The following is a 576716-nucleotide window of genomic DNA, read 5'->3' as shown; positions in this document are numbered from 1 at the left end:
TGCTGATTTTGCATTTCGTCTGGTCTCTCCATCTACAATCTGCAATTCGAAGGTATTTTAGGGAAACTGCGTTCTTGACCGCACCTCGTGGAGTGAATACTGGTACTGCAAGAGCGCTATTCATGGCAGATACCCCTCTTGCCAGTTCATCAGCTTTTTCGTTGCCTTCTATGTTCCGGTGTCCCGGCACCCAAATTAAGGTTACTCTATGGTTTTCACTCAAGTTGGTGAGGCTATTCCTACTTTGCTCCACCACTTTAGAGGTTGTTATAGTCGCGTCCAGCGCCTGGATTGCGGCTTGGCTATCCGAAAGAATAGCGATATTGCCCTTAAAAGAGAAATCTGCGATTAGTAACCTACAGGCTTCCCCAATTGCTAGTACTTCCGCTTGGAAGACGCTGCTGGTATTAGGGAGACGCACAGATTTTTCAATTCCAAGTCTATGAGAATATATACCAGCTCCAACACCACAATCCATTTTACTGCCATCTGTATAGACTGTGGTATCGAAGTTGTTTAGAGAGAATCCCTTATTCCATTCTTTTTTAGATGGAAAGAGTGTGGCAAAATTCCTATTGAACGTTACCATCGGGACGATGTAGTCAGTCCTCACCGAGGTTAACTGAGTTTGTCGCGATAATAGACTAGCGTGACCATAAGTTTTTCCTTTCCAGCGACCCGCCTCATTTAACCTAAATGCACTCATGGTTGCCGTCTTCTTTATATGTAGGTCTATTGGAATAACGTGTGTCAGTGCACTGAGAGCCTCTCTAGGACATGATCTGATTGCACCGACCGTTATTGCACAGGCTGATCTTTGTATTCTGCCGAGTAGTTTGGTATTGTACTCTCTCCCTAGAGCTTTCCACCAAACTACCGAACCATACGATAAAATGGGTCGTATAACCGCCTTATACAGCCATAATGTATGCTTAGGTTGAAGACCCCATCTTCTTCCAAGCATACGCTTACAGGCATATAAAGCAATTTCTGCTTTCCTTACCCGTTCTTCGACGTTTAACTTCCAGCTAAGTTTGGAGTCCAAAATTACCCCTAAGTACTTTGCGCTGGTTGATAAAGACAGAGTTTGTCCGTTGATATTTGGTAGGGTAAAAGTTGGTACCTTATATCTGGTGGTAAAAAGCATAAGTTCTGTTTTACGCGGGTTTAAACTTAGCCCACATCCTGTGGCCCAAGAGTTAAGCTCGCCTAACGCCCTTTGGATGATCCCACTGATCGTATTTGGACACAGTCCTGACACCATTAACACCACATCATCAGCGTACGCCACCACTTTTACCCCACCTCCGTCAAGTTTTATTAGGATTTTGCTAATCACACATAGCCAAAGAAGTGGAGATAATACTCCCCCTTGTCGAGTGCCTCCGTGGACCTTCTTGGTTATGTTGATATTACCCATATTAGCTTTGATGATCCTGGTTTCTAGCATGGAGATGATCCAGTTACTGATGCAACTGTCCACTTCCAGGTCTATCAACGCCCGTTGGATGGCATCTGTGCTAACATTGTTAAAGGCGCCTTCGATATCCAAGAATGCCGCCATGGTATAATGTTTGCTCTCTAGAGAGCCCTCTATTGTTCCGATTACCTCGTGAAGCGCTGTCTCCGTAGATTTGCCTTTAAGGTATGCGTGTTGTGCAGTTGATAAACCCGAGCTCGCCAAAGAGCTTCTGAGGTGCGTATCCAAAAGTCTTTCAAAAGTTTTTAACAGGAAAGACGAAAGACTGATTGGCCTGAAGTCCTTCGCTGATTCATGTCCTATTTTATCATGAAGTAGAGAAAAAAAAAAAAATTATCCTCCCTCGCCAACAAAACAAAAAGTCGCACGAGGCAAATATTGCAAATGCAATCAATGAAAAATATTGCGCAAACGCCCTTAGAGTTTTTATTTCCGGACTGAAAAAACCATAATGGATATTCTGTTCGCATCAAAACCTAGTGATTTGCCGTCTGCTTTGGCAATCGCCCAGGAAGTTGATGCAAATCACGAACGTTACATTTTCGCAGCAAGTTTCGCAAATAGGTCAATTGACGTAGTAAAGAAAACATATGGCAACCAAAGAAACTATAAGGACGCCAATCAAGCCGCATATAATAGGGAAAATTTAGACAAACAAAAAAACCCTCACTTTTTCAGGCACGGGAACCAACCTGGTAATAGGTTCCGTTAGGGAAATGTAATTGAACAAAATCGAACCCAAGGTTTTTATCTAAACGGAAACTTGGTTCGCTGACTAAAAGGAACCAATGGATGTAGATCCTTCCTCATCCTGTCTAAGGCAACCAACTAACTATACCGGTAATATAAATGGCCCATTCCAAAAACGGCAAGCTTTATCAGATGGTAGAACAGGACCCAAAATCTAAAGGGTAAGCAATTTCGATCAAAGCAACGATGACGAATCGTATAAGGAAATCGCCAGCGCAACTGTTGGAGACATTGAAGACATTGAAAAAGAGTTAAATTTTTTAGGGGAAAGACCCTCCTGCCCTGGATTTGTAAAACATTAGGTGCTTCCAAAAACTACATCAGGCCTCTAGAGGGCAAGGAATTCCAAGTAAAATCCATTCATGGATTCAAGAATATAACAAACAAATGCAAGATGCACTTATTTGGGGTGGTAATTTTTTATTTTGCCAAATCTAACCTCGTTCGATGGTATAGTAGGGCTTGATTTGTAAAATAAGGTTCATGCAAATATAAACTTAAAAAAGGATATTATTGAATTTGACACTAGTAGAGAAATAATTCATTTTCTGAAGGGTGAGGATGTTAGCCATCTTCGACTTCAGACTGAGTCTGTGCCACTGGGCATACAGAAAAATTGTAATACTATGATTAAACAAGTTTCGGCCGTTTTTGCCGACCCAAGTGAAAAACTGCCATATAACACTAACGTGGTGTCAACCATCCGCACTAGAGATAACGAACCGTCCTATGCGAAATTTTACCCATACCCATTGGGTGTGGCTGACTTCGTGGCAGCAGAAATAAAAGATCTTCTCCGAAATGGCATTATACGACCTTCGCGATGGGTTATTGACTTCAGGTAAATACGAGTTTTGTCGTCTTCCCTTTGTCCTACAAAATGCTCCAGGAATTTTCCAAAGAGCTATTGATGATGTCCTTAGGGAACATATTGGTAAATATTCCTTCGTTTACATTGACGACGGGATAATTTTCTCACATGACACAGAAGACCATTTGACACATGCAGAAGCTGTTTTAATGAGCTTACTGGAAGCCAACATGAGGATTTCCGTAAAAAAATCGAAATTTTTAAAGACCGAACTCGAGTACCCTGGCTTTATTATATCAAATGGTTGAATAAAAACATGTTCAGAGAAAATTGAAACCATTCAAAGCTTTCCCGCGCAACCCGAACCCGAAAATAAAGAGATGGAAAGCTTTTATAGAGGGTTATAATGCAAAACTGCACTACAAACCAGGAAAAGATAATTTGGTGGCACATGCCCTGTCACGACAATTCATAAACTGCCTAGATCCTGAGCCTGAATTAAATACCGCCACTATCCACAGCGAGGAGTCGCTTACCTTTACAATAGAAACCGTGTCAAAACCAGTGAATGTGTATAGAAATGAATTAATTTTAGAAACTCGAAACTATCCGTCCAAGAAGACATTTGTCATTTTCGGAAACAAATTACGGCTTCACCTTATATCTCCTGACAACGAAACTTTGTTTCAAATGTTATTAAAGGCAGTAAAGACGGATGTGGTTAATGGCCTCTATTGTGAGCTACCTTTGTTGGCTCAGATTCAGGATCAACTAGTGAAAATGTTTCCTCATACCACATTTCGTCACACATCAAAGTTCGTAACTGATATATATGATACTAACGAACAAATGGAGATAATTACACAAGAGCATGACAGAGCTCACCGCGCTTCACAGGAAAATGTGAAGCAGATACTGAATGATCATTTCCAAGAATGGAGAAAAAGGCTGAGGAAATAGCGTCAAATTGCAGAATTTGCGTAAAAGCTAAATACGATAGGTACATCCCATAGGAGAAACATCAATACCGAGTTTTCTCGGCGAAATACACTCACATTGACATTTTTTCCACCAATGCTACCCTACAAGACAGTGCTGAGCACTTTTTGACAAAAAGTACAAGTATTTTATTAGTCTCTAATACCCTACAAGACAGCTGACTATCATATAAGCACTCATATTATCATCATCACTATCCTCATCCAACTACACATTTTTGTTCTAGCCATGGGAAAGTTCTGATAGTTTCCCCTTGTCGGTGTGATATTCTATCTCTCTTTTACCAATAGCAATTTCTTATAACTGAAAAATATATCTACTCTGCTCTAAACTACTCACTTTCGTCATCAAAAAGTAATCAGTACAAACTCCTCAATAACTCCTAATTTTCGTTAAAAAGTAATCAGGCTGAGGAGTTTCGTTAAATTGTTTTAATTAAAAATTATAAAATTTATATTTTTTATTGAGATTCGAACTCACGAATTTTCAATATTTTTTTTTACATTAAAAAACTTGTACACACCAATTCGGTTGTATGTATTAGAGACTAATAAAATACTTGTAAATGTGCTGGAATTTTTGTCAAAAGTGCTCAGCACTGTCTTGTAGGGTACATGCTCATTATCAGAATAGCATATACAACCCTACAAGACATAGTTTGAAAATATAATTTAACAAATCAATCCACTCTCTACTAATGATATGTCAAAGTCTTTCATTCAAATATTTCTAAAAGTACACTATTTAAAACTCTAACTCTTATGGCTTAGTTGTGTTATTATGCTTATTATTTGCTTTATCTTTTTAATTGTTTTAAAATAAATTAAGTTTGTATGTACATGCTTATAATACACATTTTTGTTTTGTAATTATCTATATTTGTAATACTAATAACAGAACATTGATAAATTACTAAAATAATGTAAATGCATCTATACTTTCATAAAGTATATATATATATATAATTGGCGCGTACACCCTTTTTGGGTATTTGGCCGAGCTCCATCTCCTATTTGTGGTGTGTGTCTTGATGTTGCCCCACAAATGGAGGGACCTACTGTTTCAAGCCGACTCCGAACGGCAGATATTTTTATGAGGAGCTTTTCAATGGCAGAAACACACTCGGAGGTTTGCCATTGCCTGCCGAGGGGCGACCGCTATTAGAAAAATGTTTTTCTTAATTTTGGTGTTTCACCGAGGTTCGAACCAACGTTCTCTCTGTGATTTCCAAATGGTAATCACGCACCAACACATTCGGCTACCGCGGCCGAATTTTCATAATGGCTTATTTTATTTTTAAAAATACAAAGCTTCTTACTGACTATTGACTTAGTGCTAATATGAACAACATACAGGGTTGCCAATATTCGACGGACGCATCTGGCAACCCTGTATCTTTTGACAGAGACGTCAGATCGCTTAATGACATAATATACAGGGTTGGAAGCGTCAGCCCAAGCAGATTTTTACCATGGAACAGTACACGCCACGCGAGCGCTCCCAAATTGTTGCAATTTACATTCAACAAAAGAAGTCAATTGTGAAAACTCAACGTGCGTATAAAAAATTAAATAATTTGATAAGTGCGCCTTCTAAGAACACCATTAATCCTAGAACACACACCCGGGTGCAAATGTATCCACTTCAACTTTGAAGTGTTGTAACTTTTGAACCGCTATACCGCTAACTTCGGATCTAGGAAGATTATTTAGTTTTGAGTTCAAATTCAAAATTTGAACCAGATCGGACCATTGGTTCAGGAGCTACAGCCTTCCAAACACATTACATACGTAAACACACACCCGGGATACGTTTGTACCCTAAGAGTAAAAATCCTCATAATCATCAAAAAAAAAACATTTTTTATATAATTTTTTTATTTGAAAAATTAAAAATATTCATTTCACACATTATATTATTGACTTTTATTATAAAAATGCATCTTATATCTAAGGAAAATCATGGCAAATAGAGCAATTTGTTGATGTGACCGAATGTTCAAGACACATTGGCTTCTTACATTTGGCGTACAGCTTTCTGGTTTTTCTACGGCGTTTTTCCTCTTGTGCGTAACATAAATAGCAAGATCCGGACCCAGGTTTTGGCGTGCGCGCTGCGGCAGATGTTGATGCTGCTGTTGACACCATTGATTCCAGCGGTCGGTTGAAATATGCTTCAATAGCAATTTTAGTCGAAAAATTTCGCGTCACTTGACGATTTATGGCTCTGGCTTCAATAATGGGCATACACAATGCTTCAGCCAAGCTGCGCAGGATCTGCTTACGCTTGTTGTTTGTTCTCCAAGGCAACATAGGGTTATTCAAATCGTAGACAATGTAGGCTGCAAGAGCTGTAATGTCCAACATGTTGAAGAACATCGCTAGTGGCCATCGTTTTGTTTGTCTTTGTGTTGGATATTCCGCAAACATTTGGTCCATTCGATCAACACCACCTTTGGTACGATTATAATATTCAATTATTTCAGGTTTCCCACTGTCAGCTATTTCAGCATCATTATGCATGGTCGAAAGCAAAATTACTGCTTTATTTTTTTTGGGAACATAAGAGCACATTGTCACATTATTTTTGAAGCCAAATGTCGTTGAACCAATTGTCCTGTTTTTGTTCTGCTTCATTTCTTGAGGAATATATGATTTGTTTTTGCGCAAAGTTCCAACGATCGTGAGTTTCCAGGTGAGAAGCAGTTCTGCAACTGGCATGGTCGCAAAAAAATTGTCCATTGTAATGTTTCGGCCACTTCCTTGGTATTTGGCAGACAAATCCTTCACCACTCGTTTGCCTTGGTTCGTTTCCTTACCAGTTTCTGCTTGGCCAGTATATATTTGTCCATGCAGTGGATATGCATTTGTGGCATCGCAAATCCACCAAACCTTGACACCATATTTAGCAGGTTTTGACGGTATGTACTGCGTAAACCGTGTGCGTCCACGGTAAGGAAATAATTGTTCATCAATCGTCAAGCATGAGCTGGGCTTGTAATGTGCAGCAAGATTATTGTTCATCATCGTCCACAACTCACTGATCGGTGCTGCTTTATCAGTTAGTAAGCATGTTGCACGAGTGTTTTTATCGTCAAATCTTAGGAACCGCAATATCGAACAGAAACGGTTGACTCCCATTGTGGCGCGATATAAAGGATAGTTTTTGACGCTCCATAAATCTTGAACATGTTCTCCATTGCTATGGTTCGCACCAGTCATAATAAGTATGCCAAAAAATGCATACAGCTCTGTTATTGACACAGGCGTCCATGACTTAGGAGTTGTGTTTGGATACGTATTGTTGTAAGCATTATAAGTTTCTTTTGCTAACTTATTTGTGTGGCGCAGCCATTTCAACGCTCATGAAACATTTGAATGTTTGCTCTATTGACAACATTTCAGTGCATCTAGCTGGTCCAGAACGTTCTCTTATAATATTTTGTCTGAGTACCTGACGACTTACATTTGGTTCTTTCATCCACTCAGTACCATCACGTGCAACAAATTTTTCGCCACTAGCAGGTAATTCATTATTTTCTTCTACTTCTACTTCTTCTTCTTCATCATCCTCATAGTCCGCATAATCAGGTAATACTTCCGCGGCACTTTGCGAAACTTTCAATGTCATTGAATTGAATTTCTTCTTCATCTTCTGAGTCAAAGTCATAGGGAGCGTCATCGTCACAAATTTCATCAAATAAAGATTGTATATATAATTCTCGCTGTTCCTCAGTTAGCCTGCATAATAAAAAAAATTAGTATATGTTTACATTGTTGCTTATTTTACATTTTTTACCTTCTATATGCTGCACTTGATAAATATTCGTTTCTTCTTGAAGTCATTTCGTATCCAGTTATTTATAGTTTCAGCTATATTTATTTTCACTTAAATTTTCACTTCTTACACTTTTGAGCACCAAAACAATAATGAAAATATCAACAGGCAGCATTTATAACAACACCTCGTGTGAAAACAACCCTTGCAGCTGCATATCAAATACAAAAACCAGTTATACCAGTGTATTTGCTACCTACGTATCCATACCTTGCGCGACCTTTTTGCACATATCTTTTGAACCAGGTAGAATATTTCAATGAAATAAAAACCAAAATGTGTATTCGTTGTTACTCTACAAGTATATTATTATAAATTATATTATTTTGTTTTGCATTTATCAGGACAACAGCAAAAACAAAAATCCACTGTTGCATGTCCTGACTTTATTTGCCCATATCGCTGGAACCAGTAGGAATATTCGAATGAAACAAAAGACAAAATACTTGTTATATACTAAAATATACATTTAAAAAAAAAAAAAAAACAATAGAAATCGGTTGAATAAGCATTAAAAAAACCGCAAAATAAGGTCCCGGGTACAAACGTATCCCGGGTGTGTGTTTACATGGTATTTTCTGGGTGTGTGCTCTAGGGTTAAACGTTTGTACGAAAGGTTTTCGACTGGTGATGCTTTTTCTAATCCAAAGAGGCCAAATCAAAACCGACCAAGGCGTCGCCAAGGACATCCCAAAATCGCCGTTCTCAGCAGTTGGGCATTGCTCGGGCCACTTTACAACGAATTATCCGCATTGATTAGATTGATTGTTAGAATTCTCTGTGGAAAAACGCAATGGAAAAATACAATCACGACCGTTTCGTATAAAGAACTTTATTGGAGTGCCTTGAGTCACAGTAAGCCTTAATACAAGAAGAAGAAGTAAAGAAGTGAAAACAAGGTTGATATTTTTTCGTACTTTTACAAACTATACATGGTTGAATTGCAACTTGGCTCCAACAATCTCCGCCACAATTCGAAAATGTTACATTTCCAAAATAAACTTCAAATACCAAAGGAAAAATATTAAATTCATTCATACATACATGTGTCGAGAAACTCAATTGAAACTCATATTTAACAGTTCACAACAGTTAATATGCTTCTCTTTAGTCAAAGGTTTTGTTAGTATATCCGCTGCCTTCTCCGACGAGGGTACATACTCCAGTGCAATATCGTCCTTCAAGTATTGTTCACGCACATAGTGAAAACGTATGTCAAAGTGTTCACTACGTTTGTGTGTCGTCGGATTGGTGACCAGAAATTGTGCTCCCTGGTTATCGCACAGGATCGTTGTCGGTCCAGACACCAGCTTGCCAAAACCCAATTCGTGAAGTAAGCTTCGATGAAAAGCGATCTCTTTTGCCCCTTGGAACATGGCAATATACTCCGCCTCCATCGAGCTCAGAGCGACCACTTGCTGTTTTTTGGACTCCCAGGCGACAGCTCCGCCAGCCAATAATAATACAGAGCCACTGTATGGTTTGCGGTTTGTACCGTCGGAACCCCAGTCTGCATATGTAAAATATATCAAATTTTCCTGATGAGGAGAAAATGTGATCATACCTTTTGGACACCCTTTCAAGTATCTCAGCACATGCTTTGCGGCACCAAAATGTTCCTGATGCGCATGAGAGCTAAACTGTGCCAACTTAGCTATGATGTGCGCAATGTCAGGCCGCGATATGGCAGCCAGATACATGAGTTCTCCAATGAGTGATTGGTACTCATTGCAAATCGCCTTCGTACATTCGCCCTCACATTTATTTAGCACCGTTCCGCTAGCCATCGGTGTCGATGACGCCTTGCAGCTTGTTATATTCCACTTCTCTAATAAGTGTTCTACGTACTTCGCTTGGTGGATGGAAATCGCTTCACGTGCACTCTCCCTTTCGATTTGCATCCCCAGATAAAAAGATGCAGGTCCTCGATTAACTGCTTCGACGTGTTGATTTAATTCCGTTATGATTTTCCGCATGTACTTCTCCGATGAGCACGCCAACAGCATATCATCAACGTACAGGCCAATTAAATTTATGTTGCTTCCGGCTCTCTTGATGTAAACACAGGTATCAGCATTACAACGTAAGAATCCCATTGTTAGCAAGATGTCGGTAACCTTTTTATTCCACTCTCTACCCGCTTGTTTTAGGCCGTAGAGTGATTTTTTGATTCTACAAACCAAGTCACTGTTTCGTTTTTTCCCAAACATAGGCGATTGTTTCATGTAGATTTCGTCAGTTAATTCACCGTTCAAATATGCAGCGGCAATGTTAACGTGATTCACCAATAGCTTGTATTTTGCTGCTAACGCCAATAATATGCGAACTGTCGAATGCCACACCACAGGTGCATATGTATCCGTGAAGTCAACATTTACCTTTTGTGCACACCCATTGGCGACCAGCCGCGCTTTGTAGCGTTCGACGACTCCCTCCTCATTCCTCTTCACAGCAAACACCCATTTGCAGCCTATCACGTTTTTATTTGATGGTTTCTCCACAAGCTCCCATGTGTTATTCTTCATCAACGTGTCATATTCAAATTCCATTGCTTTTCGCCAATGTACAGCCTCACTTGATTTCAGCGCCTCAGTTAATGTTGCTGGATTTTCGATGATAGCATGTAACATATGAGTTGAAGACTGGATTTTGGAAACAATCCTTCGACTGCGTAGGACTATTTCCTTTTCATTTACATCTTCAGCATCTTCGAAGTCTAAATCACTCTCCTCGCCTGTAGAGGATTCCCCGACATCCTCTGCAGATTCTTCAAGGATGATCTCAGCCGGTTTAAATTCCGTGGTTGCAGAGTTAGGTGACGATTCTCGGACAATTGTATTTATTCCTGGCAAAATCACTTCGAATACCGAACAGTTGTCGTCGTTTTGCTTTTCAGCCACTTTCCACGATTCATCTTTATTCTCGAAGAAAATCACATCTCTAGCAATATTTATTGGCTTTTTTTCGCGATGTAAAGTCGATATCCCTTAGTAAATTCTGCGTAACGAACGAATGTGTGTTTCACTCCCTTTGGAGCAAATTAAGGACATTTAGGTCCCTTTTGTAGAACAACAGCATCGCACCCAAAAGTCCGAAAATGCGCCACAGCTGGTTTTCTGTGTGTCCATTTTTCGAACGGAGTAACATTTCCCAAAATTTTAGTAGGTGACCGATTCCTGATGTATGCCGCTGTGTTTATAGCTTCAGTCCAAACACTTTGTGGTAAATTTGAGTTTTCTAGCAAGCAACGCGCCATTTCCACTAACATTCTGTTCGCCCGCTCCGCGATTCCGTTTTGTTGAGGTGAATAACTCACTGTCGTTTGGTGAATAATACCTCTTTCATTTAAAAATTTTTTGAAAAATGAGTTCACGTACTCACGGCCGTTATCGCTACGCATCACTTTAATTCTTTTCCCGGTTTGTTTTTCAACACGCGCCATATACTCTTTGAAAGCGTCAAATGCATCTCACTTCTTACGTAGAAGTTTCACTTCTAAATAGCGTGTACAGTCATCAATAAAAGTTATAAAATACCGACTTCCGCTCTGTGATGCCACTTTCATAGGCCCACAAATATCTGTGTGTATTAATTCCAGCGCACTTTTCGTCGAAATATTATTCTTTGTACAGTACGGTTTACCGCTTATTTTACATGTCGCGCAAGTTGAGCACTTAAAATCCGTCGGCATTTTTAAGTTAAGACCCCGTACCATGTATCGATTTGCCAATTTTGTCAACAAAATCTTTCTCATTTGCTATTGCGTTTACGTTTTCCGTTTCTTTTGTTTCTAAAGTATTTTCATAAAATGTTCCGCGATTTTCTTTTGCTGCGAAAATTACTTCATCGTGTTTTGATACCACGTTCGCGTAATTCTTCGAAAATTTTATGTCGTATCCTTTTTTCAGAATTTTCGCGACTGATATGAAATTAGAATGTAGATTCGGTACAAATAAAACGTTTTTTAGTTCGCGTTTATTCACATTAATCTTTACATTTCCGATTCCACTTGCGTTAACTGTTTGCCCTGATGCCAGCAATATATTTTCTTTGCATTCTCTCATTGACACAAAAAACTTCTTGTCTCTAACCATGTGGCTTGTCGCACCAGAATCCAAAATCCAATTGCTTTTTATATTTGTTGTTGTATCACTCACGTTAAACACGACGTGCGTGGAATTGCACTCGGCTTTCTGTTTTCTACATTGCGCGCGAATATGTCCACGTTTACCGCACGCATAGCATTTTATCATTTTCTTTTTGTTCTGTCTTTGTGTGTTTGTATATTCATTTTGCCTTTCATTCCACGAAGTCACCGCCAAAACCGTTTCATCTTCATTTGTCTTTTCACTTTGCCGCCGTTCTTCGTCTAGAATTTTCGCGATTAACTGTTTTAGCGTAGGCAACGAGTCACGCCTTTCGACTGCAACAACAAAACTTTCCATGTCTTGAGGAAGACTGCAAAGAAGAATAATTGAGAGCAAATCATCCGACAATTATATGTCTATTTCCTTGAGCTCTTCAATTATTTCGCAAAACCGATTAAGTTGGCTTGAGAACTTTTCGTTTTTGTCGAATTTGAACTGCATCAAACTTTTAAAAAGCATCACTTTTTTCGCAGGACCATGAGCTTTATATAGTGTCTGTAGTATGTCCCAAGCGACTTTTGCAGTCACACAGTTTTTTATATGCACCAGTTCGGACGGTTTAACACTGAGCAAGATGGTGGCTAATGCTTTTTGGTCAGCCGCCTGCCACAGCACCTTTTTGCTCTCTTGATCCGGACACGATTCTGAAATTGCACTCCACTGATCTAACGTTACGAGCAGACTTTTTAATTGAATTGTCCAAATGGCGTAATTTTCGCCGTTAAATTTTTCAATTTGACCAACTTTGACCGACATTTCGAATCACTTTTTTTTTTGTTTTTTTTTAAATAAATTTATTTCTCTTTAAACCGAACACACGTGTGCGACAAAAGGCCCATAACCTTTGTTAGAATTCTCTGTGGAAAAACGCAATGGAAAAAAAATCACGACCGTTTCGTATAAAGAACTTTATTGGAGTGCCTTGAGTCACAGTAAGCCTTAATACAAGAAGAAGAAGTAAAGAAGTTAATACAAGGTTGATATTTTTTCGTACTTTTATAAACTATACATGGTTGAATTGCAACTTGGCTCCAACAATTTGCATTTATTTCTGTATAAGATTCAATTGACGCAAAGATTGTTGCCTGCGGACAAGCCGTCGGGTCCGTCGAGCATGGGCAACCCTGTATTAACAGAATAACAAATAAAATTAGCTAAAACTAAAACACAACTTGACTAAAAAGAATACGATTATAATATCGAATTTATTTTTAGTAATTGTATGAATTGTAATGAAGCATATCCCAACCTAGAACGAACAAACGCGGTAAACAGTAATTTAATCGTGTAAGCCTGATGTCCTTTTTGTGGCAGCTGTATGGAGGATGAGGTGGTATCATCTCACCACCTGCTGCTTAGCTGCCCCGCTCTCGCGGCACTAAGATTTAAGCATCTTGGTTCTCATTTCTTTCCTATGCCTGGTGACATAATAGACCTTGATATCAAAAATCTGATGAACTTCGTCAGCAGCATAAAGATACTAACGCAGCCGCAAATAAGTCACCGTTCGTAATCCACAAAAACGTCCTCCAGACTCTCAAACAGTGAGGCTCCCAGGCATTTTAAACGCGTTTTTAAGAATGCCGGTCAAACGTACAGAAGTTGTTCTAAAGTTTCCTCAACATTCTCTCTGCATTTGTCCGTGCTAGCAATCCCTATTTTGGAGGATGTGCGGCCGACATATTATGACCTGTCAGCATACCTATACTACCTCAGTCCTCTCGTGAGAGCGTAAGCACGAATTGAGTCAGTTCTTTGCACTTTGTTCTACGCATGACTTTTGCTTTTTTGCATGTCAAATTAGTTCACCTAGCTTCCACTCGCTTTTCCATGTAGTCGTCCATCTCGTTGTGTACTGTATTTAGCGGGTTTTGTATGTCATTCTCTTGTTCAAATGGTAATCTATTAGCACTTTTGGCTATCTCATCTACTATTTCGTTTCCCATAATGCCTTTTTCTACAAGTGAATACTCCAGCAGCCATTAACTTCGCCGCGGATTTTGCTGCCAGATTTTCCGGCATAAGGTCAATAGGTGGTATGCTGAATATCATTTCCAGCGCCGCCGTTGAAGTGGTCTTCATAGCTCCTGTTATGCACAGAGCAGCGAGTCGCTGAATCCGTGGCATTAAGTATGACAGTTTTCTTGTCGCAGTTCACCATACTAAGGCCCCTTACAGCAATATCGATCTAACTACTACCGTGTAACACCAATGCATCAGTGAATGCGATAGACACCAGTAACGCCCAGCATTCTTTTACATGCGTACAACGCATTACTTGCCTTTTTCACTCTTTCCTCAACACTGTGCTTCCATATCAATTTACTGTCTAGTATTACTCCGAGGTACCTCGCATGATCTTTGAGAAGTAGTTCCTTGTTGCCTTGGATAATTCGTTCGGCGCAATTTTGTCTGTAATATACGCGTCTAGAATCGTCTATAACGTTTTCAGGAGAAATGAAGCCTGACCAGGGCCTGTATTCCATCGAGTAAAGAGATTTACTTTTTCCTGCTTTTGGAATAAACACAACTCTCGTTTCTCTCCACAATACAGAAGATTCCATCCAGTCCTGACGATTTAAATGGTTCGAAACTTTGTAAAGCCCACCCTATCTTGTTAGTCATAATTACGTTAGCCGGATGTCGGGCACAATATCTCTTCTAGGTTCGAGATCTATAGTGTCCGCGCATTCTGGAAAATGTGTGCTGACTAGGTTTTCTAGAGAATCTTAACAACTGTCAGCCCACTTCGCGTTAATTTTTCGTATTGTTCTTTACATAAACGGATTCTTGGATAGCAGTTTGCTAAGCCTATCCACTTCGTTAGTGCCCTTCATTTCACTACAAAAGTCTTTCCAGGATTCTCTCTTGGCTCTACGTATTTCTTTCTTGTATACTTTTAGTAGATCCCTATACTCCATTCAACAGAACTCATTGTCAGCAGCTTTGGTTAACTTATAGAATTCATGCACTCTATGCCTTTGTTCTCCTAATTCCTTGTTCCACCAAGGAGGCCACATCTTGCTTCTATTACGTGTTGGGGGCAGGATCTTTAATAGTCTTTAACGAGCGCAGTTGCAAACAGTTCAACCCATTTCTCAAGTGCAACGTGTGACCTGTATTTCCGGGGTATCATCGGTGTTTTTGATAGTATATCCCTATATAGGTCCCAGTTCGTCATCTTAGGATTTCGAAAGGATATATTTTTATTTTTTAAGCGGAATATAACCTGAAATATTATGTATCTGTGATCAGAGAATGAAGGTTTACTCAACACCTCCCATTCATGCACCATAATATGCTTGCTTGTGTAGAGTGTTAAATCAAGTACATTCCTCGAGGTTGGTCCAACATGGTCCCCCCAATTATTTGTACACTACTCTGAAGAATATAGTTACATAATGACTCCCCTCGGCCGTTTATGTCCGCACCACCCCAAACCGTGTGATGTAGTTTTGCGTCAGTTCCTACCACCAGCTGTTTCTACCAGCTTGCGAAGCTCAATCTGCGATGTTTCTTTCTCGTGTGGCACACAGAAAGACCCAAAGAGAAACGTCTCATCTTTGCAGCCCTCCAGCGCCACCACTGTCAGATCATCTGAAGAGAGATTGCGATTAATATAAGAATATATATTTTTTTTACGATTATCGGTGTCCTTACCTTTTTCTTTGCAAACGGGTTGTAGGTGTTGCAGTTATGTGATTTTAGACCTGAGACTCAGTTGCCCGATGCTACCCATGGATCCTGGACTAGAGCCACATCGTAGCCGACTCCCTCTATGTTGGGCAGGAGCTCACCTGAGGTGTTCTTACTCTTGTGGAGATTTATCTGAAGAACCTTCAGAGTCTGATTTTAGTACCTTCTCGGAGTTGGATACTTCTTCCAGCTTACCTTTCTTCCCTTCCTGTATATTGAGGGAAACTTCCAAGATCTCTTCTATACCGAGATCCATTTCCACCTCCCCCGCAGCGAGCGCGTTGTGGTTGTGGTCTGTCGGGCTGTGTTTTTTGAGGGGAAGGTGAACGCTACCCCCACGCCATTCTCCTGAATCGTACGTAAAGCACGTCTTTTGCTGACTTATTGATCTGGAGAATGTAGTCCTGGCCTCCATCAGCAGTTGCTGGTTTTGTTACGCTCAACACTTTGCAGTAGTCTGTCGGCACGTCCGTGTTTTGTCTTTGTAATAGACGCAGTGCATTCTCCGGTTTTACCACGCACGGAATGAAAACCTTTGCCTTCGTTATTTAGGGGCTGCAGCTGAGGTCAACAATTTCAGGTGATGTCCCCTCCCACAGGCCTTGAAGTGTTTTTATTGCTTCCTTTTGGCTCCGCTGAACCATCCTGCTCCGTCAAATGCTGGCATGAGTGCGTTCGGCTCTACGTCCATTTTCGTAAATAGGGTTTACAGTAGCTTCATTTCCACGACCTTCCATCGTTCCTGCGACATTCACCCCAGCTTGTCACTACGGTCAGTGAGTGCCACTATAAGATGTTTTTTGGCAATTTCACTGTCCGCGGCCGCTGCTTTCGTTCGTCGTAGGTCTTTCGTTTTTCGGTTTAGCCATCTCGTGCTTGTGCTTCTGCTTTTTCGATGGCAGTGAAGCCTCGCGATCCGCAGAATGCTGTCTCTTGATGACTAGTTCTACTTAAATTCTGTTCTCATACTTCGGATTGCAGGCTGGTGGTTTTGCTGCATAGGAGGCCCGGCCAGTTTTTATCTCCTATCTGGTCCAAGCCAACCTTTCCTCCTCTTGCTTCGTCAGGTCAGACTTCCTGCCAAATCGGTCACAAACTTTGACCGCGGTATTGTACCAAGCTTTGGCCGTCAGCTTCTCCCTATCGGGCTTGATCCTTGGCCTGTTCTTCCATTAGACCCAGCCGGAGGACGCAGGAGAGACTCTTTCTCAGCTGTATTTGTGGCCCCGACACTTTCGTGGTCCGAGTCTTCGTGGACACGGCACCTCCGCGATGAACAGCGTTAAGATCAGCCTAGAGCCTGAGCACATCCTCTGGGTTCCTTGGTTGGTGGGTTTAAGTCGTTATTCGTCCAGAATCCAACTAGCGCTTCCGCACCATTTTGTTGCGACATCCTCGTTACCAACTTGTTTAACGGTTATTTACAGCATGACTATATCCAGTCTGTGGGGTTCAGGAACCTTATTAGGTTGTTGACATCTAAGCCAGACAGTTGTTCGGAAGATTGTTTTCTTTTTCTCCGGTTGTTGACAACTGTGACAGTATGTGTTGTGAGCGATGCCCATTTTGGCTGCTTGTTCTCCGACAGACCAAAAGCCAGTTATAACTGCCTGTAGTCTCCAAGCGTCCCGTCGTTTCAAGTTTATCTGTGTTGACTATTGCTTAAGGTTGTAGATGGGCCATAACGTTCTGCTAATTTTGCATTTCGTCTGGCCTCTCCATCTACAATATGCGATTTGGAGGTAGTTTAGGGAACACCTAATGTGTGAATACCGATTCTGCCAGATCGTTATTTATGTCAGATTCCCCTCTTGCCAGTTCTTTTGTTGCCTTCAATGTTTTGGGGCCAACATTAAGGTAACTTTATGGTTTTTACTCAAGGTGGTAAGGCTATTCCTACTTTTTTCCGCCAGTTTTGAGGTTATTGTAGCTGAATCCAGTGCCTGGATGGCAGCTTGGCTATCCCAAAGAATAGCGATATTGCTCTTACAAGATAAATCTGCAACTAGTAACCTACAAGCTTCCCCAATGGCCAGTACTTCCGCCTGAAAGACACTGCAGGCATTAGGAAGACGTACAGATTTTTCAATTTTAAGTCTATGAGAATCCTTTATTTGATTCCACCCGTGATGGAATGAGAGTGGCAAAATTTCTATTGAATTCTATCGTCGGGATGATATAATCAGTCCTCTTCAAGGTATACTGGATTTGACGCAGTAATAGACTGTCATCGCCATACGGTTTTTCTTTCCAGCGACTTTATTTAACCTAAATGCAGCCATGGTTGCCATCTTCTTGATATGTAGATCTAATGTGTATCAGTGTGTTAAGAGCCTCCCTCGGACATGCTCTGACTGGGCCGACTAATATTGCACAGGCTGATCTTTGTATTCTGCCAAGAAATTTGATATTGTATTCTCTCTCTAGAGCTTTCCACTGAACCATACGATAAAATTGGTCGTATAATCACCTTATACAACCAAACTTGGGTTGAACATCCCTTCTTCTTCCTGGCATACGTTTACAGGCATATAAAATGATTTCTGCCTTCTTTACCATGATGATCCAATTGCTGATACAATTTTCACCCCTAAGTCTTTTAAGGTGCGTTGGATAACATCAGTGCTAACGTTATTAAAGGCGCCTTATTAAGGTTTCTTATTGAGGTAAACATTTTTAAGCATAGGTATAATAGGTGCCTGGTAAATGAAAAGCATGTGCTAATATCATTTATAAATTAGTAGGTGAGTAGTAGCAGTGTTCTGAGACCACTACCTTGAGGTACCCCAGAAGTGGCAAAGATGGGGGCAATTGTAACAAGACTCCTTCCACTTAGATAAAATTTTAACCTTAAAGGGAAATCCGAGTTGAAGCTAAGAGACCCCAGTTTACACAAAAGAGTTCTATGTGACACAGAGTCAAAGACCTTAGAGAAATCAGTGCAGATGCAATCAACTTGAAGTCCACACGAAAATGATTCAATGCAATACTCACTGAAAACTGCCAGGTTGGAAACAGTAGACCTACCTGTTACGAAACCATGCTGGTTGGAAGAAATTAGACATTTCGTAGCAAAATATAATTTTTCTTTAATAATAGTTTCGAATAATTTGGAAGTGGTGGACGGCTTTGAAATTGGTCTATAGTTACGCACATCATATTTATGACTACCTTTAAGGATTGGAGTAACTGTTGTCACTTTCCAATCATCAATAAATATTCTGGCTGCAAGTGATTTATTAAAAACAATTTTTAGCAGAGTTGCTATGATGGGGCACTTTTTAAAGAGAAGTACCGAAAAGCCGTCAGCATCAGTCTGGGATGAGGCCTTCAAAGTCAAAATTCCATCTAATATGCGTAGGGAGATCAAAATTATCAAAAATAAGGGATGGAAACTGAGCAAATTGGGAAAAAATTTATTTCTCTACTTTATTATCCAGACGAACAGATTTTACGGAGTGCCAAACGGCTTCTCAATACGAATAATATAATTACGATAAAATTTTATTTAGACAATTAAATTTCTTTTAAACACTGATATTTAATAAAAAAATTATCGTTATTAGTTTTTATTTTTTTGTCAAATTTCTTACTGAGATTCAGAATTTTTTACTCAAACTATTGTATAAAACCGATAAAAGCGATTTCGAAGGCTCCTCAACCACAGACCGAATGCATGATGACAAGCGTAACCAGAATATAAATGGCCGTTTTAAGAGGGTCGTCTTATGTGGCGGTTATCTTTTCAGTTTTTTTCAGACAATTTTTAAATTATTAGAAATTAGTTTTCATAGAATTTTTGAAACTATATTTGGAATATAGAAATGCCTTTTTAAAATACACAGAACTATTTCTTTTTTTAAGTTTTAAGAGCGTCGTCTTATGTGGCGATTATCTTTTCAGTTTTTTCAGACAATTTTTAAATTATTAGAAAATGGTTTTCATGGAATTTTTGAAACTATACTTGGAATATAGAAATGCCTTTTAAAATACACGGAACTATTCTGAGACTACCAGAAGAATGTGTGAACTTTTTCTTAGAATTCAAGAATTCGTTCTTAACTTTTAAGAACTTATTCTTAGAATATAAGACCTTAAGTATTCTGTATGAATCCATTCTAAAGATATGAACTTATTTTTTGAAAAAAAATATTTATAAAACATTCTAATTTATTATTTTAATTCACACATCCTATAAAGTCATTAATAAAAATAATGTTTATGATTAAGTACATTTGGTTTTAAAAATAATACTGAACAGGACCTTTCATTAACATAGAAATATATCTGCTTACTTATAAACTGTTAAGTTCACACAATAGTATTTTTTTTTATTCCTTTATTATTCCACTTGGGAACATAGGGCTTCAACAAAACATTTTTTTATATTCAAAATTGTATTTACAATTAACTATAAAATAAAATAAGCTTATAGCTATGGCTACTGTGGCCTTAAACATTTAAATCTTATTCTATTAATCGCAGTTCCCTTTATGACATCCCACGTTTGGTTAACTGTTTCTAGTTCACGAAGGTGAGGACGCATCCAAGTATTTCATAGACCGGGTCGTCTGTTCCTTGTGGGTTCCATTCCAATGCTGTTCTGCTAATGCTTTCCCCGTCCTTTCTGAGGGTGTGCCCGATCCATCGCCATTTACGACCACTTATCACCTTTTGGACTGGATCTTGCTCGGTGATCTGCCACAAGTCGGTATTTTGGATAGTGTTCGGCCAAAAACTTTACATATTATCCGAAAGGATTAATTTGTGAAGCTTTCTAGTTTCTGTGTAATGCTTCTCGACACCAGCCACGTAATAGTGTGGATTTTACGGATGAGTTGAATACTCTTGTTTTAGTTTTCTGCGTTTCTGTTTTCCAAATTGGCTGTAACCGTCCGAAGGCTGACCTAACTTTACGGAGACGGTTTTCTGCGTCTTCTTCAGGTCCACCATTAGTTGAAATTATTGCGTGATGACAGAAACTTTCAACATACTGCACCGCCTCTCCCTCTAGTGTAATGGCTTTTAAATAAATCTTTGACGTATTAGAATACCTGTTAAAAAAATTAAAAAAATAAATTTCGATCAACTTCCAAAAATGGATTAAAAATTCAGGCAGTATGTGCTGTTCTATTTCTTTCAAACTATAATATCATATATAAATATGGTTTAGATTCCTGCAGGTATAGGTACCTTTTTAAAGACTTTACCAGTGCAATCAATGCGACTTAAAATCTTTGCAGTCGAATTCATTGAAAAAGGCTGCAGAATTGGGGACACTAAACCTTATTGTTATTCATGACTGGTATAAATAGGATTGTTGATTTACTTTAAGTCTTTTAAATCTCATTCAAAGTGAAAAATTGTTCTAAAATCAAATCCCTACACTGGTCGTATCGCAAATAAACACTTTTTTTAACTAATTTTTCTTAATACAAAGTATAAGTATGGACTTATGTATATGGTATATATATGTATGCTCAGTGGATAATATATTTCGATATTTTATAAAACGTTTTAAGAAAATTGTTGGTGCCATTTGATTAACGAATCGTTAGTTTTAAATGACACTTTGGCTATTTAAAAAACAAAAATTGTGAGTTTTCAGTTTCCACACCACCATTGCCTATATTAGTATTTAGTGCGTGGTTGCCCAGTAGATTTATATCACCCATTGCAGGTGTATAATAAAAATAAGCACCATCAGTATAAAATACATAAATAAGCAAAAAATTAAAAAATTGATATGGTAACGTTGTATTTCTTTTATTATTGAAAACTTATAACGTTGTGTTTCTTTTTCGTAAAATATATCTCTCGTATTTTTAATTGTAATGAAAACGCAGCCAACGCTGTCCACACTGTAAATACAGATATGCTAGCAACAACCACGATGTAGCGACCAGCCAACGCTGTCTACACTACAAAGGTAGTTATTGGCAAGCACCTAAGCTCTGCTCACCGCCGATTACCAAACGGAATGTGTTCTTTCCAAACGCGCAGGCTTTTTATAGGCAAAATCAATCCTATTAGAAACTTCAGATTTAGAGTTTGAAAAAAGACATCTAGTAGTCATTACAATTTTAGGGCATTGGAAAATTCAAATGTACACTTTGAAAAAGACATCTAGTGGTCATTACAATTTTAGGGCATTGCCATATAAGAAAACTTTAAATTAAATCTTAACAATTTGAAGGTATTGCCATATAGAAATAAATACTTACATTAAAAAATTATTAAATATAAGTATGCTACAATATTTAAATGAAATTATCCAAAAATGATATACAAAAATATTATATGTAATAATGATGAAGTAAGGAACACGTAAAAGTATAAATAAATACATAAAGTATTGCGATTTTAATATAACACAAGAACTGGGTAACAAAAAAAAATATTGAAATAAGGAACACAATAACTTAAAGTAGAAATTCAATTCCCTTACGTATTTATGCTTTTCAACCATAAAATATTTACGTTTAAAAAAAAAAAGACATAAACCAAGGCTGCAAATGGTGCGCAAATTATGCTGTTTCTTTTTTTAAAATACCTCAATTTTATTTTAAGCAATTTAACAATTTCACAATTTTCTAACAACGCAGCAGTATTATTTGAGTTACACGCAAGAGCTACACATACAAGAGCTAAGTTTGAGCGATTTACTACTAGCCTATCAATTTTATTTAAAGAAACACTCACTTTAAATAACGTACAATGAAATTACGCACTTTCGCACATTTGTATTCACCGTATTCGTAAACAAACCATGGTATAAGCATTGGCTTATAGGCTGTGTTGATTTTTATCATATACCAGTAACACAAGCTAAATTCTGTTAAACATTTCCCAAGTGACGTGCAGCCAAAGTTTCCCCATTGAGCAAGTGATAGGATAGAGGCACAATCACTCAATTTTTGGCAAACGGGCATATTGATGCGGTCGGTCGGCGGAAAAGAAGAGGAAGCGCGAACCATTGTAACAAGTTCGAGGCGCGAGAAACGATGTCTTTGCTCGTATATACAAAAAGAAATCGACCCGAAGTAAATGCGAATGCATCGATTTGTCTTTGCCTAAGTACTGAGCAAGCGTACGGTAAACGTCTGTATGTATACATATATATTCATGCATACATTTCTATATACGCACTAATGTATTATATTTCTTTCTCTAAAATGGAATAGATATGGTTTAGGACTGAAAAGATATGGTTTTCATATTATTTATTTCTTTATTCTTTATTCAAGCGCTTTGGCATAAACAATATTTTTTGTTTTTCTATTTGTTTTTGAGTAAATATATAATGCTGTTGGCTTCCCAACACGTGAACAGCCAACGTATAATTGACCATGGGTGAATACTGGTTCTTCTAAATTCATCCCGCATATTTCTAAAGTTTGCCCTTGTGATTTATTGATAGTTATTGCAAATGCTAAACGAATGGGCAGTTGCAAACGCTTGAATTCAAATGGCAATTCAGGTGGAATCATTGGAATTCTCGGTATTAGAACGTCTTCATTCTTGAATTTGCCAATTAAAATAGTTGCTTCGATAACATTATTCATCAATCGTTTGACTACAAGTCTAGTTCCGTTACATAGCAGCTTTGTTCAAATTAATGTCCCTTGGTCGATTTGATCTGGACCGTGCCATTCGTTGCCGATTTGTTTCATTTTCTTCTTGTCGTTCTTCTGATGTCGCGTTATTCCGAGCATTTCTCATGCGCCTATTATTATTTGTCGAGCGACTAATATGAATACGCGATTGTCTTGGCATTTGTACTGTAATAAACATTATTGTAATTATGGTATTCTGAAATTTTGTGGATTTTTTTTTTGTTTTTCTTTTTTATTTTGCTTTTTTATCATTTGATTCACTCATGGTGCAACGTAGTTTATCGCAAATGAACCGAAAAAATAAATCCACTAAATTTGATGAAAACTTACATTAATTAATTCCAATTTACCACGTGAAAATTCCTAAATGTATAAGAAAAATATAAGCACGTGAGCGATTGTCAATTGAAAAAAAAAAATAAATTTCTTTTTTCTTTTTGACGATTGTTTCTTAGTTATTCATTTGCGTTGATTTGAAATTTAAAAAAAATTTTCTTTTTTCAAGATCATCAAGTGTTAACAATGTGTGTAAGTTTGGTTTAATTCGGTGCAAAGACACGGCGGGTCCACGTTTTGGCATATATTTCGAGACCCTAGTCATCAATAGGTATGAAAATTACCCCGTATTAAAGCACTTATCAACAGCTTTCATTTGATGCCCATATTGTACATACACAACCAAAGGTTACCCGGGTCCACGTTTTGACCTATATCTCGAGACCCCAGTCACGGAGCGGCATGAAAAATACTCTGTACTAAAGCATTCACCAACAGCTTCAATTTGATATCCATATTGTACAAACATATTCTAGGGTCCACGTTTTGGCATATATTTCCAGACCCTAGTCATCAATAGGTATGAAAATTACCCCGTATTAAAGCTCTTATCAACAGCTTTCATTTGATATCCATATTGTACAAACACATTCTAGGCTCCCCGTTTTGGTCTCTATCTCGAGACCCTAGTCACGGAGCGGCATGAAAAATACTCTGAACTAAAGCATTCACCAACAACTTTCATCTGATATCCATATTGTACAAACACATTCTAGGCTCCACGTTTTGGTCTCTATCTCGAGACCCGAGTCACGGAGCAGCATGAAAAATACTCTGCACTAAAGCATTCACCAACAGCTTCCATTTGATATCCATATTGTACAAACACATTCTAGGCTCCACGTTTTGGTCTCTATCTCGACACCCTAGTAACGGAGCGGCATGAAAAATACTCTGTACTAAAGCATTCACCAACAGCTTCCATTTGATATCCATATTGTACAAACACATTCTAGGCTCCACGTCTTGGTCTCTATCTCGAGACCCTAGTCACGGAGCGGCATGAAAAATACTCTGTACTAAAGCATTCACCAACAGCTTCCATTTGATATCCATATTGTACAAACACATTCTAGGCTCCACGTCTTGGTCTCTATCTCGAGACCCTAGTCACGGAGCGGCATGAAAAATACTCTGAACTAAAGCATTCACCAACAGCTTCCATCTGGTACCCATATTGTACATACACATCCGAAGGTTAGCCGGGTCCACGTTTTGACCTATATCTCGAGCCCTATCTACCAATAGGCATCCAAACTATACGTAAACCATCTTCAATACCTACTTAACAATGTGTGTAAGTTTGGTTTAATTCGGTGCAAAGACACGGCCGGTTAGCGAACACACACAAAAAGTTTACTTTATTTTATATATAAGACTAGCAAACCCGGCCCCCTTCGCTGGGCATACTAAAATCGAATAGATATGGTTTAGAGCAGAAAATATATGGTTTTCATATTATTTATTTCTTTATTCTTTATTCAAGCGCTTTGGCATAAACAATATTTTTTGTTTTTCTATTTGTTTTTGAGTAAATATAAAATATAAATTGAAAATCAGGAAAAAAGAAGATTGTTTTTAAATTTCAAATCAACGCATATGAATAAACAATCGTCTTTTTTCCTGATCATCCATGAATTTTTCGTTTCAATTTATATGTTTTATTAAGCATTGGAGCTTTTTTAACCATTATCCATTTATATTTTTCAAAAAAAAAAACGAAAAAAATTGTTTTTTCCACGAACACATAATTTCATTCGGATTTCACATTAAATTCTCAAATTTCGTAAGAAATTATTCACTGTTCCAAAATCCACTCCAAAAAAATTCACAAACAATTTTTACATGTTGCACTTACGTTTTTTCCTTATGGCATCCAAATCAGAAAGAAATATTGACACATTGTAACTAACACTGTCAAGTTGACAGTTCAGTTCCGCCCCAAGCGTTAAAAAAGTAAACGACATTATGGCTGGCTCAAAAGAACGCTGTACCCGTTGCCACTGCTCCGAATTACAACCAAACTTTACGAAACACATTTTCAATACTTACTTAACAATGTGCATAAGTTTGGTTTAATTCGGTGCAAAGACACGGCGGGTCCACGTTTTGGCATATATTTCCAGACCCTAGTCATCAATAGGTATGAAAACTACCCCGTATTAAAGCACTTATCAACAGCTTTCATTTGATACCCATATTGTACATACGCAACCAAAGGTTACCCGGGTCCACGTTTTGACCTATATCTCGAGACCCTAGTCATCAAGAGGTATGAAAATTACCCCGTATTAAAGCACTTATCAACAGCTTTCATTTGATATCCATATTGTACAAACACATTCTAGGGTCCACGATTTGGTCTCTATCTCGAGACCCTAGTCACGGAGCGGATGGAAATACTCTGAACTAAAGCATTCACCAACAGCTTCCATTTGATACCCATATTGTACATACACATCCGAAGGTTACCCGGGTCCACGTGTTGACCTATATTTCGAGACCCTATCTACCAATAGGTATCCAAACTATACGGAAACCATCTTCAATACCTCCTTAACATTTTATATATAAGATAAATTCAATTAAAAAAAAATTATTTAAATATTTATGTCGCAATAAAGTAAATAATTTTATACCTACCATACTTTACCATTAAATGTTCTATGCTCCACGTAGGAGTTAGAGGATCTTATACATATTTATGTATATTAAGAGATAAAATATGTGACTTATACACATTTGTATATACACATACATTTGAATTTATATAAGTTAACACAAAATATGTTGAAAACTCTTAATACATATATTTTGGCACATATGAATTCAGTTTATATTCATATTTGTTTCCCAATATTTAGTTTACACGCGCGGTCATGAAAACTATGTTGTCAGCGAATATCGTTGACAAGTATGTTGACAACCATTCGCTGCCCAAATTCTCAGACAAAAGTAGCACGAAATTTGAAAACGCCTTTCCGTTAAGAATCATATAACACCCCACTGGACTGGCCTGCAATTTCTAAATGTCTTACTTTACACTACGCTGACAGGCGAGATGTTTCCACGTTAGAGTATCAAATGATAGGACTCATACAGGGCAACTCAATTGTTCAAGAATTTTATCAAGCGGTATATTCACATTGATATCTGATATTAAATAAACTTGGCGGCTTAGATGCCGGCAATGAAGCGCTCAATTTATTGACTCAAACCTATAGAGGCAAGGCCCTAGACACCTTCGTAAGGGGACTCAATGGCGATTTACCAAGATTGTTAGGCATAAGAGAACCAGTTGATCTGCCTCAGGCCCTCCATTTATGCCTTAAGTTGGAAAATCAAAAATTCCGTACTAATCGTGCACAAAATTACAATAATCAACCAGCGAAAACACCAAAATCAGCAGTGCCGATGGATATTGACCAGAATATCTGGTCACGGCAAATAAGTTATGCTAACAGACCACACCAGCAACAATTTCTAGGCAAAAGAACCCCGAACCCACCTTCAAATCAGAAAGTTAACCCTGCTAAAGCACAACGTACCTATCACATAAATAAGGAAATGGCGGATAATTCAGAGCCCGACCATTACGAAAGTTAAGTTCAAAATTGTGAACAAGAGTTTAGCCAATATCATGATCAGGAAACGGGAAATTTTTATTACGAATATTCTCAAACTGAAGAGGACAACGAAATTGATTCCTAGCTAAACGATATTCATTTTTTAGAATGACGAGCTCTTCGCTTCCCTACTTTGAATGTAGAGCGAAGAGCGGAGGCATCCTCAGAATCCTTATTGACACCGGTTTCAGCAAAAACTACGTTCAACCCAATCTAGTTAAGAAAATTATCCCTAACAAAACTTCATTCTTTGCAAAATCGGTGGCAGGTGATGTAAAAATCACATCGCATACGTATGTGAACCTTTTTAACCTTAGCGAGAATCTAAAATTTTTCCTAATGCCTATCCTTAAATCATTTCATGGCATTTTAGGTAGTTTAAAAGCCTTAGACGCTGTCATTTACACGAATAAAAATTATATGGTCGTTCGTAACAACAATAAAATTCGACTTAAACAGCTCATTAGTCAAAGTGTAAACTCAATAAAAATTCAGGGCAATCAATTGAATATTAAACAGAGGAAAATGGTGGACTCATTAGTGGGAAATTTCCCCACGCTTTTCTCAGAACCGGACGAGAAATTACCTTACACTACTAAAGTAGTTGGGGAAATTCGTACATCATCTGATTCCTCTGTTTACACTTAATTCTACCCTTATCCGACTGCGTTGAAACAAGAAGTTGAAAGCCAGGTGAACAAATTACTAAATGACGGAATCCTACGTCCATCAAGATCGCCATACAATTCCCCAGTATGGATAGTCGATAAAAAATCTGACTCTCACGGTAATAAACAGTTTAGAAAGGTAATAGATTACAGAAAACTATGTTAATTCTGTTACAATTTCGGGTAGATACCCTATCCCTGAGATTTCCGACGTTCTAGCGAAAGTAGGAAATAGCAAATTTTTTTCTGTTCGAAATCTTAAAAGTGGATTTCATCAAATTCCGCTTAGAAACTCTGACATAGAAAAAACGGCATTTTGAATTAATAACGGAAAATACGAATTCAAGCGCTTACCGTTTGGATTAAAAAATGCGCCTTCGATTTTTCAACGTGCACTGGAAGACATTCACCGCGACTACTTGGAGAACATGTTACGTATATATCGATGACATAGTCATATATAGCAAATCTGAGGAATACCATATTCGGGATATTCACAACGTATTCAGAACACTGGAGGATGCAAATATGAAAGTCCAATTGGACAAATGGCATTTTTTCAAGCAAGAGGTTGAATTCCTTGGGTTTATAATTTCAGAAGCTGGTATAAAAACTTTCCACAACCTAGAACAGTCAAGGAGCTCCTATTCTTTTTGGGTCTTTCAGGCTATTATCGTAGGATTATAAGGGACTATGCTAAAATGGAAAAATCTTTAACAGCGCTCTTAAGAGGAGAAGAAGGTCGGATGTCAAAAAGGCAGTCGTCGAAAATTCGTGTATAATTCAATTCAGAGGCAACTGAAGTATATACAAAAATTAAAAATTCTTTAATCTCAAAGAACATATATTACTACTTTGCTACCTAAATTATACGGAGCACTTTGAGCTGACAACCGATGCGTCAGATTATGCTATGGGAGCTGTGCTCTCGCAAGGCGGTAAACCTATTACATATTATATATTTCAAGGACTTTGAAGAAGGCTGAAAAACACTACGCAGCAAATGAGAAAGAAATGCTCGCTACCATCTGGGCCCTCAACTTACTTTTGAACTTCTTATATGGTGCAGCAAAGATATACACGGATCACCACCCTCTAACTTACGATCTCAGCAATAAAAATAATAACTGCAAGATGAAGCGATGGGAGGCAATATTGGAGGCGTACGACTACGAACTTTTCTATGAGCCAGGAAAAAGCAATGTAGTAGCCAATGCCCTCTCCAGAATGCCAGAGGTATCACAAATCAACACGATGACTGAGATGACCCATAGTGACGATAGCTCATCGTACAATCTTATTTACAGCGTTGAAACACCTGTAAATGCATTCAAGAATCAAATTATTTTTGATCCAGATTTAACCACTGTGTATAATTTTGAAATTGTTTTCCCTACTATTCACAGACATACAATCCTTTTGACAGATTATACTCCCGAACAGCTAATTTCTATTCTGAAAAAATACCCCAATCCATCTGTTATAAAGTGTATTAAGACTTCAGAATCGTTAATGGGAAAAGTTCAAGAAATTTATCCTCTCCATTTTGTTAAAATCCGAGTAAGATTCACAAGCCTTCAAGTGGAGGATGTGAAAGATGAACGTCAACAGGATGAGATAATTATAGTTACACATAAGAGCATTTCTACGTGCCAAAGAAAACAAAATAAAATTCTTGAAAAATTTTGCTTCCCTAGTGTGAATAACAAGATTAATAGAATTGTTAAACAATGTGTGGTATGTAAGGAGAATAAATATGATAGGCATCCATCGAAACCTGTTCTCAAAAAAACACCAATATCGACGTACTCTGAAGAAATTCTTCATGTGGACGTTTACACAACCGAGAACCAACTTGTTCTTACAGCCCATTAAGTCAAGAGCCGTCTAGGACGAGAACTTATTTTCCAATTCGGTTTTCCGAAATGTATCGTTTTCGATAACGCAAAATCATTTAATTAAGCTTCAATAATCTTTATGTTACAGGACCAACTAGGAATACAAATCTGCAAAGCTCCTCGTTATACGAGCACGGTCAATGGACAAGTCGAACGTTTTCATTCCACCTTAACAGAGATTATGCGTTGTCTTAAAACCGAACGAACTTACACTACTTTTATAGAATTGTTAGATAGAGCAATTTATGAAGACAACTATTCAATACATAGCACAACGCGTCAAAGACCAGTTGTAGTATTTTTCGGACGGAGAATAAGTACCAGAGAACGTTAATGTACACCTAATTCTCTTTTTACACGAATTTTTTTTACACGAATTTGATTTAACACGAGTTAAAAAGAGAAAAAAATTTTTTTTTTACACGAATTGTTTTGTTTTAACACGATTTTCAATATTTTATGAATTTTTCTTGAATCTCATAGAGCAAATCGGATTCACTGTTTGGGATTTTTGTTTTAGCATATCGGTTTAGGTTATTTGTTTAGGATCTTAGAATATCAGCATGTAATCGCATCTATACAGGATGAGCGGCTTTGGGCTGTTATCGTATACAGCTGTTGCTATAAAAATATGTGTAAGTTAACACCACCCATACCACACACTACTTACCAATAATGTAAACATTTAACCATAATTTAAGACCACACACAAATTACCAATAATGTAAACATTTAACCATAATTTAAGACCACACACAAATCCATAATTTAAGACCACACACAAATTTCCAATAAATAATAGAAGCACTTATGTATTAATAGCGAAAGTGTCAAATATGTCATTGACACTTTGCTAATGAAGGAAGCGGCCGTCACCTAACACTTATGGTCCGCTTTCCATAGAATTAAGATAAACATAGAATCCTAAGCCTCACACATGTTTAAGCTAGGGTTATGAATGTAGTAGTAAGAAAATATGTTATAAATAAGAAGGAATGAATAAAGAGAGGGAGACTTATTATTGAAACACCAAGCAAGATGGTTTAATTTTTAAAAACCTTCCGCGCTCCGTGCGAAAGTTAAGTGGCGAACCTGCCAGGAGATTTTTAAAGTCTCCTATGGTAACATGTAAAAAGAGACAAAAATCTCTAGTTACCAAAACAAAATTAACAAACAAGTATCCTCTTAATAGGAGAAAAGTGAAAACAAAATCTGAGAAATTATAAGTTTCGGGAACATTTAAAAAAGAGACAAAAATCTCTAGTTACCAAAACAAAATTAACAAACAAGTATCCTCTTAATAGGAGAAAAGTGAAAACAAAATCTGAAAAATTATAAGTTTCGGGAACATTTAAAAAAGAGACAAAAAATCTCTAGTTGCTAAAACAAAAATAACAAACAAGTATCCTGTGAATAGGATAACAGTTAAATAAACTGAAGAAAAATTGTGGAACGATAACAAAATTATAATCAACAACGGCAAGAAGGCATCATACATATATAGGACAACTTCTGGTGATATGAAGAGCAGAAGGAAAGAACAATAATTAATCGTTGGAATAACATCAAAAAATTATAATCAACAAAGGCAAGAAGGCATCATACATATAAAGGACAACTTCTGATGACACAAAGAGCAAGGATCCTGAATTCGGTAGCGGTAACTACATTAAGTTTTAAAACTTTATATATTATTATTAATGGGAAATAGTCCTTCTAGCTTAGGTTATAAGAGATTGAATTATTGTGAAAAGTGTAGGGATAACCACAGTGCAACAAAGTGCCCAAGAAAAATATATGTAAACAAAAAATAAGCTGGATAACTTAATAAATAGATTCTCTAAGATGTCAGTAGCAAATAACAACAACAATTCAGTTAATATGGATGTAGTGTCTAGGCTGATAGCGGCCAACACCGCTTCATTGCATAGCGAACTGGAGCAAGTTAGGCGCCAGCTCCAGAATTTGGGTTCTTCCAACAACGTGATTGAATATTCAGTCGAAAGTATTGACTCAACCATACAGTGTGAGGAAAATTTAGACGTAATTAAGTCCCTTCCTGAATTTAAAGGAAAAATTACTAATTATGTTAGTTGGCGTGAAGCCGCTAATAACTCCATGTCATTATATATTAGAGGGAGTAAAAAATACTTTGCCGCATTGACAATCTTGCGAAATAAAATAACGCAGGATGCTAACGATATCTTGACAAACCATGGCACTGTCCTGAATTTCGACGCCATTTTGAGTCGATTGGACTTTGCATATGCAGATAAGAGACCTTGCCATATAATAGAGCAAGAGATGAGTGTCCTGAGACAAGGTTCTAGGACTTTAGTAGAGTTCTATAATGAAGTTAATAAGAAGTTGACGTTGTTAATCAACAAAATAATAATGACCCATGACACTGGTTCTGCCATAACCAAAGAACTAAATAAGAAAAATAGGGAAGCAGCTCTAAGGATTTTCATAACTGGGCTTAACCACCCATTGGATCAAATTTTGTTCACATTGGCACCAAAAGATCTTCCAAATGCTCTTGCAAAAGCGCAAGAGCTTTATTCAAATCAGATGCGAGCACAATTTGCTCTTCAATTTTCAAAAAATTACCAAGCAATTGGTTCACGAAGTCCTCCACAGGGAAATCGAAGGACTCAAAATTTTCAAAATAATTTAAGGTATCCAACAAGGATAACCCCAATAAATGAGTCAAGGCAAAATCATCCAGAACCAATGGACGTAGATGAGTCGATGCAATTATTAAATAGACGTAGGATTGGGCTTTCAAACCAACCGCGAGTAGGAAATAGGGGTAATTTCCAACCTAATTACCAACAAAATAGCATACCCAAAAGGGCCAACGCAAATACTCAAGTCAGCACTCAGCCTCAGCAAAAGATGCAAAGGATAAATAACATAAATGAAAACCATTTTTTAGAATAAATCCTGATTTGCCCTATATCATTAAATCAGATAAAAAAACTGGGCAAATCTTTAGAATATTGATAGATACGGGGGCAACAAGTTCTTATATACGGGCGGGAATATACAACAACAAAAATGTTTTAGCTATTAAGAAGAGGGTAAGGACCATTAATGGTTCGACCATCATAGAGTATTTTCATAATATCAACTTGTGTGGGATTCAGGAGCGATTTTACGAGATTGATAATTTAGAGAGCGATCTCTTAATTGGAGTCAGTTTTTTAGATAAAATCGGGGCCAGGATTGATATCCCGGGTCGAATGTTGGTTTATGGAAATGATCAAAAAGAAAGAATACATTTTCTAAATGATTTAAATAATTTAAACCCCTTGGGACAAAATAGTCTTAAGGCGCCTGCCGATGATAATACCAGCCTATTAAAAGGAAAAAAATGAAATTAAAAATATTAAAAAAGATTTAAACTATTCAAACCCCTTGAGACAGGAAAGTCTTAAGGCGCCCGCCGATGGGAATACCGGCAACAAAGATAATAAATGCTTATGGAAAGCTGTTTCGGTAAATAAGACACCGGAAAACAATAAAATAAAAACAAAAAAAAGAAGGGAAAAAGGTAAAAGAAAATCAGAAAAATTAACTCCTGAAGAATTATCCAAGTACCAGGTAACTACTGGAAAATTAGTGCAGAATGAAAATAGTATAAATAACATATTAACTGAAGGCTCTTGTCAGTTTTTAAGGGTCGGAAAAAAATCTAGTGACGAGAAAGAAATAATAAAAGATTTGCAAAATGAAGCAAGTAATGAAATTTTGACAATACATGGGGATGTCAACTTAAATTTGCCTTTTCGTACAGATATAAAAGCAGAAATACGAACAACTGAGGAAAGACCAATTTGGTCTAAGCAATATCCTTACCCAATGTCGGTAAATAATTTTGTTAATGATGAAATTCAAAATTTGTTGCAAAAGGGAATAATTAGGGAAAGTAAAAGCCCATACAACTCTCCAGTATGGGTGGTTCCAAAGAAAGGGACAAATGACGATGGAAGTCCGAAGTTACGATTGGTAATCGACTTCAAAAAAATTAATGAGAAAACAATATCGGATAGGTACCCGATGCCAAACCCCGAAATTATACTTACGAATTTGGGAAAGTCAAAATACTTTTCCACAATTGATTTAGAGTCTGGATTTTACCAGATATTAATGAAGGAAGGCGATATAGAGAAGACAGCATTCTCAGTGAATAATGGAAAGTATGAGTTTTTACGAATGCCGTTTGGATTGAAGAATGCGCCAAGCATTTTTCAGCGAGCTATGGATAACGTATTAAGGAAATATATAGGGAAGTTTTGTCACGTTTATGTTGACGACGTAATAATTTTTTCAAAAAGTTTGGAGGAACATAAAAGGCATTTGAGTTTAGTAATTGAAGTATTAAGGGGGGCAAATATGAAAATATCGTCTGAAAAATCAAAATTTTATCAAGAGGAAGTAGAATTTCTAGGATATGTGGTAGCCAAGAATATTATTAAAACAGACCCAAAAAAGGTCGAAGCCATACAGAATTACCCGATACCAGGAACATTACGTCAATTGCGAGGATTTTTGGGATTGACGGGATATTATAGGAAATTCATAGAAAATTATGCAGTTGTATCAAAACCATTGACTGTGTATTTGCAAGGGGAAAATGGAAGGATTTCCCAACATTTATCAAAAAAGAAGATGATTAATCTGGATCAAGAGGGAATAGCTGCTTGTGAAAGATTAAAGAATTTATTGTCTCAACAGGTGCAATTAACGCAACCTGATTATAATAAAAAGTTTGTTTTGACCACAGATGCGTCAAATGTAGCTTTGGGTGCTGTGTTATCACAGGAAGGAAAACCCATTGTATTTATTTCAAAAACATTGAATTCCACGGAAAAGAATTATGCAACCAATGAAAAGGAGTTATATGCCATAGTCTGGGCATTGAAAACTTTGAGGAATTATCTTACGGTGTGAGTGATCTAGAAATTCACACTGACCATCAACCTTTGTCATTTGCGGTTTCTGAAAGAAACCCGAATATTAAAATAAAAAGATGGAGATCCTTTATTGAGGAATTTTCACCGAAAATAATTTATAAACCAGGGGCAACAAATGTTGTTGCTGACGCATTGTCAAGACAGATACTGAATAATTTAACAAGTTCTGAGGAATCGGATCAATCAATTGATTCGGTAACAAATACTCAACACTCTGCGGAAAGCAGTGATGAATATCAGATTCATGAAACAAAAAAGCCACTGAACCACTTTAAACAGCAGATTCTAATAAATGGTGGAGCAAGAATAACCATCTTAGAGACCATTTCTAATTTTAATAACAAACGATTTTTAATTGAGTATGACATACCGCAAAATATAGTTAGTGTTTTGAAGGAATATATGAATCCAAAGGTGGTTACGGGAATATACTGCACGCCTGAGGTGATTTATGAAATAAAAAATGTGTTAAGAGAAGCATTTCCAACAGTGAAATTTTTATATACTAAATTGTTCGCTAATGATGTCACTAATAGGGAGGATCAGGGAGCAATTATTGAACAAACACATAATAGGGCACACCGAAATTATAGGGAAAACTTAGCTCAGATCAGACAAGAATATTATTGGCCATTAATGGTTAGACAGTTTAAACAATACGCAAAAAATTGCAACATATGCAATAATAATAAATATGAAAGGCATCCGAAATTAATTCCTATAGGTGAAGCACCTATACCAGAAAAAGAAGGAGAACAACTCCATATAGACATCTTTTTCGCTCAAAAATTAAAATTTATTACGTGTTTGGATTCTTAGTCGAAGTATCTAGTTATTAAATATATTGAGGATAAAACAAATTTAGAAGATAAAATTTTAGAACTTTTACAAACGTTTCCAGATGTTAAAAGTATAGTTATAGATAACGAACCAGGTTTTAGTACGATACAGTTTAAGTCTTTAATGGAAAGGTTCAACATACAGATTTACTACTGTGCACCACGTCACAGTACTAGCAACGGACAAATAGAGAGGGTAAATGAAAAAAATGAGCTAATAAAAATTGTAAAGGATGGTGCTATAATTGCATCAGGCACTCATACAGTAAATAATCATACAATAGATGGAGTTTATTTGATAACATTTCAGGATAATGTAACAATTGATAGTAAAAAATACGAAAATCCAACAGGAAAAATCTTAAACCATTTAAAAGACGGAAAATTTAAACCATTTTTTGTAAAAGAATACATTGAAACAAAAAATATTGATCTGAAATTGGACAATGTTAATATACTTACTCCAATGAAACAGGAAATAAAAAGAAACCCCATTTGGTGGTCATTTACGGCTTTGGTATTAATAACAATAACAACATATTTCGTCTATAAATTGATTATTTATATTAATTTTCAAATTCAATTGAAAAAATCAAAAGAAAAAGAAAAAATATTATTGAAGTTGTCAAATCAAATCAACCACTTAACAGCTTTATATTCGAAGACGAAACGCTTCGACTTAGAAGGGGGGGAGTTAACACCACCCATACCACACACTACTTACCAATAATGTAAACATTTAACCATAATTTAAGACCACACACTACTTACCAATAATGTAAATATTTAACCATAATTTAAGACCACACACAAATTACCAATAATGTAAACATTTAACCATAATTTAAGACCACACACAAATTCCCAATAAATAATAGAAGCACTTATGTATTGATAGCGAAAGTGTCAAATATGTCATTGACACTTTGCTAATGAAGGAAGCGGCCGTCACCTAACACTTATGGTCCGCTTTCCATAGAATTAAGATAAACATAGAATCCTAAGCCTCACACATATTTAAGCTAGGGTTATGAATGTAGTAGTAAGAAAATATGTTATAAATAAGAAGGAATGAATAAAGAGAGGGAGACTTATTATTGAAACACCAAGCAAGATGGTTTAATTTTTAAAAACCTTCCGCGCTCCGTGCGAAAGTTAAGTTGTATATGAGTGGGATTCCCCGAATTATGCATAGAGTAAAGACGTAATGTACTTTTTACGCAATTTAGTTTGGTTTTGAGAGTTGAAAAGAAAAGACGCTTAGTTGTTGTGAGTATTTAAAACATTATAAGTAAAATAAAGTTAGTGCTCGTATAGATTTATTAACTCAATAACAGGTAAGCTTTAAATAATTTTGAAATCTTTGCATTATTAATATGAAAAATATTTTGGTAGCCTTAACACAATGTCACATAATTCAGCTGTAATAAAAGCCAAGAGGAAGGCGATCAGTTTAGATACTAAAATTAAAATTTTAGATTAACTTACAACAGGACAAGGAGCAACGGCTGTAGGAAAGCATTTTGGTATTCATGAAGCTACCATAAGAACGATCAAGAAAAATGAAACTGCGATTAGAAAATCGGTATGTTCTGGAACGAAAATAAGTGCTAAATCATCGTCATACATAAGAGATGTTGTCAAAGAGAAGATGGAAAAAGCTTTGGTAATGTGGATTGAAGATAAATCACAAAAAAGAATACCAGTAGATGGCATTGCTATCATGCAAACTGCATTAAGAATTTATAAACGTATTAAAGAAGTTGAGCCAGGCACTTCATCTCAGTCAAAACAACCCGAATTTTCTGCAAGTACAGGTTTTCTTAAACGACATGCTCTCCATAATGTAAAAATTAAGGGAGAAACTGCGTCTGCAGATGAATTGGCTGCCAAAAAATTTCCTGAAAAACTTAGAAAAATTATTGAAGATGGACGATACACCCCAGATCAAGTTTGGAATGTAGATGAAAGTGGCCTCTTTTGGAAAAAAATGCCGAGCAGAACTTATGTTGCAAAATCGCAGAAAACTGCCGGTGGTTTAAAAGTAGCAAAGGGCCGTGTAACATTGTTGTTTTGTTCCAATGCTTCAGGAGAACGTATGTTAAAACCACTGCTAGTAAATCGTGCTTTAAGACCACGCTCGATGAAAAGTGTAGATTTCAATAAACTGCCAATTCACTGGACCGCAAACAAAAAGGCATGGATGACCAGTGCAATCTTTACAGAATGGTTCCAGAAATACTTCATTTCAGAAGTTAGACTCTACATGAATGCAAAATGTCTAGAATTTAAAGTTCTTTTAATTCTAGACAATGCACCTTGCCATCCGCTCTTGGAGCACCCAAATGTGCAATTTTGCTATCTTCCGCCTAACACCACATCCTTAATACAACCGCTAGACCAAGGGATCATTGCTACTTTTAAAAAGTACTACATAAAACGTTCATTCTAATACGTGGTAGACAAACTAGACCATAATGAGGATTTAACAGTCATTGATATGTGGAAAAAATTTTCTATTATGGACTGCATTAATCAAGTTGGGTTAGCGTTAGCTGACTTAAAGCCATCAACCTTGAACTCATGTTGGAAAAATATTTGGCCAGAATGTGTCCAAAGATCCTGATCCTGTCATCCATAATAACGCTGTTTTTACTGACATCACAACGCTGGCACATACAATTGGTGGAGATGGATTCGATGATCTATCATTTGCCGATATAGAGGAATTATTAGCTGATAAAAGCTTGAGCGAAAATGAAATTATAGGCCTCACCCTTGAGACTCATCAAGACAGAGAACATAGCGATAATGACGAAGAAGATCCTCCCATTTTAAATGCAACTCTAATTAAAGAAGGTCTTGATCTTGCCAGAAAATTAGGTAATCATTTTCAACAACATGATCCTGATGAGGAACGAGCTGCAAAATTTCAATTTACAGGGAAATTTATAAAGGTTTATCACGAAATCAAACACAATCTTTAATGACTGATTTCCTTCTAAAAACTACTGAATTATCAACACAGGAGCCTAGAGATGATAATCCAGAAACAATTTCACAAGATGATGAACAAAATAATTCTAGTGATGGCAGTGATTTTCTAGTCTTACGCAAACGTATGCGTTTATTGTCAGAAAGTGACAATGCATAAAAGTTTTTTATGTTTATATTATTTTTACTTGTTTTATATTAATGAATTTCAGATATTATTTTCTTTTTTCAAAGTATAATTTATTTCTTATAATATATTTAAAGAATTAAAATGTGTAAACACGAAATAAATTCTTTAGTGAACTCTAAAAAGAATTTTTTAGTATTGTTTTCACCTAATTCTCTTTTTACACGAATTTTTTTGGAACGTATCTATCGTGTAAAAAGAGAATTAGGTGTATAGAGAAGTCTCACGGGCTACGAATAGTGTGAACTGTCAAAAATGAAGTGAAAACGCAAAGCCTTTTTCTCCTCGCTCAACTCGACAGCGGGAACTTCTTAACAGAGCTGATTACAGTGAATTATGTACAAGTACATTGGCTCTGTTCAGTTTTTGGTTTCTGTATTAAATCAAATTGACGAATGCGAAGAATTTGCTTGTGCATTTTTATGTTCCCTTGATAAACTAAAATTTATTCAATTTATATTTTCAAACAAACTTAAATAATTGATGAATGAATGAATGATTTGTGTATTTTTTACATATATTTGTTGATTTAATTTAAAAAGAAGAATTTAAACCAAATACATTATAATATAAAACGACCTTACATTTAGGTGTGTGTGCGTTTTAGTAAATTGATGAACATTTTTAGTAATTTTTCGAGTCGAATTTTAGACAAGAATTCATAGAGCCTACAAGTGTTTTGGTATATTGATATGTATGTATGTATATCAATATATACATATATTATATTAGTTATGTTTGTCCAAAAGTTCAATTGCATCTTCAATTCCTACAGTGTTACATATTTATGTGCCTACGCACTGCAGCAACCATGACCTGTCTCACGACGCATCGCCTTATCATATTTACATTTGAATATGCATTTATTTGTTCCTTTGGCAAACGAAATTTTTTCAATTTACCTTTTATTACAGGGAATAATATATGTATGCATTTTATAGATAGTATATTATAAAACTTTGAAATTTAAAATAAATAAAAGAAAACTTCAAAAAAACGTATTTGCATATAAATTATATGGGACAACTAAGTTCTATTGCATCTTTAATAAATATAGTGTTGCACGCATATGTATGTATGCACTGAAGCAACATGACCTACCTCACCAGCATCGCCTTATCATAATATTTCATGCAATAATTAGGGAGTATATATCCGAATGATCGAGTTCCTGCCTTACAAATGTTAAAACAATTCTCTTCTGCATATGCATCTACACACATATTTGCATGTGCGTATGCACACTTGATGCCCTAGCCTATGTATGTTTTGTATTTTGAACTTCCAGCAAAGCAATGCTTATTAGTATACACGTACAAATGCATGTACATACAACCGCAAACACGGGCCACTCACTTTATTCCTGTAAGCGCGTATGTCGTCCAAAGCTAAGATTCTATGCCTAGCGACTGCAAGAACAAAATGTATTAATGCGCGCAGCCGTAGCGGCCGTCATTCTAGTTGCCATGGTACTGAACAATCTAAAATAGTCGTGGCGGCGCCGAACAGTTTCAACTATTGTACAGTACAACAAACACCCATCATCAAAAAATTCATTGATAAATTCGAGCTCATAGTTCTAAGAGCAAAGTAATTTCATTCATAGAACGAGCCGCCCATATGTAAATTTTCGCTACAATTCGAAAATAGTCAATATTGGAATATTTCGCGTAGAATTATTTGCCAATATTTGGTAAATATTGAATTTTTGTCAGGGAAATATTTAGTATAATGTCTATTGCTTTGAAAAAAAAGGTTAAAAGTCGCCGATAGAGGGGTGTATCTCCATCTTAAAACTGAAAACCGCACCCGCCGGAGGCTTATAGTTTTTAAGTAATTTAATGTTAAATTTCTGTAATTTAGCAAAAAGTTGGTGCTGCCGTACACCTGAAATAAAAACGAAGTTCGTGTGCACAGATGTTCCGTAGAGGGTTGATTGTAAAATTGCTGTATTTTTTGCTGTAATTTAAAATTGAGAAATATTTTTGTAAATTTGTAGAATTTTTGCATAGAATTTTTTTTTGCATGGATGGCCTTTGCCCGCGCTTCAAAAAAATAACCCTCATCAGCCCAACTCCGGCTACGCAGTCCACAGTATTTTTGCGTGGAACTCCTTTCCGTGTTAAAACTATTGAACCCAAAATTAAAGCGTCATATGCGTGTGTGTAAAAAGGAGGCACAATAACCCCCATCTCCATCATTAACACTAAACTGAAATACTTCATTTTTGTTTATATTTTTGTTTTGATTTGCAGGCATCCGGCAACACCATACTGTTGTCACTCCAATCTTCTTCTTAGTAGCGTTTAAAATTGTAAAGTGATTGTAATGGCAAAAGCATTTGCATTTAATTTTAATGAAAATAATTCGAATATAAGGATAAAAATAAGTAAAAGCACGCGTGTGAGTGTATATTTCGTGAATTTTAGTAAAGTGTAAAAAAATAAATAGTGTAATGTGCCAAACTATAGTGAAGTTCCGGAGGGCATTTTGAAGGCAAATAATCACGAAATTATTATTTCTCGAATAATTTGGAGTTATAAAGAGTGTTCCTCACTTACATCTCCACCAAGTTTCATTAATAAAGACATTTTAGTTTGCCAAAAATTGCCCAATAGACATTATTGCGAACATACACGCGCGGTCATGAAAACTATGTTGTCAGCGAATATCGTTGACAAGTATGTTGACAACCATTCGCTGCCCAAATTCTCAGACAAAAGTAACACGAAATTTGAAAACGCATTTCCGTTCATAAAACTGCAGCGTCTGACTTAAAATGCGAAAGCATTAACTGCAATGCTTTCGTAAAATTCCATGGAAATCAGAATAGACAATTTATGGCCCGGGTGGTTGATAAGTTTAACGTATTTTTTAAGATTAAGTTACTATGTTCTTGAATTTTAAAGAACGGGACTTTCGATAACGGAAAGCATTTTTATTTTGTTCAAACACTGTCCGCGATTTTTTTCGAGAAAAGTTCGCTTTAGATATATTTTTTAAAGATCTTTGTCCAGAAAGATCTAACTCATATAAAGGTTTATAAAATATATGCCTTTTAATTATTATTTTCTTAATGAAATTTGCCGTCCCCGATATTCAAAATATTGTATTGCATTCTAAAATATTCTTTAATACAACAAAAACTACTTTATTCATAAACGCAAGCGCATATGTATTTCTCAAAGCAAGGCCCGATCATTCATAAAACAAGCCCGCCACATCTTCCCTCACGCGCCTGAGCTGTCCATAACCCTATTTTCTTGAGGAAATCAAAAATATTTGGTGAACCCTAAATTTTTTTCGTATATACATATGTACATATGTATGCACATCCATATGTATGCAAATATAGGCTTCTTCTTTTCGCCAAGAGTTAGCAAGTTGCGAATAGATATGTCGGCAACGCGGGAACAGAGCTGCCTTAAATAATATGTGTTGGTAAGGCATTGCGATATACCAGTCTAATGGTCTATAGCCATACTATCTAGCGGTAAATCTTACTCTTTAATTTTGTTGTTGCTTTCGCATGCAAATATTTCGTCAAGTTAATCGAGCATAGAGATAGCAAGCGGGGAAATGGCAAATAGATGAGGCATTATGTCTTTTAAATGCGCAACAGAATGGCGACAGTCGTAGCGAATGGTGACTGTTTTAGCTGCTGTGTGTCAAGTTCGCGCATAACCATACACTAATGCTGCAAACAAAAGTCGTCGTTAGCTTAAAACAAGTTTACGTCTTTCGAAATTTCGTACTACTGGAAATTTCAAATCCTCGTTTTTGTTCACTTATAGAAGATAAGAGCTTAATTAAGACACCTACATACGTAGGGGATTACTCAATTAACAAAAACTGTACGAAATAAGTAAGTTAGACTCTTTATTTTTAACCCTAGAATCGTAAGATAGTTCTACCCTACGTTAATGCTAATATACGTAAATTTTAGGTACAACACAAAAATTTTAAATAAATGTTCAACAAAAACTTGTATATCTTCTGTTTTGATTTTATTTATTAAAAATACAAAGTTTTATGTTTCTTAAAGTGAATTATAAAACAATTTATGCGAAATTCTGCTTACATTCCTGGCATATTTTTATTTGGTGCTCACCGCATAAGGCCGCTTCATCGCATATCGAGAAATAGGTATGTAATTAGTTGTCATCCGTTTTTTGGAATTGTGACAAAATTTGCAGTATGTCCGTTTGCCTTTTGATGAAGAAGCTGCGCTCACTGTTCCAGTTTCCTTTATATTGAGTATATTAAGGATACTGTTCTTCAGTTCTCTAGGAAGGTTTGGTATATTATCAAGTCTCTCTTGTTGCCACGGTCCTGTTAATTGTTCGTGTAGTTTTAACATATACTTTGTTCTATTTAATGGTTTCAATCCCTTTTCCATTACGTTATGAGTGTAGATAACTTAAGAGTTCACTGAGGCTATATTTAAAATGTTATAAAATATGCAAAGTGGCCAACGCCTGGTTTTCCTGTTGCATGAAATATTTTGGGCCATTTGATCAAAAGTATCTACGGCACCTTTAGTGGAATTGTAGGAGTGTATAATTTCTGGCTTTGATATAACTTCGTTCAAAGCGCCAGTAATGTGCATTGTGGATAGTAACATCACGTTCTTGTTTTGCTTAGGCTTGTAAGACACCATTGTCATTTCCTTATCAAACGCAAAACATTGATGATCCATTTGGGCGAGATTTTGTTTCCAATAACTCTGTCGGTATTTCTGCTTTATTTTTGCGTAAGGTTAGCCAGTAATTTTTGTGCTAAGGGAATACTGGTAAACCAGTTATCCATTGTAACGTTTCGATGACTTCCATGCAATGGTTTGGTCAAATTTTCAACGAAGTAATTGGCTAATGGAGCACCATTGGTTTCAGTGGATTTACCAAGATAAGGACTTGCATTTATTACATATTTTGTCGCTACATCACATAGCATTACCATCTTTATACCATATTTGTTTGGCTTGTTTGGCATATACATGCGGAATGGGCACCTTCCCCGGAAACCTACAAGTTGTTCATCAATTGTAACATATGATCCTATCTTGTAAGACTTTGTGCAGTTGTAAATGAAGATGTCCCATATCATTGATATTGGAGCAAAAACCGTTTCTTTCATGCGTTCTTCTCTTGCCAAGTTGGTTTGTACCTGTCGGCTGAGTAATTGGGGTCAAACAGTACATCCGTGGTGAGATGATTATTTTTTTAAGTTGCGGAGAGAAATATAAGTCCAAGCAAGGCCTTCAGTTCACAAAGATTTGTATCTGAAACAGTGCAGTCTTTGATCTTATACTTTTCTCGTAGTTGTGCAATTTTTTCGTTCGTCCTCAAAGCACTTGGTTTAGTATTTCGTCGTTAAAAAATAAGCCAAACGCATCGATGGGTTCGATAGCATCCTTGGCTCCTGGATATGGACCTAGTTTATGTTTTATTTTAATAACAGTGTTTAAAAAACATCCGCTTTTAATAATATTTACCTGGTCGAATATAAACAGCATTCATAGCCATTGCTCTTCCGCTACTACGATACACTGGATTGCTACTCCAAACATGGAATGGTCATGGTCCCAAAAGTGGACTAGAACTGGATACATCTTCAATGTCAATTGGTTGTAGCTGCACAGTTGATGCTGACTTTTGTTTTTTTGCCGGGGGACCTTTTTTTTCAGATGCCATATTTTGAGCGTACTCCACGGCTTTCATCAGTTCCTCTTCAAAAGTATTTTCCTGGAATTCAGGAGAATAGTCTGGATCCTCCAAACTATCATCACTGTCAAAATCAACTTCCCCTTCAAGGTTGTCCTCAGTAAAGCTTACATCGCTGTCAATACTGTCCAGGAGGGTTTCTATTTCTGCATCCGCAAGGCAACGACTTAAGTTTTCCATTATTTTCTTTCATTTCTCCTGAAAACCGCACGGAACATAAATTTCATTTACAAATATTTATACGCTAATAACAAGACCACGTAAAACTTACGTACAAAAATGTATACGTTAATGCTAAGACCACGTAAAATTTACGTGCACACTTTTTTTTAAAGAACGATGAAAGCTAAACGCGAAGTAACAACTGATTTCTGATTCACTTGTTAATGCAACAATAAAATAAAGGAAGCATTGCCAAGAGGTCGTAGCGATAGCGCCGAACGGTAAAGTGTAACTGACTTTTTTTTGCGACATACACGTAAAATTTACGTATATTACGATTCTAGGGTTAAACTAATGCTGCTTGTTTTGCTGTAGTGTATCTATGTTTACATACACATTTTTCTGTGCCCCCGGCGCAGAACTTGTTTGACTGCATCGTACAATGTCTTCTGCGCGGGCACAAATAAATAATTTTTTTGTCCGAAATATATACACCCGTAGTTGGATTGTTGAAATGCTTCGGAAGAAAAGCGTTTCCTTACTAAGGAAAATTTTTTAATCAAAGTTCATTCATTTTAGCCCACTGTTTATATTGAGCGTTAACTCTTTGTGTTTACCAGCAACGTCATCACTAATGATATAACCAGGGAGTCGAACCAACACGTTTAGTCCATTGAACTTGTTCAACGGCCCAGAAACAGTCGCCCTTATCGGGAAGTTCGCCTGGAAAAAATTTCGCCCAAAATATTTTTGTTCGGGCGAAATTTTTTCGCCTATCGCAAATTTCACCCGAACAAAATTTCACTTCGAATCAGCTGATATACTCTGTTGTGAATTGATTGCGAACAAATTATTTACTTTCTATTGTGCTAATTTCGTAACCAAGCGTATATTTCCTTAAAATAAAGTAAAAATATACTTCAAAATTTTCTAGAAATATGAATAGTATTGCGCTTAGGTTATTATTGAGCGAGCGTGAGGAAAATTTGAACGTGAAAGTGCTCAGGAGGCGATTAAGGGACAATTCCAACCCTTTGGAGCTAAGTAATTCAATGTGATATAACAAAAACTGCTAATGGGAATTTGCAATACTAACTTAATTTCTTATTTTTTAGGTTTCGGCAATATTGCAGGCTAAACAAGCCGGCATTTAAGTACTTGCTAGATGTCCTTACTAACTCCTTGCCATCATTGAAGCAGAAATTCGGAACTCCACCTATTGTAAAATTGAGCGCATGTTTGCGATTTTTCGCAGAAGGAGGATATCAAAAAGGCGTTGGGAAGGACCATGAAGTGGGCCTAGCTCAATCTTCTTTCAGTGAAGTATTGACAGAAGTGCTGAGTATTTTCGAGCTACTACTTTGGATAAGTTGGCCCACTTTAGTTGAACAACGCCAAATAGCACACGATTTTTTTTACAAAATACGCAATGCCAGGAGTTATAGGATGTGTTGACGGAACACACATTAACATAATATCCCCTTCAAAAAAAATTCATCAATTTTACAACAGAAAAGGCAAATGCAGTTTGAACGTTATGCTCGTAAGTACTATATTCGTAATTAAAGTTAAAGTAAGAAATAAATATGTATACATAAATGGCTTTTCAGGTATGCGATAGTAATCTGAAGATTCGTTTTATAGATGCGACACATCCTGGTGCTTGCCACGATGCCTTTATATGGAACTTAAGCAGCTTATGACATGAAATGATGGGAAAATATTTGCAAACCCACAACAGAGTTTGGTTACTAGGTAACAGATTAAAACCAATGAAGAGCATATACAGGGTGGCTGATGAATTTTGCTACATTAAGAAACTCAAATAACTTTTTTTTAGTGTATGGAATTCATTTTTTTTCAAGTTGAAGGTCATTAAATTTTATTAAATGTAGCTTAACTAGTTTTAAAAATAATTGAATTTAATTGCCCCCCATGCTCGTTGACACAAGTGCGGCATCTTAGTAAAAAGCTGTTCATTGCTGCTTTGAGAGTTGCGACAGGAATAACCGCAATTGTTGCCCGAATGGATTGTTTTAGTTCATCCAAATTTGTTGGCTTTGTTTTATAAACTTCTTGTTTACATAAACCCCACAAGAAAAAGTCAGGTGCAGTAAGGTCAGGTGACCTGGGGGGCCAACGAAATTCGGAGTTTCTTGAAATCAGTTTATTGGGAAATTTTCGTCGCAACTCTGTCATAACAGTCTGGGCTATGTGAGACGTTGCCCCATCTTGTTGAAACCACACAGAGTTGAAAGGAATTCTCTTTCGGCGTAGTTCTGGATAGAAAAATTCTTTCAGCATTTTCAAATAACGGTCTCCAGTAACCGTAACGGTGTGACCATTTTCTTCAAAAAAATAAGGCCCGACAATACAGCGTGAAGAAACCGCACACCACACTGTCACGCGAAGAGGATGCAATTCCGTCTCGTGGAGTATCTGTGGGTTTTAAGTACTCCATATTCGACAATTTTGTTTGTTCACATTGCCGTTTAAATCGAAATGGGCCTCATCAGACATGAAAAGGCAGTTTAACATGTTTTGGTCTTCTTCCACCATTTGCAGGATCTTCTGGCAAAATTCCAAGCGAATCGGCAAGTCTGCTGCATTCAGTTTGTTAACCATTTGAATTTTGTAGGGAAATAAGTCTAAATCTTTGTGCATTATTGTTTGCAAAGACTGTCGGCTGACACCAAGTTGAGCAGATAAGCTTCTTGTTGAAACCCTTGGATTGCTTTGTATAGCTGCAGCTACAGCAGCGATCGTTTCCTCCGTCCGAACTGGTGGGTTTCGATGATAAGGCCTTCTTGTGACTGTTCCTTGCTCAGCAAAATTATTCACCAATCTCATTATGGTCCATCTGCTCGGGGGATCGCCGCTAAACATCCGCCTGTACTCTCTCTGTACCAAAACTACGAACTCCAGTGCGTGATAGTGGCGGACTATCCAAATTCTTGTTTGTCCCAGTTATCCATTTTAATAAATTTTAAAGATCAATCTGCAAATTAAAACAAAAATGGAACAGATAACTTAAAAAGAAAAAAGTTATTCAATTTTTTTTGGTAGCGGCTTTCATTAGTCACCCTGTATAATTTCAAACTTTTCAGGAGACACTGGGTACCCGCTAGAGCTGTGGCTACTTACTCCATATAGAACACCAGAAAATAATTGAGCTCAGACCAAATTTAATGAAGTACACATACGTTGTCGAAATATAATCGAAAGAACAAATGGTGTTCTAAAAACCGATGGAGGTGTCTGTTAAGCGCTAGAGAGTTGTATTTACTATGCTCCTGTTAAGGCAGTAAAAATAATTAACGTTTGCGCTGTGTTGCATAATATTTGCATTCATTACGAAAGTGATCTACATTTTTCTAACTCATCTGTTAATGGAGAATTCAGTGAGATTTCCATGGCAGATAATCAACAAATTGTCGAAGTCAACAGTAACTATCTGGCAGAAGGTCAGCGCATTCGTACAGATATTGCAAACACTTTTATTATATTACATTAAATATTTTGGCAGATATGAAAAATTAGTTGTGCCAATATTTTAGTTCGCCACTGTATTTAAAATAATAAAACTCAGTCTTACTTAAATTAGTTTTAGTCTTTGGATTGGCGATTCCGCAAAATTTCTATTTTTAGTTCCTTTAATTCTAACGTCCTTCGATTAGTTGCAGTTAGGTTTTCGATTTCTATTTTACGCAACTTTTCCAATTCTAAATTAGGTCTTTCCATTTCATTTAGTTTTTTTTCCATTTGATCGGATAAGCGTTCTAATGTAAGATATATATTTTTTGTACCGTATTGCATTTCTTTATTGTGCGTCTTCATCTCTTCCAAAGTTTCGCCTACTTTAGTGCATAGTTCTTGTTGTGTTTCCAGCTCTTTTATGACCAATTCACTACTTGTTTGCTTTTTGGGCTTCGTTGCCCTGTTTGGCTGCTTGCTGCTCTTTGGTGAATATTTGCTTTCATGCTGAGGAACAGGAGGTTCACTAACCCACGCGCTACTACCAGGAACTTCTTCATCCAAAACAACAATTTCTGACAAGTCTTCCGTATTAGGATTGACCCTTGCTTTTTTTGCAGGCAAACTACTGCGTTCTATTGGGTCCGCCTCCTGTTCCTCTTTCATGCATTGTGTTGTGTGAAGCCTTTTTGCATACGTAGCGTTTTTGGTCAGTCCATACCTGGTTAATAGATAGCTTGTGAACATAATCAGGCTTTATAAACATAACTTTTTACCTTTTTCCACTCAAACTCAGTCTTAACAGGCGGGCCTACGCTATTTAACGCCAAAGTAAGCTGCTTCCGGAATTCGGCCACCTTCTGGTGATTTTCTTTCACAAACCCTCTTGCAATATCTGGGTTTTGCAGCATTTCATCCAACAGCCTCTCAGATTGCGATTTATTTATTGATTTACTCCTAAAAATAAGAGTACATTTATTTAAAAAATGTCTATTGCTTAAAAGAAAAAAATACTTACATTTGAATTCTTTCGTGTTCGCCTGCAAAACAAAAGTGAATGAATTTCTGTTTCCCGCTTGTTCATTTCGCCCGAATAAAGAGTTGCCAATAAGGCGAAATATTTTTCGAACATGAAAAATACCATGCCGATAAGGCGAACAAAAAAGGTGAAATTTTTCGGCTTTCGCAGAAGCACTAGGAGGAAGAAGTCTAATAATTGAATCCTATGTTCTCTACACTCACCAGTAAACAAGCTAGTTGTAGATAAAACAAATTTATCAATTATCAGTATCTTAATTCAAAGTTATTCTGGTTTAGATTTAAACAAATTTCATACTTTTCACCATTTCGCACTTTTGTCCTTATAAATAGATAAATAGGTATGTATGTATGTACGTGCATACGAGATATCGTCATTCTTATGGGAACGTAGAAAAACAAACGCACATACAAAAAGGCATACTCTATTCCATTCGGCAATATTTCTCTATCCCTAATCCCTACATATGTACGTACATATAAGTCGGCATACATATGTATACGTAGATATTAGGGGTGGGATTATTTTCGAATAATATTCGAATAAACATTATTCGAATAAAACGAATAATACTATTCGTTTCAAATAATTCGAATAGTAATACCTTACTATTCGAATACCTCACTATTCGAATAGTTTACTATTCGAATACCTCACTATTCGAATACCTCACTATTCGAATACCTTACTATTCGAATACCTTACTATTCGAATACCTTACTATTCGAATACCTCACTATTCGAATACCTTACTATTCGAATACCTCACTATATATTCATTTATATCAGGGAGAAAATGCTTTTAAAAATATAAAAATTACATTGGCCCTTCTCCTGGTGCTAATCAGTTTTTCTCGATTTTTGAACATTGTGATTTTTTGATTTGACCGCTTCATGTTTCAATTAGCTAATATGATAAGATTTCTTTGGTATTGTTCTTGACAAAACATCGACAGGTATACATACTTATATGTATGTGCATAACTAAATGTGCATAAAAACATCAGAGCGTTTCTAAAAAAATATTTGGTTTTCCCTCGTAACAATTCTTGTGTTTAGACGCCTTAATATTAATATTCGGGTGGCCCGCACTGCACTTTTCAATTTCCCATATAAATTGTGTGGAGAAATATGATTTCACATTTTCTATGTCCGCATCGGTTTTAACATTCTCGGTAACGGATCGAAATAATGGTTGTCTCTCAAACGATAAATATGGAGCCTTAAAATCTTCTTTTGCTTAATCTACAGAAGTTATTCAAGGCCAATAATAGGATAGAATTATATACTTATTTATGTACACATGCAGATTGCTTTGAAATTGGTTTGATGCGCAAATGCATGTGTGTATGTATCTATGTATGTATGTAATTTCAAAAAATTACGCTATAGAAGAAATTAAATAAAAATATCACTTACTTTTTGTTGCTAATGTGTGTACAACAGATACATGACAACAACAACAGATACATACATGACATATGTATGTATATGTACATGTACCTACCCTGCTGAGTGGTCAATAGTAGGTAGATATTTCTTTGTATATTTAGTTATAAGACACTATTTGTGATAAATAATTATCATAGTAAATGGTTTTTGAAGTATTTATGTACGTATGCTTTTGCTAACGCTCTTCCTTTTAAAGTAAACAATTTTTTTTAATTCGATAATAAAATATATATTATTTATTTCTCTTAAAAAGAAGTCTGAAATAGATTACGTATTTCAGTGTCACATGAAGTTTATTGCCTGAAATGTCCATATACATACATATATAATTCTCATCGCCAGTTACCTAAGCGTATGCATGGTCGTAGGACTGTCTGCACTCGTTTATCGGGCTTAGGTCAGTCAGTAGCAGGTAGAGTATATGGGTATATGTATGTGCATATAATAGTACTGCGAAAAGCAAAAAACCTAAAAGAAAATAATTTCATCCCTCAAGCAAGAGTAGTCCACTAATCTAAGTAAATATTTACCAAAATATGAAACAAAAACAAAGCGCCGACACAATAAGAAGTAGGTAATATTTTCATTTAACACGTTCCCTGTACGCTTAGCCACATATGGTTCAGTAAACGTGCGCCTGATAAGCACTGATACGTTCCATGTGTTTCATGAACGTGCAGAAGCAAAAATGTCCCTCTACGCTAATGTACCATATGTGTTTCAAATAGAAATACCCTACATCCGTTTTTTTTAATTATTATTATTACTAAAGCTATCCTATGACTACCAAAAAACAAATTATTCAAAAAACCCTTTTGGACTTGTCGGTCAATTTTGCATTTTTGTATTGCGGCAGGGAACGTGTTAATATAAGCCTTTGCGTGGTTTTTGAATTTGCATACATAGGTACATGCACTTGTACAGAAACCGATTAGTAGTCCGCTAATCTAAGTAAATATTTACCAAAAATATTCGAATAGTGAAGTATTCGAATAGTAAGGTATTCGAATAGTGAGGTATTCGAATAGTAAGGTATTCGAATAGTGAGGTATTCGAATAGTAAGGTATTCGAATAGTGAGGTATTCGAATAGTAAGGTATTCGAATAGTGAAGTATTCGAATAGTAAGGTATTCGAATAGTGAAGTATTCGAATAGTAAGGTATTCGAATAGTAAGGTATTCGAATAGTAAGGTATTCGAATAGTAAGGTATTCGAATAGTGAAGTATTCGAATAGCATTATTCGAATAAACGAATAAAAAATTCGAATAAATATTATTCGAATTACGAATACCTCTCGAATAAAAGATTTTATTATTCGAATAATTTTTATTCGAATAGTCCCACCCCTACTAGATATGTACCGGCACGCACTCGCTACAGCAAAAATATCACCATTCGCCAAATTCGGAACAATTCTATATTGCGATGTTAGCAATATATGTATGTATGTATATGTACATATGTACGTACATATGTATATGTATGTGATCTAAATAAATGCGTATGTATATTTTAATAAATAATTTGAGAAAATAAAAGCAACGCTTATATTTTTATGAAGATTTTAAAAAAGAATTTTCAAAAAAATAAATTAAAATTAGAACCGAATGTACATACATACACATACATTTGTATGTCGGCCCCAAAATTTTAACCTAGTTTAACCTAAATTTTAACAAGCATCTAGGGAGTTTACAAAAGCAATCATTGAGTTTTACTCTTACTTACTTACTTGAGTTTTACTCTTACTCCTTGCATGGCTGGCTGCTACAGAGAACGTTAATGTACATATAGAAAAGTCTCAAACGTATGGAATTTTGAAGGGTACTCGTTTTGCGCGCGTGGTTCCCCACAGACATATGTTTCACCAAAAGTTAACAGAAATATACTCAACTGGTGAAATTAAACAGCAGTTGAGTAAAATTCGTTTGTATGTAGGAAGAAATAATGTTAACGCTATAGGCTAGCTACAGGCACTTTATCATAAAAAACAAATATGTTAAGTTCATCTCTGTTAAAACTATGTTGAATTCCCTTCAACCAAATCCAATCCTTAATAGAGAATATATTCACTACCAAGCACACAAGAAGATGGCATATACAAATTCAAATATGTGAATTTATATACATGGCGGCCGCCGTAGCAGAATGGGTTGGTGCGTGTTTACCATTCAGAATTCACAAAGAGAACGTAGGTTCGAATCTCGGTGAAACACCAAAATTAAGAAAAACATTTTTCTAATAGCGGGCGCCTCTCGGCAGGCAATGGCAAACCTCCGAGTGTATTTCTGCCATGAAAAAGCTCCTCATAAAAAAAATCTGCCGTTCGGAGTCGGCTTAAAACTGTAGGTCCCTCCATTTGTGGAACAACATCAAGACACACACCACAAATAGGAGGAGGAGCTCGGCCAAACACCCAAAAAAGGTGTACGCGCCAATTATATATACATACATATCCAAATACGTGCTAAGGGCGACCACTTGCGCGATATCATATTCAAAAAGTGATGTAAACGAATCTCCTTGAACTAAATTAAATGTTTTTCACAATGAAACACAAAAAAATGTTTCTTTTTCCATATTTTTTTAATAATCACATGGGTCAGTTTAATATGGCCAACCCTGTATATACATATGTACATATGCGGGCCCTTGACCAACAAGCAGCTACGGTTGTCGAGCATTTAGAAGACATACTTACTTACATATATTGATGCATACCTATGTATGTACGGAGCCGCGGCCACTCGACTTGACAAAAATTCAAATATTAGCAAATATGTATTTTCTTATAGTATTGACTATTTTGATTTGATTTCTTGAATCTTAGAAGTAAATTTTTGTCAACGTTGAGAAAAATTGGCATATGGGTGGCTCGTTTTATAAATGAAAGTATTTTGCTCATAGAAATATGAGCTCGAACTTATCAATGAATTTTTGTTTGTTGTGGTGTACAATAGTTGAAACTGTTCATCGCCGCCGCGACTATTTTAGAGAGTTCAGCACCATGGCCGTTACGGCTGCGCATCTTAATGCATTTTGTTCTTGTAGTCGATAGGCACAGAATTTTAGCTTTGGGCGACATATGTATGTACATTTAGAGGAATTAAGTGAGAGCACTGTGTGTGCGGTTGTATGTACATGCATATGTGTATATTAAGAAGCGTTGTTTTGCGAGTAAATTAGTTTGAGGTCACTCTTCTTCAAATCTCTTGGATTCCTTGATGAATCTTAGGAGATCCGCAAGCGGAAGAATATGAACTTTATCCATACTCAGTATATCGCAACCCAATATCCTAAGTCTGATTCTGGAAAACGCCGGACAGCTACAGGGAAAATGCTCTGCAGTGTCGTCATCCTAAAGACAGGACAGGTATTTCGGTCTGTCTACGACACCCATGGTCGCCATATGTTGACCACAAACGTTGTGCCCTGTGATTACACCCACCAGTACTCTCAGGTCCTTTCTGTTGAGTTTTAGGAGAGGTCGCTATTTTCCTGTTTGATTCTTTCACAAAGCATTTGGCTACTCTGCACGAGTTCAACCCAGACCAACGTCCTCTACGGGTAGACATCATGAAGTCGTCAATCCATAGTTGAATCTATGCGGAATTGACACCTAGAAAGGGTTCAGGGTCTAGTGGCATACTTTCAGAGCCTTCATTAACCACATGACAGCCCATGTTCACCCAAATAAGACTAACTTTGTTGTGTTTTGCAACACTGTTTAGCTTTGTCTGACATTCACCGACTAACTTCGAAAAGCAGCGTGGGTTAGCAAGGGATTTCAGTGCAGTTTGACTCTCACTACAAATTCAAATACTGCCACCCCACCACTTTTTTCTAATTATCCAGTACGCCACATTCAAGATGACATAGACTTCCGTAAGGAATACCGTGGACATCTCTCCTGTAACATAGGAGTACTTAGTGTCTTCGTCTAAGTACCATCCAGATCCGCTACCATCACTGGTTTTGGATCCGTCGGTGTAGAAAGTCTGCTGATATCTCGTTGATAGGTTCTCTTGAGTTATCCATTGATCTCTATCTGGGATCAAAACATCATATTTCCTACTGCAGCTAACGACAGACACCCGATTGCCCACTGGCATCGAGCACAGTGTGCACCGCTCCGACAACTGGTGGTATATCTGACAATGGCAAATGTTTCCTTCATTTCCCCAGACTCCGTTTAACTTGAGCCTGTACGGCGCCTTCTTCGCTCCCTTTCGAATTTGAAGGCCTAGAGGTTGCAAGTTCATAAATGCATTAAGGGCATCACCAGATGTCGTACGCATGGCACCAGTGATACCCAAGCACACACTTCTCTGTAGCCTGTGTAGGGGTTTTACTCTGGAATTAACCATTGTAGCCTTCCACGATACTACAGAGGTCTATGTAATAATGGGTCTAATCAGGGTGATGTACAACCAGTGTACTATCGCCGGCCTTAAACCCCATGTCTTGCCAAAGGTTCTCTTACGCTGCCAGACAACTTTTAGTCTTCGAGAGACCTTCTGCTCGACGTGCTTCTTCCAGGTAAGCGTACCATCTAGGATTAACCTCAGAACACAGTTGCAGTGTTACCCCTTTCAATGTGGGTAGTAACATGCCTTCCATATTGCGTTTCGTAAAGAAAAGCACTAAGGTACTTTGTGTAGGATTCACCAAAAGACCAAACAATTCGCACCAACACTCAATATTATTTAGGGCTACCTGCATTTTATTGCATATAGCTTTCAGTGGTCGTCCTGAGATTAATACGCACACATCGTCTGCGTAGGTTTGGATGTGTCCAATTTCCTGCAGATCGTTAAGAAGAGAGTCCACAACAAAGCACCAAAGTAGGGCAAGAGTACACCGCCTTGTGGACAACCCTTCTTAACCTCAACCTTGACTCCTTCATCGCTTCCTCTATCCATGGTAAGCAGTATTTTGAATAGCATAGACTGAATCTATTTGACCATGATTTCTTCTACTCCATAGAGTCAAAGGTAGCACCAAAAATTAAAATTAGTAAAAATTTGCATCAAATTTGTGTAAAGTTTTAAATTTAATAAATCTAAAATGTGAGGTCATTTTACCATGTATTTTGTTTCTGTTGTAATCTTCTTTTTAAATAAAAGCAAAAAACAATAAAGTTACTTTGATTTTACATTTTAGTGCTTATAATTCAAAAATAGGTATCTTTGAATGTACATGTAAGTTTTTTGAAAATATAAAATTAATAAAATTTCCTTTTGTCAGAGGAAGGTAGAAGTAATCTCATTCACAAGCCGTGCAAAATGCCGTCGGCCATTTGTCAAATTGCTTTCCTACAGAAACCAAAAACTGTGCAGAGCCAATATAATAAAGAGAGAATTCACTGTAATCAGCTCTGTTAAAAGTTTCATCAGACCACGGCCGCGGTTAGACTTCATTTCTGACAATTCACACTATTCGTAGCTCGTGAGGCTTCTCTATACATTAACGTTCTCTGGCTGCTACATCATAGCAGAGAATGTTAATGCAATGAGAAGGTGCAAATGTTACTGTAAGCTTTTTTTAGTACAATTGAGATCTGAAAGATTTGTAATAAGGTCATTTAGCACACCGAGTTTATAGACATCTCACTGACTTTTGCCCACACAAAAATTAGAAACACCACACATCTTTCACCTCAACACACAACACATTTCTCACCTCGACATTAAACCAATTAAATTTGTACTATTTTCGTATTTTTGAAATAATAACCGAATACGTAAAATTTATTACATAATTTTTTTTTTTCAATTACATTAAAAAAAAAAAACGATTTTAAAAAATAAAATTTATAAAAAAAAGTTTGCACCGGGAATTGAACTCGAGTCTAACATGTGGCGAGGAAAAATAGGCGGTGCGTTTATTTCTTCGACTGCTTATTTTTTTACCATTTTGTTACTTTTGAAATGATAAGCGGATACATAAAATTTATTACAAATTTTTTTACGATTACATTAAAAAAAAAAAATTTAAAAACGAAAAAAAAAAAAATTTGGACCGAGAATTGATGGCGAATCACGTGGGGAGGATAAATACGCAGAGCGTTTATTTCTGCGCCTGCGTTGTGAACAAAAGGTTTTGTGCATGTGCGCGACGCGAATAAATTTTAATAAAGTTCTGAAAGTAATTCATGAAGTTTTTCATTACATACATTCAAAAATTAACGTATACTTTATATGTAAATAAATGATGGTATATGATAATATACATAAGTACATAATATGTATGTACATGTCAATAGGAGGTATTTGCATTCAGAAAAAAAGAATGGTTTAAGATAAATCAACACTTATTTTATATTGTATGTCAATTTATAGTTTATGTATTCGACAGCATTTACATACATATGTAGGTATGTACATTTGTATATGAAAAACAATAATGCACAAGCGCAAGAACATCATCTTCCTTTCATACATATGTACATATGCATGTATGCCCAAATAACCTTGACTTATGTATGTACACATGTCACAGCACATCACATTCTTACAAGACAAATACACATACGCACTAGCGAGTTTCTTCCTAACAAGTGCAAAAACAATTCTGCTGTATGTATGTATTATGTCCTAGCATATATACATACATATGTATATACCTACTTGCCTTCTAAACTTCCTACAAAATAATTGTATTCATATGTTACTACATCCATGCACGTTCATACATTCATGCATATGTATATGCGCGAGCACAGCGCTCCCTTCTTGCTTCCGTGTACTTTTGTCTTTCACCAGTCGATATTCCTAATATTGTATTTACAAAAACACGATATGTACTTTGATAGACGCAAAAGCAACAGCAAGCGCAACGCCATGGCCGCTTTGCCACCGCACATTCTAAAATGTTCTAGAACACAACAAAAACACATACCTCACATGCGCATGTCGCCCAAAGCTAAAATCTAAGCCTAGCGACTACAAAAACAAAATACATTCGTAGACGCAGTCGCAGCGGCCATGATTCTATCAGCGACGGCGCTGAACAATTTAGAACAAAACAAAAAGTTCATTCATAAGTTAGAGCTCATATTTCAATTTCATTCATAAAACGAGCCGCCCATATGCCAATTTTCGCGACCATTCGAAAATAGTCAATATTGGAATATTTCGCGTGGAATTATTTGCCAATATTTGATAAATCTTAAATTTTTGTCATGTCGAGTGGCCGCGGCTCCGTATGTATGTATGCACCCTTATATGTATGTAAATATGTCTTCTAACTGTGCGACAGTCGCGAGTTAATGCGACTTCCAGCGAATCACACATTGCTGTCCGCAAAGCCGCAAGTATGTACCTTATGATCAGAAAGTACCGGGAATGTTTAAATTAAACAAAACAGAGTTAAATTTAAGGCAAATTTATATTATCTTCTTCAAAATATGACCCGTCTGAAGCAACACACATGTGCCAACGTTTAACCCAGTCCTCCAAACACCCCCGGCAGGCCGATTTGTATTCTCTTTGATCAGTGCGATGGCGCGTTATCATCATGCAAAATCTGAGAACTGTTTGCTCACATTTCCGGCGGTTTGCAACACACAGCATCTCTCTAAGGTTTCAAAACGGATAAATAATATTCTCTATTGACTGTCTGGCCCGATGGAAGGTACTCATGGTGGACTATGCCTTGGCAATCGAAGGAAGCAGTCAACATCACCTTCCCGGTTCTTTTTGCTCATAGGGTATACATATCCCATGTGTCAAGTGTGCGCAGAAGCTTGTGTTCTGGGTTTTGTTAGAATGGTGGTGGTTTGTGCATATATTTAAACACATATGTGAGTATGCGCGTTAGGCTTCCTGGATGGATATTAGAATATTTTCTCATCAATATGTGTATGTAAGTAGTTCAGATTTGACTGAAGAAATTAAATATAGGAATGCATATTCATATGATTGACTTTATGGCTGTTTTACATATAAATCAATTCAAATGAATAATGTTATATAGAAAATAAATTTCTAAATAACTGGTATTAGAAAAACCTGAATACACTATTTTAAATCAATTTCAATTAAACCAAATATAAAAAATGAAATAAAAATATCGAATAAAAAACCGTGCACAGGATTTGAACCTGAGTCAAATATGAGACGATGTACTGCATATACGACACGTCTTTCACGATTGCGCTAATCTACAATTATTAATGATCTTTTCTAAATCACTCATTTATTCGATTCGCAGTTTTATATGTACATATTCTGCGTTAGTTGAAAGTTTGTATGCGTAATTATATGAATATGCATCTGTGTATGCGCGTTTGGCTTTCTGGACGGATATTAGAATGATATTTTCTCATCAATATAATTTGGATTTGATGAAATAGATTATAGACATATGTACATATTTTCTGTTTTGATTGATTTATATAAAAATCAGGTCATATCCAGTATGAACTATTTTATACCGAAAAGAAATTTCCATTTATAAAATACAAAAAACAGTATTTTAAAGAAATTTTAATTAAAATAAACTCAAAAATTTTACCAAACTTTCCTGGTTTGAATTGTAAAAAAAAAAATGTGCAAGAAAAAAAATATGACTTCAGGATTTGAACCTGAATTATATACGTGCCAAAAAACAAAACGAATAATTCCGCCGACTTTAGCTTCTGCACCACAAACTAACTGCCGCGCGGCTTTCTTAATCGCAATTTTATTCGCTTCGATTTCCTTAGTAGTGTGCCGAAAAATCTTATGAACGTCCTCAATAGTATGGTAAACGCAGAAAATATCTGAATTCTTGGCCTAGCGTGGTAAGTAAATATAGAAACCCTCCACTCGCGTCACTCGCGTGGTAAATATCTGCAATTCCGACCTCTTCAGGAAAGTTGAATTTGAAATGACCTTATTATGAATCTATAAATTAGAACTCGAAAAAAGCTCATTTAACATTTGTTCCTTCTCATTGCATTAACATTCTCTGATCATAGATCTATGTGCTACATGGTGCAGAGAACGTAAATTCATAGAAAAGGCTCAAGAACGAATAAGCAGTATAAATGTCAAATGTTACCAAAACGCGGGTAAGAAATTTGTATTATTACACCACGGCCTTGGAAAAGTTAAAAGCAGAGAGTTAACATAGCGGACCGTAGTCAACAGAATTAAGCGTTTGCATTGAAATGTAAAATGCCATGATTTGGTGTTAGGCAAAAGAATATAACATGCTTATTTGCCGTCGGCATTTTGCTTGCGCAAATGGATTATTTCTTGTGAGATGAATAAATTAAGTCTAAGTATATGCATGCATGAATGTGAAACTTGAAGTATCTAATTAACTAAATTGTATTGAATGTTGGTGTATTATCATAATTATTTAAATATCATAACATAAAAAATAAATTTCTAAACCATTCATTTACATCAAGGGTTATTATTCAACAATATGTTGTACTTTTTAAATTATTATATACATATGTATGTATATTCATATACCTACTAGAAAGTGTTGAATACATATAAAATCTACTATCCATATTTATGTGGGCAGAAGAAAATCTTGACCTGCCTCATAACACAGCTCATATGCACCTACATATAAAAATTCAAGAGCAAATAGACAAATATATGCAAACATATTTCTAATATATGTATGCATATGTTGGGATAATGTATGAACGTAGTTCTATTCTAAGCAAAACAATGCCAATTTAGCCAAGTCTTGATGATTCTTACTGATTCGCTGGCGATTCTCTCTATTTCGTGGATATGTTTTGCCACCATTACCACCGCGATGTCATCCGTGAATCCATTGATTTTAGTTCTAGGGGGCATATCCTGTCTTAAAACAACGTCACACAATACGTTTCATAGCAGTGGACCCAGAACTGATCCTTGAGGACCCCCTGCTGTCACGATATATTCCTCAACGCCTTTGTCGCTTCTAAGCCACAGGTTACGGTCCGTGAAATAGCTCTCAATTATTGTAGTAATATAAATTATTCGACTCTATTTTTGCGAGGGTTTCTAGTATACGCTGCCAGCTATCTGTATTAAAAGCCTTTCTAACGTGCTTTGTTACCACAGCGCAGTACTCTTTTTCCCGCCGCGCCATCTCTTGCCTTCAATGGTTTCAGTTGCCGAATCTACCACGCAATTGATAGCATCCACTGTTGAGCGGGATTTCCTGCAGCCAAACTGGTAAGTGTATAGAATACCTTTATCTTCAGGGAAAGATGATAATCTGTCGCAAATAATACTCTCGAGAATTTTTCCCGTTGTATCTAGTAGACATATTGGTCGGTAAGATTCTGGTTCGCCAGGCTTTTTGTTGCCCTTGGATAAAAGTACAAGTGTTTGCTCCTTCCACCTCTTCGGGAAAGTGCCTTCATTAAGGCAGGTTTGGAATACTGCTAGAAATACGTCTGGAAGTTTGAAAATCGCTGATTTCAGGGCTCTGTTTGATATAATATACCATCTGGTCCTGGAGCTTTCTTAGACTTTATTTTATTACATGCCGCTTGGCGTTCTTATTCGGTGACACGTTGGATGTCACCTGCTTCGTGTTGTGTGCAGGATGGCAAAATGTTTTCAGATCTTTGAAGAAAAAGAGTAGTAACAATTTTGCGCAGTCCTACTGGGCTAGTAATTTGGGGTGTGTGTACGTTTTTCGCTTTGGCTAATACCACCCGATACGCGGTGCCCCAGGGGTTGATATCAACATCATCACAAAGTTTCTTGAAACTTTCTTGCTTGCTAGCTTTAATGGCTTTTTTGGCGCCTGCCTGGCTGATCTAAGATTTTGAACGTTTTCAATAAAATCAGGTCTCCATCTATTGCGCTGCATCTTGCGTCTAGCGTGGAGGCATTGAGATCCTAGTGATTTGATGTTTTCGTTCTACCAGTAGCATGGACATATGGGTTGGCACGTTATTCGCCTCGGCATGGGGGCATCGCAAGCTTCTGTTAGTCCTTCTACTAGGAGCTTCGTCACATTCTCGGCAGAACCAGCAGGGAGTGAAGTTGCTCAATCTTGTATTTAGGGACTTCGCTATCAAGTTTCTCGTCCTTCCACTTCTAACCTATCAGTTTAGGTGTAATTTTAAGCCTTCTTTCAGTAACGATCATTATGATAGCTTGATGGCCACTGCGGGTGTAGCCCTCGCTCACCCTCCATTTGATCTTTTGAGCAAGAGAATCATTTGCCAGGGTAATATGTATGACTGACCCCATTCCCATCTTACGGTAGGTGTAAGTTGACCCGCTGTTTAGAACAGTAATATGAGTAGAGCGAATGCTTCAAGAAGCATATCTCGTCTTTCATTTGTGCGCCGGCTGCCCAGGCGTTGAAATCACCATATGATTATAGGCGATTTCTCACAAGCTTCCTCTACAATGCTTTGAAGAACTCCAATGTATTCAGACTGGGTCTTGCGGAGCAACTGACGAAATTGATTCCATTTATTTTGGATCGCACGACCCCTTCACCAGTACTATGATTCCCTTGTAAAGCGAGCCCTCCGCAAAGCCAGATGGCCGCGCAGTTTTTGCTATCAAAACCCATGTGCTGTGGTTCTCACATCTGTAGGGCTCACTTTTAATGGGAATATCTGCTCTAATTTCTTTAACTCTTTGTGATAATAGGTCTTGGGTGGCCTCACTATGGTTAAGATTTATCTGAACAATTCTCATTTACTTTATTTGTTAGAGCTCTCCTGAGTACAGGGCACCTATAGCTCCCGGTAATATGGTTGATGTCCTCCCTTCTGTCGGTCTCTCAGAACACACACACACAATCCTTGGCGAAGTGACCGCCAAGACCACATTTCCTGCACTGCTAAGATCTATCGAATGCACGACGAGTTTTTTAAACGAGTTTTCTGTTTCCAGATCTTGTTTCTGCGCTAATCTGTTAGCGAGTGAGCCAGCACCCGTAATCCTCTGTGGCTCTCCGACTCGGCAAGTCCGACCCATGGAAGATCTTGCCGGTGAATGAGCCAACCGTGAGCTTTTCCTGAAGGGATGTATGTCCTCCGAGGCAAGCATATTTTGTTTTTTTTTTTAATGTTTTGTTCATTAGTTTCGTTTTTTCTTGTGTCGAATTGTTTCATGTTTTATTTTTTATGTCGCCACTCGGAGCCGTTATCTTTACTCGTATGCGTAATTACCTATTTGATCCCATGGTTATCTATGTAAACATGCGAGCGTTGACAAAATCTCTTATGAAGAATTATGTTCAGAGCCAGATCGGTATTAGTCAGGATTTAAATCAACTGAGCCTACGCGGCCAACTTAATAGCAACGAAGAGAGAGCGTTTTCTGCGTCCTGCCATGGTTCTAACGAGACGGGGGCAAACTTGGTATTAGTCTGAAAGCCACTTCTGCAGATTGTCACACCTGCATACTCAGGTAACACAATACCAATCCCACCAGCTCAAAGCGAACATATCAAAAGTGGGTTTCCAGTATACCATTAAGTTAAAACCTTACTGGGCTCCGTTACTGTTAAAATAGAATTGTGGCAGCTTTGGCTATTAATTGAATCTATTATGGTGTCTTTATTAATAATACATATGTATCTCATTTAGGTAACAGTTTTGTCAATTACTACTTCTTCCACTTTTCCTACTGGGTTGTCGTGCAAGATTCCTACTGGGTAACATTTAATCGTATGTACGTATGTAGGTGTGGGTGTACAAAGCAATAAAAAGGATACAATTTTCTATTGGGTTCTTCTTCTGTTTAAGAGCGAGCATAGCGATTTAAACATATCATAACGCTATCAGCCTGCTCAGGTTGAGAATGGTATTTTTACCTACAACAATTTCACGACTTAAGCGGTGTACATGCTTCGCTATGTACGTTTATGAACACGTTCAAGTATTAGGAGTAACAACCTGGTAATACTAAACCTAACGTGAAGAATTTAAATAGTAAACCCAACAAACTCAACATTGACTACTCAGTAATAAGGTCATAACGTTAGGTTAAGTTAGATTAGCCTGGTTGGCAACAAACCACGCATAGACCTTTTGGTCCCTAGCGATACCAGATGTAGACCGACCTCTATGAATACCTAAAGTAGACATCATGTAGGATGTCAGCGCTTTTGGCGACTCTAAGCAGCGCTGGGAGATCCGCTTTTGAGACGTCCTCCACACCCTGAAACAATGGGGCTCCCAGGCATTTTAAACGCGTTTTTGGTAATTCCGGACAAACACACAGAAGGTGTTCTAAAGTTTCCTCAACATCCTCTCTGCATTTCCTGCATTTGTCCGTGTTAGCAATGCCTATCTTGTACGCATGTGCAGCCAATAGATTATGACCTGTTAGCATACCTATGATAGTTCTGCGATCCTTTCGCGACATCGTAAGTACGAATTGAGTCAGTTTTTTGTCTTTGTGACTTTTGCTGTTTTGCATGTGGTTAGATTAGTCCACCTAGCTTCCACTCGCCTTTTCATGTAGTCGTCCATTTCATTGTATATTGTATTTAGCGGTTTTGGTATGTCGTTCCCTTGTTCAAATAGTAGTCTAACAGCGCTTTTTGCTATCTCATCTACTATTTCGTTCCCCATAATGCCTTTGTGACCTGGCACCCAATAGATATGCAGCCTACTGTTTGCGGCTAGCCTTTCTATGGCCTCCCTGCTCCGTCGAACATTTTTGGACTTAATACAAAATGAGCTTATTGCTTTTATTGCTGCTTGACTGTCCACGTATATATTAATTGTAGAGTTCTTTCTTTCTTTTGGGTAGGCTAGCTCCGCGGCTTTCCCCACAGCAAAAACTTCCGCTTGGAAAATACTGCTGTGGTCTGGCAGCTTGATAGGCTGTCTTATCCTTAGTTTTGAGCAGTAAATACCCGCACCCACTCCATCTGAAGTTTTAGAGCCGTCTGTATAGATGTGAAAAGTTCTATGGCCAGGCTTCGTGCCTTTCGTGCAATCCCTCCTCTTCAATTGTAGTGCGAAACCTTCTCTCCCAACTAAAGTACGGAGTCATGTAGTCTGTGCAACCTGAGCTCCACTTTCCTATTGAGTTGTGACCGAAGGTTCTGTAGGTGAATACTCTAGCAGCCACCAACCTCCTCGCGGATTTCGCTGCTAGGTTTTTTGCCATAAGATCAATAGGTGGCATGCTAAGTATCATTTCCAGCGCCGCCGTTGGAGTGGTTTTCATCGCTCCTGTTATGCACAGAGCAGCGAGTCGTTGAATCCTTTCCAGTGGCATTAAGTATGTCAGTTTTTTTGTCGCAGTCCACCATACTAAGGCCCCATACAGCAATATTGGTCTAACTACCGCCGTGTAGCACCAATGCATCAGAAACGGTGATAGACCCCAAGTAACGCCCAGCATTCTTTTACATGCGTACAACGCATTACTTGCCTTTTTTACCCTTTCTTCAACATTTTGCTTCCACAGCAATTTACTATCTAGTGTTACTCCGAGGTACCTCGCATAATCTTTGAGAAGTAGTTCGTTTTTGCATAGCTTCGGGGGGTTCCACGTCGGGACCTTGTACTTCTTGGTAAAAACTACCATGTCCGTTTTTCCGGCGTTTATATCGTTTTTAACCATGGTACCACAACGTCATAACGTTAAGACGAACAATATTTTTTGTACTTACCACAACAACAGTAACTGAAGTGGTATTCAGGCAGACGTTATAAATGTATAATGTAATACTCTACTATGCTACTTTGGCTACTTTTCCTACCGGGGTGACGTGCACGATTCCTACTGGATAACTCGGATAACAGTTCGTCGTTGTATATTAACATATTTATGTGGGTGTACAAGGCGAACAAATTATAAAATAATACAAGCTCTCTTTGGTTCTCATATTGTTTGGGAGCGAGCATATAATAATTCTACCAAGAATGATAGAAACAAGATTGCGCCCCTCAGAGAGTGCGTGACGTCACTTTTGGCAAGTTGTGCAGTGTTGCCAACCATTTGCTCTTCGCAATAAATTTGGTCCTTTTTTGTATATCAAAGCGAAAATTTTTAAGTTGGTGTTTGTTTCTTAATTTTAATTTAAAGCTAAAAAAACCCGAAACTAAAAGTTAAAAAAACACAACTTTATTATTAAACAAAAGAATGTTAAAAAAGGTCACTCTAAGAAGGTTTTAGTGTTAATGAAAATGTGTTGGTTCTTATAAAATTTGATATTTTGAAAGTGTAAATTAAATTTTTTTGCTTCTTTCAAGGTTATGCAGAATATTAAATGCCCCTCTCTCAACTCTTCTTAACATTGAAAACCTTTTTACACATTTTAAAAAGCGTTTGAATTTACTGAATGCGAATTAAAAATATAGAGGTGTAATCGTTTCTTGTCCTAAATCCTTAGTGGGACGTAGGGCGACATTTTTACAAAAAGAGTACATAACCTAAAATATAGCAAATATGTAAGTCGTTCTCTTAACAAAAAACTCAGAAATTAAATTGTACATAACTACAACACATTTATTTAAAAAAACGCACATTTTAAAGAGAATTTGCCACGCATCGAAGTTCTTTAAGTAATTCAAAAAAAATTTGGTTTTTTTTTTCTTTAAATGGGCATTTTAGTGCGTTTTTATTTTCAAAGCTAGGCAAAACTGCAATAGCGAGAGAGAGATTTGACTGCTGAAAGCAGAACAACACCAACAACAACTGCCATCGCGGGCAATGCTATCAGATGTTAAAAAAAGTATACAACTGAGTGAATTATTGAACTAATTTAAAAAAAATGTACATTTTACAAAATTATAAACATTACTTTTAATTAGAACAGGCTAGAAAAATGTCATGATGAAAGAACTAAGACTCGGAGACTAAATAACAAATAAAACATCCTAAATCAAGTTACGAAAATGTTATTTGTCTGGCCATACTGGTGCTAAAACGACGTAACTCATTGCCAAGTTCGCTGAGAACAAAGAAACGGTACCACGAGAGGCGCCATCTCATTATTCTTTCTATCATGCTAATTCTAAGATATGTATATGGACGCGATCAAGGAGGAACTGCCTAAACCTAAACGTGGGAAATTGACAATACAAACACAACACTGACTACGCAGTAACATCAATAGTAACATTGACCGCGCAATAAGAACAAAAATGATGTTGAGGCAAACAATAGCAAATATACATACCTTATTGTAAACACGTATTTTTGCAAGACAAGAATTTAAACAAAAATCGATTTTTCGCTAGTTTGTGGAACAATTTTCGTTGCAGGCTTGCTCACATTTTCGTGGCTTTACCACATCCTTGTCCAACAGCTATTTTTCGTTTTTCTGATTTAGATTTAAGGAGGCTATTCAGCCACTATTTCGTTTTCGTTTTTTTACCACAAATCCTCACAGACATTTCTTTGTCTTTGAGGACATGGGGCAAATTTTTCGCGAGTTTGCCTCATTTATAATCTCAAAATGAGCAAGCCAAAGACAGCAATTCCAAGACTCTCTCCAAGTAGGAGACGATGGAATTGAAATCATTAAAACGCCAGCGAACTGTTGCTGAAAACAGCACAGTACGCATAAAGACGGGTCTCCTGAAAAAAATGTCATTAGAAACAATTGAATTAGAAATTCGATAGCGATAAGCTTATGAAGTATGAGTTGAAAATTGAAGAAATTGACGAGGAAGACATAGCCAGTGGGGAGTTAGTGGACGAAATAGTGGAAACCAAGTCCGTCATAAAATCTATTTTGGCGAGAAATAAATCGTGAGTCGTCGACGTTGGATAGTCTCAAACAAATTTATGGTAAAACATTCTGCCAAAAAAGTACCAGGAGTTGTTCAATAAATCGGAAAGTAATTGTCTAATCATTAAAATTTATTTTGTCGCCTTCAACCTAGGTTCCATTCGAAGCAACGATGCCAACCATTAGCCCCTATCGAGTAAAAGCGGCGTCCGCGGAGTGGCAATTTAAGTTTTGGGAATAGGAAAAAGTCACAGGGGGCTAAGTCCGGTGAATACGGTTATTGTTCGATGATATTTGCCAAATTTTCGGTCAAAAAAGTGTTCACAATATGAGCTTTGTGAGACGGTGCGTTAGCGTGGTGAAAGATCCATCAGTTTTCTTTTCAGAAATTGGGCCGTTTCCTTCGCACATTCTCTTTCAAACGTCGCATAACTTCCAGATAATATTTTTTACTTACCATAGAACCATTTGGAATGAATTCCGAGTGCACAACACCATGATAATCAAAGAAAACGAGTAAGATGACTTTAACTTTTGACCGACTTTGACGTGGGTTTTTGGGTTTCGGCTCTTGTGGATAGCGCCATTCAGTCGCCTGTTGACTGGTTTGCATGTCAAACTCATATACCTGCGTATCGTAACCTCTTGTGAATCGCTAGATAAACGTTGGATCCGAATTCACTTGCTCAAGAATATCTTCAGTCACCTTCTTCCGATGAATTTTATGAAAGACATTTAACTCTCTTGGAAGGAGTCGAGCAGCCACGCGCCTCTTGCCTAATTGATGGTATAAAATGTTGAAAATGGATTCGTGAGACACGCTAAGGTCACGTGATATCTCCCTCAAACTTAAATGATGGTTTTCCAGCACCATTTCCTTGATTTTCTCGACATTTTCATTCGTTGAAGGCGTTGATGGTCGACCGGATCGGGCCAAATCTTTCAAGACTTCTCGGCCCTCTGCAAAAGCCTCATACCACTCCTAGACCCGTGTTATTGATAAAGCATACTCGCCATAGACTTTCTGCACCATTTTCAAGATTCGACACACGAAATCCCGATCGAAACAAAAACTGTAAGACAAATTTTTTGCTCGATATTTTTATTCATAGTGAAATTTGCAGAGTACACCTGCGGTTGACTGATATTAGCTAATTGCCAGATCACGCTCAAACTCTGCGCCACTATAGAGGATAGTTGAATAAACATTCCAGTAAAAAAAGTTACACATATGTGTAACCCGCGCTTTGTAAATGAACAATTCTCAATATTTTTTTGACAGAATGTTCATGCCTAATATTTTTCGATATAATTTCGAAACTTTTTGAGCCATCTGCACTTTCTTTGCGCACAATGATTGAAACAGTGTCGGGTGTTTACGACTCGATGCTGTTACTCGGTCGAAATGGGAAGGGGGAAGAAAAGTTGGATTATGATAAGCTGCCATTATGGTGGGAGTATGAGGCAGCATTAAATAAGCGCTACTAGCATCTACCCGCCCATGAAGCCTCAACGTCGAGGCTAAAGCCGTCCATCAGTCACATCATACAGGAACCCCACCTGCATGCGGACTGACAAAATTTGCCTTAGTGCCTTCCCCTGATTGGCTAAATACCCTTATGCAAGTTTTTAATTCGAAAGTCGAATTTTGTTTTTTAAAAAGGGTCGGAGCTAATGCACCGCTTTATTGGACTCCAGATTAAGACTAAAAGTTTATTTTCACAATTCTATTAATTATAATAAGTTTTACAATATTAATGCAAGTATTGCATTTTTAATCTTTGGATAAATTTACAATCTTAATGCAAGTATTGCATTTTTTATTCTTTGGAAAAATTTACAATCTTAATGCAAGTATTGCATTTTTTATTCTTTGGAAAGAATTGCCCAATTAGTGCCAGCAGGTCATTGTTCTGTTATTTGCATTTCCGGCACGCTTAAGAAATAAATTGCTTACCTAATGTCTACGACTTGTTTGTGTTATTAAATTAACAATTAAGTTAAAGTAGCAAAAGCAAAGGAAAAAGAGAAAATAAATGTAGCGCGTGTTAACTCCTCCGCATTTAAAAACGAACGTCCTCGTGCGTCTGAGTAGGATAATCTTCAGGATGTGGTTCGGGTTGTTGGAAATTTTTAACTGTTACCTCTTGTAATGGGGCCCTTTTGAAAAATTCGGAGACGTGTTTGGCCCCTCGCTTTGGGCCTTTCGTTGAAGTTAGTTTTAGTACCCCGATTGCCATTAGAGTTAAAGTTATACCAGATATCCCAAAATTAACTATTGATGTTGTTAATCCTTTATTTTTTAAAGTCTCGATATAGTTTATGTTTTTTAGGTGAAGTTCTTTCATCATTTCCAGGCTTAGTAATTCTTCTTCGTCCGTAAGTGTTGCATTTGGTTGTAGAACTGCAGGAAGGGGTTTTCCGCTAGAGATTTCTTTAGACAGAAATGTTTGGTTGTTTATTATAATGGTGGAGTTATGGTACTGGATTGCAAATGATCCAGTTAAGTTAATCTTCTCTTTGTCGATGTGAACGGTGTCGTTAAATCGATTTAAAAGTATTATTCCTGGGAGGACTTCTAGGACAGTGGGAATGTGTTGGTTGTTAATCGTAATGCAGCTAGGCGATCGGCTTTTGAGTAGATGAGGAATGCATGTGGAGTTACTGATGTCTACAATATTTTCCTTTGTACAAATTTTAATTTCATTATGTTCTTTACAGTTGCTTTTCTTTCCAAAGATTTTATTTTGACATCTTATAATTTTTTCAAATGGTATTTTATATAATCTATTACCTTTCTTTATTGCTTTTATTAATAGGGATTCACATAAATTGTTGTCAGTTATTGGGATTTCAATTAAGTACACAATCTTAGAATTACTAGAGGCTATCTTAACGTTACTGAATTCAAATGCCTCTTCTATATTAGTGAAGGGAATATTTTTTTTCGCAATAATTTCTTTTATTAGTTTCATTTCAACGTTAGAAAATATATATGAATTTACAATGCCAACTTTGGCCCAATGTATTGCATAATTGATATTTATGATTTCATCTTTTATTAATTGTAGCTTAAATTTAATGTTTACAGCCATATCATGCTGAACATCTTCCTTATCTTTTAATATTTTATATGACACTTCCGTTATATTATTTATTCTTCCGCTCATTGCTCTATTTATTATTAATTGGTTATTGTTATTTTCAAGTAAATTGTTTATATGATTTTCTAACATAACGAGATCTTCGTGATCCGGGCTCCCTGTGAGCCATTTCCAGGCGGTACCAATTGCGTTTATGGATCTCTTGTTTACCTTTGGCTTTAATCTACTTAGGAAACTTTGTATTTCGGACATTTCATGGAGCAAGAAGGGGAGTAAGGAATTGTCGGAAGTTATTTGGTGTCTTATCGTGGAGTTGAGTTCGTTCAAAAGTTTGGTATTCGTCTGTGTCTATTGTATGTATAATTTTGTAAGTGCCATTTTGGATTTTGGTCCATCCTGTATTAAAGGTTGCAAGTTGTGAATTTGTATAATCGAGGATACGGAACTCGCCTGTGGCGAGTGGTATTATTAATCTGAAAGCAATAGATGCGTTAAGTTCTAATATTACTCTTGTGTACGGTTCGGTCTTTTTCTGTTATAACTACACTAGATTTGTCTTCCTTTACTATTTCCTTTTTGTATCTGTTAGTAAGTTTTGAGCCTCGTCTTTTATTTATTCGCACGTAAATAATGTCACCTGGCAAATATGTTTTCATTGGGGTCCTCTTCCGATTGTGCACTTCTAAGTCTTTTGCTTGTTTTTTCCTAAGTGCTTCGATATTTTCCTGCCGTGCCTTCTCGTACTGGTCAGGATTTGTAGAGACCCTGCGTCCAAAAAATATTTCTATCGGTTTCTTCCCTGTTGTCGAGTGGACTGTGCAATTGTACTCGTATACCGATCTATCCAAAATTTCTAGGAATGTTCTATGGATTCGTTCTGCCTTTAGGCAGCGCGCAATTTCTGAGAGGGTTGAGTGGAATCGTTCCACCTGCCCGTTTACTGTGCTTGTGTAAGGAGGTGTCTTGTAGATTTCTATTCCAAGTTGATCCTCCAACATAAAACATAAGGAGGCTGAGTTTAATGCTTTTTCTTTGTCTACTACTATCATTTTTGGTACGCCGAATGCAAAAATTATCTGTCTCAGAGGTTCCCTAATATCTTCCGAAGCTCTGCTTTTTATTACTCTAGCTTGGGCATATTTGGAAAATTTGTCGACTGCAGTAAGAACTAGATTTTTCTCTGTGTTATAAATGTCAATATGCACTATTTCACCGGGATATTTCGGAATGGGAGTTTCAAGCAGCTGTGGCTTATTTGGATGCCGGTCATATTTATTCTCCTTGCGAATTTTGCATTGTCTGACTAGAATTTCTATTTTAGCACTCATTTTTGGAAAGTAAAATTTTTGTAATAGTTGGATTTTATTTTCCTGAGCATTCCTATGAGCGCGTCTGTGTTCTTCTAGCATTTCTATTTCCTGTCTGGCTTCGTCTGTAAGGTCCTCGACTTTGGTTTGGGTAAAACGTATTCTGAATTTAGAAAAATGAAGAGGGTATAATCGTTGGATTCTTCCCATGGTTGGCTCTGAGGTAAAAGAATTGAAATTAGATTTTGTTCATCGTAATCTTGTTGATTAAAAATGGGTCTATGGTATGTGGGAAAGGGTATTTTGAATTGGTAACTATTTTCGTCGCCATTTAGGAGCCAAATTTGGTTCTTGAAAGCATTTATAGGTCCTTCTACTGCTGGGATAAGATTGTGCGCCGAACTTTCGTCACTATGTTGCGTTCCTGTCAATGAATTGATTTGTGATACTTGTGGCGGTCTTGAGAGTGCGTCGGCCACAATATTGGTTTTTCCTGGTTTGTAGATTAGCTCGTAGTCATACTCTTCTAATCTAGCCTTCCACCTTTTCATCTTACTGTTGTGGTTTCTGTTGCTTAGGGCGAAAGTCAGTGGCTGATGGTCCGTAACGATTTTAACCTTCGCGGAACCGTAAAGGTAGTTTCTCAACGAATTCAGCGCCCATACTATCGCTAGCATTTCTCTTTCATTTGCTGCGTAATGCTCTTCGGCTTTAGAAAGAGTTCTCGAGATGAAAGTTATTGGCTTGTCGTTTTGCGATAGTACGGCTCCAATTGCGTAATTGGAGGCATCTGTTGTTAACACAAATTCTTTAGAGTAGTCGGGGTATGCAAGCATTATGTCTTTACCAATGAGTGATCGTTTAAGTTTCTCGAAGGAATCTAAGGCGTCTTTGTTCAAGGTTACCATGACTTTCTTTGATTGATTCTTGGACACTCGTCCGCCTTCCCCCCTTAAGAGGACTGTAAGGGGTTTCGCGAGCTTCGCGTAGTCTTTGATGAAGCGGCGATAATACCCTGAAAGTCCTAAAAATGATCGGAGTTCTTTTAGAGTTTTAGGTATTGGAAACTTTGCTATTGCGTCGGTTTTTTGTGGATTTGTTTTGAGGCCTTTTTCGGATATTATAAAACCTAAAAATTCCACTTCTGTTTTTAGGAATTGACATTTGTCAAGTTGTACTTTTAAATTTGCTTTTTCTAACGTATCGAAGATTTGTTGGATGATATTAAAGTGGGTTTCCTGGTCTTTACTAAATATTATGATGTCGTCGATGTAGACGTTACATCTCTTTCCTATATGGTTCCTTAGGATGTCGTCAAGAGCTCTTTGAAAAATTGAAGGAGCGTTCTTGAGACCGAAAGGTAGCCGGGTAAATTCGTATTTACCGTGATTTACCGAAAAAGCTGTCTTCTCTATATCCGATTCCCTTAGAGGAATCTGGTGGAAGCCGCTCTTTAAATCGAGTACTGAGAAGTATTTATTTCTTCCTAGGTGTGCTAGTACTCCATTTATTTCGGGTATAGGATATCTGTCCGATATAGTTACTAGGTTCAATTTTCGATAGTCAATTACCATGCGAAATTTCTTCTCTCCTGAAGTGTCTGGTTTTTTTGGTACTATCCATACAGGTGAATTGTATGGAGACCTTGAAGGTCTTATTATACCATTTTGTAGCAAGTCTTTGATTTGTTTCTCTACTTCCACTTTCAGTGACATAGGGTACGGATAAAATTTGGTGTATATTGGTGTGTCCGTGGACGTCCTTATGCTTCCTTGTACTTTCGTAGTGTATGTCAGTCTTTCTTCGGGTTCGGTAAAAAGTTTGGGAAAATTCTTCGCAATTGCGTTAAGTGTGGTCTTCTGTCTGTCATTTAGGTGGTCAGTCTGTATGTCTATTGTGTTAATTGATTGTATGGTTTGCTGTTTTATTTTAATCCTGACTCTATCTTGTATTGTCATATAATTGTATTTTGTGTGGATTACTGCCGAAAGTTGCTTGAGGCTGTCATTGCCTAAGATGCCGTGGAATGACTTTAAGGAGGGTAATAGAAAAAATTTAATTTTTAGATCGGGTATTCCGAATAAACTAACGTTGGTGTGGTGCGTAATTTTTATTTTTCCAGCTATAGTGTTAGCAAAAAAGGGTTTGGTCATTTGGGAGGGAATTGGGTACAATAGAGGGTTGCATATAATTGTTGTTTGAGCCCGTATCGATCAATATTTTTAAAATTCCTCCTTCCTTCGTTTTACATTCAAAATATGGAAGTGAGGAGTTTGCTAATCTAAAAAATGGATGTCCGAAAAATCCTCTGCAGCATTGTCGTCTGTACCGTACTGTTCGAGAGTTTCTTGCACGTTGTAATTGTCTTGTCTAATTTCGTCGTGTTGGTTTGCATATTCCAAATCTTGTCCGTATGCAACACTGTTGCATTGTTCCGCTTCTATGTTAAAGTTTCGTTGTCTTTTTTCCATATCTTGCTGGGGATGTGGTGGTCTTTTCCCGTGAAATGCTAGGTTTTGTGGTGGCCTATTAATGTAATTGACACTTCTCGTCTGCATGCTCTGGTCGATGTCCATTGGTTCAGGTCTTGGCATAGGCTTTGGTGCAAAAGGTCTAGGTGGTGGCAGGTGTCGAGGTTGAGAATTGAAGTTTTGTTGTTGTGGGAAAAAATTCTGGGGTCTTTGCCAGTGCCCTTGTTGTTGAGGTGGGATATAGGAGGGTGGGAGTGTTTGTCTTTGCATTGGTTGATTCCAATGGGCAAGGTGTGGGTAAAACGGTTTCGGTGCGGCGTGGGGCTGTGGGGGGAAATTCCTTCGTAGATTTACAGGTGGTTTCCTACTGACGATATTTGCTCGGTAGGTTTGATTCTCCAATTTGAGGCATAATTGCAGAGCCTCTGGAAGGTCTGCTGGTTCTCTTATCCCTAGGAGTCTCGGAAGGTCACCATTGAGACCTCTAACGAAGGTATCCAACGCTTTGTTTCTATACGTGGGTTTGAATAAACCTTCTGATAATATTCGTGTATGGTTAGATTTCCCTGAGTCAGTGAGGCCATTTGGTACTCTAAAGTACCTAGGTCTCGTTTGTCGCCGTAATGCGTTGTGAGACAACGTGAAATCGCGGTCCAATTTAAGGGTGTGCTGTAGGATTCCAGCACAATGTCTGCTTGGCCTGTAATTTTGTTTCGTATGGTGTTTAAGATACCAAAGTATTTATGTGAGCCTCGCATTGGCTCGTACAGTTGTAGAACTCTATCGACACTTTTCTTCCAGGATCCGAATTCACCTGGGTCCCCTGCAAATTCTCGCAGAGAACGCACAACATCAGGAATTTTGTGGAGTTCACTGATTCCTTGGGGTCCTATGTTAACAGGTTCGTCTACCTCTATAACGTTCCTAACTGCTAACCTGTCGTCTAATATTCTTTTGACCTTTTCTGTTATTTGCCTAACTATGCCCCTATTTTCTTCGTTTTGGAGATTTGCACCCGGAGGGATTTGACCTAGAACCGGTGGTCTTATCAGATTGCTTGGATTACTCATCTTCGCAATTGGACACGATTATTTACGCCTTATAATTTAAATAACGGAAATGTCAAAATTAACTTGCATTTAGGTTTTGTCTTGATCCAGAATTGGATTTCTTTATCTTATTCCTAACTTTCAAATTATTTTTATTACACTTTATTTTTTGTCGATTAAATATTTTTTATAGTTCTTGGTTTGAACCTTACAAATTAGAACACGCTTTTCGTACCTATGCGAAAAATTAGTTAAAATATATTGGAATACACAATGGATCACTTCTTATTTAATATCTCTAGTTATTAATTTTATTATTTTAATTGAATTTAATGCACTTAGTTAATACGCTGACTTACTGTAGGAGTAGCATTGAACTACTCTTCCCTCGCTGGCTGCACGGATGAATTCCTTTTTGGTCGGCTAGACCTACTGCGGCTCCTGCTGCAACACTTCGATGCGAGGTGGTCTCCGGACGGACACTAGAGAGCCTGAGTCTTCTGGGAATCCTGTATGACCAGTCGGAAAATAGGATTGGTGCCGTTGGGAAGTCAACTTTAATTTCTTTCTTTCACAGACACTTTTAAACACTTTACACTTTTTCACGACTGGTCCCTGCTCGGGCGCCAGTTTTTAATTCCAAAGTCGAATTTTGTTTTTTAAAAAGGGTCGGAGCTAATGCACCGCTTTATTGGACTCCAGATTAAGACTAAAAGTTTATTTTCACAATTCTATTAATTATAATAAGTTTTACAATATTAATGCAAGTATTGCATTTTTATTCTTTGGATAAATTTACATTCTTAATGCAAGTATTGCATTTTTTATTCTTTGGAAAAATTTACAATCTTAATGCAAGTATTGCATTTTTTATTCTTTGGAAAGAATTGCCCAATTAGTGCCTGCAGGTCATTGTTCTGTTATTTGCATTTCCGGCACGCTTAAGAAATAAATTGCTTACCTAATGTCTACGACTTGTTTGTGTTATTAAATTAACAATTAAGTTAAAGTAGCAAAAGCAAAGGAAAAAGAGAAAATAAATGTAGCGCGTGTTAACTTGCATAAATCGTTTGCGAAAGGGGCGCTCAGTGAATCGGTGTCGTGTTTACAACCCTTCGCATCGTATGTTCCGCCGATCGCAAACTTCGCGAGCTGAGGTAATCGTTCATGGTCCAACACCCAAAGGCACAGATGTACGCAGCGGTCGAAGGATTCGCCTTCGCTTTTACACGACCCAGAGTGCCGCACTTTGCCGAGGTATGGGAGGCGGCAGTGAAGTCCGCCAAGCATCTTCTCCTGCACGCAATCGGCAATGCGCTGCTTACTGCCGAAGAACTGCAGACGCTGCTCCCCGAGGTCGGGGCGATACTCAACTCCTGACCGCTGGTACCACTGAGACAGGATCCCAACGATGGAGAGGTCCAGGGCATCTGTTAATTGGGTGCCCCCTTCGAGCGCTGCCACCAACAAAGACGAAAGCGCGAATACGTGTTATTATTAAATTACAGGCAAGTTGTTATTTCGCGCACTCCCCGAACAAAACAGTGTCAAACAAACATACATATATATTTGAATAGTTTAGTTTAATTTATTCAAATATAAAAATAAATACAATATAATAACAGGCTTGGAGTTCATTCACATGAAAAAACATTTTTAACAGAAATAGGCTTTGCGTTCTAAAGAAAAAAAATATATGTATCGCAAAACTATCTCGGACTTTAAAAAACTATATAAACTAAAAATGAAGTAGTAAGAATACGAAAAAATAGCAAATTCATAAAAATTAGTTAATGAGTTATTAGTTAGTTGCATTATATCGTCCCCTTAGTATAATAATAGCCTATGTGCTCATAGGCTATTATTTTTTTATTGAATTTTTGGATTCTCCATCGTCGATTTTATATGTGGTCAAAATTTTGTCAAATTCTAGTTCCACAAAGTGGGTCAAAACGTCAGTCAAAAAATAATAAATATTTACAGACATAACGAGATTTGAGTGAGAGCTACTTTCGACAAAAAGTTTGAAATTCATTTTCTCAAAACATCAAAAAATGTATAGGCTATTTTAATACTAAGGGGACGATATGGTTTTTGTAGTAGTATGAACTGTATTTGTGTATAAAATTTATTAAAATAAAAACAATAAATAAATAAAAAGTCAAAACTTATCAATATGTGGCAAAAAAAAGCTTTGGTTTGTCAAAGATTTAATTCCATTTTTATAAGGAATGATTTTCTTGTAGAGCAATAATGGCAATGTGGTCAAGAAATCGGCTTCTAAAAGGAAGCAAGGTGGAAACTTTTTGATCTGATGTGCATGATGAAATAATTGTTTTTGATGACGCTGATAGTGTCCTAGACTTGTCAATATATGGTATACACTTTCTTTTGACGTGGACTGTATATGCAAACAAAGTTCGCGAACTACACTCTGGGGTAAATTTCATCCAATCATTTTTTTAGATCTACTTAAATTCAGTGTGTACGAACTACTGAGGACCTACTGTATGAATTCGAACAGCAAAATTAGCGTTGCTAAAACACAATTAACGGTATATTTCCAGATGATGATATAAACAAACCACAATCCACCAAACATTTTGTGGAGTGACTCACATCTCAGTTTGTCTACCGAAGGGTGAGGTGCTGACTGGCTTTGATTGCTGGGCTTCGATAGCTGTCAAAAAAGAATAGAATAATACTAAAATATATGTATGAAATGAGAATAAATGGCAACTTTGCTTGAGGCGCTTGAAATGCGACGAAGTTCCAAATAGCTCAATGTAGAACGATTCAGCTTTTTACTTTTTTTTACGCATTATTTGGAGCCATATATAAAGTAGTTCGAACGATTAACTATTTTGCAGTAAGTATTCCAAAAACATTATCTATTATTCTACGCGTACGAGAAAGCCTTTTATTAAAATATTCCTGTTCTGACTATATAGCTTTGTCGTAGAAAGAAGTAACGGGGGAATGGGAGCCAATTCTCCTAGCAATGGACAATCTGCCAGAATATTGGTTCTCATACGCCCCAATAACAACGCAGGTAAATGTGTAGTTGGCGTTACATATTGCCATGAGCACAATACTGTAATTGCCTTTATAATTGTAAAACATATATCCTGAATTCGAAGGGCATGTTATGTTGATGTGCTTTCCATCCATGGCGCCGACTCAGGTGGGAATATTCCACATTAGTAGAAATTCATTAGTAATATGAACGTATCCCACCCGTTTCGGTTGGTGCCGTCACATGGAGTTCTGGCTGCGAATTCCATATAGCCACACACGTTTCAAGAGTTATTTTTTTGAATGTAGTTAAAGTTTTTTAAAGAATCCTGCAGGAATTTGTGCAACACGTTGTACAACAAAAAGGGCATTTGTAGTGATTTCTGGAATTACTCATTGGGCACGGACCTTCAGATTTTACCCCGTAGTTTGCCGTTAAGAAGGGATTTTCAATGAACTTCCTCTTGCGTATAATATACAAAAATGGCACAGCCTACGTTTGTAACTGCTAGATGCCAGGATTTGATTTCAACCTATCAAATTCAAAACTTGGGTCGTCAGTCAAGAACCGGACTGAGAGCCATACTGTAATGTTCAGAAAAACTACAAGAGGCTTACTCGGTAATCAAAAAGAGCTTCTTATAGGAAATTCAGCAGCGGTATTGAATATATGAGGGACACGGCGAAATTGGTTGGGATCCTGAAAAGGGACCTAAACGCAAAGCTGGGATCACTTTGGAAATCTGATGGCTCTTTCACGGAGAGGCAAAGTGAGACACTCAGCTTGCTGATGGAATCTCACTTTCCAGGTAATTAGATAAAAGTCGGCAGGCAACAACCCTTATTGAAAGAGGCTGTTGTCAGAGCTGAGGCAGAGGCCGCGATTTGATTTCCCATTGAATCTTTCGGCTGCTATAACTCGCCCGGACCAGATGGCATATATCCTGTCATGCTGAAGAAAGGTATAGAGTCCGTACATGCAGCCTTGAAAAAAATCTTCACTGCATTCCTGGCACTGGCCTATAGACCACGCTCATGGAGGATGGTGAGGTCGCCTTCATCCCTAAGGTTGGAAGAGATGACCACACCAGCCCCAAAAGCTATAGACCCGTAAGCATGACTCCTTTCATGCTGAAAAGTCTTGAACGACTAGTGGAATTGCGCATACGTCAGAAGTCGCTGAAGGTTCACCGTCTTTCTCCATTTCAGCATGTCTATCAAAGGGGAAAATCCTGCGAGTCGGCACTGCAAAAGCTTGTTGCAAGGGTAGAGCTAGATATCGACAGGAGGGACTACGCTATAGGCATCTTTTTGGACATAGAGGGGGCGTTTGAAAATGCCACTTTCGAAAGTTTGTGCAGCTCTGCCAGTAGACACGGTGTAGACCGGGTGCTAATGAATTGGATTCGTTCAATGCTAGCCTAAAGAATCGTCGGAGTAGGATCTGCTAGGGTCATCCGAAGTTAGTAGAGGCTGGCCCCAAGGCGATGTACTGCCTCCATTGCTCTGGTGCATGGTGATCGCACCTCTACTCAACACCTTAACTGATGTGGGAGTCCACACACAAGTATATGCGGCCAACATTGCCCGTTTGGTAGCAGGCCCTCTGCTTAGAACATCTGTAGAAAAGTGCAGAAAACACTGGATATGATGGATGTCTTTCGGAAAACGTGGGGTCTTTCTCCTAGCAAGATCTTATGGATCTACACGGCTATGATAACACCTATTACCACCAATGCATCAGTGGTATGGATGAGTAGACTCTCTCTCGTGGGAGTCAGGAGACCTTATCGAGACTATAACGCACTGTGGCCATCTGTTTCACCGGAGCTTTTCCGACTATTTCAGGCTTGGCATTAGATGCTGTGGTTGATCTACCACCACTTGATATTTTCATCCATGGAGAGGCCTTGAAGGCGATCTGCAGGCTGAAACACAATTGGAGTTGGTACGGCCCCTGTCCGGCATCGGACCACAGAGTAGGCATGGAGTTTGATACAAAGAACCTCGCCATACCTCTTGACTCCATGCCATCAAGAGTCGCACTTGAAAAGAAATACAGTATAGTACTGCCAGATACTCAATTGTGGTCAAACTGTGGAAATGAGCCAGGCAAACACCGTTCTCGCATTTTTCACGGATGGCTCCAGGACCGAGCATGGTTCCGGCTCTGGTGTTCACGTGGAATCCAGTGGGACAAAACTATACTTTGCTCTTGGAATGCACGCATCTGTGTTTCAATCGGAAATGCATGAACTTTGTTGTCGAAAACTGATGGAGAGTCTGTATGTGTCTCCTGCGACAGCCAAGCTGCGCTTATAGCCTTAAAGAGCCCCCCAACCACTTCAAGGGTAGTCGGCTCCTGTAAATCCAGGTTAAACTATGTCGGTAGGCATAATAGTCTGATGCTTATATGGGCCCCGGGACACGTGGGTAACGAAATCTCTGATTTCTTAGGTAGGATGGGTTCTGAGGCCAACTTCCTTGGCCCGGAGCCCGTTCTACCACTCCCTTCTGCATCCATCAAAGCCACGGTTAGCAAACAGATTACTCTAACCCACATGTGAGCCTGGCAGGCTGAGAGAGGCTTCAGATGGACAAAACGGATGTTACCTGTCGTTTCCGACCGACTATCGCCGATCCTCCTAAGCCTCCATGAATGAACAAACATAAGGAAGGGGAATTACTTGTTTGTGAAGAGAAAGAGCAATAGAAACTTCCAAACACAAAGAATTATATACATATACACATTCTTCCCCCAGCGTCATCCGTATAAAAAGGCAAAAATATGCAAACACAGCATATTCGGGAGGCGCAACCATGTATTCCATCATCCTTGCATGCACATATATTAACTTGACAAAAAGGGTAAAACACCGACCATAAGTGGTCAACAGAAAAAACAAAAATTTAAAAGTAATGTGTTTGCCAAATAATATTAAAGGCTGGTTAACTAATAATTTATTAAATGAATTGTTAACATATATATTAGTTTACTAACTTTAAGCCGCAGCTCCGCTCGCGTAGGAGTAGTTTTGAGGAATTTAGGATATGTATATAAAATAAAAGAATTACAATCCGTTGCTATGCCTCGTTGAATAAAATCAAAACAACCAATTAGAAAAATATCAAGCAAATTATTTTTATTAATTTTCTATCTCAAACCGTTTTTGAACTTTGCATTTGGGTCATAGTTGAACAGCTTATGCGGATTATGAAGTCTAGAGTGTGCTATAAATAATAGAAAATAGGAAAAACTAAAATTTTTTAGATTAAATTTAAGCAAATACTCGATTATTAGTGACCAATGAGAGTGATGGCGCGGCCTGGGGGCTGTGGGACGGGAGTTCCATCATAAAAACATGCCTATAACCTTCATTGGGTGAAAATATGAATGTATAAAATTTTTTACGTCATTTGGTATTGTCGTTTCGTAGTGATGCGCGGACAACGTACAGACATTATAGTATAGATAGTATAGATTACATGACTGGTTTTAGCAAAATTTAGACTCCATAGTGATAAAGATCCAGTTGTACGATCACAAAGCAATTTCCAAAAAGCGAAGTATTGCTGACAGAGTACCAGTAACGATGGAAAAAGGACCAAGTAACGAAACGATAATAAGATGCGAAACTCTTTCATTGTGTGTGAGAGTGCGCCCAGGAGCTCGTTTCAATATCCAGCAGTATTGCCACTCCCTGGGCTAATGAATAGCTGATAGTCGAAATGGCGGCTGCCAGAAGTACACTCATGGACAAAAGTTTTCACACAACTACTAATATTTCATTCGACAAGCTGTATCTTGATATAAACTTCAAACAACTTTACTTCATGAATAAAAAATGGACAAAAATCACAGAATTCTTTATATTTTTAAGGATCAAAATTATTCAATTTATATATTTAGTAGGTATTCCTTTTTGCCTGACGACTTCATTAAGTCTATTAAGGATAGAGTTAGCATTGGACTCACATTGGACTCAGAGTAATCTCACCGTGTCAACATTTCAATTGTTTTTGTTCCATTTAGTACACAATAGCAGAAAATCGCCGAACACGCAAAACACACGTCTTATTTACGCCTCTCACAAACAAACTAAATATGCTATATTGCTAAAACCGTGAACATATCTTCGAGATGAGTGTGCCAACGTAAAAAATAATAATAATCGAAAGTCGAATGTACGTAGCCCGCCAAATTTGAAACCTTCACCTTATTTTTAACACACTTTTATTAGCTCGGGTTGTATCTATGTACGTAACGGAATTTTTGAGCTTAATTTTCACTGGCTTCTAAAAATGTGATCGACTTGGAATTTTGCACACCTATCAAGGACCGATGACAATTCAATAATTTGATAAAAGTTTTCCATTATCCTTATTAGGATTGCCAGGATTAATATTTTTTTTTTTACCTGTGGGCAAAAAGTAAGGTGAATTTGGTTGTAAAATTAAAAATCTTTATTTGTTCTTGTAAATCAATTTCATCCCCTTCAAAATAATCCCCTCTCGATGAAATACACTTATGCCAACGATTTTTCCAATCCCCGAAACATGCCAAATAGTCCATTTCCGGTATAGCCATCAGCACCTTCTTCGATTCAGCTTTTATCTCCTCAATCGACTCGAAACGCGTTCCCCGGAGTGGTCTCTAGAGCTTTGGGAATAGCCAGAAGTCACACGGAGCCAAATCAGGCGAATACGGTGGTTGCGGAACGTTATGCGTGGAATTTTTGGCGAAATGATCACGAAGAACGAGTGCAGTGTGAGACGGTGCATTACGATGAAAAAACCAAGAGTTGTTGGCCCATAATTCTGGTCTTTTTAGATGAATTGCTTCACGTAAACGAAGCATAACGCTCAAATAATATTCCTTATTAACAGTTTGGCCAGGTGGAAGGAATTCATAGTGCACCACACCACGAAATTCGAAAAAAACTGTCGTCATGACCTTTATTTTTGAACTTTACTTTGACGTGCTCTTTTCGGTCTGGCCTCGCCTTTAGCACGATATTCGCTTGATTGGTCGGTTGTTTCAGGGTCGAAAGCATAAATCCAAGTCTCATCTCCCGTAATGAGGCATTTGAGCTTGTCCTGATAGTCTGAAAGCATTGTTTCACACACATCAACGCGACGAATTTTTTCCAAGAAATTGAGAGTTTTCGGTACCAAATGAGATTTGACTTTTCGTAGACCCAAATGGTCTTTCAAAATGGTTTTCACAGATCCTTCTGAAATTCCGATCATATCAGTAAGGTCTTTAACAGTCAACCGACGATTTTTTAGCACTAAATCCTTCACTTCACTGTTGACGTCGATGGTCCTCCGGAGCGCTCCAAGTCATCAACACGTTCTCGACCCTCTTTGAAGTCTTTGTACCACTTATAAACATTTTGCGACATGGTCGAATCACCAAACGCCTTCTGCAACGTGCTAAACGTTTCCGCAACCGAAATTTCATTCCGCAAACAAAATTTGATGGCACTTCTCTGCACATTGTAAAAGTCGAAAAATGCACTCTTGGTCGTTTGGCATAGATAACTAGATGTGAAACTTATTCATTTTGAGCGAGAGCGCGCCCATGAGGACGTTTCAAAACTTGGCAGCACTCACACATTATGGGATTTTGAACAGCTGTTAAGCGAAATATATAAATATTCTATGGTATCCAAAGCTCGTTATATCCTTTTCGACTTCTACTTTTAATTAGTCTTATGTACATAATGTAATTTTATTGAAAACTGTGTGTTGGTTTATGTAAATTTGTATATACGTAAATATTCTATGGTTGAAAAGCGTAGGTAAGGGGACTGAATTTGTGTTTGATATATTTTACAAAAATTAAAGGTAATCTGCTTTAACTTATTCTGTTCGTTGTTTGATAATTTGTTTTTGTTACCCAATTTCTGTGTTATATTAAAAAATCGCAATAAGTCATGTTTTTAATTATAACTTATGTTTTTCGCGTTCATTACTTTATTATTATTAAATTACTTATGTATATCAGTTTTAAATAATTTAATTTACATATAAATTTTGAAATTTTTGGCTTATTTATGTACATATTTCATACGGTGTTTACGAGTGATATAAGGCTATTGGGCAACCGCACACTAAATACTAACCTCAATGGTGGTGTGGAAACTAAAAATTCCAGACCTTTGGCTCAAAAATACCCAATTCATGTTTCTACCGGTGTGGCAATATCGGAAAATGTTATAAAAAATGCACATTTTTCAGCGCTCTCACGAGAAAAAGAGTTTCACATCTAGTCATCTATGTCGTTTGGTAAACACAAGCCTAAATATATTACTGATAATGACATTCACATGAAAGTTGTCCCAGATGTTATTAACAGTGCTGCCAACTCATGAAAAAAATAACTAGAGCGAAATTTTAATCCCGCGAACTTTGGAAAATAAATGCATCTTACTTTTTGCCCACAGTAGTAGATCTTCTGTAGAAGAGTAAGAAAGACAGAGCTAACGCGCGGTCTGCGCATGCCTGCACTCTCCGAGTTACTCTTACTGATTTCGGGAGTCTACGACTTACTCTTTCGAATTCGAACTTGCTCGGGCACGCGGCTCTGCAGTACGAATAGAAGGCTAAAACGTTTTCAGGGTAGTTGCATTCTCACTTTGTATAGTCTTTACACATGCTTAGATACTACAAGTCTCATACACACAAATTTACTCTATTCAATGTTCATATAAGATGAAATAATTTTCATATAAGATGTAATTTTGTTAATTACAATAAAATAATCAAAACATAAATTTTGAAATTATTTTACGGAACAAAATTTTGGTAAATAAAGAAGGAATTTATCATTACCATAATTTCATTTATAAATAACATTTTATCGATTAAAGTACAATTCACAACAAAAATGAACTAAAAAAACCAAACTGGAACTTTGCATCTCGTTTTGATTGTGTCAATATAATCCACGGTCTCCTTTTTCTGTGCTGAGAGTATCTATTCTGTGTCAAGGCCAATGCTGGCCTTTCTTTGGACATATAGTCGGTAAAGAAGAAATTAAATAAAACACAATTAAATCGGACTATAAATCATTGACTAAATGAAAACAATAATTTTCATTCAGAAAAACAAGGCTCGACCTTCAATCAATGATCTATATGGGAAAAAGTATGTAACATATTGATTATGTCAGTATATTTTGTTGTTACCTCTCCGTTTCAGGAGTGGGGTAGCCGTTTCTCATGCTCCCTCCACGAAACAAGTGCTTCATCCCGATTACTGCTTTATCACGGCCGATAACTGCATAGCTTTAGACTCACAGTCGATAAGAAAGGAAAGAAAAATTGTTAAAAAAAAAACTAAAAAAGATGCCTTTTTCCTAATCGAACTAAAAAGTAGAAAATAAAAAATAGTTTAAAAAAACTTAAAAACACGCTTTTATTGCCAATCGTAGAAAGCATGCATTTTGCTTCACTTTCATAACCTTCTGTACATAGGTAGTTGCCAATAGAATGATTGTAATATTTACTATATCAAGCATCCCACGCTTTTAACTCTAATTTGAATTATTCTATTTGTATCTTAATTTTTGTTACAGTTCTGTTCTGAGGTAGTTGACTATGACTGATCGTTCGATTTGCTATTACTTCATTATAGGTCTCTTTGTCATTAAAATTTATTTTCTACTTTTTAGTTCGATTGGCAATAAAAGCGTGTTTTTTAGTTTTTTAAACTATTTTTTTTAACACACCTCGCATGTGAATACATTTTACATGCACCTAATTTTACTCAAAATGTCTGTAAATTTTTATATACGTACGTAAATATTTTATGGTTGAAAAGCGTACGTAAGGGGATTTAATTTGAGCTTGAGATATTTTGCAAACATATTTTTGTTAACTATAGTTAAGTTATAAAAAATTTAATTTAATTTATAAATAATTATTCTGTTCGTTGTTTCAACATTTTATTTATTTTTACCCACTTCTTGTGTTATATTAAAAATCGCAATATTTTATGTATTTATTTATATTTATGTTTTTCGTGCTCCTTACTTTATTAAAACCTTCGCCACAGTACTTTCTTCGAAAGAGGAATGGGATAAAGGGCTTATTGTTAGATGGCTCAAAGCTAGGCACCAGAGTAGGTGGAAGGACTTACTCCGACAAACTCGGAGTTAGCCAATCATTTCGCCTACCTGATCATTGCAGTGTATTTCTGGCGGAAGTCACTGCCATAAAAGAGGGACTTACGGTAATAAAAACGAGAGTATTATGCACAAATGAAATCATCATATACTCGGACAGTCAAAGCAGCAATTAAAACGGTATAATATAAACCAAACTTATTTGGGTGCCAGGCCACAGGAATAAAGCAGGGAACTGCAGATGAACTTACTCGAATCGGTACGACTCTTGAGATCCAAGTGGATAAGACGCTAATACCTATGCCTAGATCCACTTTTAGATATAGAAACCATCAACAAGGTAAGTACAGGTTGGCAAAACATCACAACATGCGAACTAAGCAGACAGACATGGCCGAAATGGAACAGCGGTCGATCAAAGAGATTGTTAAGATTTAACAGAGAAGTTATAAGAAACATGATAGGGGTCTTAACTGGTCATTGTTTAATAGGTAGCTACGCTAGAAGGACTCCCATACTATGATTTCTGTAGAAGCTGTCTTAACACAGAAGAAAAGGAAACTGTCAGACACCTTTTATGTGAGTCTGAAAGCTTAGCTATAGAGAGGCTCCGCACTCTTGGTACGGCCTTTTTAACTGATGTAACGGACATAGCGCATCTAAATCTAACGAAGCTTTGCTCGTTTTTTATTAAAGCTATCGGATGGTTTAAAAAAGAATCCATAGGGTACGGATAAGTTCCAGTGGTATCACAATGGATATACGAAAGGTCTAAGTGTGCCATTGCGACTGCCACCCTACCTACCTACTTTATTATTATTTTATTTATTATATTATATTTTATTATTATATAATATTTTATTATTATATTATTTTTGTATTTCAATTTTGAATAATTTCATTTAAATATCAATTTTTGAATTTTTCGCTTATTTATGTATTTTATACTGATTGTGCTTATTTTTATTATATGTAAGTGTATACGGGTGATGTAAATCTACTGGGCAACCGCGCACTAAATACTAATATGGGCAATGGTGGTGTGGAAACTGAAAACTCACTTTTTTTTTTAACCCATTCAATGTTTCTTCCGGTGTGGCATTATTTCCGAAGGTTACAAAACAAGCACATTTTACAGCGCTCTCTCAAGAAAAAGAGTTTACCATGTAGTCCTCGAAGGGGAATTGAGTACCTTAGGTGGCGCCTTTACTTACTTTACTTTATTTTTCGCGATTTTAACAAGTCTAACGTCAGCAATATAAAACAAACACTGGAATAACATTTTTAGAAAATTGGTAATATTGTTATTTGTGAGATTTAAACTAAACAAACTAATGAAAACAAAGTGCCGCATGTTAAATTCTGAAAGCAAAAATTAATATAAGGCCTCCCAATGCATTTTTTTTGCGTTTTTATGCGGAAGACGACGTGGCAATAAAGTGTATGAGTCGTCAAAAATGATGTCTAGCCCCCGCCGTGGTGTGGTGAAACTTTTAACAGAGCTGATTACAGTGAATTCTTTCTTCAGTATATAGGCGCTCCACAGTTTTTGACTTCTGTAGGAAATCAAATTGACGAATGGCCGACGGCATTTTGCAAGGCATTTCAATGAGTTTATTTCTGTGTTCCCTTTATAAACGAAATTTGATGCAATTTATATATTCAAACAAACTTAAATGTACAATCAAAGATAACATATATCGGAATCATAAGCGCTAATATTTAAGATCAAAGTAACTTTAATGTTCGTTGATTTAATTTAAAAAGAAGAATTTAAACAAAATACATTGTAAAACGATCTCACATTTTGGTGCGTGCGTTTTAGTAAATTTAAAACCTTATACCAAATTAGTAAAAAAAAAATCTTAAAACTCACACAACTCTATTAATTTTAATTCAATTACAGTCAAATATAGCTCATTCGCCGCAAAATGAAATTTACTATAACAGTAGTGTACTAAAAAAAATCCTCAACATCGGATAATATCGTAAAAATTATGTCAAAGTTGAAAAAATAGAGAAAAAATAAAAAAAATCCAAATACTTCCGTCTACAGTCTCGTCAGTTGTCAATACACTGTCAAAAAGGCTTGTTTTTGTTCTTTCGAACTAAAAAAACAAATTCGAAATCGGATGGTAATTGGCGAAGTTAGGAGTGATTCTTCACATCAACCTACTGAAAAACGGTTTTATGGCCATAAAACGAAATTTTGGGGGTGTATTGGAAATTTCTCCTATACCATTTTGTTTAGTTTTTCTATACCTACAAGTTGTGTTAGGTCTCCATAAAAGTATATTTAATTTTTTTTTTTTTGTCACACAGTGCTATCAGAGAACAAAAAATAATTGTTTCGAAATTTTCTTTAGTATCGAAATGTCCAGGACAGAACTTTTATATAAGCTACTTGTTGCTGGTTTTTGCATCTTCCTGTACACGCATGCGCGCACTTGACGAACAGCAGCTGCGGCTGTCGAGCATTTATAGTCCAGTCAAAAGAGACGAAAAAAATAGCCAACTTCGTAATTTTAGGAGTATGCGAGTTTATGGTTTTATTATGTAAAACCCATCACTGTGAACTTAAATTTGAGTTTTCGGGGTCGGGGGTTGTGTCCCGCGGCCGCCATCTTGGAAATAAGGGTGCAACTGGTTTTTTGCGATTATCTCGTGAATTTCGAAAGTTACGAAAATTTTGTAAAATACTTTTTTGTAGATAATAATATTATCTACAACTTTCATTCAAAACGTTTTATTGTAAAATTAATAATAAAAAAGTAATAAACAAAATTACGCGAAAAATTAAGGGATGCATTGTTTTAAAGCGTAATAACTTTTTTTTTATTGATTTTATGGAAAATATACATCAGAGCATTTTTATAGAGCATTCTTTTGTGAACATTTTTGTCTAAAAGTTTTTTCCGCTATCTTTATTTAGTCGTATGATTTTGAGCTGCTAAGCGGAGCAACCAATACATTAGCGAAGCGCGTACATGATTACACAGGCCGACAAAATTTAACCAACATTCAGACCCAGAAACCAGACTATATATTTCCAAAGGTTTATGATGCGCTAAATCCAAATCTGGCCTCAGAATTTCTCTATCAGCTCTGGTTTTTGAGATATCCTAACCTAAAAGTGCAAAAAACACCATTTTTGCCCATATTTGAGGTTATGTAGCCTTGCAGATGTTTTCTTTCACCAAAATTAAAAGATGGCATCTTTAAATACAATTCTTCTTTTTTCAAATGGCGTTTTGTTTGCTCAAATACCATTTTTTTTCGCAGAGATATCGCATTTTGAAATTTTCATGTTTCCTACACCTGAAAATCGATTTAGATAACATAGACATGATATAGTCGCTTACTAATTTTCTTGAATTGAGTCTTATTTTCCTTAAAATTTTGTCTCACACCATAAGTGTCCTGACTCACCACATCCCTACACTATCTAACCTTTGGGTACCGAGTCACACACAGCCCTAACCCCTAGAAACCACCCCTATCATACCGCGAGCAGGCTTTCCCACAAACTCCAAATTTACATACTATTAATCCATATATTTCAGGCCCTCAAACCCAAGAAAATTAGTAAGCGACTATATCATTTCTATGTTATCTTAATCGATTTTCAGGTGTAGGAAACATGAACATTTCAAAATGCGATATCTCTGCGAAAAAAAAAGATATTTGAGCAAACAAAACGCCATTTGAAGAAAGAAGGATTGTATTTAAAGATGCCATCCTTTAATTTTGGTGAAAGAAAACATCTGCAAGGCTACATAACCTCAAATATGGGCAAAAATGGTGTTTTTTGCACTTTTAGGTTAGGATATCTCAAAAACCAGAGCTGATAGAGAAATTCTGAGGCCAGATTTGGATTTAGCGCATCATAAACCTTTGGAAATATATAGTCTGGTTTCTGGGTCTGAATGTTGGTTAAATTTTGTCGGCCTGTGTAATCATGTACGCGCTTCGCTAATGTATTGGTTGCTCCGCTTAGCAGCTCAAAATCATACGACTAAATAAAGATAGCGGAAAAAACTTTTAGACAAAAATGTTTACAAAAGAATGCTCTATAAAAATGCTCTGATGTATATTTTCCATAAAATCAATAAAAAAAAAGTTATTACGCTTTAAAACAATGCATCTCTTAATTTTTCGCGTAATTTTGTTTATAACTGTTTTATTATTAATTTTACAATAAAACGTTTTGAATGAAAGTTGTAGATAATATTATTATCTACAAAAAAGTATTTTACAAAATTTTCGTAACTTTCGAAATTCACGAGATAATCGCAAAAAACCAGTTGCACCTTTATTTCCAAGATGGCGGCCGCGGGACACAACCCCCGACCCCGAAAACTCAAACTTAAGTTCACAGTGATGGGCTTTACATAATAAAACCATAAACTCGCATACTCCTAAAATTACGAAGTTAAATCCTCTTTTGACTGGACTATTAGTAGACATACGGATCCGCGACCATTCAAAAAATTCACGATTCACCAAATATTGGCAAATATTTCTGTAAGAAATATTCCAGTATTGACTATTTTGATTTGATTTCTTCAACCTTAGATGTAAATTTTTGTCATAGTTGAGAAAAATGGGTTGTTCGTTTTATGAACGAAAGTACTTTGCTCTTAGAACTATGAGCTCGAATTAATCAATGAATTTTTTTATGATGAGTTTTTGTTGTACTGTACAATAGTTGAAACTGTTCAGCGCCTTGGCAACTACGGCTGCGCTTATTAATGTATTTTATTCTTGTAGTCGCTGGGCATAGAATTTTAGCTTTGGGCGACATATGTACGCATTTAGAGGAATAAAGTGAGTGCCTTATGTGTGCGGTTGTATGTACATATATGAATATGTGTACATAATATGTATATAATATGTGTATATAATATAAGCATTGTTTTGCTGGAAGTTCAGAATAAAAGTATGTACATATGTTCATAAACTAGGGCATCAAGTGTGCATACGCACATACAAATATGTATGTATATGCAAAAGATAATATTTTTACCATATGTTAGGCAGAAATTCGTACATTAGAGTATTTTCTCCTTAATTAGTGCATGAAGATATAATAAGACGACGTGACGTGAGTTAGGTCATGGTTGCTGCAGTTCATATGTATGTACATAAGAAGATGCAATTGAACTTTTGCACAAATATAGGTATTATTACACAGTGCGACATCAAAAATCAAACCGCACCGGACCTTTTTTTTCTGAAAATATACCTATTCAATAGCAAAACCCTCGCTGGGTTTTAAAAAGTTAGCTCGATTTTTTTTTTTATTGCGTTTTGAAGTTTTCTATTTTCATGAGATTTTGGAGTTTTACCTGTACGCTAAATTTGACTTATAAATCGACCTTTGTTTGATTTAATCCATTTATTTTGTCATAACTTGATGCAGAAATTTCGTACATGCACAAATAAACTTATTTTGAGAAGAACCTATATCTCAATACGCAATTTTGAATACCAAAATTTCGAAAAATTGTATGTTTTTATCATTTTTTACTGTAATTATGAAAATAATTAAAATTTCTCACTATTTCTTCTAGCAAAAATGTTGCAAAATATACTAAAAAAGTCATTTATAAGATAAAAACATAAAACTGAACTTTAAGTTAGTTATTTTCTAAAAAAATAAATTTTTAACAAGATTTTTCTTCATAAAAATAATTTTTTTATACTCTGCTTTAAATTTTTTTTAAATATCTAAAAACTCTGTATGTAAAAATATTAAATAGATAAGTAAAAAGAATATAGACTTGAATTCTTATAATTTTTTTTTTTTATTAAAATAAAGAATTTTTACGTACTAAAACTTTAGAGACGAGCTCTTTTCGACAATGATTGAATTTCAACATCATCATTATCAGAGTAATCAGATTCATCAGTAAAGAATTCCATGCCTGCCTCTTCTTCTTCTACCTCATATTCTTTTTCCTCCTTGAAGTGATATAGTGCACGTTTTAAGGCAAGACCAGTACAACACAAAACTGTGTTTAGAAAATTCAAAACACCCTCAAATTTCTTATTTATAGTTAAAAAACCGATGTATGTTTTTTTTGATGAAGTAAAAATACATAACTAACCCACGATTGACGTTCAAAAGAAATTTTCAATAACAAGCTCTGATTTGTGCAATTTTTCCACGTTTTTTTCGAGGTAATACTATTTTTTGGCCACTATTCTCCAACGAGCACCACAAATACCTTCTGCTCAAATATGAACGAGACGTTATCAATAAAACGGTCCGCGGATGACATATGGCAAAAATAAATTTTTTGTGTTTTGGTAGGACTGTTATAAGCTTACATGGCAAATTTCAGCGTGATATGTCACATAGTTTGTTTCCTGTGCTACTGTAAACAAGTCAAGCTCGAGTGTGTTCTTCAAAAAGTTAATAAAAAAAAGTTGACGCCGGGAATTGATATCGAGTCTAACATGTGGCGAGGAAAAATAGGCGGTGCGGTTTTTCTTTGACTGCTTATTTTTGTACCATTTTGTTACTTTTGAAATGATGAGCGGATACATAAAATTTATTACACATTTTTTTACGATTACATTAAAAGAAAAAAACACATTTAAAAGACAGAAAAACAAGAAAAAAATTTGGCGCCGAGAATTGATGCCGAGTCACATGGGGAGGATAAATACGCAGTGCATTTATTTCTGCGCCTGCGTTGTGAGCCAAGGTTTTGTGCATGCGCGCGTTGCGAATTAATTTTAATAAACTTCTGAAAGTAATTCATGAAGTTTTTCATTACATACATACAGAAATGAACGTATACTTTATATGTTATTAAATGATGGTATATAACAATATACATAATATTATATGTATGTACATGTCAATAGGAGGTACAGTAGATTCTGTTTTTACGAGGTTTTGAAATAGTGCGGTTTTTTTTTAATTAAAAAATGCATGTCGACCTATGGGGAATTGTACATATAAGCAAGATTCTAAACCAGCTAAGCAAAAACTCATCACATATTATATCAAAAATGCTAACCCTACAAGTATGGAACCGCCTGCATCACCATCCATATCAGACGTGTACATTTCCTCAAGTAACGGAAGTGATTTTACGCCAAATCCTAAACGAATGCGCAACATGCGGGTATTGTCTGATTATATTACTGACGATGTAAATTTATTTTTCGATTCTGACGTTTCTTAAATAAAGATATAATTTTCAAAAATACAATTTTTTGTTTATGCGATTTTATTTATTGTAATTATTTCAGATTCATGCGGTCTATGGAACGTATCTATAGTTATAATATGGGACTAGTACCCTTTTTTTATGCGATTTTATTACATTATTTCAAATTTATGCGGTTCTTAGCACTTTTGAAACGTATCTATAGTTTTACTGGTAGCTGGTAGCTTTTTTATGCTGTTTCTTGCGGAACGTATGTACCGCATAAAAACAGAATCTACAACTAAAGAGGTTGTCTGTAAAGTCGGCTTGTTGTTGTTGTTGTTGTTGTTGTTGAGGTGGTTGAGCATTTCTGAGCTGAATATGCTCCTAATTAGTGACCAGCACCGTTTTACTACCACTGTCTCGTGTGATGATGAGGTTTTTGTTTTTTTGTTTTTTTTTTTTTTGTTTTTTTGCAAGTCAGATCCATTTAGTGAGGTCCAAGTAAAGCAGCAAATCCTTTATCTCGATGTCTGAGATCTCCTTAATTTGCTGTAGGAAAGGCTTACCGAAGGATCGGAGTCGTGCCCTGGCTAGTCCCGGACATTCACATAAATAGTGGAAAAGACTTTCCTTCGCCCCTTCCGCTTGACAGCTTCTACAGATAGGATTGAAGGGTAGATTGAGTCTAGCTGCATGATCCCCTACTTTCCAATGTCCTGTAAGGGTTGCAGTGATGCGTGAAATGTTTGGCCGAGAACATCCTAGCAGGTCATTCGTCCTTTGGATTTTGTATGACGGCCATGTGTTTTTTGTTGTAATACATGTAGGTATTTGCTTCCATTTTCTTTCGGCTAAAGCATGATAGTGTGAATGGATGGTTTTAGTGTGTTCAGTGGGGTGGAGACTGCCACCGCCTCTGCTATGTCTAGTGTCGAGCCCTTTCTTGCTAGCTCATCCGCTATCTCATTGCCCCGTATGTTCCTATGACCGGGAACCCATATCAGGGTAATTTCAAGCCAATGGCTGAGCAGTTTCAGCTCCTCTCTACACTGTAGGACCAGTTTGGATGAAATGTAGTTGGAGTCTAAGGCCTTAATAGCTGCTTGACTGTCTGAGAAGATAGCTATTCTTGCACCAACTTCCTTGTAGAGTTCTAGGGATTTGCATGCTTCTCTGATCGCTAAGAGTTCTGCCTGGAACACGGTGGCATAATCAGGAAGACGAATTGATTGAGATAGTTTGAGTGGCTCCGAATGGAAGCCAGCTCCCACACCACAGTTCATCTTAGAACCATCGGTATAAATTTCGATGCCGTATCTTCAAATCACCTCTCCTTTGCTCCACTCGGCTCTCGGTGGAAAACGTACCGTAAAGCCTTTCTTGAAGTTTAGGTCGGGGATTGTGTAGTCTGATCCGTTTTTGAGCAGCGGGGGTCCCTGTGGGAGGATCTTACTGTGACCGTACGACCTTGTTGTCCAGCTTCCTATGTCTCTGAGTCTCACCGCGCTGCAAGTAGCTATTGTTTTAATGTGTAAATCTAATGGCAATAGATGTGTTAGTACATTTAGCGCTTCAGTAGGACTGGTGCTAAGCGCTCCTGTAGTTAAGATGCACGCTGTTCTTTGTATCTTGTTCAGCTTAGTTTTGTTGTATTTCCTTTCTGTTGCAGGCCACCAAACCAGTGCCGCATATGTTAGTATTGGCCTTACAATGGCTGTGTAGGACCAGTTGGATAATTTTGGTTGGAAACCCCATTTTTTCCCCAACATTCTCTTACACGTGTAAAGTGCTATATTTGCTTTCTTTACCCTGTACTCTACGTTGGACTTCCAGCTGAGTTTGGGGTCCAGGATAACCCCTAGGTATTTTGCCTGTTTGGTGAGGCTGACGCCGTTTAGTTTTGGGAGATTAAAGTTTGGCACCTTGGTTTTCTTGGTGAATAGCATCAGTTCAGTTTTTCTCGGGTTTACACTTAAACCACAGTCCGTGGCCCAATTGCTGAGTAATACCAGAGCTCCTTCCATAATCTTACTGATTGTGGTTGGAAACATTCCTGAAACCATAAGCACTATGTCGTCCGCGTACGCCACCACTTTAATTCCCTTTCGGTTAAATTTGGTGAGGATGTTGTTGGCGACTAGTAACCACAGCAGAGGGGATAAGACCCCTCCCTGAGGGGTTCCCCTGTTGACAGAGCGTTTTATCGTGCTGCTGCCTACCTCACCAATGATTATTCTAGTTTTGAGCATGTTCTCTATCCATTCGTTGAGACCTATGTCTATGCCTAGCATGTTAAGAGCCTCAATTATAGATCTTGTCGTAACATTGTTGAAGGCCCCCTCTATGTCGAGAAAAGCGACTAGTGAATATTGCTTGTATTCTATGCTCCTCTCAATCGCACTTACAACCTCATGAAGAGCTGTCTCTGTGGACTTTCCTTTGAGATAGGCATGTTGAGATGGTGAGATCGTTGAGTCTGTAATCTTTTCCCTGAGATGTACATCCAACAATCGATCGAGAGTTTTGAGGATGAAGGAGGATAGGCTGATGGGTCTGAAATCTTTCGCTGTATCATGACCGCGTCTACCAGCTTTAGGGATAAAGATTACCTTAACCCTCCTCCAGCTTTTTGGTATGTGCCCCAGCATAAGGCTTTTCCTGAAAAAGACCTCCAGCAAGGGAATCGTCGTTTTCCGAGTGTTCCACAGCATGGCTGGGAATATCCCGTCTGGGCCGGCTGCCTTATATGGTAAAGTCGGCTTACTGCCGATAGTTTAACGTGACAAAATTTTAACTTTATTTGTTTGATAGATATTTTGTATGGACATAGAGAAAGAGGTAAATGGAATCGCAATGGAATAGGTCAAGTTACATTTACACAAACGTGAAAAGTGACGAAACATTTATCAAATTCATGAAAGATATGTTCAATTTCGATTGTGCATCAGACGTTAATAAATCAACAACACTAAGAGGCACTATCATCGATTTGACTTTTTCCAGACACATTACACTCGAAACACCCCTTTCATTTCGTACTTTTCCTGTGTCCTATTCTCAACAGAGAAATGGTTCATTACAATGCACACAGGAAGAAGGCATATGCAAATACAAATATGTGAATTTATATACATATGCGCATATACGTTCATACATATGCTTACTCACGTAGGAGAGAGCCAAATGTCGAACGTTGCCGATTGTGCTCTTTGTCGTTCGTTCCGCGCTCTCGCTTGCAGTTCAAGCAAGGTAACAACGCATGAGCAAGATAACGACGATTGAGCAAGATAACGACGATTGAGCAAGATAACGACGAATGAGCAAGATAACTACGATTGAGCAAGATAACGACACATTTTTTCGTGCGTTATCACGTCAAAAAACGGTTTAAGATAAATCAACACTAATTTTATATTGTATGCCAATTTATAGTTTATGTATTCGACAGCATTTACACACATATGTATGTATGTACATTTGTATATGAAAAACAATAATGCACAAACGCAAGAACATCATCTTCCTTTCATACATATGTACATATGCATGTATGCCCAAATAACCTTGACTTATGTATGTACACATGTCACACCACATCACATTCTTCCAAGAAATCAAATACACATACGCACTAGTGAACGAGTTTCTTCCTAACAAGTGCAAAAACAATTCTGCTCTATGTATGTATATATGCCCACTTTATGTCCTAGCATATATACATAAATATATACCTACTTGCCTTCTAAACTTCCTACAAAATAATTGTATTCATATGTTACTACATCCATGCACGTTCATACATTCATGCATATATGCGCGAGCACAGCGCTCCCTTCTTGCTTCCGTGTACTTTTGTCTTTCACCAGTCGATATTCCTAATATTGTACTATTGTATATTGTACAAAAACACAGTACTTTGATAGACGCAAAAGCAACAGCAAGCGCAACGCGATGACCGCTTTGCCACCACACATTCTAAAATGTTCTAGAACACAACAAAAACACATACCTCACATGCGCATGTCGCAGTCGCAGCGGCCATGAATCTATCAGCGCCGGTGCTGAACAATTTAGAACAAAAACGAAAAGTTCATTCATAAGTTCGAGCTCATATTTCAATTTCATTCATAAAACGAGCCGCCCATATGCCAATTTTCGCGACCATTTGAAACTAGTCAATATTGGAATATTTCGCGTGGAATTATTTGCCAATATTTGATAATTCTTGAATTTTTGTTATGTCGAGGGGCCACGGCTCCGTATGTATTTATGCAAATTAAAGTTATAACGCGGGTGAGCGTTAAAAAAATAAAACAACACGATTGCTTTGAAAGTCAAACTTGAAGTGCATCTTTTATTCTTACGTTATTTCTTTTATACCAAATCTTTGCTTACTCTATACTTAACAAATAATTGTTTGTGTTTACAATAAATCTTTCACTACTGGATGAGCTTATTTCATCATCCTCTAATTTGTGCTTATGCTAGCTTTAAAAGTACTTGACAAATAATTGTTTATGTTTATAAATTTGTGTTCTTCGAATTCTCTTTTATGACTTCAATTGTCTCAAAATGTTTTCCACGGAGCGGCAACTTAAGCTTGGGAAACAGGAAAAAGTCACATCGAGCCATATCAGGCGAATACGGTGCTTGCGGAACGATATTAACATTATTTTTGTTCAAATAATCGCGAACAAGACGTGATGTGTGAGCTGGTGCATTATCCTGATGCAAGAACCATGACTTGTTGTCCCACAATTCCTTCCTTTTAAGACGAATGTTCTCGCGCAAACGCTTTAAAACGTCAAAATAATATTCAGCGTTAACCGATCGGCCTTGCGGAAGGAACTCCGAGTGCACCACACCTTCGTAATCGAAAAAAACAGTTAGCATAACCTTAATTTTTGAGCGACTTTGGCGTGGTTTTTTGCCATGTAAGCTTATAACAGTCCTACCAAAAAAAAAATTTATTTTTGCCATATGTCATCCGCGGACCGTTTTATTGATAACGTCTCGTTCATATTTGAGTAGAAACTACATGAGTACGTTTGCATTGTATACATTTGGATTCTCAATAATTGTTTTGTTTTGTTCTCTTTACTAATAAATATGTATGTATTCATGAACATAGTTCCTACGGGTGCTGCGAATTTTTTTCAAAATTTTGTTGTGATGGCATTAATTGGTATGAATTGACAATTGACTTGAAATTTGTCAATTCACTTAAAACAACGGTAACAGTGCAAATTAGAAAGAGTTTTGGACAGACGCAAAATAGAATTTATTTTAAGAAAAAAGTACATTCATATTTAATTTTAAAATATGCCAAGAGGACGACCAAGAAGAGTTCGTAGAAGAGTTAATACTTTAAGTGGAGGGATAGAGCAGGTAATTAAGTGATAAATGGTTGAAACGTCATATGAGGGCATATATGTTAAAGCTGTTTTTATTGATGGACCTGGTGGCTCTGGAAAAACATTTCTATATAAAACTCTTACTCACTATATTCGTGGTATTGGAGAAACAGTGATTACCGTAGCTTGGACAGGTATAGTTTTAATTTTGTTGCCAGGCGGGCGAACTGCTCACAGCGTTTTTAAATTTCCCATACCGTTGACTGAATCGTCAGTTTCTTTGATAAAACCAAGCACTAAAGCTGGTCAGGCATTAAAGGCAGCAAAAGCTATTATAATATTTGGGATGAAGCTTTCATGGTACTTGGCAGAGCTCTGTTGTGTTTAGATCGTCTATTGCGCGATATTCCCCAAATCGAGATGCCTTTTGGTGGGAAAATTATTATTGTGGGTGGAGACTTTAGGCAAGTTTTGCCTGTGGTACCGAGAAGTACGCGAACTGGCATAGTTGGTAATTGTTTAAAGCGTTGCGCTTTGTGGAAATTTTTTAAATCATTTAAGCTCACAATCAATATGCGTAGTCAAGAACTCGACTATTGTAATGTTCTTTTGCGCATAGGACACGGCGAAGGGCAAGACAATGCATCAAGAGTAAAAATTCCTGATCAAATTCTTTTAAAAAACGGAAACCTCATTGACTGGGCTTTCCAACCAAATAATGGAATAATAGAAATCGATAATTTAAAGGCCGAGCCATATTATGTCCAAAAAATTATCAATGTGCCATCATAAACTCGTGTATAGTCGATATGCTACCTGATCAAGAGCGCACATATCTCAGGGCTGATACGATTGTTTCACAAGATCAGGTAAGATTCCCTGTGGAATTTTTACACTCCCTCAATTTTAGCGTAACTCCGCCGCATAAGCTTCAATTGAAAATTGGAACAGTGATAATATTGATTCGCAATTTAAGCCCAGCAGAAGGATTGGTGAATGGCAAACGACTTATCATAAAACAAATGCATCCGAATTGTTTGCGCGCGGAAGTGTTATGCGGAGAGGCTCAGGGAAGGCGATTTCTATTGCCTCGTATAAATTTGCAGCCGAGCGAAACCACACTTCCTTTTACGTTGAAGCGCCGCCAATTTCCCATTATAATAGCCTTCGCCATAACAATAAATAAGGCCCAGGGGCAAACATTATAAAGGAGGATTGCATTGCTCACGGCCAACTTTATGTTGCGTTAACCCGGGTTAGATCCTGGGAAAATATACGAGTTCAAATGGGCAATAACGAAAACTTGACGTTGAATGTAGTTTATAATGAAGTAATTTAAAAAAACAAATTACTGATTTAACTGAAAAAAATTTTAAAAATGTTATATATTATACATAAGTTCTTACATATTATATATGAATAAAAATATAACTTTTAATAGATAGAAGTGTCACATATGCTGTTTCCGTGGAAAAAAAGCCCACCCGATTTTCGGGGGTTACATACTAGTGTTTAAATAAAACAAAACAGACTTAAATTTCAGGCAAATATATATTATCTCCTTCAAAATATGACCCGTCTGAAGCAACATTATTGTTTGAATGGTGTTTGAGGCGCGTATTTAATCCAGGTTCAAGTCCTGAATAGTCATACGTTTTTCCTTGCATCTTTCCTTTTTTACAATTCAAACTAGGAAAGTTTGGTAAAATTTTTGAGTTTATTTTAATTATAATTGCTTTAAAATAGTGTTTTAGGTTTTTTTGTATTTGATATATTATTTAGAAATTTCTTATTGATTTTAGAAATTTCTTATTATTATTAAATAGTTAATACTCGATATGACCTGATTTTTATATAAATCAATCAAAACGGAAATATGTACATATAAATATGCATATACGTATTTAATCTCTTTAATCAAATCTGAGCTATATTGATGAGAAAATATCATTCTAATATCCGTCCAGAAAGCCAAACACGAATACATACATATGTATGTATATAAATATGCATACAAATTTTCAACGGACGCAAAATGTATGCATATAAAACAGCGAATCGAATAAATGACCGATTTAGGAAAGCAAATTAACAATTATAGATTAGCCAAAGTATGAAAGACATGTCATAGGCGTGCTACGAGTACATCGATCCGGATTTCACTCCGGTTCAAGTCCTGTACACACTTTCATTTGTTCGATATTTTTATTTATTATAATTTTTTGTATTTGGTTTAATTACAACAGTATATTCAGGTTTTTCTAATACCTGTTGTTTAAAAATTTATTTTCTATATAAAATTATTCATACTTCTTTTGAACTGATTTATATGTAAAACATCCATAAAGGCAATGCATATGAATATGCATTCATATATAATATTTAATCTCTTCAGTCAAATCTGAACTGCTTACATACACATATTGATTAAAAAATATTCTAATATCAGTCACCGACTAATACTAAGTTTCCACCGCAGCCGGAGTTTGGGTTCTCTGCCGCTATCGTGTTCTTAGCGCAAACACCAAACAAAACACCTGTCAAATCCCATACAAAATTAAAACACAACTCCATACCTAAACCCACTTTTCAAAGCGTGTTTTGTTGGGTTTGCGTCTAATCAAAGCGTGTTTTGTTGGGTTTGCGTCTAATTTAATTATTAAGTGGTGGCAATGTTGCTCATTTTCCTCATTTATTATTGCATTCTTATCAAAACATGGCAACAATGATTGCAATTTGTCAATATGACATTTGATTGACGCACCGGCTATCCATTGGGTGAATCTTGCTCAAACGACTGTTATATATATCAAACAACAGGTAAAAAACCGAGTGTTAAGCGAATAGAGGCTACTGGTGATGCGCCAATTCCGCAATATGGACCGGGAATAGTTTTTCACGAACATTATTTATATACGGTTGGGGGAACAACTGGCTATGATTACTCTTGTGATGTGCGTCGCTTAAATTTGCGCACACGAGTGTGGGAATGCGTATATATCTGTCGTCCAGATATACGCGAAGATCCAGAGGGTCGTTATCGTCACAAAGTTGTCTACGATGGGCAATACATATATGTGCTGGGTGGTGGTACATCGAATTTAGTGTATGATTTACAACGCATCCCTGCATTTAATTTAATTACAAACCGATGGGCACAGCACACGAAATCGAATGGTGAGGTCGAAGTATTCATTACGGGAGGCTTGCAGGTGCGTAATAATTAAATTTAGTATTATTAAATTATATTTGAAGTTGGATATCCCTTTTCCATTTGCAGGCCGATCAAGTATATTTTTCAGATATATGGAGATTAAATTTTACTACTAAGCAATGGACACTTATAAAAACAGCCTCTCTACCAAAAGCTTTGTACTTCCATGCCGCAGCGCACAGTCAAAATGGTTGTATGTACATATTCGGTGGTATTGAATATAATGAAAAACGTATACGACGGTGCAATGACCTTTATAAAATGTGGATGACCATACCATTATTAAGTGAAATTTGCTGGGAGGCAGTGTTACATTACAGACCAAATCTCAAATTGAATGGCCACTCACAGCTGCTTAAAATGGGCATACCATTGCGCTTTGCACAGAGATTGTGGCATTCTTCAAAAGCCAAATGATTATACAATAAATGAAGAGATATATGGTATGGTATGTCATGTAACGAGCAATAAGAAGCGACAATTTTTATGTTTCATTCTAGACATAAAAACATAATTATTGTTTGCTAACCATTTAGGAATGACATAGTTTCATATGGAAGAAATGGAACCAAAAGAATAAACATAATAAAATAAGACATTAATAATGAGTAAAAATAAAAAAAGCTAATTAATATGAAAATAAGAGTAATTATTTTTATACGCTACATATGTGTACGAGCAGTTGTGGCGATTTTTTTTACAATATGGTTCATACACTCAATGGATGCTCAGATCACGAATTCTAGAAAGTTGTATCATAAGAGTGGAAGCAGGATCAAGTGGCCAATCGGGCAACCAGATGAACACCAAATTTAAAAGGATAATAGTCTGCCGTCTGATTTAAAGTTCGTATCCATGAGTCTATGCATAATTAAATTCGCTTTTTCCAGATTAACGATATAAACAAATTATTTTCAATAAAGAAAAGATACCAAGTTTTTAAATCAAGGCGGCAGTAATGTGCTAAATAGAGATTGACCTCGAATGCCTGCAGTTTTTTTCTGCATACAGAGCAATTGCCACGCGCTTTTTTAGTGAAATCGGGTTTCGATAGTTCGTTTTTCTTTTGGCTATTTTTTCAAGTTTGCTGCACAATTTTTCAAAGCAGGATCTTTCCATTCGGAAATTATCTTTGAAAAACTTGTCCCCATTACTCTGGCAATTTTTATAATTCTTATTTCACAATGTCAACAAAAGACAGTTCAAACACAGTTTCTCCCAAACTTTCGGTGGAAACAGTTGACAGTTCTCCCAAACACAACTCCTGCAAACACGGTGTTTGCTTTTGGTGGAAACGTAATATAACTCTCTTGCCGTACGGTTGTGCGTATCGAGTGATTACCTAAGTTGAGTAAACTCCGCGAGCATTTGTGCTATTTCCACGTGCTTTTTGATAATTCCATCCTTTTACATTCTTATTGTTATTCAAATTACCTGGTTTGTAAAATATTTAAAAGAATATCACTAAGTGCCTTATATGGGTAAAAGCCCCACGATTCCTTAGGGGAATCGATTTAGCATACTTACCGACGGTATGCTAATTTCCCCGAAGGCAAAACGTAAAAAGGTGAATAAAGAAGCATCTTTTCCACTACTATCAGACGTGACTGAAAATCATAATTGCAATGATCCAAAATTCATTATCATTAAATCTACCGATGTGTCCAACTCTTTATCAAAATACAGCGTTTTTTCTAAAAAGAAGGCTATTGATGCATTAGTACCGAATACTTATCAGTAAGCTTACTACGCGATGGCAGCCTGCTGATTCTAACAAAATCTCTCAAAGTTGCTGAGAAATTTATAAAATGCAAAAACTTTGGCGGCCTATGTCCCGTATCTGTTACTCTTCACGAAGCTCTTAACACTTGTAAAGGTACAATTTTCGACAAGAATTTGGCAAATACGGACGAAAAAGAAATTCTGGAGGCTTTAAATTCACAAGGAGTTGTGGGTATATTCAAATTTACTAAAACTATTAATAATGTTAAAGTTCCTACAGGCAGAATAGTTCTGTCGTTCAACTTGTACAAAGTTCCTCTCACTATTGACGTAGCATGGTACTCAGTGAGAGTTGAGGAATACTTTCCTACTCCCATGAGATGCCGCTCATGACAACTACTAGGTCACACCATAAAAAGATGCAATAATAACACCACATGTGAAATTTGTAACTTTCCACCCCATTCCACACTGCCATGTCAACGCACAATGTGTGCTAACTGTTTTGGGCCTCACCCCGCCTCTGCTAGAGACTGTCCTAAATACTTACAAGAGAAAGAGGTATTAAAAATAAAGACGCAGAACAAATGCAGTTATGCTGAAGCAAGACGCTTATACAAACAACAAAACCCCATCAACCTAAGCCAAATGCAATCTTACTCGACAGTTCTAAACTCAACACAAGTTTCTCACCACAATATCGCTCACAACTCCATGGATCGTACCTCTTCAAACGGCACTGCAGTCGCCACTCAACCACTCAAGACCACTAACCAATCCGACACATCTACGAACACGTCTCTTTCAAGCTCTCATTCAATCTCTCAACACTCATTGGATCATACTCATACTCCTTCAATAGCCATCACAACATCGATATCTCAATCTCAATATCTCTCAGCTAACTCAAACGATCAAAACAACATCCACTCAACAGCAAATATCTGCTCTACCTCTCTAATTCATTCTGCAACCACACCAACTATCAGTACCATGGACTGTATTCAAAACAATAACAACTACGAAACTAATGCTTCAACAACTCACTCCAATCAATTTTCTCTTCACCACTCAAATCCTCTTACTACACCCTACAATTCCCACAACACCGCAAACACTGAATCCACAACTTATTCCAACACAATCCCTCAATCTCTACTAACAACAATATCCGAAATGCACAACACTACTACACCTTGGGAGCTTGAAGAACCAGAGCTATAGGTTATTTTCTCTTGAAAATAACACTAATAGCAAGCATAAAAAGGTATAATATTGATGGTTAACATTCTTCAGTGGAATATTAAAGGTTACCAAAATAATTACCTGGAACTAGAAACTCGAATCAAAGGTCGCAAGCCACATATAATTTGTTTACAAGAAACACATTTTAAACCCAGTTACTCACCATATTGACCCAAACAATATTCGCCGTATTTTCATAACTTCTCTAACATTAACTATTCTAAACAAGGCTGTGGAATTTTAATCGTAGGGGCACTATAATTGAAAATTTTATTCTTACTTCCAACTTGTGTGTCCTCAACAATAATAGCCCAACACACTTCTCCACCCACAAATCATTCACACATGTTGACCTGACCATTTGTTCACCACAACTAGTCCCCATTGCATCCTGGCACACGCGTGAGGACCTGCATAACAGTGACCATTTTCCGATAGCTTGCTCTTTTTCCATCTGTACCCCAAATACCCCCAGCATTAAAATTATTTCTAGGTACATCACTACCAAAGCTAACTGAGAGAAATAATATATATATAATAATATATTAAATGACAAGCATTTTCCTTACTTCGACAACACCAACCTTAATAAAGAAGCAGCTACAATTCATAAGGCTATAAGGATAGCAGCGAACCTAGCAATTCCTTGGAGTCATCCTCGTAAAGCCTCAAGAAATGTGCCCTGGTGGTCGCCAGAACTAGGTAAACTACGACTTGAGAAAATGGTAGCCTGGAGGGATTATCAAAGGTGCCTTACTCTCGATTCATTGATAATTTACAAAAAGCTAAACGCCCGTTTTAACAGGGAGAAAGAAAGGCTGAGTCCAAAAGCTTCGAAGAATTTACAAAAACACTAAGCCCTAGGTACCCTACTCGATATATGTGAAAGGGGATACAAACTCTTACTGGGGCATATCAGCCTCATTTTATTAATTCAATAACTGTAGATAACACTGCAATCACAAATCCACACTCCATTTCATTCGAATATGCACAGAAAATTTCAAAATCTTCGTAAACATCCAACTTTCCGCCCCAGTTCATAGCCTCTTCCACCAATATCCCTTACATGCGTGCAACTGGCAACCGATGCCACGGACCACCTTGCTCTTTCCCTTCAAAATAATATCAGCATTGATGAAATAGATTCTGCTTTAAAACTATGTAAAGGTAAGACCCCAGGCTTTGATCAAATAAATTACGATATGTTACGCCATATACCCATGTCCGTTAAACATAGACTACTCCAACTCTACAACTCAATTCTTAATCTTGGTATAATTCCCCAGAGTTTTAAGACAGCCATAGTAGTACCTATATTAAAACCACAGAAAAATGCATCGGTTATCGAAAGTTATCGGCCCATTTCCCTAATACCATGCATGAGCAAAATAATGGAGAAAATTATATCAAAAAGATTAATATGGTTTTTAAAGACCAAAAATCATCTATCATCATTCCAAGTTGGATTCAAACCCGGTTCCAGCACATTGGATGCCTTACTTTTTCTTGACCACCAATTATCTTCAAATTTCTCCAAAAAAAAAACACTCATCTGTACTTGCAATCGACTTTGCTAATGCTTTTGACAAAATGGGATGTCACATAGTTCTCAAAAAGCTTCAAGGCTGGAAAGTTGGACCCAAAATCTTCAATTACATAAAATCTTTTCTGAGCAATCGCAAATTTCGTTGCAAGGCAAAAAACAGCTTTTCTCCCATTTTTTCTCTTCACAATGGAATCCCTCAGGGATCTCCGCTCTCTGTGACTCTTTTCTTAATAGCTTTTGACGAAGTTAGCAAAATTATGAGCCTACAACCAAACATTAAGCATTGTCTATATGCTGACGACTTATTTTTAATATGCAATAATAAGAAAATAGCTGATATTGAAACTTCATTTTGTACAACTTTAAGCACTTTGGACGAATGGTCAAAACATTCGGGTGCTCTCATTTCATTTGAGAAATGCAAGCACCTGCATGTCTGCAGGAAACACAATTGTAATCAGCTTAACATTCAATATAACAATCACACCATAACCAATGTTAAGTTTATGAAAATACTAGGTGTTATTTTTGATAATAAACATAGTTTTAAGCATCATTGTATTAAATTAAGAAGTGATCTAGCTACCAGATTGAATATTGTAAAATATTTGTCATCCAAAAAAAGTTGTATACATACAAACACACTACTTACCGCAACTAAACTAATTATACAATCAAAAATTGACTATGGTCTGCAAATATATGGAAAATGTAGTAAGTCTACCATTAATAATATCAAAGCACCATTTCATGCTGCGGTTCGGAGAAGTTTACGTGCTTTTAGGACAACACCTACTATAAATATGCTAAAGGAAGGTGGTTTGTAATCACTTGAAGATCGCACGAAATATCTCAGAAGTCGCATAATATACAAATTATTCTGCGATTCCACTCATATTCTTCACCAAGAAATTCTCTGAAACGAAGTGGTTGGAATTTCCTTTTCACTGATGGCACCAAGCAAGTCAATGGCATCGCATTTGCTGTTACAAATGAAGCTGGGCAAACCCTTTCTCACGGACTACTACCACAGGACGCCAATATCTTTGAATCTGAATTACATGGCATAATTTCAGCATTAAATCTTGTAAAGATTAGACAAACGATTTTAATATGCACTGATAGCCAATCAGTGTTCAAGGCTGCAAGAAACATTTGAATGGATGTAGGCCCAATATATCACATGCAACAATTGTTAATTAAGAAAGCGTCAAACACAAAACTAATGTGGATACCTGGACATTCGGGCATACTCGGCAACCATCATGCTGACTATGCCGCAAATCTTGCCTTAAAATAATGTTTGCACTTTTATAACCCATTTAGTACAACATCAATTAAAACCATATACTCCAGAGCTTTACATTCTCAGCTGGGAGCCAATTGGTATATCCACCAGCATGAATACAAAGAAGTAAATCCACACGGTTCCGCTACCATACTGCCAACTTCGACTACTACTTGGATGAACCGATGCTTTGTACGTTTAAGGCTAGGACATACTCTTTTAACACACCAATACCATTTAACAAAGAGTCCACCGCCAATGTGTAACTTTTGCAACGCGAACCGCTTAACCGTACGCCACATTCTCCTACATTGTCCACCTATCTCCGCCTTACGCACCACAACACTGGATAACGCAGATCCAATCAACATTCTCTCCATCTCTTCTGAAGCAAATATAATAAAAATGTCAAATTTTCTTAAAGCTATAAACATATTTCAACTTATTTAGTCTTATATAATCTTTATTTAATTACATTTACTATCACTTGACTAAGCCGATAGCCCTGGTAGCTAGAGCTTTTATCTTAGATTAATCTATAATTTTAATTATATTTTAATAAATAATAATAATACTATTGTAATATTCTAATATGCACCCAGAAAGCCAAACGCGCATACACGCATGTGTGTACATATATTATATAAAACTTATAACACACCGTCGTCGTTGAAAGTTTTTCTCTTTTATACCATTTCTTATGCTTACTTATTACATAGTTATAAATTTACGTTTACACAAACAGACATAATTTTTGCTGATAATATACTAAAATAATTGTGAACATTATTTTTGTGTTTTGCTTATTATTTTCCTTACTGTTCTACTTAGGTACTAAAATTGCTGACAATGCAATAAGTTGAAATTGAATATACTAAAATAATTGTGAACATTATTTTTGTGTTTTGTTTATTATTTTCCTTACTGTTCTACTTAGGTACTAAAATTGCTGGCAATGCAATAAGTTGAAATTGAAATTTTGCTTTAGCTTATTATTGTTTTCATGTTATTTTGCGTATGCACTAATTTGCAAGTGCAAGTAACTTCAATTGCTCAACAACGGTTTCACATAACGTCTGCACGACTTCCGCTTAAAGTTAGTACGACGGAATGTGAAGCAGTTGTTGTTGTTGGATTTTTAGGAACTGTTTACTGTGTTTACTGAGTTTAGTTTCTGCTAACTGTGCTAACTTAAATGTATACAAACCTTCATCGAACGCAAAATGTATGCCTATAAAAAACAACAACTGTGACCCTATGAGCAAAAAGAACCGGGAAGGTTTTTTTTCTTTTTTTTTTTGAGTCCATTGTACTACACTTGGATTCCCTTTTAATTTTCTTTAAATCTGCTCGATCTCCGAAGAAATCTGAGTAGATCTTGTGGTGCCAAGGAGCCAAGATGGTCACTTCTTAACACATAAGTGCCAAAGACCTCAACCCTGAAGTGGTCCGCCGTCTCATCCTCCTCTTCACAAGCTGGGCAGAGTACACTGTCTGAGATGCCCAACCTTTCCATGTGCTTCGCCCACAGAAAGTGGCCCGTCATCAGTCCAACCAGCCGTCTGCACTCCCCTCTGCTTAATGACAGAAGGGTTTGCGACAGTCGATCGGACATGACAGGTAACATCAGTTTAGTCCATCTGCAGCCTCTCTCAGCCTGCCAAGCTCGCTTGTGGGTGGTAGTTACCCATTTTCTGACCGTGGCTGTGATGGCCGCAGAAGGGAGTGGCAAACTCTTAGCTAAGGAGTCAGAGGTCTCGTTACCCGCGATACCCACGTGTCCCGGGACCCATGTTAGCAGCAGGCTATTATGTCTACCGACATAGTTCAGCCTGGATTCACAGGACTTCGCTACCCCTGATGTGGTTGGAGGGCTGTCTAAGGCCATAAGCGCAGCTTGGCTGTCGCTGCAGACACATATAGATCTGCCCCTCCATCGTTTTTCCACAACAAAGTTCATCGCTTCTTGAACTGCATACACCTCCGCTTGAAACACAGATGCATGCATTCCAAGAGCAAAGTGCAGTTTTGTCCCGCTGGATTCCACGTAGACCCCAGAGCCGGAGCCATGCTCGGTCCTGGAGCCATCCGCAAAAATGCGAAAACAGTGTTTGCCGGGCTCATTTTCTGAGTCTCCCCACAACTGAGCCTCTGGTAGCACTACACTGTATCTCTTTTCAAGTACGACTCTTGATGGCATGGAGTCAAGGGACATGGAGAGAATCGTTGGATCGATGTCCATGCCTTCTCTGTGTTCCAATGCCGGACAAGGGCCGTATCAGTTCCCACTGTGTTTCAGTCTGCAGATGACCTTCAAGGCCTCTCCTTGGATGAAAGCATCAAGTGGTGGTAAACCAATCAGAGAATCTAGTGCCGGGCCTGAAGTAGTCGGAAAAGCTCCGGTGCAACAGATGGCCACATTGCGTTGCAGTCTCGATAAGGTCCTCCTGACTCCCACTAGAGAGAGTCTACTCATCCAGACCACTGATGCATAGGTGATAATGGGTCTTATCATAGCCGCGTAGATCCATAGGACCTTGCTAGGAGAGAGACCCCACGTTTTCCCAAAGACACCTTTGCACTGCCAGAAAGCTGTCAGTGCTTTGGATGCTTTTGTTTCAACGTGTGATTTCCATAGGAGCTTACTATCGAGGATTACTCCAAGATATTTAATTTTCTTGGATAGTTGGGTTGTGACTCCTTTTAGCTTTGGCAGAATGAGTCCATCAAGCTTCCTCCTTCTGGTAAAGAGGACAATACCAGTCTTGGCAGGATTTGCCGATAGCCCATTCGCACAGCACCAAGTGTCAATCCGATCCAGAGTTTTCTGCGCTTTCCTGCAGATGTTCGCCTGTTACCAAACAAGCAACATCGTCCGCATATGCTTGTGCGTAGACTCCCGAATCGTTTAAGGTGGTGAGTAGAGAATCGATTACCATGCACCAGAGCAATGGAGACAGCACACTGTCTTGGGGGCAGCCAGCTCTACCCTAGCAACATGGTTTTGCAGTGCCGACTCGCAGGATTTTCCACTCTGATAGGCATGCTGAAATAGAGACAGAGGGTGAGCCTTCAGCGACTTCTGACGTATGCGCAGTTCCACCAGTCGTTCGAGACTTTTCAGCATGAAAGAGGTCATGCTGATGGGTCTAAAGCTTTTGGGGCTGGTGTAGGTGATGTTGACTGTTTTCTTCGATTGCCAAGGCATAGTTCACCATGAGTACCTGCCATCAGGCCAGACAGTCAATAACGAATATTATTTATCCGTTTTGAAGCCTTTGAGAGATGCTGTATGTTGCAAACGGCCGGAAATGTGAGCAAACAATTTTTGGATTTTGCATGATGATAACGCGCCATCGCACCGATCAAAGAGATCAAAGAGAATACGAAGAAGGAGCTGAAGGCCATGTCGGCCTACCGGGGATGTTTGGAGGACTGGGTCAAACGTTGGCACATGTGTGTTGCTTCAGACGGGTCATAGTTTGACGGACATAATATAAATTTGCCTGTAATTTAACTCTGTTTGGTTTTATTTAAACATTCCCGGTACTTTTTGATCATAGGGTACATATATGCGGCTTTGCGGACAGAAATATGTGATTCGCTGGAATTGTTCAAGGAATCTAAGTCGCATTAACTCGCGACTGTCGAACAGTTAGAAGACATATTTACATACATATAAGGGTGCATACATACATACGGAGCCGTGGCCACTCGACATAACAAAAATTCAAGAATTATCAAATATTGGCAAATAATTCCACGCGAAATATTCCAATATTGACTAGTTTCAAATGGTCGCGAAAATTGGCATATGGGCGGCTCGTTTTATGAATGAAATTGAAATATGAGCTCGAACTTATGAATGAACTTTTTGTTTTTGCTCTAAATTGTCGCCGTCGCGGATAGATTCATGGCCGCTGCGACTGCGTCTACGAATGTATTTTATTTTTGTAGTCGCTAGGCTTACATTTTAGCTTTGAGCGACATGCGCATGTGAGGTATGTGTTTTTGTTGTGTTCTAGAACATTTTATATTAGAATGTGTGGTGGCAAAGCGGTCATCGCGTTGCGCTTGCTGTTGCTTTTGCGTCTATCAAAGTACTGTGTTTTTGTACAATATACAATAGTACAATATTAGGAATATCGACTGGTGAAAGACAAAAGTACACGGAAGCAAGAAGGGAGCGCTGTGCTCGCGCATATATGCATGAATGTATGAACGTGCATGGATGTAGTAACATATGAATACAATTATTTTGTAGGAAGTTTAGAAGGCAAGTAGGTATATATGTATGTATATATGCTAGGACATAAAGTGGGCATATATATATTACATACATAGAGCAGAATTGTTTTTGCACTTGTTAGGAAGAAACTCGTTCACTAGTGCGTATGTGTATTTGATTTCTTGAAAGAAGTCAAGTCAAGGTTATTTGGGAATGCATGCATATGTACATATGTATGAAAGGAAGATGATTTTCTTGCGTTTGTTCATCATTGTTTTTCATATACAAATGTACATACATACATATGTGTGTAAATGCTGTCGAATACATAAACTATAAATTGACATACAATATACAATTAGTGTTGATTTATCTTAAACCGTTTTTTTGACGTGATAACGCACGAAAAAATGTATCGTTATGTTGCTCAATCGTCGTTATCTTGCTCATTCGTCGTTATCTTGCTCATGCGTTGTTACCTTGCTTGAACTGCAAGCGAGAGCGCGGAACGAACGACAAAGAGCACAATCGGTCCGCGCATTCGGCAACGTTCGACATCTGGCTCTCTCCTACGTGAGTGAGCATATGTATGAATGTATATGCGCATGTGTATATAAATTCACATATTTGTATTTGCATATGCCTTCTTCCTGTGTGCATGGTAATGAACCATTTCTCTGTTGAGAATAGGACACAGGAAAAGTAGGAAATTAAAGGGGGTGTTTCGAGTGTAATGTGTCTAGAAAAAGTCAAATCGATGATGGTGCCTCTTAGTGTTGTTGATTTATTAACGTCTGATGCACAATCGAAATTGAACATATCTTTCATGAATTTGATAAATGTTTCGTCATTTTTCACGTTTGTGTAAATGTAACTTGACCTATTCCATTGCGATTCCATTTACCTCTTTCTCTATGTCCATACAAAATATCTATAAAACAAATAAAGTTAAGATTTTGTCACGTTAAACTATCGTGAGTAAACCGACTTTATAGACAACCTCTTTATTTTCTGAATGCAAATACCTCCTATTGACATGTACATACATATTATGTATATTGTTATATACCATCAGTTATGTACATTAGGGTGTCCCAAAAAAATTGAAGTGTTTTTTTTTTAACGCACACCCTCTTATTTTGTTCGAATGGTCTCAAAACATCTAAAAATAAAGTTTCGTCTATTTAGAATCACGGCAACCCGTGCCGAGTTGCGCGGAAACCTAACGGTACTTGTAACGTACGGCGCGCGCGAACTGTCGGATTGATTGCGTGTAATTACTTGTTTGTTTTATTAGTAATCGCGGGATTTTCGTGTAGTCAACATTTCGGTGGAGTTACGAAGTTCCAAAAAGGAGATATTTTTAATAGGGGACGTAAAACATCAAATTACCGGTTCTAAACTTCCCTCTAACGGGCAAGTACTGGCAGTTTTGTTCTATAATATTCGTGAAGTGAACTTGAGTGTCAATGAAAGTGCAAATCTCACAATTCGTGAGTGTATTATTTATTGGGAAAAGGCACGTGTACCGACCAGATCAATATCTCACTGTGTTAAGAAACTAGTTAACTTATACCAAGTTTGGAGAGAATTGCAAAAAAATGCGAAAAAAACTCAAGAAGTGTTTGAACAGCGTCAACAGGAGTTTGTTTCAAACTTAAACAATTTGTTTGACATCGCACATGCCAATGCTCTTCAATCGATTAAAATAAATGAAGATAAGATCTTCTTGCAGCGCCAAAGAGAACCAGGTCGGCCCGGTCACTTATCCGGAGTGGACAAAAAACTAACAAAAAAAGAGGAAAGGACGCGCCTTAGAATCATCGAGGAGGAAAAGCGACGTGCTAAAAATTTTTCATCCTTTGCACCATCAACATCATCTTGCGAACCACCACTAGAAAAGTCATCTTCTGACTCTGAAATAATAGAATTAGAAGAAAATAGGCCCAGCGCAAGAGAAGCCTCCTCTCAGCCCGATAAAACTTCTATGCGGAAAAATATTATCACTCTATTGAGGCTCTGGGTCACAATACGGATGAATTCCCTATAAGCAAGTCCTCCATCCATAGAGTTCGTACGGAAATGCGAAAAGAACGGGCTGAAGCTATACAAATTGATTTTCAAAACAAGGTCCCGGACACGGTAACTGTCCACTGGGACGGAAAACTGTTGCCAGCTCTAGATTCACGTAAAAGTAAAGAAGAACGCCTACCGGTAGTTATTACGTACGATAATAAAGAACAAATTATTGCTGTTCCTAAATTGGATAGCTCGACAGGAAGAGGACAGGCAGACGCAGTTTGGGATGCTATTACGAACTGGAACCTTGAAGACAAAGCGCAGATTCTCTGTTGTGATACTACTGCTTCTAACATAGGCCGCATAAATGAAGCATGTGTGCTTCTCGAACAAAAACTGGGTAGAGAAGTGCTCATTTTTGCTTGCCGTCATCACGTTTACGAATTAGTACTTAAAGGCGTGTTTGAAGCGAAAATCAGTCAAATAACTACAAGCCCAGACATCCCATTATTCAAGAAATTCCGAGAAAACTGGAAAAATATCGATCCTGAGAAAAAACAAAGCTGTACAGAAAAGCTATCTTGTTTTAATGTTTCGGAAATTGACAAGCTGCTAGAATTCTACAAAAATGAATTAACCAAAGAAATCGTTAGAGATGACTATCGCGAATTAATTGAGCTTTCAATTATATTTCTTGGCGGAGATTCAGAAAAGAAATATAAGATTCGGCCTCCAGGTGCTATGCACCAGGCTCGATGGATGGCGAGAGCCATTTATTCATTAAAAATATCGTTACTTAGCTCTCAATTCAGAATTTCAAACAAGGATAAGGCAGCTCTGTTGGACGTATGTCTGTTCATCGTGACATCCTGGCTCCAATGTATTTTAGCAGTAAAGGCGCCGTATCAGGATTTGTGTTTTTTGAAGGCCATGAAAAATTACGAAACAATAGACAAAAGCATTTCAAAAGCAGCTTTGCAGAAGTTTTGCCAGCATTTGTGGTATTTGACAGATGAAGTATCTATTCTGGCTTTATTTGATCATGATGTCGATCTAGAAACTAAAGTAAGAATGATTGCTAACTTAACTAGAGAAAACCCAACAGCCCACAATAAACGCTACATTGCATCCAAAGAAGAACTCTGTGGCCCACTTTTTGGTACGTTAATTAAGGTTTGATTTTGTTCTATGACTAAGTTTGCTAATAGGTATAATTGATAACTGATCTATCTGTTTTAATTTCAGAGAGAAACATTGATGACTTCGTCTCTGTCAAAAGCAAGTTCCTGTTTAATCGACTCCAGATTGCCGACAGTTTTCTGAACAAGTGCCCCTCTTCGTGGTCAAATGATGATTCGTTTCTACAGGCTAAAAAGAAGCTGCTAGGACTGAAAGCAGTTAATGATACGGCAGAAAGAGCGGTTAAGTTAATGCAAGACTTCCATGGTTTGATCACTGTTCAAGAGGAGCAAAAGCAATTTTTATTACGTTGCGTACAAGAACACCGACAGGTATATCCCGACTGTAAAAAGCAAACTTTGAAAAGAAAATTCTATGTTTTATAACAAAAAGAAAATAAATACGAAATATGTGTTTTATATTTATTTATTTAATTAATCTAAAAATTCAATTAAATCTTTCTCTATTGTGAGCCTATAGCTTTCATACTAACTTTTAAACTCAAAGTTTGACATCAAGTCGGCACGGGTTAATGACATCCGATCTCAATAATATTTTATATTAAAGTTTTTAGAGTCAAATGGAAAAAAATAAAGGGTGTGCGTATTGAAATTCCGAAAAAAAAAATTCCCCCTTGTAGCCTGGGACACCCTAATGTCCATATAAAGTATACGTTCATTTATGTATGTATGTAATGAAAAACTTCATGAATTATTTTCAGAAGTTTATTAAAATTAATTCGCAACGCGCGCATGCACAAAACCTTGGCTCACAACGCAGGCGCAGAAATAAACGCACTGCGTATTTATCCTCCCCATTTGACTCGGCATCAATTCTCGGCGCCAAATTTTTTTCTTGTTTTTTCGTCTTTTAAATATGTTTTTTTTTCTTTTAATGTAATCGTAAAAAAATGTGTAATAAATTTTATGTATCCGCTCATCATTTCAAAAGTAACAAAATGGTAAAGAAATAAGCAGTCAAAGAAATAACCGCACCGCCTATTTTTCCTCGCCACATGTTAGACTCGATATCAATTCCCGGCATCAACTTTTTTTTTATTAACTTTTTTTTTTGAATTAGTTTTTTTAATGTAATTGAAAAAAAAATTATGTAATAAATTTTACATATTCCCTTATTATTTCAAAAATACGAAAATAGTAAAAATTTAATTGGTTTAATGTCGGGGCGAGAAATGTGTTGTGTGTTGAGGTGAAAGATGTGTGATGTTTTCAATTTTTGTGTGGGCAAAACTCAGTGTGGGTTCTATAAAATCGATGTTCTAAAATCCCTTACTACAAATCTTTCAAATCTCAATTGTACTAAAAAAAGTTAACATCAACATTTGCGCTTTCACATTCCATTAACATTCTCTGGTAGAGCCGTTTGCAATTTGCTGGTAAGCATGTACAATTTAATGAGTGTGAAAAATCATCACTCTTGAATGATCAAGACCTATTAAAACTTAGCATAAGTGCATCTAACCTAACCTAACCTTACCTAAGTATATTAAGTAAACATAAATCAGAATTTTTTAACAGTATTTTAAGTTCAAATTAGCCACTCTTGAAACGGGCACAGGTATGAGTAAATATACTTATCATAACGGAGAACAGCGTTAAATTTGCAAATATGAAAGTATTGAACAAAACTTTCAGTTTACTGGTTTTTGTGTTTTACAAAAAAAATCCGTTACTTCGACACATTTTGATCGATTTTTGAAATTAAATGCTTTTTACATTAGGAATAGACACAGCTATAAGACTTTCTACTAATAAATAAACCTTTCATTTCAATATTATCGACAACATCTCGTTAAACTCGCAAAGATTGGAAAAATTGACTACAATTTAAGTTTTGTGTTGAAAAATCAGTGGTTTTTTTTTACTTAGCGTGAAAAATAGAAGACATACGTCAGAAGAAGTAACATTTATCTCAACAAAACTGTTTCAAGTTTGGAAATCGGATAAAATGTAGACGAGCTACGAATTTCTAGTGCCGGAAAACACCCAAAATCGGTTTTTTAACGATAAATAAAAAATTTGAGGGTGTTAAAAATTTTTTGAACACGGTTCCGCGTCGTTCCCATCTAGATCTACAATGGTCATCATGTCACTTCAAAAGTTCTGATTCACTGTAGCACCGTGTTATCGAGTGCTTGAAATGGTAAATGGTTCGAAGTTTTTGAGAGAAAATAAAGAAAACTTCGAATTATCAAATGTTTTTATTAAACTGCTAATGTTTTACGTATTCATAACGCGAATTAATTAATCCTTGAAAAGAACTAATTTATACGGGTTTGCTTCGAAGCACATAACTGCTGCTCAGACTTTTTACTAATTTTTTTTAAGGAGCAAAAGTGCCTGATATGCTGTTTCATCAGTAAAAAAAAAAATTAAAAATAGTAAAATTTTTCTCTTTTGTCGTTTCATGTTTCCTTGAACTGTTAAAAGCCAATTGTTAAAAAGTTCTGTTGTCATCCAAATTTTTTTGTTAGCACAGTAATCAGTAGGAAACGATTTCCCTCCATTAAAACATCGCGGTTTCATTGCTTATCCTATTATTATACTAAGAGCTTAAGTTTTTCCGATCCATTCATATTTACTGCAAATAGAATTGTCAACCTCTCTTTACTATGTTTTCCCCCAGGACACTTTTCATATTTAAAAGTAAGCGTCTTGTCCGGTAAGCATTTGAAAAAAAGGCCAGTTTCGTCAGTATTGAAAATGTCCCCAGCATCATAGTTTTCAATCAGTGCCTTCAATTTACCATGCGAATCTAAGCAAACAGCATTATTAATAGTTCCACTTTGTCTACAAACTTTTTAAACATGACTCCATTCCTATTTTTGAAATTTGTAAGCAACCCACTTGCCGCAGAGTATTGTATGTTTAGAGTAGACGCGAACTCTTTTCCTTTTTCCTTTAACTAAGTTCTGCTTTTTGTCCTCTACACTGTCAAAGCAAATGACCTGGCTTTCTTCCAGACGAGGAAATTCACCTTTAGTTGTTCTTTTCCGTGCTCCAGCAGTTTGAGCAGCAGTAACTTTCTCCTTGTTCTTTATTATGGTTGAGAGAGTACTAAGAGAAATCTTAAATCTTTTTCAATTAATTTCTCATTCAGCAATCGTCAAGCATTTATACTTTTTAGGTCTCATATTTAATACAAATTTTTAATCTGTACATCAACGAAGCGATTCGTGCGGTAAAGGTATTTTCTGGGGAGTCCCAAAATACAAAGTTCTTACTAACACTCCAAGAAACTTTGCAAATTTGAATTGGCGGGTGTTTGAATTGGTCTAAGTGGCATCGTTGTCTCTTTGTGCGATGAAGCTGCCAAACCTTACCTAACTTACCGCGTCGTAGCAATAATTTTTTCGTTCGAATTACAGAGTGCATAAAAATGTATGGGCATAATTCGAGATATAAAGAGATTTTGAAGGGGACTCGTGATAACTTTGAATTAATGAGAGGTTCGAAATATTGTAGATTTGATTTAAGGAGAGTCTACTGTACATATATATTTTTGGATGATTTGCCCTTTCTAAATCACTACCCATGTGTATCCCCATCTTAAAACTGAACTCTCCGGAGGCTTATAGTTTTTAAGTAATTTAATGTTAAAGTTGTGTAGTTTAGCGAAAAGTTTGTGTCGCCATACACCTGAAATTATATAAGATTTGTAGGGGGTTGGAAAAGTCCAAGCGCTCAGTCAGTAGACCATTGTACTACTCCCGGATAGAAATCAGTAGAAAGAATAGAGATAGGAAAGATGGAAGGTGGATGGTAAAAACGGATAGATTAGTTTGAGGTCACTCTTCTATAAATCTCTTGGATTCATTGATGAATTTTAAGAGATCCGGAAGAGGAAGAGTATGAACTTTGTCCATACTCAGTGTATCGCAACCTAATATCCTAAGTCTGATTCTGACAAATGCAGGACAGCTCCAGAGAAAATGCTCTGCAGTGTCGTCATTCTCAAGACAGGATAGGCATATCGGGCTGTCCACGACCCCCATGGTAGCCATATGCTGACCACAGACGTTGTGCCCTGTGATTACACCCACCAGTACTCTCAGTACCTTCCTGCTGAGTTTTAGGAAGAAGGTCGCTATTTTCCTGTTTGGTTCTTTCACACAGCACTTGGCTACTCTGCACGAGTTCAGCTCAGACCAATGACCTCTGTGAGTAGACCTCATGAATTCGTCAATCCATACTTGAGTCGATGCGGAATTGACACCTAGAATACCGTGGCCATCTGTCCTGTGGCATAGGAGTACTTAGTGTCTTCGTCTAAGTACCATCCAGATCCGCTTCCATCGCTGGTTTTGGGTCCGTCGGTGTAGAAAGTGTGCTGGTATCCCGTTAATAGGTTCTCTGGACTTAACCATTGATCTCTATCTGGAATCAAAACATCATACTTCCTACCGAAGCTAACGACAGGCACCCGATTGTCCACCGGCATCAAGAACAGTGTGCACCGCTCCGACGACTGGTTTTATATCTGACAGTGGCCAGTGCTTACTTCATTTCCCCAGACTCCGTTTAACTTGAGCCTATACGGCGCCTTCATTGCTTCCTTTCGAATTTGAAGATCTAGAGGTTGCATGTTCAGAATGGCATTAAGGGCATTACCAGATGTTGTGCTCATGGCACCTGTGATACCCAAGGACACACTTTTCTTTAGCCTGTTTAGGGGTTTTACTCTGGAATTACCCATTGTGCCTTTCCACCATACTACAGGGGCGTATGTAATAAAGGGTCTAATCAGAGTGACGTACAGCCAGTGTACTATCGCCGGTCTTAGACCCCATGTCTTACCAAAGGTTCTCTTACATTGCCAGAAGACTTTTAGTCTTCGAGAGACCTTCTGCTCGACGTGCTTCCTCCAGGTAAGTTTACTATCTAGGATTACTCCTAGATATTTAACCTCAGAACACAGTTGCAGTGCTACCCCTTTCAATGTGGGTAGTAACATGCCTTCCATATTGCGTTTCCTAGTGAAAAGCACTAAGGTACTTTGTGTAGGATTCACCGAAAGACCATGCAATTCGCACCAATACTCAATCTTATTTAGAGCTACCTGCATTTTATTGCATACAACTTCAAGTGATCGTCCTGAGATTAATACGCACACATCGTCTGCGTAGGCTTGGATGTGTCCAATTTCCTGCAGATCATTAAGAAGAGAGTCCACCACGAAGCACCAGAGAAGGGGACAGAGTACACCGCCTTGTGGGCAACCCTTCTTAATCTCAACCCTGACTCCTTCATCGCTTTCTCTATCCATGGTAAGTAGTCTTTTGGATAGAATAGAGTGGATCCATCTGACAATAATTTCTTCAACTCCATTACTTCTGATAGAAGAGCACTTAGAGTCAAAGGTAGCATTGTCGAAAGCTCCTTCAATGTCCACAAGCACGCCAAAAGTGTACTCTCTTGTTTCCAGCCCTTTTTCGATTATGCTAACGTACTCGTGCAGAGCCAATTCACAAGATTTCCCACTTTGATAAGCATGTTGTCTGGTGTTGAAACGGTTTCGACTTAGAACCCTCGTCCTAATGTGCTTCTCCACCAAACGTTCCAGACCCTTAAGCAAAAACGATGTCAGACTTATAGATCCGAAACTTTTTGGTAAAGCGGACAAATACAACTTTCACCAAACGCCACAGTTCTGGAACATAAGTGTGCGCAAGACATGCGGTAAAGATTCTTTTCAAATAGTTGTTCTCCGCCTCGCTTGAGCATGATTGGGTAAAAGCCATCGGGTCCTGGCGACTTAAAGTTTTCGAATGACGAGAAGGCGAAGCTTATCGTTTCCTCGTTAACTTTACTGGATGCAATAAGCCTATCACGTCTGCTGGTAATTATATTGACATGATCAGATTGATCCATAGAGCTTTGACCAACAACATTCCTGGAGCCAGTGAAATGTGTTGAAAAAGGAACATCGTACACTTCTGATTTTCAGTCCGGTCTCCTGGAGGGCTTTGCATAACCTCGCTGAACTCTTCCGTTCCTCCAGTTCACTGCAGTAGGTTCTATAAGAGTCCAATTTAGATGATCTAATTTTCTTTTTATATTCCTTCCTCAGCTTTCGGTATGCAGTCCGTCTTCTTCCAACTGAGTTTTAAGAGCTATGTTAAGAAGTTTCCTGGAAGTTTTCCGGAGTTTCGAGAGTTCGGCGTTCCACCAAGGGACTGTCTTACCCTCTCTTCTCCTACGTTCCGGGCACACCTCGTTATAACACTCGATCCAAGTTCGCCCCAATGAATTTGTGGCTTCTTCAATCGCAGTTATTGTCCGGAGTTTGGGAACATCACGGATTTCCTCTTTAGTGAGATCCTCATATCGTGACCAATCCGCTTTTCGAGGATTCCGGCCTGCTGGGGTCGAGATTGTCTCGGCCGCAAGCCTGAACTCTATATAGCGGTGGTCCGACAGGGAATCTTTATCGAGTACTTTCCCACCAGTGATATGATCTGATATTTTATCGTTAGATAATGTCATATCAATCACTTCCTGCGTTCTGCTGGTCACAAAAGTCGGACTGATGCCAACGTTCTGTATGACCAAGCGAGATGACAGAATGAAGTCCATGAGTTTATGCCCCCTGAAGTTACATTTTGTGCTACCTCAGAGTGGGTTCTGTGAATTTGCGTCACATCCCACAATTAGACCTAAACCCATGGATTCAGCATATCTTACAACTTCCGTAAACTCCCTCGTAGGGGGTGGGAGAATGGAGTCGCAAGGAAAATAGGCCGAGACGACAATTGTCTCTACTTCTTTCCCCTCTAATCGATACTTTATTTGAACTGCAACTAAGTCTTGACAACAGAATTGTCTTAACAAAGTGCAATCAACCGCTTTCGGCATAATTATACACGTACGCGGATGGATCTCTCCCTCTTTATGAAGGATAGACCCCCACTTTATATCTCCCAAGCCCCGTATTTGTCCTTTAGCCACCCACGGTTCTTGAATTAATATTATGTGAGGATTTGTGTGCAGTTTCGCTTGACTACGGCATAAAAGAGCCGTAGCCGATATGCTATGCTGCAAGTTAATTTGCGTAAATGAAATGTTTGATATCATAAGGACAGCCATAGTTCCAACCTTACGCTTTTCCTATATCTGAGTCGAGGACAGTAACTAGTATCCGTCCCAGATTCAAATATAGGCGCATTCCATACCTCAACCGTATGACCTTCAACGATTCTGAAACCACACCAAGAACCAAATGGGAACAGCTTCCATATTTAGGATCCGTCCCCGCTTTGGTGTAGTGGTATGATCTCCAGGGCTTCGTATCAAGTACCTCGTTCAGAGCATGGAGCCTAGAGATGATCGCATGCGGCTCCTTTGGAGGCCCAGGAATCAGCATGCTCACCCTCACCAGTTTTTGAATTTTGTTCGTTTGCCGAATGACAAACTTACATCCTTCAAACGCTGGCATCGCAGCCACTGTTTTGATCAGCCATTCGAGCGATTGAGTGTTTGAGCATTGCACCTTGAAGATACCTTGCTCAACCCTCATTCGCTCGAATCTAGGTACGTCTTTCGACTTCCCTATCGTCTCCCAGACTTGACTGTCGACAAAATCCAATTGGTTTTGGGACAATTGGATATGTCCATCGCCACAGATCTCCACCATCATGAAGCTGGCTGCTTGCGCAGCATAGTTACCTCCAACGGACAATAGTGGATCACTAGGCGGACCCGGTTTTGCGCTCGCTACTGCACTCTTAGCCCCCGCGGCACTCGTTCCACTGGATTCGTTGGTACTACTAAATTGATTGCTGCAAGAGGCTCCTCCTGCAGTCACTACAACCTGTTGTCTAAGGTCGCTTACTACGGATTCCGGTTTATTACCCTTCCTCCTTTTCTTCTTCCTCGTGCCAACTGGTGCGTTCACCGTCGCTTCATCTGTCAAGGTGGTCAGATCAGATGGGTCATCATCAGATCTGTTCCTCTTGCCAGATTCGGCTACAGGAGTGGACGAAGACAGATGAGCCGCAACTCTGGCTCTAGTGGCAGTTGGCATAGCTACGTTAGCCACAGTCATACCTACTGTTTCTCTTGCCTTCTTCGCGTTCCTCTGCCTTTGCCGCTTCTTCTGTCTATTAGACAGATTTTCCCCTGAAGCTGGCATTTGTTCAGTGGCCAATGGTGCGCTGGTACTTTCTGAGCGTGAACTCTGATTAACCATAGCCCCAACAGTCAGCGAAACTGGTGCTAGGACAGGAACCAATTTGGTTTTCTCAGTCGTGGTAATATGACAGGCAGGGGTTACCTGCGTCATAACCACGTCTGCGTCCTCCAAATTGCCTCCCGAATCAGACGCTTTCTTTGTAGCCATTAGTGCAGTGGTACTTTTCGGACTTGCATCCAAATTAACCACATTACTCCGTCCGTAGAGGAAAGCGTCAGAGCCTTGAGACGTAAATAAGCTAGCGCAGCCTCCCCAGGATCATCTAAAGGTTTTGCAGGGGTCACCTGCTTTCGCTGGTTCCACTAAGCCGAACTCATTTTCGCCCAGTAACAGGCTCTCTTTAGAGCTACGTATAGAGCCTGACGAGGATGCACCGTCCAATAGGTGTCCATCCTAAACCATTAGCTTGCTTCCTCCAGGGCCCTGATTTTCAGCCCTGGTCGTCTTGGTGGTGAATGAGTCTTGGGCCTGCACATCCGATGCCCAAGCCGCTGGAGATCCAGCGGGATGATTGCCACAAGTGTGGGTACCCCGTGCAGTGTAGTTCTTGTTCCAACTCATTAACATTTTTTTTTTTTGCCCTATTAATACCCTTCAAGGGAGCCACTTTTGAAGAGGAACCGTTATCGATAGATACGTAGTGTTCTGTTTTAACTCATTAATCACTCTATTTGTCATCGGACAGCAAGGGATCTTACTGAGTTCAGTAGCAGAGTTACCTCGCGCTGGATGTGATTATTCATCACGCACTAACGGTCTTGGCTTAGTAGAGGCTATGGGGTTGGAATAATCCTCTGTATTACGCATATCTACGCCCTGTGTCGTCCTCATAGTAGTTATAGTCAGTCCTAAGAAAGACTCATACAGTGAGAATAAAACACTTAACCCCCGTTAAGTGAAATAAAAGCGAAGTTCGTATGCAAAGATGTTCAGTGGAGGGTTGATTGTAAATCTGCAGTATTTTTTGCTGTAATTTAAAATTGGGAAACATATTTGAAAATAATAGAGCGGATCCAAATACTGGCCCTAGAGCAGAAAATACGGAATAAGCGAAAACAGCGTTAAAAGCAAGACCCCGCTGAAGCCAAAATAAAAGCTGCTCGTAAAACAAGAGCGGAATAAAACTAGTTGAGCTAGATAAAAGGGGGCAGATCAAGCCCACCTTCTGCAAAACACTTAAAACCCCTTTAAAGGGATCGCCTGTTAATAGATACCTTAAATTGAAAACTACGGTAGAGATACGATACTCAGTTTCTCCTACTGCAAATGAGGAAGCGGTAGAGGCTCTAAAGACGCCCCTCATCACAACCACGGAAGAGATGGGCGTAAACTTGTCAGCACTAAACAGCAGGGAACAGGAACAGTAAAGATAGGGAAGCTCCTCTAAGACTTCACAGGCAGCGACCACCAATATACAATATTTCGTTCGGAGTAGAACATAAGGGCTCCTCAGAGAAGCCAGTAATCCCTAGAGAGCGCGTCCCCAGGTGATGGATATGGGAATACCTCCCAGCTATGGGGCGTACAGCGTAAATATCTCCCACGAACCAAAAAGGTTGAAGACATAAACTTCGTTAAAAAAAACTCCCGCACAAGCCTATTGGGTGCGTTTGGCAGCCGGGGGACTAAATAAGGCTGTCTTTTAACGCAGCTCTCTTGATACAAGGCCACCTCAGGTTATAACGGTGGCCTTGCCATGGTATGGGGCGCTGCGATGATCAACCGAATATATATATATATATATATATATATATAGCCCTCCTCACATTTGTGGTGTGCGTCTTGATGTTGTCTCACAAATGGGGGGACTTACAGTTTCAAGCCGACTCCGAATGGCAGATATTTTTATGAGAATCTTTTTCATGGCAGAAATACACTCGGAGGGTTGCCATTGCCTGCCGAGGGGCGACCGCTATTAGAAAAATGTTTTTTTCAATTTTGGTGTTTCACCGAGATTCGAACCTACGTTCTCTCTGTGAATTCCAAATGGTATTACGCACCAACCCATTCGGTTACGGCGGCTGCATACTTACGATATGGCGACACGCATGCATAAAACAAATAACACAAATTCGGATGACGGAAAAAAAGCTGCAAAACTAACGGATAAAGCGATGGGAAAACATACGGACGCATTGACATCACAGACTCATATACAAACGAACACGCGGACGAAACCACAGGACAAGCAAACAGACAGGGACAGACGTACTAAACAAATAGACTGACAATTGTCTCGAATCTGGAAAACGAGCCAGATGAGGTCGATTGTGCCAATGTACTACTGACGGGCATGCAGCTTGATGACACCGAGTCCGAAAAGTGAAATGAATAAACATAGGATTAAAGGTATTCTAAATTAATCTGCATCACTCTCAGACTGCAACGGATAACTTAATCGTTCTCCTGGCGAACTAGGACGTGGGCATTACCTTAATTCAGAGCCCTGGGTGCGGAGAACCAAGGAGAAGGGATTCACTGGAAAAAAATCTCTACTTTAAACGGATTCAATGTAGTGAAATATATTTTTAATCCCATTATACAGTTCACAGAATGTGACGGCTGTGGAGATGGAAATCACTGACGTCAGAATAATTTTTCTTCATAATTGGCGCAAGAACCGCTTACCCGACTTTGACCGAGTTTAACAAAGCGTTGTTTCTTTCTCGTGATAACCGGTGCCATTTGGACACACAAAGTGAAGCCCAGTCCTTCTCCACCTGATCTTTCCAAGGTACAGGAGGCCTTTCCCTTCCTCTGCTACCACCAGCTGGTACCGCATCGAGTACTTTCAGAGCCGGAGCCTTTGTATCCTTTCCGACGATCCTTATAGGCGATATTTAGAAGCCTAATTCCGCGGTAATTGGCACAGATTGCAGGATCGCCCTTCTTATGGATTGGGCAGAGCACACTTAAATTCCTATCGACAGGCATGCTTTCATCCGACCAAATTTATAATAGAAGCTTATCAGCTCCTCGCCGCCATGTTTGAATAGGTCAGCCGGCAGTCCGTCAGCGTCTGCGGCTTTGTTGTTCTTTAGCCTCGTTATCGCTATTCTCACCTCATCATGGTCCGGTAGCGGAACGACAATGCCGTCGTCAACGATTGTGGTATTGGGATCTTCACATTCTCTTTGGCATACACAGCTGTCACTATTTAACAGGTTCGAGAAGTGTTGCCTCCATAATTTAAGTATGCTCCGGATGTCAGTCACCAGATCGCCTTGTTTGATCTTTTAGGAAAACGCCCCGGTCTTAAAACCTTCTGTAGCCGCTGAACTTTCTGGTAGAATTTTTTGGCGTTGTTCCTATTGGCCAGCATCTCAAGCTCCTCGCACTCACGTGTTTCGGCCTCTCGTTTCTGCTGCCGTATAATACGTCTCTCTTCCTTTCTGATCTCGTGGTAGCGATCCCAAATGGCTCGCGATGCCCCCGATCGCAGCGTGGTTCTATAGGCAGCATCTTTTCTTTCTGCGGCAGCATGACATTCCTCGTCATACCAACTGTTTTTTCGGGAGGAGTGGAGGAGTGAGCACTTAAAACTAGAAGTATTAGGCGGAGCCAATACGATGCACAGCATCTTGCAGATGCAATAATTACGAAGGAGAAAGTTGCATAGGTAATCAAATCCATCTCACCTTTCAAATCTCCGGGCCTTGTTGGGAACATTCGAAAGATGTTACAGGGAACCCTGGACTGCGTCCTACCATGGCTGGTGGAAAGTTAAAAGGCGTGTTTAAGCTTAGGACATATTCCAGATAGTTGGAATCTGGTCAAGGTCGCCTTCATACCAAAATTAGGTAGAAGGGGAAATGAATGAGTAAAGAACTTTAGACTAACTAGTCTTTCGTCTTTTCTGTTAAAAACTTTTGAAAGATGTTTGGGTAGAAGTATATCAATCGCACAACATGCGTACCTTAAAGGCAAATCTACGGAGATAGCGCTTCATGAGGTAATTCGAACTACCGAGAACAAACAGTATACCATGGCGGCATTCTTGGATATATAAGGCGCCTTTAACAATGGTAGTAATGATGACATCCTACGGGTGTGGAAAAACATAGGGGTGGACAATTGTATCAGCAATTAGATCATCTCTATGGTGGAAACCAGGATCGTCAAAGCTTGTATAGGTAATATCAACATAACTAAGATGGTACAAAGAGGCATTCCACTGGGAGGAGTATTATCTCCACTTCTTCGGTTATGTGTTATTAGCAAATCTTAATAAAACTTAATAGAGGTGGGACTAAAATGGTGGCGTACGCTGATGATGTGGTGTTAATAGCATTAGGTTTGTGTCCTCATAAAGGGTTTTCCAATAAGATGTGTTATTTTGATATTCAAAGTAAAATGCTGTTTTTGAATATAAATGATGGGATGATTGTGGACTCCAAGTTTAGTTGAAAATTAAACGTTGAAGAACGGGTAAGGAAAATAAAAATTGCTTTATATGCCTGTAAAAGAATGCTAGGAAGAAGGTGGGGTTTTCAACCTAAGTGTACATTATGGTTATATAAGGCGATTATACGACCAATTCTATCATAAGAATCGGTAGACTGATGGAAAGCTCCAGGGAGAGATTATAATACCCAACTACTTGGTAGAATACAGGGATCAGTCAGTGCAATAATGACCGGTGCAATCAGATCATGCCCTAGGAGGCTCCTTATGCACTGTCTCACGTTATTCCGATAGGTCTACATATAAAGAAGATGGCAACCTTGAGTGCAATTAGGTTAAACGCAGCGTGCCACTGGAAAGAAAAAACGGATGGGACAAACTAGGTATACCTCGGAGAAGACTGACTAGATTGTCCCGACGGTAACATTCAATAGAAATTTTTCCACTCTCTTTTCATCTCAGGAGGAATGAAGGAAGGGATTCTCACTAAAAATCTTCGAAACTATGGTCTATACAGATGGCTGTGAAATGGATGGTGTTGGAGCAGGTATATATTACCATAGACCTAAAATTGAAAATACTGTACATCTTCTTATTGGTGAAACATGTAGGTTACTAATCGCAGATTTCTCTTTTATGGACAATATCGCTTTCGGATAGCCAAGTTGCAATCAAGACAACAACCTATAAACTTAAAATTGAAAACACTGTATGTCTTCTAATTGGGGAAAATTGTAGGTTACTAATCGCAGATTTCTCTTTTAAGGACAATATCGCTTTCGGATAGCCAAGTTGCAATCAAGACAACAACCTATAAACTGGTGGAACGAAGCAGGGATAGCCTTGCCACCTTGAGCCACGTTACCTTAATTTAGGTCCCAGGGCATCGGAACGTTGAAGTTAACAAAGGAGCAGATGAACTGGCAAGTGGAGGATCTGCCATGAATAACGTTTTAGCAGAATCGGTATTCACACCACTGAATGCAATCGAGAATACAATTTCCTGAAAGTACCTCCGAATCGCGGATTGTAGATGGACCAAACGACATGCAAAATTAGCAAAACGTTATGGCCCACCTGCCACACCAAGCATTCGTCGACATTCACAAACATGAAACGACGAGACGTCTGGATACTAACGACAGTCATAACTGGCTTGTGGTCTGTCGGAGAACAAGCAGCCGAAATGGGCACCCCTAACAACACATACTGTCACGGTTGTAAACAATCTGAGAGAAAAAAAACAATTTTCCACTTCCTCTGTGAATGCCTTTCCTTATGGAAGGAGAGAATGTTAATCCTGGGCAAACTCCTATTCGAGGGTCTCGAACAACTATCTGGCGCAAGCTTCTACAACCTTGTAAGAATCTTGAACCGCACAGACTGGATATAGTCGTGATGTAAGTAACCTTTAAACAAGATGGTAACGACGATAAGGCAACAAAATGGTGCGGAAGCGCTAGTTGGATTCTGGATGAATCACCACTTTAATCAACCAACTAGAGCATAAGGGTACACTCGAAGCGAATATAATGAAAAGTGGTATCTGGAAGTGGAATGTATCATAGCTTAATCACGAAGTGCTAATAGCCACCGTACATTCACATTCCCACGGAGACACAACCCTTAAAAGCGCTATACAAGTGGTGGGAGCAGAAATGCTTCGCATCAAACAAGCTTATATTAAAGGGATGTGACTTTGAGAAAGAAAAAAGGACGTGGGAAAAAGCCGAATTGAGATGTGACTATCTTCGCCTTAGACAGAAATACACCAGAGCCAGACGAACCGAGCAAGCCACTGTGGACGCAGAAGCATACAAGAGTAGAATGAGGCAGTTAAAAGCAAATAGCAAGAAGGAAAAATGGAAGGAACTCCAGCCAGATCTAAATTGGGGCTCTTGGGGACTTGGATACAAGATTGTTGTGAAGAAACAAGTCACGAATTCAGAGAAAGCATTGAGTGTCAAATAAACGTGACAAAGAGCCTGCATATTCATGAGTGAGGAATTTCAGTCAGGTGCGAGCAAGTTCAAAAACAGAAAGACACCAGGACCGGATGGAGTACCGCAGAAGTTCTTAACGAGATCGCAAAAATGCGACCACAAGTCTTACTAGACATGTACACCGACTGTCTGAGGGATTGAATTTTCCAAGAAATCTGGAAAATTCAGCAGCTCGTGCTAGTAAGCAAGGAGAAAGGCAACCCGATCCTCTCACCAGCATATCGGTTATTATGCATGCTCCACAGAACGCACACTCCTTGAAAGATTGATCAAACCTCTACTGGCCGCAGTCATAGATAACGTTGGAGGACTATGAGTAAGACATCACGGCTTTAGACGCGGAAAGTCAACTATAGGAGCAATTGAAACTGTCATAAACGGCGAAGGAGCAACGCAACAAGACAGTGTACAATCCAGAAGTATACTCCTCTTTGCCACCTTAGATGTAAGAAACGCTTTCAATAGCGTAAGGTGGGTGGACATTTGGCCGCCATAGAGCTAAAGTTCAAAATTCCTGTATACCTACAGCGCATAATGAGGAATTACTTACAAGATCGCAAATTTGTCTATCAAACCCCGACTTGTGGAACATTAGCTATGACGACATGTTCTATATACAATAGAAATGGCCAATAGTACCTTTCTCATCGGATACCCAGTCGATGTCGCAGCAGTCATTACATCACGAAACCTTGAAGAAGCTCTTAAAAAACTTGCTCAAGTTATGATACGGGCACAAACATGACTAGATTCTACCCCGTGAGAAGTTAGCATGCAAACTTGCTCAGTTAGAAGTTAGCATGCGAACTTGCTCAAAAAAGGCTCTTAAGTGCCGAGGCATACGACTGGACGCAAGACTAACCTTCTGGGCCCAAAAAAATACCCAGCCGAGAAAGCCGCTAAGATGGCATCATTACTCAATAAATTGATGGCGAACATAGGGGGTTCAGCCCCCCGAAACGCGAAATAATGATGGCTACCACGCTCTCCGTTCTCTTATACGGAGCGGAACTGTGGCCAAATGCGCCAAAGGTAAATCACCGATGGAAGCTCTTAGCAGGAACTTCGGTGAAGGCAATTTTTATACAACCCAAATGCTTTCGGGCTACGGGTGTTTCTAGAAATACCTGTTCAAAATAGGGGAAAAGCAAACACCCGCATACATATACGAAGACGCCGCCGAAGATGACGCTAAACATATATTCTTCCCATGCATGCGTTGGGAACAAGAACGCTAGAGAATGCAGCCGGTTACATACCCACTGTAATCGACAAGATGCTATTCAGCGAGAAAACGTGGAAGATCATCAGTGATTTCCCGGAAAAAACTCTTTGGTTAAAAGGCCACTCTGAAGTAATGCGAAAGCGGTTCCTGGGTGGGCGACGGTTTCAAACGAGGGCGAGTTGTTAGACCGACAGCTATGATGATACACTCGGCATTTTAAATCCCCCCATCCATATAACAAAAAAAAAAACAAAGTTTTTGATCAGTTATTATTTCGAACAAACACTATTATTTGAGTCGCGCAGTAGCATACAGGTACTCTACGCTTTAAGAAGCGGCAGTGTGCTTAAAATAAGCTTACATCTTCGATAGTTTGTACTTGTAAAAATTTCTAATGTATTCCTTTTTGTTATCTCACAGTAGATGCTTATTTAATTAATATACTACTGTGGGCAAGAAGTAAGGTGAATTTTGTTGTAAAATGAAAAATCTTTATTTGTTCTTGTAAATCAATTTCATCGCCTTCAAAATAATCCCCTCTCGATGAAATACACTTATGTCAACGATTTTTCCAAACCCCGAAACATGCCAAATAGTCCATTTCCGGTATAGCCATCAGCACCTTCTTCGATTTAGATTTATCTCCTCAGTTTTGGGAATAGCCAGAAGTCACACGAAGCCAAATCAAGCGAGTACGGTGGTTGCGGAACGATATGCGTGCAGTGTGAGACGGTGCATTATCGTGATGCAAAAACCAAGAGTTGTTGGCCCATAATTCTGGTCTTTTTAGACGAATTGCTTCACGTAAACGAAGCATAACGCTCAAATAATATTCCTTATTAACAGTTTGGCCAGGTGGAAGGAATTCCTAGTGCACCACACCACGAAAATCGAAAAAAACTGTCATCATGACCTTTATTTTTGAACCTTACTTTGACGTGCTCCTTTCGGTCTGGCCTCGCCTTTAGCACGATATTCGCTTGATTGGTCGGTTGTTTCAGGGTCGTAAGCATAAATCCAAGTCTCATCTAACGTAATGATGTATTTGAGCTTGTCCTGATAGTCTGAAAGCATTGTTTCACACACATCAACGCGACGACTTTTTTCCAAGAAATTGAGAGTTTTCGGTACCAAACGAGATTTGACTTTTCGTAGGCCCAAATGGTCCTTCAAAATGGTTTTCACAGATCCTTCTGAAATTCCGATCATATCAGTAAGGTCTTTAACAGTCAACCGACGATTTTTGAGCACTAACTCCTTCACTTTATTGGCGTGTTGGTCATCTGTTGACGTCGATGGTCGTCCGGAGCGCTCCAAGTCATCAACACGTTCTCGACCCTCTTTTAAGTCTTTGTACCACTTATAAACATTTTTCTGCGACATGGTCGAATCGCCAAATGCCTTCTGCAACGTGCTAAACGTTTCCGCAGCCAAAATTTCATTCCGCAAATAAAATTTGATGGCACTTCTCTGCTCTATCAAATCAGACATTGTAAAAATCGAAAAATGCACTCTAAAAAGTGTACGAACTAAGTAATCAACCGGTGAGGTTTGAATTTGACTTTGAAACAAGAGTGTGGGTTTTTCCTTCCAAGTTAGTGTATCCATGTTTACATACATTTATACATTTATGTTTGTATACATTTTGCGTATGACAACAAATTTGAACTCGTGAGCATTTTTAGTGAATTTTGGTATTTTTCTATGTGCCCTGCACGGCACTTGCTTCGCTGCATCTCACAGTGTATTCTATTATAAGTGGGCAAAAATCAAAGATTTTCATATCACAATTATAGACTATTTGATATTGTTGGAATGTTTCAGATACATTTTTTTAATCTGCTTCATAATATTAATTTAATCGAAAATATAAAAGCTATGAAAAAAGAAATTCGGTTTTCGGGTTTAGCGTACTCTAGTCCACTTAGGAACACACTTTTAGCAAAATCCATCAATTTCCCTATTTTGTTCACTTTTTATATGGAGTTGTAGCAGTGGGTTATTTATTCTTTCTTTTTACTCTCTATACGAGCAAAGCCATCGTTGCTCGCCTCTATAGCGGTTTGATATGCATATCTTCTTCATTTCATTCTTCTTACTTTACAAAAAAGAGACGCATAACATATTTGAGTGGTGTCAGTCTGGCAATGAGTGTACTTTTTTGTATTTTATGTTGAGAAATGGAATAAAACAAAACATGTGCAAACTGGTTTTCCATTTTTACAAAATAGATATTATGAAATTTATAACACTTTACAAAACAAACCGTATCTGCATCAAATAAGTTGTGAGTGACAGTATGTTTTTATTGTTAAGCGGTCAGAAACGATTCGCGAACAAAACATTTGCAACAGCCGAAATGGTATGCGCTTTAAACATTTGAATGGCCCGACATTTACAGACTTTAGCGTGTGGAATAAACTTACTCCTTGCGAGCAAAATATAAAGTTTATTAAACGAAAAATTAAAAAAAAAAATGACGTTAAATCAGTCTAGCAGTGGCCTTAATACCCTAAAATTGTTAAATAGGCTGAGGGATTAGAAGAATCTCATTTTTAAAATTCTCTTTTGATTTTAGGATAATGCCACTACAAATATTCGAATGAAAACATAGCTGGCAAAACACCAAAAAAGGCGGTTCACTTCTTCTTAGCATCATAAGCCTTGGTGAACCATTGCTTCTTTCATAACCTGGCACCATCAGTCTCCATCTAAGGCTACCTCCTCCCTCCGCCTCACGTTTAGCTTTTCAATGTCAACTGCCACGTCTTCGAGCCATCTCTTTCTGGGGCGTCCTCTTCATCGGCCTCCAACGGGGCGTAATTCAACTGCCTTTCAAGTTGTTCTCTCCTTGGGTATTCTAACACGTGTCCGAGCCATCTTATCTTCTGATTAGTAATTATGATTATGTCTAATTCGATAGGTACCGTCTTGCAGCCCATATATTTTTCGCGATATTTTTCTTTCAAATACCATTAGCTGATTAATGTCAGTAGTTTTGGCGTCCGTAGTTCACAACCATAGGTAAGCACTAAGTTCTCTACATCCGATAAATCTTATGCTATAAGGTCTGCGATGAGGGGCTTCTCTTTGTATTTTATCGTATGAGATAATTTCCTTGTCATCAGTGTCCGCACGTCGAGAGAGATGGTAACATCGAACACCATCCGCGACAACGTGTCCATTGTACATACATATAGGCCGAGGAACACACTTGCTACAGAAAAAATGTCACGTTTACCCAAATTCGTGACAATTTCAAATTGCGAAGCTAGCAAATTTCGAGCCTTCGCCAGTAATTTCTTAAAGTTTAGATTTCGAAGTTTTGCAAGCCACTCATTTCCAGGTTAGGTTAGGATATCTCAAAATCCTGGCGTGATAGAGCAATTTGAACCCCGGATTCGGATTCTACGCAAAAAATTACTTCGAAAATGACCCTACACTTTCCTAGAACAAAACGTTGTTGACCTGTGAAATGGAAGATTTAATTCTTAATCGAACAACATTACATTCGATGAGGAGAGATTATCGTCGCAGACAAGCTCAAAAGATTATTAATGGATTCAATGTAATGGTTTTACTGAATATGTTTATAAGATTTTGGATTCTTGAAGTCTCTTTTTACTTGTTTGTAGATTCCCGACGTTTTTGTCCTTCACTGGGATGGAAAGCTGCTTGCAGAAATCCGAGGCACAGAAAAGAAAGATAGATTGTCTCTCGTTGTCACAGGCGAAAATATGGAAAAACTGCTGGGGATACCAAAAATTGAAAGTTCAACGGGAGATGCAATAGCTGCAGAAATACATAATTTTTTGTGCAAGTGGAAGCTCGATGATTTAGTGGAAATTGTATCATTTGATACAACAGCTGCTAATACGGGAGTTAATAATGGAGCAGCGCTCTTGCTTGAAAAAAGGTTGGGCCGAAATCCAATTTTCTTTCCCTGTCGTCACCATGTTAGTGAGTTGCTAGTCAAAGCAGTGTTCGAACTAAATTTTGGCAAATCATCAGCACCGGAAGTTCCCTTATTCAATCGTTTCTCTAACAGCTGGAAAAACATTAATTCTAAGTCATTCAAAAGTGGAATATCGGAAAATGAAGTTCGGAAAGTCTTTAAAATAGCTGAAGTGGAAATATTTAAGAATTTTTGTCTAACTGCATTAAATAGTCACCACACTCGTGCCGATTATAAAGAATTACTACAACTATCAATGCTCTTTGTTGGGGAAGATGTACCAAATTTTTCACAAGTACGGTCACCCGGTGCAACATCACACGATAGGTTTATGTCGAAGTGCCTATATTGATACAAAATGTTTCTGTTTCGCGAGCACTTCGTGTTAACGACTTCAGAGATAAAGAGTCTAAGAAGCGTTTGTATTTTTTTAATCTACATCTACGTTCCATATTGGTTTCGTTGTGTGGATCCAATAGCTGCTCCACAAAATGACCTTAAGCTCATTCAAGATGTTATTGTATAAGAATGTATCCAATGCCTTTTTACATAAAATTAAAAATCATTTATGGTATTTGTCGGAAGAGGCGGTTGGCCTTTCATTTTTTGATGATCAAATTCCTTCACATATTAAGCGAAAAATGGTGGAAGCAATTACTAGCGATAACCAGAAGGAAGATGCTGTTCCAAAGAGAGTTGTTGCAACAATGTCAAAAATAACGCTTTACGGCAGCAAGAATATAAATGATTTTATTCCATCAAGAACTAAAACATTCTTCACCCGCTTAGGAATTGAAACAAGTTTTTGGAATCAGACATGGCAAGAAAGTGAAGACTATATAGCGGGAAAACGAATTTGTCAGCATTTGTCTGTAGTTAATGACGCTGCAGAGAGAGCATTGAAATTGATCACAGACTACAACAGATCGCTCACTTATAATGAAGAAGACAAACAGTACTTACTGCAAGTTGTTGAGCACTACAGGCAATTGTATCCGTCTTACACCAAAACATCTCTCATTAAATAGACAATCTAATTCTTTAATTAAAATTTTATTAAATTAAAATAAATTATATAAATAAAGTTAAATTATATATATATTAAGTATATACATAATAAATTAAATTAAATTATATAAATTGGAAACAAAAAAAATTTTTGTAATATAAAAATTGTGATTTTTTGAAATTGTCCATACTTTGGGATCAAATGGGCACGATTAGGCTTCATGGGATCGGGTTAAAAAATTACACCGTTTTTCATCACTCCTAACCTCATGTTTTAAGACCCGAAAAATTATGGATTTCCACAAAAAAAAAGTTATGGCCAGTCTAATGTACATGTGCTTAATAACGATCGCAATTTCTAGACCTGGCAGCTCGTATCTTCTGGCGAGTTCTGCTGTTCTAGCAGCTTTCTTAACGCCTTCTGTGCGACGTAGTCACCTGCCGTCTTCGTCTAATTCATCTAACGGTAGACCCAGAAAGCGTGCTCCCACTCGCTACTTGCTGTCGCCATTAAGGCTAATTCATATGCATTATTGTTTGGGCATATCGTTCGCTATTGTTGTCAGTTGGTTCACGAAACTTGGCCATTGCAACAATATATCTATAATATAGATAATATATATAACAAAATTTGCATTAGCAATAACCTCCTCGTTCCGGGTCCAGAACCGAATGCATGTTCGATTCAAATGCTTCCATAACTAATTGCATCCCTCAAAGAACAAATGGTGTATGAGGAAGTTTATTGGCTCCACGTTCAACCACGCCCCATACGTTGTAATCCAGGGGATTAAGGTCTAGGGAGTTGAGCGGCCATAAGTTCGGCGTTGTGTCATAATGCAATTTTTCAGCCATCAAATCTGGTGCCGCCATCGCTTTGTGTGTAGTAGCAGAGTCTTGCTGATAGATTTATGGGCTGTTATTCCATATACTATCAATCCGTTTCACTGCAGTTTCTAAAACCTCGATATATTCACTCGAAATCCTGGAGTAAAGCAGTGTGGTGGCATGATATGTCCCTTGTTGCTCCCAACACCTAAAACCATAACTGGAAACTTTGTGTACCTCTGCAAGATTGGTACATAGACATTTGTCATTCCTGCGTAAGGTCTTGGTGAAAATTTATTTCGTTAGAAAAAATCATAACATCTCAGTTACTTCAGGGTGTTTAATTTTGTTTAGGAGGTGTTTTCGGGTAATCCGTTTATTGGCTGTTCTCGTGATTATCCCGACATAAACTGTCATCTGCGCACAACGTAGGATTTATACCGAAGATCTTCATGAACAAGTCAACGGATAAGACCCTCAGCCACATTAAGTTCCCTCGCAAGGGCCCTCCCTCATTTTGAAGAATCCTCGTCAATGATCCCTTGCACTAGTTTAATAAAATCTTCAGATCGGACAGTAACAGAACGTTCTTCGTGTTTTTTCTGTTGCAATAGATTATGTATCGCCGCCTGATGCTTCCAATTCACGGTGAACCTTGTGAACGAATGAGCGTACTCAAGTAAATTAGAAATTCTAAATCTGTGTCGTGTGTTGTAAATAGGGAAGTTATAGTCGCATATATGCATGTCCTTACCGTAAGGTTATTAAAAAATATCACTTAATGTTTACATTAGGATAATGTTAAAAACTCATATCTGTGACTCACATGAATGCAAATATACATTCCAAGTGTTAACAATGTATATACCGGCCGCCGTAGCCGAATGGGTTGGTGCGTGAGTACCATTCGGAATTCACAGTGAGAACGTAGATTCAAATCTCGGTGAAACACCAAAATTAAAAAAAAAACATGTTTCTAATAGCGGTCACCCTCGGCAGGCAATGGCAAACCTCCGAGTGTATTTCTGCCAAGAAAATGCTCCTCATAAATATATAATATATGCCGTTCGGAGTCGGCTTGAAACTGTAGGCCCCTCCATTTGTTGAACAACATCAAGACGCACACCACAAATAGGAGGAGGAGCTCCGCCAAGCACCCACAAAGGGTGTACGAGCCAATTATAAATATATATTATATAACTATATACATGCATATTAGCTATTTAGTCACACACGTAGCCAATTGTAAAGAGAGGTGTGCTCAGATGGATTGGGTTGCTCCGCAGTTCTAAAGGGTGATTTTTTAAGAGCTATAGGAAAGGTTGTTCAAAAAAACACACGTAAAATTCAGAAAAATGCATACAATTTTTATTTAAATCGATAGTACAGTCCATATAATTTAATGTTTAATTTCATGCAAATGTTGACCGCGACTGCGCTTCAAATGGTCCATCCGCTTAGTTCAATTTTGTCATACTCTTTCCAATGTTTCGCCCGGTATCTCACATATAAATGCTTTAATGTTGTCTTCCAATGCGTTAATTCAAGCTGGCTTGTCTGAATAGACATGGGCCTTAACATAGCCACACAAAAAATAACCTAAGGGCGCTATATCCCACGATCTGGGTGACTAATTGACAGGTCCCGAACGTGAAATAAAATGTGCGCCGAACTCGCCTCTCAACAAGTCCATTGTTACGCGTGCTGTGTGGCATGTGGCACCGTCTTGCTGAAACCACATGTCATGCAAGTCAAGCTATTGCATTTTGGACAAAAAAAGTTGGATATCATATCACGGTAGCGCTCACCATTCACAGTTACGTTACGATTCGCAGCATCTTTGAAGAAGTACGGTCCAATGATACCTGCAGCCCATAAACCGCACCATACTGTGACCTTTTCTGTTTCCATTGGTAGCTCTAGCAATTCTTCTGGCTCCAAAATCGACAATTCTGCTTATTTAGGTACCCATTGATCCAAAAATGAGCCTCGTCGCTCAACACAATTTTTCGATAAAAAAGTTGATCTTCGGGCAAGTTTCCAAGAGCCCATTCACCAAAAATTCTGCGTCTTGTCTTTCGGCTTCAATTCTTGCACCAGCTGTATTTTGAAAGGCTTCACACCTACATCCTTTCGCAAAATTTCCCACGTTGTTGAGTAACAGAGGCCCAATTGCTGCGAACGGCGACGAATTGATAATTGATGGTCATCATATACACTGGCCGGTAAAGCTGCGGTATTTTCTTCAGTTCGCACTCTACGTAAGCGTGTTGGTGGTTTGATGTCCAATAATGTAAATTTTGTTCTAAATTTAGTCACAATAGCTCGAAAAGCCGCTTCAGTGGGTCGATTAAGCTGACCATAAAATGGAAGAAGCGCGCGATAAACTTTCTTAACAGAACACGCATTTTTATAATAAAATTCAATGATTCGCAAGCGTTGTTCGTTTGTAAGACGATTCATGGTTAAATTATAGACCAAACTGAAGATGTTTAACAGAGAAACACAACACGAAACGTGCGTTAGCTGTTTAAACCAACTGTTTAAAAAGATAATAGCTGAAAAATCACCCGTTATATGGCTTGCCACTTACGTTGCTGGCCCATGAAGCCTCGTCTTTAGTTTTAGGCAGCTCGGTGTAGGTTAAGTTGCAAGAATGGAAGGGGGAGCGTTCGAGATGAGTTATCGATAGCCAGATCACCTTGCCATTTCAGCTTAAACAAGAGTTCGTCCTTTGCTGAGCTCCTTTATCTCAGGTTGCAGTTTTATCCTTTTTAAAATTTCCGCGTAGGAAAGTTCGCCAACTTTCCTGAGAACTATTGCATTTGATTGTGCTTAGTTTTGGTATTACGCTTATCATCTTACGCAAGGCAAGCGTCTTTGCCTTGCCAATTCTAAATGAATACACTTTCACTTTTGTTGCGCTCACAATTAGGAGATGTGCGGATTATCTTTGAGGGTTTTTGGGAAGGAAAATTTCTCAGACAATTGCGTTTGTGTACTTTTATTCGAGCACACTGTGGGTGGCTTTGCTATGCTGTGCATGGCTAGTGGTATCAGATGTTGCTTATCTATTGCACTCACCAAGTTTCTCATAGCCATGCTGCTATGCCTCTGCAATATGCTATTTATTTTTCGCGATTTTTACAACCAGATGATATCAGCACTGCTAATATGCAACTAGGAGAAGAGAAGTTATTTGTTTGTTAATATTCGGTGAATGGTTTGGTAAACAAACTAATAAAAATGAAGAGCCGCGTTTTAAAATGTGAAAGTGTGAATTTTTAAATACCTCCAAATACAGTTTCTTGTCATTTATTCCCCGATGACGTCGTGGCAAGAAAGTGTTTGTGTGTATAATTTATTTTTTTCGGCAATTTTCATTACTTTTGCTTGCTCTTCCCTTTTACAAGCAACTTTTTTCTCTTCCTTTTGTTTGTATAGTATATCTGTAGCGCTGACATCACGGCGAATTTGGACGGCGCAATCTTGCATTCTATTATACTTGCCCCTGCACCTCCATCAAGCTGATAAGCTCTTCTATCGTCTCTCTCATGTAGTTACGTAGCGCCTCCTCACTCTACCATTGCTCTGCCTGGAGTTGCAAACAATTGATGCTGCTTGTTGGAACGCTCTTGCTCGAGAGAGAGTAGTAATTTCTCAAGTAATTATTTCTTGACCATTCCTGAAACGGTTGACCACATCGCTCTATTTTGGTAATCTATCTACTGGGAGTTTTATTAGGCATGTTGCTGAATAGTCTGAGTAACATTGCAAGTGAAAGATGTTTCTTTATTTGCTCTTCGTCAAAAAGTCACATGTATGTTGTTTTTGCTTTTTGGGCACAAGTGTCAAAATAATTATTTCCAAGGCGACAAAAGAATCTTTTTTTTCCGGACAGACTAGCAAGTACAGCACTCAAGCATAATTACGTCCATTGTACTGCACTAGGGTTCCCTTTTCAATTTTATTTAAATCTACTCGATCTCCGAAGAAGTCTGAGCTTAGTGACAGGAGGTACTGCAAGAGTCGGTCGGACGTGACAGGTAACATCTTTTGGTTCATTCTGCAAGCATCGAACAAATCCAATTCACTAGCATTCGGTCTACGCCGTGCCGACTAACAGAGCTGCACATACTATCAAAAGTAGCATTATCAAACGCCCCTTCTACTCGTATGTCCATGCTGTCGATGTCTAGCTCTACTCTAGAAACAAGCATTGCAGTGCCGACTCGCAGGATTTTCGACATTTATAGGCATGCTGAAATGGTGAAAGAGGGTGAACCTTGCTATGCACAATTACACTAGTTCAACCTTAGGGATAAAGGCAACCCTCACCATCCTCCATGAGCGTGGTATATAGGCCAGTGCCAGGCATGCAGTGAAGATTTTCTTCAAGGCTGCAGGTACGGACTCTATACCTTTCTTCAGCATGACAGGATATATGCCATCTGGTCCGGCCGACTTGTAGCAGCCGAAAGATTTAATGGGAAATCAAATCGCGGCCTCATTCACCACAGATCTGGCCACGTACCAGTCATGCAAAGAGGTGTAGCAGCTCTGACAACAGCCTCTTTCAATAAGGGCTGTTGCCGGCCGACGTTTATCTAATTACCTGGAAAGTGAGATTCCATCAGCAAGCTGAATGTCTCACTTTGCCTCTCAGTGAAGGAACCATCAGATTTCCAAAGTGATCCTATCTTTGCGGTTAGGTCCCTTTTCAGGATCCTAACCAATTTCGCCGTGTCCCTCAGAAATTCAATACCGCTGCTGCATTCCCTATAAGAAGCTCTTTTCGATTCCCGAGTAAGCCTCTTGTAGTTTTTCTGAACATTACGGTATCGCTTCCAGTCCTCAGCAGGATTGGTCTTGAAGGACCGGTTTAGAAGTTTTCTCGACTCACGCCTCAACACCTGGAGCTCTGGATTCCACCAAGAAACAGGACTCTGGTCAAGGAGAGGTGGAATTGGACAGGCTAACTCAACATATTCAGCTGAGGCAATGTTGAGTTTCTCAACAGCCGCTTCAATGCTCTGTTCTGTCCGAGTCGTAAGGTAAATAAGCAGACGCAATCTTAATCTTGGACCATCCGCGCCTACCCCTATAACACACCTCAGCCGCTACCAAGTCTTGGCAACACAATTACTCAAGACCCGTCACAGTGATATGGGATGATATTATAATACCGGTCCTACATCTACTCGAAGGATGACAGGAGCGTATAATAACGTGACCCCTTTCAACGCGCAAAGCCTAAGTATCCAAGGCCCTTGCACTGTTGTTATGTGGGGTAATGTGTGTAGCTCTGCAAGCCTTCTACTTAGTAGTGCGGTAGCGGCTTTAGAATTCTGCAAGGCAAGGAGTTCCACCTGGCTCTCTCTTGCGACGCCTACAATAAATTTTGGGCGAGTACCGACACTAATGGAAGAGTTGAGTCATTATTGGACTTTATTTTAGAAAATAAACTTAGTGTCTTGAATTTAGGCTCAGGGCCGACCTTTGAAACAAAAACAAGGTCAGAAGTTTTAGATTTAATCCTGGTCTCTGACCTTTTTTCTACCCATGTTAAAATATGTCGAGTTTTGAGAGAAAAATCTTGCTCTGACTATCGGTTCATAGAATTTTTCATTGATCATAAGCATACGAGCTTCAGAAAATCCGAAAAACCGACTGGAGAGTATACAACAACAAATTAAGAGCTTTTTTACCAAAAATACCCTTGCAAGATCCCACCACAAACGGGGAACTAGACAGATTGGTAAATCAGGTACCGAAAGCTATGAATAGTTCAATAGAAGTTGAGTGTCCGGTTGTACACCACAGAGGAAAGGCAAAACCACCTTGGTGAACAAAACAAATAACCTCGCCACGGAAATCCAATAGGACTCTATTCAATTTGGACAAGACCACGAGAAGGTCCGAAGACTGTTTAGCCTACAAAGCTGACTTAAAAATCTTCAAAAAACAGTTAGAACTGTTGTAAGGGAATTCAGGAAACTACAAAAGCGTCTAGATTAAGAACATTTTTTGCAAAATCGCCATGTAGCCTAGGATATTTCAAGAGTCCGGGAAATACATTGCCCACGTCAAGTAAAAAATCTTTAGATCTCCTACTAGACGCACACATCCCAGGCAACAAGCCGGTAGAGCATAATGACTCTGCTAAGAATAGGCGGCAACCAAATCTAATAAATAAAATGATTTCAAATGAAAAAATTAAATGGGCTATTAGCACTTTTCGTCCATAAAATCGCCGGGACTATAGCATTTATCCTACAGAGCTACATCAATCATAGGCTGTAATCTCTCCGTTCATTACTGTCATTGTTAGAAGCTGTTTGAATAGGGGCTTAGGGGCTACATTTCGCTTAATTGGGTCCTCACACACTAATCCTAAGGACTTTAGACCTATCAGTCTTACGTCTTTCTTCCTAAAAATTCTAGGAAGGATTGTCGATGAGTATCTACGGGGCGCCATACTAATCATCAACTTCTCCCTGGCACAACACGCCTACATAAAAGTCAAATCTACAGAAACTACTAAACACTCGTTTGTCGGGTTAGTTAGAAAAGATCCTGGTGGAAAAATGGTTTGGTTGATTTTGTAGACATTGAAGGAGCCTTAAACAACATAAGCGCCATAACGGGTGCTCTAGTAGATTTTGGAGTCAAATTTAATGACTGTCTCCCCGCTAAGTTTCAATGGTGTGGGATTCCTTTGCAAGATAATGATAAATACCTATATTAGAACTCATATTAAACAGGAAACTTACATGGAAATCTAATGTTGAGTATAGGATTCCAAAGACTAACGTTGCATTTCACACATGCAAAAAAGCGGTCGGAATCAAATGGGGATTAACACCTCGTATCATACACTGGCTCTCACTTCGGTAGTTGGACTTATTTTACTATACGGAGTACTTGTGTGGTGGTCATCAACTCAAAACGTAAGTTATAAGAAACTATTGAGCAAGGTCGAAAGAATTGCATTTTTATGCATCACCGATGCATTAAGGACCCCCAATAAAGCACTCAAGATGCTAGTCAGTCTGCTCTAAATCTGGTAAGAAAACACGTGGCCGCGGCTTCAGCGCTTCGACTTAACAGTATGGCCCTGTGGAAGACTCTGCGGTTCGGAAACGCTTCTATACTACATACTATGAGTAGTTATAACCAAGAAATCGACTACTCTTTCCCGCCTTCAACAGGCGCTTCAAGACTAACATCCCGTCAAGGGACAAACAAAACAAAGGCAAACTCTAAGACCGTGGAGAAGAGGAGAAATAAATTTCTACATGGATGAATCCAAGCTAGAAAATAAAGTAGGCTATGAAGTTTTTCCAAAAGAATTAGGAAATCAATTATCGGTCCGACTTCCGGAGTACTGTAGTGTATCAGGCAGAAGTCATAGCCATACAGGAGGTAACTGTGTACTTTAACACACGCCGTAACAAAAACTACGATAAATACCTTCTCGCAGAGCCAGACGGCCATCAAATCAATGGAGGCAGTTACACTAAGATCAAAGGTTGCTCAAGAATGCCTGGCAGATCTAACTGATATTAGCACTGTCTTCAAAGGCAGCTTTATATGAGTTCCGGAACATAGCGATATTAAGGGAAATTGCAGGGCCGATAAGCTAGCCAGAAAGGGTACTAATCTTCCACTTCTGGCAAATAGAGGCAACATTGGAATCCCTATGGCAACTTGCAAATTTAGGATACAAAATAATATTCTGCTGGCCTCCTTGGCCGCAGATAGATAAGAGAATATCAGGAGAGTTGCTTAACTTCTCAAGAGAGAAAATCTCGAAGATCGAGGCTTGTGTCACCGGTCATTGGCTGTTGGGTAGGCACTCTTCTAGGCTAGGAATATTTTCGCATTAATACTGCAGAAGTTGTAGAGACGAGGAAGAGGAAGAAAGAGTAGAACACTTTCTTTGTAATTGTCCAGCCTTAGCTAGAAGTAGAGCAATATTGCTGGGAAAATACCATTTCGACTCTCTTACGGAACTGTCCGGTGTTGAGATAAAACCTATCCTACGCTTCATAAGAGAGTCTAACTATTTCCCTGAATTATAATAGTAAGGCTCCCCTGTTACACAGTGGTACCTCAGCGGACCTACATGGTCTAAGTGAGTTTGGTTATTCCTTGCCGACTGCCACATAAAACTAAGCTTACCTATTCGACAGCATAGGCTGCTGTTAGACAAATTAAATCTGTCAAAAAATTAGTTGTTATGTGAATAATTTTGTCCGTGTGTGTATGTATATATTTATATATAACTGGTGCGTACACCCTGTTTGGGTGTTTGGCCGAGCTTCTCCTCCTATTTGTGGTATGCGTCTTGATGTTGTTCCATCAATGGAGGGACCTACAGTTTCAAGCCGACTCCGAATGGCATAAATAAGACAAGTGTCTTGCGTGCTCGGCGCTTGTCCGCTATCGACTCTTGGATCTCCTGAATTTTTTCATGAGGACGATTGGGCTTTGGTTTCGATGTCATAACGATATACCCATGATTCGTCACCAGTTATGACATTTTTAAGCAAATCTGGACGTCATCGTTGACGTCATTCAACAATGTCCGGTCAGGCGATATCGAGCTCGAAATATACATATAACTCTCCATCACCTGCTGCCCGGCAGCATATCAACTTGCTTATATATAAACAGATAGACAATTCGACTGTGATAATAATGAGTACCTGCAGACGCTCACCTGCACGAAGAATTGCTGGTCTAATTAATAGCGGAACATGGCGGCATATATAATACTACCCCTTGCATCAGACCATTTGATCTTTATCGACTTTGATAAACCTGCCGACTGTATTTACGCACAGAAATTAAAAATTTTGCGATTTAGCTATATAGCTTGAATACAAATCATTTGTCGCTATTTACTTTCCTGTATTCTGTTTTGCACTTTTATAATACACATTTCTCCGAAATAGTGAAGTACAACATATCAGTTCCTCCGCCAATGGCAATTACTGCTTTATACATACGAGTATAAAACTATACATACCCGCACTCACATAAATATAGAAGGTCTTCAAAAAGTGACGCCTAGATGCCAGTAGTGAATAATTACCGGATAGGAATTTTTTTGTCATATTTGGCATTTGTCAAGTAGAGATATGTACAATTTCAACCACGAATATTTACACGGTATAATAACGTGATAGAAAACAAACGGATGCAGGTGAATGCCCAAATAAAGGCCATTTTTAATCTGCCGCCAGTGACCTACAAAGAACGGTTAACAGATCTTTAACAAATTTAACCAATCTCGGAATAGCGTCTATCTGGGACCGAATCCTAACATAAATCTGTAGATCAACTTTCTGAAAAAGGGAAAACATGTAAAATATGATACTCGAAACACATAAAAACCCATCAAGGTCACTCCAATAGTATATGAAGATTTGCCAGTATATACATATATGCATGTACTTACACACGTATGTAAAATTATGTATACTTATACACTTATACATAGATACATATAGGTACCGTTGACTTGTATATTCTTACTTGACGATTTTTATTATTTCTTTTGTACAATAACTATAAAAAATTTAGGTCCGTATCTATATTTTACAATTTACTAGTTAATGTATCCCTCTCTTTCCTCTGCTTTACCTATTGCTGTACGTGCACTCGTTTTTTGAACACTTCATATCATGCCGCCCTAAAAATATTTATATCAAATAATAATGAAAAAAAAATTATACAAATAATAAAACGCCTAACTTGAAAAAAGGATCGCGAGTTTGTTGAGCTTGAAATACCATACAATGGTCAACAGAAACGTACTGGTTCTCCGTCGCCCTTGGCTAGTCCTGCCCATTCAACAAACAGCGCCGTCGGATTAATGCAATCATGTTGCGGTCGTTGCTGTCCACAACGCTACCAGGTACAGTATGAAACTTTCTTATTAATCTCTTTTTGTTCGGCTATGTTTTATGCTTATACTTACATATATATTGCTTGTATCTGGCGGTCCATTAACCCCATTTATTTGAAGTTTAGCGCCATATATTTTTTTCTTGCAGCGATATTAACGCCTATTATGTTAACAAAGGGATGCCTTGTGGCAGGAGTAAATTCGACCCGCTGCTGGAGTATGTATCCGATTTCTTGTAGCATTATACATACTCTAGAGAAGCCAAGTTACCCACTAATGTAGAGCTGCAGTCGCTGGATGACGACGACTGCGGGCCCACTTTCTCACCCTGACCAGTCGCCGATACTGGGGTATCCCTCCCCTGCATCGTAAAGCACTTGCTTGTACTTGCCATGACGGCACGATAGCCGTTAACCCAGGGCTCCGCCAGATTGCTCTGTTGCCCACCGTCACCTCGTGGAGGTGCCCTGGTCGCAAGTACAAGCAAAATAATAGATTCATATGCCAAGGTTTCTTCAGTAGTAAAACTATCCATGAACTAGCCTATTTAATCAAAATGTTGGGGGTGTACGGGCAAAACAAACCCCGGATTCGGATTCAGTGCGTCAAAATACACTGAAATCAGGTATAATACACTCATAAGAAAAGTTTTTAAAATTGACAAACGTCTATAAATGCGATTTTCAGCGATTTTTCATGGGGTTTCACGGTTTTTCGCTATTTACCTAAAATTTTGGGGGTGTACGGGCAAAACGGACACCGAATTCGGATTCAGCGCGTCAAAATACATAGGGATATATGGGTCTAGTCAAAAGTACTCCCCACTTTTTTTTTTTGTGTGCCGTTGTAATTGAAGAAACCAAAAATACCGAAATATTCCTACCAAAATAATTTCTATGAAGAAAAACCTCTCAAGGCAGTATTGATAGCTGATTGTCAATTTTGCAGGTAATCTGCAGACTAATTTGATAAGATTTATGGGTAGATTTATAGGTTATTAATGCATATGTCAACGTATTATTACTTGATTCCGACGAACGTACTGCAGATAACGTTAATGTATAGAGAATTCTCACGTGCTACGAATAGTGTGAATTGTCAAAAATGAAGCGAAACCGCGAAGACTTTTTCACCTCGCCCAACTCGACAGAGGGGAAGTTCTTAACAGAGCTGATTACAGTGAATTCTGTATAAGGACATTGGCGCTCTGAACAGTTTTTAGCTCCTATATAAAATCAAATTGCCGACGGCATTTAATTTACATTTTATTGTTTCTTTGGCAAACGAATTTTTTTTTAATTTACATTTTATTGCAAGGAATAATATATGTATGCATATTCTAGATAGTATAAAACTTGGAAATTCAAAATAAATAAAAGACAAATTTAAAGAAACGTATTTGCATACATGGGAAAAAAATATAGTGTTGCACGCATATTTATGCACTGAAACAACCATGATCTACCTCACGAGCATCGCCTTATCATATTTCGTGCAATAATTGGGGAGTAACTATGCGAATGATCGAATTGCTACCTAAAAAATGCTGAAACAGTTATCTTTTGCATATGCATTTACATATTTCTATGTGCGTATGCACACTTGATGCCCTAGCATATGAACGTACATATTTGCATTCTAAACTTCCAGCAAAACAATGCTTATCTATAATATAAAAATAAGACGGGGTTTCCTTCCTGACGCTATAACTCTAGAACGCACGAACCGATTTCCACGGTTTTGCATTCGTAGGAAAGGTCAGTTAATTTCATGTGACATTTATTATGCGCACGTTCTTTCAAACGCTAACTTAAAACCGGTATATAAAGCTATTCATTTCCTAACAGTTCAATTGGAAACTATCAAATCAATCACGCGTAGTGTGCAAATTTTTATTCAACTTCAACAGCAGGCATTTGTCCTTAAGGTTACCACCTTGAACTGTGAAATGTGTAAATTATGTGGATCGTGCATTTGAGATTAAATTCACCAGTCTGTTCATAGTCCAAAATGCCGAGAGGACGACGTGCGAACACCGACCGCCGCACAAGACATGCAAGCCAGCAACAAGTGTATTCACTGAACTTAAGCGAAGACAGACAAAATATAATAAGTGAAAATGCCCGATTGAGACAACGCGTGAGCACACGAAGATCATTGGCATCATACAATCGGTTGGCCTTCCAATATGATTCCACTGCGAACTACAGTGATGATGACAATTTAGATATTATACCAATGACGACTGTATGCCGATATTGCTATGCGTTAAAGTTCAAAAGAGAAACGGCTGGATTGTGCTGCGCAAAAGGAAAAGTCAAACTGGATCCATTACACCACCGCAGCCACTGAAACCATTGTTCGATGGAACTGATCCCGATTCCAACCATTTTCCTCAACGCATCCTTGAATACAATAACTGCTTTCGCATGACTTCCTTTGGGGCTCATATCATTCGAGAAGGCGGCTTCATGCCGACTTGCAAGGTAAAAGATACAACACACACAACCAATCACACACACCAATCAATCACACCAAGAATCAATTGCAACGCATAACAACTACACATATACCACACACTACAACATCACACGATCAGAAGTCACACCGTATTCTTCAAAAATAAATAAATAAATTATTCTATCTTAATTGTTTGCCATCACAGATACAACGACAAATATATCACTTGCATGGTTCAATGGTGCCAACACCAGATGAACCGCATCAATTTCTGCAAATATATTTCATTTCGTCGACGGTGGATAAGCTGAATGTGCGGTGCAATATACAGGGAACACAACAGTTAATGCGACGAATTATTGAACAGTTGCAAGCATTTTTTCACCCTAATAACCTTTTCTTCTTCTTAATTGGCGCGATAACCACTTACGCGATTTTGGCCGAGTTTAACAAAGCGCGCCAGTCGTTTCGTTCTCGTGCTAACCAATTGGACACACCAAGTGAAGACATCGCATATTCGCCGTTGCCAACGTGCAAGGTCCAAAGTCTTACGCAGAATCTTTCTCTCAAACACTCCAAGCGTCGCTTCATCGGATGTTGTCATCGTCAACGCTTCTGCGCCATACGTTAGGACGGGCATGATGAGAGTCTTGTAGAGTGTTACTTTTGTTCGTCGAGAGAGGACTTTACGACTCAATTGCCTACTTAGTCCAAAGTAGCACTTGTTGGCAAGAGAGATTCTATGTTGGACTTCCAGGCTGACATTGTTATAGGTGTTAATGCTGGCTCCTAGGTATACGAAGTCTTTTACAACCTCGAAATTATAACTGTCAACAGTGACGTGGGTGCCGATATGCGAGTGCGCCGACTGTTCGTTTGATGACTGGAGGTACTTCGTTTTGTCCTCGTTGACCACCAGACCAATTCGTTTTGCCTCTTTATCCAGTTTGCAGAAGGCAGAACTAACAGCGCGGTTGTTAAGACCGATGATATCGATATCATCGGGATACGCCAACAATTGTACGCTCTAATAGAATATTATGCCTGAGCGATTAAGTTCTGCGGCTCGCACGCTGCTCTCCAACATCAGATTAAAGAAGTCACATGACAGCGAGTCACCCTGTCTGAAACCTCGTTTGGTATCAAACGGCTCGGAGAGGTCCTTCTCAATTCTGACGGCGCTGCTGTTGTTGAGCAATGCCATCTTGCATAGCCGTATTAGTTTTGTGGGGATTCCAAATTCAGACATCGCGGCATACAAGTAACTCCTTTCTGTACTGTCGAATGCAGCTTTGAAATCGACGAAAAGATGGTGTGTGTCGATTCTCCTTTCGTGGGTCTTTTCCAAGATTCGGCGTATTGTAAATATTTGGTCGATGTTAGACTTTCCAGGTCTAAAGCCACACTGATAAGGACCAATCAGCTCGTTGACGGTGGGCTTCAGCCCTTCACACAATACGCTCGCTAGAACCTTGTAGGCGATGTTTATAAGACTAATCCCGCGGTAATTGGCACAGATTGCAGGATCGCCCTTCTTATGGATTGAGCAGAGCGCACTTAAATTCCAATGGGCTTTCATCCGACCATATTTTGCAAAGAAGCTGATTCATGCACCTTACCAGCTCCTCGCTGCCATGTTTGAATAGCTCTGCCGGCAGTCCGTCGACGCCCGCGGCGTTGTTGTTCTTTAGCCGTGTTTTTGCTATTCTCACCTCGTAATGGTCGGGTATCGGAATGACAATTCCGTCGTCAACGATTGAGGTCACATTCTCTGCGCAGCTGTGGGACGATGGTTCCATGTGTAGAAGCTCACGCAAGTGGGGAAAGTTTCTGATCGCCATTCACTTGGGAGTGGCCAGGACGATTCTTGTGCATATGGTTCAAGCAGCTCACATCGTCCGGGATTAGTCCACGTATCCTCTGGGTAGCTTCCGAACACCCGTTCGGGAGTGAGCTAACGTGAAAAGGCGAAGTATTCCAGTAAAGCTGGTTGTGCGCTGGGTTTGGGACCCGCCACCTCCCCTATGAAAAGACTTACAAAGCCTCGGATGATAACTACTTTTACTGATGACGACCCCTGCAAACGAAATAAGGAATATGGTCTGAGGGCATGTACCTGGAATGTCCGGTCCCTTAATGGGGAAGGTGCCTCTGCCCGGTTGGTTGATGTCCTCGTGAGAGTAAAGGCTGACATCACTGTCATCCAAGAGATGCGATGGACGGGGCAAGGTAAGAAAAACATAGGACCTTGCGACGTCTACTACAGCTGCCATGTAAAGGAGCGCAAATTCGGTGTGGGATTTGTTGTGGGTGGACGAGCGTCTCGCAATAATCCGCATCAAAACGCGCTTTTTTAACATCTCGCTAATTTGCGCCCACGCCTCGACGGAAGAGAAGGACGATGCGACCAAAGATTCCTTCTGTGAGCGCTTAGAACGTTCCTATGAGCGCTGCCCCCGCCACGACATAAAAATCGTGCTTGGCGACTTCAACGCCAGGGTGGGCAAGGAGCCTGCACAACGAAACATTCGGTAACGGACAGAGGCTGATCGACTTCGCCGGGGCCCGAAACATGGTAGTCTACAGCACCAGGTTCCAGCATAAAAAGATACACCAAGCGACCTGGCTGTCTCCTGATCGAAAAACGCTAGAGCAGATCGATCATGTTGTGATAGATGGAAGACAAGCTTCTAGTGTATTGGATGTACGTACGATCCGAGGATCCAACATCGACTCTTATCACTTCCTTGTTGCAGCCAAACTGCGCACACGCCTCTGTGCAGCAAAAAACGTACATCTAACTACGCAAAAAATGTTCGACATCGAAAAGCTGCAATCACAACAGACAGCCTGAAGATTCGCCACTCGACTCACACTCCTGCTCCCAGAAAGCACTGCCCAGCAAACCGGCATGCACGAGCAGTTGAGCAACATTTCTCGCTCCCTACGTACCGCCGCCGAAGAAGAAATCGGATACCGGCGAGCCCGAAAAAACAGTTGGTACGACGAGGAATGTCATGCTGCCGCAGAAAGAAAGGATGCCGCCTATAGAGCCACGCTGCGATCGGGCGCAACGCGAGCCATGTGGTATCGCTATAGAGAGCTAAAAAAGGAAGAGAGACGTATTATCCGAAAGAAGAAACGAGAGGCCGAAATACGTGAGTGTGATGAGCTTGAGATGCTGGCCAACAGGAACAACGCCCGAAAATTCTACCAGAAAGTTCGGCGACTTACAGAAGGTTTTAAGACCGGAGCGTTTTCCTGTAAGAACAAAGACGGCGAACTGGTGACTGACGTACAGAGCAATCTTAAATTATGGATGGAACACTTCTCGAACCTGTTAAACAGTGACAACTGACAAAACAGCATTGGAACGAATGCCAAAAAAAGATTTAGAAAATCATTGTTTTTCACATGGGTAGCTATACGTTGCGTGTTCACGAGTTGGGAAACCATCCGTTTTGTTTGTGTTAACGTTAGAACAAAGAACAAAAAATGTGGTTTACTAAAGGGCACTTAAATGAAACGGATAATTCGAGGAAACGTATAACGCTTCGATTCGGTATTTACTTTGGATTCACTTTCATTTTTTATCCTTTTTTTCAAATATAAAAGAAAAAAAATATTTTTTCTTCACCTTTTAATCCCCAAACGAAATGTTACAAAAAACGAAGTCATCGGGAGGCGAAACGGCCTGTGCGCCAAATGTAAGAAGCCAATGTGTCTTGAACATTCGGTCACATCAACAAATTTTTTATAATTTTTATAATAAAAGTCAATAATATAATGTGTGAAATGAATATTTTTAATTTTTCAAATAAAAAAATAATATAAAAATGTTTTTTTTTTATTATTATGAGGATTTTTACTATTGGGGTACAAACGTATCCCGGGTGTGTGTTTACGTATGTAATGTGCTTGGAAGGCTGTAGCTCCTGAACCAATGGTCCGATCTGGTTCAAATTTTGAATTTGAACTCAAAACTAAATAATCTTCCTAGATCCGAAGTTAGCGGTATAGCGGTTCAAAAGTTACAACACTTCAAAGTTGAAGTGGATGCATTTGTACCCGGGTGTGTGTTCTAGGGTTAAAAAGGGCACTTGTTGTCTTGTTCAACTTGGAGGACCGAGAGGTTTTGCAAAATATTTAATCGTTCCAAACTGTGAAGGAAGGATTACCACAAGCAACGAAGTAAACGTGCATTTTCTTAAGAGCAATGCACAAGATGCAGCAAATGTATGTGTATTTAATGGAGATATTCAAATGAAAATAATGTTTGGTCAAATTATGTCAATTTTGTCAAAGCCAAGAGTGGATGATAAGGTAATTTACAAATTCCCACAGGCAATACCTGTTTTAGGAAGTAAAGTTTTTGAAAATGATTTTCATCTAAAATCCTGAGATTTTTTCATTGTAATTTTTTCTTTTTTTCTTTTCACAATTTTAAAGACTGGCATACCTGTTACTTAAAATAGAATTCAGAGTATTAATATGATAAATACTACAAAGATCTCATTACTTTAAAAAAGTTGTTATATTATTATATATATTATTATTATTATTATAGTATTATAAATAATATCGTTCATACTTCGTTCATATATAAAATAAACTAATTGAATAAATATAAGTCTATTATTTTAATTCACTAAGTACCATGACGAAATCAGCCTCTGGTATAAACAATATAACCGTTGAATTCACAGACGAATAAAAATTATCCTTTTTATTGTATAATTTCTAACTATGAAGCCTGAATTGAGGCCATTTGAAACGCTATTTGTTTATAATGATTTATAAACAAAGTATGACTTAAAAAAATATTCCCATTACAAAATCCTTCTAACTTTTCTTGTAAAATCGATTGACGTTCATAGTTTTGAAAAAATTGTAATTTTTTCATAATTTGTTTAAACAATTACTGTTAAACAATTAAAAATTGAAATATACAATATTAGGGTAAGTCTTATTTAATTATCCTACAAATCCAACAGCTTACTTTTGTAAAGAATAGTTGGTCAATAGCTATATATCATAGTACACACTAGCGTTTACAATTAATTGTTAAAAAAAAAATTATAAACATTTAGTCTGTCCCATTAAGCATTTTGATTTTCTTGACCCGTAACCTTGAAGATAACGTTTTGATTTTTATTTAATTGTAAAAAAATACAAATAATAATATGAACCGAATTCTGCGCTACGCGGAGAATCACCCATATGTATAGGGTGGGCCATGTAAAATTTGCTTTTTGAATCGGCTATAAAAAAAACTAATCAATATTTTTTCAAACTTTTTTTTTATTTTGAAGATTGACCATTGTCATTTATGAATGAAAAATATATTAATATTGTTCAAATGACTGCCACGACTGGCTTTACAGTAGGCCATTCGATTAACCCAATTTTTAAGCACATTTTCGATTGCTTGGGCTCCAATTTCATGAATGACAACTTCGACTTCGTGTTTTAAAGCATCAATCGTCTCTGGATGGTTCGCATAGCATTTGTCCATAACGGCTCCCCACAAAAAATAATCCAACGGGCTTAAATCACAGCTCCGAGGAGGCCAATTGATATCGGAATTCAAAAACGGTAACCAAAAGTTCGAGTGTAACTTTGGCAGTGTGACAGGTTGCACCGTCCTGTTGAAACCAAATGTCGTCCATGTCATCCTCTTCAATTTTTGGAAACAAAAACTCATTGAGCATGTCACGGTAACGCTCGCCATTTACTGTAACCGCGGAAGAAGAAGAAGACTCACCACTTTGGAAATAGGTTTTCAATATTTCCCAATTTTGTTCAATCGTATAGCGTCCCATTTCGTAAATGTCAAACCTTTAAGTAAATTATGAACACATTTGACATGTCATTTGTGTTACCATTCTCAAAAAAATAGGTGGTTCATAAAGCAAACCCTATATGGCCCACCCTGTATATACAAACTAGCAAACCCGACGAACTCCGTTTCGCCTCCCGATGACTTCGTTTTTTGTAACATTTCGTTTGGGGATTAAAAGGTGAAGAAAAAAAATGTTACAAAAAACGAAGTCATCGAGAATGGTAACAAATTTGAACCAGATCGGACCATTGGTTCAGGAGCTACAGCCTTCCAAACACATTACATACGTAAACACACACCCGGGATACGTTTGTACCCCAATAGTAAAAATCCTCATAATAATAAAAAAAAAAACATTTTTATATTATTTTTTTATTTGAAAAATTAAAAATATTCATTTCACACATTATATTATTGACTTTTATTATAAAAATTATAAAAAATTTGTTGATGTGACCGAATGTTCAAGACACATTGGCTTCTTACATTTGGCGCACAGCTTTCTGGCGTTTCCTCTACGGCGTTTTTCCTCTTGTGCGTAACATAAATAGCAAGATCCGGACACAGGTTTTGGCGTGCGCGCTGCGGCAGATGTTGATGCTGCTGTTGACACCATTGATTCCAGCGGTCGGTTGAAATATGCTTCAATAGCAATTTTAGTCAAAAAATTTCGCGTCACTTGACGATTTATGGCTCTAGCTTCAATAATGGGTATACACAATGCTTCAGCCAAGCTGCGCAGGATCTGCTTACGCTTGTTGTTTCTTCTCCAAGGCAACATAGGGTTATTCAAATCGTAGACAATGTAGGCTGCAAGAGCTGTAATGTCCAACATGTTGAAGAACATCGCTAGTGGCCATCGTTTTGTTTGTCTTTGTGTTGGATATTCCGCAAACATTTGGTCCATTCGATCAACACCACCTTTGGTACGATTATAATATTCAATTATTTCAGGTTTCCCACTGTCAGCTATTTCAGCATCATTATGGATGGTCGAAAGCAAAATAACTGCTTTATTTTTTTTGGGAACATAAGAGCACATTGTCACATTATTTTTAAAGCCAAATGTCGTTGAACCAATTGTCCTGTTTTTGTTCTGCTTCATTTCTTGAGGAATATATGATTTGTTTTTGCGCAAAGTTCCAACGATCGTGAGTTTCCAGGTGAGAAGCAGTTCTGCAACTGGCAAGGTCGTAAAAAAATTGTCCATTGTAATGTTTCGGCCACTTCCTTGGTATTTGGCAGACAAATCCTTCACCACTCGTTCGCCTTGGTTCGTTTCCCTACCAGTATATATTTGTCCATGCAGTGGATATGCATTTGTGGCATCGCAAATCCACCAAACATGACACCATATTTAGCAGGTTTTGACGGTATGTACTGCGTAAACCGTGTGCGTCCACGGTAAGGAAATAATTGTTCATCAATCGTCAAGCATGAGCTGGGCTTGTAATGTGCAGCACGATTATTGTTCATCATCGTCCACAACTCACTGATCGGTGCTGCTTTATCAGTTAGTAAGCGTGTTGCACGAGTGTTTTTATCGTCAAATCTTAGGAACCGCAATATCGAACAGAAACGGTTGACTCCCATTGTGGCGCGATATAAAGGATAGTTTTTGACGCTCCATAAATCTCGAACATGTTCTCCATTGCTATGGTTCGCACCAGTCATAATAAGTATGCCAAAAAATGCATACAGCTCTGTTATTGACACAGGCGTCCATGACTTAGGAGTTGTGTTTGGATGCGCATTGTTGTAAGCATTATAAGTTTCTTTTGCTAACTTATTTGTGTGGCGCAGCCATTTCAACGTTCATGAAACATTTGAATGTTTGCTCTATTGACAACATTTCAGTGCATCTAGCTGGTCCAGAACGTTCTCTTATAATATTTTGTTTGAGTACCTGACGACTTACATTTGGTTCTTTCATCCACTCAGTACCATCACGCGCAACAAATTTTTCGCCACTAGCAGGTAATTCATTATTTTCTTCTACTTCTACTTCTTCTTCTTCATCGTCTTCTTCATCATCCTCATAGTGCGCATAATCAGGTAATAACGGGTGATCAATCATGAGGTGCTTTTTTCAATAGTTAAAAAAAAACAAAAATGTAAATTATGTTCAAAACCTTTATTTATCATTTGAAAGGACATTCTTTGACATTTACTTTTTGAATATGACTTCATTCAAATGTTGGCCGCAACTACGCTTAAGGTGGTCCATTCTGAAGGTCCAATTTTCAATCACTCGTTCGAGCATTTCGACTGGTATGTCGTGAATAACACGCGTAATGTTGGCTTCCAGAGCTTCAATCGTAGCTGGTTTATCAGCATAGAACTTGGACTTCTCGAATCCCCAAAGAAAAAAGTCCAAAGGTGTGATATCACAAGATCTTGGTGGCCAACTCACAGGTCGTAACGTGAAATCAGCTGCTCTCCGAAATGACTTCTCAATAAAGTCATTGTTTCACGAGCTGTATGGCAAGTGGCTCCGTCTTGTTGAAACCAAATGTCGTAGAGATCATTAGATTCAATTTCAGGTAGCAAAAAGTCCGATATCATGGTACGGTAGCGAGCACCATTCACAGTTACGTTGCGGCCATCATCATTTTTGAAAAAATATGGACCGATGATTCCACCAGCCCATAAACCACACCAGACCGTTGTTTTCTCTGGGTGTAAAGGTAGATCTTGAACCTGTTCTGGTTTCTCTTCATCCCAAATACGGCAATTTTGTTTATTGACGTAACCATTGAGCCAGAAATGCGCCTCATCGCTGAACAAAATTTTGCTCGAAAACAGCGGATCTTCTTCAATCTTTCAAGAGCCCAATCAGCGAAACGGTGACGTGCAGGAAGATCATTTGGCTTTAGTTCTTGTACGAGCTGTATTTTGTATGCTTTTAAATGAAGATCCTTCCGTAAAATTGACCAAGTTGTTCCATACGACAGTCCAAGTTGCTGAGAACGGTGCCGAATCGATTCATCGCGGTTTTCACGTACACTCTCTGCTACTGCCGCTATATTCTCAATGCTTCTTGCTGGACGTGGTCTATTCGGTCGAGAATTATCCACCAATGAATATTCGGATTCAAATTTGTTGATGGTATGTCGAATAGTGTTTAAGGCAGGCCGATTATGTTGACCATAATGCGGTCTAAGCGCACGAAAAACATTTGTCACAGAACGCTGATTTTCATAATACAGTTGAACAATTTGTAGACGTTGTTGCGGTGTGAGTCTTTCCATGATGAAATACCAAACGCTGTTCAACAAATCCACGATGACAGTTTGCCACAATTCGCGCGCGATCTGTAAAAAAACGCAAATGAAAAAAACTCCTCTTAATTGATCACCCTTTACTTCTGCGGCACTTTGCGAAACTTCAGCATCGTCATCAGCAATTTCAATGTCATTGAATTGAATTTCTTCTTCATCTTCTGAGTCAAGGTCATAGGGAGCGTCATCGTCACAAATTTCATCAAATAAAGATTGTTTATATGATTCTCGCTGTTCCTCAGTTAACCTGCATAATAAAAAAAATTAGTATATGTTTACATTGTTGCTTATTTTACATTTTTTACCTTCTATATGCTGCACTTGATAAATATTCGTTTCTTCTTGAAGTCATTTCGTATCCAGTTATTTATAGTTTCAGTTATATTTACAGGGTGGCTGATGAAAGCCGCTACTAAAAAAAATTGAATAACTTTTTTCTTTTTAAGTTATCTGTTCCATTTTTGTTTTAATTTGCAGATTGATCTTTAAAATTTATTAAAATGGATAACTGGGACACGCAAACAAGAATTTGGATAGTCCGCCGCTATCACGCACTGGAGTCCGTAGTTTTGGTACAGAGAGAGTACAGGCGGATGTTTGGCGGCGATCCCCCGAGCAGATGGACCATAATGAGACTGGTGAATAATTTTGCTGAGCAAGGAACAGTTGCAAGAAGGCCTTATCATCGAAACCCACCAGTTCGGACGGAGGAAACGATCGCTGCTGTAGCTGCAGCTATACAAAGCAATCCAAGGGTTTCAACAAGAAGCTTATCTGCTCAACTTGGTGTCAGCCGACAGTCTTTGCAAACAATAATGCACAAAGATTTAGACTTATTTCCCTACAAAATTCAAATGGTTAATAAACTGAATGCAGCAGACTTGCCGATTCGCTTGGAATTTTGCCAGAAGATCCTGCAAATGGTGGAAGAAGACCAAAACATGTTAAACTGCCTTTTCATGTCTGATGAGGCCCATTTCGATTTAAACGGCAATGTGAACAAACAAAATTGTCGAATATGGAGTACTTCTAACCCACAAATACTCCACGAGACGGAATTGCATCCTCTTCGCGTGACAGTGTGGTGTGCGGTTTCTTCACGCTGTATTGTCGGGCCTTATTTTTTTGAAGAAAATGGTCACACCGTTACGGTTACTGGAGACCGTTATTTGAAAATGCTGAAAGAATTTTTCTATCCAGAACTACTCCTAAAGAGAATTCCTTTCAACTCTGTGTGGTTTCAACAAGATGAGGCAACGTCTCACATAGCCCAGACTGTTATGACAGAGTTGCGACGAAACTGATTTCAAGAAACTCCGAATTTCGTTGGCCCCCCAGGTCGCCTGACCTTACTGCACCTGACTTTTTCTTGTGGGGTTTATGTAAACAAAAAGTTTATATAACAAAGCCAACAAATTTGGATGAACTAAAACAATCCATTCGGGCAACAATTGCGGCTATTCCTGTCGCAACTCTCAAAGCAGCAATGAACAGCTTTTTACTAAGATGCCGCACTTGTGTCAACGAGCATGGGGGACATTTAAATTCAATTATTTTTAAAACTAGCTAAACTACATTTAATAAAATTTAATGACCTTCAACTTGAAAAAAAAATAAATGAATTCCATGCACTAAAAAAAAGTTATTTGAGTTTCTTAATGTAGCAAAATTCATCAGCCACCCTGTATTTTCACTTATATTCTCACTTCTTACACTTTTGAGCACCAAAACAATAATGAAAATATCAACAGGCAGCATTTACAACAACACCTCGTGTGAAAACAACCCTTGCAGCTGCATATAAAATACAAAAACCAGTTATACTAGTGTATTTGCTACCTACGTACCCATACCTTGCGCGATCTTTTTGCACATATCTTTTGAACCAGGTAGAATATTTCAATGAAATAAAAACCAAAATGTGTATTCGTTGTTACTCTACAAGTATATTATTATAAATTATATTATTTTGTTTTGCATTTATCAGGACAACAACAAAAACAAAAATCCACTGTTGCATGTCCTGCATTTATTTGCCCATATCGCTGGAACCAGTAGGAATATTCGAATGAAACAAAAGACGAAATACTTGTTATATACTAAAATATACATTTCAAAAAAAAAAATCATAGAAATCGGTTGAATAAGCATTAAAAAAACCGCAAAATAAGGTCCCGGGTACAAACGTATCCCGGGTGTGTGCTTACGTGGTATTTTCTGGGTGTGTGTTCTAGTTTTAATGCATGTTCGATTGATTGCTTTTAATGGCTCAGTAGGTCTTTCTTCGTCACCGCAACACACATCTTCATAAGGAACTCTTTTTAATGATCTGCGGCTTGAGGCAGAAGAAGAATTCTGATTTTTTAAATATTTTATAATGTCTGCATTTGTTTTCGACCTCCGTTTTTTTTGCGCTGCTCTTCTTCTACGCAACCTCTCTTCCTCTTTGTTTTTCAAATCAATCAAGTTATTTACTTTCACCATTGTTTATACAATCACATTCTGCAAACAAATTTAAAACATCACCAATAGAACTTTGTGAATCAATAGAATCAAATTAAAGCAGTAAAATAATTTATCAAACTAAACTAAAAATGCAATAAATTTGTTTTGCAAATTTATAATACACTTTATGTAAATTTAAGTGGTTATTTACGCGGTAATTTACGAAAATTTATGCCGTAATCTGTCCATCTATCCAAAGCTCAAATTCTATGCCTAGCGACTACAAAAACAAAATAATTCATATGCCCAGCCGAAACGACCATGATTCCAGTTGCTATGGCACTGAACAGTTTCAAATATTGTACAGCACAACGAAACCCAATTCACTGATAAGCTCGAGCTCATATTTCTATGAGCAAAGTACTTTCATTCATAAGACGAGTAGCCCATATGCCACTCCTTCTCAACGATGACAAAAAATTACTTCTAAGATTGAAGAAATCAAATCATAACAGTCAATACTGAAATATTTCTTACAGAAATATTTTCCAATATTTGTTAAATCGTGAATTTTTGGCATGTCGTGACTCCGTATATATGTCTGCACCCATATATGTACTTGTATGTAAATATGGCTTCTAAATGCTAGACAGCCGTAGCTGTGCCTATGCTGAATGCTGTGCCTATGAATGGGCGCTGGATTTCTTGAGAGGTTTTATCATAAATTTTTTTGCTGGGGCAAGAGCACATACATACACTCAGCATATATAAATGCGCATATGTATGTATATAAATTCGCATATGTAAATTTGCAGATGCCATCTTCCTGTGTGCTTGGTAATGAATCTATTCTCTATTAAGGATTTCATTTGGTTGAAGGGAATTCAACAAAGTTTTACAGAGCACCAGACAGACAGACACAATATATGTATATAATATTGGATGATTGGAAGATATTTCCATATGTAGAAGTCCAGAAAGTGGAGAAAGTTACCGATCGCCATTCACTTGGGAGGAGCCAGGACGATTTTTCCGCATATGGTTGAAGCAGCTCACAACTCCCGGGATTAGCCCAAGTATCCTCTGGGTAGCATCCGAACACCCGTTCGGGAGTGAGCTAATGTGAGAAGGCGAAACATTCCACGATAGCTGGTTGTGCGCTGGGTTTGGGACCCGCCACTTAAGAAAATACACCAAGCAACGTGGCTGTCTCCTGATCGGAAAACGCGAAACCAAATCGACCATGTTGTGATATATGGAAGATACGCTACGATCCGAGGACCCAGCATCGACTCGGATCATTACCTTGTTGCAGCCAAACTGCGCACACGCCTCTGTGCTGCGAAAAGCGTACATCTAATTACGCAAAGAATGATCGACATCGAAAAGCTGCAATCACAACAGACAGAGAGAACTGCCCAACAAACCGGCATGCACGAGCAATGGGTAATATTTCTGGTTCTTTACGTACCGCCGCCGAAGAAAAAATCAGATTCCGGCGAGCCCGAAAAAACAGTTGGTATGACGAGGAATGCCATGCTGCCGCAGAAAGAAAATATGCTGCCTATTGAGCCACGCTGCGAGTGGGCGCATCGCGAGCCATGTGGGATCGCTACCAAGAGATCAGAAAGGAAGAGAGCCGTATTATCCGGCAGAAGAAACGAGAGGCCGAAACACGTGAGTGCGAGGAGCTCCAGGTGCTGGCCAATAGGAACAACCCCCGAAAATTTTACCAGAAAGTTCGGCGGCTTACAGAAGGTTTCAAGACCGGAGCGTTTTCCTGTAAGAACAAAGATGGCGATCTGGTGACTGACATCCAGGGAATTCTTAAATTATGGAAAGAACACTTCTCGAATCTATTAAATAATGGCAGCTGCGCACGTCACAGAGAATGTGAAGGCCCCGACATCCCAATTATTGACGACGGGATTGTCGTTTCACTACCCGACCATGACGGGGTGAGAATAGTGATAACGTGTCTAAAGAACAATAAAGCCGCGGGCGCCGACGGACTGCCGAGCTATTCAAACATGGCGGCGAGGAGCTGGTAAGGTGCATGCATCAGCTTCTATGCAAAATTGGTCGGATGAAAGCATGCCTGCCGATTGGAATTTAAGTGTGCTCTGCCCAATCCATAAGAAGGGTTCTAGCGAGCGTATTGTGTGAAGGGCTGAAGCCCACCGTCAACGAGCTGATTGGTCCTTATCAGTGTGGCTTTAGACCTGGAAAGTCTAACATCGACCAAATATTTACAATACGCCGAATCTTGGAAAAGACCCACGAAAGGAGAATCGACACACACCATCTTTTCGTTGATTTCAAAGCTGCATTCGACAGTACAGAAAGGAGTTACTTGTATGCCGCGATGTCTGAATTTGGAATTCCCACAAAACTAATACAGCTATGCAAGATGGCATTGCTCAGCAACAGCAGCGCCGTCAGAATTGAGAAGGACCTCTCCGAGCCGTTTGATACCAAACGAGGTTTCAGACAGGGTGACTCGCTGTCATGTGACTTCTTTAATCTGATGTTGGAGAGCATCGTGCGAGCCGCAGAACTTAATCGCTCAGGCATAATATTCTATTAGAGCGTACAATTGTTGGCGTATCCCGATGATATTGACATCATCCACCTTAACAACCGCGCTGTTAGTTCTGCCTTCTCCAAACTGGATAAAAAGGCAAAGCAAATGGGTCTGGTGGTGAACGAGAACAAAACGAAGTACCTCCAGTCATCAAACGAACAGTCGGCGCACTCGCATATCGGCGCCCACGTCACTGTTGACAGTTATGATTTCGAAGTTGTAAAGGACTTCGTATACCTAGGAGCCAGCATTAACGCCTATAACAATGTCAGCCTGGGAATCCAACGTAGAATCTCTCTTGCTGCGCTATGTCTATGTCGTCGTAAAGCTCATACAGCTCATCGATCCATCGTCTGCGATATTCGCCGTTGCCAAAGTGCAAAGGTCCAAAGTCTTACGCAGAATCTTTCTCTCAAACATTCCAAGCGTCGCTTCATCGGATGGTGTCATCGTCAACGCTTCTGCACCATACGTTAGGACGGGCATGATGAGAGTCTTGTAGAGTGTTACTTTTGTTCGTCGAGAGAGGACTTTACTACTGAATTACCTAATATACATAGTCCAAAGTAGCACTTTTAGAGTTTCTCCGTTGGATTTCAAGGCTCGGCTTTAGCTAAAAAGTTTTGTATGTATATGCACATAGAAAAGTGTGAGCTGTTAATGTGGTTTGTTTGCTTGTTGTTTATTTTTTGCATTTAGGGTATGAGCAATGCAACAACGAAAGTTGAAACTTTATGTATATATGTATATGTACATAATTGGCGCTTACACTCTTTATTGGGTGTTTGACCGAGTTCCTCTCCCTTTTGTGTGCGTCTTGATATTTACCCATGCTTAATTACATGGACATGCAACGAATATAAAAATCTCCAAACGCAGTGGTGAGTTTTACGGAGATGGTTCGAAATTTTCGTAGTATGTTCTGTTAGTATAACAGATAGTATAAGTCGCGGTAATACCGAGTCCCGAAAAAAACCAAAAAGGTAATGGAAAACAGTGGATCTATTACTCCAGGTGGAATCCACACAAGTGGCAATGCACCCGCTTCGGCGGCAGGGGCATGGATTCTGGAGGCCCCAACCATTACCCAAGTCTCTCAGCTCTATGAGCTAGAGCGCATCCTGGGGGGGCGGGAGTTGCTATCGCAATATCCTCTCCTTCAGAGCCTGAGAAACGTTTCCCTGTTTCGGAGGGCCTGAGTTGTGAGATCTCTTCGGTGGCTGCACGATCTCCCAAAGAAGCCGGGAAATCGAAGAGCGTGGCAAGGAGCGAAAGACGAAAGCGGCGGGCAAGGCTCATGCGGGAGAAATCCTCATGTGGCTCTGCCGGCCCTTCTGCGTCTGTGTCTTCCAAAAGACCTAGGTCAGCGGAAGTGACACCCAGGGAAGCTACCGAATCCTCGGTGGGCACGGGCGCTCTCAACAGTGGAGGATCAGGAGCTGGACCTTCGCCCAAGCACATCCAAGGGTGCGGCCAAGCCATCCTATAGCGAGAAGGCTGCTGGCCCACGACCTGTGGCTGTAATTGGAAAGCTGGGGCCTCACCATCAGCTGACGAATGCAGAAATCAAATACTGCAAAAGTCAACTGATGCGTCAGGTTATTGCCTCCGGTCCTGAAGCCAACGCGAAGGGCTATGAGCCAAAGGACGGCACCATAAAGGTGACGTGGGCGTCTCTGGCCAACTTCGAGAGGACCAGGACCGTGGTCAAGAACGTGCCCCCCATGGGGACCACTCGCTTCGCAGTCTACAGCGAGGAGAGTGTACCCCTCAGGAAGGCCACCTGCTGGATTCCGGATCCAGACCTGTCTACGGCAGATGTCCTATCCTCTCGTACATCAAGAGCAAAAACCGGGAAGGAAAGGAAGGGCTGCTTTTGTGGTGCAAGTGGATGAGGCCAGTGTTGATGTCATGGGCTCACGGTACGGGAACCGTCTGAGTCTCTTCTTTGGGACGGTCAGCTTCCATGTCTTTGCCAAATGATTGGTTCGGACGATTCCTGTAGCTACCGCCCCTTGACGGTGACGCAGATTAACTTGCAGCATTCCAAAGCCGCTACTGCACTACTAAGTAGAAAGCTTTCCCAGCTGCACACATTACCCCACATTACAGCAGTGCAAGAGCCCTGGGTCTTTAGGGGCCGTTTCTGTGGCTTAAGTGCGCCGAAAGGGGCCACGTTATTATATGACAGGAGTTCGAGTAGATTTAGAACCGGTCTTATAGTATCATCCCATCTCACTGTGACGGGTCTTGAGCAATTCTGTTGCCAAGACCTGGTATCGGCTGAGGTGTGTTACAGAGGTAGACGCGGATGGTCGAAGTTTGTGATTACATCTGCTTATTTTCCTTACGATGCTCTGGAAAGGCCACCACCCGGGAAGGCCACTAGTCTCGTGAGGTTCTGTGAGCGGCGCAGTCTGGGCCTCATCCTATGTTGCGATGCTAATGCCCAGCATACAATCTGGGGCAGCAGCAAGTGCAATGGACGGGGCTCTCGACTATTCGAATGTATCACGTCCTCTTGCCTAGACATACATAACAAGGACTCACAGCCAACGTTTGTAACAGCTAGAAGGCAGGAGGTGATTAATCTAACCCTATCAAACTCAAAACTTGGGTGGTCAATCAAGAACTGGAGAGTCCTTGCCGAAGATTCGTCCTCGGACCACAGGTACATTGAGTTTCAGTGTGGCGAGGAGGTACAAATGCCATTGCCCTCTAGAAACCCCAGAAAACCAGACTGGCAGAAGTTTAGGGAGGCGTTGCGGGACCTTGACGTTGCGCCACCAAGACTTCGAAAAGAACAGGCCATTGAGGCGGCTGTTGAGAAACTCAACGCTGCCCTAACCGAATGTTTTGAGTCAGCCTGTCCAATTCGAACTCTCCCTAACCGAACTCCCGTTCCTTGGAGGAATCGAGAACTCCAGATGTTGAGGCATGAGTTGAGAAAACTTCTAAGCCGGGCCCTCAAGACTAACCTTGCAGAGAACTGGGAGCGATACCGTGATGTTCAGAAGACCTACAAGAGGCTTATTCGGGAATCGAAAAGAGCCTCATATAGGGAATTCTGCAATCTGGGGTCACTTAGGAAATCTAATGGCTCCTTCACGGAGCGGCAAAGTGAGACACTCTGCTTGCTGATGGAATCTCACATTCCTGGTAATCAGATAAGCGTCAGCCGGCAACAGCCCTTATTGATAGAGGCAGGTGTCAGAGCTGTTAGACCTTCTCGGCATGACTGGTTCGTTGCCAGATCTGTGGTGAATGAGGCCGCCATTCGATTTGCCATTAAATCTTTTGGCGGCTACAAGTCGCCCGGACCAGATGGCATATATCCTGTCATGCTGAAGGAAGGTGCAGAGTCCGTGACAGCAGCCCTGAAGAAAATCTTCTCGGTATGCCTGGCACTGGCTTACATACCACGCTCTTGGAGGATGGTGAGGGTCCCTTTCATCCCAAAGGTTGGAAAAGATGACTACACCAGCCCCAAAAGCTTTAAACCCATCAGCATGACCTCTTTCATGCTGAAAAGTCTCGAACGACTGGTGGAATTTCGCATACGTCAGAAGTCGCTGAAGGCTCACCTTCTGTCTCCATTTCAGCATTATTATCAGAGTGGAAAATCCTGCGAGTCGGCACTGCAAAACCTCGTTACTAGGGTAGAGCTGGCCATCGACAGGAGGGACTACGTTATGGGCGTCTTTTTAGACATAGAGGGGGCGTTTGATAATGCCACTTTTGACAGTATGTGTAATTCTGCTAGTAGGCACGGCGTAGACCGGGTGCTAGTAAATTAGATTCGTTCGATGCTGGCCCAAAGAATCGTTTCGGTGCGAGCAGAGGAAGATCTGCTGGTGTCATCTGGGGTTAATAGAGGCTGCCCCCAAGGCGGTGTGCTATCTCCATTGCTCTGGTGCATGGTAATCGATCCTCTACTCACTACCTTAAACGATTCGGGAGTCACGCACAAGCATATGCAGACGATGTTGCTTGTTTGGTAACAGGCCCTTCGCTTATGAACATCTGCAGGAAAGTGCAGAAAACTCTGGATCGGATTGACACTTGGTGCTGTGCGAACGGGCTGTCGGCAAATCCCGCCAAGACTGGTATTGTCCTCTTTACCAGAAGGAGGAAGCTTGATGGACTCATTCTGCCAAAGCTAAAAGCAGTCACAATCCAGCTATCCAAGGAAATTAAATATCTTGGAGTAATCCTCGATAGTGAGCTCCTATGGAAATCACACGTTGAAACAAAGACATCCAAAGCACTGACAGCTTTCTGGCAGTGCAAAGGTGTCTTTGGGAAAACGTGGAGTCTCTCTCTTAGCAAGGTCCTATTGATCTACACGGCTATGATAAGACCCATTATCAGCTATGCATCAGTGGTATGGATGAGTAGACTCTCTCTAGTGGGAGTCAGGAGGACCTTATCGAGACTACAACGCAATGTGGCCATCTGTTGCACCGGAGCTTTTCCGACTACTTCAGGCCCGGCAATAGATGCTCTGATTGGTTTACCACCACTTGATGCTTTCATCCAAGGAGAGGCCTTGAAGGTCATCTGCAGACTGAAACACAATGGGAACTGGTACGGCCTTTGTCCGGCATTGGAACACAGAGAAGGCATGGACATCGATCCAACGATTCTCTCCATGCCCCTTGACTCCATGTCATCAAGAGTCGTACTTGAAAAGAGATACAGTGTAGTGCTACCAGAGGCTCAGTTGTGGGAAGACTCAGAAAATGAGCCCGGCAAACACTGTTTTCGCATCTTTGCGGATGGCTCCAGGACCGAGCATGGCTCCGGCTCTGGGGTCTACGTGGAATCTAGCGGTACAAAAATGCACTTTGCTCTTGGAATGCATGCATCGATGAACTTTGTTGTGGAAAAACGATGGAGAGGCAGATCTATATGTGTCTGCAGCGACAGCCAAGCTGCGCTTATGGCCTTAGACAGCCCTCCAACCACGTCAAGGGTAGTTAAGTCCTGTGAATCCAGGCTGAACTATGTCGGTAGACATAATAGCCTGCTGCTAACATGGGTCCCGGGACACGTGGGTATCGCGGGTAACGAGACCTCTGACTCCTTAGCTAAGAGTTTGCCACTCCCTTCTGCGGCCATCACAGCCACGGTCAGAAAATGGGTAACTACCACCCACAAGCGAGCTTGGCAGGCTGAGAGAGGCTGCAGATGGACTAAACTGATGTTACCTGTCATGTCCGATCGACTGTCGCAAACCCTTCTGTCATTAAGCAGAGGGGAGTGCAGACGGCTGGTTGGACTGATGACGGGCCACTTTCTGTGGGCGAAGCACATGGAAAGGTTGGGCATCTCAGACAGTGTTCTCTGCCCAGCTTGTGAAGAGGAGGATGAGACGGCGGACCACTTCCTGTGAGTCTGCCCCGCCTTCGCTCGCATCAGGTTTGAGGTCTTTGGCACTGATGTGTTAAGAAGCGACCATCTTGGCTCCTTGGCACCACAAGATCTACTCAGATTTCTTCGGAAATCGGGTAGATTTAAAGAAAATTAAAAGGGGATCCAAGTGTAGTACAATGGACTTAGTTAATGTCTGAGTGCTGCACTTGCTAGTTGTCCCGACAAAAAAAAAAATTACCAGGCCCAGACGAAGTTTTAAAAAAAATTTTGACATGAATCGATATGAAAAAGAGAAAAATAGGCATTTGTCTTTGCTCAAATAGTAATAAATGTATAGTATATATATGTTCAACTACTTCTATAAAATCTGATAATAGCTAATGACATAGATCGATTAGATGTACAGAGAAAACAAATTATATACAAATAAAGCATGAGAACATTGATGAGTTATTACAAAGCATATTATAATACATTAATTTCAATCAATGATTCATCATATCCAAAACTGTGACTTAAGCGTGTACTGTGTCATAAATTAATAAACACAAGCAAAGTTATATCAGACTGCAACAAAAGTTGGAACCCCCCCTAAATCTGAGGGTCTGCGCACGGGCCTGAGTATTACAAAAAGGTTTGCGCTACACTGATTTGATTAATCAAGCAATTTCAGACTATTCAAATAGACCAATTCAAATCCTTAAAAATGTGTTCGTGTTCATGCGGTCCGGATTAATGGAATCATTACAGTTGAATTCTTCCATCTCAATTTAGAATCGTTTTTAGCAACCGTGATATTCATGAAACAGTTTAGAGCGTTAACAGTTGACATTTGCCAGTACATAGGTATATCGTGAGTAACGCTGAACGCTCCCGCATAAAGTAAATGATGATTTTTTGAAGCAATCATCTTCACTGATGAGGTGCATTTCAAACTTGGCGGCTATGTCAACAAATGGAGTTGTCGCATTAGGCAGCATTCGTTATTGCGATGAAAAACCTACTCTTCTGTCTTCAAATAGTGAACGGAGTAATGAACTTCGTTAAACGAAATTTGCTAATGCCTATAACCTGATTACAATCCCTGACTATAACCAAATGTCACATAAAATTTCGTCAAAAATGCCAATGTCATGTTACTGTAATTTATGATTACCAATAACTTCCATGTCTACACTCATATGACCATTTAACACATTGGAACTTTTTAAAATAATTACTGCATTTGTTTTTCAAATTCTCACATATACTGACAAAATGGAACACCTTGTATAAAATTTAATAGAAATAACTCCTTCATTTTACTTTCATAAAATATTTAAAAAAAATTTGGTTCATAGCTTTTTGCATCGAGGAAAAAACTAGAACATAACTACATACATTGTTTTATAACCGAAATATTCCCACTATGTATGATATTTTTTTTATTTCAGGCTTGTGGAAAGTATATGCCGGCCTCGGACAATGCTCAAATTAATCAAAACAATCAGCCAATGGACGGAACGTACCTGGTGGAAGCTTCCTTTTAAGCGTAACATGCTTATATATATTTATAAAATGTATTTATTAAATGATAAAGTATTAAACATTATGAACATGGAGTTTATAAATTACATATAAAAATAAAATGCAAATTGCCACTTAAAAAATTTATATAATAAACGGTCTATGACTGACATTTTTCTAATACCGTTTGCCCCTCGGCAGGCAATGACAAACCTCCGAGTGTATTTCTGCCATGAAAAAGCTCCTCATAAAAAATATTTGCCGTTCGGAGTCGGCTTGAAACTGTAGGTCCCTCCATTTGTGGAGCTACAGCAAGACGCACACCACAAATAGGAGGAGGAGCTCGGCCAAACATCCAAAAAGGGTGTACGCGCCAATTATATATATATTGTATATATATTAAATATACAAACATGACTGTACTTATATATTGACCAGTTTACTGTCAATCCGTTCTGGGTATTGAATCGTGTCTCCTATGTATCCTTTTAGTGCTGTTTTTTCCTGTTGGTGTCCTTTTAGGGTTGGTAGTTATAAAAAAACTTAAAACTTTATAGCAACGTTAGCGCTCTTTTCAGAATTTAAGAGGGCAATGCAGGAATGTCTTTGTTTGGAATACACACTCTATAAAAACTCATTTAGTTTGTGTAATAAGATTTTTTATAACGTTTTTATCTCTTCCTAGCACTTGATAGCACACGTGACGAATGGTCCATAAAATAAAGTCCAGGAAAATTATAACATCTTGGAAGATGAGTAGATGAGATGAGTAATTTCACGGCATATTTTTTAAATATGATTTGGTGTTTATCTGAAATTTGTAAAGTATTTTTTCAAAGCCCATTCACAATATCGCAGTTTTTATTCTTCAACTCGAGGCACGATTATATTTACAAGTATTGTATATAAGTTTGTATGTGTTGTTATTTTACATGTAATTTACTATTCATACTAGTTCTATTTTACATACATATATAACTAAATAATAAAAAAATGGCGAAAATTAATAAGTAAAATTATTTTTGCTGAATGAATGACAAATGTAAAAAATTCTTCTTTCTGATTGGTGCGATAATCGCTTAAGCGATCTTAACCGAGTTTAACAATGCTATTTCCTCATCGTACTAATTGGCGATATTTTGATACACAAAAGGAAGTCAAGTCCTTGTCCACTTGGTCATTCTAATGCAAAGGAAGCCTTCCTATTCTTTTGTAACCGCAAGCATTAATTGCATCGCTACCACGAGCGCTTCCATCCATTCGGATGACATGACCTAATCAGCGGAGTTGCTGGGTCTTTTTTCACTGCAAGATATCTATCATAAAGCTCACACAGTTCATTGTGAGGCGAATTCGTACAACATGTTATCGATAGAGCAACAGATTTTCTTTTCTTGCGATTTGGTCAGTTCTGTTTTGCAAAAACATGCGAAATACACGTTAATAAACAATGTTACGCTACACTGCTCCAGACTGCGGAATATTGCTGACTATTTATTTGGCCTGTGTTGCCTGCGAAATTTAACTTTTTTCAGTTTCTAGAATGGCTGTACTTGTTTCTTGTAGTTTTTTATGCGCTGAAAACGAATCTGACCTTCAAAATGCTCCATCACGTCAGGATTTTTGGTAAATGAAGCCTAAAAGGTCAAAAAATGGCCATTTTAGCCATTTTTGATAATTTTTTTTGGGATAGAAAATTGTTTTTTTCAATTTTCAACGAAAAGGTCGCATAGTACAACTCTTTAGCTTTAAACCCCATTTTTTAAAATTATTGTACGATTTTTTAAAAAAAAGTTATGACATTTTGAAATTAACAGTTTCAGTTACGCCAATAGACGTTATACCCAACGTATATGACAATAACCCAAAACACTCATCTTATCTCGTGTAAGAATGGCTTATTTACTACTGTAAGCAGTTCACCTCAATCACCGGATCTGAACCCAATTGAGCATGTCTGGGAGCTCTTAGAAAGGAGAATCAGAAAGCACAAAATAACATCAAAGGCATCATTAAAGACAGCTTTACGTGTTGAGTGGGAGAAAATTACAGATAATGAAATAAAAAGTATGCATCGACGTTTGGAAGCAGTTATTAAAGCCAAAGGCGGCCCAATAAAGTACTGAATACTCGTTGTTTCTATTATTTTTTAGATAAAATATTCTTTATATGGCTATATACGAATAATATTTTTGCATTTCGTTATTGACTTAAGTTCTCTAACACCAGAAATGAATTTTGAAGTTTTTGTTCCTTTAATGTTGAATAAAAATGTTATTTTTTTACGAATATATTAAAACTTTATTCTTTTGTATAAATCGTACTAAGTATCAGGTTTATCTGTTTATAATCTGTGAGTTTACGAATAAATTGTGTGACCAATGTGCATGTAAATGGGTTTGTTGCTTGAGTGCCATCTTGAATCCTTGAATGAATTCTCATTGGCTCATTGTTTCAGCGTCTGCGATATTCACCGTTGTCGAGACGCAAAGGCCCAGAAGCCTTCCGTATAATCATTCTCTTGAGTACTCCAAGTTTTTGCGCCATATAACAGCACAGACGATCATCGTCGAGAGAGGAATTTACTACTCATTTGCCTACTTAACTAGTGGCACTTGTTGAGTGCTTGTTTGATGACAGCAGCTACTTCGTTTTGTCCTCGTTCACAACCGTACCCATTCGATTTGCTTCTTTGCCCTGCCTTTGCCTTTGCTTAGAAAAGACAGAATTTACGGCGCAGTTGTTAAGAGCGATGAAATCAATATCATCGGCATACGCCAGCATGTGAACAGTTTAGATATGGAAATGTAGGCTAATCACATTAGCAGGACATACATGTATTTTATTTACATTTGCTCTCTAGTGCTTCTCGCCTTGCATTAGAATGTAGACATTCACAAGACAGTGATTATAGAAATTGTTGCGTTGGAGACAGCAGCCATAGTGTTGGAAAAATTAAATGGAAGACTTTTCTTATTGGGTGTAGCTGTATACCAATGCAAATTCATATAAAGTGATCTTACTAGAATAACTTATTTGATTTTTTCTTTTTCCATTGATTGTTTTATATTTTGTTTACATTCGGATTGAAATTCGTGAAAAGTAATCAGCCGATCTTGACACTCAAAACAATAAATTGCAAAAACAAAATGCATGTGTGCAAATTTGGCTATTGAACTATTGTATATACTTATACTACTTGTATGAATTCGCCTTTCTAATTAAGAAAAAGAACTTAGCAGAAGTAGAAGATAAAATTAGATTGTTTCTAGCTTCATTGTTAATATTATAAGATAAGTGCTTGGCGGCCGCCGTAGGCGAATGGGTTGGTGCGTGACTACCATTCGGAATTCACAGACAGAACGTAGGTTCGAATCTCGGTGAAACACCAAAATTAAGAAAAAAAAATTTTCTAATAGCGGTCGCCCCTCAGCAGCAATGGCAAACCTCCGAGTGTATTTCTGCCATGAAGAAACTCCTCATAAAAATATCTCCCGTTTGGAGTCGGCTTGAAACTGTAGGTCCCTCCATTTGTGGAACAACATCAAGACGCACACCACAAATAGGAGGAGGAGCTCGGCCAAACAACCAAAGAGGGTTTTCGCGCCAGCCTGTGTTTCAAACATATTGGCGAATCGAAACATAAGCGAATCGAGGTACTTCGCGAACCGACTGGCAACAATAACGATCGAATGAGGTACCAAAACAAAAACATGAATTCGCCTTGATGCCGACAGCAGATCGCGAGACAGAACTCACCAGATGATGCGAGCTGCCAGATCTAGAAATAACTATAATAATAATATAATAACTATCGTAATTAAGGGGTCCCGGTGGTCTACAGCTCGAGAATTTAGGGTGTTTTCAGGAACTTTTTTACAATAAAAAAATGAAAAACGATATTTAAATTTTTAGGCTTTTTAATAACTTCTTTTACATGCAAGAATGAAAAAAAATTTTTTATTTTTAATTTTAATAATTTAAAAAATGGCGCTGAAGTTGACCCTCCCGAAAAATTGGACCTGGACGGTGTTGTCCATTTGAAGAAATTTATCTGAAACACAAAAACCAAATAAATTATTAATAAGTATGAATGTAGATACGTCCCGTACTAGAAAAAAAAGAGGTTGTCTGTAAAGTCGGTTTACTGACGATAGTTTAACGTGACAACGTCATAAAAAAATATTGATGGAATGGTTGCAATTTTCAAAACAAAGTTTTAATTTTATTTGTTTGATAGATATTTTGTATGGATATAGAGGAGGAGGTAAATGGAATTGCAATGGGATAGGTCAAGTTACATTTACACAAACGTGAAAAATGACGAAACATTTATCAAATTCATGAAAGATATCTTCAATTTCGATTGTGCATCAGACGTTAATAAGTCAACAACACTAAGAGGCACCATCACTGATTTGCCTTTTTCAAGACACTTTACACTCGAAACACTGCCTTTCATTTCCTACTTTTTCTATCATCGTCCTATTCTCAACAGAGAAATGGTTCATTACCATGCACATAGGAAGAAGGCATATGCAAATACAAGTACGTGAATTTATATACAAATGCGCATATACATACATATACATACAGCCAGCATTATACCCGGAGTGACCATCTCGCGATAATCTGCGAAATAAAGAAACATGACGAATCAAAGGTGCCATATACATACGACGCGAGATACAGGGTCGACTTAATGGAGGCTGAAGTAATCGAAGTCATGCTGGCAGATGTAACACTCACTGGTGATGCAACTGAGAAGGCTACACAAACTATGAAGCACCTAACAAAAGCATGCTACGCAGCCATGTCTAAAACAAGGCCTAACAGGCATAACAGTGAACCCGTTTACTGGTGGACAGCGGAGATTGCGGAATTGCGTAGCGAGTGCAACAGACCAAGGCGAGTTTATCAACGTTCTAGGAGCACGCACAGTTTCCAAGGGAACCAGCTTCAGTATAAGCAAAAAAGGAAGGCCCTGAAAAAGGAAGTTAAAGGGAGTAAACGACAATGTTTCCTCCAACTATGTGACGAAGTCGATAATAACCCTTGGGGACTCGGGTATAGGCTAGTCATGAAAAAACTGAAAGTTTTCAAGCCACTCCCAACAACGTGCCCGGCCACACTGCGTAATGTAGTTGAAACATTGTTCCCAGCACAAGATGCTCTCCGAGCCTATGATTTGGGGAAATGTTGTGAGGGGGACCAAAATATGCAGTTGACAGACAAAGATGAGCTCCTGATGATCACTAAACGGATCAAAAGCAATAAAGCTCCTGGCCCAGACGGAGTCCCCAACGAGGCACTAAAAGTGGCAATTCGAAGCCATACCGACATTTTTGTAGATCTCTACAATACATGTCTAACAGAAGGCACATTTCCAACTCAGTGGAAGTTACAGAAACTGGTGCTGATTCCAAAAGGATCTAAACCAGCGGAAGATCCTACCGGCTACCGCCCCCTTTGCATGCTCGACACCGCAGGTAAAATTCTATAACGGTTGATCGCTAATCGTCTGGAGGCTGCCATTGATGACGCAGGCGGTCTATCATTCTCGCAATTCGGATTCCGCAAGGCTCGCTCAACCACAGATGCTGTAGTTGCGGTTAAAAGCATTGCGCAGAAGGCAATCGAAGGAACTCGGTGGTTATACGGTAGCAAGGAATACTGCCTAATGGCAACGCTAGACGTAAAGAATGCCTTCAATACCGCGAACTGGAACCAGATTTTGATGGCGCTTGATTGCTTCCAGGTTCCAACGTATATACGAAAGATTATACTCAGTTATTTCACTGACAGAACCCTTCGCTATAATACCGATGCGGGTGTCAGGGAATATAAAATAACTGGCGGAGTTCCACAAGGCTCAGTCCTAGGCCCCTTGCTGTGGAATATTATGTATGACGGAGTCTTACGTCTCAGTTTACCCCCAGGGTCCAAAATTATAGGGTTTGCTGACGATATCGCTGTTGTGGTCGTAGCTAAAGTACTATAGCAAGCAGAAGCAACCTGCAACCAGGCTGTCGGCGTGGTAAAAGAAGGGCTGCGCAAGAATGGTCTAACTCTTGCGGATCATAAGACGGAAGCAGTGCTCATTAGCAGCAGGAAGAAGGTGGAGTCGGCAAATATAATGGTGGGCGAAAATACCATAAGATCGAAACCGTTCATTAAATACCTGGGCGTATTAATCGACCATAGGCTTAACTGCAGAGATCACCTATCATACGCAAGCAGCAAAGCGGCAGAGGCAGTAACAGCACTGACGCGCATAATGATGAACACTAGAGGCCCTAGGCAAAACCGTAGGAGACTACTTAATACCGTGGTCTCATCGATTTTGCTGTATGCAGCTCCAGCATGGGCGGAAGCAGCTAATTGCAGCAATTATGTGAGTTGTATGAAATCAGTGTATCGACTGAGTGCCCTCAGAGTGTGCTGCGCGTTTCGAACGGTATCAGAAGACACCATTATGGTTATTGCAGGACTACTCCCAATAAATTTAATGGCAAAAGAGTACGCTGAAGTTTACCAAAACAAAGCTACTTCAGAACGATAGACAATACGCAAGGAAGCAAGAGAGCGTAGCTTGCGTTCATGGCAGGGAAGTTGGAGTTCGTCCTTGAACGGACGCTGGACGTACCGTCTGATTCCCTTAATAGCCAAATGGGTTAACCGTAAGCAGGGACACTTAGACTATTATCTGACCCAAATACTGACGGGACATGGGTGTTTTAAATCATATCTATATAGGTTTAAGCACGAAGACGACCCGTACTGTTCTCATTGCTGTAGAAGACGCAGAACATGTTTTCTTTGTCTGTCCACGATTTGTGTTCGAAAGCGAGGAATTAAGCACTAGAGTGGGGAAGCCAATTTCGGCTGATAACCTAGTCGATGTTAGAGGCAGAAGAACATTGGTCCGCTGTATGTAATATGGCAAAAATAGTAATCTCCAAACTGCGTCGCGCTGAACAACAGCGCAGATCTTCATGAAGAGGCAATAGGCCGTTCCCCTTCCCGTCAAGTGATACTTGACGGTTGACGTCGCTGAACAACACAGCGCAAATTTTCAAGAATTGGCAATAGGCCGCTCCCCCTCCCGCGAAGTCATGCCTAACGGTTGTCCCGCGGAGGGAGGGAAACGGAGCTGGGGTGGGTTTTTAGTGGGTGAGTCGAAAGGCAAGTCCCACACTTTTCGGCTTTCAATGCTTTGTGCCACCTCCATAAAAAAATAAAAAAAATAAAAAAAAAATACATATACATACATATATATGTTCACTCAAGTAGGACAGAGCCAGATGTCGAACGTTGCCGAACGCGGGGGCCGATTGTGCTCTTTGTCATTCGTTCCGCGCTCTCGCTTGCAGTTCAAGCACATTAGCTTACATTTGCTTGCGTACGGAATAGATTCGTATATTTGATATGTCCATATGACTTGTATGCATCTTTACATATAGATTTGTTCTTTTTGAAAATTGCGCGAAATTGTATATGTATATGCATGTTTATATACATATATTAGTACACAACATATCTTATAAGGTATATGGTAAATATTACCATACATTTTTTCCTTCATATATAATAAAAAAATTAATAATAATAACATTAAAACAACAGGTATTATTAACAAACTTGGTTTTATTTTAAATTCTTTAAGTAAATCAAATTAATAATAATCAATAAGAAGACATATGCAAATACAAATACGTGAATTTATATATGTACATATGCGCATATACATACATATATACGCTCACTTAAGTATTAGAGAGCAAGATGTCGAACGTTGCCGTTCGTTTGCTTTGTTTGCTTTGTCGTTCGTTTCGCGCTTTCGCTTGCAGTTCATTCAAGGTAACGACAATGAGCAAGGTAACGGCGAATGAGCAAGGTAACGACAAATGAGCAAAGTAACGTCAAAAGAGCAAGGTAACGACACATTTTTTCGTGCGTGCAACCAGCTAAATCGAATTATAAGACGTTATCACGTCAAAAAGAATATTAACAAAATAGCGCAGTTTTTGATTTAACACTTTAAAAATCGTTTTTTTTTTAGTTTTTTAATAAAAAATACGAAATAATTGAAATAATATTTGTTTGTTGATGTTTAATGTTGTGAACAATATATTAAAATTTCAGACGATTCGGTTGAATTGTTAGTTTTTGGAAGCACCAGGCAAAAAAAAGTCGTTTCGATATAAATAAGTTTAAAGTTTGAGGTACGAGTACAGGAGCGCGCAGACCGCTCTCTACCTAGTTAATGGGCTGTAGAAACTATAATATTGGGAACTTCCGAATGAAATTTTCACAGTACATTCTTAAGATGCTATACTTTCGAATTATCAAAAAAACAAAAAATCGATTTTTTGAAATTTCTAAACCACCGGGTCCCCTTAAGCACATGTTTATAAGCAGAGGTGCATGCGAATAGTATTTTCAGTCTTGAGGTGAGCGTGTACACGTAAAGTAAAGAGTTGAAATTAAATGGAGCAAGTTGTGTTGTCATTACTTTGTGACTTTTATTTAACAATCCACTGATCGAGCTCGGAGGAATTATTGTGAGAGATTTTAACGTAACAATATGTATGTATGTATCTATTTTGGAATGAATTACGATATTAAAACAAGATGCTTTTGCTTTTTTCTCCATTTATTACATACAAATAAATAAGAGCATACTTAGAGCGTACCTTAAACAAATTATGTTTACAATCTAAGTGTTATATGAAATATTTTGGCATGCGCCAAATTTATAAACACATTCGGGAGTGAAAACGTAATTGGTTCTGTACAAACATCAAAATAATTTATGTAAGTAAACGTTACGCACGTATGTATGTACATTAACCAAGTCAGTTCACATAAGTATTATACATATTATAATTTTATTTTCTAATTTAGAGTCCTGATAGATGTAATTTCATGCAGTTACATTATTATTATTGCTTCGTTTCGAGGATACCAAATACAAAATATTTTCATACATTTTTTTTTCGAATAAGACAGTTTAAAAAATGTTTTTTAACATCGTTAATCGTTTTGATTTTTTTTTTAGTCAGGGACACAACATTTTTTTGTTCGGAGCAGTGCTAGTTCATATTATCACCAAGACATATTTTCGTATGCGTAATTATATTATATAAATTCATATACGACAAAATGCATAATTTTTATATGCTTTAGGCATAAGCAACGAAAATTAAAAATGTCAATACTATTGTTTAAATGGTTTCGATATAAAGAGAAAGAGAGCGATTTATGTAACTGTTCAGTTACCTATGCCTAGCGAGAGTCTCTATTAAAAAAATACTTATTTGAACTAACTTTTCGGTTTATATTTTAATAAAATGTTATTTTTTTACGAATATATTAAAACTTTATTCTTTTGTATAAATCGTACTAAGTATCAGGTTTATCTGTTTATAATCTGTGAGTTTACGAATAAATTGTGTGACCAATGTGCATGTAAATGGGTTTGTTGCTTGAGTGCCATCTTGAATCCTTGAATGAATTCTCATTGGCTCATTGTTTCAGCGTCTGCGATATTCACCGTTGTCGAGACGCAAAGGCCCAGAAGCCTTCCGTATAATCATTCTCTTGAGTACTCCAAGTTTTTGCGCCATATAACAGCACAGACGATCATCGTCGAGAGAGGAATTTACTACTCATTTGCCTACTTAACTAGTGGCACTTGTTGAGTGCTTGTTTGATGACAGCAGCTACTTCGTTTTGTCCTCGTTCACAACCGTACCCATTCGATTTGCTTCTTTGCCCTGCCTTTGCCTTTGCTTAGAAAAGACAGAATTTACGGCGCAGTTGTTAAGAGCGATGAAATCAATATCATCGGCATACGCCAGCATGTGAACAGTTTAGATATGGAAATGTAGGCTAATCACATTAGCAGGACATACATGTATTTTATTTACATTTGCTCTCTAGTGCTTCTCGCCTTGCATTAGAATGTAGACATTCACAAGACAGTGATTATAGAAATTGTTGCGTTGGAGACAGCAGCCATAGTGTTGGAAAAATTAAATGGAAGACTTTTCTTATTGGGTGTAGCTGTATACCAATGCAAATTCATATAAAGTGATCTTACTAGAATAACTTATTTGATTTTTTCTTTTTCCATTGATTGTTTTATATTTTGTTTACATTCGGATTGAAATTCGTGAAAAGTAATCAGCCGATCTTGACACTCAAAACAATAAATTGCAAAAACAAAATGCATGTGTGCAAATTTGGCTATTGAACTATTGTATATACTTATACTACTTGTATGAATTCGCCTTTCTAATTAAGAAAAAGAACTTAGCAGAAGTAGAAGATAAAATTAGATTGTTTCTAGCTTCATTGTTAATATTATAAGATAAGTGCTTGGCGGCCGCCGTAGGCGAATGGGTTGGTGCGTGACTACCATTCGGAATTCACAGACAGAACGTAGGTTCGAATCTCGGTGAAACACCAAAATTAAGAAAAAAAAATTTTCTAATAGCGGTCGCCCCTCAGCAGCAATGGCAAACCTCCGAGTGTATTTCTGCCATGAAGAAACTCCTCATAAAAATATCTCCCGTTTGGAGTCGGCTTGAAACTGTAGGTCCCTCCATTTGTGGAACAACATCAAGACGCACACCACAAATAGGAGGAGGAGCTCGGCCAAACAACCAAAGAGGGTTTTCGCGCCAGCCTGTGTTTCAAACATATTGGCGAATCGAAACATAAGCGAATCGAGGTACTTCGCGAACCGACTGGCAACAATAACGATCGAATGAGGTACCAAAACAAAAACATGAATTCGCCTTGATGCCGACAGCAGATCGCGAGACAGAACTCACCAGATGATGCGAGCTGCCAGATCTAGAAATAACTATAATAATAATATAATAACTATCGTAATTAAGGGGTCCCGGTGGTCTACAGCTCGAGAATTTAGGGTGTTTTCAGGAACTTTTTTACAATAAAAAAATGAAAAACGATATTTAAATTTTTAGGCTTTTTAATAACTTCTTTTACATGCAAGAATGAAAAAAAATTTTTTATTTTTAATTTTAATAATTTAAAAAATGGCGCTGAAGTTGACCCTCCCGAAAAATTGGACCTGGACGGTGTTGTCCATTTGAAGAAATTTATCTGAAACACAAAAACCAAATAAATTATTAATAAGTATGAATGTAGATACGTCCCGTACTAGAAAAAAAAGAGGTTGTCTGTAAAGTCGGTTTACTGACGATAGTTTAACGTGACAACGTCATAAAAAAATATTGATGGAATGGTTGCAATTTTCAAAACAAAGTTTTAATTTTATTTGTTTGATAGATATTTTGTATGGATATAGAGGAGGAGGTAAATGGAATTGCAATGGGATAGGTCAAGTTACATTTACACAAACGTGAAAAATGACGAAACATTTATCAAATTCATGAAAGATATCTTCAATTTCGATTGTGCATCAGACGTTAATAAGTCAACAACACTAAGAGGCACCATCACTGATTTGCCTTTTTCAAGACACTTTACACTCGAAACACTGCCTTTCATTTCCTACTTTTTCTATCATCGTCCTATTCTCAACAGAGAAATGGTTCATTACCATGCACATAGGAAGAAGGCATATGCAAATACAAGTACGTGAATTTATATACAAATGCGCATATACATACATATACATACAGCCAGCATTATACCCGGAGTGACCATCTCGCGATAATCTGCGAAATAAAGAAACATGACGAATCAAAGGTGCCATATACATACGACGCGAGATACAGGGTCGACTTAATGGAGGCTGAAGTAATCGAAGTCATGCTGGCAGATGTAACACTCACTGGTGATGCAACTGAGAAGGCTACACAAACTATGAAGCACCTAACAAAAGCATGCTACGCAGCCATGTCTAAAACAAGGCCTAACAGGCATAACAGTGAACCCGTTTACTGGTGGACAGCGGAGATTGCGGAATTGCGTAGCGAGTGCAACAGACCAAGGCGAGTTTATCAACGTTCTAGGAGCACGCACAGTTTCCAAGGGAACCAGCTTCAGTATAAGCAAAAAAGGAAGGCCCTGAAAAAGGAAGTTAAAGGGAGTAAACGACAATGTTTCCTCCAACTATGTGACGAAGTCGATAATAACCCTTGGGGACTCGGGTATAGGCTAGTCATGAAAAAACTGAAAGTTTTCAAGCCACTCCCAACAACGTGCCCGGCCACACTGCGTAATGTAGTTGAAACATTGTTCCCAGCACAAGATGCTCTCCGAGCCTATGATTTGGGGAAATGTTGTGAGGGGGACCAAAATATGCAGTTGACAGACAAAGATGAGCTCCTGATGATCACTAAACGGATCAAAAGCAATAAAGCTCCTGGCCCAGACGGAGTCCCCAACGAGGCACTAAAAGTGGCAATTCGAAGCCATACCGACATTTTTGTAGATCTCTACAATACATGTCTAAAAGAAGGCACATTTCCAACTCAGTGGAAGTTACAGAAACTGGTGCTGATTCCAAAAGGATCTAAACCAGCGGAAGATCCTACCGGCTACCGCCCCCTTTGCATGCTCGACACCGCAGGTAAAATTCTATAACGGTTGATCGCTAATCGTCTGGAGGCTGCCATTGATGACGCAGGCGGTCTATCATTCTCGCAATTCGGATTCCGCAAGGCTCGCTCAACCACAGATGCTGTAGTTGCGGTTAAAAGCATTGCGCAGAAGGCAATCGAAGGAACTCGGTGGTTATACGGTAGCAAGGAATACTGCCTAATGGCAACGCTAGACGTAAAGAATGCCTTCAATACCGCGAACTGGAACCAGATTTTGATGGCGCTTGATTGCTTCCAGGTTCCAACGTATATACGAAAGATTATACTCAGTTATTTCACTGACAGAACCCTTCGCTATAATACCGATGCGGGTGTCAGGGAATATAAAATAACTGGCGGAGTTCCACAAGGCTCAGTCCTAGGCCCCTTGCTGTGGAATATTATGTATGACGGAGTCTTACGTCTCAGTTTACCCCCAGGGTCCAAAATTATAGGGTTTGCTGACGATATCGCTGTTGTGGTCGTAGCTAAAGTACTATAGCAAGCAGAAGCAACCTGCAACCAGGCTGTCGGCGTGGTAAAAGAAGGGCTGCGCAAGAATGGTCTAACTCTTGCGGATCATAAGACGGAAGCAGTGCTCATTAGCAGCAGGAAGAAGGTGGAGTCGGCAAATATAATGGTGGGCGAAAATACCATAAGATCGAAACCGTTCATTAAATACCTGGGCGTATTAATCGACCATAGGCTTAACTGCAGAGATCACCTATCATACGCAAGCAGCAAAGCGGCAGAGGCAGTAACAGCACTGACGCGCATAATGATGAACACTAGAGGCCCTAGGCAAAACCGTAGGAGACTACTTAATACCGTGGTCTCATCGATTTTGCTGTATGCAGCTCCAGCATGGGCGGAAGCAGCTAATTGCAGCAATTATGTGAGTTGTATGAAATCAGTGTATCGACTGAGTGCCCTCAGAGTGTGCTGCGCGTTTCGAACGGTATCAGAAGACACCATTATGGTTATTGCAGGACTACTCCCAATAAATTTAATGGCAAAAGAGTACGCTGAAGTTTACCAAAACAAAGCTACTTCAGAACGATAGACAATACGCAAGGAAGCAAGAGAGCGTAGCTTGCGTTCATGGCAGGGAAGTTGGAGTTCGTCCTTGAACGGACGCTGGACGTACCGTCTGATTCCCTTAATAGCCAAATGGGTTAACCGTAAGCAGGGACACTTAGACTATTATCTGACCCAAATACTGACGGGACATGGGTGTTTTCAATCATATCTATATAGGTTTAAGCACGAAGACGACCCGTACTGTTCTCATTGCTGTAGAAGACGCAGAACATGTTTTCTTTGTCTGTCCACGATTTGTGTTCGAAAGCGAGGAATTAAGCACTAGAGTGGGGAAGCCAATTTCGGCTGATAACCTAGTCGATGTTAGAGGCAGAAGAACATTGGTCCGCTGTATGTAATATGGCAAAAATAGTAATCTCCAAACTGCGTCGCGCTGAACAACAGCGCAGATCTTCATGAAGAGGCAATAGGCCGTTCCCCTTCCCGTCAAGTGATACTTGACGGTTGACGTCGCTGAACAACACAGCGCAAATTTTCAAGAATTGGCAATAGGCCGCTCCCCCTCCCGCGAAGTCATGCCTAACGGTTGTCCCGCGGAGGGAGGGAAACGGAGCTGGGGTGGGTTTTTAGTGGGTGAGTCGAAAGGCAAGTCCCACACTTTTCGGCTTTCAATGCTTTGTGCCACCTCCATAAAAAAATAAAAAAAATAAAAAAAAAATACATATACATACATATATATGTTCACTCAAGTAGGACAGAGCCAGATGTCGAACGTTGCCGAACGCGGGGGCCGATTGTGCTCTTTGTCATTCGTTCCGCGCTCTCGCTTGCAGTTCAAGCACATTAGCTTACATTTGCTTGCGTACGGAATAGATTCGTATATTTGATATGTCCATATGACTTGTATGCATCTTTACATATAGATTTGTTCTTTTTGAAAATTGCGCGAAATTGTATATGTATATGCATGTTTATATACATATATTAGTACACAACATATCTTATAAGGTATATGGTAAATATTACCATACATTTTTTCCTTCATATATAATAAAAAAATTAATAATAATAACATTAAAACAACAGGTATTATTAACAAACTTGGTTTTATTTTAAATTCTTTAAGTAAATCAAATTAATAATAATCAATAAGAAGACATATGCAAATACAAATACGTGAATTTATATATGTACATATGCGCATATACATACATATATACGCTCACTTAAGTATTAGAGAGCAAGATGTCGAACGTTGCCGTTCGTTTGCTTTGTTTGCTTTGTCGTTCGTTTCGCGCTTTCGCTTGCAGTTCATTCAAGGTAACGACAATGAGCAAGGTAACGGCGAATGAGCAAGGTAACGACAAATGAGCAAAGTAACGTGAAAAGAGCAAGGTAACGACACACTTTTTCGTGCGTGCAACCAGCTAAATCGAATTATAAGACGTTATCACGTCAAAAAGAATATTAACAAAATAGCGCAGTTTTTGATTTAACACTTTAAAAATCGTTTTTTTTTTAGTTTTTTAATAAAAAATACGAAATAATTGAAATAATATTTGTTTGTTGATGTTTAATGTTGTGAACAATATATTAAAATTTCAGACGATTCGGTTGAATTGTTAGTTTTTGGAAGCACCAGGCAAAAAAAAGTCGTTTCGATATAAATAAGTTTAAAGTTTGAGGTACGAGTACAGGAGCGCGCAGACCGCTCTCTACCTAGTTAATGGGCTGTAGAAACTATAATATTGGGAACTTCCGAATGAAATTTTCACAGTACATTCTTAAGATGCTATACTTTCGAATTATCAAAAAAACAAAAAATCGATTTTTTGAAATTTCTAAACCACCGGGTCCCCTTAAGCACATGTTTATAAGCAGAGGTGCATGCGAATAGTATTTTCAGTCTTGAGGTGAGCGTGTACACGTAAAGTAAAGAGTTGAAATTAAATGGAGCAAGTTGTGTTGTCATTACTTTGTGACTTTTATTTAACAATCCACTGATCGAGCTCGGAGGAATTATTGTGAGAGATTTTAACGTAACAATATGTATGTATGTATCTATTTTGGAATGAATTACGATATTAAAACAAGATGCTTTTGCTTTTTTCTCCATTTATTACATACAAATAAATAAGAGCATACTTAGAGCGTACCTTAAACAAATTATGTTTACAATCTAAGTGTTATATGAAATATTTTGGCATGCGCCAAATTTATAAACACATTCGGGAGTGAAAACGTAATTGGTTCTGTACAAACATCAAAATAATTTATGTAAGTAAACGTTACGCACGTATGTATGTACATTAACCAAGTCAGTTCACATAAGTATTATACATATTATAATTTTATTTTCTAATTTAGAGTCCTGATAGATGTAATTTCATGCAGTTACATTATTATTATTGCTTCGTTTCGAGGATACCAAATACAAAATATTTTCATACATTTTTTTTTCGAATAAGACAGTTTAAAAAATGTTTTTTAACATCGTTAATCGTTTTGATTTTTTTTTTAGTCAGGGACACAACATTTTTTTGTTCGGAGCAGTGCTAGTTCATATTATCACCAAGACATATTTTCGTATGCGTAATTATATTATATAAATTCATATACGACAAAATGCATAATTTTTATATGCTTTAGGCATAAGCAACGAAAATTAAAAATGTCAATACTATTGTTTAAATGGTTTCGATATAAAGAGAAAGAGAGCGATTTATGTAACTGTTCAGTTACCTATGCCTAGCGAGAGTCTCTATTAAAAAAATACTTATTTGAACTAACTTTTCGGTTTATATTTTAGATTTCGTTTTTGTTTCCTATTTCTATTAGCATAATGACTTATGCTACATGTATATATTCTATTGTTTATTCAGTCGACATTTATGGAGAAAGCACTCAATGTCTCACTCTTTTTGCCAATGGCTTTTGCTTGATATTGGCCCACGTCATCCATTGAGCAATTGACTATAACAAATGTGTAGCTATTTCCGTCTTTGGTGAAGGTATATTTTGTACTGCTGGTATTAATTGGCTTTCCATCTTTTAACCATGTAAGTTGCAATGGTTCTTCTTGCGTTTCACAGGAAAATTGGCAGCTTTCCCCTGCTTGAATGGTTACTGAGTTTGGGAATTTTATAAATATGGGCTGTTTCGGCTCTTCACCAGGTACAATTACGTTTATAGTGCAAGTACTGAAGGATTCACCAACATCGTTAAAGGCCTCACAAGTATAAGTGCCACCATCTTCTGGGAATATCTCAGCGATTTGTAACTTATAAATATTAGCTTCGTTGGTATACTGGAAGTCTTTGCTTGGTTTGATCTCCTTGTTGTTGTGCAGCCAAACTACGTCAAAGTGTTCAGCGCCTATGATACGGCATGCAAGAGTTACCATTTCACCGTCTTTAACAAATCGTGATTCCAAGTGACTAACAATTTTCGGAGGTTTTGAGCTATTCGTCTGTCGTTTACAGGCATTTTTATCCAGAGCTATAGGAAATATAACAAGAACAAAAAAGAAAAAGAGTAATGTAATGTCCAAAAAGTTTTTTAAAGGAATTAATGTAAACATTTATATAGTTAAAGAAGAGAAATATTTATTCTGATAGACATGTGATGATCAATGTTGCGATATTCAACAGTCGGGAGAAACCTAGCTAGCTAATGCGATCTTAGAATCTATAAGTAAGGCTAGCTTGGCTGATTGACACTGACTTCACATAGGCCTCGGAATTTATCATTGGTGTTGTCAAGAGATTGCACGGGCGCGTTAACTTAAGATGTTTATCTTTACGCATTCGATAAATTTCTTACCCTCTGGTCCGCATATGCCTTAATAAGGGCAACATCGTAGAAAGCCAAGATAGCTATATATATTGCGATCTACAGGAATCGCGGTATCATATTTCTTCCGCATGCGCAATCTACTTAAATAGTCTGCTTTATTAAGACTTAGATTCAAATATTTTAGAAATGAGTTTGGTACATAACGTTTTTTTTATAAATGATAATAAAAAAAAAAATGTATTACTTTTAAATTGTAAATCGCTTACATTCGATTGTTGTTACGATTCGATGTTTTCCTGTAAGACCAAAGACCAAAGACATCCAGATATATATATATATAATCGCTTACATTCGATTGTTGTTACGATTCGATGTTTTCCTGTAAGACCAAAGACCAAAGACATCCAGAGCGTGCTTCAATTATGGACTTATTATACTTCTCGACCTTGTTAAACAGTGACAATTCCGCATGTCAGAGAGAATGTGAACATTCCAATAACGAAATCGTTGACGACGGAACTGCCGTTCTGCAACCCCACCATGAAGAGGTGAGAAAAGCGATAACGCAGCTAAAAAACAACAAAGCCGCGGAAGCCGACGGACTACCGGCTGAGCTATTCAAACATGGCGGTTAGGAGGTGGTAAGGTGCACGCATCAGCTCCTATGCAAAGCATGCCTGTCGAATGGAAACTAAATGTGCTATGCTCAATCCATAAGAAGGGTGATCCAGTAGTCTGTGCCAAGTCCAGCGATATTAGTCTTCTAAATATCGACTATACGGTTTTAGTGATCGTATTGTGTTAAAGGCACAATACGCCAGGTCTTGGAAAAGGCCAATCAAAGGAGAATGGACACACACCATCTTTTTGTCGATTTCAAAGCTGAATTGACGGCACGAAATGGAGTTACCTATATGCCGCGCGGATCCCCGCAAAACTAATACGGCTGTGAAAAATTACGCTGTTTAAAACCAGCGGCGCCTTCAGAATTGGGAAGGACCTCTCCGAACAAAAACAAGGTTTTAGACAAGGTGACTCGTTGTCGTGGGACTTAATTGCTCAGGCACAATTTTTTATTAAAGCATACAATTTTTGTCGTATGTCGAGGATATTAATATTATCGGCCTTATCAACCGCGTTGTTAGTTCTGCCTTTTCCAAAGTGGATAAAGAAGCAAAGACAAATTGGCCTGGTGGTGAACGAGAACTAAAGGAAATATCTCGTGTCATCAAACAAACACTTGGTGCACTCGCATATCGGCATCCACTTCACTGTTCACAGTTATGATTTCGAGGTTATGAGAGACTTCGTTTAATTGAGTAGTAAAGTCCTCTCTCGACGGACAAAACTAACACTCTACAAGACTCTCATTATGCCCGTCCTAACGTATGGTACAGAACCTTGGACGATGACAATGTCCGATAAGGCGTCAGTTGGAGCGTTTGGGAGAAAAATTTGCGGGTGATTTTTGAACCTTTGCACGTTGGTGACGGCGAATATTGCAGTTGATGAATGAGCTGTATGAGCCTTACAACGACATAGATATAGTACAGCGAATAAAGATCCAGCAGCTGCGTTAGCTGAGTCATGTCGTCCGAATGAATAACAACTCTTCGGACCTGAAGAATTCGATGCGGTACTAGCTGGTGGTAGCAGAGGAAGACGAAGACCTCCTCTGCGTTGGAAAAATCAGGTAGAGAAGAACTTGGCTTCACTTGGTGTGTCCAACTGATGCCGGTTAGCATGAGAAAGAAACGATTGGCACGTACATAAAAATGGGCGTACACTGATCAAGTGACTTTGAAAAGCCTTAAGCGTGCACAAATTGAAAGATAAAACTTTAACGTGCAAATGCAGAATAAGAAATACTTGAGCTTTATATCTGGCAATACTCACGTTTCACCGTCAATTTGCATTTAGTTTCCACGGCGCTTATGGAATTAGTAGCAGTGCAGGTGAATATACCTTCATCTTCTGGAAAAACTTCATGAATAGTTAGGGTTGCAACGCCATTTTTGTATTTTAAATTCATTATATCTGAGGATGATATAAGTTTGCCGTTCTTCGACCATGTTATCTGTGGTTCCGGATCTCCCTTAACATTACAAGTTAAGATTAACTTGTCACCGTCGTTAATAGAGACATCCTGAAGCGTCTTCGTAAACTCAGGCTTACACATCAGCGCATCGTCTGGAGGCACTAAGAACAATTGTTCATTGAATTTTAACACAAAATGCTCAATATTTCATGAATCATATTAAAAAGGCTTACATATTAATTCCTTGGTAGCACTTCGAGATCTTGACGGACTACCCGGCGTGTGCAAACTATTGCTGTTATACTTCTTTTTACTGCTACTGTTATTGACACTGGTAGTGTTGTGGCTTAAATTGTGAATGTTAGTCTGAAATTTACGAAATTTAAGGGTATGAGAAAAATATGTTGCTAATTGCTACAATACAATTTTTACTTTAATAGAGAATGAACTTATGAATAAATCAGAGACTGGAGATGTTGGTCCTTTTGATTAAATAATGACATTCTACTGTTGTTTTCCAAAATATTCTCCATGACGAACAATACTCTTTTGCATTCGTTGGAAACAATTTTCCATGCACTTAGTCCAGTCGTATTTCCAGAGCTTTTTTTAATTGTATGCGATCCAACTGTTTTTACCAAAGTTTGGTTTTGGACGGCCTTCACGGAATTCGATAGTGAATGGACAGCGATCAGGAGAAAATGCATTGTACCTGTTTTTGTACGAATCTAAAATAGTACTTGCTTGCGGTGTAACGACTCCATCTCATCGATGCAATATTGTTTTTTAATGCCAAAATAATGTTTTTTTAAATTGTTAAAGTAATCGAACGAAAATGTTCAGGGTTTAATTCCATTTTTTTATCAAGATTGATTTTAAAACGACCTTATGGTAAAATATGTAAAACTTTCCAAAGGAAACATTAGATGGCGCATGACAATACTAGAGGTGCCCATTGCCAGAAATGTAAACAGTAACCCAGTAAGTAGATAGACATCAACTTCAGAATAATAGGTTTTGTTGACAGTGCTAGGCTTTTTCTTCTTTATAAAAAGTTCAAGTAAGCATGTACTTTATATGAGAGAAAAGGTGTCACCGAATCTTTTTTTTTTTTCAAAAATCAACGGTATTTTGAATTCAATTGAAACTTGACCTTTGTTATGCTAAAAAAAACCGCATACCCAGAAAAATTCTAAAAACTATGATGAAAAATTTGAAAGTAATGATTGCATTTTGAGTTATGTTGCATAAAGTTTAAAACTATCCCTTATATGGTTTTTGTTGTATATGGTATTTTATATAAAAATAGTGGTGTGGTTACAATTTTGCGACCGGACGTATATTCAAAGAAATAGTGGGGATACGAATTATTAGTAATTATGGCAAGTATAGTATAAATAAAATCTAGTTTTAAATTAACATTATACCTGACTTGTGGAGGAGTGACTTGAGTTTTGTTGCGCTGTTGACGATGAACTGTTGTACTGATTTGAAGAGGAGCTGGACGTGAATCGACGTACAGTATTGATTGGTGGCGGTGCAAGTTTCAACGGGTGTTCGATATACTTACGATCTATTTAAGTAAAAAATGAAAGATATTAAATAAAGATATTAAACCAAACATTGATCAAATTCTGCTATCATCAATGAACATCATAAATTAAATTTGTATTCAAGTTTTAGGATTATTGTTAAAACATATATGTATATTATATTATTATATTAAGTTGGGTTTATAACTGATTGATTGGCATGCAGTTCTGAGAAAATTATTTACTACATAACTAAATTACTGGTACATTCTTAATTAATTTCCAATTTCACAATTTCTTGAGATTTAGTAAACGGAAAACTCTGGTAAAACAATTAAAAAATTCATTTATGTGAATATTATCAAAAACTATGATTAACTGTTCAATTTTTGTATAGGAAAACATTTAAGAAAGAAAATAGGTATATAGCGGTTTGATTAAAGATTAAATGGACTTGAGACATTTAATACTTAATTTCGGGAAATATTAATATAATACAGGAATATTTACCTTCGGTATGAAATTCTGAGTTATCTTATTTTCGAAGAATTTAAATGAATCAAAAGTCTTTGGAAAGGGTAGCCGGATTTCTGAGCTTTGTAAGTGTATTAACTGATTCGGTATGTTCTTTTAGTATGTATTTAGAATGTTTAAACAAAACAGGATAACCAGTTTCAATGCAATATATTATATTATATTAACGATAAGAACCATAGAGGACTAAACATAAAAATTAAAATATTCAACAAACGTCTATTGAAACGAAACAAATTATATATGAGTTAAGAATTCAATATTTTACCTCCAGAATATAGAAAATTGTGAGCAAGTTCAGCTTGCTCAGGTGTTACCCATTCTCCTATGAAAAAATGCCATTTAATATTTTTGAGGAAACAAATTTTAATATTTTAAGTAAAAATATTAATGCATTTATATTATAAATAATTGCCATACTTATATATATGTAAATAGATGTCATATAAAATTGTGTTAGTTCAAGTACATATGTGCAATAAGTGGCACATGAGTGGTACAGTACTTCAAATAAATATTCGTACAGGCTTCAGTTCCCTAAATATACTTATGTTAAGAGGTTGGAACCTATACCAAAATGGAATAACGATACGTATTACGTCTCTACTTAGTCTTACCATAAATTCTGTGACAAATTTTACAATGCATACAGCGAGAAGAAATTCGCAGAAAAAGTTTCTATATTTTTGCTTTTCTTCGTATGTATTGTCTACTCATAAATTTTACTCAGTTTCATAGCAAATTTCGTTTGTTAACAATGGAGTGAGGAGCTAAGGAAAATCACATTGCAGTAATTGCATTACAGAGTGTGATAAAGGTCTAAGTGAGATTTACGAATACCTGAAAAAACTTAATATTTCCAGAAAGTTTGTTTACCGCACGATCAATCGTTTTCCCCAAACGTCTGAAGTGACAAAAAGAAAAATAAGTGGTGGTCCTCGCGTGGCTCGAGCCAGTGCAGCCATAAAAGCCATTCGAGAAAAAATTCGCATGAGTCCCCTTAGAAAGTAGAAAATCATATCCGGGGAAATGAATGTACCGATCAGATCCATGTCAAGACTAATTAGATATGATCTACACATAAAAGCCTTCCATCGCTCATCTCGTCATCTTTTGACAACGCCCTAGAAGAAAATTAGACTCGACAGCCGTGGTTAACGGCTATGAAAATATTCTTTTCACAAATGAGAAAATATTCATTGTTGAAGAAGTTTTTAATAAAAAAACGACAAAATAATGCTAAAATTTTTAAAGACGCGAAAAAGCTTGTTTCAAGGGTTCAGCGTGGCCACTATTCGGACTTTCTAATGGCTTGGTGGTGAGTGTCTTATAAGGGTGTTATATCTCTTCAATTTTGCGAAAAAGGGGTTAAGACCGAGGCAAAAGTGTACCAAGAGGATGTCTTAGAAGGCGTGGTGAAGCAGTTGAGCGGTACTCTCTTCAGTGGAGAACGTTGGATCTCCCAGCAAGATTCCCCTCCAACCCATAAGGAAAAGGCTAGATAACAGTGGCTAAAAAACAATATTCTTGGGTTCATAGCCACAGAAGATTCGCCGTCTTGAAGTCCAGATCTGAATCCATTGGTGTACAGTATCACACTATCTTTGGTTCGAGCAGCGACGTACAATATCCATGGAAACCGTGCGTGTTGCAATAGCGGAACGGCCCAATCGTTTGAAGGCTTGGGTAAAAGCAAATGTTGACCATTTCGATTGAAAACTTAATTTTTTTAATATTTACATGATTAAAGAAAAAAAAGCATTAAAAAGTATTATAAAATTTATATCTATAACGGACTTAGCTTTTAACAGAACTTATGGCCGGGCTAAGTATACGACAAATTACTTTTAAGAGAACTTTGTGCATGGCAAAAATAAGAATTAATATGCTAGCAAAATGGTCCGATTTTGCTTAAAATTGATCGGTAACAATAGTACCAAGCTCTTCTGGTTTATATTTTCGGAGAAGTGGCAGGAATTGTAAGAATTATCAGCGGTAAGTGACGATTGCACTTATAAAGGGTATTCCAAAAGATACGCCTAGCTTTTGTTTTAAAATAAAACACAAAAACTATTACTTACTATACTACTTTTACTCGAAGTACTGTTCTTATAATTATATTTGAAAAATTCCATCATTTAAATGGCCCCCATAAACACGTATACTGGTATAATTGTTGAGAACGTCGAGATATCAATGTTTTAGGTTGTTCAGCAACACCTTGCGCTACAGCAGCAATATTGTCAATAGAACGCTCAGTTTTTGGTCTAGCAGTCCTTTTCTATCCTCTACAAAACCAGTTGAAGATTTTTCACCAACCTTTTAACTGCCGCCTCATTCGGGCGATCATTTCCACCAAAAAAATTTAGAATTTTGCGATATGTTGTTCTTAAAGATTGACCATTTTCATAAAAAGTTTCAATAATTTTAATACGTTGTTCTATCGTGTAAATATCCATGGTTAAAATTGTACATCTCTCTACTTGACAAATGTCAAAGATGACAAAAAATAGCTACTGTCTAGGAATTACTCACCACTGACTTCTAGGCGTCACTTTTGAAAGACCCTTTACTAGTAAATTTCCTTTCTTAATGCCTTATTCTGAATTAAAATGGAATATCCAGTTTGGGACAGTTTTCTATTCAACGTATTTGATCTATTTATTTATATGAGACTTCTCGTATTGTTATTTTATTTTTCTAAAGAAAATTATAATATACATATCGCTCACTTATTGTAATAGGGTCTTAATTCAAAAAACCCGTAAGTAAATAATAAAAAATAAAAAAATAAATAGGTAAATAAATAAAGCAATTGCGCGTCGGTTCATTTCAGATTTCAAATTTTTTTTATTGAAATAATTTCCTCATAATATTCTCTCTCTCTCTTCTGCTCTCAGCAATTTGTATTTATTTATTGCTATTAGGTATTACATTGCATTCGGTTTGCCCGCATATTTCTAAAAACAATGAATACTCACCTTCCACAATTACTACACATTCGGTTTCGTCGGTACCGTGACAGTTGGTCGCCTTACAAGTGTATTTACCAGAGTCTGAGGGTTTGCAATCAACTATTTCCATTGTTACTACTCCGTCCGATGTTGACATTGAATATTCGTATTTGCTTAGTTCTCGACCATCTTTATACCATTTTACAGTTGGTACGGGCTTACCACTGAGACAACATAGAAGCTTACATGTGTCTCGAGCTTGCATGACACGTGGCCGTAAGAGGAATGTATAGCTGGGTGCCGATTCAGATTCCTCCTGCCAGAATGTATAGGGTAGAGGATCACGTCGGCGCACCGGTGTCGTTTCACTACGATAACGTGGCTGTTCTTTCGGTAGCGGGTGCACGTTCAAGAAAACAACCTCCTCACGAGACCCATAGTGGTTTTCTGCCCGAATTATATATTCGCCTCTGTCATCGAGCTTGACACGATTAATAATGAAGTAGTAATCATCACCGCCATAACGTTTCATAAATTTGACGCTTTGCCGCAATTCTACATTATTGTGAGACCATGTTAAGGTTGGAGTAGCACCAGCTATACAGCGGCAGTAGAACTTTACACTTTGGCCTTCATAGCAAAATTGTGACGATGGTCGTATGACGAAACGTGGTGCGGCTTGTCGACGATCAAATGAAGTTTCATGAACTTTATATTTTTCCATAAGCAATTTGCTCAATGAGGAATACTCAGATAAGCGTCCCATAGGGAGCAAGTACTTGTTGAAATCTTCATATTTCATCCGAAGCTTATCTCGGTATGCAAGGTAGCGATCGCGTGCAATTTTTTGTGAGCGATCGCTATGATCACCTGTAAGCCAAGGATGCAAAAGACATTCATGTGCCGTCATACGTTTTTCCTTATTGGCGATAAGTAGCTTCCTAATAAAATCTCTAGCTTCATCCGATATATGACAGAAGGCGGCTTCATCAAAGTCCCACTCGCAGGCTTTGACATTTTTCAGGGTTTGGATATCATTATCGCCAGCGAAAGGTGACAACCCACTCAAACTAAAACATAAAAATAAAAATTTAATGTTTCTGTTTTGAAATAAAAAACTAACAAAAAATACTAACAGTACATATGCAAGAACACCAGTGGCCCACATATCTGTATAGAAGCCAACCGGTTCACGATTTACAATCTCAGGTGCGGCGAATTCGGCTGTGCCAGTTGTTATTTTAACTACTTCATTTGGATCCAAACGGGTGGCTAAACCAAAGTCAATAAGTTTGACATTCGTACTGGTACGAGTTTGGCACATGATATTCTCTGGTTTTATGTCTAGATGAATAATATTCTTTTCGTGCATATGTCGAACTCCTTCGCAGATCTGGCGCATATAATTGATTACTTCTGCTTCAGTCATATAGTAGCCCTCAGTGGTTATGCGCTCGAATAATTCTCCACCAGATAAGCTGAAAAATAATTTGGAAACATTCAATGATAAATATATGACACACTTACATACATATGCGAACAATAAAAAGCAGATAACAATTTTGCCGAAAGTTTAAGGATAACAAATAAGATACTATAAAAATATATAAGAAGTTCAAATTTGGTATGAATTAGCTTTTTAATTACTTTTCGGATTCTAAAAAACTTGTGCTAGTTTTCTTAATTTAATGTGACTGTTTAGGGTTTTATGTAGAAACCTTTGTCTATTGATGAGGCTTTTAAAATACATCTTCTATCCTTAATCTTTCAGTATGTATAACGGCATGAAAAATTTCTCCCTTATTGTTTGATAACACTTGTGAGCTTCAACAGATATTAAGTTCATAAAGTAATATACATACAATTTTGAAATACTCACAATTCTAATATAAGTACCATCTCATCATCGTCTTCAAATGCATCATGAAGATTAATTAACTTTTGGTGATGTAATTGGTTCATCACGTCAATTTCACGTCTTATCAGATCCTTTTCAATGGTGTGTGATACAGGAATGAATTTTGCAGCAAATATGTTTCCGGTGCTGCGTTCGCGACACCGATGTACAACTCCGAACGCGCCAGCACCAATTTCTTCCAAAATGTCATATTTATCATAAACGCTGTCATGTGAAATTTCAACGGGTTGCGGAACAAATTTAGAGTATATGTCAAAAACATACGAATCATAGTCTTTAATTAGTCCATCAGCCTTGCCCCGAACTTTTCTGCCCTGCTCGTCGATCTCCCACCTCCTTTCAGCCGGCTTTTTCTTCATAATGTCTCTTGTTTTAATAAGTGTGCTAATTTCTGATGGATTTGAACGGCCATACACATTATCGGCATATATACGAAATTCGTATTCTTTTCCTGGAGTTAAACTAGTAACAGCCATGGCTGTGAGACGGGTATTACCAACACGAATCCATGACGACATTGGATGCTCGCGCTTTTCTACCAGATAGCTTGTTATTTCACTGCCACCATCCCAAACCGGAGCTTTCCAACTTAGCGATAATGATTCGTTACTAATATTCTCAATTAGTGGGAATCGTGGCGGATCAGGGCGATCGCTGATCTGGATTCTAATCGTAGCTGTGTCGGATCCAAGGTCATTATCAGCAGTTATAACGTAAGGCCCAGAGTCTAGTTTCGAGCCATCGCGAATGATTAGCATTGCATGGCGCTCCTTAACTTCAACGGTATAATGTCCACCTGATTCAATAGTTTCACCTTCCCGTATCCATGTAATTCTAGGCTTTCTATAGCCGGTGAATGGTATTTTTATAACCACGTTTTCACCCTTATCGAAGTAAGCAGTGTCACGGAAGCGTGGAGGAACATTCAATTTGGGAGCAGCTACATCGAGAAATAGAAAAGGAAAGCAATATTAATATAATTTTAACTAAATCTACTAGTAATAACGGTAACAGTAATAATAATAACAAGCAATGACCCCAGCAGCCGATGTGTTTATTCAAATTTATAATAGTGGAACGCATAGTTATCCCACTTCACTTTTCGGAGAAAGAGAATTGCGTAATGTAAAGGTTGGGCGTAACGAAGAAAACACGTTTTTATGTTCAAAATTAGCTTTATTCATCAACGTAATTTCCATAAAGAACAGCGTAATCATTCCAGCGCCGCTCTAACATTTCAATACCACTATTGTAGAACGATAATATCTCTCTTTTGTCTCTCCGTTACAGCGAAAACTCTTCATACGAGTGAAATTTCTTACCGGCGAGCATTTTTTAGGTCTGCGAACAGACAGTAGTCAATGGTCGCGAAATCTGGCGAATACGGTGGATTGCTTTCACATCCATTCGAAGTTCAATTCATGTAGTTTTGCCATAGTTTTGATTGACCTTTGACACGGTGCGTTGTCTTGAAAGTGAGCAAACGCGGCACCCTCTTTGAACAGAGCTTTTTCATAGTCAAATGCTCACGCAATATAAAGCCAACACGTTCTTTTGATATCTTTATGATGTCAGCTAACTCACGCAACTTCAAATTGTGTTATGTTTTCTGGTGTTAGCAAATGATGTGGTGCGTATACTGCGTTGTGCATCATCGGTGTCTGTCAGCAATCCATCGTTTTATTGACAGAGCGGAGTCCACATAATACTTTCCAAGCTATTGCTTTGCCTGAACGGTATTTTGTCCTATCAAGATGCAGTGTAATATTAAAACACGAAATTCTTTTTGATGCATTGTTTTTAAAATAACACTCTTAGCACAATAACTCACGAACTAATGAATAAAATATCATGAAATTTTAAGGTTTAGTACTAACTGAAAAAGAGGTGAATGTAATTAAACTAATGCCATCTACGTGTTAGGCCCGAAACTTTTCCACCCGTGCACAACCACGATTAAACTCGAAAACCCTTCGATAACATCTTGAAATGAAGGAGCGGATTCATTAACACTTTTACCATTACTTCTGTTGTTAATAATTTTGCCAAAATACATAATCTTATCGATCGGTACTCGGTTTTTCCATTGTAAAAAATACAGAGTGAATTGACATATCGAAATTAGTACACATATCGAAAAAGGGTACACATTTTGATTCCTCAAATGGATAATGGTGTTACTTTAAATATTTTTCAACCAACCTGTAAATCTCTGTATGTTTCTAAATAATATATGTATGTAAATAATTTTGTTTTGAAATGGCAATGTTGAAAAACTGATTATATTATAATAATTGAAATGTAAGTAAATCAGAGATGGCAATCATTATGAGTTAAAGGTATTATTAAGGTATTATTTTATGGTTCTTAGTTTTAATTCAAGTTGGTGATTTCTTCCATTTTTGTTCCAGATTCATAATACTAATTTATATCCATTAAATCTTGAGTAATCAAACTTATATAATTACTGTCAAAATTCTTTTCCAGATTTAAGAAGTGGTATTCTAATTTATGGTCGGACCCCGATAGTGTTTTCTTTTCACGAAAAAATTTCATCTCATAATATAGCAGCATTACAAAAATATTGTATATTATATTTCATATGAGAAAAGAACAAGAGAAGTTCAATTCTTCCACAAAATATATACTGAATATATCAAAATTTAACGATTTATTTCCATTTTTAACTAACAATTAATGTTTTCGCTCAATTATTTTGACGAACACGGATAGTAAATCAGCTGGGCAATGGTTACAATAATACCAGATAAAAAAAACGCTAAGAGTTTCTTGAGGGTGCTGCCACACCGGCAAACAACATGTCAAATATTATTTATTCAGTTTCTGTCGAAATAAATTTTTGCTTCCTAATATTGCCATTATCACTGTCTTTAAGTTACAATACATTTTTTAACAAGAATTAAATGTGTTTCCGAATCAAAAGCGGTACATTTGGAATGGAGCTAGTTTTCACATATTTAACGTTCATCGGCCCCCTGATTCGGGATTCTTGTCTGCCAACAAAACGAGCAAAATCAAATTTAAGTAAATACTTTATGAAGCTTCAGCGTTTGATATATATACAATCGAAAATAAAAAGATATGTTAAATCACTATTTAAAAAGGACTTACTTAATATTGCCAGTGCAGCTCGTGTTGACTTAGCGCCCGCCTTATTGACAGCTCGACAGACGTATTCATCTGCGTCTTCACCAAAGACATCGTTGATATTCAAAAAATAGTTATCACCTTCAGCATACATGTGGTAGCGCGCACCATTGGTGATTTCTCGAGCTCCTTTGTACCATGAAATAATTGGACGTGGTAAGCCACTAATTGTGCATGTAAATTGTGCATTGTGATATTGTATGCATGTGGCATCACCCAGAGGTTTAATAATAATTGGTGGCGTAGCGGCTTGTGGATCAATTACTTTGACTGCTGTGGAATTTATAGATTCTTTCGATAATCCAGCTTCATTTTGTGCAAAAATACGGAATTCGTATTGTCTGCCTTCAATTAGATTCGAACAGTTTATTTGGTTGGTAAGACAAATGGTAACGTTGACACGTTGCCATGTGCTACTACCAACTTCGCGCTTGTCAATCCAATAACCTTGAATATGAGCGCCACCATCAGATTCCGGTTTTTCCCATTCCAAATGGACAAAGTCGCCGCCAATTTCAGTAACGGAGGGTTTGCCAGGGGGGGATGGTGGATCTATTGGCGCCTTTGCCCGAATTGGATTCAAGCCTTCTAATGGCGGTCCCATGCCATTGTCATTAACTGCCATTACTCGGAATATATATTCCTGGTTTTCAATAAGACCTTGAACATTAAAGGATAAATCTTTGCAGAAGCTGGATACTGTAATCCAATGAGGTGAAGTAACATCTTTTCGTTCCACAACATAATGTGTTACGCGCAGACCGCCGTCATACGTAGGAGGGCGCCAAGCTAACATACAAGAATGCTTCTTTATATGAGATATACCCATTGGGCCTGTAGGCGCCGATGGTAGTCCAGTAATACGAGCATCAAATTGTCCTGTTGCAGAACCAGATTCATTTTCAAACTTAATTTGGTAAAGCCCAGAATCATTTTTTACAATGTTTCTAATGAATATTGCCACGTAATCATCAAATACAGTGGATTTGAAATGCTGCTCATCTTTTTCAGAAAGTAGCTCATTGTTTCTAGTGACAGTAACTTTCATTGGTTGATCACCAGTATAATAAATCTTAATTTTAGTGTTGTCACCTTCTGCCATAAATAGTTCATTAGGACAGCGAGTGATGACTGGAGGTGAACCGATCTTCAAATGTCCAGTTGTGTGTACAAATCCAAGGGAATTGAATGCTTCGCAGGTGTAGTCACCATCATCGCCAGATTGGACATTGGCAATATGTAGACGGAACACACCATCTTTACTATCACTGACAAATCGTCCGCCGCCCATTTGTATTTCCTTTCCATTACGTAGCCACCTAGCGTTTGGTAATGGCTTACCCGTGGCCTTACATTCCAAAATGAAATCCTTGCCACATGGTGCACTACGATCTTGTAAACGTGTCACCCATTCCGGTTTTTCACCCCCAATCACTTCACATACCTTTATTGGCATAGTGCAAGAGCTTGGATCGGATCGGCCTGCGGCATTCACTGCGAAAATACGGAATTCATAGTCTCCCATTTCGATCAAACTAAGTACAGTATATTCAGTATCCATGACATTGTAGTCATTGCATTTCACCCAAACTGCTCCGCCAACATCACGACGTTCAATAATATATCCTGTGATACGCGAGCCGCCATCGCTCGTTGGTTTTTCCCATTTAAGGTCAACATAGCTTTTGCCAACCTTCGTAACTTGAGGTGTGCCCGGTGATGACGGCACTGTAAATTTGCCCTTCAACTTGAATTTGGTTGACGGTGGTGACGGTTTACTGAAACCAGCAGCATTCTTGGCCTTTATACGGAATTCATATTCACATCCGTTTGTAAGATTATATAGCTGATATTTGGTATCTTTGATTAAGTATTCGTAAGTATTCCACGATGAGTCATTTACAATGTCACGATATTCAATTTGATAGCCTTGGATTCGTGAACCTCCATCACTAGAAGGACGGGCCCACATAAGTGTTACGTTGCCGGAATCCCAATCTATAACTTTTGGTTGTCCAGGTGCATCTGGCACTGTGAATTGGTATTTAGCGACAACTGGATCAGTTAGCTCGAGTGGATGCGATAGCCCATATTGATTTTCCGCACGTACACGGAAGTGGTATTTGCGATTAGGTTCTAGCCCCATGACATCATAATGGGTATTACGTATAAAGCTGCTAATTTTTGTCCAGGTACCGCTGTTATCTAGTTTTTCGATCACATAGTTGGTTATTGGCGATCCACCGTCATCTAATGGCGTTTTCCAGGACAATGTACAAGTGTCTGGAGTAATATCGAAAACTGATAAAGGTCCTTGGGGAGGACTAGGCCTATCAACCACTGTGACGTGACAAGAAGCAGTATCAGAGCCTTTATTATTAGTCAAAATAACAGTATAACAACCAGTTTCAACCCGTTTAGCAGATTTATTGCAGTAAATAGAATTATAGTCATTCGTATCAAACCTAATACGGTCATCTTGTATCATTTCTTGGCCATTTATGGTCCATGTAGGTATAGCCTGAGGGTTTGCGGTGTATGGCACTGTTATGCGGAACTCTTCTCCGGCAATAACTGTCATGTCCCTTATAGATAGGTCTGATGTAATCTTTGGCGGATGTGGTGGGCGCTGACAATAGATGGGATCACTAGAAGCACTATAAGGTGATTGTCCAGCTGCATTAACAGCCGCGACTCTGAATTCATATTCACCATTTTCAATTAGATTCGGTATTCTACAAATCAAATCTGGACAATGAGTGTGTATAGCTTTAGTCCATTTCTCTTCGTTTATTAAACGTTTTTCAATAGCATATCCGGTAATTGGTGAACCGCCATCATGCCTTGGTTTAGCCCAAGTAATTGTAATACTATCTTCACTTGAGTCAATGCCTTGAGGAATGCCAGGTGCGTTTGGCACATCGAATGGATGACGAGCTTGAATGGGCTGAGATGTTGTAGCCGGTTCAGAGTAACCATATTTATTCTCTGCATAAACTCGGAGGTCGTAGTCCCTACCGAGAGTCATGTTGCGTATACGAACAAATGGTACAGTACAATAGCTGTTTACTTTCGTCCATGTGTTGGACGATTTCTCTTTTCTTTCAATAACGTAATTTGTAATGGGAGAACCGCCATCATCTTTAGGTGAGGCCCAATATAAAGTTAACGCATCACCGGCGAATTCATCTGCATAAAGATTTATGGGCGGTTTCGGACGATCTAATACTTTTACATTTATTGTGGCTGTATCAAATCCAGAGGGGTTTTTCAATTGCAGCCTATATTGACCCGAATCAGTACGTTTCGAGTTTTTGACTACAAATGAAGCAGCATCATCGGTCAAATGTTGGAATATACGGCGTCCATCATCTTCTATATGTAGATCATTCGAGTACCAATGCGCGTTAGGCTTAGGGAAACCGACATATGGCACGTGTATACAAAAGTCGTCTCCAGCACGACAAACAATATCTCGAACACCACCAAGATCCATACGGGGCTTATTCGGTTGCTCTTCAATAATAACTGGCTGTGAAGGTTTCGATGGATCGGAACATCCCACATCGTTTTCGGCAAATACACGGAATGAATATTCCTTGCTTTCTTCTAGATTAGGTACATGATAAACTGTATCAGTTATTGGAAGTTCATTAACCGGCATCCACTTCTTTGAGTCTTTTGGACGTATTTCCAAATAGTATCCTTTTATTTTCGACTTACCATCAAACCTCGGTGGCCTCCATGAAAGAGTAACCCCATTCTTAGTTATACGATCGGGTTTTGGTGGTTCTGGAACTTCAGGTTTGTAGCGTTGAAGTTGCGCGGTCACTGGTTCAGATGGTTTCGATGGTTTCCCAGGACCAGCTTCATTTACAGCAGTTACGCGGAACTCATAGCGGTTTCCTTCTCGCAAGTCCTGTACGGTGTAGTTCGTATTTGGTGTGGGATAATTGTTGCACTTAATCCATTCGCCACCACGTTCTCGTCGTTCAACAATATAACCAGTGATTGGCTTACCGCCACAAGACTCTGGTGGATGCCATTCCAAACTTGCAGAACTTGGAGAATAAGCTGTAACTTGCGGTTGGCTGGGTGCATCCGGAGGATCGAAAGGAGATTTCGTTACGACCGGTTTACCTTCTAACGGCTCGGAAACACCATATATGTTTTCAGCCATGACGCGGAACACATACTTTTTGCCTTCAACGAGATTTTTAACGATGTAGTTGGTCTTTGGACAATAACCAGCAACTGGACGCCAATTATCCACTCCGAATTCACTGAATTCAATAATATAACCAGTGATATCACTGCCACCGTTATCTTTTGGTAGATTCCATTCAAGCCTTATATGGTCAGGAGCGATTTCTATGTAACTGAGAGGTCCTTGTGGTGGGCTTGGTTTGTCGACGACTATGATTTCAATATCTGCAGAATCCTTACCGAATTCATTCGAAGCAATTACTGTGTATATACCAGCATCCTCCCTAACTGAATCATCAATTCGGAATATTGTATGTTCAGAGTTAGAATTACACGAAATTTTGTTCGTTTCGGGAATTCTGAGGTTACCGCGCTTCCACTCAATGGTTGGTGTCGGTGCTCCTGATATTGGTATGTTAAGATTGATTGGTTCACCAGCTCTGACTTTAATCTTTCGACCTACAAGGCCATCCAGATGCAATTTGGGTTTCTCCCGCATTGGGCGTGCGCTGAACGTATTTGATGGTTCCGATGGTTTTCCGCTACCTGCGGCATTCACAGCGGATACACGGTATTGATACTGATGATCTGGGCTTACACGTTCGTCAGTATATTCGGTGCTGGGTACAGGCCCAGCATTGATGCGAACCCAACGCCCAGTTAACACATCGCGACGTTCAATATCATAACCTAAAACCGGCGAACCACCATTGCTAATTGGCGGTTTCCATTTAAATGTGATATGAGTTTTGTCGCTGTCAGTAAGCTCTGGCTTGCTGGTCATTCCAGGTACTGTGTATTGGTTTTTGGCAATAACAGGTTCCTCACTTCTTAGTGGATCTGAGCGCCCTTGCAAGTTTTCAGCCATAACACGGAACTCATATTTAGTACCTTCAAGTAGGCGAGGTACAACAGCATGATTATATTTTGCATTGACATAGGTCACAGCTGGTACCCATCCTCCGCCATGAGTAAGGTCTCGCTTTTCAATGACATATGCTGATACTTCAGAACCACCATTATCATTAGGCGGTTTCCATGAAACAGTTACGGAATTAGCTGTAACCTCCTCATATTCCATTGGACCAATGGGTGGGCCTGGTCGATCCAAAACTACCAGTTGGAAACTTCCTTCGTCAATACCTGAATCATTCCGTATTAAAAGATGATATGTACCTGAGTTACTACGTTGGCAATTAACGATATGCACAACAGTGTGGTGCCCAATAGATGTAATGGTTGATCGCTCATTGGATGTTAAAGGAATATTATTGTGGTTCCAAATAACTTCCGGTACAGGTTCGCCAGTAAAGTCAATATTTATATGGAATATAAGACCTGCTTTTATTCTAATATCTTGAAGGGGAGTTATAATCTTAGGTGCAAGATAACGAGCCTTTGCCGTCACAAGATCGGATGGTTCTGATGGTTCAGATTGTCCAGCCTTATTAACAGCAATTACTCGGAATTCATATTCTTGTCCTTCAACCAATCCAGGTACAGTGACTTGGGTCTGATTTGGTGGAACATGTTGTGTGTTGACCCAATATGGACTACCCTTTTCTTTCTTTTGAATTATATATTCAGTGAGTGGTGCACCACCATCTGAATTCGGTGGTGTCCATTGTAGATCCACATGATCACGATCCCAGTCTGTGACTTGTGGTTGACCTGGTGCAACCGGTTCATCGAATTCATTCTTGGCAATAATGCTCGATGGCAATTCCAAAGGTTCTGACTCACCAATAGCATTCACTGCTCTTACACGGAATAAATACTCTTTTCGGTGCACTAATCGTGCTACGTCATGTACTGGGTGAGTACTCATACCAGCATCTGACCAAGTTCCACGTGTAAGATCCATTTTCTCGATAACATAATGTAAAATTGGTGATCCTCCATCATCTTTAGGAACTCCCCAAGAAAGGTGACATCCTTCCTTTGTAATATTTGTAGCAGTTAGAGGAGCAATAGGTGGGCTGGGGCGATCTAAAACCATGGCATGGGCAGAGGCTTCAAAGAACCCATGCTCATTTTTCAATAACAAAGTATAACGCCCTTCGTCAGCACGTAGAGCTGAGGGTATTTCAAATGTCAATTCATTTTGGAAGAGGTTCATATCAAGACGAGAGTTTGGCTGTATTTCAACGCCATTAAATGACCATTTCACGGTTGGCCTTGGCGAAGCTTCGATTGGTAATGACCAGCCTAGGCGTTTTCCTGCATGTACAGTTATATCTCCTAAAAGTAATTTGTCGAAATATGGAGCCAAGAATCGTGGTTTACATGTGACTAGTGGTGATGGATCAGAGGGATCACTGAGACCCGCTTTGTTTACTGCATATACTCGGAACTCGTATTCACCACTTTCGGTTAAGTCTTGTATTAACGCTGTTGTTTCACCAGAGAGTACGTCGGCTGCCTTTTCCCATTGTCCGAATTTAGGGCGTTTTTCAACAATATATGACATTACCGCTGATCCACCATCACGTTTTGGAGCAGACCATTTAAGTTCGACGAAGTTTTTACCCCAGTCCACTGGCTGTGGTTGTCCTGGCTTATCAGGCCGTGAGAACGGATCTTTAGCGAGAATTGGCTGTGTGGTCGCCAGTGGCAAGGACTCACCTTGTTTATTTACAGCACGTACACGGAAATTATAATCATGGCCTTCAATCAAATTATCAGCTCGAATTTGCAAATCTGTACTTTCACCCACTGGTATCCATCGCATTGCTCCAATATCCATTTTTTCGCAAACATAGTGAGTTATTTCGGAACCGCCATCGTCCTTAGGTGGTCGCCATCTTAGCGTTAAAGAACTCTTTGTTACATCTTGCGGCCGCAATGGACCTTCTGGTTGTGATGGAACATCCAATACGGTTACCTTTACTGTGGCTCGGTCTCTGCCATTCATGTTATGTGCGTTTAGTGTGTATACGCCTGTATCGACACGCTTTGCATCAATTACACGAAGCTTAGTGCGACAGTCTTCATTGGTAATCTTCACTCGATCAGTATTGATAATCATGTTACCTTCGTGAAACCATTCCTTGCTTGGCACTGGTTCACCAATCACTGGCACATTAAACTCAAACGTTTGCCCAGCACGAACTTTGATGTCCAACATATAGTTTCGATCAATTTTCGGAGGTAAATTCTTACTGCGGGCGAGGTGTGGCGCAGTTGGCTCACTGGGCTCACCTTTTCCTGCTTTGTTAATAGCTCGAATACGGAATTCATATTTTATACCCTCAGTCAAATTTGGCACGTGACCTATACAAACATCATCTATCACTTCAGCGCATTCTTCCCAATCAGGTGAATATTTATCTCGTTTTTCAATCACATAACCTGTTATTGGTGAGCCACCATCCTTTTCTGGTCTTGTCCACTCTAAATCGACAAAGTCTTTATCGAAGTCTTTAATAAATGGTGTACCCGGGTTCGATGGCTCGTCGAAAGGATTCTTCGCTTCGGTAGCGTGTGGTGTTGTAAGGGGGTCAGAAACTCCTTGTCGGTTTCTGGCCCTGACACGGAACTTATATTTATGGCCCGGTGTCAAACCCTGCACATTGAACTTAGTTTCTGGTCCATCGGTTTCCCCTGCAGGTACCCAACGACCACTGATTTCGTCAAGTTTTTCAATAACATAAGAATCAATTGGTTGACCTCCATTATCATCAGGTGGACTCCAGTTGAGAGTACAGCCTTTAGCATGAACATTATCAACGTTTAGTGGACCGTTAGGAGGATATGGCTTGTCGATTACGATAACCTTAACATCAGCAGAATCTTCTCCATTTGCATTTTCTGCATGCACGGTGTACGTGCCGGAGTCAGCACGTGTTGCATTGGAAACTTTGAGTTTAGTATTATAGTCAATGTGTGTTACTTTAACATTATCCTTTGAACTTATTTCTCGTTTTTTAAACAACCATTTAGTTTTTGGAGCTGGTTCTCCAGAAACTTTTACATCGAATGAGAATGGTTGACCAGCTTTAATGCGTACTTCGATAAGATCTGTACGATCAATAAGAGGCGCCTTGTTTCTGGGCTTAGCAATTATTGGCGGTGTGACATCAGATGGTTCTCCTATCCCACCTGCGTTAACTGCGGATACGCGAAATTCGTACGCTTGGCCTTCAATTAAGTCAATAACTGTTGCTTTACATTGATCAGCCGGCACATCAAGGGCCTTTTCCCACTGCCCGTATTTATCCTTCTTTTCAACGATATAGCCTGTAATTGGAGATCCACCGTCACTTAATGGTGGAGTCCAGGCTAAATCAATGTGATCTTTATTCCAATCAGCTGCGTGTAGATTTTCCGGCTTACCTGGTTCGTCAAAGGGATTTTTGGCTATAATAGACTCATCTCCAACCAAAGGCGCTGATTCACCTTCAGCATTTACAGCTGAAACACGGAATTTGTATTCCCCACCTGGCTTTAATCCACTGACTTCTACTTGTGGCTCATTTGATCGACAAACAGGTATCCAGCAACCGGTCTCTGGATCAAGTTTGTCAATCTGGAAATATTCAATGGGTGTACCGCCATCATCAAGTGGACGCTTCCATTTCAGATGACAACCTTCTTTGTTTACATCAGATATTTGTAATGGGCCTTTTGGTGGGCTCGGTTTATCTCTTATTACAACATTTATTAAAACACTGTCTTTGCCAGAGCTGTTTGTAGCTGTTACTACATATTCACCGGAATAGCCCCGTGCTGTCGGTCTGACGACAAGTTTTGTGAAGTAATCTGGACTTTCAATAGTGACTATATCGCTTGATTGGAGAGGACCGTTGTTGAAACGCCAATCCACCTTGGGCGCCGGCTCACCAGTAATCACTGCGTCAAATTTGAGTGGTATACCCGCAGATATGGTTACGTCACGTAAATTACGACGATCAATTTTTGGTGCAAGGAAACGTGGTTTGGCAATAAACGATTTACTTGCATCGGATGCTTCTGACGGACCTGCTTTATTTACGGCCATAACTCTGAATTGATACTCGTTTCCTTCAACTAAACCATTAATTGTTGCTGTAGGCTTAGGATCATTTGTTTCAAAAGCTTTTTCCCACAATGGACTGTATTTATCTTTCATCTCGATGATGTATCCAGTTATTGGAGAGCCTCCATCACTAACGGGTTCTTGCCAAACCAGTTCAATTTTATTGGCAGTCCAATCCTTAGGCTCAGGCGCTCCAGGCTTAGATGGTGTTACTAAAATATTATTAGAAATTGAATAGGTTTGATGAACTTCGTGAGAAAATATTAGCACTTTAATACAAACCGAAAGGATCCTTGGCAACAATAGTGCCAAAAGTTTCAAGTGGTTCAGATTCCCCTTCTTTATTCAAAGCTTTCACACGGAATTTATACTCATGTCCAGGAGTCAAACTATCAACCACAAATTCCGGTCCGTCACATTTACCCGCAGGCAACCAGATACCAGAATCCGGATCGAACTTTTCTACCAAATATCCTTCGATTGGTTCACCACCATCATCTTTGGGCTTTTTCCACTTTAGTTTGCAACCCTCCTTATGTATATCTGAAACTTCGAGTGGACCTTCAGGCTTACCAGGTTTGGCTGTAGTAAAATAAAAAGCATTGTATAAATTGCGTAAATTTGTGTTAACAATCAAATTACCTATAATATTGATTTGGAATTCAACTTGATCTTGACCAAATCTATTTGTTGCAACAATTTTATATAAACCAGTATCTTTGCGTTGGGGACTGCTGTTGATATATTTTGTGTTGTAAGGTACATTTTCAATCCTTCGAAATGAGGATGCTTGTATGGACTTCCCGCTTTGAGACCACGTCACATCGGGAGCAGGTTCTCCGAAAACCTGAATGTCCAGGAATAATGGTTCGCTAGCTTTCATATTATAGGTGTGAATATGACGACGGTCAATTTTTGGTGCCACTATGGAAATAATGAATGAATAAATGGTCAAACACAATGCGAAAATTGTAGAATTACGTACATTTTCTTGGTTTGGTGATAACAGACTTGCTGGCATCGGAGGGCTCACCAGGTCCAGCTGAGTTTATAGCCTTGACGCGGAATTCATATTCGCAATTTTCATCAAGGTTTGGCACAGTGCCTTTACATTCACCAATACCTGGGCCTGCTGGTGTTTCCGCAGCCTTCATCCAGCGCTCAGTACCCTTTTCACGTTTTTCAATAATATAACCTGTAACTGGTGCACCTCCATCGTTTATTGGTGCTTTCCATACCAATTCTACATGGTCTTTATCCCAGTCAACAGCTTCTGGTGTACCTGGTTTTCCAGGCTCATCAAATGGATTTTTGGCTACGACCGCATGTTCCCCATCTAGTGGTGCTGATTCACCCTCTATATTTACTGCTAAGACTCGAAATTTGTATTCATGACCCTGTTCTAAATTATTTAGTTCGGCGAAGGGTTCCTTAACCCGTGCTGAAGGCAACCAACGACCAGTTTCTAAATCCATTTTTTCCAGTACATAATACTCAATAGGCAATCCACCATCATCTAAAGGTGGATTCCATTTTAATTTGCAACCTTCTTTGTGTACATCCGAGACACGCAAGGGTCCTTCTGGTTTATCTGGCTTATCTAAGACAGTGATTTCAAATGTGGCTTCATCATGACCTGAATCATTCTCGGCTTTAATTGTGTACTTGCCAGTATTTTTACGCTTTGCAATTGGAATTGAAAACTTAGTTCGATATGATTCAAAATCAATATTAACATCATCTGATTGATCTTCAATGCGAGCTTTATTGTGGAACCATTGTTTAGCTGCTGGGGGCTCACCTGATACTTTAATATCAAGACGAATGTGTTGTCCGGCCTTAATAATAATATCCTTAATATTTGCTCTATCAATTTTTGGAGGTGCAAAGCGATCTTTTGCAGTCATTTGATCGGATGGATCTGAGGGTTTGCTTTGGCCCGCTTTATTAACTGCTTTTATTCTGAATTGGTACTTTGTACCTTTGATAAGGTCGTTAACTCGCGCTTTGCAATCAGGTGTGCTAGTTTCCAAAACCTTCTGCCATTTTCCGGTGTTATTATCTTTCTTTTCAACAACATACCCGGTGATAGGTGCCCCACCGTCATCTTCTGGTGGACGCCAGCTCAAGTCAGCAAAATTAGCAGACCAATCAGTAATTTGTGGCTTTCCTGGCGCATTAGCAGCATCATACGGATTTTTAGCTGTAGTCGGGGTATCCGTAACTAACGGTTCAGAATCGCCTTCTGCATTCACAGCTTTTATACGGAACAAATATTGTTTTCCCTCAACCAATCCCGTTACATATGCTTCTGGGGTTTTAGATGTACATACGGGAACCCAACGACCAGTCTCAGTATCCATGCGTTCAACTACATAGTGTTCGATGGGTTCACCGCCATCATCATCTGGTTTGTCCCATTTCAAGTGCACAGATTCAGCAGTTACATCGGATACGGCAAGGGGTCCCTTTGGCTTGCCCGGCTTGCAGATAACATCTAATTCGACTTCGACAGTATCAATACCTGAATCATTTTTGGCTGTCACAACGTAGACTCCTTTATCTGTTCGCTTTACTTTCGGCAAAATAAATGTAGTTCTATAGTCTTCATTTTCAATTTTGATTCGATCGGTTGTTTTGAGAACTACTTCATTGTAAGTCCAAGTTATTTTTGCGGGTGGTTCGGCTTTTACTGGTGCTTCCATATGTAGCATTTGTCCACTACGCAATACCTTTTTTCGTAAGTCTTTACGATCAATATGTGGCTTAAGGAAACGTGGTTTGGCAACAACTGAACTGGAAACGTCGCTGGGTTCACTTGGCCCTGCCTTGTTTATGGCGACGATTCGGAATTCATACTCATGTCCTTCTTCAACGCTTGTAACAGTACCTTTTGTATGATCACCAGGTACGGTAGCGGCATCAATCCATGCTCGTCCAGATTTGTCACGCATTTGAATGACGTACTTTTGAATGGTAGCACCACCGTCATTCTTTGGTGGGTCCCAAGCCAAATCGATAAAGTCTTTATCCCAGTTAGTTGGTTCTGGGCGACCTGGTTTGTCAGGTTCATCGAATGGATTTTTAGCAATAATTGCTTTCTCGGTTTCTAAAGGCTCCGATTCGCCTTCCTTGTTAATCGCTTTCACGCGGAATTTATAAAGTTTTCCTTCTTGCAAACCAATTACTTTTGCCCCTGGTTCAGTGCTCTTTCCACAAGGTAACCATTGGCCAGTGTGAGGATCCAATTTCTCAATTTCATAATAGTCTATAGGAGCTCCACCGTCATCTACTGGCTTTTCCCATTTCAATTTACAGCCATGTTTTGTGATATCGTGAACTTCAAGTGGTCCTTTTGGTATACCCGGTTTACCCAGAACAGTAACATCTAGCTCTGCAGCATCTTCGCCAACTTCATTGGTGGCTTTAATCACATACTTGCCGCTTTGTGGCCGTTTAGCACGCATTACAAAAAATTTGGTATTGTAATCATTGTAGTCAACTTTAATACCTTCTTTGTCTGATTCTAATGGTTGATCCTTAAAGAACCACTCAATTTTCGGAACTGGTTCACCTTTAACACTAATATCAAGGCTTATAGATAGACCAACTTTTACTGCAACTGGTTTCAGGTTTGTTCGGTCAATATGTGGTTTTACTGAAAAAAATAGTGTTATTTTTTGCAAGTCTGCTTAAAAATTAATAACATATATGACTTACAAAAACGTGGCTTAGCTGTGTGCCAATTTGTCTGCTCAGATGGCTCCGAAGAACCTGCTTTATTTACAGCACGTACACGGAATTTATATTGTTGTCCTTCTTCCAATTTTTTTACTGTACCTTTACATATCGGACCGTCAACTTCGGAGACTTTAACGAACTCCCCAGTATCTTTATCCATCATTTCAATAATATAGCCAGTAATTGGTGCACCGCCATCACGAATCGGAGGTTCCCATTTAAGTTTCACATGGTGTTCGTCCCAGTCTTCCAACTCTGGTAAACCAGGAGGTGCTGATACGTCAAAGGGATTTTTCGCTACTATAGCTTGTTCAGTGTCTAAAGATTCTGATTCGCCTTCTTCGTTGACAGCTTTAACGCGGAAGAGATAGCGATGATTGGGCTCAAGTCCTTTAATTTCTAGTTCAAGTTTTTCAGGATCAACGGATCCAGCGGGTACCCAACGACCGACAGCAGTGTCTATCTTTTCAATTACGTATCCAGTAAGAGGTACACCGCCATCATCTCTCGGCTTTTTCCACTTCAACTTGCAGCCTTCTTTATGTATGTCAAATGTTTTTAAGGGCCCCTCAGGCTTAGCTGGCTTATCTAGTACTATAACTTCAACTTCAGCTTCATCTATACCATTTATATTTTCTGCTTTTATTTTATAAATTCCGGTTTGCGAACGCATTATATCCAAAATTGTCAATTTCGTATTATAATCCTCATTTTCTAAACGCACTTTGTTATCGCTGGAGAGTTCCTTCTCCTTGAATGCCCAAGTTAGATTTGGCGCAGGTTCACCTCTCACGTCCACATCAAATTTAACATTTTGACCTGCCCTAACTTTTACGGGCTTCAGCTTATCACGATTAATATGTGGTTTCACTGAGAATCATCAAAAGTTCATTAGTAAATGGCAAATAAATTATTTCGCATTTGAAACATAACAGATTCCAACGAAAAAGCTTTGCTTAGCAAATAGATATTTATTTTCATACATATTTAAATATTATATATATACTATATATGTTAAAATTTAGATACATTTTCGTGTGAAAAAAATCCTTAAAAGAAATATGTTGAAATAAAACAGAAAAGAAGTTAGTAATTTAATAAGCAATTAGCAATTTAGTAGCGAATGGTTCGGGACAAATTAAGCGGATATTATGTTCCTTACAGTTTCTCGGTTTAGCTATATGAGGTTCCGTAGCTGCGCTAGGCTCACTAGGTCCAGCTTTATTGATGGCGCGAACACGGAACTGGTAAATGTTACCTTCGATCAGACCATCAATAGCAGCTTCGGGATTAGGTGTCTGCGAAAGCAAAAGTCAGTTTTGTTTTTCATTTCATTATATTATATATTTAATTTATGTATTTCTGATACTTACATCTGTGGTTAACAGCCCATCCCATACCGGAGAGTATTTGTCCTTTTTCTCAATTACATAACCAACAATTGGCGCACCTCCATTATCTTTGGGAGGCTCCCATTTCAATTTAACCATATGCTCATTAAAATCATCAATCTTTGGCAAACCCGGTTTACCGGCAACGGTATATGGATCTTTAGCTATAATACTACCATCAGTTTCAAGTGGTTCTGATTCACCCTCCTCATTGATGGCTTTAACCCGAAATTGATATTCATGGCCTTCTTGTAGGCCTCTGATATCGATTTCAGTATCATTGCCAGGGGTGCGTCCAACTGGTACCCAACGCCCTTGCTTCTTATCAAACTTCTCTACTTGATAGGCTGTAATTGGCTTGCCACCATCATCTTCTGGTTTCTTCCATTTGAGTTTGCAACTATCTTTCATAATGTCTTTAACTTCAAGTGGTCCCTTTGGCTTAGCTGGTTGTCCCAAGACGTTGACCTCCACTTCAGCTTCATCTTCACCATGTTCATTAACCGCACGTATTTTGTAAGTACCCGTATGCTTACGTATAGTGTCAATTATGGAAATTTTAGTGTTATGTGGGATATTTTTAATTTCATAATTCGAAGGTAACTCTTCTGACTTCAATTCCTTATCATTTTGGTACCATGTAATAGTCGGTGGTGGCTCACCTCGTATATTGACATCATACTTGATTGGCTTACCGGCACGTATTAAAAGTGGTTTTAGATTAGTACGATCGATTCTCGGTTTGACTAACAAAAAAAGAGATCAAGCAATGAGACGAAGGAGCAAGTAAGTGGAGAGCACACCAAAAAGAAAATAAAAAATAAAAACTCTGGCTATTTTTGGTAGCACAAGTCAAAAAATAAAATCATTCCTTATGTTTTTGACAAAAACTTCCCAACTCAAATAATGTATTTCATAAGGGTAGTTACGTCTTTGAGGTAGTTACGATATTAAGTACTTACGTTTCTTATATTTGGCGACTTGAATTTTACTGGGATCAGATGGTGGCGATAGGCCTGCCTTGTTTATAGCAATAACACGGAATTGATATTCTCCGTACTCCTGTAATCCAGCTAAGCAGGCATCTAACTGATTGCCAGGCACTTCAACCACTTTCTCCCAATCAGGTTTGTTTTTATCTTTTTTCTCAATAATGTATTTTTCAATGGCTGCACCACCATCATTGTTAGGTGGTGTCCACTTAATTGAAATGCTCTGGTTGTCGTAGTCGGTAATTTCTGGAGTACCTGGCTTATTTGGCTCATCGTATGGATCCTTAGCAACCACGCCAATCAATGTAGTTAGCGGTTCGGACTCACCTTCATCATTTATCGCGCATACACGGAACATATAATCAGATCCTGGATTTAAGCCAGTCACATCAAAACTGGGCGGCTCCTTTTCACCTGGAGAGCGTCCAACGCGCACCCACTTGCCAGTGGCTATATCCATTTTTTCAACAACATATTCTTTAATAGGTACACCACCATCATCTTCTGGTTTTTTCCACTGTAATTTACACCCATTCGCAGTTACATCGCTAACCACTAACGGTCCCTTTGGCGAGGTAGGTATACCGATTACAATCAGCTCAACGGTTTCTTTATCAACGCCGTTGCGATTTTCAGCTTTTAATGTATACATACCGCTGTCTTTGCGTATTACATTCGAGATGATAAAGTCGGTATGATAGTCGACATTCTCAATTTTTATACGATCGCCAGTGGATAGTGGTATATCATCGCGCCAACTCCAATGTAATGTTGGAACTGGTTCACCAATGACATCCACTGACCATTTGTGGGTACGACCAGTCTTGATAGTGACCCGCTTAAATGTTGAACGGTCGATTTGTGGTTGCACTGAGAATTATGTGTGTGTCAAAATATGGGAAGGTGTTAGAACGGATATTGTGATATTAAAAGATAAGATAATAAAATTATGAAAATTAGACAGATATCGACTGAATATCTTCTTGTCAACACATCAATCATGATAAGAGTTTCATTATAAGGCTAATAGATGTAACTGGCTTAATAGATGCGATCTTACCATCTTTTACGATGAATATTATATTATATAATATATTCAAATATATCCGAAACCCAAGCCAAAGAAACATGTAGGGCACAATGATGTGTTGGCAAAAGTAATCAAAGAGAACAGACAAAGTGTTTGTATATTAAAATTAGAATAGAGCATTAGTACGCAGAATAATGTATAATGTAATGTACAAATAAACTCAAGTAAACATATGAAAAAATGGAGGTTTAGGTTTGATGAGTAAATTCAGTTCGGATAGTGTGAGTACAGTAGAGTTGCACAAACAATGCATATTATTATCGATATATTTCTTTCATCATTCATTCAATCATTAATAATTTTATATAAAGCATAAAGAAAATATGCATCAAAATTTTTGCTTAGCTTTTTTATTTCTGAATCAAAAGGAAAGAAATTAAGTTCAATAGATTAAGTGTTAGCTTGCCGCAGTTGGTTGAGCGTAATTTATATTTCGTTATATCTTATCAGTACCAATATACTGATGCATAATATATTGAATACTCTTGCTGTACTTCAGCTATAAGCAAATGATGGTATAAAAATGTTGTAAGCTAAGCTTTTTAGTCGATATCATAAAAAATTTGCACGAACAATTTTTGTGTTAAAACAATCAACTTACGATTTTTATGTTTACACAAATGATTGTCAGTAGGTTCAGATGGTTCTGAGGGACCAGCTTTATTTACAGCACGTACTCTGAATTGGTATACCATTTTCTCTTTGAGGCCATCTACATAGCACTCAGGTGTGGGAGTTTGAGTTTTCGCTATTTCGCTCCATGTTGGTGAAAATTTGTCTTTTACCTCCACGATGTAGTGCAACAGCGGTCGACCCCCATCAGACGGTGGCCGCTTCCATTTAAGCGATACGCTCTTGTTGTCGTAGTCAGCAATTTCAGGCTTACCGGGTGGACTTGGTGGATCATATGGGTTTTTGGCAACAATGGGCTCGGTGGTCTCCAAAGGTTCTGATTCTCCCTCCTTGTTCATAGCTTTGACGCGGAATTTATATTTCTTGTTTGGTGTAAGGCCCTTGAAGTTGAAAGATGTTTCGTCTGGACTAACTTCCCCAGCTGGAATCCAGCGACCTGTCTCATCATCCATTCTCTCCAATGCATAACCAGTGATTTCACAGCCCCCGTCATCTTGTGGACGTTTCCATTTCATTTTGATATGATCAGCACGTACTTCTTCGGGTTCCATTGGACCACCCGGTGCTAATGGTTTATCTAGTACAGTTACTTGAGCTTCGGATTCAATTGTACCAGAACTGTTGGACAAAATAATTTTGTAAAGATTTGTATCCTTGCGAACTGCCTTTTTAATGGTTATACATGAGTTACGTTCCATTTGATCAAGGAATATACGTTGATTGTCGAAAAGCAAATCTTCTGAGCCTTTGCACCATTTAGTTGCCGGTTCTGGTTCACCGTCGTATTTGATGTCAAAACGCACAGTTTGACCCTTTTTAACTGTTATGTTCTTTAGGCCGCTGCCAACAATAAATGGCTTCACAAAGCGGCATTTAGCAATTATAGCCTTCGTTTTGTCACTGGGTTCACCTGGACCAGCCTTGTTAACAGCACGGACTCGGAATTCATACTGTTGTCCCTCTTTTAATCCGTATACTGTACCTGCACGCATATTGCCGGGAACTTCCTTACCTGCTATCCAATCATTGGAGAATTTCTCTTTATATTCAATTATGTAAGCAGATATAGGATCGCCACCATCTTCATCAGGTGCATCCCATTTCAGATCAGCATGATCTGTATCCCAATCAGTAAGATCAACATTCTTCGGTTTTCCTGGCTCATCCCATGGATCTTTGGCTAATACAATGTTTTTGAAAGAAGCAGGATCGGAAGGACCAATCTTATTCACAGCACGCATACGGAATCTGTACTGTTTTTTTGGCGTAAGGTCTTCAATCTTCTTAAGGAGTTGTGCTTGTGGCGTAACCTCAGCGACAATCTCCCAGCTTTGCTTTTTGCTCAAGTCCTGCCGCTCGACTATATACTTAATGATTGGCGAACCACCATCGTCATCGGGCTTATCGAAAGTCACTTTACAAGATGTCTGGAAAACCTCCACAACATCGACATTTCGTGGTGGCTGTGGAACGTCTTGGAATATAACATTTACCATCTTCACATCTTCACCTTGGCCATTGCAGAGTTTAATTTCATATGGTCCGGAAAGCTCACGTGCTGGTTTCTTAATTTTAAATGTGATTTTGTCTTCAGTTACACCTACTTCAACTTCCTTAACAGGCAAAGGTTTGCCATCCTTAATTAGCTTCGCTTCTATGGGAGTTTGCCTTGTACCGCTGACTAAAGTGAATAAAATAAAGAAACAAGAATGCGAAACAATATTTGAAATATGTATATTAAGTAGGCACAACTGATGTCAAAAATCAAGAAAATTTATGCTTCTAAACAAAGAATAAAAGTCTTTATAAATTAGTTTAAAGCTTAGTCCAAAATTACCTTTGTATGGCACTTCAAGTAAAACAGGTGCACTAATTGGACTAGCGAACTCATCCGGACAGTCAATGTTTGGTCGGCTTTCACCTTTTCGTACGGTTAGTTTACACGTGGATGATAACTTGCCAGATTCACATGTTATTTCACCCACATCGGTAAGTTCAAGATTATTGAAAATCAACTGGTGCTTTCCACCGCCAAGATTCTTAATTTCAATGCGTTCATTAGGCTCAATGAGGTTACCGTTAATTTTCCATTCACAAGGTGCCGTTTGATCTTGCAGTTCAATGTCGAGTACAAGTTTTTCGCGTTCTACTGCATCGGTGTCTTTAAGCTTCTTATTGAAACGATTTTGATCTATATATACATATATAAATATTTTAAAATTACATAAAAAATAACAAGAATAAACAAAATAAATTTAAATGTTCCATAGTTCATCATATTTGCTCTCTTGAATTATCACTTGCTATACTTTATCAACGAAATCATTTCTGATATAAGTACATACTATATATATAAGATGTATTATTATGTATTATGTATTAAAATGAATGTTTCTTGTCTGAAATCATAACGTCTGGTCGAACTGTGCATTGCCTATTTGTCCCCGAATGATACATATTCATGAAGCCTATGAGTACAAATGTATGTACCGATGTATGTTCGAATATCCGGGCATGAAACCCCAAGCGATAGGAGCAATTTTTTTAATAGCGGTTGCTCCTTGGCAGGCATAGACAAATCTTAGAATGTATTTCTGCAATGAAAAGAGCTCCTCATAAAAACATTTTCTGTATGAAGGCGGCATAGAAATGTAGGTCTCTCCATTTGTGGAACAACTTCAAGACGCACACCACAAATTGGAGAAAGAGCTCTGCCAATCCACCATGTATAAATTAAATGAAAAATTTTATCGAATTCAAAAAAATATTGCCTATTTAAAAATTACTGCTTTGAAGATATCTCAAAAATTTGAGAGCTTAAATAAAAAAAAACGTGTGTCACGAAGAGACAGATCCGAAGTGAAGCTTCTTAGATATATGATATAATGAAAAAGTATTGTTTGGAAGGGACGTAGGTAATACAATCACTGACAACTAAAAAATGAAAACAGATAAGATCCATTTTCCTCGACACGCGAAGACACAGAACTTATCTTATCCTTCCGAAGTCATTATATTATCGTTGTTAATAATTATTATAACAAAATCAGTTCGACTTCTGAAGCAATCCTCGGTCACTCTGGTCGATTATATTATACAATCTAAACGATTTTTTCTTACTTACAATTGATTATAATTTCTGCTTCAGTTTTGTCAGCATTCGTAGTACATCTAAAATTGCCAGCATCACTGACTTTACAATCTTTTATTATGAGTTTGCGCTTGCGGCCATCTTTAACGATTTGTATGCGCTTATCTCCTTCAATTTCTTCATCTCCCCGCCACCATTGCACTTCACCAGTAGCATCGTCTATTTCACATGCCAGCGTAATGTTGTCTTTTTCAATGCATTGTAGGGATTTCAGTACTTTCACAAATTTATATGGGTATTCTACAATTTTTACTGCTGACTCAGTCTTATCTGGCTGCTTATCCAGTTGACACCGGTATTGACCTGTGTCTTCAAGGACAGATTCTTTGATTATAAGCTTAAGATTTCCGTTAATATCTTTTGATATTAAGTAACGAGGATCATCAGTCTCGATTTTCTTATTATCTTTGTACCAAGTGACATTGGCCATACTGCTACTAACAGAGCATTCCAGCGTTGTTTCGTGCTTCGTAAATCCTTCGATTTTCTTCTTAAGCGGCTTGGTAAATGTATAACTGGGATCAGCTTCTTCGACATTTAAAAATGCCGTACTGGACACACCGCCTATTTCAATAGTATACTTGCCGCCATCCTCAACTTTGGGATTCATGACAATCAACTGGTAGGTGTCATTTTCATTTTTAAATTTGTATTTGCTGCCAGTGAAAAGTTCCTTTTTGTTGGGTAGTAAATTTTAGTGAGGTATTGGTCAATACATCAAGGAGAATTGATTTCAAAAACAATAATTAAATTAAGGCCATAAAAGAATTCTAATTTTGAAGAGTATACCAAACAAAATCGATTTATTTCCATTTTCAGTAAAATTCCTCATAATTAGACATTCATCGTCGCAGTGTTTTTGTTCCCGGGCTCGAAATCTCGGGCAAAAAATAATTTTTAAATTGATCAGAAACTGGTGTTTATTTAATATGTTGTACGAGTCTATGAATATATGCAAATATACATATTAATATTACATATGTACATATATAAAGGATTTTGTACAATAATACTTTGATTGAAAGAATTTTTTAATAGTCGACGGCTTTAAAATAGATGGTTCAAGTTTAAAATGTTCATGTTCCAAATGATTCCCGATATTTTGGATGTGTTGAGCAACAAAACATGCTGGGGATGTTCTTGAATTTCGTCGGTTTATGAGATACTTTGTAGGGTATCCGGTTATTGGGGAAAATTAATGAAAAATCTGTCGTAATGAGGAATTTTACTGAATATGTATTTATAAAACGAAATAATTAATTGCACCGCAAATTTTATTATTTATTTGCATTGCATTGAACCGAAATAGTTTTTTGGTTCTTATTCCATCGAACCCAAGTGCTTTGGGTATAATAAATTTGATCCGAGCTAAATAAAACTCAAAAACAAGATACCGGTTTTTGAAAAATTTCTAGATACTTATTCGATGGCTAATGCACATAAAAATAATTGTATTTACTTACATCCTTGCGCAACATCCATTTTGGCTTACAATTCGGTTTGCTGAAACGTGCTTCGAAAACGACTTTCTTGTCTTTACCTTCCTTGGCAAACTGATCGATTAGCGGGCTCAGGAAGGATTCCTGCTTCTGTTTTTATTTTTCATATTATTATATTTGTTAAGTATTTTATATTAAATATTGTTGTTAAAATTAACATCATTGTTGTTTCCGTTTCCATTTATTATCGTTGAAATTGCATGAGTTTTAATTCATTTCGTATATATTTTTAAATATTTGTTGATTGCGTCGTGTTTTTGTTTTTGATTGTCGAAATAAAGGTTTGCGTTGTCAAAAATGGGAAAAGAAATAATATTGTAAAATTATTTTTTCAATTGTCATACATCTTATTTTTTTGTTTATTTTTATTTTGGGTTGTGCGGTAACTCCAAAATTCAGCGCTCAAAAATTAGCAAAATGAATACCAGCGCGCGATTTCCAACTGACTTCATCGTGTGTTCCGTGTATGTACATCAATTGAAAATACATACGTACTTATTCTGCCCTTGAGTAAGTACAAGCAGAATACATATATGTAGTTTAAAAAATACATGTATGTACGTACATATGCACATGTATCTGCCACAAAATCTTAGTCATTAATAACGACATACCAGTTTTTGATATGATTTACCAAATAGTCACCATTTTTAATGATGTGAAGCAGGAAACACTTAGTGAAAAATTGTAAATTCATGCCGTTGAAATTTTATTATTATATAATACATTTCAAAAAAATGGACGTAGAAGCAAAAAAAAATATTATATTAATATCTCTTAAGCCGAACATCTCGAAAATAGTTTAGTCTTGGACACCAATTAATCAAAAATTACCTAAATATTAATGTCCTGAAGTATTTAAGACGACTTTCATTTGGACGACAACTTTGTTTATTTACAGTTTCGTTTTAAGTTGTGATGCATTTGTATGCATATATGTAAAAATAAAATGCCCACATTTTCGGTCCATGTCTTAAAAAATAATTATTTTAATATTTTGTGGCACATACATATATGTATGTAGTTATGTTCATCATAGGTAAAAAAAAATTGCCAACAAGATTACGTGAAAGTCCATTAGTAATTGAGCATTTGGTTGAAAAAAGCTAAAGCTAATATTTAAGCATAAAGTAAAGCAAACACATAACTTACGACTTACAAATAGACATATAAAACAAAATTCGGAGTTGTAACGTAACGCTAGTGACTAACGTTTGTTTCCCGATATATGTATAGCACACAAAATTCCAAAAAAGACGCTACTTTGACTGCCAAGTGTATAAAAATGTTTTACGAACTTTTAGTAAGGCTTATAGAAACTGATTAAAATGTAAAAGATGCAATATATGTGTGTATATGCAATATTAATACGCAATGTAGGTGTAAAAATATAGTGATCAAAAAATAAAAAATATATACACAATAATATCATTGCATATATGCCTCACTTTTTTTAATAATGATTTTGCAAGAAAACTCTAGGCCTGCAGTTACATACTCGAATATAGTATAGAAATTTAATAAGCTGGAGCAATTGTATTTTTAAAATATATTACATTAAATAAAACCGTAATGGGTGGCCCATTCAGCGTTTGGAATTTGAACTATTGATATTTTTAACTTTGACAACTAAAATGGCATGCGTGTTATATACAAAAAATTTTGTTAAATAGCCTGCTTTTGTCTGAACAGTGAAAATGGTGATGTCAATTGGCAACCTAGAAGTTGCGATTTGACCCTATTCCTCAATTTTTTAAGGCGTATTGTGAAGTACAAATGTTTCGACATCTTTCAGTCACAATTCAAAAGTAAAAATATGAAATCGAAGTTTCCAGCCGCGGAAGCCCTTCAAATTAAATTATGTTCGATATTTAAAGGCAAATTTAAATCCTTCCAGTAAAATAAAATTCATTGAAAAATATGAATGCATTCCAAGCGCTATGTGGACCACACTGCAGTTACATACACTCACATATTTACACACACTTTTGTATAATGTATAGGTAAGCATATGCATACATATATAGTGCATATGTAGGTGAATTAAATTAAAAAGTGTAACTGTTTTGGCTCATAACTGCAAAGAGCTTAAACCATTCAAAAATGTGTTAAAACACTTTTTATTACAGTGTTTTTATTTCAAAATATTAAATAAACTTCGCATTTCTATTATTACCATCTGCAGTCACATTCTTGGCTCATAAGCATGCCAGATTTATTTAAAAGTGGGTAGATACATATGACGTGTACCCTGCATACCCTGCAGCAAATCAGACCATCCACAGACTAGCGCTGACCTCACAATATTAGCTGTCTTAAATCCCCAGCAAATTCTTTCAACTGTGTACTTCTATGTAACAATGATATTAGTTGCGATAATAGCAGCAAATGCTTACAACTAAATGCTTCCAACGTTTTGCAACACAATTTTGACTCAATAGTGACCCTTTTTAAGTGCAAATGGCCCTTCACATTTATGGATTATATATGTAAGTATGATATTTGGTTTAGCTGACCCAATAACTTTAATATATATTGAATAAGAAACAACATCCATATACATATAGTAAATTTATTGTGGAAGTAGCCAACTCGGGTTACTAGAAGACGAATTTTATACTATTACTTTTTGCCTTAGGACTTATAGACACGTACTTTATCGGTAATAAAACCAACGGTCATATAATTTTTTATCCTTTCACAACATATGGACATTTTTAACACGCATAAGTAGCTAGGTTTACTAAATTACTAACTTAAATCATGGTGCAAATATTAATCAGTTGTGACCAATCAAAAATTTATTTTATTTATATTGGTTTTCACTTGCATGTTTTTGAATATTAATTACCAAACGAAGTCATTTTCTTGTCATAAACGTTTTTTGAGTAATAAATAATCAACTTGCTTTGCGCCGCATCTAAATCTTGGAAAATTGTCCCAACTTTACTGCAGGGTATATGTATATAAGTACAAGCAAAAACCTGCAAAGGTTTCGAAAAAACTTCAAAAATGATTATCACAACATCCACAAACAGACACCAACAATTTTTTGTATTAAAATGTTTGTTTTTCAAAAACATGTAGGCTTTTTCTTTACAGACTTTTTTCAAAATAGTAAAAGCAATTCAAAATTTTCCCATCTACGAGCGATCAGTAAAAGTTCTGAAAAATCGACATTCAAGAGAGTAAAAGAAAGTGAAAAAGAGATAGTGTGAGGTGCAGAAAATTTTCGAAAAAGTACCATAAATATATTACTGATCGAAAAATATGGGCATATGCATTCAAATTCATATTGTCCTTAAAAACGCAGTATATACGCATTAAAAAGTAAAGAGCTTTGTTTAATCACAAGTAGATATTATAAGTAGGTACACACATACATATATATGGAGTAGTGAAAAGTTTCGTTTTCTTTTTATTACAATTAATATATTATTAATGTTATTAATGTTTTTGTGTTTTTGGAAATGTGAGATAGAGAAAGTTCAAGTAGACAACATCGAGCGCTAAAGAAAACTCATTTTGAGTGCCAACTGCGTGGCGAGGAATGTAAAAAAGTTGTATAGTAGTCAAATGGAGCTGGGCTGATGCCAGTAGTCGAACCTCTTCGCGACGAAATGGATGTAATGTTGGCCAATCGGGTATCAATTCAGCTAAGGATGGTCTACGTGTTGGTGTTGTCGCCTGTATGTACACATTTTTTATTATAGAAAATAGAACATATACAAAATTTTAGTTGTAGGTAACATTTTTTTAGCATTGATTTATATAAGTATATGTATTCTACCATATGTTGGTCTACATTAACGTACTTTATAAGAGTATGGAACAAAGTTTTACTCTACACACATATAATTCCACACACATGCCATGTAGTTATTCATTGCATACATATTACTAGTAAGTGATGGTGTGTGGGCTTATTAAAAGTTTTGTGTAATAAGTGTAAAAAGATTTTGATTATTACAAGGATATTTGGGAAAGCAGTTAGAAACATATCCTAGCGATATTTTTGTTTCAGCACCACTTAAGTAAGCCAATATGTAGTACCTCAGTGTACTTTAAATTGTTCACTCAAACATATCTTGATGTAAGTGTTGATCAGAAACATTTATAAGTTTCATTTGTGACGCAGTGCAATAAGGTTCGCGTGATTCTTCTTTGGGTGTAAAGATTCCAAACGGACTCCGTTATATATTTAACAATTAAAATTAAGAATGTGTATCTACATATTTGCGATTGTGAAAAATAAATAATACAATTGTGTAACTCTTGCTACTAATAAATTGAAAGGTGCAAAGGTTAGCTGCCTAAAACCTTGGTTTGATCCGAAGATTGTAAGAATACAGTTCTTGGGATGAGTACTCCCGGAAACGCCAAGCGCATTAATAAAATATGAATGCATTGCTTTCTGTTTGCGTAATTAGGAAAACATAGTCGGCTTGGATTAGAATTTGATTAGATTAAAATAGGCCTCTTCTTTTCGCCTAGTTTTACCGAGTGGCGAATAGATGAAGCAATTGGCATAAATAAACATATCTTGACAACGCTGGAATAGAGCTGCTTAAAATTACATGTGTTTGTAAAATAATGAGTTGCACCAGTTTTATGAGGTATAACTATACTAGAGGCGGATCTTGCTCGACCACTTTTTTGTTGCTTTCGCATCCAAATTTTTCTTGAAGTTAGTCGAGCAGAGAGATAGCGAACAGAGAAGTGGCAAATAGAAGAGGTCTTATAACAGGAACTAATTTTGTATTTCCTTTTTAAGTTCGTCCGTCTCTTATTTCGTTACATACACATAATATACCTACATATTTAGGATATAAAAGTTTATTGTAACAATCTACACGTTTTATTGTGCTTTTATTTATTATTAAGTATAAGTTTTAATATATATTTCGTAAACGTTAAAAAGGCAATTGTTACACATACCGACTGATTACATCGACCGACACATGTTTGCACACATAAGCAAGAACTGTATATTCTGAAAGTAGGTCAAAATAAGAATACCCCTGTCTGACCGTTTTTTTAGACCAATTCGCTTGCGTTTTTAAACGATTTTAAATTGATTTTAGTTAATATTACCCAAACGATTTAAAAACAAAAAATGTTTAAAAATTTTCCCATCCACGAGCGATCAGTAAAAATCCTAAAAGTCAACATTTAAGAGAGTGAAAGAAAGTACAAGAGATTGAGTGAGGAGTACAAAATTTTCGAAAAAGTGGCACAAAAAATATTACTTATCGAGAAACATATGCATTCAAGTTCATATTATCTTTAAAAATTCTGAAAAGTTCAATGTATAGGCATTAAAAAGTAAAGAGCTTTGAATAATCATAAGTAGGTATTATGTGTAGGTAGGTACACATATACTGAACAGTGTCTTTTTGTTTGATTACATTAAGACTATTATTAATGTTATTAATATTTTTGTGTTTTTTGGAAATGTGAGAGAGAGAAAGTTCAAGTAGACAACATCGAATGCTAAAGAATACTCATTTTGAGTGCCAATTTCTTGGCAAGGAATGTAAAAAAGTTGCATAGTAGTCATATGGAGATAGGGCTGATGTCAGTAGTCGAACCTCCTTGCGACGAATTGGACGTAATGTTGGCCAATTGGATATCAATTTAGCTAAGGGTGGTCTACGTTTTGGTGTAGTTGCCTATATGTACATATTTTTTGTTATGGAAAATAGAACACATTCAAAATTTTAGTTGTAGGTAACATTTTATTAGCATTGATTTATATAAGTATATGTATTCTACCATATGTTGGTCTACATTAACGTACTTTATAAGAGTATGGAACAAAGTTTTACTCTACACACATATAATTCCACACACATGCCATGTAGTTATTCATTGCATACATATTACTAGTAAGTGACGGTGTATGGGCTTATGAAATGTTTTGTTTAATAAGTGTAAAAAGATTATGATTCTTACAAGGATATTTGGGAAAGGAGTTAGAAACATTACCTAACGATATTTGTTTCAGCACCACTTAAGTAAGCCAATATGTAGTACCTCAGTGTACTTTAAATTGTTCACTCAAACATATCATGATGTAAGCATCGATCAGAAATATTTATAAGTTTCATTTGTGATGCAGTGCAATAAGGTTCGCGTGATTCTTCTTTGAGTGTTAAGATTCCGAACGGACTCCTTTATATATATGTAGGTGTACTCATATGTTACATATCACTATTTGACAATTAAAATGAAGTCAACTGTGTATCTATTTGCGATTGTAAAAAATAAATAATAGTACTGTGTAGTTCTTGCAACTAATAATTTGAAAGCTGCAAAGGTTAGCTGCCTAAAAACTTGGTTTGATCCGAAGATTGTAAAAATACAGTTCTTGGGATGAGTACTCCCGGAAACGCCAAGCGCATTAATAAAATATGAATGCATTGCTTTCTGTTTGCGTAATTAGGAAAACATAGTCGGCTTGGATTAGAATTTGATTAGATTAAAATAGGCCTCTTCTTTTCGCCTAGTTTTACCGAGTGGCGAATAGATGAAGCAATTGGCATAAATAAACATATCTTGGCAACGCTGGAATAGAGCGGCCTAAAATTACATCTGTATATAAAATAATGAGTTATACCAATTTTATGAGGCATAACTATACTCGCTATCGGCGGATCTTCGTCAAGTTAGTCGAGCAGAGAGATAGCGAACAGAGAAGTGGCAAATAGAAGAGGTCTTATAACAGGAATTAATTTTGTATTTCCTTTTTAAGTTCGTCCGTCTCTTATTTCGTTACATATACATAATGTACCTACATATTTAGGATATAACAGTTTATTGTAACAATCTACACGTTTTATTGTGCTTTTATTTATTATTAAGTATAAGTTTTAATATATTATATATTTCGTAAACGTTAAAAAGGCAATTGTTACACACACCGACTGATTACATCGACCGACACATGTTTGCACACATAAGCAAGAACTGTATATTCTGAAAGTAGGTCTAAATAAAAGTACCCCTGTCTGACCGTTTTTTTAGACCAATTCGCTTGCGTTTTTAAACGATTTTAAATTGATTTTAGTTAATATTACCCAAACGATTAAAAAACAAAAAATAATTCAAAATCTTCCCATCCACGAGCGATCAGTAAAAATCCTAAAAATCAACATTTAAGAGAGTGAAAGAAAGTACAAGAGATTGAGTGAGGAGTACAAAATTTTCGAAAAAGTGGCACAAAAAATATTACTTATCGAGAAACATATGCATTCAAGTTCATATTATCTTTAAAAATGCTGAAAAGTTCAATGTATAGGCATTAAAAAGTAAAGAGCTTTGTTTAATCATGAGTAGGTATTATGTATAAGTAAGTACACATATACTGAACAGTGTCTTTTTGTTTGATTACATTAAGACTATTATTAATATTATTAATATTTTTGTGTTTTTTGGAAATGTGAGAGAGAGAAAGTTCAAGTAGACAACATCGAATGCTAAAGAATACTCATTTTGAGTGCCAATTTCTTGGCAAGGAATGTAAAAAAGTTGCATAGTAGTCATATGGAGATAGGGCTGATGTCAGTAGTCGAACCTCCTTGCGACGAATTGGACGTAATGTTGGCCAATCGGGTATCAATTCAGCTAGGGGTGGTCTACGTTTTGGTGTTGTTGCCTGTATGTACATATTTTTTGTTATGGAAAATAGAACATAGCAAAATTTTAGTTGTAGGTAACATTTTATTAGCATTGGTTTATATATGTATGTATTCTATGTTGGTCTACATTAACGTAATTTATAAGAGTTTTACTCTACATACATATAACTCCACATACATTCCATGTAGTTATTGACTGCAAAAATCTTACTAGTAAGTGACGGTGTATGGGCTTATGAAATGTTTTGTGTAATAAGTGCAAAAGATGATTATTCAATGCTTTGCATTTTTAATATTCTGTTTTATGGTGTTATATAGCACTACATATCCTTTGTACCTATGGGTTGCAACTGACGATTTAGAAGTTAGCTTAAAATTTAGAGGATAATAAACAGTTTGTATATACTACTGTTTTCATGTGACACTGCATTGCTTCCGTTTTAATATTTGTATGTATGTACAGATTACTTAAGTTGTTCACTCAAACATGCCCTGATGTAAGTATTGATCAGGAACATTTATAAGTTTTATTCGTGACGCAGTATAATAAGATTCGCGGGATTTTCATAGAAGTTAATAAACAGTTTGTGGGAATAAAAGCTTTTAATTTTTTGGATATGCTTACAAATCACTATTTTATATTTAAAAAGAAGTAAAATGTGTAGATATTTGCGATTGTAAGAAATAAATATTATTATGCAATTTTTCCAACTAATAAATTGGATTTGAAAAGTTGCAAGGGTTATCGTCCAAAATACTTGGTTAGATACGAAGCATGTAAGAATATATGTAGTACTCGGGGTCCGTGGCCCTGGAAATGCCAAGTGCGTTAATGAAATATATTTGCATAATTATAAAAACATAATCGCCTTGGGCTAGAATTTGGTTAGATTAAAATAAAGGTAAGTAATTTTTTATTTCTTATTTAAAGTTCGTCCGTCTATAGTTTTCTTACATAGACCTAATTGACTTATTTGGGGCACATAAATTTATTGGAAATAAATACAAGTTGTATTGTGGTTTTATTGATTATTAAGCATAAGTTTTAATAAATATTTCGCAAATGTTATAATGGCAATTGCTAAACAAATTACAAAAAATTTAAATATTTTGGCACACATGAGTGAGAGCTACATATTCTGAAAATAGGGCTAAAAAAAGATATCTGGCCGTGTCTGGCAGTTTTTAGACTAATCGGTTTGCGTTTTTTAGACGCAAAATTGCTCTAATTATTTTTACCTATACGATTTTTTTAGCAACACTTTTTTTCTGATTCAAAAATTTAAATATTCCAATGTGAATTGCTTACTGAATCCAAATATAGTAAAACAAATTTAGTAGACTTGTTTTATAATATAATAAAAAAAACTTTGTTTCATTAAAGGACTTATTTTTTCCTGGAATATTGCCAATATCATAAACAGAAAAGAGAGATGATTCATGATTTTTTATGGCCGGAATTGGTTGGTATTGATTTGGACAACGTTTATTTTAAACAAAACGGCGCTACGTCCCACACAAGCAACGAAACCATTGATCTTTTACGGGAAAAGTTTCCGGGCCGTGTTATCTCTCGAAGAGGTGATCACAATTGGCCACCGAGATCTTGTGATTTAACACCTTGTGGCTTTTTTCTTTGGGGTCACGTGGAAGACAAAGTCTACGCCAACAGCCCAGGGTCGATTCAAGACCTCAAAGATGGAATTTGTGAGGCTATCGAGGACATGGGGCAGCCACTTTGCAATTCGGTTATGGAAAATTTCATGAAAAGAATATTGTCCTGTAAGCGTGGCCGTGGAGGTCGTTTGCCTGATGTTATTTTCCACTATTAACGGCATACCTTCCTCTTCTTAATGAAATAAACATCCGATCATTCATATTAAAAAATTGCATTTTTCTTTGAATATCTAATGGCACCTCTTATTAAAAAACCCTATATATACCAATCATAAAACCAAGCAGTAGGTGTTATACTATATAATTGGCGCTTACACCTTTTTAGGTGTTTGGCCGAATTCCTCCTCCTATTTGAGATATACGTCTTGATGTTGTTCCATAAATGGAAAGACATACATTTCTACCGCCATTGCCTGCTGAGGGGCGACCGGTATTAGAATATAACTTTTTATCATATGGTGTTTCATGCAGCGATTCGAACCTACTTCCGAATGGTAGTCACGCATCAACCCATTCAGCTACGGTGGCGGCGAATCGCAATTAGTATTCGAAAAGTTGGTACTATAAATAAATTGTCACAGAAAATAATTATGCGATGCACATATGCCACTAAAAATTCATTTTCCGTATAACCATTTGAAGTACTCCCTTTTAATCGTGCTGATCGTGACTGTTGGTCACTTTGCTCTAATCCTGAATCTTTCAATTAACAAAATAAGTGCCAAAAATTTATTACAAAAAGAGAATTGTTTTACACTACTTAGAAAATATTGGGTATGGGAATAAGTTTCCGTCCGTTCTTAACCAAAGTTACTAATTATTTAAACAACTAAATAATACCTGACATTATGGGAAGTATGTGCCATTGGAAGCTACAACTTTACTCCATCTTTTAGGCAGCATACGGATTCCTCTGACTAAATATTCGGGTTCGTTTGACTTTATCCATTAATTGAGCCAGTTTGCGATGCTTTCGTAAGAAATGAACCGCTCTCCAATAAGGGCTGACTGCATTGATCGGAACAGATGGTACTCCGAAGGTGCAATGTCTGGGAAATACGGCGGGTGAGACAAAATTTCCCAATTCAGTCCCTCTAAATATTTCTGGACCGATTTGGCAACGAGTAGCCTGGCGTTGTCACACAGCAAAATCAGTTTGTCATGATTACAATCCCATTCCGGCCGCTTTTATTTGAAAGCTCCATTCAAACGCATTAACTGCAGTCGGTAACGATCGCCAGTGATGGTTTCAGATGGTTTAAGGAGTTCATAATAGAGTATCCCACCAGATGCACAACATGGGCTTTGAAGCATGAGTATTTTTTTCGCTGTGGATGGACCTGATTCACCTGGCAGGCTCCAACATTTTCGACGCTTAGGGTTATGATAAAAGGTCCTTTTTTTATCGCCACTGCCAATACAATGCAGAAAACCTTTTCGTTTCTGCCGTTCAAGAAGCATCTCACTCGTCACCAAATGTCTCTCGATATCCCTCTCCTTCAATTGATGTGGCACGCAGTTACCTGCTTTCTGGATCAATCCCATCGCGTGCAAACGTTTAGCGACGGTTGTTCTCTCAACATCCAACTCTTTTGGCATATCATCGAGCGTTCGACATTCGTTTTCATCCAATAATTGTTGTAGTTGGATATCTTCGAATTTTTTCGGTGCTCCTTCGCAATCTTTATCACTCACGTCGAAATTGCCACTTTGGAAGCGTCGAAACCACTCTTTACCAGTTATATTTGATGGAGCGTGATTACCGGATATATTGATGAATAAACGACACGTTGAACGTAGACATTATTGTCGTCAGATAAAAAAGGATCTTTACGCTTCAAACGATTGTCAGATACTGGGAACGAGACCTATATATATATATATATATTATATATATAATTTGAGCGTACACCCTTTCTGGGTGTTTGGCCGAGCCCCTCCTCCTATTTGTGGTGTGCGTCTTGATGTTGTTCCACAAATGGAGGGGCCTACAGTTTCAAGCCGATTCCGCACGGCAAATATTTTTTATGAGGAGCTTTTTCATGGCAGAAATACACTCGGAGGTTTGCCATTGCCTGCCGAGGGGCGACCGCTATTAGAAAAATGTTTTTATTAATTTTGGTTTCACCGAGATTCGAACCAACGTTCTATCTGTGAATTCCGAATGGTAATCACGCACCAACCCATTCGGCTACGGAAACCTCACATATACACCTTCAACCAGTGTTGCCAGTCTATTACAATTTTAATAGATCTATTACATTTGTTCTCAGTTTATTACGCTATTACACTTCATATGAAATTTATTACAATTTCCAATTCTAAGATGAAACAGGAAAAAATTTGTTCATGTTTTAAATTACAATTTCAGCCAAATTTTGAAAAAAATGTTTTATAAAAGACGTATTGGGAAACCTACTTTATCCATCGCTGCTTATGTAAGTCCCATTGTTAACGAGAGAGGGCGAGCAGCAGCCATAAAAGTAAACATGATGTATACTAAAAGGACATATGTCTGGAGATATTTTTGTTTCATTCGCCCTTTTGACAATAATTTCTCCGCTACTGCACATCGTCAATTTTGAATATGTATAACAACACGATACAACACGTTGCAACTTGCAACGTGCGCATTGGCCATAAAGGCTTAAAATATTAAACCCGCTAATGTTGGAAGAATATATGTTAATTAGTGATATCCTGTGTTACTGACTGTGTTATGACATTTATTTGACTCTGCCTTTCTGAATGAGCTTTACTGCTTTGTTAGAAGTTTATTCAGTTCGAGAATTGTCACTGTGATGAGCATGTCAGTGTGATAGTGAGTGTTTTGTTTTCGTTTTAGTCAATTAAATCCTATTGATACATCAGTATGGAAAGGTGAGTGTTTCTGAACATTTTCTCACGTGGAATAATTGCGGATTATTTTTTCAATGGACCATGAACAAGAATTTAATATAAAAGAATATCTACATGTATGTATAAGAAGGAATCCGTATTTTGTTTTGCAGATTTATTATTAAACGAATCTTAGACTTCTGTTAGGTGTTTGGCCGAGCTCCTTTTCCTATTTGTGGTGTGCGTCTTGATGTTGGAGCTTTTTCATGGCTGAAATACACTCGGAGGTTTGCCATTGCCCACCGAGGGGCGACCGCTATTAGAAAAATGTTTTTTTTTTATATTTTTATTTATTTTTTTTTAATTTTGCTTAGACTCCTATTACGGAGTACAGCAATCTATTACTTTTTTGATCATCGCTTTAGTACGCTGCTGCGATTGGTTCTGGCAACACTGCCTTCAACTCACCAATATATTACTAGAGCGAACACAAAAATAGTATCAGCAGCGACACCCCTATTACGAGGGCAGAAACTTATTCCCATGCCCAATAAAAAAAATTATAATATTAAATAAGATGAATTTTGCGTCTCAAAAACGTGAATGAATGATGAATTTTTTAGCCCTGCATTCAGAATATTATAGGTGGTGAAAATATGTGCAAACAAAATTTTAATTTTGTCGGATGGTGTTATATGTTTATCTTAAAGAGTTCTATACCTAAATGTTTAAGAATCATTGAAAATTACTGCAAATTTTACACCAAGCATTAATAGATATTAAGAATTTTGCAAGAATTTGGTTGTAGTATTTTCTTTACGGTTAATAAGTTTTATTGGTAAAATTATGTGATAATGGCAGTTTATCTTACATTATTTCGATAAAATTCCACTTCAGTTGAATTTGGAAATCAAAATTTAATTTACATTGGATTCGAACTTTTATACAAATACTAATATTTAAATTCATAAAATTTTTTATGAAAACACATTAGTATTATTTGATACACTGAAACGTGTTGTACATGTTAGTCTAAAGCAAATATTTTAGTAAATTGGTACAATTAATTTGCAGTCGTCGTATATATGTTGAACATTTTCTTACCCTCTCAACTTTTTTGAGTGTTGGCAATGGTTTTTCAGTTTGTTTTAATTCTCCCCAATTGGGGTCTTCTTCTTCTTTGTCCCATTTTTGATAACGACGTTTTTTGAGCATAGCACGAAAATCCATGCCACTTGAATCCGAAACATACAATTGCATTTCGGCTGAGTCTTCGCCATGTATATTTGAAACAACCACTTTATACTTGCCCTCATCATTGGGCTTACATTTACGCATACAGAGAGTAATAGAATTTGTCTGTCCATCAGTAAGGAATTTAAATCGACCACCCTCGATTATTTCGCTGACGCCTTTATAAAATCTAAATGTTGGCGCTGGGTTGCCTTCAACACCAACAGTCATATAAGCTGTAGAGTCTGGACAGTGTTACATGTAAGGGGGAAAACATATGTATAAATATATGGTACAAATATGTGTGGGCATACATTGGAAAACATTTATAGACATGGAATACGTACAACATATATACATACATACATACGCTTGTAAGACTTATGACGAACTCAAAAATTATTCCTAACCAAATTCTCAATGGAATGTCTAGGCTAGGTACTTAAATGGAATTTTTCATAAGTTGAAGGACTTACTGGACGTCCACTCGCCGATTATCCGAAGAAGTTTTAAGGTTCTAGGGGAAGATTTGGTTGGAAACAAAAATCGGCACACTTTGACTAGGAAAACAGTACAATGGACGGTTCGAACATAGTCGGAGTACATAGTCCTGTTGTCGGAGTAGTAGTAGTAATGACAGAAATATCATAGTAAAGGTTGTGAGAAAACTCTGAATTCATTTTACCCATTTATGCCTGTGACCTTTAAAATATTGTCGAGAAGTCAGTGAAATATTATATGGATTCAATCAGTTTTTCGTGACTTAATACATTTTTGGACCACAGATTAGTCAAAAAACAATGAAACAGAACCACAGGCACGCTAGGGGTTTGATATTATCCGATTATTACCCGATCCGTTTTCCAGTTTTTCAGAAAAAATTAAATTGCTTTTTAAAAACTTGTAACTAAATGAATGCCATTAAATTTCTAGATACTAATAATATGGATCTTTGACCATTTGAATGCCATTTTTTGGAACATTTTCAATAACGAACTAGATTAGAGCACCAATAAATAGAAAAACTTAAAACCTTATAAATTAATCCATACTGATCTGTGCTTAAAGCGAAAAATCAAAGGAGAAAAACTTATACACAGGCATATAACAATTATGAAAGTTCGCATATACGTGTGTATGTACGTATTTATTAATCAGTTTTATTTTAGAATTAAAATTTCTGTAAATAAGTGCAATTATATACATACTTAAATAGTTTATGTTAGAAAACGCTCTACGCACCTTCGACCACGGAATATGATTCCTGTACATCAATAATTTGCGGTGGTCCACCATCGCCGATTTCACGCAATGGCGTAGAAGGTTTATTTATCAAATCTTCCAGATCCTGTACACTTGGGCGACGTACATCAATTGACGTTCTCCGACGCTGTTATTTTCATGGAAACATCACAAATACATATAGAACGGAGCAGGTACACACATATGTATTTAGGAGGCAGAACGGGGTGAATTAAAAAAATAATGAAATTAATGTAAATAATGTAAATAAATAAATACATATGCGCTTACAAAAATAGAATTGTTATATTATATTGAAACAAATGCAAATAAAAGTTATGACGAACAATGCATTACAACTTCATTCTACCGAGGAACCAAAACAATGTTTCTACACTACAAATTAACTATCAAACCCGGCTTTTTTTGTAAATAAATATATATGGAAAAGCATATATGAATGCGGGTGCTTAAAATGAATAAAATTATTTTTCATAAACGTATGCATGTGTATACAGAAAGTAAGTCAATACCAACGAAAGCAATGATAAAAATCACATAATCGTTAAATAAATGTAATAACAAATTAGGCACATTATATGTGTATATACAACATATAAATAGGAGTATATATATAACACACATAAATATTGTATATTGTTAATATATGAAGTAAGTTAGTTTAGGCTTACATATCATTGAAATATAATACAAAGCTAAAATGTGCTAGAATTTACTAAATTTACATAAAATGCTTTCTTATCATAAATAATCGAAAAAGAAATTTAAAGTAAAATGAAAAATATATTTTAAAATTTTGCCACAAATATTTGAATACCCGGATTCCCGAATACTTTTGAGCAGAAGTCTTTCCTTTTTGAATTGTTATTCAGTACATGCATTTCTTAATTCTAATGTTTCTACTATTCATGAAAAGTTTTTTATGCTTAATATTTTAACTTTTCATTAAATATAGTTGTTTGTTGCTGTCGGAATACCTAAAAATGACAATCTGGTATTAATTATTAAATTACTTACATATGTATATTATATAATATATATACAATATCATAAACAAATTTTGAAAAAGAAAATTTATTTATCAAGTGTATAATATCAAGTGTACCGAAAAAACTTAGAAAATAGTTAAATTTACGCCCGTCAAGCTAAAGAATTTCGGAAATAATAAGAGTTTGTAAAAATTGTCTGTTTATTTCCAAAAAGTGCGTTGCAGGTTAACTTTCACTTAGTAAATGACATTAAATTCGATTTTGCAAAAAAATTCATGTAATTATAAAACATAACGTAGAAAAAACATATATGTATGTATGTAATCCGAGCCAATATTTCACATGGTAACACTTCTTACAAAAATTAAAACTTGTTACTGAACCTTTAGCAACTTTCCAAATTGATTTGCTTTCCTTTAATTACAGTCAAAATATCACTTAACTTGCAGTGCCTGGCGGCACTTTTAGAGTTCGGTGCAAAATATTCAGAACAATACCACTAAAATTTATGGAATAGTCGTACATCAGAAGACAGCTTTGGTTTTGTGTCCATCCAAAATATTTTTCTTAGGTTTTTTCGTATTTTATAAAAGTCCTTTACCTCTAAAAAATATACACGGCTATACATATACTCGTACCAGAGAACGCAATTTTATAGAGAAGGTTTAGCCCGTTCCTCATTTTGGGCTCTAACAAAACACGGGTAAGAATTCAACTCAGAAATTACTTCACCACAAGTTAACAGAAGGAAATTAATTAATATGGCTGCCGGAGAGAAATGAAAGGATTTGCCTGCGTACAGAATAGATTTGTTCATTTGATATGTACATATGATTTGTATACATGTTTACATATTAGATTTGTTCTTTTTGGTTTTTTGATGAAAATTGCGCGAAATTGTATGTATGCATGTTTATACAATATATAGTATATTATATATATATATATAATTGGCGCGTACACCTTTTTTGGGTGTTTGGCCGAGCTCCTCCTCCTATTTGTAGTGTGCGTCTTGATGTTGTTCCACAAATGGAGGGACCTAGAGTTTTAAGCCGACTCCAAACGGCAGATATTTTTTATGAGGAGCTTTTTCATGGCAGACATACACTCGGAGGTTTGCCATTGTCTGCCGAGGGGCGACCACTATTACAAAAATGTTTTTCTTAATTGGTGTTTCACCGAGATTCGAACCTACGTTCTCTCTGTGAATTTCGAATGGTAATCACGCACCAACCCATTCGGCTACGGCGGTCGACAATATATGTACCTATATTAGCACAGGACAAATACAAGTCCCAATACAATATATATTAGCATAGGACAAATGTACATACATTAAGGTTTAAATTCTTCAAGCATATCAAATTAATAGTCCTCATAGAGAAATGATTCAGGCACACAGGAAGATGCAAATACAAACATGGGAATTTATATTTATATGCGCATATATATCGAGAATGATAGAAACAAGATTGCGCCCATCAGAGAGTGCGTGACGTCACTTTTGCCAAGCTGTGCAGTGTTGCCAACCATTTGCTCTTCACAATAAATTTAGTGCTTTTTTCTACCCAAAATGCGAAAAATTTTAAGTTTGGTGTTTGTTTCTAATTTAAAGCTACCGAAATTGTAAGTTGAAAAAAGGTATTATTAAACAAAAATAAATATGTTAAAAAAGGTCACTCTGAGATATTAGAGTGTATTCATAGTAAAAATAAGCAACAAAATACCAGACAATACTGAAGAAACAACAACGACATTTTTACAAAAACAGTGCTTTATCTTGTTACATAACCTCAAATATAGCAAATAAGTCATTCCCTTAACAAAAGAGTTTATTTTAAATTGTACATAACCATAACACATTTATTAAAAAAAAACGATCATTTTAAAGACAATTTCTCACGCATACAAGTTATTTAAGTAATTCAATAAAACTTTGGTAATTTATTTTCTTTAAATGGGCATTTTAGTGCGTTTTTATATCCAAAGCTAGGCAACACTGCAGTGGCGAGGGAGAGATTTGACTGCTGAAAGGAGAAGAACACCAACAATAACCGCAATCGGGAGCAATGCGACCAGATGTTAAAAAAATAAAAGCTACATAAAACTGAGCGAATTATTGAACTAATTTAAAAAAAATGTAAATTATACAAAATTTTAAAGCAGAGTCTGAGTTTTTGTAGTTTATTCTTTGAATACTTACAAGTAACTGACAATGAGTTCAAAAAATGGAATGTAATATAATAAGTGGAATGTGGAATGTAGAACAATTCAAGGATGTATCAAAAAGTATTAGTATGCAAATATATATATATAATACTAAAGACTACGTTGGTAGTGAAAACTACTTCGTTGCGCCAACACCTCCCCTCGAAGTAGTAAGACTATTCGTCATTCCTAGTGCTGTTGAACATTTACAATGTTTAACGCTGCTTAAACTTTTTGTTAGGACGTCTGCTGGCATGTCTTCAGTCGGCGTGTACATAAGCGCGATCTTTCCGCTGTGATAACATTCTTTGACGAAATGATGACACACGTCGATATGTTTCGTACGAGAGCTGTAGCCCAAGCCCTGAATGAGCTTTTGCGCGCTTTGGCTATCGTTGAACAATGTTACCTTTTCATATGATATGCCTAAGTCTTTTAAAGTGCCTAGAAGATACATAGCTTTTTTCGTCGCTTCTGTCATAGCCACGTATTCAGCTTCAGTACTGGAAAGTGCAACGGTACGTTGTTTACGCGCCTCCCAGCTCACTGATGCGCCCGCCAATACGAACACGTATCCGCTATATGAACGCCTATCTATCAAATTCGCACCCCAGTCTGCATCGACCACGCCGTAAAGTGTTTTATTGTTCTTTGTGTAAAGAAGACCATCATAGTCTCTGGTACCTTTTAAATATCGTAGAATTCGCTTTGCAGATGCTCAGTGTTGCACGTTGTAGTTTGTATTAAATTGGCTCATATAATTTACTGCAAAAGCTATGTCTGGTCTTGTTGTAACTGCTAAGTATATGAGGGCGCCTATTAACCTTTGATAGGGATACTTTGCCATAGCTTCTTCATCGACTTTGGTTGGTTTTTCAATTTTAAAATTTATCTCCAAGGGCGTTTTTGCTGGTTTACATTCGGACATTTTGAAGCGATGTAATATTGTTTGAATATAAGCTTGTTGCGTCAAAAGTACTTGGTGTGATTCCATTTTTTGGTGGAATTCAATGCCCAGACAACATTTTACCAGGCCAATATCTTTCATCTCAAAAGATTCGCTTAATGCCTTTTTTATACTTGTGAGCCACATATTGTCGTTTGACGCTAATAACAAGTCATCAACATATATAGTAATAATTAATATTTGTTTACCTTTTTGTTTAGTAAAAAGACATGTATCTTGCGTCGAAGCCTTCAAACCCAGCTGCTTTAATTTAGCTGTAAAACGATTATACCACATTAAGCCGGACTGTCGAAGTCCATATAAAGCTTTCTTCAATAAACATACAGGATTCTGCTTCTGCAACACTGATAATCATTTGTCAGGAGTCTTTTCGACGTTTTTACTATGCTTTGTCACACCCTGAGAACCCACTGGTTTACCTGATTTTACTTTGTTTAAAACTTCAGCTAGCATTTCGGGAACTTCCATATACACAGCTTCCTCAAGCTCTCCATTGAGATATGCAGTGACCACGTCCATTTGGTGAATTTCAAAATCCATTTCAGGTGCTAGCGCTGCAAGTAAACGTATTGACGTATAGCGCGCGACCGGTGAGTAGGTGTTGTGAAAATCCTCTCCTTGACGTTGAGCGTAACCCTTGGCTACGAGTCGCGCTTTTTTTTACCATTTTTACCAAACGGCTTCCGACTACTTTGCATTGGTTGGGTTTCTCGACGATGTCCCAAGTCCCGTTTGAAATTAATGCCAAATATTCATCCTCAATAACCTTTTCCCATTCTACTGCATCACCGCTAATATTCGCTTCGGACCAACTTAAAGAAGTTTCATCTATGCTAACCCACACCGATTCGAATTTCTACTTTATCGTCTTCATGGTCAATGTCAAAATTATTTTCTACAGATATGCCTTTAGATTGTTGGTAAATCTTTTTCGGTCTTCCCCGCAAACCTGTCTTTATATTTTTCGGACGACCTTTACCGCGATTAGTATTCGTTTCAATAAATTCGTTGTTGCATGGTTCCACTTCACTCGTTGCGTCGTCACTGTCTTGTGGTGGTACCGATATTTTATTCGGATTAGCTTCAATCTCGATAGTGTCACTTTCTAATTCAAATATTTCTTCATATTCGTTTTTAAACCCGGGTGCGTCTATAAATTTCACATCACGACTAATTATTATGTTTCTTTTGTCTTTTGACCATAAACGGTAAGCTTTAGATTCTGATGAATAACCCAGAAATACATATTGTTCAGATCAAGACTCGAATTTAATTTTTGACTTTTGTTTATTTAACACATAAGCTTTTGAACCAAACACTTTGAAGTGAGTCAAAGTGCTTCTGCTAGGAACGAAGAAGGAACACCAGCTTGCTTCATTAGGCACCTAGTCATCCCTACAAGTGTTCTATTCTTGCGTTCAGCTACTCCGTTTTGCTGTGGAGTGTGCGGTGTCGTTAAACGTCGTTTTATCCCGTGCTTTTGTAAATATAAGTCGAACTCTCGATTGCAATATTCGCGCCCGTTATCGGATTGTAGCGCCTTTACTTTTTTGCCTGTAAATGTCTCTGCCGCATTTTTGAAATTTTTAAAAGCTTCTAGCACATCGGATTTTTGTTTAGTAAAGAAAATTTCACACCAGCGCGATTTATCGTCAATAAATGTTACAAAATAGTTTTTACCACCATTCGAGGTACACTGAATTGGACCACACACGTCACTGTGCACTATTTCAAGTATTTCTTCAGTACGATTGCGGGTACTTTTCGGAAAAGTCGTACGTGTTTGCTTTTCACTCGTACAAGCCAATAACTTATCTTTCGTATTTATTTTCAGTCCATGCACATCACCGTTTTTTGCCATTTCCTTTAAGTCACGTTCACTCAGACGGCCCATTCGACAGTGCCATAGATCTATTTCACTTTTGGTTTGAAATATAAATGCACTCTTTTTAAGATTTTTCATAAAGTATAAATTGCCACTTCGTTCTACAGTGAACAAGACGTTTTCGTTTTCATCAATAACAATTGCATTGCTTTTGCGAAAATGTACTTCATACCCCTTATTTGTCATTTTCGATACCTATAGCAAATTAGTGCGCAAATCTGATGCATAGAGTACGTCTTTTAAGGTTATATTCCTTTCGCAACCTTTTTCGTTTACTTTTACTTGTACGTCACCAGCACCAGTAATATTTGTATAGTTTTTGATAGCTAAATTTAACACTTGATTTAGTTCTACCATCTCAACAAAATTGTTTTTGTCAGCACTCATATGGGAAGTACACCCACTGTCCAAACACCAGCTGTCATTTCCATTTGGACACAAAAAAACAGTTTCTGTTGCTCTTAAGGAGGAGTTTGTCTCTTTTTTTGTTGGCTCTTTGATTGTTTTGATTTTTTGAACGACACTCTTTTGCATAATGTCCGCTTTTGCCACACTTGTAACAACAAAAATTTCGTTTAGTTTCTGCGTGTTTTCCGCCGTTACACCGATCGTTATTATTTCTGTTCTTGTCATACACATTTGTTCTTTGCTTATTTTTTACGTATAAAGCATCACTCTCGCTTCGCTCATTTTTTGCTTTTCGTGATTCCCACTCTTCTAATATTTTTACACGCAACACTTCGGGCTTTGGCAAGAATGTTTCATATGAGTCCGGTAAACTGTACAATAGCAAAATTGCAAGTGATTCATCACCGATTTCAACGACAATCTCTTTCAGTTTCGCGACCGCATCAAAAAAGTCATTTAGATGGTTTCTTATCAATTCACCCTCTTTCATACGTGAGAGCGCAACTCTTTTCAACAATGTCGCCTTTCGATCGGGGCCTTTCGACTCGAACGTCGTTTGTAATTTTTGCCACATTTTCTGTGAACTTGTACATTCAGAAATTAGATTTAATTCTGTTGAACCCATTGCTGATGATGTCGGCGCATGCTTTTTCGTTATGTGTTTTCCACAAAGCTGCGGCTGCTCTGTCAGCCGGACACTCATTATTCCCGTTCACATATGCCCATAAATCGTTTTTAATTAAAACCGCACGCATATGCAGCTTCCAAGTGTCGTAATTATCCGCATTCAGCGGTTCGATACGAACGACTCCCGCCATGCTCGCAATTTTCCCGAAATTTCTTTTCGAAATTTTTACTACGCGTGTTGCCGGAAAACTTTTCGTTTTCTTTTTATTTCTCGCCGCAGAAAATCAAGCTTATTTTAGTTTGAACTGTTATATAATAGGACTATGAATAAGTTCGTGCGGTTTTTTTTCGAAATTTGAAACTTTATTGACGTAAAATGGTTACAAATTTAATATTCAAAGTATTGTCCATCGCTTACTACTACTTTTTCCCATCTTTCTGGCAATTCACGGATTCCCTTTGTGAAAAATTCGGTCGGTTTTGCCGCAATCCACGAATCGATCCATTTTTTGACTTCATCGTAATTACGGAAGTGCTGGTCAGCCAGGCCATGTTGCATCGATCGGAAGAGATAGTAATCGGATGGCGCAAGGTCTGGACTATACGGCGGGTGGGGTAGGACATCCCATTTGAGCGTTTCTAAGTATGTTTTGACCACTTGTGCAACATGTGGCCGAGCATTGTCATGTTGCAAAATAACTTTGTCGTGTCTATCGGCGTATTGCGGCCGTTTTTCTCGCAGTGCTCGGCTCAAACGCATCAATTGTCGTCGGTAGACATCCCCCGTAATCGTTTCATTCGGTTTCAGTAGCTCATAATACACAACACCCAGCTGGTCCCACCAGATACACAGCATAACCTTCAGGCCATGAATATTCTGCGCCGACGTCGATGTTGAAGCATGGCCAGGGTATCCATACGTTGCCCGACGTTTTGGATTGTCGTAATGGACCCACTTTTCATCGCCAGTCACAATTCGATGCAAAAAACCCTTTCTTTTGTGCCGTTGAAGCAGTTGTTCGCATGCCATAAAACGGCGTTCAACGTCTCTTGGCTTCAATTCATACGGCACCCAATGGCCTACCTTTCGGATCATTCCCATGGCTTTTAAACGTTTGGAAATGGTTGATTGATCAACTCCCAAAGTTTTTGCAACCTCTTCTTGCGTTTGAGCCGGATCTTGATCGAGCAATTCCTCCAATTCGGTATCCATGAACTTTGGCGGCGCACCCTCGCGTTCTTCGTCTTCCAAGCCAAAATCACCACTTTTAAAGCGTGCAAACCACTTCTGGCACGTTCGCTCAGCTAGAGCATGCTCACCATAAACTTCCACCAAGATACGATGACTTTCGGCTGCTTTTTTCTTCATATTAAAATAATGAAGAAGAATTCCCCGCAAAAACACATTATTTGGCACGAAATTCGACATTTTCAAGTGTGGTAAAAATATTGTTGTTTACGCTTCAAATAAAAAACTTATACTGACGTTTGTGCCTTACGACAGTAGCTCTCCAATGAATGTTTGGAAATGTGGATCGATGGAATAATAATCAAGTTACGCCATCTGTTGTAAAACCGCACGAACTTATTCTTTACGATGGGTCTGGGCCCATAACCTTGTAAAGCAGAGTTTGAGTTTTTGTAGGTTATTCTTTGAATGCTTACAAGTAACTGACAATGAGTTCAAAAAATGGAATGTAATATAATAAGTGGAATGTGGAATGTAGAACAATTCAAGGATGTATCAAAAAGTATTAGTATGCAAATATATATATATAATACTAAAGACTACGTTGGTAGTGAAAACTACTTCGTTGCGCCGACACCAAATTATAAACATTGCATTAGAACAGGCTAGAAAAATGCCATGGAGAAAGAACTAAAACTCCGAGACTAAATAACAAACAAAAAAATGCTAAATAAAATTGCGAAAATGGTAATCTGGCCATACTGGTGTTGAAACGACGTAACTCATTGTCAAATTCGATGAGAGCAAAGTGACGGTACCACGATAGGCGCCATCTGATTATTCTTTCCCTCATGCATATATATATACTGTGTGTATGTATGTGCACTTCCCACCGAAAAAAATATTACGATTTCTAACAACTTCTCTTCAAATACTCAAATTTCAGAGTAAGTTTCTATCCTTGCAGATATACGCATATGTTTTTGTGCATTTTTTATCAATTGAATAACCAGAGAACGTTAATGTATAGAGAAGTCTCAATGACAGGAACGTATGGAATTTTGAGGAGTACTCGTTTTGCGAAGACTAATGACCACAGATACATTTTTCACCAAAAGTTAACAGTATGGGACTGAATTATGTAAATTTAGCAGCAGTCGATAAGAATTTGTTGGTGATTGGAAGCAAAGAATGTTAGGTAGCTTTTTAATATGTCCTACATATTTATTTAAATTTTTCATCCAAAATTATATACATATACAGGTATTATGTCTGTCTGTCTATAGAAAACCCCTCATTGCCAGGCACACAAGAAGATGGCATACGCAAATTTAAATACATATGTATGTGAATTTATATACATATACGCACATACAATATATGATGTGTGTATGTACTATATGTGGACCTCCCACAGCAAAAAAGTATTGCGGTAAAACTTCTCAAGAAAACCAGTGCACATTCATAGGCACAGCATTGTATGTACAGTAACCTTCAAATATGTACAGTAACCTTAAAATGCTGACATTTCAGAGTAAGTTTCTAACTTTGCAGCTAGATACATATGGCTTTGTGTGCTTTTTATCAATTGAAGAACTACATACGTACTATACTAGTTAACTATTTACCTACTATCAGAGAACATAAAATAATTGTTTCGAAATTTTCTCTCAGTATTGAAATGCCCAATACAGGACTTTTTTATAAGCTACTAATGTTGTTTTCTGCAACTTACTGTATGCTCATGCGCGCACTTGACGCACAGCAGCTGCGGTTGTCGAGCATGTAGAAAGTCATATTTACATACATATATTGACTTGACAAAAAATTAAGATTTACCAAATATTGGCAAATAATCCTACGCGAAATATTCCAATATTGACTATTTTCGAATGACAATGAAAGTACTTTGCTCGTAAAAATATGAGCTCGAACTTATCAATGAATTTGTTTTTGTTGCACTTTGCAATATTTGAAACTGTTCAGCGCCGCCACGGGTAAATAATCATGGCCGCTACTGCTGCGCCTATGAATACATTTTGTTCTTGTAGTCGCTAGGCTTAAAATTTTAGTTTTGGAAACATATCGCACTTGTTACGTTAAAGCGTAACAACTCAAAAAGAAAAGGAAAAGAGTAACCACTCAAAAATTTGTTATTTTAGCGCAACTACTAAACAAATAAGAATGAAACAACCGTTATATTGTTTTTAATGATATTTTCGTGCAATTACATATTTTTCCCCTTGTAATACCTATATTATTAATATTTACGGAAACAGTTTTTCGTCTCTACTGAAAATGTTCAGATTTTGAGTTGTTACGCTTTAACGTAACAAGTGCGATATGTACGCATGTAGAGGCATAAAGTGAGTGTGTGCTGTTATATTGTATGTACATACATATGTATACATGAATATGCATTGTTTTGCTTAGTATAGAAACATCTACATACGTACATACGTTGTCCCAACATACATACAACCCCTGCCGGTTAGGGGTTAGTATTTGCCCGCGGTAAGGGATGCCTGTCGTAGGAGGCGACTAAAATCCACAACTCAGTCTACATATTACTATTATTACTAAATGGAGACAAAAAAAAACCACAAACACAAATACAAACATAAAACTTACAACAGCAAGCGCTAATAATAGCGAAAAAAAGTACCAGCAACAGCGGATATGAGAAGGATAGTGAAATCATATTAGCAGAGAATGCTGGGAAAGGGAAAGATCCCTTCAAGAGAAGCCACAAAATGGCAAGATCGCCGACTCGCCCAACTACACCCATTATATCCGATGGCTGTTCCGTCAAGAATGTGCGATGCTTTTAAAGGAAGCATCCTCACCCCATGCACGCCCATAGACAAAGATATCGGTACTGCATCCAAGGATAAGGAGCCTAAAGATAATGATGCATATGGGAATTTGAGAAGTAAAATTGCCGAACTAATTGACATGATGGAGACATTGAAAGACCTGGCAATTAAAATACAGCAGCTACACAAAGAGGCGTTAATTAATAAGGACGCTGAAGCACCAATAGTGGTAATGCAGGCCACGAAAGGAGTGCAGACAGATGGCATGCCTCGTACCAAGCAGGGAAAAAATGCCAAAAATGTGAAAGCTCAGCAACCTGCATTGGGCAAGGACGGTAGCAGAGTAAGTAGACAGCATAGTTCTATAACTAGCAAAGCAACAGAAGCTGAAAGGACAGCAAGCGAACGGCACACGGAGAGTCATGCTGTGATAAATGACTGGCGACTTTTGGAACGCAAAAACACAGTCAAGAGTCCGCGCAAGCTAGCACAAGGACGTCCCGACGCGCTAATCAATTTCAAAACCGGAGAGAAGGCATATGCTGATATCCTAAAATCAATTAAAGGCAAGCCTGAGCTGAAAGAGCTGTGGGAAAGCGTCAACAAACTCAGAAGAACGGCGAAAGGGGAACTTCTGATTCAGCTGATAAATGGTGCTAGTAACCAAACCGAAAAATTTAGAGAGCAGGTAGAAAATATGCTGACTGATTCGGCGAGTTTGAAAAGCCTGCGTGAACAAACCGCTATCGAATGAAGAGATCTGGAAGAAACGGCTACCAAAGATGAGGTCATACAAGCAGTGAAGGAACAATTCCCAGAAATTCATGTATTAACAGATACCACAGTTAAGTCCATGCGGGTACTTCGAGATAACACGCAAGTAGCGACTCAAGTACTGCCTACCAAGCATGCAAGGAAATTGCTACAAGTAGGTAAACTAAAGGTGGGATGGGTACGATGCCGAATATGGGAAAAGGCAACGCTAACGCGATCTTATCGGTGTCTGGAATTTGATCATGTTGCGAAATCATGCCAAAACACAGCCAGAGGTAAAATGTGCTTAAGATGCGGAACTAAAGGACATATCGCGAAAACATGCACTGCAAATCCAAGCTGCTCTGTGTGTGAAATCAAGGGGCTTAGCGAAACAGAGCACATTCTTTCAAATGTTGGATATATAAGAAAACGATTAACAAGATGATTAAGTGTCTGCGAGTCTAAGAGCGAACCGTACCGCATCAAATCAGATAGCAACCGGGGGGCATCTGATGCAAACGGCAACGCAGCCATAATGAACTGCGGCAACTACTTCTTTGAGATTCAGTCCCAGAAATATAACGGATTCGTAATCGCCAAAATAAAGGGCATTTTCTTTTGTAGCTGCTATATTTCCCCTACTGAATGGGGCTGCTCGGTAACAACACAAAGGGGAGCAGCACTACTGGAGGCCTTTGGTAGTCTAGACCTAGTGCTACTAAATCGGGGCAATAAGAGTACCTTCGACAATGGCAGAGGCAGATCTACCATAGACCTTACCTTTGCTAGTCCAACAATAGCTAGAACAGCACGATGGGATGTGTCTGAGAAGGATACATATAGTGACCATAAGATGATCCTGTTCGAATGGAGCCCTACACAACGATTTCAAATGCGAAAACACGTCGAAAGAGTACAAAAACGAAGTTGGAAAACCAGCAACTTAGACGAAGAAATGCTCTTGTACTTTCTAGAGAAAATAGAGGAAGCTAGAGGCACAGCAAACCAGCAAGCCAACTTATAATACGCCAACCATCAGTTACGAGCGATGCTGCAATGACTCGTATATGCCAAGGAAACGGGAAAGCACTCGATTATTGCTAGAACGACGACATCGCGCTTTTGAGAAGCGAATGCCTCAAATTGCGGAGAAGGCATCAGCGCAAAAGAAATAGGCCAGAGGGGGAACAGCTGTGGGCAGAATACAAAGCCAAACACCTAGCAAGCCAAGGTGTACTCTCTATCAGAAGGGTTTTCACTGATAACGAAGGCGAAGTGCCCGAAGTAGACCTCAACGAACTAGAACTGGCCTGCAAACTAATTAAATTGCAAAAAGCAGCGGACATTCGTGGAATCCCTAACACCGTAGTGAAAAAAGCACTGTAAGTTAGACCAGAAGTTTTTCGAATCATGTACACAACATGCATTAAAAACGCAGTTTTCCTGCAAAATGGAAACAACAGCGACTATTGCGAATATTGCGTAGTAGTGACTCTGGACGTTAAAAATGCGTTCAAAATGGCCAAATGGGACCAAATACTGATGCCACTTTTGAGTATGAATGTGCGGAATGATCTGATATGATACAAACGTGGGTCCCAAAAGCTATAAGGTAACTGGAGGAGTTCGCCAAGGCTCTGTTCTAAGCCCGGCACTGTGGAATATCATGTATGATGGAGTGCTACGCGTTGAACAGCATGAACAAGCCAGCATTGTTGGGTACGCAGATGACCTAGCTGTGGTAGTTGTAGGGAAAACGCTAAAATAGGTCTCTCTCATCAATAAAATTAAGCAATGGTTACAATCGTCTGGGCTAAAACTAGCAGACCATAAGACCGAACTGGTTCTCAGAAGTTCTAGGCGAAAGGTGAAAACATTCAATTACGGTTGGTGGTCACAATATAACATCAACAGATACCATAAAATGTTTAGGGGAAATGATCGACAGAAGGCTCAATTTTAAAAAGCATATGGAATACGCAAGCTCCAAAGCTGCAAAATCCTGCGCGGCTTTATCGCGACTAATGCCCAATGTGGGTGGACCAAGGCAACAAATGAAGGCATTGTTAGCAAGCATCTGCAACTCGATCCTGTTTTACGCTGTGGAAGTGTGGGGCGACGCAGTGAAATATCCCAGCTATTTTAGACAGGCTAAACGGGTGTGCAGATTATGCAAGCTCAGAATCATTAGACGTTATAGGACCATATCTGCCGAAGCAGCAGGGGTAATAGCAGGCAGAATCCCCATTGATATAAAGGTAAAATGCATGAAACAAAAAGACCAGCATGCAGAAAACGCGTGGGTATCTGGTGACAAAGCCTCACTGAGGGACACCCTACAGAGGATCGATGATACCGCTCTGCAAAACTGGCAGACCAAATGGAACGATAGTGGGAAGGGAAGAACCACTTTCACTATGATCCCCGACATACAGAAATGGATCCGGAGAACATATGGAAACGTTATCGTCATGCTGACACAGTTTTTAACTGGGCATGGCTGTTTCAGGCAGTATTTGTACAAATACAATCACACAGACTCCCCATTCTGCCTATACTGCCAAGAACAACATGAAACGCCTGAGCATGCCCTGTTGGAGTGCTCTAGATTTGATGGGGAACGAAGCATGTGCCGCTCAAATATCGGCGAGAGCATGACAGCTGCTAGCCTAGTACAATGTATGCTGGAATCCGAAGAAACGTGGAACTATGGTTGTAACGTAGCCTCAACAATTATGCGAAGGCTGAGAGATGATGATAATGAACGCAGACAAATGAGTGAATAAACACATCCTGCCCCCTCGAAGGAATATCTTAACTGGTAATACCGAGGGGAAAAGCAGAACAGCAAGGCGATGGGGTGGCTTAGTCCGCAGGCACTACGAAACTCAGTTCAAAAGAGCCGGGGAATATCGCATGTGAATCGGGCATACGTATGACAAAACAAAAAACATACATATGTATGTATGTACATATATGTAAACGCATATGGCTTAGATGAGTTTTTTTGCATATGTATATTATGTTTGTCTATTTGCTCTTTAATTCTTTATATGTAGATATGCATATGAGCTGTGTTATGAGGCAGGTCAAGGTTTTTTTCTGCCCACATAAATATGGATTGTAGATGTTATATGTATTCAACACTTTGTAGTATATGAATATACATAATAAATAATTTAAAAATTACAACATATTGTTGAATACTAACCCTTGATGTAAATGATTAGTTTACAAAGTTGATTTTTTATGTGGATATTTTGAAATAATGTGGATGATACCCTTAATATCAATACAATTTAGTTAATTAGATACTTAAAATTTCACATTCATGCATGCATATACTTTGAATTAATTTATTCATCTCACAAGAAATATTTCATTTGCGCATGCAAAGTGGCGACGGCAAATAAGCATGAAAGAAAAATGCAAAAGTCTGCTGTTATTTTAATTTGCCTAACATTAAATCATGGCATTCTATATTTCAATGAAAACGCTATATTAATTCTGTAGACTACCCTCCCCTATGTTAACTTTTCCAAGCCCTTGGTGAAATAATAAAAATTTTTTAACCGCGTTTTGTTAGCATTTGACATTTAACCTGCCCATTCGTTCCTGAGCCTCCGCTATGAATTTACGTTCTCTTCATATATGTATGTATAATACTATAATACTATGCACGGCTGCATGCACTTGCCAAAGCAAAAATATTACGATTCCCTAAAATATCTCAAGAAATCCAGCGCACTAGACATTGCATTGTGCCAAAAATTATGAATTATGAAGCGTCAACAAAATTGTTTCATAATTTACAACTTTTAAGGTCTTTAAACCACTTTTTAGGTCTTTTCTATGAAGTAGTACATTATTATTCGATATGTGGTTTTTAATGTTTAAGAGGAAAAGTATGTAGTACATTTTACAAATAAAAAATACATATTGACTGAATAATATGAGTTTAACAATTTGCAGCGTTGGTCTCTGTTGTTATGAACAGCGCTGCACATCTCGCAGAAGCTTCAATATAGCGGAATATTTGGCACATTGGGCTTCATCCGAAGGCTGAATATGTACACTCTGATTTCAGTGTACGTTTCTAATTTTGGAGATATATGCATATATTTTTGTCATCGTTGAGAAAAATTGGCATATGGGCGGCTCAATTTATGAATGAAAGTGTTTTGCCCATAGAAATATGAGCTCGACCTTATCAATGAATTTGTTTTTGTTGTGCTGTACAAGTGTTTTGTGCGTGCGGTTATAAGTACATGCATATGTGTATACTTATAAGCATTGTTTTGCTGGAAGTTCAGAATTCAAATATGCACGTTCATAGGCTAGGGCATCAAGTGTGCATTCGCACATGCAAATATGTATGTATGTACATGCATATACAAAAGATAATTGTTTTAGCATTTGTTTGGCAGGAATTCGATTACTCGGGTATTTACGCCCTAATTATTGTATGTAAATATGATAAGGCGATTCCTCGAGAGGTAGGTCATGGTTGCTTCAATGCATACATATGCGTGCAACACTATATTTATTAAAGATACAATTGAACTTAGTTGTCCCAGATGCAAATACGTTTCCTTGAATTTTTCTTTTAGAAGATGTATACATATATATTAAACCCTGTAATAAAATTTAAATTGAAAAGAATTTCGTTTGTCAAAGGAACAAATAAATGCATGTTCAAATGCCGTCGGCAATTTGATTTCATACAGAAACTAAAACCTGTGCAGGGCTACTGTAATCGGCTCTGCTAAGAAGGGGAAGCCCCGCTGTCGCGTTAGGTGAGGTGAAAAAGTCTTCGCAGTTAAAGTTCATTTTCGATAATTCACACTATTCGTAGCTCGTGAGACTTCTACATATGATTAACGTTCTCTGGTAATGCCTAAAGCAGTGTTGAGTTTAAAAGACGAAGTTAATGTCATTGAAATTCATAAAAATGTAAGACTTAGTGTACACGAGTTGGGAAAGAAATGTAAGATCAGCAAAACTCAACCTGCTGCATCACCGAAAACAAAGACCAAGTTTTACGTTTGTGGAACACTCATGTCAAATCGGAGAGAAAAAGGATATTAATAAATTGTGCTACATATGATTTGTGAAGGCACGAAATACAGTAATTTCTGTGTCAAGCACACTTATAAGGAGCAAACCTACAGAAATTTCAGTGCGACTCAATTACAATGATTTTAGTTCATTGTCCATTAAGATGATGTCAAAAGTTTTACCGAAAAGGTACTATATTTGATTGAAGGATATGATTCGCTAAACATTTATAATGCAGATGAAACTGGCTTGTAAAGCATTTGCATTAAGAGGTGAAAAATTCACAGGTGGAAAAATTACTAAGGATAGGCTCACGCTTTTACACTGTGTCAATATGGCTGGAAAAAGAGAACGCCTTTTTGTTATTGGGAAGTCGCAACATAAATTTGGAACAGCAATTTACCCGTTACGTGGCGATCAAACAAAAGGGCTTGCATGACGTCTGATTTGATGACATATTTTCTCGTGCAGTTCGATAGAAAAATGTAACTTTAAGAGAGGAGCGTCGTTCTATTTCTAGATAATGCGGTTTGCCATTCTGGCGATCTAAAATTGAAAAATTTTAAAGTTGTTTTTCTTCCAGCAAACTCAACAGCATTTTGTCAGCCCCTTGACTAAGGCGTTATAAAAAACTTTAAGTTCATGTATAAATCGTTATTTTTAAAACAATTTTGTTCCGGATAGAAGAGACAAATTCTGCTATGGAGTTGTCAAAATCAATCAATTTATTAGATGCTGTTTATTTCATACACAAAGCGTGGGAGCAAGTGGGTCTACATACAATACAAATTTGTCCCAAAGCAAAAGCTGGGTTTTGGAAAATAGATATGCCCAATAACGATAGCGGTTGGGCCGCAAAAGATGAGTTTCCGCTATCAGCACTTGCTCAGTTCTCCAACGTTATTAATCGAGTTCAGAGCGAAATCCAAGATGACATAGAAGACTATCTTAATTTAGATATATGTATATAAATATCAATACTGAAGTGTTAACTGTTTCCCAAGAAAATGAGATTGACAACATTCCTATGAAGAGACTTATTTAGCTATAAAGAATTTAAAATTTTTTCTCTAAGCCACAACGACCTTAAAGGTATTAAACTGCTTACGGATCTTCAAATGCATCTTCAAGATATTGAAATTAAAAGAAAAACTCGCCAAGCTAAGATTATTACCTTTTTTAAATCAATTTGAGTATCTTGTATAATATTTTTTTTTTTTAATTTTATGAACTCTTTTTATATTTTTCTCGTAAGCGGACATTTTTCACAAGCGGACAAATTTGTCAGTCCATTGGATTCCCACTTAAGAGGGAGTACACTGTACATATAACTTGTCCCTGAAATAAAAGCTTTTTTAATTCACTTCATATAACTGCATGTTTTTTTATGCTATTGGATGGGCAACTAAGTAATTGCGGATTTCACTCATAGATGGATTCAGTTGAATTTTTAGGTTTGCAGACGTAGTACAAATGTAAAACATATTTTGTTATTTGATAGTTGGTAATTCAGATGTCAATCAGTAAAAATAAATGTTTTGATCGGTTGCGTAGTTTTCGTTTGGCGATCGTTGCAAAATGGAAAATGAAAAGAAATTTTTTCGTCATATTTTGCTCATAAAAGCTCATAAAAAGTTATGTGCTGGTGACGAAACCTTAAAAGAACGGCTGTGTCAAAATTGGTTTGCCAAATTTCGTTCTGATGATTTTTCACTCAAAGATGAAAAACGCACTGGTCGTCCAATCAAGTTCATGACGCTATAATCAAAGCAATAATCGATTCAGATCGTCACAGTATAACACGTGAGATTGCAGAGAAGCTTCATGTATCACACACATGCATTGAAAATCACTTATGGTAAAAAAACTTGGCTATGTTCAAAAACTTGATTCATGGGTTCCTCACGAACTGAAAGAAACGCATTCAACGCAACGCATTAACAGCTGCGATTTGCTAAAGAACCGGTTAACCAGCTAAAGGTGAACCAACTCAAACAACATCAAAAGCTGATATTCATCAAAAGAAGGTTTTGTTATCAGTTTGGTGGGATTACAAACTAATTGTCTACGTTGAACTCTTACCGCCCAACCGAACAATCAATTCTGATGTATACATTGAACAACTAACGAAATTAAACAATACAGTTGAAGAAAAGCGTCCCGAATTGACAAATCGAAAAATTATTGTATCCTATGATGACAATGCAAGGCCACACACATTTTTGGCCACTCGGCAAAAATTATTGGAGCTTGGTTGGGATGTTTTGCAACACCCACAATATAGTCGTGACCTTGCACTATCTGATTACTTATTGTTTCGATCTTTACAAAACTCCTTGAATGGTGAAAATTTCAATAATGATGATGATGTCAAATAGTACCTGATTCAATTTTTTGCTAATAAAAATTAGAAGTTTTATGATGCTGCCTGAAAGATCGCAAAAGGTCATTGATCAAAATGGGCAATACATTACCGAATAAAGTTATTAAGTTCCATAAAAAAATTGTCTTTGATTTTCTAAAAAAAAAACCGGAATTGCTTAGTTGCCAACCCAATATTACAAACGGCCATTCTGGCAAACTAGCGATTAAAAACAAAATGAACAGAACGGATCATAAATTGAACCAGATGCAAAAAAAAAAGTGCAACAATATGTGTGTGAATGTAGATACAATCAACCCCTCATGCTCGAATCTTTTCATTTCCATGCAGTTCTCGAATTATTATTATTGCTATTTAATTGGAATATTCATTTCATCATTATTTACAAATATATTTATGTTTTATGGAGAGTTGTTTATTAAAATTTAAATTATACTTCCATCGGCAGTTTTCTGTAAGCAATTTTTATACATAATTTATTTACAAATCTATTTTATTTACTATCATACACACAATAAACTTAATAAAATGCTGCTATAAAACTAAATGCCTTTTAACTATTATGTAACTTGAAAAACGTTTGAAAAAATATAGATAGAACAATTCTTTTAACCTGTTTCATATCACCAACTTCTCCAGGACGTTGATTTTTTTTCTATGGATAAATAGTGTAAAAATTTAATAAGTTATTCTGCATAAAATAATCGAACATATTATTTCATCATGTTTATTTTTGCTTTTTACTCATTGGTTCTCATTGTGGAAGCACAGCAATCTTCATTTTAAGAAACGTAAAACCACATATGTATGTATATACCTTTCTTTGGGTTTTCGAATTCAAATATATCCACTACTACGTATACTGTAGGCAAAAAGTAAGGTGAATTTGGTTGTAAAATGAAAAATCTTTATTTATTCTTATAAATCAATTCTTCAAATTCTTATATCTTGTAAATCAATTTCATCGCCTTCAAAATAATCCCCTCTCGATGAAATACACTTATGCCAACGATTTTTCTAATCCCCGAAACATGCCAAATAGTCCATTTCCGGTATAGCCATCAGTACCTTCTTCGATTCAGCTTTTATCTCCTCAATCGACACGAAACGCGTTCCCCGGAGTGGTCTCTTGAGTTTTGGGAATAGCCAGAAGTCACACGAAGCCAAATCAGGCGAATACGGTGGTTGCGGAACGATATGCGTGGAATTTTTGGCGAAATGGTCACGAAGAACGAGTGCAGTGTGAGACGGTGCATTATGATGTAAAAACCAAGAGTTGTTGGCCCATAATTCTGGTCTTTTTAGACGAATTGCTTCACGTAAACGACGCATAACGCTCAAATAATATTTCTTATTAACAGTTTGGCCAGGTGGAAGGAATTCCTAGTGCACCACACCACGAAAATCGAAAAAAACTGTCATCATGACCTTTATTTTTGAACCTTATTGTGACGTGCTCTTTTCGGTCTGGCCTCGCCTTTAGCACGATATTCGCTTGATTGGTCGGTTGTTTCAATCACTTTTTTCCAAGAAATTGAGAGTTTTCGGTACCAAACGAGATTTGACTTTTCGTAGGCCCAAATGGTCTTTCAAAATGGTTTTCACAGATCCTTCTGATATTCCGATCATATCAGTAAGGTCTTTAACAGTCAACCGACGATTTTTGAGCACTAACTCTTTCACTTTATTGACGTGTTGGTCATCTGTTGACGTCGATGGTCGTCCGGAGCGCTCTAAGTCATCAACACGTTCTCGACCCTCTTTGAAGTCTTTGTACCACTTATAAACATTTTTCTGCGACATGGTCGAATCACCAAATGCTTTCTGCAACGTGCTAAACGTTTCCGCAGCCAAAATTTCATTCCTCAAATAAAATTTGATGGCACTTCTCTGCTCAATCAAATCAGACATTGTAAAAATCGAAAAATGCACTCTTGGTCGTTTGGTAAACACAAGCGTAAATATATTACTGATAATGACATTCACATGAAAGTTGGCCCAGATGTTATTAACAGTGCTTCCAACTCATGAAAAAAATAACTGGAGCGAAATTTTAGTCTCGCGAAGTTTGACAAATAAATTCAACTTACTTTTTGCCTACATAAAATATTTTGATGTAAATATTTCCCGGGTAAATATAATCAATTTGCAGATGCGGGCACTCTATCAAAATACACTTTATAATTAGTATGATATCGAAGTAAAGGGTTCGTTCGTAAACGCAGTATAATAGTTGCACCGCACAAATGACGAAAGTTAAGAGTCCGTTAAAAAATGTGTAGTTGTGCTTAAAAGCTATTTAATACAACCTGTTGGCAATACTTCGGTAAATTACTGCACTATACATATGTATGTATTACTTTTGCAAAACTGCAACCACCGCTACCGTATGTACCGTATTAATATGACAAGAACAATAATCTCTTCGCAAGATAATAAAAACGAGGAATAACAACATTTCGACTAAGCTTATGGTACAAGGCATTTCATTAATATTCCTGAAATGTCGTTTGTACCGCTACCAATGAGTGATGCTACCAATGAGGTTGTTGAAAATGGCGCTTGCTCTCGGAAATATTAAATAAATTTTCGCAGTACGATCGCAATAGCAAAGCTATACATATGTGCATATGTAAGTATGTACAAAGTTAATTATGCAGTAGCAACCACAAGTGGCAAAACTGCAGCAGAGTTCCACAGAAATACTGTTTTTATGAACAAACCCAGACATGTAAGTACTAATAAGTTAAGCAGGTGTAGTGAATAAATCCGTGTACTTATAGGCATATGTATGCATGTGCATATATGTAAATATGTATATACATAGTACATAAATGTGCATTTGTCCTAACTTAGCTTGCAAACTGTGAAACATCATATCATACAAACATAATGCGTTACTATGGACCAGAAAATGAAGAGCTCCGATCGTTATTTGAAAGTGTAAGGCCCTATAAACAGGATGTATAGGAAAATGTACGTATGTACATACATATGTATGTATGCATATACATATATGAATTTACAAATGCCTGTTTTTTCTTTAAGTTAAGAGTGTCTGTTTGTTGTGTTTGTGTATAGTTGTGAATATATACATATGTATGTATATGAATGTGAGTAGGTATACATATATGAATGTAAGTACATATGTATGTATGAATGTGAGTTATGTAACATGTATACAAGCCCATTGTCCGATATACATATCACCCTTCATCTGATCAACAGTTCAGACGAAGTCTGTTCTGTAGATGGGAGTTTGCAACACTTTATAAACTTTGATGACAAGTTTTTGTCTCTACAGACCATACCTATGTTCATACATTCGTATGTATGTATGTAAATGTCCATTCTATAAATGACCATAACAGCAGTACGCATCGCTCTCGACAATGCGTTTGTTGGGTTGTGTACTGTTATATGTGTGTAAGTGGTTATGTATAAGGTACTTAAACTCATTGTGAATTTGTGTTTCTGAGCGCAAAGCCAAATTAATAAAGATTTAATACTGTACTCTACTAAAAACAAACCCATAACTGTTTAAATGTTGAAGCATTTAAAAAATTCTACTGCGGCGAACTCTGGGTGCGCATGCATTTTTATATTTGATAAATACTTGTCTGTTGGTATTGTTTTTTGTATCAGAAAAAAACAAATTGTTCGCATACTGTAACTATTTATATATGCTCACCTGTCCATCACCAACCTCGCCTGGCCTCAACAACTGTAATTAGTTTATGTGTAAAAACACAAAATTATAATTAAAGCATTCATAGGTACACTTATACATATGTATGTATGTATGTCATGTGTGTTAAGATTTTATTTAAACTTGCTTCACATGCAAGTTTCCGGAATGTTGTACAGTATGTTCAAATATATTTACTATACATAACGATAAAACGTGCACCACCACACACCTGTAGCTGAGTTCCGGTGGCACATAATTCAGTACCGGATAAAAAATTTGCATATAAAGCAACTATAAAATCTAGTGATCCGTTCATACGTACATATGTACACACATATATAATAGAGAGATGGTCACTAATAACGTCATCCAATATACATATGTACATATGAGTGTGGGATGTACACATTATGTAATATAAATTTGAATCCTTTTTCTACCTACATTAAAAAAATCAGTAACCTCCATAGCATTTGATTTCGATGCAGAAACGGAATCACGTTTTGGTTGAAAATGTGGTTAAAAATTTTTAATAGATACCACATAAATGTGGTATTGTTTTTGTTTTTATATTTTATTATTCAAAAAGACTTCTTTAGTTAAACTTCAAAGTTGAAAGTAATGGGTAGGGATATCAACAGAAGAGAACATTCTGGGGGTCAAAGAGGAAGTTCAGGGGCGAATTCCACAAAGTAAAGTTTACTATAGTAACTGATTTTTTTTTTGATTCCTTGGTTGGAATGTCAAAGTGAACTGCTTCTGTGTCATTGTCCTATCTATTTGTTTACATTACGAATGAAATTTTGATATTCAAACAACCCAATTGCAAAAACAATATATAGGGTGAACGATATGAAGTGTTACCAACTTCACACTGCTTGTATCTGTAAAACAGCTCATGACATCAACGTCAAAATTGTTCTAATGACAGTTCAATATATTGTTTATAAGCAATCAAAAGCATTTGCGTCTCAGTTTTGTTGATTTTTTTTCTGTGATGTAGTTCAAACGTAATAGTGTGATTGCGTTATATTTGGCTGGAAAATCACAACCAGCCATTGTTCGTGAGCTCAGTCGCACTATAAAACGTTACAATGATACTGGTAGCATTGCAAAACGGCATTCGACGCATATTGAAAAATGAGCTCAAGGTTAAGGTTTACAAGTTCCAAAAAGCACACGATCTTTCACACCACCAAAACAAAATTCGGTGCGAAAGAGCAAAGGCGTTGTTGCGCTTGCACGAACGTGGCGAATTTCCTAACATTGTGTTTTCTGATGAAAAAAATTTCCCAATTGAGCAGTTCATAAATACTCAAAACGATCGTGTTTACTTGACCGAACGCTCATACGAGAATTTCAGCCTACGTATGGCCCCTCGAAATAATTTCCCATCGTTTGGGCCCAGTGACCGCTGATGGACGCTCTCCAATCGTTTTTATCGAGTCTGGTGTCAAAGTGAGTACGACTTGTTACCGGTAAAATATTCTAGAAGGTGGCTTAGGGCCGTGGACACACAAACATTTCGGTCATAGACCATGGAAGTTCCAACAGGACTAGGCACCGTATCATAAAGCTCGTGTGAACCAAGAATGGTTAAAAAATCATGTTCCACACTTCATTTCGTCCACACAATGGCTTTCGAATTCGCCACACGCAAATCCGATGGACTATTCCATCTGGTCTATTTTGGAGAGCAAGGTGAGGACTAAAAAATATGCCAGTATGGATGCACTGAAAAAAGCGATTATACGAGAATGGGCCAAAATACCTCAAGATCACATTCGTGCAGCATGCAACTCATTTTTTTACCGTTTGAAGGCTATAGTCAAGGCAAAAGGTGGTCATATCGAGCTGAAGTGAATATATGTTAAAATTATAGTCATTTTTGAACAATTTTGTCTTTGAAATGAATAAAAACTAATTTCACAGAAGTTATGGTGTTTTGAATAGGTAACACTTCATATCGTTCACCCTGTACATGTAAATGGTTGATAGTTATATTTATAGTTCCTCTAGTGAAATCATCTTCAAGATAACGACATCAGTGCGAATATTTTTGGTAGTGCTTTATCAATTGGGAAAATAAGAGAAAACGGCGGAGTACGATAAATTCGTTCGATAATGCCTTGCCTAAATAATAATAAAATGAAAACGAATGCTCAACTATTACGTCAGTTCAAAACCTGATTATTCAAATTCCCTGAGAGCGGTATGGCGATTTGCGGATGTCGCCACTTTCTGCAAGAATGATAGATTATCAGGTTTTGCTCGAGGCGAATTGAATACCTAAGGTGGTTCCTTCCGAAAACCGTTAGAAGAGAAATTACTTGTTTGTAAAACCTCCTCAGTGAATGGTGTGGAAAAATTGTGGTTTGTGACATTGAAACTAAAAAAACTAATGAAAACGAAGTGCGGTGTGTTAAATTTTGAAAGCAGGTGACAAGCGTATGTGGTGACATGAATTTAGAAAATTTAAATATTTTTCCTAAAATAGTTAAAAATAATCTTTTGATTGATTGAAAATCATTAGTATAAGTTATATTTGGTTAATTTGAATTTTAGTTAAAGAAATACAAGGATATCAAAAGAGAGAAACCAACGTTATCGCAGCGGACCTGCATGCATGTATTTTCGGTAAGAAATGTATATTTCTGTCACGGTTAAGAGAATACAGAAGATGGTGAATTTCGCGAATCGTTATCCCCCCTCAAAGTGAATTGGAGAGAACCATCTGATTGCTGGCGTAATAATTTGATATCATTTCCATTTCATTATTGTATTACTTTTAGTTTTTATTGTTATTCACGAACGAATGTATCTTTTAGAGACTTCTATTTAGAGATTCCTTAATCACTACATGCCATCTCCACTTCTATTACCACTTTGGCAGTCTTCATAGATATAGAGGGTGCTTTTGATAACGTTAAGGCGGAGTTAATTGTCACTGCGTTATAAAGACTAGAGGTGGAAAGACCTATCTGTATCTAGATCTCGTGACTGCTTGGCTGCAGGGAAATTATTGCGGTGACAGGAGGGTCTAAAGCTACTAGATTCGTTCTGGGGGGAAGCCGCAGGGTGGTGCCCTTATGTCTCTCCTTTGACTAGTTGCTATTGATGAGGTTTTGACAATGTTAAATAAGGGTGGTGTTAAGGTAGTAGCAATCGCCGATGACGGTGTCCTAAAGTCATCGGGACCGTTCCCCTAGTCATGGCTGAGATTTTGGCTGTACTCAGTCAATGGCCTCCGCGTTAACTCTGACAAAACGGTGCTGGTGCTATTTACCAGAAAATAGAGACCTCCACACTTTAGACTTCTCAAATTAAACAGCCACGTTCTCCCGCTTTCATCGGAAGTTAGGTATCTTGGAGTGATACTTGATTCCAAACTCCGTTGGAAGCTACAAATTGAAAATCGAGTAAAGATTCAAGCCACTGGCCGTTCTTTGGATGTACAACGTAGTGTTTCTGCCAATTTTAACTTATGGATGCTGGTTTGGTGGGAAGCCCTTCGGAAGGGCTATAATATCACTAAACTGGGATGGGTTAAAGGAAGTTGGCCTCTGAAGACAATCTCTCGAGAGACATGGTAGCATTTTTGAGCTGTTAACACCATATTTAACTCCACTTCGGATATATATATTTATTCGCAAATTTTTCAGGGCAATTTTTTCAAGTAGGCAGGATTTGAATGAAGGAAAAATCTGCCCCGAAGCTGGTACCTCTGTCTTCACTGACGGCTCCAAGATGGAATCGGAAGTTGGAGCAGGGGTTTTCTCCAAATCAGTGAATTTATCTATTTCCCTTAAAAATGCCGAAAACTGATAGTGATTTTCATCTTGAAGTCTTTGTGATCCTGCAAGCATGCAAAATACTTAAGCAACTAGGGAGCGAAGGAGGCATTAACATTTTTTCCTATATTCAAGCCGCGATCAAGGCTCTGACGATGCCATGGTAACATGGTCACTAGCCAACTCTTGTAAGGAGGAGATCAAATCTCTTGAACGTGCAGGAAACATTTCTCTGATCTGGGTTCCAGGACATAGGAACATAGAAGGAAGTGAATTTACAGATGGGCTTGCTAGCAAGGGAGTTGGATTGGTCTCAGAGACCTCCTACCCTTTCATCGACATCCCCCTGACTGTTGTTAAAGGGGGAATTGCACAACTTATTTCTAAGAAAGCGCAGAAAAGATGGAGCTCCATTTCTTCATGTGCTATTTCAAAAATCCTGAAGCCCCAATACAATAGACGGAGGACTCATAAGGTCCTAGAGACTCCACGCCATTCAATTTCCAAACTTGCCAAGGATTTGAAGATTAGTCATAAAACGTTTTAGAACCGTTTGGGTCAGGATAATTATAGCTATGTTAATTTAAGCGTCAATATAAAGTAAAAAAACGTACAGAGCTTGTTATTTCACCAAAAATATTAAAAATAAATAAAAACTTTATTACAGCTAAATGATATACTATATTTATTGAAATGAGTCAAAGGGATTTAAATAGGAACATAAAAATTGTATGTGAGGAAATACAAACACAATGCCAATGCCGTAGGATTTTTTTTCCTTTTGCACGTTGATAGCGGCAAGCGGCTTCATTGGCTTTGTTAAACTCGCGGTAATCGCGCCAATCAAGGAGAACTATGTATGTATGTGCACGTATATACATACATATACTCCTACTAAATCTTCAGCGAAGCTTACTTTGCCGTCGAATATAAGTTACATATAAGAAATATACGGATTTAGAAAACTGTATTTTCCAATCGCCGCTGTTGCTTTGCATGTGGAATTTTTATTCAGCTCAGGACCATGTGTCACTTAAACGTCATGAAGCTATGTTAATTTATGATGATAGATCTGTATATACTTACATATATACATATATAATATATATATGATGAAATATAAAAGAGGGAAACCCTGATGATAACTGTTACGCATAATAATATAATAATAATTTTATAATATAATAAAAAGCTAAATTTCGTAGTACTGAGAATACATACATATGTTTTAGATATAATATGGCAAAACCATTATATAAATTAACCCATGGAGCGTTTCATTTTATTTTATGTTATTTGTTTATTAAATTATCGTACATATTTTATTATATTTTCTTTCAATCTGTATTATCTTCGTTTATTTTTCATATAATTCTTTTGGTTTTTGTATATAAATTATTTTTAAATAGTAACGAAATATTTTATTATGACAACTTATATTCAAGATACATACGTTTATTCCGTTTATTGCTTATATTCGTACATACAGTATTGTGTAAAACCTGAACAACTTTAATATGGGATACATAGTATGTATAAGTAGATCTCCATTATATTTTCTTTTTTTTTTCAATTTACGCATGCTGAAAATTGAGGTATCCGGACGAAACTTTTTGAAGTAAATGTGATCAAGTTTTTAAACGTAAAATATACCAGGAAGTGCTAGTACGTTTACTACAAATTTTTGGAAAAAGTCGAGACACCAGCTGGTTTCTAGTATATCCGTCAATATTTGAAAAATATGCGCATTATCCCATTGTAATTTTTGTCCATTTCTTCTATAATATGGCCCATGTCATACTTTTTGAAGTTATGGTATGTTTTCGGATTCAACATAAGAGTAAGTCTCACATATATGTATATGTTCAATTGGTTAAGGTATGTCGATTTGGGAGTTGTTCGCAACAGATTTTCTACATTATAGGTATACCATAACAACCATACCTTCGCATTATGCTCTTCATGTTTTGGGTCGTTGTCTCGCTGGAACCAAAATTACTCTCCCAGCCCTAATCTCTGCCTACTTTGCAGCTTTCATACTTACCTTTTAAAATCTGTATATAGCCCAATCCGTATAACCCATCTCCATTGTAGAATGTGTGAATGTAAATAAATGAAACTGTGTGAATGTGAATAAATGAATCTCGTAAGAATCATCAAGTTTGCATGGCGTGCAATTCAAAAAAGTAAAAAAAATGGAAAGTTGTTGCACATTTTTCTAATGTCAGCTTGTTCCTATGTAAACTTGTTTACTACAGATATTTCAATTTCAGCTTTTATTTGTACAAGGTTGTTCATTAAGTTTTGCGGTTCGATAAGAGAGGTCAGGGATGGAATTCATAAATAGGAATCTCGTTGGAACAAGAGTTTTGATGCTCCGGGAGACTATACTGAATATAAAAGTGCAGTTCAAACCATAGAATTGGGTTTTTCTTATCGAACTGTAAAACTTATTGAACAATCTAGTAATCACATAAATAAAGTAAAGGTTTGAATATGATATTTCAATTCATAAGAAATTGACGAGTACATTTGCAATTCAGTTTAAATTTGCTGAATTTTCTGCTATGTGTGCATTCTTAATACTAGATGAATATTATGAGCGAAAAGGCAATCAAAATACACTAATTAATAGCTGTATTCCTTTGCACCCGTCCTAAAAAAACAAAAGGAAGTTTAGCGAACTATGTACGTAAAAAGCAACAACTCAGAATGTCCTACTAGAGTTGATATAACCGGTATTGACTATTTATTGATAGGAAAAAGTTGCTCAGGTTATATTGCAATTGCAATACTATATGTATGTACATACCTATATATGCATATTTATGTTTATTTGGAATAAAACGAATAACTTCTCCCTTATGTTTCATTTGCATACTTACAAATAAAATATACATATTTCAAGTACTAAGTAAACTCACTGTTTAGTATATGTACGTATGTATAATTTTACATATATACAATTGTATTTTTTCTTTGGTTGTGTTATGTATTTTATGAACTTGTATATAACTTCTGTCCAAATTATTATACAACATACTCAATGTCAATGCACAGATGTATAAAATAAAAGGAAAAAATATATTTTATACCAATACTTATTACAATAGTTAGTGGAGTCGTGAATATATGCTTGATGCTTACCCTATTATCCGCCACTTCACCGGGTCGCAGTTTCTTCTAAAGAACAGATGAAGATTGTGGCCCGAATTTTCATATGCGATATGTTTCACGTAATATGTGGTGGTGTTGGTGGCAGGTTGAGGTAAATTTTGTGTATTAAGTGTGACGAATGTATGGCAACGTGTTTTGGTAGGCGATAAGTATATTGTTTTGTAATTGTTTCATGATGTTGCAAATATTTGAGGAAGTAATGGTGATTTTAGGTGTTGTTGGATTCGAGTAAACAAATAAAAGCAAAAGATGTGGTTGTTGAGTATCATAACAGAAATTACACTTGCATTTAAATCGGTAAAATAAACTCATACCTTATAAGTGTGGTGGTATAAAATATTGGGCGTGAACAAAATTCAATATAAATACGGGTAACGGGATATAACAACTAAAAGCACTCATACATAGTAAACATAGCAAAAAATTTATAAACATAACAAAAATTGATAAGCGTTCTGCCATAATTTGAAGGAAACCAGAACTTTTATGTTTCCATAAAATGTCCTTCTTTTACTTTTGATCCAATATATTACAATTATTTTAATCGTACTAAATGTAGACATACACTATATATTGGTATATCTCCTATAACTTAGTTATATATTTACTACAAGTATTTTGGTTTCTGTAAAAAAACAAAAAGTATAAGCCGTGTTTCTATATCTTTACTGCTTCAAATGTGAGTGATCAGATAGTTTCGAAATAAAAGTCATAAAATCGACTCATACACTAAAAAGACAGCTAACTCTTGGAGTTATCAAAAACATTTAAGCTCATTGCCGTAAACAAAAATTGTATCTGCCAAATTTTTTCGCGTGTAAATATTGGTATCAAACTTGTAAGATTACGTACCTCATCATTTATTATAAGTGATGGGCGACGTCCCATTTCAGGTGGCACCAGTGATCCTCGACGACTAGCAGGTTCAGGTGCAAGTGACGGTCGTTTTTCTCTTACGACTTCAATCTTGGGTGGTTCTCCCGGTGCAGGTGGCTGTATTTTTGGCACCTTTGGCTTTTCATCCTTTAAAATGAAAATTTTAATATTATATGATTTAATAGTAATTGGGAATACTATATAAAGTTACGTACAATATAACAGAGCATTAAGGGTATGAGTAAAAGTAATGATAGGAAGAAAATTAACATTTTTGCTTGACTACAACTATTTTTCTTCAAAGCTACAGAACCTTTTCCTTATAAAAACAAAAATTGTCCTTATAAAAACAAACTTGTCATTATACGTGTAAACATTAAATTTTACTTACGGTTGACCGTTTTAACTATTTACGCAAATTTTATTACTATTTAGAAAGCAAGAGGATTTTAAATTATTTACTCAGTGGAAACTTTTTCTTATGTAAAGTTATTATGCTTTTAAAGAAATACAGCTCAACAATAATTTTCAAGATTATAAATCATTTCTTGCAGTTCATCTACCATACATACATCTTCAGATAACATAACTAAATCATGATACCACCTCCTAAGCTGCCAAGTAAATCATTCAGATAAATCAATAAGAGTAACGGCAACATCAAACAAGCCTGCCTCACTCGTAACAATTTATTCAATTTTTCCGGCATTTCCTCGCCTGTCCAGATCACAGAGTCTGTATTTTTATAAAAAATTTCGATGAAAAGATATCTTGGGACTGTGTCAAAAGCTGCTTTGAAGTCTACAAAAAGTGCATAAGGTTTTGTTTTTTGTTTAAATTTAACATAAATGATTGAGGTCAAGTTGTAAATGTTGTCCGCCGTGTAGTAATTTTTCCGAAAACCTGCTGGGCATTTTGTGATTAATCTTCTACTCTAAACAATTTGTGAGTCGCTCGTTTAGTATGCCTGTCATGATTGTAATGCAGTTCTGTTTTTCATGTTTACCTTTGTGGTTCGAAACTTAGTCATTATTACTTTTCTTAAAGATTGTGAATATGACACTAGTTTTAAAAGCAGCATCTGCGTGCCCATCATTATATTATATATTTTAGTGTAGACTTTAGACGACTCATCGATAAATTCTGTATCTACATTAATAAAGAATTTGTATGTGGTCCTATCGAAGCCTGGAACTTTTCCCGATTTTGTTTTCTGAAGCATTTGGATGATTTCTGTCGAATAGATCGACTTAACCAAGCTATCATCCGATATTGGTATTGATGCATAATATATAATTAAATATTTATCAATGCATCTGGTGTCTGAGTTTAGTCTCGTCCAGACTAGGCCCCGCCACTCTGCGCTATCTTTCATATCATTTATTCTTTGCTCTAGATCTTCATAATATTCCTTATTGCTCGTTTCACATTTTTCTTTGTATATTTTGTTTGCATTAAGATATTTTTCTTTGAGTTCTGCATTAGTTGTTTTGTGAAATTTCCTTAATAGTTTTTTAGAAGTTTGCTTTCGCACTGCTGTTGAATTTGTAATCTTCGCCAAGTTTGATCTCATCGTTCGCTTTCTTTTTGTTCAATTCATTTATAAGACATCGATTATACAATTCTACTGGTGAACTATCCCAACTACAGGTAAATTCTGATGCTGTCTAACAGAATTGTCCGATTTCGGTCGTAGTGTAAAAGTAAAACAAAGAAATGGCAAACCTCCGAGTGTATTTCTGTCATGAAGAAGCTTCTCATACAATATTTATGTCGCTCGGAGTCGACTTAAAACTGTAGGTCCTTCCATTTGTGGAACAACAACAAGACGAACGCCACAAATTGTAGGAGGAGCTCGGAGCTAGATATATTCATATATATATATATATTAGCGTGGCAGTTATTTGACCTGTTTCTTTAAATACAATATTTTTTCGCGGGCTACCCTCCAGCTTGGTTCTATTCTATATAAAAATGACCTCTCTGCCAATCGGATAGGGGAAAGGTGTGCCCCCGAGCCTTTCAATATGCAAAATTTACCCCAAAATGACAAAAAAATTTAATTTCATTAAACGTGTGTTTTTTATTTTACATGAGTATATATACAGCGTAAATAAGTAGTAAAAGAATTTAATTGGTAAAGTATATTAAATTATACATATATATATTGAAGAAGGAAATTATTATCCATACAGTATTATCCATATGACGCTTACTTCATTCATAAAAAAAAAATAAAAAAAAGAAATAACTCATTGAAGAAAATAAAATAAAAATGAATTAAAAATCTTTATTTTTAGATTTAGTTTGTTTATTGCTGTCTGGGAACTGCTGTCGATAGTCACTTACAACTTGGAGCACGTACTGCATTTGTCGCTCGTTTTTTGTATATAACTTATTAAAATCCTCTACTAGTTTAGCACCTCTCTCCGCCGTATCATTTGTTACTTTAAGTTTATTAACTACTTTTAAAGCTTGGACGAAATCTTCATGTTTGTGCCATCGGGCAGGATCTGTGCATAGGAATTCGTCATTTATGTTAAATCTTGTTTTGTTTTGTTGGAGACAAATTGTTCAAGTCCTTGGTTTAATAATTCAGGAACTTGGCTTGTTTCCACGGTTATTCTTTTAATACTTTTTTCACATTCAGCATCAGTTTCACGATTCAACGCCTTTAACATTTTAATTTTTGATTCTGCCGTCACATTTGGGTCAAAGAAGGCCAAGGCGATGGATTCAGGTGATAAATACCACAAATGATTTTTGATTTTTTGTAAAGCCACACGAGAGATGTCTACGTGAACTGTCCGGTATTTATAAATTTTGGAAAGAACACTGAAATCCAAAAATGGTGCTTTGGCTGCAGAAGGTGCACAAAACCACGCTTCGATATATATACTGATAAGGAAAATGCAAATATCACAAATTGCATTTTCCTCACGTGATAATTTAAATTCATCGCGAAACATGAATATCTTAAAGCAATAAATAGCCTTAGCCATCCACCTTGCATGATGGGTAGCTCCTGGAGCACGGAAGGATACTCCACGAGATGGTATTTCGCCAAGAAAAATAGTAGCCAATTGTAAAAATTCTCGATAATCCTCTCTCGGTTGTTGTTCTTGCAACGTGCTTCGTATAAAATCAAGAACTCGGGAAACATCGACCGGATCCAAATGTTTTCTGATCTTCTTATTCACGATTCCGGTTTTAAAATTATTTACATTTATTTTAGGCCAATCAGTTTCTCCATCTTCTCCTCGAAAACGGCTTTTAAAATGATTTCGTATATGTGATGGCGGCAAGGCAAATATAAGAGATCTTTTTCTAGAAAGCTTTCAATCAAAACACACGCACCATTAAAAGCGCCCGTATTAGAGGCAGTAGTGTCAAAAACCAATGCTTTTACGTAGTCCTGAAGGCCGCATTCCCGCAAACAGCTGTTGCCTGTTCTTTTCCACTTCCTGATTGCAATGCAGGTACACCAAGAAGTTGATCAGCACCGCAATTTGAAAAAATAACAGGAAGTCGGTCTACTGTCTCTTTACCTGTTAGTGATAGCAGTAATTTACTATCCCAATGTGTCGTAGCGGCAGGCGATTCCTTATCCTTAAAGATATTTTTGATTTCGGTAGCTTTCTTTTCGCGGAGTTTCTCACGAGAATTGTTAATAGACCACCTGTTGATCGCAAAAATCTCCACATCTTGACCAAGGGCTTCAAGTGTAGCTATAAGAATATGAACTGCATTCTTGTCACTGATCTTGCACTTATCCAAAGCAGCAGCAAGCTTAGGAGTTATTATTTTTTGTCGTCCTCTTTTTTGTTTTACTGGTACAGACAAATGTTTTGAGCATTGCGGAATTTCCTCTGAAGCACGCGCTTCTAAATCTTCTCCGCTGCTTGAACTCGACGTCATCAGTATATCAGATTGAGCTAGAAATAATATTAACAATATAAGTACGATTTAGTTCGATATACATAAATATTCATGTTAAATAGGTAGTTGGAGAAGATGAAGATAAATACTTACTCAATTGAAGAACTTCATTATTGCTTCGTTCTTTTCTCTCAGAAACTCGAGCCTCTTTCGCACTTAGCTGGTAATCAATTCCATACATAAACCCCGGGCGTCCTTTCATCCGCTGATTGTTTAAGAACTGCTTATCTTCTTCATTGGATATGATATTCAATGCATTGGCGTGTGCAATATCGAAGAGATCCTCGAGTTTTTCAACGAAATCTTTTTATTTTTTCTTATGATCCATCGACGTTCTTGCAGCATGCTTTTGAAGTTGCCGCAACTGCTGATAGAGACCTTCTAACTTTGGTATACTGTTCTTTAGTTCTTGCTTCGGAATTCGGGCTTTCTCCCAATATATCATCACTTCCCGCGCAGCTAGTGAAGCACTGCCTCGTATTGTTAACTCACACACCCGTAAATTGAAAAAAAAAAAACTTGTAACGTTTGTTTTACAGATCGAAGTTTGTTTCCAAAAATTTCATTTGAATAATACCCGAGCAGATAAACTTTTTCTCGTAATAGAGGTCGCGACATTGTACTACCGAATGTCTTCACTTCAAATGATGTACGCAACTAATGATTTTTTTTAAAAACTTTAATACAAAACTTTTTTAGCCATAAAAATTTGAATTACCGATGCTATTTCAGAAACGAAATGCTCGTCTACTTTATTTGATACTAGTACTAGTTTTACTAGATGATGATATTGATATTATCCAGGACACGATGTGTACGTTAGTCAAAACGCGAACCCAATTTTTTATGCGCGGAAATCTGTTTGAAGGAATTTATTTTCATTTCGAATTTCAAAATGTGATCAGTTGATAAGTTATCTCACATATTTTAACTTCCGTTTTGTTTTTGTAATTCAGAAATTGAAGAAAAATGGAACATTTTTGACAGAGTTGTCAAAAAGCAAGGGTCGAACGACTTGGTAGATTCTGCATTGAATATATATTTTTTTAAGCGTAATAATTTGAATTATCATTGTAGTGTGATAAACTAAGTGTTCGGCTTCTTTACTTTACTTACTAGTAGTTATGCCACGAATTTTCGGGTTTTTTAAACTTTGAAGGCCCGGAGGCACACTTTCCACTTACCATATTTACTCCAAACTTTTTTTCCACCATTTTTATATATAAAGGAACCAATCTGGGGGGTAGCACCAATAAAAAAATAATCTTGCAAAATAACTGCCACCCTAATATACATATATATATATTATATATATATATAGATAGGTATGTATGTGAGTGTTTGTTTCTAATAAAATAAATATTTCAAAGGAGGTAACATAATCAAGGAAGTCATTAAATAAAGTTTTATTACTTTGACCATGAACGTGATATGTCAAAAGTTTTAATTCATAGTTATTTTAGGGTGTACTTTCTATTCGTATGTCACTGTTGCTTTTCACATTTAAATTATAAGTTGATATCTTAATTAACCAAACCAATTACCAAATTAACAATAAATAGTTTGTACATGAAATTATTTATTTAGTTATATGAAGAAATTCCGCTCTTAATCAGAGCATAGGGCGAAAACAAACTCAGACCGACGTTACCGTAATTTCTTAGTTTTTTGTTTTAATAACCTTTTCTAAAAGAAAATTTCGATTCAAATTACTTTTTGCAAAGTCGCTACCAAAATTTGATGCTAGTATTTTTTCAGCAGGTTGATTTTTACATGTAAGAGATATGACGATATAAAGGCCGTCCACTGGTTGCCAATACAGATACTATCACCTTTGACAACGATTTTATGGAGCAAATTTAAAGATGGTAAATCCTTGTTTAATTGTAACAGTGCCATTTTGTTTTCCTCTTTCTCTAAGCTTAGATCCTTTTCGATGAAAATATTGGTGTCCTTTAGCGTTTTCGAGTTTTACAAATTTTCAGTTGCCATATATGCTGTTTCCACTTCTGCTACTATGATAACCTTTTCGATTCGTTCAGCATCCCGGATAACACCATGTTGCAAATTCATATGCTGCTTACACATTTTTTGAATTATTTCTGTGGGTATTGGATCTTTCCCTAAACCTTTTAAAACTATTTCGTTTCTGTGGTGTGGCACACGACTCTTTGAGCTCATCTGTATATTTTTTGGAAGCTAGGTGCTCAAGTTTATCACTAACATTAGTCTCAGTAGTCTATGTATAGCAATCATTATATCCTTGAATATTATGTGCGGAACATTATGCGCGACGTCTGGTGATAGCTCAGAGTTTCTTCTCTTACTACTCTGTGCTGCAATGCTGTTTGCCTCGGGAGTGCGATTCAAAGGCATGTTGGCAACCGCTGCGCGAGCGCCACGCGTTATCGATATTAGGCTTCTTCTTTTCGCCAAGCGTTAGCAAGTGGCGAATAGATCGATACAGTGAGGTGCAAAAATGGAACATAAATAACATAAGTTACGTTCAGTACCATATCTACGCAAACAAGCTTGTTTATTTGAATCCAATTGTACATGTATTATATAATTAGTGTGTAAGCTTTCAAATGAGCCCATAACGGTTAAAATCTAACAACAACAACTACTCATTGGAAGAGCTGAAAATAAAAACACAAATGTTCCAATTATGCACCGCTTATTTATTTATAAAAAAAAGTACAAAAAACAAATTATTTTAATATTTCGTCCAAAGCCCTTCAATTTTTTTAATGCCTTTATACGGTTTGGCATACTTTCTGTATATTTAGCCACAGTTTGTGGCGAAATGGAGTACCACACATCCTGGACTCGCTCCCAGACCTCATTCATCCCTTTTGGCGGGTTTTTATAGTGTACGAGCTTTTGTTTTACGAGAATCCACAAATTCTCAATGGGGTTCATGTGCGGGCTTTGTGCTGGCCACTGCATAACCGAAAATTTTTGGGACTTCAGCCAGTTTATTTTTTCTATTGAATAAATATATATATAGTTTTATGTCATTCTATTTATTGTGTTTTATTACGACCGATATCCTGTCAACGTTTCCAATTATATATATGTGAAATGAATGGGTACGTAATCATTAATCCTTATTTTATTTACATTGAAAAATAGTGCGATATTACATCTACATCTACGGTTAATATATATTTCATTATATGGACGAGGGGGTCGTTTAAAATTTCCTAAGCTTGAAGGGGGTCGCTATATAAAAAAGTTTAAGAAGCCCTGGAATAGATGAAGCAAGTGGTATAAATAAACATAAGTTAGCGACGCGGGAATAGAACTGCGTATGTAAGGCTGAGTATTTAAAACCAGTCAGGGTTCTCCAATTTTGGTCATTTAATATATGTATATATTACTTAAGTATGTATCTTTCTAATTTCCTTCAGTTCAGGGTATTTTCCTAAGAAGTGATACATGTGTTCTTCTTCGTTTAAGCTGTATAGGGTTAAAATTTTCACCGCGTTACCATAGGCTATTGCATTTAGTTTTAGCAAACGACATCTTGCTTTATATATTGTTGAGATGTCAGCTAGCCGCGTATCTTCTTTAAAATATGATCCTCCTTTTGCATAATCTAAGTATTTAAAATTCGCGCCGTGCTTGCTTTTTCTTTAGCTATGTTTAAATTTTGTTATTTCATTTTTGATAAAAGCTGGATACAGCCATCTTGCCAGTCCATAGCCGTTGTATTTTCTTCAAGCTTAAAGCCGAACTTCATACCTAAGTTGTTAAGTTGTTTGTGCCAAAAGACGTTTTTTCGTAAAATGTATTGTGTTAATTTGTGCAGGAGGCTACTGCTGATGTATTCATAAGTAGTTTTCCAAAAGTATTTTATGCGTCGTTCTAGGGAATATAAGTACCTATCTTTCACATTAGCTTCTAGCGTTCTTGCGTAATTCGGGGTTAAGTCAGGTAATTTGAAAATTCTTTTAATAAAATGACGCTGAAGTTTATTTACTTCTTCAAATAGCGTATCACCCCAGATTTGAGGTGTGTATGTTTGTATGTTTCTATACACAACTTGAAACAGCTCCATTTTGCTTTGTATGAAATGTTTGGTTTAGCTAAGAAATTGCTCCATGCTCCAATGCTAGCTTTTTCTGAATTATTTGTAGTTTGCACTTGCTTAACAAACGCCATTTTGACTGTGAGAATGACACCAAGATATTTATATTCTGCCACCATTTTTATTTCTTTGCCTTTGTACCACAATTTTTTCAGCCTTGGCTAGTTGACTACCTTTCCTAATGACTATCACCTCAGATTTCATTGAATTTACTTCCATCTTCCATAATAAATCAATTTAATCATAGATTAAAATACTTCCGGTTCTCATATTCAAAATATATCTTCTATCAGGTTTGTTATTTTGTTTGGTATTCCCATCTGTCGGAGTTTATAAATTAATGTTTTCCTGGGCACTCTGTCGAAGGCCACTTCGAAATCCACGATGTATGCATAAATGTACTATAGCTGCAAGATTGCATACATATGTCATCCAGTTTCTATTTTTGTTGTAAGTCTTGCATTAATCAATCCCATTAATACTTTTTCGATACAGTTCATAAAGGATATGCCGCGATAAGCACTTGCTATGTTTCCATTTACTTTTTAAAGATTGAGAAATTTATTATTTTATATATGTAATGATTCGTCGATTTTTTCGGTCTCGAAGATGATGTTGTATACTTTCGTTATGAAATTCCAAAGATTTTGTTCCTTTATTATTTAGTACGTCCTCTTTTGAGACCCTTTTGCTGACATCTGCTTTGAAAGTGGTTGTGTGCATATCTTCGATCTCTTGTTGTGTATTTAAAATTCTGACATTTAAGTCGGCAGACCAACTGCAATTTTCTCTGGATATTCCTTGAAATATTCCTTCACTACCTCTGTTTCTTAATAACAAGCTGCTCCTCTTATATACAAGGGAATAAAAGTAATGTTATTTATCACATCTACTCTAATCTTCTGAAAATTTCGAATCATTTGCAGTTATAATACTTTTATTTTGTTTTTTATTTTGTTAACTATTTTGCTATGATAGACTCGTAAGTTTTTGAATTTTCTTACTAAGTAATACATTATAATCTGTGTTTACATTTTGAAGCGTGTCTTCATACAACATTTTTATAGTTCTATTTACATCTCCCTGGCCGCATACTAGCTGGTTTTCATTGTTCCACCTCAACCATTTGTTCATAATTTTCATCTTATCATCTCAATGCTTATTCGGTGCTTAGTGGTAGTCCCTATAATCTCCTTTTTCAGATTTCTCTAGGCTAAGATCTCTTTGATTGTGGTGCCCGCCAATTTACTTAAATTTTAGAAAAAATTTCAATATCCTGTTCAGACATCATTTCTGCCAGCTCTGTAATTTTTCCACCTCGCTCGAAAATTTTTTTGTTGACTTTATCCTTGATGAGTTATTAATCTACAGGGTGGCGCACGAATCGTGCTACAAAAACAAAACGTAATAACTTTTTTTCTGTGTGAGTAATCGGCTTTTTTTTTTATTTTGGAGATTAGTATTTAGATTTACAAAAAATGGAGGCTTGGGATACCGAAAAGAGGATTTGGATAGTGCAGCGGTACCATGCTTTGCAGTCCATCATTTCCGTCCAAAGGGAATTTAGGCGGGAGTTTGGCGGCACTCCCCCGAGCAGATGGACCATTATGAGGCTGGTGAACATGTTTGCTGAATCTGGAAGCATCGCACGCAGACGGTACCATCGAGATCCCCATGTTCGGGTCGAAGCCACAATCGCGGCTGTAGCATCGTCAATTCAGGCAAATCCAAGAGTTTCGACTCGTAACTTGTCGGCGCAAATTGGAGTTAGCAGACGGTCATTGCAGCGGATAGTTCATGATGACTTAAACTTGTTTCCGTACAAAGTTCAAATCACAAGCAAATTAAACCCTCTGGATTTGCCTATTCGCCTGGAATTTTGCCAAAAAATTATTGAAATGGCCGAAGAAGACAACAACTTCATAAATTGCTTGTTTATGTCTGATGAGGCCCATTTTGATCTAAACGGCAATGTAAACAAGCAAAATTGCCGTATATGGAGTCAATCAAATCCGCAAATACTCCATGAGATGGAACTGCACCCAGAACGAGTCACAGTGTGGTGCGCAGTTTCATCAAGGTGCATTGTCGGGCCATACTTCTTCGAAGAAAACGGTGTAACAGCGACTGTAAATGGGGACCGTTATTTAAACATGTTGAAGGAGTTTTTTTATCCAGAACTGCGGCGAAGACGTATCCCTTTTAACAGCATTTGGTTCCAGCAAGATGGAGCAACTGCACATATAGCCAGACCGGTTATGGAGGAGCTCCAACGAAAATTTAGAAATAAATTGATATCCAGAAATTCCACTTTCCGCTGGCCCCCAAGGTCACCTGACCTCACTGCACCAGATTTTTTTTTATGGGGTTATCTCAAACAAGAGGTGTATAAAGCAAAACCAAGTAATTTGACTGAATTGAAGCAGTCCATCACATCAATAATTGAGGCGATCCCGACTTCAACCCTTCAGTGCGCAATGAACAATTTTCTCATCAGGTGTCGCATATGCGTGAATGAGCATGGAGGTCATTTACGTTCTATTATTTTCAAAACTAATTAGTTACATAAAATAAAATTGAATTATCTATACAATAAAAAAACAAAAAGTTAAATACATTGATTAGAAAAAAGTTATTACGTTTTGTTTTTGTAGCACGATTCGTGCGCCACCCTGTATGATATTTCTTCCTAGGTTGATGTATTTGCATTTAAATTTATTTAATTTATATCAGTAGTACAGAGTAAGACTTAAGTATTTTCATAGTACTCCAACATTAGTGTATACAACTATCATAGAACGATTTTAACACGAAAGTTTCTTAATCATCCAATATATTTACTTATACTGAGTTTTCCAATAACAGGTGTTATTTTGAATAGTCCGCTATTTCGGTAGACGTCACTTTTGAAGCTGTCATTTTTTGATATTTTACAAGTAGAATATACGTCATTAATAAGAATGGAACGATACACGCTTAAACAACGCATTGAAATTCTTAAAATTCAGTTCAAAATTCAGACGGTTCGTAAAACTCGAACATCTTTGGGTCATCGTGAAGCACCATTGCGGTCTGACAATACAGAAATTGGTGAAAAAATTCGAGCTATTGGGACAAGTTAGTGATGTGAAGAATAAAACCCGTGCACGTCGCTCAAGAACAGCCGAAAATATTTCTGTTGTAGCCAAAAGTGTTGAAGAAAACCCAGGTTTGTCCATTCCTCGTCGTTCTTTGGGATTAGGCATTCCACAAATGTCATTACACCGTATTTTGCATAAAGATTTGGGTCTTAAGGCTTATACAGTCCAGTTAACACAAGAACACAAGCCGGCCGATCATCAACAACGTCGTGTCTGTGCTAATTGGGTAGTTGAAATGCATGAAAATGATCCGGAATTCCATCGAAAAATCATCTTGAGTCATGAGGCCCATTTCCGCCTCGGTGGCTTCGTCAACAAGCAAAAGTGTCGGATCTGGGGCTCAGAAAATCCAAGAGTTATTGTTGAAAAGCTCCCCTATCCTGAACGTGTGACTGTTTAGTGTGGTTTATGGTCCGACGGAGTCATTGGACCTTACGTTTTCCAAAATGAAGCTGGAGCAACAGTTACTGTGCCATTCACCGCTATCGAGATATGATTAACAATTTTTTATGGCCAGAATTGGATTGTATTGCTTTGAACAACGTTTATTTTCAACAAGACGGCGCTACGTGCCACACAAGCAACAAAGCCATTGATCTTTTACGGGCATGGCGTGTTTCTACTTGCCAAATATGAAAAAATGACAGCTTCAAAAGTGACATCTACCGCAATAGCGGGCTATTCAAAATAACACCTGTTATTGGAAAACCCTTTATTTTCATCGTTTGATCTTTTTCCTTCAATGGGGTCAGCTTTTCTTTTATCCAGAATACAGAGAACGTTACTATATAGAGAAGTCTCAATGACAGGAACGTATGGAATTTTAATGGGTACTCGTCTCGTGAAGACTAATCACCACAGACACATTTTTCACCAATAGTTAACAATAGGGGACTGAGTTATGTAAATTTAGAAGCAGTCGATAAGAATTTGTTGGTGATTAGAAGCAAAGAGTTTTAGGTAACCTTTTGATATGACGTATAATTTGAATTTTTTCCAAATCATCCAAAATTATATACACAATTTTGTCTGCCTAAGGTGCTCTGTTGAATTCCCTTCAAGTAAATCAAAATCCTCTATAGAAAACGCTTCATTATCAGGTACACAGGCAGATGGCATATGCAAATTTAAATATGTGAATTTATATACATATGTATGTACATATGCGCATATATATATAACTATGTATAGCTGTGTGTTTGTATGGGCACTTGCCACACCAAAAAATATTACGGTAAAACTTCTCAAGAAAACCAGCGCACATTCATAGGCACAGCATTGTATGTACAGTAACCTTCAAATATGTACAGTAACCTTAAAATGCTGACATTTCAGAGTAAGTTTCTAACTTTGCAGCTAGACACATATGGCTTTGTGTGCTTTTTATCAATTGAAGAACTACATACGTACTATACTAATTAACTATTTACCTACTATCAGAGAACATAAAATAATTGTTTCGAAATTTTCTCTCAGTATTGAAATGTCCTCATTATAAGCTACTAATGTTGTTTTCTGCAACTTACTGTATGCTCATGCGCGCACTTGACGCACAGCAACTGCGGTTGTCGAGCATATAGAAAGACATATTTACATACATGTATTGATGCATACATATGTACGGAGCCGCGGGCACTCGACTTGACAAAAATTCATGATTTACCAAATATTGGCAAATAATTCTACGCGAAATATTCCATTATTGACTATTTTCGAATAGTCGTCGGGGATTTCTTCAATCTTAGTTGAAGAATTTTGTCATTGCTGAGAAAAAAATTAAAGTACTTTGCTCGTAGAAATATGAGTTCGAACTCATTTATGAATTTGTTTTTGTTGTGCTTTATAATATTTAGAATTGTTCAGCGCCGCCGCGACTAAAGTAATCATGGTTGCTACGGGTGCGCCTATGAATATGTTTTGTTCTTGTAGTCGCTAGGCTTAGAATTTTAGGTTTGGTGTCATACGCATGTAGAGGCACAAAGTAAGTGTGTGCGGTTATATGTATATGCATACATACATACATACATATATACGTGTATGCATTGTTTTGCTCAGAATAGAAACATCTACGTACATACATTGTCCCAACATATGTATGTATTCATATGTGCATACATTACATATGGATAAGTCGGTCCTCATTTACGCCTGCAAAACGTGGAACTTGTTGCAAAAAGATGCATAAGCACTTCAAAGCTTTGTAAACTGCTGCTTGATCAAAATCATGCACGTATTCTGCCCAAATACACTTGCAAACACCATGCCCTGGCAAGTCACAAAGCAAAAAATGATTGAAATTGAAATCACTAAACGTAAGTGGAACTGACTTGGCCATGTTTGTCTATTTACTCTTGAATTTTTTATATGTAGGTATGCATATGAGCTGTGTTATGATGCAGGTTAAGATTTTTTGCCCACATAATATGGATGGTAGATGTTGTATTTATTCAACACTTTGTAGTATATGAATATACATAATAATTTTAAAAGTACAACATATTGTTGAATACTATCGCTTGACGTTAATGAATGATTTACAAAGATAATTAACCCAGCAAGAAGAGTCCCGGTCACGTAACCTAGAGACGTTATCGCCACGCGAGACCGGTAAACGGTTACCGAACATTGCTCATTACAATCACTTTGTTAAGAGAGTTGGGAAAATCGTGCGAAAAATTTTGTGTACGTGTGATTTTCTATCCCCTTCTTACACATGGATTCGTTTCAGTGCCAGTTACATATAAAAGTAGCGACAAACAAAATAACTTTTAGCGCACCGCCGACGGCATAGCGCGATAGCCGAGCGCCTAGCAATGTGGCCTTCCGACCCAAAATCCTGGGTTGGAATCCCAAAAAAATTTTTTTTTTATGTATATTTATTTTATTTTGTTTTAGTTTAATGGTATTTCTGGTGTGCGTCTTGATGTTGATCCACGAATGGAGGGACCTACAGTTTCAAGCCGACTCCGAACAGCAGATATTTTATGAGGAGCTTTTTCATGGCAGAAATACACTCGGAGGTTTGCCATTGTCTGCCGAAGGGCGACCGCTATTAGTAAAATATTTTTCTTAATTTTGGTGTTTTCACCGGTAATCAAGCACCAACCCATTCGCCTACGGCGTTTGTTTATATTTACTGATGCAAAAATGAGAAAAAATATATGAATAAAGTTTGCTTACTGCTTACACATTTTCCAAAGGTGACGGAGAACCAAAAAAAAAAAAATAGATTTTCAAACAAATACGAGTTCATATGTGCTTGTAACATACAAAAAAGTGTAATTGTGTTACAGTTTAGGTCACGCAGGTTTTGCTGGGTACATCCTTGCACGTTCATACATACATGCATATATGCGCGAGCACAACGCTCCCTTCTTGCTTCCCGGTACTTTCGTCTCCCTCAGACGGTATTCCGAATATTGTACTTACAAAAAAAAAATAACTTGATAGACACAAACGCAGCAGCAAGCGCAACGCGATGGCCGCTCTGCCACCACGCATTTTAAAAACTTCTAGAACACAACAAACACGCAGCGCTCTCACTTCATGCTCCAACATGCGCCTAAAGCTGAAATTTAAGCCTAGCGACCACAAAAACAAAATACATTCGTAGACGCATTCGCAGCACCCATGATTGTTTTTGTCGCGACGGCGCTGAACATATTTCTAAGAGGAAAGTACTTTCATTCATAAAACGAGCTGCCCATATGCCAATTTTCTCGACCATTCGAAAATAGTAAGTAAAATAGTAGTAAGGAAATTTAGCACACCGAGTTTATAGACACCTCACTGACTTTTTCCCACACAAAAATTAGAAACACCACACATCTTTCACCTCAACACACAACACATTTCTCACCTCGACATTAAACCAATTAAATTTTTACTATTTTCGTATTTTTGTATTAATAATAAGCGAATACGTAAAATTTATTACATAATTTGTTTTTCAATTACATTAAAACAAAAAAAAACGAATTAAAAAAAAATAATAATAAAAAAACGTTTGCGCCGGGAATTGAAATCGAGACTAACATGTTGCGAGGAAAAATAGGCGGCGCGTTTATTTCTTCGACTGCTTATTTTTTTACCATTTTGTTACTTTTAATATGATAAGCGGATACATAAAATTTATTACAAATTTTTTTACGATTACAATAAAAAAATAAAAAAATGTAAAAACGAAAAAAAAATTTGCGCCGAAAATTGATGGCGAGTCACGTTGGGAGGATAAATACGCAGATCGTTTATTTCTCCGCCTGCGTTGTGAACAAAAGGTTTGTGATGTCTACGTAGATATTATATGTACATATGCGCGCGACGCGAATGCGTTTTAATAAATTCTGAAAGTAATTCATGAAGTTTTTCATTACATACATTCATAAATGAACGTATACTCTATATGTACATAATGGTATATTACAATATACATTATATGTATGTACATATGTACATGTCAAAAGGAAGTATTTGCATTCAGAAAAAAAGAACGGTTTAAGATAAATCAACACTTATTTTATATTGTATGTCAATTAGTAGTTTATGTATTCGACAGCATTTACATACATATGTACATACGTATGTACATTTGTATATGAAAAATAATAATGCACAAGCGCAAGAAGATCATCTTCCTTTCATACATATGTACATATGCATGCATGTCCAATAACCTTGACTTATGTATGTACACATGTCACAGCACATCACATTCTTACAAGAAATCAAATACACATACGCACTAGTGAACGAGTTTCTTCCTAACAAGTGCAAAAACAGTTCTGCTCTATGTATGTATATATACCCACTTTATGTCCTAGCATATATACATACATATATACCTACTTGCCTTCTAAACTTCCTACAAAATAATTGTATTCATATGTTACTACATCCATGCACGTTCATACATTCATGCATATATGCGCGAGCACAGCGCTCCCTTCTTGCTTCCGTGTACTTTTGTCTTTCACCAGTCGATATTCCTAATATTGTACTTACAAAAACCCAATACTTTGATAGACGCAAATGCAACAGCAAGCGCAACGCGATGGCCACTTTGCCACCACACATTATAAAATGTTCTAGAACACAACAAAAACACATACATACCTCACATGCGCATGTCGCCCAAAGCTAAAATCTAAGCCTAGCGACTACAAAAACAAAATACATTCGTAGACGCAGTCGCAGCACCCATGATTCTATCAGCGACGGCGCTGAACAATTTAGAACAAAAACAAAAAGTTCATTCATAAGTTCGAGCTCATATTTCAATTTCATTCATAAAACGAGGCGCCCATATGCCAAATTTCGCGACCATTCGAAAATAGTCAATATTGGAATATTTCGCGGAGAATTATTTGCCAATATTTGATAAATCTTGAATTTTTGTCATGTCGAGTGGCCGCGGCTCCGTATGTATGTATGCACCCTTATATGTATGTAAATATGTCTTCTAACTGTTCGACAGTCGCGAGTTAATGCGACTTATAGCCCCTGCTGACGCTCAAGCATGCATGTCCAGCAGGCTGATATGTGTGCGTGTCGGGTGTCACTCGTACTTGCGTCAAGCACCCGACACGCACATATATAAGCTGCAGAACATCCATGCTTGAGCGTCACCAGGAGCTATTAGATTCCTTGAACAATTCCAGCGAATCACACATTTCTGTCCGCAAAGCCGCATATATGTACCCTATGATCAAAAACTACCGGGAATGTTTAAATTATACAAAACTGAGTTAAATTTAAGGCAAATTTATATTATCTCTTTCAAAATATGACCCGTCTGAAGCAACACACATGTGCCTACGTTTAACCCAGTCCTCCAAACAGCCCCGGTAGGCCGGCATGGCCTTCAGCTCCTTCGTCGTATTCTGTTTGATCTCTTTGATCGGTGCGATGGCGCGTTATCATCGCGCAAAATCCAAGAATTGTTTGCGCACATTTCCGGCCGTTTACAACATACAGCATCTCTCAAAGGCTTCAAAACGGATAAATAATATTCTTTATTGACTGTCTGGCCCGATGGAAGTTACTCATGGTGAACTATACCTTGGCAATCGAAGAAAACAGTCAGTATCACCTTCCCGGTTCTTTTTGCTCATAGGGTATACATATCCCATCTTTTCACTGACGGACAAGAAGACGGTCGCAGTTGTTGTTTTTTATATGCATACATTTTGCGTTCGTTGAAGGCTTGTATATATGTATTTATATATATTTATATACATATGCGTGTATGCGCGTTTGGCTTTCTGGATGCATCCATGGATATTAGAACATTTTCTCATCAATATGTGTATGTAAGTAGTTCAGATTTGACTAAAGAGATTAAATATAGGAATGCATATTCATATGATTGCCTTTATGGCTGTTTTACATATAAATCAATTCAAAAGAAGTATGAATAATGTTATATAGAAAATAAATTTCTAAATAACAGGTATTAGAAAAACCTGAATACACTATTTTAAATCAATTCTAATTAAACCAAATACAAAAAATTAAATAAAAATATCGAGCAAAGAAAACTATCTAAGGGACTTGAACCTGAGCCAAATATAGGACGATGTACTGCATACACGACACATCTTTCACGATTGCGCTAAACTACAATTACTAATGAACTTTTCTAAATCAGTCATTTATTCGATTCGCAGTTTTATATGCACATATTCTGCATTAGTTGAAAGTTTGTATGCGTAATTATATGCATATGTATGTGTGTATGCGCGTTTGGCTTTCTGGACGGATTTTAGAATGATATTTTCTCATCAATATAATTTGGATTTGATGAAAGAGATTAAAGGCATATGTACATATTTTCTGTTTTGATTGATTTATATAAAAATCAGGTCATATCCAGTATGAACTATTTTATACCGAAAAGAAATTTCCATTTATGAAATACAAAAAAAACAGTATTTTAAAGAAATTTTAATTAAAATAAACTCAAAAATTTTACCCAACTTTCGTGGTTTGAATTGTAAAAAAAAAATGTGCAAGGAAAATAATATGACTTCAGGACTTGAACCTGAATTAAATATGTGCCAAAAAACAAAACGAATAATTCCGTCGACTTTAGCTTCTGCACCACAAATGAACTGCGCGCGGCTTTCTTAATCGCAAATTTATTCGCTTCGCTGTAGGCATGAAATAAGTCGATTCCCTTAGTAGTGTGGCGAAAAATCTTATGAAATCCCTTAGTAGTGTGGTAAACGCAGAAAAAATCTGAATTCCTGTCCTAGCGTGGTAAGTAAATATAGAAACCCTCCACTCGCGTCACTCGCGTGGTAAATATCTGCAATCCCCCACTAGTGAGGAAGGTTGAATTTGAAGATCCCTCAGTATGAATCTACAAATTAGTACTCGAAAAAAGCTCATTTAACATTTGCACCTTCTCATTGCATTAACATTCTCTGGTATTAGTGTACGACTTTACGTTGTATGTTGGTGAAGGTAGTTGTGCTGCCTATGGATTGGGCCTATCTTCGGATATAGGTCTATATTTGGCAAAATGTCTTCCTAAGGACAAACATTTTAAGCATTGTTTGGATAATTGGTTCACGTCAGTAAGCATATTTACAACAGGAACTGTACGTAAAAACCGCATAAGCAATTGTCAGCTACTTCCAGATGCTGAGTTAAAAAAGCGTGCAAGAGGATCTTTTGATAAGAAATGTGAAATCAACAATAATATTGTATGCGTCAAGTGGTTTGACAATAAGCCAGTTCAACTTAAATCCTCGTGTGAAAGCATTGAACCTGTTGGTATATGCAAACGTTGGAATCCAAATGAAAAAGCTTATATTGATGTTGCAAGACCTGCGATTGTTGCTTCTTACAATAAGAGTATGCGAGGAGTAGATTGGCTGACATGGCTAAGAAGTGGTAGATATGTATTGTGGTATTGGTGCCTCGGAACAGACGTTACAAATGCATGGCTATTGTATAGAAAGCATTTAAACTTGATAAACCCGAGGCAAAAGCATATTTCTCTAATAAAATTTCAACTAGAAATTGCTCATGAGTTGCTTACTGCCACTAATTCGCTCGGAAAAAGAAAAAGCCGACCATGTTGAAAGGGCTAGCTCGATAGTATCCCTGGGCTCTTCATCAAGCAGTGTGTCTTCCCAACAGTCGAAAAATTACAGGTTCCAACCGAATCCTTCAGTCTCACAGCGTTACGATAAAATGGAACATTGGGTAGTCTTTAGTGAAAAGGGACGTTGCAGGTTGAGCAAGGCAGGAACCCCAATGTCTAAATGCCTTAAATGCAAAAGTCCATCTTTGCAGTAATAACAATAATTTTGCAAAATTTATAAAAATCATTAAAAGTTGTTCGAAAAAAAAAATGTGTTTATTTTGTATACCACCATTGCCCAAAGTTGCTGACAAGGACGTGTACATTTAGGATAAAACTGAAGAAAGGTTTAAATTAGTCTTACGAAATAAGCGCTACTCTATAGACCAAGAAGATATTAAAAAAGAATTAAACGAAAAAGCCAGTAAGTACTTCACATTACTAATATTATACAATATATAGATATATATTTAATCAACAAACAAGAGTAGATATTGTACAAATTAAGACCTTATTTCAAGAGTCTTCTAAGTAACTTCTTAAAAGTAAACTTAGAGAAAGAGAAATCAAAGACTAAGGAAGAAGAATAAGTATCAAATTGTGCTAGAGTCCTTCTAAAAGGAGCATTCATTCCATAAACAGTTTAAGCAATACTCACAAAAAACTATTCATTACAACGGAAAACTCGTGAGGGAACATTAAAATTAATTTCATTGAGCCCTCACAAATATCGAACACAAAACACATTGGCAAGAGAACACGCCTAGCCTCTAAGGACATTCGATTTATTAATAAGCATGGAGATCAATAAAATGGAATGGTATCAACGAATTTCATTGAGTGCAAAGCAATACACACAAAAGCTCTGTGAACAGACTTTAATCTAGTAATATAGACTGCATGAAACGGTCTCTAAACGAATACCGCGTATTCTAACCTGGACCGAACTTAGGACGAGTACAACAGTTTGAGAGTATATGGATCAGAAAACGAAGAACTATTCCGACGATGAAAAGGCTAACATTGCGAACGATTTAGAAAGAATAAAGTTTATATGGGTGGTGAAGTTGAGCTTGGAGTCCAAATAAACACCCAGGTCCCTTAATTCACTAATTGACTTTAGCGGCGAGTTCAATATGTACGAGTAGTAAGCTGTTGGAACAACTTTAAACATATATATATATAATTGGCGCTTATACCCTTTTTGGGTGTTTGGCCGAGCACCTCCTTCTATTTGTGGTGTGCGTCTTGATTTTCTTACACAAATGTTACCTTTTTCTTCATTTAGGTGTTTCACCGAGATTCGAACCTACGTTCTCTCTGAATTCCGAATGGTCGTCACGCACCAACCCATTCGGCTACGGCGACCGACAATATACGGTAATATAAAAAAACAACGAAAAAACCACTACCATTATTTTTCATCGAACTACAAGCAAGTGATAACAACAAAGACATTTACTATATAAACAAACTAATGAACTGCATAGTCCTCTTTGAGGCACCTCATCATAAGCGCACCATTGCAGAGTGCACGAAATGCCAAAAATATAGCCACACAAAAAATTATTGTACAATAGATCCAGTATGCATGAAATGCGCTGGTAGATATATCTCAATAGAATACAAAAAACACATAAAGGAAATTAAACATTAATTGACAAAAAAATTGACAAAGCATTGATTGAAACACACTTCACTGACAAAAGTCTCCTAAAATTTCCTAAATATAAATTGTATATGACAAACCATCCTGATGGAAGAGCCCATAAAGATACTGCTATAATTATTAAATTAAGTATAACATGCATAGAACAACTCCAGTATTCTACGCCTTATCTTAAATCCACGATAGTACAAGTCTATGACAAAATTTTTTGATAACAAAAAGGGGCGTATTCTCATTAACGCAATTAAAAAATGGCAGATTTATAAGTAGCGGAGAACCTACCTATTGACCAACTGACGCAAAGGAAATTCCAGGCTTGATAGATTTCTGCATAACCAAAAACATAAATATAAATCATAAATGACGAAGTAAAGAAAATCGACAACCAAAACAACGCCCATTATGATCTTACAAAAATAGAAAGAACGAATGCACACGAAATATAGCTTGCATCAAAAAAGGAATAAAGCATAAAACAGCACCCGGATATGACATGTTAACAGGAAAAGCATTAGCGGAGCTACCAACCAAGGCATATATATTTTTGCGAAACGTTTTAGTGCAATGTTTCGCTTACAATATTTTCCGAAAATCTGGAAAGTGGTAGAGATTATTGCATTGCAAAAATCGGGTAAATATCCAACTATCGTATCCTCATATATAAGTTTACAACCGACAATATCTGGAGAAAAAACGCATAATACCCGATCATAAATGTGGATTTAGAAAAAAAAACATTGGACTATCCAACAGATCCATAGAATTACAAATAAAATCCAATCAGACCTTGAAAACAATCGTTACTGTGCGGCAGTATTTTTGGACTACTACTATATGTTTTGTATACATGTATACATACCACCTCTTTACGAAACTAATTCAACAATTGCTAGGTTCGCAAATGATACAATACTATTGGCATCAAACAAAAACTTAACTATCGCTACTGAAAAACTGCAGCGATATACAAACGCAGTTAAGGGGTTATATACCTTGTGGTCCGGTGAAATTAGAGAAAGTTGGGTTTTTTTTAAAGATATGTAGCAATAATTTTATTGTATAAAAGTTTTTATTATTGGATATTACAATGTTTAAAGAAAAAAAAAGGCTTTGTTTGTGTAAAAATATTTAAAAATGGCGGAGTTATGGCGTTTTCCCCCAAGACCCTTTTTTTGGAAGAGGCTTGCGGTGGACGCGATTCAAGTCCACCAAGTCAACTGAAATCAAAAAATCGAAAAGTTTTCATTAGTATAGGGTTATATCTTCTTAGTGAACGATCAATATATTAAATATTTTGATTTTTGTGAAAATAGGAATATGTTTTTAAAAAACTCCACTTCTACAGTCCTAAAATTGGCATTAAAAAATTCATATCTGCAAAATAAAAATTTATACATAAAAAGTTGATCGTTCACTAAGAGGCGACATCAATAGGCGACATCAATTACGAACAATTTAAAAAAAAAATTATAAAAATCGGTTGAATACTTTTTTTGCAATCGCGTCCACCGCAAAAGCATTTTTGGAAAAACACGTTTTTGAGATAATCGCGTTTAAAGTTTCAAGCGCCGCATGAGGCCGTACGCTCAGGACGTGACGACGCACAATTTAAAACGCTGTAACTTTCGATCTATTGCTCAGATCTCTATGAAATTTTTGGAAAATGTTCTCAAGGGATTGTACTTTACGATAAAGAAATAAAATTTATTTTGATTTTTTTGAAAAACACAAGGTATATAACCCCTTAAGCAATCATTAGATAACTGATGCCTAAAAATAAATGAAGACAAAACCGTACAGGTTATATTTACTACCAAAACAAAATTTACTGTAGTTCCAATAAAAATAAATGGCAAAGCAATTAAAATAAAACCAACTACACGAAAAATAATGATATCCACAAGACTTTTAAAGTAGCAACAGAAGACCAAGAAATCAAAAAGATAACAACAAGGCTCTTTGAAAAAATACACAAACACAATAATGCAGAAATCAAAAAACTTCTTGAAAAGGGGGAAAACACAAGAATACGTCTAAAAGAACTCGACGAAGCGACTTAAGCAATGTATTTATATAAATTCTGACCAAATTGTTAACCAACAAACTTAATGTCAATAGACAGGTGTATAAAATAAATGGGAAAAAATAATGAAATAAAAAATTTTAAATTTTACAGGGATATTCTTTAACATATTGGCTTGCATGTACCGCAAATTTTACATTAATTATTACTAAAAATATTGTTTTGATCTATTTGTTTACAAAAATAGGTAAGTGCAAAGCGGAAGGACTTATTTTACATTTAATGAAAAAATTGTGTCTGATTGATTTCAATTGATTACAAGAGGCTGTACATTCCACGGCGCAAATTTAAGTAGCCACGTTTGAGCAGCTGATTTTTTGCATATTCATTTAAGTATGAATATTAATATGTAACTTATTTTAACATAATAAATACTCTCAGTTTTTCGCAAAAAATGATTGAAGAACTCGTTATCTCGAGTAGCTGCCCCCCTTGACTACATATAGCTGTGATTGCCCTAGAAGTAATGGACCCGGTAACAGGGGATATCCCGCAGTGTAAATCCATATATCTCACTATCTACATACATATACATGTGTATGTATTTATAAATAATTCCTCCTACTTTCGGCGTGCGCCTTAATGTTTTTGGACAAATGGAGAGATATATAGTTTTATGCCACCTCCGAATGGCAGAGGGTTTTTTGGTGTGGAGTTTTTTTTTGGCAGAAATACCCTCGAAGGTTTGCTATTGCCAGTCGAGAGTTGACCACTATTTGCTAACTTAGACCTCTTTTTCTATTATTTGGTATTTCATCTATGAGGTTTCAAGCCCGGGCACTGCCGAATGGTAGTCACGCACTACTTATTCGGCTACGGCGGTCGTCCATATTATGTATGCATCCATTGTATGTACACATATGTAGTTACATGCAACTGTGGTGTGCCTATTTATGTTAAACGATGCACTTGAACTCAATAATTTCTGAAAAATGCATATTTACGATTATGAAATTTGATACGAACCGTTGCTGGTGTTATTTTTATCGTGGCCATTTTATCAGAGTGTTAAGGTTTATGTGTGCTTGAGTAAAAATAACTTTTCACAAGTTAAGAATTCTTATCAGCATTTATTCTAATTTATTTTGTATTATTATTTAATGAATTTAATTTACGGTTAGAGTGATAATAGTTGTTATATTTAATATAAAATGTTCTCCACTTGTTAAATTGTCTTTTATATGAATTAACGATATTACTATTCACATGGACGAAAAATATACTTAGGCGTTATTGCCATTTAGTAAATATTTTTTCTCAAATCTAGTCCTTTATCACTGTTAAACAAATTAATGCTACTTTATGAAATCGTCTGATGTGGCCGGCAACATAATGAAAACTGACACATAAGGCCAACGCGAAGACTTCAGAAAAATATTTGTTAATAATGAAAGGTGCGATGAAAAGCACTTGCGCCTACGGTTGCTCAGAATAAATTATAATAACAGAATGGACACGCGCAGATTCAAAACATATTTATCTACATGCATACATATGTATGTAAACAGATATGTATGTACATACATATACGCACAAACATGTGCATGCACCTGAGTTTATATTTTTAAAAACATAACAAATATTTTGAAAATTTTAAAATGCTCATAATTTTTCACATTTGAGGAAAATGTTTGTCAATAAAGTAAAAAAATTTAAATTGCTACGTTAGCTACAACGCCGCTGTCTTTTGTTTTGATTGGAATGAAATGTCGCAGAGAATATCTCAGGCAAAAGGAAAGTATAATCATAAAAATAGCAATTCATAGTTATAACTAACAAGAAAATGCTGAAGATTTAAGCGTTTTGGCCAAAATAAGCCCTAAGGCCATAGAATATGTGTAAATGCATACATTTGTATGTATATTATTAAACATATATAAATAGTGCATAAATGAATATAAAAAGAATATATGTATATGTACATATGTATGTACTAAATTTGTATACATATGTATTCATACACGTGTGCTATACGGACAAAAACATGTATTTGCATGCACACATGCATATATACATATATATATGAATGTACAGTACTATCTCGATAATCCGGACACCCTTAATGTTAGGGGTCGTCCGGATTATGGGGGTGCCCGGATTATAGATGATTTTTTTTTTTTCAACTAAACGTTGTTTTTTTGAAATGAACATAACGCAATTAAATTTTTTTTTTCAACTAAACGTTGTTTTTTTGAAATGAACATAACGCAATTCAGATATATGTACGTACATAAATAGTTTTATTAAATACAGTACAATCATACTTACATAATAATATGTACATCTGTACATAATCAAACATTTTTTTTAATGTACTATGTATGTACTATTTCAAAAAAATTATTAATATTGGTCTGCTGCGAGTTCGCCAGCAACATTTTATCTGCAGTTTTATTTGCAGTCTTAAAACTAAAATATCCATAGCCGAAGCGTCAATTTGTTCTGCCCATTGTATAGCCTTGGAAAAAATATTTTTTGCTTCACCGCTACTTATAGTATTTACCGCTTCAACTATGGTTCAATCAGAATCAGCTTCTTCTATATTATTATTTTCCTAATAATAATGTCCACTCAATTCAGTTTGTCACTAAAGAATAAACACAACGCGTGATTTATGCTGTTGCATTTCGTATACATATACCATATTGTTGTTAAAGTACCGCTATTTTACGAAAAACTCACAAAGCAAACTAAAAACTAAAATACATATGTATGTACATATTGCGAAGCAAATTTGAAAAATGTCCGGATTATAGAGTAAAAAATGTTAAACCGTCCGAATTTAGCAGTTGTCCGGATTATAGATGTGACCGGACTACCGCGTGTCCGGATTATAGAGATAGTACTGTATATTAATGGATAGCAAAGAAATTAACGAAATATTCCATGAAAAATCTATTGGCCAAAAAGTGTTCGATTGCTTCCTTTCAATCAGAATAATTAAATGTTTTTGAATGATGTACTTACGTATGTACAGGGTGGGCCAAATAAGACCTACTAATGTTAAGCACAAATAACTTTTTTATTTTTTGACATATTTATTACATAGTTATAATTGAATTGTTGGAAATTTATTATGGAACCCTACAGTACAACACAACGCGTTAAAATGATCGAGTTTTTCGTTTTACACAATTAGCCCCACAAATTGATTGTTTAAATAATGTTTTGATGTCGGATGAAGCGCATTTCCATCTAAATGGTTACATGTGTCAACAAACAAAATCTGTAGATTGTTGGGGCTCTGAAAATCCAAGGGCAACACACCAACATCAGTTGCACCCATCTAAATGTACTGTTTGGTGCGGTGTTATGGTCACTAGAGTTATCGGTCCATATTTCTTTCAAAATGAGGATGAAACGTCAGAATCGATTTCAGGAGCTTCTTACAGAACATTGATTGAAAATTTTTTGCGGCCAATGGCGGACCAGTATCCTAATTTGTGGTTTCAACAAGATGGAGCAACTGCGCATACTGTTAGGCAAACTATGGACATGTTGCGTGAAGTTTTTGGCGAACGTCTGATTTCCAAAAATTCAGATTTCCCTTGGCCACCTCGTTCGCCAGATTTGACTGCGCTCGACTTCTTTTTATTGGGATATTTAAAAGACAAAGTGTATCTTAATAAACCAGAGACTATTAGACAGCTGAAACAAAATACTCGAGACGAAATACTGAGCATTCAACCAGAAACATTATGTGGTGTAATGGAAAACGAGGTAAAAAGAGCCAATCTTTGTATCGAGAAAACTGGTGGACATTTGCCTGATGTAATATTTCATACATAATTTCCATAAAATATATTCAATGTATGAAAACAAATGAGCAAAATAAATGATTATTGCAAAAGTTATTTGTGTTTAACATTAGTAGGTCTTATTTGGCCCACCCTGTACAAGCACATGGGGTGCATACATATGTATATACATATGTGACATCCTAATAGATTTGTATTAGATGCTAAATGTTTAACGAAATTTTTTCCTATGCAAACCATGCATGATTCTATTATTACAGGCTTGCGCACTTGTGGCATTCGACATTTTGACACTTCCTTACAAAAGGTTGAATTTAAGAAGGTGAAGAGAGTGGAAAAAAGTAAAACCTTTTTACGAATGGAAGCAAAAAATTACTTTTTTGACTGAAATGCGAACAGCTTAAAAATAAATTTTAAATAATATTTCATTCCAACTAACATATTTTATAGACAATATAAATATACATATTTTATATATATCCATATTTATGTGTATAAATAAATCTATGGTACAAATAGAAGTTATTCGTGGAAATTGCCAAGTCTGATATAAAAACAAAAAATTTTTCACTTATATGGATAATCTTGGAATGAATTTTTTGTTATTGTGTTTTGCTAAGCCTCCGCTGGATATTTCATTCACCCATGTGAAGGTAGGCTCATTGGAAACAAGTTCCGTCAATCCCAACTTTCTGATATTGAAGACTGCAATGTTATCGATGTTTTTAAATTGTATCGATCTCGGATTGCCTTAATTCTCTATCATGTCCTGACTTAAACGGTATGCCAGGATGTATTCCATGTCCTGGATGCACCGATACAAACTCTTGAGCGAGCTGTTGCTCGTAAGCATACCATTTTGGAAATAAATTTTTTTTCCTCCACTTCTACTCAGTTAGCAACTCAATGTCTTACTAAGGGAGCCGATTTGTCAAGAAGGAACGAGCAAGCTGCTTACTGAGCAAACCTTTTATTATTGAATTATGAGCAAACTCTAAAGAAACGTTTTATCTAATTCACTGGTATAACAGGGGCCTGTTTCTCGAAACTACAAATTACTTGTTACTGGCTCCAAATGCTAGTTTCACAAGCAGTACTAAATTTTGTTGCACGAAAGTTCCCACAAGGCTTAGCATACCAATATGTGAAATATTGTAGGCTAACGTTTACAAACAAAGTGACATTTAGAATATAAGCAATACAAAATTAGTTACAATTTTTTTTTTGTCGAAAGAGGAACAGAAATTATGTTTTTTAAAGCAAGTTCTCCAAAAAATAGGATACTCAGTGTGAGCATTTTTACAAATATATCAACGGCAATTCTTAACTCAAAACGCGAAATGTCCTAAAACCTGCACAAAAATGGTGTGTTGGTTGAAAGTTCTGAAAAAAATTTAATGTATACAGCTTAAATTCCTTAGGATCATAATTATCTATTTTCAATACAAATGTATTTATGTATATACAAAATTTATTTTGGACCAATGAACTGTTTTCAATGAAAAAAATTTATTAAATAAAAATTCAAAATAGGTAATTCAACAATAATATAACGATGTTAAAATAGGTACTACATATGTGCTCCCGTACCTGCCTTCATTATTATAAGTTAAAACATTACTATATAAGTCAAACCCGTGCCATATATTTTGAATCGCCATTACGTGGTGCTACCGGATGGCAATCAAGGCAGATACAAGGTGTCGATGTTTGAATTTCGATATGTATATATCTTTCATCATATAGTTATTTTAATAATTTTGCCTTAATTTAACTGTGTGTATTAAATATTCTGAGAATCATTCAAATAATGATAAAAAGTACAAAGCTGATTTTTGGAATATATTATTTCGCTATAATGAATTTTATCAATACATAGAATCTGACTATACAGAATTCTAACAACCTGAATTTTGAATAGAAAATATTTCATCCCAAAATGTTGTCCCAAATGTTGCACTCACTCACAATTGCATCACTGATGATGGCGAAATTATATAATTTCCCAACCATTCCGTGAAGGGTTCCAATCATGGGTGCGTCGTTTTGACTGCTTCTACGTTCCGAGATATTCCGGTCTGACATACTGTACAGGCTTCGTGTAGGGCCAATAGCATAAAGTAAGCTTTCAGCCACGTAAAAATCCCCCCAATGAAAACACCAACAAATCCTCGAATGAGAACTTCCTATACTGATAACGACCCCTGTAATGAACTAAGGACAACGATTTGAGGGCATGCACCGGGAATGTCCGGTCCCGGGGCAAGGGACCTTTGGACTAAGTAGGCAATTGAGTAGTAAAGTCCTCTCTCGACGAACAAAACTAACACTCTACAAGACTCTCATCATGCCCGTCCTAACGTATGGCGCAGAAGCGTGGACGATGACAACATCCGATGAAGCGACGCTTGGAGTGTTTGAGAGAAAGATTCTGCGCAAGATTTTTGGACCTTTGCACGTTGGCAACGCCGAATATCGCAGACGATGGAACGATGAGCTGTATTAGCCTTACGACGACATAGACATAGCGCAGCGAATAAAGATCCAGCGGCTACGTTGGCTGGGTCATGTCGTCCGAATGGATACAAACGCTCCGGCACTGAAAGTATTCGATGCGGTACCAGCTGGTGGTAGTAGAGGAAGAGGAAGGCCTCCTCTGCCTTGGAAAGATCAGATGGAGAAGGACTTGGCTTCACTTGGTGTGTCCAATTGGCGCCGGTTAGCACGAGAAAGAAAGGACTGGCGCGCTTTGTTAAACTCGGCCAAAATCGCGTAAGCGGTTATCGCGCCAATTAAGAAGAAGAAGTACAATTGTTGGCGTATGCCGATGTTATTTACATCATCGCCCTTAACAACCGCACTATTCTGCCTTTTCCAAACTGGATAGACAGACGAAACGAAGTACCTCCTGTCATTAAACAAACAGTCGGCGTACTCGCGTATCGGCACCTAAGTCACGTGTAAAAGACTTCGTTTATTTAGGAGCCAGCATAGAATTTCTCTTGCCAACAAGTGCTACTTTGGGCTAAGTAGGCAATTGAATATTGAAGTCCTCTTTCGACGAACAAAACTAACATTCTAAAAGGCTCTCATCATGCCTATCCTAACGAATAGCGCAGAAGCATGTACGATGAGAAGATTCGATGAAGCGTTGATTGGAGTGTTTGAGAGAAATATTCTGCGGAAGATTCTTGAGCCTTTGCACGTTGGAGACGGCGAATATCGTAAACGATGGAACGATGAGCTGTATGAGCTTAACGATCATGTCGTCCGAATGGATACCAACGTTCCAGCTCTGAAAGTATTCGATGCGGTACGAGTTTTTCGTAGCAGAGGAAGAGGAAGACATCTTCTCTGTTGGAAAGATCAGGTGGAGAAAGACTTGGCTTCACTTGGTGGGTCCAACTGATGGCCGTTAGCACGCTTTGTTAAACTGGACCAAAATCGTGTAAGCGGTTATCGCGGCAATTAAGAAGGATAGGGCGGATCGATTACCCATGAGCCAATACGTATTTCTGAGTTTAATATCGAGTTCTCTTGTTTTCTTCTTTGAATGAGCATTCCAACTTAGTTTGGTGTCAAGAGTCATACCCAGGTATTTAGTTGTGTTATGATACGGGACTTGCAATCCATTTATATATAGGCTTTTGTTTCATTTAATTTTATGCGCCACTCATAGATAACTGTCCACTCATAAATTCTGTTTAAATGCGGTGTCGGCTACAAACGTTGCTGTCACGCAGTTCTGATGGGTAGGCAAATCGCATATGAAAATTATGTAAATGATAGGCTCAAAAACGCTAACCGGTGGGACACCAGTTTTAATTTCTTTTAGCTCAGAATTCGAATGAAGCGATCGGATAAATATGATTTTAAAATATTGTAATATTGAATTGGTAATAACTCTTTTATTTTATTGTCACGGTGGCCATACCTTATTGAAAGCCTTGGATACATCTAGGAAGTCAGCGAAGAACACTTTTTTTCTTTTCCAAAGCATTTGTTAAACTTGAGTTAGCATGTGGACTTCATCCATTGTTAAATGTTTTGGGCGAAAGTCAAATTGATACATTGGTATCAGATTCCTCTGATCAATAACTTTGTTAAGGGGGGGGGTAACGTTTTTAAATTTTTTTTTGTGCATTTTTTTTTTATTTGGTTTTTTAAATGAAGAACCTTTCAAGAATATTCTGTGAAAATTTTAGATGAATCGGAGCAAAACTTACAAAGATACAGCCATGTAAGTGTTGCTACCTACCTGGCTCAACCGCGCGCCATTTGTACTTTAAAGCGTTGTTCCCACAACTTACGTTTTCAAAGTCGGTGCCCCTCATAACTTTGAAACTAATGCACCGATCCTTTTGAAATTTTGAACACTTTTTCTGTAGATGTTTTACAAGGTAATGCCGAAGAGTTTTTTTCGAATTTGTTGATACTTTTGTTTTTACGGTAACTAATTCACCGATTTTGTACGCGAAAATCGTGTTTTTGACTTTAACGTGTTCCCAAAAATCGAAAAAATTTTAATTTCAAAAAACCCTCTCGGCGTTACCCGGAGAAAACGATTATCTAACGAAATAACTTTGGTTTTTTGATTTCAGATGATTTAACACCGAGTTATGAGGGGCACCGCAAAACTACTTTTTTTTGAGATGCGTCCGAATAATTTCTGCCATTGCTGTATTTTTAAATATTTTTGGATGAAAATTTCACAAAATATACTTCAGATGCTATAGTTTTATGTAGTAAAAGATTTGACGAATAAATTTTAACTGTGTCATCAAAAAAAAAATCATAAAAATGTGCCGATATGACGATACATTGTGCGCTGGCTTTCCTGGCTTGTTCAACATGATCACCTCGGCAGTTTTCCAGCATATGGAAATGAGCTTCAATTGGAATGCAGCATTCATAATTTCTGTTAATTTAGTTAGAGTAGTTGGTGGGAGCTGTTTTAGGACTTCCCTAGTGATAATCTGAAAGCCAGGCGACTTTTTGAATTTAAATCTTTTTATTTCATCACATAATTCAGAATTCATTACTGGGTGAATTTCGCCGTGACGCTTGTGATAACATGGGCCCATTTCAGCCACTCTTGATACGTCGTACGGCTTGAAGATATTTTCAAGGTATTCAGAGAAGGTATTAGCATTCTCTGTATTGGTTTTTGCCCATGTGGTATGTGATTTTATTATTGGTGGCTATTTTGTAGCTGATTATGAATATCTATTCGTGAACTTCCGAAGTGAGTAATCGGTGTTGAGTTCATTTGTGAGTCCTTTTAAGTAGTCCTTTTAAGAGAGCTGTTTTAAAATTCTTTATCTTTTAAGAGAGTTCTTTTGTTATTTTATTCAAAGAACTTTTCTCAGGTTGACAACTGGATAGCTGGCATCGTTGACGTGCTTTGAGCTTTTTTATAACCATTCCTTTTAGTTTCCTAGTGTACTTATGTCTCGCTGAAATAGTTCTTAGTGCCCCACGCTGCGCGTAATATGTTGTTTAAGAAGCTTAATACTTCATCGTCAAGAGCCTCATAACTATTTATTTCTGATCTATGTGTATCATCTTTTAGTAGTCCCACTTGATGTATTTATTCGTTAGTGTAAATTGATGTTACTTGGTAGTTACACTTTTATGTTTGTTAGGTATATCGGAGAATAACAGGAGCTTAAATCTAGTCCGCTTTCTTCTTCTTCTCCTTCTTAGCATGACAGTCCTTGGTGAACCGTTGCTTCGTTCACAACCTGTCACCACCCGTCTCTATCTAAAGCAACTTCCTTCCACCGCCGCACGTTCAACTTCCCCTTCGCGACATTTCTCTCTGGGGCGTCCTCTTCTTCGGCCTCCAATAGGGCATAATTCAACTGCCTTTCGAGTTGTTCTCTCCTTGGGCGTTCTAAGCGCGCGCCCAAGCCATCTTGTCCTCTGTGATTTTATAAATCTAGTCACAGATTCGTGTTTTGCTAAAAGTTCCAGCTCGTGATTATATCAGGTCAGTCCATAAGTTCGTGCGTTTTGTAAAAGTGGTTTTAAAATTAATAAAAAAGATGTTTAAAGTATTTATTAATCAATAATGTATTTTCCATTATTTACAATGTCTTCCCAACGTTTAGGTAAATTTTTAATACCCCGCTCAAAAAATGGTTTGTCCTTGGAGCCAAAATACGCTTCAATATCCCTTTTTATAGCTTCTTATTAAGAGTAGTTCTTCTTACTAATATGGGATTAAAGTCCACGGAAAAGGTGATAATCACAAGGTGCAATATCCGAAGAGTATGGTGGATGCGGCATTAACTCAAATCCGAACTCGTTCAGCTTGCCTAATGTTTGCTTTGCGGTATGAGGTCTTGCTTTGTCGGGGTGAAACAAAACTTTGCGTCTATTCACTAAAGACGCTCGATTTTTGTTAAGTGATAGACAGGAGAAATAGACAGGAGAATCTTCTTGGGGTGAAGGCCATCTCTAGGGGTCGGTTCTGGTGTTTCATATTTATCTGGTGATTCATCTACCATTGGCGTTCGCGTACAGGATTATTGTAAAGGGCCTATTTTTCATCACCAGTAACGATACGGTTAAAAAACTTTCATTTTCAAGCCACTGCAGCAGCTGATAACATATTCACACTCTGCTGAAGATTGGCGACGGAAAGTCTATCCGAAACCCATTTTCCCAGCTTTGAAACCTTTCCCAACTGAACCAGATGCCTGTGAACTGTTCCATGCGATGAATATAACCTCTTAGCTATCATATCGACTGTCAAATTTGGGTCAGCTTCCACGAGTTCAAGCAAAGCAAGGCGTTGGAGTTAAAGACTTCAGGACGACCAGCGCGGCGGGCATCCTCCACGTCACAGTTACCACTTCGGAATTTTAAAAACCACTTTTGCGCAGTCCTTACCCTCACGTTATCCTTGTGAACAGTGTTTATTCCTGCAGCAGCAGTTCTTGCATTTTTACCACTTTTATAAAAAAAATACAAAATATGCCTCTTATACGTGTTCGAAGATTCCATTTTATTTTTTAACCACACGTGCTTCTATCCGCGATTAAAATCACTTGTTGAATGCCAAATATATCAAAGAAAATATAAATAGTTCCGTTATATACCGCGAATAATTTTTTGTATGCAAAAATCGTTCAAAAGTGAAATTATGGGTCAAATACGCACGAAATTATAGACTGACCTGATACCTTATTCAATAAGTACCGTCCTGCAGTCTTATAGGTCCATAAATTTTCCGTAAAATTTTTTTTCGAAGACCATTAGCTGATTAATGTCAGTGGTTTTTAGCGTCCATAGTTCGTAACCATAGGTAAGCAGAGGGCGGATAAATTCTTGTCTTAAACCGGAGCTGGACCGTACCATAAATTTCGTTTTTTCTGTATTAACGGTAGTTCGTACTTTTCTGTAATTCACTCCTCCTCGTACGAACTCTGTAATTCACTCCTGCTTTTCGCCATGATAAGTATTACATCTGCATATGCACAAAGCTGGGACGGCTTGTTGTATAAAGTCCCATTTGAATTTAGTTCGTTAATTGCTGCGTGAAAGATCAGATTGAATATCAATATTGATAAAGCGTGATACGATGGGAAATGATTCAGAACACTCGCCTTACACAATGACTTTCGCCGTAGTATTTGTAAGCGTCATAAAAGAAAGCTCAATTGGTTTTAGCCGAATGCCTATAGACTGCAGCATAAATTTAATATGCCTTCAGTCTTTGCTGTCAAATGCTTGTTTAAAGTCCACAAATAAGCAGTAGTCATATTCGTATAACTTCTCGAAATTTTGTGTCGCTATGAAACCTTGATGTATTGTAGACCAGTTGGCTCTGAAACCTGCTTGGTATATGTCCAGATTTTGTTCGGAATATTCGCTTATATTACTTTTTCATAAACCTCACAGAAATAAGTATATGTGCAAGGGTATTTTCAAATGAAAAACTATAAAGAAGCAGCAGAAAGGTTCAACCAATAATTTTAATATATATTTAAAAATAGGAACAAAAAATTAAACAACAAAAATTTAACTTGACTAAACTTATTAAATTAACTTATTAAAATAAAAAGGAAATAAATAAAAAGAAATTAAAATAACTTCATATGAAATAAGTATATGTGCATTGACCTTTCTTTACATCTTTTTTCAACGTTTCTAAAACTTTCGGTTTTCTAATAATTAATATTATATGTTTTTCATTTTGAGAAAGGGCATCATTTATACGCTTAGGCTTAGAGTCTGTCATGTTTTGAAGAGTGGAATAGCCTATCTTATCCCACTCTTCCACTAAAGCACCTTTCAGGTCTTTGATTGTCTCAAACTATCGACCATTTTTGCCCAGAGGTCTTCAATTGGTTTAAAATCGGGACTTAGTACTGGCGGAATAAAAAAAATTGGAGATTTTCCACCATGTCCGAAAGCGGCCCAAATCATCAAAGACCAGCCACCGTTGTTTCGCTTATGGCGCGTTTGCCGTGGTTATCTAAGGTCCCGCCAATATTTCTGGCAACCATCTGGACCATCTAAGTTGAACTTTTTTTCGTCCGGAAATTAAACGTTTCGGAATTCGTTAGTACAAAATTTATATTTCCGACAATTGCTAAACGAGCCTTAATGTAGCGTGCCAATAGTCTTGGTACCGGCTCCCGCAAACAATATTTAAGTGTTCCGTCCTCGACCAAAATTTGATGTATTCGTCTTTCGGTGACCTTAAGACTTAAATGGTGTTTGATTTTCTTGCAAGACATTTCTTTTTGAGCAGCCAGACGACGAATTTCTCATTTGCATGTGCTGTCGATGTTAGTTGATCTGCCGCTTCGGTTGAGTTGACCATATGTTTCTGGATTTTTAAGAAAGTTGCTGATGGTATTTCTATGCCGATTTACTCTAGTAGCGATTTCCATAAATACCTTTGCCATTTTCGCTTAGCCCTTTAATCAGACCACGCTCTTCAGCGGATAAATGCCCTCCACGTGGCATTCTACAGATTAACCCATGCATAATTGAATTATTCTTTCTTCAAAAGAAGTAATCTATTTTACTTACATTTTTCCTTATGATATCAATGCAAATAACACACAATTTTTTGATAACTTGCTCTCAGTGCTTGCCAAATTAATACTGATCTCTGATTGCACATATACTTATTTCATATGAAAACCAAATCTCGCAACACACATTTTACTCAAAAACAACCGATTTTAGCTACCGGGCATTTAGCTCAATTGAAGTTTGAGGTGTCCTCTTGTTTTGGAAAAAGTTAAAAAAATACACTTTTTGAAATATTGAATTTCGAAAAAAATTCGCACTTCTTGTTTTTTTGCAAAATAAAAAATTTTCAACTATTTTGTTGGTATTGTTTGTACATGAAGTCGCTCGTGCAAGTAATTACGATCATTTTGAACCCAGAATCATTAAAATCCGTTCATTTTTTACTAAATTACGAGGAATTAAAAAAAAATTTTCTTGTAAATATAATTAAAAAAAATGATTTTGTGCCGAAAACCAATATTGCCGATAAATCTTGAAAAAAACATTTTTTCGGGCAAATACGTGTCTCATTATTTTGACCAGAGACCAACATACTTGAACTACATCGAAATCGAAGAACATGTCCCGAATAACCCGGTTGAATTGAAATGGAAAGCATCTATTCCCTTTTACGATTTTAGCTACTTATTTTCGATTGTTTCATTGCCTCAATCGTGACTACGGAGTGCAGAATAGTTTTTATGTCGTATTTTGATTTCCACTTTAGTTTATTGAATACGTTTGTGGTCTTTAACTCTTGTTCATGCAGATCTGCGACTATTCCCTTTGCATTGTTTGAGTGATGCGAGCAATCGCGGTAATAACGCAGACACACTAAATTTGGCGAAGTCCTCAACCATCTGTGTGATTCTTCTGCCAGAAAAATGTGACACAGAGATGGCGCTTCAGGCAGTAAGAAGGCGTTGCTCCTAAGCAACGACAAGTGGGCATTCCCACTACTTAGGACTGGTAGCGGTAGGCTAATCACCTATCCTGTAAGAAAGTAAATAGATTAATGAAACCAACGCAAGTCTGAGTCTTGTCGGGGCTTTATGCTCCCGAGTGGAGTAAACAAGAAAAAAAAACACAAAATGCCCTACAGGTTCAGGAGATGATTCCGTCTTCCTTTTCGTACTGGGAATATTTTTCAATATCCAATACCCATCGCGGGCAAGCTCATCTTCATCTGTTTCGTAAGCTACATTTATATCGTTATTTGTAAGAACTATTTTAATCGATTTCAGATTTTGATTTTCTGCTATGAGTAAAGCTATTTAATTTTTTAATTCCATACAAAATTTTTCCATATCAGGCAGTTTGCGATTCGTTTCCGGACCGTCTCCAGGACATAGTCAGGGCAAAAGATGGTCATATGGAGTAAAAGTAAATTGATTCTTGTGTTGTTTTCACACATTTTTTACTCTGAATTGAGTAAAAGTAATTTTTAAATTAACTTTATGGCCTTTTTAATTAGTTACACTTCGAGTATCGGACCTTGTATTTACTTACAATAAGTAGTTTCTTTTTCGTGCTAACCGGCGCGAATTGGACCCACGTAAAACAAAGCCAAGCAAAAGGACAGCCAAGTCCTTCTCCACCTGATCTTTCCAAAGCAGAGGAGGCCTTTCTCTTCCTCTGCTACCACCAGCTCGTAACGCATGGAATACTTTGAGAGCCGGAGTGTTTGTATCCATTCGGACGATATTCTTTTTTCGCTGCACTATATCTGTGTTGTTGTAGAGCTAATAAACTCATTGTTCTATCGCCTACGTTGCTCGCCTTGGCCAACGTGCAAAGGTTCAAATTTCTTCCGCAGAACATTTCTCTCACAACTCACGAATGCATTTTTGAAATCGACGAAAAGATGGCGTATGCCGATTCTCCTTTCATAGGTTTTTTCCAAGGCTTGGTGTATTGTGAATATCTGGTCGATAGTGGATTTTTTAGGTCTAAAGCCACACTGATAAGGTCCAACCAGTTGATTGATGGTGGGCTTCAGCCTTTCGCCCAATACGCGCCCTAGAGGCTTATACGGGATATTTTGAAGAGTAGTCCCGCAAATCTCGGTAATTGGCACAGATTGCAGAATCCCCCTGCTTGTGAATTCGGTAGGGTACACTTGAATTCCATACACAATACCATATTTTGCATAGGAGTTGATGCATGCGCCTTACCAGTTCCTCGCCGCCATGTTTTAATAGCTCAGCCGGCAGTCCCTTCGCCTCCGCGGTTTTGTTTTTCTTTAGCCGTATTGTCGCTATTCTCAACTCCGCATGGACAATCCTGTCGTATGGGAAAGTTCTCATTCTCTGCAGTTGTCACTATATAGCAGAGAAGTGTTCCCTCCATAATTCAAGCACGTTCTAGATGTAAGTCACCATGCCGCCGTGTTTGTTCTTGCAGGAAAACGCCCCGTTCTGGAAAACTTCGATAAGCCGCCAAACTTTCTGATAGCATTTGCGGTCGTTTTTCCTGTTGGCATCTCAATCTCCTCGCTCTCATGTATTTCGGCCTCTCATTTCTTTATTCTGATAATACGTCTTTCTCCCTTTTTTCAGCTCCCGGTAGCGATCATACATAGCTCGCGTATCGCCCGATCGCAGCGTGGCCTTACAGGCAGCATCCTTTCTGTGCGGGGCATCATGACGTATTTTGGCTGCAACAAGATAATGATCCGAGTCGACGTTGGGCCCTCAGATCGTACGTACGCCTAAAACATTAATAGCGTGTCTTCCATCTATCGGAACATGATTGATTTCGTTTCGGGTTTTCCGATCAAGAGAGAGCCACGTAGCTTGGTATATTTTTTATGTTGATATCTGATGTTGCAGACTACCATGTTTCGAGCCGCGGTGGATTCGATGCCTCTGTCCATTACCGGATGTTTCGTTGCGCAGGCTGAATTTTTCGACTGTGGGATCAAAAATTCCCTCCTTGATCACCTGGCAATGATGTCGCGAAGGATGATTTTTATGTCATAGCAGGGCAGTGCTCATAGGACCGTTCCAGGCGCCCATAGCAAGAATCTTTGGCCACGTTTTCTTTCTCTTTCATCGGGGCGTGTGCGCAAATGAGAGAGATATTGAAAAATATCGGACTTCACCGGAGTGAACGACAGTACTTGGCGACGGAGTTTACCCCGATCCTTTATATGGTATCTGTGGTACACATTGCAAAATCTAATGCTCTTCTTGCCCTGCAGCGTCCATTGCATTTTTTGAATGACAGTGATGTCAGCCTTTGCTCTTACGAGGACATCAACTAGCCAGGCAGAGACACCTTCCCTATTGAGGGACCGGACGTTCCAGGTGCATGCCCTCAAATCATAATCCATAGTTCGTTTGCGGGTGTACATCACTAGAGTAAGCAGTTCTAATCCGAGGCTTTGTTTTGTTTTGAGAACGACTTTTGCTTGGCGGGTCTCGAATGCCGGATTTTGAGGTCCTGTGCATGCCGGATGCTCGTGAGCCACAAACAGGATACTTGGGCGAAGTCCGGAAGTTGTGAGCTGTTTGCAGAAAACGCGTCCTGGCCACTCCCAAGTGAATGGCAATCAGGGGTTTTCCCCACTTGCGTGGACTTCTACACAAGGAAAAATCCTCCGGTTATTATGTTTAAATAAACATATACTTTTATCATAGTCGGGAGTTCTGTAAAACTATCTTACATAGTAGAGAGAATACATAATATCCAGAGATTAGTTATAACAATAACATAGAAATTCCGGCCGCTATTTGTCAGCTTGCTGTGTAGATTGAAAATTCAAGAGTATAAAGATATATACTTATACCTATAATCTCAATACTAAATGTGCTTTATAATGAAAGATCGCAGAAGTTGTCAAACGCGCTTTTTTTTCAATGCTTATAATCAGGGTTTGCATTAACTACTTCGTAGCAGCAATATTACGGTAACCTTGCTAATGCTACTACTTTGAACTTGAACAGATGAGTAGTGGGGCACGTAGCGCACAAGTTAAAAAAAAATTGTGTACTCTCTGTAGGCGGAGTAGTAGCAGAAAACTTAGAATCGGCCGAAGCGAGTTAAGGAATGATTTCATTCAAAAATATTATAATAAATAAAAATAGTTAAGTAAATTCTAAGGGCTGCAGGGCTGAACAAATCCAAACATATGTATTTTAAGAATAACAAAAGATAAACATATGTATTTTAAGCACAACGAAAGATAAACATATGTTAAGAATAACAAAAGATAAACATGTTTTTCCCGAACAGCAAACAAAGAAACTAATATACAAGTCGTGCACCTAATACTAAGTTTCCACCGCAGCCGGAGTTTGGGTTCTCTGCCGCTATCGTGTTCTTAGCGCAAACACCAAACAAAACACCTGTCAAATCCCATACAAAATTAAAACACAACTCCATACCTAAACCCACTTTTCAAAGCGTGTTTTGTTGGGTTTGCGTCTAATATAATTATTAAGTGGTGGCAATGTTGCTCATTTTCCTCATTTATTATTGCATTCTTATCGAAACATGGCAACAATGATTGCAATTTGTCAATATGACATTTGATTGACGCACCGGCTATCCATTTGGTGAATCTTGCTCAAACGACTGTTATATATATCAAACAACAGGTAAAAAACCGAGTGTTAAGCGAATAGAGGCTACTGGTGATGCGCCAATTCCGCAATATGGACCGGGAATAGTTTTTCACGAACATTATTTATATACGGTTGGGGGAACAACTGGCTATGATTACTCTTGTGATGTGCATCGCTTAAATTTGCGCACACGAGTGTGGGAATGCGTATATATCTGTCGTCCAGATATACGCGAAGATCCAGAGGGTCGTTATCGTCACAAAGTTGTCTACGATGGGCAATACATATATGTGCTGGGTGGTGGTACATCGAATTTAGTGTATGATTTACAACGCATCCTTGCATTTAATTTAATTACAAACCGATGGGAATATTTCGTCACATTACCCGATCGAACATCACAAACAAATCTAACAATCGAACGACAAAATTCCGGATATCCAAACCCACGAAAGTGCTTTTCCTACGTACAGCACACGAAATCGAATGGTGAGGTCGAAACATTCATTACGGGAGGCTTGCAGGTGCGTAATAATTAAATTTAGTATTATTAAATTATATTTGAAGTTGGATATCCCTTTTCCATTTGCAGGCCGATCAAGTATATTTTTCAGATATATGGAGATTAAATTTTACTACTAAGCAATGGACACTTATAAAAACAGCCTCTCTACCAAAAGCTTTGTACTTCTATGCCGCAGCGCACAGTCAAAATGGTTGTATGTACATATTCGGTGGTATTGAATATGATGAAAAACGTATACGACGGTGCAATGACCTTTATAAAATGTGGATGACCATACCATTATTAAGTGAAATTTGCTGGGAGGCAGTGTTACATTACAGACCAAATCTCAAATTGAATGGCCACTCACAGCTGCTTAAAATGGGCATACCATTGCGCTTTGCACAGAGATTGTGGCATTCTTCAAAAGCCAAATGATTATACAATAAATGAAGAGATATATGGTATGGTTACATGACATAACGAGCAATAAGAAGCGACAATTTTTATGTTTCATTCTAGACATAAAAGCATAATTATTGTTTGCTAACCATTTAGGAATGACATAGTTTCATATGGAAGAAATGGAACCAAAAGAATAAACATAATAAAATAAGACATTAATAATGAGTAAAAATAAAAAAAGCTAATTAATATGAAAATAAGAGTAATTATTTTTATACGCTACATATGTGTACGAGCAGTTGTGGCGATTTTTTTTACAATATGGTTCATACACTCAATGGATGCTCAGATCACGAATTCTAGAAAGTTGTATCATAAGAGTGGAAGCAGGATCAAGTGGCCAATCGGGCAACCAGATGAACACCAAATTTAAAAGGATAATAGTCTGCCGTCTGATTTAAAGTTCGTATCCATGAGTCTATGCATAATTAAATTCGCTTTTTCCAGATTAACGATATAAACAAATTATTTTCAATAAAGAAAAGATACCAAGTTTTTAAATCAAGGCGGCAGTAATGTGCTAAATAGAGATTGACCTCGAATGCCTGCAGTTTTTTTCTGCATACAGAGCAATTGCCACGCGCTTTTTTAGTGAAATCGGGTTTCGATAGTTCGTTTTTCTTTTGGCTATTTTTTCAAGTTTGCTGCACAATTTTTCAAAGCAGGATCTTTCCATTCGGAAATTATCTTTGAAAAACTTGTCCCCATTACTCTGGCAATTTTTATAATTCTTATTTCACAATGTCAACAAAAGACAGTTCAAACACAGTTTCTCCCAAACTTTCGGTGGAAACAGTTGACAGTTCTCCCAAACACAACTCCTGCAAACACGGTGTTTGCTTTTGGTGGAAACGTAATATAAGACAGTAAGAGTAGTATAAGTATAAATACGACTGTCAAATATGTTGGCAGTCAGTCCAGTATTAACATAGTCTAAAGAACTGACCTAAAATTAAACTCAAAAAAAAAATAAATTTTTACATTTTTCCAAAGACAAGCAAGTCCTTAACTATCTTCCAAGTCTTCAACTGGCGATCCTACCAGGAGTATCATATACATGGATGCTCCAGTGAGCGGACCAAAAAAATAGTCATGCTTGTCGCTGCAAGGACATACGTACATAATCCTTCATAATAAAGGACAAAATCGTATGTAAAAAAATTAAAGGCTGTAAGGAAAAGAAGTGAAAATACAGTGAACAAAGAAATAAAAAACAAAAATAGAAAAACTATTCGTGTTTCTTCCATTAAAAAAATAAAAACAGTGATATAATTCTGATGGAAAGGAGCAGATGGTAAAATCTTTGGAAATGCTAATCTTCTTTCAGTCTCGCGCATTTTCGAAAGCATTCTCCGAGACATAATGACATGGTCCTCAACCACAGTACATCAATTTCTTTCGAAAAATCTAGAACTTTGCACATTTGCAAAAAATCTAGTTGCTCTGGGCTGTCTACACAATTTTTTGGCCATTCTATAATGCCAGTAAAAGAAATAAAAATTCTAGGTGTAATTATAAATTCTAAGTATAAGTTTAAAAAGCATTGTAAATACATAAAAGATTGTAATATGACACGGTTAAACATAATTAAGTACCTATCTTCTAAGAAATCTTTTGTACATCCGTCGTCACTTGTTGATGCATACAGAGCACTCATTCTATGAAAAATCGATTACATCCTTCCTATATACGGAAACGCAGATAAACGCTTAATTAGCCAAATATCATCGCCTTATCACTCTGCGATACGCAAGAGCATTAGAGCGTTCCCAACTATACCACTTCGAAACTTGTTTGCAGAAACAGGTTTGCCAACAATTCCTGATCGGATCGAAGACAGTACTCATAAGCTTTCACCCAAACTACTTTTCACCTACAATGTTAATCTTATTAAAGATTTCTGAAATGCATCTTCAAGAAAAAGGCATCCTAAAATTACGTCGGTTGTAGCCGAATGTCTGAACTTGCAAAGAAGACTTTAACTGCCGTGTACCATTTGCCACCGCACAGTTGAAACGCAACCTCCATGGACGATACGTAATATTCCATTTGCTATCAACACGCTGCAACGACCAAAAGAACGTACAGCGAAGGAGATTTACAAAGCACTGTCCGAAAAAGAAAAGTACTCAAAACAGGAATGGAAGTTTATACAAACCTCAACATTTCTTGATGTCACAAAGGAAAACGGGGACACGATCAAACGTGGTTTTTTGCACCCAATATGCTCTGCTTTTACAGCAGAAACAGTGGCATTGTTAGAAGCCTCCATTTATGCCAAACAAATTAAAGGCAAAATAATTATATGCACAAACAGTCAATCATGCATCAATGCCATCGGTTGTCCAACACACGATCAAACTCATATAAATACAATAAGAAATATAATCATAAGCTATCCAAACAAAATTAAGCTAATGTGGATTCCAGAACATTCGTGGATTATCGGCAATGAAAACGTTGATGCCGCGGCAAGAAGCGTTTCTAATCTACCGTCAATGCTTCATAAATGCTACTCTAAAAGTGACATCGTTCTAGAGATTACAAAACAACGGCGTATTTATCTGTTAGATAACTGGAAAAACTACCCCCGCCACTACGCTTTCTTAAATCAATCTAGATCAAAGATATCACTTCCTTCCGACCTTCCATTAAAAGTTCTCAAACCGTACTCGCGCCTACGTCTAGACCACACTATTCTCATACATGCACACTTCCTCCAACGTACGCCGCCAGCCGATTGCACCTTTTGTGACGAAACCGCAACCTCACATCACATTCTACAATCTTGCCGAAATCTACACACCTCCAGACAACAATTCTTTGGATCCTCTCACGCACTTGATATTCTTAAAGAGCTATCTGCAAGTAATATACTGACTGTCTACAAATTTCTAAAAGCCAACGACTTGTTAAGACGGATCTAAAATTTTAGCTTACATTTACCTCTGCTTATTTTATTTAGTTATAAGCATTTAAATAATTACTTAACGTTAGACCTTATTTAAAGTAACGGGTGATCAATTAAGAGGGGTTTTTTTCATTTGCGTTTTTTTTACAGCGTTTGGCATTTCATCATGGAAAGACTCACACCGCAACAACGTCTACAAATTGTTCAACTGTATTATGAAAATCAGCGTTCTGTGACAAATGTTTTTCGTGCGCTTAGACCGCATTATGGTCAACATAATCGGCCTGCCTTAAACACTATTCGACATACCATCAACAAATTTGAATCCGAATATTCATTGGTGGATAATTCTCGACCGAATAGACCACGTCCAGCAAGAAGCATTGAGAATATAGCGGCAGTAGCAGAGAGTGTACGTGAAAACCGCGATGAATCGATTCGGCACCGTTCTCAGCAACTTGGACTGTCGTATGGAACAACTTGGTCAATTTTACGGAAGGATCTTCATTTAAAAGCATACAAAATACAGCTCGTACAAGAACTAAAGCCAAATGACCTTCCTGCACGTCACCGTTTTGCTGATTGGGCTCTTGAAAAGATTGAAGAAGATCCGCTGTTTTCGAGCAAAATTTTGTTCAGCGATGAGGCGCATTTCTGGCTCAATGGTTACGTCAATAAGCAAAATTGCCGTATTTGGGATGAAGAGCAACCAGAACAGGTTCAAGAGCTACCTTTACACCCAGAGAAAACAATGGTCTGGTGTGGTTTATGCGCTGGTGGAATCAGCGGTCCATATTTTTTCAAAAATGATGATGGCCGCAACGTAACTGTGAATGGTGCTCGCTACCGTACCATGATATCGGACTTTTTGCTACCTGAAATTGAATCTAATGATCTCTACGACATTTGGTTTCAACAAGACGGAGCCACTGGCCATACAGCTCGTGAAACAATGACTTTATTGAGAAGTCATTTCGGAGAGCAGCTGATTTCACGTTTAGGACTTGTGAGTTGGCCACCAAGATCTTGTGATATCACACCTTTGGACTTTTTTCTTTGGGGATTCGAGAAGTCCAAGGTCTATGCTGATAAACCAGCTACGATTGAAGCTCTGGAAGCCAACATTACGCGTGTTATTCACGACATACCAGTCGAAATGCTCGAACGAGTGATTGAAAATTGGACCTTCAGAATGGACCACCTTAAGCGTAGTTGCGGCCAACATTTGAATGAAGTCATATTCAAAAAGTAAATGTCAAAGAATGTCCTTTCAAATGATAAATAAAGGTTTTGAACATAATTTACATTTTTGTTTTTTTTTTTTAACTATTGAAAAAAGCACCTCATGATTGATCACCCGTTACATTTACATTTTTTGTTATCAGACAGCCTAACTTGTTATTATACAAATTTAATAATAATAATAATAATTCAACATCAGCAACCGAGGAGCTATTTGTAGCTATAAAGGAATTGAACACCACAACCCATACCGTCACAGAAAAAAACCAAAGGATATACATTTTATCCTAATAACATACAGCAAGGAAGACATAGTAAAAAAATTAAAAGACGCATCGGAGAAAACATTACAACGTCTAAACCAGGGAATTTTCAAACAAGGAGACCAGATATTGATGTTAAGAACTAACATCAGTCGTTACAAAAAGTACGTAGTGCAGGAAGATCGTGGGGACACGATTTTGACTAAGGAGGGAAAAGTTATTCACAAAGACAACGTAAAAAATCACACAGTCACAGGAGACGACAATGAATTACCTAATATTACTAGCCATGGTCATCATAATCGCAATTCAAGCAGAAGGAGACACCAAAATAACAACCATAACTAACAGGAAATATATTCTAACTAGAACCGACGATGCATATTTATTTGACGAATTCACATTTTTATTCTACGTAACAAATAGACAAAAAATTACTACATCATACGAACAAATATTTAATAAGAACTAAAAATCCTTTGTTTGCTATTTACAAACATCCTATCATAAATAATCATTGTAAGCTATTTAACCACTTAGAACTAAGCATGTAAAAACTTTCACCGATAAGGAAAGGGAGAGCTAAGGAATTATTTCATTCACAAATAATAAATAAAAATAGTTAAGTAAATTCTAAGTATAGTCATGCAGGGCTGAACAAATCCAAACAGGTGAATTTGAAGAATAACAAAAGATAAACATATGTTAAGAATAACAAAAGATAAACATGTTTTTCCTAAACAGCAAACAAAGAAACTAATATACAAGTCGTGTACCTAAAACAGTAAGATGAGGTATAAGTAGAAATACGACTGTCAAATATGTAGGCAGTCAGTTCAGTATTAACATAGTGTTAAGAACTACCCAAAAATTAAATTCATAAAAATAAATTTTTAAATATTTTCCAAGGACAAGCAAGTCTTTAACTATCTTCCAAGTCTTTAACTAGCGCTTCTTGAGCAATGTTCGTTGTTGTTAGATCCATTTTGCATGCGTTTTTGCGAAGGTTAACTGAAAACATAACCGACAAATTAGGTATGTCAGTGTACTGTCGGTTGCAGGTATGTGGGGGACTATTCTATTGATATTTTTGCTATTTCTTAAACGTTGTATTATGTGCATATGTATATGTTTGACTATAATTTGAAAAATGTCGCTATAGCACATTTTATGTATTATATATACATATATAATGTTTCCACTTCTGAATTTCATCTTGATATTTGTTTTTTATTTTTAAGTAACAACAGTGTGTAGATGCAAACAAGCTGAATATATCGGGGAATGCATCATGTGATTAATATTTATTTATTACTACAAACAAATGTCCTTTTAAAACACGAAAGATCTAAATTTTATCTTGTTATAGTTTCCCTCACTGATAATACAACGGTTTTGAACCTGTTTCCATTTTCACGAATTTAAGCAGGTAGGCGAGTGATAATAACAACAACAACAAAGGAGTCAAAATTTTGAAAACATGTGCTAGGGAAACACTGGAAAAACTTAGGGAAGTGCTTGGTTCTTACAAATAATGTGGTAATTAGAGCGGTAGTTACCTGCTCCAAATATATTAAAATACTTTTGGTTTTATGTAGATTGGTGCTTATAACATCAAAACAGGTCAAATAAATTTATTTTCAAAATATCTAGCAAAAATAACTTTATATATAATATAATTTTTTTTAATCAAAGAAAATAAGATGCAAAAATTTTCGGTTTTCGGTAGATTAGTGTCTATAACATCAAAACAAGTCAAATAAACATATTTTCGTATCTTATTACATTTTTTTCTCTATTTAGAGCATAAATAATTTTATACATCATTTTCTGTCCCAAAAATTAAAAAAAAAATTAAAAGTAAACAGAAATTAAAATTAAATACGATACTGTCCATAATATAAAAAACCCTCTAATCATGGTCCCCAAATAATTATGAATTTTCAATTGCACTTTCCAAATGGGACGAAATTACGAGTAAAATATTTTCCAAAGTTTCATGGCATAGTCGGTTTCGAAGCACATTGGATAGCTTTTACTTGAGCTGGAGGAATCGCATTGGATACTTTGATAAGTTCAAAGAGTTGAAAACCTTGAAACTAGCTTTCATGTACGCCAACTTCAGAGTTTCACTTTACGTAGTACAAATATTTGTTGAATCATTGGAAGGAGCTATTTTAGCACCTAAAAAATGTCTAAAAGTGCATACTAATAATCCTCTGATCCTTTTTCGGTTTCTAAACACATTGAATTCGACGCATTGTGAACTTTAGGGTCATGTGTTATAATTTAAATAATTTATAGCTTCTTGCCTATGCGAATCCGTTAACGTTTGATGGAATCTAGGATATACCTAAATATAAGCAAGCGGCATAACTCGCATTTCTATAAGTACGAGATTCTATACTATACCTAAGATTTTGTCCAATTTCAAAAACTATTGAATTGTGACTCTCAGTATTTGGTGCTCGGAGTTGACCAGTGGCCAATTCGCATGTGAACCAAATAACGTATATTAGAAATTCTCATAATGTTATTGCTCCTCTTGGAACTCCACAAAGAAGTATTTGCGTCAAAGTTCTCATGTTGTTGTTGTTGTAGCAGTACCTTTGCCCTGTCAGTGTAGCGTAATCCCCGGCCGTCTTCGTCTAGCTCATATAACGGTAGGCCCAGGAAACTAGCTGTTTCGACGGGTTGGGTCCAGAGGGAGAGGGGTGTTAGATGAGTGGGTTTAATAGGGCATGTGAAAAGGTGCTTAATGTCGTGCAGGGTGCCTTCACATGCTGGACATATGTTCAGTATGTCGGGGTCGATTCTGGATAAGTAGAAGTTCAACCTGCTACAATATCCAGAACGTAATTGTGCCAAGGCTACGTGGGACTCTCGGGGAAGTTGGAACTTTTCGTCTGCGATTGGTGGTGGTTGGTCTCCCATAACGGCATTCGGGGGTCGGGAGCTTAAGAAGGTGGTGAAAGTCTCCCGATGAATGTCGTTTATGGCCTGTCTGTACACTGTGCGATCCAGCAACTGTCTGTTTGTTTTGTCTGAGATCTCGTCCGCGTAATTGAGAAAAATGCCTCCTGATGTGCCTGGGAGGTTGGGAGGTGGCTCAAGCTCGAGCAGGTGTCTGCATGGGTGAGACCTGCGGTAAAACCCTAGCAGAAACTGCTTACTGAGCAATTTTTATGCTCCTTAACAGGCTGCATTTGAGCCTCATTATGGTGGCCTTAGATGCTGTATAGGTGACATCAGAAAACATCCTGTCACGGTCCTTAAAGCAGTGTTGTGGCAGGTTTGAAGCTTCGCCCACTGCGAATCACTGGTTCCAGGCGACCAGACAGGCGCAGCATAGTTTAGAACCGGTCGGCTTATTGCTTTAAAAGTCGACAGCAACATTTTCTTGTCTTTGCCCCAAATGCTGCCTGCGACCGACTTGAGAGCCTTGTTGCGATTCTGTACTTTAGTTGCAATAGCGGTTGCATGCGCTGAGAAGGGGAGCAAGCTGTCAAAGGTAACTCCCAATATTTTTGGGTTGTTAACCGTCGGAATTGGTGTGTCTTCCACTTCCACCTTCAGTTTTAGCTTGACCTTTGTCCAGGTGGTGAAAAGGGTCGCCGTGGATTTAGTGGGGGAGAGTTGTGAATTCCTCACAGTGAAGAAGCGAGAAAGGCTGGCGAGATAGTAGTTTACCTTGGAGCATAGGCCATTAATGTCACTGCCCGACGCCATTATCGTGCAGTCGTCGGCATATGAAACCAGGGAGACTCCCTCTGGTGGCTGGGGGAGTTTCGAGATATAGAAGTTGAAAAGCATGGGTGAAAGGACACCACCCTGCGGTACACTTGCTTTATTTTTCTCTGTTTAGATGTTTGGTCTCGAAATATCAGCGAAGAATGACGACCACTCAGGTAGTTCGCGGTCCACCTCTTCAGCCCTAGTGGGAGTGTCGACTGTACAATGTCATCTAGGAGCGTGGCGTGGCTGACTGTATCGAAAGCCTTTTTTAGATCCAACGCTACTAGGACAGTCCTCTCGTAGGGGCGGTTTCGGTTGAGGCCGCGGTTTACCTGGATGCTAATGATGGTGAGTGCCATGGTGGTGCTGTGCACTCTTTGGAAACCATGCTGGTGCGAGGCTGGGGTTAGGTGTTTCGTAAAGAGTGGGAGTAGAAGGGCCTCATGAGTCTTCACTACTAGGGAAAGGAGAGTTATCGGGCGATAAGACTCCCCTTGGTTGGCGGGTTTCCCAGGCTTTAATAGTGGGACCACTCTCCCTAATTTCCGCTTATCAGGAATGATGAGAGTGGCCATAGACAGGTTGACGACCTTGGTGAGATATTCTACTCCCAATGGACCCAGCTTTTTCAACATCAGCATGTTTAGTCCGTCAGGGCCAATGGCTTCGGATGGTTTCATGTGTTTGATGGCCCCCTGAACCTCGTCGCCGGAGAAAGCAAGTGGCGCACTGTTTTATGTCAGTTTGTGCAGCCGTCTAGTGGCACTGCGTTTGGATCTGTCGGTCAGAGGATGCAGAATAAATTGCCCGCTAAAATAGCACGCGCATCTCTTCGGATCCGACGAAGCACGACCGTTGAAGGTGATATCCACCTTGTCATTGTGCTTCGTCGGGTTCGACAGGGACCTTACGATGGACCAGAGCTTGCTCACATCAGAGGTGAAGTGGCAGGACTTCAAATGCTCTTCCCATTTATTCCGCTTGCCAGTTGCCGTATCTCGGAATTGAGATCCTTTATCCGAGGATCCCCTGGATCGGCCTGGCGTAGGCAATCACACTCATTCGCGGAACGGCTGCTTCAGCTGGGAAATTGGGACATATGTCCCTGATCCTTCCAGCGGGTATGAAGCGAGCAGCGGCAGCTGTGATCGCTTTGCGGAATGCGCATTCGCCTGCGCGTACAGCGGTGGAAATTGGGAGAGCGGCGAAGATGTCTTCAGTTAATTCCGCGAATTTGGTCCAATCAGCTTTGTTGGAGTTGACGTATGACCGGTTATCCGCGGAAACAAAGTCGGCAGGTCTCTCGATCAAGATGATAATGGGCAAGTGGTCTGATGCAAGCGATAGCATAGGTCGCCAGGTTATGCTATTTATCAGACCTGCGCTAGCAGTTGTGATATCAGGCGAACTGCTGCAATTGCCCACTACCCTGGTGGGGGCGTCGTCGTTTACCGTGCTGAATGTCGAGACGTCTATCTGCTCTGCCAATAGCTGTCCCCTACGACCAGGCAGGCTTGAATGCCAAAGATCGTGATGCGCGTTAAAGTCACCTACTACCAATCGGTTTTCACCTCTGATGATCGCACCAATATCAGGGTGATATCCTGCCGGGCAACAGGTGACAGGGAGTATGTAAATATTATACATTTTGAGCTCGGCATCGCCTGACCGGGCAGCTATCCCTTGACATTCTAAGGTGGTGTCCCTGCGGACGATGCCTTCATCGATAAGACGATACTGCACTATATGGTGGACTATGAACGCTAAGCCTCCACCGTCGTCTCGCTCGCGATCCTTTCTGTGCACGTTGTAGCCGTCCCTGGTGATCAGGGAGGAGCTAGCGTGCAGTTTTGTCTCTCCGCAGCTAACTTGATACCATGTCGGCTCATAAAGTCGACTATCAATCTTAGTCCGTTGCAGTTCAGTTGTAAGAGTTTAAAACTCATCGGGAGTGTGATCGTAACTCGGGGGTGAGGGACGCGTGATGTTGTCTGTGTTGGTCCTGCTGTGCGTTCCGCAAGAGTTGTTGTGGCCTGACGTTGACGGACGGCCGCGCCGCAGAGGGCGGTTGCGGGTGCAGAGCTCTGCCGCAGGGGGCAACGAAGTCACTTGTCCACTCACGGGTGGTGCGCAGGCCAGAGCACCTCCGAAAGTGGCACCAGCCATTGCAAGAATTGCATTGGACTGTTGTCAGGTTCCGAGGGACTCGGGTCTGACACATGGAGCAGACGGTGTGGGGGACCAAGAGTTGCTGGTTTGTCCCCGCACTGGGATAAGAGCAGGAGGGTTGTGGGTCGTTGGAGGAGTTGTGTTGCGCATGGGCTCCTTACCGTTGAAGTGTTATAGCTGGCGGCAGTTTGACGTGCCAGCACTGAGTGCGGTAGCGCCGTTGAGGCAGGGTCCACCTGATGGCGGGAGGAACACGTGGTCACATACCGTGTGGACCACTCCCTATGAGACTTAAAGCCTGAACGGATCTTAAGACGGCACCACCCGTTGCACGTGTTGCACCTAACCGAGGTGGAGTTCGGGTGGAGCCGTTTGTGGCAGATGCAGCAGTAAAACACCTCTGGTCCGGTGTTGGGTTCGACGCCAGCCCTGAAGAGAAGTATTCGGAGCAAACGTGCTGCAAGGGATTGCTCCTGTGACGAAAGATTGGGGGTGGGATACGGTACACTAGACAGGGCTAGTTTACTGGGGCGGCAAAAAACCCGAGTCATTCCGGTAACGTAGAACCGGCTGCCATGGGAATGTCAGTTCTCATCTTCCGTTTTGCTTTCTATTGCTTCAATAATACTTAATATGAGTCTTACTTTTCGAAGTTTATCTATCATGTGATATGTTCATCCCGAACGAGTAGGCCAATCCAACTAGGGTAGTTGATTTGCGAACATATTTACTTATATTGCGACACTCCCGCAACTATTTCCTCATAACCTAATTTTTCATAACATCAAGAGCGTAAAGCTTTGAAGTATGTACTGCTTCGGCATATTTGTATATTAACCATCTCTACGTCGAGCCCGCCAAAATCATCTTCATTAATGCAATGTTGAGAGAGTATTTTCGATGTCTTTTGCATGTTGGCTCCATTATCAGATGAATCATATTTGACTTAAGTGAATATCATACCTCAATAACACCCAAGAATGAAAGAAATACCTAAGATTGCATCAGAGTGTGCGGGACGTCGCATTAGCTGAGTTGTGGAGTGTTGCCAACCATTTGCTCTTCGCAATAAATTTAGTGCTTTTTTATACCCAAAATGCGAAAAATTTTAAGTTTGGTGTTTGTTTCTTATATTATTAAACAAAAGAATGTTTAAAAGGTCACTCTGAGAAGATTTTAGTGTTAATGAAAATTTGTTGATTCTTATAAAATTTGATATTTTGAAAGTGAAAATTAAATTTTTTGCTCCTTTTGGGGTTAGGCAAATATATTGGATCTTTTCTCTCAATTCTTCTTAACATTGTAAACCTTTTTACACATTTTAAAAAGCGTTTGAATTTACTGAATGCGAATAAAAACCATAGTGGTGTAATCGTTTCGTCCGGTCCTCAATCCTTAGTGGGACAAAGGGCATCAAGAGGTGTATTCACAGTAAAAAAAGCACCAAAATACCGGAACAACCATAACGATATTTTTACAAAAAGAGTATTTTATTTTGTAACATAACCTGAAATATAGCAAATAAGTCGTTCTCTTAATGGTTAATGGTAGTAAAGGGTTAAGGTATAGTCCTTTAGCACTGCGACCATATTGATCTATTGGGCACCCTATGCTGTCTATTGACTGTTAAGTATGCTTATGAATTGTACCAGCTCCTTCTGAGAGAGTGATTGAAGGTCTTCATCTGTAAGCATGAACTTGTTTAAAAACCTTTTCCTTCTATGCGTCAACCCCGGACATTCGATGATGAGATGTTCTATAGACTCCTCATCTTCGCAGCAAAATCTGCAGGTGCTGGTGTTAGTTATGCCTAATTTATGTAAGTGTTTGTTGCAGGTGAAATGACCCGTGAGGGCGCTTGTGAGAGTGCGAATGCTCTTTTTGTTTAACGTGAGGGCCATGTTAGCTCTTTTAGCGTTGAAACTTAGGAACTTTTTGGAGTGTCTAAGACCCTCTACGTTGTTCCAATGCTGATTTAATAGAGTTTTGACCCAGTATTTTACCTTTTGTTTCAGGCTGTATTTGTTAAATCCAAACATGGGACTAGGTCCGATGAAATTTACATCTGCCCCTTTTTTGGCTTGAAAGTCTGCCTTTTCGTTGTCGTCATATCCCTCATGTCCCGGTACCCAAATTAATGAAACATTGTTTTTGGATGCCAGGTTATTGAGTGCGTTGTGGCATTCTGAGAGGGTTTTTGAGTTGTAGGTATAGCTATCTAAAGCTTTTAGAACTGATTGGCTGCCCGAGAGTATTTTGATCTTTACCCTCTTGTGGTTTCTACGTTGCATGATGTTTACTGCTTCCATTATTGCGTATAGTTCCGCTTGGAAGATGGTGGTGTCCCTGGTGAGAGTGTATGATTTGTGGATTCTGGGCCCCACTACTCCTGCTCCTACACCATAAGGTGTTTTTGATCCATCAGTGTACCATTTTTGTGAATCATCATTCATCCATTTCGGGTTTGTTTTCCACTCGATCCTCTCAGGAAAGGTAACTGTGTATCCTTTTGTGAAACAGAGGGTTGGGTCAATGTGGTCTGAAACTTGAGCCATTCTTATGGTGTTTTTGATTTTATTTAGAATATTTAGGTGACCGGTGAGGTTGCCTAATTTGAAATTTTCTTTCATGTGTAGCATGAGTGCTTGCGTAGCTGCTTCCTCTTGGATTGCTATATGAAGTGGTGGGAGATTAAGGAGTGCTTCCATGCCAGCTGTTGGGGTAGTTCTCATAGCCCCTGTGATGCATAGGCAAGCAAGCCTTTGTGCTTTTCCCAGTTTGGTTATCGCTGTTTGTTGGATAGATTTGCTCCACCATACTAGTGCCCCATACAGTATGATTGGTCTAACCATTTGGGTGTATATCCAGAGGGCCATACTAGGGCTGAGGCCCCAGGATCTCCCTAGTAATTATTTGGTTGTCCACAAGGATTTCGTGGCTTTTTTTGTTATATTATTTATATGTGATTCCCAAGTGAGTTTTTTATCTAAGGTTAAACCTAGATACTTGACCTCTTCCTTTAGTTCTATCACTGTTTCATTTATTTTCAATTTAGGAAACTCTTTCTTTTTCTTGAGAAGAGGATTATTGTGGGTTTGTTAGGGTTGATCGACAGCCCCTCCTATTTACACCATTCCCATGTTGCGTTCAAGGCATTTTGCATTAAGTCTGTTAGTGTCCTTTCATGGTTGCCTTTTATTATAACAGATATGTCATCTGCATAACCAATGGTTATAAATCCCTTATTGTTTAGATGCTGCACCAAGTCATCAACTAGTAGGGACCATACCAGTGGAGAAAGAACTCCTCCTTGTGGACATCCCTTTACTGTTGTGACATTAAGTTTAGCTTGGCCTAACGAGGCTTTAATAATCCTCTGATTAAGCATTTGGCTTATCCAATGTGTTAATATTGGGTTTGCACCTCTTTTCCCTAGTGCTGTTTCCATGGATTTGTAATTTGCGTTGTCGAAGGCTCCCTCTATGTCCATAAAGGAAAATAGGGCTATTTCTTTTTGATTTAGAGCCTTTTCTTCTCTTAGATGGTATTCAAGTAGTTTTTCCATTGTCTTTAACATGAATGACGATAGACTGATTGGTCTGTAAGATTTTGGAGAATCAGGCGGTTTGTTACCTCCCTTAGGAATAAATATTACCTTGACTTTCCTCCATATCTTTGGAATGTATTCCAATATTAGACTAGCTCTGAAGATTTTCACCATGACTCGGAACAGTTCCACAGTGCCTTTGGATATAAGTGCTGGGAATATTCCTTCCGGGCCTGGTGATTTGAAGAGTTTAAAGGAGTTAATTGGCCACTCTACCCTTTCAAAATTTATGATTTTGTTGACAAATGAGACCGTCGATCTCCGTTGATGGTGAGTTACTATGTCTAGACCATTGTCGATTGATAGGTCATGACTTTTACAGACTGGGAAATGAGTCTTTAGAAGAAGCTCTAGTGTTTCTAAGAATGTGTTGGTAATAGTTCCGTTTGGACCTTTTAGTGTGCCTATGGGACTTGAGTCACCTTTGGAGAGTGATTTTTGGATTCTAGCTGTTGCTGAAGTATCTTTTAGATCCTCGCAGCAGTTTTTCCAAGAGTCTTGTTTGGACTTCCTTAGTTCTTTGTTATAGTTACTTAGGGATTTCCTGTATTCGTCCCATTTATTTGTTATCTTTGCAGTGTTGTTGCAAAAGGGTTTATCTTAACAAAAACTTATAAATTAAACTGTACATAACCATAACACATTTATTTAAAACACGCACATTTTAAAGACAATTTTTCACGCATACAAAATTCTTTAAGTAATTAAATAAAAAATTGGTATGTTATTTTTTTGAAATGGGCATTTTAGTGCGTTTTTTATATCCAAAGGTAGGCAACACTGTAGTAGCGAAAGATAGATTTGACTGCTGAAAGGAGAAGAACACCAATAATAACCGCAATCGGGGGCAATGCGACCAGATGTTAAGAACAGTAAAGCGAAATAAAACTGTACGAATGATTGAACTAATTTTTCAAAAATGCATATTTTACAAAATTATAAACATTGCATTAGAACAGGCTAGAAAAATGCCATGAAGAAAGAACTAAAACTCCGAGACTAAATAACAAAAGAAATGCTAAACCAAGTTACGAAAATGGTAATCTGCAAAGTAACGGTATCACGATAGGCGCCATCTCCTTATTCTTTCCATCATTACTCACACCTATAAAATTGCTTTTACAAGATTTTGCGATGAACTTGCCCCAACTGCTTTAAGTTCTGTCAATCCAAGGATTCGAGATATTATCTCTTTACAATTTATAAATTGTGCACTAATTCCGAAAATATTTCTAGATAGCCGAATGGCACTTTCAATTTTGAGAGATACTAGACGGTTGCCTATAGAGCCACGCTGCGATCGGGCGCAATGCGAGCTATGTGCGATCGCTACCCAGAGCTTAGAAACGAAGAGAGACGTATTATCCGACACAAGAATTGAGAGGCCGAAATACGTGGGTGCGAGGAGCTTGAGATGCTGGCCAATAGGAACAACGCCCGAAAATACTACCTAAATTAGTGGTAGCTGTGCATGTCACAGAGAATGTAAAGATCCTGACACCCCAATCGTTGACGACGGAATTGTCGTTCCGCTACCTGACCTTGACAAGGCGGGCGCCGACGAACTGCCGGCTGAGCTATTGAAACATGGCGGCGAGGGGCTGGTAAGGTCCATGGATTAGCTTCTATGTATAATATGGTCGGATGAAAGCATGTCTGCCCATTGGAATTTAAGTGCGCTCTGCCCAAACCATATGATCCTTCAATCTGTGCCAATTACCGCGGGATTAGTCTTCTAAATATTGCCTATAAGGTTCTAGTGAGCGTATTGTGTGAAAGGATGAATCCAACCATCAACCAACTGATTGGACTTTATCAGAGTGGCTTTAGACCTAGGAAGTCTACCATCGACCAAATATTTACAATACGCCAAATCTTAGAAAAGACCCATGAAAGGAGAATCAACACACACCATTTTTGCGTCGATTTCAAAGCTGCATTCGACGGTACAAAAAGGAGTTTTCTGTATGCCGCGATTTTTGAATTTGGTATCCCCGCAAAACTAATACGGCTATGCAAGATGACGTTGCTCAACACCAGCAGGGCTGTCAGAATTAAGGATCTCTCCGAGCCGTTTGACACCAAACGAGGTTTCAGACAGAGTGACTCGCTGTCGTGTGACTTCTTTAACCTGATGTTGGAAAGAATCGTACGAGCCGCAGAACTTAATCGCTCAGCCAAATTTTTTTTATAAGATCGTACAATTGTTCCTTAACAACCACGCTGTTAGTTCTGCTTTCTGAAAGCTGGATAAAGAGGCAAAGCGAATGGATCTGGTGATGAGTAAGGACAAAACTAAGTACCTCCAGTCATCAAACAAACCATCGGCGTACTCGCGTATCGGCACCCACGTCACTGTTGACAGTGACGATTTTCAGGTTGTAAAAGGCTTCGTTTATTTAGGAACCAGCATTAACACCGATAACAATGTAAGCCTGGAAATTCATCGTAGAAACTCTCTTGCCAACAAGTATGCTTTGGACTAAGTAAGCAAATGAGTAGTAAAGTCGTCTCTCGACGAAAGAAACTGGCACTTTATATGGCTCCCATCATACCCATCCTAATGTATGGCGCGGACGATGACAACATCCCATGAAGCGACGCTTGGAGTGAATATTGTAGGCGATGAGCTTTATGACGACATAGACGTAGCGCAGCGAATAAAGATCCAGCTGGCTGGGTCATGTCGCCCGAATGGATACAAACGCTCCGGCTGGTGGTAGCAGAGGAAGAGGAAGGCATCCTTTGCGTTGGCAGGATCAGGTGACTTGGCTTCCCTTGGTGTGTCCAATTGGCGTCGGTTAGCATGAGAAAGAAACGACTGACGCACTTTGTTAAACTCGGCCAAAAGCGCGTAAGCGATTTCGGGTTTTTTTAAACTCGTGTCGAAGGAGAAAATTGTTTAAAATATGAGAAGTACTTTAAAAAATTCAATCTTCGTTGGAGGTCAGCGAAGAGTAAAAGTCAATACGGGCTATCTAGTGGGGGTAATCTATATGGGGCTCGAAAAAAATTCAAAAGTTTGAAATTGGATGCACTTTCAAGTTAGCTGATGATTTAGATGTAGTTGAGATCGTAATGTCCGCAAAGGTAATAAACATAATTCCGTTGGAAAGCTCGTGCATGAAATCGTGTTCCGTAAATAATAAAGGCATAACACACCAAAATAAATTAAGTCTTGTTCATTTTATTTCATTCTAAAAATTTATTTTATGTACTTTTCGTTTGTTTGGTATTTCTAATATAACGTTCCAGCTGTTTAAATTTTAAAGGTCTATGTATATATATAATATATATATATCTTTTTTTTTTGTTGTGAGACTGCTTTCCGATGGGCATCATTATTTTTATCATCAGGGTTTTGAGAAAATCGTTCTGTCCTGTTTCAACCTATACTTAAATTAAAATCTAAATTTCGTACCATAATAAATATGCTATATATAAGTATTCCAATAAAAATAAATAACCTTGATAGGAACGGGGTTAAGCCTTCAAGGTGGAATCGAATTCCAAAATATTAAACCATAATTGAGTTAAGTCGCTGATTACAGATCCAGTGCAAGTTCTTTAAGATTTAAAAGGTTGTTAAACAGTGTCTCAAAAAATTTCAGAGTTTTCAGTTTGACGATTTTATTTATTTTAATAATAATCTAGAAATACAGGATTTCTCACATACTATTCGTATATAAAACATACTTGTGCTGAACTTTGCGATTTTGTGTCCTTCTTGGAAACGCGATTTTTAAATTTGGAATACTGACACCGGTAATTAGCTATTTCAAAAACCCTCGAGTTTCTATTTTCATAAGCTTAGCTCAATTGTAGATTAAGAGTTTATTAAGAGTGTTAAAAGCCTCAAAACCGGTTTTTATGGAGGCATGCCCCCAATTTTCTCAAAACCGTGACATGATACGCACTCTTGGAACTCAGGATCGTGTCCAGCGTACAAATATACATCGGAAACCGGCTTCATATAAAAAAAAATCAATTTTGTAGGCCTGTGTTATAAATTAAATAAAACATTCAATTAAGACTACTGTATGAAAAAGCACATATTTAAGTCGCCGGACCACATTTAGCTAACATAAGAACTGTAAATAAATAAAAACAAAACTCTTACTATAAAATGTATGCATTTCAAAGCTATTTCTATTAGTACGCATACTTCATAAAATTATAAAGTGAATTTCTTAAAAAAAGGTTGGTTTCTGAACTACGTCAATCGTGATAAAATAAATACATTCAAAATATTTATTTTGCGACAACGGCTGTCTCTAATGATGCAACGATAAGTTGATCCCAGTGCAAATTAAAAAAAAAAAACTTGTGGAAAAACTTATAGTATTATTTAATATAATATACTAAAGAACATTTTGAGATCCATTTCCATTTTTTGGTTTCAGTGACTTGTTATTAAATTTCTTTATTTTAGAATTTGAACAGTATTTACCTTCGAGAATTGTAAGAAACTCACACCTCCAGTAATGCAATTAATAACTGTAAAATAAGCTATTAATAACTTCCTAACATGTATTGGGTGTTTTTTTTAAGAGCTTGAGAGCTTAAAATGATAGCACAAAACAGAAATATTGTTGGAATGAAGTTTTTTATTATGTGTATTGTGTTTAGCTGATATACATATTTTTAGAAACAAAAATTTTCAGCCAGATTGGATGATGCCGCCTATGCTGTATGAACTTCGTGAACTGATTTATTTATTTTTTTGTTTTAAAGTGAATTCTCCATAATTTAGAAGCGTTGTTCTTGCGTTAAAAGATTCGTGACGACTTGCCAAACCTTTTGGTTTTTTATAATTGGCGCGTACCCCCTTTTTTGGGTGTTCGGCCGAGCTCCTCCTCCTATTTGTGGTGTGCGTCTTGATGTTGTTCCACAAATGGAGGGACCTACAGTTTCAACCCGACTCCGAACGGCAAATATTTTTATGAGGAGCTTTTTCATGGCAGAAATACACTCGGAGGTTTGCCATTGCCTGCCGAGGGGCGACCGCTATTAGAAAAGAAAATTTCTTAATTTTGATCTTGTCAAACCTTACTGAACAGAAATGTAAACACAGTTTGCACAGCTATCAAATCATAATTATCGATTTCGATAGTTCTAATGCAGCTAAAAAAACACCAGATACATATGCACTAAAATCTTAATATTCGAGTTAACACTAATCAGAGCATTGGCATTCGATTCACCAATCTCCGATCGAGTAGTGAATTAAACAAAACATTTCCCTTGAATTCAACCTTGTATGTATATGATTTGGCAGCAGTGCTTTTTTTTTTTTTTGGTAAACTCTTATGTAATTGTTACAACATCCATTGTGCTTGCAAAGACAAAGAGCGCGGTGCGTTACTGTTCCTACGCATCATTGAACGGTTGCTACCCACGTCCGAAGCCTAGGTTAAAGAAAGTTGACAGATCTTATAATGGCGCATAAGCTGCAGACATGAAAATGGGCTACCTTCTGTATACATCCATTTTAAATGAGGAAGCGAGAGACCGTCATGGGAGCATTGTAAACCTCTACAGTATCTCCGCTCAATGCCTCTACAATACATTAAGTCTTTTCTATTCGCCCATAACGGGGCACTGCCTAACAGGTAGACACGCCCAAAGGATGGGTGTGCAAACACATGACTTCTGTAGAAGTTGTCTAGATGAGGAGGAGGAACAGACAATCTCGCATCTACTCTGTCATTGTCCTGCTCTATCCAGACGAGGGTTTACTATTCTAAGCAAACAATTTTTTAATGAGTTGGAAGATCTCAGTTCTGCAGAAATCAGAGATATTCTAAAATTTTTGAAAAGCACACTGGTTGTAGGAGAAATAGGGACAAGCTCCAAACGCGGCATCACAATGGGCTATGACCTTAATTGTGTATCACACAGGACAACCGCTTCAACGTAACCTAACCTATCTATGATGGCATACAAATTACGTTTACTTGGTTGATACTTGTTCAAACAGTTCTTCGCCGCTCTAATAATTGGAACTTAATAATATTTTTTGTATGGGAATACAATTCCCTATAGTAGGAATGTAATGCTTCTTTATTATACCTTTATGTATGTAAAAGCTATCTAGGGTGGGTAATTCTGTTTTTGGTTTTAGTTTTTCAAAAATACTGTTTTTTTTTTGTTCAGATTACCCGAAATATAAGTACCAAATCGAATCACTCAACTAGATAATGTATTATTATAAGCATAGCATGTACAGGGTTTGATTGAAAAGTAATGAGCCTTCCCGCGCGGAGCGTCTGCCAAGCGATCAACCGAATCGGCTGGTTCCCCCACCATGATCGTTGGACCTTCCCCTTCCACTAGAAACCGGTCCCAGTTCGCTGGCAACAGCGGTGCAGTCAACATCGCTCCGCGCGTGGAAGCTGTTTTAAAAGTGTGTTAGGATTTCGCAGTGGCGAAAATGCAGCGATCGTTGAAGCAACGTTACTCGATCAAATTTTGCGTAAAGCTAAACAGTTTGTACCTCCAGGAAGCACTGTAAACGCGAAATTTTACAAAGAAGTGCTCCTTCGGCTGAAAAACCGCGTCGCCCGGTTTCGGCCCGACCTCGTCAACAATTGGACCCTTCATCACGACAATGCGCCGGTGCACACCGCCCAGTCCTGTCCCCTACAGACTTCTTCTTATTCCCGCGCCTGAAAAGAAAGCTGAAGGGGAGGCGTTTCGACTCCATCGAGGCGATCCAAAAACTGTGACAGCCGAATTGAAAACGACTCCGGCGGATGAGTTTAAAAAATGTTTCCTGCAGCGGAAGGACCGATACCAGCGGTGGATTGACGCTCAAGGGTCCTATTTTGAAGAATATTAGTTGTTTAAGCCAAAAGGTTTAATAAAACTGCTTAAAAAAAATAAGGCTCATTACTTGTCAATCAAACCCTGTAAATAGTAGTATTTGTACTCTATTTTTTGCTTTGGTTTTAATCCAGCTATCTAGAAATGACAACAAGACACGCTTACCTTTGTCGGTTCTTGAGAAGGTGTTTGAACTGCGGGTATAATTTTTTTGGATTCGACTATAACTCCAGGCTTATCCTTTTTGTTCTTTTCAAACTCAATTTTTTCATATTTCTCTAATTCGGGACGCTCATAATTATCCTCGATTGTTGGTAAGTCTTCGGGTTTTTTCAAAGCAAAATCTTTGGCTTTATCAGGAGAAAATATGATCTTGCCTTCTTTTACAGTTTCCTTGAACGCGAATTCGTGTGAAAAAAAAATAGTTACACAAAGAACCAATGATTATTAGCGATTGCTTGTATGTAAATAAAAGAAAGGCATTGACAAGAAAGACAGCGCCAGAAAGAATGATCGAAAGAAAAAAGGCATCAAAAATGGCGAGAAAGCTTAAAGTAGAAGCAAAACCCGCGAAAGAAGTGAGAAAGTAGAATAAATAGTAATAATCTAAATAGTTTTTAATTATTTGATATAAAAAATTCTAAAAGAATGAAAGCGGGGTAGTGTAGTAAAGATAGCCAGAGAGTAAGATGCTAAAAGTTTAAATGTGCTAAATACGCTAAAAATTTAAGTAACGGAAGGTAAAATAGCCGCTGAATCTATGTAGAGAAAAAGAAATAAAGATAGAAGAATTGCAGCAATGAAAATTTACGAGAGTGCCGCCATTCAGTTACCTTTAGCATTTGTTTGGCTCGTTGTGGAGCTTCTTCATCTTTCGAGTCTTTTATTACGGGCTTTAAAACAACACCCAAAAAGTTTTCATTTTCGATTGGCTCTTTGGTCATAAGGTTTCGAACCGAAGAACGACGACGTTGCTGAATAAGTTCCTTAAGTGATTGGTTAGCCTGTGCCACACAAGTAGGTACATGTAGAGAAACATAGTTGTAATTAGTCAGTACCTAGTTTTTTAGAAATAACAGATTAAAAAATGACCTATATATTTACATCTTCAGGAACGTATATATATTTTTTAAGCCTCCGAAATTTTATGGACACCCTATTAAAAGGTCTTGATTATTTCTTATCCGGAAATTTATGTATTTACACATATATTTCGTTAATGATATGCATTTTATTCATTAGCAGAAGAGAATTTCGTTTACCGAAATTTAAACAGATCTTGAACTTTTCTTCTATCAATTGTTAGAACGCTGCTCGAAAATGTTTCATTCGCATACAAACATTATAATATAAATAAATACTTCAAATGCGCGACAAAACATTTTGAACAGAACCATTATTAGGTTATGTCATAAAATAAGAAACGTACGTGTTAATGCTAAAAAGGCTTTATGTAAACTGAAAAAATATGACATACAAAGAATATCGGATGACATAATTGTAAATGTTTTGCTATGCTTCTTACAATAGTCATAATCTTTATGTAAATACGTACATAAATACTAAAAGTGTTCTAGTTCTAACACACCATAAATCTGTGGATGTTACTAAACAAATTATATGCTTGAACAGTCTTTTTTAGCGGTTGAGCAATTATCAGGGTGCGAATGAAGGTTCTCATTAAGTACACAGAGATATGTTCATAGCCACAATTAGTCTGCTGTCAAAGTATTATATTATTTCGACATATGGGTTTACTATCTATAACTTTAATTAAAAAGCCGTGCACACTTCCGCATATGATAAACTCTTTGTTTTTTACGCATTTGTAAAGCTTTTTGTAACCCTCGAGCTAAAGTTGCCAAATTTGGTGAATCTTCTATAATCCTAAAACCTTTTCGAGTTCGGAATTTTAATTTCCGACTTTATTACTCAATAATCGTGGGCCGATTAATATAGATTCTGAACTGTACATGATTATAAATACATATATAAGTTTTTGTAAGAACTAAATTAACGGAAACAAGTAGTGAGGCGTGAATTCATACATACTTCTGCTCAAATATGAACGAGACGGTATCAATAAAACGGTCCGCGGATGACATATGGCAAAAATAAATTTTTTGTTTTTTGGTAAGACTGTTATAAGCTTACATGACAAATTTTCGCGTGATATATCACATAGTTTGTTTTCTGTGCTACTGTAAACAAGTCAAGCTCGAGTGTGTTCTTCGAATTTAACGATGGAAATTCAAAGAATTTGTTTGAAATTTTGTTATTCCAACAAAATTTCGGCTTCAGATGCCTTAAAAATGTTTCAGACAACCTATGGGGACTCTGCTCTATCGCGTGCACGTGTTTTCCAGTGGTACAAATCGTTCAAAGAGGGCCGTACATCAACCCAAAAAACCACGCCAAAGTCGCTCAAAAATTAAAGTTATGCTGACTGTTTTTTTCGATTACGAAGGTGTGGTGCACTCGGAGTTCCTTCCGCAAGGCCGATCGGTTAACGCTGAATATTATTTAGACGTTTTAAAGCGTTTGCGCGAGAACATTCGTCTTAAAAGGAAGGAATTGTGGGACAACAAGACATGGTTCTTGCATCACGATAATGCACCAGCTCATACATCACGTCTTGTTCGCGATTATTTGAACAAAAATAATGTTTATATTGTACCGCAAGCACCGTATTCGCCTGATATGGCTCCATGTGACTTTTTCCTGTTTCCCAAGCTCAAGTTGCCGCTCCATGGAAAACATTTTGAGACAATTGAAGTCATAAAAGAGAATTCGAAGAACACACTCGAGCTTGACTTGTTTACACACAGAAAACAAACTATGTGACATATCACGCTGAAATTTGCCATGTAAGCTTATAACAGTCCTACCAAAAAACGAAAAATTTATTTTTTCCATATGTCATCCGCGGACCGTTTTATTGATACCGTCTTGTTCATATTTCAGCAGAAGGTATATAAACGTTTTTAAATTCAAAATTCCCTTTTCACTTCTTGCATAATTATACACAGATTCATACGCAAATGAATTTTTACTCAAATTGGTAAGAAATTAGGGTTTAATATATATAAGTATATTTACATATATATGTTATGTATAAGTATTTACATACACAAAGATGTATTATATATGCCTACATGGTATATAAAGTGGACTTACCTCGAGAGGAGCAGAATTGGAAGAAGTTTTTTCCTATCAAGTTTCAATGCGTGTATTATGAGTGGAATGTGTTGATTTTCCGCATTGATTAGATTGGATTTGGGGGATTTTTGGATGAAATATCACAAATGGAAAATATGTAAAAGGAAAATTCAAAATTGTACTTTTGATATATATGTATGTATCATATGTACAGGGCTTTCCAACAAGGACTTTGTTTTTCAATAGGGGAAAATTCTAATATCATGACAGTTTTGACATTTTATTATTTGAAACATACACAGTAAAAGCTTTGGCAATTATTACAATGAATTTATTTTAATTCGAAAAACATTGAACACACATGGTGAGTTTCAAACTGAATATTTTCGGGCACCTTTCGATCATCCTTCTGAGACCGCTATGACGAATTGATAAATTTGAGTTGACTAGCTCGGTACATAAAGTGCAAATATAAACGCGTATTAGATTGGGTCTTTCAAGTGAAAAACGCTACGCGATCAACTTATAGATGAGTGACTGGGCCATTTTTTTTTTTAATTCGACTGGAAATCTGAATAGGTCAACGGATTACGCTATCGAGAGATGTTACCACGAGAATTTTGATATATCAGGTCAGTCCATAAGTTCGTGCGTATTTTACCCATAATCTCACTTTTGTACGATTTTTGCATACAAAAAATTATTCGCGGAAAATAACGGAACTATTTATATTTTCTTTGATATATTGTACATTAAACAAGTGATTTTAATCGCGGATGGATTATGGAGTCTTCAAACGCGTATAAGAGGCATATTTTGTATTTTTTTTATAAAAGTGGTAAAAATGCAACAAGTGCTGCTGCAGAAATAAACACTGTTCACAAGGATACCGTGAGTGTAAGGACTGCGCAGAAGTGGTTTTCAAAATTCCGAAGTGGTAACTGTGACGTGGAGGATGCCCGCCGCGCTGGTCGTCCTGAAGTCTTTAACTCCAACGCCTTGCTTTGCTTGAACTCGTGGAAGCTGACCCAAATTTGACAGTCGATATGATAGCAAAGAGGTTATATTCATCGCATGGAACAGTTCACACACGCATCTGGTTCAGTTGGGAAAGGTTTCAAAGCTGGGGAAATGGGTTCCGCATAGACTTTCCGTCGCCAATCTTCAGCAGAGAGTGAATGTGTTATCAGCTGCTGCAACGGCTTGAAAATGAAAGTATTTTGAACCGTATCGTTACTGGTGATGAAAAATAGGCCCTTTACAATAATCCTGTTCGCAAACGCCGATGGTTAGATAAATATTAAACACCAGAACCGACCTCTAGAGGAGGCCTTCACCCCAAGAAGATTCTCCTGTCTATTTGGTGGAATATGGCCGATATTGTTTATTATGAACCATCCGTCTGGAAACCAAACCAGACGATAACTGCTGATTATTATTCCCATCAGCTATCAAACCTGAATGAGGAACTAACAAAAATCGACCGTCTTTAGTGAATAGACGCAAAGTTTTGTTTCACTACGACAACGCAAGACGTCATACCGCAAGGCAAACATTAGGCAAGCTGAACGAGTTCGGATGGGAGTTAATGCCGCATCCACCATACTCTCCGGATATTGCACCTTGTGATTATCACCTTTTCCGTGGACTTTAATCCCATATTAGCAAGAAGAACTACTCTTAAAAAGAAGCTATAAAAAGGGATATCGAAGCGTATTTTGGCTCCAAGGACAAAAAATTTTTTGAGCGGGGTATTAATAGTTTGCCTAAGCATTGTAAATACATAATGAAGGAAAATATATTATTGATTAATAAATACTTTAAACATCTTTTTTATTAATTTTAAAGCCACCTTTAAAAAACGCACGAACTTATGGACTGATCTGATATTATTGGTGATATGGATATCACTGACATGCGGTTTCTGCAGGTGAACTGGAATATCCAGTGAACACTACTGGAATATTCTTTGTGGAACAAAGTTAAATATAAAACCTATAAAAATCGAATCGATTGCAGCCTTAAAAATCAAAATCTGCGACGTGATGAATATAATGGACCCGTCATTTTTTCAAAAAATGATTGAAAAACAGTGGTGGTGAACATATCCGATATCATTTTTAATTTATAATTGCCAAACCTACTGACATGCGGTTTCAACAGGTGAACTGGAATATCCAGTGAACACCACTGGAATATTCTTTGCGGAACAAAGTTAAAGATAAAACCTATTAAAATCGAATCGATTGCAGCCTTAAAAATCAAAATTAGCGACGTGATTAATATAATGGACCCGCCATTTTTACAAATCCGATATCATTTTTAATTTATAATTGCCAAGCCTAATACACTAAAAATTTTAATAATTTTCATCTAAATTCTTTGTTTTATTTTGTTTTGAGAATTCAAGTTCTTGTTGAAAAACACTGTAAATAGTAATATAAGTATACATATGTAAATATATATGTAAATTTCTGTGTAACTACATACTTTGGTTCTTTAAATAGATTTTTATATAGAAATTTTATAATATTTTGCGACAAACTCTTAGAAAAGCTCTCTTCACTCACAAATGCTATGGTATGGCTGCCATAGACGAATGGTTTGGTGCGTGACCATTCGGTAGTACCCGGGCAGGCATCAAATGGTAGAACAAGCTTTTTCTAATAGCGGTCGCTCCTCAGCAGTCAATGGCAAACCATCGAGTGTGTTCCTGCCATGAAAAATCCCCTAATAGAAAACCATTTGCCGTTCGGAGGCGACATAAAACTGCAGGTCTCTTCATTTGTGGAACAAAATTAATACGCACAACACACCAAGCTCCGCCGGCTAAACATGGTATTCGTATTTATAAACAAGTCTACGCATGTTCATAAGTATGTATTCAAAAAAATTTTAACTAAATACCTTCTAAAGTATACATATGTAGAAAGACAAAATAAATTAGGAGATATAATGTTTTCACCTACCTCTGGTTCAATTATTACTGGTCGTAAACTAGCACCGCCAGTATCTGCAAGGTCTTCAGGCATTTTCCCTTTACCCATTTTAAAGCCGATAGGTTCTTCAGCTGGAGCTACCTCAGCCTTTTCCTTCTGTGTACACAAAAACACATGAAAACATAAAACATGGGTGATTGTACAAAAAATGTATATTGAAAACTAATTTCTAAGCAATTGGAAAAGAAATACATGTGTATGTACAGATTTAACAAGGATGATTTTGAATTATCGTTAATGTACATTTATTGTTTTTTAAATTCTTATGCATTTCAAGTATGTATATATACATATAGTATATTCCTTTCTTCCAAAATATCTGTATAGAGGTGAAATAAAGAGCGCATTTAAAACAATTCGAGCAAATATCGTGAAAAGTGTAATAAAGTCTTGACGCAATTAAGCAGATTGTACTGAATTAACTCTGACTCTTACATAAATGCCCATCCTATGATGTACAGAGTTATGAAAAACATCTGCCGTAAATGTCACGCACGTGATTATGAGACGGAGCCAAGTACCGTACCGCAGAAGGACTGTTCACGTTCCTTCTTGAATGGTCAAAGGGTTGTTGGATAAACTCCTTATGACATTAGTTACACAGCGCGACATAAGTGCATGTGCAAAAACAGAGTTGTTATTATTCTGTACCTATTTCATCGGAAATTTGAGATTCAGAAATGAACTATATATTAAATTCGTACGGGTATATGTATGTACATACATACTTATATATTATACTTTTTGATGCTTCCAAAATATTTTGTAGTACTTCTATATTTCTTTTGCATAATTGAGCGAAGATAATATTTTTTTGCGAAATATCGAGTATTTTTTTAGCTGCATAAGAACTATCGATATCGATAACTATGGGGTGACAGCTGATAATATAAATTGTGTTGACATTTATGTTCAGTCAAGGCAAGTCATCACGAATAGTGTAGCGCCAGAAAAGAGCATCCAAATTGTGGAAATTTACTTTACAAAATAAATCTGTTCGCGAAGTTCCAATTCATTTTGTCTATTTTATTTGCGGCTTACACGCTGGCAGCATCGTCGGTGCTCATTTTTTTCGAAGAAGCTGCCTTTACGGTGAATGGCGAGTGCTATCAAGAAATCAAATTTCTTTCCATGAGGGGTCCATTTCACTGGCTCCCTCGTTCGTGCGATTTAACGCCGCTGAATTACTTTTTATGGGGCTACGTTATGACGAGATTTATTTGGTATTCAAAAATTGGATTGATCGAATGGACCATGTGATTCGTAGCCGCGGTGCACATATGCCGGATTTAATATTCAAAAAATAATTGCACTGAAATCATCTACCAAATTATAATAAAAAAGTGTTCATTCCAACAATATTTCTGTTTGCTATTATCATTTTAAATTCTCAAGCTATTAAAAAACACTCGATACAAGCGGTTTCTGTATAAGGAGGTAGACTGTCCACTTAACCCAACACACCCAACTAATCTTACAACATTTTCTCTCTCGCGCTTCCGCATTTTGATGACTCAAAGTTACAGAAATCAAAGTTGTAGTCCATGATCTTGGTCCTAAGTTTGTATATAGTGTATTTTTACGCGATGATGAGGGAGATCTAAATATATATGTAAAATATTATTGATCAGAATTCGATCGTTGCATTTAGCAGAGAATTGCCACAAAGTCAAATTTCCTGATGTTCACTGTTGTTAACAATGTCAAAAGTATAGTTAGCGATACTTCTGGACATGTATTGTATAATAGTTACACTAGCGCGACTTTAATCATACACATGTTGCATCCACGCAAATGTACCATGGGCAAAGTAAGCAACCTACATATGTGTACGAAAGTACAACAGTGTGAGGGTGAGTCCGGCGATATAGATACACGGAATTTTTACTAAACTTCCTGCCTTAATGAATTCGAAAGAGTAACTAAAAAGGCGACCAACGTGGCGCAAAATTAGTCTCCCTATCAGAAGATTTATAATTTTTGCAAATGGCGGCGTACGTCAATCATATTTGACACTTATGAACTAGACAGCAACCAAAAAAGCAATAAAGCGCATAAAAGTCAAAATTAAGATTTTCGTCATTCAAAATTATTTTCCGTTATTTATTCTAAACGGTATTAAAAAAAATACAATAGATGAATAATTCTGCGCCACCTTGTGGTAGCTGAAAAGCTGTTTAGTGTTCTTGCGTTTGTTTAAACGAAATATATATTATTTTGTACCTTTGGTAGTCCATTTTTCAAAACTGCTTTCTCAGGTTCTTTTTTGTCTGTTTCTAATACTGGCTTTTCCATTTTAGAAGGTATATTAAGGTCACGACCAAAGTCACTTGCAGCGAATTCAAGTTTTTCAAACTTTTCCAAAACTGGTCGTTCGTAGTCCGGTATCTCTGGTAGTTCCTCATATTTTGGTTTCCCTTTAGCCTTGGCTTTGACTTTAGGTTTAGCCGGTTCTAGTTTCGGTTCTTCTTTTTGCGTATTAATGGAAGCTTTTCGTAATTTGGGGAGCTCTTTAGCTTCAGTGTTTTTCTCTTGCACTTGCTGTTTTATTTCATATCGGAGTTTCACCAAATTTTTTGAAAACATTTTAAAAAATGAGTACAAATATATAACATAAAATAATCAAGTTTTAGCAAATTAATCAATGAAAGGAAAGTTAGTTACAAACGGCAGTGTAAGCAAGTATGGAACTTTATGTACCCATTCACATTTTAGAAAAATTTATTTGGGGTTGGACATGGGCCTGTATATTGATCGATTTCGCCCATTTTCATTACCAATCTACCGTGGACAAAGAGTAATGGTGCTCACACTCACCAACGTATCGGAGTCCCTTACCGCAGCCCGTAGGATATAAAAAATTGAGCAACACTTATCCCGTAGAAAACAACTGCGTTCTTTTAGTTACATATTTACACTATACATCGGCTTGTGTGTGTTTGTGTTTGGTTCTATCGACACAATGTTGCTTTTGATATTTTTCATTGTTTAATAAACTAAAGCCAAAAATCAACATTATTCAATATTGTTTTTTAGTTATTTTAATAAAACTTATAATTTTTCTAAGTTTATTTTGTAAATGATTTCGAAATGTACTGTTTGGCAACACTATGTGGTGAGAGAGCAATCAGCTAACACGATTCTGCGGAAATTTCCAAAATCCTACGATACTACGGAACGGATGGTGATTTTTTATTTACATGGGGCTCTCATCAGTTTCATCATAACAGCTTGCAGGGAGCTGCGTTTACGTCGGTGAGTGCTGGTACCATAAGAAGTTTCATTGAAATATATTATATTAATTTTTGCTCGAGTTATCGCGCGCAAACTATTACAAGTGCGCGCAAGTATCAAAAAGGTAGACTTATACAATGAGAATGATTTGTTTGTGGATATTTATAAGCAGAACATAGGTATAGTTGATTAACAATTCGAAATGTCTAACTTTGCGATGATATAAAAATATTTGATAGAAGAAACATTAAGTTTCGGAAAAGGAGAAAAATGATAAGTAGACAATATTCTGTATTAAAAAGTTTTTATGACCTTGTTATGCTGTGAAAAATATCGTTTTCGAACAAAACACCTATAGGAGCTGAGCTGGAAGTAACATAATAAGTTTCTTAAAATTGTGCAATCAGTGCTTGCTTGCAATTCATATATAAACAGTGGCACAGAAAACAAACCCTTCGGAAACTACCTGCTCTGAGCATCATTCCGAGGTCTGTGAATCTACATCAGGTCCCGAACCTTTGCTTTTTACAAAGGCGTTATGTATCGTATAGTATGGAGAGTTATGTATAGGGTTATTCAATAGAGGCGCTTCAACTTTTTTCCGATAGGGAGGGCGAACGACGCAATATTTTTTATTTTTCGCTTGTCATTTGTAAACTTCATTGGTATACATTTCATCATGGAACGCTACACACTTGAGCAACGATTGCAAATCGTGCAAATTTTTTATGAAAATAATCGTTCTGTTGCTGCTACTTTAAGACCATTACGGCCATTTTACGGTCCATTTAACAAGCCGTCCCGTTTTGGGGTTATGTGAAGTCATTGGTCTACAGTAAGAAGCCGGCGACGATTTGTGAGCTCAGAGCCAATATTGAACGCGAAATTGCTGGAATTTCGGCCGATTTATGCAAAAGAGTGGTCGAAAATTGGGTTCAACGATTGGACTTCGTAAAACGTGCACGCGGTGGTCATGCCAAAGAAATCGAATTTCATAATATATATTACTTAAATGTATATGTTCAAACTCGATAATAAAAAAAAATAGTTAAAAAAGTCAAACCGTTTGTGTTTTATTCAAAAAAGTTCAAAAGTTGAAGCGCTCTTACTGAAAAACCATATATGTCCCTGCATAAAATAAATACGCATTTTATGCTAATTTGAGTGTTTCCAGCTTAAGCGGAAAGATAATTTCTATTACACCATTGAAACAGTACTCTCATCTATTATTAATGAATCGAAACATAAAGCCCATAAAAAATGTCTAGCTACTTCTTACCTTCGGAATTTGTCGTTTTTCAGCAGGCTTAAGTTTTGGTATTTCTTCTTTTAATTGTTGTGGGCTCGTGTTCGCTTCAACTTTTTTATTTTCAGGTTTCTTTTTGAAATATAAGTGTGGGAAAGAGGAAAAGTGGACGTGGAATTTTAGTTAATTTACTAAGGATTATCCAGTTTTGCTTCTAAAAACTATGCAATGCTTGTACATTTCGGACGTTTGCTGGAAGAGTGCCATAGCCCAAAAAAACAATTAGCTTTAAAGTTTTCAAAAAAGTTAAAATAAAGACATATTTTTGTATATAACAACATTACATAAAAGAATAGCTGATGATCATTTCTGCATACTTATCTAAATAAAAATTGTTTTTGGATTGTGATACTCTTCCTGCGGTATGTATGTATGTATATACTTTATTTATTCGTTTGTTTCTAAAAAATTAGTTTAAATTTATATATAGTACAACCCTGACCCGTTTTCCTGTGTTGCTATAAAAAAGTTTTTTCACTTGTAATAACTCCCTTTTGTGTACATCGTTCATCTTGAATTTGATGAACAGCTAAGAGTACATACAAGACAAACAGATAGACATTCAATTTGTATAAGTTAACACATGACTCCGATGAGTGACATATGAATACCATGTGCCATAGTTTAAATGCATATAAGTGAACACATAATAATTTTTGGCTCATGACAACAACACCAACAATAAATGTAACAATATCCACCATATCCGCAGAGCATGCAATGCAGCAGGCAGTTAGGCAGCGATCCCACGTTCAAGCAGCGAGCGTAAGCCGATATCACCAACATACGGCAGACGCTCTATCAGCAACTTTAAATCACGCGTTGTCCACATACAACATGCAATAGCTAAATTTCAAAGTTAGGTATTCAGGTGCAGTCACCGATTTAGTTTAGTTTATGTTAACTCGCTCAGCGTTACGGCTGCCCTTGCATAGCAAGGTTAATAAAAATTACATCAAAAACAAATTGGTGTTTTAATAAAATCATAATTGGCGCCCAACTGGCAGAATAACCGAGCACAACTGGCAGAATAACCGAGCCCAACTAGCAGAACAACCGAGCCCAACTAGCAGGACAACTGAACCCAACTGGCAGAACAACTGAATCTAACAACGAAGGATACAATCAACTATTTTTGGAAACGAAAGAAACCTGCACGGCAGAAATGATTGCAATGTAAGTTAAATAAAGTGAAAATTAGTTGTTAAGAATTTTTGTATTAATTTAACGAGTATTTGTGAAATGAAAATTTAAGAAAGGATTCCTTAAAAATTATGTGAAAATAATTTAGAAATTGTTGTGAAATTAAAATTTTGATAGAAAAGGATTCCGTAAAAATTGTTGTGAAATTAAAATAATTTAAAAAATTATGTGAAGATAATTTAGAAATTGTTGTGAAATTAAAATTTTGATAGAAAAGGATTCCGTAAAAATAATTTAAAAAATTATGTGAAGATAATTTAGAAATTGTTGTGAAATTAAAATTTTGATAGAAAAGGATTCCGTAAAAATTGTTGTGAAATTAAAATAATTTAAAAAATTATGTGAAGATAATTTAGAAATTGTTGTGAAATTAAAATTTTGATAGAAAAGGATTCCGTAAAAATAATTTAAAAAATTATGTGAAGATAATTTAGAAATTGTTGTGAAATTAAAATTTTGATAGAAAAGGATTCCGTAAAAATTGTTGTGAAATTAAAATAATTTAAAAAATTATGTGAAGATAATTTAGAAATTGTTGTGAAATTAAAATTTTGATAGAAAAGGATTCCGTAAAAATTGTTGTGAAAATAATTCAGAAATTATTGTGAAATTAAAATAATTTAGAAATTGTTGCGAAATTAAAATAATTTTAAAATTGTTGTGAAATTAAAACTTGCATAAGCAAGGATTCCCTAAAAATTTTTGTCAGAATTATTTTAAGTTAATAGCGTTTCTAAAAGAAATTTCCCTGTCAAGTGCTCAGTGACAAATATTAAAATGAACGAGGATCAGTTAAGAATAATAGTGACAGCCGCAGTTTCAGCTGCTACAGAAAGGACTAGAGCTTCGTTTGAAGCAACGATAGGACAACTAACCGATAGGCTTAGGATCCTAGAAACCCCGACTAGGGTTGAAGAATATCAACCAGTAATAATTGATCAAACTGTGCGATGTGAAGAGTCCCTAGAAATTGTAAAGTCGCTGCCTGAATTTAATGGCGACAGGACGCGGTATGTTAGCTGGAGGCAAGCAGCATTTGCCGCTTATAAACTCTTTGAAAGTTTCGACGGTAGCTCTAAGCACTACCAAGCTGTAGCGATAATTAGAAACAAAATTGTCGGTTCTGCTGATCAAGTGTTGTCGTCATTCAATACCGTTCTTAATTTTAGAGCAATTTTAGCACGTCTGGACTTCACATATGCGGACAAAAGGCCAGTTTATTTAATTGAACAGGAAATGTCCACTCTACGCCAGGGAAAATTTTCTATTGCTGATTTTTATGATGAGGTAGAAAAGAAGTTAACGCTGATAATAAATAAAACAATAATGTCACACGAGGGGAACAATGAGCTGATTAGGTCACTATGCCAAAAATATAGGCAAGACGCTCTGAGGGTGTTTATATCAGGTTTGCGTAGGCCTATGAGCGATATAATGTTTTCATCGCAGCCCGCAGATATGCCCAGCGCCTTAGCACTAGCACAGGAGTTGGAGGCAAATCATGCCCGGTATTCATTCGCGAACTCTTTCAATAACAGGGGTGAAATTCAGTCAGGACATAACAACGGAAGGTCATATGTGCCGCAATACTCCCCACATTATACGCAACCTAAAAGGCAAAATCAATATAGGGCAACCCCAATGGAGGTCGACCCTTCCATTTCGAACTTCGGACAGAGGAATAGGTACAACCCAAATTGGAGGTCACCGCAGGACTCCTCCAGAACTCGTCAACCGTTTCAGAGACCATTGACCAGTAATAACCAGCAGAATTTACGAGGGGAAGCACACAAAAGACAGCGTGAAAGCGATAGGCAATCGCTTTTACCTAAAATTCAGAGGATAAATCATCTAAACCAGAATTTCAATGAAGGAAATTATTCTGAAAATAAAATGCAAAGCGAGTTTTTTGAGGAAATAAATTTTTTAGGAGAAAGTCGCTCCTGCCATATGTAAGCAGGGAGCTGGCAGGGCGACCGATAAAGTTTTTAATTGATATAGGAGCGGGGAAGAATTACATAAAATATGATGAAAATTTAAAAGGGATTAAAAAAATTGATAAACCGTTTAGGGTAGAGTCAATTCATGGCACCGCCGAAATAAATGAGAAATGTGTAGTGAATATTTTCGGAAGGAACTCGGTTTTTTACCTCCTTCCTGATTTAAAAACATTTGACGGTATAATAGGATTTGATTTTATGAAAGAAATTGAGGCAAAATTGGATTTAAAAACAGGAATTTTACATTACGAAAGGGGTCAGGAAAAAATAAGATATTACAACTGTAAGGATGTGAATAGTGTAATATTAAGTGGAAATCCTACAGTTAAGTCAGATGATAGTGATATGATTTCACTTATTTTAAAAAGACACTCAAAGGCTTTTGCGAACCCGAATGAAGCATTGCCGTTTAATACGAACGTAGTTGGCACAATAAGAACTGTGGATAGCCAACCGGTGTATTCCAAGTCGTATCCATATCCAATGGCAGCTTCAAAATTTATAAATGAAGAAATTTCGAATTTACTCCGAGATGGAATCATACGTCCCTCTCGATCACCCTATAATAACCCTATTTGGGTCGTCGATAAAAAAGGATTCGACGACAATGGACAAAAGAAAATGCGCATGGTAGTTGATTTTAGGAAATTGAATGGGAAAACAATTTCTGATAAATATCCCATTCCGGACACTTCTGTCATTTTGGCAAATATGGGGAAATCAGTTTTTTTTACAACTCTTGACTTGAAATCTGGTTTTCACCAGATCAAGCTTGCAGAAAAGGATAGGGAAAAAACCGCATTTTCAGTAAATAACGGGAAGTACGAGTTTGGCAGGCTTCCCTTTGGATTAAAAAATGCTCCAGGAATTTTTCAAAGGGCGATTGATGATATTTTAAGAGCAGAAATAGGAAAATGCTGTCACGTCTACATTGACGATGTGATTATTTTTTCTAGCAGCAAGGAGCAACACTATAAAGACATAGAAAGAGTCCTTACGAGACTTTATGAAGCAAATATGCGGGTTTCAGCAGAAAAATCTAAATTTTTAAGAGAAGAAGTTGAATTTTTAGGCTTCATTGTTTCAAAAGAAGGCATCAAAACATGTCCTGATAAAGTCAATGATATAATCAATTATCAAATTCCTAGTACGCTTCGTGGTCTACGATCATTTTTAGGATTATCAGGCTACTATAGAAGATTCATTAAGGATTATGCTTCTATAGTAAAACCCCTCACGAAATATTTAAGAGGAGAAAATGGCCACATAAGGGCTAATCAATCAAAAAATGTTAAAATTAAACTGGACGAAGACGCATTGTTGTCTTTTGAAAAAGTAAAGAAGATTTTATCCTCGGAGGACGTGCTTCTTCTTTATCCAAATTATAGTAAACCTTTTGATCTAACGACAGATGCGTCAGCACATGCTGTTGGAGCAGTCTTATCACAGGGAGGTAGACCAATCACTATGATTTCCAGGACGTTATCATCCAGCGAAGAAAATTACGCAACCAATGAAAGGGAACTGTTAGCAATTGTATGGGCCCTTCAAAAACTCCGAAATTATTTGTATGGAGTAAGGCATTTGAATATTTTTACAGACCATCAACCCTTAACCTTTGCTGTATCGGACAAAAATCCAAATACAAAGATTAAGCGTTGGAGAGCGTTTGTCGAAGAATTTTCTCCAACTTTTTTTTATAAACCCGGGAAAGACAATCTTGTTGCCGATGCGTTGTCCCGGCAACACTTAAATGCTATAGAACATTCCGAAGATTCTACATCCGTCACGATGCATAGCGAAGAATCTTTATCGGAAGTAATTCCAACGGTTGAAAACCCAGTGAATTCATTTCGGAATCAAATAATCCTAGAAAAAGGGAATACTTCAACAAAAGTTACAAAAATTATTTTCAAATCCAGGATAAGACATTTAATCACATTTAAAACATTGCAGGATCTTATAGAGATAGTTGGGGAATGCATTAATCCTGACGTTGTAAATGCTATTCATTGCGATTTACTGACCTTGGGCAAAATTCAAAATGAAATTGTAAGGAAATTTCCATCAGTAAAATTTCGGTATACTACGAAAAGAGTAGATGATATTTTTAATGAGGACGACCAGAATGAAATTTTAATAACGGAGCACACTAGAGCTCACCGCTCTGTCCGCGAAAACTTAAAACAAGTCTTGAATGACTACTATTTCCCAAGCATGCGAAAAAAGTTAAAAGAAATTATATTGAACTGTAAAATTTGTAAAGAAGCCAAGTATCAACGACATCCAGTTAATCCTGAAATGGGAAAGACCCCAGTGCCATCTCGACATGGGGAAATGTTACATATGGATATTTATTCTACTGATAAACACTATTTTTTAACTTGTGTAGACAAATTTTCGAAATTTGCCGTTGTTATTCCAATTAAATCCAGGGCCATTGTTGACGTTAAACAGGCTTTATTACAGATTCTTAATTGTTTCGAAAATACAAAAATATAACATTTGATAATTAAAAATCTCTCAACTCTCAGACCGTTAGGTCTCTTCTAAAAGATTATTTCGGAGCGGACGTTTTTACAACCCCTCCTTTCCATAGCAAAACAAATGGACAAGTGGAAAGATTCCATAGTACTCTTACAGAAATTGCTAGGTGCGCTAAAATAGAGCAGTCAATAAATGACACTGATGAGTTAGTACTCCTTGCCACTTCAAAGTACAACAGGTCCATTCATTCAGTAACTGGATGGAAACCGATTGAGTTAATTTCTTCAATGCCAACGTGGCTTAAAACTGAAATTAAGGCGAAATTAATAAAAGCTCAGGAAAATAAGTTGGAAACACATAATAAGGATAAAGTGACACGATTTTTCAATCCAGGAGATAAAGTCTATGTTAAGACTAATAAAAGAATAGACAATAAGTTTTCCAAAGTTTTTATAGAAAAAACGGTACAGAAGGATTTAGGATCCACCGTTCTAATAGATAATAGGAAGGTCCACAAAGGCAACCTGAGGTAATAAGTTTTTTTTATATTTCAGATTTTTTATACTACTTTTAATTCAGGGGTTATACGGTAAAATAACGGACTTTTCAAAATCAAACTATATACCGATATCGGACGGGAAAGCTGCAATTTGGGAAAATTTTGACTACATGACACATTGTACAAACCTTACTACTTACCGTAATGTTGTAGAGGGAACAGAAAAAATACTTCACGTTTTCCCTCAATCTCATATGAAACAAATTCTTCAATCGGACATGGAACACATACTCAGACTGATGGACACACTTCAGATTCATCATAGACATGCACGAAGTATAAATTTAATTGGTACAGCACTCAAATACATAGGCGGAACCCCGGATTTTGACGACTTCAATGAGGTAAAATTCAGAGAAAAAGCGCTCATTGAATCTAATGAACGTCAATTCACTATTAATACAAAGATACAAGTACAAATTAACCAACTCACTGATACAGTCAACCAAATTTTAAGAACTACCAAGGAAAGTAAAATAGATACAGGGAATTTATTCGGATTATTGACGGCAAGAAACAGGGCAGTTATAACTGACTTAGAGAATATAATTTATTCTATAGTTTTAGGGAAAGTAAATATAGTAAATCCTATTATTCTTGACACAAAAGAAATTTCAAAAATATTAATCACTGAGCTCGCTGCAAATGTTAGTATAAGTGATATTATAATATAAGTAATTCTAAGTTGAAAATGTTTCAAAATAATGAATTAATTTACTTTATAATTAAGTTTCCAAGAATAAAAAAACTATGCAGTTTAGTTAGGGTGTTTCCAGTGGCACACAATCAAAGGACAATATTTTTAGAAACTAATAAAGTTGCGGACTGTGGAGACTCAACCATTCCTGTCACAAATTGCACGACGGCACTAACAGCTAAATTTTGTAGAGTAAAATTAGATGCGACGTATGTGCAACAACTGTTTAACAATCACAAGGCTACATGTAAAACTACATTCAACCAACTCGAACCAGTTGCCGAGGTAGACAATGGGGTAATTATAATAAATGACCAAACTGTTGAAGTTCAAGAAGCAGACAATTCATATGTCACGATATCTGGCACCTTTTTAATAACTTTTGATAAAACAATTCACGTAAACGGTACGACTTTTGTCAACGAAAAGGCAATAGCAACACTCTACCCAGGAGTTCCTTCAACCCAGTTTGTGAATTTGACGGAAGATTTGGAGATTTTAAGCTTACCGTACCTACACAGAATCAATTTGAAGAATCTTGGATACATTGAAAAATTACATGACGACATTCAAACTCGTTCAATTCAGGGAGGATCAATACTAATTATCATAGTCATCGTTGTTGTCATAATCTTTGTAATCAAAAAATACAAAGCAACCAAAGTAAAAAAGGATAAGATAAAAAGAGATGAGATAGCAGCAAAGATTATAAAAGCGGCCGAGGACGGCCTAAATTTACGAGGGGGGCAGTTAACACATGACTCCGATGAGTGACATATGAATACCATGTGCCATAGTTTAAATGCATATAAGTGAACACATAATAATTTTTGGCTCATGACAACAACACCAACAATAAATGTAACAATATCCACCATATCCGCAGAGCATGCAATGCAGCAGGCAGTTAGGCAGCGATCCCACGTTCAAGCAGCGAGCGTAAGCCGATATCACCAACATACGGCAGACGCTCTATCAGCAACTTTAAATCACGCGTTGTCCACATGCAACATGCAATAGCTAAATTTCAAAGTTAGGTATTCAGGTGCAGTCACCGATTTAGTTTAGTTTATGTTAACTCGCTCAGCGTTACGGCTGCCCTTGCATAGCAAGGTTAATAAAAATTACATCAAAAACAAATTGGTGTTTTAATAAAATCATAATTTATATACAATTTTCTTTACCCTCCGATTCAAAATTGGATAATACTTTTGTTATACAAGGAAACCGATTCCAATGAATATAAAAGACGGTTAAATGAGCGTGTTAATTGAGGGAGTTAATTGAATTCTGTTAATTACCTCAAGTGTCGTCTTTTCCACTATAGATGACCTGCGAGACTCCACACTGGACTCTTTAATTTGCTGTAGAACCATCGTATATGACACACACAGAAACATTGATATTTGTATATGGGATAGGTATTATATGTATGTATGGTAAGTGCAGTAAGAAAAGTACACATAAGTTGAAATTTTATTTCAATAGCTTACCACAACCGATGATCGTCTTGATGCCACTTTTTCCTCATCTGTTATAGCGGTCTCTTCTGTTTTGATTACAGACTTCGTACGAACTTCTGATTTATGTTCTTCTTGTATACTAGCCTGTTATGTTAAAATGTATATAGAGCACACAGTTGAGTTGTATATGTATTTGTATTTATGTTTGTATGTATAAGTATATATAAAAATAGCATTGCATAGGAAGCATGAAGTAAAGTAGGAGTAAGGAAAGTAAAAAAGAACTCGAAAGTTTACACCATGAAAACATATTCCGATGCTTTCTAACATAAAAACGCGGTAATAAAAAAGCTAAGTTCACGTAAAACAATAAACAGTTGTTGGACGATATAAGCTTTACGCAAGAAATTGTTTCTGAAACTACATGAGCCAAGGGTTCAATTCCATTGTAGACCTTAATAAACAAAAAGTTTTGTCTAACAAAAGTTGTCCCTCGGCGGACAGTATTAAACATCCAAGTGTATTTTTGCCATGAAAAATATTCTCATATTAAGCCCTTTGAAGAACAGAGGCGGCATAAAACTACTAGTAGTTTATTTGTAGAGTAGCATTAAGACACCACAAACAATCATTCCGCCTACCCGATCACTGTAGGGTATTTTATGCGGAAGACACTGCTTTTAAAAGACTTACAGCGATAAACACGAGAGTATTATCCACCAGGAATGTCATCATTTGTTTAGACAGCCGTACGCAATAAAAGCGCTAGAGTCCAAAAAGTACTCGTCAAAAACAGTCATAGAATGTTATAAACTCCTAAACGACTTATCCCAGTATTTCAATGTAAGCCTTATTTGGGTTCCAGGTCATAGAAATATAGCAGGAAACTATATAGCAGATCAACTTGCCAGAAAAGATACAACCCAAGCATTCAGGCGCATAAACCGTTGATACCCATGCCCATAGCCACTTGTAAATTACTTACATATGTATATACAGCACTATTAAAATAGTAAACACAAAATGGCAGAACCTAACAACATGTGAATTAAGAAAATTTACATGGCCGAAACTCAACAGTGTCGTTCAAAATGCCTGCTAAAACTCAACCGAGAGAGTACAAAAACTTTGATAGGTGTATTAACCGATCACTAATAGGTAACCATGCCAAAAGGCTGAAAACTTCATACTATAATACAATTATTGTAGAAGCTGTTTTAATATAGAAGACATCTCCTTTGTGAGTGGGAAGAATTAGATAGAAGAAAACTTTACACGCTTGGTCGTGCATTTTTAACAGAAGTAGTGGATATAGCGCATCTTAAACTAACGAAAGTAAGTTCGTTTATAAAAGCTACAGGATGGTTTAAAAGAGATTCTATAGTTTAAGGAAAAAGTTCCAGAGGTATCACAATGGACCTATCGCAGGTCTAAGTGTGTCATATAGACAGCCACCAGACCTACCTGTCTACCTAAGACACGACAATTCTTAAAAGCAGTTAGCATGTACTATATGCGCCGATCTAATATAAAACTTAAATATTTTTTATGCACAGGTTTAAATCACAAAGTATGAAGTTAACTCATATTCCAAATGGTGCCTACCAAATATTTTTTAAACCTTTTTTGGAAATAACTTGTAAACTAACGGCTGCATTCAGAACAACGACCGAAAGCTCAATAAATTGGTTATGTGTAGACAAAATGGTTTGCGACATAAATTTCGTTCTTTGCTGAACTTATGTACATCGTCATTAACAACTGCAAAATTACGATGTCGGCTAAATGCACGAAGTAAGATTGTAATTGTTTATTGATATAATGGTAAAATATATTGATATACATATAAAAAACATATTTATATTGGGCTTATTTTGCTTAATATGAATTTTTACCAAATATAACCCTCAGGGTACAAAACTTACCTTGCGATCAATTTTTCTTATGGCAGTTATTTCGGGTTGTCCCTGTCGAGATGGCATCGATTGTGGTGTTTAAAGAGAGTTGTAAAAAAAGAGGTAAATCATTAGTTTCAATGAGATATAATAATATATATATAAATATATGTAGGTACACAGCTAGCTATTTATAATATGCATTTACGTAGCTAAAATCTGAAGCTCAGGGTTAAACTATAGTACATAGTATTAATTGTAGGCAGAGTCAATTCGCCTCATGCACCGAATTGGCTGCACCCACGAACAAAGTTTCTTCATTTTGAGACTTAAAAACGGTGCGTTTTGTTGGGTGCATCTATTTTACCCTCATGATGATTCCCAGGAGGGTAAAGTAATTACCATATTCAATACATCAGCAACAATGCGACGTTTACAAATTTTATAAATGTTTCTCACATTTTAGGTGCATTTTTCGGACATGCTGACAATACAATATAATAAAATAATTAATGATAAATGACCAACATAATTCTGATGTACAGGGTTTTATTGAAAAGTAATGAGCCTTCCCGCGCGGAGCGTCTGCCAAGCAATCAACCGAATCGGCTGGTTCCCCCACCATGATCGTTGGACCTTCCCCTTCCATTAGAAACCGGTCCCAGTTCGCTGGCAACAGCGGTGCAGTCAACATCACTCCGCGCGTGGAAGCTGTTTTAAAAGTGTGTTAGGATTTCGCAGTGGCGAAAATGCAGCGATCGTTGGAGCAACGTTACTCGATCAAATTTTGCGTAAAGCTAAACAAAACGAGTACCGAAACCTTTGAGTTACTCAAGGAGGCTTACGGGGACCAATATCGGTTCAGTGCCCAGGTAAAACGGTGGCACAAGTCGTTCAAGGAAAGCCGGGAGGACGTCGAAGACGAACAGCGATCTGGAAGGCCTTCGACGACACAAACAGACGAAGATGTGAACCGGGTGCGTGAATTTTTGAACATTGACCGTCATGCTAGACTACGTGAGATCAGTGAAGAGTTAAATTTAACTTCTTACAATATGCGGAAAATCGTGACCGGAAACCTTGAAATGCGCAAATTGGTTCCAAAAGTTTTGACTGATGAACAAAAGCAATTGCGTGTGGAAAAGAGTCGTGAAGCATTGGAAAGTGACGAGCAGGATAATACTTTAGACAATTGTATCACAGGAGATGAAACCTGGTGCTTTGAGTACGATCCTGAGGGCAAGAGAGAGATTACGGAGTGGCACACGAGCCAGTCGCCTCGACCCAAGAAGGCGTGCATGTCGAAATCCTAGGTCAAAACCATGCTGATCATCTTTTTCGACTCTCGAGGCATCGTCCACAAGGAGTTTGTACCTCCAGGAAGCACTGTAAACGCGGCATTTTACAAAAAAGTGCTCCTTCGGCTGAAAAACCGCGTCGCCCGGGTTCGGCCCGACCTCGTTCGGACTTCTTCTAGTTTCCGCGACTAAAAAGAAAGTTGAAGGGGAGGCGTTTCGACTCCATCGAGGTGATCCAAAAAACTATGACAGCCGAATTGAACGCGATTCCGGCGGCCAAAAGGTTTAATAAAACTGCTTAAACAAAATAAGGCTTATTACTTTTCAATCAAACCCTGTAAGCAAGTGGTTTTATAAATAAATGGATGTGTGATAGCCATACAATACTAGAAATGTTATAAATAAATGAGTTGGACTCCTTGTTCTAACCGATCTTTAAAACCGCTGAAAAATGTTTGCTGAGAACAATTTATTGTGCGCAGATATAAGCATGAACGCCCTTGACAAATTGCTGGCAGTATTTTTTCTTACCTCTTCTTTGGGTTTTTCTGCCACTATTGGTTTGTTTTCTTTTTCTTGTTTGGTAGCCATTTTCTTTGCATTTTCTTGTGTCGTTTCCTGTTTAGGCCTTTCAAGCCACTTCGTTTCTTCTTTTATTTTCGTCTTATCTTGCCCAGCTTTCTTTTCTTCTTCAATTATTTTCTTTTTCTCTTCTTCAAACATTTTTTCTTCTTTCATATTTTGTTTCTCCTGTTCATTCTTTTTCAATTCTTCTTTAACAGTTACGTGTTCCGGTTCTTTCGAATTTATTTCTTCTTCTTCCTCTTCAACAGTTTTTTCCTCTTCCTTTGGGTTTCAAAATTGTTTAGTTATGATGTAAATAGTGAATGTAAGTGCGAAATTGAGTAGGTATATAAGTATCTATGCAATGTATTATTAATATGTGTTGTATACATTAGGATGGCCCATTAAAAGTTGTTTCTAGATGCAACCCCTTAAATTTGTCTATGGCCAAAAAAAAAGACACCTAATTTTGAATTTATGTTTATTTAATATTTAACGTGACGCCAACGCTTTTAAAATTATCAATGAATTTGCCAAGAATGCACTTGTGTTTAAATTTGGCATACAAAATTTACAGATCGATATTATTTATTTTCGTCCTTTAATTTAATTTTCTTTCCCAAATACAACATATAATGACATTAAAGAAATAACTTGGAGCAATTTCGATTCACTGCCTCGCGCCCAGTCTGTTGGACATGTAAGTTTTTTAAATAAAATAAAAAATTAACTTGTAATATTTCAATCAAAAAAATTAGTCTCTTCGTAGGCTTTGCTCAAACAAAAGCGAAACAGTTCACACATATAAAGAAGTCAAAAGTGATAGTAGTCGCATGCTCCTTTGCGACTGATCTTGGACACTTGCGGGACCAGTCGATTTTTAAAAAAGTCGGAGTAAAAAGTGTGAACAAGAATGAACCAGAAAGAATTCAGATATACATATATCTTAATAAAATTCAGAGAGGTAATGAAAAACATTTCGTAAGGAAATGAAATGAAATAAAATAAGATAAAATGAAATATTTAAATTTTCCAACTATTTGCGTCCCCCAAAAAGACATCTCTGTTTCGATTAACAGTATTTACTAAGTGTTAATATTTGTTTACTACTTTTAAATTTTTCTTACTAGATCCACTCATATAGTGCCTCATTCATGGAAGTATCTAAGTATCTATCTAAAATCGATCGAATCATGCTTTAAAATAGAGAAATAAAATTACTTTTGGAATGTAGATATGAACTTTCCATATTGACGATCATTAAATTGTATCAACTATTCTTCTATTCAATCAATTCTTCTATGTATCAATTATTCAATTATCTACACAATGCATGCACAGAGTCTTTCAAATTCAAATTTTTTTGTGTAGAAAAGTTTCGTTTCGAAATCTGTCTCAATGTGATTACATCCCTTTTGACAGATCTGAGATACAATTTACTGCAATCAGCTCGATTTTGTTCGAAAACCGTATTCAAATAACTAAGACGCGCTACGAAAAAGGTGGATCTGTGAAGACTAGATTTAGCAAAATTAAAGATATTTTCGGCCATTGTAATCGTACAGCAGAGCCCGAAAAAGAAAAAGATAATTGAAAAATTTCAATAAAATGGTAAGAAAAATACAAGATTAAATTCTTGAAAGAATTGAAGCCATACTACTATCAGCAACGGCGACAATTCGTTAGTTTTATCCAAGGAAACCTGGGCGGATTTACTATAAGAGATCATATTCTCAGACGATGTTTAATGGAAAAATTTTTCACATTGGAAAATCCACGGGTTTCATGACCATTAAATTTTTCTTTAAAAATGCACTTACCGTCAATGGGTTGAGATATCGATAATAATATGGTTTAATTTGATTTTAAGATAGAAACTCGATTTAGAAAGACCAAGTATTTAGCTAGATACATAGGTATATAAAATATAAATTCTTTTTTGAACAACTCTAGTAAGTTTTTATCAGACCTCTTGCCCAAAATATTAAGGTCTCCGTACTTATCTTCCATTTCTCGTATTTACCGCTTTTGATTTTATATGCACCATTATTAGGCCTAGTTTTTCAGTGCATGCTTAACTTTGGTGAATTTGCATAAATAATTTAATTTATTTAAATAAATTTAGAATTACGAGTTAGAATGTTTAAAAGTCGATCAATTGGGGCGCAGGGAAATTTTTTTAGCTGAAAAACTGGCCCCCTTTGACGTACTCAGATTATTACCTTGCGTTTCTCTTCTGCTTCCTTTTCGGTTACTTTTTTCTTTGTATCTTTCTTAACGATGTTTATCTTACATGTTGACTCGACCTTGCCAGCTTCGTTGGTTACTACTACTTTATAGGTGCTAGAATGCTCTTGACGTGCTGTGCTGAACGTTAGCCGCGCGTTTATACCATCAAACGTAGTTGTAATGTCTTTGGTCTCTTTGATTAATATGCTGCCTTTATACCACTCAATTTTGCATTTGCGATCACTTTGTTTCAGTGTAATATGTAGATCGAATGATTTTGTTTCTGTTACAGTCTGATCTTCAAGCTTTCGTACAATCTCAGGCTTAGTCGGCTTACGGTCCTCCTCTGGTATGTCGATAAGTTGGACTATTTGTGAAAGTGCTTCGCCCTTTTCATTGCTCGCAATTAGTTTATAAGAGCCCTTGTCTGTCTCTTCAACTTCGTTTATTTCCAACTTTACAGAAAACTCGCCCTCCTTGATTTGTTCGATAAGGTAAACGTGGCGTTTGCTTTCTTTGACAGCAGTTTCTTCTTTATACCAAGTACATTTCGGTTCAAATTTGGAAGCAACTGTACATTCGATAACTACGGTACGTTTTTTGATGATTTTTATAATTTTCGGTTTATCTTTAATAACAGGGACAACTATAAATAATTAAGAATAATTGACTTTTAAAAATAAAATTATTTCAAATGATATCGCGATGTATAAAAATCATTGAAAACTCAAATAAGAAAAACAAAGATAAACACATACTCTCAATGTTTAACGTCAGATTGGCATTCAGTTCACCAAGTATATTTTTAATATTGCATTTATAAAGGCCAGAATCTTCCAGTTGTGGATCGATAAGCTCCAGCTTAATATAGTACTGATCACCACGTTGCTCCATACACATTTTGATCTTACAACTTTCTTGAATGACCTGACCATTGCGATACCAAATAATATCTGGTTTAGGGTCAGCTTTCACCTTACATTCCATAATTACAAGTTTCCCCTTATGTTCAGATACTATGCGCGGTTTCTCCACAAACGTAGGAGCTTCACCTTCCGGTTCTGGTTCGGCTTCGATATTCAAATTAAGATTGGCATTTGATTCTCCATATTCATTTTGAACGTTACAACGGTAAGTACCACCGTCTGCAGCGCCAGGATCCTAAATTGGCAAAAAAAGTAATTCAATACGCTTATAAATAAAAGAAAACTGGATTATATCTTTCCAAAAATGACTCCTATTAATTAAAATACTGAGCAGGTGAAGCTTATACTTATGTATAATAAATATAATTGACTAACATAATTGGGTGCTTGGCCGAGCTTCTCCTGCTATTTGTGTTAAGCGCCTTGATGTTCACCGAATTTGACAGAATCAGCATATTGGCTGACGCAATAGGAGATGTCTTGAGAAGAAATTTGAGATTATGTTAGTGATATACTTCGTTGCCCCTTGAACCATAGATAATACGAAACTCTCTCATTTAGGGTGAGAGCGGGCCCAGGAACTCGTTTCAATACTTGGCAGGATTGCCAATCCCTGGGCTGATAAGCAGCTGGTAGTCGAAGTGTCGGGCTGCAAGAAGTAAGGCACCAAAAATAACTGACGAAAACAGTTCGTTCTTGCGTTAATTGAAAAGTATTGCAATTTAAATTTTTACAATTATTTGTTTTAAATAAAATTCAATTAAAACGAAGTAAATTATATTCAAGTTTGTATTTAGAATTTTCTCAGCCTCTTATATCCTTTTCGGCTTCTACTTTGAATTCATTTTGTGTACATACATACTACTGTGGGCAAAAAGTAAGGTAAATTTATTTGTCAAACTTCGCGGGATTAAAATTTCGCTCTAGTTATTTTTTTCATGAGTTGGCAGCACTGTTAATAACATCTGGGCCAACTTTCATGTGAATGTCATTATCAGTAATATATTTACCCTTGTGTTTACCAAACGACCAAGAGTGCATTTTTCGATTTTTACAATGTCTGATTTGATTGAGCAGAGAAGTGCCATCAAATTTTGTTTGCGGAATGAAATTTCGGCTGCGGAAACGTTTAGCATGTTGCAGAAAGCATTTGGTGATTCGACCATGTCGCAGAAAAATGTTTATAAGTGGTACAATGACTTCAAAGAGGGTCGAGAACGTGTTGATGACTTGGAGCGCTCCGGACGACCATCGACGTCAACAGATGACCAACACCGGAAATGGACTATTTGGTATGTTTCGGGGATTAGAAAAATCGTTGGCATAAGTGTATTTCATCGAGAGGGGATTATTTTGAAGGGGATGAAATTGATTTACAAGAATAAATAAAGATTTTTCATTTTACAACCAAATTCACCTTACTTTTTGCCCACAGTAGTATAATAATATATAGCGTAATAATATATTTTTTAAGAGAGCACATTTTGTATACATGTAGTTCTATTGAAAACTGTGTAGTGGTTTATGTATGGAAATATGTATACAAACATGTTTATGGTTTAAAAGCATAGGTAAAGGAATTGACTTTGTATTTGGGATATTTTACAAACATAATTTTGTTAAATAAAAATTAAAGGTTATCTTCGTTAATCGTTGATTTTATTTCTATTTTGCTTTAACTTATTCTATTCGTTGTTTTACAAATATGGTTTTGTCACAAACTATATATATGTATATAAATATAATTATATATATATTATAATTATATTTCTTGTGTTCACAACTTTAGCGTTGGATAATTTCATTTAAATCTTTTGAAAGCATTTCATATTTAGGTATTTCATACTGATTGTGCTGATCTTTTGTTGTATGGATGTGTATGCGGGTGATATCAGCCTACTGGGGAACCGCGCCCTCAATACTTATGTATGTCAATAGTAGTGTGGAATGTGGACAAATGTTTTAAAAAATGAAAATTTTGACAGCGCTCTCTCGAGAAAAAGAGTTTCGCATCTAGTCATCTATGGTCTGAACAACGACTGATTGGACGAGTGAATACGTGTGAAACGGGCTGTCAGAAATCGGCGCCGAGGGCCTTGTGACGAGTAGCTGCAGTTGCTCGCACAATTTGGTTTCCCACCATAGCTAATAGCAAACCTGGTAAATTTATCATCCTTGTCAGCTTCACTCCACAAATCCGCTTCTTTCGGTACTCGCAGCCTATCTGTAAGCAAGGATGATAGATTCCTGGGCTTGGCTAATCCGCTATGGTGAAAAAGGATATTTTGCCCTTAATGACTGTGTTGATTTTTTTCGTATATCACCGGTTAGCGGTATGACATTGGCCGCACCTTCTGAATTATTTTCATTGAGTATCTTTAAGATCATGAAGCGAACTCTTCTAGGATGAAGTTTGCTTTTCTCGGTAAGCTTGACGCATCTTCTAAAATTTATGAAGCGGCAAACTTTGTTACCAAAATATGTACATACATATATAAGGACGCTCTCAAAATCTTAAAAAAAAATCCATCAGTAGAGCCTGCAGAGAATGCTGAAAAGGCTTCTGCGGAAACATTAAAGAAAACTTTGAAGAAAATCAATTTCGGAAATATGGAAAAATCCGACTTGCCCAAATTAAATCCTAAATCATGACTAAACCTCTACATATAATTAAATGCTGGGTGTTCTAATAAACACCCATTTTCCAGAGGTCGAATACTCTCAAATTTGCGGTCTGGAGTATACCTGTATATAAATAAAACAAGACCGATAGAAACAAGATTGCGCCTATCAGAGAGAGCGTGACGTCGCATTAGCAGTGTTGCCAACCATTTGCTCTTCGCAATAAATTTAGTGTTTTTTATACCCAAAATGCGAAAAAGTTTAAGTTTGGTGTTTTTTTCTTATTTTTAATTTAAAGCTACAGAAACTGTAAGTTAAAAAAACTGTATTATTAAACAAAAGAATGTTAAAAAGGAGAAGATTTTAGTGTTAATGAAAATTTGTTGATTCTTACAAAATTTGATATTTTGAAAGTGCAAATTGAGTTTTTTGCTCCTTTTGGGATTACGCAAATATATTGGATCTTTTCTCTCAATGCTTCTTAACATTGTTAACCTTTTTACACATTTTAAAAAGCGTTTGAATTTACTGAATGCGAATGAAAACTATAGTGGTGTAATCGTTTCTTCCGGTCTTCAATCCGTAGTGGGACATAGGGCATCAAAAGGTATATTCATTGTAAAAATAAGCAACAAAATACCAGAAAATACTGAAGGAATCATAACGACATTTTTACAAAATAGTACCTTATCTTGTTACAAAACCTGAAATATAGCAAAAAAAGTCGTGCACTTAACAAAAGAGTTTCTCTTCACAAAAAAACTCATGAATTAAATTGTACATAACCATAACACATTTATTAAAAAAACCCACATTTTAAAGAAAATTTGTCACGTATACAAAGTTAGGCAACACTGCAGTAGCAAGAGAGAGACTTGACTGCTAAAAGGAGAAGAACACCAACAATAACCGCAATCGGGGCAAAGCGACCAGATGTCAAAAAAAGTAAAGCTAAATAAAACCGAGCTAATTAGTGAACTAATTATTAGCAATTGTATATTTTACAAAACGAAAAACATTTCATTTTAATTAGCTAAATAAAGCTACGAAAATGGTAATCTGGCCATACTGGTGCTAATACGACATCACTCATTGTCAAATTCGCTGAGAGCAATAGGCGCCATCTCATTATTATTTCCATCACGTAAGTATAAGTATGATATATGCATATAAATATAATTAGCGCTTACACTCTTTATTGGGTGTTTGGCGTCCTCCTCCTATTTGTGGCGCGCGTCTTGCTGTTATTCCACAAATGGAGGCACCTACAGACAAGCCGATTCCGAAAAGCAAAATGGCTTTTTTGTGAGGATCTTTTTCATGGCAGAAATACAATCGGAGGTTGTGCCAATGCCTGCCACGGGTCGACCGCTTTTATAAAAAACTTTTTCTATCATTTGATGTTCCATGCCCTGGGATTCGAACCTGTCCCCTTCCGAATGGTGGTCGGCGGTCTGGACTATCTCCAGGAAAATCGAAAGCAATTAAGTCCTTATAACCGTACATTTATTCATGACTAAATGGTATTTTTCGCGCTGAGTAATAAGCGGTAAAAGACCTTCTAAATCACTTTCTCCCAAACGTTTATAGGGACCTTTAACAACATCAGTGCCCTACTTCAGGTGTGGATCGTCTACTGGTGAAATTTGCCCAGCCACTTCCTGAGAAAATAACCATCCAACTAGCCAAATAGCGAGGGGAACTCTTTATGGTAAAATCCTCTCCACCTTACTCTAGAGTCTCACTGTAAATAATATTTCATTAAATTTGCAATATATCATACTTGTTGTAATTTCATCGCTTTTACAAATTGGCGGCGGTGGTGAGTGACTGCAAGTCAGAGTTCAGAGAGAACGTAGGTTCGAATCTCCGTGAAACATCAAAATGAAGAAAACGTTTTTTCTAAAAGCGGCGCCCCTCGGCAGGCAATGGCAAACCTCCGAGTGTATTTCTGCCATCAAAAAGCTCCTCATAAAAATATTTGCCTTTCGGAGTTGGCTTGAAACTATGGAACAACATCAAGGCGCACACCACAAATAGGAGGAGGAGATCGGCTAAATACCTAAAAAAGGGTGTACGCGCCAATTATATATGTATGTAAATATATATTTATATACATTCAAACGTATATATACATATATATACAAACTATACTGCAATAAGTTATTTAGAAAACATCTCCACGGAAAGGACAGCATCCTTGCTTATCACAGGAGCGCTATATTCTACCACAACCAAAGTTCTTGAGACCCATTATACCGTCTCTTCATAATTATCTATGGGAAATTCCAGGTTACTTCAATCAGACCAAACGCGTGCCTACCCTGAAATATTTCAGATTTTGCCACTCAAAAGCTTTCGGAACTCTTCCCGCTACATTTAGGAAGATAGATTATAATGCCCCACAATTCTGTTGTGAAAATCATTTTTCCACACGAAACCCAAAAAGAAGTTAGATAACGTTAATGATCACGACCAGGAGTCAATGGCTATCTTCATATCATTTTCATTTATTTATTTAGCCAAACACACGCATTTAAGTTTGTTTTAAAAAGTTTGGCTTTGAAACTAATGTAGACTATATATATGTATAAGTATGTCAAGCTTAAAACGACAATTGTACTTTAAATTATAAAAATGTAGTTAATAGTAGAAGTGGTAGAAGAAGTTTAGAGAATACAGATGAAAGTAACCGTAGTATGTTCTAAGGAATAAGTAAAAGAGTTAGACACTCGTATACCAGGTTGCTCAATAAGTTTTGCGGTTCGATAGGAGAGGGCATTGCTACTAGCCTATATTTTTTTTGGTATGTTGGTAAACTCTTCATATAAACGTATGTGGACCAGAGAAGGTTCATGTATAGAGAAGTCTCACGAGCTACGAATAGTGTGAATTGTCAAAAATGAAATCTAGCCGCCGCCGTGGTGTGGTGAAACTTTTAACAGAGCTGATTACAATGAATTCTCTCTTTAGTATATTGGTTGGGCACAGTTTTTGGCTTCTGTAGGAAATCAATTTGACGAATAGCCGACGGCATTTTGAACGGCATTTGAATGAGATTATTTCTATTTTCCCTTGACGAACGAAATTTGATTAATTAAAAAAAAAACTTAAATGTACATTCAAAGATACATATATTTGAATTATAAGCACCAAAATTAAAAAATCAAAGTACCTTTAATGTTCTCTACTTTTATTTAAAAGGAAGATTGCAACAGAAGCAAAATATATTATAAAATTATCTCCCATTTTGGTGCGTGCGTTTTAGTAAATTTAAAACTTTATACAAACTTGATGAATATTGTTGCTAATTTTGTGTTGAAAATAATTTTACACGAGAATGCTTAGAGCGTACAAGTGTCAGATTTTCAGTTCTTTCGCCATTTGATTGGCACTTTGTTGGGGATTTCGCTCAAGCCACTTCCTCACTTTTTGAACCATTTCACGTGACGTTGCAGTCTTTTGATGACCACCTCCATGACGTATTCAATTTAACACTAATTATGAACTTAGCTATCTCACATTTATTGACACATTTGAAACAAAAACTGGCTATCATTTATATTTGAACTGTAACAATTGCAACAGTATAAATTGCTCATTTAACAGTTTTAGATAAAGTCAATCAGAGACAGAGTGGTTTTTGTGGACAATCCCGATCTCACGATTTTAGTGTCATGAATCGATTAGGATTCAAATTTCTAAAAAATGAAGTCCTGTTTAGAAAAACTTGGAACATACAGTTAGTCAAAACGAAGTATTTTAGAGCTGTCATTTACAAAAAATATGTTCAGTAAAGTGCTACTAGTTTGCGTGAAATGTAACGCAAACTTACATATTTTGTTATTACAATTAAGGACCAGGTTTTCAATAAAGTTGACAAAAGGAGTGTAGGAAATGTACAAGCGTGGTTTGGATTTTATTATACTCAGATGTTATTTCAATGAAAAGGTACACACCCAGCATCTACATCATACGGCTCAAAGACATACTCAGGACACGAATCACAATAACAATATCCATCTTCACATGCTATTACCTTAATAAGTAGAGAAGAGGGCATCGCACTTTAGAAGCATTAAGATGTAAATATTGCAAAATGAATATTAGCTCTCAACCTTCGCGAAACTTACCACGAAATCATTCAGATCCCGCTTAACTTTGAACAGTTTAGTTGTGATCTCACTTATTCTGCTTAGTACCTGTTTTTCAGATGTCTTCAGCTGTAAAGTTATCTGTTCCAATTTTCGCTTCTTCTCGTGTAATCGAAGCAGGTGGAGTGCCAGTATCGTCCTTATCTACTGTAACTTGAGCCTTAAGTGGATCAGGCGCGCAAATTCAGTGCGAGTTGTCATGCTTATCCAACAACGCGAGTATAGAAAAACAGTGCACCGTACATGCATCAACAACAACAGTCAAAAACCTGACAGCGAAAGCAGCAACTGTGGGGAAAGCAAATGCAATGAAGGCAATGACTTGCACAAAACTATCCAACAATGCAAATAGATATAGAAAAAACACCGTACAGACGGCAACAACAGTGCGCCAGTGACGGCAGCGATAGAGTCGGGAAGACGGCAACAGCGGCTATATATGTGGGCCATGTTCGTAATATTTCGACCAGCAACAACACTGAAAGTGTACAAGGAACAGGAAAAAAAGTGTACCTTATGAGTAGACGAATCTTTTGATACTATGTTTGGGACTTTACATGACAGAATTAATTGATAAATTTAAAAAATTTACCGAGCATGAATAAAGCACGACAACGTTTCTCTTTTTTCACTGACGGCTCAAGATTAAATAATATAAGTAGAGTCCGGAGTGGCATCCGCTCAGAAGTGTTGCAGCTGGACCTAAGTCTGTGGCTACCTGGCCACTGCAGCATTTTTCAAGCTGAGTTAGTAGCTATAAAGGGAGCTGAGTTGTGGGTCAAGGACTCGTCCGTTGCAGCACAACTGATCACTCTTTGACAGTCAAGCTACCAAAAATCTCTGCAGTGTCAGAGCAATAACCAGTCGGTAGGTATCCGACAAGAAATCTTTTTCAGACCATAGTTGGATTCTGTTCGATATCAATCTCCATCTCGCGAAACCGACTCCTTTTAGAAACCCCAGAAGAACAAATTGGCACATATTCAGTAGAGTAGCCCAGCCGCCGTAGCAGAACGATCAGTCATAGTCAACTACCTCAGAACAGAATTATAACAAAAATTAAGATACAAATAGAGTAATTCAAATTAGAGTTAAAAGCGTGGGATGCATTTTGCTCCACTTTCATAACATTCTGTACATAGGTAGTTGCCAAATAGAATGATTGTAATACATATTTACTATATCAAGCATCCCACGCTTTTAACTCTAATTTGAATTACTCTATTTGTATTTAAATTTTTGTTATAATTCTGTTCTGAGGTAGTTGACTATGACTGATCGTTCGATTTGCTATTACTTCATTATAGGTCCCTTTGTCATTAAAATTTATTTTCTACTTTTTAGTTCGATTAGCAATAAAAGCGTGTTTTTTAGTTTTTTTAAACTATTTTTTATTTTCTACTTTTTAGTTCGATTAGCAATAAAACCGTGTTTTTCAGTTTTTTTTAACTATTTTTTATTCTTAATTTCTCCCGATCTAAAGCATACAAAAGGAATGTAATGATGCAATTTTGTTTTAAGTCTAATTATTTAACAGTCTAACAAATGTAAAAAAAATTATTTTCAGTAGTTACTTTAAAAGTTATTCACGAAAAACCAAAAAAATGCCCTGACAAAGGTGTACATACGTTATATTAGGACACTTATTTTGCTCTTCTTTTCTGCGAATACTTACCTGTAAAGTACCGTTTATTTTATTTTGTGGTTCTACTTTTCATTCTTCTTAAAATTTATGGCATTTTGTCTTTTGTGTACGATCGGAAAAATGTAGAAGTAATAAGACATCCTTTGGTTAAATAGCTGATTTATTGCATTTAAGCAAGTCTACGGTACAAACTGTTTGTAAAAACTTTGAAACAACCAATTCTCTGGAGATTAAGCCGCGTAGTGGCCGGTCCAAGAAGCTCAACCGGAGAGATGTATTCTTTATTCGCAAAGCAGTGAATTAGAATCCGAAAATACATGCTACTGATTTGGCCCAGGAGGTAGCCGAGAGGTATCAAATTGTTGTCCACCCACGTACAATAAGCAGGACCCTTAATAATGAAGGTAACATCTGCAGAACTCCTCGCAAGAAGCCCCTTATAAGCGAGAAAAACTGAAAGCTCGTATGGAGTTTGCAAAAAAGTACCTTATAAGGGAATAGAATTTTGGAAACTAGTTTTATTCACTGATAAGTCCAAATACAACATATTTGGATACGACGGCAAAGCCAAAGTTTGGAGAAAACCAAACACTGCCATGGATCCTAGGAATCTGATTCCGACTGTAAAGCATGGTCGTGGCAGTGTCATGGTTTGGGGAGCAGTTGCAGCCACAGGAGCTGGAAACCTCGTTTTCATTGAAGGAAATATGGATCGCTTCTAATACAAGCACATTTTGGAACAAAACCTGATGCCATCCGTGGACAAACGAGACCTAGGCTCGAGCTGGATCTTCCAGCAAGATAATGACCTGAAGCATTCTGCGCAAGTCGTCAAGGACTAGCTGCTGTATTACATTTTATAATAAGTAATAAGAGGACAAAACGTTCATGGACACACGCTTTTTTCTGTAAAATGAATCCCTATTTAATAATATTTGACAAAAATTTTATTAGAATTATGTTTACAGACCTGTTTTCTTTCCCGGCATCCATTTCATTTAGTTTTTATTTTGCTGTTTCTCCTTACATTCGTAATAATAATTATCGATAACACAGAAAACACAGGGTTGTATGCCAAAAAATATCGTTATTATCTAGGATTATTTTATAATCTCAGATTTTGGGAGACAAATTGTGTATGGGAAATCGTGCTTTTTAATTACAGATTTTGAGTTAAGCGCGAAAAAGTAGATCATTTACTTATATGTGAACGTATTATAAGACACATTTAGTAGAAACGGTAGATGTTGGGGTTAAATACGCATAAAAGACGGATTTCATTAGAAATAAAGATTTTTCATTTTACAACCAAATTCACCTTACTTTTTGCCCACAGGTAAAAAAAGAAAATATTAATCCTGGCAATCCTAATAAGGATAATGGAAAACTTTTATCAAATTATTGCATTGTCATCGGTCCTTGATAGGTGTGCAAAATTTCAAGTCGATCAGATTTTTAGAAGCCAATGAAAATTAAGCTCAAAGATTCCGTTACATACATAGATACATACATACATACATACATACAACCCGAGCTAATAAAAGTGTGTTAAAAACAGCAACCATTCGCTGTAGCCGCCTACTCCTTACCCTACAGGAAAATACAGTACATATACTGTCAATACATATGCGGTTGTTCGCACACGATTCGCTAAAAATACTAAAAAGGAATCCGCGCGCATTGAAAGGCACAGCATTGTGCCGAAAATTATTAGTTACGAAGCGTAAACAAAACTGCCCCATAATAGGTATACTTAGATACCTTTTTAGACCTTCTGTATGAAGTGTAACGTTATTATTTGGAATATGAATACTTATATTAAAGTCCAGTGTTAATTGTTAAAGCTTTGAAATCAAAAGTACATGTTAATTGAAAAATTTTGGTTCAAAAATTTGAGGCATTGGTCTCTGTTGTCATGAACTATACTGCACATCAACACAACTCACGGAAGCTTCAGTGATTTCTTCAATATTAAATTTTTAGCACTTTTTGCTTCATCTGAAGGCTGAATGTCTGCACAGTAGCCTACAAAAACGCCGCACTCTCATTTTAGAGTAAGTTTATTTCTTTGCTGCTAATATGCATATGCTTTTGTGCACTTTTTAGCAATTGGAGAACCACATATGTACGTAAAGGAATATAATAATTTAGTATTTATATACCATGAGCGAACCAAAAATAATGGATTCGAAATTTTCCCTAGTATCGAAATGTTGTTTTTTTGTACCTCTTACTGTAGCTTTTGCGAACACTTGACTCACAGCCACTGCGGCTGTCGAGCAGATGGAAGACATATTTACATACATAAGGGTGCATACATACATATATACGGAGCCGCGGCCACCAACATGACAAAAATTCAAGATTTACCAAATATTGGCAAATAATTTCAATTCTCCGCGCAATATTCCAATATTGACTATTTTCGAATGGTCGAGAAAATTGGCATATGGGCAGCTCGTTTTATGAATGAAAGTACTTTCCCCTTAGAAATATGTTCAGCGCCGTCGCGACTAAAATAATCATGGCCGCTGCGACTGCGTCTACGAATGTATTTTGTTTTTGTAGTCGTTAGGCTTAAATTTTAGCTTTAGGCGACATTCGCGTGTTGAGGCATGATGTGAGAGCGCTGCGTGTTTGTTGTGTTCTAGAACTTTTTAGAATGCGTGGTGGCAAGGCGGCCATCGCGTTGCGCTTGCTGCTGCTTTTGTGTCTATCAACTTATTTTTTTGTAAGTACAATATTCGGAATACCGTCTGAGGGTAGACAAAAGTACAAGGAAGCAAGAAGGGAGCGCTGTGCTCGCGCATATATGCATGTAAGTGTGAACGTGCAAGGATGTGCCCAGCAAAACCTGCGTGACCGAAACTCTAACACAATATGCACTCGTATTTGTTTGAAAATCAGCCGCCGTAGCCGAATGGGTTGGTGCGTGATTACCATTCAGAATTCACAGAGAGAACGTTGGTTCGAATCTCGGTGAAAACACCAAATTTAAGAAAAATATTCTTCTGATAGCGGTCGCCCTTCGGCAGACAATGGCAAACCTCCGAGTGTATTTCTGCCATGAAAAAGCTCCTCATAAAAATATATGCTGTTCCGAGTCGGCTTGAAACTGTAGGTCCCTCCATTTGTGGATCAACATCAAGACGCACACCAGAAATACCATTAAACTAAAACAAAATAAAATAAATATACATAAAAAAAAATTTCTTTGGGATTCCAACCCAGGATTTTAGGTCGGAAGCCCACATTGCTAGGCGCTCGGCTATCGCGCTATGCCACCGGCGGTGCGCTAAAAGTTATTTTGTTTGTCGCTACTTTTATATGTAACTGGCACTGAAACGAATCCATATGTATGAAGGGGATAGAAAATCACACGTACACACAATTTTTCGCACGATTTTCCCAACTCTCTTAACAAAGTGATTGTAATGAGCAATGTTCGGTAACCGTTTACCGGTCTCGCGTGGCGATAACGTCTCTAGGTTACGTGACCGGGACTCTTCTTGCTGGGTTAATTATCTTTGTAAATCATTCATTAACGTCAAGCGATAGTATTCAACAATATGTTGTACTTTTAAAATTATTATGTATATTCATATACTACAAAGTGTTGAATAAATACAACATCTACCATCCATATTATGTGGGCAAAAAATCTTAACCTGCATCATAACACAGCTCATATGCATACCTACATATAAAAAATTCAAGAGTAAATAGACAAACATGGCCAAGTCAGTTCCACTTACGTTTAGTGATTTCAATTTCAATCATTTTTTGCTTTGTGACTTGCCAGGGCATGGTGTTTGCAAGTGTATTTGGGCAGAATACGTGCATGATTTTGATCAAGCAGCGGTTTACAAAGCTTTGAAGTGCTTATGCATCTTTTTGCAACAAGTTCCACGTTTTGCAGGCGTAAAGGAGGACCGACTTATCCATATGTAATGTATGCACATATGAATACATACATATGTTGGGACAATGTATGTACGTAGATGTTTCTATTCTGAGCAAAACAATGCATACACGTATATATGTATGTATGTATGTATGCATATACATATAACCGCACACACTTACTTTGTGCCTCTACATGCGTATGACACCAAACCTAAAATTCTAAGCCTAGCGACTACAAGAACAAAACACATTCATAGGCGCACCCGTAGCAACCATGATTACTTTAGTCGCGGCGGCGCTGAACAATTCTAAATATTATAAAGCACAACAAAAACAAATTCATAAATGAGTTCGAACTCATATTTCTACGAGCAAAGTACTTTAATTTTTTTCTCAGCAATGACAAAATTCTTCAACTAAGATTGAAGAAATCCCCGACGACTATTCGAAAATAGTCAATAATGGAATATTTCGCGTAGAATTATTTGCCAATATTTGGTAAATCTTGAATTTTTGTCAAGTCGAGTGCCCGCGGCTCTGTACATATGTATGCATCAATACATGTATGTAAATATGTCTTTCTATATGCTCGACAACCGCAGTTGCTGTGCGTCAAGTGCGCGCATGAGCATACAGTAAGTTGCAGAAAACAACATAAGTAGCTTATAATGAGGACATTTCAATACTGAGAGAATATTTCGAAACAATTATTTTATGTTCTCTGATAGTAGGTAAATAGTTAATTAGTATAGTACGTATGTAGTTCTTCAATTGATAAAAAGCACACAAAGCCATATGTGTCTAGCTGCAAAGTTAGAAACTTACTCTGAAATGACAGCATTTTAAGGTTACTGTACATATTTGAAGGTTACTGTACATACAATGCTGTGCCTATGAATGTGCGCTGGTTTTCTTGAGAATTTTTACCGTATTATTTTTTGCTGTGGCAAGTGCCCATACAAAGACACAGCATATAGTTATATATATGACTAAATGTATTCCAAAAAGCTGGAAAAGGGTAAAGGTGATTTTTATCCCTAAATCTACTAGACGCGGTCATGACACAGAGAAAGACATCGGGCCCATCAGTCTATCCTCTTTTATCGTCAAAACTCTTAAACGATTGCTCGATGCATATCTTAGAGAGAAAATTACAACACCGCAATTTTAATATTCCGGCATGCCTATCTCAAAGGAAAATCTACAGATACAGCTCTTCACGAAGTTGTAAGTACAATATAGAGAAGCATAGAATACAATCTATACTCCCTTGTCGACTTTATCGTCAAAGAGTGTGCCTTTAACAACGTTAACACAGTCTCCATTACTTACTTAAGTAAGGGCTCTTAACACATTAGGCAGGTCTCAACGATTGGATAAACAACATGCTTAAAACTAAAATAATCATGGGAGAGATGGGCAGTAGCACGGTAAAACGCTCTGTCCCTCACGGAGGGATCTTATCCCCTTTGCTGTGGTTATTGGTTGTCAACAATATCCTTACCGAATTCAACCGAAAGGGAATGAAAGCAGTGGTGTATGCGGATAACATAGTGATTATGGTTTCAGGAATATTTTCAAAAATGATCAGCAAGATTATAGAAGGAGCTGTGAGATTAATCAGCAATTGGGCCACAGACTGCGGTTTAAGGGTAAACCCGAGCGAAACAGATCTGATGCTACTCACCAAAATTAAACGGAGGTAGTCTCACGCTATCCCGGAGGCCCAATTTAGAATACAAGGTGAAGAAAGCTTATTAGCACTTTACACGTGTAAGAGAATTTTGAGCTAAACTATCCAATTGGTCCTATACAGCCATTGTAAAACCGGTGGAAAGATACGTGGCTCTAGTCTGGTGGCCCGCTATGGAAAAGAAATGTAACCAAACCGGGATTAACAAGATACAAAGATCAGCATGTATCTTAACCACAGGAGCGCTTAGCGTCCTACTGAAGCGTTTAATGTGCTAACACATCTGTTACCATTGGACTTATATATAAAAACAGTTGCAATATGCAGCCCGGGGAGACTCAGAGATGCAGGAAACTGGACAACAAGACGGTCACAGCAAGATCCTTCTACAGGGACCCTCACCGCTCAAAAACAAATCAGACTTCATAATCCCCGAACTAAACTTCAAGAAAGACTTAACGGTACGTTTTCCACCGAGTGCCGAATGGAGGAAAGGGAAAATGATTGGTAGATTTGATGTCGAAATCTGCATTGACGGTTCTAAGATGAACTGTGGTGTGGGAGATGGCCTCTATTAGGAACCTCTTAGCTTATCCAAATCAATTCGACTTCCTGAATATGCTAGCGTGTTCCAGGCAGAACTATTAGCAAATTCTTAGTATTAATCTAATCTTCTTCTGTAAATTATAAAAAATGTATTATTTTTCTTTCACTCATTATAATTGAAACTAGTTAATTATAAGTTTAATTTTACTTTGATTAATTTATTTAGCATTAATCTGTTTTCATAGTCTGTAAGAAACACTGTATTTTTAGACTATTAATTAATTAAATAAATAAATAAATTAGAGAAGCCTGCAAATCCCTGGAACACTACAAAGAAATTGGAGCAAGAGTAGCTATCTTTTCAGACAGTCAAGCAACTATCACGGCCTTAGACTCCAACTTCATTTCGTCCAAACTAGTTTCACAGTGTAGAGAGGAACTAGAACTGATTGGTCATTGGCTTCAAATTACTCTGATATGGATTCTCGGACACAGGAATATAGAGATGAGAAAGCCGACGAGCTAGTAAGAAAAGGCTCGACACTAGACATAGCAGAGGCGGTGGCAGTTGCACAATAAAAAACTCCAATACGGCACACTACTATAGTTTAGCCGAAAGAAAAACATAGCCGTCGTACAATATCCAGAGGACGAATTACCTGTTAGCTCAAACATTTCACATATTACTGCAAACCTTAACAGGTCACTAGAAGATAGGAGACCAAGCAGCCAGACTTTAAATTCCATCTGATGAAGCTGTCAGGCGGAGGGGGTGAACCGCCCGGGAGGGAAACTGATCTTAAATCAGTCAATTCTTTGTTGGCATCGCTTTATCCTCGAACAAGCTGTGGATAAGTTCAGTATACATGGTGCAAGCCAGTAGCAGGTGACCACGGAGCCCAATTGTGAGAAACCTAGACAGATCTGGCCCAGAAAGAATGAGTACAGAACTAGTTCTCTCATCAATCTAGACTAACCATTCATCAGTACAGTAGTTGGCATCATCACCGGGCTTTGCCTAATGGAAACACATTGCTTAATGACTTCTGTCGCCGTAGGAACGATTATGAGGAGAACACTTCCTCTGCCACTGTCCCTATCTAACCAGAATGCGATATCCCTGTCTAAATTTTTACTTCTTTGGAAGTCTGGCAGACTTGGAATCGGCGCTTCTCTACGAAATGGTTTCGCCACATTTTGAGTTAGAAGGGGATATTGATGTAAACTAATGGTATCACAATGGGCCTCCAGCCCTAAGTGGGTCCCTAATGCAGAATGGCAACTACTGAAACCTAACCTAAACTAAAGTCCGCCAGCGGAACGGCCTGTCAATTTTATTTAGAAATAGGTAACGCTACAGTTGGTACGTAGAGCAGTCTTACGAAGCTTGCATTAGGCATGAGCAAAGGTGGCGTTACAAGCATGCCTAGGACTTATATTCAGAAACTTAATTCCTTAAAATAAAATTATTGTGCTCATACATATTCACTTATTTTATATGCATATTTGTTACGAATAAAGCGAGCCCCGCTTTACCTCATGTAAGGTAGACTAGGTTGAAGGTACGGCATATAGAAGAGAGAAACTGTTTCACGAGAACTACCCAATATATCCCACACGAACTCAATCGGTTTAGGCGGCCGCCGGTACAATGCTTTGCTCTCCATTCCTCCTTTTCCACCCTTTAATTCTAGATGTCTAGTAATAAGCGTGAAATCGTCAAATAGCTGGAGAACTATTCCTTCGCTCACCGTAATATTCATGACTTTAAATTATTCTTGAATGATATGTTTATGTACAGGGTCCGGCACTCGAAGTTTAACCAACTTCAGACCGCTCGTGCATCAGCTGTCAATTAGTTGGCTAACTGACAGTCAAGAGTATTGTTTACAAGCGCGCGGAAGTATTTTGCCGAGAATAAACGCGAAAAAAGAAAATCAGTAATGGAATTAAACGTAATAGTGTGATTGCATTATATTTGGCTGGAAAATAACAACCAGCGATTGTTCATGAGCTCGAGCATATTAATATAAATAAAATTTTTGTTTATAGCACGATTATTAGTTACAATGATATTGGTAACATTGCGAAGCGCCATGGAGGTGGTCATCAAAAGACTACAACGTCACGTGAAATGGTTCAAAAAGTGAAGAAGCGACTTGGGCGAAATCCCCAACGAAGTGCCAATCAAATGGCGAAAGAACTGAAAATATCTGACCGTAGCATCCGCCGCATCCTGAAAAATGATCCCAAAGTCAAGCCTTACAAAAGGTGTATGATCTCAGACCAAAGCAGCAACAAGTCAGGATTTAGAGAGCGAAGCAGTTGCTTCGCTTGGCCGAAAGCGGTCAATTTCCGAACATTGTGTTTTTTGACGAGAAAACTTTTCGTATTGAGCAATTCGTAAACTCGCAAAACGATAGGGTTTATTTGACCGACCGCTCATACGAGAATTTGAGTCATCGATTGGCCACCAGGAGGCAGCACCCGCCACAGGTGGGCCACTGTAACCAGTGTCGAGTCGCTGAAAAAGCCCTTGTCCGAGAGTGGTCAATACAGGGTTGGCCATATTAAACTGACCCATTGAGTAACCCTATAACTTTTTACTGTAATTTGAAATCTAAGGTTTACGTCAAAAAGCCAAAGACACTAGGCGCACTTAAGGCCAATATCCGACGGGAAATAGCCGCCATATCGGCCGAGACGCTGGCCAAAACTATGGAAAACGCCGAAAAACGGGCACATTACGCTATACGAGCTAAGGGCGACCACTTGCGCGATATCATATTCAAAAAGTGATGTAAACGAATCTCCTTGAACTAAATTAAATGTTTTTCACAATGAAACACAAAAAAATGTTTCTTTTTCCATATTTTTTTAATAATCACATGGGTCAGTTTAAGATGGCCAACCCTGTACATATCCAAATACGTGCTAAGGGCGACCACTTGCGCGATATCATATTCAAAAAGTGATGTAAACGAATCTCCTTGAACTAAATTAAATGTTTTTCACAATGAAACACAAAAAAATGTTTCTTTTTCCATATTTTTTTAATAATCACATGGGTCAGTTTAATATGGCCAACCCTGTATACCTGCAGGTCACATTCGGGCAGTTTGCGACTCGTTTTTGGACCGCCTAAAAAGCAAAGGCAAAAGGGGGCCATACCGAGTAAAAGAAAATTGATTCTTAATTTTGTATTATTTTCACACATTTTTACTTTGAATTGAATAAAAATGATTTTCCAAATTAAATTTATTGCCTTTTTAATTGGTTACACTTCGAGCGCCGGACCCTGTAGTAATTTATAATTGTATCTAATAATCTGTATGAGTCTTATGACAGCTAAATAAATCCTATCGATTTACTGAGAAAGCATTTATAAGCTTCATACAAATTTATATATCCTGAAGACCAGGTCCCTATCTTTCTTAGTAGCATTGAGAAAAGAAGGAAGGCAAAATAGGGGTTCTAGTGAGTAATTGAATTGTATCGAATTGCGATAAAAATTGATATATGCGCATTTACTTATATATTGAGTATGAAACTTACCTTTATTTCTAAGGTCAATTCGAATGTGTCTTCCGCAATCACAGCTGATTTTATTTTAATCTTTTCACTTTCACTGACCAGCTGGGAACCTCTATACCAACTAACCGTGGGCTCAGGTTTCGCTTTGCATTTGCATTTCATCGTTATTAGTGTACCAGAGTCATTTGGGATAATTCGAGGTTTCTCTATGAATGACGGCGCAAATCCATTAGCGTCGTTAGCACCTAGTGTATACATTTTTGTGTATTTGAAATTAGAAAAAAATTATTTATTAGTCTCATAAAGGTTTCGGTATTAAAATATACCTATGCAAACTAATTGTCTAACAAGTGGAAAGAAATCTAACATTGTTTGCAATCACATCTTACTTAAAATTATGTTGAAAGTGGAATTCCTGGAATTCCACACTTCCCTAAGAGTTGCAAATAACAAAATTTACTCCGCGAGATATGACAAATATATTCTACGGCGAGTCAAAAAGGGTTAATTTTTAAGTCCACCGAAACTCGCAACAATCGCCGAAAATGGTTTGGGGGAAAAATTTTGGCATGCAAATAATAAGAAATATATTGAATAGCGTTGATTTTAACGGCAGAAGAGCAAAGCATATAAGGCCTTTATTAACGAACGTAATCAAAAAGAAAGGCGGCGCTTTGACAAGGAATACTAATTAAAAGATTTGTCAGTCCATTCCATTCTACACTATTCATTGATGAAAGCAAGTTCAACCATTTGGATCAGTTGGCAGACCTTGTGTATGGAGAAGATCAAATGAAGCGCTCCTTACTAAAAATATAAAATCCACAGTAGGTTTGGCAGCCGCATCGCACATAGAGACAACGATGCCACTTAGACCACGGAATGGGTCCGTTGAGAGAAAATCCACAGTAAGGCACGGGTGTGGGTCCGCAAATTATCCGTTCATTTTCTGCATCTGGGGCTGTGTAGCTTAACACAGAAAAATTGCCACTTTTTAAAGGAATACTTGGTCTAGGAGAAGATTTTTATTTTTATCAGGGCAGTTACCTAAAGCATAAGGCTTATAATGTGTAATGATGGTTGCTATATACATAATTCTTCGCATGTCATCGATACACCAGCCCAGAGTCCAGATTTAATCCCTATAGAGAATTTGTGAGTGTGTATATCGATGGGAAAGTTCGCCACAATACCATAAATTCAAAGGACGACATAAGGGGCCTTTTGAACGAACGACAAAAAATTGAGACCAGTTTTCGTGTAAAGCTTGTTAAATCTATGCCAAAGAAATTATAAATGGTTACTTTTATATAATGTACGAGTTTCACTTTCGCACTAAATTACATGCAATTTTTTTCTTTCACCTCACTAAAAGTGTAATATAATTAAAAATTTCAGTTGGATTATTTTGATTTTGTTTGATATTATTGTACTAATACAATATGCAATATCTTTCTTGAGCTGTAGGAGTTTCGTTTGGGACTACTCTATATGCCATTGATGTGAGGATGGTATCACCACTATAAAATAATAAAATAATAACTACGTAATTAATTATAAGTATGTACTTAATATGAATATAGTCGTATAATTAAAAATACAAATGATGATTAAATGCTAGTGTTCATGTACATATGTACTCGTATGTAAACGTTGTAATGATAATGAATAACACCATAAAACCGTTTTTCAGTAGGTTGATGTGAACAATCACTCTTAACATCGCCAATTTCCATCCGATTTCGAATTTGTTTTTTTAGTTCGAAAGAACAAGCCTTTTTAACAGTTTGTTGACAATTTTTCTGAAATGACAACTGACGAGACTGTAGACGGAAGTATTTGGAATTTTTTTATTTTTCTCTATTTTTTCAACTTTGGCATAATTTTTACGATATTATCCGATATTGAGGATTTTTTTTAGTACACTACGGTTATAGTAAATTTAATTTTGCGTCGAATGAGATATATTTGACTGTAATTGAATTAAAATTAATAGAGTGGTGTGGGTTTTAAGATTTTTTTTTTTTACTAATTTGGTATGTAGGTATAACTTACGCTAAATGGGAATAAGGGCGCGTTTCGAAGCATGAAAATGATAACAAGTGTCATTATAAACACATAATATTTATTGGAGTATGGTGCAGTGCAGCACTGTACGGTATATAATATATAATAAATTAATGTTAATAAATGATGCAATTGAAAAAGTTAAAAAATCTGTGAGGAGATCATAACGATTTTTTAAGTTAGAAGCAACCGTTGCATAGAAATGCGTGGTATTTAGAATATTTTAGCTATGTATCATATGTTTGCACATTGGGTTTAAAAAATTTACAATAATTCAAACACAAAGAAGCTTAAACGTATATAAATACATGTACGAGAGTAGGTCAATAAATCCAGATGGCATTGTCACCTAATTTTCGCATCTTTCAAATAGTTTTGTTATGGCAACCATTTAAAACAGACACCTACGACCCTATTTCTAAAAATGGAAAAAATGAGTTTCGTGTGCTCATTAAATACACAATCCAAACAAATGCTTTAAAGTATTAATTTGTCTTTTAACTATTGGTTGGAGCTATCCATTACCAGTTTACTAATTTTTGAGTCGGTCATACCAGCACGTCGAACGTTCGATGAAATCCATGGTGTGACTTTGCACGACCGGCGAGACTTATCACATGTATCAGGGATTTTAGTTTTGCGGAAATATTTGGGTATGAAGAAGCTATCAGCAAATTGAATGCCACGGCAACAAACAGAAGAGTGTTTGGCGAGTTTAAATCAGAGGTCAACAAAATTGACTTTCCGAGTGTGTTGGTGAACACAGAGTAATCGCACTGCACAGTGGTCAAAATTTGAATACCAAATGTACCAACACTGAAAAATTAATACTGTTGTGCTCCACTCTGATACTCATATGCATAAAATTATAATTTATATATCATACGAGGTTTGTTCAAAAAGTATCGCGAAATTTGTGTTTTTTCAAAAATTATTATGCACTTGTTCCAACGTTTTTTCCAATCTTCGAAGCACTTCAAAAAATCATTTTTTATCTTGTTCAGCTCCTCCTTCGATGCCGTCTTTACCTCGTCAATCGCAGCGTAGCGGCATCCTTTCATAGGCCTCTTCAGTTTCGGGAACAAGAAAAAGTCACAGGGGGCCAGATCAGGGGAATACGGTAGCTCTGGCATCATTAGTGTGCTGTTTTTGGCCACAAAGTCGCACACAAGCAACGATGTGTGAGCATGGGCGTTATCGTGATGCAAGAGCCAATTTTTGTTTTTCCACAAATCCTTATTGACCGTTTTACCCTGTGGGTAAAGCTCATGATGCACAACACTCCTGCAATCGAAGAAAACGGTAAGCAAAACTTTTACATTCGACCGAACTTGGCGCGCTTTTTTCGGTCTTGGCTCTTGCGGTAGCTTCCATTGAGATGATTGAGCTTTGGTTTCCACATCTAAACCATAAACCCACGATTCGTCACCAGTTATGACCCTTTGGAGCAAATTTGGGTCGTCGCGGACAGAGTTCAGATACCAACATCTCATTAGCAATGTTCATGCGATGCTGCTTTTGGTCGAAATTGAGAAGTTTTGGCACGAATTTTGCGGCAACTCGTCTCATGCCCAAACCATTGAAAAAAATCGAATGGCACGAGCCAATCAATATTTCTAGGTCCTCAGCAACTCCTCTTACGGTGATTCGACGATTGGCCAATACCATTTTCTTTACTTCATCAATATTTTTGTATGTTGTTGAAGTGCTCGGGCGTCCGGTACGCTCTTCGTCGTTCACATCTTCTCGGAACTTTTTGTACCACCGATAAACGTTGCTTTGGTCCGAAGTAGCTTCTTTGTATGACACAGTCAACATTCGGAATGCATCCGCGCGCTTAATTTCGTTTTTAACACAACATGGGGTTTGAACCCTGCACGGGCCTGTATCGTAGTCCCTTACTGCAGCCCCTGGAGAGCACAAAATTGAGCAAAACTCATCCCGTGGAGAACAACTGCGTTCTTTTATATTAGTTTCATATTAACACAACACATCGGTTTGTGTGTGTATGTGTTTGGTTGTATTTACACAATGTTGCCATTGATATATTTGCTTACACACTTTTTCACACATCCGCGGTATCAGTTACAATTTTTCATTGTTTAATAAACCAAAGCCAAAAACCAACCTATGCAAATAATTAATTTATCTATAATTAACATTATTCAACATTGTTTTTAAGTTATTTTAACAAAAATTAAAATGTTTCCAAGTTTATTTTGTAAACGATTTCGAAATGTATTGTTTGGCATCACTGTGTGGTGAGAGAGCAATCAGCTGACACGGTTCTACGGGAATTTTCAAAAATACTGCGATAAAATCTACGATACTACGATTCGGAAAGGAAGCAATTTTTCATTTAGGGCTCTCATTAGTTTGATCGTAACAGCTGACAGGGGACTGCGTTTGCATCGGTGACTGTTTGCAGCATAAAAGCGCTCTTAAAACCATAACAGTGCGCACACTGACCGACGTAGCGTAGTCCCTTACCGCAGCCCCCAGAGAGCAAAGAAATTATACTGCAAACAGTCACCGACGTAAACGCAGTTCCCTTACAGCTGTTACGATCAAACTAATGAGAACCCAATGTAAATGAAAAATTACTTCCCTTCCGTATCGTAGTATCGTAGATTTTGTAGCAGGAATTTTGAAAATTCCTCTCAGGGTTGCTCTCTCACCACACAGTGTTGTCAAACAGTACATTTTGACATCATTTACAAAATAAACTTGGAAACATTTAAATTTTTGTTAAAATAACTTAAACACAATGTTGAATAATGATAATTATAGATAAATTAACTATTTGCATATGTTGGTTTTTGGCTTTGATTTATTAAACAATGAATAATTGTTACTGATAACGCGGATGTGTGAAAAAGTGTGTAAGCAAATATATCAATGGCAACATTGTGTAAATACAACCAAACACACACACACACAAACCGATGTGTTGTGTTAATATGAAACTAAAAGAACGCAGTTGTTCTCCACGGGGCTACGATACGTCGGTCAGTGTGCGGACTATAATGCTGGAAACAGTCACCGACGTACGTAGTCCGTTACCGCAGCCCCTAGAGAGCACAAAATTGAGCAAAACTCATCCCGTGGAGAACAACTGCGTTTTTTTAGTTACATATTTACACAACGCATCAGTTTGTGTGTGTATGTGTTTGGTTGTATCTACACAATGTTGCCACTGATATTTTTGCTTACACAATTTTTCACACATCCGCGTTATCAGTTACAATTTTTCATTGTTTAATAAACCAAAGCCAAAAACCAACAAATGGAAATAGTTTATTTATCTATAATTAACATTATTCAACATTGTTTTTAATTTATCTATACTAATATTATAAAGAGGAAAACTTTGTTTGTTTGTTTGTTTGTTTGTAACGAATAGGCTCAAAAACTAATATACTGGACCGATTTTAAAAATTCTTTTACCATTCGAAAACTACATTATCCAAGAGTACCATGGATTACATTTTATTTTGGAAAAAAATAGGGTTCCGTAAGATATTTGGATTTTTCGGACACAAACTGAAAAAAATCTTATATATAAAATAAAGTCAACTTTTTGTGTGTGTTCGCTAACCGACCGTGTCTGCACCGAATTAAACCAAACTTACACACAATGTTAAGAAGGTATTGAAGATGGTTTTCGTATAGTTTGGATACCTATTGGTGGATAGGGCTCGAGATATAGGTCAAAACGTGGACCCGGGTAACCTTCGGATGTGTATGTACAATATGGGTATCAAATGGAAGCTGTTGGTGAATGCTTTAGTTCAGGGTATTTTTCATGCCGCTCCGTGACTAGGGTCTCGAGATAGAGACCAAAACGTGGACCCGGGTAACCTTTGGTTGTGTATATACAATATGGGTATCAAATGAAAGCTGTTGATAAGTGCTTTAATAGGGGGTAATTTTCATACCTATTGATGACTAGGGTCTGGAAATATATGCCAAAACGTGGAAACGCCGTGTCTTTGCACCGAATTAAACCAAACTTACACGCATTGTTAAGGAGGTATTGAAGATGGTTTCCGTATAGTTTGGATACCTATTGGTAGATAGGGTCTCGAGATATAGGTCAAAACGTGGACCCGGGTAACCTTCGGATGTGTATGTACAATATGGGTATCAAATGGAAGCTGTTGGTGAATGCTTTAGTTCAGAGTATTTGCATCCGCTCCGTGACTAGGGTCTCGAGATAGAGACCAAAACGTGGAGCCTAGAATGTGTTTGTACAATATGGATATCAAATTGAAGCTGTTGGTGAATGCCTTAGTACAGAGTATTTTTCATGCCGCTACATGACTGGGGTCTCGAGATATAGGTCAAAACGTGGACCCGGGTAACCTTTGGTTGTGTATGTACAATATGGGTATCAAATGAAAGCTGTTGATAAGTGCTTTAATACGGGGTAATTTTCATACCTATTGATGACTAGGGTCTCGAAATATATGCCAAAACGTGGACCCGCCGTGTCTTTGCACCGAATTAAACCAAACTTATGCACATTGTTAAGAAAGTATTGAAAATGGGTTTCGTAAAGTTTGGTTGTAATTCGGAGCAGTGGCAACGGGTACAGCGTTCTTTTGAGCCAGCCATAATGTCACTTAATTTTTTAACGCTTGGGGCGGAACTGAACTGTCAAATTGACAGTGTGAGTTACAATGTGTCAATATTTCTTTCTGATTTGGATGCCATAAGGAAAAAACGTAAGTGCAACATGTAAAAATTGTTTGTGAATTTTTTTGGAGTGGATTTTGGAACAGTGAATAATTTCTTACGAAATTTCAGAATTTTATGTGAAATCCGAATAAAATTATGTGTTCGTGGAAAAAACAATTTTTTTCGTTTTTTGAAAAATATAAATGGATAATGGTTAATAAAACATATAAATTGAAACGAAAAATTCATGGATGATCAGGAAAAAAGACGATTGTTTATTCATATGCGTTGATTTGAAATTTAAAAACAATCTTCTTTTTTCCTGATTTTCAATTTATATTTTATATTTACTCAAAAACAAATAGAAAAACAAAAAATATTGTTTATGCCAAAGGGCTTGAATAAAGAATAAAGAAATAAATAATATGAAAACCATACATATATTTTCTGTTCTAAACCATATCTATTCTATTTTAGTGTGCCCAGCGAAGGGGGCCGGGTTTGCTAGTATATATATATTATATATAATTTGTATATACAAAAACGCATACAAGTATGCACATTAATACACACGAATACGTATGTATGTATGTAGTATAAGTAAGGCTGCTTCCCTGCAAACCAACGTTCACCAGTTTTTCCAATTTTACCAACACATTCACTCAATTTTTCCAATACTACCCACACAATCACATTTAATTCTTTTGTCATTTTCGATGGGTTATACATATATTTATCTCATAATTTTCGTGAATACTTATTAAACTTAACTATAGTGAGTGCGAAAGTGACAGCAAAAAAGAAGTTGCAAATGTCAAATACAAAAATTAATTCTGTGAAAATCTCCAAGCAAAAAGGTAAGTTGAACAATTTTTAGTAAATTTTGGAATTATATATCTATTTAAACTAATAAAATGTATTTTTATTTTCAGAAAAACGTATTCACAACTTCAAGAGGTGCATCAAAAGCAATTGAATTCCAAATTAAAGAAGAAAACAAAGCGGGCATCTTTCTTTTGGTAAGTTTGCTCAATGTAAACAAATTCTTTTTCGCTTATAAAATGTGCAAAAGCATGACCAGTGCCGGTGGTCATAGCTTTTGCATCCATACGTACACTGCGCAGTGTGTTTTGTGAAAAATAAGGGTTGAAAAGTAATTTGTTGCCCATACAGGATCAGTGCGGGGATCCTAACCTGAAATACATATGTATGTGTTCTCATAGCTATGGGCAACAAATCTTTTCAATATGTCTAAAGAAAATTATTTAACTATTTTAATATTCCCTTAGTCCGCTGCGTAGTGTATATTAATTAAATATGCAATATATGTATGTACATATATACTGCGAAGTAAAATTCTTATGCATGTACATACATACTTTGCATTCCATACACTGTATGTAAATATGCACGGTTGGTGCATGAAATATGTATAAAACCTCTAATTTAATCTTTTCCATTTTGTATTAATAACATCTTTTTATACCATATAGGTACAGCAAGATAAACGGCGATGCAATCAGGAAATTTAAAAGGGGTCTGTATCTGACTCGGTAAGTATTAAATCAGTGAATGTGAAATGGAAGATATGGGAAGTGAAAATGAAGATATGGAAAGGCATGACCAGTGCGGTTGGTCATAGCTTTTGTTTATACACTGTGCAGTGCATTGATATAATTGTGTGGCCAAGAAATGTGTCACAGGATCAGTGCGATTAATCCAAACCAAAAAGATGTGCATATGCCATAGTTAAAGAAGCCAATTGTTGGCATTATAAATTTCTGTTTGTGGTTTGGTTAATAGCAATCGCCTGCGCAGTGTAAGTAAATGGAAAAAATGTATGCACGTTTGTAGGATAAGAATAAAATTGTGATATACTTATATGTATGTAAATATTTATATACACGAACGTGCATACACTTTTCCATTTATGCATAAGAAATATGCATATACATATAAGCAATTTGTGAAAAGTTGTGTATATCTACATATGTTTATATAAATAATCTATGTTATTAAACTAATAAATCTTTTTTATCCTTAACTTCTAGCTCGTAAGCATCCAGCAAAGCTACCAGGGCAGATTCAGTAAGTATTTTGTAATTTTTCAATTATTATTTTATTTTTAGTCTGATATTATATCTTTCACATATGTATTTTTTCTAATTATTGAAATTTGTGTTTAATTTTTCTTACAGATCACATTAACACACACACACGTACACGCAGCGGATGTATTTGTTAAGTATCAAATAAGCTCAAAAAATTTTTAATCAAATAAATAACTTAATTTTATCTTTTCTAGCTAAACATTTTGCTGAAGCTGAGGGGTGCTAAAGGATGCATCAAAGGGGTGATGAAGCGCGTTTACTCCGACGAGTTGATGTTCCATTACAATTTTGAGGGGAAAGCCAACAAATCGGCGCTTTTGGGCCTCAAAAGTCTGGAACTCATTTTCGGTATTTACATTTTTTCGTTTATACTTTTTTTTATATATATAACATGTTTTTTATGTACATATATCCAACAGATACATTTAATAGCACCCCGAAAAGCGAAGTCATTGCTGAAATTCGCAAAGCGGTTTTAATGAGCCTCAACCGACATAAACAAGTAGTTCGAAAGCAAAAACAAAATATTAATATTCAAAATAACAACTAAAACTAAAATATTTCTAAACCTAATTTTATAATGTCAAATTACTTTAATTCATGTTCACTTTCTAACACCAAAACGTAATTTAAGAATGTAAATATTATACTAATTTATGTACATAAAAACTAAAACGTAAACTTTTCTAAAAACTAAACTAATTCATGTATATAAATAACTAAAACTAAAATTTGTCTAACACCAAACCTAATTTTACAATGTAAATATTAAAATAAATATCTAAAACTTAGCGTAATTTTATAATGTAAATAGTAAATTAATATAAATAGCTGTACATAAATAGAACATACTAAAAAAATTATTGTATATTGTATATTATATTATTAATTTTCTTTAGAAACTAAAAATTAATTAAATAAATATTAAAATAATTCATTAAATAAATAATATTCAATAAATAACCATTTGTTTCAGTAATTTTGAAGGATTATTGTATATAGGATCCGTAAGTATTACCTACAAAATTACCCAGTTGAAGAGGTTCTGTTAACTACATGTTAACAACGAAATTCACTTATTCATGAGATTCTGTTAGCTACATGTTAACAACGAAATTCACTAGTTTATGAAATTCTGTTAACTACATGTTAGCAATAACATTCACCAGCCCAAAAGATTCTGTTCACTACATGTTAACAATAACATTCACCAGCCCAAAAGATTCTGTTAACTACATGTTCACAATAACATTCACCAGCCCAAAAGATTCTGTTCACTACATGTTAACAATAACATTCACCAGCCCAAAAGATTCTGTTCACTACATGTTAACAACAACATTCATGAGTTTAGAAGGTTTTGTTCACTACATGTTACCCACATCATTCACAACTTGAATGTCAATTAGAGCAGCACAGCAGTATTGAGAAATTTCTGTTAGTGCGAGCGAATAAAATCATCACACGTATAGACTGGAAGTAGGTAGAAAGTGCACGGCGTAGAATATAAAATTACTACAAAGCTCACAACTTCACAGGTGAACGATACCCACAAGTTAGCAGTGTAAATAGCAGGTAGTTGGTTTGCAGGGTTTGCACTTCTTATACATAGCTTAATACACTCAAATATATGCTACCTATTCATACAAAGGGATTTATACATACATATGTCATATGAACGTATCAAAACATAGCATAGAGAATCTTAAAGTAACTGTTTTTTTTTCTTTTGTTTGTAGCATAACAATGTATGTATGTATGAATATGTATTTAGAGGCAGACTTGTCTTTATGTGCGTTTTGTATATTGCAAAATATACCTTGGAAATTCAGCGCTATATTAGCATTGCTTTCGCCATACATATTTACGGCATTGCAGCGATAATTGCCACCATCGTCCTTGGTTGGATTTTGTATCTCCAATGTCAAAATATATACGTCCTTAGAAATTGCCTTTCTTGACATCTTTGTACGCTTTGAATCTTCTATTTTTTTGTCGGCACAGTGCCATGTTATGTCTGGGACCGGATGTGCTTCTAATATACATTCCATTATTAATATATCTTCTTCTTGTCGTATGGTTGGCTTTTTGGGGAAACGCGGCGATTTACCATCCGGAATTCTGTATTGATAATTTTTAATCGATTTCTTAATTTTATTAAAACTCACTTATTGTAAAATAGTGGATGAAGACATTTAATGAAAATTAGGATTTTTAAATATATGGATTGCATTGCTGGATTTAGGTGGTATGGATTTTTCAAAAACCTATGAATCGATAAAATATCTAACAACAGGTTCAGAATAAGTGAACACATGGCTTATATGCAAACCGAAAAGATTTGATTTAGCGACAAATTTTTGATTTTTCTGAATATTTTTTACGAGTCCTATGTCGAAAAATGAGACACATATTCGAATATATTTTGAAAAAATAGAGTATTAAAAATTTCGTGAGTTGTGGCTTTGAAACTCATTTTGAAATTCTATTACTGCGATTTTATCAGAGCTAGAAACAATATGTGAAAAAAGTACTGTCAATTTACATGGAGCGGTGGCATCATTGGCAAATTTTTCTCTGAAAATGCTGTTGGAAACGCCATTTCTGTCAACAGTGAGCGTTACATAGGCAATTGAAGTAATGGATTTAGATCATTGGTTTTAGCAGGAAGGCGCGCCATGCCACAGTCGATCTTTGGCGCCCAAGTTCGGTAATCGTGGTATCAGTTGTTTCGGCGATGTCAATTGGCCACCACGGAGCTGCAATTTGACGCCCTTAAAGTTTTGTGCTGTACCACGAAGGAAAAATGTTATGCGAACAATCTATAACCGATTCTTACACTTAAGATTCAACATTTGTCTTTTTCTCATCGAGTACAATTTCAATAGAAAAATAAAACTCATTCTGTAACATATACATCGCGAGCAAATAAAAACGAAAGAAGTCCTGTTTATTGAACGTAAAACAAAAAATTAAAAACAGGTTTATAAGGTTTGACGCTATAACACCTATTTACGATCTCTGATAGTTATATGTAGGTAATAAATAAATATCAATCAACCTTTCGTGTATGGAGCTGTTACTTCTTTTAAAGATTAATTCATAGAGAATATGAACTGATTCATGCCATTTAAATCCAGTATTATATACATAACTTTGTACATTTCGGAGTGAACCAAAAAGCTTTATTGTGAAAAAATCGTTTGATTTTTTTTAATTCAAATGTTATAAAAATACTTTTTGTTAGGAAATCGTTTAATTTATTTTTAGTTAAATATAAGAAAAATACGTCATTAAATTCGGAATTTTTAAGCTTCTCTGAGCATATCTTGCTTTCAAGCATAACATTTTTAGGTTGATTAGAAGGCATTAATTCCTTCTCCTCTATCTTAAGCAGGCCCATAAATAAAGGTTTATCTAATAAGAGGTGTTATTTTGATATTCAAAGAAAAATGCTACTCTTTAATATAAATGATCAGAGGTTTATTTCATTATAAAGAGGAAGGTATGCCGTTAATAGAGGAAAATAAAATCTGGCAAATGACCACCACAACCACGCTTACAGGAAAATATCCTTTTCATGAAATTTTCCATAACTGAATTGCAAAGTGGCTGCCCTATGTCCTCGAAAATAAACGTTATCCAGATCAATACCATCCAATTCCGGCCATAAAAAATCGTTAATCATCTCTCCTTAGCGATAAATAACACCTGTTATTGGAAAACCCTTTATTTTATAATTGAGCCTAGATATATGTACGTATGCACATAAATGGCATAGAATCATTTACCATATAACGTATGTGCAAATTAGTATACCATATTGGCAAACTTTTACATACATATAAGTGCGTGTGCATTTATCGCATTTTATTTGTATTTTAATTTTATAAACTTTTTCAGATAATACAATTCCCTACTATGTACACAAACGTGCGCAAAAGTATATATATGTAGATATATATCTTGGCAAAAATATGTCTTTATCCACCACAAGCTCTATTAAAATATGTAATACTTTTTTTATTTACATATATGTATGATCAAAACGCTATGTCTTACTTTTTTGAACCGCTTTCGAAGTTTAGATTGATGGTAGCTACACCTTCGCCGTGTTGATTTTTGGCACTCGCGCGATACTCTCCTTGATCATTTGACATAACATCGTTGATTTCTAATCGCGCCATGTAGTACAGTTTTTGATCCAAAGTTAAGGACATAGCATATCTTTCACCTTCCTTGAGTTCATCATGGCCATGAAACCTTTTTAAGAATGCAAACGTGTTTCGCGGGAGTTTTTTTTTTGTATCCAAAAGTATAAAATATTTTATACGAATTTGCATTTTTCTATTAAACAAGTAAGAATTTTCATAGCACTGCATTTATGTTCTGAGAATTTGTAATTTAACCATGTTATTTAATTGGAGAACTGCAAAGTTTCAGCAAGTAGTTTATTTTCAGCGGTCATGAAATACTTTTAAATAGTAGTACTGGGAGCACCAAAATGGATAACTATCTACTTACTTCAGGTTGTCTTCTTTGTTTTCATAGAAAAAGCAACATTTTCGAGTGCTAGCTTAACAAGTAAACAATTCCTAGAACTCTAGGAGTAGCTTTATGCTGAAACAACGATTACGTTAGAATACTTTTTTTAAATTGTTGTTATCCCTAATTTCAATAAATTTTTAGGATCAAATTAGATTAAGCTGTCCATAAAACGATTTTCTGGCGGAACTACATTATCTTATCTCGACTTAATAATATTGATATTCTTACTTGTTTATTTAAAACTTTAAATTTTATCATAAAATAAACTCGTACCAAGTTACGGTTGGTTTCGGATCTCCGACACATCTGCATTCAAACGTTACATTGCCTCCGTCTTCACTTTGACGTATAACTGGACGTTCGGTAAAGGTAGGTTTAATGCCGTCGTCAGGCACCGGTGCTTCATCGCCTAAATTTATATACACATATATATTGGTTGGCTTCAATTTTCAAACATGGATTTATACGAGAAAATTCAGTAGTTAAATTGAATTAAAAAGAAATCCAAACTAATATACTTATATTTACGCATATACACATCCATATACAATATACATAAGTATGTATATGGGCATGTGGACATGACTGAAGTAAAAGGACTGTGGGAAAGGTCATTTGGGTTAACAGTTTTATTTGGATTTTGACTAAATTTTTGCACACTTAATCTATGTATGTATATATATAAATAAAACAAGTGTCAGTCTATGATTTTGAAATAAAAGTAGTTTTTAAGCTTATATGGTTATACACACGTAGCCAAAACTTAAACAAACCTCAGAAAATTGTGCGCAGTCTGTCTGTTAGTGAAAGGGCTGAACACCGGAGCTGGCGTCTGTATGTTGGATCAACCCATATTTATGGCTCGCATTCCAATTCCACACAACATCTATCCTGAACTCTTTGGAGCATAACAGAATTGTTACAAAGTGTGACGAAAAGGTTTATTTGAGTGATTCATCGAGTGATCGCTGTTTTTTGAAACTGTCAATATTTTTTCTAACACAAAATTATTTTAGAGAGAAAATAGTGTATAATGTTTAGCTAATGGTGAATAATTTTATTTTTGACTGATTGATTGCATCCGGTTACTTAATAAATTGTCAGTACTAGCGATTTGTAATAACCATGACAAATTATCCCGGTTACTTTTGAAAGTAATTATGCAGATACTCTATAATAACGGTGATCTATGACCGCGCAGGAGATATGGTCAAGTACGCTTTCTTAAAGCCGTTAGGAAATATTCCTGGTAATTAAACACCAGATCTTTCAATAAATACGAAATGTGATACAGAGGGCTTGGCAACTTAATAAATTGAAGTTCTGAAAACTTGACTGTCAAGCCAATCGGCTTTGATTAAAGATTTTAATGGACACAGAATAGGGGTCCTATATTTCACTTTCTATTCTGATTTTCATAATATTTTTTACATTTTAAGAAGTAAAGTAAAGTAATTTGTTACAAATGTAAACCTTTGCGTATGAGAAATAGCGAAGAAAATTAAATGCACCCAACTCTGATTTTACACAGTAGGCTCCTTAGAAATGCGTTCAGAATAACATAGTGTAAAAAAAGTACATGCGATGCATGGTAAATTTGGCAAATGTTCCACAATTTACCAAAATCGTGTAAATGAAAAGCTCTAAATATTCTCACAAAAAAACGTGCAAAAGAAGTCATAATGAAATCTTACATTATTACATACATAAGAATTTTTAAAATAAAACAATTAATTTCTATCACAATAAAGAATAAAATTAGTGTACAGTGAAAACTCAATCCATAAGTACAAAACACATACAAATTCATCGCTACTTGATAACAAGCGTGCACGTGATATGTCTATGCCAGATATGTATTTATAATTTATAATTTTTGCAAATGACGTCGTTCGTCAGTCATATTTGCACTTTTGAACTAGACAGCTGCAGTATAGAAACAGACAAGCACTGAAGCATATAAAGATCAAATAAAGATTTCTCCACTCAAAATTATTTTTTATTCAGTAAAAATATGAATCAAAAACAGATTTTGCGCCACCGTATACAATACTTGCTGGCGGCCGCCGTAGCCGAATGGGTTGGTGCGTGATTACCATTCGGAATTCACAGAGAGGTCGTTAGTTCGAATCTCGGTGAAAGCAAAATTAATAAAAACATTTTTCTAATAGCGGTCGCCCCTCGGCAGGCAATGGCAAACCTCCGAGTGTATTTCTGCCATGAAAAAGCTCCTCATAAAAATATCTGCCGTTCGGAATCGGCTTGAAACTGTAGGTCCCTCCATTTGTGGAACAACATCAAGACGCACACCACAAATAGGAGGAAGAGCTTGGCCAAACACCTAACAGAAGTGTACGCGCCAATTATTTATTTTTTTTTTATACAATACTTGCTATCCAGCTAGACGCGATCTAAAGATTACATTGAAATTTTAATATACAGTTGGACTTGGTTAGTTCTAAAATGTACTTATTGCTCTTACACGAAATTTTTTACTTAATAAGACATTCTGTTAAAATTTATGTTTTGTTTAGAAAAACGTTTTTTGTTTTGAGATTCATGCAAGACCGGAAATTTCGTGTAAAAAAATTTATTTCGAAATCGTGTAAAAAAGAACTATGAAAACAAGAGAGTTTGGTGTATTAATTAGATTAAATTAGATTTTCAATGGTCTCACTTGGATTTCTTTTTCTTCCAAATTGGTTTTATATTTTTCCAATTTTGACCGAAATATAACACACTTGTCTTTTAATAAAGGGTGTTTTTTTTAGAGGTTAGGTTTTCAAGTTCGCACTAGGTCTTTTTGACAGCTGTCACTTGATTTATGCTCAGTTTGGTTTGCCATTTCATAATGAATAGACTTACACCTGAACAACGTTTGCAAATCGTGCAAATTTATTACGAAAATAATGGTTCGGTTCGCGCGACGCATCGACGAAAATTTTGTTCAGCGATGAAGCTCACTTTTGGTTGAATGGGTATGTCAATAAGCAAAATTGTCGCATTTGGAGTGAACATAATCCACAAGCCATTGCTGAGACGCCGTTACATCCTCAAAAAGTCACTGTTTGGTGTGCTGTATGGGCAGAGGAAATCATTGGTCCATATTTCTTTAAAAATGAATGTTACAGTCAATGGAGAGCGCTATAGAGCCATGATTAATGACTTTTTCTTGCCTGAATTGGACGATGTTGGTGTGGACGACCTTTGGTTCCAACAAGACGGCGCTACATGCCATACAGCCAACGCAACAATCGATTTATTGAAGGAAACTTTTGGTGAGCGCATTATCTCGCGCCGTGGACCTGTGGCGTGGCCTCCAAGATCGTGCGATATAACACCGCTGGACTATTTCTTGTGGGGCAATGTGAAGTCGCTTGTCTACGCAGATAAGCCCGAGACGATTGACGTCTTGGAAGAGAATATTCGGCGCGTTATTGCTGACATACGGCCCCAATTGCTGCAAAAAGTGGTCGAAAATTGGGCCTCTCGGCTGGAATTTATTCGAGCCAGCACGGCGGCCACTTGCCCGAAATCATTTTTAAAACATAATGGCAAACCCTTATCTTTATAATAAAGCTAAATTCTTGGCCATAACATTAAATTATATACGTTTTATTTCATCTTGAAAACCTAACCTCTAAAAAAAACACCCTTTGTCATAGATGCTGTACGAGTATTACATATACGTATAAAGAGAAATTTTTGTGTTAACCAATAGTAACTGGATATGTATAATGGACGTAAATAATGAAAGAGATAAACGGAAAGATCTGAGGATAATAACTTAGATTTCGCATAAATAAATGCAAATAATTAGGACACAGTTGAATGCAGCAAATTTGTATGCAAAACGCGAGGCAAACGCAAATATACAGAAAAAATGGAGATGCAGGATGTACTCGTATAAAATTAAGCCACATTAGATTTAACAACATCAATGTATGTATTAGAAAACTCAGCGTCCGTGGAAATGTACAAAATGGAAAGTGCTGTCTTGCGAAATATTTACAGGTAAGTATGTGCGTGGGGGTGAACTAGATCGCGAGTGTGGTTGAGAGCTGGACGACGAGAAAAAGCGACGATATTAAACGAGGTGCGTTGAATTCAAATATCGTGAGCGGCGCTCTCAGTTGTTGATAAAGATAACAGTAGGTCGATAATATCGATTACGCGCGCAGTGTTGCCACCATACTTTTGAATCGCACTCCTGAAGCAAACAGGGTGACATCACAGAGTAATTAACAAAGGAACTCTGAGCTATCATTTGACATTGAGCAATATGTTCCGCAGATATCATTGCAGGATATAATTATAGCATACATAGTATTGAGACTAAAGTTGCTGATAAACTTGAGCCCCTAGTTTCCAAAAAAGATTCATATAGATGAACTCAAAGAAACTTCTTCCACACAAGACATAAAATAGTTGTAAAAGCTTTAGTGAAAAACGCGACACCCACTGAAATTATTTAAAAAATGTGTAAACAGCAGTCAAATTTGCAACATGTTGTTGTCCGGGATGCACTGTTACAATTAAAGAAGGATTTGCCATCTTTAAATTTGTCCCATAAAATCATTATCAGGGGTGATAGTATTTATATTGACAACCAGTGGATGGCCTTTCATACCGACATATCTTTTATGTGTAAAAATCAACCCGCTGAAAAAATACTAGCATCAAATTTTGGTAGCGACTTTGCAAATGTTACTTTGAATTGAAATTTTCCTTTAGAAAAAAGTAAAACAAAAAACTAGGAAATTAACAGATATCAAATTAGAATTTAAATGTGAGAAGCAACAGTTACAAACAAACGGAAAATACACCTCAAAGTAACTATAAATTAAAACTTTCCACAGAAATTTTCCAAATGCTTCAGAAAACAAAATCGGGAAAAAGCTCCAGGCTTCGATAGGATCACATACAAATTCTTTATTGATGCTGATATAGAATTCCTCGATGAGCTGGCTAAAGTCTAGACTAGAATATATAATAAATATAATAATGGGCACGCAGATGCTGCTTTTAAAACTAGTGTCATATTCACAATGACGAAGTTTCGAACTACAGAAGTATATTTTTCATGAAGTGCATTACCATCATGATGGGCATACTAAACGAGCGACGCATAAATTGTTTAAAGAGTAGAAGATAATCACAAAATACCCAGCAGGTTTTCTGAAAAATTAATTCACGGCGGACAACATTTACAACTTGACATCAATCATTCATATTAAATTTGAAGAACAAACAAAAGTTTATGCATTTTTTGTAGACTTCAAAGCAGCTTTTGACATAGTCCGAAGAAATCTTTTCATCGGAAATTTGTATAAGAATACAGAATCTGTGATCTGGACAGGCGAGAAAATGTCGGAAAAATTGAGTACCATATATTGATTTATCTGAATGACTTACTTAACAGCTTAGAAGGTGGTATCATGGTTTAGTTATGTTATTTGAAGATGTAGATGAACTGCAAAAAATGATTTATAATCTTGAAAATTATTGTTGCATATGGAATAATGGTTTTCTGTCAAAGAGAAAGGCTGGTAAATAGAGAAAACTGGACGTTCAAAGTAGTACAAATACCAATATCGACAGAATATAATTAATTGACTCCAAAGTTAAGGTTTAAAAAACATGTTTTAAATATTGTAGAAGCAGCGTAGCAACAAATAATATAAACGCTACATGGCGAACTTTTCTGGCCAAAAACAAAATAAAATTATCTACAAAATTTAATATATTTTTTGCAGTAACAAGAGCAATACAAAGTTAGGCCACTAAAATTTTGGGTTCTGATCTGTTAGATGAAGTAGATAAAACTGAATTGTATTTTTTAAAAAAGAATTTTGAACTTGCCTACAAATAAACTGTCTTATTGTGTCCATTTCGAAACTGTGTTTTCAAATTGTTATTGGAATACATTACAACTTTATCTAAGACATATCCATAAGGCCTTATTTAACTATGATGCTAATAGATTGCCACATAAATTCTCAAAAATTATCCTACAAAGACGAATATATTGGGCAAAAGCAGTTCAGGACTTTCGACATGTGGAAGTGGAATACTAACATACAAGTACAGGTAGATGTATTTCTTTCAATTGTGAGCTCGACGAACAAACAGAGATTGTGGGAAAAAGCTTCGAAAAGTGCTCGCATATACGAGGATCTAGATCATTGGTAAAAGCTATTATAACGATGCGATTCAAAATTATAAAGTCTCTTGAATTTCGAAGGCCAGATGCGATATTATTTACCTCGGTGGCCACAAAAATTTAAACTGTTCTCTTAAACGAATTAGAAAACATACGCAGTTCTTAGGAAAGTGGCCTATTTTGTAACAAATCAGACATCGGGACCTTGGGAAATTCTACTTAGACCAAGATAAAGTTAATAATATATTGAATGGAATTGGTTCAGACGGATGCAGTAGTCTACTTAGTCTTGCCATAAATTCTGTGGGAAATTTTACAATGCTTTTTGCTACTAATAAATATACTCTGTTTCGTGGCAAAATTCGCTTGTTAACAATGGAGTGGGGAGCTAAGGAAAATCGCATTGCAGTGATTGCATTATATAAGTATGGTAAAAAAACAAATGAGATTTACGAATTGCTGAATAAATTTAATATTTCCAATACAGACAAAAAAAGAAGTGGTCGTCCTCGCGTGGTTCGAACCAGTGTAGCCATAAAACCCTTTCGAAAAATTCCCTTAGAAAGAAGAAAATCATGTTCAGGAAAATGAATGTATCGACCAGATCCATGACAAGACTAATTAGAGATCATCTCCAGCCTTCCGTCGCTCAAATGGTCATCTTTTGACAACGCGCTTGAGGAAAATTAAACTCGACTGATGCAAGTAGCTTCTTCGGTGGCACGCGGTCAACAGCCATGAAAATATTATTTCCACAGATGAGAAAATTTTCACTTTTGATGAAGTTTTTAATGAATAAAATGACAAAACCTATGCTAAAACTTTTAAAGACGCTAGCAATATTGTTTCTAGGTTTCAGCGTGACCATCATCCAGCCCTAATTATGTTTTTCCGACACACACCCATTTGGGCCATTAAAGAATATACGACTTTAATAAATAGTTTTTAAGATATTTATGTATATTTTCAGCGACCGCCGTAGCCGAATGGGTTGATGCGTGACTACCGTTCGGAATTCGGAGAACGTAGGTTCGAATCTCCGTGAAACACCTCTGAGTGTATTTCTGCCATGAAAACGCTCCTTATAAAAATATTTGCCGTTCAGAGTCAGCTTAAAACTGTAGGTCACTCCATTTGTGGGACAACATGAAGACGCACGCCACAAATAGGAGCTCGGAAAAACACCCAAAAAGGGTGTAAGCCCCAATTATATAAGTATATACATATATATGTGTATAGTTTCATAATATAGAAAAGAGTATATTCATCTATCTATCTTATCAGATCAGATCTTCCATTTTTCCGTAGCGAATGAAATTAGAAAGGCATCACTAAGAAGGCGTGACTCCAATAGAGCCATAGACTGCAGACCGCCTGGTAAACATCCGCGAAGCCATTTTATCGCTCAAGCTTTGGAAAGCTTCTGGAAGCGACAGTATACCAGAAGAGTGTTTTAAGTCAATAACGGACAGCATAGCAGAGAAATTGCATAGCATGTTTGTGAAAGTGTGGAATACAAAAATTATGGCGATAGATTGAAAGGAAGCAGTAGATTAAAATCGAATTGCAGAGCCACTAAATGCCCTTATTCGGCGAAATCAAGCTGGTTTTTGTCCAAGGCAATCAAGTGCTTTTCATATGTTAAAGCATCATAAGAAATTGCTCGAACTAAATGCGAGCCTGTACCTAACTTTCATAGATTTTAAGAAAGCCTTTGACGCAACTTTTTCTCTTGAATCAAGGCGGACTCCGCTGGAAATAGTGAACATAACTAATAACAGTTATTAAGGAGCTTCATGTCATGTTTTGCATGCTGGTTTTCTCACCGAGCCATTCTCGTCTACGTTGTGCCTTGTCCCCGCTTCTATGTATTACCGATCTGGATTGCTCAGTTTAATATTAGCGGCAATCTAGTGGAAGACGTTGCTCAATTTGAGTACCTTGGGAGTTTTGCTACTACTGAGGGGAGTACCACTATTGGCATCGCCAACCGGTTAAAAAAAGGCAGATGTGCTTTTGCCAATTTAAATAAAATCTCGAGATCTAGAGGCTTGCTCCTAAATACCTACTAAAATAAAAATTGTTAATGCTTGCGTCAAAACAGTCCTGCTTTATGGTTCAGAAACTTGGTTTGTGACGATTTTTATCACCTCTAAGTTGCAAACCTTTATTAATAAATGGTTCAGACAAATTTTAAAAATATTGCGGCCGAGAACAATTAGCGACGAGCAGCTATGGGTTTTAACACAGGAAAAACCAACTGACAAACAAATTATGAAAAGAAAGTATGACCGGATCGTCCACACCTTACGTAAACCTTTGAGCCAAATAGCACATGCCACTTTGGAATGGAACCCGTAAGGAAGAAGAAATAGGGGCCGATCGAAAATAACATTGAGAAGGACAATCAACAGAGAGGCGAGCAAATCACTATGCCAACTAAGAGCTTAAAGAAAAATATAGTTGGAAATCTTTTGTGACTAGACTAATTTCCTAAATTTTATATCTAAGGATACTTTATGTTTATATTTTTAGAACATGTCACTCTCTAGCATGAAATCTAAATGGTGGGAATCTCATTTTATCAATCGAAAGCTCAACTCTTTTATCATAACACTCTAATGCCGCTCAAATGAAAATTATTAGTTTCTTTCAAAGCTTTTAAAGTATCAAATAAAAGTTTGTTTTTGAAACGCAAGTTGTTTCGATGGTGACAGTCGTAGTATCATACTGCCGTTAGGGAATGATGTGTTGTACAAACTCTACTCTTATTAAAAAGGAACCATAGCCGAAATGAAACACACAGCGCGCATACTGTACTCAAGTTTGTTTCAGATTTCTAATCTTGTCGTCAACAACGACAACTACTAGTGAGGCAGAGAGAACGGGAGTTGTCGTCTGTGGGCATTTACAGTTCTCGTCCGCTCAGGATAATTTCTATCGTAAATTTAAGGAGGGAAACATTTTTTTGCTTAGTTCTGTTTTCTTAGTTAAATTAAAAAAAATAAATTAAAATTTGAAAACGCTATTATACATAAAGGGTGATTTTTTAAGAGCTATAGGAAAGTTTAAAAAAAAAACACACGTAAAATTCAGAAAAATTCATGAAAGCTTTATTTAAATCGATAGTACAGTCCATATAATTTAATGTTTACTTCATGCAAATGTTTACCGCGCCTGCGCTTTAAATAGTCCATCCGCTTAGTCCAATTTTGGCATACTCTCTCCAATGTTTCGGCCGGTATCTCACATATAAATGCTGTAATATTGTCTTCCAATGCGTTAAATGAAGCAGGCCTGACTGAATAGACATGAGCTTTAACATAGCCACACAAAAAATAATCTAAAGACGTTATATCGCACGATCTGGGTGGCCAATTGACAGGTCCCGAATGTGAAATAAAATGTTCACCGAACTCGCATCTCAACAAGTCTATTGTTACACGTGCTGTGTGACAAGTGGCACCGCCTTGCTGCATCCACATGTCATGCAAGTCAAGCTCTTGCATTTTGGGCAAAAAAAAGTTGGATATCATTTCACAGTAGCGCTCACCATTCACAGTTACGTTACGATTTGCAGCATCTTTGAAGAAGTACGGTCCAATGATACCTCCAGCCCATAAACCGCACCAAACTGTGACCTTTTCTGTATACATTGGTAGTTCTTGCAAGTTCTTCTGGCTGATCTTCACTTCAAAATCGACAATTCTGCTTATTTACGTACCCATTGATACAAAAATGAGCTTCGTCGCTGAACACAATTTTTCGATAAAAAAGTGGATTTTAAACTTTCTTAACAGAACACGCATTTTTATAATAAAATTCAATGATTTGCAAGCGTTGTTCGTTTGTAACACGATTCATGGTTAAATTATAGACCAAACGGAATATGTTTGACAGTGAAACAAAATACGAAACGTGCGTCAGCTGTTTAAACCAACTGTTTAAAAAGATAATAGCTAAAAAATCACAGTTTATAAATCAACAAAGTTTGCCAAGAAATGGTCTGATTTTAGTTTTTATTCTGTTAACTATGTATAGTACATCGTACGAAGGTCGTTTGAAAAGTCCATGCAAAGTCAGAGAGGTGGTACTACTGGTGCGTATCGAGGTTGTGTTTAGTTAGTAGCATCTCTTCCAAGAACACACAACAAGTTTCTGACAGATCGGTATATTTCTTTGTGTTTGGCATTCGTTTCAGTGGACGAAGTTGAGTGATTTTCCTTTTCCAGAACGACAACGCACCAACTCTCGCCTCAGCAGTTGTGACCGCAAAATTAATAAAAATTGGATTTAACTCGTTTCACATCCCCGCAATTCTCTAGACTTGGTTCCCTCGGATCCCTAGGACTACTATTTGTTCCCCAATTTGAAGAATATGTTGGTGGGAAAACGATTTTATTCAAACGATGAGCTGATTGCAGAAACGAATGCCCATTTTTCAGTCTTGGACCAATCCTATTATTCGAAAGTAATGAACAAACTAGAACGAGGTGTATGCCCTAGACTATGGGCATCCAAGCCATCAGTAATTCAAAGGGGCAAACATGCACATTCGTGCGTGCCGTAATTATATGGCCAGTCAGGCTTCCGATCTATCACCTCTACGCGGTACCGGCTGGAAACGGCTGTGTCAACTAATGTGACTTATTACATTAGTTGGCTGTTGTAAAGTCGTCTAAGCTAGACCAAATCCTAATCAAAGGTGGATCAACATATGCCGCGCATGGCTAAGAAGGTGCTTATTCGTGTATTCAAGGGTACTAACATGCAAGTGGAGTCGGAGGATGGTTCCATGTGTAGAAGTTCACGCAAGTGGGGAAAGTTATTGATCGCCATTAACTTGGGAGTGGCCGATTCTTCTACATATGGTTCAAGCAGCTCACAACGTCCGGGATTAGCCCACGTATCCTCTGGGTAGCTTCCGAACACCCTTTCGGGAGTGAGCTAATGTGACAAGGCGAAGCATCCCAGCATAGCTGGTTGTGCGCTGGGTTTGGGACCCGCCACTTAAAAAGCCCCCCCAATAAAAACAGCAACAAAGCCTCGGATGAGAACTTCCAACTCTGATGACGACCCCTGCAAAAGAACTAAGGACTATGATTTGAGGGCATGCACCTGGAATGTCCGGTCCCTTAATGGGAAAGATGCCTCTGCCCGGCTGGTTGATGTCCTCGTGAGAGTAAAGGCTGACATCACTGCCATCCAAGAGATGCGATGGACGGGGCAAGGAATGAAAACCATAGGACCTTGCGACGTCTACTACAGCAGCCATGTAAAGGAGCGCAAATTCGGTGTCGGATTTGTTGTGGGAGAGAGACTTCGTCGCCAAGTACTGCCGTTCACTCCGGTGGACGAGCGTCTCGCAATAATCCGCATCAAAGCGCGATTTTTTAACATCTCGCTAATTTGCGCCCACGCCCCGACGGAAGAGAAGGACGATGCGACCACAGATTCCTTCTATGAGCGCTTGGAGCGTTCGTATGAGCATGCCTGCCGATTGGAATTTAAGTGTGCTCTGCCCAATCCATAAGATTGGGGATCCTGCAACCTGTGCCAATTACCGCGGGATTAGTCTTCTAAATATCGCCTATAAGGTTCTAGCGAGCGTATTGTGTGAAAGGCTGAAGCCCACCGTTAACCAACTGATTGGATCTTATCAGTGTGGCTTTAGACCTGGAAAGTCTACCATCGACCAAATATTTACAATACGCCAAATCTTGGAAAAGACCCATGAAAGGAGAATCGACACACACCATCTTTTCGTCGATTTCAAAGCTGCATTTGACAGTACGAAGAGGAGTTATCTGTATGCCGCGATGTCTGAATTTGGTATCCCCAAAAAACTAATACGGCTTTGCAAGATGACGTTGCTCAATACCAGCAGCGCCGTCAGAATTGGGAAGGACCTCTCCGAGCCGTTTGATACCAAACGAGGTTTCAGACAAGGTGACTCGCTGTCGTCTGAGTTCTTTAACCTGATGTTGGAGAGCATCGTACGAGCCGCAGAACTTAATCGCTCAGGCACAATTTTTTATAAGAGCGTACAATTGCTGGCGTATGCCGATGATATTGACATCATCGGTCTTAACAACCGCGCTGTTAGTTCTGCCTTCTCCAAACTGGATAAAGAGGCAAAGCGAATGGGTCTGGTGGTGAACGAGGACAAAACGAAGTACCTCCTGTCTTCAAACAAACAGTCGGCGCACTCGCGTATCGGCACCCACGTCACTGTTGACTGTTATAATTTCGAGGTTGTAAAAGACTTCGTTTATTTAGGAACCAGCATTAACACCGATAACAATGTCAGCCTTGAAATCCAACGTAGAGTCTCTCTTGCCAACAAGTGCTACTTTGGACTAAGTAGGCAATTGAGCAGTAAAGTCCTCTCTCGACGAACAAAACTAACACTCTACAAGACTCTCATCATGCCCGTCCTAACATATGGCGCAGAAGCTTGGACGATGACAACATCCGATGAAGCGTAAGATTTTTGGACCTTTGCAAGTTGGCAACGCCGAATATCGCAGACGATGGAACGATGAGCTGTATGAGCTTTACGACGACATAGACATAGCGCAGCGAATAAAGATCCAGCGGCTACGTTGGCAGGGTCATGTCGTCCGAATGGATACAAACGCTCCGGCTTTGAAAGTATTCGATGCGGTACCAGCTGGTGGTAGTAGAGGAAGAGGAAGGCCTCCTCTGCGTTGGAAAGATCAGGTGGAGAAGGACTTGGCTTCACTTGGTGTATCCAATTGGCGCCGGTTAGCAAGAGAAAAAAACGACTGGCGCGCTTTGTTAAACTCGGCCAAAATCGCGTAAGCGGTTATCGCGCCAATTAAGAAGAGAACATGCAAGTGGAGTAACATTCACATTGGTACATTCCGTAATTATATAGCTGGTGAAAGCCTAATCTTACACCTCCACCCTGTAACGGCTGTATTTTGGTCAACTAATGTGACTTGTTACACTAGTTGGCTGTTGCAAAGGCGGCTATGCTAGATAGAATCCCCATCCAAGCTGGAATATCATATGCCGAGCGATGCATGGTTCGTTATGTGTCAATTCGACCACTACAGCTTCTGAGCTACGGAAGCGTTCGCTCTTCGAGATCGGACAACTAAGCTGGGCTCTAACCTACCGTGGGAGTCGGCAGATTGCGGATTGCCTATAATAGCAGGTTAGTTGCGAAACAAGTTTAAACGAATAAGGAATCCCCGACAATGAGCGGCCAGAAGCGTAGGATGCGACAAAAAAGCCAGCCTATCCGATGAAGTATCCACTGACAGTGGGGAAGAGACAACGTTTCTGAGAAATAGGTGTCCGTCTCACCATGCATGGGCATGATGAGCAAAACAAAAATCCAGATGTGGCGGTTTCCACAATCAACGGCTTCCTGGTCAGCGGCTGTTCACCAGGTTGGTTGTGGCTGTTAAATGATCGGTATATGCTGAAGCGCATTGGGAGTCTCTCGACACTTTAACAACCATCTTTGTTGTTGAAGTGAAGAGGGTGCTGTGAGTTTGCTCTGCCGAGGTGTTAACCACGGGGTATATCAGTCAGGGAGTGTGTATTGGACACAGAGGTATTGGACGCGTTGTCCTGGGCAAGCTCCGGCCCGACCGTATTTTCTGGGACCGGTAAAGTGGAGGAAAGGGCTTAGAGAACCCGTTACTGTTTATTTCGGCCCACCCCTCTACACACGCTGCGTTTGTAAAAAAAACAAAGAATGGATAATAAAATGAGGACAAAAACAAACAACAACAAAATATATGGAGCCAATATGGGTAGCGGTAACGAAAGCCTGAAAGAGGATCCCAGAAAGACACCACGTGCAAGTGGATCAAGTGATCTACTAGTGGACCTAACCGAGAGTAAGACCCCCAAAGGCCGTATAACCACGAGGGAGTCCTGCCAAGACGCTCAGTGTAAAAAGGCCTGAGAGAGCAAAATCGCCGCCACCTGCATTACAAGAAAACAAAGAGAAAGCAGCTCAATCGAGTAGTGATACCTCGACTCTGCTTGGTGAGAAAATTGGAAAGTTGACAGAAACTATCCGTCTAGCGTAAAGCTCGATTAACAACCACATAAAAGAATTGCTCGAATCGATCACTAAGTTCCACATGAGAGCTCAGGAAGAATTTAAAAGCCAGGTGAAACGTTCTTGGAAGTGTAGTGGCTGAAGGAACGCCGAAAAGACTGTAATCATGCCATGAGCATAAAGTGACAGCAAGTTCGGGTAAGAGAAGCAAAAGAGAAAGTACTGTCAAAAAGATAAGCAGGACTGGATGAGTGTCAAGCGCAAACTAGTCAAGAAGAAAGTGCCAAATAAGTCAAGTCATCAAGTGAAAGTATGCGAAAAAAAGCCATTCTATAGAGCATGTAAAAGAAATGGAAGAGAGGATATAAGCCACTAGATTCGAAGCAGAAAATGTCCTCTGTATCAAGCGGCGTAAGTTAAGCTGAGGTTATATGAGAATAAGATGGATATGGTGTTAGTTAGCGACCAACGTAAAAACCTAAACGCCGGAACGTGGGTTTCGGACAAGAAAAATAAAGCAAAAGTATTAAAAGAAGCTCAAAGAATTAAAGAAAGTCATTAAAAGCAGCAAGGCAACTAGCTCTAAGGAACTGTGACAGAATGTGGACTTGTTATGGCCAAGGTCAAAGGAGGTAGAAAACAGGCACTAACATGCCCTGTTCATTTAGAAAAAAAGGTACAGACACTCTTCCCAAAACAAAATATACAACCGAGCCCGACCGAGCAAGGCCATTGTGGGTGACAAGTGCATGCATGGTGGCAAAAAAATACTGTGCGGTTGTTACTTTGGATGGAAAGAATGCTTCCAACTCAGCATACTGGCCTCCGGTCATATCGGCTATCATGATACCAGATAAAGTGGCCTCTAAAGTGGGTAGAGTGTACGACAAAACCAGAAGCCTAAACAGAGGACTTACGCAGGAGAGCGCAAGGAGGAAAGACAGGACTTAGCGACAAAAGGGAGGTGGACTCATAAACTTATCAGAAACGGACAGGCATGGTTGAGCGAAGGCATGATGGCACAGATTACTACTTGACACGATTCCTGTCGGTGCATGGGTGCTACAGATAGTATCTTCAAAGACTTGGCCACAACGACGCAGGGGACTGCTCGTTTGGTGGCAGTTGTAGTAAGAATACAGAACATATTTTCTTCTCCTGCCGGAGATATATTTCTGAAAGAATGTCGATCGAAGAAATAATAAAAGGAAGAGTAACGCCAGGAGACATTGTAAATCATATGCTGCAATCGAAGTTGGTGTGGGCCAAGATGAAAAAATGGCATATCACTATTCACCAAAGAAGAAATGGTTTTAATCTAGGAGGAAGTTATTGACGTTATGATCGAGGTCAACGACAATCAGAAACCGGTACTTGCGGCCTCGTACATAGAAACTGATGGTTACTGTTTCTTTGTTCAAAGGAAAATACTGCATAATGGCACCCACAACGCGTACCGGCGGACCCCGAGAAGTCATCTACTAGCAAGGCCGCACCAGGAAGGCGGAATGCGCGCAAGGTCCCCAGCAGATCAAACACCGTAAGTTAGCACACTATGATTCCGCAAAAGTTGACGCAAAATCATGCGGGTGGACGCATGGACCGACCGAACAAGGGTTCACGGCGCACGAGATTAGTACCATGCCAAAGGGGCATCGGGCACCGTGCGCAAAAGATTTGCCGGACGAAAATTATTCTTTGCTCTAATACAAGAGCCATGGGCAAATGTCGTCCAAATAAACGACTAAATATTAGGGTATATACAGCCTGAGGTATCATTTAAATAATATTGGTCTATCTGAGACCAATATGTGTCGCTTTTGCGAAATGGACATAGAAAGCTCTGAACGTGTGATATTTGAATGCCCTGCATTAGGCAGACAATGGCTTCACCACCTTGGTGGTACCGTAGTATCTCCATGCAATCTTTGGAACAATAAACCCAAAATTGTGCTAAAATGTTTAAAAAGCCTAAAACTCTAGGGTTTAAAAATAGGCCTAGCACGATAGATCAACTCTGATCGTAGTATGTAATCGCCTTCTAATAATAATAATAATAATTAGTAGATGTAAGTTGGTATATTATGAATGCTCAAGACTAAGGGAGGCGATTCTTTGATGACAACACCAATTACTTCCCCGTTTCAGACTTCATTATCATTCAGGATCTCGTACGAATCCTGGTGGAGGTTTCACTGGAAAAAGGCAAATACGAAATTCTTTGTGCGTCCGCCTATTTCCCAGCAGACTCCACTGACATAACTTCCAAAGAGGTGCGGCAGCTAATTGGGCACTACCAACAACTAAATTCGCAGTTAGTCATCGGGGTAGCTCAGATGTAAACAACAGAGGCAAGTGAGGACCATAACTTTCCAGCTCTCTCAAAAGGAGGGCTAGATATATTGCTGAAACTTCTTCTTCTTAATTGGCGCGATAACCGCTTACGCGATTTTGGCCGAGTTTAACAAAGCGCGCCAGTCGTTTCTTTCTCGTGCTAACCGGCGAAAATTGGACACACCAAGTGAAGCCAAGTCCTTCTCCACCTGATCTTTCCAACGCAGAGGAGGCCTTCCTCTTCCTCTACTACCACCAGCTGGTACCGCGCAAACAACAAATCGTAATCAGTGCTCAACTTACTCTAATAAAACAGAAATAGAAACAAGAGAAACTATGACTAATATAAGAGAAGCAACAATTCCGCTATCGTGGAGTGATCAATGTAAAACACCAATAGCGTTAACGGCTAATCACCATCACGTGGAGAATCCGGTAATAAAGTCAACTTTGGCGCCCTACAACTATCCGCAAAAGACAGCAGTAACATTATGCACGACAGCAACAGGTACTCACTTCTCCATTATCACTACATCAGCAACAGTTCTAAGCTCAACAACAACAACAACTTCGTCCCCTTCTGCTAAACCAATCCATGCACCTTCAACTCTCTTTCAAACAGCAACACGCAGTGCTGAATGTAGCGCACCAACTACACTGATCGCATCGTCATCAACAGGAACGCACAATACAAGAATGCAAATTCAAAACGAAAAAAAGACTTACGAACCAAATATCAATGAGCCAGAAAGCAACCCAGTAGAAAAAGATCCAGATACGCAGCGTGCACAAAAACCGCCACCAATATATGTACAAAATGTAGAAAATGTGTGTACCCTAACAAATGCATTGAATTCCCTGCCAAATACTAAATTTGAAATAAAATTTCTTAGCCGAAACGAAATTAAAATCCAACCGAAGGAAACAACACATTACACAAAAATAATAGACTTACTAAAACAAAAAAAAAAAAAAATTTTATACATTTAGACCAAAAGAGCAACAAGGGTTTAGAGTATTTTTACGACAGATGCATCACTCGACTCCTATCGAAGACATAAAAAATGAACTTTTTGAACTAGGTCATGAAACAACAAATATTCACAACGTACAAATTAAAAACGCTTCGGGAATAAAACAGCCTCTCTCACTATTTTCAATTGAACTAAAATTAAACGAAAACAAAAAAGACTTATACAGTATAACTCATCTTCTCCACTGTAAAATTAGTTTCGAGCCACCGCGTCAAAAAAGAACAATTCCTCAATGTACAAACTGTCAGAGATACGGACATACAAAAAACTACTGTATGGTAGATCCAGTCTGCGTTAAATGTGCTGGCAAACACAAGACAAATATGTGTAAAATTAAGAACAAGACGGAAACAGACCAAATTAAATGTGCTCATTGTGGCGAAAACCATACAGCTAATTATAGAGGCTGCGAAATCTACAAAAAACTCCAAATACAAAGATATCCGACACTACGCAAAAAAAAAATTCACACCGCACAAGAAGAAGGCAATAATGAACATCACCAGGAAAATCTCTGCACTAATACAAATCAAACCCTTATACCAGGCATTTCTTATGCACAAGCAACGTCACCGAAAACATTAACAGGAGAATTTAACAACCCTAATAGTACCACATCGAATAACGATGATTTAACTAAACTTAAAACAATGATAAAACAATTGATAACATAAATGGCCACCATGATGAACATTGTAACCATACTGGTATCGAAGCTAGATGGTCGCACTAATGGTTAATGGTTAATGGTTAATGGTTGTAAAGGGTTAAGGTAAGGCCCTTTAGCACTGCGACCATATTGATCTATTGTGCACCCTATGCTGTCTATTGACTGTTAAGTATGCTTATGAATTGTACCAGCTCCTTCTGAGGGAGTGATTGAAGGTCTTCATCTGTAAGCATGAACTTGTTTAAAAACCTTTTCCTTCTATGCGTCAACCCCGGACATTCGATAATGAGATGTTCTATTGACTCCTCATCTTCGCAGCAAAATCTGCAGGTGCTGGTGTTAGTTATGCCTAATTTATGTAAGTGTTTGTTGCAGGTGAAGTGACCCGTGAGGGCGCTTGTGAGAGTGCGAATGCTCTTTTTGTTTAACGTGAGGGCCATGTTAGCTCTTTTAGCATTGAAACTTAGGAACTTTTTGGAGTGTCTAAGACCCTCTACGTTGTTCCAATGCTGATTTAATAGAGTTTTGGCCCAGTATTTTACTTTTTGTTTCAGGTTGTTTTTGTTGAATCCGAACATAGGACTAGGTCCGATGAAGTTTTCATCTGCCCCTTTTTTGGCTTGAAAGTCTGCCTTTTCGTTGTCGTCATATCCCTCATGTCCCGGTACCCAAATTAATGAAACATTGTTTTTGGATGCCAGGTTATTGAGCGCCTTGTGGCATTCTAAGAGGGTTTTTGAGATGTAGGTATAGCTATCTAAAGCTTTTAGAACTGATTGGCTGTCCGAGAGTATTTTGATCTTTACTCTCTTGTGGTTTCTACGTGCATGATGTTTGCTGCTTCCATTATTGCGTATAGTTCCGCTTGGAAGATGGTGGTGTCCCTGGTGAGAGTGTATGATTTGTGGATTCTGGGCCCCACTACTCCTGCTCCTACCATTTTTGTGAATCATTATTCATCCATTTCGGGTTTGTTTTCCACTCGATCCTCTCAGGAAAGGTAACTGTGTATACTTTTGTGAAACAGAGGGTTGGGTCAATGTGGTCTGAAACTTGAGCCATGCTTATGGTGTTTTTGATTTTATTTAGAATATTTAGGTGACCGGTGAGGTTGCCCAATTTGAAATTTTCTTTCATGTGTAGCATGAGTGCTTGTGTAGCTGCTTCCTCTTGGATTGCTATATGAAGTGGTGGGAGATTAAGGAGTGCTTCCATGCCAGCTGTTGGGGTAGTTCTCATAGCCCCTGTGATGCATAGGCAAGCAAGCCTTTGTGCTTTTCCCAGTTTGGTTATCGCTGTTAGTTGGATAGATTTGCTCCACCATACTAGTGCCCCATACAGTATGATTGGTCTAACCATTTGGGTATGTATCCAGAGGGCCATACTAGGGCTGAGGCCCCAGGATCTCCCTAGTAATTATTTGGTTGTCCACAAGGATTTCGTGGATTTTTTTGTTATATTATTTATATGTGATTCCCAAGTGTGTTTTTTATCTAAGGTTAAACCTAGATACTTGACCTCTTCCTTTAGTTCTATCACTGTTTCATTTATTTTCAATGTAGGAAACTCTAACTTTCTTTTTCTTGTGAAGGGGATTATTGTGGTTTTGTTAGGGTTGATCGACAGCCCCTCCTTTTTACACCATTCCCATATTGCGTTCAAGGCATTTTCAATTAAGTCTGTTAGTGTCCTTTCATGGTTGCCTTTTATTATAACAGATATGTCATCTGCATAACCAATGGTTATAAATCCCTTATTGTTTAGGTGCTGCACCAAGTCATCAACTAGTAGGGACCATAGCAGTGGAGAAAGAACTCCTCCTTGTGGACATCCCTTTACTGTTGTGACATTAAGTTCAGCTTGGCCTAACGAGGCTTTAATAATCCTCTGATTAAGCATTTGGCTTATTCAATGTGTTAATATTGGGTTTGCACCTCTTTTCTCTAGTGCTGTTTCCATGGATTTGTAATTTGCGTTGTCGAAGGCTCCCTCTATGTCCATAAAGGAAAATAGGGCTATTTCTTTTTGATTTAGAGCCTTTTCTATATTGACAACGAGTGTGTGCAGTGCTGTGACTGTGGATTTCCCTTTTTGGTAAGCAAATTGCAGCTTATGGAGGGGTTTTTTGAAGATTACTTCTTCTCTAGTAGTAGTAGTAGTTTTTCCATTGTCTTTAACATGAATGACGATAGACTGATTGGTCTGTAAGATTTTGGAGAATCAGGGGGTTCGTTACCTCCCTTAGGAATAAATATTACCTTGACTTTCCTCCATATCTTTGGAATGTATTCCAATATTAGACTAGCTCTGAAGATTTTCACCATGACTCGGAACAGTTCCACAGTGCCTTTGGATATAAGTGCTGGGAATATTCCATCAGGGCCTGGTGATTTGAAGGGTTTAAAGGAGTTAATTGGCCACTCTACCCTTTCGAAATTTATGATTTTATTGACAAATGAGACCGTCGATCTCCGTTGATGGTGAGTTACCATGTCTAGACTATTGTCGATTGATGGGTCATGACTTTTACAATCTGGGAAACAATCTGGGAAGTGAGTCTTTAGAAGAAGCTCTAGTGTTTCTACGAATGTGTTGGTAATAGTTCCGTTTGGACCTTTTAGTGTGCCTATGGGACTTGAGTCACCTTTGGAGAGTGATTTTTGGATTCTAGCTGTTGCTGGAGTATCTTTTAGATCCTCGCAGAAGTTTTTCCAAGAGTTTCGTTTGGATTTCCTTAGTTCTTTGTTATAGTTAGTTAGGTATTTCCTGTATTCGTCCCATTTGTTTTTTTCTTTGCAGTGTTGAATAGTTTCCTCGTTGCTTTCCGAAGTTTGTCAAGTTCGTTGTTCCACCAGGGAACCCTCTTCGTGGAGGATTTCATTTTTAGTGGACAACAGTCTTGATATGAGGCCAGTCATGTCTGTTACTGCCTCTTCTAGCTCCTCTGTTGATGTTATTTTGCTTACGCTGTTATTAAGCTTAGCTGAAAGACATTCATTGTATCTTTTCCAGTTTGCTGTTTTTGGGCTTCTGTAAAATGTGGAGAACTTTACCACCCCATTTAGGTCAAATAGTATGTGTTTGTGGTCAGACATTGAGTCCTCATCCGAGACTCTCCAGTTACTGATCATATTCAAAGATTTGTTAGTAATTAGAGTTAAATCGAGTACCTCTTGTCGTATTGCGTTTACAAAAGTGGGTTTATTGCCCCTGTTTACTACTGTTATATTACTAAGTAATAAAAATTCAAGGAGTGACTCACCTCTGTAATTTGTATTCGTGCTTCTCCATGACACACTAAGTGGAATAAAAATAGCAATTTGGAACGCAAACGGACTTACGCGCCACGAACTAGGACTCAAGACTTTTATTCTAGACAAAGCAATTGATATTATGTTAATATCCGAGACTCATGCAACTCATAAAACTTTTGTAAATATACCCAATTACAATATTCACTACACAAATCACCCAGATAACAAGGCTCATGGAGGAACTGCAATAATCATCAAAAAAATAATTAAATACCACGAAATTGATGGTTATAGAAAAAATAACATACAAGCAACGACAGTTTCAATAAATAGCTCAAATGGACCAATAACAATATCAGCAGTATACTGTCCGCCAAAATTCAATAACACAAAAGATCAATACCTGGACTATTTAAACGGACTAGAAAGTCGATATATCGCTGGAGGTGACTACAATGCAAACAATTTTATTTGGGGATCAAGGTTAACAACTTCGAAAGGCCGAAAATTACTAGCCGCTATAAGAGAAAAAAATGGACACTTCATAAGCACCGGAGAGCCGACATACTGGCCTACAGGTATCAAAAAACATCCAGATTTAATTGATTTATGTATTGTTTAAAATACTCCCCAATCCAATCTCACCATTAAGTCATGTTTGGAGCTATCATCGGATCATTCCCCACTTCTAATGACAATTCTTGGAACTCTGCACCAAAAAATTTTAGAAGACTATACAATATTAAAACAGGCTGGAATTATTTTCGACAAAGTGTGGAAGCACAATTGACTATAAATATTTCATTAAAAACGGAAAACGAAATTGACTCAGCAATAGCTTTTTTCAACGATTCCATCATCAAAGCCCTCACCCTTTCGATAGCAAATATAAAAATTCAACAAAAAGAGTATGTTCTAATACATATCAAACAAAAAAGGAAACTCCGTAAAAAGTGGCAAACTACTAAACATCCCGAAGATAAGGCAAAACTCAACAAATCAACAACTGAATTAAAAACATTATTAAAACAACACCAAGATAAAAAGCTTGAGAATTACATACATAACTTGGGGGCCACGTCAGTTAACAATTATTTTCAATGGAAAGCAACTAAAAACTTAGTCAAAGCAGTTCCACATAAACCTCCCATCAAAACACAACACGCAACTTTAGCAAAGACCAATAAACAGAAGGCAAACACACTAGCTGAACACTTTAAAACAATATTCTCAAACGAAAAAGACAATCAGCGCATTCAACAAAATGTAAATACGAGTAACCCAGAAAAGAGAATAAGAATGACAACCTCAGCAGAAATCAGATATCATTTGAAAAATCTAAACAGTAAAAAAGCACCGGGCTTCGATCTAATAATTGGTAAAATACTAAAAGAAGTACCTGATTTAGCAATTACATATATACGACAAATATTCAACAGCATATTAAGGACACAATGCTTCCCACGCCTCTGGAAAGTTGCACAAATAACGGCAATCCCCAAACCAGGTAAAAGTGCATCAGAAACGACATCATATCGCCCTATCAGTCTCTTGCCCATTCTTTCAAAAGTGTTTGAAAAAATACTCTTTGCCAGATTAGACAAAATTCTGATAGAAAAAAGCCATCAATTTGCCATCATTCAACTATGCAACAAATCCACAGAGTTATAAACAAAATATTAAATGATATGGAAAATAAAAGGTTCTGCATAGCTGTCTACCTGGATATTGCAAAAGCTTTTGACAGGGTGTGGCAGAAAGGACTACTGCATAAGATCAGCCAAATATTACCACGGAATCCCTTCACCATTCTCAAAAGTTATCAGGAAAACCGACATTTTTTTATAAAGTTCGAGGACGAATGCTGAAGCATGATGCAAATGACAGCAGGTGTGCTCCACGGTAGTGTCTTAGGGCCTCTATTGTACCTGATATTTACAGCAGATATACCGATCCCAACAACAAAAAATTGCGTGATAGCCACATTCGCGAATGACACGGTTTTAATGGCATCGCATAAAATAGAAAAAAACGCGACTGACATTCTTCAACAAACAATAAATTACACTGTATCATGGTTCGATAATTAGGGAATAGAAGTTAACAAAGATAAAACGGTACAAGTAATATATACAAACAGAAAGCCTAAGAAACATAAATTAACAATAAAAAACAATGAAATAAAAATCCTTCCTAGTGCAAAGTACCTTGGCATAACTATAGATGAAAAACTAAATTGGAAACGACATGTACAAAACAAACGAAATGAAATCAAAAACAAGTTCAGACAACTATACTCGCTGTTGGCTAAAAATTCAAAACTAAGCCTTAAGAACAAAGTAGTGATATATAAATCTATAATCTCACCCATTTGGAAATATGGCATTGAAATCTGGGGCACAGCAAAAAAAAAACCAATATCAAAATAATTCAAAGGACGCAATCTACAATACTTCGAACAATAACAAAAGCAGGCTGCTATATACCAAACGACGTGATCCACAGCGACCTCAACATCGACACAATAGATGGCACAATTGGAAAATACAGCATCAAGCATATATAGCGTTTTTCAATAGGTGCACTTCAACTTTTTTCCGATAGGGAGGGCGAACGACGCAATATTTTTTATTTTTCGCTTTTCATTTGTAAACTTCATTAGTATACATTTCATCACGGTTCGCTACACACTTGAGCAACGATTGCAAATCGTGCAAATTTTTTATGAAAATAATCGTTCTGTTGCTGTTGCTCTTTTTCCAAAAAATCATCTTCAGTGATGAAGCTCACTTTTGGCTCAATGGCTTTGTCAATAAGCAAAATATGCGTTACTGGGCAGAAAGCAATCCACACGTGATTCATGAGGCATCGTTGCATCCCGAAAAAATCACTGTTTGGTGCGGCTTACATGCCGGCGGCGTAATTGGCCCATATTTTTTCGTTGATGAGAACGATCGCCACGTTACTGTGAATGGAAATCGATACCGCGACATGATAAACGATTATTTTTGGCCGCAATTGAATGGTATGGACTTAGACGACATATAGTTTCAACAGGACGGGGCCACAAGGCACACAGCACACGCTACAATTGATTTGTTGAAGAGTAAGTTCGATGAGCGCATTATTTCCAGAAATGGACCGGTCGAATGGCCGCCGCGCTCGTGTGATTTGACGCCTCTAGACTATTTTCTTTGGGGTTATGTGAAGTCATTGGTCTACAGTAACAAGCCGGCGACGATTTGTGAGCTCAGAGCCAATATTGAACGCGAAATTTGCTGGAATTTCGGCCGATTTATGCAAAAGAGTGGTCGAAAATTGGGTTCAACGATTGGACTTCGTAAAACGAATATGACAACGAATATGACCTTGAAAATGCTCCAGCACGTCAGGATTTTTGGCAATTTGAGGTTAAAAAGTCAAAAAATGCAGATTTTGGCCATTTTTTTAATTTTTTTTTGGGCAAGGTAAAGTTTTTTTTTAATTTTCCACAACGGTATCGCAAAGTACTAGTCGCCCTTTACAGGGGCGTTAGAGAGTTAGAAAGGTTGAATTTGCATATCTAAAAGTCTCCAATTCAAAATAGAATAACTTTTTTTATATTAATCGTAAAAATATTAAAAAAAAAATGGATTTTAAAGCTGAAGACTAGTAGTTTGCGATACCGTTGTGGAAAATTAAAAAAAACTTTACCTTGCCCAAAAAAGAATTAAAAAAATGGCCAAAATCTGCATTTTTTGACTTTTTAACCTCAAATTGCCAAAAATCCTGACGTGCTGGAGCATTTTTAAGGTCATATTCGTTTTCAGCATAAAAAATTAAAAAAAAACTTTACCTTGCCCAAAAAAGAATTAAAAAAATGGCCAAAATCTGCATTTTTTGACTTTTTAACCTCAAATTGCCAAAAATCCTGACGTGCTGGAGCATTTTTAAGGTCATATTCGTTTTCAGCATAAAAAATTAAAAAAAAACTTTACCTTGCCCAAAAAAGAATTAAAAAAATGGCCAAAATCTGCATTTTTTGACTTTTTAACCTCAAATTGCCAAAAATCCTGACGTGCTGGAGCATTTTTAAGGTCATATTCGTTTTCAGCATAAAAAAACCTTAAAACCTTAGTTAAAATTATCGAAAAAGTTTTTTGGTTGTTGGCCTGTGTAATTATCGCAGTTTTAGTGCATATATCTCCAAATATCTTTACAATGTTAAAATACTCTGATTTCTATTTAAGGAAAAATAACCCGATGCGAATGTGTTAATAATAAAATCGATACACCGACTGTAGGGTGGCTGAAACTGACTCAGCCAACGAAAACTGTGCACAAGGAGGTGTTTTGTTACTACTTCTGTGGTCTTTAGTTATTATATTTATGATCACCTAATGAAACTACAGGAAACAGGCTTTGATGCCATTGGATATGCTGGCGATCTTACAGTCATTGTGTCAGGTAAATTTGCAGGTATAATTTCCAACATCATGAACCATGCGCTGATCCTCATATCATACTGGTGTCGTGCAGAAGGATTATCTATTAATCCTAGCTAATGATTGTATACATTGTTTCTTTTGCAAACAAATTAAAATTGGATAAACGTCTAAATTGGAACTTACACTAGAACACTAGAACCATTTGGACCTGTCGAAGCCTTTATGGCAGAACTTGGGGTCTAGACTCTAAAATGATAAATTGGATGTACGAGTATACCATGGTGATTATACCGATTATCACCTACCTGTGTGTTTTTCTTGTTTGGTAGATGAAATTCAAACCAATAATCACTAAACAACTACTTGGTAGTCTTCAAGCCAGCTTGGCAATAACTGGTGCCATGAACAGCTGCTATAGAAGCGGTGGTAAGACTGGTCTTACTGTAAATTGGCCTTAAAACATGTGCAGCCCGAATTGCACTAAAAATTCAAATCTAACTTGGGCAAGATTTTTCTGACTTCGGTCATATAAGTATCATAACAGAGATACCGGATCAGAATATAATTTGTTAATAATATATCATAGGAATGATTCCAAAATGTGTTTTTAGAAATAAAAATCTCTACGAACAAACTGGAAGTGCTCACAAGCAAACTCCTTAATCACTGCAGACTACGAAGTCATCTGCACAGGCTCGGGGTATAGTCTAATTACATTATACACTTACTTCTCGAATGTGATATAATGGAGAAAAAGAAGTAAGAGTCTCGCGCTGAAACGACTAGAAGAGAATAAATTTCGCAAAAGAACTGAATCTGAATGAGATGTTGGGAAGAGTGAAAAGCACAATAAGCCTTATTTCACTTTCTTTTTATCTTATCTTCTATAAAAGCTCAGTTTACACTAAAGCTATGAGCATACGAGTAGAAGGTCATAGATATTGTATCACCTTATTTAATGGATTTCGAAAAGTTATGCAAATTTTAGAGAAAAAGATTTCTTTTGGAATTTACGACTTGTAATATACTTTATTCTTTTTATTCACACCACACATTGCCTTAGGAATAATTGTGTTGCTTTTATTTTGTTAGAAGGATGATGCAATAATTTGCAAAAATAAATATTAATAATCATTTTAAAATTTAAAATTAGGGAAATTAAATGATAAAATTTATGAAATATTACTAAAATATTATTTACCCTTAACTCGCTTAATCAAGTAATATTAGATACGACTTACTGTCAAAATTAAGGCTTATGGTGGCATTGCTCTCTCCAAGCTCATTCTTGGCATTTACTTTATATTTTCCGGCATCTTCAACTGTGACATTTTTTATTTCTAAGGAGGCAAAATATGAATGGCCATCTTTTTGAACTGTTATCTGAAATATGTAAAATAAGCAATTTATTAGAAATTCATCCTTTTCACCTCCGTAAACTTAAAATTAATGCTGCTCCGGAATGTGGTGTGTTTTGATGTCTTTCTAGAGTGTGCTTTTTAAGCCATTTGTTCAAGTATCGCCTTTTTTTATTTATTATTATTATTATTCCTTATATTTCTAGGGAGGAACAAAGGGCTGTGCTATTTGGCAGCTCATTATAAAGATATTTACACCGGTCTGGCGTTTTAAAATAGTAGTAAAAAGATCTTAAAGCATTTCCATTTGTGTGCACATCTGGCTCGCTTTTAGTGCAGTTGCTTTAAGAATAACTTAGAAAACTTCTCACATTTATAACAACACGAATCGGTAGACGATTAATTATTAACTAACGATTTACCCCAAAAAATATATTTCTTGATCTGACAAACCTTTGATTTCAGAGAATATTCGGCAATAAGATCATTTTCAGAAATTAATTTGACTACTAGCCGATGTGCCACCACAAGTAAAAGCACCTATAGTGGACTCGGCGTACCTAAAAGATAACCGTGAAATGTGCTCAAATTTTTGTAAAGTGTTTTATGGAAAGTGTTTTCGGATCACAAATATGAATATGTAATTGTAAATTTTTAGAAAAAAATAGAACATGAAGTTCACTTCAAGAGTTCATAGTCAAGTTCAGACTTGAACGAAATGGAGAATTGTCTGTGGCATTTTTGCATCCAAACTATTCGTTTTTACGAAGAACTTAATAAGGGTAACACCTTTTGGATTATATTTAATTTATTTATATATAATGCATTTTTAAGTGCCTTTTTCGATTTCAAATCTGAAAGACTGCTTGGTTTTCTTAATCCCTATTTTTTATTAAATATATTGCAATAACAGAATATATGACAAATGTGTACTATTTTTAGAAATTGATTTATCTGAAATATGATTATAAATATTTATATTTTAATTTTTAAGTATATTATGATATGTATATTTTCTCCTTACTTTATGTCTTGCCGTTTCCTGAACAGAGTTCCCATTGTGAAACCAGCTGATGGTTGGTAAAGGTTCTGCACTGACCCGGCATTCAAAGAGCAGACGTTTTCCGTCATCCTCCTGTCGGATAGCGGGCTTTTTCGCGAAAGTCGGCGCGAAACCGTCGATTTGTCTATATTATGAAGAGAAAATGGTTAAGCATACATTTTTTGAACTTCTTTGACTTTTTGTTTTCTAATAGAAGCAAAGCAAATGAAAATATTTCTTTGAAAAGTAGTAAACTTACCGAACAGATTCACTGACATCAAATTCGCCCTCTGATGGTTAAATTGTGCCAAAAAAGCAAAAAAAAGAATGTTAAGAAGCGAGATGATTGCGCGAAACGAAAGCAAATATAATTTCTAAAACATATTATTTTCTTAAACATTTTCCCAACAAGCTATATATGTATTGTATTTATAGAGAGCCTTTCAAAAGATTGTAGTAGCGAATAGTTGCTAGACGGTATCGTTTTTTCTGTCAACTTAGGCATTTGTCAAATAGATAAATGTAGAATTTTACAGGATAGAGCAACGCGTTAAAATTATCGAAACATATTATGAAAATTGCCGATATTGTAGAACAACATATCGGAAAATTTCAGAAAACTTTACAAATCTACTATAAAGTACTACTTGTGCCATGTAGGGGTTGGTTCAGGCATTCAAAGCGCATCGCCAAACCAGTGTCGTAAAGGGACAATGGCTTCCTACTAAGCAAAATTCCCTAGAATAAAAAGTAAATATTTTTTGTGGGGCCATCTTTTTACCTGCAGCGGAAAAACGTAGATACAAATTTTACAACATTACATGAATTTTTCGTATTCTAACCGAAACTGATCATTCTTCCATACAAGCCATCGATCGACATCTGACTAATTTTAAATGGCTCTCTTTCACATGATATCTTTGGAACACACCTCCACGTCGTTACTAAGAAATCTAATGAGCTTTATTATAGACAAAAGAGCAAAACAAAAAATTATTCTAAAAGAATTTTTCAAACTCTATTCATGGCAATTATTTGTTCCCGAGGAATTCGCACTAAGGCTGAATATTATTGTGGCGAAATAAAAAAGTAAAGTGTACATATACCTATAAGCATATATTAGTAGACGCTTATTTGAACCATAACTTCTGTTCGAACAAACCGCGCTTGAGATAATAGCTGCTCTCGATTCATCACTCTATCCAAGCTAAAAAATGCATACACGTGGATTTTAGATTTCAAATAATTGGTGTTTTTTATACAATATAAATATTTATATAATAAGAGTTTTTTTATATTATTATTGTACTGTTCAAAGCTATAGATAAATACTTCGTGGGAATTGTGTTTCACATCAAAACATCAGTTGAAGTTGTACAAGAAGAGTCCTGAGTCCTTTTCACATTCAATCATTAAGCAAAACATATCAAAGTGAGTTAATAATTGATTGAATAGCTACAAAGGGCTTCAATAAGGTATTTGTGTCATTATCTGCGATAGTGACGGTGATGAAGTTGAAATGGTTATCATACCACCTGTTCGAAGTGGATTGACCGATGAAGTAGAACCGCTATTCATGGTAAAAAGTGTTATTTATATACATGTTGGACATGGTTATTGCTAACTCCTGGCGTTTACATGTCATGAGTAATGGTGCCATGGATTAACCCATGTTCTGACGTCATATCGCACGATATTATCTATGTGCATATTCGTCAGTAGTTCCAGGCTTACTTCAAGATGGAATTGGATTGAAAACAGTTGCGATGTGTCCTTTGTCATTCAGGAGAGCGCTGGAAGTGTAAAAAGTGCTCAAACCGACATTCTGTTTCGAGAAAGTATGTTTCGAAAATATTCATACTTAGGCGGTCAGTGTACTCATTTGAATACACCAATGCAATCTCCTAGAAACTATGTTCTTCTTATTTCATATATTTGTACTTTTCATTTTACTTCTTAGGTATGTCTTAATAAAAAATTCGTACATAAAAAAAAAATCAGCGAGTAGAGAGAATTTTAAGCGAGCTATAAGCAGTTCGTTTAATCATTTTACTTATAGTGAATTGTCTTTACACAAAAATTTAAAACAAAAACGTAATTACTAAGCAAATGTCCTTTTGTTTTGTTTATAATTTATGTACTCACTACTTTTCTCTGTCACCATCAACGAAATATTTTAGTGAAGACAAATTTGCAGCAAGTGACATGTTTTGATGGAAAAGTGCTAAGTGGTTGCCAAGTGAAAAGACACTATTTGTATTGTCTAGATGAATACATTCATTACTTTTTTACCGCAAAACGTAAAAAAAAATTTCCTGAAATGTCATCATATGTGCATCTGATATAAATGATCTCGGGTTAGTGCAGATTATTATGAACAATATTTTGGTGATGAGATGCGTTCAAGGCGACTTTTTGTAAAAATAGCGTCACATGGTATAGAATTTTTTGGGTTAGAATGCCATCAAAGTATCGAAGGCATCATTACCGATTAGAAGGCATGGATGCATGAATATGATATCGAAACGAAACAGGAATTTACTATCATACTTACTATTCACATGGCACAAATTACTACTAGGCGGAAACGGTTTTGGAACAATTGAGGTGATTCCAAAATCGATGTTTTGAAAATTAGAAAAGGATTTTGGTTATTATTATTAATTTACTTACTTGGAAATCAATAAAATAGATATCAATAAATAATATAAAAGTGTTCGTTTAACTGATAAGCACCGGGTCCTTTTTGAACTGAGGTTGTGGCATTAAATAATTTTAATGTAGAAATATTTTTCCACAAAAAAGTTTCCTACCTTTATAAAGGTAACATCAGCTTCGACTGTAAACTTTACATTTGCTCAATGAGTAAATACACAGGTTCAAGATTCAGATGGCTCGGGTTCAAGCCTCGCTAAACGCTAGAAAGTAGTCTTATACATGTAGATCTCCGAAATAGCAGCTATCAGCTATTTCAGTTTTCAATTAAAAAAATTAAAATTGACCTTGAGCTTGTAAAAGATATAATTAACAAATATCAATCCTAAATTTTTTAAAACTATAAGTCAAGTTAAAGGCAAAGTGACTTGGCATGGGATCAGAAGCGGAACTTTAAGCAGTTGATATTAGTTTTTTAAGTTTGCAAAAAAGTCAATATAAAGCTCTAATAGCAACAGAATAAGTCATTAATGTTCAAAATATGTAGATAAAACGTTTGAAGTATCACAAAACATTCACAAATTATGAATTACTCTTACTTTTCTTTTGGCTCGTCAGCAGCTTTTTTGTTCCACAGGAAAGTAAAAAAAAATATTATATTTTCATTAATATTCTTATTTCTAGGTTTCATATATGATACATATAGCTTATTTTATTTAACTTGTGATTTACCTATACTTATATTACTTTAGTTTATAAATCATAATGGAGATCGGATACATGAATTGTAAGTGTTTATTGAAAAAGGTACTTCATCCAAGTAACTCGACACGTTTTTCGCCTCGCTTGTCGTCGTGAAACTCACAGTGAGTTAAATATATGTATTTATTTAAAAATATACTGTATTTTGGTAACAAGGAGCTGTCAAGACCGAAAGCGGTAAAGCATGCCCACAACTGTGATATCTACAGAGAATGTTAATGTATAGAGAAGGCTCAGTGACAGGAACGTATGGAATTTTGACGGGTACTCGTCCCTCGAAAACTAACCAACACAGACACATTTTTCACCAGGCACACAGGAAGATGGTATATGTAAATTTAAATATGTGGCAGCAGATGTGGCTGTCGAGCATTTAGAAGACATATTTACATACTTATATGAGTGTAAATATACATACGGGGCCGCGACCATTTGACATGCCAAAAATTCATGATTCAACAAATATTGGCAAATATTTCTGTAAGAAATATTCCAGTACTGACTATTTTAATTTGATTTCTTCAATCTTAGAAGTAAATTTTTTTCATCGCTGAGCAAAATTGGCATATGGGCTATTCGTTTTATGATTGAAAGTACTTTGCTCATTGAAATATGAGCTCAAACTTATCAATGATTTGGTTTTCGTTGCGCTGTTTAATATTTGAAACTGTTCAGCGCCATGGCAACTAGAATCATTGCCGCTACGGCTGCGCCCATGAATGTATTTTGTTCTTGTAGTCGCTAGGCATAGAATTTTAGCTTTGGACGACATTCGCATTTAGAGGAATAAAGTACCTTGTGTGTGCGGTTATATGTACATACATGGAAGTTCAGAATACAAATATGTATATACACAGTCTCGGGCATCAAGTGTGCATACGCACGTACAAATATGTACATGCATATGCAAAAGATAACTGTTTTAGCATTTGTTAGGCCGAAATTCGATTATTCGGATATTTTTACTCCCTAATTATTTCATATAAATATGATAAGGCAATGTGAGGTAGGTCATAGTTGCTTCAGTGCAACACTATATTTACTTAGTTGTCCCATATATGCAAATACGTTTCCTTGAATTCTTCTTTTATTTATTTTAAATTTTTGGTGTTTGTCCGAGCATCTTCTTCTATTTGTGGTGTGCGTCTTGATGTTGAGTCACAAACAGAGGGGCCTACAGTTTCAAGCTGACTCCGAACGGCAAACATTTTTTATGAGTCGAAGGGCGATCGCTATTAGAAAAAACTTTTTCTTCATTTTGATTTTTCACGTTCTCTCTGAATTCCAAATGGTAGTCACGCACCAACTCATTCGGCTACGGCGGCCGAAAGTTTTATACTATCTAGAAAATGCATACATATATTATTCCGAAATCTACATTTTATTATAGATGTAAATTGAAAAAAATTTCGTATGCCAAAGGAACAAATAAATGCACATTCATATGTGTCGCAATTTGATTTCATACAGAGCCAATGGACTTATACAGAATTCACTGTAAGCACTGCACTGTTAAGAACTTCCTCGCTGTCGAGTTGGGCGAGGTGAAAAAGCCTTCGCGGTTTCACTTAATTTTTGACAACTCACACTATTCGTAGCCCGTGAGACTTTTCTATACATTACCGTTCTATGAGATCTGTGTCAGATTTATAACACTAACACAAAATATAAGGGAAATAATATTAATCTAAGCAATGGATATAAATTTAAATATGAATGATATATAATAACACTTACATATATTATATATACAATAATATAAACAAAAAAATCGATAAAATATAAATAATGTTATATAACAATAGTTATTGTTTTTATAAAAACGACAACCGAAAACTGGAATCCTACGGAAAATTCTATCAATATAAATACTTATAAGTGCATTCTGATATATGTATAAGTATAGTGTTAATTTTTAGTGGTTATTGTAAGTATGTATATATATTACAATTTTCAAATAAAATTTAAGAAATAGTATATGTATGTATGTTTGTCGGAGGCGTTTGGCCCAGCTTCGCCTGAAAATTATGATTGGTAATTAGTGTTGGCGGCCGCCGTAGCCAAATGGGTTGGTGCATGATTACCATTCGGAATTCACAGAGAGGTCGTTGGTTCGAATCTCGGTGAAAGCAAAATTAATAAAAACATTTTTCTAATAGCGGTCGCCCCTCGGCAGGCAATGGCAAACCTCCGAGTGTATTTCTGCCACGAAAAAGCTCCTCATAAAAATATCTGCCGTTCGGAGTCGGCTTGAAACTGTAGGTCCCTCCATTTGTGGAACAACATCAAGACGCACACCCCAAATAGGAGGAGGAGCTCGGCCAAACACCTAACAGAAGTGTACGCGCCAATTATTTATTTATTTATTTTTAATTAGTGTTGGCCTCTAAATTGAGGAATCTACTCTTTTAGCTTTCAAGCTTATTCATGGTAATAACTGGTGTCGAAGGCTTACCGATGGTGACCGTTAATAGAAAACTTGGTGTTTCTTTTCCGAGTTTCGGATTTGGACAATTGAAACACTGCTCACCTGGGAGCAGCTGAAACGAAAAATTAGTTACACGTTTTTTTAAGCTTTCCTACATCGAAGAAAGAAATATGGCTAAAGAGATTTCGTTAAAATTCCTTCAAAGATAAATTGCTGTTGACGAAAATAAAATATACAATATATTTCTAATGTAGCCTTTCTTCTAAAAAAATATTGAATTCCATCGAGATTTTCCTTATCAAGGTTTGAGAACCCTTCAAAGGAGACTGCCGACAGTTCTGTTATAAGCTACATACAGGGTTCGATTGAAAAGTAATGAGCCTTTTTTTTAAGCAGTTTTATTAAACCTTTTGGCTTATACAACTAATATTCTTCAAAATAGGACCCTTGAGCGTGAATACACCCCTGGTAGCGGTCCTTCCACTGCAGGAAACATTTTTTAAACTCATCCGCCGGAATCGCGTTCAATTCAGCTGTCACAGTTTTTTGGATCGGCTCGATGGAGTCGAAACGCCTCCCTTCAGCTTTCTTTTCAGGCGCGGGAATAAGAAGAAGCGCGTAGGGGACAGGTCTGGGCTGTAGGGAGGGTGGAGAAGCACCGGAACCACCATCTTGGCCTATGCAGAGGTGCAGAGGAAGGCGGTGTGCGTCGGCGCATTGTCGTGATGAAGGGTCCAATTGTTGACAAGGTCGGGCCGAACCCGGGCGACGCGGTTTTTCAGCCGTAGGAGCACTTCTTTGTAAAATGCCGCGTTTACAGTGCTTCCTGGAGGTACAAACTCCTTGTCGACCCGGTTCACATATTCGTCTGTTTGCGTCGTCGAAGGCTTTCCAGATCGCTGTTCGTCTTTGACGTCCTCCCGTCCTTCCTTGAACGACTTGAACCACCGTTTTACCTGGGCACTGGACCGAGATCGGTCCCCGTAAGCCTCCTTGAGTAGCCCAATGGTTTCGGTACTCGTTTTGTTTAGCTTTACGCAAAATTTGATTGAGTAACGTTGCTCCAACGATCGCTGCATTTTCGCCACTGCAAAATCCTAACACACTTTTAAAACAGCTTTGACGCGCGGAGCGATGTTGACTGCACCGCTGTTGCCAGCGAACTGGGACCGGTTTCTAGTGGAAGGGGAAGGTCCAACGATCATTAATTTTCAATCAAACCCTGTAAGTCGAACGGCTATGAACCCAATAATATTATTTTTAGCCACTGCTCGGTGGTTTTCTTATGGGCTGGAGCGGAATCTTGTTGAAAGATCCAACTCTCACCATTGAAGAGAGTACTGCTCAACTGTTTCACCACGCCTTTTAAGACATCGGCCTGGTACACTTTTTCGCAGAAATGAAGAGATGTAACGCCTTTACAAGACACTCCCCACGAAACCATTGCGGAGGTTAGATGGTGGCCACGCTGAACCCTTGGAACAACATTTTACGCGTATTTAGAATTTTTAGCATAGATTTTGTCATTCTTCTTATTAATTTGTTCTTCAACAGTGAAAATTGTCTCATCTGTGAAAAGAATATTTTCATGGCCGTTAACCGCGTGCTACCGAAGAAGCTACTTGCATCTGTCGAGTCTAATTTTCTTCAAGCGCATTGTCAAAAGATGACCAGTTGAGTGATGGAAGGCTTTCATGTGGAGATCATCTCCAATTAGTCTTGACATAGATCTGGTCCATACATACATTCCCCTGAACATGATTTTCTGCTTTCTAAGGGGATTTATGACAATTCTTTCTCGAACGGCTTTTATGGCTGCATTGGTTAGAACCACGCACGGACAACCACATCTTTTTCTGTCTCTCACTTCAGATGTTTGGGAAAAACGATTGATCGAGCGCTAATTAAACATTCTCGAAATATTAAGTTTTTTCGTACATCTCACTTGCACTTTTATCACACTTATATAATGTAATCACTGCAATGCGATTCTCCTTAGCTCCCACTCCATTGTTAACAAGCGAAATTTACCACAAAACTGCATACGAACAAAAGCAAAAATAACGGAACTTTTTTTCTGCAAATTTGTTCTCGCCGTATGCATTGGAAAACTTGTCACAGAATTTATGGCAAGACTGAGTTTATGAATCTGTTTCTAGTTGTATTTATTATTTATAATATATTTTATATTATTTTATTCTATTCTATTTTATACTTACTCTTTAGAAAATATATAATAAAAAATTATAATATGGAAATACTAAAATAACTAAACTTATACAAAACAAAAAAAATAATAATACAAGTATATGATTAAATATATCACCGAGTATTTTCTCTCTCCTACACTAAGTGAAATAGCTTTATGAGACACTGACAAACAATTTTTTTTACTAAAATAATCAGAGATTTAATAATTTTACCTTACGGCATAAGGAAAGAAAACAACCGTAAGAATATGACATTTTGAAGGATTTATTTTAGCCTTTTAAGGTAGAAATTTCATAATTTTCAAAGGCGTAAAAGATATGTGGGGCAAATCTAATATTAAACATATTTTTTAATTGTTATTTTTTGTCAGTGGACTAGTATCGTGGCATCGAATTTACGAGTGACTGAAGGACATTAAGGACGATTTTTACTCATTCTTATTGACTAGCTTGCGTCCGCCTTTATAAATTTGCTTGCTAAGGTCCAAAAGTATTGCTACGGCAGCCAAAACCGCTCAGATCATAAAGGAGCCACGGAAGTTTCAGGAGTGTCACGCTTGTCGTAATTTATGAATATCTCTGCAATACTTCTGACAACAATCAGTCCCATCGAGATTAAGTTTCTTTTGATGGCTAAAAATTATGGATTCATGATCCCAGAACTTATATTTATCGGCGAATTCGAGCTGATTTGTGGGGGAGGTAAGCTTCGGTTCAGCTAGTCTGTTTTGATATTTTAAACTCGAGTCTTCACTCAAAATTTGCTGTATTATTCTCTTCGGTATATTGAGAGAAAGTTCACACCTAATTTTTATTGATAGCGAACCGTCTTATCTCTCTATTACACCTGTCGTCAATCTAAAGCATCGGACCAGTTATTTTAATTTTTCAAAAAGTTGTGGATGATAATTTTATTTTTTATTTACTTTTAATGTCCTAAAAAGTTATTTTCCCCGCATGAAATTTATTTATTAAAGGAAACTATTCTAGTTACCTTAAGGAATCTGTTAAATTGTAAAATGTGTTTAAAATATCACTCAATTACCACAACAAGAAATAAAATCTTAACGAAAGCACTTGTCCCTATAACCATTTCCTTTAAGTAACTCAAATTTTAAGCAACGCTCAAACGTAACGGGACCTACAGCAAAGACTTGGAAGAAAAATTATTAAGATGGTTTGTCACATATAGCTATTTCGCTTAGAGTATCGATATAAAAATTAAATACTATAATAAGTATCGTTACTTACGTCTGAAATTTAAGTTGATTGATGCTGAAACTTCGCCTGATTTATTTTTGGCCTTAACTTTGTATAGTCCAGCATCCGTTTCAATAACATCCTCGAGTTCTAAAATAACTATGAACTTGTTATCACCAATAGGTTGAGTTTTAAATTTAGTTCGATCATTTTCTGTGAGCAAATTGTCACTGCGAAACCACTCAATGTTCGGCTTAGGCAATGAAAGAAGTTGACATTCAAAGATTAACCGATTTCCATCATCTTCTTGACGAAGTTGTGGCTTCTTTACGAAGCTGGGAGCAAATTCTTCAGCAACTCCCATGCTGAGGGTTTAAAATAACACAAGCACCTTTGCAATTTAGTAGTTAATTCAAATCCATGTGCCTCTCAGAATGGTATGCAACAATATATAGAAGGTGTTTTTGGGAAATTCGTTTGTGAGTTTAGGTGTTTACTGCTTCTTTCGTTGAATATTCTTTTCGAACTCTATATGGAGCTGGCAAAACAGTTCAGTCTGCTATATATGTAAATTCGCTTGGTTTTCACTAAAGATAATAATTAAGTTACTCCTAAAATATACGCTCTCTCACTCTGTGGTAAAGATGTTATCGTAGCCTGAAAAAAAAAAACAAATCTGAATATAAAGTTACGGCTTAATATAATTAATATTACATACTTGTATATTGCATAATATTACATAGTATATACATGCTAACTAATGCATGTTGTAATAAAACTAAATTTAAATCATAATGGTAGTGCAAATATGAAGAGCAATTCCATTACCAATAAGAATTGACTGAAATATCAGCTCTTTGGTTCAGGTTCTAAAATAGTGATATTCTTAAGTTAGGATTGCCTCTTATTATGTGAATTTTTTTTTTCATTAATTGTAGAAAGAAAACCTTATAATCTTTTTCGAGGAAGACATTGTAGCTCCGCAATTCGCAATCTGCAATTTTATTAATCCTTATCTGCAGAGCACTTGAGTAAATGCTCTTAGTCTTTAACTTATGAAGGAAATGTTTTACATTTTCACGTCTTTGTATTATAATGGTTAGATATTTAAATGAACGAATCTAAACTAATTCCTAATATTTGAAAGAAAAAATATAACACTTTTTGGTTGGCTCTGAAAAATTGGTAGTTTATTTCAATATCCTTTTTTATAAAAACACAAAATAGAGGTGCAGAACGATACGGTAGATTTGACTAACGAAAAATTGCAATTTACGACAAAATGTATGCTTCCGAAGAAGAAACATATCAGTATTCCGGATACTGCTACTTCTAAGATAAGAAATATAGTATGTATACCATATGTAAATAGGCAAATCAAATCTCTGGCAAATTATTCTCTGAAAAATTAGACAATTCATGTATTTTCGGTATCTTTTTGACATTTTACTATGCCAAGACTTACCCTAACAGACCTAATAAATTGTGGAAATTTATTTCCAAAATAAGTGCCCACTAAAAGATCTTCAAAAATGTGAAATTAAGTTTCAAGTTAAAATGTTTTATACATTTTTTGGCAAAATGATGTGTTTAGTATGTCACTGAATTCATGCACTTTTGATGATAAATTGCTTTACCATTTTGTATAAGGATAAAACATGTTTTTTTCGCACACATGAAATGTTTGAAATGTGTCCGGACTCTGCTTTCTCTGTTAACTTAAAAGGGGCAGATTTGGACTCTTGACAACGCCCATGTTTATTCATTTTGGATATTACCTGCAGTTTTCTTTAACACTAAAAATTTCAATGCCGATCTCCCCTAATCGTTATAGTACATGTACGTAAATATATTCTATGTGTATGTGCATACATTCATGATTGATTTATGCACAAATACACATTTTAGGTATTGCTTTGACTTTTCCTCGAAATCATTTGTTGGTAAAAGTATATGTACTTTATTCAAATAATATGTGAGGCACTTGCATATTATACATATCTATTATTACCGAAATTACCGAAATATATGTTTACCTATTATTACCGTATATGATGGATATGATCACTTTGCACATATATATATTTTTTATCGAGTATTTGAATTATTTTCCTAAGCAATTTTCATACACATTTAAAATTTGTATCGTTGCTCCAATTGAGCAATGCATATTTTTAAACTTTTACAAATGTCTTACCAAATCACGAACATTGGCACCAGTACTTTCGATCGTTTAAATAAATTTCGTAATAATATTCGGTTATCCCAATATACTTATTAACGTATTTTTTTTTGAATTTCAACTATTTCACTCGTTCAATTGTACGAATTGAAAAGTGGCACTAATGCATCGTCTATGTATTTGTATGTATGTACACCTATACCACAACGCTCTGAAACACAGGACTTCACATCCACACATATGTCACGTTTGAGTTAATATATTTCACATTTTGGGTTTTCGCTACTGATTACTGCTCATAGCTTTTAAGTTGATTTTCTTACTAATTTCGGTGGACTATTTTTATCTTTGAATGTAAATAAATCGTGTTACGCATTGCTCAGTCTGACTAAAAATACATTTTTTTTATGAAATATTCACTTACTATAACATGGGGAGTAGATTTTTCGGAGCATTTCTCATCGGAAAACGAGTTTTTTCAACATATATAAAATAGGTATATGCATATGTAATATAAATCTTAAATTTAAATTTATGGAAAACTTATGAGGAAAAACCATTCCACGAAAATAAAAATATTTTTTACATATTTCTATGTAAATACATACACATTTGTGTAAATATAATCTCCGCCCCCTACGCCGGAAAATTTATTTTTGTACGTACTCAAATTTCAAAATAATAAAAAAAGTATATGCATTTATGTGAGTAAAAATTTAGTTTTCCAGTTTTGAATTATATATACATATATTGGCATTTTTCAAATATGACTATAAAACAAAAAAGAAGCACAATAAAAAATAAAAAACTACAAATTTTCGCCTGCTAAAATATCTCCACAAATGTATATCAGCTTTCCCAGACTTTTATAGATTAATTAGATTTAATTTGCGCTTTGCTTTATTTTATATTTATTTACTTTATTCTTAATTAATTTTGTATTATTAAATTTTATTTTATTTTAATGCATTCAAATATTTCCTTTAAGCTTGCTTACTCAAAAAATTTGCATTCTTCTGCATGACAATTAATAATTTGCTTAGAACTTTTGATTAAGCGATTACACGTTCCACGACATACTCTAGGCGTGAGTATCTATCGAACTGAATTCAAAATAGAATAAAAATTAAAATAGAACATGAATGGACGAATGAAATTTGAGGTTGAAGAGAGAAAATTCTAATTAAAAACGTGAAACCAACAGTAACAAACATTAGAGCAATATTACAGCCATTTTAATAAATAATTTAATATAGATCTTGTGAAAATTAGAATGAAACAAATAAGAAATAAGTATTTCTTGGTTATTTACATTATAATGAATAATTAAGTTTTAATAATGCACCATATGCGTGTGTGTATTACTTCTGTTCAAAAAGTACCCAACATTTTATAATAAAAGAAAAACTGTTCTCCATTTTTCTATTTTATTATCTTCAAAGTAATCTTCATTGTAACCAATACACATATTCCAATGCTTCTGACCATCTTTAAGAATACACAAAGGCCGACTTAGAAATTGTTTTCAGATTCTTCTGCGAGTTTTCCTTTATGACATCAATTCTTTAACTGCTTTCATGGAAGTGATAATTTGAGTCACTTGAATAGAAAAATCTTAAGCGAAGCTTGCGAAACGGTATTCAAGTTGTTTTTAGTCAAGTTACCGCATGCAAGATGAGATGTGTGAGCCGGCGCATTACCAATATATTTTCGAAAATGTCGGGCTCCTTAGGATATCGCAAAGATTTGAGCACCGAAATATCGAAATTCGTTTTTTATTTACGTTTCGTTGTGTACTTACTGGTACCATCTTAGTACCTGCATATCAAGTACCATCACAGAAGAAAATGACTTTGATACTAACTCAAACTCAGTTGGTTAAAATTATAAATTTCTGGTACTTCTTGAACATTAGGAGAAAAAAATATAGACTGAATGGCATTAATATTTTTAAAGCGTTTTTACCGAAAACTTTTATTTAAACAAATAATAATAATTATATCAATAAGTTAATCAGTTATATATTCAAGGCTGCTGTTTACAACCTCTTCACACCTCTCGACCCATTTGTTGATGCCGTTTCGGCAAAAATCGCCTGGTCTGGTGTCAAACAAGTTCTTTAGGAGGTCCTTTATTACCGAAGTTGATGTCTTTCATATGATTTGACAGGGAGCGGAAAGGATGGTAATCGGCCGGTGCCAGGGCCGGTCATTCACGTGGTGTAGCTGGGCATTCTCTTCGATTGTTCCCCAGTGCACCTAGCTTTCCCAGTCCCACCAAACACATATTATGATCTTCTTTGGATGAAGATCCGGCTGTTTATGACCGTGTGTTATTCGATGGTGGATGAGTGCTAAGAAGCAATTTGAAGGCGACTTTCTTTGTTTTTTTCATTGAGCTCGTGCGGCATCCGGGCTCCTAATTTTTCGGTAAATCCCATTGATTGAAGGTGATTAAGATTTATTTTATCCGCCTCAAAACTAAAAATTAAATAACTCAAAAATACAATTACCACAGTTTTGTGGAGCAGAAAGAGTTCTATCGAATGAATTCTTACCCTCTGCCAAACAGCAAACAAATCGTTGTTAAACAAAATAAAAGAAAATATAAAAAACTTATGGACTTATTCCCCAACCCAATAGATGTTGATAACTAAATAAAAGGCATCATCGGCAAAACTAAGCTCTCTGGAATTTCACATGAGCACATTGGCATATAAATAGCGTAGCTCCTAATTCCCAGACCCTGGTGAGACCTTAAGTAGAAAGAAGCCAGTTTACACTCAAATGGTAACTTCATTACAATATTACTCAGAATATATTTTACTAAAGTTGGAAATTTTTACTATTTGCACCGTATAAAAATAATTCGCTCATTATCGGACCCATTTTCTAATTTATGCTAGTGGAAAGCAAAATTAAGTCGTTTTCAGTGTGTTTGAAACATTATGTTGCAGCAGCACTGCCATAGAAACAGCTTGGACATCGAACGACCGGAAGGCCCTTACGACCATAACGCGTTTGTATTTTGGATTAAGTTTCTGACACGTATCCAGGCCGTGCAAGAAAAATAAACCTTTTTACAAAGATTAAGCGTTCTCAGTTTTAACTTAACGTAAGTTATAATAGTCAAGTTATATTAGCCATTTTTGTTCCATCCCGAAAAGTCTTAAGTATATTGACGTATCAATTCGTGACGACATACTGACATAAAGATTTTTGGAGAAAGAAACGACACGAATGCAAGGTCAGTGAAGATAATCAGGTTCTAAAGGGTGGTTAAGTTTCAACGGCCGGTGTTGATTTTGAACATCGGCCAAATGGCCGTCACGGCCTCGGCGAGACACCTCCATCCGATGGTCCAAATTTTCGATGACGCTGAGGCATAATTGAGGTTCTATGCCGTTAATGTGCCGAATTATCTCATCCTTTAGCTCTTGAATTGTTGCTGGCTTATCGACGTACACCTTTTCTTTCAAATAATTGCAATGAAAGAAGTCCGACGGTGTCAAATCACATGATCTTGGCGGCCAATTGACATTGCCGCGACGTGAGATTATTCAACCATCAAATTTTACGTCCTGTTGAAACCACATATCGTCCACATCCATATCTTCCAATTCCGGCCTCATTTTGGAAAAAAATACGGCCCAATGATGCCGCCGCACATAGGGGTATTTGAACAATCTAAGGGGCCAAAAGTATTTTTTGGGTTTAACGTGTGCTAATGGATGTTTCTGAATAAAACCAACTAAAATAATGAACTTAAAACATTTATTGAATGAAATATAATATGAGAATGAAGAAAGATTTACAAATCAAACATAAAAAAATATATATATACAGTCAAATGGTATTATCTAGATTTTCTTCATCGCAACGTGAAGAAAATTCTAGGTTTGGATCGGCAGGCATGAGCATTTCCAATGTTTCTGGCAGAAATGATTGGGACTTTCTTCTTTTTATTTGCCTCCTAGAGCTCATTAAGGGGTCCGAGCTTAAAAGGAGGCGGTTAAAAATATCTCTGTTGCAATTTTCTCTAGTAAATTTTTGGGCAAAATCTAGCCGGTAAGAGCGGAAATGCTTATTTCGGGCTTCTGCAGCCTCTTCAGACCGCTGGCCAATTGGTAACAAAGCACTTTTTATTATAACAGCTCCATAAATAAGTATTTTGTGCATTGTGGGTGTCATGGGATGCCACGGATAAAGATCCACATATAATCGAGCAGTTTCTGTTGCATAAATATCATATTTTTCAGGATTAATTTTATGACCACTAGAAATTGTTTCTAGAATAACTTTCAGTCTATATATTAATTCGTAGCTGATGCCTGTTATATCGGATGCTAATTGAGGATTGTCGAAAAATCTTCGGCTTGTGTTACCGTCATTGGTATTACCGAAATTCGCCTTAGGCATATTTATTAACAATCCCGTTTCTTGGCGAAACCTGTCCTGGATCTCTTGTTTTCTCTCTTTCTCGAGGCTTTTTTCAGTTTCTCTTTTTCTTGCTCTATATTTTTTACTGGCAACTTATAAGCCAAAGGGAGAATGCTCTCAAATATTCTTATCCTGGCATGTAATACCGAAAGCTCGAATTGAATAGCCTCGAAATTAACATCTATTGTTTTATCCAAATTGTTGAAATCCTTTGAGGTTGTGCCGCAAATCTAGCAACGACTGGTTGATGTGGTTCCTGTGGCAGCATTACAGACCTTTCCGTCAACCATTGTCATTATAAATTCGTGTTTCCGACAAAATCGAGGAGAAGATGGTGTTGGATTTTCCCATATTGTCTTTTCCATGTTTTGGCCGCATACTAATTTTACAGGAACAAAGCAGCTTTGAAAAATGTTCGTATTTGAATCCGTATCATTTTCAATCTTTTGTTTGAACTGGGTCTGTTGGGACCCGTCGCAACCCCATTTACAAATTAATTTAAGGGTCTCACATTCTTGGACCTTCAATGTTGTTAGTACCTCTTCCAGGTAGTCCGATAATCGTCTAACGGTAAGGTCGACCAAAGGTTGCAATTCGGCTTCCGCACCCGTACTATTTACATTGCAAGATTCTGGTGGCGGATAACACTTCTTTTTTTTTTCTTTTTGTAAAAGACTATAACAAGGAAAGAATTTCTTATTTGTTCTTCTTATTATCTCGTATTGGTCTCGTGTTAGATCTGCATCGATGAACATTTGCATTGCTTCCTGGACAGATAAGGGGCAAATTTTATCTTTTGATGACTTTGTTCGATAATAGGCCTTTTTATATTTGGTTTCGCGAGTTAGCGAAGTAATGATTCCTTTTAGCACATTCGAAGCATCTCGTTTTCCTGACTTTCTTAATTCTACTTGCGCAGCATGCACGATAAGGTTTTGATCAAAATTAGAGCGCATTTCCTCAGTTTTTCTTCTTTTACTTCTTTCGCTCAGATCTCCAAAAGATTTACTCCGTCGTCCTGTTCGATTTGAAGGACTGTCAGCAACAACGGGAATGGCGAAGGTTCCGTTCAGCCAAGATTCATTACTTTTTAGGAATACCGCTTCTTTATAATGAGCTTTAGTCCATCGATTTTTAAATTCTGATTTGAAATGTGCAAAATTGCTTTTCAACGTCTCAATTCGATTGTCAGAGAATCCTTTAATAGACATAAACTGATCTTTCAAGAAATTTAGCCTTGCCTCTATGTTGGGTAAATTTTCATTGTTCATGAGGTCAAACAAGTACTTTCTAGTCACAATCCTCATTCGCGATGTTCCCATTGAACCTAACACAAATAAATATTTCGCTTAATCCCTTGTAATGGAAAAGACCTTTTTCATAAAATTTTACCAACAACATTCAAAGTACTAAAATACCGTTTATCCGGACATATCCGGATCAAATTCTTTGATGAATTGTCAAAACAAGGTACATACTAAACAATTACAATCGAATCTTAACCGGATCTATCTCGATAGTATTACTTATTGACTAACAAATATTATTTTAAGAAAAAAAAAGTAGTTTGAGAAGGTGTGTACTTATAGGGTTGAAAAGTTAACTTTAATACTTGAAAATTATAAAGATTCTAATTGATTTCATTCATTACTAACCTGATGCTTCAGAATCCATAACTCTTTACTCCACTGTTGAACACAAAAACATAAAATTTCACTTTTAAAGTTTGGGTTTTGCAGGAGTGCCGAGAACAGATAACGTACACGAGGTGATATGATCGAATTCCGACTGCCGTTATCGTATGTCAAATGCTTGTAGGGTGCGCGGGAGGGGCTGGCTTTTATTCTCGGAAGGGTCAGGTACCTCAGGAAGTCATTTTTGTAAATGTATTTATTGTTTTGTTAAATGGACTTTTGACCCCGTAGATCTTTCAAATACCTGTATGTGCGCCGGCCCATAAACCGCACCAAACAGTCACTATTTTTGGGTGCATTGGTTTTTCAGCAATCACTCATTCGCCCAAATGCGGCATTTCTGCTTATTGACGAATCCACTGAGGTGAAAATGTGCCTCATCACTGAAGATGATTTTCTTCACGAAGTGCCCGATATGCATTTTGATTTGAACGCCCGTTTTCATAATAAGCCTGAATAACTTTAACGTGTTGCTCGACTGTGTATCTTTCCATTGTTCAAATTGACTTAGGCTCGAATTGAAAAATGTTAAATGAAATGCAGAAAAAACTTGACGTTTAGGTGTGGTTCACATTCAACATCGGCCCTTGAAATTTAATCACCCTTTATATGCCGTAAACGATACGAAGGATAAATGGCGTACAAAGATTAAATCGTGGAACAAACATAATAAAAACATAAAGTGTGCAAGAATGATAGAATACATACATAATTGCGCCTTCCAAATGTGCTGTGACATTTCATATAAACAAAAAAATTTGTCAAACACAAGTAATTGCACACATACACACACCTTTCTTGACACGGCGTCATCGGCAAAAAAAAACTGCATTCGGAAGTTTTTTTTTAATTCGTGATTTCGCAATTTAACACGCGACACTTAATTTTATTTGTTTGTTTACTTTAAAAATCACAAATCTAAACATCCCCATAATACTAAGCCATTCACTGGATATTTTCAAACAAGTAACTTTTCTTCCTCTTTTTAATTTGAAGTGATGACGTCATCTCTTGTCAAAAGCGCGAAAAATAAAGTAGCGGTTTTCGGAAAGCGCCACCATCAGTATTTTATACGCCCAATGCTGCTCGAGTGGCTTACATACCATAACAACAGCTGATTTTAGATAGTGGAGCATTCTTCATACATACAGCATGCTCAGAGGTTAATATAATATTAGCTTCAGGAGAAAGTATTGTAGCGAAGGGGGTTAGGTAATATTATATGAAAGTCAAATCAGCTGAAGCAGACATTATGCTATCTGATATACTCCTTGTGTCTAGAAATGGAAACTTCGTAAAATTCACAGCGAATAAAGCGTTCGCTTACACGAAACATGTTGTTTTAATTTTTGCAGCTGATAAAAGCTGTGGTATATTTTTTAGCGAATTTTTAACGAAGAATATGCATAAATGCATGGAGGTTCCTGCAGCGGCCGCCGTAGCCGAATGAGTTGGTGCGTGACTACCATTCGGAATTCAGAGAGAACGCAGGTTCGAATCTCGGTGAAAGACTAAAATGAAGAATAAGTTTTTTCTTATAGCGTTCGCCCCTCGGTAGGCAATGGCAAACCTCCGAGTGTAATTTTGCCATGAAAAAGCTCCTCATAAAAAAATATCTGGCGTTCGGAGTCAGCTTGAAACTGTAGGTCCCTCCATTTGTGGAACAACATCAAGACGCACACCACAAATAGGAGAAGGAGCTCGGCCAAACACCCAAAACAGGGTGTACGCCTAACTCGGCAGCGGGGAAGTTCTTAACAGAGCAGATTACAGTGGCTCTTCTTCTGTATGGAATTACAACGAGGCATCGCCTTATTATATTTATATGAAATAATTAGGGAGTAAATACCCGAATAATCGAATTCCGGCCTAACAAATGCTAAAACAGTTATCTTTTGCATATGCATGTACATTAGAGCGTATCACCAAAAAAAAGTCGCCCGTACCTCCCCTCATATGAAGTGTTTTTGAAAAACATTTAAAAAAATTTTTTTTTTTCTGGCAACGCTAGATGTCGCCCAATTACATTTTTCTTCATATCTTCGGCATTTATTGTCGGATTTTAAAGTGTGAGACATCAATTTTTTTGTCTCAAAGAGGAGGTTTTTCTCAAGAAAGTTCATTGAGCTCATGCGTTTCGTTGTGGTACTTACCCACCATATCTTAGTTTCTACCATCCTAGTGTAACAACCTTATGTCAGTTAATTGAAGACCGTAAAAAATCATAAATCTTTTGCGAAAAAAGTATTTCGATTCAATTAGTAGAACCAGAAATATAAATAATTTATTTTTAGTCTAAAGCCATACAAGAAAAAGTAAATTTTATTTATTTTCCTCGCTCGCGAAACAGTTAGTGAATTGTTTGTCTTGTAACGGAAATTTTAGTCCACAAAATTTTGTCGGGATTCAAGCTTGCTGTATTTCTGCCGGCTCTCGAGCTTAGATAAAATGTGGCCCATGCGTTGTTCTTCGGTGACCGCCATTGCAGATTCATGAACTGTATGAACAAATCGCTCGGTATTTTGGGAATGACAAGGATATGCTGTGAAAAAGATCATGTCGATAAAAGAGAAGCAAAGAAAAATTAATGGTTTTCGTTGTGCATACCTGGTAATTCAATTATTTCATTGGAATATTGTAATGCTTCGAGGTGATCTTTCGCGAAGAACTGCAAGCATGGTGGTTCAGCCGGTTCGAATCTATCCCAATCTATTACATTAAAATATTTGTCACTCTCGAAATTTATAAAACTATCCTCTTTCGGACCAAACATTTGACGAACACATCCATTAGCTTCTCTGCGAGCTGCTTAAATCTTCGTGTATCCATCTGAACGTACGAATGGATCTGTATCGGTTATCATCGATATCAAAATATTTTCTGGGTGCAGAAAGTATGAGTTATTTTTTATGACCGGACCGGGGCTTTCAACTAAAAACAAAATTGGTTTTATTTCGAGATCTACTGAATTAATTGAAGTACTTTTTTCGCAAAAGATTTACGATTTTTTACGGTCTTTAATTTGCTGTTATTAGATTGGTACATTAGGGTGGTAGCAACTGAGATATGGTGGGTAGGTACCACAACGGAGCGCGTGTGACCAATGAGCTTCTTTAGGAAAAACCCACTCCTTGAGACAAAAAAATTGGTGTATCACATTTTAAAATCCGAAATAAATGCTGAAGATATGAAGAAAAATGCAATTGGGCGACATCTAGTGTTGCCAGAAACAAAAACAAAAAATTTTTTTTTTAAATGTTTTTCAAAAACACTTCATATGAGAGGAGGTATGGGCGACGTTTTTTTTTTTGCCTGTTGGGCGAGACGCTCTAATGTACATATTTGTGTACTAAACTTCCATGTATGTACATATAACACACAAGGTACTTTATTCCTCTAAATGCGAATGTCGTCCAAAGCTAAAATTCTATGTCTAGCGACTACAAGAACAAAATTCATTCACAGGCGCAGCCGTAGCGGTTGTAGTAGTTGCCATGGCGCTGAACAGTTTCAAATATTGTACAGCACAACGAAAACCAATTCATTGATAAGTTCGAGCTCATATTTCTATGAGCAAAGTACTTTCAATCATAAAACGAGTAGCCCATATGCCAATTTTTCTCATCGATGACAAAAATTTACTTCTAAGATTGAAGACATCAAATCAAAATAGTCAATACTGGAATATTTCTTACAGAAATATTTGCCAATATTTGTTGAATCGTGAATTTTTGGCATGCCGAATGCATGATAGAAGTTACTTCTAAGATTGAAGAAATCAAATCAAAATAGTCAATACTGGAATATTTCTTACAGAAATATTTGCCAATATTTGTTGAATCGCATGCCGAATGGTCGCGGCCCCGTATGGATGTTTACACCCATAAACGAACAACGTCTTATAAACGAACAACGCTTACAAATCATTGAATTTTATTATAAAAATGCGTGTTCTGTTAAGAAAGAAATGATATCCAACTTTTTTTTGCCCAAAATGCAAGAGCTTGACTTGCATGACATATGGTTTCAGCAAGACAGTGCCACATGCCACACATCACGCGTAACAATAGACTTGTTGAGAGGCGACTTCGGTGAACATTTTATTTCACGTTCGAGAACTGTCAATTGGCCACCCAGATCGTGCGATATAACGTCTTTAGATTATTTTTTGTGGAGCTATGTTAAAGCTCATGTCTATTCAGACATGGAAGACAACATTAAAGCATTTATAAGTATGTGAGATACCGGCCGAAACATTGGAAAGAGTATGCCAAAATTGGACTAAGCGGATGGACCATTTGAAGCGCAGTCGGGGTCAACATTTGCACGAAATAATCTTCAAACATTAAATTATATGGACTGTACTATCGATTTAAATAAAGCTTTCATGAATTTTTCTGAATTTTACGTGTGTTTTTTGAAAAACTTTCCTATAGCTCTTAAAAAATCACCCTTTAAATGCTCAACAGCCGCAGCTGCTGTCACATATTCAATTTGCATGTACCATACCATCTTCTTGTGTGCCTGGTAATGAAGCATTTCTCAATAAAGGATTTTGATTTGGCTGAATTGAATTGAATAAGTTTAACAGACAGACGTAATATATGTATATATAATTTTGGATGATTTGCAACAAAAATCCAGCCTACAGCGTTAACATTCCTTGTTTCAAATTACCAACAAATTCTAATCTACTGCTGCTACTCGTAAATTTACATAATTCAGTCTATTGCTGTTAACTTTTGGTGAAAAATGTGTCTGTGGTGATTGGTCTTCGTGGGGCGAGTACCCCTCAAAATTCTATGCGTTCCTCTCATTGAGACTCTTCTTTACATTAACGTTCCCTGGTTTTTGTGTGTGCGAATGTGTATGAATTAATAACTAAAGCAGACGTGACAGCCAAAAAAGTGCTCTTCTTTTTTTTCCAAATAACTGGAATCGCTTTGACATTCTCTACATTTTCTCCTCAAATCACTTCAAAGCATTTCTTGTGCTTTTACTTCTCCTGAAAACATGGAAAATAGTCAAAATATTTGATAGAAATTAGCCCTCAAATCCTGTATATCTGGTAAGTAAGAAGATATTCAGGTACTACGGTACGTAAAAAAACCCAAAAGTTGATAAATACTATTTACCGGATACTTTGTCATGACTAAATTTTTATTTTGGTCTATGAGTAATGTTGCTTTTAGCAATTCATAGCATAACACATTCTTTGTGTTGTATAAAGTTCTCCACTGATTACAAATGCATATGTATTGTACAAAACATTTTACAAGCTCAATTTACACTCGGTAATCGCAAGAGTTGGTTCAAGCATTTTCTCGATTTTCGCAAAAATATGTACATTTTATATTTATCTTTGTAAGCTATGAGACTACTGTTTAACTAAATTCTTGATAAGAAAACAGTGCAAAAAACAATAACAAATGCCTTGAAAAAGTTTCTTAAAAACAAAATATTAGTTATATGATTCATAAAATAATTTTCGTTTCACAACTCAATACATACAATTTTCGTGATATTTACCGAGTTACGTTTTCTGTGCTTTGTACTGTTATTGTCATTTCATTTCATTATGAACAGCTACATTTCTCTACAGACATATTAGGAATAGTGCTTAATACTAAATTGTGATCCTGATCAAAATAAAGTAAACTCAAAGGACTCATTTTTGTAGGAGAGCAACAAGGAGTAGCTGAAGTGGTTAATGATGCGATGTGTGTATGTGTATACTGCTCCAGATATCCAACTTTACACTCCCCATTGCAAAAGTATGCATCGAAAGAGGTAGGCGCAATGACAAAGTTCCAGCCAAAGTTAGTAAAATTTACTTTCAACGGATATCGACAACATCGAACTTCGTGATCGCTCTCCTGGCAATCCAACGACGTGCTTCGTTTTTGCCGGCGGGGTTGTTTGATAAACGCTTCAATGTGCAGAGGCTATAAGAACACAAAATTTAGATAAAAATTAGAAATAACTTCTTGCCCATACATATATGTATATATGTAGATAAATCCGCTAATTCAATACATAAACCACTTTCACATTCATATTCATCTTTAAAAAATACTTTCAATATTTCAAAACAGTTCTACAGCAACAAATTTTCTGAAAATATAACTGACGACCGCCGTAGCTGAATAGGTTTGTAGTGACTATAATTTCAAATAGTCCGGGTTTAAAACCCATTGCGGGCATGAATATGAAAATAATCGCCCCTCGGGAAGCAATGATAAACCTTGGAGTGTATTTCTGACATGAAAAAGCTCCTCATAAAAGGCCATCTGTGGTTCGGAGACGCCATAAATCTGTAGGTCCATTCTTTTGTGGCACAACATCAATACGTACACTTCAAAATGGAGTTGGAGCTCGTGCAAAAACCCAAACAAAGGATGAATTGGCCAGTTATATTATTAACCTCGTTCCATATTAGTGCTTGAAAGTATGTTGCGCCTCAGCGAATGGATTCTGATGGGACTAAAATCTCCTCCACCATTGAGAATTGCGTGAGGGTTCTGCGATTTCGTTTTGTGCCTTATTAATATTTTGATCGACACGGAGAATACTGATATATTGTATTTGGATTGGAATTTTATTTATAAAATATTTTTAGTATTCCTTTAATCCAAAACTTTATCAGCTCAATACTTACAGAAGGTACTAGACTGAAACTACCGTCAAATTTGCAACTTAGATTAAAGAAATATTTTCTGAGTAATAGATAATAAAGTTAATTCTGTAATAAACGTTAATTACAATAATATATGTTATAACTCTGAAGTGCCTGCCCCATCATTAGACATAAAGTAATAAATTTGGATAAGCCATGAAATTCAATAAGTGAGTGTAACTGAAGCCTTATTTCCAAATTTTTTCTCGACTCTAGCCCTCAATGTGGGAGGGCTTATCTTCATAAGCGAAAAAATTAATGTATTACTTACAAATTCTTTATTCTGGCTATTTTCTGTATCGATTACTAAAAACGACCTCATCCACGACTCTTGAGTTTTAATTGCGAGCGATATTGTAACAGCATTTTGATTTAACCAGTTTGGAGGTACATGTTTGATTTCGAATTGCACCCATTGTCCTAAACCGGATGGTATTCGATGGCGAGACTCCACTAGCTTCATTGTATGGGTAAGGTTTTGGCTGCTCGATCGGGGAACGACATAATGAATCATAATTATGAGATCATCTCGCCTTCTAATCTTTCCATCGGTGGTTTTTTGCTCTAGAACATCAGGATAATGCTCATGAATCCATTCCCGACCACGTATATAAAGATGTATAATAGTGCGAACTATTGTGAAGTGATTGTGGTCAAATTTAAAATTTATTATTTCCCATCTACGATTATGACGAATGCGAGTGGCTATTGTTGAGTAAAAATGGAAAAGCATTATTTCAAAAAATCAATTTCTATGCAATTCGGTATGAGAACAGTTGAAAAATATATGTTTACTCATACAAAAATTTTTATTTATAAATCCAAAACTTTTAATGTGCGGAAGTAAGTATATGAGTACAAGGGTTGCTATTTATATTTCTAGCCCAACAATGGAAAAATGAATATTTGTCGTTGAAAATAGTTTTATTGTTTTTCAAAATATAATATTCTCTGGGAAGATCAAAACACCTCAAACGGGATGAACCAATTCTCGAAGCACTTTGACTAGTCGCGCTTCCAAGGCGTTTTTTAAATTGTTTGGGATCCAAGGCGAACACACATTTTTTTCCAAAGGTGATCATGCAAATTCTTATGGATGCCCCAATCTCACGGTATATGGCATCAATCTCTGTTACTCAATCATTTCGCGCATAGGATAGATATTTTCTTGCAGCACAACAGATTTTGGACAACCTTCCTGAACCAACAGCTCACCGTGATTTTAGATGTCTTGCTTAGTTAAAGCACGATATGTTAAAGAAGGTGTCTTAGATATATTTTTCGCTGCAAGGTCTGCATAGTGGTTTCCTCTAATACCAGCATAGCCAGGAATCCCCACTACTTGCATTTTCTGAGCCTCTGATTGTTTCAATTATGGGGCGATGATTGGACGGAGACGCTATTGCATTATACATGATCTGCTGTCTGTACAGATGAAGAACTTTTCTTTGGTCTTTTTAGCGTGATTAACTGCATGGAGGATTGCTGACGCTTCAGCAGTAAAGACAGAACACATTGAAGGAAGGAGCCAGTTGCAAATTATTTCTCCTGAGGGACTTGGCCGTAACACTTAAACCATAACCACTTGGTAAACAATAACTTCCTTCCACTATTAGCATAAAAAGATTCCAGTTCAGCAAAAGTATGTTGAAAAACTTCGTTTGAAGTATTTTGTTTGGACAAGCGGCAAAACTTAAGCAGCTCGTAATTGCTGATAGAATTCTTGTCAATTTTTTTTTTTAGCTCGTGTGATGGTTCTCCTAAATATTGGCTTTGTTCTCCCTGCCGCTTTAGCAAAAATTTTACCGTGGAGTCTTCAATGCTGTGTTGAATACCGTGTATCGCACAGTGGTATGGGGCCCATAAAAGGTTTATACTGCTTTTTGAGCAAGTTCCATATATGGAAGGCCCATAGTCAATTTTAGAAAGGAGAAAAGTGAATAAACGATTGCTTAGACGAGAGATGTTTTACAATGCTTAATCTAGACATTAAAGAGTTTCTAACACATTTACAGTGGGAGTTAAAGTTATACTTAGAATCAAATATAAGTCTTAGAATTTTTAACTGTGTCTTACATTCGATATTTGTGTGGTTACGTGTTAGTGAGATCCCGTTGCAATTAAGCTTGCTACATATATGAAACACATATCTTTCTATCTAAAGAAAGTGAAGTAGCAGACTCCAGCGAACATGATTCAATTTCTGCTAATGTACTTGCTAAATAGATATTGTGCTAATTTAACGTTAGAAACTTTTGTGTATACTATAACATCATCCGCATAGATCTGGTGTTCCATTCCTTTATATTTTGTTATCATTCGGCTAATATCATCAAAGGCAAACGCGTTTACAGTGCTTCCTGGAGGTACAAACTCCTTGTGGACCCGGTTCACATCTTCGTCTGTTTGTGTCGTCGAAGGCCTTCCAGATAGCTGTTCGTCTTTGACGTCCTCCCGTCCTTCCTTGAACGACTTGAGCCACTGTTTTACCTGGACACTGGACCGAGATCGGTCCCCGTAAGCCTCCTTGAGTAGCCCCATGGTTTCGGTACTCGTTTTGTTTAGCTTTACGCAAAATTTGATCGAGTAACGTTGCTCCAACGATCGCTGCATTTTCGCTACTGCAAAATCCTAACACACTTTTAAAACAGCTTTGACGCGCGGAGCGATGTTGACTGCACCGCTGTTGCCAGCGAACTGGGACCGGTTTCTAGTGGAAGGGGAAGGTCCAATGATCATTTTCCCCCACCAACCGATTCGGTTGATCGCTTGGCAGACGCTCCGTGCGACTCATTTACTTTTCAATCAAACCCTGTAATATCATGTATTATTATTTCATTGTTTAAATAAATGGTAAATTTGGCTAAAAAGGATGGATACTTATTCCCATACCCAATAATTTTGGACTAGAGGAAGATTTATTTTGCTTGTGAAATCCTCAAATCACCTAGGCTTGGCCTGCTTCGTAGAACGTCGGAAAAGCGCATTAGCTTTCTTAAGGGGATTAGGTTGACAAGTGAGCGATACCGTTTATATTCAAACCAAGCTGCCTGTTTTCTTGCCCGCAACTCAGCAATTTCTTTATTCCACCAAGGAACAGTCTGCATTTGATTTTGGCTTTGTGGTATAATAATAATTTTTATTAAACGCGCACTTTCTTGTTTGGGGTTGTCTGAGATTGTACTTTTATTGCATTTTGCCTCACAAAGTGACTTGGAACTTCTGCAAATCAGCGTAATCAGTTTTGAATATTATTTTTGCCTTGTGGTTTTTGGTTATTGGACCTAAGCGCAATTTTAGTACAATAGGCAAGTGATCGCTTCCATATACTCCAATCGCATTTTGTGGGAAGTGTGTCAGAACACATTGCCAGATCTATATGTGAAAAAGATATGTGAGTAGAAAAGTGTGTTTCAGATCCATTGTTCAAACAGATTAAGTTTACCCCCACATTTTGGTGCGTGCGTTTCAGTACATTTAAAGCTTTATACAAGTTTGATATAAACTGTTGCAAATTTTTTGTTTTGAAACTAATTTTAGACGAGATTGCGTGGAGCGTACAAGTGATTTAAGGGGTTAGGGGTAGTCAGAGGCCCGAAAAAATGATGATTTTCACGATTTTTTTTTTGCTACTTAATTAATTTATTTAACAAAAATAAAAACATAGCATAAAAACATCATGTTTTAACTTGACTTCACCAAAATTTCAAAAAAAAAAATTAATAATTGCAAAAGTTATCGCTGTTTGTGTGAAGCCCGTTTCTCCAGAAGTCCCTTGCGGTGAACATCACAAGTCCTTGCAGATTCATCTAAAACCAATCGGACAAGAAAAATTAGTTTTATTAATAGATAATCTTGTGCCTGATCGAAGCTTTTTTTTTCAAAATGAACAAAATGGCGGCCTCAGAAAATTTTTTCCAGATTTTAGAGCAAAAAACCAACAGTTAATTGTTAAAAAAAAATCGAAATTTTTGAAAAAAAAATCCTTCGATCAGGCACAAGTTTTTTATGTTTTTCAAAAGCTGTATAAATTTTATTGAAATCTACGTAGCGGTTTTTAAGTTACAGTGTTCACCAGTTTGAAAAACATAGTTTTGAGAAAAACGCATTTAAAGTTTTGCTATCGGCTCCGGAGCTGCCGAGCGCCCTTTGTTAATTGTTGAATAACTTGAAAAGTATTTGTCGGATTCACTTCAAATTTTTACACAATATTTTTAAAACATTATACTTTAAGAAAATGCAAAAAAAAAAATTTTTTGAAAATTCTGACTACCCCTAACCCCTTAATATATTGATACATATCTATATTAAAAATATATAATATTAGTTATGTTTGTACAAAAGAACAATTGTATCTTTAATTGCATAGTGTTACACACTTAAGTATGCCCTGCAGCAACCATGACCTATCTCACGATGCATCGCCTTATCATATTTGCATGCAATAATTACCATCAACCATTCGAAAATAGTCAATATGGGAATATTTCACAGAGAATTATTTGCCAATATTTGATAAATCTTGAATTTTTGTTATGTCGAATGGACGCGGCCCGTATACATATACAAATGTTTGTTTGTAAATATATGTATGTAAATATGTCTTCTAAATGCTCGACAACCGCAGCTGCTGTGCGAATTAAAAGTTTTTACTTTTAGTGAGAGAAAAATATATAATTTTTTTTTTCAAGGCGTATGCGATTACTTTTATTTAAAATAAACTTAAATACATGAATACTATGCTGAGCCGCCGTAGCCGAATGGGTTGGTGCGTGACTACCATTCGGAAATCACAGAGAGAACGTAGGTTCGAATCTCGGTGAAACACCAAAATTAAGAAAAACATTTTTCTAATAGCGGTCGCCCCTCGGCAGGCAATGGCAAACCTCCAAGTGTATTTCTGCCATGAAAAAGCTCCTCATAAAAATATAATATCTGCCGTTCGGAGTCGGCTTGAAACTGTAGGTCCCACCATTTGTGGAACAACATCAAGACGAACACTACAAATAGGAGGAGGAGCTCGGCCAAACACCCAAAAAGAGTGTACGGACCAATTATATCACTACATATTATAAAACAAAATCGCTTTTTCTGTCCCTATGTCCCCTTGAATGCTTAAATCTTTAAAACTACGCAACGGATTTTGATGCGGTTTTTTTTTAAAGATCGATTGATTGAAGAGGAAGGTTTATATCAATATAATGTGAAGAAATATATAAAGGGGGCGTGGCAATCGGTCAAAATGTGGCAAAAAAACATAAATTTTTTGTTTTCACGGTCATAAATCATAAACGAATCAACCAATTAAAATGAAACTTTCTTGAAGTTTAACTTTGAAACATTTACTTTCGTTCTGCATCAAAAAAAATAATTGATATATTTGTTATTTAACCAAAATTGTTTAAACAAAAGCAGCTCTTTTTCCAAAAAAAGCTGTTTGTGTGTTTGTTCGCTGTCAACCGAATGAAGCAACAGGAGTTAAGCGATAATCTCACCACACCTCATTAATGTTGAATTACATTGTATGGTGACGTATGTATGTATGTATTTACGAATCGCTCGCATTATTTCATTTCGGACGTATGTACATATGTATGTATGTATGTACTGAATTCCATGTAATTATATGTACATACAATTTTACAGCGAAATAAACCGCTATTTTCACGTTCTATATTAGTAAATCGCACATAATTAAAATACAGTTTTTGAATAGTTTTTATTGATTCGGAGCGCGTTAAGTTTGCTATCGATTCCATACAATAACATTTTTTGTCATTTACTTTTTACGACAACTAATAGCTTATTTTCGAAGCGATTTCAACAAATAGGTACAGCATTAATCCTTATCCAATTAAATACCTTAAATACATTGTTGTTTTAATATAGATCTATGTATATGGCTCTTTACAGCATATAATTGAAAATACTATTTTTCAAGATATTAAATCAGTAATTAGTAATTGAGATCTACCGGGAAAATTGCGTTAGCTGTTGCGTCATCCGGCATTGCCGCTACTCTTTTGGAAGGAGGCCGAACCGCACACTCTACAATCAAGCTCCCGCTGAAAATCGCCACCCATGATGATAACAGCGTCTGTAGTGTTTCTTAACAGAGCAATACAGGAAAATTGATGCGTGGCTGCTCATTAATAGCCTGGGATGAAGCTACCATGTCAAACAAGACGTCTGTGGAAGCACTGGATAGGACAATGCGCGATTTGCGCAACAAAAATTCACCTATGGGTGGATGTACAATTCTGTTCTCAGGAGATTTCCGTCAAATCCTACCAGTTGTGACTCGAGGAACACGTGCTGACGAAATAAATGCTTCGCTAAAAAGATCCCACCTTTGGTTGCATGCCAATAAATTAGAGCTTAAAACTAATATGAGGGTTTCGTCATCTTTACGTGAGAACAGGCTATTTCCAGAGATGCTGCTAAAAGTTGGCAATGGAGAATTAACACAAAGTGAGGGAAGAATTTACCTAGAAAACCTTTGTGTTTTGATAGACAACATCCAAGAGTTAGTCAACAATGTTTATCCTGACATTGATAACTTAAGTTATAAGACAATTTCTTGGTTTAAAGAAAGAGCTATTCTGTCACCAACTAACGAACAAGTAGATAAAGTAAATAACTTGATTATTTCAAAGATTGATGCGCCGACGAAAATATACTACTCGGTCGATACTGTTCTCGATTTGGAAGAAGCTGTTCATTTTCCTACAGAATTTCTAAATTCTTTGAACCCGTCTGGACTCCCTCCTCACCAAATGGAGCTGAAAATAGGTTGTCCTGTTATTTTATTAAGAAACCTAAATCCACCTAAACTTTGCAATGGCACGCGAGTTATGAGTTATGTTATTAATTATGTTACTATGTACCCTGTATTTATTAAGGTATTTACTAATGTATGTATGTATTATATTATTCACCGGATTCATGTACTATGCTAGTGAATGACATAAAATATGAGCCGATGTAGTTTTATTTTTTAAGTTGTGTTGAAAAAAGAAGATTTCTGAAAAATATAAAATTGTAGAGAAAAAATAAAATTTTCTTTGAACAATAAAATAAAATTTTCTTTGAAAAATAAAAGAAAATTTAAGTGGCGCAGTCGGTAGGATTCCTATTTTTGTTTAAAAGGAATCCAGTGAAACGAAACGAAAACTCTAAAATAATTTTATACCGAAAAAGGACACACTGCTGGTTAATAAAAAAAAAGGCGTACTTTTTCCAAGTGAGCAACGAAGTTAGTTAAAACAAAAATTTAGTAACTAACGCAGAAACAACACTGTGACAATATTGTATGAAAAGTCAGGAGAAACGCCAACAAATTTTTGAGAAAAACCGTAAAATGATGGAGGGTAATCAAAGTACCATCGAACAGTGTCTAGCGGCTTTGACGCAGCTCGTAGTAGCGAATCATCAACCCATATCATGGAGGAGTAAAATAGAAAAGGAAATTCGGTATTTGCCGGAGTTCCGAGGAGAAGCAGGTACTCTGCCATCCTTTATAGAAGCTGTTAACAGAGCCCTTGCAGATTTCCCCTCAAGTTGTGATGACGTTTATAAAATAATTTTCAGCCTGAAGATTCAGGGCAGGCCAAAAATATATATCCGTGAGCCCCCCTTCGACGTGGGATGAATGCAAGCAGCGGCTAAAGAAGCATTATCGAGCGTCCAAAAATCAAATGGAAATAACGAGTATCATCAATAATCTTAAAGTAAGAAGTATAAAAGATCTAGATTATAGAATTACTAAAATATTAGAGTATATAAGCGAACTTGCACTGTTTGAAGATGATTCCGAAACTGTAACTAATATATTTAGTGGCATGCTTGTACAAAGAACAAAAGAATTAGTTTCAGGTACTCTTGCATTCGCAATTATGAAAAAACTAAAAATTCAAGAAGTTATAGAAATTGTGGTTTCTTTTGTAGGTCAAGACGAGGGTAATTTAAAAAGTAGTCTACTTCTAAAGCATACAATAAAAAATACTGAATGTCATTCAAAATATTACCAAAATCAAAATTACTACTCAGATCGTAATAGTCGCTACGAAAATGAAAACCCAAAACAGTTACAACAAAACATAAGCAAATACGATCGAGAAACTAGACATCATACTAATAGTTCACAACAGCATTCATATAATACTAGATCATACCACAATAACAATTATAACCGAAATCGTCACGATGTAACAAATAGCAGCAATGAACCATTGAGACAAGACAGCGATAGTACTCGTAGGCAACAATATAGGCAAAGCGAACCGATGGAGGTAGATGTTATCAGCCAAAACAAACAAATACAACTGAAGACATTTTTTTTATCAACTAGCCTCGGACCGTAATAAAATATTACTTAAACTAACAATCGAAAACCAAGAATATCTTGCGTTATTAGATACAGGGTCCACTGTAAGTTTACCAAATACCAACAAAATAGGAGAAAATAAATACAAAATATTAACAGAAACCACAACACCATTAAATACGATAGAGGGTAGAGTGCGTAAATTTAACAAAACAGTGTCTACTAAATGCCCAAAAGAGTTTCAATACCCCTGCAATTCTAGAATGAAATGGCTTGCGATATCAATGGATAAGCCATATGACCTTTTATAGGTATGGATTTTGTTGTAAATAATATAGCAAAAATCGTTCTAAAAGATCAGCTAATACTCTTAATTAATGGAGCTACTTTATATTTTATATCAAAAGAATTTGAAGTCAATGTTTTAGAAGAATGCAAAATACAAAAGGAACAATTAGATGATTTAAACAAAAAAGAGAAAGAAGTTATTGAAAGGTTATTGAAGAAATATAACAAATTACTTTACAAAGAAAATGACATACTGACGAGTACAACAACAATTACACATGAAATAAATACTACGACAGATAAGCCAATAAATTCAAAATTATATCGCTATCCACCCAAGCACGAAGCAGAAGTGAGACGTAAAATGGAAGAAATGGAAGCTCAAGGCATAATTAGAAAAAGCAAAAGTCGCTATAGCTCTCCTATAATAGTCGTCCCAAAAAAATTAGATAGCTCAGGAGTCCAAAAGTATAGAATTGTTGTTGACTATAGACGTCTCAATCAAGTTACAATCGATGATAAATACCCCTTGCCAAATATAGACAGTATTTTAGACAAGCTGGGAAAAGCGCAGTATTTCACCACCATCGATTTGGCAAAGGGATATCATCAAATTTTTTTAGCCAAAAAGGATATAGAAAAAACTGCGTTTGTCACCCCTGCAGGCCTCTATGAATACGTTCGAATGCCGTTTGGCTTAAAGAACGCGCCGGCAACTTTTCAGAGGCTTATGCACGATATTTTGAGAGAATATATTAACAAGATTTGCGTCGTATATCTTGACGATATACTTATTTTTTCTACCACCTTAGAGGAACATGAAATATCGTTAAGTAAAATATTTTATAAACTGCAGCAGCACAATCTGAAAATTCAGTCTGATAAATGTAGTTTTATGAAAAAAAGTACATCATTTCTGGGGCATATTCTCACAAAAGAAGGAATGAAGCCAAATCCGGAAAAAGTAAGAACAATTCAGGAAATTCCATTACCCAAAACAGAGAAACAATTAAGGGGCTTTTTAGGAACGACAGGTTTCTATAGAAAATTTATTCGAAACTACGCTGGTGTGGCCTATCCAATGATCAAATACCTTCAGAAAAATAATAAAATTAATAGCAGTGATCCTCAATATATAACGGCGTTTGAAAAGCTGAAAAATCTTATAACAACTCATCCAATATTGAAGTATCCAGAGTTTGACAAGCAGTTTGTTGTAACAACCGATGCCAGCGATTATGCTATTGGCGCAGTGTTATCGCAACAGGGTCACCCAATATGTTATGTATCGCGGACTTTAAACAAGCACGAAAAGAGTTATAGCACAACAGATAAAGAGTTTTTGGCAATTGTTTATTCGGTGAATTACTTTAGGCCTTATTTACATGGAAATAAATTTAAAATTACAAGGGTAAGGAATTCTCCCAAAGACATCAAAGGTGGCTGTTAAAACTTCAGGAGTACAACTTCGAGATAGAATATTTAAAAGGGCATGAAAATAAGGTAGCTGATTATCTTAGCAGGTTGACTAATGCGGAAAAAATACGAAAAAATAATGAAACCGAATCTAATATGCAAATATCGAGTACTGAAGAGGAAGAATCAAGACAGTGGATACGAATAAAAGAAGAAATTGTGAACAAATATAAACTGCAGCTTATTTTGACATACAATATTGAAAATGAAATTCAAACAATTCATAATAGAAAAATCATTGAAATTAATCCTTTAGGAAATGAAGACTATATAAAAGACTTGTTAAAGTGCCACATCAAACCAGGAATAATTGGCATTTTTGCAGACGTATCGGACAGGGATTACCAAAAAATCCAACTTCTTTTGATTTCCACTTTTTCCACCAGCAAAACCAAGTTTGTAAAATGTACACTACGTGCAAAAGAGATACTGAACGAAGACGACTTACATAAACAAATATCATTATACCATACCGAAGAATCTCTACACAGCGGTATTAACGAGTGTTACAATAGTCTGAAAAATAAAATATACTTTCCAAAATTAAGAGAACACATTCATTTAATAATTAATAATTGTCAGAAATGTCAGGAAATAAAATATGACAGGTATCCTGTAAAGCAGAAGTTTTGTATCATAGAAACGCCAGCTGAAAAAAACGAAGTCATTCATTTAGATATATTCCACATAAAAAAACATTCATTCGTAACAACTATAGACAAATTAACAAAGTTTGCCGCAGCTTATGATATAGGAAATAGAAATTGGCAAACGAAGAAAACTTTGATTTTAGAACACTTTGCTAAATTTGGTAAACCGAAAAAAATTATAATGGATAGCGAGTTCAGGGCAGAACAGTTGCCTGAATGTTTAAAAGAGGAAAATGTAGTTGTCCATTTGACAAAACCCAACTCACACACTGGCAATGGCGACATAGAAAGAGGATAAAGATCTTACTATAAATATAAAGATGCAGGTTGCTATAAATACTTATAATAACCGATACCATACAACTTTAAAATTTACCCCTAAAGAAGCCAGAGATGTAGTAGATGCAGCTGTTTTGTGTGAAAGAACAAGAAAAATTAAAGAAAATTTAATAAATAAAAGAAATATGAGCAGAGAAACTTATGTAGAAAAACGAATAACAGGCCCAGTTAAAAATTATAAAAGAGTTAGGCATAAAGACCAACCCTATTATAGAATACTGCCATTAAGAAATATTCATGTATCTAATCTTATCATATTTATGTGCATTTGAATATGCATTTTTTGGTCCTGTGCCAAACGAAAGTTTTTTAAATTTACCTATGTATATTACAGGGAATAAATCATATATGTATGCATTTTATAGATAGTACCAAACTTTGAAATTTAAAATAAATAAAATAAAACTTCAAAGAAACGTATTTGCATACATATATGGGACAACTAAGTTCTATTGCATCTTTAATAAATATAGTGTTGCACGCATATGTATGCACTGAAGCAACATGACCTACCTCACGAGCATCGCCTTATCATATTTCATGCAATAATTAGGGAGTAAATATTCGAATGATCGAATTCCTGCAAATGCTAAAACAACTTCTTCTGCATATGCATCGACGCATGTGCATGTGCGTATATGCACACTTGATGCCCTAACTATATCTATCTATGTACATTCAATTGATCAAATCAATAAATTCTGTATACAAAACGCTTCATTACCAGGCACACAGGAAGATGGCATATGCAAATATAAATATTGAATTCAAGCAAAACAATGCTTATTAATATACACATATGCATGTACATACAACCGCACACACAGGGCATTCGCTTTATTCCTCAAAATGCGTATGTCGTTCAAAGCTAAAATTCTATGCCTAGCGACTACAAGAACAAAATGCAGTCATAGACGCAGGCGTAGCGGCCATCATTCTAGTTGCCATAGCGCTGAACAGTCGCGGCGGCGCCGAACAGTTTCAACTATTGAACTGTGCAACAAAAACTCATCATCAAAAAATTCATTGATAAATTCGAGCTCATAGTTCTAACAGCAAGAACTTTCATTCATTAAACAGCCGCCCATATGCCAATTTTCTCGACAATTCGAAAATAGTCAATATTGGAATATTTCGCGTAGAATTATTTGCCAATATTTGATAAATCTTGAATTTTTGTCAAGTCGAGTGCCCGCGGCTTCATACATATGTATGCATCAATATATGTACGCAAATATGTGTATATGTACAATGCTGTGCCTATGAATATGCGCTGCGCCATGAGTGCGCGCTGGATTTCTTGCGAAGTTTTACCGTTTTATCTTGAGCTGTGGCTGGTGAGCACACATACACACAGCATATACATATGCGCAAATGTATATAAATTCACAAATTTACATTTGCATATGCCATCTTCCTGTGCGCCTGGTAATGAAGCGTTTTCTATAGAGGATTTTGATTCAGTTGGAAGGGATTCAACAAAGTTTTACAGACACCAGACAGACAGACATAACATACATATTATATAATTTTGGATGATTTGGAAAAATTCAAATATATATGTATGTAGGTCATATTAAAAAGCTACCTAACATTCTTTACTTCTAATCACCAAGAAATTCTTATCGACTGCTGCTAAATTTACATAATTCAGCCCCTACTGTTAATTTTTGTTGAAAAATGTGTCTGTTGTGAAATTGTCTTCGCGAGACGAGTACCCCTCGAAAATGAACACTTTCCTGTCATTAAGACTTCTCTATATTTAACGTTCTCTGCAACACTGTTCAGCGTACGTGCAATGTGCAGAGAACGTTAATGAATAGAGAAGTCTTAATGACTGGAAAGTGTTCATTTTCGAGGGGTACTCGTCTCGCGAAGACAATTCACCATAGACAGATTTTTCAACAAAAATTAACAGTGAGGGGCTGAATTATGTAAATTTAGCAGCAGTCGATAAGAATTTCTTGGTGATTAGAAGCAAAGAATGTTAGGTAGCTTTTTAATATGACCTATATATTTGAATTTTTCCAAATCATCCAAAATTATATAAATATGTAATGCCTGTCTGTCTGGTGTCTGTTAAAACTTTGTTGAATTCCCTTCAACTGAATCAAAATCCTCTATAGCAAACGCTTCATTACCAGGCGCACAGGAAGATGGCATATGCAAATGTAAATTTGTGAATTTATATACATTTGTGAATTTATATACATTTGCGCATATGTATATGCTGTGTGTATGTGTGCTCACCAGCCACAGCTCAAGATAAAACGGTAAAACTTCGCAAGAAATCCAGCGCGCACTCATGGCGCAGCGCACATTCATTGGCACAGCATTGTATGTACAGTAAGCTTGAAATGTTACAGGCATCTTCAAATGCTCTGATTTCAGAGTAAGTTTCTAGCTGCAGATATATGCATATGTTTTGTGCACTTTTTATCAATTGAAAAACTACATACGTAAAGTAATCTACTAATTAACTATTTCCCTACTATCAGTTAACATAAAATAATTGTTTCCAAATTTTATCTTAGTATTAAAATGTCCGAATCAGACCTTTTTTTTAACCTACTTGTTTTCTTCTGCAACTTACTGTATGCTCATGCGCGCACTTGACGCACAGCAGCTGCGGCTGTCGAGCATTTAGAAAGACATATTTACATACATATATTTTTGCATACATATGTACGATGCCGCGGGCACTCGACTTGACAAAAATTGAAGATTTATCAAATATTGGCAAATAATTCTACGCGAAATATTCCAATATTGACTATTTTCGAATTGTCGAGAAAATTGGCATATGGGCGGCTGTTTAATGAATGAAAGTTCTTGCTGTTAGAACTATGAGCTCGAATTTATCAATGAATTTTTTGATGATGAGTTTTTGTTGCACAGTTCAATAGTTGAAACTGTTCGGCGCCGCCGCGACTGTTCAGCGCTATGGCAACTAGAATGATGGCCGCTACGCCTGCGTCTATGACTGCATTTTGTTCTTGTAGTCGCTAGGCATAGAATTTTAGCTTTGAACGACATACGCATTTTGAGGAATAAAGCGAATGCCCTGTGTGTGCGCTTGTATGTACATGCATATGTGTATATTAATAAGCATTGTTTTGCTTGAATTCAATATTTATATTTGCATATGCCATCTTTCTGTGTGCCTGGTAATGAAGCGTTTTGTATACAGAATTTATTGATTTGATCAATTGAATGTACATAGATAGATATAGTTAGGGCATCAAGTGTGCATATACGCACATGCACATGCGTCGATGCATATGCAGAAGAAGTTGTTTTAGCATTTGCAGGAATTCGATCATTCGAATATTTACTCCCTAATTATTGCATGAAATATGATAAGGCGATGCTCGTGAGGTAGGTCATGTTGCTTCAGTGCACACATATGCGTGCAACATATATATATTTAATAAAGATGCAATTGAATTTAGTTGTCCCATATATGCAAATACGTTTCTTTGTTTCCTTTATTTATTTTAAAGTTTTATACTATCTAGAAAATGCATACATACAAATGTATGTATATTATTATTCCCTGTAATAAAATGTAAATTGAAAAAGATTTGGTTTGCCAAAGGAACAAAAAATGCATATTCAAATGTAAATATGTACATATGTCGATATACCAAAACACTTGTATGCTATGAATTAATTTCGACTCAAAATATTAGTAAAAATTTTCATCAAATTTGTTTAGTTTTAAATTTACTAAAACGCACATACCAAAATGTGAGAGGTAAATTAAATCAAAATATAAAGTTACTTTGATTTGATTTGGCGCATATAATAGATTCAATCATTTCCTTCATCACCTTTGTTTGAAAATACAAATTGAATAAATTTTCGTTTACCAAGGGAACATAAAAATGCACAAGCAAATGCCTTGCAAAATGCCGTCGGCATTCGTCAATTTGATTTCATACAGAAACCAAAAACTGAGCAGAGCCAATGTACTTGTACATAATTCACTGTAATCAGCTCTGTTAAGAACTTCCCCGCTGTCGAGTTAAGCGAGGTGAAATAGTGTTCGCGGTTTCACTTCATTTTTGACAATTCACACTATTCGTAGCTCGTGAGAATTCTCTATATTTAACGTTCTCTGGTGAGACTTCTCTATATTTAACGTTCTCTGCAATGTGTGTGTATATATGTACATATGGATTTGAATAAGTGTTGTTGGTCATTTACTGTTAGTATTTGGAAAGATATGACGCGTTGATTTTGCTTAAAAATGGATAAGTAAGTATTTCTTTAGTGAAAATAATAAAATACTCAATTAAAATAACATATATTATTACATTTGTACAACGGCTTGAAAAAAATACTAGTAACAGTGAAAATAAGGTGGATTCCACAGGGAAAGATACAAAAAACATAGAAAACGAAAGGTAACACAGGCAACAACCAAAAAACTTTTTCGATAATTTTAACTAATTACTTTGTAATTTGGTGTTTTGATTACGAAAAAAATTATTAAGAAGTTATATCACCCATCAATTTTTCACATTTTACAATTAAGTAAAAATAAAGTTTATGTACCAAAATGTATCGGATATATTTCACAGTCCTGCGAGGTACAGTTTCTAAAACGGCTATGGGTGTTTCTTGAAGGTTTTTTTTATGCTGAAAACGAATATGACCTTGAAAATGGTCCAGCACGTCAGGATTTTTAGCAATTTGAGGTTAAATAGTCAAAAAATGCAGATTTTGGCCATTTTTTAAATTTTTTTTTTGTGCAAGGTAAAGTTTTTTTTTAAAGTACTAGTCTTCCGCTTTAAAATCCATTTTTAAAAATATGTTTGCGATTAATATAAAAAAAGTTATACTATTTTGAATTCGCCCTTTACAGGGGCGTTAGAGAGTTAGAAAGGTTGAATTTGCATATCTTAAAGTCTCCAATTCAAAATAGAATAACTTTTTTTATATTAATCGTAAAAATATTTTTAAGAAAGGACCTTAAAGCTAAAGAGTAGTACTTTGCGATGCCGTCGTATGAACGTCGATTCAGTGAAGAAAGGAAGGAATTATTTCATTGGCTGGATGAACAAAATGGTAATGCATTTTGTGTATACTGCAGGAAAAGTATGTTCAATATATTATCACATATTCAACGGTATGAAAAATCTGCTTTATACCAAAAAAACGTTAGCAGGAAGAAAAACCAGAGCACCATCGAGCAATCTCTGGTGCCAGATGAGCAAACAAACATGCTGAAAAAGGTAAGGTACGCTGAACACTCCTTAGTTATATTTTGCGCAGTCCACAATCTACCAATCATTGGGCACCAAAGGCAAAGAACAAATTAGCAAGCATTTTAGGAGCGACCTATTTTTCATTAATTGTTGTAGTACAGACGTTAGTTCAAAAAAAGTTCTTGCTTTGGCAGCGCCGTTTTATTGTAAAACGAAGCATACAACTTGTGACATGTTTTTTGGGCTACTTCAACTAAGAGATTTTAACGCTGTATCTATATTTACCATAATGTTATCAAATTTAAATAGTTTAGAAATTACGTTAAAAAATGTAATTGGACTTGCTACAGATAACGCTTCTGCTATGGCCAGTGAGATAGGAGGGCTGTGTGCAAAATTCAAAACGTTGAATTCAAGTTTATTTTATATGCGCTGCATTTGTCACTCGCTGCATTTATGTACCTCTCATGCAGAGAACGTTAATGAATAGAGAAGTCTTAATGACTGGAAAGTGTTCATTTTCGAGGGGTACTCGTCTCGCGAAGACAATTCACCACTGACACATTTTTCAACAAAAATTAACAATGAGGGGCTGAATTATGTAAATTTAGCAGCAGTCGATAAGAATTTGTTGGTGATTAGAAGCAAAGAATGTTAGGTAGCTTTTTAATATGACCTATATATTTGAATTTCTCCAAATCATCCAAATTATGTACATATGTTATGTCTGTCTGTCTGGTGTCTGTTAAAACTTTGTTGAATTCCCTTCAACTGAATCAAAATCCTCTATAGCAAACGCTTCATTACCAGGCGCACAGGAAGATGGCATATGCAAATGTAAATTTGTGAATTTATATACATTTGTGAATTTATATACATTTGCGCATATGTATATGCTGTGTGTATGTGTGCTCACCAGCCACAGCTCAAGATAAAACGGTAAAACTTCGCAAGAAATCCAGCGCGCACTCATGGCGCAGCGCACATTCATTGGCACAGCATTGTGCATATACACATATTTACGTACATATATTGATGCATACATATGTACGATGCCGCGGGCACTCGACTTGACAAAAATTGAAGATTTATCAAATATTGGCAAATAATTCTACGCGAAATATTCCAATATTGACTATTTTCGAATTGTCGAGAAAATTGGCATATGGGCGGCTCGTTTTATGAATGAAAGTTCTTGCTCTTAGAACTATGAGCTCGAATTTATCAATGAATTTTTTGAAGATGAGTTTTTGTTGCACATTATAATAGTTGAAACTGTTCGGCGCCGCCGCGACTGTTCAGCGCTATGACAACTAGAATGATGGCCGCTACGCCTGCGTCTATGACTGCATTTTGTTCTTGTAGTCGCTAGGCATAGAATTTTAGCTTTGAACGACATACGCATTTTGAGGAATAGAGCGAATGCCCTGTGTGTGCGGTTGTATGTACATGCATATGTGTAGAGCATTGTTTTGCTTGAATTCAATATTTATATTTGCATATGCCATCTTCCTGTGTGCCTGGTAATGAAGCGTTTGTATACAGAATTTTTTGATTTGTTTGAAGGGATCAGCACCAAGTGTACATACGCACATACAAATATGAGTATTCAAAAGAAATTTGTTTTAGCATTTGTGAGGCAGGAATTTGATCATTAGGTTATTTACATGAAATATAAGGCGATGCTCGTGAGGTAGGTCATGTTGCTTCAGTGCATACATATGCGTGCAACACTATTTATTAAAGATGCAATAGAACTTAGTTGTCCCATATATGCAAATACGTTTCTTTGAAGTTTTCCTTTATTTATTTTAAACTTTTATACTATCTAGAAAATGCATACATACAAATGTATGTATATTATTATTCCCTGTAATAAAATGTAAATTGAAAAAGATTTGGTTTGCCAAAGGAACAAATAAATGCATGTTCAAATGTAAATACATATGTCGATATACCAAAACACTTGTATGCTATGAATTAATTTCGACTCAAAAAATTAGTAAAAATTTTCATCAAATTTGTTTAGTTTTAAATTTACTAAAACGCACATACCAAAATGTGAGAGGTCGTTTTATAATGTATTTTTTTAAATTAAATCAAAATATTAAAGTTACTTTGATTTGATTTGGCGCATATAATAAATTCAATCATTTTTTTCATCACCTTTGTTTGAAAATACAAATTGAATAAATTTTCGTTTACCAAGGGAACATAAAAATGCACAAGCAAATGCTTTGCAAAATGCCGTCGGCATTCGTCAATTTGATTTCATACAGAAACCAAAAACTGAGCAGAGCCAATGTACTTGTACATAATTCACTGTAATCAGCTCTGTTAAAAACTTCCCCGCCTTCGAGTTGAGCGAGGTGAACAGTGTTCGCCGTTTCACTTCATTTTTGACAATTCACACTATTCGTAGCTCGTGAGAATTCTCTATATTTAACGTTCTCTGTCTCATGCATGCAAGAAACTGCCTAATAAAATAGAGAAACTAGTGCGGGATATATACAATTTTTTTGCACATAGTCCCAAAAGAATCGGCCAATTTAAAGAGTTCCAAGATTACGTTGACGTAAAAAAGCATAAAATTTTGCAAATTTTTGGTACTCGTTGGTTATCCCTAAAGCAAGTTTCTGATAGACTTTTGGCTCAGTGGGATTCATTGCAACTTTTTTTTATTTCTTCACTGGCAAAGGAAAACATTTCAATATCTAAAGACATTGCTGAAAAGATTGGTGATCCTTATTATGAAATATATTTCTATTTTCTTTAACATATATTGAACATTACTACAAAATTAAATTTAGATTTCCAGTCAGGGGAGTTTCGCTTAAATAATTAAAATTTACAAAAACTGTGAAGCCCACTATAAACTAATTTTATATTTTTATTATAAAACGCGATATTTGTAATAAAGCGGAACTAAGCACATTAAATGTTAATGACCAGTCAAATTTTCTACCTTTGAAAGACATTTATTTTGGAGTTAAAACAGAATTATATATAATATATCACAGAAAAAAATATATAGCGCAGATGTTTTGCAAATTAAATCAAAGATACGTAGTTTTTATATTGAATTATGTTTGCAAATCATAAAACGGCTTAAATTCGATAATACTGCTTTAAAGTGTATATCTTTAATAGATCCTGCAAAAACTGTTTCAGAAAATGATTTTATTTCCTTCATAATACTTTTAAACTCACTTCCTAACATGTATGATAGTGAAAAAAAGAAGATATATGCACATGCAGTATAAATTGTTGCAATTAGAAACTAATCTGTCGAGTTTAAACAATATTCAAAATTGTAAGGTAAGAATCATACTTGAAGGAGGTTATTGAGGTTAAAGAATAAAAAAAAATTGTCGTCAAGACAAAACCTCGAGACATCATACCCTGAGGTCCGAATATAAATGCTGAAGGTAGACAAAAAATGTCGACCCCTAAATTCGGCAATCAAATTTTCTTGTAAATACTTCCACTAGAGTAATCGAAATACATATTTGGCGTGTTTTAATTTACTGGCATTATAATACGTTCACATATAAGTAGATGACCTCCTTTACCGCGCTTAACTCAAAATCCGTGATTAAAAAGCACGATTTCTCACACAAGTTTTCTCTCCCAAAATCTGAGATTATAAAATAATCCTAGATAATAACGATAATTTTTGACATACAACCCTGTGTTTTCTGTGTTATCGATAGCTATTATTACGAATGTAAGGAGAAATATCAAAATAAAAACTAAATGAAATGGATGCCGGCAAAGAAAACAGGTCTGTAAACATAATTCTAATAAAATTTTTAGTAAATATTATTAATTGTGGATTTATTTTATAGAAAAACGCGATCACATAGGTATAGAGAAGCGGTCGAGTTTCTTTTGGAGTTGTGGGAAGAGAAGCTGCCGCAACTACGAGGCTGCAAAAGAAATACGCATGTATATGCAGACATGGCCGTGGAAATGGCGACAAAAGGCTTTTTGTTCTCGTCAAGAGTAATAAAGGTTAAAATGCACAATTTAACAAATAAATATAATATAGGTAATTTTATTCAATAGCAATTGTTAGTACGTAATTTTAAAAATAGTGTTCTTATTTTACAGAGATGAGAAGAAAATTGTTGGGCCTTCGGGCGGTACCCCATCTGCGTGGGAGTACTACGATAAAGTGCACCATATCCTTGGCGGATACAAGTAGTTTAACCTTGATGCAGTTGTAGAAGAGAGTGTAGGTTAGTACGGTGAAGCTTTATAATCTTATGCCTATATTAATTGTTTTTTTTTTATGTATTATATAATAAAGTGGAGACCCTTCAAATTGAGACAGGGGAAGAATGCAGCAGGTAGTGGTATTTTCTATCGCTACCCAAATGAATACAAATTTACGAAAACCACACAAAAAAAAGACTGAAGATTTTAAAAGAAAAATTTAAAAAAATGTGATAAATGAATTATTTTTATTTTAAATTTACAAAATACGAATTTTAAGTTTACAGAAGGAATTGTTAGTAGTTTAAGTAGGTTTAATTAATTAAATAATATAAAAATTAATTTAAAAAGAAAAATGTGAAATAAATGAAATTTAAAAGGAAAATAAAAACGAAGCAAATTTGTTATGCGCTGACGTTGTGGTCTTGAGTATAGTACGTTGGTTCTGGTTGCTCTCATTGATTTACGAACTCGAAATTTGTTTGGCTTTGGATCCATTTGTTGGTAATGCTATCATTACGTTCATTTGCAAAATTGTGCATAATACAGCAACATTTTATTATTGACGATGCATTTTTGATGTCATTATCAATGCCTTTACCAATTCTTCTAAACCTTGCTTTCAAGTGACCGAAAGCATTCTCTACTACTCTTCTAGACTTGGAAAGTTGGTAATTAAAAATCTTTTCGCTGTATCTGGCCGTTGAGTTGTAAGGGTAAGGCTTCATTAGAAACTCTGTAAAGCGAAACGCTGAGTCTCCTAGCACAACGACTGGAACATTTGTACCAAAAATTGGTTTCGTATTCTCGCTGAGAATAGGGCTTTGAAGAATTTTGTTTAATAACGACTGCTCGAAAATTTGAGAATTATTGCAGCGGACGGGTGCCTCAATATTTATATATGTACATAAACCTATGCCTATGAAAAATTAAGGTCAGTATTTTCATCGAACTTATATACAATATAAACAGTTCACCTGTAGTCAACGAGGGTAAGTAAAACCATTGAGTACCAACCCTTATAGTTATAACACCGAAATATTCCACCAAAATAATTTCTATGAAGAAAAACCTCTCAAAGCAGTATTAACAGCTGATTGTCAATTTTGCAGGTAATCAGCCATATGTGAACGGGTAGATTATTTTGGTGGATTTATAGGTGATTAATGCATATGGGAACGTATTATTAGGGTGTTATATTATTAAAGCAACCGTATTCGATCTGGCAACCCAAGGTTTCCTGATAATTAAAGTGAAGACTGTACTTTGCTCGAAAGTAAACATGCATCAAAATATTATTCTATCTAACGATATTTCGTAATAGTAAAACTTCAGCAGCTGTAATACTGTGCTTGATTTATTAGTTCACTTGGATAGAGACACTAACCAAATAAGTAGAAAAAAATAAATACCGGATTTTTTTTTTCATTTATTACTTTCAAAGCAACGTTAATATGTTGAGGAATGGATTTGTACACATTTTTCAGAGTTCCTAATGAAATTTCAGACCAGGCCGTTCTAATGATTCGAATTAAAGTATTTTTCCATTCTCATAAACCTTGCGTGCAAGCCATCTCCATAGATTTTCAGTAATATTCAGATCTGGAGAATACGGTAGCCATGTTAAAATTTCAGCGTTTTGGGACGCGATCCACGTTTTGACCAGACTTGAAGTGCGTACAGGTGCATTATCCTGTTGAAAGATCCAATTAATAGGTCCAAATGTTTCACGAATCTTGGGATAAGATGAATCCAACAGAGTTTTATAGCTGTTTCCGGTCATTTTGTACAATTTTCAATTCGAACACGCCATAGTACGATATTACTCCCCATAGCATAACATGACATTCACGTCTGGATCCGAATTGAACGTCTTTTCGTCACTAATTACTACTTTTTTCAATTTACTAGCACCGTTAATTGTAACAAAACTCCGAGCCATGTGGTCCCTTGCAAAATCGAGGTGGCGTTCTGTGCGAAATTTATTCAAAGGTGTTTTTTAGTAACTTTTTATGCTTCTGAATGGCGCTTTTAAAATAGCCCTTGAAATGGTGGATTTGCCATTTCTTTAATTTTTGCAGTTGGAAGGGCGGGATTTGATGCAATCCATCTCAGTAGTTCTTACCAGAGAAGGAACCTTGTTTACGTAAAGATCCACAACGTTTGGACATCGGGCAATTTTTTTGTTTCTTCGTGTTAAACCTTTCTGCTTTCCCGTAGCCGAATTGCTTGGTGCGTGTATACCATTTGGGACTACCATGCATGAAGCGGAAAAATGATAAAAAACAGTGTTTTCTAATAGCGTTCGCCACTGGGCAAGCAATGGCAAGCTTCCGAGTGTATTTCTGCCATGAAAAATCTCTTCATAAGAAACCATCTGCCGTTCGGAGTCGGCTTAAAACTATAGATCCCTCCATTTGTGGAACAACATCAAGGCACACCCCACAAATAGAAGTAGGAGCTCGGCCAAGCACCTAAGGGAAGTGTATTCGCAAATTATTTATTTACTTTTTCCCCATTTTATTAGAATTAAGAAGTTGTCGACCAAACACAATGACTGCTTAAAAACGATCCCTTTTCACAACTTTAACGCGCAAATACCTACATTTATAGATACTGCGAAATACCGTTATATGGAATAATATTTTGCTGCATGTTTATTTGCGAGCAAAATAAAGTATGGTTCTAGATAAAATACGGTTGCTTTAACAACCATTTATTCCATACAAAGTATTGCCTCAAATCAAGTGAACTAGACTGTATGATGAGAAATGTAAATAGGCCTAAAAGAAGTTCATAGCTTGAGCCAAGCGGTTTGTTTGTACTTAGTGCTTTTGACCAATTCAAGTGATTTCTATTGAGTTTTTGACAACTTGTTTGCTTTTGCTTTTTCTTCTTTCGTATTACTTGGTATTGATGGGTTTAACTTGCTAGCCGAAAACTCCAAAAATAAAAAAAACCAAATCCTTCATTCAATGATAATATTCATATTTCCCCCGAGCTATGTACTGTGCAAAAAAACAAAATTTGTGGTCCTAGTGCCTGTGGACAGAAATAAATCTATTTCGCAATACTCTTGTTTAGCGGTTCACAGATCGCGGTCCACGTGACGGTAGCCTATTTTGTTAAGCAAACTCTTGCAGAAAAGTTTATACATATCAACAAAAGAACTACATGTTATCTGCGCCATTAAGACGCATGAAATGAAATGAAAACCTAAACTTCACTAAAGGTACCGTTTATATAATGAAAATTGAAATAAATGAAATGTTTAATGAGCTTAGGGAACAAGGCGTAGATTTTTTTTGTATTTGGTGGGTGAGGTAGGGTGCAAAATGCCTTCGCACTTACAGGGACCGTCGTCTACTGCGCCGTGTGATGTGGGCACTAAAACGAACGCCTAGAACGGCATCCATAAAGGACTAATTTTATTCACCCTTGTCTGGGTCCCCCCTATTCGTAGCCAGATTTCATGCTATAGGCTCGTCTTCTTGTGTGTCTATATGTGCAGCTTCGCCTTGTTGCACTGTGTCGAGGTCAATCTTTTTTTTTTCGTAGTACCATCTCGATATATTTCTTTACCGTGTTCCAGCTGTCCTTGCGCTCGAGGATTTTGCTAATTATAATATATTATTTTGCTCGGCACAATGTCGCCAATCTGTTCCCTTAGAGCATTTCCTTCCACGAGCCATCTGTCACAACTAAAAAACCTATGTTCAGCGTCATCACTCAGCGCTTTGCAGTATATCCACTTGGAATCGCTTACGTTGCCCATTTGGTATAGGTATCTTCGGAAGTATACGTGGCCTGAGAGGAACTGAGTTAAGAAGTAGTTCACTTCCCCGAAGTTCCTTTGGACCCATTCGTCAATTGATGGAATAAGTTTCGGCGTTCATCTGCCACACGTGCCATCGGCTTTGCCACCGCAACATGGTTTGACATCTACGTTCTGAGAAGCTAGTGATGACGTGTTTCTTCTTCGTGTTGGAGTCCCACGCATCAATTTTTTCCAGTGAGTGCGGTAAGCTGAGACAACTCTAAGTGCCGCTGCTCGTTGCAAAGCCTCCAATTCTTTGCGATGGGCTTAGCCGTATAGCACAATAGCCATTAATCTACTTATCATACACGTGACCTTTGCTGCTTTGGTAGCCGCGTGCCGTATCTGGGCCCAGAAAGTAAGCCTGCAGTCAAGCTGAATACCTAGGTATGTCACCAAAAATAGAGACAGAGATAAAGATAGTTAGTCCTGTGAGAATTTTCCAGATTCTTTGGCAAATCTGTAAATATCCTCCAGTTTTAGAGAACGAATATTACTCATTCTCATGACATCGGAACCCAATACTCGTAGCCTTGCTCTAGCAAAAGCAGGACACTCACAGAGAAAGTGCTCAGTGCTATCCGCCTCCTCCAAGCATGACAGGCATACCAGGTTCTCGATGATTCCAATGGTGGTCATATGCTGACCCTACAGCTTGTGTCCTCTAATGATGCCGACCATCAACCGAATATCTTTCCTTCTAAGTTTTAGTAGAAAGTTTGACAGTTTTCTGTTGGGACTTGGCACAAAACACTTTGCAGTTCTGCAGCGTTCTAGACCGGACCATCGCTCTTTATGTAGATTGCCTACATAATCGCTGATCCAATTCTTGATTCCTGCGGGACTGATTCCGATTATTGGCTCTGGCCCCTGTCGGGGCACCGCTGATCCACGGTTGGCCAATTCGTCGGCAATTTCGTTTCCTTGAACACCGGAGTGTCCCGGAACGCATATAAGTACAACCCTGTTTTGTCTTGCGACAGAATTAAGCTTCTTCTTACATTCTTGAACAATCTTTGAGGTTTGCTTCGCGTTCTCCAGGGCCTTCAATGCATCCTGACTGTCACTGAAGACTCCAATCTGTTTCCCGCTCCATCTCCTCTCGATTATCCATTCGGCTACTTTCAGGATGGCAAAAACTTCTGTTTGGAAAACAGTTGCCATTATGGGGGGAGCATAGTGATACTTATTACTATCGATTAAGTACCATCCGGCTCCAGACCCTATTTCAGTCTTGGACCCATCGGTAAGGAAAATATCCGTCAAACATCCCTGCATGCATTCTGGATTGCTCCATTGCTCACGCAATGGACATCTGAAATCAAATTTCCTTCCAAATCTTTAGGTGCCAAAAACAGTGGATACTGCTCCGACAGCAACTTAAAGATTTCTCTGTGTCCCGAAGTTCCATCTTCGTGCCAGAAACCATATTTATGGAGTATACTCATTGCTTTTATTGTTTCCTGTTTTATCTTAAGATCCAGGGAGAGCAAATCAAGCATAGCATTTAGGGCATCACCAGAGGTTGTACTCGTGATGCATAAACATACACTTCTTTGCAGCCTGTATAGTTCCCGGATTGTGGACTTAACCCTGCTCCGTCGCCACCAGACCACAGAAGCGTAAGTGATAATTGGTCTGATAAGTGCTGTGTATATCCATAGGACCATAGCAGGTTTCAGACCCCAAGTTTTGCCAAAGGGTCTACGGCATTGCTGAAAAATCTTCACTGAACGATTCTTCAGCTTCTTATCCAAGATTACTCCTAGATATTTAACTTCGTTGGAAAGACCAAGTGTCACACCTTTCAGTGTTGGAAGACTGAGTCCATACAATTTCCGTTCTCTCGTAAACAAGACTATGGTTGTTTTGTTCGGGTTAACGGAAAGACCTTGTCTCATGCACCAGTCATCGATTTTGTCAAGAATCCTCTGCACTTTCGTGCAAAGCCTCCTTAAGGATTTATCTGATATTGGCGCACAGACGTCGTCCGCATATGCTTGGACGTGAAAACCGAGTTCCTGCATCTCCACTAACAGAGAGTCTGCGACGAAGCACCACAGCAGCGGAGAAAGAACACCCCCTTGGGGACATCCTTGCTTGGCCCTGACTGTGATTTGTTCGTCAGTGCTCCCACCAACGGTTAAAAGCCTCTCAGAGAGCATGGAATATATCTATTTTATAATGGCTTGATTAACTCCGTGTCGGTCGGCAGAAGAACATATCGAGCCGAAAGTGGCATTATCAAAAGCCCCCTCAATGTCCATGAACACGCCCATTGTGTATTCGTCAGCTTTCACCCCGGCTTCAATCTTGCTAACAAGATCGTGTAAGGCTGATTCACATGATTTTCCAGTCTGGTAAGCGTGTTGATTTCTACTAGGTGGACTTCTCGGCAATACTCCTACTCGAATATGTTTCTCCACCACTCGTTCCAGACTTTTCAACATGAACGATGTCAAACTGATTGGTCTAAAACTTTTTGCTAGGGAGTAGTCGTCTTTTCGTGGTTTCGGAATAAATACTACTCTTACGCGTCGCCATTGGGATGGTATATAACCAAATGCGAGACAGGCTGTGAAGATCCTTTTCAGGGCCTCAATCAGCCTGTCTCCTCCTTTGTTAAGCATTGCTGGATATATTCCGTCAGGTCCAGGGGACTTAACCCTTTCCGACCGTGTACGCACAATTGTGCGTATAAGTTTAAATCCTAATATTTCCGAAAATATCTGCGCTAGTGCAATTCAACTTGATATACACAACTGTGCGACCTATTTTCTTAATAAAAACACAACGAACAGTTATTGGTGTCCGTTATTTTTCGCGAATTTCGCTATTTTGATGTGTCATTTCAATCATTTGCAAAAATGAATCGAAAGAGTAAGTTAGAAAAATTATTTAAATTGTGTAAACAGAGAAATTTATATTTAAAAATGTGTTATCATAATAATAACAAAAGAAGTTTTAATTAAAAAGTGAGATTAAGTGTATTTTTGTGACGTTAATTAATGTACAGGCAGTTTAGTTTGAAGTGACACAATTGTGCGTGTTAGGACTTATTTAACGAAATATTTGTTTGCTTTTTTTTCAATCAGAGCAATTGACTGAAGACGAAATATTGGGTGCACTATTAGACTCGGATTTGGAGGACTTTAGTAGCGATGATGGTCTTCGAGATGCTACTTGGGAGTTACCTGGCGCGCACAGTGAATCTGCAAATGATGAAAGTGATGACAGTGATGAAGGGAATGGAGAAGGAACTGAGGAACCACCAAATGAAAACAGCAATCGCCGCGAAATTTGGAGGAAAAGACCATTTCAAAATCCGGAAGAGAGTGCTTCCATTTCTGTGGAAGTTAACATAGATGTGGAGTCCCCTAAATACTATTTTTATAAATATTTTAATGACGACTTTTTCAAACGCGTTGCGGAATACACAAACAGATACCATATGTTTTCGAAAGGAAAACCACTAGGGACTACAATTGGTGAAATAAAGAATTTCTTTGGCATAAATATTGCGATGGGCTGCATACGTTATCCAAGATTGCGCGTGTACTGGGAGACCAAAACGAGGCTTCCAATTGTTGCTGATACAATGTCCCGTGATCGCTTTTTTCTTTTGCGAATGTGCCTCCATGTTATGGACGAAAATGGAGTGACAGAAGCAGGGAAACAATCAAATGTTTTTTGGAGGATTAATCCATTAATTGAAGCTGTAAGATCGGCATGTCGGAGCATTCCCAGAAAGCCAAGAGATAATTATTCCATAGATGAGCAAATGATCCCATTTACTGGTCGTTGCCCCGTGAGACAAAGCCTTCCTAACAAACCTAGAGGAGTGGGATTAAAGAACGAAGTATTAACGACATCTGAAGGGCTGATACTCGATTTTGAAATCTACCATGAAAAGACGACACCACTTTCCAATACGAACTTAGGCGTAGGTTCAGCCTTCGTTTTACGTTTGGTTGAACCACTTCCAGAAGGTTCAAAAGTGTTTTTTGACCAATACTTTACGACAATACCACTCCTTCAGGCTTTACTAAACCGTGGTATTTATGCTACAGGGACTATAATGAGGAACAGAATAAAAAACATCCACCTTACCAATGAAAGGCAAATGAAAAGGGGTGATATGGCAGAATTCGTGGTCGTGGTCCAGTGGAAGGATTCCAAAGCGGTAATCTTGGCATCATCAGCTTATGGTTGCGGGCCTGTTTCCAATGTAAATCGCTGGGAAAAAAAGGAAGAGAGGCTGAAGTACCGGCTCCAAGGATATTGCGAGAATACAACAAGTCTATGGGAGGGGTAGATATATGTGATCAATTAATGGAGGCATACCGTTCGTTTTTCAAAACTCGAAAGTGGACGTTGAAAGTTTTCATTCATTTAATTGATCTTGCATGCTGCAACTCTTGGCTACAGTACAGAGAACTTTGCAAAATAAATTCGAAATCTCGAGCGGATTCTCATGACTTACTAAGTTTTAGATTAGCATTAGCTGAGCAACTGATAGCTGTTGCGAAAAGGCCACGTGAAGAGTATATCTCCGATACCGAAGAAGAAGAAACTCCAAGTGCATCTAAAAAATATCGACCATCTGAACAGCCATGCATTGATAAGAGGCTTGATAGGTACAATCGCATACCAGAGGAGCATGATTTGTCAGCAAGATGTTGCAGGCGTGTTGGTTGTAAATCCCACACACGTTTATTTTGTACCAAATGTAAGGTTTATTTATGTTTAAATAAAAGACAAAACTGTTTTGCGAAATATCATACAGAAAAATAATAAAAGTGCCTAATAAAAATAAAATAAATTAACATTTCTAGCAACGTGCATTTGTATTTATTTATAGATTTTTATTTGTATTCAGACCGAAACGCTACAATTGTGCGTATCCTGGAAATAAAGGATACACAGAAGATTCGGCGAAATAAACTTTTTAGCTATTTTCTACACTGACCAAAGTGATAGGGACCAAAAATGCATACCAGTTGGTTGGCTAGATTTGCCATAGGTCGGAAAGGGTTAAAGTTCTCAAAGGAAGACAAGGAAAACCTTATCGATTCCCTTGTCACTATCCGACTAGCAATATACCAGCTGTACCTAGAGGTTCCACCGTTGCTACCGTTATTGTTCATGCCACTCTCAACTTCTACTACCCGGAAAATGGGTTTCGAGTAAGCATTAAACGTTTCCGATTTGGAAATGGTTTATGAATCATCAGGTTTTCGAATGGAATCCAGCCTTACTGAGCGGTTCAAATGAAGGACCTTACAAAGTCTCGCTGTTTCCCTGATTTCTTCGACGTTACTGCAGAAATTTCTATAGGATTCAAGTTTGGCTTTCCGTACTTTTTTCTTATATTCTCTCTGGTAAGTCGATGATTAGCCCATTAGCAGGTATGCAGGTATTCGAAACCTTTCCCGTATTGCCTTTATAATGGGTATCCATCGTAGGCTTTTAAACAAGGAACAAATTGCAACGAAAGTTCAACTAACAAATACAACCATCGGGAAATTGGATATCGCTTCACGCAAAGTGCAGCTGGGACAATATTTTCCCTCCACGTAAAATGTAAAAATTGCCAGCTTTTTGGATATACTGCTAAATTTTGCAATCGTTCATCTGCCCATAAAAACTGTAGTTTACCTCCACATTCGCCCGAAATCTGCGTTTTTTTGCATCAACGTTTCCAAAATTAGTTTGTATGTGAAGTGTCAGTACTGCACGAGTTATATGTGTTGAAATGGATAATATATCACAAATCTGGCATCACCCATATTACCCAGACTTAATGTCATTTATGTCAATTCATTGAATACACATTTTTTCACTTCCTGCGTGTTCGAATAAAGAAGAACACGTTCCAACAAGACTCTGCGATATTTTTAATAGGTTATGGGCCCAGCACACTTCCAGTGCGCCTGGATAGTTCCCATTTAACCACAACTGCGAAACAAAGAAAAAATCTTGACAACAGAAAAAAATAAAAATCCATAGAAACGAAAAAAAAAAAAACGTGAAGTGCAAAGTGAAAAATGAGTTTTTCAGCAATTAATATTGAACGTCTGAATAAAGAAAATTTTGATACCTGGAAAATACAGGTTGAGTCCATTTTAATAAAAAATGGGACGTGGAAATACGTGAATGGCAGCTGTATAAAACCAGAAGCGCCACCCGAAGCAGTGAACGAATGGATAGATAGCGATGCCAAAGCAAGGTCAGATTTGGTATTATCAATCTCTCCAACCGAATTACAGCAAATTGAACAATGTCGTACATCGAATGATATTTGGGATAAACTTCATTCGGTATATCAATCCCGCGGACCAGAACGTCAAGCAATGTGGCTCAAATCACTCATATTGCACAAAATTACACCCGGTGATGATATGCACGAACATTTGCGAAAATTTTTCGACATTGTTGATAAACTTGTAGAAATGGATATGGTCGTCATAGATGAACTATTGACCATCCTGCTATTGTACAGTATTCCTAAGGAATACGAAACGTTTAGAATTGCAAATTAAGACGCAAGAAAAACTACCGAAACTTGAAATGCTGAAAGTGAAATTATTAGAGGAGTTCGAAGCACGGAAAAGAAATGAAGAAGCAGATCCCGAAGACGTATTGTATGCGAATAGACGTAACTTAAATAAAAGCGGAGGTCGACCACCAAACACAGCAAGGGAAGATCAACAGAAAAAATCTTTCAAATACGCTTGTCACACATGCGGAAAGATAGGCCACAAAGCAAGAGATTGTAAATCCAAAAATTTCAAGCACAGAAAGTCACAACAGAGGCAAGAACAAAACCATTCGTCGTGCAAGTTGAAGAAATCGTTTTAGGTGCAAGCAGCGTAAATATAATATGAGTGGCAGATGGTGTCTAGATTCAGGGGCATCGTCGCACATGTGTGCATTGCGTGAAAAATTTCGACTTTTTAAAACCTTAAACGGCAAAACGTTAGCGAATGAGAGCTTTACGAAAATAGAACGGCGCGGAATAGTGGAAATCAAATCGAATACCGGTTGTAATGTTACACTTAACGAAACATTGTATGTGCCGGACCTCCGAACAAATTTGTTGTCAGTGCCAAAAATGACTCAGCATGGTCTTGAAGTGATATTTACCGGAAACAAAGCTATTGTAAAAAATGCTTCGACAGGCGCAAGAGTCTTCGTTGCGGAGCGAAAAGAGAATCTGTATTAGAAGAACCCTTTGAATTTACAGCGATCGCCAACATGAAACCAACATCACTTCAAGATTGGCACGAAGCTTTTGGCCATTTAAACGAAAAAGATCTAAAAGCAGTTATTGACAAGAAAAAAGTAATTGGAATAAACGCAAATACGAAAACAAACTTAACTTCATGCAGTACTTGTATTCAGGGAAAGCAGACACAGAAACCATTCCAGAAGTCGACTCGTGAAGCCATGGATGTTTTAGAGTTAGTACACAGTGACGTATGCGGGCCGATGAAAACGCAATCTTTTGCTGGCTCACATTACTTTCTCACATTCATTGATGGCAAGAGTCGATGGTGCGAAATTGACTTTCTAAAACATAAAAGCGAAGTTTTAGAAAAATTCAAAGAATATAAACGTTTAATGGAAAATCAATCTGGTAAGAAAATTAAATGTCTGCGAAGTGACAATGGAACTGAATACACAAGCAATGCTATGAGAACTTTCCTCAAAGCCGAAGATATACGACAAGAGTTTACTATCGAATACACTCCACAGCAAAATGGAGTAGCCGAACGGAATAACCGAACCATCGTAGAAATGGCCAGATGCATGCTCATACAATCGGGACTTCCTCCAGCATATTGGGGAGAAGCTATCAATACCGCAAACTATTTACGCAATCGCTGTCCGTCACAAAGTTTAAATGGTGAAGTTCCCTACCAAATATGGATGGGAAGGACTCCACATGTCAGCTATTTACAAAAGTTCGGCTGCACAGCGTACATGTTAGACAAAACTGCAAGTAAGTGTAAATTCAATTCGAAGTGCATAAAATGCATATTTGTGGGTTATTGCGACACGTCGAAGGGTTACCGCCTTTGGGACCCCGTAGCCAGAAAAATACGTCGAAGTAGAGACGTCGTGTTTGTCCCGCAACAGAATATAGACACATACGAAGAATTTTTAACGAAAGACATCGAAATACATTCGCAGTTGGAACAAACGAAAGAAAAGGCACCGGTAAATTTTCCCGAAAACCAACAACAACAACCCCAAACAACTGGAGATTTGAGCGTTCAAGTGCCACGAGCTCTTAAACGAGGTAGAGGCCGCCGAAAGGGAGTTAAGATCAAGTCCCGCGGTAGACCACGGTTAGAATACAATATGGTACCAGTTTTCGAAATGTCAACAAGCGACGAAAATTCCACCAGTTATCCGGAAGCGGTTCTCGAAGATAAACATCACAGTACAGCATTAGCCCATAGTACCGACCCAGAAACCAGTAAAGAAGCCCTCTCAAGTCCTGAAGCAACCGAATGGAAGAAAGCCATGATCAAAGAATACCGAACGCTTATGTCAAATAATACTTGGGAAATCGTAGATCGACCGGTTGGGAAGAAGATTGTCCAATCTAAGTGGGCTTTTCCAACTAAATACAAATCAGATGGCAGTGTTGACACCAGAAAAGCTAGACTGGTAGCAAAAGAAATCACTCAAAGGGCTGGAATTGATTTTAATGAAACCTTTGCACCTGTCGCTAGGCTAAATACCATACGGCTGCTAATGGCTTTTTCAGCAGAAATGGGTTTAGAGGTCCACCAGCTCGATTTTGTAAGCGCGTATTTAAACGGAACAGTAGAAAACGAAATATACATGACTTTGCCCAGCGATTTGCATGAGATATTGAGCGATACTGAAGCATCTCAATGCACGAAATACAACGCCTGTTTATTGAAAAAAGCAATCCATGGCTTAAAGCAGTCGGGTAGATTGTGGTACCAAAAGCTAGATCAAAAGCTACAAAATATGAACATGACAGCATCGAAATGTGATCCGTGTTTATATATGTACAGAAGCAAAATCACTATTGCACTTATTGCCATATATGTTGACGACATAATCGTAGCGTCGAACAACAAGCAAAAATTAGAACAAATAAAAAATGAACTGGCATCTACTTTTGAAATGAAGGATTTAGGCCCGATAAAGTTTTGAATCGGAATTGAATTTAACCAATGTATAAACACAAAAACTATTACAATGTGTCAATCGAAATATGTAAGTCAATTACTGAAAAAATTTAACATGAAAGAATGCAAATGGGTCGCCACACCTGCAAACGCAAGCATAAAGCTGTCTAAGGCAATGTCTCCGAAAACCGAAGAAGAACGTAATTCTGCAAGCAAGCTGCCATTCCAGAATCTAGTTGGCTCACTAATGTACTTGGCACTTCAACCAAAAACAGCACCGATTCGCCGATGCCGATTGGGGGTCAAATATTGACGACAGAAGATCATATACCGGGTTCACATTTAAATTAGCGAACGCAGCAATAAGTTGGGAGTCCAGAAAACAGCGTACAGTGGCTATGTCAAGCACCGAAGCTGAGTACATGGCGCTTTCTGATTCAACCAAAGAAGCAATACACCTGAAGAGGTTAGTCAGAGAAATAACCGGCGAAGACAGAACAGTAATCATCTACAATGACAACCAAGGCGCAGGTAAGCTAAGCAAAAATCCGATTTTCCATAACCGCACCAAACACGTCGATATACGTCATCACTTTGTCCGTGAAGCTGTTGAAAGAAAAGACATTATTATAAAATATATTAGCACTGAAGAGATGCCAGCGGACGTTTTGACAAAAAGTTTGTCAGCAACCAAGCACATTCATTGTATACAAAATCTCGGAATGAAACTAATTTAAGATTTATATTTCGGGAATATGTACTTAATTTAATTAATAATTTAACACACTTGAGTATTTATAACATAAATTTGTAAGCGATGTCAGATTTCAGGGAAAGTGTTGAAATGGATAATATATCACAAATCTGGAATCACCCATATTACCCAGATTTAATGTCATTTATGTCAATTCATTGAATACACATTTTTTCACTTCCTGTGTGTTCGAATAAAGAAGAACACGTTCCAGCAAGACTCTGCGATATTTTTAATAATATGAAATGCTTAAAAGACTTTCTCAAAGCGTAAAAAATAGGTTACTTCAACTCCTCAATTCAATCTTCGACACAGGCAAGTATAATCAACGTTGGAAGAACGAATTGTAGCCATGCTCAAACCATATAAGCCCTTAAATCAAGTAAGCAACTATAAGCCAATATCGTGCTATAATGTTTTAGCAAATTGCTAGAAAAAATAACAGCTAAGCAAATTAGTCACAATCAAGTTGACCTTGGAGCAGGATAGAGTCCAACTGACATACTACTTCACCTATGTCAGAACCGCACCGGTCAGCTGACCTCTTAAACCGAAACCATATGGGATTATTTAGTTTAGATCTACCATAAGGCCCTACAATCTCAGTTGTTTTCTTTATAATCGCTTTTGATGAAATCAGTCAACTTTTATCCCACTAATCTTTAAAAAAAATAACAAAATACATTTTCAAAACTTCTCAGTTAGGTCAAAAAGCTGAGAAGCTAATATATTATATAACAAATCTCATTTTCTTTATATTTGTAGAAAGAAAAATTGCCAAAACTACGAGTTTTAATACAAAACTATTGTTATAAATAACGTAAAACATCTAAAAAGCTTAGGTATACCTTTCGACAAAACAATAAATTTCAAACAGCATTGTGTATAATTAAGAAAGCAAACTTAATTATAGATTGAACATCATAAGATATCTTACTTCTATTCTAACATAAGTACAGTTAAGTACACTTTTACAAACACAAAAGTTTTATTTTCATAAATATCCCTATTAAACATGCTGTTACCACTAACGCAAATTAAGTAATTTATATCAACAGCTTGTAACATAATCCATCAATTCTCATCAAAACCTCAAAGAGCCACTGATGGAAAAATCGAGAGGCATGTTAGTAAAAGATCATTCAAAAATCAAAATGATGTGCACTGCGGCATAAATGGAAGCGAATGCGATGACGCTGCAAGTCGTCTTGCTCACACTACCAAACTTAGCTCAGTCAGATATGATCTGGAAAGTAAATTCATATCTCCTGAAGAGAATTGATGACGTCTAACTGGCACAGTTATCATCATAGCTATAAGCTTTAAGATCAAGACCGCTACAAGCCAATTTTTCCTGCATCGCCAACTGCAGAAACATCAAAAATCTTCACCAGATTAGGATTGGGGCACACAAAAATTACGCACGAACACGAAAGGTCAACTCAACCCAATTTGCATGCAAATGCCCACTGTCTATAAGCCGTATACTTTAATATTTTCTAAAATATAGGACTATGAATAAGTTCGTGCGGTTTTACAACAGATGGCGTAACTTGATTATTATTCCATCGATCCACATTTCCAAACATTCATTGGAGAGCTACTGTCGTAAGGCACAAACGTCAGTATAAGTTTTTTATTTGAAGCGTAAACAACAATATTTTTACCACACTTGAAAATGTCGAATTTCGTGCCAAATAATGTGTTTTTGCGGGGAATTCTTCTTCATTATTTTAATATGAAGAAAAAAGCAGCCGAAAGTCATCGTATCTTGGTGGAAGTTTATGGTGAGCATGCTCTAGCTGAGCGAACGTGCCAGAAGTGGTTTGCACGCTTTAAAAGTGGTGATTTTGGCTTGGAAGACGAAGAACGCGAGGGTGCGCCGCCAAAGTTCATGGATACCGAATTGGAGGAATTGCTCGATCAAGATCCGGCTCAAACGCAAGAAGAGGTTGCAAAAACTTTGGGAGTTGATCAATCAACCATTTCCAAACGTTTAAAAGCCATGGGAATGATCCGAAAGGTAGGCCATTGGGTGCCGTATGAATTGAAGCCAAGAGACGTTGAATGCCGTTTTATGGCATGCGAACAACTGCTTCAACGGCACAAAAGAAAGGGTTTTTTGCATCGAATTGTGACTGGCGATGAAAAGTGGGTCCATTACGACAATCCAAAACGTCGGGCAACGTATGGATACCCTGGCCATGCTTCAACATCGACGTCGGCGCAGAATATTCATGGCCTGAAGGTTATGCTGTGTATCTGGTGGGACCAGCTGGGTGTTGTGTATTATGAGCTACTGAAACCGAATGAAACGATTACGGGGGATGTCTACCGACGACAATTGATGCGTTTGAGCCGAGCACTGCGAGAAAAACGGCCGCAATACGCCGATAGACACGACAAAGTTATTTTGCAACATGACAATGCTCGGCCACATGTTTCACAAGTGGTCAAAACATACTTAGAAAAGTTCAAATGGGATGTCCTACCCCACCCGCCGTATAGTCCAGACCTTGCGCCATCCGATTACTATCTCTTCCGATCGATGCAACATGGCCTGGCTGACCAGCACTTCCGTAATTACGATGAAGTCAAAAAATGGATCGATTCGTGGATTGCGGCAAAACCGACCGAATTTTTCACAAAGGGAATCCGTGAATTGCCAGAAAGATGGGAGAAAGTAGTAGTAAGCCATGGACAATACTTTGAATATTAAATTTGTAACCATTTTACGTCAATAAAGTTTCAAATTTCGAAAAAAAACCGCGCGAACTTATTCATAGTCCTATTACCAAAATGCAAGAATAAACATATTTAACAATACAAAGCCTCTAAATCCACTCAAAACTTATTATAAATACAGTAGATTCTGTTTTTATGCGCTATATACGTTCCGCAAGAAACAGCATAAAAAAAAACAGCATAAAAAAGCTACCAGCTACCAGTAAAACTATAGATACGTTTCAAAAGTGCTAAGAACCGGATAAATCTGAAATAATATAATAAAATCGCATAAAAAAAGGGTACTAGTCACATATTATATAGTAACTATAGATACGTTCCATAGACCGCATGAATCTGAAATAATTAAATAAAATCGCAGAAACAAAAAATTGTATTTTGAAAACTATATCTTTATTTAAGAAACGTCAGAATCGAAAAATAAATTTACATCGTCAGAAATAGAATCAGACAATACCCGCATGTTGCGCATTCGTTTAGGATTTGGCGTAAAATCACTTCCGTTACTTGAGGAAATGTACACGTCTGATCTGGATGGTGATGCAGGCGGTTCCATACTTGTAGGGTTAGCATTTTTGATATAATCTGTGATGAGTTTTTGCTTAGCTGGCTTAGAATCTTGTTTATTGTACAATTCCCGATAGGTCGACATGCATTTTTTAATTAAAAAAAAAACCGCATAAAAAAAACCGCATAAAAACAGAATCTACTGTATAAAATAGACTATAGATAATGACTATAAATATTTATCATGTAAACTTGCTCGCCAAATTTAAAGCCGTTTATACAAATATTTTCTGAACCAAGGTAAAAGAACAGATTATTATTATTATTTATTAAAGTATAATTAAAATTATAGATTTATCTAATATAAAAGCTCTAGCTACCGGGGCTATCGGCTTAGTCAAGTGTTGACGCGGATTGCTTAAAGAAAAACACAAACGTTTCGTTTCAATAGATTCTTATATTATAATTTAACAATTAGCGCGGTTGCATTTATATGCATTCCCTAAAGCGGTAAGTTATGCGGTAAAAACATAAGCGGTAAAATATGCGGTAATTGCGGGATGAATAACAAAAGCAGTAAATAAAATCTAAGTTCAAAGACCTAATTAAACAGCAATATGTACCTACGCATACGCAGCAATATTACATACGTGTAAAAACAAAGGATATAGAAGAAAATAGAATATAACAAAAGCGATTAAGTGTTTACATTGCTGACATTAACCCTTAAATAATATTATAAAAATTAAAACTTAAATTAAATGCATAGACGGACTCAACATACCGCCGCCCTTGAACTATCTCAATAAGTTCAATATAGAAACTTACAAATTATAGGAAAGAAAAATATGAAAAGCTTGATAACATTTATGATGAATGAGTAGTTTCTTCGTGAAACAAGTCTCCTTTCGTTGGTAAAGGGCAGAGCTTTACTATGGGCCGAACTAATTCGCCATGCAGTGTTTTCAGCGTAACCACTCTCACGCGTCCATCGGCGCCAGGGTGGCATTTAATAACACGTGCCAGCGTCCACTTCGTCGGAGGGGTAGGCTCGTTGAAGACTGCAACTACATCACCTTCTTCGATTTTGCGTGAAGGGCGAATCCACTTGGTACGACGTTGCAAGCTGACGAGATATTCGTCTCTCCAACGGCGCCAGAAATGCTGTCTCATGGCAGAGATCGCTTGCCCTTCGCTGACGCAGATTTCCACGGAGCCCTTGACCCTCAGGCTCCGGGATAGATTTAAGCGGTTCACCGACAATGAAGTGGCCAGGCGTAAGTACCTCTACATCACCTGCGGCTGCAGAATTGCCACAGAGTGGGCGGGAGTTGACGCAGGCTTCTACTTCTGTTAGCAGCGTGTTGAACTCTTCGTAGGACAGAAGAATTTCGCTCATAACACATTTCAGATGATATTTGACTCTTTTTGTGCCAATCTCCCAGTACCCCCGCATATGAGGCGCGGACGGAGGGTTGAAACGCCATTCAATGTTAGAGTCTGCAAAAAACGAACGGAGTTTGGTATCAGCCATACACCTTTCAAACGCAATTCGAAGCTCCTTCTCGGCCCCGACGAAATTCGTCCCATTGTCAGAAGAAATTACCTTGCAAAAACCTCTGCGGCTTACAAATCTTTTAAAGGCATTGAGGAAGCTCGATGTTGATAGACCTCCGACAAACTCTAAATGCATCGCCCCGGTGCACCTGCAAATAAAAGCGCAAATATAACCCTTGGTGGCCCTCGCTCCTCTCCCATGAGTGAACTTGTAAGAGTATGGTCCATCAAAGTCGACAGCAGCGTGGATGAAACAGCGTGCGTAGGTGGTTCGGATCGCAGGTAAATCCCCCATTGATTGTGCAGCGAGATTGCGGTTGAGACAGGTGCACTTTACGCATTTGCGATATGTGCTACGAATTAGGCTGCGAGCACCAATAACCCAATATCGACGTTGCAGGATGGTTTGCATGATGCGGGGTCCAGCGTTTAATGTGAATTCGTGAATATCGCGAATGATCAGTTTCGCAAGTGGGCAGTTTTTTGGCAGGATAACCGGGTGTCTTACGTCAGCAGCTACTTCAGCGTTCTTGATCCTACCTCCTACTCGCAAGACGTTTTTCCCATCGAGATATGGCTGCAATGTCAAAATACTACTCCGAAGCGGAATCGGCTTTCTTCTGTTACAAAGAGAAATTTCATTAGAAAAATACAGTGATTGTGTATACCTTATCAAGCGCAGTTCAGCTTCGGATATCTCTTGACAGCAGGGAGGACCGACCCGTTTAGGAGCGTTGATTCGTGTCTTAACTCGAGTGTTGACGAAGAACCTTAACACATAAGCAATGATGCGGCGCAGCTTGGAGTACGATGAATATCGCATCAATGCCGGCCAGTGGTCATCTGAGCTCGTAGCATGGCGACGACCTTGCTACGAACGCCCAACTGAGTTGTGTGTTGCGAAGGTGATAGCTTCCAGAAATGGTCAGGACCTTTTAAGAATTCAGGACCAGACCACCATAGTTTTTGATGCAGTAGTTCAGACGGGGCGCAATCTGCTGGAATCAGTTCAGAGCGGATATGGTTCCAACATTCAGGCGGTAAAACTTCTTGGATGTCAGCAACGCGATTGGCAACGAAAGTTATCCACTTACTAGGATGCGCCTGAAGCCATGCCAATGTAATAGTTGAGTCAGTCCAAGCATAGATCGGATAACGGAGATAACCCCAGCTATGTAACACGCTTCGCGCCAATTTAGCAGCAAGATGTGCAGCGCACAATTCTAATCGTGGCAAGGTTGTTGTTTTAAGTGGTGCTACCTTAGTCTTCGACGAGATCAGCGCAACAGTAATACTGCCGTCGTTGTGTAATGTGCGCGCGTACATTACGGCAGCGTAAGCGCGTTCGGAAGCGTCAGCGAAAATATGTAGCTCAGTGAACGACTCACCTGACCAGCGACTTATCTTCAAACTCGATAGCAGTAGTAATTCCGAGCGATGTTGTCGCCACTGTGCTGCGATGCAGTCTGGAATAACGTCATCCCAACCGACACTCATACGCCAGATCTCCTGAAACCACAGCTTTGACCTTATGGTCGCTGGAGCGAGCAGACCCAGTGGGTCGAAAAGCGTGCTAGCATCAGACAAGAATGTTCTCTTTGTTAAAATAGTGGGTGGTTGATTCAGAGTAACTGAGAATGTGAAGTAGTCCTCCTCTGTATTCCATATCAGGCCCAAGGCATGGACATCTTTACTATCGACTAGGTAGTGTGATATATTTTCCGATGCATTCGAAACATTTTCAGAAAGTTCCGCACAATTAGACGCCAATTTTCGAAGTTCGAAGCCCCCTTCCTTCAGTATTTCGGAGACGTTTCGTTGTAAACATAGCAGCTCTTCTTTAGAAGACGCACCAGTGAGGAGATCATCCATGTAAAAGTCCTTATGAATGACGGCAGCAGCCTTCTCACAAATGTGTGACGAATATTTTGCGGTTTGTTGCAGCGATTTAACGGCTAAGTAGGATGCAGCGGCAACACCATAAGTAACGCGCAACATGCGATAATCCTTTATGGGTAACGTCGGGTCACGACGCCAGACAATGCGTTATAGATCGAGGTTTTTCGTGGACATGCATATTTGGCGGTACATTTTCGCGATGTCCGCGGTTACTGCGTAGCGATGCGTTCTGAAACGGGTTAAAATTGAATATAAATCAGGTTGCAATTGGGGACCAACAAATAATGCATCGTTCAACGAATTCCTGGTGGTGGTTTTGGCGGACGCATTGAACACGACTCTCAATTTAGTCGTGACGCTTGACTCTTTTACAACGGGGTGATGCGGCATATAGAACGTTTGATCCGTTGGCGGTGGTGCAAGTTCCATGTGCTTCATGTCGATGAGTTCTTGCATGAACTCATTGTAGCGTTGGCGTAGGTCGTCATCTCGCGCAAGTCTTTTTTCGATGCTTAGTAGACTTCGAACAGCATAACTTCGTGATGCTCCCAAGGGTACGTCAGATTTCAGCGGCAGCTCTACTATAAATCGACCGTCAGGTGACCTTCTGTGCGTTTTTTCGAAAAGCTCTTCACAATAGCGTTCTTCGTAGGTGAGGTGGGCCTTTTTCGGTACTTCTTCTAACTCCCAAAGTCTAGTGAGCGCTCGATCTAAATGAACTTCACAATGCAGAGACTGTAAGCCAGCGAAGTGGATTCGGATCCATCGACATTTCCAAACAACGTCCAACCGAAAACCGTTCGTTGAGCCATGGGCGTACCGGGTGGCCCCTTACGAATCTCCGAGCAGAGGAGCTGTCCCATGACGTCCATTCCGACCAAGATATCGATACGCCCGGGTTTCATGAAGTGCTGATCGGCTAAAAATAGATCTTGTATGTGCGGCCACGCCGAAACTTTCAAGGGCTGTGTTGGCAAATCGCTTGTGATTTTAGGCAATCAATGCGTCAACAGTAAAGCATCAGACTGAAAAATGAGATGATAATGAAAGTAATACTTCACCTCTAGAGCGTATCCCTTGGGGGGAACCAATTCCAGAAATCAATATTGCGGACCCTTTTCGCGATAATCCCAAGCGTTGACTCATGACTCGGTTACGAAGGAAGCATGCGAACCAGAATCAAACAGCAAGCGAGCGGGTTGCCAATGACCAGAGCAATCGCGTACCTTGACTAAGGCGGTCGCCAACAGCACAGTTCTTTCTCCTGGATGAGGCGGGTTGGGATTGGCATTCAAATATGAAGACGGACAGGCAGCAGCGGTGTCTGTGGAAGGACCGTTAGCGGATGAAACGGTTGCGTTCGTTTGATGCATGACGTCTGCGGCGGGGGAGAAAGGCCTAAGAGATGCGCTGTTGACGAAATGAGCAACGGTTGTAGCGTTAGTTGTAGCGGCAGTATTATGCAACAGCGTGTGATGGCGTTGATGGCAAATCCTGCATGCAGATGTGCTGTTACACTTTGATTTATAATGGCCTGAACTCAAGCAGTTCATACACACGCGCGATTCTCTCAGAAATATCGATTTACCGTTTGCGTCAAGGTCCCGAAATTTTTCACAACTGTATATTTTGTGTGGCCCGTTACAAAATGTACAGCCCGTGCTGTTCTGATCTTGCACTGCGTGAAACACATTCGTAGACTTACACACTGACGCGGTTTTACCCTTAGCTGGCACTAATACCGTTGACGATGATAGCATTGATAGAGAACGACATCTAACTTCTAAAAACGTGGACAGCTGTTCGAATGACGGAGGCTCATCAGTGACGAGTGATAGCTCCCATTGCTTTCGTACACCAAAGCCTTAAGCTCGCGTATGTGTTGCTGGAAGGCGTCGATCACTCCCTTAATTGCATCGGTGGTATCACTACCTGCCCTCTTTACGTTGGCCATAGCTCTAAAATGTCCTTCAACTATAACGCGCATGACCTTATACCGCGATTTTAGTAGGTCCCAAGCTTCTTCATAGTTAACATCACATATCTTAAACCCACTTATGATTTTTAACGCGTCACCCCTTAAACAACTACGAAGATAGTGAAGTTTTTGACCATTTGACAATGCGGCATTACAGTCGACCAAGGTAGAAAATGCGTCAAAAAACCGATCCACTCCGTGGAGTCCCCAGAGAATTTAGACAGCTCCATTTTTGGCAGCCGTATTGCTGCAGACACAGGCGTTGTCACGGACGCGGTTGCGCTTCGGCACGACACTTCTGTACGCGATTGAAATTTGCTAAAGCCGTAGAGTACCACGTCTCAGCTTGAATTCGCACACTTTCTTCAATGTCTACATTGTCACTTCCACATGAAATTTCGACCGCGTCTTCAGCGCTATTGAAGCGAGTCCACTGTTTACTGAGCAGTTGCTTATAACTTTTTATGCTTTCTGCATCCATCGTAAAAGCATCGTTCGTACTCTTAGCCATATACCGCTTAATGGCGTTAAGTGCCGAGTCGCGTGTTTTTACCGAGCTCGACATTTTTCTTGTCCTTGTAGATTTGAAGGACGATATTCGCACTGCTATCACGCACAAATCAACGCGCTAGAGCTCCCCTTCTTTGTTTTTTTTTACCTTGTTCACTGGTTACTTATTATTTAACACTAATTAATCGCGATAAGACACTTTCATTTAATTAGCCGAAATCGATTGGTAGAAGGACCCAAAAAATGCTAATTATTTGCGATATGTAGTACTTGTATGCACCTTAGCCAAAATCTATTGGCTGAACTTTAAATGTTCGCGGGCTTGACTTATCCGGCTCGAAAGACCAAAAAATGTTGACGCGGATTGCTTAAAGAAAAACACAAACGTTTCGTTTCAATAGATTCTTATATTATAATTTAACAATTAGCGCGGTTGCGTTTATATGCATTCCCTAAAGCGGTAAGTTATGCGGTAAAAACATAAGCGGTAAAATATGCGGTAATTGCGGGATGAATAACAAAAGCAGTAAATAAAATCTAAGTTCAAAGACCTAATTAAACAGCAATATGTACCTCCGCATGTACATACGTGTAGGAACAAAGGATATAGAAGAAAATAGAATATAACAAAAGCGATTAAGTGTTTACATTGCTGACATTAACCCTTAAGTAATATTATAAAAATTAAAACTTAAATTAAATGCATAGACGGACTCAACAGTAAGTAAAAATTATAAGACTAAATAAGTTGAAATATATTTATAGCTTTAAGAATATTTGACATTTTTATTATATAGGGTGTTTTTTTTAGAGGTTAGGTTTTCAAGATAAAATAAAACGTATATAATTTAATGTTATGGCCAAGAATTTAGCTTTATTATAAAGATAAGGGTTTACCATTATGTTTTAAAAATGATTTCGGGCAAGTGGCCGCCGCGGCTGGCTCGAATAAAATCCAGCCGAGAGGCCCAATTTTCGACCACTTTTTGCAGCAAATGGAGCCGTATGTCAGCAATAGCGCGCCGAATATTCTCTTCCAAGACGTCAATCGTCTCGGGCTTATCTGCGTAGACAAGCGACTTCACATAGCCCTACAAGAAATAGTCCAGCGGTGTTATATCGCACGATCTTGGAGGCCACGCCACAGGTCCACGGCGCGAGATAATGCGCTCACCAAAAGTTTCCGTCAATAAATCGATTGTTGCGTTGGCTGTATGGCATGTAGCGCCGTCTTGTTGGAACCAAAGGTCGTCCACATCAACATCGTCCAATTCAGGCACGAAAAAGTCATTAATCATGGCTCTATAGCGCTCTCCATTGACTGTAACATTATGGCCGGCTTCATTTTTAAAGAAATATGGACCAATGATTCCCTCTGCCCATACAGCACACCAAACAGTGACTTTTTGAGGATGTAACGACGTCTCAGCAATGGCTTGTGGATTATGTTCACTCCAAATGCGACAATTTTGCTTATTGACATACCCATTCAACCAAAAGTGAGCTTCATCGCTGAACAAAATTTTCGTCGATGCGTCGCGCGAACCGAACCATTATTTTCGTAATAAATTTGCACGATTTGCAAACGTTGTTCAGGTGTAAGTCTATTCATTATGAAATGGCAAACCAAACTGAGCATAAATCAAGTGACAGCTGTCAAAAAGACCATCTACGAAAAAAGTAATGCCAACTTGAAAACCTAACCTCTAAAAAAACACCCTTTATTTGCTTCAGAAGGGATGGAAAGAATGTTGATTGGATCTGCGTTATGCAGTGTTGTGGTGCGTAAGGCGGAGATAAATGGACAATATAGTAGAATGTGACGTATGGTTAAGCGGTTCGCGTTACAAAAGTTACACATTGGCTGCGTACTCTTTGTTAAATGGTATTGGTGTGTTAAAAGTGTATGGCCTAGCCTTAAACGTACAAAACATCGGTTCATCCAAGAAGTAGTCGAAGTTGGCAGTTTGGTAGCGGAACCGTGTGGATTTACTTCTTTGTATTCATGCTGGTAGATATACCAATTGGCGCTCAGCTGAGAATGTAAAGCTCTGGAGTATATGGTTTTAATTGATGTTGTACTTAATGGGCTATAAAAGTGCAAACACGATTTTAAGGCAAGATTTGCGGTATAGTCAGCATGATGATTACCGAGTATGCCCGAATGTCCAGGTATCCACATAAGTTTTGTGTTTAGCGCTTTCTTAATTAACAATTGTTGCATGCGATATATTGGGCCTACATACATTGTTTCTTGCAGCATTGAACACTGATTGGCTATCTGTGCATATTAAAACCTTTTGTTTAATCTTTACAAGATTTAATGCTGAAATTATGCCCTGTAATTCAATAGCCCGTGAGAAAGGGTTTCCCCATCTTCATTTGTAACAGTAGCAAATGCGATGCCATTGAGTTGCTTGGTGCCATCAATGAAAAGGAGATTCCAACCACTTCGTTTCAGAGAGTGCACTATGCTCCAGAAAATTTGCTGATATGTTGTGCTGTTGGTGTACTGTTTACGTAAAAAACATAAGTCTTCGATAAAGCTTTCAGAGTTTAGAGCCCAGGGTGGTAGCTTGGTTTGAGACACTCTCATTGGAGATATCTTCAAGTTTAAATGATCGGCGAGCTCTTTTACCTCGCATAATGTTGATTTATGTGAAAGCGTTCTTCTTCTTTTATTCAGTAATCGAATTTCATGGTGAAGAATACGACTGGAATCGCAGAATAATTTGTATATTATGCGACTTCTGAGATATTTCGTGTTTGAAAACCACCTTCCGTTAGCATATTTACAGTAGGTGTTGTCCTAAAAGCACGTAAACTCCTCCGAACCGCGGCATGAAATGGTGCTTATGTGCACTTTATTAATGGTAGACTTACTACATTTTCCAAATATTTGCAGCCCGTACTCAATTTTTGATTGTATAATTAGTTTAGTTGCGGTAAGTAGAGTGTTTGTATGTATACAACCTTTTTTTGATGACAAATATTTTACAATATTCAATCTGGTAGCTAGGTCACTTCTTAATTTAATACAAGGATGCTGAAAACTATGTTTATTATCAAAAATAACGCCTAGTATTTTCATAAAATTTACATTGAGTATGGTGCGATTGTTATATTGAATGTTAAGCTGATTACAATTGTGTTTCCTGCAGACATGCAGGTGCTTGCATTTCTCAAATGAAATGAGAGCACCCGAATGTTTTGACCCTTCGTCCAAAGCGCTTAGAGCTGTACAAAATGAAGTTTCAATATCAGCTATTTTCTTATTATTGCATATTAAAAATAAGTCGTCAGCATATAGACAATGCTTAATGTTTGGTTGTAGGCTCATAATTTTGCTAAATTCGTCAAAAGCTATTAAGAAAAGAGTCACGGAGAGAGGAGATCCTTGAGGGATTCCATTATGAAGAGAAAAAATGGGAGAAAACTTGTTTTTTGCCTTGCAACGAAATTTACGATTGGTTAGAAAAGATTTTATGTAATTGAAGATTTTGAAGTTGAAGTTTTTTGAGAAATATGTGACATTCGATTTTGCCCAAAGTATTAGCAAAGTCGATTGCAAGAACAGATGAGTATTTCTTTTTGGAGAAATTTGAAGATAATTGGTGGTCAAGAAAAAGTAAGGCATGCAATGTGCTGGAACCGGGTTTGAATCCAACTTGGAATGATGGTAGATGCTTTTTGGTCCTTAAACACCATATTAGTCTTTTTGATACAATTTTCTTCATTATTTTGCTCATACATGGTATTAGGGAAATGGGCCGATAACTTTCGATAACCGATGCATTTTTCTGTGCCTTTAATATAGGCACTACTACGGCTGTCTTAAAACTCTGGGGAATTATGCCAAGATTAAGAATTGAGTTGTAGAGTTGGAGTAGTCTATGTTTAACGGACATAGGTATATGGCGTAACATATCGTAATTTATTTGATCAAAGCCTGGGGACTCTTACCTTTACATAGTTTTAAATCAGAATCTATTTCATCAATGCTGATATTATTTTGAAGGGAAAGAGCAAGGTGGTGGTGGCATCGGTTGCCAGTTGCACGCATGTAAGGGATATTGGTGGAAGAGGCTATGAACTGGGGCGGAAAGTTGGATGTTTACGAAGATTTTGAAATTTTCTGTGCATATTCGAATGAAATGGAGTGTGGATTTGTGATTGCAGTGTTATCTACAGTTATTGAATTAATAAAATGAGGCTGATATGCCCCAGTAAGAGTTTGTATCCCCTTTCACATATATCGAGTAGGGTAGCTAGGGCTTAGTGTTTTCGTAAATTCTTCGAAGCTTTTGGACTCAGCCTTTCTTTCTCCCTGTTAAAACGGGCGTTACCTTTTTGTAAATTATCAATGAATCGAGAGTAAGGCACCTTTAATAATCCTTCCAGGCTACTATTTTCTCAAGTCGTAGTTTACCTACTTCTGGCGACCACCGGGCACATTTCTTGAGGTTTTACGGGGATGACCCCGGTATTGCTATGTTCGCTGATATGCTTATAGCCTTATGAATTCTAGCTGCTTCTTTATTAAGGTTGGTGTTGTCGAAGTACGGAAAATGCTTGTCATTTAATATATTATTAAATTTCTCTTAGTTAGCTTTGGTAGTGGTCTATCTAGAAGTAAATTTAATGCTGGGGGTATTTGGGGTACAGATGGAAAGAGAGCAAGCTATCGGAAAATAGTCACTGTTATGCAGGTCCTCAAGCGTGTGCCAGAATGCAATGGGGAATAGTTGTGGTGAACAAATGGTCAGGTCAACATGTGTGAATGATTTGTGGGTGGAGAAGTGTGTTGGGCTATTATTGTTGAGGACACACAAGTTAGAAGCAAGAATGAAATCTTCAATTATAGTGCCCCTACGATTAGCGTTTGGTGAACTCCAAAATGGACTCCAGCCGTTGAAATCGTCACATATGATTATAGGAGTACTTATTGAGGAGGTAAGTTGCAATATGTCTGAGTGAGAGAATGTCTGGTTTGGGGAGATGTAAACAGAAATAACAGTGATTCGATATTTAACATTGAGTTCGACTCCAACAGCTGATAAGTTAGAAATTATATTGTCTCTTTTGTGTTGAAGATTTTTGTGGATTAATATACCACAGCCTTGTTTAGAATAGTTAATGTTAGAGAAGTTATGAAAATACGGCGAATATTGTTTGGGGCAATATGGTGAGTAACTGGGTTTAATATGGTTTCTTGTAAACAAATTATATGTGGCTTACGAACTTTGATTAGAGTTTCTAGTTCCAGGTAATTATTTTGGTAACCTTTAATACTCTACTGAATAATATTAATCATCAATATTGTACCTTTTAATATTGAATTAAATATTAGTGTTATTTTCAAGAGAAAATAACCTATAGCTCTGGTTCTTGAAGCTCCCAAAGTGTAGTAGTGTTGCTCATCTCGGATATTGGTGTTAGTAGAGACAGAGAGATTGTGTTGGGATGAGTTGTTGATTCAATGTTTGCGGTGTTGTGGGAATTGTAGGGTGTAGTAAGAGGATTTGAGTGGTGAACAGAAAATTGATTGGAGTGAGTTGTTGATGCATTACTTTCGTAGTTGTTGTTGTTTTGAATACAGTCCATGGTATTGATAGTCGGTGTGGTTGGAGAATGAATTAGAGAGGCAGGGCGGATATTTGTTGTTGAGTGGATGTTGTTTTGATCGTTTGAGTTAGCTGAGAGAGATTGCGATTGAGGTATCGATGTTGTGATGGCTATTGAAGGAGTATGAGTATGATCCAATGAGTGTTGAGAGATTGAATGAGAGCTTGAAAGAGACGTGTTCGTAGATGTGTCGGATTGGTTAGTGGTGTTGAGTGGTTGAGTGGCGACTGCAGGGCCGTTTGAAGAGGTATGATTCATAGAGTTGTGAACGATATTGTGGTGGGAAACTTGTGTTGAATTTAGAATTGTCGAGTAAGATTGCATTTGGCTTAGGTTAATGGGGTTTTGTTGTTTGTATAAGCGTCTTGCTTCAGCATAACTGCATTTGTTCTGAGTCTTAATTTTCATTACCTCTTTCTCTTGTTAGTATTTTGGACAGTCTCTGGCAGAGGCGGGGTGAAGCCCAAACAGTTAGTACACATTGTGCGTTGACATGGCAGTGTGGAATGGGGTGGAAAGTGAAAAATTTCACATGTGGTGTTAATATTGCATCTTTTTATGGTATGTCCTAGTACATGCCAACTAGTACATGCCAACCATACGGCATCTCATGGGAGTAGGAAAGTTTTCCTTAACTCTCACTGAGTACCATGCTATGTCGATAGTGCGGGAAACTTTGTACAAGTTGAACGATAGGACTATTCTGCCTGTAGGAACTCTTAAATTATTAATATTTTTAGTAAATTTGAATAAACCCACAACTCCTTGTGAATTTAAAGCCTCCAGAATTTCTTTTTCATCCGTATTTGCCAAATTATTGTCGAAAATTGTACCTTTACAAGTATTAAGGGCTTTGTGAAGAGTAACAGATACGGGACATAGGCCGCCAAAGTTTTTGCATTTTATAAATTTCTCAGCAACTTTGAGAGATTTTGTTAGAATCAGCAGGCTGCCATCGCGTAGTAAGCTTACTGATAATTATTCGGTACTAATGCCATCAATAGCCTTCTTTTTAGAAAAAACGCTGTATTTTGATAAAGAGTTGGACACATCGGTAGATTTAATGATAATGAATTTTGGATCATTGCAATTATGATTTTCAGTCACGTCTGATAGTTGTGGAAAAGATGCTTCTTTATTCACATTTTTACGTTTTGGCTTCGGGGAAATTAGCATACCATCGATAAGTATGCAAAATCGATTTCCCGAAGGAATCGGGGGCTTTTACCCATATAAGACACTCAGTGATATTCTTTTAAATATTTTACAAACCAAGTACTTTGTACAAGAATAAAAATGTGAAAAATGGATATCAAACAAACACGTGGATATAGCACAAATGCTCGCGGACTTCGATAATCACTTGAAACGCACAACCGTACGGCAAGAGAGTTAGTCGGTGACTGAAGAACAGATTATACTTTATGTTATTGTTAATTCATTGATTATAAGGCCGATAGCCTTTGCTGCTAGTTGTCTTTATTTTGTAATATGATTATTTATAAATTTATTTCAAGTATTTACTTAAACAAAATACATATATACACATTTTTTCCAATTTATTTTGCACAAATGCCTTAGACTCAGGGATGTACCGCAAAGTGGTACAAACTAAGTACCATACATGTACAAAAATTGTTATAATGATATGGACTGGCCATATGCAGAATATTGATATAACATAAGAAAGAGTTAAAGAGTGAAAGAAATATTTATTTATTTATTTATTTAGAAAGAGTAACAACTAATTAATAATTATTACACTTATAATATTACAGCGCTGGCTACCAGGGCCTTCGGCTTATTGCTAAAAGGAAAAAAATAGTCTAATAGGATTTAAAAATATTTAAAGTTATTGGCAAATGCGTGACTGATGGTACTCATGTTCATTCGTACTAACATGTGTGTGTAACATATATACGCTCATCGTATGTACGATTAAGCGCATAGATGTACGCCCGTATATTCACTAACGAACATTTGTACCATGTCCAACAAGGATTGTTTACATACATATATTAAAAGTAATATGATATATACAAGAAAAAATAATGGTTAAGTAGGTATCTTACACAGATAAATCAATTTATAAATGATGTTAATACTATCGATATCGCGAAGCTTTAGGTAGGCTGATGGTTTGGTATTGTTAAAAATGGAGGTTCTTATTTGTTTGAGTCCAGCACATTCGTCCAGAAGGTGAAGAACGGTGTTGTCGGTAGAGCCGCAAAAGGAGCAGGTTTGTTTTGTGGAGCCTTTTAAAAGGGGTGCATGTGTGGTGAGTGTGTGTCCAATTTTAAGGCGAACAAATATTTTGAGTTTGCTGCATGATACATTAGATGGATATATCGGAGTTTCCCCATTAGGGTTGTAATTTTTGTAGCAGTGATGATAGCTACACCAATCGCTAGCGAAGCATTTCTGAATATATTTTTTTACGAGCTTCTTAATGCCTTTAGCGATGAAGTTTTCGGATAGATGTAACGGTTGTCTGGAAGCTTCTTTGGCAAGTTCGTCAGCTTTCTCGTTCCCGCGAATACCGGCGTGACCTGGTATCCACATAATTTGTATGGTATCCTTATGCTTTAGAAGTATTTTGCGAATCTTTTCAATTAGTGGGGTGTTGTTGATGTGGTTAGCAAGGGCTTCGAATGTGGATTTGCTATCACTACATATCAGATATTTATTTCCACTACTGGAGGCAAACCGTACCGCTTCAAATATTGCAGCTGCTTCAGCTGTAAATATCGAGCAATATGTTGGCATTGCAGCGGCCGAAATCAAACCACCAAGCTCGTTTGCCACTGCAAACGTAGTGCTGGTGTCAGACTTCGATCCGTCTGTAAAAATAAACTCCCAGTTACCTCTAAGAGGTTCAACAAATTTGTTATAGAGTTGTTTGTATTTGTTGGGGCTGGTAGAGGATGTTGGATATTTTAATAAAGGGATGATGAAGCTAGATCTACGATCCAACCACTGCGGATGCGTTTCGATTGCTGAGAGCGTTGGTACAGAAACAATGTCGAGGTTCTTGACTAAGTTTAAAATGCGCGATATTGCTGATGGTGACTTGGACTTGTCTTTTTGAAGCCATTCTGATTCAACGTATGAAAATAGCAACTTGTTTCTGCAGTGAAGCATTTTTGGGATTAGCATCATTGATTTGCTCATTGTTCTTTGCGAAATAGCTGGCAGTCCTGCTTCGGCTAAAATTACCTTTATTGGAAACGTGGGGAAAGCGCGGATACTTCTCCTGGCCGCAGCATGGTATGGTGTTTGTAGGCGTTTGATATGTCTTCTGGCGCAGTGTCCGTATATTGCGAGTCCGAAATCGATTTTAGAAAGTATTATGGCTTTTGTTATATTGACAAGAGTTCTTATGTGTACTAGACAATGCTTAGTCTAACATATTCACAATGATCTTTGAACGTATATCTCTTATCAAATATAATGCCTAATATTTTTAAACTATTAGTATGGGGGATTGGGGAGTTAAAAAGGGAAAGGGTAGGGAAGACGCATTTATGTTTCCTGCAGATATGGAAAGATGTGCTTTTGTTAACAGACAGATTAGCTCCGGATATTTTTGACCAAGTGTTTAAGTCCTCCAAGATATTAGAGAACGCGGTTTTAATTATAGTTAGGTCTTTGATTTTCGAAAAAATAAGTACGTCATCGGCATAAACGAAATGCTCAATTTGGGTATATGACGAAATAATCCGGCTAATTACGTTTAACGCGATTGTAAATAGGATAACTGATAACGGCGACCCTTGAGGGATACCATTGAAAAGGGGAACAATTTATGATTTCTGATTATTTGCACGAACAAAAAATTTGCGATTGCAGAGGAAGGATTTTACGACATTGAATATTTTTTCACCAACTTTCCAACGTTTAAGTTCTTGTAATACGCAATGCGCTCCAATTCTGTCATATGCCTTTTCAAAGTCTAAACTAAGTATTGAGACGTGATTTTTAGACGATAGGGCTTTAGTAATGAAATGATCAAATAATAGAAGAGGATCTATTACGCTTACACCTTTCCGAAAAGCAAACTGATGTGGGTTTATGAGATCATTCTGTTCGGCAAACCACACAAGTCGCCGAGAGATTATCTTTTCTAGTACTTTTGACATGCAAGGTAATAGCGAAATTGGTCTATAATTTGAAATCAGAGAATTGGGTCTCTTCGGTTTTGGGATAGGTATAATCCCAGCAGTTTTCCATGCCTGTGGGTATAAACCTCGGTCTAAAATCAGATTATATAATCTTACAAGCCTTGATTTCACAGCGAAGGGAATATTTCGTAAAATAGGATACGATATTTTGTCTGCACCTGGTGTTTTGCCTTTCATTGAAGAAATAGTACTGTCAAATTCAAATAATGTGACAGGAGCATCAGCGCATGAAGCAGAGGGTGTAGGAGAGAGATTTCGATAGTTTTCGTTTTTGGTCTTTGCATTTAACGTATTAAAATCTGGACTAATATTTGATGAGTGGGAGTAGTCTGACCATGTGCCTGCAAATTTATCGGCTATAATTTGGGGATCGTAGATCGGGCCTTCTGGGGAATGAATGAAGGCGATGTGGTTTCGTTGGAGTGACGATGTAAGTGTTTTTATATCAGCCCATACTTTTTTTGGACTAGAGGACCGAGTGATTTCCGACGTAAGTTTTTCAAGAGATTGTCGTTTTGAGGATTTAAGTTCTCGCCTGAAAAGAGCATTGGCTTTTTTGTAATATAATTTACATAATTTTCGTCAGTTCTGTTCCGTTTGTATTGACACCATAAGTTTTTCTTTGTATTTCTAAGTATTGATAAAAGCTGTGACCAATAAGGTAATTTGGTAGAGAACTTTTTTGTGTTTGTTTGTGGTATGGAAAGGTGAGCAGCTGATCGGATTATCGATTTGATGGTAGATGCCTCTTCATTGATGTTCGTTGAGAATGGCTTATTTCTAGACAGATATAATAAAGAGTTGCAGAATTTTGGCCAATCTGCTTTTTCTGTTATGAATTTGGCAACAGGTTTGACTTGGTAGGAAAAGGGGATTGCAAGAGAGGAAATGATAGGGAAGTGGTCATTTGAACTTTTTTGTGTTTGTTTGTGGTATGGAAAGGTGAGCAGCTGATCGGATTATCGATTTGATGGCAGATGCCTCTTCATTGATGTTCGTTGAGAATGGCTTATTTCTAGACAGATATAATAAAGAGTTGCAGAATTTTGGCCAATCTGCTTTTTCTGTTATGAATTTGGCAACAGGTTTGACTTGGTAGGAAAAGTCAGTGTGTTTTGGATGAGAGTTTAGGAGCTATGGATGCTGAAGATAGGATGATATCAGGGTGGGAAAAGGTTTTATGAGTGGAAAAATGGGTGGGTGCACAATCATTTAGGACAACTAAATTTTTGGAGAGGATTATGTCCTCTATTATGGTCCCTCTTTTGTTGGCCGAGGCGGAGCCCCAAAGGGGGCTCCACGCGTTAAAGTCTCCTAATAATATGATTGGAGTTGAAAAAGGGTCTAGAATGTTGTTTAGATCCCTGTTATTAAAATCTTGATTTGGAGGAATGTAGCACGTAATTATTGTTACTTTAAAACCAATGTCGACTTCAAAAGCTAACGATTGGATGTTGGAGTTGATAGGTATTTGCTTATGGATAACTGATTTTTTTACAAATACGGCAATGCCTTGTTTACTGTAAGTATTTTGTGAGCTGTTATGGAAATAACTCACATAATTATTAGGGGGATAAGCTGATTTACTGGCTGGAATATGTGTCTCTTGTAGTGCTATTATTTCGGGAGTAAATTCTTTAATTAATAAATTTAAATCTGGATAATTGTTAAAAAGGCCATTAAGATTCCACTGTAGTATTCTCATGTTTCATTATCATTCATTGCTACTGTATTACTAGTATCAGTATCAGAATTCGTGGGAGGGAAAGCAGCAGAGGAGCTGAGGTAGGAATTAAGTTGAGGTATTAAGTCTGCTGAGAGACAATTTATTTGAGAGATGAAATCTTAAGAGAGAGTATTGGTTATTGTTGGAGTATCGACTGATTCGGCTATGTGTGAATTGTTGGAGTATGGTGTGTTTTGGCTGTTGTCTGCGTTTTCTTTGCTTACATTGTTTCGTTTATCAGTAATGTTATTTGTGGTGGGTTTTGTTGTTTGTATATTTTGTTCGCTGGTGTTGTTTTGATTGTTTTTGCTTAGTGACTTTTTTGCTACTTCAGAAAAAGTAGTGGAGTTTTCATCAATTTTTTTTGGAATTTGTTTTCTCTGTATTTGGATAGCTTCACGCATGGAGCACTTATTGTCGGTTTTAATGGTAATGATTTGCTTCATTTGAATATATTTAGGACATGATTTACTTGATGCGGAATGATTTCCAGAGCAATTCGCACAAGGGGATGGGTTATGAGGAGGGAGAGAGCAATTATCACATACAGGGGTCTTATTACATCTTTTCACTGTGTGTCCGAGAAGTTGACAGTTTTTGCATCTCATTGGGTTGGGGTAGTACGGTCGCACTTTCGTAGTGTACCATGACACTTCGATTTTATCAGGCAGATGGTAAAGATCGAATGTTAGCAGTAAAACTCCGCTTGGAAAAGGCTTTCCATCAATATATTTTGGGAACTTGTATACAGATGTGACACCCTGTACTTTCAAATTTTCAATAATTTCACTTTCCTGGATGTCATTCAAACACGGAGCGTAAATTGTGCCTTTGGATGAGTTCAAATTATTATGGAGGGCGAAATTCACTTGGCAGACGCCATAAAGGTATTTAGTAGAGATAAATTTTTGTGCGACACTACTATTCTTTACTAGTAAAAGAAGGTTTCCGTCTCTTAACTCAGCTATATTTAAAATATCATTGCTTACGTTCTTCAAAGCCTTGTGAACAGCAAAGCATGAATATTTGCTGAGCGGCTTATTAGAGTCTACAGCACTTGCCACTAGATATTTAGGATTATCTTTTTTTAACACTGGTAATGTGGGAAAAACGTCTTTTGTAATATTTAAATGTTTTTTTCGTTTGCGATCTGGGCTTGCCGATAATAAGGCAAACCTATTATCCCCTAAAGGGGGCCCCCCGGGGGACATGATTGTTTTTGTTTATTTATTAGCTATCGTATTTGCAATCAGCACACGTAATAAAAAATTACAACAAAAGCTTCTGTGAGGTGGATACCAAAAGGAAAATAATGGAAAACACACCGAAAACACACCAAACTAGCCAGAAAGACAACCGAACACAGCGGAGATCAGTCGATGAAATAAATAATATCGACATATTTTTGAATATGGTTGCCGACTAACTAAAAAATCAAAATTAATTAATTTATTTAAAATATTGAAATATTACAATATGGGTAATAAATATTTTGATATTTAATTGCAATTTCATAAAGACATTTTTCAAATAGATTTGCCACTTTTCTAAAAACTTAAAATTAATTAAACAATATTGGTATCAAGCGAGAGCTGTTTAAGGAAGTTTTAATCTACAACGTTGGCACTACTCTAAAAAATAGCAATTACGTAAATATTTTGAGGCAGTGATGAAACGAAACGTTTTTAGGAATAACTTTTCAATTATTTAAACGTATAAACACTATTCACAAATCTGGCTTCAATCGAAAAATATTTGCCAAAAATTATACCTTTAGATGTGTTATAAATATAGAAATTAATTAAAAAGTGAAATATAATACTATATTTATAGCATCGGCATTGAAGGAAATGAGATTGCGGACCAAATACGAAAGAAAGGTCCAGAGCCCTAACAAAAGAATAGGAAAAAGTTTATAGGAAACAATAGTGTGACTATTAACCAGGTTTGAAGCCTGACAGATAACCGAACAGAACAATTGAGAATTTTCACCAAACTCGAAAAAATTACAGTGTAGATAATGATAAATTTAGGCTTTACCTAACACCGCTGCCCAAGTACAAAATGGGTGAGCATCTTATAATGGACCAAAATCATAGATATTAGCTAAATCCTGGAAAAAGACACAATAGATCCTATGGTTCCAGTGCTCTATCCGCAACATAATCATAATAAATAATTAATAAGAACGGCCGCCGCAGCCGAATGGGTTAGCGCGTGACTATCGTTCAGAAGTGTCTGTTCGGAGTTAGCTTAAAACTGTAGGTCACTCTATTTGTGAAACAATATCAAATCGGAGTTCGGCCAAACACCCAGCATCAATTATATGCATATATACATACATATATACACATATGGTCATTAAAATAGGTACCCCACAAGTTCATACGGCATAAGCATGTTTTCTAATATGTGGTCTTTTTTCATAGATTAATGTAACAAATATAAGAATCTTTAAAATCTTCAACTAATGACAATTGGAACAAAATCGATACATTCATGTGGCCAACAAAATATGTAGGTACGAAATAGAAACAGATACGATACAAAAAGAACTTAGTTATTTGCTTAAAAATGCTGTTTAAATGATGGAAGTTTAATGATTGCCAAAAACTTTTTATATTCGATTTGACATAAAATTGATAGTCCTACGGCCGGTTTCTGTGGGAGTGGAATACCATATTTATTTGACTGTTTTCTTCCCAATTCGCTTCTTTAAATCTGGTGTTTATCAAATTGAACCAAACAATCAATCCATAACATGATACTTCACATGTATTTTAAAAACATAAATATAAAGCTCTGGGTTTAACAGTAAAAGCCACAGAAAAATAGATTTATATTCACTTTTGATTTTGTACTAAATTTAAAAAAATTGAAACAACCGCACGATTTCAAGTGAAACTACATACATAATAAATAAACATGTGAAGTATATTATTCATTTAGTAAATATAGAAATTCCACATTTCTTACGGAATACATAGAACTAACAGTGTTTGTAAGAAATATATATACATTCGACCACCGTAGCCGAATGAGTTGGTGCGTGACTACCGTTCGGAACTCGGGGTACGTTGGTTCGAGTCTCCATGAAACAGTAAAATGAAGAAAAAGTTTTTGACGTGATAACGTCTTATAATTCGAGTTAGCCGGTTGCACGCACGAAAAAATGTGTCGTTATCTTGCTCAATGGTCGTTATCTTGCTCAATCGTCGTTATTTTGCTCAATCGTCGTTATTTTGCTCAATCGTCGTTACCTTGTTTGAACTGCAAGCGAAACGAACGACAAAGAGCACAATCGGCCCACGCATTCGGCAACGTTCGACATCTGGCTCTCTCCTACTTAAATGAGCATATATGTATATGCGTATATGTATGTATATATATTTACATATTTGTATTTGCATATGCCTTCTTATTATTAATTTGATTTACTTGAAGAATTTAAAATGAAACCAAGTGTATCATCATCATCCTTACCGAATTTATAATTAGTGACGACTAGTTGTTAATAATACCTGTTGTTTTAATGTTTTTATTATTACTTTAGTATTATATATGAAGGAAAAAATGTATGGTAATATTTACCACATACCTTATAAGATATGTTGTATACCAATATACGTACATATATAAACATGCATACATACATCTACTTTGGTGCAATAAAAAATAAAGATGCATACAAAAAACATTTGGACATATCAAATGTACGAATCTATTCTGTACCTACGCAAGCAAATGTAAGCTAAGTGCTTGAACTGCAAGCGAGAGCGCGGAACGAACGGCAAAGAGCACAATCGGCCCCCGCGTTCGGCAACGTTCGACATCTGGCTCTCTCCTACGTGAGTGAGCATATGTATGTAAAAATGAACAATAAGTAATTGTCAAATTTGTATTTTATAGTATTTGTATTTGTGTAAAAATGAAGATTGTATGAATCAGCCAGGCTTAGTACAGTTTTAAAAATTATTAAGTCGTCTGCATATAAAAGAAACTCAGAGAAATGGAAACATTCAAATATGTCATTAATAACAAAGTGTGCGGTGAAATAGAATTGTACAAAAAAATAAAAAGTGAAAATATTTTAATAAAAACCAAAACTTATGTTCAAGCAACAAAATTAATCCCACTAACATCAGTTAAACCAACCATAAAAATTGAAGTCTCTGATCACAATGCAGTAAACACTTGAAAAGGTGTTATATTTTCAAGGGAGTTGAAAGTAATACCTGAGGACATGATAAATGACGAACTCAAAAACCAAAACGTTAGCGATGTAAGAAAAATAAAGAATAAATCGATCAAAACTGAGTCGAAACGGGTGTGCTCATCATCCCGTTCGACAATCCTACACTGCCAAACGAGCTACTTATCAGCTACGAAAAGGTAAAGCTGAGACCATACATCCCACTTCCCCTTCGTTGTACAAAATGCTTAAGCTACGGTCACTCACAAAAAATAATACCAAAATTTGCGTAAACTCAAAAGCCTCCCACCACGGTATCAACAGCAGAGAACGTAAATTGAGAGAGAAGGCTCAGGAATGAATGGGCAGGTTAAATGTCAAATCACATCAAAACGAGGGTAAGAAATTTAACAGAAGAGAGTTTACATAGCGGAGCGTAGTCAACAGAAATAAATATAGCGTTTGCATTGAAATGTAAAATGCCATGATTTGGTGTTAGGGAAAAGAAAATAACAGAAGACTTGTACATTTTTCTTTCATGCTTATTTGCCGTCGGCATTTTGCATGCGCAAATGGATTATTTTTTGTGAGATGAATAAATTAATTCTAAGTAACGCAATAGCACCGTAGGCCTAAGTAGCTAGTTTGCTCTATCAATTAGTGTTATATTTCATATTCCTCTAATAAATAATATAATAATAATAATAATTCTAAGTATATGCATGCATGAATATGAAATTTTAAGTATCTAATTGACTAAATTGCATTGAATTTAGGTCTATTATCAAAATTATTCAAATATTATATCATAACGCAAAAAAAAACTTTGTAAACCATTCATTCGGGTGGTCATTGCTGGCAGTTTTTGTAGGGGGAACAACGCAGAGGCCTTCGTGGACTTTGTGCCGTAACTGCAAGACTGTCGGAAGTGCGACTATTCCTCCCCGTGGTGGCCACTGGAAACAGGATACCCCAGCACGGTCATGTCTCTGTTGGGGTCCTGGCTAATATAGTCGGGCGGGAAGAGTAAACTTCCTTGGGTAAGTATAAATCCCCAATCCAAGGAGAAACAGCATACGCCGAGGGATGCTTGGCTAGAGGAGGATCTAGTCGCTAGTATGCGGACTTGGGGCGCCCTGGCGAGGCCCCATTTCAAAAATGCCTTCCTGCGCAACCGGGGCACTGGCGCAGGTGACCGATATACCCCTTTACTCATGGGAACAAAATGAATACCAGTCAAGAAAAAATAAAAATGGCGGAAGCGGCCAAGAAGGCTTCAACCAAGAGGATAACAAAAAACATCAAAAAACAGAGGCGGTCACACCTCAACAGGAAGAGGCCACCATGCCTCAAACTAATAAGGAGGAACGGTCCGCAGTTGAAGGCGTGAGAACCGCCGAGACGACTCCAAACAACACCGATGGCGAAGGGCCGACAACGGAACAGCCAAAAAAGCTCAGTGGTGCGGGCAGGAGGTCATGCACACTTCCTAAAAAAAGGGCTAACCAGAGAAGAAGCATATGCTAAGGCGCTGGAGCCCATGACCAAAAACACCGGAAGAACAACGACGGGGCCGAAGCGACTAAGGTCGTTTGAGGACACACCACCCGAAGCAACAGCAAAAAAGCGGCCTAAAGATGATGGTCCGTCGACATCGAAAGACGTAGCTCTAAGGAGCAAAAAGTGGCAGCCCACTGCCACATACAAAGACGTAACAACAGGAGTCAGGTTCCCAGTACCTGCTAGGGACTACCCTGATACGGTACTGACAACCGAACAAATGGACTCCATTCAACCACTTCTGTTAGACAAAATACGGGCGGGGAAAAACATGGCCACAAAACCAGCGTTCTTGGGCACTACTTACGAGGCAGGATACATTGTCCTGCATTGTAAGGAGAGCACATCGGCGGAATGGGTCAAGGCGTCCATTTCAAATGCGTCAACGTGAGAGTGTGCAACACTGTGGGCCACAAAGGAATCCAAAATTCCTCACTTTCGGATCGCAGTGGGGTACTTTCCCAACTCCGTCAAAGTCGAGACAGCCAAGATACTGGACTTTATGCAGGGGCAGAATAAAGGCCTCAATGTAAATTCATGGCGCCTGCTAAAAAGAGTCGAAAGAGGCTCCCACGTAACGCTAGTCGTAGCGGTAGATCAAAAATCAGCCGCCAGCCTGAAGGAGTACAATGGTAGAGTAAACTACCGTTTCATCCAAGTGACCCTCAGGCTGAAAGCTGAAAACATAACGACCGAAAAGTTAGTTGACCAAATGGAGGCAGTGGAGTTACAAGAAGAGGATGAAAGTCCTCAAAAAGACTCCGAAAACCAACCAACAAAATGAGGTGCCTCCAGGCAAAACTTCACCATGCTAAGGCTGCTACCACTGAGCTTAGCGGAAGACTTGCCGTAGGTATGAACATACGGCTGATCCAAGAGCCTCTACAGAGGCCGTCCTCAAGGCCTCAATGTCTAAAACACACATGTAATTTATGACAAAAGCGCTGTCAAACCTAGGGCTGCGATAATCATAGATACCAATATTAAATTCTTGCCATTCACAGAATTCATGGATGGCGACACATCAACAATACTGGTCGAAGCGGAGTTTGGTGGAAGCAAGAGAAAGGTCGTAATCGCCTCAGCTTATTTCTCCGGAGACGCCGACATAGTACCACCAGAGAAAATCAGAGGCCTAGTGGAGTATTGCCAAACCCACAATCTAGCCCTCATAATTGGATGCGACGCAAACTCCCACAATGTGGCATGGGGTAGCACGAATACAAACAACAGAGGTGAGCCACTCCTTGAATTTTTATTACTTAGTAATATAACAGTAGTAAACAGGGGTAATAAACCCACTTTTGTAAACGCAATATGACAAGAGGTACTCGATTTAACTCTAATTACTAACAAATCTTTGAATATGATCAGTAACTGGAGAGTCTCGGATGAGGACTTAATGTCTGACCACAAACACATACTATTTGACCTAAATGGGGTGGTAAAGTTCTCCACATTTTACAGAAGCCCAAAAACAGCAAACTGGAAAAGATACAATGAATGTCTTTCAGCTAAGCTTAATAACAGCGTAAGCAAAATAACATCAACAGAGGAGCTAGAAGAGGCAGTAACAGACATGACTGGCCTCATATTAAGACTGTTGTCCACTAAAAATGAAATCCTCCACGAAGAGGGTTCCCTGGTGGAACAACGAACTTGACAAACTTCGGAAAGCAACGAGGAAACTATTCAACACTGCAAAGAAAAAAAACAAATGGGACGAATATAGGAAATCCCTAACTAACAAACTAACTAACTAACTAACAAAGAACTAAGGAAATCCAAACGAAACTCTTGGAAAAACTTCTGCGAGGATCTAAAAGATACTTTAGCAACAGCTAGAATCCAAAAATCACTCTCCAAAGGTGACTCAAGTCCCATAGGCACACTAAAAGGTCCAAACGGAACTATTACCAACACATTCGTAGAAACACTAGAGCTTCTTCTAAAGAATCACTTCCCAGATTGTTTCCCAGATTGTAAAAGTCATGACCCATCAATCGACAATAGTCTAGACATGGTAACTCACCATCAACGGAGATCGACGGTCTCATTTGTCAATAAAATCATAAATTTCGAAAGGGTAGAGTGGCCAATTAACTCCTTTAAACCCTTCAAATCACCAGGCCCTGATGGAATATTCCCAGCACTTATATCCAAAGGCACTGTGGAACTGTTCCGAGTCATGGTGAAAATCTTCAGAGCTAGTCTAATATTGGAATACATTCCAAAGATATGGAGGAAAGTCAAGGTAATATTTATTCCTAAGGGAGGTAACGAACCCCCTGATTCTCCAAAATCTTACAGACCAATCAGTCTATCGTCATTCATGTTAAAGACAATGGAAAAACTACTTGAATACCATCTAAAAGAAGAAGTAATCTTCAAAAAACCCCTCCATAAGCTGCAATTTGCTTACCAAAAAGGGAAATCCACAGTCACAGCACTGCACACACTCGTTGTCAATATAGAAAAGGCTCTAAATCAAAAAGAATTAGCCCTATTTTCCTTTATGGACATAGAGGGAGCCTTCGACAACGCAAATTACAAATCCATGGAAACAGCACTAGAGAAAAGAGGTGCAAACCCAATATTAACACATTGAATAAGCCAAATGCTTAATCAGAGGATTATTAAAGCCTCATTAGGCCAAGCTGAACTTAATGTCACAACAGTAAAAGGATGTCCGCAAGGAGGAGTTCTTTCTCCACTGCTATGGTCCCTACTAGTTGATGACTTGGTGCAGCACCTAAACAATAAGGGATTTATAACCATTGGTTATGCAGATGACATATCTGTTATAATAAAAGGCAACCATGAAAGGACACTAACAGACTTAATGCATAATGCCTTGAACGCAATATGGGAATGGTGTAAAAAGGAGGGGCTGTCGATCAACCCTAACAAAACCACAATAATCCCCTTCACAAGAAAAAGAAAGTTAGAGTTTCCTACATTGAAAATAAATGAAACAGTGATAGAACTAAAGGAAGAGGTCAAGTATCTAGGTTTAACTTTAGATAAAAAACTCACTTGGGAATCACATATAAATAATATAACAAAAAAAGCCACGAAATACTTGTGGACAACCAAATAATTACTAGGGAGATCCTGGGGCCTCAGCCCTGGTGTGGCCCTCTGAATATACACCCAAATGGGTAGACCAATCATACTGTATGGGGCACTAGTATGGTGGAGCAAATCTATCCAACAAACAGCGATAAACAAACTGGGAAAAGTACAAAGGCTTGCTTGCCTATGCATCACAGGGGCTATGAGAACTACCCCAACAGCTGGCATGGAAGCACTTCTTAATCTCCCACCACTTCATATAGCAATCCAAGAGGAAGCAGCTACGCAAGCACTCATGCTACACATGAAAGAAAATTTCAAATTGGGCAACCTCACCGGTCACCTAAATATCCTAAATAAAATCAAAAACACCATAAGCATGGCTCAAGTTTCAGACCACATTGACCCAACCCTCTGTTTCACAAAAGTATACACAGTTACCTTTCCTGAGAGGATCGAGTGGAAAACAAACCCGAAATGGATGAATAATGATTCACAAAAATGGTAGGAGCAGGAGTAGTGGGGCACAGAATCCACAAATCATACACTCTCACCAGGGACACCACCATCTTCCAAGCGGAACTATACGCAATAATGGAAGCAGCAAACATCATGCAACGTAGAAACCACAAGAGAGTAAAGATCAAAATACTCTCGGACAGCCAATCAGTTCTAAAAGCTTTAGATAGCTATACCTACATCTCAAAAACCCTCTTAGAATGCCACAAGGCACTCAATAACCTGGCATCCAAAAATAATGTTTCATTAATTTGGGTACCGGGACATGAGGGATATGACGACAACGAAAAGGCAGACTTTCAAGCCAAAAAAGGGGCAGATGAAAACTTCATCGGACCTAGTCCCATGTACGGATTCAACAAAAACAGCCTGAAACAAAAAGTAAAATACTGGGCCAAAACTCTATTAAATCAGCATTGGAACAACGTAGAGGGTCTTAAACACTCCAAAAAGTTCCTAAGTTTCAACGCTAAAAGAGCTAACATGGCCCTCACGTTAAACAAAGAGAGCATTCGTACTCTTACAGGCGCCCTCACGGGTCACTTCACCTGCAACAAACACTTACATAAATTAGGCATAACTAACACCACCAGCACCTGCAGATTTTGCTGCGAAGATGAGGAGTCAATAGAACATCTCATTATCGAATGTCCGGGGTTGACGCATAGAAGGAAAAGGTTTTTAAACAAGTTCATGCTTACAGATGAAGACCTTCAATCTCTCTCTCAGAAGGAGCTGGTACAATTCATAAGCATACTTAACAGTCAATAGACAGCTTAGGGTGCACAATAGATCAATATGGTCGCAGTGCTAAAGGGCCATACCTTAACCCTTTACAACCATTAACCATTAACATTCATTTACATCAAGGTTTATTATTCAGCAATATATTGTACTTTTAAAATTATTATATACATATGTATGTATATTCATATACTATAAAGTGTTGAATATATATAACATCTACCATCCATATTCATGTGGGCAGAAAAAAATCATGACTTGCCTCAAAACCCAGCTCATACACATCTACATATAAAGAATTCAAAGCAAATAGACAAACGTATGCAAACATATTTCTAATATACATATGTATGTATGTATGTATGCAAAAATCACATTTCTCTTTCATGCTTATTTCCCGTAGGCATTTTGCAGAGAACGTTAAATATAGAGAATTCTCACGAGCTACGAATAGTGTGAATTGTCAAAAATGAAGTGAAACCGCGAACACTATTTCACCTCGCTTAACTCGACAGCGGGGAAGTTCTTAACAGAGCTGATTACAGTGAATTATGTACAAGTACATTGGCTCTGCTCAGTTTTTGGTTTCTGTATGAAATCAAATTGACGAATGCCGACGGCATTTTGCAAGGCATTTGCTTGTGCATTTTTATGTTCCCTTGGTAAACGAAAATTTATTCAATTTGTATTTTCAAACAAAGGTGATGAAGGAAATGATTGAATCTATTATATGCGCCAAATCAAATCAAAGTAACTTTATATTTTGATTTAATTTACCTCTCACATTTTGGTATGTGCGTTTTAGTAAATTTAAAACTAAACAAATTTGATGAAAATTTTTACTAATATTTTGAGTCGAAATTAATTCATAGCATACAAGTGTTTTGGTATATCGACATATGTACATATTTACATTTGAATATGCATTTTTTGTTCCTTTGGCAAACCAAATCTTTTTCAATTTACATTTTATTACAGGGAATAATAATATACATACATTTGTATGTATGCATTTTCTAGATAGTATAAAACTTTAAAATAAATAAAGGAAACAAAGAAACGTATTTGCATATATGGGACAACTAAATTCAATTGCATCTTTATTAAATATATATATGTTGCACGCATATGTGTGCACTGAAGCAACATGACCTACCTCACTAGCATCGCCTTATATTTCATGTAAATAACCTAACGATCAAATTCCTGCCTCACAAAAGCTAAAACAAATTTCTTTTGAATACTCATGTACATATTTGTATGTACATTTGGTGCCCATATCCCTTCAAACAAATCAAAAAATTCTGTATACAAAACGCTTTATTACCAGGCACACAGAAAGATGGCATATGCAAATATAAATATTGAATTCAAGCAAAACAATGCTTATTAATATACACATATGCATGTACATACAAGCGCACACACAGGGCATTCGCTTTATTCCTCAAAATGCAGTCATAGACGCAGGCGTAGCGGCCATCATTCTAGTTGCCATAGCGCTGAACAGTCGCGGCGGCGCCGAACAGTTTCAACTATTGTAGTGTGAAACAAAAACTCATCTTCAAAAAATTCATTGATAAATTCGAGCTCATAATTCTAAGAGCAAGAATTTTCATTCATAAAACGAGCCGCCCATATGCCAATTTTCTCGACAATTCGAAAATAGTCAATATTGGAATATTTCGCGTAGAATTATTTGCCAATATTTGATAAATCTTCAATTTTTGTCAAGTCGAGTGCCCGCGGCATCGTACATATGTATGCAAAAATATATGTATGTAAATATGTCTTTCTAAATGCTCGACAGCCGCAGCTGCTGTGCGTCAAGTGCGCGCATGAGCATACAGTAAGTTGCAGAAGAAAACAAGTAGGTTAAAAAAAAGGTCTGATTCGGACATTTTAATACTAAGATAAAATTTGGAAACAATTATTTTATGTTAACTGATAGTAGGGAAATAGTTAATTAGTAGATTACTTTACGTATGTAGTTTTTCAATTGATAAAAAGTGCACAAAACATATGCATATATCTGCAGCTAGAAACTTACTCTGAAATCAGAGCATTTGAAGATGCCTGTAACATTTCAAGCTTACTGTACATACAATGCTGTGCCAATGAATGTGCGCTGCGCCATGAGTGCGCGCTGGATTTCTTGCGAAGTTTTACCGTTTTATCTTGAGCTGTGGCTGGTGAGCACACATACACACAGCATATACATATGCGCAAATGTATATAAATTCACAAATGTATATAAATTCACAAATTTACATTTGCATATGCCATCTTCCTGTGCGCCTGGTAATGAAGCGTTTGCTATAGAGGATTTTGATTCAGTTGAAGGGAATTCAACAAAGTTTTAACAGACACCAGACAGACAGGCATTACATATTTATATAATTTTGGATGATTTGGAAAAATTCAAATATATAGGTCATATTAAAAAGCTACCTAACATTCTTTGCTTCTAATCACCAAGAAATTCTTATCGACTGCTGCTAAATTTACATAATTCAGCCCCTCACTGTTAATTTTTGTTGAAAAATCTGTCTATGGTGAATTGTCTTCGCGAGACGAGTACCCCTCGAAAATGAACACTTTCCAGTCATTAAGACTTCTCTATTCATTAACGTTCTCTGCATTTTGCATGCGCAAACGGATTATTTCTTGTGAGATGAATAAATTAATTCTAAGTATAGGTATGCATGCATGAATGTGAAATTTTAAGTATCTAATTAACTAAATTGTATTGATATTAAGTGCATTATCAAAATAATTTCCAAATATCCACATAAAAAATTGGCTTTGAAAACCATTCATTTGCATCAACGGTTATTATTCAACAATATGTGTCCTTTTTAAATTTTTATATCCATATGTATGTATATTCATATACTAAATAGATATAACATCTACCATCCATATTCATGTGGGCAGAAAAAAATCTAGACCTGCCTCAAAACACAGCTCATATGTATCTACATATAAAAAATTCAAAAGCAAATAGGCAAACGTATGCAAACATATTCCTAACATATACAAAAAACTCATCTAAACCATATGCGTTTACATATACATATGTATGTGTGCATATATGAATACATATGTTGGGACAATGTATGTACGTAGATGTTTCTATTCTAATCTAAACAATGCATATTCGGATAAAACCGCACATACTCACTTTATGCCTCTACATGCGTATGCTTCCAAAACTAAAATTCTAAGCGACTACAAGAACAAAATGCATTCATTGGCGCAGCTGTAGCGGCCATGATTATTTACCCGCGACGGCGCTGAACAGTTTCAAATATTAAAAAGCACAACAAAAACAAATTCATTGATAAGTTCGAGCTCATACATATTTCTACGAGCAAAGTACTTTCATTCATAAAACGAGCCGCCCATATGCCAATTTTCTCGACCATTCGAAAATAGTCAATATTGGAATATTTCGCGTTGAATTATTTGCCAGTATTTGGTAAATCTTGAATTTTTGTCAAGTCGAGTGGCCGCGGCTCGTACATACATATGTATGTATGCATCAATATATGTACATATGTAAATATGTGTTCTAAATTCTCGACAGTAATAGCAATTCGAAATATTTTTACTGTGTTCAAGTGCTCGCAGCCTCATATGTATGAATGTCTATGGAAGTTTGTATGCATGTATGTATTTATGTATATGCGTGTTTGCTTTTGCACGTCCATATGAACGATTTTTCATATGCAGATATTCATTTGATTTAGCTGAACGAATATATTGATTTTGTAAGGAAATCCTGTCGAATTAAATTATTGGTATATGTATGTTCATTTAAGTTCTTCTTACCAAATAAATATTATTATCCTTAACAAAATTGAAACACTATTTTTTTTAATCTCTATTTTTTATTTTTACCAACAAGTAAGTTATCTACTGGAGGATGGTTCCATGTGGGAAGATGGTTTCATGTGTAGAAGTCCACGCAAGTGGGGAAAGTTACTGATCGCCATTCACTTGGGAGTGGCCAGGACGATTCTTCTACATATGGTTCAAGCAGCTCACAACGTCCGGGACTAGCCCACGTATCCTCTGGGTAGCTTCCGAACACCCGTTCGGGAGTGAGCTAACGTGAGAAGGCGAAGCATTCCAGGATAGCTGGTTGTGCGCTGGGTCTGGAACCCGCCACTTAAAAATCCCCCCCAATGAAAAGAACTGCAAAGCCTCGGATGAGAACTGCCTTTACTGATGACGACCCCTGCAAACGAAATAAGGAATATGATTTGAGGACATGCACCTGGTCCCTTAATGGGGAAGGTGCCTCTGCCCGGCTGGGTGATGTCCTCGTGAGAGTAAAAGCTGACATCACTGCCATCCAAGAGATGCGATGGACGGGTCAAGGTAAGAAAAACATAGGATCTTGCGACGTCTACTACAGCTGCCATGTAAAGGAGCGCAAATTCGGTGTCGGATTTGTTGTGGGAGAGAGACTTCGTCGCCAAGTACTGCCGTTCACTCCGGTGGACGAGCGTCTCGCAATAATCTGCATCAAAGCGCGATTTTTTTACATTTCGCTAATTTGCGACCACGCCCCGACGGAAGAGAAGGACGATGCGACCAAAGATTCCTTCTATGAGCGCTTGGAACGTTCCTATGAGCGCTGCCCCCGCCACGACATAAAAATCGTGCTTGGCAACTTCAACGCCAGGGTGGGCAAGGAGGGAATTTCTGGTCCCACAGTCGGAAAATTCAGCCTGTACAACGAAACATCCGGTAACGGACAGAGGCTGATCGACTTCGCCGGGGCCCGAAACACGGTAGTCTGCAGTACCAGATTCCAGCATAAAAAGATACACCAAGCTACCTGGCTGTCTCCTGATCGAAAAACGCGAAACCAGATCGATCATGTTGTGATAGATGGAAGACACGCTTCTAGTGTATTAGATGTACGTACGATACGAGAACCCAACATCCACTCGGATCATTACCTTGTTGCAGCCAAACTGCGCACCCGCCTCTGTGCAGCAAAAAACGTACATCTACCTACGCAAAGAATGTTCGACATCGAAAAGCTGCAATCACAACAGACAGCCAGAAGATTCGCCACTCGACTCTCACTCCTGCTATCGGAGAGCACTGCCCAACAAACCGGCATGCACGAGCAATGGAGCAACATTTCTCGTTCCCTACGTACCGCCGCCGAAGAAGAAATCGGATTCCGGCGAGCCCAAAAAAACAATTGGTACGACAAGGAATGTAATGCTGCCGCAGAAAGAAATGATGCCGCCTTTAGAGCCACGCTGCGATCGGGCGCAACGCGAGCCATGTGGGATCGCTACAGAGAGCTGAAAAAGGAAGAGAGACGTATTATCCGACAGAAGAAACGAGAGGCCGAAATACGTGAGTGCGAGGAGCTTGAGATGCTGGCCAACAGGAACAGCGCCCGAAAATTCTACCAGAAAGTTCTGCGGCTTACAGAAGGTTTAAAGACCGGGGCGTTTTCCTGTAAGAACAAAGACGGCGATCTGGTGACGTACAGAGCAATCTTAAATTATGGAGGGAACACTTCTCGAACCTGTTACACAGTGACAGCTGCGCATGTCATAGAGGATGTGAAGATCCCGATACCCCAATCGTTGATGACGGAATTGTCGTTCCGTTACCCGACCATGACGAGGAGAGAATAGCAATAGCACGGCTAAAGAACAACAAAGCCGCGGGCGCCGACGGACTGCCGGCTGAGCTATTCAAACATGGCGGCGAGGAGCTGGTAAGGTGCATGCATCAGCTCCTATGCAGAATATGGTCGGATGAAAGCATGCCTGCCGATTGGAATTTAAGTGTGCTCTGCCCAATCCATAAGAAAGGCGATCCTGCAATTTGTGCCAATTACCGCGGGATTAGTCTTCTAAATATCGCCTATAAGGTTCTAGCGAGCGTATTGTGTGAAAGGCTGAAGCCCACCGTCAACCAACTGATTGGACCTTATCAGTGTGGCTTCAGACCTGGAAAGTCTACCATCGACCAAATATTCACAATACGCCAAATCTTGGAAAAGACCCATGAAAGGAGAATCGACACACACCATCTTTTCGTCGACTTTAAAGCTGCATTCGACAGTACGGAAAGGAGTTACCTGTATGCCGCTATGTCTGAATTTGGTATCCCCGCAAAACTAATACGGCTATGTAAGATGACGTTGCTCAACACCAGCAGCGCCGTCAGAATTGGGAAGGACCTCTCCGAGCCGTTTGATACCAAACGAGGTTTCAGACAGGGTGACTCGCTGTCGTGTGACTTCTTTAACCTAATGTTGGAGAGCATCGTACGAGCCGCAGAACTTAATCGCTCAGGCACAATATTTTATAAGAGCGTACAATTGTTGGCGTATGCCGATGATATTGATATCATCGGCCTTAACAACCGCGCTGTTAGGTCTGCCTTCTCCAAACTGGATAAAGAGGCAAAGCGAATGGGTTTGGTGGTGAACGAGGACAAAACGAAGTACCTCCTGTCTTCAAACAAACAGTCGGTGTACTCGCGTATCGGCACCCACGTCACTGTAAACAGTTATAATTTCGAGGTTGTAAAAGACTTCGTTTATTTAGGAACCAGCATTAACACCGATAACAATGTCAGCCTTGAAATCCAACGTAGAATCTCTCTTGCCAACAAGTGCTACTTTGGACTAAGTAGGCAACTGAGCAGTAAAGTCCTCTCTCGACGAACAAAACTAAGACTCTACAAGACTCTCATCATGCCCGTCGTAACGTATGGCGCAGAAGCTTGGACGATGACAACATCCGATGAAGCGACGCTTGGAGTGTTCGAGAGAAAGATTCTGCGTAAGATTTTTGGACCTTTGCACGTTGGCAACGGCGAATATCGCAGACGATGGAACGATGAGCTGTATGAGCTTTACGACGACATAGACATAGCGCAGCGAATAAAGATCCAGCGGCTTCGTTGGCTGGGTCATGTCGTCCGATTGGATACAAACGCTCCGGCTTTGAAAGTATTCGATGCGGTACCAGCTGGTGGTAGCAGAGGAAGAGAAAGGCCTCCTCTGCGTTGGAAAGATCAGGTGGAGAAGGACTTGGCTTCACTTGGTGTATCCAAATGGCGCCGGTTAGCACGAGAAAGAAACGACTGGCGCGTAAGCGGTTATCGCGCCAATTAAGAAGAAGAAGAAGAAGTTAACTACTCATATATAGTATATATATATTACAATACTATAAATAATAAGTATTTATTGTACATTTCCTGAAATGAAAAGAAATATATAAAATTGTGAAAGCACGAATTACGAAATTGTTCTCATATTATAACAATTTCTCACACGACTTCGATATTGACATCGATTAAGTCATTGCGATTTACCTGATTTTTAAAACACTAATCTCAATCCATCGTGATTAAGTAAAAATTGTAGTGGTTCTTTTTCCTCCGGATGATGATCCTCAGTCCCTAAATTCCAGTCTAAATTAATATTATCATCATCTTCGCAATTCTTGCCTTTGTTTTCGAACCGCTGTCGTAAAATTTTCATAGATATCAATCGCGCTTTTATGTACTGTGTGCTGTGGGATGAGTAGTAATACCCTGACTAGCTCGGACCCGATAAAAGAAATTTTCTAGACAATCTTGGTTTAACTTTCCAAGGAAAATAAATTTTAAATTTTGATGCTGTTGAAAAAGTTCCTCGCACAATTCCAGCATCGATTTTATTGTAGTACGAAAGCCTTGGATACATTTAATAGTAGAATATGCACGCATAGTAGACATTGGATTAAAGAACTCGTAGTAACTTAATAGTCTTTCAACTTTGCCCCTATCATCTCGCTTCAGGGGAGACCTTAATGGATTTGTTGACTGGAAATGCTTTGCATCGAGTTCATCAAAAAGATCATTCATTTCTTTAACAAATATTTGCGTGGGCTTGGCAAAATTTATCAAGTTTTCGTCATTATCAAATAAATTTTGACTACACATCATGTACACCTGACGCTACCGAATTGCTCAATACTTGTATTGCGCGTTAAACGCTCACTTTTTCAAAAATGCTTGGGTAAATATGAGCCTCCGTCAATTTCGGGCAAATTTTAAAATTGCAATTCTTTAGATCAATATCAAATAACTTCCTAATGGGCGGTTGCAATATCATATTTCATAAATACATTACGGATGGACTTTATGAGATGGCAATAGTCAGACATATAAAAAAAATTTTTGTTTTCGTGCATGAAAAAAGTGTTAATTTCAGAAATCTTCAATTGATTAAATAAAGTAATATTCGCGGGCCCTTGATCGCAAATCATAACTTTTATATTCAGTCCAATTTTCGTAATTGCGGAAATGTTACTCATCACAATTTGATGTAACTCTGCACCATTAAAACCATTTTTGGATATATAGTAGGAAAATACATACTTCCACCTAGAGCACAACGCCTTAACCATAAAAAAACAACATTTGTTCCCTATTCTGCTTTTGACGTTGGCTTTGCCCAGGGTCCACAAACCCATCAATTATATCTCTACTTTTATTATAAGTAAGATCCGGCTTGATGCTCATTTCATCAAATAATAAAATGCATATACGTTCTGTTGTTAACGACATTGGCATCGAAACCTGGAACAACATACCTGATGGGGCGCCAACGCAAAAGAGATGATTTGTGTGGGAAACAAAAACCTAGATCGTCACGCATAAAAGAATATGCTTTAGTGGACATATAGTTCAAATTTTGTGCCAATGCCTTTTCGTCCTCTTTATACCAACCCTTTTTGGTACTGCCGAGCATTTTTGCAAAAGTTAAAGCATCGCTGCTACAACTTTCTTCCGCAATTATCGCACTTTTCAACAACTCAGAATATTTATTTTTTAGGTCATTATTATCTTTTTCAAGCTCCTCAATACGTTTATTTAATTTGCCCGCGTTGCTCTGATAATAGCGAGCAGACTGAGCAAATCGTTTGCGAGTGGTTGTGGTTTCTAAGTCCACGCAGATCTGGTTACTATAACTAGCCTGCCTGAATATTTCTCAAACTTTTCTAGAGTTAAATCTTCTTCTACTTGCTTAACTACCCTACTATAAGTTGCAGTGACGGGCGGGCAAACCCAATCAGAGCCAGCACTAGGCGAGCCACTTCTATTAACTGGCTCTAAATTGAAGCAAGGAAAAGCCCCTTTCAAGAGTTTATATTTTGTAACCAATGTGGGTTCAAAATGCCGTTGGCAAATAAAAACCCTGTCAGTGCTTGACACTTGCACGTTGCAAGCCAAGGCCCAATTCTTACGGGTATCTTCGTTCCTAGGAAACGCAAAAAGTATAGCTTTATCCTTAGGCACGCAGCTCTCGATACAGCAGCCCCTTTTTTTCTTTTTTTGGGTCCACTTGTTCGGTGGAACATCATCATAGCCTAATTAAAATTTTTATTTTTATTTTTACAAAATTTAAATTAAGGTATATTCAGTATAATCATATAAATACATATATAAAACTAGAACCCGCACCCTCCGGGTATTTATAGTTTTCAAGTAATTTATTGTTAAAATTTAGCGAAAGGATATTGTTGTTTTGAATACAAGTATAAAAACCAGTAAAAATACGTTTGTGACCGTATATTTTATGAATTGAAGTAATTTTAGAACAAAATACATATATGTATTATATTGTACCAATTTATAAGTGTATTGTATTATAATGCGTGTAAATATTGAAAGTTATAAAAGTTGTTCATGAGCCACTCCCTAACATACTTGGCCTAATACGGCATTATCCTAAACCCGATCCTTTAAATTCAAAAGTTTTTTTATAAATATGTAAATAAGATAATGAGAAAGTGCGCATTCTAAATAAATAAGTCCCTTCTCTGTTTTCTATTTCATGCATGCATGCACGGATGTGTATATTAAGCTTTTCAATAGGCACGAAGTATTGAAAACGACATCCAAGCATACGATTATCAGTTTATGTACAGCTGTTGTCAGCTAATTAGAAACGCTCCCTTTTGATAAACGCTTGATGAGCATAATATTAAACTGTTTAAATTTACCGTTATTTTTTCTCTTAAAATCATTTGCATTGCTTTTGTTACTCTATTTACTACCCAATGCGCCTAGTTTTGTAGTTGTGAAATTGAAGTACCGTTAATATTATCCAACGCAGTGCATGGGTTACTTAGTTCAAGGTAAATAAACTGAGACGAGTAATTAGAAACAGTTGTTCAATGGAAGCATATTCGGCAAGTTGTGTTATTTTAATAGTAATATAATCGACTTTTTGGTATGTATATATTTTAAATTGGTTGTTTAAAAGCAACTAAAATATTCGTCTTCAAGATGTGTAATGGGAAAAAGCAGCAGCTGTACACCTGCCAAATGCTCAAAAAAAATGGTTTTTAACGCCTTAAAGCATATCCAACTTTTTAAGACTGTTGACAATGTTCCACGTAAGAAAAGGCCCCAGAAAACTTCAGCAGAAATTGACCGCAAGATAGCAATCATCTCCAAAAGAGACCCAAAAACGACTTCCACTGACATCCAACGGGAAATTCAGGACCAACATAATTTCGAAATATCCAAGAGGACAATTGCTCGGCGTCTGGTCGAATCTGGACTGCATGGCAGAGCAGGACGCAAGAAGCCCCTTCTAACCAAGATACAAAGGAGACGGCGAGTAGTCTTTGCGAGATCCCATTGGTCATGGACTCCAAATCAATGGAAATATATCGTTTGGAGCGATGAAACCAAGATAAATCGCATAGGCCCAGATGGTAAAAGGTATGTTCGACTGATAGTGAAGGGTTGTGGAGGATTAATCATGGTGTGGGGATGTTTCTGGTGTAATGGTGTTGGCCCAATCCATAGGATTGATGGAATTTTAAATAAGGAGAAATACGTCGATATACTAAAAAATGTAATGTTGCCGTGGACTGAGGAAAATTTGCCTGTTATATGGAAGTTTCAACAGGATAATGGTCCAAAGCACACGGCAAAGTTGAGGAAACAGTTTTTCGACGAAAATTCCATCATTGTTTTGGAATGGCCATCATCCAGTCCGGACTTAAACCCAATAGAGCATCTCTGGGGTGACGTTAAAAAAGTCGTGAGTGCCAAAAATATCCCATATATGGATGTCCTTTTTGCCGAAGTAAAAACGGCATGGCAAGCAATACCTGTGGCGCGCTGTCAGAATCTCATTACATCAATGCGCAATCGATGTGAGGCAGTGTTGAAGCAAAAGGGTTATGGAACCAAATACTAACATAATCTTTATGTTGATCTGATAATACATTACTGTTTCTTATTAGTTGCTCTATCCAAATCGTGCATTTCACATGCTTTAAAAAAATATATATATATTTAATAAAGAATTGCGATTAAATTGTTTTCCACTAGTTTTTAAGTTTATCATATGTTTAAATAAAATTGGCAAAAAGTTATGAAACTACGTGTTTAAAAGGAAAATGGAAAATTTATTTTGAAATAAGTGTCGTTTCTAATTAGCTGTCAACAGCTGTATGTACAGTGAACCAAAAAGAAACTGGGACACTAATATTTAAAAAAATATTCACAAATTAATAAGAAATATTAATATTGACGGTAGCTCCGTTTATTTTTTCTTCACTGTACATACATATATGGAGACGTAATAATAAATTAATTTACTTACCCAAGTTTAGAGTTGGAACCGCTCCATTCTTAAGACATTTTGGTCCCACGGCATCCTCCTCAAAATGTTTAATGCATACAAATGAATTATGCATTGGTATTTGCATTGAGGGTGAGATCCGCAAATTCTCCTTCCACAAATTTAATAATTCCCGATTTTTGGGAAATGCAAACGAACGAACGTTTTGCTCACTATTACACTCCCGAACACGACATTTTGAAGCTTTAGGCAGTTTTTTCATTTATTAATTAGTTAATAATAATTTCAAAATGTTTGCTTCACCGCGCACGTGCACTTACAATTGCCTTTCTTTTCGAATTCAAATTCAAATCAAAGTTCAATTGGTTACAAGCAATCATAAAAGCTTTTCAATATTTGGCGCAATTTTCATATATGTACATATATACATTTATCCAATCAAAATCCAATCTAATGCAATCATACATTTATTCCAATATTTGGCGCAATTTTCATATAAACCTAATATAAATATGTCCTTTGCTAATATATGTATATAAACATGCATACATACAATTACGCCCAATTTTCATAAAAAAACCAAAAAGAACAAATCTGTATGCATACAAATTTTATGGACATATCAAATGAACAAATCTGTTCTGTACGCAAGCAAATGTAAGCTAATGTAAACTACATTTTTTCACACTTGCGTATCACTCTCTCCCTCTCATTTCTCTCCGGCAGCCATATTAATTAATTTCCTACTGTTAACTTGTGCTGATTTCATTTTCTTACCCGTGTTTTGTTGGAGCCCAAAACGAGGAACGGACCGGGACTGCGCCTTCTCTATGAATTTACGTTCTCTGTCAACAGTACCAACAACAATGCATTGGACGAAACGTGTCCAATATTCGCAAACGAGAGGGAAATCCAAGCCATAATAATGCTACTACGTACGAAGAACGTCACGCACAAAAATCATATGCTAAGAATGCAGCAATTACACCAACATCACTTTCAACACACAACTCACACGCCAATAACGACCAAGAACACCAAAAATTAACATAACACAAGCAACGAGCTCCAGCAGCACCAACGATAATCCATCACACTCCTCAAACTTACCACATATTTCGTTTTCACCACATATGTATGTGCATCGGTCTCCAAGCAAAGAAAAAAAATTGACTACTTAGATGTTTTACTCAACAGCACCACTACGCCAGGTGGTATATAATTATAACGGGTGATTTTTTAGCTATTATCTTTTTAAACAGTTAGTTTAAACAGCTGGCGCACGTTTCGTGTTTTGTTTCACTGTCAAAAATCTTCAGTTTGGTCTATATTTTAACCATGAATCGTCTTACAAAGGAACAACGCTTGCAAATCATTGAATTTTATTATAAAAATGCGTGTTCTGTTAAGAAAGTTTATCGCGCGCTTCTTCCATTTTATGGTCAGTTTAATCGACCCACTGAAGCGGCTATTCGAGCTATTGTGACTAAATGTAGAACCAAATTTACATTATTGGACATCAAACCACCGATGCGCTTACGTAGAGTACGAACTGAAGAAAATATCGCAGCTCTATCGGCCAGTGTTAATGATGACCATCAATTGTCGATTCGTCGCCGTTCGCACCAATTACGCCTCTGTTACTCAACAACGTGGAAAATTTTGCGAAAGGATTTAGGTGTCTTTCAAAATACAGCTGGTGCAAGCATTGAAGCCGAACGACCTACAGCAACGCAGAATTTTCGGTGAATGGGACCTTGGAAAGTTGGCCGAAGATACACTTTTTTATCGAAAAATTGTGTTCAGCGAGGAAGCTCATTTTTGGATCAATGGGTACGTAAATGAGCAGAATTGTCGATTTTGGAGTGAAGATCAGCCAGAAGAATTGCAAGAGTTACCAAAGTATCCAGAAAAGGTCACAGTTTGGTGCGGTTTATGGATTGGAGGTATCATTGGACCGTACTTCTTCAAAGATGCTGCGAATCGTAACGTAACTGTGAATGGTGAGCGCTACCGTGAAATGATATCCTACTTTTTTTTTGCTCAAAATGCAAGAGCCTAACTTGCATGGCGTGTGGTTTCAGGCACATTCCACACAGAACGGGTAATAATGGACTTGTTGAGAGGCGAGCTCGGTGAACATTTTATTTTTCGTTCGGGAACTGTCAATTGGTCACCCAGATCGGGGATATAACTTTAGATTATTTTTTGTGGGGCTATGTTAAAGCTCATGTCTATTCAGACAAGCCTGCTTCAATTAACGCATTGGAAGACAACATTAAAGCAATTATATGTGAGATACCGGCCGAAACATTGGAAAGAGTATGCCAAAATTCGACTAGGCGGATGGACCATTTGAAGCGCAGTCCCGGTCAACATTTGCATGAAATAATCTTCAAAAACTAAATTATATGGACTATACTATCGATTTAAATAAAAATTTCATGCATTTTTATGAATTTTACGTGTGTTTTTTTGAAAAACTTTCCTATAGCTCTTAAAAAATCACCCTTTATATATATATAATTGGCGTGTCACTCTTTCCGGGTGTTTGACCGAGCTCCTCCTCCTATTTGTGGTGTGCGTCTTGATGTTGTTCCACAAATGGAAGGACCTACAATTTCAAGTCGACTCCAAACGGCAGATATTTTTTATGAGAAGCTGTTTTATAGCAGAAATACACTCGGAGGTTTGCCACTGCCTGCCGAGGGGCGACCGCTATAAGAAAAACGTTTTCTTCTTTTTGGTCTTTCACCGAGACTCGAACCTACATTCTCTCTGAATTCCGAATGGTAGTCACGCACCAACCCATTCGGCTACGGCGACCGCCGCGAAGTACCATACAAAAAACTGTGAGAAGAACCAAAATCAGCATTTTGCCAAAAAATATCTCCAAGTGTTGCGGGGAGAATCCTGTGTGCGGCTACAAATCTGTTGCGGGAAGGACCAATAATGTTGCAGGAAGAAATCGATGCGGGAAGGACCAATAACGTTGATTGCGGGGAGAGTCTTCTATCCTTAATGCTGCGGGGAGAGTCCTGTATCCAACAATTGCCCAAAATAATGAAACTTGCTGCTTCAATTGACAAAGTTACAATTTTTTTCTCTCTATATTTTACAAAAATGTTCCGTATTTATACACATTTCTTTACAAACAAAACCTACTTAACTCACAGAAAATTATAACAATTTAACAAAAGTTGAAAAACAATAAAGTATTTTATCTAATATTAAATTGAACTCAACATACCGCCGCCCTTGAACTATCTGAATAAGTTCAAAACAAAATATTAAAAAGAAAATGAAAAGCCTTGAAAAACATTTACGATAAGTTATTAGTTTCTTCATGAAATAAATCTCCTCTCGTTGGCAAAAGGCAAAGTTTGACTATAGGGCGAACCAATTCGCCATGCGGTGTTTTCAACGTAACTACTCTTACGCGTCCATCGGTACCATGATGGCATTTGATCACTCGTGCAATCGTCCACTTCGTCGGAGGATTAGGCTCGTTGAACACAGCAACCACATCCCCTTCTTCAATGTTGCGTGAAGAACGAAACCATTTAGTGCGACGTTGTAAGCTCACGAGGTACTCGTCTCTCCAACGACGCCAGAAATGTTGTCTCATGGCAGAAATTGCTTGCCATCGCTGTCGAAGATTTCCACGAAACCCTTGACCCTCAGGTTCCGGTATTGACTTCAGCGGTTCACCGACTATGAAATGTCCGGGAGTTAAAACTTCTAAGTCACCAGCAGCTTCAGAGTTGTCACAGAGTGGGCGAGAGTTTACGCAAGCTTCTATTTCAGTCAAAAGTGTGTTGAACTCTTCGTATGATAGTGGAACTTCTCCTAATACGCGTTTTAAATGATACTTAACACGTTTGACTCCGGTCTCCCAGTAACCTCCCATATGGGGTGCAGCCGGTGGATTAAATCGCCATTCGATATTCGAGTCCGCAAAGAAAGAGCGAAGTTTAATATCAGCCATGCACTGTTGAAATGCAATGCGCAACTCCTTCTCGGCTCCAACGAAATTTGTACCGTTATCTGATGCCATGACCTTACAAAATCCTCGACGATTGGTGAACCTTTTAAACGCATTTAGGAAAGCTGGTGTTGACAGGTCACCAACAAATTCGAGATGCATCGCACCAGTGCACATACAAATGAACGAACAAATGTAGCCTTTGGTAGCCTTAGCTCCTCTTCCTTGGGTGAATTTGTAGAGGTAAGGTCCAGCGAAGTCAACAGCAGTGTGAGTAAAACAACGGGCGTAGGTTGTACGAATGACAGGTAGATCACCCATGACTTGTGTGGTAAGATTGCGGTTCAAATAAGTGCATTTCACGCACTTATGGTATATATTACGGATCAAGCTACGAGCGCCGATAACCCAATAACGACGTTGTAAGACAGTTTGCATAATGCGGGGCCCAGCGTGCAAAGTGACCTTGTGTATTTCGCAGATTATTAACTTAGCAAGCGGACAATTCTTAGGCAAGATAATGGGATGCCTAACATCTGGAGCGATTTCATCGTTTTTTGTTCTTCCTCCAACACGTAGAACACAAGTCCCATCCAGAAAGGGCTGCAGACGCAAAAGACTACTGCGAAGTGGGATTGGTCTTTTAGCGCTGCAAAGAGAAATTTCATTAGAAAAATAAAACTGTTGCGTATACCTTATTAGGCGAAGTTCAGCTTCAAATAACTCTTGGCAACTCGGTGTACCAAAACGCTTTATAACATTAAGCCGTCTGTTAGCCCGAATGTTAGTCAAAAAACGTAAAACATAGGAAATAACTCGACGCAGCTTAGAATACGATGAGTATTTTGTCATCACGGACCAATGATCTGTAGAATTAATCACATGGGCACGAATACTCTTTCGTATGCCCAGCTCTGTAGTGTGCTCTTTAGATTTTTTCTGCTTCCACAATTGTTCAGTGCTTTTCAGGAAAATAGGACCAGCCCACCACAATTGATGACGTAATAATTCGGAGGGAGTTATACCTCTTGAAGCACAATCTGCAGGATTCTGTTCAGAACGAACGTGGTTCCAACATTCGGGAGGCAAAACTTCTTGAATATCAGCGACGCGGTTGGCTATAAATGTCACCCATCTGCTGGGGTGAGCTTGTAACCATGCCAATGTTATAGTAGAGTCAGTCCAAGCGAAAAGCGGATAACGGAGATCAGACCAGCAGTGCAGCACGCTTCGCACTAGTTTAGCAGCAAGATGAGCGGCGCATAATTCAAGACGTGGCAACGTTGTCGGCTTAAGCGGAGCTACCTTGGTTTTCGACGAAATTAATGACACAATAATGCTACCGTCGCTTTGTGTTGTTCGTGCATACAAAACGGCGGCGTAAGCCCGCTCGGACGCGTCTGCGAATACGTGCAATTGCGTAAATGACCGAGCTACTTCAGTACCAAACCAACGTTTCACCTTCAAATGTGCCAGTTTCTTGAGTTCTATGCGATGCTCCAACCACTTCGTTGCGATAGACTCAGGAATGATATCATCCCAACCTACCTTAGTGCGCCATATGTCTTGAAACCAAATTTTTGAATTTATAGTAGCGGGAGCAAGTAGGCCCAGAGGATCGAAGAGCGTACTTGCATCTGATAGAAACATGCGCTTGGTCAACTTAACTGGCGGTTCCCTCAAGTTAATAGCAAACGTGAGATAGTCTCCTTCTGTGTTCCAGATAAGACCTAAAGCGTGTACATCCTTATCGTCGACAATATAATGTGATATGTTCGTAGATGCATTAGAAATGCTTGCGATTAGCTCAGCGCAGTTCGATGCCCACTTACGAAGTTCAAACCCCCCTTCCCTCAATATTTCGGAAATATTTTGCTGCAACAATCGAAGTTCTTCTTTACTAGATGCACCAGTAAGTAGATCATCCATGTAAAAATCCTTGAGAATAACACTAACAGCCCTAGCACAATCATTCGACGAATCTCTTGCCGTCTGTTGAAGTGATCGGGCAGCTAGATGAGATGCAGCTGCCACTCCGTACGTTACGCGAACCATGCGAAAATCTTGGATAGGCAGGGATGGGTGGCTACGCCATACGATGCGTTGCAAATCGGCGTGTTTTAAGGATACGCAGATTTGACGATACATTTTGGCGACATCTGCTGTTACAGCATAGCGGTGTGTTCTAAAGCGAAGTAAGATGGAGTATAAATCTTCCTGCAATTGGGGTCCTATAAATAATGCGTCATTCAGCGAATTTCCGGAAGTTGATTTTGCGGACGCGTTAAATACAACCCTCAATTTGGTCGTGGTACTACTTTCCTTTAAAACAGGATGATGAGGCATATAATACGTTAGATTCATAGTCTCTGACGCGACCTGCATATGTTTCATGTCAATGAGTTCATTCATGAACTCATTGTAGCGTAAACGAAGATCGGAGTCACAAGCGAGTCTTCTTTCAAGTCGTAACAAATTCCGGATAGCAAAGTTTCGCGACTCTCCCAGAGCTGCATCGGGCTTCAGCGGCAATTCGACGACAAACCGTCCGTTAGGTTCCCTTCGATGCGTTGTTTCAAAATGGTCTTCACAGTAACGCTCCTCATGCGTAAGAAACGTTTTTTGCGTACCTTCCTCTAACTCCCATAACTTGTTCAATGCTCGATCCAAATGAACATCACAATGTAACGACTGTAAGCGTGGCATATCAGGCTCAGATCCATTCACGCTTCCAAACAGAGTCCACCCAAAGACCGTCAGTTGAGCCATAGGAGCTCCAGATGGACCCTTACGAAGTTCTGTACAAATCAGTTGATCCATAACGTCCATTCCAATCAATATATCGACCCGTCCAGGCTTCATAAAATGGGGATCGGCTAAAAATAAACCTCGGATATGTGGCCACGATGAAGTAGCTATAGTCTGTGTTGGCAAGTCGCTTGTAATTTTAGACAGAATTAACGTTTTGACAGTAAAGCATTGATTTGTAGAGAAAGAAGAAAGAGAAAGTGATACTTCACCTCTAGCTCGTCCTCCTTGTGCTGACCCAATTCCAGTAATGTTTACTTCAGATGTTGATCGCGGCAGGCCTAAGCGTTGCACACACGCTTCGGTTACAAAGGAAGCATGTGATCCAGAATCGAAAAGTGCACGTGCGGGCTGCCAATTACCAGAACAGTCGCGTACCTTCACTAATGCGGTGGATAACAGCACAACTCTTTCTACAGCTATGGGTGGATTGGAGCTCGAGTTCAAGCATGAAGAAACGCGTGGAACGTCGACGCTTGCTGGAAATTCACAAGTTTTTGCGCTTACCTTTGATGTGGCGTCAGCAGCACATAACGAATGCGTCGCGTAATTGTTCACTGCGGTAACGGTCGTTGACTGCAAAGCACCGTGCAACAGAGTGTGATGACGTTGTTTACACATGCGGCAAGTGGAAGCACTGTTACAACGGTCTTTATAGTGACCTGAACTTAAGCAGTTGAAGCATATGTGTCCTTGCTTCACGAACTGTGATTTTGTAGACAAGTCCAATTCACGAAATTTTTCACAACTGTAAATTTTATGAGGTCCACTACAATATGCACACACATTACTTTGTTTTGATATCGTGTGGAACACATTTGTCGACTTGCTTGATGATGCAGTTTTAACCTTAATTGGTACTGATGTTGTTGACGACGAAAACATCGATAACGATCGGCATCTTATCTCTAAAAATGTTATTAGTTGCTCAAAAGATGGAGGATCATCACTAACGAGCGATAACTCCCACTGCTTACGCGTTTCGAATGCCAACTTACTGACGACCTCATGTACCAACCAATCATCCCAAAACTCAATCGGACGACCCAACGCTTTAAGCTCGCGAATATGCTGTTGGAACGCATCAATTACACCTTTGATTGCGTCAGCATTGTCATGCGTAGCTCTTTTAATTTCAGCCAACGCGCGAAGATGAGATTCCACAATTACACGAATAACCTTATACCGCGATGTTAATAGACCCCAAGCTTCAACGTAATTTGCGTCACATATTTTAAAACCACTGATAATTTTCAACGCGTCACCTTTCAAGCAGCTTCGGAGATAGTGCAACTTTTGTCCATCTGTTAAAGCAGAGTTATTATCAACTAACGAAGAAAACGCGTCGAAAAAACCAATCCATTCTGTAGAGTCACCGGAGAATGTGGGCAACTCCATTTTCGGTAAACGTATAACCGTGGACACAGATGCCTTTGTGGAGCTATCTTGCGAATTAGTACGACAATTTTTCACGCGGCTAAAGTTAGCTGAAGCTGTAGAGTACCAAGTTTCGGCTTGGATACGCACATTTTCTTCAATTTCAATAACATCGGCACCACACGTAATTTCTACAGCGTCTTGAGCAACGTTAAAACGAACCCACTGTTCACTCAATAACTGAAGATAGCTTGCAATATTTTCTGCATCCATAGTGAATGCCTCATCAATACTTTTTGCCATATACCGTTTAATGGCATTGAGAGCGGAATCGCGCGTTTTAGTGGAATTCGACATTTTTAATATAACAGAAAAGCAAACGACGGGTTTTTAGAATTTTCGCGATGTTAAATGCAGGAACGGCTGCACAAACGTACACACAATGCACAAAAATAATTTTCTTAATAATCGTTGCGCCTTTTGCTAAGCGTATGTATGTACACAAGCGAATGCGTATATGCAAAAGGCAAGCGGAGTGACTATATCCGGCTCGAAGGACCAAAAATGTTGCGGGGAGAATCCTGTGTGCGGCTACAAATCTGTTGCGGGAAGGACCAATAATGTTGCAGGAAGAAATCGATGCGGGAAGGACCAATAACGTTGATTGCGGGGAGAGTCTTCTATCCTTAATGCTGCGGGGAGAGTCCTGTATCCAACAATTGCCCAAAATAATGAAACTTGCTGCTTCAATTGACAAAGTTACAATTTTTTCTCTCTATATTTTACAAAAATGTTCCGTATTTATACACATTTCTTTACAAACAAAACCTACTTAACTCACAGAAAATTATAACAATTTAACAAAAGTTGAAAAACAATAAAGTATTTTATCTAATATTAAATTGAACTCAACACCAAGAAAACCCAAAACGAGTTAAAAAAGATAAATAAGACAACGAAAAAGGCCGAGCAAAAGGGTAAGGCAAAGTTTATCAACCAATCCAACTATATACACTTGAAAGACAAATCTCCCACTCACCTTTCTACACATAACACGCTCACTCACTTCAGCTTTCTGCTCTCCCCACCTCGCCCCACATGCGCAATGGATGACCTGAGACGACTTAAATGGAAGCGACCACTTTGCGATTGTTATTTCCTTATATCCGACACTCGCAAACACTCCTCAAGCCCAAATTGCGAGTCAATGTTGCAAATTGTTCACTATTCAAAATAAGATATATCCATTATGAGTCAATCAGGCCTGTTAGCCATAATATAAAATCCGAAGCCTCCAACCTCGAAAAAGTATTACTATATTCAGCTAACGAATCAATCCCTCGAAACAAAATTTCACAACAAATTGAAAACTGTCCCTTGGTAGAATAGCCACCTTAAAGCACCACCACCTAAGAGCACAAAAAATAGACTTTTCAACATATGATTCAGAAAAATCTCCTTAACTACAAAAAAGTTAATTTCGAGTTAAAACGCGAAATAAAAACAACCAAACGGTTATCGAGACAGAAATTCACAGACCACATAAATCACAATACACCCACAAAAACCATCTGGAGAAATATTAGACGATTTTGCGGATAAAAATTATCTCGAGGTATTCACACAGATAGAATATCGTATCCAATGATCAATAAATCTTCAGAGTCAGAAAAACGTCTTTAAAATTTTACATATAACTCCGTTTTTCAAAACTACATTCCACAAATTTTCAAGAGTGGTTAAATTTCAAAGGCCGATGTTGAATGTGAACCACACCTAAACGTCAAGTGTTCTTCTGCATTTCAGTTGACATTTTTTAATTTCAGACTAACACAATTTGAACCAAGGAAAGACATATAATATAATCGAGCAACGCGTTAAAGTTATTTAAGTTTATTATGAAAACGGACGTTCAAATCAAACTGCATATCGCGCACTTCGTGCTTTTTTCGGTCAATTTAATCGTCCAAATGTGCGTACAATCGGAAAAATTGTGCAAAACTTTGAGCAAACCGGGTCTGTAGCAGATGTGAAAACACCAGAGCATGCTCGTACAGCTCGTACTGCAGAAAATATTGCTGCTGCTCGTGATAGTGTGGTTGAAGAGCCGTCCACCTCAACTCATCGTCGTGTCCAACAATTACACCTCTCACGCTCGTCGTTGATGAACATTATGCATAAAGACTTGCATTTACACGCTTACAAGGTGCAATTGACTCAAGAACTAAAGCCTTTGGACCATTTTAAGCGTCGTTAATGGTCAGAATGGTGGCAGAAAATGGCAACAGTGAATGACCAATTTTCGAAGAAAATCATCTTCAGTGATGAGGCACACTTTCACCTCAGTGGATTCGTCAATAAGCAGAAATTCCGCATTTGGGCGAATGAGTGATTGCCGAAAAACCAATGCACCCATAAAGAGTGACTGTTTGGTGCGGTTTATGTGTCGGCGGCATCATTGGGCCGTATTTTTTCCAAAATGAGGCCGGTCAGGCAGTTACTGTGAATAGTGTTCGCTATCGTGAGATGATAACGAACTTTTTATGGCCCGAATTGAAAGATATGGATGTGGACGATATGTGGCTTCAACAGGACGGTTCCACCTGTCACACGAGAAAAATTTGATGGCCGAATAATCTCAGGTCGCGGCGATATCAATTGGCCGCCAAGATCATGAGATTTTGCACCGTCGGACTTCCTTCTTTGGGGTTATTTGAAAGAAAAGGTGTACGTCGATAAGCCAGCAACAATTCAACAGCTAAAGGATGAGATAATTCGGCACATTAACGGCATAGAACCTCAATTATGCCTCAATGTCATCGAAAATTTGGACCATCGGATGGAGGTTTGCCGCCGAGGCCGCGATGGCCATTTGGCCGATATTTTGTTCCATACGTAATTGAGCTATAACAATATCTATATATAAAGGGTCCGCCATATAACTTTACGGAATTAAAAATGCTATAAAAAAGAAACTACTCAATATTTTTCCAAACTGTTTTTTTATTTTGAAATAAAATCCTTCCGGTTAATGATGGAACTCAACTTCATTCATATGGGTGCCTCGGCTAGCCATGCACCATCCCATACGATCGGTCCAATTTTTCAACACATTATCGATTGTAAGCGGCTGTACTTCAGCTATGACATCGCGTATGTTGGTCTTCAGTGCATCATTTGTTGCTGGTTTGTTGGCATAACACTGGTCTTTGATGGCACCCCAAAGATAATAATCCACTCCTCGCTCATTTTCGAAGAAAAATGTACCAATGATGCCTCTCGACCAAAATCCGCACCAAACAGTGACTCGTTGTGAATGCATCGGCTTTTCTTCGAGTGCGTGCGGGTTTTCTGAGCCCCAAATGCGGCAATTTTGCTTGTTAACATACCCGCCGAGATGGAAATGAGCTTCATCCGAAAAGATGATTTTTCGGTAAAAGTCTTCATCTTCTTCAAGTCGATCCCAAGCCCATGAAGCGAAGCGAAAACGCATTGGGTGGTCGGTCCTTTGAGCGTATACACAACCATTTTTGTTCAGCGGAAGAATAAAACTAATTTTCTGTCAAATCAGGTGACAGCTAAGTGTTACCATTCTTCAAATAATACCTAGTTCAAATCCGTAACGATAGATGGCGGGCCCTGTGTAAAAGAAAGTCATGTTAGTTACGCTATTTAGAACTCGGGAACGGCTGAACCGATTTGGCTGAAAATCGGTGGAGAGGAATCTTAGGACCAGGAGACGGACATAGGATACTTTTTATCCCATTCGAACGCGTTTCCGTGAAGTCACTATAAAATGTGGTATAACAAAAACGCATGATATGGAATAACAAAACGCAAAGGACAGCTAAACGTAATTTTGTCTATGGTTACGTAGAAAATTTGATACTATAAATTTTGTCAGAAATATATAATCACAGTAATTTGTATTCTTTTTGAATCATCATTATCAATGCCACGACCAAGACGATCGAATCTTTCCCGACAAAGCCGCACTGCAAGAAGGATACGAAACATTGTGAATGAATGAAACGAGTGAAGAAGCACAAGGAATTGCCCGTGAAGAGCGCCGCGTTAGTATGGCTCGACTTCGTGCTTCTCAATCACAAGAGCAAAGCGAGGCAGCCCGTGAAACGGCTCGGTTGGCAATGCGAAATCGTCGAGTGAATAACAGAGATCAACAAGTAGATCATTTTCGACGCACAAGAAGAGAATTATCAAGTGCTGATTTGAATCGAGCAGCTGCTTGCATCCTAGCGTTTGCATTGGGCCAATGAACGTTGTTTGCGAGTATTTTGGCGCATTGAAGTTTTCCGGAGAAATGCCCGGATTGTGCTGCCTTAGTGGAAGAGTGAAATTGCCATTATTGACTTTTTTGGAGGCGCAATGATTTTACTATCTAGCGACTTCCGCCAAACACTGCCAGTAATTCCAAGATCAACGGCTGCTGACGAAATAAACGCTTGCCTCAAATCATCGAATCTATGGCGCTATGTGAAGAAACTTCAGCTGACAACAAATATGAGAGTTGCATTACTTAATGATACATCTACTGAAGATTTCTCTGAGCAATTACTGACTATCGGAAATGGTCGAGTACCTCTCGACGAATCGAGCGGATTGATTTCATTTCCTCAGAATTTCTGTAACTTTGTCTCATTGAAAGGCGAACTTATCAATAAAGTATTCCCAACCATCATTAATAACTACAAAAGTAATGAGTGGTTGAGTGAGCGAGCAATTTTAGCGACTAAGAATAAAGATGTAGATGACTACATAATTCAAAATGATTGAAAATTGGAACAATGCATTCATTCAAATCCATTGACTGTGTAACAAATGAAGATGAAGCCACCAACTATCCAATTGAATTTTTAAACTCCTTGGATGTGCCTGTACCACCGCACAATTTACGCCTAAAAGTTGGCTCCGTAGTAATCATACTTCGAAACATAAGCCCACCAAAACTTTGCACGGCACGCGTTTGGTGGTAAATAAATTGATGAACAATGTGCTTTACGCGACGATACTCAAAGGAAAATTCGAAGGTGAAGAAGTTCTTATTCCGAGGACTACGATGATCTCAACCGATCTTCCGTTTGAGTTTAAAAGACTTCAATTTCCGATCCGTCTTGCATTCGCCATGACCATTAACAAATCTCAAAGCCAATCCTTGAAAGTTTGTGGTCGGAATCTAGAAAATCAATGTTTCTCACATGGTCCATTATATGAGGCGTGTTCACGGGTCGGAAAACCATCTGCGTTGTTTGTTCTTGCACCTGATAATAAAACAAAAAATGTCTTGTATCGCAAGGTGCTTAACTGAAGCGTACAATCTATTAAAGCTTCATTGAAATACTTGATTAATAAAAAAATAAACTTAATAAAATCAAAAATCTGCTTTTTTATTGCCTCTAGGGCGGAACAAAGTTCGTCGGGTCAGCTAGTTATCATAATAAAGAGAAATGACAATATTTTCATTAAAAAATTGTATTTTATTCAATATCAACACCGGCCCTAGAAACTTAACCACCCTTTATAATTTAGTTATACCGCTTCCGAAACCCGTATTAAACATTACGGTGGCTCCCGAAGGGAAGCCTAACAAAACAAGAGTGAAGGCTTCAATCGATGCATCGAAACAACCAACGCAACACGCCAATCTTATACAAACCGGACTATTATCGTACTATCACAATTCTCCAAAACAGGAGTTCATACAAAAAATGAGAGCCGACGAAGAAGAATCCCTTACGAAATGCAAAAGGGCAATAAATAAAATGAAGCATGCGTTACTAAAGCAAAAGAACGTCAGCATAGACATGAAAGTCGGAGTATCAGGATTGAAAGAAATGTTCGATAACGGCAGAAAAAGAAACAAAAAATAGTGCCGCAAGAAGTGTAGCCGCAGGTATACGAGCTACCATTGTGGCCAATGGCAAATTGTTGGTGAAAAAGAAGATGAATTAGAAGTGCTGCTGAAGCGGGTCCTAAAGACGTTCCCATGACAGTCGGTTCTACGTTACCGGAACGACCCGGCTTTATATCCGGCCAAGGACTGTCGCTTCAGCAGCATTCCCCATATATGTATACGGAATGTTTATGCTACTATAACAAAAAAAACTGGCCCTAAAGAAGCAAATATGGAAAAAGAAAAAAAAAACGATAAAAGCAAGACTCAATCGGAAGCACTTCTAATCCGGCCCGCAGAAGAACACAGCTACGTGGATGTTCTCAGAAACCTCCGTAACAAAATAAACCCTGGCAACGCTGAAATCAAAATAAAAACCGTTCGTAAAACAATAGCGTGAGCAATACTGGTTGAGATAGATAAAGGTGAGCGGATCAAGCCCACCTTCTGCGAGTCACTAAAATCCACTCTACAGGGATCGGCTGTTATTAGAGACCTTAAACCGAAAACTACGGCAGAGATACGAAACTTGGATTATCTTACTACAAAGGAGGAAGTGGTAGAAACTCTAAAGGCGACAGTCACTACAACCACGGAAGAGATAGGCGAAAACTTGTCAGCACCAAACTGCAGGGAACAGGTTCGTGCTTACGTGACTATAACACAGCAGTAACCGGACATTCTCCTCAATAAGTCACGTATAAAAATTGGCTGGGTGAACTGCAGAATGCGACCCCAGCTAAGTATCAAGCGTTGCTTCAAGTCCTTCGGCCCAGGGTATCTAACATAGAAGTGTAAAAGCACCGACTGAAGAGGCCAGGGTGTCTGCATCAGATGCGGCGAACCCGGCCATAAGTTCAAAGAATGCAGCAAAGCCTCGGAGTGCTGTTTGTGCTCTGAAGCCAATCACAGCTCGACAAATCATATACCGGGATCGGGTAATGCGAGGTACAACTGATAGCAGAAAAGAACACAGACGTTGTTATAATCAGTGAGCAATAAAAACAAAAAAGTACCGGCAACTGGTTGGACGACCCCACCGGTACTGCGGCACTGTAACTCCCGCCAGGAAATGTGGTAAACGCAACAGAAAACGTGAACGGACCAACAAACCAATATTATAAGCTGCTATCTAACGCCCAACGATAACATCGAAGAATTCCGAAGCAAACTAGGTGACATTGAGGATGCGGCCCGTGAAATCGGGGGATCGGTATTTCAACTCGAAAGCCATCGAATGGGGTATGCCAAGTACGAATTCAAGAGGCAGGACGGTTCTGGATATGGCGGCCGTACTCGAATTCACGATCATTAACACAGGAGGAGACCCAATTGCGAAGAAACAACACCAGATACCACGCTCGTATTTGATCGCATTGCTGGACTAGTAAAAACATGGAAGGTCCTCGAAGACTTCACAGACATTGACCACCAATCTATTTCGTTCAAAGTAGAACGAAAGGTAATACCCGGAGCGGATATAAAGAAAAGTGGTATCCGGAAGTGGAATGTATCAAAGTTTGACCAAGATGTACTAATAGCTACGGTTGATGCACCTTCCCACGGATGCACAACTCTTAAAAGCGCCACACAAGTGGTGAGAGCTGAAATGCTTCGCATCAAACAAGCTTGTAATAAAGCGATGCCGACTCTGACAAAGAAAAAGCATAAACGCTCTGTTTATTGGTGGACGGAGGAAATAGCCAAATTGAGACGTGCCTGTCTTCGCCTCAGACACAAATACAGTAGAACCAGACGAACTCGGCAAGCCACTGGTGACGCAGAAGCATACAAGAGTGAAAAGAGGCTACTATTGCGAATAGCAAGAGAGGAAAATGGGAGGAACTCCGGGCTTCTGATACTTGCAACTCGCTGGTGGCTAGAATATTTTATTGCTTCATTGATTTAGAACTTACTCAATGATTGCTTTTGTACGATCCCTAGATGCTTGTCACCAGGTTCAAATCTGGGGACCGGCATATCCGTCCATTCACTTTATATTTTTATTTAAATTTTATTCAAATGTATGCATATGTATGTACACACATATGCATATGTATGTACACTAGGGTGGCAGTTATTTTGCAAGATTATTTTTTTATTGGTGCTACCCCCCCGATTGGTTCCTTTATATATAAAAATGGTGGAAAAAAAGTTTGAAGTAAATCTGGTAAGTGGAAAGGTTGCCCCCGGGCCTTCAAAGTTTCAAAAAACCCGAAAATTCGTAGTATAAGTACTAGTAGTAAGTAAAGTAGCCGAGCACTTAGTTTATCACATTACAATGATAATTCAAATTATTACGCTTAAAAAAATATATTCAATGCAGAATCTACCAAGTCGTTCGACCCTTGCTTTTTGACAACTCTGTCAAAAATGTTCCATTTTTCTTCAATTTCTGAATTACAAAAACAAAACGGAAGTCAAAATATGTGAGATAACTTATCAACTGATCACATTTTGAAATTCGAAATGAAAATAGATTTCCGCGCATAAAAAATTGGGTTCGCGTTTTGACTAACGTACACATCGTGTCTTGGATAATATCAATAGCAAAAACTAGTACTAGTATCAAATAAAGTAGGCGAGCATTTCGTTTCTGAAATAACAACGGTAATTCAAATTTTTATGGCTAAAAAAGTTTTGTATTAAAGTTTTTTAAAAAAATCATTAGTTGCGTACAATATTTGAAGTGAAAACATTCGGTGGTATAATGTCACGACCTCTATTACGAGAAAAAGTTTATCTACTCGGGTATTATTCAAATGAAATTTTTGGAAACAAACTTCCATCTGTAAAACAAACGTTACAAGTTTTTTTTTTCAATTTACGGGTGTGTAAGTTAACAATACGAGGCAATGCTTCACTAGCTGTGCGGGAAGTGATGATATTATATATTGGAAGAAAGCCCGAATTCCGACGCAAGATTTAAAGAACTGTATACCAAAGTTAGAAGGTCTCAAAAGCATGCTGCAAGAACGTCGATGGATCATAAGAAAAAATAAAAAGATTTCGTTGAAAAACTCGAGGATCTCTTCGATATTGCACGCACCAATGCATTGAATATCATATCCATTGAAGAAGATAAGCAGTTCTTAAACAATCAGCGGATGAAAGGACGCCCGGGGTTTATGTATGGAATTGATTACCAGCTAAGTGCGAAAGAGACTCCAGTTTCTGAGCGAAAATTACGAGAGGAGAAGAAAAAAGAACGAAGTAATAATGAAGTTCTTCATCTTCTCTAGCTACCTATTTAACATGAATATTCATGTATATCGAAATAAATCGTACTTATATTGTTAATACTATTTCTAGCTCAATCTGATATACTGATGACGTCGAGTTCAAGCAGCGGAGAAGACTTAGAAGCGCGTGCTTCAGATGAAATTCCGCAAAGCTCAAAACATTTGTGCGTGTGTTTTGATTGAAAGCTTTCTAGAAAAAGATCTCTTATATTTATATAGAATTTATAGAATTTTTATAATTGGCTGCTATTTTTCTTGGCGAAATAACATCTCGTGGAGTATCCTTCCGTGCCCCAGGAGCTATCCATCATGCAAGGTGGATGGCTAAGGCTATTTATTGCTTTAAGATATTCATGTTTCGCGATGAATTTAAATTATCACCGCGTGAGGAAAATGCAATTTGTGATATTTGCATTTTCCTAATCAGTATATATATCGAAGCGTGGTTTTGTGGATTTCAGTGTTCTTTCCAAAATTTATAAATACCGGACAGTTGACGAAGACATCTCTCGTGTGGCTTTACAAAAAATCAAAAATCATTTGTGGTATTTATAACCTGAATCCATCGCCTTGGCCTTCTTTGACCCAAATGTGACGGCAGAATCAAAAATTAAAATGGTAAAGGCGATGAATTGTGAAACTGATGCTGAATGTGAAAAAAGTATTAAAAGGATAACCGTGGAAACAAGCCAAGTTCCTGAATTACTAAACCAAGGACTTGAACAATTTGTCTCCAACAAAACAAAACAAGATTTAACATAAACGACGAATTCCTATGCACAGATCCTGCCCGATGGCACAAACATGAAGATTTCGTCCAAGCTTTAAAAGTAGTTAATAAACTTAAAGTAACAAATGATACGGCGGAGAGCGGTGTTAAGCTAGGAGAGGATTTAAATAAGTTATATACAAAAAACGAGTGACAAATGCAGTACGTGCTCCAAGTTGTAAGTGACTATCGACAGAAGTTCCGACAGCAATAAACAAACTATAGCAAAAAATAAAGATTTTTAATTCATTTTTATTTTATTTTCTTCAATGAGTTATTTCTTTTTTTTAGTTTTTTTTATATGTTGTTATTAAACTAAATTGCAATGAATTAAACGTCATATGGAACTATATATGCTAAATACTGTATGGATAATAATTTCCTTCTTCAATTTATATATGTATAATTTAATATATTATACTTTACCAATTAAATTCTTTTACTACTTATTTACGCTGTATATATACTCACGTAAAATAAAAAACACACCTTTAATGAAATTAAATTTTTTTGTCATTTTGGGGTAAATTTTGCATATTGAAAGGCTCGGGGGCACACCTTTCCCCTATCCGATTGGCACCAAATTTCACAGAGGTCATTTTTATATAGAATGGAACCAAACTGGAGGGTAGCCCGCGAAAAAATATTGTATATAAAAAAACAGGTCAAATAACTGCCACGCTAATGTACACACATATACATGTATGGGAAGTTAGCACAATATAGAATTGTTCCGAATTTGGCAAATGGTGATATTTTTGCTGTGGCGAGTGCGTGGCGGTGTATATACCTTCTACTCAAATATGAACTAGACGGTATCAATAAAACGGTCCGCGGATAACATATGTAAGCTTATAACAGTCCTACCAAAAAACAAAAAAATTATTTTTGCCATATGTCATCCGCGGACTGTTTTATTGATACCGTCTCGTTCATATTTGAGCAGAAGATATATGTACATACATACATACATATGTGTGACGACTTATGTATATGTACGTACATATGTATGAATTAGGGATAGGGAAATATTTTCGCAGGGAATAGCTTTTATGCATGTGCGTTTGTTTTTCTACGTTCCCACAAGAATGATGATATTTCGTATGCACGTATGTATATACATACCCACGTATCTATTTATAAAGACAAAAATTCGAAATGGTGAAAATTATGAAACTTGCTTCTGCAAAAGCACTGCGCCGGTTGAAAAAGTTCGATGGACCTGGTAATGTTTTTGTATTGGATCGTATTTAATTCGAATTTCAAATCGCGTTGGTTCGACTGCGTGGTAGCATCATAATATTATTTCCTCGCTCAATATAAGTGGGCAAAAATGAATGAATTGTGATACAATTTTTTTCTTTAGTGAGCTAGACTACGCTGAATTCTAGATATTCGGGATTATTTGTTGGTATTTCATATTTTTTATGTTTTCGGTGAAATTAAGTCTAAAAGGAGGTTTAAAATTGTTTTTTTCTTTCAACAATCCAAATACGTATATATTTCGGGCAGTAACATTTTTTATTTGTGCCCGCGAAGAAGACACTGTACGACGCAGTCAAGCAAGTTTTGCGCCGGGCGCATAAAAAAATGTCGATATGTCATCCGCGGACTGTTTTATTGATACCGTCTCGTTCATATTTGAGCAGAAGATATATGTACATACATACATACATATGTATGACGACTTATGTATATGTACGTACATATGTATGAATTAGGGATAGGGAAATATTTTCGCAGGGAATAGCTTTTATGCATGTGCGTTTGTTTTTCTACGTTCCCACAAGAATGATGATATTTCGTATGCACGTATGTATATACATACCCACGTATCTATTTATAAAGACAAAAATTCGAAATGGTGAAAATTATGAAATTTGCTTCTGCAAAAGCACTGCGCCGGTTGAAAAAGTTCGATGGACCTGGTAATGTTTTTGTATTGGATCGTATTTAATTCGAATTTCAAATCGCGTTGGTTCGACTGCGTGGTAGCATCATAATATTATTTCCTCGCTCAATATAAGTGGGCAAAAATGAATGAATTGTGATACAAATTTTATCTTTAGTGAGCTAGACTACACTGAATTCTTGATATTCGGGATTATTTGTTGGTATTTCATATTTTTTATGTTTTCGGTGAAATTAAGTCTAAAAGGAGGTTTAAAATTGTTCTTTTCTTTCAACAATCCAAATACGTATACATATATTTCGGGCAGTAACATTTTTTATTTGTGCCCGCGAAGAAGACACTGTACGACGCAGTCAAGCAAGTTTTGCGCCGGGCGCATAAAAAAATGTATACATACATATGTATGTAAACATAGATATACTACCGCAAAAAAAAATTAAATCTAGTTGAAATTTCAAACTTCGCGACTATACTCGTATTACCTATTTCATACAGTTTTTGTTAATTGGATAATCCCATAGAAGATATACCCTGATTAAGTATTTATCTTCTATAAGAGAAGAAAGAGGAATGGATTTTAAATTTTTAATAATGCGAAATTTCGACGACGTAAACTGGTTTTAAGCTAACGATGCCTTTTGTTTTTGTTTCATCAGGGTGGTTCTGCGTGCACTTCACACACAGCAGCTAAAACAATCACCATTCGCTAGGACTGTCGCCATTCTGTCGCGCATTTAGACGACATATTTACCTACATAAAGTTGCGATCACTGAAATAGTAGTGCCCACTAGCGAAATGCATAATTCCATTAAAATCGCAAATTATGTGATATCGATATCGATTTTTTTTTAAATTATCATCTCTAGGGTATGCTTTAACTATATGCAAAATATAACCCGTTCAACAGCAACGGTTTAACTTTTAAAAAAGCAATCTCTGTAATGAACAGCATTTAAGGCGAGCAGTGAAATAGTAGCGGGAGTAGTGGGACGAGGTGTGCATTGCACTCACGAGAAACGCGAAATTATCAAAGCCCTTATTAAAAATGGGAAAACGTACAAAGATTGGCCTATTTCAAAGTGGAGGAACATTTTGTGGACAGATGAGTCAAAAATTGTTTTGTACGGTGGAAAAGGCTCCCGACAGTTTGTAAGACGCCCACCAAATATGGAATATCATCCGCGATATACTGCAAAGACGTTGAAGCATGGAGGATCCAATATTATGGTATGGGGATGTTTTTCATATCATGGTGTGGGGCCAATATATTGGGTAAAAACTATTATGGACCAATATGACTACGTAGAAATAATGAAGGATGTTATGCTCCCATTCGTCGAAGAAGAAATGCCACTCAAATGGGTACTGCAGCAAGATAACGACCCGAAGCATACAAGTAAGTTGGCAAAGTTGTGGTTTCAAGACAATGCAATTGAGGTCATGGAGTGGCCAGCTCAATCTCCTGACCTCAATCCCTTAGAAAACCTTTGGACAGATGTTAAAAAAGCAGTGATTTATGGGATTTAGTGCTCCGCGCATGGCAATCAATACCACAGGAGAGATGCCAACATCTTGTAGACTCAGTGAGAAACCGATGTGTAGCAGTGATTAAAAATAACGGCCATGCTACCAAATACTTAATATTTATGCTAAGTCTTAGTAATAACATTAGCAATTTAAAACATATTTAATAATTTTACTAACTTACTCTATTTTGCTGCTCGCGGTAATTTGCATGAAAACACATCTTACGTGAAATTATTTTTGTTATAGCTTATATATGAACAATTTTTTCCCCCCTACACGTACTCATGAATTTGTCCTTTAGTTTTGCAATAAAATTAATATAAATATTACTTTAGTTTACTTGTAATTTCAAGAAATATTAGCCGTAGGTTCGCACTACTATTTCAGTGCTCGCAGCTGTACATATGTATGTATATACGAAAATGCCGGAACGTACAACGACAATAATTGACGATTCACCAAATATTTTTGTCTTCCTCAAGAAAAATAGGATTATGTATAGTTCAGGCGGGCTCGTTTTACGAATGATCGAGCCTTGCTATGAGAAATATTATTGAAGTGAAAAATCGAACGACCCTTTACACCCTTTAAATGCAACCCTGCTCATACAATGTATCTATAACTTTGATGAATAAACATGTTTCTTTCCTTCCGGTTTTGAATTTCTACCAAATGTGTTGTGTTTTATTCACTGCGTATAATTTTCTAGTTTTTCAACAGGTTATGGGCCCAGAGCCACAAAATGTAATTGATAATGGTTGGAAAAGTGCGTGTGCTAAACGATTAAATATTTGCTGCACTCGGATTGATTATTTTTAACCGAATAATCACAGATTTATTGAACATCGCGACAAATACGGTAGCATTTCCATTCGAGAAATTAAAAGGTCGCGAAAACTTCGACATTTGGAAGCGTCACGCAAATCCTATCTTGTCATAAAGAACTGCTGGAAGGTAGTTGAAAATAAGCTACCTGCAGAACCTTCAGAAAAGGAAAAAGACAGTGATGAACGTGCTCTAGCTGAATTAACTTTAATGACAGAGCCAAATAACTTTTCGCATATTGCGACAGTTACAACAGCTCATCAGTCATGGAAGGCATTGTTTTCCGCATACGAAGACACGGGTCTAACGCGAAAAGTGGAGCTTTTAAAGCAACTATTACCAGAGAATGTTAATGCAATGAGAAGGAGCAAATGTTAAATGAGCTTTTTTCGAGTACTAATTTGTAGATTCATACTAAGGTAATTTCAAATTCAACTTTGCTCACTAGTGGGGAATTGCAGATATTTACCACGCAAGTGACGCGAGTGGAGGGTTTCTATATTTATTTACCACGCTAGGACAGGAATTCAGATTTTTTCTGCGTTTACCAAACTACTGAGGAAGTTCATAAGATTTTTCGGCACACTACTAAGGAAATCGACTTATTTCATGCCCACAGCGAAGCGAATAAATTTGCGATTAAGAAGGCCGCGCGGCAGTTAACTTGTGGTGCAGAAGCTAAAGTCGGCGGAATTATTCGTTTTGTTTTTTGGCACGTATTTAATTCAGATTCAAGTCCTGAAGTCATATTTTTTTTTCTTGCACATTTTTTTTACAATTCAAACCAGGAAAGTTTGGTAAAATTTTTGAGTTTATTTTAATTAAAATTTCTTTAAAATACTGTTTTTTTTGTATTTCATAAATGGAAATTTCTTTTCGGTATAAAATAGTTCATCCTGGATATGACCTGATTTTTATATAAATCAATCAAAACAGAAAATATGTACATATGTCTATAATCTATTTCATCAAATCCAAGTTATATTGATGAGAAAATATCATTCTAATATCCGTCCAGAAAGACAAACGCGCATACACACATACATATGCATATAATTACGCATACAAACTTTCAACTAACGCAGAATATGTGCATATAAAACTGCGAATCGAATAAATGACTGATTTAGAAAATTTCATTAGTAATTGTAGTTTAGCGCAATCGTGAAAGATGTGTTGTGTATGCAGTACATCGTCCCATGTTCGACTCAGGTTCAAGTCCTGTACACACTTTTCTTTGTTCGATATTTTTATTTAATTTTTGGTATTTGGTTTAATTAGAATTGATTTAAAATAGTGTATTCAGGTTTTTCTAATACCTGTTATTTAGAAATTTATTTTCTATATAACATAATTCATACTCTTTTTGAGTTTATATGTAAAACAGCCATAAAGGCAATCATACGAATATGAATATGAACTACTTACATACACATATTGATGAGAAAATATTCTAATATCCATGGATGCATCCAGAAAGCCAAACGCGCATGCACGTATATGTATATAAATATATACAAACCTTCAACGAACGCAAAATGTATGCATATAAAAAACAACAACTGCGACCGTCTTCTTGTCCGTCAGTGAAAAGATGGGATATGTATGTATACCCTATGAGCAAAAAGAACCGGGAAGGTGATGTTGACTGTTTTCTTCGATTGCCAAGGCATAGTCCACCATGAGTACCTTCCATCGGGCCAGACAATCAATAAAGAATATTATTTATCCGTTCTGCAGCATTTGAGAGATGTTGTACGTCGCAAACGGCCGGGAATGTGCGCAAACAATTCTTGGATTTTGCATGATGGTAACGCGCCATCGAACTGATCACAGAGAATACGACGAAGGAGCTGAAGGTCATGTCGGCCTGCCGGGGGTGTTTGGAAGACTGGGTTAAACGTTGGCACATGTGTGTTGCTTCAGACGGGTCATATTTTGAAGGAGATAAAATAAATTTGCTTTAAGTTTAACTCTGTTTTGTTTAATTTAAACATTCCCGGTACTTTTTGATCATAGGGTACATATATTCCAATATTGACTATTTTCGAATGGTCGCGAAAATTGGCATATGGGCGGCTCGTTTTATGAATGAAATTGAAATATGAGCTCGAACTTATGAATGAACTTTTTGTTTTTGTTCTAAATTGTTCAGCGCCGTCGCTGATAGAATCATGGCCGCTGCGACTGCGTCTACGAATGTATTTTGTTTTTGTAGTCGCTAGGCTTAGTAGTAGTCGCTTTTAGCTTCGGGCGACATGCGCATGTGAGGTATGTGTTTTTGTTGTGTTCTAGAACATTTTAGAATGTGTGGTGGCAAAGCGGCCATCGCGTTGCGCTTGCTGTTGCATTTGCGTCTATCAAAGTATTGTGTTTTTGTAAGTACAATATTAGGAATATCGACTGTGAAAGACAAAAGTACACGGAATCAAGAAGGGAGCGCTGTGCTCGCGCATATATGTATGCTTGAATGTATGAACGTGCATGGATGTAGTAACATATGAATACAATTATTTTGTAGGAAGTTTAGAAGGCAAGTAGGTATATATGTATGTATGTATATATGTGCGTATGTTCACTAGTGCGTATGTGTATTTGATTTCTTGTAAGAATGTGATGTGCTGTGACATGTGTATATATGTATGTACATAAGTCAAGGTTATTGGGCATACATGCATATGTACATATGTAGGTATGAAAAGAAGATGATGTTCTTGCGCTTGTGCATTATTGTTTTTCATATACAAATGTACATACATACATATGTATGTAAATGCTGTCGAATACATAAACTATAAATTGGCACACAATATAAAATAAGTGTTTATAATAAGTGATTTATCTTAAACCGTTCTTTTTTTCTGAATGCAAATACCTCCTATTGACATGTACATACATATTATGTAGTTATGTATATTATCATATACCATCATTTATTTACATATAAAGTATACGTTCATTTATGTACATATGTGTGTAATGAAAAACTTTATGAATTACTTTCAGAACTTTATTAAAATTTATTCGCGTCGCGCGCATGCACAAAACCTTTTGTTCACAACGCAGGCGCAGAAATAAACGCTCTGCGTATTTATCCTCCCCACGTGACTCGCCATCAATTCTCGGTGCAATTTTTTTTTTTTTTTTCGTTTTTAAATTTTTTTTTTAATGTAATCGTAAAAAAATTTGTAATAAATTTTATGTATCCGCTTATCATTTCAAAAAAATAAGCAGTCGAAGAAATAAACGCACCCCCTATTTTTCCTCGCCACATGTTAGACTCGAGTTCAATTCCCGGCGCAAACTTTTTTTTATAAATTTTTTTTTTTTAAATCGTTCTTTTTTAATGTAATTGAAAAAAAAATTATGTAATAAATTTTACGTATTCGCTTATTTCAAAAATACGAAAATAGTAAAAATTTAATTGGCTTAATGTCGAGGTGAGAAATGTGTTGTACTAAAAAAAAGAGGTTGTCTGTAAAGTCGGTTTACTGACGATAGCTTAACGTGATAACGTCATAAGAAAATACTGATTGAATGGTTGCATTTTTCAAAAGAAAATTTTAATTTTATTTGTTTGATAGATATTTTGTATGGATATAGAGAATGAGTTAACATTAACATAACATAATATACTTTAACATAACATAACATAACATAACATAACATAACATAACATAACATAACATAACATAACATAACATAACATAACATAACATAACATAACATAACATAACATAACATAACATAACATAACATAACATAACATAACATAACATAACATAACATAACATAACATAACATAACATAACATAACAAATTACCCCGTATTGAAGCACTTATCAACAGCTTTCATTTGATACCCATATTGTACATACACAACCAAAGGTTACCCGGGTCCACGTTTTGACCTATATCTCGAGACCCCAGTCACGGAGCGGCATGAAAAATACTCTGTACTAAAGCATTCACCAACAGCTTTCATTTGATACCCATATTGTACATACACGTCCGAAGGTTACCCGGGTCCACGTTTTGACCTATATCTCGAGACCCTGTCTACCAATAGGTATCCAAACTATACGGAAGCCATCTTCAATACCTCCTTAACAATGTGTGTAAGTTTGGTTTAATTCGGTGCAAAGACAAGGCGGGTCCACGTTTTGGCATATATTTCCAGACCCTAGTCATCAATAGGTATGAAAATTACCCCGTATTAAAGCACTTATCAACAGCTTTCATTTGATACCCATATTGTACATACACAGCCAAAGGTTACCCGGGTCCACGTTTTGACCTATATCTCGAGACCCCAGTCACGGAGCGGCATGAAAAATACTCTGTACTAAAGCATTCACCAACAGCTTCAATTTGATATCCATATTGTACAAACACATTCTAGGGTCCACGTTTTGGTCTCTATCTCGAGACCCTAGTCACGGAGCGGCATGAAAAGTACTCTGGACTAAAGCATTCGCCAACAGCTTCCATTTGATACCCATATTGTACATACACATCCGAAGGTTACCCGGGTCCACGTTTTGACCTATATCTCGAGCCCTATTTCCAAAATAAAAATAATCCATGTTACTCGTGGATGATGTAGCTTTCGAATGGTTAAAGAATTTTTAAAATCGGTCCAGTAGTTTTTGAGCCTATTCATTCCAAACAAACAAAGTTTTCCTCTTTATAATATTAGTATAGACAACATATCTTATAAAGTATATGGTAAATATTACCATACATTTTTTCCTTAATATATAATAAAAGAATTAATAACAATAACATTAAAACAACAGGTATTATTAACAAACTTGGTTTTATTTTAAATTCTTCAAGTGAATCAAATTAATAATAATCAATAAGAAGGCATATGCAAATACAAATACGTGAATTTATATATGTACATATGCGCATATACATACATATATACGCTTACTTAAGTAGGAGAGAGCAAGATGTCGAGCGTTGCCGTTCGTTTGCTTTGTTTGCTTTGTCGTTCGTTCCGTGCTTTCGCTTGCAATTCATTCAATGCAATGAGCAAGGTAACGGCAATGAGCAAGGTAACTACATATGAGCAAGGTAACACTAATGAGCGAGGTAACACTAATGAGCAAGGTAACACTAAAGAGCAAGGTAACACAAATGAGCAAGGTAACACTAAAGAGCAAGGTAACACTAAAGAGCAAGGTAACACTAATGAGCAAGGTAACTACATATGAGCAAGGTAACACTAATGAGCAAGGTAACGACACATTTTTTCGTGCGTGCAGCCTGTTAAATCGAATTATAAGACGTTATCACGTCAAAAAGCTCACAGGAACATTTGCACCTTCTCATTGCATTAACATTCTCTGCTGTGTAAACTGTCTGATTACGTAAATTCGCTTGTGATGACGTCACTCAAAGTGCAAAATGCCGGTGTTGATATTGACGAAGAGCTAACCGCATCGTTGATGTTAGCAGGATTACCAGACGTTTTTCGCCAGCTTGTGTTGGCCTTGAAAACGCAAAAGATAAACTCACGATTGATGGTGTATAAACACTCTTGTTACAAGACGTAAAATTTGATAATACCAATACGTACAAAAGTGGTGAAAATGCACTTTATTCAAAATCAAAAACAAATCTTAAAGAAAAATCGAATCAATTTCGGTGCCACTCTTGCAAACAACTAGGCCATTTTACTAGAAACTGTCCTAACAAAACCAAGCGAGATGGCAGCACCACAAAAAGTGAAAGTGTCCTCTTTGCATCTCTTCTTTCGCATGACATTCGTAAAGACGAATGGCAGAGAACGTTAAATATAGAGAATTCTCACGAGCTACGAATAGTGTGAATTGTCAAAAATGAAGTGAAACCGCGAACACTATTTCACCTCGCTTAACTCGACAGCGGGGAAGTTCTTAACAGAGCTGATTACAGTGAATTATGTACAAGTACATTGGCTCTGCTCAGTTTTTGGTTTCTGTATGAAATCAAATTGACGAATGCCGACGGCATTTTGCAAGGCATTTTTGCTTGTGCATTTTTATGTTCCCTTGGTAAACGAAAATTTATTCAATTTGTATTTTCAAACAAAGGTGATGAAGAAAAAATGATTGAATTTCAAATTCAATTCAATATTTCAAATCAAAGTAACTTTAATATTTTGATTTAATTTACCCTCTTACATTTTGGTATGTGCGTTTTAGTAAATTTAAAACTAAACAAATTTGATGAAAATTTTTACTAATATTTTGAGTCGAAATTAATTCATAGCATACAAGTGTTTTGGTATATCGACATATGTATTTACATTTGAATATGCATTTTTTGTTCCTTTGCCAAACGAATTTTTTTTTCAATTTACATTTTTTTACAGGGAATAATAATATACATACATTTGTATGTATGCATTTTCTAGATAGTATAAAACTTTAAAATAAATAAAGGAAAACTTCAAAGAAACGTATTTGCATATATGGGACAACTAAGTTCAATTGCATCTTTATTAAATATAGTGTTGCACGCATATGTGTGCACTGAAGCAACATGACCTACCTCACGAGCATCGCCTTATCATATTGCATGCAATAATTAGGAAGTCAATATTCGAATGATCGAATTCCTGCAAATGCTAAAACAACTTCTTCTGCATATGCATCGACGTGTGTGCATGTGCGTATATACACTTGATCCCTACTATATCTATCTATGTACATTCAATTGATCAAATCAATAAATTCTGTATACAAAACGCTTCATTACCAGGCACACAGAAAGATGGCATATGCAAATATAAATATTGAATTCAAGCAAAACAATGCTTATTAATATACACATATGCATGTACATACAAGCGCACACACAGGGCATTCGCTTTATTCCTCAAAATGCGTATGTCGTTCAAAGCTAAAATTCTATGCCTAGCGACTACAAGAACAAAATGCAGTCATAGACGCAGGCGTAGCGGCCATCATTCTAGTTGCCATAGCGCTGAACAGTCGCGGCGGCGCCGAACAGTTTCAACTATTGTAGTGTGCAACAAAAACTCATCTTCAAAAAATTCATTGATAAATTCGAGCTCATAGTTCTAAGAGCAAGAACTTTCATTCATAAAACGAGCCGCCCATATGCCAATTTTCTCGACAATTCGAAATTAGTCAATATTGGAATATTTCGCGTAGAATTATTTGCCAATATTTGATAAATCTTCAATTTTTGTCAAGTCGAGTGCCCGCGGCATCGTACATACATATGTATGCAAAAATATATGTATGTAAATATGTCGTTCTAAATGCTCGACAGCCGCAGCTGCTGTGCGTCAAGTGCGCGCATGAGCATACAGTAAGTTGCAGAAGAAAACAAGTAGCTTAAAAAAAAGGTCTGATTCGAACATTTTAATACTAAGATAAAATTTGGAAACAATTATTTTATGTTAACTGATAGTAGGCAAATAGTTAATTAGTAGATTACTTTACGTATGTAGTTTTTCAATTGATAAAAAGTGCACAAAACATATGCATATATGTATCTGCAGTTAGAAACTTACTCTGAAATCAGAGCATTTGAAGATGCCTGTAACATTTCAAGCTTACTGTACATACAATGCTGTGCCAATGAATGTGCGCTGCGCCATGAGTGCGCGCTGGATTTCTTGCGAAGTTTTACCGTTTTATCTTGAGCTGTGGCTGGTGAGCACACATACACACATCATATACATATGCGCAAATGTATATAAATTCTCAAATGTATATAAATTCACAAATTTACATTTGCATATGCCATCTTCCTGTGCGCCTGGTAATGAAGCGTTTGCTATAGAGGATTTTGATTCAGTTGAAGGGAATTCAACAAAGTTTTACAGACACCAGACAGACAGACATTACATATTTATATAATTTTGGATGATTTGGAAAAATTCAAATATATAGGTCATATTAAAAAGCAACCTAACATTCTTTGCTTCTAATCATCAACAAATTCTTATCGACTGCTGCTAAATTTACATAATTCAGCCCCTCACTGTTAATTTTTGTTGAAAAATCTGTCTATGGTGAATTGTCTTCGCGAGACGAGTACCCCTCGAAAATTAACACTTTCCAGTCATTAAGACTTCTCTATTCATTAACGTTCTCTGCGAATGGTTTGTTGATTCGGGTGCTACTTCTCACATGACCAGAAATTATAATGTGATTGTTGATCAAGTGCCGGTTGCAAATAAAAATATTTTAGTCGCGAATAACAAAACTATTAAAGTTAAATCAAAAGGTGATAAATATGAGTATATACGCGAATGAAATAAAAACAGATGCTGTAGTGAAGGACGTTGAATATGTACCAGAGTTGTGCGACCATTTGTTATCAGTACGACAAATGACTAAAAACGGAAATAAAGTTATATTCGATGGTAATGAGTGCAAAATTTATAACAATAAAAGAAATCTGATAGCAACTGCGAATGCTGTGAACGACTTGTATCGCCTAAATTGTGATACGAAATATAATAGCGAGTCAAACACACTAAATGCATTTTATACTCGCCATAATTATGAACTATGGCATAGAAGAATGGGGCACATTTGCCCAGAGCATTTAAAGAAAGTTATGCGTGCTTCTATAGGTATTGATTTTGGAAAGATTAGCAACGAAAAGTGTGTGGTTTGCGTGAAAGGAAAACAAACGCGTGCTTCCTTTAAAAGCAGTGGTATTCGGGCTGAAAATTTACTAGACTTAACTCTTTCCGTCACGCTCTTTACTGCGACATAAAAAATTTATTTTTTGTTGTTAATTGGTGAATATGGAAAACAAGTAACACACAAATGCAAAAAAAAAAATATTTACCCTTAGGTTTTTGAGAAACAAGGTGGTCACCACCAGTAACCACCATGACTGAAGGGTACAAAAATTTATTAAAACTAATGCACTTAATTACTTCACTTTTTTATTTATTTTTAGAAAAAAGACAATAAAAAATTTGGTAATAAATTTACAAATAATTATTTCTTGTGAAAATCTGAAAAACATGTCTTTCCTTTTCGGAGCCAAAGTGGGACGTGGCATGTTCTGCATTGCCATACTGTGCGGACAGGGACGCTTTTGGTACTGCAAAAGGCGCATCTTCTAGGTGTGCCTCTAAGCGGTTGGTGTCGATTACTCTCATGGCGGATTTTAGCAGGCACGCTAGGCTTATACCGTTGTATAGCAAATGGTACAGGAGATCTTGGGCTTGAACCATTGCTGATCGCGGAACTTCCTCGAGCTCGCTTGTCTACTTAACTTGTTCCACATCTTTGAATTTTATCATGCTTTCATCGATCGCGACACATTCGGATGGTTTATAATTATTTCTGAAGTTGCGGCGAAGAATTTCAAGCATAGGACGGACTTTATATAACTTATCATAGTCTGAATGCGTTCTAGCAGGCATGAGATTATTGTCATTAATATGCAAGCATCCAAGAAGCCAGCTGAAGCGATTTAGGGGCATACAAGAGGAAATGTAGGAGTCACGTAAATCAGGATCAGAAGACCAGTAATCTTTGTAACTCGGTAGCTTTTTTATACACATCACCATATTTATGGCCAAGAAAGTTTGTATTTCAGAAGGACTGGTAGGAGAAAAAGGTTTACCTTCTTGTGTTGCATATAGGTTAGTTTTAAAGCTTATGACCTTAACCAAGTCCTCTGTCCAAAACATGTGAAACAATCGGAGTGGTGTTAAATCTTCCAAGCTGATTATACAATATTATATGATCAGCTAAGCCCACACTCTCAACAAACTCGCCAGATATATCCATAGAGAAGGTCCTTTTCCATTTAGGAGGCTGCAAGGTCGTAGAGCTAACAATATTATTCTGACTTACAAAGTTTGATAATGGTATGATATGAATAGCTCTTCATGGATATTCTATACATCTACCCCACACACATCCAATATCGATTTTGACACTGGCCACTCAAGCGTGTCTAGATTTTCATCCTCATCGGAACTGGCTTCACTTTCAGGTCCTCAAGGTAAATCTTCATACAAACATTCTTCAATTTCCCTTTGCGTCAATGATCGTTGCATTATTGAAATAATTGCCTAAAATATTGTAAATACCAAAAAAAGTCCCACTCATAGTGACCCTATAAAAAATCAAATTTTAGGAATACTTGCGTCACGGTGGTTATTGTTGCTAACCACCACTGATTATAAAAAATATTCGTAAAATAATAGAAATTTAAGCGAAAAAGCAACCACTGTGTATCAAACACACCACAAGAACTAAATTTGCACAAAAATCAAACCATAAATTGCGTTATTGAATTTATTATGAATTTTTACTTCTAGCTTTCACAAATACGCGCGGCCACGGATTTTTACTTTAAATTTTCTCAACACGTGGTGGGTGTATTTCTAGCTATTAGCGCCCTCTTCACTTAAAAGGAAGCAATAATCAATATTCGTGCAAAATTAAAAACATAAATGTCGCCAACCGTCGTAAAAAAAATAAAAAATAGGTGGTTAGCAACGCTAACCACCGAGACGGAAAGAGTTAAAACAAGTGCTCGCGCAAAATAAAAATTATTCGGTCAGATAATGGCACTGAATACATTAATGAAAAATTTCAGAATTTTTGTTTATCTGAAGGTATTGTACATCAAACTACCTCACCATATACCCCGGAGCAAAACGGCGTTGCTGAGAGGATAAATCGAACAATCATTGAAAAAGTGCGGTGTATGTTAATCGACTCGGGATTAGAAAAAAGGTTTTGGGCTGAAGCTGCAAATACGGCTGCGTATATATTAAATCGTGTTCCGCATGCGATGAATTTGAAAAGCCCTTACGAAATATGGACACACAAAAAACCGAACTTGAAATTTTTAAATTATTTGGATGTAAAGCCATGGTCCACGTACCACGGGAAAAACGAAGCTAGATGCTAAGTCTTTTGAGTGTATTATGCTTGGTTATTGCAGCGAATTAAATTCGTATAGGTTGTTCAATCCTAAAACATAAAAAATCATAATTAGTCGGCATGTTGTTTTTTTTGAAACACAAGATAACTATACGAGAAAAATGAACTGTACGCTTGAAATACCAGACGCGGGTGAATTATTCAACATTGTCAATTCAGAAGAGGCAAATAACAAAGAATCGTCAATTGTTGAAGAAAAGCCGACAAAATCAGATTTTGAAAGTGCAAATGACTCTGATGAAGTTGAAGTTTCGGGTGGTCATATTATAAGACGTTCAAAAAGAATCGCGGCAAAAAGAGATAGACTAAGAGCTGGTGGCCGCGGAGGTACTACGATAACACCTCCGGCTAGAATTTTGAGAAGTGGTTGGGAGAACCATGAAACAGTGCCATTTGCAAGGATTTTGCTCAAAACCCCTGCAAAAAAGACGTCAGACGACTTAAAGTTGCAAAAAAAAGTTGCTAAAAAAATTTTCGTACCTCCGGCTGAAAATTTGTACGCTTACTGTTTAAAGGTCACAAATGCTGTATATAGTGTCAGACGACCCCAAATTTGTAAATTTTTTTTGAAAATTTTTTTTTTTTACCTCCGTCTGACGTTCTCACATATTATAGTAGGCACTATTTTAAGTGTATATTTAAATCGTCAGACGGAAATACCGCTGCTAAGTCATCCTACAATATCCGTGAAGTTCCGGTCTGCCTGAGTTTTTTTTTTTTTTCGGAATTTATTTTTGTTACCTCCGTCTGACAGTTTTACATACTATTGCAAAAAGCATTTCAAGTACACATTTAAATTGTCAGACGAAAATACCGTTGTAAAATACTTATCTCAAGCTAGTATATACTTGATATAGAATGCGGGGAAAAAACAGGCGAAAATCGCATTTGAAATTACGATGAAATCGTGTCAAATATATAAATACGTAGCCATAAATGTGTGTGTGTGTGTGTATGTGTCACGAACATACGCAAATGTGTCTTAGGGCCTAGCCGCTATGCCCGCTTTGTATATTGAGACGGGGAGAGGAATAGGGAACAGGCTGGGGACTAAATATACTGCGTAGAATGTATAGATATATAGCCATAAATGCGTGTGTGTGCGTGTGTATGTGTTACGAGCATGCGCAAATGTGGCTTAGGGCCTATCGCAGAGGTATTTTGCAACGGTATTTTCGTCTGACAATTTAAATGTGTACTTGAAATGCTTTTTGCAATAGTATGTAAAAATGTCAGACGGAGGTAACAAAAATAAATTCCGAAAAAAAAAAAAATTCAGGCAGACCGGAACTTCACGGATATTGTAGGATGACTTAGCAGCGGTATTTCCGTCTGACGATTTAAATATACACTTAAAATAGTGCCTACTATAATATGTGAGAACGTCAAACGGAGGTAAAAAAAAAAAATTTTCGAAAAAAATTTACAAATTTGGGGTCGTCTGACACTACTTTTACAGCGATCTAGACGTCTGACGATTTATATACAGCATTTGTGACCTTCAAACAGTAAGCGTACAAATTTTCAGCCGGAGGTACGAAAATTTTTTTAGCAACTTTTTTTTGCAACTTTAAGTCGTCTGACGTCTGTTTTGCAAGGGTTTTGAGCAAAATCCTTGCAAGTGGCACTGTTTCATGTTCTCCCAACCACTTCTCAAAATTCTAGCCGGAAGTGTTATCGTAGTACCTCCGCGGCCGCCAGCTCTCCGGCTAAGATGGTGTCAACTTTTGTGTAACTGATTTCATATCAGATGACCCTCAAAGTCTAGAAGAGGCTCTAGCTGGTGAGCATGCGGATGAGTGGAAAACCGCAGTTGATAGTCAAATGAACTCTCATTATTTGAATAAAACGTGTTGTCTGGTAAGAAAGCCATCAAGTCCAGGTGGGTTTTTAAAACTAAAACAGACGCAAATGGCGCAGTAATACGACGGAAAGCTAGGCTGGTGATCAAAGGGTGTAATCAAACAAAAGGTATTGACTACGAAGATACGTTTGCCCCTGTAGTTCGATACACTTCCTTGCGTTTTCTTTTGGCGGTAGCAGCAAAACATGACCTACTTATCCATCAGATGGATGCAGTCACAGCATTTCTCAATGCTGAGATTGACGACGAGATTTACATGGTACAACCTAGTGGATTTGAAGATGGTTCTGACCGTGTTTGTAAGTTACTGAAATATTTGTATGGACTTAAGCAGTCAAGCCGACTGTGGAATGAAAAGTTCAACAACGCTTTGCTAAAGTTGGGTCTTACACGTGGCAATGTAGACCAGTGTGTGTACTTCAAAGTACATAACGGCGAGATGCTGTTTGATGCCGTATATGTCGACGACGTTTTATTGTTTTCAAACGACGAGTGCAGCATGAATATGCTAAAAAAGCAACTTTCATCACAATTTAGTATGAAGGGTCTTGGTGAAGTATCCTTGGTGTTGGGTATGCGTGTCACCAGAGAAATTAATCCGGGCATCATCGCGGTCGACCAGTCGCAGTATATCACAGATATGTTGAATCGGTTTGGAATGTTAAATAGCAATCCAGTTGCAACACCAATCGTTCAAAGTCGTTTTTCAACAAATCCAGGAAAAGCACACTGGGTTGCAGCAAAGCGCGTGATGCGTTACTTGAAGGGTACCGTAAACAGCGGTCTTGTATTTAGCAGAGAAGCAAGCAATCTTACTGGATATTGCGACGCAGATTGGGCTAGTGACCCCGATGAAAGGCGATCGACGACGGGCTATATATTCACGTTTCAAGGAGGTCCGATCTCTTGGTGTACTCGTCGACAGCGAACTGTTGCTCTGTCATCAACTGAGGCAGAATTTATGGCCATGACATCAGCAATCCAAGAAGCAACGTGGCTAATGCGATTACAACAAGAGCTGATACCAAATATGGCGAATGGTATGGTTCTTTACTGCGACAATATAAGTGCCATACAAGTGGCTATGAACAATTCATATACACCTCGAACAAAACACGTTGAAATAAAAGGTAAATTTATTCGACAGCGGTAAAATTAAATTAATATTACTTACCAACTAACGACATGCTGGCCGACATCCTGACCAAAGGTATAGCTAAGGTGAATCATTTCAATATTTGAAAGTCACTTTGTCTTATTAAAAATTATATAAAATTTGTTTGATATGCTTTAATTTGAATTGACATGTAATGTAATTAACGATAAATTTTTTAAATAATCTAAAAAAAAGGTGTCGTTCAGGAAAAGTATTGAAGTGAAAAATAGAACGACCCTTTACACCCTTTAAATGCAACCCTGCTCATATAATGTATCTATAACTTTGATGAATAAACATGTTTCTTCCCTTCCGGTTTTGAATTTCTAATGTGTTGTGTTTTCAAATATGCACTTGCGTTTTTAAATTAAATAGTTTTTCTTGTATTAAAGAACATTTTAGAATGCTGCTTCTGCACCAATGAAGGTATTTTGTTTTTATACGTGCAACATTTGGAATATCGACTGGCGGACGGCAAATTTCAATAAGTAAATAATACAAGGCATATATTTTATTAACCTGTATAGATAAATGCAAATATGTATGTACATGCATGTACAGGGCCCGCCATCTATCGTTACGGATTTGAACTAGGTATTATTTGAGGAATGGTAACACTTAGCTGTCATCTGATTTGACAGAAAATTTGTTTTATTCTTCCGCTGAACGAAAATGGTTGTGTATACGCTTAAAGAACGCTGGGATATATTGCGACATTACTTTGAAAATTATGGTAGTGTTGCAGAATGTGTACGAAAATTACATACGGCAATGGGAAGAAGAAAAGCTCCGAATGAAGCGTATGTGCGTTACTTTGCGAAAAAAGTAAGAGAAACTGGGTTGCTTTCGCCGTTGGATTATTATCTTTGGGGTGCCGTCAAAGACCAGCGTTATGCCAACAAACCAGCATCAATTGATGCACTGAAGACCAACATACGGGATGTCATAGCTGAAGTACAGCCGCATACAATCGAAAATGTGTTGTGTATTTTTATTTATTATTTGTGAATAAAATCATTCCTTAACTCTCTCCTACCTAAATTAAATCGTCCCGATTTATACCGAATTAATGTTTGTTCCTTGTTCTTGCCTAAATAATTTTTACAGTTATTCAATCTAGTGAAAATATTGTTAATAGGATTTTTAGTTCTTATTAAATATTTCTTCGTACGATGTGGTAATTTTTTGTCAATTAGTTACGTAGAATAAAAATGTGAATTCGTCAAATAAATATGCATCGTCGGTTCTAGTTAGAGTATATTTCCTGTTAGTTATGGTTGTTATTTTGGTGTCTCCTTCTGCTTGAATTTGGATTATGATGACCATGGCTGGTAATATCAGGTAATTCATTGTCGTCTCCTGTAACTGTCTAATTTTTTACGTGGTCATTGTGAATAACTTTTCTCTCCTTAGTCAAAATCATGTCCTCACGATCTTCCTGCACTACGTACTTTTTGTAACGACTGTCGCTTTTACTTCTGATGTCAGTCCTTAACACCAATATCTGGTCTCCTTGTTTGAAAATTCGGTGTCTAGTTCCCTGGTTTAGACGTTGTAATGTTTTCTCCGATGCGTCTTATAATTTTTTTACTATATCTTCCTTGCTGTATGTTATTAAGATAAAATGTATATCCTTTGGTTTTTTTTCTGTGACGGTATGGGTTATGTTGTTCAATTCCTTTATAGCTACAAATAGCTCCTCGGTTGCTGATGTTGAATTCTTTATTTTTAAAATTCTTGCCAATTCTGATATGGAATTGTGCGTTCGTTCTACCTGGCCGTTTGCCTTTGATCTATATATTGGTATCTGTATTTTGTTGATATTATATTTTATACACATTTGTTTTAATATTGGTGTATTCAGACAACTTTCGTTATCTCTCATGAGTCGTTTACAGTTCGGAAAATTGTTGATAAGAATTTATTCTACTCTTTTGTCCATTTCTGTTTTTGAGTTTAATTGTTTGATAGTTATGTATTTTGAGAATTAATCTAGTGTTACTAAATATGTTTTGTGTTCATTAAAATAAATATCTAAATGTATGTATTCCCCTGGTTGTGTTGGTACGTCTGATTCTTTTAATGGTTCTCTTGTGGGATTCCGTTCGTATTTGCCGTAATGACAAGCTATGCACTTTTTTTGTATGCCTTACATTATGGTTTATATTTCGACCAATAGTATTGTTCTAATAGTTCTTTTACATTATTTTTGTATCCCCTGTGTGCTCGCTCGTGTGTTTGTTTAAGTAATTCCAACCGTCGATCTTGTTGTGTTATGTCTTCGAGTTTTTTTTGGGGTATATACGAATGTTATATCTGGGAACGTGTTTTTTATAATTTGTCGGTATCTAAATTAATCCTCAGACTTGTATGTATTGCTGCGATTTTTTCGGCTGCAAAAACCTTTATAATTCGGATATCAGATAATTTTCGTCAGTAAAGGTTATTATGTGACGTATATTACTTTGAAATATAATACGCGAACTTGTCTCACGCTTTTGTGTGTTTGGTATCTGTTTAATGAAAAATCTTGAGCTTGGCTTATAGCACATCCACTTTATTCCACGTCCAAATTGAAAGAGAGAGAGCCACAAAAATGGGCGAACAGTAAACAGCAAAAATAAAGAATAGATAGTAGCAAAGGAAAACAAAGGGTAATTCAAATGACATAGTTTAAATAACTTCATAATCTTAGGTAATAATAACAGGGTAATTCAAATGACATAGTTAAAATAACTTCATAATCTTAGACATCCTCCCCGGTTGAAACGTTGGTTTCAATGTGATCCTCCAAAAGAAGGCATAGCTTCTGCACGGCCCGGGTGCACGAACCATGTGCGGTTGCAAGTGTAACATTTCTGACTGCTCCGTCGGTGCCTGGGTGGAGTTCAGTGACGCGTGCTAGCCTCCAATGTGTAGGTGGTAGATTTTCGTGGCGTATTACCACGATGTCACCCAGTCTTATGTTAGGAACCCGTCGTTGCCACTTTGTCCTCGCCTGTAAGGTTGCCAAATACTCCTCATTCCATCTTTTCCAAAAGAGCTGATGCATCTGCCGTAACCATTGCCAGTGCTTCACTCGGTTGGCAGGAATCTCCGAAACGTCTGGCTCTGGGATAGCTATTATTTGAGATCCTATTAAGAAGTCTGCTGGAGTTAATGCATACTTGTCATCCGGGTCATCGTGCAATGGTACGAGTGGGCGAGAATTCAGACAAGCCTCGATGCGAGTCGCCAACGTCTGTAGCTGAGAGTACCAAAGTGCTTGCGTACCCACAACGCGTACTAAGTGCCGCTTTGCAGACTTCACAGCTGCTTCCCATAGGCCTCCTTGATGGGGAGCGCTCGGCGTTATAAAATGCCACCGGGTACCCAAATCAGCCAGTGACTGAATACTCCGTTCATTAAACCAGGCGGCTAAGTCTTCCTTCAGAACGCGGTTAGCTCCAATGAACGCAGTTCCGTTGTCGCTGTACAAGTCCCTGCATGGACCTCGCCGGCTAACAAACCGAGTAAATACATCCAAAAAAGCCTGTGTGGAGAGATCATCAGCAACCTCAATATGAACAGCCTTCGTCGCCGTACAAACAAAAATCGCCAAGTACGTTTTCACTGTAGTCCGCGATCTTTTGGTTCCAATACGCAAGTTGAACGGGCCACAGTAATCAACACCGGACGCAATGAAGGGTCGAGCTGCCTGAACCCGATGCCAAGGTAGCGAGGCCATTTGTTGTGTTAAAACAGCTCCCCGGTTGCGACGACATATGACACATTTGAGGATCAGACTACGTACTGCTACTCTCCCATGAATAATCCAATAGCGACATCGAAGAGTTTGAAGAGTCAGCTGAGTTCCGCCGTGAAGAGTGTCGATATGTGCCTGTGTAATAAGCAGCCGGACTAGCCCCGTTGACTTCGGAAGAATGATTGGGTGTCTATGTGCCTCGATTAACGCAGATTTCGAAATGCGGCCTCCAACTCGTAATAGTCCGTGGTCATCTAGATAAGGATTTAACGGGAGTATACTACTAGCAGTTGGTAATGCCGACCCACCCTGTATGCACCTAATGTCTTTCGGAAACGCATTCATTTGATCGTGGTCAATTGTGGAACGGCGAAAACTCCGACTTCTAGGAAGCCACCTCAGTATTAACGCCGTAGTATGTATAAGTTTTTTTTAACGAGCTGAATCGATCTGTAAGCGGAATAATTTCACCGTTTAAGCGTCGCGTTGTCAATGTTAAATGAGTGACTGTGACGGCTAAACACTGTACCCTTCTCTCGCTATTCACTACAGCTTCATCGCAATCACGTAGTTCAGGGTGACAGGTGGAATCTATTGTGTCATCCCGTAGCCAACTGGGACCACTCCACCATAAATGGTGGTCCAAAAGTTCTGAAGCAGATATGCCTCTACTAGCGCAATCCGCTGGGTTTTGCGATGAACGTACATAATGCCATTCATCCCTCAAAGTTAACTCTTGTATTCGCCGGACCCTATTTGATACATAGGGTTTAAGCGTCTCAGGCTGCTTTCGCAACCAACAGAGGGTGATAGTCGAGTCTGACCACAAAGATGCTACTTGGTCGACTAATCCCAATGCACTTCGGACGTTTCGAAGAGTCTCAGCTAGTAACTGTGCCGCACATAGCTCTAAGCGAGGTATAGTGGCTCCTCTTAGGGGTGCCACCTTGGTTCGGGCCGTAATTAAAGCTACGTGAACGTCCCCCTGAGAATTCGTTGTTCGAGCGTACACCACGGCAGCATATGCCTTTTGGCTGGCATCGCAGAACCCATAAAGCGTGGTAGTCGACCCTTCCTTCATCCCAAGCCAACGAGGTATCCGAAGCATGTTGAGAGCAGTAAGGTCATTGCGAAATGTTAGCCAAATTTCGCGTAATTCCGTTGTTAGAGCAGTATCCCAATCAATACCTGCGGACCAAAGAGTTTGAATAAATATCTTACCCACCACCACTACGGGTGACAAGAATCCTGTTGGGTCAAACAACTTCGCCACCTCGCTGAGCACACTGCGCTTTGTGTATACACCGCCGGGTTGCTTGAGTTCCACGTTGAACAGCAGGATGTCGTCAACTGGACTCCATCGCAAACCTAACACAGAGGCAATTGATGCATCAATAGGGCATTCCGTAGGTGATAAGCCCTTCCCTAATGGAATCAATACGGCGGCGTCATTAGAGTTCCACTTCCTTAACTTAAAGCCTCCAGCTCTCAGAATGGTGTCGATATTCGTTGCTAAAGTGATAGCACTTTCGACGGTGCTACAGCTGGTGAGGAAATCATCCACGTAGAAGGATGAGAGAATGGATTCTCGCGCTTGGATGCCCATGTTGCGATTGTGAATCTTGTCGAAGCTGTCGTACGCACACTGATGCATAGCCCTTATCGCATTATGAGGACTGCATGCCATGCCATACGTGACAGTAGACAGCCGGTAAGTAATTACTTCCTCTGATGGAGATTCACGCCAAAGTATACGCTGAAAGTCTCTGTCTTGTGGTGCCACGAGAACCTGGCGAAACATCTTCTCCACATCGGCTGTGATCGCGATGGCATAGCGTCGGAAGCGGAGGATAATGTTGATTAACGAATCTTGAATGGGGGATCCAACCATTTGGATATCGTTAAGCGAAAGCCCGTTGGAGGTCGGAGCGGATGCATTGAACACCACTCTAAACTTTCCCAATACAGCATGGTGGGGAATATAATAGCATCCGGATTGAACAACTGGCTGAACAACTCTTTCCATATGGCCAAGGGACTCATATTCCCTCATAAACGCTATATATTTTGCATGCATGTCCGGATCAGCAGCCAGACGTCGCTCCAAACGCGAGAACTGACGTCGAGCGTTGACGTAAGAGTCGCCTAACGGTTGACCATCTTGACGGAATGGCAATCTCACAACATAGCGTCCGTCGGCCATACATTGGTGTGTAGTGGCGAAGAACCGCTCGCATTCATCATCCGAGCTCCTAGTTGTCACCGGTACTTCTTCGAGCTTCCAAAAATTACAAATGAGATCCTCCAAGTAAGACTCGTCTCTAATCTGCGCGCAATAATTGCCAACTGTTGTACTAGAATGGCCCGGAACAAACGCTGGCCCAAATACAACCCAACCAAGTCGGGTCAGCTGTGCGTAAGGTTCATCATACCCTCCATGTATGACATCCCCTTCTACAATCGAGCCCCAGACATCAGCACCAAGAAGTACATCAACATGACCCGGAGTACCAAAATATGGGTCTGCCAATTGGAGATTTGCCAAATGTCTCCATTGCCCAATATCGACACTAACCGCTGGTGTAACTGAAGTAATCAAACCAATAACCAATGCATGAATGTCCAGTTCAAATTTAGAAAGAATGCTTTTTATCGTAAATCGGACGCTACCCTTGGTCCTCGAACATGCCACTCCACTAATCCCCTCCACCATAATCTCACACTTGCTCCTATAAAGACCCAAACCATTAGCCAAACATTCCGAGATCAGACTTACTTGAGATCCAGGATCGCATAATACACGAGACACCCGTTGCTTGAGATCCTTGCCGATGACGTGGGCACGTGCTGTAGCTAATAGAACAGTCTGGCTTTCCTTTTCGACGCTAGTAACGATTGTATTGCTTGCTAGTCATAATGATGGTGGATTGGATATTATGTCTGGCTTAGCCACAGAAGAATCTACCTCGTTGCTTGAAATAGGTTGTTGTGATTTGTGGCGGCAAAAAATAGTATGATGTCTGTGGCCGCACTGGCGACAGTTACCAGAGGAACAAAGCTTGGATGAATGCCCGGACCGCAAACAGTTAAAGCATAGGTTCGATCGCTTTAAAGCTTCAAAACGTTACTCTGGTTTCAAAGCTAGAATCACCGGACAACGCATAACCTTGTGTGATCCTCTACAGTGTTGACAGTTGCCATCATCAGTTGTGGCGAGGTTAGACTTTAGAAGACGGAGTGTGTTTTTCTGCTTTGACGACGAATGCAGCACTTCACTATGATCCGCTACCTGGCAAAATTCTGTCGAAAGACTGTGCGCTCGTTTTTCTAAAAATGCTAGCAACTCATTTAAAGTGGATAGCTCGGTAGGGGAGCAATTCATGCACCATTCTCGCTGTGTGCGAGTAGAGAGTTTAGAAACCACAATGGGGACGGTAAGGGCATCCCATTTGTCGACAGGTAACTTCATTACCGCTAACGCTCGCAAGGACTCGTTTACCACATCAACGACACCCAGTAACGCCCTGGACGTATCCTCAGTCTGTGACTTCATGTTCAGAAATCTAGCAACGTGGATCTCCGCTAATTGCTTAGGGTTGTCATATCGATTTTTCAGCGCCGTCCACACTTCTTCATAGCCACCCGAATACAAACCTCCTACCAACGGAACCGACTCTGCCTTAACTGCCTGACGCAATTTCCCCAACTTGTATGCCACCGGCAAATCCCGCTGATGAACCAATGTCTCAAATGCATCCTTAAATGCAAGCCACTTATACGCGGATCCATCAAAGGATGGTATACAAAGCGGCTCTAATTTTAATTCCATTGGCGAAACTTTGTGCGAATTGTTGGCAGAATTTCGTCGTTGATTCAGCGTTGCGCACAGATCCATGTAGGCAGCTTCGGTGGAGTCCCACCATCCTGAATGTACCTCCAAGTCCTCCTCCTTGGCTGCGGCAACCAAAGCCTCATGATTTGTGAGCATCCGATCAAAATGGACGGCAGCAGATTTTATACGCTGATCAATTTGAGTGACATTGAGGTCACCAGCCTTCGCCTCTTTCGTCTGGTCATACATCCGCAAAATAGCGGCCGCATGGAACTGGCGTAGATTTAATTCCGACATGTTCCAACCTCGAATAAGTTATCTGCAATTATCCAGGAAATCAGGCCTAATCCAACGCGAAGCCTTTGTGCACCGTAATCGTGTGAATTAAGCTGATGTTATAGTTAATTTATCATCCTCACAGGAGGCACCAAAAAATGTTTAATGAAAAATCTTGAGCTTGGCTTATAGCACATCCACTTTATTCCACGTCCAAATTGAAAGAGAGAGAGCCACAAAAATGGGCGAACAGTAAACAGCAAAAATAAAGAATAGATAGTAGCAAAGGAAAACAAAGGGTAATTCAAATGACATAGTTTAAATAACTTCATAATCTTAGGTAATAATAACAGGGTAATTCAAATGACATAGTTTAAATAACTTCATAATCTTAGACAGTATCAATTCTATTAGGATACCGTAGGCATTTAGCGGTTGGCGTACTGCCATAATTATGTCGTTGTATGAACTATCAGATGAGTATACAGTACCTATAGAAGATTTGTTAATTATTTGTCGTGACAAGGCGTCAGCTACAACATTCTGTGCGCCTGGTTTATACACGACCTTTGCTCCACAATATTCTCAATAGTTTATGATTCGGATTCTTATCCGATATGCCGTAAGTAAGCGATTGATGGTCGGTATATATGGATAAGTCGGCTATGCCGTATATGTAATTTCGTCATTTTTGTAGCGACCATATAATAGCGAGTAACTCTTTCTCGTTGGTACTATAATTTTGTTCTGTGGTACTGAGTGTGCGTGATAAAAAATAAATTGGATTTTTATTTTGACTCAATACAGCTCCAATGGCTATATTGGAAGCGTGGTAGTGAGTTCAAGAGCTTTCTCATAATTTGGCTGGTATAATTCCACCTGCTCCTTTAAGCAATTTTTCAGTTTATTTATGGCTTCTATGGCCGTTTGGTCTAAACTATTTTTTGTGTTCTTCCTTTTATTTTTTCCGATATGAGAATTATCTCCTTTAAGAAGTAAATTTAGGGTTTAGCTAGAACTGCATAGTTTTTTACGAATTTTTATATAGTATCCAGTAAGTCCTAAGAATCCTCTAAGGTCTTTGAGGGTTTCTGGTATTGGGTAATTTTCTATCGTTTTTATTTTATTCGAATCAGTTGAAATTCTATTGTGCTTTACAATATGACCTAAGTATTCTACCTCTTCCATGAAAAATTTTGACTTTTCATTGGACACTTTTAAAGAGGCATTATTTAATGTGTTAAAAATAGTTCGGATGTGTTTCATATGCTCTTCATAGGATGAGGAGTAAATGATTACATCGTCAATGTAAACATATGCAAATTTACCTATGAAGTCGCGCAGAATGTCATCCACACATCCATCCATCTGGAAAATAGATGGGGCGTTCTTCAATCCGAAAGGCATTCGAACGAACTCATATTTACCTCCATTCACACAAAACGCTGTTTTCTCTCTGTCACTTTCTTTTATCTTAATTTGATGAAAGCCGCACTCCAAATCAAGTGTAGTGAAAAATTTGGCTTTCCCTAAGTTTTGCAGCGTAATTATGTCTGGTATTACGTATCTGTCTGTGATCGTATGTTCGTTTAATTTCCTAAAATCTATAACCATACGTCTTTTGGGTTTTCCGCTCTCATCTATACCTTTCTTATGCACGGTTAACATGGGTGAATTGTATGGGCTGTAGCTTTTCGTATTATTCCCTCTTTCAATATTTGTCAATTTCCTTATTTACAAATTCTACGTCATTTATATTACTTGTATATTGTTTGGTCCATATAGGATCCTTTGTATCTGTCCGTATGCTAGCTTCAATCCTTGTAGTGAAGGGTAACGGTCCTATGACATTATTGTCCTTCATTAACCTATCGATTTCTGCTCTATACGTGTCTATCCCTATAGTGTAATTTGCATAATTTTTTTCACTAATTTCCGGCTTTCTTAACACCTCCCATGTCATCTTGTTCAAATTTATAACCGCGTTCAATTTGTTTATTCCGTTCCATCCTAGTATCAAATCAAATCCATTTATCTACCACCAATCTATAACCTATAGTCGAAATCTTCATTCATGAACTTAATAGTTTGTTTCGTATTAATTATAGAATTACCATGCATTGATATCACATGTAATGGTTTTACTTTTTTGGTTATATTAAATTTTAATGTTGTATTAACATAGTTATGGGTTGCACCTGTATCTACTAAAACATTATAATTTACTTTCCCATCATTCATTACTATACTGGGCAACCCGTTTATTGGTTTTAAATACTTAATTACTAAATGATTTTGTCTACGTGTCTCTACAATTCTGCTAGAGTTGTCTTCTTTGGATGTTAAGTTGTTGTTCCGCATGAGTTTTGGTTGTTGGTATTGATTGGTGAACTGGCCACTGTTACCTCGTGGTCTTTTCCAATTTTTATTGTTTCTATTCACGTCGTAGTAATGGTTTTGATGCTGAGTTGGTTGCCTGAATGTTGTGTTTCCGGACAGTGTGTCCATGGGTTCTGGTTTTGGTAATTGTGATGGCAGCTGTTTATATTTAGTTGTATTTCTGCTGATACATGGGACGTCTCTGGTGATGTTGTTTCTCATAGTAGTGTTTATTGTTGGCTGGATGAATGTTCTGTTGTGCATAGCCTAGACGTAACTTTCGATGTCGTCATTGTGCTCTATGGTACGGGCTACTGCAAATACATGCTCTAAATCCCTTATAGGGTTTTCGTATAGGGTGGAACGAATATATGAGTTATTTATTCCACCCTTAAAAACTCTTACCGCTTCTTGTGTTGCCTCATCAGTCATTACTTTGGTCACTTCTTGGCTATGGCCAGGCATATGTAGATATTTCTGACGTGATTAGCGTCAGGGCTCTATTCACGTTGTCATGGAATTCACTTAAATTGTGTTTACCTTGTGTGAGTCTCTTCATCGCGTCCTGCAAGGCATAGTCCAATGTATTCCTGATTCCATCAAAATTAAATCTTGTCTTATGGTTGGTCAACACGTCAGCTGCTGCAACTTGTATTTTGGTTTTTATAATTTATAGAGCTTCTACATATCTGTTGGAATTTCTATGATTACTAATTCCATCCATAAGTCTAGGGACATCTTCCCTCCATACGCGGTATTTGGAAATGTTGCCGTCAAATACCGGTAGTGCTTTAAAAACGTTCAGGTTGGTATCGGTTGGATTGGTATATACATATTTGACAGTCGTATTTATACTTAAACCTCATCTTACTGTTTTAGGTACACGACTTGTATATTAGTTTCTTTGTTTGCTGTTTAGGAAAAACATGTTTATCCTTTGTTATTCTTAAAATACATATGTTTGGATTTGTTGAGCCCTGCACGATTATACATAGAATTCACTTAACTGTTTTTATTTATTGTTTGTGAATATAATCATCCCTTAACTATTTTTGATCTCCTGGTATATAAGATCCTCTAACTCCTAGTTGGAGGATAGAACGTTTAATGGTAATGTAAGGTATTTATAAAATTATCTACTTTATTGCGACATAAATATGTGAATAAATTTTTTTATATGTATTTATTTATATGAAGAGAAACAATTATAAATAATTGCTACACTTGAATTTAAAGCACTGGCTGCCAGGGACGTTGGCTAGATAAAAAGAAGTTAGTATGCTTAAGTAATAATATTTAGTACAGAAAGATGTATGGATATTTGATTACATACATAGATTCTTATTTTACATAGAGGTATGAAGTGTGATAGAATATTAACGCTGCTGGTTTAAATAAAATATTTTATATAAAAATCCTACAAAAATCAAAAATAGGCAAATCAAAATTTTGCCATAGCATCTAATGTATCATTAGTGCGTACATATAAATGTATAAGTTATCGTCAGTCACTTCAACTGAATAACAAACCAACATCAACGATTCTCATGATGTAATGGGATACCGTTTACGTTGACATCATTTGCTGAACACCTGAACATCCGCCACTTCAACTGAATAACAAACCAACATCGATGGTTCTCACAATATCGTGGGATAACGTTGGTGCTGACGTTGCCACCAAGCAGCTGCAACCAACAAAGTAATCGGGAATATTTCAATATAAAAACGAATTGTAATAGTGAGAGTTTAGTTAGTAAGCCGACGGTCTCAAACGAGAATAAACTTTAAATATTAAAAAACGTGTTTCACTAATTGGCGCCCAACATGGGGCACGAGTTAATAAAAAGTGAAGTCAAGTAATAAACTTTTAGTACGGAACTAAATTCGAGAAGCTAAATTGAATTAATATATCAACATGCAGTACAACTGAAAAAGGAGGTTTTTGAAAGGCAGAAGCTGACTACATTTTAAAGCAACAATCAACTACAGCTGTAGGAGATAGTACCAACTAAATAATGTAAGTGATGGGCTCATTACTGGATTGATATAAAATATAATATTACATTGAAAATTCAAAGGCGATTTATCTCTGCTTTCAGCCTATGAGTGAAGGAGAACTAGAAATTATTTTTGAAAGGCTAAGACTTTGTGAAATAAATAAAAACAATATGAATGCTGAGCAATTATGTGGTGTCATTCAGTCTGCAGTGTCCGCAGCACTGCGCGAACAAAAGAGGGAGTTTGAAATACAAAACAGGAAAAATAACACTAGTTTACACCAAAAATGGTCCTCGACCAAAAGGCGTTTTTTAAACTAATTTGAGGTCGCTGAAACCAAAAATGAATTTTTTTTTTTTTTTAAAGAACGGTTTCCGAGATATTCCCAAAAAACCTGTTTTTTGGGCAATAGTGCAGATATTACTTGCAATCTCAAAAACAGTGCGCGCCATTTCTTTGAAGTGCATCAATTTCGAAAGGCACATACATAACCTACATGGCAATACATAATTTGTGTCAATGGAAGTCGTAGTTTTCGCAAAACAGCTGTTGAAAGTTGAAAAAAAGGCATTTTTGACGTTTTTTACTAAATTATCAAAGTTTATTAACTTTTTTCTGGAACAAAAAATTGGTTTATATCGACATAAGGTAGGTTTTCTGAAAGACAATTTTCTTACCTACATTTGAAGTCTAAGTTTATCTAAATCGACGAAAAATTGTAGAAGTTATGACCCATAAAGTGTGATTTTGCAGCTTTTGACTTGGCTATGTTTGAGGTCGAAAATACGTTTTTACTCTCGAACTTCTTCTTTTATGTTGCACGGAATCTTCACGAAGTTGCATCCAGCAGTAGTCGCTCATCATTCCTTGATCCCAAAAGCCCTCATAACGCTTTTCAATCGTAGCAATATCTTGATGAAATCGCTCGCCTTGTGCATCACTTTCAGCCCCAAATTTGGAGGAAAAAAATCCAAATGACTGTGAAGTAGGTGCATTTTTAACGACATGCGAGCACCTGTTAACAAAAACAAAGTTAATTGTAAATTTTCCAATAATTTTCCAATCAATTTATATGATAAATATATTTTGGAGTATGTACGTTTTACAATACTAACCAATAGTTTTAAAGTGTTTCATCATTGTACGAATCAACTGACGGTCGTTGTTGCTCCTGTTGTTTCCCAAGAATCCATGAACAACTTTTTGGAAAGCTTTCCAAGCTTTAGCTTCGGAACTGTCAAGGCATTGTTGAAATTCTGTGTCCGTAAACAATTTCTTTATCTGTGGACCGACGAATATACCCGCTTTGATTTTCTCTGTTGATAATCTTGGGAACTTGGTTTTCAAGTATTTAAGGGCTGTGTTTTCCGATTTTTTTGTCAAAGCTTTCACAAAATTCTTCATTAGCCCAAGTTTTATATGCAAAGGGGGGGAAAATAACTTTTTTTTTCTCAACAAGTGCTTTTTTGGTAACGTTGTTTTTTCCCAAGACATGCTCCATACGCTTCGGCCAAACTTGTTGAGTGAAATGTTTGTCATCCGCTCTGCTATCCCAAAGACACAAAAAACAACTGTATTTGGTATAGCCACCCTGCAGACCAGTCAGTAGAGCGACAACTTTCAAGTCACAGCATATTTTCCAGTTATACGAACTGTAGTCAATTAATTGAAGTAGCTCTTTCATTGTCTCATAAGTTTCTTTGACATTCGTAGAATGAGCAACGGGGATCGATGGTTTCTTGTTGCCTTTGTGCAGTAAGACAGCCTTAACACTATATTTGCTACCATCAATGAATAGACGCCACTCATTTGGATCATGAGTTTCTCCAAGTGCCGCAAACAACTTATTAACATTATTGCTGTAGCAAAAATTTTCTGTTTTTGAGAAATACTGTTTGAAATTTTTATTGCGGTTTCGGTAATACGTTACGTTAGTACCTGATTTCAAATAACCGCGTTCCTGTAGACGTGAAGCTAGGAGTTCTGATTTTTCTTTCGATAAGTTGAGATCACGACATAAATCGTTTAATGCTCTCTGATTAATTGGCTCTGCCTTCTGACTCGATGTGCTTGGGGAGCTGCCGACACTCGAAATCGAAGCTGTTATTCCTTGAGAACTGAGGGACTCTGCTTTTGGTGTTGGTGGTTCACGTTTTGGATATTGGGTAGAATGTGGTGCGGTTTTTGTCACTGATGACACTTCGGGATACGTAGCTTTGCTATATTTTCCTCCTCGAAGTTTAGTCAGGCAAAAATAGCAATCACTCACATGATCAATAGGATTCCTCCACTCAAATGGCTTACCAAAAGATAAGTATGACCGTGAGCCTTTGGTAAATTCGTTCAAACGTGCAGAACATGTAGCGCAGACAGAAATTGGAGTCCACGTTTTGTCCATATCTTTTGCTCGTAAACCAAAATATTGCTCGTAAGCTGCTAATAAATGCGTGGTCAGCTTTTTTCGAGCACTTTTTTTGAAGATATATGAACCACAAATAAAACAGAATTTATCTGGTGCGTGCTTGCACATTTCAGTGTATTTTCTTATAACACAGATCTAAACAAAGAAAAACGAAGTAAGTTCTCCTCTAGTGCAAGGCGCAATCTCAACTGCCCGATCGCCTGACGGACTTACGAAAGGAGCCTGTATAATTTCATCATCTCATTATTCTATTGCTCTCTTTCTTTCACTTATGTATTCCGCGCCTTACGACCAGATCTTACTTGACAACAGAGTCCGTCTCTTTTCCTCTGTCGTCGTCCACAAATTTATACTTGCAGAAATATGGCGCCACCGAAAATTGTATACAGACGTACAATGGTCATACCTACAAGGTCATACCTTTTATTTAGCTAGAATTGGTACAATGGGCAATTAAGCCTATTCTGCGACATATATATACAATATATATATTATATATATAAATATATATATCTATTTGTATGAAACAAATATTGTTTTTAATTATAGTGAGCCTAAGAACAGTTATTTTGCGTGACTCAATACGCAGGCTGGCATGATTTACTTTTGTTCAAAACCGTATTGTATACATCAAAAGGATATATAATATGACAGACGATGAAATTGTCTTCATTCAAATAATATGTTATAACTTCTACAATTTTTCGTCGATTCAGACAAACTTAGACTTCAAATGTAGGTGAGAAAATTGTCTTTCAGAAAACTTATCTTATGTCGATATAAAAAAATTTTTTGTTCCAGAAAAACGTTAATAAACTTTGATAATTTAGTAAAAAACGTCAAAAATGCCTTTTAACTTTCAACAGCTGTTTTGCGAAAACTACGACTTCCATTGACACGAATTATATATTGCCATGTAGGTTATGTATGTGCCTTTCGAAATTGATGCACTTCAAAGAAATGGCGCGCACTGTTTTCGAGATTGCAAGTAATATCTGCACTATTGCCCAAAAAACAGGTTTTTTGGGAATATCTCGGAAACCGTTCTTTAAAAAAAAAAAAAAATCATTTTTGGTTTCAGCGACCTCAAATTAGTTTAAAAAACGCCTTTTGGTCGAGGACCATTTTTGAAGTGAAAAATTGTAAACTAGTGTAATCAAATAAAAACCAAAATGAAAAATAAAATTAACTGTTAGATTGGAAAAAGCTTATGATAAAATTATTATATGCGCAATAGACAAGAGGAAAAAGAATTATATAAAAACAAAAATTAAGTATTTAAATTAAAAAAATTATATAAATTATGATAAAACAATAAAAAATCAATCAAAAATAAAAGTAACAATATAAAATAGAAAATACAAAAATTATGTGTATGTAATATGATAAAACAAAAAAAAAAAAAATAAAAATCACGAAGAATTAACTACTAATGAAATAAAAAAATATGTTTATCACAAAATTAAAGCATATGCAAAAATGAAATAGTAATCAATTACATAAATAAAATATAAATATAACAATAAAAACGAGCCGCGATGCACCACCTAACGGATGACCCTCCGTTTCATAAATAAAATATAAATATAACAATAAAAACGAGCCGCGATTCACCACCTAACGGGGGACCCTCCGTTTCATAAATGTAATAATAAAATTATAATAATAAAAAATAATAAAATTTATAACAAGAAGGTTGTATACCCAATAATATAAAATTAAATCGAGCCGCGATTCACTACCTAACGGGGGACCCTCCGGTTCATAAATAAAATATAAATATAATAATAAAAACGAGCCGCGATTCACCATTTAACGGGGGACACTCCGGTTCTTAAATACAATAATAAAATATAAATTATAATAATAAAACCGAGCCGCGATTCACCACCTAACGGGGGACCCTCCGGTTCATAAAATTAAGTTCAGCCCTGCGATCGGAAGGCAAAAAGGACTATAAACAAAAACAATAATAAATAATAAAATAGTACTGAAATTTCGGCAGGCAAACTCAAACACAAGCCAAGAGACCTGCGGATTCAAACCGGATGACAGGCCCAAAAATGCAAAGGATAAATCATGTTATTCAAGACAACAACAGAGAAGAAAGTTATAATAGTGCGGCACAGACTGAAGCGGTAGATATCGAGGAAGAAGAACAGGTGAATTTTTTAGAGAAAAGTCAGCTCTGCCATGGATTAGCAGATGCATAGGGGGAGAAAAACGATGTAACATCTTTTGATGGAATTATAGGGCTTGATCTTTTAACAAAGGTCAATGCTAGAATAGATCTTAGACAAAAATTAATTACTCATGACTCTGGGACTGAGGGAATCGTATTCTTGGAGTGCGAAAATGTAAATATGCTAAAAATCCAGAAGGAAGATATTCCAGAACTGGTTAGGGAACGATTTACGAAAATGATAAATGCTCAAAGGGAGGTATTTGCCGATCCAAAGGAAAAACTTCCTTTTAACACAAACATCGTTGCTAATATTCGAACTTCAGACCAAGACCCGGTCTATTCGAAATTATACCCTTATCCTATGGGAGTAGCAGATTTTGTAAACGAAGAAATAAAACAGCTTTTAAAAGATGGTATCATTAGGCCATCTAAATCCCCATACAATAATCCTGTGTGGGTCGTTGACAAAAAAGGCTTTGATGAAAATGGGAATAAAAAGAAACGACTTGTCTTGGATTTCCGTAAACTTAACGCTAAAACAATAGATAACAAATACCCCATTCCCAACGTAATGGTAATTTTGTCAAATATGGGAAAAGCAAATTGAGGATTTAACTGAATTGATTCTCTTGGCTACCATAGAGTATAACAAAACCATTCATACAGTAACAAATAAAACTCCATTAAGTATTTTTCATTCCGCCTCTGTACATCATAATAATGATGTAGCAGATCACTTAAAGACAGCCCAGCAGCATGTGCTAGAATATCACAATAAAGCAAGATATCCAAAATCTTATAATGTAGGCGACAAAGTTCTTGTTAAATCAAACAGGAGATTGGGCAATAAGCTGACTCCACTATATTCAGAACAAATTATAGAAAAAGATTTGAGAAAGACTGTTCTTATTAGGGGGAGGGTGGTCCATAAGGACAATCTCCGATATAATAGTAAAAACTTATAGTTGGTCCGTTTGCTTTTAGGTCGGTGCTAACCTTGATACTCCTTGTCACATTCGCAAATGCGGAGATAACTGACTATACTCACTCGGATTATATCCCAATTTCCGATGGTGAGGTTGTACTGTGGGACACCTATGGTCACCTTAAACACGTGATAGACCTAACAGAATATTCAATATTAGTGGAGGAATCATACCAATTCCTACATATCTTCCCAGCATCCCACATGATTAAACTGCTAGAACCTGATTTTGATCACATTAATCAATTACTGAAAACAATAAGCATTCAACCCAGACAGACCCGCAGCGTACATTTCCTAGGAACTACGCTTAAAGTAATTGCCGGTACTCCAGACTTCGACGATTTTCAGACAACAACCATTAAAATAGAAGAGTTAATAGACGCCAACAAACAGCAAGTACAAATTCACTCCCAGCTTCAGGAACAGATTAATAATATAACAGATGTAGTGAATAAAATAGTAAAGGAGGTAAAAAAAGAAAAAATTAACATTGGTCACTTATTCGAAATGCTGCTTGCTCGCAACAGAGCAATGATCATTCAATTAGACAACATTATTTTCTCAATCACTCTGGCGAAAGTGGGTATTCTGAACCCTTTATTGCTGGACAATCGTGAAATAAATTCATTAATAGAAAATGAGCACCTCACAAATATAACAACAACCTATTTAATGCGAGCCTCTAAGTTTAAAGTATTACAAAATAATGATATCCTAGTTTTCTTAGTTAAGTATCCTAAACCAAAATTAGTATGTAAGAAGCTTTTAATTTTCCCGGTTACCCACAACAATACTATACTACACTTGGAAAAGAATTATGTAGCTGTATGTGGAAAAAATGCATATTCTGTGGATGACCGTGCTGGAGCGACAAAGCAGTTTTGTAAGTTACTACCGAAGAGAAGTTGCGCACAACAATTAATGTCCGATGAAAAAGCCCGCTGCGAAATAACTTTCAGCCACCTGGCCCCCATTGAAGAAGTCAGTGATGGCTTGGTAATTATAAACAATGAACCCATAACAATAAAGACTGTTAACCGTACCACCAATCTAGTTAAGGGGACTTATGTGGTTACATTCGACAACAGAGTTATTTTAAATGGCACTGAGTATTTCAATAGGAATGGTATGTCTACGAGAACAGCCGAAATTCCGCTAAACGTAGAAATAGATTTTAGCAGATACAAGGAAATGTTAAGCTTGGCATACCTAAAGCATCATAGTGTGCAAAATAGGCAACTTATTAAAAGCCTGTACTCCGATTAGGAAAGAAAATCAGCTATCACGGTTGGCAGTATTGTTATAATTACCATCAGCATTGTTCTCGGTTACATATCTATACTAATATTATAAAGAGGAAAACTTTGTTTGTTTGTAATGAATAGGCTCAAAAACTACTGGACCGATTTTAAAAACTCTTTCACCATTCGAAAGCTACATCATCCACGAGTAACATGGATTATATTTTATTTTGGAAATAGGGCTCGAGATATAGGTCAAAACGTGGACCCGGGTAACCTTCGGATGTGTATGTACAATATCGGTATCAAATGGAACCTGCTGGTGAATGCTTTAGTCCAGACTATTTTTCATGCCGCTCCGTGACTAAGGTCTCGAGATAGAGACCAAAACGTGGACCCTAGAATGTGTTTGTACAATATGGATATCAAATTGAAGCTGTTGGTGAATGCTTTAGTACAGAGTATTTTTCATGCCGCTCCGTGACTGGGGTCTCGAGATATAGGTCAAAACGTGGACCCGGGTAACCTTTGGTTGTGTATGTACAATATGGGTATCAAATTAAAGTGCTTTAATACGGGGTAATTTTCATACCTATTGATGACTAGGGTCTCGAAATATATGCCAAAACGTGGACCCGCCGTGTCTTTGCACCGAATTAAACCAAACTTACACACATTGTTAAGGAGGTATTGAAGATGGTTTCCGCATAGTTTGGATACCTATTGGTAGATAGGGTCTCGAGATATAGGTCAAAACGAGGACCCGGGTAACCTTCGGATGTGTATGTACAATATGGGTATCAAATGGAAGCTGTTGGTGAATGCTTTAGTTCAGAGTATTTCCATCCGCTCCGTGACTAGGGTCTCGAGATAGAGACCAAAACGTGGACCCTAGAATGTGTTTGTACAATATGGATATCAAATGAAAGCTGTTGATAAGTGCTTTAATACCGGGTAATTTTCATACCTATTGATGACTAGGGTCTCGAAATATATGCCAAAACGTGGACCCGCCGTGTCTTTGAACCGAATTAAACCAAACTTACACACATTGTTAAGTAGGTATTGAAGATGATTGCCGTATAGTTTGAATACCTATTGGTAGATAGGGTCTCGAGATATAGGTCAAAACGTGGACCCGGGTAACCTTCGGACGTGTATGTACAATATTATCAAATGAAAGCTGTTGGTGAATGCTTTAGTACAGAGTATTTTTCATGCCGCTCCGTGACTGGGGACTCGAGATATAGGTCAAAACGTGGACCCGGGTAACCTTTGGTTGTGTATATACAATATGGGTATCAAATGAAAGCTGTTGATAAGTGCTTTAATACGGGGTAATTTCCATACCTATTGATGACTAGGGTCTCGAAATATATGCCAAAACGTGGACCCGCCGTGTCTTTGCACCGAATTAAACCAAACTTACGCACATTGTTAAGTAAGTATTGAAAATGGGTTTCGTAAAGTTTGGTTGTAATTCGGAGCACTGGCAACGGGTACAGCGTTCTTTTGAACCAGCCATAATGTCGCTTACTTTTTTAACGCTTGGGGCGGAACTGAACTGTCAAATTGACAGTGTGAGTTACAATGTGTCAATATTTCTTTCTGATTTGGATGCCATAAGGAAAAAACGTAAGTGCAATTGTTTGTGAATTTTTTTGGAGTGGATTTTGGAACAGTGAATAATTTCTTACGAAATTTGAGAATTTAATGTGAAATCCGAATGAAATTATGTGTTCGTGGAAAAAACAATTTTTTTCGTTTTTTTTTTTTTTTTGAAAAATATAAATGGACAAGGCCAAACATTCGAATTAGTAGGAATTAATTTACGAAAAGAATGTTTTACGTATGGGCAACTTTACGTTGCCCTATCACGGGTCGGGGCTCCCGACCATCAGTATATTTTGTTAGCTGAAAATAATTTAACGTCAAATGTTGTTTATAGAGAAGCTCTACAATAATTTAGTTATGTATCCTAAAACAACAGGTTGCACTGCGGGACTGCAGGCAGAAGCGAACCCTTTTGCCGGGAGCAAGACTTAGTTAGTTCTAATAGAGATATATTTAGTATCGGCTGTGCACCCGTGCGAAGCCGGGGCGGGTCGTAAAGAATAAAGAAATAAATAATATGAAAACCATATATTTTCTGTTCTAAACCATATCTATTCTATTTTAGTGTGCCCAGCGAAGGGGGCCGGGTTTGCTAGTAGTAGATAATGAAAAAGCTTTGAATTCAGCTTCCATATGTTTCATAAACTTAGGCAAAGGAAAAAGAAACAATCCGCAAGGGAATAAAGATGGCAATAAACAGAGCATTAGAAAGGCCCGAGGACGCCCCTCGCTTGACGGGGGAGGAGTTATCGTCAGTCACTTCAACTGAATAACAAACCAACATCAACGATTCTCATGATGTAATGGGATACCGTTTATGTTGACATCATTTGCTGAACACCTGAACATCCGCCACTTCAACTGAATAACAAACCAACATCGATGGTTCTCACAATATCGTGGGATAACGTTGGTGCTGACGTTGCCACCAAGCAGCTGCAACCAACAAAGTAATCGGGAATATTTCAATATAAAAACGAATTGTAATAGTGAGAGTTTAGTTAGTAAGCCGACGGTCTCAAACGAGAATAAACTTTAAGTATTAAAAAACGTGTTTCACTAATTTATACATTAATATATGTATGTATGTACATACGTTTACAGTACACTTGCTCAGTGCTTAGCAAAGACAAATCGACGCATTCGCATGCACTTCGTGTCGATTTCTTTTTGTGTATACGAGGAAAGACATGGTTTCTTGCTTCTCGAAATTGTTACAGCCGAACGGGAGCCCTGAGAGTTGTGTCCGCCTACCGCACAGTATCAGAGCCATCTGTACAAGTAATAAGCGTTTCGATACCGATAGACTTATGCTGAAAACAGTGAAGCCCGTAAACGCAATTCCGACCCAGCTGTTTCAATCAAACTAATGAGAACCCCATGTAAACGAAAAGTTCCTTCCTTCCGTATCGTAGTACCGTAGATTTTATTTCACGATTATTAAAAAAATTCCGTAATTTCGACCCAGCTGATTGCTCTCTCACCACGCAGTGTTGCCAAGCAGTACATTTCGAAATCATTTACAAAATAAACTTAGAAAAATGATTATTTTTGTTAAAATAGCTTAAAAATACTGTTGAATAATGTTAATTATAGATAAATGAACTATTTGCACTGGTTGGTTTTTGGCTTTGGTTTATTAAACAATGAAAAATTGTAACTGATAACGCGGATGTGTGAAAAAGTGTGTAAGCAAAAACATCAATGGCAACATTGTGTAGATACAACCAAACACATACACACACAAACTGATGTATTGTGTAAATATGTAATTAAAAGAACGCAGTTGTTTTCGGGGGTGAGTTTTGTGCACGGTAAGGGCATGCGGTAAGAAAATTCCGTGCGGGCTTCACTGTTTTCATCATTACAATCTTTTGAAAGGAAAAAGCTAGGGGCATTAAAGTGAGATGGAATATAAGAAATAGTTTGCAAAGCTACAACGCGCGAAATAAGGGATGAAACGCTAATGCTGAAAACAGTGAAGCCCGCACGGAATTTCCTTACCGCATGCCCTTACCGTGCACAAGACTGAGCAAAACTATTTCCCGTAGATAACAGCTGTTTTAGTTGGTTACATACATACAAACAGTATTTACAAAATAACTTGCAATGTCCAGCCAAGTCAAGTTCGATGTATTACAACTACAAAAAATTCTTTAGCATCGTTCTGATGGCCGTTTCTGATGCCAGTAAGCATCGGGAGTTATGGTAGTCAGAGTGACGGAGGTAATAAAATTTAAATGTAATAAGTTATTTCACCTAATACATATGTATATTTTACTGGCATTTTTCAACTTTCATCGGTTGGACAGAAGTTGATGCAAAATACTTTGCCACTACCGCCTCCCGCGCGTATATCTATGGAATCGCCCCAACCATTACCACATTTTTTCGTTGGTGATGCTGCATTCCCATTGAGAACAAACTTGATGCGTCCATATCCCGGTTTTAACTTACCAAGAACCAAGCGGATTTTTAATTATCGCCTTTCAAGAGCGCGTAGTGTAATAGAGAACAGCTTTGGAATATTAACGGCGCGATGGAGAATTCTTCGCACCTCGATTGAATGTGACCCTAAAAATTGCGAAAAAGTAGTGCTAGCCTGCATTGTTTTACACAATTTTATAATTTTAAACGATCACAATCGTTGGTATTGCCCTGAAAATTATGTTGATCGACAAGAACCAGGCAACATCGTTCATTGTGGGGAATGGCGACGGGAAATTAATATATTAGTAAATCGTCATTACCACGTATACGGACTACAATTCGGAGAGCCTCAACAAATGCAAATGCAAATGAAGGAACTTTACCATAGATGACATAGACCTTTCCATTGGCGGACCCTACATATAAAATTGAAAGACATGTGAAGTGAAACAAATATATATATAATGAATTATTGTATTATTTATGTTTATTTATTTATGAATTTTATTTACGAACTTTTAGTTATGCAATTTATATACATAAATATACTTACAAATATAAAGTCCAACTGTAAATTTATGCAATTAAAAATATTTGGAAATATTTTCATTCTTCAAGTAGTTCTTTTATTATTTCAAAATTCAGGTACAAAGTCTACATATTTACAAAATCACAGTATTCATATTCCACATTCTTTCTTTTCGTATGCTATAAAATTCAAAATTCAAAGATTCTTAAAAGTAAACTTAAAAAAATTCAATAAAAGATAAAAATAAAAAAAAATTCAACAAATAATAAAGCTAAATTAAAAAAAATTCAAACTAAGATAAAAATAAAAAAAAATTCAAACTAAGAAAAAAAACTATATTACTACCCTCATTCCGGCTCCTGCTCTATTTTAAATATCACCTCGAGGATTCTCTGCATGGCCCGGGCTTGCTTAGCTGCACTCATTTTGGCAACCATTGAGCCAATCATGTAACCGAATGAGTCCGCCGAGTTGTTTGGTTTATTTTCTTTTTCTAGGCATCTCTTTTTCAAGAGATCGATTGCTTCCAAGATGCCATTCTCAACCTCAGCACTTCTGTCGCGTTTTTTCCGCTAGGTCGTTGTGACTGGGGTGGAGATGTCGCTGATGTTGATGGCAATGG

At 37.4% G+C, this 576716-nt stretch overlaps 7 protein-coding genes and 1 long non-coding RNA gene across 20 annotated transcripts in view; 3 read left to right on the top strand and 5 right to left on the bottom strand.

Annotated features, from left to right (window-relative positions):
- Positions 1 to 37334: 37334 nt before the first annotated feature.
- On the top strand, positions 37335 to 38837 carry LOC129250656 (jerky protein homolog-like). Its single transcript, XM_054890259.1, has 3 exons — positions 37335 to 37799; positions 38290 to 38640; positions 38712 to 38837. Exons 1-3 carry the CDS (start codon positions 37335 to 37337, stop codon positions 38835 to 38837), a joined length of 942 nt encoding a protein of 313 aa, XP_054746234.1.
- Positions 38838 to 146837: 108000 nt separating this feature from the next.
- Positions 146838 to 170554, top strand: LOC129250853 (uncharacterized). Its single transcript, XR_008582819.1, has 2 exons — positions 146838 to 146984; positions 170397 to 170554. It is a non-coding gene; the product is annotated as an uncharacterized LOC129250853 (long non-coding RNA).
- A 15635-nt stretch (positions 170555 to 186189) lies between these two features.
- On the bottom strand, positions 186190 to 427690 carry LOC129250836 (twitchin). Of its 13 annotated transcripts, none has more exons than XM_054890420.1 (47): positions 427602 to 427690; positions 424474 to 425079; positions 418422 to 418443; positions 415150 to 415312; positions 414009 to 414150; positions 387115 to 387250; positions 386356 to 386556; positions 384113 to 384414; positions 373457 to 373680; positions 355168 to 355570; positions 354403 to 355055; positions 352148 to 352462; positions 350349 to 350390; positions 348454 to 348567; positions 348262 to 348324; positions 339988 to 340086; positions 337698 to 338015; positions 335445 to 335570; positions 332494 to 332526; positions 330150 to 330320; positions 329482 to 329709; positions 267199 to 267369; positions 266317 to 266352; positions 259379 to 259411; positions 256301 to 256342; positions 236381 to 236528; positions 235010 to 235383; positions 221715 to 221840; positions 220225 to 220924; positions 218938 to 219291; positions 217069 to 218781; positions 215348 to 216247; positions 214368 to 215131; positions 214157 to 214292; positions 212974 to 213864; positions 210239 to 212911; positions 209896 to 210177; positions 209536 to 209835; positions 199995 to 209465; positions 196824 to 197802; positions 196081 to 196422; positions 194972 to 196014; positions 192259 to 192315; positions 191352 to 191497; positions 190158 to 190290; positions 189783 to 190085; positions 186190 to 187589 (listed from the first exon to the last, which is right to left on the bottom strand). In XM_054890420.1, exons 2-47 carry the CDS (start codon positions 424784 to 424786, stop codon positions 186970 to 186972), a joined length of 26805 nt encoding a protein of 8934 aa, XP_054746395.1. In that variant the 5' UTR covers positions 424787 to 425079; positions 427602 to 427690; the 3' UTR covers positions 186190 to 186969. The 13 variants fall into 13 exon arrangements, with proteins under 13 accessions (XP_054746395.1, XP_054746394.1, XP_054746398.1 ...); XM_054890419.1 differs by lacking the exon at positions 427602 to 427690 and adding an exon at positions 426620 to 426684; XM_054890423.1 differs by lacking the exons at positions 192259 to 192315; positions 427602 to 427690 and adding an exon at positions 426620 to 426684.
- Positions 427691 to 435031: 7341 nt separating this feature from the next.
- Positions 435032 to 435518, bottom strand: LOC129250868 (uncharacterized). The gene is made up of 2 exons (XM_054890478.1): positions 435345 to 435518; positions 435032 to 435279 (listed from the first exon to the last, which is right to left on the bottom strand). The coding sequence occupies exons 1-2, from the start codon at positions 435508 to 435510 to the stop codon at positions 435119 to 435121; spliced, it is 327 nt and encodes a 108-aa protein (XP_054746453.1). The 5' UTR covers positions 435511 to 435518; the 3' UTR covers positions 435032 to 435118.
- Positions 435519 to 437876: 2358 nt separating this feature from the next.
- Positions 437877 to 440511, bottom strand: LOC129249924 (growth/differentiation factor 8). Its single transcript, XM_054889589.1, has 2 exons — positions 439685 to 440511; positions 437877 to 438682 (listed from the first exon to the last, which is right to left on the bottom strand). Exons 1-2 carry the CDS (start codon positions 440144 to 440146, stop codon positions 438314 to 438316), a joined length of 831 nt encoding a protein of 276 aa, XP_054745564.1. The 5' UTR covers positions 440147 to 440511; the 3' UTR covers positions 437877 to 438313.
- A 38787-nt stretch (positions 440512 to 479298) lies between these two features.
- Positions 479299 to 480474, bottom strand: LOC129250655 (uncharacterized). Its single transcript, XM_054890258.1, has one exon. The coding sequence runs from the start codon at positions 480472 to 480474 to the stop codon at positions 479299 to 479301; it is 1176 nt and encodes a 391-aa protein (XP_054746233.1).
- Positions 480475 to 519448: 38974 nt separating this feature from the next.
- LOC129250654 (uncharacterized) lies at positions 519449 to 524653 on the bottom strand. Its single transcript, XM_054890257.1, has 2 exons — positions 520806 to 524653; positions 519449 to 520760 (listed from the first exon to the last, which is right to left on the bottom strand). Exons 1-2 carry the CDS (start codon positions 524651 to 524653, stop codon positions 519449 to 519451), a joined length of 5160 nt encoding a protein of 1719 aa, XP_054746232.1.
- Positions 524654 to 575268: 50615 nt separating this feature from the next.
- LOC129250653 (uncharacterized) overlaps positions 575269 to 576716 on the top strand; it is a 1560-nt gene continuing 112 nt past the window's right edge. The window contains exons 1-3 of the mRNA XM_054890255.1: positions 575269 to 575361; positions 575448 to 575870; positions 576592 to 576716. The exon at positions 576592 to 576716 is cut by the window's right edge and continues 112 nt beyond it. Of these exons, the coding sequence (XP_054746230.1) occupies positions 575341 to 575361; positions 575448 to 575870; positions 576592 to 576716 (569 nt within the window). The 5' untranslated portion in view covers positions 575269 to 575340. The remainder of the gene's footprint in view (positions 575362 to 575447; positions 575871 to 576591) is intronic.

The sequence above is a fragment of the Anastrepha obliqua genome, chromosome 6 (assembly GCF_027943255.1).
Source record: "Anastrepha obliqua isolate idAnaObli1 chromosome 6, idAnaObli1_1.0, whole genome shotgun sequence".
Classification (NCBI taxonomy): Eukaryota; Metazoa; Arthropoda; class Insecta; order Diptera; family Tephritidae; genus Anastrepha; species Anastrepha obliqua.
This window is presented reverse-complemented; position numbering and strand designations above follow the sequence as displayed.

What these genes read in the sequence shown, in the direction of transcription:
- LOC129250656 (XM_054890259.1), top strand. Translation starts at nt 37,335, where the DNA reads ATGGAAAAAGCTTTGGTAATGTGGATTGAAGATAAATCACAAAAAAGA. An exon ending in GTATGTTAAAACCACTGCTA is followed by an intron (nt 37,800 to 38,289) that starts GTAAATCGTGCT and finishes ATATTTGGCCAG; the next exon opens with AATGTGTCCAAAGATCCTGA. An exon ending in TTACAGGGAAATTTATAAAG is followed by an intron (nt 38,641 to 38,711) that starts GTTTATCACGAA and finishes TTATCAACACAG; the next exon opens with GAGCCTAGAGATGATAATCC.
- LOC129250836 (XM_054890420.1), bottom strand. Translation starts at nt 424,786, where the DNA reads ATGGGAGTTGCTGAAGAATTTGCTCCCAGCTTCGTAAAGAAGCCACAA. An exon ending in CTTCTCAAGAACCGACAAAG is followed by an intron (nt 267,370 to 329,481) that starts GTAAGCGTGTCT and finishes TTCATTTTAAAG; the next exon opens with GATGAAAAGCCAAAGGTGCC. An exon ending in CACTTATAATAAATGATGAG is followed by an intron (nt 266,353 to 267,198) that starts GTACGTAATCTT and finishes TCTGTTCTTTAG; the next exon opens with AAGAAACTGCGACCCGGTGA.
- LOC129250868 (XM_054890478.1), bottom strand. Translation starts at nt 435,510, where the DNA reads ATGTTTGGTCCGAAAGAGGATAGTTTTATAAATTTCGAGAGTGACAAA. An exon ending in TGAAATAATTGAATTACCAG is followed by an intron (nt 435,280 to 435,344) that starts GTATGCACAACG and finishes TCTTTTTCACAG; the next exon opens with CATATCCTTGTCATTCCCAA.
- LOC129249924 (XM_054889589.1), bottom strand. Translation starts at nt 440,146, where the DNA reads ATGCTTTTCCATTTTTACTCAACAATAGCCACTCGCATTCGTCATAAT. An exon ending in ATAGCCAGAATAAAGAATTT is followed by an intron (nt 438,683 to 439,684) that starts GTAAGTAATACA and finishes GTGTTCTTATAG; the next exon opens with CCTCTGCACATTGAAGCGTT.
- LOC129250655 (XM_054890258.1), bottom strand. Translation starts at nt 480,474, where the DNA reads ATGTTGCGCGTTACTTATGGTGTTGCCGCTGCATCCTACTTAGCCGTT.
- LOC129250654 (XM_054890257.1), bottom strand. Translation starts at nt 524,653, where the DNA reads ATGTCGAATTCCACTAAAACGCGCGATTCCGCTCTCAATGCCATTAAA. An exon ending in GCTGAACTTCGCCTAATAAG is followed by an intron (nt 520,761 to 520,805) that starts GTATACGCAACA and finishes TTCTCTTTGCAG; the next exon opens with CGCTAAAAGACCAATCCCAC.